Genomic DNA, 535,265 nt, shown 5'->3' with positions numbered 1-535,265 from the left:
CACTATACCTTTGTCCAGAACACCGTGGAGATGGAAATCCAAGCCCTCCATCCAAGATGAAGAAAAGTCTCCATATTTTATATTTCAACAGCATTGAAAGAGCTAGGTCTCCCTTTTCAAAAATATGCCTTTTGTGAGCGCCTGTAGATACAGCAATTGTCTATGGTGTGTGGTTTTGGTTTATTTTTTTAAGAAACAGGCCTCTAGCATTCTGGCCAAGATGATGGGTTTCTGTGTTAGTCTTAGTTTAGCTTTCAGTGTTTTCTTTTTAAAGGTGTATATAATATAAGCCTACTCCAAATGTCAATATTTGAGGTAGGTAATTCTCTGAAATCCGCTTTGAAGTAGAAAGTGGCTCAAATAACCCTAAATTTGTGTATAGAACTCAATGTAGTATCTTGTGACTGAAGGGACAGATTTATTTTTGGAGGGAAGAGGTTTTTAGTTTTGCTTACTTTTAAAAAAAGTATCCATTTTTCCCCACCACTGATTCATTTTGAACACCACCTCCTGCATCCTATCCAGCTTTAGAACCAGGGAAGTTGTTCATAGCATTCTCCTGAGGGCTGGACAGAAGGGAAAATGGCTCCCTATGTCCCCTTTCCATCTGCACACAGCAGGATTCAGCCCTAAGGGCTGTTGCATTGTACAAGTGGGATTGAGTTTTATATACATTAAATTTAAGGATGTAAAACTCCCTTGAGCCCTTTGTATCCCAGTACTTACACATACCCAGAGTGCCTCAGCCTACTACTAATTGATACAATGTGTGTTGCTTACATGGCAGACAGTTATATTGCACAGGCACTTTTAGGAGATCTCAATCCCCAAAGTGGCAGCTTAGCACTAGTACAACAGAGGCAACGCCTCTCTCGTGATCAAAGCCATGCTCTGCAGGTGAGTGGGAGAGGGTTTCATCAACCAGAGATGCAGTTCAAATTCCATCATGTCTACGTAACACAGCATATGTTCATATTGTCTATCCAGCAGCTCTTAATGCACTACTCAGATACTTAAATTATCATTGTCAGAGCTATAGTAATCAAGGCTGGAAAATGAGATGGTTTTTAAACTCATTCCAGTGTAAATTTAATCTAGTTTTATACATTATGACTTTCTTTCTTCCAATAAAAAGATCAGAAGCCCAAGTACCACAGGTGCTAATAGGACCCTCCAGCAACTTCAAACTAAGATTCTTTCCCAGGATTCTGAACAGAATGCAACCATGTATGCGAACTTCAAATTTTTGCTTGTGAAAGCCTTTAACATTTAATACAAAATCTAATAGGCTGACTCTTACAAGGATTACCCAGTTTCAGCTACTGCCACTTCATGACACTAAATATACACAGTGACTGGGACAGAAGAAGAGAGATTTAGTCCACTGTTTTAAAAAAATATATATATATCCATCCAAGCTTCCAAGGAGAGAAATAGGAGAGCACACATTCTGTAAATGACTGTTGTCCATGCTGCACAAATTCTATGAATGTACGCAGAGGCTTGAGGGTAAATGATAAAAGAAATGTAGTCCAGTATGTGGGTCTGTTTGTCTGCAGGTACCGGTAATGAAGTCTTGTTCACAGTCAAGCTGGGTATTTATTTTTGAACCACTCACTCTTCAGTTACAGACTTGGGCTGTCCATTGTTTTTTGAAGTGAGTGCCCTAGGAGGAGCATGATTTGAAGACAAAAACAGTAAATTCTTGAAATACTTATAGTTAATGAGGTGTGAAGTATAAAATTGCTATATAAATCAACTTGAATTTAGTAACTTGGAAAGCTATTAAATTGGCCAAAGCTATTGAGATAGTTTTACATTCCTTCTGCTTGATAAAGATTATTCTCTTCCATGCAACTAAATCTGGGTCTGATTTAGAGGAAAAACTTTCAGTCACCTGGAAGCAAGTCATAATCAGGAATGAGCTGACTGAGAAACTACTCTTACTATGAGAGAGTCTGCAATTCTTTTGCAGTACATTTCAAAAGTTCTGTACCTATTCTGATAGTCACAATACATGAAGTATGTGTGCCAGCCACAGTCTGAATATGAAATTCTCCAGCTATATTTAGAATACAACCCTGCCTCTCTCTGTAACTATAGTTGTTGCAGGTGAGACAAAGTAGAGCAAAGTATTCACCTTCTCTCAGAACTACAAGAAGCCGTCCCATCAGAGAATATTGTTATTTTGCAAAAAGTTGCATCCAGGGAACAAGTCTTACCCTCTGAACTCCTACAACAGAATCTTAATTTTACTTAAGTAGAGCTGTTTCTGAGCCAATTGGCTGGGACTGTACTCCAGGGATAATTGTGACATGTTGCTAAAATGTGATTGAAGCTGGTATCAAATTCTGGGTCCCTGTGCTGCGAAGGGCACAAAAAAAGCCACTATGCCGTTCCAAATACTTTAAGTAAAGCAAGCCTCTAAAACACAATTGTGATGTTTATTTCTATGACCATTGCCCTATGGACATCAGTGAGAAATGGGTTACAGTTTTCTTTCAAAGGAAGCTTCAACTACCCTTCTATTCCAAAATAAAAAAATAGAAATGGTGGAGAAGTGTAAAATAAATTCTTGACGAGCTTTGTACTCAGCTACTGGGACTTGGGGGAAGTGTGAGAAAGGACATTGACAAAGGAAAGAATCCATCAAAGATTTTAAGAAACCTAGATACCTTTTCCCATATTCAATTCCCTGTAATCCTGTTCAACACCATGCAGAGTAAAGATGCTGATACTTATTGATGTGAGTGTGGGAGTTTTAAATGTCACCTGAACTGAAATTACAATGACTTTCCCAGTACTGTGATTAAAAAAAAAATCTGTTCAACATAATAAATGTTTTTCCTCTCTTCTGTAATAACTGGTCTGTTATGTCAGATCTCCCTGTTTCTTGAGTTCATTAATAGGGCTCCTGAAATACATATATGTACTGCTTGTTTAAGTCACTTATTTTGGTTTTCATATTTGTGTTGTGGAAAATATTTGGTAATTTTTAGAGGCTTCTAAACTGTAATGGCTATAACTGCCGGTGCATCCAAGCCTAAGCAGTTGAAGTCAAGGAGCCTGGCTTTACACGTTTTTATATCTATTTAGTTGCTTAAAGTTAGACACCTATATAAGTAGTCTGACTTTATTCCTCCAGAAGATGCTGAGCATCCACAACTGTCATTAACTTCCGAAGGATTGCTCGGTGCTCATCTTTGAAAAATTAGACCATTTATTTAGATGCCTACAAACAGATTTGGAAGACTAACTTTAGGCACCTCAGTTTGAAAATTTTGGCCATATATTATATACACCATGATTGATTGTGTATGCACAACAGAGCTCTGTGCACTACTTTATATTAACACACCAAACATTCAGAATTTATTTTATTGTCTAAGGTAACTGGCAGGCAGATCTTGATTACAAGTGACCTATATATATATTAAAGGTCATATATGTGTGATTTAAACCAGCAGACAGCTGTTTAATAGAACAGTGAGTGCAGCACCTACATGGGTATGAGTAACTGAATGCATTCAGTGCCAGAAAGTGCACAATTGCAAAAGGAATTTCCAGCAAGGCCTCCCGCTCCCATCAATAATCAGAGCCAACCCTTCCATTAGAGGGTTTCTCTGTGTACTTCATATTAATATGGGAGTATCCACATTAATCATCGGCAGGGAAGCAGTGAAAGGTGTAATGGACCATCACCTGGAGTCATGTTTTGATGTCTCATGGCACGAAATAAATACAACTGCAGCACAAGCCTGTCATAGACTCAAAAGGTCAGTTTGACAATGCAGCTCATACTACATCTTGATACCTCTTGGCTGAAATTCTGCTCAGTTACACTGCTGTAAGCTTGGAGTAACACCACAGGATTTGGATTACTCACATTTCTCTGTAACATCTCTCACTCTTGAGGTCAGTTGCCCTGAATTCAGTCTACAGTCCTGGGGATCTTTCTGGGGTGCTGGAACAATTTGTATAGTTGGGATGCTGAGAGCCATTGAACCAAACTGTAAACCCTGTTATGTAATGGAATCCACTTCCAGCCAAGGGGTGCAGCAGCCTCTGTGGGTTCTTTTGAACTCTGCAATGCTATTAGATGGAAAAATAGATCACCTTCCATCCACACCTGCCTATAACATTGCATCCTTTGCTAGCCACAGTATTCACAACTTGTAAGTTTTGGAATTTATAAACACAGTTATATTTAGGAACAAAGCCACACATTCTGAAAAAGCTACAACTAGTACCAAAATCTGACTAGTTATTCATAACACAGGTTGCCATGAACATATCATTTCTCTGCTCCTCATAATTAGCCCAGGTTAAGCACTTTCTTCGGATATTCTAGGCCCTCCATAGCATTAGGCCTTTGATATGAGAGAAGTTCCATCTATCTCCATGATTATGACTTCCCTTGATAGTTATGTACAATATGAAAGTAACATTAAAACAAAAACAACGAGCTGGCATCTTAAAGACTAACAGATTTGTTTGGGCATAAGCTTTTGTGGGTAAAAAACCCACTTCTTCAGATGCATAGAGTGAAAATTACAGATACAGGCCTAAATATACTGACACATGAAGAGAAGGGAGTTACTTTACAAGTGGAGAACAGGGCAAATTCAATGTTAAAAAAAATTCCCACCATTGCTAACAGTGCTGAAAAAGCTGATGGAACCAGAGAACCCTTTGTTCTAGGAGACACAAGAGTGGCGATTGTTTTTGTTAAACCCCTTTATGTAGATGTTGCCTTTGTTTCTTGATCCTATCAAGTCTCCCTAGAATGTGCCTTTATCCTATTTACCATTAGTGCATCATTAACAAGACAGAATGAATAATCAGTCAATTAATTAACCATATTATGAGAATCCCTGAAGGGTTAAAATGAACTAATCCCAAATATAGACAAATGACAATACTCAGGGTGCCCTTGAAAGCAGGACTCACCGAACTGGAGATGGAGAGATCCCTTGTGAGTCAATCTTCTCAGACAAGTTTTAAGAAATTTCATGACAGTCATCATCTTGGACTGAGTCTCCAGCAGGGATAGACACTGCTGTGAGTCCATACCGGCATTTAAGAATCTGGAAACAAAACAGAATATGTATAAATCCTCACTGTGATTTCTGGATGGTGCAAGTTTCCTGTCGTGTTAGCATACAGCTAGCCAGGATAACCTGTCCTAAATCTACCATGATAGAATGCTGCCAGCTGCCAGGCCACATTGATACCATCTGATGGCTGTTTGGTGTCTTATGTTGCAGGAATTAGTGCTTTCAGTCCTGTTCCTAGCCCACAGGTAGTGTCAACCATTGGCACGAATAATAATCCATAGCACTTCCTATGGGAGAGCTTCACTGGGCTTTGCAAAATGAGGACTGATTCATTCCTCACCACACCTCTGAGAGATAGGTAACTATTTTCCCTGTTTTTCAGGCAGGGAAGCAGAGAGAGAGAATGGGGGACTTGGCAACAGTCAAAAAGGACTCAACACTCCTGACTCCCAGTCCTAGGTCTTCAGCATGAGACCCCCCAGAGCTGGCACCTTAGCTTTAGTGTCATCAGTTAGATGAAGGGTAGAATGGGAGAGCAGATCCAGCTATGCTCTCACCCCAGAGGTTGTCGCTGCAGCATAGGGTTAGGGCACATTACTTCCCCATCCTCTGAATTAAAGCCCATTGCGACTGCTATGCACTAGCCTTTAAAACAGTGTGACTGTGAACACCTCACATTTTCAAACTCCCATCCTAGGTACAGCATGTTCCATTTGATTCCCCAAACCGGCTTGCCCAGTTTCCCCATACCAAGTTTGTACCTCTGCCCTCCTGCCCCACACTGTAGAAAAGTATGTTTACTGAATTTGGAATTACACACGGGAAAGAAGCAGGTCTCAGAATTGCACCTTCTGGGTTCCAGAGAGAGTTCTGCCACTGGCTCATTCACATCCTTAGGCAAGTCTTTTAATCTGTACACCTCAAGTTAACCAGCTGCAAAAATGGCTGCAGTAACAGCTGCCTCAGGGGAGGGTATTGTGAGAAGTTGTGCTTGTAAGAGATTTTCAGATATTAGGGTGAAAGTTGCTATGTAAGTGCACAGTAATAAAAATGTAATCTCAGGTAAAAATTGCTAGTGTCATTTGGCTGAGTTATTTCTCACTCCACAGTAAGGTGAACAAGGATTGATGCCATTGACAGCAGCTGCAGAAGAGCCATGCCTGTACGCCTTAGTGATGGAACAGAAACGAAGATCTAGAAGAAGCAGTAACACTATCTTCTCCCCAACCCTATCATCCAAAAGAACCTTGCAGTTACCCATACATTTGTCACCTCCCACAATTAATACACAACACCACAGTATCTCTCCTCAGCAACACAGCCTACTGCAAGCACATCATGCCTGCCCTCCACCTTTTACACTGGCTTTCCATAGAATATGAAGCCAAGGTTCTCAGTGGCCTGGGCTCAGGTGCTCTAAAAGTTAGTGGTCAACAACTCTGCTCCGCTGGCACAATGGAACTCTTTACAATAAGAATAAATCTTATCTGTGCAGGAAACGGAGCTCTCAGAAGTTGGTTTGAGGCTGTGGAATTAACTCCCCCAGGAACTAAAGGTACGTCTACACCAATGGTTCTCAGAGGTACATGTACCCCTGGGGATGCGCAGAGGTCTTCCAGGGGGTATATCAACTCATCTAGATATTTGCTTAGTTTTACAACAGACTACATTAAAAAAACTAGCAAAGTCAGTACAAACTAAAATTCCATAGACAATGACTGGTTTATACTGCTCTATATACTATACACTGAAATGTAAGCAGAATATTTATATTCCAATTGATTTATTTTATAATTATATGGTAAAAATGAGAAAGTCAGAAATTTCTCAGTAATAGTGTGGCTGACACTTCTGTATTTTTGTCTGATTTTGTAAGCAAGTAGTTTTGAAATGAAACTTGGGGGTACGTAAGACAAATCAGACTCCTGAAAGGAGTAGAGTAGTCAGGAAAGGTTGAGAGTGACTCGTCCACACTACAAGTGCTAAAGCTGCAGTCTAGACACCTGATACAGCGCCAGAAGGGGTTTTTCTATCACTACAGTAAATCCACACACTCAAGAGGCGGTAGCTAGGTCAATGGAATAATTCTTCTGTCAACCTAGTGCTGTCTACACCTGGGCTTAGGTAAGTTTAACTACATCTCTCCGTTAATTTTGCACACTCCTGAGCAACATAGCTAGGTCGACCTTAGTTTTAGGTGTAGACCAAGCCTACGTACCATCATAAACCTCATCACTTTTTGCTCTAAGCACGAGATGCACTTTTTCAACTTGCCTCCTGCCACGGAGCAGAGTGTACATAATTTAAAAAAACCCCAAAAGCAAAATCTTACCAAAATAAAAAATTACACTTCACACACAACCCTCTGTGGGAAGAGGATGAGGGTGAAAGAACAACCCACACATAACAGATGTTAGTCTTGTTGCTTGATACACTACTAGGAGCCTGTAGAAGAACCTATGCAGAATATATAAGTATATCGAATAGACACAGCAACTGAAATGAGCTGCAGAAGCAGAAATCCTCTTTGCTGGTTAAGAGCATTAGAATTCATCTGAGTGCGTTATTTACCTATTGCATATGCTATAACATCCATTACCACAGCATTTAAGGCTCTAGTCTTGCACCCTGATCTACTGGGAGCAGACCTGTGCTTATGTGAAGCCCCATTATTTCAATGGGACTTCATGTGTGCATACCGATTCATCCCCACCGATCAGTTTGCAAGATTGGGGCTGTAGGCCTGAACAGGTAAATTAGAGCTACATGACCAGATCATAGCCAACTTCACAGCTGATTCCACTCTTCACCCTTTCTAAGTTCTTATTTCTTTTAACATCTCAAAACCAAAACTTATCCATTGCTCAACTTGTTCATTCTGGCCTGAATTCCTGCTCAGATTTCCTTCCTTTGTGGCATTGCCTAACCTCTCTAGAGTGATTTGGATTCATGGTAGTGGGGTTCCAAGTGTAATACAATGCCCTACGATGGGTAGAGGGAATCAAACCCAGGACCTCTAGATCTGAATTAGAGTTAGAAGGCTATACAGACCCAATCCTCTTTGTGATCCAGCCACTAGAGGTGGATAGAGAGCAACACTGTAAATAAGGCAGCGTTACACAAGAACTAGCCCCTCAACATATAGCTGCTATGGTAGTCTGACAGTTAAGAGACAAAGGGTGACTGATCACTTACTCTAAATTTAATTTTCCCATTTCCATTTTTTAGCTAGCAGCTACAGTATAACTATTCCAGTGTCTACATGGCCAGCCCATAGGAAAATTCCCTCTTCTATTAGCATTTGTTTTGCTCTCGTGTTCTCAGCCACATAGCTTTATTTATCCAATCACAAGTATTACTGGCAGATTATGCACTCAGGGCTGGATTACCCAATAGGCAGACTAAGGACGTGCTTAGGGCACCAGCAAAGCAGGGGGCACCAAAAAAAGAGATTTTTTTTTGAAAAAATTTGATATTTGATATTTCAAAAAAAGCATCGAAGTAGTCATCATGGGAAAAATCAGAACTTTGTTAGACTTCCTTACATTCCACTACACACTCTTCCCCGTTTTTCTGTTCTCTTTTTATTACTTATCCTCACCTAAACCAGGGGGACGCCTACTAACGTAGATCGAAATAATGCGAGGAAATCAGATCCTGTCATGTATTGCAATAAATTTATGTTTTATTATCGATATATTCTTCTGAGTTATACGTACTTGATTTGTTTTTTTTTCCTTTCACACACACACACACACACATATATATGAATGAAAGGAAAAAAACATATATATATATACACACACACACATATATACACACGCCCACATACATAAAAATAGTGTACGTTGTAAAATTTGTTTGTTTTTTTTTTTAAGTTCAGATAACTGAGATAAGGGGCAGGATGAAACGTAACCAACTGAGTGGAGCACAGAAACGTAAACTGACAGAAGAAAAGAAACAAAACACTAGCGAAATTTTCCTAAATCTTCCAAAGCTGACATCATTTTTCAAAGTGAATCCATCACAAGCAGCATCTTCTCTCAGTAGCACAGACATTGTTCCAAAACCTGTAGGTGTTTCAGAGACTGACCCTTCTTCTATTGGTGAAACAAACACCATTCAAGAACATGTGGATGTGTCAGACTGTAACTGATCATCCTACTCCTGGTGGTAAAACGGACATTGTTCTAGAAGGTGTGGATGTGTCAGAGACTGAACCTGCTCTTGCTGTAAATAATAGGAGAAAAGATCCTGGTATGTGGGTTGATTTCAGTACTGATGATGTAGCTTACTGGATAGATCGTGGACCAAATGACTGTCAACACCATACTGGGCCATTTGAGAAATCACGTTGGACTTTTATCAATGGCAAACAAACAAGATATTGTCCACAAAAAGCAGCTTTTAGAACAGAACAAATATGCCATATTCATACCATGTGCTGCACACTCTCTCAATCTTGTTGGCCGCAGTGCTATTGATTGTTGTCCGGTGGCAGTAAGTTTTTTCTCAACAGTCCAGTTACTTTATACATTTTTCTCTGCCTCAACACATCGATGGGCAGTTCTTAAAACATTTGCGCAATGATCGTGTGTCGAAATCTCTTTCTAATACTGCTGGGAGGTACATGCAGTGGCAAAAAGTGCAATTCTGGAGAATCCTATTCAACGTAGGAAGTATAGCTGAAGACCAATCACAAAAGGGAGAAACTATACGAGAGGCAGAAAACGTTGCAAACAAGATGCAAGAACTAGAGTTTGTATTCATGTTGACCATGTGGAATGAAATTTTACAACACATTTACCACACAAGTCAAGCTCTCCAAGAAAAAAATTGGATTTGAAAACATGTGCAGACCTCTATCAATCATTAGCAGACCACTTACAGACTTTGAGGAATGATTTTGAAAGATTTGAAGACATATCAAAAGATATCTTGCCTGATACTAACTACAAAGAAGCCCAGTCCCTCAAGTGAATCAGGAAAAAACAAGCAAGTGATAGCAGTGCAATAGAAATAGCATTGAATCCAAGAGACAAATTTCACGTATCTACTTACTACGCTATAATTGATACACTTGAAGCTCATATGAAGAGGAGAGGTGAAGTGTACAAAGAAGTATCAAGTAGATTTTCTTTTCTAAATGATAGGGACTTATCTGACAAACAATATTCACAAGGTTCCCAAAAGCTAGTTGACTCATACCCTGTTGACTTGAACATGAATCTCTGTAGAGAAGTACGGCAGTTCCACTGTTATATGCGCGCAAAGTTTAATGAAACAGGAACAATGAAATTCAGACATATTGATCTTCATGACACAACACTGAAAGACGGAATACAATGTGTATTTCCAAATGTAGAGATCACACTAAGTAATCATCAATGTTAGAAAAATACGAACTGCTCCGCAGAACGCTCTTTTTCTCAGCTGAAAAGAATAAAAAGAACAACAATGTGTCGAGACAGACTTGATTCACTTTCCCTATTGGGTACGGAAGTGGACATGCTTCGTCAAGTCAGCTTCGAAGAACTTATCCAGAATTTTGCAATCAGAAAATCTAGAAAGAAGTTATTTTAATTTCAGCATAAATGTAAGTTTTGTGTAATTTCGAAAAATAAAATTTTATTTTATGGTATAATATTGTTTTTATTTTAAATTACATATGGGGGGGGCACCGTAATGTTTTCAGTGTTTAGGGCCTCTTAAGGTCTTAATCCGGCCCTGTATGCACTCCATCTGTTTTGATCTTTGAAAATAATTAAAGTCCCCCTCTCCCCCCACTTCTGTCTGCTACATGTGTGCCAGCTGCTCATTGACAAATTCCTTTGAATTATCCAGATTCCAATCAGGAAACTCAAGCAAAATTGTTTCTGACTACTGGGGTTTATTGTTGACTGGACTTTATTAGGATCATTGCTCAGGCATATTGCTCTGTGCTTTGAACACAGTGAAGTTGTTCCCTATTAACCTAACTTTGGGAGCGTGGGGAAATGAAAAATATTTCCTCTGTATAAGGGCTAGTAATAAATAATCTCAGGTATATTTTATAAACGGCAGTTAGGGCCAGCCAGCCATCTCACCTGGGGGCAGCCCCAAAGGCAGATGGTAACCAAACAGCCTTCCAAAAAATAAGCACAAGCACAGAGATGTCTGGTATCTTTTGAAACTAGTGCATGGTCTTCCCATTTCATTATCCAGTGCTCTCATTACAACTCTTTTAAAAACCAAACAACTTTTGACTGAAAATAGTGACCAGTTCAGTGCAATACTCTGTGCTCAGTCAACAAGTGTCCACCATCTAGGAAGCTACCATTAGTTACGACTGGCAATAGGACCCTAATAATGATCCGGGCATAACTAGCTTTAAACTGTTTTGTCTAAACCCCCATCTATCGATTTAAACCCAGGTTCTGAAATATTATGTTCCAGGTTTTCGAAGATTCATAAAGTTTAAGGCCAGACGGAACCATTAGATCATCTAGTGCAGTGGTTCTCAAGCTATTTACCAGTGTGGGCTGCACGCGCAGATCTGTATCTGTTATGTGGGCTGCATCCACACAAGATTATATACTACCTCTACAGCTACCAAAAAAATAAGGTTTAGTATTTGTTATATGGCAGCAATACACTTAAAATCGATGGAGTACGTTTCAGTTCAACACTGGCAAATGTCTACAAGAGCGTTTTAAATTAGCAAAACAACTGTTCAGGCTAATTCATTTATTGAAGGAGTGACATGACAGGATGTATCGCCACCCTCACTTCCACGCTGCTGCTAGCAACGCGGCTTGACTGAGAACCCGGAGAGCGCAGCTGCGGAGTCTGCCTGTAAAGATGGGGAGCCCTGCCCGGTGCAGGGCACCTCCCCAGCCAGGGACTTCCCACAGCGCTCCCATCCAGGGACTGCCCCCCATTACCCAACCCCCCTGAGACTGTCCCCCCCAGCATCTAGACCCTCCCCCACAACACTGGGCTGGCAGAGACAGGGTGCCTTGTCCAGGGCAGCATGGCTGCCCCAGGGACTGTCCCCTCCAGCATCCAGCCGCCCTCCCCCCCGCCCCTCCCAAGAACTGATGCCAGCACTCAACCCCCCTCATCCTGGGACTGTGCCTCAGTATCTAGACCCCCATCCAGGGATTGCCCCCAACCACCAGTCCCTCCATCTACAATATGTCCCCCATGTACCAGCTGCATCCCCTCTCCATGGCCCTAGCCTCCTGCACCCCTCTCCCCATGCCCACTGGTTTCCTACCTCAGCTGCAGGTAGCTCAGCCGTGCAGCCCGCCCTGCCCACCTGCTGCTGCAGTCCTAGTGCCAGGGAGTCTGCTCAAGCCAGGGTCACCAGACCCGTGATCCTGGGGAGTGGGGGGGCACAGAGTACCCTGGCCTCCTGCCAATGCTTCTCGGCCCAATCCTACTGGGGTGGGCTGATGATGAACCTGATCTTGTTCCGCCCCATTTTTGCACACACTCCTCCTGCCAGCTCTGCACCTGGGGCATGTGCCACTCCTACTCTGCCCTGCCCTAGTTATGGCCCTCCCTGTGTGCTGATTGGGCTGCAAGTGGCCCCGGGCTGAGAACCACTGATCTAGTCTGACCTTCTATATGTCACAGGCCATTAAATTTCACCCAGTTACCCCTGTATTGAGCCCAGTAACTTGTTTATCTACTAAAGCATATCTTCCAGAAAGGCATCCAGTCTTGATTTGAAAACATCAACAGATGGAGAATCCACCACTTCCCTTAATAGTTTGTTCCAATCAATCTGTCTCATTGTTAAAAAAAAATTATGCCTTATTTCCAATTTGAATTTGTCTGCCTTTAGCTTCCAATCACTGGGTCTGGTTCTGCCTTTCTCTGTTCAACTAAAGAGCCTTTTATTTCCTGGTATTTTCTCCCCTTCAAGGTATCAAGTGACTTCTTAATCTTTTGCATAAGCTAGTTCCAGGGGTTCTCAAACATCACTGCACTGAAACCCCCTTCTGACAACAAAAATTACTGTATGACTGCAGGAGGGAGGACTGAAACCTGAGCCTTCCCGAGCCCCACCGCCCCAGGGCTCTTACTATAAGGCATTTTCTTTGAAAACTCGTGGCGAACGGGGGAAGTCCCGGATGACTGGAAAAAGGCTAATGTAGTGCCAATCTTTAAAAAAGGGAAGAAGGAGGATCCTGGGAACTACAGGCCAGTCAGCCTCACCTCAGTCCCTGGAAAAATCATGGAGCAGGTCCTCAAAGAATCAATCCTGAAGCACTTGCATGAGAGGAAAGTGATCAGGAACAGCCAGCATGGATTCACCAAGGGAAGGTCATGCCTGACTAATCTAATCGCCTTTTATGATGAGATTACTGGTTCTGTGGATGAAGGGAAAGCAGTGGATGTATTGTTTCTTGACTTTAGCAAAGCTTTTGACACGGTCTCCCACAGTATTCTTGTCAGCAAGTTAAGGAAGTATGGGCTGGATGAATGCACTATAAGGTGGGTAGAAAGCTGGCTAGATTGTCGGGCTCAACGGGTAGTGATCAATGGCTCCATGTCTAGTTGGCAGTCGGTGTCAAGTGGAGTGTCCCAGGGGTCGGTCCTGGGGCCGGTTTTGTTCAATATCTTCATAAATGATCTGGAGGATGGTGTAGATTGCACTCTCAGCAAATTTGCGGGTGATACTAAACTGGGAGGAGTGGTAGATACGCTGGAGGGGAGGGATAGGATACAGAAGGACCTAGACAAATTGGAGGATTGGGCCAAAAGAAATCTGATGAGGTTCAATAAGGATAAGTGCAGGGTCCTGCACTTAGGACGGAAGAATCCAATGCACCGCTACAGACTAGGGGCCGAATGGCTAGGCAGCAGTTCTGCGGAAAAGGACCTAGGGGTGACAGTGGATGAGAAGCTGGATATGAGTCAGCAGTGTGCCCTTGTTGCCAAGAAGGCCAATGGCATTTTGGAATGTATAAGTAGGGGTATAGCGAGCAGATCGAGGGACGTGATCGTTCCCCTCTATTCGACATTGGTGAGGCCTCATCTGGAGTACTGTGTCCAGTTTTGGGCCCCACACTACAAGAAGGATGTGGATAAATTGGAGAGAGTCCAGCGAAGGGCAACAAAAATGATTAGGGGTCTAGAACACATGACTTATGAGGAGAGGCTGAGGGAGCTGGGATTGTTTAGCCTGCAGAAGAGAAGAATGAGGGGGGATTTGATAGCTGCTTTCAACTACCTGAAAGGGGGTTCCAAAGAGGATGGCTCTAGACTGTTCTCAATGGTAGCAGATGACAGAACGAGGAGTAATGGTCTCAAGTTGCAGTGGGGGAGGTTTAGATTGGATATTAGGAAAAACTTTTTCACTATGAGGGTGGTGAAACACTGGAATGCGTTACCTAGGGAGGTGGTAGAATCTCCTTCCTTAGAGGTTTTTAAGGTCAGGCTTGACAAAGCCCTGGCTGGGATGATTTAACTGGGAATTGGTCCTGCTTCGAGCAGGGGGTTGGACTAGATGACCTTCTGGGGTCCCTTCCAACCCTGATATTCTATGATTCTATGATTCTATGATTTTGTCCAGCCCTCTAATAATTTTTGTGGCTTTTTTTCTGCTGTCTTTTCAATTTTTCAACATCGTTTTATAAAATGTGGATATCACAACTTTACCTCCCTGCTCTTACTCATTAATCCCTTTTAGTCAGCAAGGATGCTGTCAGGATTCCCTCCCCACTCTGAACTGTAGGGTACAGATGTGGGGACCCGCATGAAAGACCCCCCTAAGCTTATTTCTACCAGCTTGGGGTAAAACTTCCCCAAGGCACAAACTCTTTGCTCTTGGAGGGTACGCTGCTACCACCAAGTGATTTAACAACGAATCAGGGAAAGGGCCACTTGGAGTTCCTATTCCCGCAAAATATCCCCCGAAGCCCTTACACCCCCTTTCCTGGGGAGGCTTGAGAATAATATCCTAACCAATTGGTTACAAAGTGAACACAGACCCAAACCTCTGGGTCTTAGGACAATAGAGAAACCAGTCAGGCTCTTAAAAGAAACAGAACTTTATTAGAAAGAAAAAAAGGTAAAAGAAGCACTTCTGTAAAATTAGAAGGGAAGCTAATCTCACAGGGCAATCAAATTTAAAACACAGAGGATTTCCCTCTGGGCAAAAACTTTAAAGTTACAAAAAGAAAACCAGGAATACACCTTGCTCTCAGCACAGAGAAAATCACAAGCCAAAACAAAAGTAAACTAACACATTTCCTTGCTAGTACTTACTAATTCTAATGGAGTTGGATTGCTTGCTTTCTTGATCTCTCTCTGGCAAGCACACAGAACAGACAGACCAAAGCCTTCCCCCTCGCAAGATCTGAAAGTATCTTGTCCCCTTATTGGTCCTTTTGGTCAGGTGCCAGCCAGGTTACCTGAGCTTCTTAACCCTTTACAGATAAAAGGATATTGTGCCTCTGGGGGAGGGATAGTTCAGTGGTTTGATCATTGGCCTGTACTCCCACATCTGTGTGTATCCATCTGTTGTCTCTTGCCTTAGACTGTAAGCTCCCTGAGCCACGGACCGTTTTTTGTTCTGTGTTTGTACAGTGCCTAGTACAATGGGGTCCTGGTCTAAGACTGGGTATCGGAGGCACTATGCTAATACAAACAAACAATAAGAATAAGAACAACAAACTCTTCTAGTCTCCTGAGATTTTCCTGGTATTACAAGACTAAATATTAACATCAGCAGGCCAGAGATCTCCCCTACTAACTCTTTTAGGATTCTTGGGAGCAACTTATCCAGGCCTGCTAATTTAAACATAACTGTCCCTAGCAGATGTTGTTTAACATCCTCCTTAGTTACTAATGGACTGGAAGGTGCTTAGTCATCCCCTTGGGATACAAGCACATCATCCTGCTTCTTTCCAACTACATATTTATAATAATACATATTTAGAGAACACTTCTGCCTGTTCTGCATCAGCATTAACAATTTTATCAACTCTAGCTCCTTATTGTTCTTAGCCCTGAATTGCATTTAAAACCAGTTCAAACATTTCATTTTTTCCCCAAGGTAATCAAGGCCTTATTGGCTCCAACCTTGACAGAGGCCTTTTAATAGATGGACAGAGACTGAACTTCTTCCTCATCCCAAAGGGGTCTTTCCAGCTCTGTGCTGAGGCACGTTGGTGGGGTTGCATGGGAAGAATTTGCATTGCTGTTGACTATTTTTTTTATCTGCGGATGAAAACAAAAATATTCTGTTTAAGGGCCTGTCAATCTGGCTCCTTTCACAAGCACTATATTCGCTTCAAAACCAAAATAAGACTGTACACCTTTGTCCTTTTAAGCTTTAGGATACGAGACAGGGCAAGAGTTTGCATCAACAGTTATCTGAGAAGTTGCCTATTCGCCATCTAGCACAGGTCCTGATCCTGAGCTCTGCCAGCTTTCAAAGTTGCATGGGGCTTTTGGAAGCCATGAAATCAAATTAAACATGACTGAATGTGCAAAAATTAAAATCTAACCCACAAAGGGAAAGGCCATGGTTTTCTACCTGAAACAACTTACTTCCATTTAGATCGGCTGAACATTTGAGCTAGCTTAGAACCACAAAAAGAAAAGGAGTACTTGTGGTACCTTAGAGACTTGTAGCTCACGAAAGCTTATGCTCAAATAAACTGGTTAGTCTGTAAGGTGCCACAAGTACTCCTTTTCTTTTTGCGAATACAGACTAACACAGCTGCTATTTAGAACCACAGCATCTCCTATCAGCATAACCATTGCTAGGGCATATTTAGTGCATATGGTTGCCAATCCTCCAGGATTGGCCTGGAGTCTCCAGGAATTAAAGATTATGTAATGGGATGAAATCTCCAGGAATACATCCAACCAAAATTGGCAACCCTACAGTGCATACTGACTTGGTTATCCGTGGGCATTGTTTTACTAGGTTTTCTGACCTGTAGATGGAGCAGTTGCACTGTTGAAAGTCACTGTGCGCTTATTCCTAAGCTTCCTTTTGCACTGTAATTCCCAGCAATGTTTAAATGGGGAAACGTATTTGTTCCATGTGGTCTGATGTGATATTCAGCTAAAAACCCCCATTAAAAAACAAACAAACAAAAAAGAAATTGGAACGTAGCAATCTTTTTCCAAATCAACCTAGAACTGGAAGCACACGTTCTCAGCCCTGTCGCTGTACCACTCCCGTTGCATGCCCGCTGAAAACATGCAGCGAAGTATCACCTCCATCAAAGTTCACTGCACCCTATAGATCTGCAGTTAAATATTAAAGGAAGATTAAAGGCCAGCCAATTAGGTTTAAAAGCAGCTGCCCAGAGAGTTCTTATTTCTGCTCTCTGGGAAAGAGAGGGGGCAAATATCAGACCCATGTAAAACCAGTGCAGCATTTTTTTAATCAGTGGTCTTGCACCCCATTCTACTCTTACTCTTGACTCTCCAGAGTTACGTCATTGCCTTCAGTGGGGGAACTGAATACATCCTAGTGTAACAGCAGAATTTGGCCCTTTTTTACCAAAATTGACTGATTTTGTGCAAAGTACTTAACTATTGGACAGGAACTGAGGCATGGGCGGTGGGTACAATAGGTTAGGGGAGGCTAAGCCTCCCCTAAACCAAGCCCTGAGCCCACCCATGCTCTGCCCTTTACCCCAAGCCGGCAGGAGCTCAGCTCCGCCGCAGGATGGAGGTCAGTGGGCCAGTGCTGAGGCTGGGCGGCTGCCTGGCGTTGGGGCCGGGTGGTGGCTAGGGGTGCCAACCCTCCAGGATTGGCCTGGAGTCTCCCAGATTCGGCATCAATCTTCCGGTGACTATTGAAAGCAATCTGGGAGATTTTAATAGGCTATTTTAAGAAAATGACATTACGTCATGTTGGGGGAAAAAAAAATCTCCCAGAATAGCTTCAGTCAGAGTTGGGAACCCTAGCAGCAGCCTGGCACTGGGGCCCAGTGCTGAGGCTGTGTGGTGGCCCAGCCAGGGCTCCTCTGGCCACAGGTGCAGGTAGGGCGCTCAGGGCTCCCGCAGATGGGGGTAGGGGTGGGGGCCTGGACAGAAGAGGTACAGCTGCGTGGCTAGCCTCCCTGAAGGGGGGCTCATGTGCCACCCATGAACTCAGGAATTGCTATACCAAAGGCCCCCTTTACTACCCTGTCTCTGACGGTAAGTACGACAAGCTCTTTTGGAGGAAGATGCAAGAAACAAAGTAGAGGACAATTTAGAGGACAATAAGAACCAGCCCAAAGAGGATATTTCTTTCTGACCTCGGCCACTGAGAGACTGAATTATGCCCTTAAGCATGAGTTTTACATCCCTTCCGTTTACAGGATAAAGCTGCCATCTAAAGTAGCATTTCTCATTACCTTCCACTTGGTGAAGCACAATTGTCTGGCTAATATTAACAGAAACAGGCTCCTAAAAAGTGTTTCTTTGAACCACTCACATTTATTTTAAAGACTAATTCCATTCACTGATTTGGAGGAAGCTTTTGCTTTCTTTTTTGTTTGGCTAACACCAAAAGTTTCATGAAGTCCCCACCCCCAGCACAGATTGATTTTGGTTTAATTTTTTTTTTTTTTATAAATCTAGTCCTAATTTATATTACTGCAGCATGTCTGCGGAGCTTTCTTGAGCTAAAACTATGCTCCCTGTTTGCCTTCAGAGGCTCTCTTACAGTGTGTCTTTAAGTCTCTTTCTGCTTAGTTCCATCGTTGGATACACTGGGGACAAAAAAGCCTCAGAGAGAAGGAAATTTGGAAAGGGAAAAACATTAAGCAAAGCTAAGATGCTATCTTTCCCTCCCCCTGATCTCTGAAGTTCTTGCCTTGCCTGCTTTCACTCTGTATTTGCTGGAGAACTGATGCATGAGGAGCCCTTTGCCAGCTCATATCTGTGGAATAATAAATGCCCCTGATCACTTTGTGTTGCTGATCAAAGCAAGAACTGTGTTCTAAAAGCGGAAAAGTGATTTCAAAACAGCTTCAGCCCCATCAAGCACGAGCCGAATATTGTAATCTTTGGGGGTTTTTTAAAGCTGTCTCAGCAAACCACATGTATTTTGGGAAGCAGGGGATGGGGAAGGAGATATTAGACAGCTTCACTTCACTTTTTCAAAGTCTCATTGCAGAAGGGCCTGACCTTGCAACAACTTAAAAGCTGTCCAGTGTGTTCATTCACTCGTTCATTTATTTTAAGGTTGTAAAGTTTAATGCCCATGCAGCAAAAAACTAGACAGGGCGGCTCTCTTGCAGACGTTTCAAATCAGAATGGTTGCATGGCACATTAACCAAAATAGTGGCCCTGCACACGTGTTCCCATGTGGCTCAGAGGCATGACTGTAACAGTGGCCCACGTTTTAAAACAGTCAGTTCTGGTGGGTGTCAGATCTGCTTGGGGGGAGGGGAGAAAAGGGGTGATGGCTTTTCATCATGATGTCCTGAGACAGCTACCACCATATTCAGCTAAACTCAATGTAAAAGTCTCTTTTTTCCTTTCTAAGCATCTCAGCCTTGCCTATACGGGAGAAATTTAGCAAAAAATCCCCCTGCTGGTGCTCAGCACCTGGCAGAGACAAGGCTCCTTCAGCTTCTGGTGTTACCAACAGAGCTGGTGTGGTAATGAGCATGCTGGAAGCAGCCAGGAGCAATAGACAAGTGAGGTGCTAAACTGGAGAATGAGAGAACCAGGCAAGGCAGGGTGGAAGGGAGTCTGTCACTCAGGCCCGGCCTAGATTAAGGGAACAAGGCCTACCTGTGTAACCAAACCACATGCCACTGGAGTTAAAAAGAAGCATCTGGAGAAATGTTCCTAGTTTTTAAAGCCTGTGGACTGGACCGGAGATAAAATTCACAGAAGGGAGCCAAGAAGGACGAGGACTTTGAGACGATGCACCCCTTGGAAAGTTTCTTCTGGATTATTCTACTGTCCCACAAAACAATGAGCCATGTAGCCCATCCCAAACCCAGGACATCCTCAGGGTTTTTCACCATGGGTCCAGTGGTTAGGGCACTAATCTGGAAATTGGGAGACCTGGGTTCAGCTCCCTGCTCTGCCACAGACATCCTGTGCAATCTTGGACAAGTCACTTTGCCTCTCTGTGCCTCAGTTCCCCATCTGTACAATGGGGATAACAGCACTGCCTTGCCTCACAGGGGTGTTGTGTCAGAGTAACCACATCAAAGATTGTGAGGCACTTGGACAGTACAATAATGGCAGCCATGTAAGGACCCAAGATAGATAGGCTGATGTGTGATGCCTTATCTATACACAAACTTACATCTGTTTAGTTAAACTGGTTCAGTTAAACCAATGTAAATACGCTTTTTTCAGTCTGAGTAGCTTATTTCAGTTAACAAAACCTACCTGTTCCTAACTGAATGAAAGCTATTCCAGAAATAGGAATATCCACATAATTTTTCACACCAGTTTCACTACACTGGCTTAAACACCAAATCTTAAGTTTAACCAAGTTTAACCAACTCCACATGTAGACAAGCCAAATGGTCTTGTGCCAAATGTTTGAATTGTGACAGGTCTCACACCATGAAACGCAGCGAGCCCAGGAGTTCCACCAGTGGTAATGAGGGTCACAGAAGAAGCTTAGATAGATCCAAGCAGATATCCATCGGCTGCACAGAGGTCCTATGTACACGCACCAGCGTTGTGCCCCTGGCAGCTTGTCTCCAATGGAACTTGGAGGCCAGTGTCTCCCTCTGGTTGCAGTCACCTCTGGCACCCCTTGTGAGAAGCAGCCAATACAGCACCCAGCCTTTTTCACAACCCACTCATACCCAGTACCGGGTTTACCATGGCGCCAGTCAGAAGAGGCCCTGTCCAACCCGATCCCCTGGCCGGCTGAGCCTGCTAGGAAATCTGCCCCTCCCCTGCCTCTTCCCACCCCTGCTCTGCCCCCCCCCCCCCACCCCGCCCCTTCCCCTGAGTTATGCATCCTGGGAGACTGCAGTGGTGGTTGGGCATGCCCTGTACTCATTGGGCGGTGGGAAGTGGAGCGACCCAGCTCCAGCCCGCTCTGCTCCGCCAGCTCCCAGCTGTGCCGCCAGTGAATGCTGGGGGGCGGTTCCCCCCTGCCACACAAGTCCGAAGGCTGGGAGCCAGGGGAGCGGAGCAGAGCGGAGCAGGCTGGGGCTGGGTCACTCCACTTCCCGCTGTCCCGTGAGTGCGGGGCCGGGCCTGTCCTGCAATCACGGGGCGGCAGGAAGTGGAGCAACCTGGCCCCAACCCACTCCACTCTGCTGGCTTGTGCTGGGGGACGGTTTCCCCCGTGCCCCCCAAGCCTGGGGAGGAGATGGAGTGGTGGGGAAGGGGGATGGGGGGGAAGAGAAGGGGGTAGGGAAGGGGATGAGGGAAACGGGGGCAGAGGGGACACTGGAGCCCAGCATGCTGCATCCCCTTGGCAGAAGCTGGGGCTCCCCTGTTAAGCAGGCCCATCGAACCCTCACCCTGACAAGCCCCACCTCCCCTGCATCTGTAACACCCAGATGAGCCCTGCCCCCAGACACCCTCCTTACTGAGCCCCACCCACCTGCACCTGGACCCCCACCCAAATGAACCCCACTCCCCTGCACCTAGACCCCCCTGCTGAGCCCCAAACACCTTCACCTGGATCCCCTGCAGAGTCCCATTGCCCCTGCACCTGGAACCCCCCAATGAGCTTCTGTGCATCCAGATCTCCCACTGAGCCACTGCACCCAGACTGCCCCACAGAGAACTCTCTTACCCCCACCTGGATCCCCCCACACTAAGTCCCTCTGTACTTGGATCCTGCTGCCTGGCTGAGCCTGCTCACCCACACCTGGTGCGCCTGGCACAGGGGGGCAGGGCTCCAGGGCGTTTCTGGGGCAGGCCTGGCCCTTGCACCATGTAAGGGCTGGGTGCAGCCTCATTGCCGAGTCCCTGTCCTAGGGTTGGGTGCGGAGAGGCTGCAGGGTAATCTCCCATCTCCATGCAACTAGTGGCCTGTGTTCCCCACTGCCATGTTGGATCCTCCACATTTTTTTTATTGACAAATAAAATTTGCAGAATTTTAAAATATCGCGGGCAGAATTTTTAATTTTTTGGTGCAGAATCCTCTCAGGAATATGGGGTGCTGTGCAGCTGTGATGGTGAGACTGTGAGGAAGGCAGTGGGCGCTGGGCGAGCTGTGTGGTGTGCAGGGTGCTGTGCAGTTGTGGTGGGAAGTCAGCGGGGCAGTCTCTGGGAGGGGTGGGGGCTGGGCATAGAGATCTGTGATGGAGGTCTCTGGGCGAGGGGGCACTGGGCATAAGGGTGGGGCACTGGGCAGGGGGGCGGTGTGGTGCGGACTTGCCTTCCAGGGGAAGGGACATGCTGGCAGCACAAAGGTGGGCAGGCCAGTGTGCGTCTGGCAGCTGCAGGTTTATAAACAGTGCCCCCCTGCCAGCTGCACGGAGCGGGGATGCTCCCGCCACGCTGTGCCTCATTGCCCGTAGCCTGCCCTTCACTCTGGAGACTGACCATCCCACGCCCCTGCACCTTGCCCCATGGGGGCCCACAAACATGTTTGGCGTGAGGCCCACAAAAAGTTGATCTGGCCCTGATCACACCCAATCCAGTGCTGCCCAGTGCCCACCCTCACTCACATCCTATCTCCCTGGAGATGCCTTCTGGGGGTCACAGGAAGAAGGGTTGGTGCTGCGTGTGGAGCGAGATCGCTCAGCAGATATCCTCCTCTGTACGTGGCTTTTGGGGCACCACCTAGCCCATTTCCTCCCCTACTCTTGTTTAACAAAATATGTAACACCTTCTCCACTTCTCCCTGGAAGCATTAAAATCTAGAGGATGCAGCTTCCATAAATGAAATGACCACTGTGACTCCCAATGCAGAGGATTATGGGTTTTGTGTCAGAAATCTCATAATCCTATGTAGAAGATGGAAGGGAGGACCCTGCAAAATTACAGTCCTTAGTGCAAACAGTTGCTGCTGGGACCCTATGGGAGTTGCCCAGCATACCCCACAATACGCTCCTAAAGACACAGTTAGACTGGATACTAAGTGAGCACATAAAATATGTCTGTGGTGGCAGAAATGCAGCGACACAAACAAAATCATGGAACTTCTAACTGGTTTAACCAACTGAGCCCCTAAGTAGTTACAGACTCGTGGTCCCATCTGCAGTGTGGCAGGAGTGTAAGAGGGGTTGTTGATTTTGATAGTAATTACAAGCACCAATTTTGCTCACAAAAGAACAGGACTCCAGGCACTCACTTTTCCGGCAAAAGTCAGAGCACAGACAGCAAAAGTCACTGTACATGTGGAAGCTGGAGAGAACCAAAGCCAAGTCCAGAAAACACTTCTCGATTCTTTCCTTTCCTTTTTTAATAGCATGATACCAAAAAAACCCAAACTGGAACCTTTTATAGAATCCCAACCTGGACATTAGGGATATGGATATCAGGCAGATGAGATCTGCATCCAAACCCCACTCGCTTGGGTTCATGGTTTTGCAAAACAAAACCCCATTACGCATCAATCACAGAGGGGCCAGAAACAGATCCAAGCTTCCAAATCTTTCCTTCAACACATATTCTGGGGTCTTGGGGAAATATAGTCTGGATCTGGACCAATTTACAGAAGGTGGTTTTACAAACTGAAACAATCCCACTCCACCACCTTTTCTCTCCAGTAAAAGTTTGTGTCTAAAGTCATAAATATGAATCCAATCTCCAAAACTAATCTGTTGTATATTCTCAGTCTATACATGACATGAAAACAATAATCAAATAAACAAAGCCTTGTTAAAATCAGTAGCTGTTCCTATCTGATAATATAGATCTATAGCAGAATGGAAAGGACAGGAAAGAATTAATGCACCATCTAATTACAGAACATATTTCAGAACCTGCTGCAACTAATCAAGCGGCAGGATGCAGAGTGACCAATTAAGGGTGGGAATCCCCGAAATAGGAAGGGGGAAGCAAAGAAAAACGCTATAGTTTAAACAAAATAAGCATGGCCTGATGGGGGGATACATTCATTTTGACTCTTTATTTATGTCCTTTCACAATTCACTTGTGGCTCTGATTTGCTGTGTCACAGGTGAATTACGAGGTCATTAATAACTCATGGAAATGAATAATGTATCCACAGTCAGCCCAATGAAATTCTATATCTGTATCCATCTGTCTGCATGCTGTGGTGGGTAATTATTATGAGTAAGGCATTTGTGAATGGTATACAACAGAGCAATGTATACAACATCTAATAATATATTTGGAAATTAATACAATGTTGCAGCTCAGCATTTCTGGAGAAGTACCAAACAAGAAAAGTAGTCAATAGCCAATTTAAATTCTGACTACTCCCATTTAATGTGGAACAAAGGACATAGAATCTCTCTGCTGGAAATTCCATAAAGAATACATTATCTGTAACTATAACAACCAGTCACTGGATGACCAAGTAAGTTCAACTGAAGAACACTTACCTAACGGGTTAAAAAAAAAAAAAAAGTCAAACAATTTTCCCTACCCCTTATCAATACCTCTCCAAGAAGCAACTTAAAGGCCTGACCATGCAAGCCTTGTTCCGGTGAATAGACGCTACTGATTGACATGAGGATATTCACATATTGACTACTCCTGTCATGAAGAGTTTGCAGCACTAGGCTTTTATATTGTGCAATCTGAAGTAATATAGCATATTTCTATCTGTGAATCTTATTGTTACATTCTTGGAAATGGCATTCCATGGTGTGGATTTACAGCTCAGGGTGCACAGGGATTTGCACAGCTGAGGCCTTACTCTAGTCTGCGGAATAGATTTTATTTAGGGAAGTGTGAGAAGTAAAGAATAACCCCTGCTGGTTGTCCCATCTCAATTAGAGTCTACCAGCCTGGGCAATTAGTTAAAGCCATAATTTTATTTGTAAAACGACCATGTGGTTGTTATTGGGAAAATAACCATACAACCCCAAGATGCCGAAGCCGAATCATGGATTGGAGCTGAACCACACTTTAAGTCATTAGTTCCATTAAAGTCAGGAATAAGTCATTTAAAACAGTTCCCTGCACATTCCTAGCGCTCATTAAAATATATTCTTAACCTGAGTATTTACTGAGCATTCACTGTCTATTATCTAAGCACCTTTAAATACACTACAGCGAAATGTAAGGATATTCCATAACCGCATCATCCTTTTGCAACGTAATGCAAAGACTGGAAGGCTCCTAAGGTACTTGTTGAATTGTGAGCTAATTAATGAAGAGCACAGCAAATGGCAAGATTAAGCAGAGTGTTGTCAGCAAATTTTGAAAGACAAAGGATTACGACAAACCGTTGCATGCGCACATGGCCACTGTTTGAGCTGAGTCCAACTTTCAATATCTACAGTTAAGAATTCAGGTGCAAAGGAGAATCCTAAAGAGGACTTCAGGGTCCTGCCATCTGTCAAAGGTCAACAAAGGAGCAATTTGTGGTTGAGCTAAATGTTTTGCACGAGAACACAGAGGAACTACATGGACAGACATTGCTATTGGCATTAACAGGCATCCGTTTTCAGGCATTATCGAGGAACTGATCCAAAAAAAGATCTTGGTTTGCATGGTTTTCTTCATTAGCAAAATGGCTGTCACAAAGGATGGAGTGTAGTCTCACCAAGAACTGCAAAGTAATGATCCAAATCAACCAACTGAAGCAGCTCTTGATAAATTTATGCAGGGGATGGTATGATGAGACCAGCTACAGTGGTATGTAGCCAATCTGCAACTGCTAGCAGCAAACATCTCCAATGGCCGGTGATGGGACATTAGATGGGGAGGCCTCTGAGTTACTACAGATAATTCTCTCTCAGGTGTCTGGCTGGGGAGTCTTGCCCACATGCTCAGGGTCTAACTGATCGCCATAATTGGGGTTGGGAAGGAATTTCCCCCTGGGTCAGATTGGCAGAAACTCAGGGGTTGTGTTGTTGTTTTTTTGCCTTCCTCTGCAGCATGGGGCACAGATCACTTGCAGGTTTAAACTAGAGTAGATAGTGGATTCTCTGTAACTTGAAGTCTTTAAATCATGATTTGAGGACTTCAGTAACTCAGCCAGAGATTATGGGTCTATTGCAGGAGTAAGTGGGTGTGGCTCTGTGGCCTGCAATGTGAAGGAGGTCAGACTAGATGATCACGGTGGTAGATGATCCTTCTCAATTTAAAAAGTCTATGAGTTAATCAGATAAAGAATGAAAACATGATTTCTTCCCTGAGGGTGAGTTTCTCCCCCACTGTGTAGGATGCTAGCACAGGCCCATACACTACTTTTCAGTCCTATTTTGAGGGCTTGACTGGTGTACAAGTCTTGTGTGGTCTCGCTGCACAGAGGAATTTCACCATAAAACTAAACAACACTGAAGACGAGTCCTTAAGAAGTTTCATATTCATTAATTGTGGATTATGTTCTAAAAATGTCATCTGATATTGAGATTATATTACCATAATGTAGCAAAATAAATAATATATACTCGCAGTGCCATAGGTGTTCATAGCTCTTCACAGATGAATAAAAATGATAGATTCATGCAACAAGGAGCATACAATCTAAATTAGCCATAACAGAACAAGTGGTGACAACAGACACTGGGTTTATGGGGTCATGAGAAAGAGGTATAATAATATAGGGCCCAGTCCTGCCAGGTGCTGAGTACTCTGGCCCCAACTCAGCAAAGCCTGTAAGCATATACTTGAAGCACATGAATAATCCCAATGATGTCATATCCTCCTCCCCCTCTTACTCATCTTACTTTAAATTCATTGATGTTGTGGTGCTATTAGTACCTACATGTTCTAGACACTTCCCCAACACGAGAAGAGACGAGACCTCACCTTGAAGCGCTTACAGTCTGAAAGAACTGGACATTTATTTACTAATCAATACACAGGGAGAGGAAACAAACACCTCAGGTAAACTCCCCTGAATGCAAGAGGTGAACCTCCAGCTTGTCACCTTAATACTGTCCAGGTATTACTATTTAACTGAACCATATGTAATAAATCAGAGGCCATATATATACATGGCTTGAGCCAGCTCCCACTGAGATCAGTGGGAACTGGCTCAAACCCCCAGATACCAACTTTACTGGTGAGGATGGAAGTCAGGATCTTTGGCACCAAAAGCAGAATCCCCCGGCACTCAAGGTAAAGGAGCAGCTCCCATTGCTGCTGTGGAATCTTGTTCTCTACATGAACCAGCCACTAAAGACATCTCACACAAGTGCTACGATCACCATAGCAAGGCGTGGGATTTGCCTTGAGAGGTGGGGAAAGGGAGGTGCTTACAAGAGAATCCTAACTTCAAGAAGTTATCAACATTATTAAAAAGCTTGAGAACCAGTGATGGGAATTACACCCACTGTTGGGCTGAAGTTGTGCCAGCTGCCTCTTGGAATTCTACAAAGTCTGATGGATTACATTTGTATCTGTTTTATTGCCTCAAGCAAGTATGGATGGACATTTTTTAGGCCCCAATCCACAGCTCTTTTGAAGTCAATGAAATGACTCCCATTAACTTAGATGGCCTTTGGTTCGGACCCTTAGGCCATGTCTACACTACCACTTCTGTTGGCAAAATTTGTTGCTCAGGGGTGTGAAAAACATACCCCCCTGAAAGGGGCAGTGGAACCTTCCCAAAAGTGGGGGGGCCAAGGCCCCCTGAACCTGCCCCAAGGCCCCTCCTCTGGCCATGCTGGAAGCTGGAGCAGGACTGGGGAGACCTCCTGGGGCCCCCCAAGAGCAGCCCCCAGCCCATGCATTGCCTCACAGGCCTCTTGCCCAGGGCAGGTGGAGGGTCTGCAGCTCCCCACAGATGCCCCGGCTCCCCAGTTGGGCTTTACCAGCTGCTGGCCTAGCCAGGGGTGGGGCCTTGGGGGGGGAGAGGAGGGGTCCATGGCAAAAAGTGGAAGGGCCATGGCCCCCTGACCCCTCTGTTCCGGCACCCCTGCCCCTGAGCAACATAAATTTCACCGGCATAAGCACTTGTGTGCACAGCGCTATATCAGCAGGAGAGTTTCTCCCGCCAGCATAGCTACCGCTGCTTGTTTAGATGATTTTATTATGTCAACGGGAGAGCTCTCTCCTGTCGGCACAGAGCAGCTACATGAGCGATCCTAGAGCGGTGCATCTGCAGCGGTACAGCTGTGCCGCTGTAAGCTCGGTAGTGTAGACATGGCCTTAGTGTCCAGACCAAATGTATACCCACAGCTGATGCTGCCTCTTCAAGAAAATGGCACCCAGTTAAAAGGGGAACCAGACGAGGGATCTAAACTTTCCCAGTGCTCTAGCTCAGTCGAAGAACTTACACAATATATCAAGAACATTTCCAAATGGGTGACAGAGAAAGTGAAAAGATACAACGACCCTAACCTGGCACACACTATGCATTTAAGGCTCTATTCTGCCTTGCGGAGCGGCACCTTATTACGTGGCACATACAATCCCAGGCCTACTTAGGCACTTACTTAGAATCAGCTTTATAGGCAGGTTGAGGTTCTTAGTTCCTGTATTTGACTCCACTACTCTTTTCCCTTGTTCTTGGGCCAGGTTATAAGGTTGTCTAAGTTAGAGTGAGAAGGGAATCATACCACAGTTATATGGCAGTCTGTGAGTACACAGACAGCCATAAAGTAGTAAGCTATTAAGGTATTGAGGTTGCCTTTCCTCCCACCCCCTTCAACAAACCTGCTTTTTTCCCTTTCAGACTGAAGGGCAAGGGGAATTCATGCATGCAAACATCTAGCTACTAACTGCATCATTACGTGGCAGCTCTGTCAAGGACTGACCATTTTTATGTATGAGATGTCACGCCTGGGAGGATCTGGATACCTATACTGAGTCCCTTTGAAATAGAAAAACAAGGAATATTCATCACCAATTGAAACACCTTCTTGATTTTTTACCCCTTGCTCCTGCTGTTTTCTGATAACAGGCCAAGATGAAAGCCAGTTCATTTTCCCGGAGATCATATGTAGATTCTCCATCAGACTTTTGAGGAGACATTCTGGATCAAAGCCCGTCATCGGTGACTTACCTAAGGGAGGTCACTGCTTAACAGTGAGCCCTCTCCAGCATCACCTCATCAGCAGTCAACAAATTCACTGCCACTCGATAGAGGTGTTTCTAGCAAAAACATCAAAGTAGCTTTTTCCTGGAGCTCCGAATGAAGAGTCTCCCTTCCTTCCTGCCCCACGAGTTGAATCCACTCAGACATGATCAGTTTGCAAGCTCCAGTTTCCTTTTTTAATTTAGTTATTTATGTCCCAGTTACGCCAGTAGGGCCAAAATGATCAGAAGTGATTTTAGGTGCCCCAATTTTTGCGTCTTGAGTCGCCTGAAAGGGCCCTGGTTCTCAGACAGGCAGGTGCTCAGCACTTGTTGAAAATCAGGTTCCTCTAAGGTCTTCAACTAGACAACCAAAATCACTAGTTACTTTTGAAAATCTTGACCTAAGATCTTGTTTCTGCTGAAGTAAATAGCACAGGTGTCAGAAATGCTTCCCAGCGTTCCCCCGGTGCATCCTTGCTCCTATACCATTTATTTACATAACACCCCTGCACACCAGACACGCTCCATGGGCCAACACAGTGAGGAGGAGTGGAGGGACAAGGCCATGTCTCTGCTAGTTTGGGGGGTGCTGTGCACCCCCAGGGCATACAGATGGAGTGGTCCGTGCACTCCACTGATTACAAGGACTGCAACTGTGCCTGATCCTTACACAGTCTTTCCTCCCTCTTCCCCCGCTGCTCAGGGGCAGGGGAGGTCTGGCCTTTAGGGAGTTTATTGTTCATTAAAGTGAGATTCTAATAGCATCACCTTGAGCTAGTCACATGCAGGTGTTGCTCAAACTTCTCCTGACCCCACAGAGCTGTGTTTATGAACCTCAAACCTGACCAGCAGCACTTTTGGGAGTCTGGAGGAGCCTGCCAGTCATGATAAATGGTGGGATAATTCTGAGACATGCATAGAATCTAGGGCAGTAGACAACCAAACCCAGGATTCTGAAGGTGTAAAGAAATGAGCATTAGAGATACCCCCTCACATGCTATTTGATGAGAAGGAATTGAAAATTAATGATGTCAGCATGGTACATCAACAAGCTATAGGACTGGCTACCTTTGAAAGGCTCACAGATCTCTCAGAGTCAAGTTAAAGAGGTGCACATACACCACACCTATATTCTCCCTGTTAGGTGTCATCCTTTGCAAACCAAACCTAACAGCAGAGCTATCCTGAGCCTTTAGCAGTTGTCACTAGTGAACAGTCATGTGTTGAATGCCAATTAGTCTGTGTTTACAAAAGAAATAGAGGGTGACTTAACATATCTTCTCCTTCTACCTCCTTTCCAAGATCCATCCACTCCTCTCTAGCCCCTCAGCTAAAACACTTGATGTTCAGGCCCAAGTCACCTCCCAGCTTGACTAGCAAAATCACCTCTTCCTCCTCTCCAAGGCTGCTGCAAAGATCAACTTTCTCAATCAATCAACCCCCTTCAATCTCCCAGCTCTCTCTCTCCCTTCTCCAAAGTACCAAATTCAGGCTACTTCTTGTTCTTGCCTTTAAGGCCAAGCATAATTCTGACTCCTTGCTTAGTGACCTTTGCCTCTTTTCATGTCACACCGTATCCTCTGCTCTGCTAACGATCTGCTCCTTTCACAAGCTTCTCAGTGCCATTGTCCACAATGCTAAAATTATCCACGGCATGCTTCTTCCTGAGCTGGTCCATATTCAAATGTCTCCTAAAGACCTACTACTACCACCAAGATGTCTACGAGGGAGGATCTTATGGATTGTGGCGAAGAATCTAACTACCATGCACTCAAGCAGTATTTACAACCCCCCAAGTGTTCAAACATCATTCAGATTCTTTTTCAATGATAAATTTGGGGCTCTTTTTATTTGCCTTCTAGTCTTCCAGCCTTTAGGGTTCAGATTTTCTCTGCAAACTTAGGAGCTAAAAACTGAATTTAAAAAAAAAAAAAAGACTTTCATGGAATCACACAACTCCAGGTATTGGGGCTTTAAGAAACAACACCAAATATTGCAGGACTTTTGATAAAATCACAGGAGTTGGCAACACTGCAAACAGACACCACCACCACCCCAACCAGTCATTACATTGTTATAAAACTGTCTACCATGATCAGGCTCCCAACCAGTCCCAGGTCTAGACCTCCTGGAAAAGAGATTTTAAGAGTGCACCATGGGAGGCTGCCAAAGATAATGTTGAGAGGGTCAGTATTATCTATTGGGGGAAATCCCTATGCACTTGGAGGGGGATTATGCTGTGAAAAGCCACCCTCCTCCCCAGCTACACCTCATTAAAATCTACAGAGTGCGAAACACACAAAGGTCCTGAATAGGGACTTCCATTGGATCTGAGGGAAGGAAGGGGGTGGGATTTTGGCTTTGGCTCAACTCTCTCCACAAAACTCTGACATAATCAGGGCCATTTTCCCAGCTTTCCATGCCTAATAGCAGAGAGCATGACTCAGACTCTGAAACTGACATCCAATGATGGCCATTGGACACCCTACAAATACATTCCAGACAGCCGAATTGAGCCCCAAATACCATGCAGCGGCCATACTACATACATAGGCAACAGACATACAGAGAACGTCTGACCACTGATCAGCTGCCTACAAAGAATTTGTCATTTTTAAGTCAGTAATTCTAATATTTAGTCGGGGTTATCTCTGTAATATCCTCTGGCCATATTAATTAATAGCTTCTTGTCAGACTATAAATCACAGCCCATCATTTTCAAATTAGAGAATTTCACCTTTTTTTCTTTTTTAAAAATAAGTGAAATGTAATCCTGGGAAATTTGCTAATCAAAGTAAAGCAGCTAATAGTTTACAAAATCCACCTTATAACATGATAAGAAAACTCTGGAGAAAAAACAGACCATCTGGAGATATAATAAATCTGAAAACCGGCAGCAATCTCAGAATCAAAGACAGAACTTCATTACATTAGGAAAAATGACTTTCTAATTAACTCATGAGGAAAACCTTGTGATTCATTCACCCTAATGGAGTTTGAGAGTTCAGTCTTCTTCATCAGTGTCATGAAATCATTGTCCCTCACAAATTATAACTCATTCTCTGCTTTGTAGTTTAGGAGAGCATGATAGATTAATTAGGTATTTATGCAGACTAAAGATAATTTTAATGAAGTCTACATTTGACATTCACAAATGTAACCAGTTTTTAAAAAGTGCCTAAGAAAACTCTTTTGAGGTAATTAACACTAGCTTTTTGGGGATCTGCTTCCTTTAGCCTGGATTTACATTCAACTTCATTTGTAAAGAGGAAAATTTGCCAGTCTTTGAAATGTTATAAGCCAGAAACTCTTAGCTTTACCCTTAATGATAATGGTCTATAATGTAGCCTTGTGGTGGGGCAGAATCAACTCCCACTGCTACATGTGAGGATATGTGTACTGTTTCTTTAAATATGTATCAAGTTGCCAGGCAGCATGGCTCTTGAGAGGTCCTCAGCAGAAACTCTACAGTGCAAAACCACAAGGGACAAAGTAGTTCTAAGGATAACATGTTTTCCTTATTCAAAGCAAGTTCCTTGTTCAGTGTTAGAAGAAAGCATCTTTCTGTGACTCTTTACCGCTGCCACAGGACAACACCTGAGCAGGTTTAAAGTACCATAAGAGAGAAGTAAACAGGAACAAAGGTTTGGCTTACACTCACTCTTTCTCCCACATGCTTTTTAAAATGTCAGTTGTTTGAAATGTCTCAGAAATTCGGAATGTTAGAAATAGTCCCAGGGGACAGAGAGATCAATGGTTAAAGTGCAGGTGAGATGGTGAAAAGCGCATAAAAGTACAATTAATTAAAAAGCTCTCCAATTCATCATAGGGATATCACCTCCACATGTGATACATATAAGAGTCTGCTTCTTAATATCTCCAAATTAGCAACAGATGTGTCCAACTACCCTCCTTTATGGCACTTTATACAACTAGTTTTATAGGCAGCATGGTTTGGATCATAGCAACTATGAATATCATTTGGTTTCAGTCCTCTCCCCAGCAGTGTGTGTTCATAATCCATATTGGGTTATATATAGATGTCAGCATGTTCACACAGCATAATCATACACTAAGGAATCTGCAGAAGAAAATCATAGGAAAAGAAGTAGAGGATTAAGATCATAGAATCTCAGAGTTGGAAGGGACCTCAAGAGGTCATCTAGTCCAACCCCCTGCTCAAAGCAGGACCAATCCCCAATTTTTGCCCCAGATCCCTAAATGGCCCCCTCAAGGATTGATTAAGGTGTATGACAGATCCTCTTATATAACTATGACTGGATAACATGCTATTTTTCTCACATTCTTGTTGTACTCAGTACTAGGATCGTAACGGGAGTATATAACACAAATATAACTTTCCCTTTCACTTAGATGGAGCAAAGGAAAGTCCATTGAAAGGCATAAGTGGGCACTTGTGATGGTATTCTTTTATCCTGAACTTTCTCTTCACAAGATACTAGTGCAGCCTCTGATGCAGGTACAAGATTCGGAGGTATTAGTGTACTTCTCTGCATGGGCATATGGAAAGAGGAGGTTAAAGACGAGAGCGCCTGTCCTGCTAACTGCTCCATATCAGTCCCACTGACTTCAGGTGGAGTAGCTTGAAGGACTGGGGTGTACGATGGTTCCTGGAGAGAGTATTTAGATGAAGGATGGGTAAGGTCAAAGTATTTAGGAGACAGGGATAGCAGATAGGAAGTCACAGTATGGTATAGGGCACCATAGCCAGAATTCATTGGTACACCATAGTTTAAGAGAGTCTTACTCATAGGTAGTATGAGAAGTCTTGGCCACCAGCCATGTGTCTGGGCAAGAGCAGGCAGTTTGCAGTGTACTAGAAGAGAAACTGGAGCTTCTCATACTTAGTATTCAATGTGTCATTCAGGCCACAGATGCTCTTTTCAGAGGCAGTTTTTTCTGCCATTAGGATGTATCAGTCTCTTACTAGTTATGATTCCATGTCACTCACTATCATCAATCACAATAAGTGAAGTGGATTTGGTATGCTTCTAAGTTGGCTCTGATCTTACATTCATTAACTATAAGTTCACTGAATACACACTCCTTGGAGAATGTAAGTCCCCACAAATACTTCTATGAGCAAAATATTAAGGTTCCTACAAAGCATTTTCCAGTTCACAGACATCAAAAATATGAGCTAGGATGGTGTGACCAAGGGACCTCTTGGTGCCAAATAACAGAGGGCACAGGAGGTGCATAGGGTTTTACACAGGGGTCAGGTATATAGATAACAGTTCACCAAAGGGGGACATGGGAGGTCTCTACTGAGAGCCAGTAGCCTGCTGGTTGTCATAATCATTGCAAAATGTATGTACAGATACTATTTAAGGACTTATGTATCCATACTAAAATGTATTGGCTTGGAATTAAGGTGGGTCACCAGGAGGAGACATACATCAGAAATCTTCCTTTCAGGAAGGTGGTAGCAGACACCTATCACCTTGTCTGGTCATCTGTGTATTGTATGCCTCACAGTGTAGGCCTACTATTTGTGTACTGAGCCATAGGAAAAAGAAGAGATTGCAAAATCTACACGAGAGGAAATACAGAAGATGAAACAAACAGCATATTCATCCTGCTTATGAATAAAGACAAAGGATGGGATTGATAGAATTTGGAAGGCAAAGAAACACACAGAATCCCTCACCTGGGAAGCAAGATGACAGAATGTATCTGTCTCATGAAAGGGGGGTCCCAGCCAACCTGGCTGTAAATCGCTACAAGATGTTGGGGGAACAATACTTGGTTAGACATGAGACTATCTTGTTAATTAAGTCGAGGCTCTAAAATGAATGTTATGACTTTAGTACATACTTAACTACTTGTTTCCAATATTTCTACCTGCTATTACTCAAATTGCTCTGCTTTGTTAAATAAAATTACACTTGATTTCACTATGAACACATCTAAGTGCTGTGAGTTAAGCAGAGCCGTGATCCGAGGTGGAACTGGTAAACTGGGCTTTGCTGTTTCTTTGGAAACAGCCACATCTGTGAATACCGTGTGTGTCCAGTGGGCCAGGGGCTGGATGTTCTAGGGAGATGCTCGGAGGGTTCAGGGGCTGGAGGGTGCCTATCACTAACCTGCAAAGCTACAGTGAGGCCTAGCAGGGCGTGCTCGTGTGGCTGGTGGAGTTGCGGAGCTGACCTCTGCCAGACACAGACAAGGCTTCCTCATGCTACAGGTAGAGGGTATGAAGTGCCTCACATCTTTGGATATCCCCAGAAAGTGTCACTGATGGTCCATGGGTAGGGTTGCCAACTTTCTAACTGCACAAAACTGAGCAACCTTGCCCTGCCTCTGCCCCGCCTCCAAGGCCTCACCCCCACTCATTCCACTCCCCCTCCCTCCCACTCACTCACTCATTTTCACTGGGCTGGGGTACAGGTGCGGGAGGAGGTGAGGCTCCAGCTGGGGGTGTGGGCTCCTGGGTGGGGCCAGAAATGAGGGGTTCAGGGTGTGGGAAGGGGTACGGGCTCTGGGCTGGGGTTGCGGGTTCCAGGATGGGGCCAAAAATGAGGGGTTCAGGGTTCACGAGGGGGCTCCGGGCTGGGGCAGGGATGTGGGACGGGGGGAGGGGGAGAGGGTGCAGGCTCCAGGAGGGAGTTTGGGTGTGGGAAGGGGCTCAGGACTGGGGCAGGGGTTGGGATGTGGGAGGGAGTGCGGGGTCCAGGAGGGAGTTTGGGTGTGGGAGCGGGATCAGTTCTGGGGCAGGCATGCAGGACAGGGTGCAGGATGCAGGCTCTGAGAGGGAGTTTGGGTGCGGAAGGGGGCTCAGGGCTGAGGCAGGGGGTTGGGATGTGGGAGGGGGTGCGGGGAGCAGGCTCCGGGCAGCGCTTATCTTGGGGGGCTCCCCGGAAGCGGCAACACGGCCAGGCAGCGTAGGGATGGCCAGTGTGGGGCTCAGAATGGACACAATACTTTAGTGCCAAGTAGAGATGGACAATTAACTCTTGCATACAACACTCCTATGTACATCAGAAACCTCAAGATATTAGCCTTTTATGCAAATGCATCACATTATTAACTCATATTCAATTTGTGATCCACTATAAGCCTGTAACGATGCTGGTTCTGGTGGGACTCAACTGAGAGGGCCAATTTAGGACAAATTGCTTAAAGCAGGGCAGTTACAGCCCAAGGCTGGGATTTCTATACACACCAAGGCAAACCAAACCAGCCAGATGGCGAGGACTTTGGTCTCACCCCACTGGCTTACCACAAGTCACACAAGTAATTCCCTTAGATACTCCAGTTTCCCAGTATCACCACCAATGCCACTCGTTGTGGGGACAAATGGTTATGAAAACCAATACCCCAGTAAAAGAAAAAAGGTTCTCTCGATCCCTAAGGACCAAACCCCAGACCCAGGTCAATATACAAATCAGATCTTACCCACAAACCACACTGTTGCCAATCCTTTAGAATCTAAAATCTAAAGGTTTATTCATAAAAGGAAAAGATATAGATGAGAGCTAGAATTGGTTAAATGGAATCAATTACATACAGTAATGGCAACGTTCTTGGTTCAGGCTTGTAGCAGTGATAGAATAAACTGCAGGTTCAAATCAAGTCTCTGGAGTACATCCACAGCTGGGATGGGTCATCAGTCCTCTGTGTAGAGCTTCCATTTGTAGCAAAGTTCCTCCAGAGGTATGAAGCAGGATTGAAGACAAGATGGAGATGAGCCATCAGCCTTTTATAGTCTTTTCCAGGTGTAAGAACACCTCTTTGTTCTTACTGTGGAAAATTACAGCAAAATGGAGTTTGGAGTCACATGGGCAAGTCCCTGCATACTTTGCTGAGTCACAAGGAGTGTCTGCCTTCTCTCAATGGGTCAACTGTATAGCTGATGGTCCTTAATGGGCCATCAAGCAGGCTAGGCAGAGCTGACACCAACTGGTCTGGGGTGTCACCCAGAAGCATAGCACAAGTTTGAAATACAGACAGTATAGAGCCAATATTCATAACTTTAACTACAAAAATGCTACACACATATAGACAGCATAATCATAACCAGCAAACCATAACCTTGTCTTCGACACCTTATTTGACCCCCTTTATACAAGATTTGGTGCCACTACAGGACCTTGGTTGCAATAATGATCTATATGGTCCCAGATTATGTCAATAACGTCACAACGCCCCAGATCCTTTTCAGCAGTACAGCCACCTAGACAGCTATTTTGTAGTTGTGCACTGGATTTTTCCTTCTTAGGTGTAGTATTTTGCACTTGTCTTTACTGAATGTCATCTTATTAACTTCAGATCAATTGTCCAATTTGTCAAGACAAGCTCACAGGATTAGGCCCAGAGATGGATAAAAGGAGGAGTGCCCACTACTTTGAAATATAAAAGGCAGTTACTCTACAATTTACCACGATCACGAGCATGGGATCGTCCTCAAATAGACAGAACATTAGGTGATTGCCTAATGTACCTTTCATGATTTTTCCTGAGCATAAGGCTTAGATTCGTAACAGTTCTTAGGGGTCACCCAGAACTTTTCATCCACAGATCTCAAATACTTTTGGAGAATTCGGTTAAGAACCAGCTTCCGCATTTTACAGAGGGGGAAACCAAGGCCCAGAGAAGCGAAGTGAAGTCACACAAGTTAATGCAGAACAAGGAATAAAAAAATCTTGACATTTTAAATTTTAAGTGACTAGTTCTTTCACGTACCTCAGTTTTGGGCACACAACTTGAGAACTGTTCAGGGGATCAATTTTCAGTGCTGAGCACCCACCCTCTGTCAATCAGGCCCCTAAGGAGTCTGAAATTGGACACAAAAATTGAAGCATGAGTCATTTTTTAAAATCTTGGCCCAACTCCCCTTATTCCCAGTATACTTCATTCGGCCAGGATACAGACTATTAGAGGCAATAGTAGATATTTTTCTATTCTCCAAATTTTAAAATACATCAGTGAATCCTATTTGTTGAAACTCAAGAGAAATTTAAAAACAAAATCACTGATTTCCTGGGAAACATTTTTTAATTGTTTTCTTACCTCATACCTGGCAGTTATCTATAAATTGAGACATCTGGCAATTTATTTATTGCTACATGCTATTCCTCCTTGTGGTAACACCCCTTCATCTCACAGAGGCATTGTAAAAATAAATTCATTATTGTTCGTGAAGCACTCATACTATACTGATGAGCAGCATAGAACAGCGCATGAGAAAGCAATCATTCTGTACTCAGATTAGGGTTTGAACAGTGTGCAGTAAATAAGGCATGGGGGCCACACATTGAGCATAGTGGCATTTCCTAAAGTTTGAGTGATTGACTTTGCAGCCTTAGCAATCTTGATAGTATTTCCGCGGACCACCACTTTGAGTAGCACTGCTCTAGGGCACTGGTTTTCAACCTTTTTTCATTTATGGACCCCTTAAAAATGTCAAATGGAGGTGCGGACCCCTTTAGAAATCTTAGGACACAGTCTGCGGACCTCCAGGGGTCCAAGGACCACAGATTGAAAACAACTACTCTAGGGAGCACAGAATCTTCTGCTCTTGCTCCCTCCCCCATTTTGCCCATCTGCTCCAGTGTGTCCCAGTCTCTTTTTCCTGTAGTCCTGGGTTGGAGCTTTCTCCATACAGAGAGAATCTTCAGAGAATTTAGCTGCCAAATCCTAACAAGCATCTACTGATAATATGCAAACAGATTTTGTTTAAAAGTTTTATAACTTGGCCAAATTAGGGCTAATTTTCACAGGGGTGGCAAAAGGTGCATCTCTGATACAAACGTTATCCTTCCTCCTCCCCCCGCCAAATTTCAGTGCTATGTTCCAGAGCATGGGGGTTCTACAGCTTTTCAATTAAATGGTTCTAAGAATTTTTTTTTTACATGGTCAAAGCAATGCTTTCCCCCCAACCTCATTCTCAGAAGTCCCTGAACCATTTCATCCGAAACTTTCAAAAAAAATCAGCACGAGGCAGACACAGAATGGGAAATTTTATTCTGAGCAGTTGGAGTTTGGCAAAACTATGAGCAATGTAAAAACAGGGTCTTACACTGAGAAGTTTCAGGCAACCTTAAGCATAGGCAGTGCTAGCAGCTCCTCCTATAATATGTCTACGTTTTTAATAAATAGGAATACTATTGTATGCAGTGTTGTTGTAGCCGTGTATTGGTCCCAGAATATTAGAGAGACAAGGTGAGTGAGGTAATGTCTTTTATTGGACCAACTTCTGTTAGAGAGAGAAACAAGCTTCTGAGTTTACACAGAGCTCTGAAGAAGAGGAGCTTTGTTTAAGCATGAAAGTTTGCCTCTCTCAGCAACAGAAGTTGGTCCAATAAAAGATATTACCTCACCCACCCTGCCTCAGGAATACTACTGGCATTTGAAGAAAGAAAGCCTTTTAAAATATTGTTTCTGGCACAGAGAAGACTGTAATTCACAAAAGGCAACACTGGACTCCCTTGTCAAGCGACTACTTCCAGACAAGAGATGCTATAGGGGATGGGGGAAGATGCATTTCCTACCCACTCCCCAACCTGCAGTGAGAACACTGCAAACCATCTCTTTGGACTCATGTTGCAGTAACTAATGTTCAGCTAACTGAGTATGTCTACAGTGCATTGTAAGCCCAGGGCTGATAGAACTTTGCAGACCCTGGGTTTGTTAATCAAGGGTTTGAGCATCTCCACCCATTTGCAATTCCAGGTTAGGAATTGTTGAACCCTGGGGCTCCAGCGTCTACACTGCATTATGTGGGCCTGAGCCAACCACTCATATCTCAGACTTCAGAGCACCCTCCCAAAATGTGGTTGCTCTAATCCTTTGTTCATGGTGCAGTATGGGAGAACCTGACGGTCCACCAAAGCTGACTGTCCAGAGGACAAGGAAAGTCAGCCCATAGGATGATGGGATACTTTTGGCAGACTCCCAGAGCACGAGTCCAGTGGGGCTGTGCCTATAGCGCAAAGAAATAGGGCTTGAACCCTGGGTCCCAGCTTGATTCAGGTTCAGACCTTCCACTCTCATGGGGGCCAGGGACCCTGCATCCGAGCCCTGGGTTAGCGTGATTTGAGTGTAAACGGAAGAGAGTTAGGCTTGAGCCTGAGTTTGAAACCTGGGCTTACATTATACTGTAGACATACTCTTAGATTCCCTGTACAGAGAAGGAGGAAGAATCACATGGAACTAGTAGAGAAACACATAGCCACCAATTAACCTTTATAAAGAAGCCACTGAAAACCACATACCTCAGCTAAGGAGATTCCCAAATGGGGGCTGGGGAAAGGGAAAAAATAATCAGTAAAATATGTTGATTTCGCTTCTAGTTCTGATCCTCCAACAGATGTTACGGACATTATGAATTAAAGTGCTTATATTGAACATAGTTCTTCTCCCACCCTGAGAGAGACTAAAATATCTGCATACATGAAAACAAGTAGGAGCCCAAAGGAGACAGACTCTAACAAGCAACTGTTAACTAGTGAAATAACATTTGATGAGGTGATGGTAAGGGCCGCTAGTTGGCATGCATGCAGAGAGCTTTATTTATCAAAATAATTGTTTTTCTCAATAAACTGTCCTGGAAGATTTATGGCTTCTGATTTTCTTGCAGAAGCCCTTAAATGTGCAAATAAAAAGTTAAAGTCTATGCTCTGTGTAAACCATAAAAGAGTAAAAAATCTTTGCATGGGTCTAGTACGTACACCAAGGCTGCAAGATTAACTCTAAAGCATTATTTTCTATTCCACCCATGAGGATGGATGGAATATGAAATACATAGCCACCTTCATACTACAAGTCTCAGACAGGGGAATCCTCTTTGGACTTACTATGGGATCACATGCGTGACTTCTGCAAAACTGACTGATCACTGTGCCAATCAGCCGAGACCTTTGCTGGGGGCGATCTGTGATGTAGTCAGCAATCCATTCCAGGAGTGCTTAATCTATGCCAGGATTTAGCACTTGTCTGTTAGGGATTTTTGCCCATTGGTACAAGTCCCCAGTCTAGCTGCACTGCACTGCACAAACCCACTGGGCAGATACACTGCACCACTATGATCTATCGCTGTTTAGCCATGTTGTGCAGGTCCTGTTTTTACCATAATGCAGTGCATCTACGTCAGGGGTTTGCACTGATACAGCAGTCTCTAACATAGGCAAGCCTTTAGGCAGAGCCTATGTGGCAATGCGTCAGTACAAACTGTGTTAATCTGCAAAGTAAGGAGCCAAGAAGCTACAAGGCTCTGAGAGTCCCGCATCGTGGGTACTGGCACAATCCTCTTTTTGTTTATTCGCAAAAAGAAAAGGAGGACTTGTGGCACCTTAGAGACTAACCAATTTATTTGAGCATAAGCTTTTGTGAGCTACAGCTCACTTCATCAGACACATACTGTGGAAAGTGTAGAAGATCTTTTTATACACACAAAGCATGAAAAGCATAAAAAGATCTTCTACACTTTCCAGAGTATGCATCCGATGAAGTGAGCTGTAGCTCACGAAAGCTTATGCTCAAATAAATGTGTTAGTCTCTAAGGTGCCACAAGTACTCCTTTCCTTTTTGCGAATACAGACTAACACGGCTGTTACTCTGAAACCTGTCTTTTTGTTTATTGTACCCAAATCCCCTGTTCTCTACCATAAGCAACACTACACTAGCAACAAGGCCACATAGATGCAGCAGCAACAAACGCAGAAAACAACCTCAGAGCCAGCACAACAGTTGTCAGAGGAAAATAAAAATGGTAAACCAGAATACTGAGACCCAAGAAGCTGTACATAAACACATGCTATAACAGGCCTAGCTGAGAGGGGAAGGGGATTTAAAATCTTCCTATCGCAGTCTGGGTTCAAAGCAGAAATGCTGGTGAAAAACATGCGTACAAAGTAGCTCAGCCCGGTGGCATTCCCAGTGCTTCACTTGTCCTGCACAGGCGGGGTGTTTGCTTTTCCCAGGCTAACCACATCTTCTGTGTTTGCTTGCTCTCCACAGATGGAGCCTTGAGTCTCACAACAGGAAAAGAGTCATGTCATGAACCCTTTTGCAACGAAAGGCAAGGCCATTCTCCCACCCAAGCCACCCTTGGGTAAGTGGCAGGGACCTCTACACCAGCACAGGAAGTCAGCTATCGGCCATCTTGAAACTGTCAGAGCACTGCAAACAAGGCAGGACTCCTCCAGCAGCCATGCTGAGTGTGGAGTTGGCCTTAAAGGGCTATAGCCCCTTAAATCGAACATTGCCACCATTAAACCCAAACAGAGAAGAAAAGTGTCAGACAGAGAAAGTAGCTCTTTCGTTGTCCGAAGCTGTGAACACTGCCTTTTATAACTATACCGAGCATCACTCACCATAATCATAGACCACAAACTTCTTGGACATCCACTCAACAACCCCCAATGTAAGCTGCCAGCACACATGAAATGGCGGGCACTTCCACTCCACCCATCCAAGTTCCATATGGCCCACAAAGATGATGAAAACAACCCTGCAGACTGTTTTGCCACCCCACTGCAGATACAACCACTCGAGAGTCCTCTCTGATGACATGACACAGATGTGCATTTTGCTGCTATACATCCCTCAGCACGTGGAACGTACCTAGCATGAATTTACAATCAAACAGCATGAGCCCTCCCTGTCCTTCACAGAGGAGGATGAAGTGATCTTTTTCAGCTACCAAAGTAGATAGACAAGCCATAACATTTGCCAAAAACTGACTGCTGCACACGAGAACAACAGGTTCCAGCCTCGCCTCTTGCAAAGAGGCAGGATGGTTCAGTGTTTAGGGCACTAGCCTGGGACTTAGGAGACCTGGGTTCCACCACAGACTTCGGCAAGTCACTTAAACTCTCTGTGCCTCGGTTTCCCATTTATACAATGGGGATAATACCACTGCCCTACCTCACTGCAGTGTTTTGATGAGAAATACACTAAAGATTGTGAGAGAATCAAATACTACGGTGACAGCGGCCATACAAGTACCTAAGGCAGACAGAGACTTCAGCAAGTGTGATAACGCTGGCCTGGGAACGACTCTAGGCTCCTATTAAGACTACACAATTTCTTCATTGAAATATCAGGTTTTTAGGCACTGACAAACTTGCTGACTGCTTAATTTTCACGACTCCCATAGTCAGAGGCAGTTTCTCAAAGTTTAGATATGCCTCAAGGAGCCTACTAGGCAGACAGCTTTGATTTCTGTGGTTTATTTCCCTCTGGTGGCTATTTCCTAGTCATTTTCAATTAAAACTCACTCCCCCACCAGTGGCAGAATTTACTATACAGAAACTTGTTTCTCTCCAAAACACATTCTTTTCTGCAATCACAGAGGGCCAAATTCTGTAATTTTAACTGGAGGTTGGATGATAGAGGACTATCTTGAAATATTTAATAGCCTGCAAGAAGACATGCCAATTGGAATCAGTTTATAAACAACTCCTATTTAGTGTCAAAATATTTCAGATTAAGAAATCACAAGAACATATGTTCGGTGGTAACATGTATTAATGGGGACTGTTCTGTTATGCAATATGTCTGACCATTCACTAATTTGGCTGCAAGTTGTTGTTTCTGAAAACAATGGCTGGTGGTAATTACGTGCCCCCAACCTTGAGAACTCCAGGGGAAGTCATTCATGCTCTTGCAAAGGGCATAAGATTTACACATGCCAGAAAATTTATGACTGGTTACCATTTACTCATTTCAGGTATCAGGTAGCATGAATTAACTAGCGTAGGCCACATGGAATTTCTTTACTGTTTATGGTACCACTAAGTATACTATTTGGATTAGGTTGCTAGAAAGAGGGATATTTTAATTGGGATCCAGTAATAACTAGGACATTTAAAGCAGCATGAGTTGCATGTCAATTTTTTAACATTAATATTCAGTTGCTAACCAAACATCTGGATTCCATAACCACAGGCTGAGGGAAGAATGCTGTTGGTGAGAAGAACGAAGAGGAAAAATTTTGCTTGTTAAACATTTTGGAAGCATTTGCTATCACTCATCTCTTCTTGGCCGCAGGACGATAGATACTCATCTTTTCTCTATAGTAGCCAGTTGGGTTATTGCTTTAGCAGTTTTGGTACAGTGCCAAGATAACTTTGTGGGCCATCGAAAGAATACAGTGAGGTCACTTTTGGCAACATGATAGTCCCGCTCAATGATTGGTACTGTGCCTCTGAATAACATGACCAGTAACATGAGCTAGATTCAGGCGCGGGGATATCAGAAGTCATTCTCGACAGAGTATAGAATCACAGGACTGGAAGGGACCTTGAGAGGTCATCTAGTCCAGTCCCCTGAACTCATGGCAAGAGTGCCATGGTATGAAGGCTTTCAAAAACAGCACTCTCAAAAACAGACATTATCAAAAGCACTTGCAGAAAAATCACAGACTTAAGCAACAATACTACAGAGCTAAACACTCAAATCTTCACATAGAGAATGGTCTAAATATTATTAGGGACAGTTTATTTCCCCCATTTTATGTGTAGATAATACATGTACACTAGAAACCCATTTAGTATTTATTGATTAATCCCAAAACTCATTCTTTACAAGATCTGTCACTGAGTGGAAAGTGCTGCCTGAAACTCTGGTTTACCCCAGTCACCGGCCAACTTTGCAGAGCCTTTGGCTGCTTTAACCCATGCAAATAATATTCTATTTGATGCAATTCATGATTGTTCTCTCACTGTGTGTGCTCGCCTGTATATGAAATTTCATGAAATATTAATTACCACAATCCCAAACGACTCTGTGATTAGGGTTGCAATGTATTTCTCACTTCAGTGTATGCATTAATGTGTTTGAGTTTTCCTCTGTTGTAGCTAGAGATGGGCCCGAGCTGTTATGTTTGGATCCGATGTGAATATTCCCAAGGCTCAGTTGCGTTCAGATCCAAGATTCTGATGTGGGCGCATCTCTAACTAAGCCACTGAAGTAAAGGGTGGTGTGGTACAATGAAACAGAATGCCAAGCTCTCTCCTCCAAATGCCTCTTGTTCCTTTTTCAAATTCCATAGGGATAATTCTGTCACCCTGACTCACACTGGTAAGTATCTAACTACACCTGTAGCCTCATTGGAGTCAGTGGGTCTATTAACAGAGCAAGGTGTGATTTAGGTCCATATCTAACTCCCTGACTGGGTACTTGCCTCACTTGTATCTTAGGGGAAGGGGGGACTGCACTGTTCATAGAGAGTCAGTTTATAATAGAGCAACACTGGTGTCAGGGTGTTGGAACGGACTTGCTCAGTCTGATCACAGATACAAAGGGGAAAGGACTGCTAGAAAGGGACTGGAAAGTAAAGACAGGGTTAAAGCAGCACATGACAGAGACAGAACCAAACCCTTGACAGCAGCTCATCAGCACCTCTTCTGAGATGGTGTTGTCAGGGTCAGCTTTTCCACACAGGAAGAGCAGTCTGTCACCTGGGACACCACAGTCAGGGATTGTTTATTGTTAGAATAATGGCAGGATGTGGAAAGCGGGGGCGGGGGGGGGGCGCAGGGGAAGGGCACTTTCCAATTAACCTGAGGCAGCAAATTCCCCAGAGCAGGCACTGGATAGCGTAATCGAACAAAGTATTATAGGACCAGGATATCTGCTAACATTCTGGCCTGAAGGATAAGGACACATATGGGTATTGAATAATCTTGAGTGGAACCAAGGGTCCCAAAACAGAAAAACCCCTCAGGAAGCCCATCCCTCTCTTACCTTGGTAACTACTTTCCCTACTTCTTTTATCCTGATCTTATTCTCTGATCCACCTTTCTGTTCCCTTCCCCAACCCCTTTCTTCCTTAGCTCTGCTTGATTTTTATACCTGTCTTGCTTTCTCCTTCAGAGAGGACTTTCCCTTCCCAGCTCCATGCGTTAAAGCCTGCATTCTGCATGTGAGCCAGAACCACACTGGAGATGGTTACAAGAAGTGAGATTGGACAAATGACCAGGGAGGAGTATAAAAATATTGCTCGGGCATGCAGGAGTGAAATCAGGAAGGCCAAATCACACTTGGAGTTGCAGCTAGCAAGAGATGTTAAGAGTAACAAGAAGGGTTTCTTCAGGTATGTTAGCAACAAGAAGAAAGTCAAGGAAAGTGTGGGCCCCTTACTGAATGAGGGAGGCAACCTAGTGACAGAGGATGTGGAAAAAGCTAATGTACTCAATGCTTTTTTTACCTCTGTCTTCACGAACAAGGTCAGCTCCCAGACTACTGCACTGGGCAGCACAGCATGGGGAGGAGGTGGCCAGCCCTCTGTGGAGAAAGAAGTGGCTTGGGACTATTTAGAAAAGCTGGACGAGCACAAGTCCATGGGGCCAGATGCGCTGCATCCAAGAGCGCTAAAGGAATTGGCGGATGCAATTGCAGAGCCATTGGCCATTATCTTTGAAAACTCATGGCAATCGGGGGAGGTCTCGGACGACTGGAAAAAGGCTAATATAGTGCCCATCTTTAAAAAAGGGAAGGAGGAGGATCCTGGGAACTACAGGCCAGTCAGCCTCACCTCAGTCCCTGGAAAAATCATGGAGCAGGTCCTCAAGGAATCAATTCTGAAGCACTTAGAGGAGAGGAAAGTGATCAGGAACAGTAAGCATGGATTCACAAAGGGCAAGTCATGCCTGACTAATCTAATTGACTTCTATGATGAGATAACTGGCTCTGTGGATGAGGGGAAAGCAGTGGACGTGTTGTTCCTCGACTTTAGGAAAGCTTTTGACACAGTCTCCCACAGTATTCTTGCCAGCAAGTTAAAGTAGTATGGGCTGCATGAATGGACTATAAGGTAGATAGAAAGCTGGCTAGATTGTCAGGCTCAACGGGTAGCCATCAATGGCTCCATGTCTAGCTGGCAGCCGGTATCATGTGGAGTGCCCCAAGGGTCGGTCCTCAGGCCGGTTTTGTTCAATGTCTTCATTAATGATCTGGAGGATGGCGTGGATTGTACCCTCAGCAAGTTTGCAGATGACACTAAACTGGGAGGAGAGGTAAATACGCTGGAAGGTAGGGATAGGATACAGAGGGACCTAGACAAATTAGAGGATTGGGCCAAAAGAAATCTGATGAGGTTCAACAAGGACAAGTGCAGAGTCCTGCACTTAGGACGGAAGAATCCCATGCACCGCTACAGACTAGGGACAGAATGGCTAGGCAGTAGTTCCGCAGAAAAGGACCTAGGGGTTACAGTGGACAAGAAGCTGGATATGAGTCAACAGTGTGCCGTTGTTGCCAAGACGGCCAATGGCATTTTGGGATGTGTAAGTAGGGGCACTGCCAGCAGATCGAGGGACGTGATCGTTCCCCTCTATTCAACATTGGTGAGGCCTCATCTGGAGTACTGTGTCCAGTTTTGGGCCCCACACTACAAGAAGGATGTGGAAAATTTGGAAAACATCCAGTGGAGGGCAACAAAAATCATTAGGGGACTGGAACACATGACTTATGAGGAGAGGCTGAGGGAACTGGGATTGTTTGGCCTGCGGAAGAGAAGAATGAGGGGGGATTTGACAGCTGCTTTCAACTACCTGAAAGGGGGTTCCAAAGAGGATGGATCTAGACTGTTCTCAGTGGTAGCAGATGACAGAACAAGGAGCAATGGTCTCAAGTTGCAGTGGGTGAGGTTTAGTTTGGATATTAGGAAAACCTTTTTCACTAGGAGGGTGGTGAAGCACTGGAGCGGGTTGCCTAGGGAGGTGGTGGAATCTCCTTCCTTAGAAGTTTTTAAGGTCAGGCTTGACAAAGCCCTGGCTGGGATGATTCATTTGGGGATTGGTACTGCTTTGAGCAGGGGGTTGGACTAGATGACCTCCTGAGGTCCCATCCAACCCTGATATTCTATGATTATGTGGTGCAGAAGCACAGTAAGTAACAGCAGCCTGCAGAGAGGAATGGGAGGGATAGTGCCTCAGGGGTGCAAAGTGGAGCATGTCCACGGGTGGCAGATGTTATGACTAAGGCTAAGATTTTGTCATGGATATTTTTAGTAAAAGTCACGGACAGGTCACTGGCAATAAACAAAAATTCATGGAAGCTGAGAACTGTCTGTGACTTTTGCTGCTGCGGCTTCAGGGTTTCCCCCACCACTGTGGTGGCTGGGAGCTGTGGGGTTCCCTCTCCGCCCAGGGTGACTGGGAGCTGCAGGGTAACCATATTTCCTGAACAGAATACGGGACACTCCCAGCCGCTTGCCTGAGGCATTTCCCCCCCCCCCCCGCCACCCCTCCGGTGTGAGGCTGTCACCCAGCGCTGGAACCCTGAGAAGGGCCCCCTCAGGAGTCTGTCACCTCTCGCTGGAACCTTGCAGGGGACCCCCGTCCCTGGAACCCTGCCAGGGCCCGGCTGGCTGCCAGCTCCAGAGACCCACAGCCCCTGGGGCTGAAGCAGAGAATGTCACAGAGGTCTATTCTGTGACTTCCATGACCTCTGTGACATAAACGTAGCCTTAGTTATGACATTAAAAAAGTGAAGCATGTGCACCTTACTGCATCCAAGAGCTGGTGGTTGTACAGCAGACAGGGCTGTGGCCATAACCCCAACCTAGTCAGTTATGCCACCTTAGCATTGTGAAGTACCATGTGAGCCATTCCTGCTTGTATACAGGCAGCACAGCTCCTGCATGGGTGGGCAGCCAGAATATACCCCTTAGGTTTCAAATACCCCTCAGCCCCTCTCTTCCACTAGTTAGTTCCCTAAGGGAAAACGGGACACCCCAGCCACTCACCTGAGCCACCCCTTGCGAGGCTGTTGCTGGAACACTGCTGCCCCCCCATGAGGCTGTTGCTGGTTGCGGGAACTCTGCCGTCTGGCATCTCTGCTCGCTTCCCTGCATGTTCTTCTGCACTGCACCCCACTTTTTTGACAAAACTGGGCATTTGTCCTGTTTGCTCTTGCCAACTTGCCAGGGCAAATGGGACAAATGCCCACTTTTGCAAAAAAAAAAAAAAAAAAAGAGTTGGGACAGGGCTTAAAAAAGGGACTGTCCCTGCCAAAACGGGATATCTGGTCACCCTAACTACGGGCCTTAGAAGTACTCTGATAAGAGTCTTCTAATAAGGAGGGGAATGCAGTTGTTAAAGAAGTGTGATTTTCCTGCAGCAAATTCCCTAAGCCATATTTTAGAGCAAAGTGGGCAGAATTGTAAGTTTACTAAGATTTTATTTTAGTTGCTCGAGAAATCAGTGAAACAAAGATGGCGGACACCAGCCTTTGTGGGCTTTGTCTGAAGCTCCCAGATGTAGACCCTATGGATCTATGCAACAGGCTATGGAACTACTCCGAGTCAGCACTGTGGGCCGCTGAGTGATTTACAACTCAGCCGTAGCAAAGGCAGCAAACGCAGCAGGAGTGACAATGGATATGCCAAGAATCAGCACAACGGCTGCCTCTCTTATCCTAGCCTCAGCAAGCCTGTCTCTTCTCCGCTAAGTATTCTTCTTACTGAACAAGGAACATTTGTGGAAAAATATTCCTTGCTGAGGGGGCGGGAGGAGAGAAAAGAACCCAGCCTCCATCCCAAACACTTTTGTAACAGCAGGAGACCACAGCTCCGCTGCCTTGTGCCCAATGACACAATCAATGCCTCTGAGGAACCGTGTGTGCAGAATCCAATATACAACATATATAAAGTAACTTTCAAAGGCATTGGGAAGCCTTTTGTTAAATCAACACCATGTGAAGGGTTCTCGAACCCAAACCTGATGGTCTTACACAAAACAGTGCAGCCAAACATAACCCCTTTCAAATGGGTAGCCCCCATGCTGATTATGCACCAGTCTATGAAGGAAATGGCCGATACATCCCCTCACACCAGCTTTCCCCAGCACCACAGAAGAACCCACAAACAATTCAGCCCCCTCCATTGTCCATACAAATGATAAACAGTCCAAGTCTTGTTACCAGATTTGCCTGTTACTTTAGGGAACGCTCATTTATTAGGGTTACTCTTCGGGGGGGGGGGGGGGATTCTGTAATTCTATCCATGTACTGCTCATGTCACTTGTGTTCTTATACAGAGCTCTACTTCTCCCTTCTGCAAGTCCCCTCCCAATGAAGCTATCCTGCAGGACCTAGGTTCCCCAGGGCTGGGTTCCTCCAGCCCCAGAATCAGATGAACACACACACACACACACACAATTAACAGAGTGTGTCTGAGGGGACCGGGTAAATCAGCACTCCCAAACTGACCCCTTATAGGTCCCTGAACTCAGCAGGCTGGGTCGAGCAGCACCTCCAAGCTGTCACCCTCCTATGCCATGGGCACCGCACTGGAATAGAGTACACCTGAACAGGCTGGGCCAAGCAGCACTTTCAATCTGCCATCTTATATGCCCCTGGACTCAGCAGACTGGGTCGAGCAGCACTTCCAAACTGCCACCCTCCTATGTCCCACGTTCAGTACGTCCCTATCCCCACTTTCACATTACAATTGTTCTGGTAGTCACCCACTTGATGAGCAAACCCCACAGGATTTTTGGGCGCTGCAGGGATCTTTAGTTTAGGTATGAGGAGCATTGCTACAGAGTGCATGAGGAAGCCAAAAAACACCCACTGGCCGGGGAAGGTGCAAGAGAGAGAAAGAGAAGCAACCAGCTTAACGATGAAAGTTATTGCCAGATAATGACACCACTATAATAACCATACAAAGGAAGCCAAACAAACAGAACACTTATAATATTAAATCTGTCTTCAATTTGATTACAAAATTCAGGTTTAGAAAACTATAACTGATCACACAAGTCAGGGTCAGAAGGCTAGAGAGAGAGAGAGAGAGCTGGATTCTCACCACTCCGTGAAGCTTGAATCAATCGGGGTTCCCAGGTGGTGGTGGTAGCCGAGGGTCCGGAGTGCTGGAGACAGGCAGAGCCCCCACATGATCAGTCAGGAGAAGATGAAGTCTCAATGGAACAGATGCAGATGTTGGATACAGGCCTCAGAAAAGACAGTTACCTTTTCCCTAACTGGTGTTCTTTGAGATGTGTTGCTCACGTCTATTCCACAATAGATGTGCGTGGTTGCCACATGCACCGGTACGGGAAGATTTTCCCCTAGCAGTACCCATAAGGGAGCGCTCCTAGCAACCGCTGGAGTGGTGCTCCCATGGTGCGGTATAAGGGGCACTGTGCACTCCCCCCACCCTCAGTTCCTTCTTGCCAGACAACTCCGACAGAGCGGAAGGAGGACGGGATGTGGAATAGACAGGAGCAACTCATCTCAAAGAACACCAGTTACGGAAAAGGTAACTGTCTTTTCTTCTTGGTGTGATTGCTCACATGTATTCCACAACAGGTGATTCCAAGCTCTATCTGCTGGAGGTGAGTAGGAGCTCACAAACTCTCAGGACGGAGTACCGCCCTGCCGAACCCAGTGTCTTCCCTGGTCTGGGAGACGATCACATAATGCGAGGTGAATGTGTGAACTGAAGACCATGTGGCAGCCCTACAAATGTCCTGAATGGGGACATGGGCCAAAAAGGCAGCCGACGAGGCCTGCGCCCTAGTCAAGTGCACCCTCACAATCGACGGCAGAGGGATTCCCGCCAGGTCATAACTGGTACAGACGCACGAGGTGATCCAGTTGGAGAGCCGCTGAGTGGAGATTGGCCGACCTTTCATGCACTCGGCCAAGGCGATGAACAGCTGCGAGGACTTCCTGAATGGCTTAGTCCACTCCAGGTAAAAAGCCAGAGCCATCTCCAGAGCCATCTCCAGAGCCATCTCACATCCAGCGTGTGGAGTTGGCGCTCCTCACTGGCCACATGGGACTTGGGGCACAGGACAGGCAGGAAAATATCCTGACCCACGTGGTAGGCAGAGACCACCTTCGGGATGAACGAAGGGTGTGGGCGGAGCTGGGCCTTATCCTTATGGAACACCATGTACGGGGGCTCAGAGGTCAGGGCCTTGAGTTCCGAGACCCCCCTAGCTGACGTGATCGCTACCAGGAAGGCCACCTTCCACAAGAGGTGCAACCAGGAGCACGTAGCTAGCGGCTCAAGCAGGGGGCCCATGAGGAGGGCCAACACCAGGTTCAGGTCCCACTGCGGGACTGGGGTCCTAACATATGGGAAGAGACGATCCAATCCCTTAAGGAATCGGCCAGTCATAGCTTGGGCTATGTGGTGTGGCCCTGCACCGGTGCATGCAAGGCTGATATGGCCGGCAGGTGCACCTTGACTGATGAGGGCGCTAGGCCCTGGGCTCTAAGGTGAAGGAAGTAGTCCAGGACGAGCTGGATCGGGGAGGCCACCGGGGAAACTCCCCCCTTGTCCACCCATCTGGAAATCCGAGACCACTTTGCCAAGTAGGCTCAGTGACTGGAGAGCCACCTGCTTTCCAGGAGGACGCACGGAACCCCTTCCGAGCACATCCTTTCCTCCCTACCTAACCATTGAGCAGCCACGTCGTGAGGTGGAGAGCCACTAGGTTGGGGTGGAGGAGGCGGCCCTGGTCCTGGCAGAGCAGGTCCGGGCAGGACGGCAACAGCCACGGCGGGGCGACCACCAGGCCTGTGAGGGTCCCGTACTAATGCTGCCTGGGCCATGCCGGGACAATCAGAAGGACCTGGGCCTTGTCCGTTGTTATCTTTTCTAGGACCCGGCCGATCAGTGGGAACAGAGGAAAGGCATAGAGAAACTGGCTTGACCAGGACAAGAGGAAGGCATCGGAGATAGTGCCCCGTCCCAGCCCCACCCCCAGAGCAGAACTGGGGACAGTGACGGTTCTGCTGAGTTGCAAACAGGTCCACCTGAGGAGTTCCCCACATTTGGAAAAATCTTTGCACCACCTCTAGGTGAAGAGACCACTTGTGCTGAGAGGAGAAGTCCCTGCTAAAGCGATCGGCCCGCGTGTTCCGGGCGCTCAGCAGATAGAAGGCTTGTAAGCAGATACTGTTGGCTACACAAAAGTCCCACAGCCTGAGACCTTCGTGGCAGAGGGCAGAGGATCGTGCCCTGCCTTGCCTGTTGATGTAGAACATCAAGACCGTTTTGTCCATGAGGACCCTGACCACCCAGCCCTCCAAGTGTGAGCGGAAGGCCAGGCATGCCAGCCATACCACCCTGAGCTCCTTCACATTTATGTGTAGGGTCAAATCTCGAGCCAACCACAGACCTTGGATCTGAACGCTTCCCATGTGGGCCCCCACACCCCAGGTCCGACGCGTCAGACACCAGTTCCAGCGACAGGGCTCTGCCCCTGAATGGGACCCCCTGGAGCATATTTCTCGGGGAGAACCACCACCTTAGGGAGGTGATCACTGGCTCGGGCATCGTGAGGACTTTGTCCATCCTGTCCCTGGCCTGGGAGAACGCCGAGGCCAACCAGAGCTGGCGAGGCTTCATCCTGAGTCCGGCGTGGCGGACCACATACGTGCACGCTGACATGTGACCCAAGAGCTGGAGGCAGGCTCTGGCCATTGTCACTGGAAATCTTGTGACCGTGTCGATGAGCCCCTTCAGGATCTCGAACCTGTCTGGTGGGAGGGAGGCTCTGGCCGACGAGGCGTCCAGGACCGCCCTGATAAACTCTATGAGTGGTACCGGGATTAAGGTGGACTTGGTGTTGTTTACCAACAGGCCCAAAGCGGTGCACGTGGACAGAAGGAGCACCACATGATCCCGCACTTGTAACCGGGAGCTGCCCTTGACCAACCAGTTGTCCAGATATGGGAAGATCTGGACGCCCCTAGCGTCTGAGGTAGGCCGCCACCACCAACATACATTTCGAGAACACCCTGGGGGCAGTGGACAGGCCAAATGGGAGGACTGTAAATTGGTACTATTCCTACCCCACCATGAAACGGAGGAAGCGTCTGTGCCCCTCAAATATACGAATATGGAAGTACGCGTCCCGCAGATCGAGGGCAGCGTATCAGTCCCCGGGATCTAGGGGGGGGATGATGGAGCTAGGGAGACCATGCGGAACTTGAGCTTCACCATGTATTGGTTCAGGCCTCACAGGTCCAAGATGGGTCTGAGCTCCCCTTTGGCCTTAGGGATAAGGAAATAGTGGGAGTAGTACCCCTTTCCTTTGAACTCCCCCGGTACCGCTTCCACCGCCCCTAGGCCCAGGAGCCGCCCCACGGCCCAGGAGCCACCCCACCTCCTGCTCAAGCTAGAGCTTCATGCGAGAGGTCCCACAGGAGGAATGGGGGTGAGGTGGGGAGGAAGTAAACTGGAGGGTGTAGGCAGCCCCGGGAGATGGTGTTGAGGACCCATCGGTCCGAGGTCAGCTGTGACCAAGCTGGGAGGAAAGCACACAACCGATTGGAAAAGGAAAACTTTATTGAGGGTGGATCCCTGATGAGAAATGGCAGGGTGCCCCGATCGTCCCATCAAAACCGCTTTTTCCCTGCCTATTTGCCCTTGGAGGACCCAGGCTGAGGGGCAGGCTGAGACTGTCTCTGCGGGCGCCTCTTATAGTCCCGCGACTTCTTATAAGCAGTCTTGTATTTGGAATGTGTGGCTGGAGCGGAGTCTGCTGTGGCTTGAACTTAGGTTTGGCCAGAGCTGGAACATAGAGACCCAGAGTTTGGAGGGTCATGCGGGAATCTTTCAGGCCACGCAGCTTTGTATCTGTTTGTCCGCAAACAGAGCTTTGTTGTCAAATGGGAGGTCCTGAAGGAAGGTCTGTGCCTCGCTGGACAGCCCAGAGAGCAGGAGCCATGACGCCCATCTCATGGATACCGCAGAGGCCATATCTGCTGCAACCGAAGCTGCCTGCAGGGTTGCCCTGGCAGCCGCTATGCCCTCCTCCACCAGTGCTTTGAACTCCTTCCTGTTGCGCTCCTGGAGGGAGTCCTCAAACTTGGGCAGGGAGCCCCACAGACTGAACTCACACCGGCCCAGGAGAGCCTGGTGGTTTGCCACCCATATCTAGAAGCTCAAGGATGAATACATTTTCCTTCCTTCCAGCCTCCTTGAATCTTTATTTTTCAGGGTAGGGGCTGGTTGACCCTGCCGTTCCCTGTGGTTGACCGACTCGACCACCAGGGAGTTAGGAGCAGAGTGGGTGTATAAGTATTCATGCCCCTTGGAGGTTACAAAATACTTGCATTCCACTCTCTTAGAGATGGGGGCTGTCATAAACATACAGCTAAAGGTATCATAAAATCCCTCCTTACCTATAAAGGGTTAAGAAGCTCAGGTAACCTGGCTGGCATCTGACCAAAAGGACCAATAAGGGGAGAAGATACTTTCAAATCTGTGGGGGAAGGTTTTTGCTTTGTTCTCTTTGTTGGTTCTCTCCGGGTCAGCGAGGAATCAGGACAGCGAAAATACATCTCCCAAAGCCCTACTTGAACTAAGCATCTAAATTACAAAAATTGTAAGTAAAGCAAGGAAATGTATTAGTTTATCTTTTGTTTTAGCTTGTGAATTTTCCCTGTGCTAGAGGGAGGTTTATCCCGGGTTTTTTGTAACTTTTAAGTTTTGCCTAAAGGAAAATCCTCTGTGTTTTAAATCTGATTATCCTGTAAAATTATCGTTCATCCTGATTTTACAAAGGTGCTTCTTTTACTTTTTTTTTCCTCTTTATAATAAAGTTCTGTTTTTTAAGAATCTAATTGGGTTTTTAGTGTCCCAGAAACCCAAGGGTCTGGTTTGTGCTCACCTTGTTTATTTTTCAAGCCTCCCCAGGGGGTATAGGTTTGGGGGCATATTTTGTGGGAATAGAAACTCCAAGTGGTCCTTTCCCTAATTGTTTGTCTAAATCACTTGGTGGTGGCAGCATTCCTCAGTCCAAGGACAAATAAAAATTTGTGCCTTGGGGAAGTTTTTAACCTAAGCTGGTAAAAATAAGCTTAGGGGGTCTTTCATGTGGGTCCCCACATCCGTACCCTACAGTTCAGAGTCGGGAGGGAACCTTGACAGGGGCCAATGAGGCCGGGGTTTGCCACAGGGCATTTGAAATTTTTGCTACCCCTTTGTGGAGAGGCAAGACCACTCTGCCCAGTGCTGAGGATGACAGCACATTAAACAGGGAGTCCGAGGGCTCCTCCATCTCCTCTGCTTGGAAGTGGAGGCTCGATGCCACCCTTTTTAAGAGTTCTTGGTGGGCCCTAAAGTCCTCCTGTGGGATGGAGGGAGGAGGGGCCATCATCGCTTCATCCGGGGAGGGTGAGGAGGCCGGCGCGGTACTTTGTATGTCCACTGGCACCGGAGAGTCCACCACCTGGTCGGTCTCCGGGCTTGGTGCCGAGGATGTATGTCCCACCGACTCCTTCCTCAGGGGTCTGGAGAGGGAGGCCGATGGTCCTTCTGAGGCTCCGGCCACTGAGCGAGCCCCCACTAGGGGCTGCGCTGGGGGCCATGGTGCCCAATAGTACCATTGGGCCAGCCACGGGGCCCAGTGCCACTGCACCCGCTGCAGCACGGGGGGAACTGGCTGTTCGGCCTGGCCCATCGATGGACGACTACGAAGGGAGGCCAGGTTGACACACGACCCACCACTGTCCCTGAACGGGAGGAGCGGTGGTGCCGAAAGTGGTGCCGACTACGGGACTGCGAACCCGATGTGGAGTACCGGTACTGTAGGTAACAGCTGCTCTGTGATCGGCTCCGACGGGCGGACCCGCGCCGGTGATATGCCAGCGATCGACACCTGGTGCTGCGGAGGTGGTGCCGAGGCAGGGTGCTGGAGCGGGACGACAAATGGGAAGGACGTTGACGTCCGTGCCGTGACCGGCTGTGATAGCCCCTCCTAGGCGAGGACCTTTGGCATCATCTGCCTCGGTCCCACCAGTATTCGCTCCTTGGGGCGGAGCAGTGCTGAGAGTCCTGATCGGACAGAACCCAGCCAGACAGCCTGGTGGGCGTCAAGGGCGATCTGCGTGGACTTTGTCCTGAACGGTTGCTGGGTGGCGAACAACATCGGGAAGGTTCCCTCGACCGAGATCGGTACCGAGCTGGGAGTGACTGCGGAGATCCCAGCGGCAGCTTGCCTCTGGAGCGCGGGGCCGACATCAGCAGTGCTCCTGGTACCGGCATGGACGTGACATCCCAGGCCGCCTGCAGGGCCTCCAGTGTGGAGGGCATCTGGACATCTGGGGAGGCCTGCTCCGAATGGGTTGGACTACTCCGCTCGACTTGAGTCGGAGGCCTAGGGGCCCGTGGGGATCGAGGACTGCCCGACATGGGTCTAGCCTCTGTCCCAGGTTTACTCCGGTGCCACAGCAAAGAAGGCCCCTTCCTAGACTTCTTGGCACGTCCCGCGGACAGGGAGCGGTGTCAACTAGCTGAAGGCACTGAAGGGTCGCCACGCACTGACACTGTGGTGCCCAGTGCCAACTTGGAGCGATGTGCCGGAGTCAGGGTCAGCACCGACTCCACCAGAATAGCCTGGAGCCTAATGTCCCTTTCTCTCTTGGTCCGATGCTTAAACGACTTGCAAATCTTGCAGCAATCGCTGAGATGGGATTCCCCCAAACAGCGTAAACAGTCCATGTGTGGATCACTCACTGGCATAGATCGCCTACAAATGTTGCACGATTTAAAACCCAGGGCATGGGGCATTTTCCGGCCCTGGCGCTTTAGCTAAACTAAACTAAACAACTAACTAACTACAGATACCAACACTGAACGAATAAGCAGTTCTGGGGACGAGCTACAGCAAAGCTGGAGCAGAGCAGTTCTGACGCACCTTCACTGGTGGCAAGAAGGAACTGGGGGCAGTGCAGCCTTATACCGCACCATGGAGGCGCCACTCCAGGGGTTGCAAGGGGCACTCCCCTACAGGTACTGCTAGGGGGAAAATGCCTGGCACCCATGCATGTGGCGAGCATGCACGCCTATTGTGGAATACATGAGCAATCACTCGGAGAAGAACACTTACTTGAGCATGGGTAGGGGTTTTTGTAGGGAAAGAACAATGATTCCAGAGAGAACACTAGATTTGTTTATGGGTAAACTGATGGCCCAAGGGAGTACACCAAAGTTGTTTTGTTCAGGCTAGACAATAGGAACTGATCATTCCTGGCTATGGGCGGTGTTCCTTCAGAGAGCTCAAAATGCAATTAGGCAGCTTCAGTATTTTGGATACCAATAAAGGATTTATTACTAGAATTGGTCTGAAAACAACTGAGCTGGGTATGTGCAGGCATGGGTTCATTAATACCTGGAGTAGAGATTCCCCATAATGCAGTGCTTCCCTGCTTTTCTGGTCCCAGAGTTCCATGCGGTTCTTGGTTGGAATCTCTGTTCTCCATTCTGAATGCTAATGGGGATGCCTCCCTGTCCCATCTCCAATGCAAATGAGGCTAGGGGAGTTTCCTGAATCCGGTCACCCTGGTCCAGAGGGGTTTAGGTGGGTCTCTCTCTGCCTTTTCATTGCTTTTTGTAAGTCTTTCTTCTGATTGGTTTTAGTTCAAGCAGAGGCGGGGGAGAGGTCTTTTGTGAGTCAGACAGTCTGGGTACTGCATCCTGGTTCCCCAAGAACACAGAGCTAATAGGTAACAGTCTCTATAGTAACTATTATTATGTGTATTACTGTAGTGCCCAGGAGCTTCATTCACAGACCAGGATACCATTCTGCACAAACCCAGAACAAAAACAGCCCCTGCCCCAGATAGCATTCCTGGGTCCCTTCTGATCAGAACCTGTGAAATAGCACAGTTCCTATTTTGCCCTTTGGGTTCTGTGGCACCCTGTAAACCGAAGCCCAGCCAAACTCATTTCTTAGGGGCCTGCACCTGGATTTATGCCAGTGAAAGCAACTGGCCTCCTCCCATTTGCTTCCTTTGCACCATTGCTTCCTAGAGGGAAGGCAGGTTTCTTTCCCCTCCTGCCCTTGCACCCTACTCTGGAGTAGCTAAAAAAAGTTGCAGGAAAGAGTGGGTGAACCTGAGATGGAGCAATTGGCCACAGGCAATGCAGACAGCCACAGGGCAGCTTTGGGGAGTCCATCTAACTAGGAATTACTTGCACTAATTGCCCTCTACTGAATTACAGTTTCCAAGGAGGGCAGCCACCAGGGTACACATTGTAAACTGGCTTCTTCCAGCGGGGAGAATAGCCACGTGGCCATTCTTACCTGGGGGCAGATCTATTGCCACCATTTTCTCTGGAACCAGGGAATCCACAATGTTTGCTGCTGAGAGCTGGACTCCATTTTGGATCAAACCAAAGTGAGTGAGAATGGGCTAGGAGCTGTGTGCAGGCTGCTATTTATACCCTCACACAGCACCACCTGCTGTTAGGAATGCAGTACTGAAGGGAGACAGCACTGCTGCTTCCCAGTGAGTGGAAAGCCTAAGCCAGGGGTGACCAACCTGAGCTTGAGGAGCCAGAATTTACCACTGTACATTGCCAAAGAGCCACAGTAATACATCAGCAGCCCCCCATCAGCTCCCCCACCCCTGCTCCCAGCGCCTCCCACCCACTGGCAGCCCCACCGATCAGCGCCTCCCTCTCCCTCCCCCACCTCTCGATCAGCTGTTCCGTGACATGCAGGAGGCGGGGGTGGGGGGGAGAGCGAGGGCATGGCAGGTTCAGGGGAGGGTGCAGGAAGGGGTGGAGTGGGGGCAAGGCCTGTGGCAGAGCCAGGGGTTGAGCAGTGAGCCTCCCCCCCGGCGCATTGGAAAGTTGGCATCTGTGGCTCCAGTCCCAGAGTCGGTGCCTATACAAGGAGCTGCACAGTAACTTCTGAAAAGCCACATGCAGCTGGCCTGGCCTAAGCCATAGGTTTGGCAATTCTCATAATTTTATTGAGAGTCCCATTTTTTTTATTGTATTCTTGAAGCCCTAGACCCTGTAGGCAGGTGAATACAATAGTATCTCAACTTTCTAGCTATCATGGGTGTGGAGAAATGCTTCAATATGAGACACCCTCCCCTAACCCCTCCAGGTGCAAAAGCCAGAAGGCAAATAAAAAGAAAAGCAAATTGATTGTTTCTAAAATCTCATGATTTTTAAGCCAATCTCATGACTGTGCTGGGCCTAACGCAGGATTTATGATGGCTTGGGGTTGACACCACTATAAAGAAGAGCTTTATCGGTTTTGCTTGGTTTGTTTATAGTGGTGGTTTGTTGTTGGTATCCCTTTTCTGCCCAGAAGGAAGTAGAAAAAGCTGATTTGAAGGTATATATTGTCCCCAAATGTGAAATAGTTATGGGTGAGGACAAAGTCACAAAGTTCAGCCACCAGGTTTGCCGTGACATTATCGGGGATACTGTTCCTGGTGGCTTGTAGTCCATCTTTGTGTGGAACGTTGGTGTAGAGGGCTGCTACATCCATAGTGGCCAGGATGGTGTTTTCAGAAAGATCACTGATGGGTTGTAGTTTCCTCAGGCAGTCAGTGGTGTCTCGAGGATAGCTGGAAGTGCTGGTAGCGTAGGGCCTGAGGAGGGAGTCTACATAGCCAGACAATCCTGCTGACAGGGTGCCAATGCCTGAGATGATGGGGCGTCCAGGATTTCCAGGTTTATGGATCAGCGACACTGCTATAGGTACCCGCATGGCCCCACAGTATGCCAATATTTTTATGGCTGACTTAGAACAACGCTTCCTCAGCTCTCGTCCCCTAATGCCCCTACTCTACTTGCGCTATATTGATGACATCTTCATCATCTGGACCCATGGAAAAGAAGCCCTTGAGGAATTCCACCATGATTTCAACAATTTCCATCCCACCATCAACCTCAGCCTGGACCAGTCCATACAAGAGATCCACTTCCTGGACCCTACGATGCTAATAAGCGATGGTCACATAAACACCACCCTATACCGGAAACCTACTGACTGCTATGCCTACCTATATGCCTCCAGCTTTCATCCAGACCACACCACACGATCCATTGTCTACAGCCAAGCTCTACAATACAACCGCATTTGCTCTAACCCCTCAGAGAGAGACAAACACCTACAAGATCTCTATCAAGCATTCTTACAACTACAATACCCACCTGCGGAAGTGAAGAAACAGACTGACAGAGCCAGAAGAGTACCCAGAAGTTACCTACTACAGGACAGGCCCAACAAAGAAAATAACAGAACGCCAATAGCCATCACCTTCAGCCCCCAACTAAAACCTCTCCAATGCATCATCAAGGATCTACAACCTATCCTGAAGGATGACCCATCACTCTCACAGATCTTGGGAGACAGCCCACCTCGATTATCACTACAAAAGGTCCCCCCCCCCCCGCTCTCCTGCTGGTAATAGCTCACCTTACCTGATCACTCTCGTAACAGTGTGTATGGTAACACCCATTGTTTCATGTTCTCTATGTATATAAATCTCCCCACTGTATTTTCCACTGAATGCATCTGATGAAGTGAGCTGTAGCTCACGAAAACTTATGCTCAAATAAATTTGTTAGTCTCTAAGGTGCCACAAGTACTCCTTTTCTTTTTATAAAGCTAAGGGGTTCACTCCAGGTCAGGGGCCCAGCAGAGATGGGAATTCAATGTTGGTTAGAGTCAACCTTTTAGGGGGTTTTGCCACATGCCTTTTTGCCCCTAAAGGTAGATTTTATTTCATTTGAAAGCTACTGTTGGAACTCTAAGTCAAAGTGTAATTTTATGGGATTTCAAATCGTCTTTTTTTATATCCTTACACTCTACTCCTGATTACACCTGGCTTCCCTCTCCTCACTGTATTTGTGAATCCATGACCCATACTAAACTGTAGCATGACAGACCACTTCTCCTCCCCCCCGGTTGTCTCTTTCCAGCATTTCTAAGGGAGGCACTGATATGCCACATACAATTAACACAGATTTGTACTTGTGCCCCAATGGAGCTCTCTCTCGTCATTCCTCCCTTTTCAAACAAAAGCTGTGGAGCAAGAGCAATCCAATCTCTTGGGCTTCTCTTCAGCCTGGTTGAGTGGAAGACAATACCAACATATCCAGAACACTTGGTGCATGGACGCAGCTATTCACTGTTAAGGTTGAAAGCCCAGCCACATCAATACATGACCAGTTCCCTATACGTAGAACCCCAGAGTTACAAACTGACCAGTCAATCACACTCCTCATTTGGAACTGGAAGTAGACCATCAGGCAGCAGACACAACAGAAAAACAAAACAAAAAACCCAAAACTGTACAGTACTGTGTTAAACAAACCACTCAAAATAAAGGGAATATTAAAAAAAGACTTGACAAGGTAAGGAAAAGGTTTCTGTGCTTGTTTCATTTAAATTAAGAGGGTTAAAAACAGCATTTTTCTTCTGCAGTAAAGTTTCAAAGCTGTAGTACGTCAATTTTCAGTTGTAAACTTTTGAAAGAACAACCATAAAGTTTTGTTCAGAGTTACGAACATTTCAGAGTTATGGACCACCTCTATTCCCAAGGTGTCTGCAACTCTGAGGTTCTACTCTACCTACTTCAAGTTTGCTCGGCCAGTCAACCAACATGATAGCAGCCAGCAAAATCTTCCCATCTATATAAAGCAGCAGAGCTATTCCTCAGGTTGAGTGAGCATTGTATCAGCCGGATTGTACTTTTCCTTTTGGCTCAGTAGAAACAGAATAATGATCTCAGATACCAGGGATAGTTCTGCAGCGACTTGCAGTATGTATGTATAGCCCATTCCTCCTGTTACTCGTTATGCTACTTGCATCCCAGTATCAATGAAGGAGCTTCAGGCAAACTTCTGTGCAATGAGCTATGACCATACATTGGGAGTGTGTGTGGGGGGAAGGAGGGGTGAGGACAGAAGCCAATTGGTACTTTCATACTGATGAGGTTTGACTCCTATGGGAGACTAGATTGCAAACTCTGAAATATTGTAGTTACTGCCTTTCAAAACGATTTGATGGTCAAAACACTAAGGACGGTAATTATTTAACTTTTTCTCTGTACCATAAAAATTTGCTTAGATGATACATCAGTGGATCGTTTTCTTACTGACATGAACAGATAAATAGACTTCATTGCTTAACATCTTTTGGCTACAGATGGCACCTGTAACACTTATAAGACTTGCATCATTCCCACTTGTAATACTGGCTTTAATCTGCAGGAATGGTGTGGACGTTGCTGATTTTTTCAACCATTTATTAACGCAATGGGAAAAAAAGAGGTGAAGGATTAAACCTAATCATCTCCAGGCAGGGAGCAGTATGGGTTTGTGGTTAGAGCATGGGACAGAGTCGGGAGTGCTGGGCTCTAACCCTAGATGTGCAGTAGATTCTCTGCATGACTGTGAGTAAATTATTAATTCTCGGTTTACTTCAGCCTCCCCAGACAGCAGACTGAGGATGGTACTTCTGTATTACCACTTATCTGGTAACTCCATCAGTGTCTGCAGAACATAACTTGAAATCTAGCTTTTTTGGGGGAGGGGTAAATCCTTCTGAACAGGAACTGGTGCAATACTGTCATCCTGACTCTACAAAAATAAATTAAGGACTGATTTTCCACTCACTCCCATCAGTTTTGAAGTCTTGATTTACCTATGGTGTGAAAGGAAAATCAGACATTATAGTTCTTAAGGTACAAAGCAACAGTGCTTTGTATGTGATGTTAACTCTTAAGTCTAGTGATGCTTGTATAAATGCCAGGATTATTAATTATTGCACCAGTGGCAATTTGAGCAGAAACATCTGACCACTCTCTGATTGTAACTGGAGTTTGGGATTGTGGAAGGAGCTTGTGCAGAATATCATTTCCCCCCTTACTCCTAAACCTTACAACTGGTTTCCCAATAAATAAATATTTTTAAATGGTTGCTGTGCTATTAACACAGTATAGTTTTATTTCCTGCTTGGAAAAGTAACTCTCAGAATAGTTTGTTGGGAATATTTTTTAATATAAGACAATTTCCTGTGAATGTTCAATACTTGCATAACATTCACTGTTTTGCTGAACATTCCTGCCTATAAATTTGTACTCCAGAATGTGTGTGAAAAGCAAACAGGAGGGTAGGAGGGGGGCATGAATTTTCAGAGTTAAAGTAAACTCATTTAGTAAGTTGAATGACCAGTGGTAGGATTTTCTTGCTACATTTTGTGTCACACTAAGAATAAATGGGCTGTATTGCTTCTGTTTCCTTGGTTGGAGTGTAAGTTTTCTGTGCTGAAAATCTGAAACCAAGGCCCCTCTATCAGGCCCACTGGCAGCTTTATCACCATGTAATACAGCGGAGTGAGACACAGGGCCGTCCCTAGCTATTCTGGGGCCCTATGCAGCCCCCCCACATGGGGGGGGAGAGTGTGGGGCCTTGGGGCAGGGAGGGGAGGCTGACTCCAGGCCTCCGAGAGGGAGGGAGGGGCTGGCTAGGGGGGCATGGGGAAACTGCCCCCAAGCACACAAATTTGGGTGCCCCAAATTTCCTGGTGCCCTACGCAGCTGCGTGCTTTGCATATGGGTAGGGGCAGCCCTGGTGAGACATATCACACTGTCAAAATAACAGCCAAATCACTGGAGAATACAGGTTCCAAAAGGCCAATGGCAAGAACACCACACACAACAGAGGCTTGGTTTTAGGGTTTATTTCATCTGCTAACATTCATTCTTGATCTAGACAAAAACAATTAGATTATTATTTTGAATCAATTTTTGTTGTTGTGGAAAGAAAAGAAAACAAACCTTAACACTTCTTTTTGTAGGATGCTATAAATAAATATATAAAGCTTTAAGTAGTACTTGGCTTAAGTTAAACAGTTTTTTTAGTTCCTGAAATAAAAGTGAAAACCATACAGATTCAGCCCAATGGAAACACTTTTTTAAAAGAAGCTGAATCTATTTGATCTACAAATGGGGGGGAGGGGTGAACAGGAGTGAAGAGTTTTATTCTAATTCTAGTTTTTACCCTCAGTCACACAACTCCTAGAGATAAGAACGGAGTTCCTTGGTAGATAAAACACACAAGAAAGGGGAAGGAAATGAATGCTCTGCCTGCATTGTCTATTACCACCTCTGCTGTACTCCTTGTACAGCAGAGTGGAAATTAAAGAGAACACAAGTGAAACCTCAGACAAAAGCAAATGACATCAACACAAAATCAGATCAGTTACCAATAAAACTGGTGGTAAATCCTGTGGCTGCTGTTCATGTGCCTGGCAGACTACACATACATAGAAACTTCACATTTGAGGTGTTTTTTTTTTTTAAGCAATTAAAATGAATGAAAAGGGGCAATAAAAATAAGTTAAAAACATATTCCAATATGTACAAAACAAATCATGCTCAGAAACCATTTTAATATAAAATTGTTCATTATAGTACAGCTCTCTCACTCCAGTATGTAGAAGGGACACCTGGGAGGGCTGAGAAAGTGGGGACTTGGGGGAAGAAAAAGGCTTGATTGCAAATCATGCTTTTCATCTTGGATGGCTAAGAATTGTACTGAAAACCACCAGCCTTAGGGTGGGCAAAGCAAGCTTTGATACCCACGTGCTTATAAGGACCACATTCCCCTTGCCAGAGTTCCTGTAGATAGGACAAACAGGCAGCCACAGATAACTCTGATTGTGTGTGAGGGACACGCTGATCATGGCTTTAACAGGAACTACTGCTAATTGAGCTGTGCTTTAAAGGCCTGGCTCTCCTAGCATTCAGCCAGCAAATCTCATGTTCATTTCTGCTACTGGAACACGATATGCTAATATTAACAAAATGAGAACAAAAGCTAACCCAGTAGCACTGTGATTTGAATGAAGCAAATTATGCGGACTGCGTGCCGAAACATATCCTTTGAAAGACTACATTTAGTAAGCCTGTGTGCAGATTACTGTAGTGCTACCTATTTGTTACCTTCAAAAAATTCCGGCGGGGGAGGCTGGCTCAAAGAATTGGTAATAAAGGGCAATGGAGCCTTTTAACTCTGTCACAACTAAAAGTCATACCTTGCTCAGTAAGAACACCGTCAATACCATCCGATAGCTGTTCAGTGGTCAAGTGAGCAGGTGGTCGCTATGCCTCAATTTAGTTTCTAATGGGCAAGTGTCTGCATCGCTGTCGACAGCCGTACTTCTTTCTTGCTTGTGACGCCAGCAGAGGAACAAAGCTAAGAAGCGAATGACCATGGAGTCGGAACTGTAAGAAAGGTTCAAAAAGCACACTGGAGGCTTTTGATGCTACTACCTATGCCGTCCTTGTGTGGCTAGACACGGGACCATAGGTGCTGGAACTAGGGGTACCGGAGGTGCTGCCGCACCTCCTAGCTTGAAGTGGTTTCCATCATATACACGGTTTACAGTTTGGTTCAGTGACTCTCAGCACCCCCACTACACAAATTGTTCCAGCACCCCTGCATGGGACTGCAGCTTGCAAGAGTGACACAGTCTGAATCACATTAAATTCACTCCAAAATTTGCTTTCCAAGTGTTCTAACAAAAACTCAGGCAGGGATGCTATGGAAGAGAGACCAGCCTGAGAAGAAAGGAAATAAAAACCAGAAAAATGACCTGTGCTTAATGGTATTTCATTCACAAAGAATCCTCTGTCCTGAGATGTTTTGCCTGCCTCTGCCGCAATGTAAGATATGACTGACTGGGCAAAAAGTTACAGGACACAGCATCCTTTCCAGTCAATACTGCACATTGTTCAATGGGCATGACAAAAGGTGGCATCTAATTGGCTAGCTAGTGTTTGTGTGGGCAGGTATCTCATTCAGTATAACCATTCAGATTCAGGCTCATCAGCAACAACACATTTCAAGCAGCGACGTTTCTCTATTCAGGAGTCTAAAAGCACACGGGGGCCTGGTTCTTGCACTTATAGCTGTGCAAAGGGCAAGCAACGTGCTACTGGATCAGAATTCTCTGCACACTAGTGGGTGCATGTCACACCTCTTTTTGCACAGGTGTAATGACGACACAAACTCTAAGAAAGTGGAGAGTCAGGCCATGGTCTTTCACTAGTGCCAACAATGCAGCTCTCCAATGTAACCACTCACACTATACATTACTGCTTGGATAAATTCCCATAAACACTTCATAAAGATCCCAACAGCAGTGAAGACTTTCCCTGGAAGCTCCCTGCAATCATAGCAGGAAAACAATGTAACAGCTAATGTTATATTGACTTGGGACCTGATTCAACTCCCATTGAATTCAATGGGAGTCTTTGTCAGAATCTCGCAATTGTCTTCACTACACCTACTGCCATTATGAAATATTTCCTCGCTTAATGAAGAAGGATTGTACATAAGAAGCTCTAAATGTATAGAAAGTTCAGGGAGCAGGAGGGGAGATGTATTGGAGGAGAGGGGCACATATTTAACAACAACAAAATATCTGGCCAATAATTCCACTGGAGTTTCGTAAAGCAGATGGTGTCTATTAATTTAAAACTACACATACATTTTTCATGTTATTGTAGCATCAAATAATCTGCTCCTAAAAACTGGTACCACTCCAAATTGTAGTACATATAAATCACAATAAACTACATTCACATTATGTCAAAGAAGCTCCTTTAAGCCCACTAAAGCAAGAAAATTCTGTGTCAGACAAGTGATGTATCCTACAGCTTACTGCCTGGCACCCAGCCCTTAAGAGTAAATTAGTGTAAGGTTTGGCCAAACAGCTGGGCATAGCGGGCTGGGTATCCTTTGTTTCCTTTAATCACACTTAGAATTTATCTTTGCACCACTTTGCACTAGTTAACTCCCACAACACCTCTTTGTGGTAAGTATTATTAACAAAGAGCAGATGGGGAAACTGAAGCAGAGCTGAAGGGATGTGGCTGAGCCAGGATTTGAATATGGAAATTTCTGACTCTCTGGACTGAGCTTAGACCACTAGAAATCATCATACCCCTCTCTTCTTCCTTTTGTGGGTTTAAGTGAACTGTTAACAATACTCTGTAGTTTAATTTCATTTGTTGGTTACTGTAATATATTACAAAGCAAATGTTGAAAAAAAGTCTACTACTGACACGCTCTTGAGGTCAGAGGTTCCTTCTAATTTTGAACCATGTAGACAGATCCACTAAAATTCAGCCAGTTATTTAGAGCACATAATGCAGAAATAACCTAGACAGACTGGGCCAAATTCTACTGTCAACCTTGCTCGGGCAGCTTCATTCATTGTCAACCTTTGTGTAAATGAAGGCAGAATTTGGCCCTCAGTATAATAATTGTTCTCAGAACTCAGTACTGTACCAGTTTTCATAGTACTTTATGGGCAAGCACAGTATGCTTTCTTGTGGAGCTGTTTGGATGCGTACTTTGAATATGGATTAGTTTAGTAACCATTTGTGCATTATGGATCCATAACACTGAATGCAGTGAGAAGCCTTTGGGTAAAGTTTGATAGTGTGCACATAAAACAGTTGCTTTTTATAGCTCATGTATAGTTTTGTGGATAAACAGCCTGTAAAATTGCATTTGTAAAAATCAATGTTTTCTTTAGTTACAGCAAAACACACGAGCGCTGGGAACTAGCAAACATTGTTATTCCTAATCCTGGAATTTAGAGGTGAAGGAATGGGTTGTAACACCCTCTGCCCCCAAACCAAATTGCTTTGAGGGGGAAGTTTTTCTTCCACATTTCAGCCTGGAGCAAATATTTATGGCCATGTCATACATCTCTGAAAACCGGGAGTGGCTCTTAATGGAAATACTGACAGACCCTGAAAGAGAACAACACTAGCAGGTGTTGATTGATAAGCCTGATCTAATATAGCACTTTAGCATGTCTCAATATGGTTAAAGTTAAGATGTGCTGGCCCAGGCTGTGAGGGCCTAATCCAAAGCCCACTGAAATCAAACGAAAGACTCTCACTGACTTCAATGGGCTTTGGATCAGAGCCATAATAGCCATAATGTTTTAACCCCAAGTGTTGCTCAGGATTTCTGTCCAGATACTCTGTCATCTTTCCTCTCTTTTAGGGAAGAGCACCTACAAAAAGCAAGCTGTGTTGCTCAGAGTTTATGTCATGGAAATCAGGCAGCTCCTGCAGCGGGCACCCACCTCCCCTGCAAAACTCAATTTGAATTCTACAGTGTTGGTAGCAGTGTGCAAAGGCAGAGAGAGAATTAAAATACAAAGCGAGCAACACTTCAGTGAATTCCTGTAAAGGGAAAGACAACTCTGTAGAAAGGACATGCTGGAACTGAATATATCATCTCTCTGCCTCTCCTCCTGTGATTTCACTGTCATATTAGATCTGCAGTTAACACAGCCTCTGAAAATCAAGGTGTCTCCCATTTTATTCATACCTCACTCAAAACAGTAGCCAGTTCAGATCCTAGGGGCCAAGTAACAATGGGTGATGCATGGAGCAGACAAAACCTGCATTCTTTTCCATGTCTCAGACCAATGCAGAAGTGCTTAGAATAGCAACAGCAAGGACAAAAAATAGACTGATTTAAACAGAGTGTAGGGGAAATGTGACAATCCACTGCTGTTCTCTGAATCAATGTGAGTAGGCAGATGCTGGTTAGACTGCCACCGGACTGGGGAATGAAAGTTACCAGACTCTCTAAAAATGAGAAGGGTGCTGGTCTGATCAGGGCCTGAGACTAAAAACCATAACCATTGATTTCCCTTTCCAGGTTTATGAGTGCACCTTGTTTAAAATATGATCTACAGAAAGGGCCATTCTGCCAAAATACAGCATGCACTGTCACCAGATTAATTCAGACCAATAGCAAGAAATCTTAGTGCCCTGGAGCAAGGTCCCAGACTGCTCCCTTTGGAATCAGTGGAAATTTTGCTATTGACTTTGGTGGGAGCAGGATTGGGAACATAATTTATCTTAAAAAAACCAGCATTTTTGAAATTTAGGTATGTGTAAGTACATGTGTTCTCTGTAATTAAGATCTCATTTCACACACCACCACCCCCCAGCAAAATAAACACGTCTTCATTGATAACTGAGTACTCGTGGGGTATTACTGGAACTCTACCTGATGCATGCGGGTGTGATGCTATTCTCTCTCTCTGCTTGGCTTGTCTCATGTACAGAAAAGGATTTTCATGTGCTGTTTACAGGTGACATTGATTAAAGAATGTACTGCACACGGGAAGGGGTGACAAGATTCCATCTGTGTGTACGTGAGTGATTCTACATGGAATTTGGCTGGCGTTTATTTGGCTTTTGGAACTTCTTTGTGAAGCAGAAGCTGAGGATGTTTGTGCATGAATTCACTAACTATTGTTACTATGGTAAAGTGGCGTACGTGTGTGACACCAGTGCAATGTATCAAAACCATTGTGCTAAGTATATGTTCTAGGCCACAGTCAATTTGCTTTAATGTTTCTCATCCTCTGCTGTCTTTCTTCTTTTATTTTTATTCTGCTCCATTTTCTCAACAGTGGTTGCCATTTGCGTCTGAGCAGCTGCCCCTGTGGCTAGATCATACCCTAATAGCTGAGCATGCAATCAACCTTGCCACTACTATCCTTAGTTTAGCAAAACAAAAATAACCCCTCATTACCCTTCCCCCACAAAAAAAGAAGGGAAACAAAGGGAAACCTTGATTTTAAAAAATTATCTATATACATGTGTGTGTTTGTATATCTGTCTTTATACTCGGGAAAAAAAGATTAATAAAAGATCCTACCTCTGCCGTCTGTTTCTGAATTTGGGAGGATAAGAAACATTACATTGTATTCGGCCTCATAAGTGGGTGGCTGAATTTGTGCATTTTTAAATCTGAGTTATAATGTTGCCCCTTTTTTGTTTTTTAGGTATTTATTTATTTTTTTAAGAATCTCATTGGTCTTGTAAGAAACAGTAAAAAGACCCCATTGTTTAAAGAAGAATTCTACCTTCTGTTTTACAGACTTGCTTTTAAATAAAAGATTTGTTGTTGGTGGTTTTGTATTTTTATTTCCACGATCTTTTAACAGGAAACCCTAGAATCCCATTCAGTATAAAAGTCTGCCTAGGCTACCACTTCTCTATAATATGGCTCATGTAGTCCTCAGTGGGCAAGCGTCCTTGCTCTTCTGTCTCTTCCTTGGGAAGTGCCTCGTTGGACCGGTGAAGAAGCCTCTCTTCCCGATTCTTTATCCTTTGCTCCATCCTCTCCAGCTGCCGCTTGTACTGGTAGCGCTGTTGGAAAAGGTCCTTTGCATAGTCATAGAGTTGCATGTCCAAGTCATTGAGCTCCTCAATCCTCCGTATGGTGTTGTTATCCACCTCCACTCCGCCTGCCCTTGTACTGTTGTACTGCATGAAGGGCCTGATGAATTTCAGATTAAAAGTTCTCTCAAACAGGTATTGAGTCTTCCTCTGGAACTCTGTCAAGCCAAAAAAGGCCATGTCTCTAAGGTTCTTCTTTGCACTCTCTAACAGGATCTGTGCTCGCTTGTTCTCGGGGATAAAAGACATGTTGTAGCAGCCCACCAAGCTTAAGTCAGCCAACATCCTCACTTGGCGGTTGTTTGCCAAGTTATACGGGCAATCCATGAACTCTTGCAGTGTGCATCCTGACCAGTCTGTGCCTTCATAGCAAGATGGCAGCTCTTCAGGGGTTGGTGTCCGACCATCACACATATGTAAGGAAGTTTTCCAGGTAGCTCCTCGTTGGACGTGCCTCCATTCACTGAGGTAACGTGACACAGGGTCTCTCAGCAGCGTGATGTAGTAAAATTTTCTACAAGAAGAAGAAAAAAATATTCAGCATGTGACAAACTGTAATGTGGCAAGCTGGGATCTATGGCACAGAACAGCAACAGTCAGTGTCTCAACATTCATTTAATTTACCTCTCACAGATTCTTTTCTTCCTAGAATCTGTACTGCTAAGCAAACTGAGTGACACCAGGACTATGTTCTCCTCATAACTCATCTTTTCCATTTTAGTCACACCAACTCAGAACTCTCTCTCTGGATATCGCTTTTCAGCAACAGACAGCAATGTCAGAACAAATCATCAGGATTCAACTGATCTACCAGCCTCATAGACCAACTTTGGCTTTAGGGTCTGACTGGCCTTTCACACGAACATGCCTTTCCGGAGTCAGCCAAGACTCACGTGATAGCACTGGCCAATAACTGATTTATTTATAAACTGACCCAATCCCGATCACCGCACCGACCTATTGAGTGGGCCACCTAGCACTTCGGTTATCTCGCTGCCGCACTGAACTCAGAAGTCTGCACTGAGGAACGGAGCAGCAGCAGCAGGATATATTTTTTTAAAATGGGAAATCAGGAAGAAAACACACTCTTTGTGGAAACAGATAAGCCGGGGGGTCGGGGGGGTGGGGGAGTCTACCCCCAGCACCTGCTAGCTCCCATTTCAGTTGACCCACACAAATGCAAATGAAACAGGAGAAAAATTCTGATATCCAAGTGGGATGGGTACAAAGGCAAGGCAGTCAAGAACAACATACACAGTGATAGAATATATTTTCGTAGCTCCGAGTATAGTGGAGTGTATTAAAATGCAAATGGCACCTTAAACTGTATGTCTGATACCCTGTGGTGTGCAAAGAGTCACTGCAGCCTCAGTTCATGGTGCGTGTGGCTACCCAAATGTTCTGCGTCTCTCATAATAAGAGTAGCCAATTACCAGTTCTAACTGGAGCCTGACTGCAAGGCCCACTAGAGTTCTTTCACTGAATTCAGTGGGCACTCGATCAGATCCTTGGTGTGAAAGGCTTCTAGCTGCTAAAGAAGGCAGGGTATTAGATCCACTGAGGTGCCCCAGGCTTATCTGGCTGTGTGATGTCATCTCCAGGCAGGAGCACAAGGGGCTTTACTGGAGTAACAGGCCACATGGGATACCCTGTATCTTGCCCTTCAAGAAGGATGTAGTCTGAGGAGAGGAGCAGAATTCTTTTCTTGCTAAACAAGTGTCTGTGGAATGCTGCTACAGCTTGCTGCATTACTGGGACAGCTAAATAGATATAAACGTGACAGACATTAGCGCAGGTTATATGGGGCACTGCACTGTTTTTAGAGAAAATAAAAATGCAAAGTAAAAATTCTGTCTTGGCTAAAGTTAGTGTACGCTCATACGTTCCCAACACTTTCAGTATTATGCTTCCTAATGGTCATGCACGTTGCTGTATGAGATGGAACAAGTTAATTTAAAGAAAATGCATCACAGACCTTGCCCAGGAAATCTAATTGTAAAGAATGTTTTCTTTCCCACTTTCCTATTAGTTCTCTAAAGCCCACAACAGTGAGTCAGAGTCTATCAACTTCAGTGGCTGTTGGATCACACCCCAATTACTCTTTCACTTTCTGTTTTTGTGACCACAGCTGGTAAGCATGTTGGCTATTCACGGGAGGTTTTCAACCTCACCCCGTGCCAGAAACATTTGTACAATGGGGGTGGGGAGGGAAGGAACCTCCCTTAAGTTTCTTTCTCTTCCTTTTACATTGCAACCCATAATAATGATTCATCTCCCCTGACTGGGATGCAGCTCTGGTTTATATAAGCAGTGCTAAGAAACCTCTAACAGAGGGGGATAAAATATGACAGTGGAAAGACCAAGAAAGCCACAATGGATGCCAGATGTTCAAGTAACAGACCCTGACACTAAACACAGCTCACATTTTTTGACTTGTGAACTATAGTGGACTTTTTATTTATTTTTTTAATTTACTGCCATGGAATCCAAAGGGCATTGTTCATGAAGTAGTTATAAAACTATCTTATGCGGATAACGGTAGCACTTGGAAGCTTCAATCAAGTTCTGGTCTCATTGTGCTAGGTACCATACAAAGTCATAGGAAGAGATAGTCTCTGCCCTGAAGAGTTTATAATCTAAGTAAGCAAGGGTGGGGAAAAAGAAAGCATTAGTATGGCCATTTTACATATGGAGAAGTGAGGCCCAGAGAGATTAAGTGACTTGGGCAATGTCACACAGGAAGTCCGTGGCAGAGCTAGGAACTCAATCTGAATATCCTGAGCCACAGTGCTGTGCCTTTACCACAAGACCATCTACTGGTCAACTTCTTAACTGCAGAGATAAAATGTACCTAGTATATGAAGAAAAACTAACATTCCAGATGCTGCCCCATATAATGCCTTGAAATGCCAACATTCCACTAAAACCGAGAAAACTAGCACTTCAGCATTACTATGCTACATCCTGGTACTGTGCAAAAGCTGCAGTCGGGCACAGCAGTGAAAGGATTAAAAAGCAATATCCCCTTCTCCCCAGTGTTACTGCAAAAGCTATTTTAATGGAGGGGGAGTACTAGCAAATAATTTACAATGTGTGGTCTCTCGCTAAGATTCCAGCAATGGGTGGCATCGTGGGTATGGTGGGCACAGGAGACCGATGATACTGGAAGATTTGGAGGGCTCACTTTCCAGCACAACAGAAGATTGAAGTAGCAACCACTTCTCCTCAAAAGATGGAAGCTGATCTGCTGGTGAGGAAGGAGGATGCACCTTTGGGGACTGGAATACCAGCAGCAGGACTAGGTAAATGGTGATGCATTCAGAAACTATGCTGAGCTGAGGAAAAAGTCCTAGAAGCAGCAAGGCCACCAAAGGGAGCTCGAAAAAAAGCCACACAAAGGGTACAGAGAGACAAAGAGAATTATAAAGCGGGCCACCGCTTCCTGCAGCTCCCATTGGCTGTGAATGGTGAACCGCGGCCACTGGGAGCTGTGTGCGGCCATACTTGTGGACGCTCAGGTAAACAAAGTGTCTTGTGGCCCGCTAGGGGCTTACCCTGAACAAGCCACGAACCAAGTTTGGGAACCCCTGATCTAGGTGAATAATGATGGATTTAGGAGCCTAACTTTAGGCACCCAAGTATGAACATTTTAACCCAAGATTTTCAAATTCTCCAAACAGACGTTTTAGAGTTACACTTAACTTCAAAGAAAAGTTAGCCATACAGCACGCCCCATCTTTTAGCAACAGTTGGCAGAGGTATTATTATTACCATAGCAACAATGTATAAGAAAGTCTGAAGCCTAGAATTTTTCTTCCGTGTGGTTAAAAACACAGGCATTGCCACTTGTCAGCAGCAGTTTGAAATTTATGAACACTTGATTAGTGAACTTCTCTTTTGTCATCAGAGATAAAATAAACCCATACCATACATGCACCTGTGAGTGCCCCTTCCTTTCAGCTGGGTGCCCTATGCAGCGACTTAATTCAAATATGCCTAAAGACTGCACTGCTCACTTCAGAACTGTGGTCTTCTTCTAACCCAGATAGTCCTATTCAACACTGCCTCATAAAAAAACCCATCTCATTTTGGTGATGCCATGCCAGGCCTCACTGACCTTCTTGGAGTTAACAGCTCCAGCAAAAAAATGGAAGCCGTATTTGGTAAGGTACTTTGGGTTTTTTTTTGCCCATGTCACAGGCAGACAAGGCAAAATCACAGTCCCTATTCTTGGGGGCTCCTCTTCTATGCACCTCCTTGGGAAAGAGGTTTGAAAAAAATGAAAACAATCTGAATTTTCATGGTTTTGGTAAAACAACCAAGTTTTATAACCGCAATTTGAGAAAAAGAACCATCATTACACCAGAGGAAGGATGGTCCTGTGGTAAACTCACTGTACTGAGCTCAGAAAACCTGAGTTCAATTCTTGGCTCTGCTGCAGGCTTCCGAACTGCCCTCAGGTAAGTCAGTCTCTCTGTGCCTCAGTTTGCCATCTGGAAAGGGGGAACAATGCTTCCTTTGTCCATCTTGTCTATTTATCTTGTGGGCTAGGATTGTCTCTGACCACGGGTACGCGCAGCCTCCTAGCACAAAGGGGCCCTGATCTTGGATGGGGCCTCTACGTGCCACTATAGCACAAATAATAGTTAAATAATTCCTTGGGCCAATCTTGTCAAGAAACCCTTTGTGCCATTAATGGGAAGTGAAAACCTTCATCTTATAAACGACACTTTCCTGCCTCGCTCTTGCTATCTAGCAGCCAACATGACTTAGCAACTGAGCAATAGCTTCTATGTATGAACACTTGTTCTCTCCATTTTATTTACATTTATTCCCCACCCACTTTGATACAGACCTCTTGCTTCTCACTGCTGGTCATTAAAATGTGCTGGAAGTTTCTAATCTTATTTCAGTGAAGCATTTATGTTGACCTTCTTCAGTACAATCCCCTCTTTGCTGTTAAGATTAACCATTTCCCCCATCTAGCTGAAAAGGGCACATTATTATTTTTTTCTGCTGGTTCTCACTTAACATTCAAGAGTCCTCACAGGAAAATGGTCTTGTGCTAAACCCACAAAACTACTGCAAGCCCTTCTTGTTTCCTTTGGTGGCTCTCAGCCAGATAAACACCAGGCCTAGCTGCTTCCACTCATAAGTGCTTCATCTTGCCTGCCAGAGAAGGGGGAGGAAAAGGAAGCTGCAGGGGTCTACTTCAGCTGTATAACCTCAATCTGTCAGGGCAACATGCCTTAGGGCTACAATTTCTCCCTTAAAGCAAAACAAAACAGGCTCCAACCCCCCTGTGTTCTTGATGAACTAACTGAACTGAACAGGGAGCCTGCTGGCTTAGAAGACTGAGAATGCTTTGCTTGGTTTAAACGAAATGCTAGTACAGTGTGGGACATGTGGTGGGGGAGAAGACTTCTACGTAAGCGAAGCCCATGTGTACCCTCACTGTAGTTAAAAGACTTTTATGGTGGTTCCTCAATCCATAATGTGTGTCAGTTCTTGCTGTAAACGGCCTATGTGAGCCTGCCTCCCATCTGTCAAACGAAAAGGAGACTGGGCTTGGAGTGTACAGAACAAATTTGTTTGTACTGCTGTTTAGCCTGCAAAAAGAAGTAAGTGTTTGTTTATAAAAAAGTAAGAAAAACTCTTGTTCCATACAGCAACCGTTTAAACTCTCACCTCACGGAGGCAATTACGCGAATTACTGTGTAAGTATTACTTTTCGTTTGCCAAGGTTGCCTCCCTTGAAAACAGAATGGCTCCTAATGAGCAGTTCAGGCAATGAGGTTACTGGACTGAATGGTGGTTCCCTGGTGATTCCTGAGCCGTAAATGAGGTAGCAAGCATTTTAAATGAAGTTGAATATCTAAGTGCTTTATACATTTATTATGAAGTGATACCAGAGGTAACTTAAAAAATAATGATTTAAGCTGTATTCTGCTCCTACCCCTAGAGTCATAATGGAACTGTCTCTTGTTGTGGAAAGCATTTAACTGGAGAACGCTCTCTGTTTAGCCAATTAAAGCACTTGATTCAATGAAAGTTCCTAAGTGCTTTACAATTTATTTAATATCAAGAAATGGAATCTCTACCCATCTATTTTAGGGTTCTCTCCAGCTCCATATTGTTCAATTTCTATTTTTCTTCTACAATCAGACCTCTTCCATAACAACATGCTCTCTCTGGTAGAAATTGTAATTTAATACATATATAATGATCACTTCCTTTGGTAGCAAATAGGTCTAATTTTCCTCAGTCTATTTCCTCCCATATGGTGTTCATTTAAACTTCCTTCATTTCACACACAATAACCTCCTGGAGCCCTTTTAAAGTCATAGACAAAAAGAAAAACAAACAAACAACCCCTCCTATGTTTAAATAAAAATTGTGACACATCAACCAAAGCCAGGAAACTCAGTATTAAGGTCAATACTCTGTCCTCAACTCATGTAAATACATACTTAGAGCTTTATTATTTTTTCAGTAGACCACCACATCTACATATCAAGCCAATGCATGCTTTGATACCTGCATTTATTTTGCATAGCTGGATTTCTTTTGACTGATGGCCTGTGCTCTTGAGACCTTTATTTTTTAAAAAGGTAGAATTCTTTATTATGTGACCTACTCAGTACCGTCATATACACTCTTCTGAGCTCACAGGTCACTGACTCGATGCTTGCAAGCATCCCATTACATACTGGACACTAATCCAGCAGATACACTGGTCCATTGATTTGGTGCTTACAGGTGCACCAGATCTAATGCTCTTAGGAACATTTCAGTTTTGGGGAAGCTGGAATGGGGAAAATAATGCTCTCATAATATAGTAATTAAAAAAAAATTCCTGACAAAATAACAAGAAATTGGACTATTATGGAATAATCACCTGAGTAAGATCAGGTTCACAGGTATGCTTTTCAAAATTAGAGACATTTCATAGTTTTATAAATACAAAATGGTGACATAAAGCAGGTAGAATCCATCCCCCTAGTTTCAAACTAACTTCCCACTCGTAAAGAGTCGAAAAATCACCTCCTTCTGGAGCTGGGTTTTACCATCAAAAGGGGTGACTCAAAAAGAATCACAAACTCCAGCCTTGGCTTGGCTGCTCCAAAAACTCCTTTCCTTAGGACCTGTCAATCCCAGATCAAAGCTGCTCCTTCCATAAAACTTCTCTTACCTCTGGTCCATTCAGAGCCGTCTAATGAGCCAGACCTGCCCCAATGAGTCAGTAGTAATTAACCTGCTAACAGAGAGGGACAATAGAAGGGTTCTATCACAGTGACTTTTTTCCCCGTATAATGGCTAAAAAGAATTTAAAAACAAACTGATTTTTTTAAAACGTTTTAAAAAGTGAATTTTAGAGTCTGTGAATGGCCCAGATCTGCCAGCCCTGGAGACAGAGGTTCTATTTAGCCACAGAAGAGATTTAGCATAGACAGCTGCATCAGGTCCCTTGTCTGGATTTGTATTAATCTAGAAGGCAACAGGCTGAGCAATGTAGTTCCTCAAAATGGATCGGCTGTACAGTTGGCAGAGTATACATATATCTGGATGCTGGGGCTGTGACCTTGCATAGATGCCACCCCTCAGAGCACATTTTAATTGCTATGGACATGTAAAAACTGAACGAAGGAACAGAGTTAAAAATGGAAGAGCTGACTCAACAGCTGTAGTTGCTTGTTACAGTGAGTATCCATGGTTTGTATTTCCTTATTTTACAACCAATTAAAATCTGTTATCTAAATACCACAGATGTTTCAGTTACCTATGACTCTATAATAACCAGAAATATCTAACATGGGGCTGAATGAGAATTTATCTCTGGCTAACCACAGAAACCACAAAAGGAAGGGCATACACCTTCAGCTGTTTTTTCCTGTTTATTTCACAAAATCTGAGGTCTGATCAATGCATTGTGGGCCTTACTGACACAGGCCTTCATTGTAACATGAGAAGTCACTTTGGAATGCCAGAGAGACGGGTGGGTAGGTGGGTGTGTGTGTGTGTGTTGAACACAAGGCTTCCTCCTCGCAAACATTGCAGAAAGGATAGCAGATGCTGAGACCACGAGGAAGGAGGCAAAAAAGCAGCCACAATTTAGTGTTAAAAAAAAAAGGAAGGGAAGAAGGAAAAAGGAAGGAATAAATTATTTTTTTAAAAGCATTTTTTTCATCCGTCTCAGCCACCCATGAAGCTACACAAATTGCTCCAAATTGACTCCCCCTGTGATGTCCGCATGAGAAAGAATACATAGGTACCTCGCCACAGTTTAAAATAGGTCAGGCTGGTTAAAAGAAGACTGTAATGGCTATGGCGAGAACTCTACACAAACCAAACCAACAGAAACCTCCATGTGACTTTCTACAGATCTAGAGAGGGCCAACTGCCATAAGTATTCTGTTCCAACCAAAGTGAGGGAGAGGGTCGCAGTAACTTGGAATACTCAAATGTTGAATTTTGAATCTGACAGTAGGAAAAAACGTGCATCTGTGCATGATACATTCCTTGTATCTGCATACACAGTTGTTACATGATAACAACTGCTCAGAGTGAGTGATCCCTATTGCAAGCTGACCTGCAAAGGAAAAAACGTTGGGTTGTGCCTCTTTTTGCTGGTCTAACATGTATAATAAAGAAAGCCTGGAATTTTGCCTTTGCTCATGCGTCTGTCCCCACTTCGCTCTCTCTGCCTCCTCCTCACTCCTGTCTTTCACATGCTCTCCCCCGATAGGTCCCTACCCAGGGGCATGCACAAGGGGGGACAAGCAGGGGCACTGTGCCCCCCAGTATTAATCTAAAAATACGTATTTCTGGTCCAGCCCCGGCCCCACCGGCTGCTCCAGCCCTTGGCAGCTGCTCTAATGTGCCCCCACCCCAAAAACAGTCAAATTTAAATTCCCGCGCATGCCCCGGTCCCTACCTCACCCTCTGCAGTATTAAGTGTGTGTGTGTGTGTGTGTGTGATGGGGAGGCTGACAGTGCTGCAGGCCAACAGTCTCTACTCCTCTTTCCAATTAAACTGCGAGTGCCCAATTCTACAACACTTCTCCCTTCCTGTTCAGCAGAACTCTTAAGGGCTGAAGAATTGGAGTGCAGGAGCTGGAGTGAGCCCGGAAACAGGTGGCTGGAACATGGGCTTCTACTGGAGGAGAGGGAGAAAATATCTAGCCAGTCTTGACATTCAGGAGGCATTGCACCCTTCAGGGTTGAGGGGCAAAAGTGAGACTCCTTCAAAAGGCAGAACATCTGGCAACACTGGCAGAATGTTACTCTAGTTGGGGCATCCTGAATATAGGAATGGCTGGATATTAATTTCTCCTAAGCTATCAGGAATGGAAGCCTGAAAAGTAATTTCCACCATATATGAAGTAAGGATACAGCTTTACCTAAGATCTCAATGCCATGGAGTATTAATGAGCTCTTGTAGGTAATATACTGTTCTACATACATCTCTAGTTTAGATTTGCTAAGAGTATACTATTATCTATATCTATCTATCTATCTAGGTATTTGATGTTCTCACTATCCCAGCATTGTATGACTATTTTATAACTCAGTTAGTACAATTCAATTAATTTATCTACACCAAATGGACATGGATAGGTGGTTAAAAACAAAAACAAGGATATTTTGAAAATGTGAATTCAGTTGCTATGAAAGCATAGGAGTTCCTTTTGCATGATCTTTCTAAAAGGAGTTCATTTCAAAAACACGAGTTGTTATGAACCTTAGGAGTGAATTGCAAGTTCATTTGTCAAAGTGACAGATGTGAATAGAATTGGCAAAATACAAGTGCGTGCGGACGTGCAAACACACACACACAAAAGAAGGAGGGGGAGAGCATTTCAAAATCCTCTGGAGCTTCAGAACCCACTAAAAGCTAATGTTACCTGTAATGTTTCTGAGCAAGTGCTGTCCTTTATTATCATAACCCCTCACAGCTCACACACTTCGGAAATGGTGTCTTCTACTCAAGCCAGGCACCAAAGATGATGGCAAGTTACAAATCAAATACCCAACTGCATTCTCTTTATTACATTTCTGAGGTCTCAAGAAGTTTGATGTGATCTCTGAATGACTTTCGTAAACTGGCTGATCAATAGCACATCTGAATGCTGACAGATTGCAAGAGAAAGTTTCACCACCAGAAGAGTCTCATCTATTTTGGCACAGGACAGATTGTGGGAATGTGGGAATTCTTTTTCCACTCTTCGCATTTTTCAGCTTTTATTATACCTTCCCTATCACATAATGGGAAATTTCAGGCGGAAAAATGTTTACATTCGCTGTAAAAATATTTTCACTGCCTTCACTTAAGTGGCTGTATAACAGAGGCTTTCATTTCTGTTAATTTTAGCGCTACACAAAGTGACAGTATTAACATTTTTACAAACCAATTACAGCCCCGCTAGTTCTAAACCAGTGTGACCAGCGGTTTACCAGGCTTTTGTATACGTATTTTTTCTATATTAGACTTATTTAAAAAATAAATTAATCCCTGAGGAACACTGTATGGCTTGGATGACTGGTAATGAGCTACAGAGCTTTTCAACCTCTGTGACAGCAATTTGAATTCACACTAGATTGGCAGTGGATGGAAGTAGTTACCGTCTGTACAGTGACCTCCTGTATATGGAATGAGTTGAGGATCTCATTTCTAGCGCCTCGGGAGGCAAGTGTCCACATCACAGAACATGCCATCACAAGCTTTAGTCTCTGCAGAAAGGCTGAACTACTCTCTTCTCCTCTCCATCAGGACAGAGCCACACTGGGAGGGTACTGCAGGGAAATCTGCACTGTAAACCATGCTATAGCAGTTTTAAAGAACAACAACTTTAGGGCTCCAGCTTTCTGGGCTATCAAGCCAGATCTAGATACATTTAAACCGATAAATACACATTAGAAAAATAAAATTAACCCTCTGTGTGCTGAAACAGTGTTTTGCATTTAATACTGGCACATTTCAGAAAGAAGAGTTGCAAACAGAAGAACAGAAACAAGAGAGTTTTGGAGGACGTGTGAGAGGCTTTCCTTCCAAGTTCAGCTCTACATGTGATTTTAAGATGGCCTGAGATGGAACAGTGCCTACAAAGATGTGCCATGTTTCCTTTCCTGCCTGAGACCAGGTGGGATTTTCTGCGCACGAAGAGCAAGTTGGTGGCTGTGCTGGAGGAAAAGATTCTTGGATTGGAGGGCTAAGTAGAGACATTACTGAGAATCAGAGAATCTCCCAGACTGCCGGATTCAGGAAACACCAATACCCCTGACTCAAGAAAGAAAAGAGCTGGCCACCAAGGAGTCAGAGAGAGAGAGAGAGAGAGAGAGAGAGATCAGAATGGAGGCCTGGCAGTTTGAAACTACCAGAAAGAAGAGGTCACAGTGGCATTCTTCACAGCTGAAGACACATGAGGACGGGCAGGCTGTGACCATCAAAGAGAAGAGGACCAGGATGAATTCTAGACAGCTATAAGTTTCCAAATGATCCCAGGTCCTCAATGTGGAAACTGTGGAATATACCTCTCAAGATCCAGCTAGTTCAAGGGAATGGAGAGATGTACAGGCATGGATGGCAGCTTGGCTAAACTTGTAAGGAAAGCAAGCTTGCTCACAAAGAGTGTTCCTACTGTCCAAGGAGGACAGATGATCCTTACTGGGGATTCAATATCAGAAGACTATAAAGAACATTCAGCAAGGAACAAGTGGACAATAGGATGGTCTGCTGTCTTTCTGGATCCAAGACACAAGATTGGATAGGCTTCTGAAGTCAGTGGGCAGGGATCCATAGGTGATCCTAAGTATCAGCACTGCATTGTGGCGTATCTCACAGATGATGTAGTCTCATCATAGGATAACAACACTCTTTCCATTCCACTAGTATCACAGAAGGATAATAATCAGCAGCTACTAGAGTTAAAAACCTTTAAATCAGCAGGTCCAGATAACTTACATCTAAGAGTTTTAAAAGAGTTGGCTGAGGATCTGGGCAGACCATTAATATTGATTTTCACGAAATCTTGGAACACTGGGATATTCCAAAGATTGATGAAAGCTAATGTTGTGCTGATATTTAAAGAGTGCAAACAGGATGACCCGGGTAATTATAGGCCTATCAGTTTGACATTGATTACTGGCAAGAAAATGGCACAGCTGATACAGGACTCTTTAATAACGAATTAAAGGAGAGTAATGCAATTAATGTCAATCAATATGGGTTTATTGAAAATAAAATTAATAAAGTTCTCAAATTAACTTGAAATATTTTTGATGAGATTACAAGTTTGGGTGATAAAAGTAATATCACTTAAGACTTCTGTATGGCTTTTGATTTGGTACCATACAACATTTTGATTAAAAATCTAGAAAGATATAAAATGAGCATGGGAAACTTTAAATGGATTAAAAGCTGGCTAAATGGTAGGTCTCAAAATGTAACTGTATATGGGGAATTATCACTGAACAGATATGTTTCACGTGGACTGCCACATGGATCTGTTCTTGGCCCCACACTATTTAACATTATTTTAATGACCTGGAATAAAACAAAATCATCACAGATAAAGTTTGCAGATTACACAAAAATTGGGGGAGTGGCAAATAACGAAGAGGACAGGTCACTGATACAAAGCAATGTAGTTTGCTTGGTGTGCAAGCAAACAATATGTGTTTTAATATGGCTAAATGTAAATGCACACATCTAGGAACAAAGAACATAGGCCATACTTATACAATGGGGGAATCTATCCTGGGAAGGAGTGACTGAAAAAGATTTGTGGGTCATGGATGACTGCTGGCTGAACATAACTCCCTGTGTGACACAGGAGAATCTCAATTAGGAGTAGAGAGTTTATTTTGTCTCTGTATTTGGCACTGGTGCGACCATTTCTGGAATATTGCATCCAATTCTGATGTCCACAATTCAAAAAGGATTTTGAAAAATTGGAGAGGGTTCAGAGAAGAACCATGAGAATGATTAAACGGTTAGAAAACTCATCTTATAGTGATAGATTCAAGGAGCTCAGTCTATTTAGTTTAACAAAAATAACGTTAAGGGGTGAGGATTGATCACAGTCTGTAACCATCTATTTGGGGAACAAATATTTAATAATAGGCTATTCAATATAGCAGAGAAAGATTAATACAGTCCAATGGCTGGAACCTGAGGCTAGATAAATTCAGACTGGATATAAGATGTACATTTTTAACAGTGAGAGTAATTAACCATTGGAACAATTTACCAAAGGTTGTGGTTGATTTTCCATCACTGGCAATTTTAAAATAAAGATTGGATGTTTATGTAAAAAATCTGCTCTAGGAATTATTTTGGGCAAGTTCTATGGCCTGTGTTACACAGCAGGTCAGACTAAATGATAGACGATCACAATGGTCCCTTCTGGCCTATGAATCTATGAGAGGGATGCACATTCTAGAGTCTGCCACAGAGAAGGCACATTGGCAGCAAGCTGAAATAATGCAAAAATGAAGAGGAAGCAGAAGTCATGCAATATGCAAAGGTACCTTGTCTAGATCAGTGACAAACAAAGCTGCTACACTGGAAATTCCATTCTCCTTTGAGCTGCAAGTTAGCCTTCTCTCTGAGTGACTCATGGATCACAGGCAGAGACACTCGAGGAACATTTCTAGAGCAACAGTGCAATGGGTAAGAAAAGTTTCTGCATGAAGTGTTATGGATAAACCATGATGAACTATTTGGGAGGGAGGGAGAAAAAGGAAAGGGGGTAGTAAGATAGGCTGGAAGATTAGGCAATGTAAAGCAACCACTTAGATAGGATAATTGTACAGCAGTCTGCCTGTCAGAACCTGAAGGGATTCAGTTTTTGTATCAGGAGGCTTCAATGCAAATGCCTCAAATTTTTGCATTTTCTTAGAGGTGTTTGGGGACTGTTTCAATTCCCCTCAAAGTAAATGGGAGACCGTCTATTGATTTCAGCGAAAGCTGAATCAAGCTCTTAATCTCAGAGGGAAAGGGACAATCAAGGAAGTTAGTACCATATAAGAAAGAGCTCTAAGTAGGAAGAAAAATGCAAGGTGCTTTAAATCCAAACCCCATTCTCCCAGGTGACAGTGCTGGAGAAGACTCAAGAAACAGACTCAAAATGCTGACACAGCTTTGAAAAATAAGAATGAAAAGCCCCAAGCATCCACCGCCCTCAATGGATTCCAACTCCCAGCCAGCCAGAGTAACACAAAACCAATGTATTCTCAATACAGAGATCACAATGAGCACTGCAACCCATTCAGAGACCACATACAGTGCAATCTACTAGGAGAACCCAAACCCAAAGAGCTCAGCTGCACGACACCTGCTAGCAGCATTGGGCTGCTAGTGAGACAGAACAACCCCAGATCGGCAATACAATTTACAGTTGAACTAACATCCCAAATGGTGCAAATTAAAGGCACTTATTAACAACAAGCAAGACGCCTGGCCCTTCCTTCCCTCACACAGATCCCTTGTCTAAATCAGCGCAGTTAGAGGTGCCTGCAATGTTGTTCACTTTTCTTGTGCAAAATGATGGTGTGGCCTAGGGAGAGGATCAGAGCACCTTCTTCTCAATTCATTAATGCTTTCCAGCTCGGGAGCAGCTGATGCCGACAAACAGCCACCACATAATCCCAAAGGAAGCAGAGCCACTAATCAATCACTTTTACCGTTAAGATCACTTTGAGCTGCTACTGTCTAATACTGTTCCTCTACTTAATTACACAGGAAAGCACTTAAACACCAGATCAAAATAATCAACTATACAGCTTGAATTAAATCCTGTCTGTGCAGCTAAAACCTTTGAACTGGATTGCTTGTTAGGTGTGCAAAATCCTGGATATCAGTGGTGGTACTGTGTGGTCCTTTCAATGGAGTGGGTTGCTGAAGTCTCTGGAACGGAATATAGGTAAAAAACCTGTTTACGCAAAGACCTTTCACCTATGAAGACAAGGGAAGCCAGCACCTGGTGCTTTTGTGAAAGGTCCTGACTAAGGGAAAGTCAGCCATGGCTGGGAAGGAAAATGACTGGTGAGAGATAATATCTTGAACAACCTGGATCTTGCGAGATTAAGTTTTAGACTTTTGAGTGTAACCCTTTTTAACTTTGTTCCTTTTCCTTAGCATCACTTAACCTATGTCCTGTTGTTACTACATTTATTTAATTTTTACCACAAACCAACACAGTGCTAAGTTTAAAGGGAAGGTCTGTTTATTCCCAGTTAAGTTAATAAGCTGTGATGTGTTCTGTGTCTTCAGAGGAACAAACTTATCATATTATTTCTCTGAGCTGTCCAGGAGAGGGCAGAACAGCACAGAGCACACCGTTTGGGGGAAATTCGGGAATGGAGGTGTGTGGGAAGCACCCTGCAAGTGGCAGACAGAGTGGGGCTGTGGGCAGGCCGTTGGGGTCAGAGCTGCTGACCCAGGGCTGTCCAGCACATTCAGGGTGTGACCTGCATGCTGGTAGGCCCAGGTTGTGAGCTACAACACCAAAGCTTTGTGCAGCACCCTAGGTTACGAGGCAGGCAGTGACATAACCACTCACTGGTCTGAATTGCACCCCAGAACATCAGTGTCACTATTCACAGCAACAAAAAATGATCTTTACATCAATTTTTTTAAAATTTATTTTTATGTAGGGTTCAAATCTTTTCAAAATAACAATAAAGAAAAATGACTGGGGATAGAAAGGTCACCAGTTGATTCAGCCAATCACTGTCTGTTTCTGTTTCACCTCTCATGGTTTAGGATATTGTCAGCGTGCAGTTGATTGATTTACAATTTAGTAATCCAGTCGTCATCATCCATAATTCTATAATAAACCACACCACTTAATGTAGCTGTTACAGATGTTCAGAAGTTCCTTCCCTGCTTTTTAGGGAGTGATAGCTAGACAGCAGCTGTAGGCACCAGGATTAGTTGGGGAAAAAAAATCTGTCTCCAGCACAATAAAATATCCCTATGTTGCCGTAAGAATACCCTGTCTTCAAGACTAAAAGACATGCTACCAGCTATAATGTGCCCCTGTCCAAGTCTTTAATAGTAAGAAAATAATTTTCCTTGCAGTGGCAGGAGTAAGAAAATGGACAGCTTCTGTCTAAAAGGTACTATTTCCTAGGATGAAGGAACACTCCCCTCTTCCCCACCCCCAGGCCTTATATAAACGATCCACCAGTGGACATGTACTGTACAACATCTGATCCTACATCAGGACAGTACTCTGTATGAGGCACAACATTTACAGAGATGGTGAAAGCGTGGTTAACAATTTGTTCTTAAAACTGTAAATGGGATTGCTAGGCCCACAGGAAGGACTGCAGATTGATTGTGGCCACGCTATTCATTACTCTATTAGAGAAATGAATACCCATTGCTTTCTGAAAACCCGACTGGAGACTTTATGGGCATCGTTACATATTTTTCACAAATTGCTGATCTGGAAACAGTAGGTCAATTTCTGGTTTCAACTTCTTTTGCTTTAGCCTGAAAACACCAAAGCATGATTTGAGATGGAAATTAAGGTTTTAATTATTAAAAAAAAAAAAAAAAAGAAGAATATGGAGCACGAGGTATAATTACTTTACAGCAAATAGCATTATTTCTGTCTGCCAACTTGGGTTGCCACAGTCCATTTCAAGCAGGCCAGCAGAAACTATCACAGTAACTAACTAGGTAACAAAAACAATCATTCCAGTGAGTGAATCACCACATTGAGGGAACTGTCTAAACATGACTGCTAAATTTATTAGCTACACAATCCTAGGAAGAACAGAATAACCATCCTAAATCAGACAAGTGATCCATCTATCCCAGCACCTGACAGGGGCCAGAACTCAATGCTTCAAAAGAAGGTGAAAGAAACCCTGCAGTAAGCACTTACAGGATACCAGCCCTTAGAAAGTTTCTTCCTCATCTCACCTGAGGCAATCAACAATCAAATTTGCACTGGATTTGTATTCCTCCACAGGACTTCTTGAAGAAGCTGGGCTGGGTTGGATTCTGATCTTGTTTCATTGTTGAAGAATTCTCTGAACCCATGCAGGATCCCTATATCACTCGCCCATCTGTGAACACCCTGCATTTCTGCCACCATTTTTCCATATGAAGATTGCATGGGATTGGCTTCCAAGATTGTTAATACTGCTCCAGGAGGACTAGATTGAGGCTTAAAGCATTGAGTGTGGGGTGGAGTGTACTTGTGGTGCTCTGTGAGGAAACCCAGGGATGGACTGTGAATGAAGGAGTCACAATTCTTCCCCTGTTCCCCATTGCTCCTGGAGTTGAAGGGGAAAATACTTTGCTACAGGTTTTTCATCATATGTAGACTATTGCCCCCTCATTGTGTCTCAGCTCCGCTGGCCAGCACATTTTGGAGAGGTGGAGCCTTGGCTCTGCCCACTCCTCACCACTACTCTTCCTCCTGCACCTGTGACACTGTCAAGGTTCCTCCCCCACTCTGAACTCTGTGGGGACCTGCATGAAAAACCTCCTAAGCTTATCTTTACCAGCTTAGGTCAAAAACTTCCCCAAGGTACAAAATATTCCCCCCCGTTGTCCTTGGACTGGCCGCTACCACCACCAAACTAATACTGGTTACTGGGGAAGAGCTGTTTGGACGCGTCTTTCCCCCCAAAATACTTCCCAAAACCCTGCACCCCACTTCCTGGACAAGGTTTGGTAAAAAGCCTCACCAATTTGCCTAGGTGACTACAGACCCAGACCCTTGGATCTTAAGAACAACGAACAATCCTCCCAACACTTGCACCCCCCCTTTCCTGGGAAATGTTGGATAAAAAGCCTCACCAATTTGCATAGGTGACCACAGACCCAAACCCTTGGATCTGAGAACAATGAAAAAGCATTCAGTTTTTTACAAGAAGACTTTTAATAGAAAATAGAAGTAAATAGAAATAAAGAAATCCCCCCTGTAAAATCAGGATGGTAGATATCTTACAGGGTAATTAGATTAAAAAACATAGAGAACCCCTCTAGGCAAAACCTTAAGTTACAAAAAAGATACACAGACAGAAATAGTTATTCTATTCAGCACAATTCTTTTCTCAGCTATTTAAAGAAATCATAATCTAACGCATACCTAGCTAGATTACTTACTAAAAGTTCTAAGACTCCATTCCTGGTCTATCCCCGGCCAAGACCCAGCATACAGACAGACACAGACCCTTTGTTTCTCTCCCTCCTCCCAGCTTTTGAAAGTATCTTGTCTCCTCATTGGTCATTTTGGTCAGGTGCCAGCGAGGTTACCTTTAGCTTCTTAACCCTTTACAGGTGAGAGGAGCTTTCCCCTGGCCAGGAGGGATTTCAAAGGGCTTTACCCTTCCCTTTATATTTATGACAGACACGGTGTGAGGAGAGGCTGCACGTGTGTGAGTGTGGTGGACAAACTGATTCCCCTGTGCAGACACATTAGTGTTAGTCACAATCCAGCCTACAGGATTCCTGTAGAGTAACACAAGCCCGGTTTCCCCTTCCCCCACACATGCCCAAAAGGTATCTGGGAGACGGGAACTTTTACCTGAATATGAGTCTCCCAGAAAACAATATGAAGCACTAAATGCTAGAACGCACATTTCTGAAGGGGTGGGTGGAAAATAATTTGTCTGCTTCTTTGTGAATTTACTTTTGATTCCCAGGCTGGCCAAACTGAACTCTCCTGCTCCACATCTGAAACCTTACAATCTTTCATATTAAGACTATAGGCTTTGTCCAGATCTCACCCATTTCAGCTGCATGAAGAAATGTACAAGACCAGGAAATACTGACTGCTGTTTAATATTACTCCACAATAGAGTTCTACAGAAAATCACCCAGCATCAGGTCTAACAACCTTTCAAATTTATTCTAAGGCCTTGTCTTAAGGCGAAGGCCCCTTTACATAACTCTGCCAGCATAAAGGTTAAAATGGGAGTATGTCACATTTAAATCCATATCAAGGTCCTTTCGCATTGCCAGAGTGGTGCAAAGGGACCTGAATATAAATAAAACTCAGGCCCAATAAAATTTAATAGATGATCATCTCTTTTCTGCTGCAGTTTAGAACCACCTTACAGAATTCCATAGCAGGGATATATTATACGTGTGTGAGTAGTGCTGCTTATTTTCAGGGTTGCCCAACACTTTCCATTATAAGACCCTGTTTTCAGTTGTGTATAACTTTGCCAAAACTTAACTCTTTCAGATTGCAATTTTCCATGCTGGGTTTTTGCTTCAGGCTCATCAACTTCTAACCCCTGACCTGATCTTGGAAGGGGCATATCTCTAATAAGTGTATAAGTGCCACACCCAAAGGGTACGTTTCTAACTAACTTATCATCTGTATGCTACAAATGCTTAAGAATGCTTATAGAAGGTCTAATACAAGTAGAAGAAACTAAAGACTAAGTATATTAGGCTTTGCTATAGGTATTAAGGTTTAAGAATTAGCATAAGGCCGAGCGAGGCCTGGTTGTTAGCTTAAGTTGGCATAAGCGCTTGGCCTAAATTAATGAAATGTAGCAATATGTGCTTTGGAATAAACAAATAAACCACAAAAGAATAAGTACATTGCAGAATTGCATAAGTAAGTTGAAAATAACAGATTTTAGGTATGTTTTGCAGCAAGGTAACCATGGAGCTAACCTTATTGATGTGTCAAAACTACTAGGAAAATGATTGATGCAAAGGATTTGCTTGTGTCATCGGTGGGAAATCTAATTATGGTAAACCAAAATACACACATGGGCAAAGGGCTCAAACTTAGTCAGATATGGTCACAGACAAGGGTGCGTGGAATAAGAAAAGGTATATATATATTGGGCCTCAAGAGTGCCAGGGCTCAGGAGCAACGTTGCCATCCCCATGTGTTCAAGTGTCATGAGATTATTGAAAAATTATACTTGGTGGGTGTTTTTTCTTTGCCTTCTGGTTTCGAAGCCATTTCCCAAACTTCTCTCTCCAGCCTCGTGGGCTAGAAACTCACTTAAAAAAAAAAAAAAAAAAAAAGACAGCTAAGATTCTCATGTTCTCACTTGCCTCCAGGAGCTGAGGCTTTAAGAAAAACACCATCAAACTTGAGACTTGTGATAAAATCATGGGAACTGGCAACACACTGTAGGAGGCTGCAAGAGTGGGGAAGAGTTGTGTGCTGGACAACCACTGATGAGAGGAAAAGAGGCACCAGTCAGCAAGGAGCCCAGAACTGGCTAGTGGTCAGCAATTGGGCAGGGAGAGCAGACTGGCTAGTTGGACAGCAGGGAGGAGATATTCCCATAGAATTTCCCTGCTGAGTGAACGAACACCTCTCTCCAGGTTCAGAACAAACATGGGTCCTGGAAGTCAGACTCAGCTTGATGGAGTTCAAGATTCAGTATTGCTGTGAATGTTTCACCGTGATTACCACAGAAAGCAGCTACATGCCTGATGGGGGTCTGCATGATTTAGAAAAATTACTTTGTAATCAATAAATGTTCTGGAAACAGATTTAATAAAACAAAACACACATTACAGTTTAACCTGCTGTTCAAATGGGAACTGCTTTGATACTCTGACTGAAAGATCATCTAGCTCCCCTGGATCTCTATTAAGTGCCTCTGAATCCTGTGCTTATAAGTTAATTTTCCAATTCCACAAAGCAATTCCACTCAGTGATTCACCGCAGACAGCGCTCTGCCTCCTCCGGAAAAAGTGCACAAGGAACTATTTTTCCTGCTTCTACAATGGTAGAAGCACACCAGTGTTACAGCGTAAATTGAAAACCTAGCTCTCCCACACAGATACAATGAACAGCGCATGTAAAGTACAGATCTAAAATTCAAGCATTGGTCAGTGACGATATTATTTCACCAGACATCCACTAGAGGGCACTTTGTTTCTTTGAATTCTTGAAGCTGACAACACTGTAGCACTCAATACAGAGCAAGAGAGAGTAGAATCTCTCCTTATTACAATACATTTATTTCACTTCTCATGGGATTTGCTATGTGTCTTACATATTAAGGTCACAAGTGGGATTTAATTTAATTGGATGCAGGAAAAAAAAACAATTTTGAATGTCTCCGTTTCCTCTCTTGGTCTCAGCTGCAGGATAGCAATGCCAGAGTGCCATCCGACAGAGATCAGCATGCAGGCTCATCCGAGTCACAGCACAGCTGGGTACCAACAGCACGCTTCGCTGACAAGGCTAGGCACTGCAATCAAGACAAGAGCATCCTCCTAGGGTGATTCTCTGCACAGAGTCTCCTTTCCAGCATAACTACTAGTACATGCCACTGTGATTCAAATTATGTTAACATTTCCGATTTAATAGGACACAGTCGGTGCTTGCTGACACATGACATGCAAAATGCCTATTGTCCTGGAGTAAATATAGTATATAAATAATTAGAACATGCTGATCTGAGAGTTCAGAGAGCTGGGTTCTATTTCTACAGTGTCTTGTACCTTAGTCTTCTGGCTCAACCCTGACCTGGAAAGATCACCTCCAGAAGTGACAGAGTACAGGCTTCATTCTTAGTCTCTCTGCTGAAACCATTAACAAAGGCAACAACTATTCCTCCCTGAATTGGTGTTTTTTGTCATAATATAATGGTTTACATCCATAGCCCTTTCTGTGATGTGAATACATGCCCACTGGGTCCTAGCGGGCTAAGATCATCAGTCCTTTCACAGATATCACTAAATTGCTGAGACTGTAAAGGATTTCAGTCCCTACCAGCCTGGGCTGGCTATGAGCTGATGATCTTGTTATAAGAAGCTCTACAGGTGCCATGTCACTAATTCCCCAAGTCATCCAATCCCCTAATTGTCTGTTCTGTATAGGAATTTGTCTTTGAGTTTTAGACCAATGGAAGCTGAGGGATAGCAGGATCATTAAGATCCATTTCTCTGAATATTTGTATAGGCTTTTAGACCCCCACATCTCAAATTTTTTAATCTCAAACAAGGAATATGTAATAAAGGAGGGAACCTGGAAAATGTTCACCATCACAGAATATGTAGGCGACACTCCCTTGGTTTGCTTAATTTAGTCTGATGATGTTTCCCCTTTGCAGCAATTAACTCAAGCAGAGAGAAGTGCCATCTGACTAGTCAATTGCAGGATTTGGGAGTGATGGAATTCCCCTTACTAGTGCTTCCTTCTGTCAGTGAAAAGCTGGGTTGGATGCCTCCTGCTATTCCAGTTAGCCTACAGACAAGCACCAGTGCTGGCATGAAATGCACGTGTCTGAGCCGGAGATGAAAACAAAGGTAAATATCTCCCAATCAGTGCTTGGAGCTGGGCGTGCCGGTCACTGCATGTATATTCTCAGCCCAGAGGTAACAAAGAGAGAAGTACAAGCAGAGATTGGGAGAGATGGAAATGGGGCAGTTAATACAGAAATTAGTATTAACAGAATCAGTACAGCAGAGATTCACAATGCACAATTCATGAGAACAAGGTCCTCATGCTAGAGGACTCCCTGCAGGAAGAAGCGGCATCACCACATTACAAAAAAAATCCAATCACAGACTCTATATTTAAAAATTAAAAAGACTACCAGTTGAAATTACATTCATGATTAAAAGATCTAACAGAAGCATATTTAAATTCATTAATTTGGTCCACACTTACTACCTTGGGAGACCAGCTGCTTCTGGAATATGGGGCAGCAAAATACAAACTATATCTTACTCGTATTTGATCAAAACCTTTTGGAAGTTTCAATGATCGGGCTGTTAACGTCTTTTAGGTGATAATTAGACTCTAGGGGCAGCAAACATTGTTTAGGAGAGAAAATGCTCAGTGGAAACAAACAGTGGAGCCTTTTGCTTTGGAAACAGTTTGTTATTTCCATATTATGTGAAAGACAGAGGAGTAAGCATGGCTGTTTTCAGACAGAAACACATCTTGCCTGTGCATTTCATAAATTAGCTGAGGCCCATCTGTGTGTAAACGATTCATCTTGGATTTTCCTCACTGGTATAACCTCCTGCAATACACATCTCATCTGGAAGATTCAATCCAGCTCATACTGCTGCTCATTAGTATGATTCTTCTCTGGAAACTGATGCCTACTTGGCTTTCAGCAATGTACAGTAGCTCATTTGTGGAATTAGAGCACGAAGGGTTAGAGAATGAACTGGTGCCTTTCCCATCCCCCTTCCCCTCCAACACCCCACTCCTGAGCAGAGTCCAAACATACACCCCTCTTGCACTCTTCACTTGGCATGGCTTCTCTTAGCTTTATCTCAGGACCACTCAGGTCCTCTCACTTGCCAGATTCCTTCTTTTTCTTATATCTAGGTGGAGTTAACGAGGCACCTGCAACGGTGAATCAGCAGAACCCAGAATCTCCCAGCAGGCTCAACACCGTCTCACATGGTGGATACACAGGAACAGTGCAGCAGAAGCTGGGACTCCCTGCGTTCACTTCCATTGCATGAGATCATGGGTCCTATTTTCCTTTGTCAGGGCAGGAAAAGGGTTAATTAACGATAGAGAATAACTGGTTTTTTGCTGGGTCTGACGCAGATCTCTCTGGACATATATGCTAGGCCTGTCAGCATAGCATATATGTATCTCTCTCTGGACATATATGCTATGCCTGCCGGTCTCCCCTGTGTTTCACAGGGCAGATTTTCAAAGCCCACCTCCCCTAGGTAGACACCTCTACCTCAAGTAGATCATTAAAATATTTTGGTAGCTGTATGTGTGTGTTTGATGATGGCCCGAGGGAACCCATCTCTTCAGTTGTAAATGCTGCTCAGATATGGAGACGTCTTTCAAGTTCCAAAGCTTCCCAGGAAGTCCATTGGGTATGCTCCCATTAGGGACTGTATCAGAAATTTAGCCGACTGCACATTAAGCCTCTCACTCTGAAGACTTACTTTAATGTTCTCTTTTCTTCAGGGAAAGAGTAGATCTAAAAACTCCTTAAACATTCCCTGTTTCTCTCCTGTGATTCCCCTGTTCAAAAGCATGGAGAGTTGAAGGACCACAGCCCTTGTAGAGTGATGGTTCCAAATGCCCCCGGGTTCCAGAACAGACAGACTGAGAGGTTTACAAGAGACATGTCAGAATTTTTTTTCCCTAGGTGTGGAACCACCCCAATCTCCCAGCATCCATTTGGTATCCTATAACACCATTATGCAGGACTTTAACTTGGCTAGAATAATAAACGAACCATTCCTTCGGATCTGCATGCTGTCTGGCCTGTGTCAAACGCACACTGCATTGCAGTGACATAAAGGTTTTATTTATTCTGCATTAAAGTGTCTAAAAATGGCAACTTCAGCTTCCCACTATCTAGCCCCAAACAAAGTAACGCCGCTTCACTGCTATTTCCTACGTGTCTGTTCCCTCCCATATAAATATGCAACTCCTGCTTGTATTACTAGACTCTGTGCAAACATCAAGAAGAGACCCCTTGATGCCTACGTTTCGTAATCAGGCCTTCATCCAAATGAAGTCAATGGAGATTTGGATCCATCTGTGGTGGAGGAGACCCTTTAAACTCTGATTTTCCTTAGTAACTGAAATACTGGAATGATTTAATATATTTTATTTTATGTTAAAAGCAACATAAGGCAGCTGGCTCCCTTTCAAAAAACCAAAAGCCAAGAACAATTCACATATCAAAATTATTGCTTCAGAATGTTCTCCACATTTGAGTCCTACCCACTCAGTCCCCACAGCTGGGAGTACTGTGGCGATGGCTCCTGCAGAGACTGGAGGACAGAACTGTTATGAGACTCCTCAGCAATCCCTCTGGCGAATAAGGACATGCTGACAAACTTAGTTAGAAAGGTATTGCAACACTTGGCAGGAAGAAATTAGGAGGGGAAAAGTCGGGGGGGGGGGAGAAAAAATGGGGAATCTTTGAGGTCACTTATGAAACCCTAACCCCAAACACGCAGCTATGAAAATAAAGATTTTCTAGTCATCTACCTGACGTAAAAAAAGTTTTCTCTGTGATAAGAATAAAGGGAAACCTCAGCTTCCCATTCTGGCAGCTACTAACACCACTGTTCGCAGCTGCAGCAGGGAAAGTTCCCTCTTATCCCCAAATCTGTGGGACAGACCAAAAAAATGGTTACTTACTTTCTCGTAACTGTTGTTCTTCGAGATGTGTGATTCTGTGTGTTCACGTCCATTTCACATTAGGCGCGTGCTGTGTGCATGAGAATTGGAAACTTTTTTCCTTAGCGCCTCCCGTCGGGCCAGTGGGGGCCCCCCCGAGTGGCACCACTGCGCCGTGCATATATACCCCTGCCGCCCAACCCCCTCCAGTTCCTTCTTGCCGGCAACTCCGACAGAGGGGTAGGAGGGTGGGTGGTGGAATGGACGTGAACAACACATCTTGAAGAACAACAGTTATGAGAAAGTAAGTAACCATTTTTTCTTCTTTGAGTACTTGTTCACGTCCATTCCACATTAGGTGAATCACAAGCTTACCTCTGGAGGAGGGTAGGAGTCATGGAACAACTGCTCGGAGGACCGCTCTGCCAACTGCCGCATCCTCTCTGGCCTGCTGGTTGACCACGTAGTGGGTCATGAAGGTGTGCACAGAGGACCAGGTGGCTGCTCTGCAGATCTCCTGGATCGGGACCTTTGCCAGGAACGCTGTGGAAGTCGTTTGCGCCCTGGTCGAGCGGGCCGTGACCGCTGGGGCCGGAACACCTGTGAGCTCATAGCATGCCCAGATGCAGCTTGTAATCCAAGACGAAATCCGCTGCGCCCACACTGGGAGGCCTTTCATCCTCTTGGCTATGGCCACGGACAGCTGCGCGGATTTACGAAAGGGCTTGGTGTGCTCCAAATAGAACGCCAGCGTGCGACGCACATCCAGGGTGTGCAAGCTGCAGTGACTCGGGTCCATATGGGGTTTCAGGAAGAACACTGGCAGACAAATGTCCTGGCCCAAATGGAATTGGAAGACCACCTTAGGGAGGAACTTGGGGTGCAGCCGGAGCTGCACCTTGTCCTTGTGAAATACTGTATACGGTGGCTCAGAGGTAAGGGCCCTCAGTTCGGACCCCTTTTGGCCAAGGTGATGGCAACCAGAAATGCCACCTTCCAGGAAAGGTGGAGGAGAGAACAGGTAGCGAGGGGCTCGAAAGGGGGTCCCATGAGTTTAGAGAGGACCAGGTTAAGGTTCCATGGAGGGACTGGGGGGGGCGGGAGTATGGGAACACCCTCTCCAACCCTTCAAGGAACCATCCCACCATTGGGTGGGAACCCTGGATGGAAGGCGAAGATGGCCACCAGGTACACTCTAAGTGAGGACGGGACTAGCCCTTGCTGCTTGAGGTGCAGGAGGTACTTCAGGATGGCCTGCATTGGGGCCTGGCACGGCCGCACCTGTCGGGGTTCATACCAACACGAGAACCTTTTTCACTTGGCCATATAGGCCACCCTGGTAAAGGGCATTCTACTGCCAAGCAGAATCTGCTGCACGGGAAGGGAGCAATGGCTCTCTAGGGCATTTAGCCACAGAGCCTCCAAGCCGTCAGGTGCAGTGACTGTAGGTCGGGGTGGAGAAGCCACCTGCTGTCCTGTGTAATGAGATCCTGGTGTAGGGGCAGGACTACTGGGGCCTCCACTGACAGCTCTAGGAGCGATGTGTACCAGTGCTGGCGGGCCCAGGCTGGGGCGATGACTATCATCGCCGCCCTGTCCCTGCACACCTTGAGCAGGACCTTGTGCACCAAGGGGAGTCGGGGGAAGGCATACATCAAGCCCCCTCTCCACAGGATCACAAACGCGTCCGCGAGCGAGCCTGGGCTGCAGCCCTGGAACGAGCAGAACTGCGAGCACTGGGCATTGGCCCTGGTGGCAAACAGGTCTACCTGGGGAAACCCCCACCTGCGGAAGAGCGAAAGAACGACGTCCGCCCTGAGCGTCCACTCGTGTATGCTATACGACCTGCTGAGGGAGTCTGCCAACTCGTTCCATACCCCTAGGAGATGGGACGCCTCGAGGTGAATTGCATGGGCTACGCAAAGGTCCCACAGGAGGAGAGCCTCGCGACAGAATGGCAAGGAACGAGCCCCGCCCTGCTTGTTTATATAAAACATGGCAGTAGTGTTGTCTGTCAGAACTGTCACGCTGTGACCACTCAGAGTGGCATGAAAGGTCTGCCAGGTGAGATGAACCGCCCTGAGCTCCTTCACTTTGATATGGAGCAACTGCTCTGCTCCGGACCACAACCCCTGCATCATGAGGTCCCCCAGGTGAGCCCCCCATCTGTGGTCTGATACATCCATCACCAGCTTCAGGTCTGGTTGTGGGGCGGCAAAGGGGATGCCTTTGCAAGCCACAGGCTGGGACTGCCACCACAGCAGGGAGTCCAGCACATCCCTTGGGGCTGTCACTACCAAGTCCAGGGGGTCCCTGCCTGGGCGGTACACCCGAGTGAGCCATGCCTGCAGAGTCCTGAGTCTCAGTCTGGCATGCCTGACCACGTGCGTGCATGCTGCTATGTGGCCCAGCAGCCGCAGGCAGCACCTGGCCATTGTAGTTGGAAACTGGCGCAGGGAGGCCACCGCTTGCTGGATAGCTCGGAATCGGGATACTGGAAGGCTTGTCCTGGCCTGCACCGCGTCCACGGCCGCCCCCATGAATTCCACTCTCTGCGTAGGTACGAGGGCCACCTCCACATGGCCCTGCACTTCCGCCTCAGATTGGCCCACGAGGAGCCAGTCATCGAGGTACGGGTACACCCGGAATCTCTGCCTCTGCAAGAAGGCCTCCACCACCGCCATGCACTTCGTAAACACCCTTGGGGCCGAGGCTAGACCGAACAGGAGAACTGCAAACTGGTAATGTTCTTGGCCCATGGTGAAGCGTAGGAACCGCCGATGTGCTGGGTGGATGGCGATATGAAAGTACGTGTCCTTCATGTCGAGGGCAGTGTACCAGTCCCCCGGATCCAGGGAAGAGATGATGGTGCCCAGAGAGACCATGTGGAACCGGGCCTTGACGAGCCCACGCAGGTCTAGGATGGGGCGAAGGCCCCCTTTGGCCTTGGGGATGAGGAAGTACCGGGAGTAGAACCCTTTTCCCTTTAGGCCGTGAGGCACCGCCTCTACCGCCCCCGCCTCTAGCAGCGAGCGGACTTCCTCCTCTAGGAGATGCTCGTGAGAGGGGTCCCTGAAGAGGGACGGGGAAGGGAGGTGGGGAAGGAGGCGAACTGCAGCGAGTACCTGTTCCGTACTGTGCGTAAGACCCATCGGTCTGACGTAATGGCAGACCACGCACGGGAGAAACGGGACAGGCGGTTCAGGAAACAAAGGGATGGATCCAGTGACTGGTCTGGTACGGTGTCCTCGAGCGCACCTTCAAAAGTCTGGCTTAGTGCTCAGCTGGGGTTTATGCTGGGCTTGGTTCTGGCCCGGCGCGTTATTGTTACTATTGTTGTTGCACCGTCGTCTGTTATCCCTGCCTCGCCTTCGGTAAGGCTCATGCCTATGGTGAGGCTGGTACTGGCGCTGAGGGGAAAGCTGCGGCTTAAAGGGCTTCCTCTGGGTCACCGGGGTGTGCATACCCAGTGACTTAAGCGTAGCTCGCGAGTCCTTGAGGCTGTGCAGCCTCGTGTCTGTCTGGTCCGAGAAGAGCCCGGACCCTTTGAAGGGGAGGTCCTGGAGTGTGTTCTGGACTTCGGGTGGGAGGCCTGACTCCTGGAGCCACGCCAAGCGCCTCATGACCACCCCTGATGCAATTGTTCTAGCCACCATGTCTGCCGAATCCAGGGAGGCCTGGAGAGAGGTCTTGGCTACTGCCTTGCCCTCATCCACCAGGGTCATGAACTCCTGTTGGGAACCTTGCGGAAGGTTGTCCTTAAACTTCCCCACCACCGCCCAGGAGTTGAAATTGTGCTTGTTGAGGGTGGCCTGCTGGTTTGCAATCCTCAACTGAAGGCCCGCAGATGAGTACACCTTTCTGCCAAAAAGGTCCACGTGTTTCGCCTCCCTGGCCTTAGGGGCCGGGGCCTGCTGTCCATGGCGCTCCCTTTCGTTTATCGCTGAGACTACTAGGGAGCACGGACTCGGGTGGCAGAACAGGAACTCATAGCCCTTAGAAGGGGCAAAGTATTTACGCTCCACTCCCTTGGCCATTGGAGCGCTGGAGGAGGGGGTCTGCCATATAGTGTTATAGTTGGACTGAATGGTCTTAATGAGTGCGAGCGCTATTCTGGATGGACCTTTGGGGCTCAAAATGTCCACCATGGGGTCCTCCTGCTCAACTGTCTCCTTGGCCTGCAACCCCAAGTTCTGGGCGACCCTGCGCAGCAATTTCTGGTGGGCTCCACGATCTATCGGTGGAGGGTCGGACACCTCTGTACCCGTCACGGCCTCATCTGGGGAAGACGAGGAGGTTAGCTGCTGCTCGACCCCCTCCGGTTGGTCCTCCTGCTTCCCTTCTCCCGTGGGAGGGGCCTCCGGCTCAGGCCGGGGCGGGAGTCCAGGGGAGAGACGGGCACCGAGTCAGGTGCCATCCCGTTTATCCTGGGGAGATGTTGGAGGCCTGGATACTGTAGCCTCCGGCACCGTCTGGAGTCAGTGCGGGGACCAGGACCGCTGCACCGAGTAACTTGCCCTGGACGGGGTCCTTGGTGCTCCTGATAGGCCCAGGGGGTCCAGAAGGGCCAATGGCCTGGCGGCCCCCATTGGGGTTACCAGCCTACCTGAGGGTCCCTGCTGTCCGGGGCCTGGTGCGGGTAGCTACAGCGGCCGGAGTCAGTGCCGGACTGCAGCGATGCTGATTGCGAAGGCCATGGCGGTGCCAATAATCTGCGCCGGCGGAAGAACAAGCGGCTCCTGGCTGAGCAGGAGCGGTATCCCTGGGACTGGGATCTGGACCGGGACCAGTGCTGGCATTCCCTGGACCGGGACTGTCTGCGGGAGTCCTCTGGTGAGGGCCGTCTCAACTCCTCCCAGTGCCAGTCTCTGGGTGGTGCCGGAGAGCGGCGTGCCCTTTCCGGTGCTTCCTCGCGCTGACCCACTGCCAGTGCCGCAAACTCCTTCTGGGCTGCTGGCAACTGTGAGTCTGCGGAGTTGGAGCTCGACCGGGACCAACTATGGGAGCGGTGCCGGGACAGTGTCCTCGAGCAGCACAACATTGCTGGCTTACCCCTCGACAGCACCCGAGGCATGGGTGCCGGAGGGTTCTCCCCATACGGGAGGGGGCTCGCTGCCGACAGGTCGATGAGGTCCTTTGCAGCCTCAAAGGTGCCAGGCATAGAGGGCTGATCCGTTAGGCCCTCGAGCCCATCGTCCGCACTGAGCCCACTTAGGTCTGGACTCGGTGGGGCTTGTGCTGCTGGGACCGCTGATGTCAGCGCTGGTAGCGCGGCCTTCCCGCTATTATCGGCGCTCGGTGCCTTGGGAGGTGCCGGTCTCCTGTGCGCGGAACGACCGCGCCTTCCTTTTGGCTGCACCAGGGAGGACGAGCAGTGCCGGGGCCTAGTCTGGCGCTCTGGGGCCAACAGTTTGCGGTGCTTAGCCAGTGCCGGGTCTCTCGATAGCTCCGGGGCACTACACACTGAGGAAGCCTGAGCTGGCGTCAGGCACTCCGGGCCCGGCAGCTGCAATGCGGCCTCCATCAACAGCTGCTTTAGATATAAGTCTCTTTCTTTCCTTGTTCTTGGCTTAAACGCCTTGCAAATCCTACACCGTTCAGTTTGATGTCCACCCCCCCGGCAACGTAGACACGAGCCGCGGGGGTCACTAACTGGCACAGGTTTTCAGCACGTGGCGCAAGCCTTGAAGCCGTGGGCCTGCGGCATGTTCCGTGGCGGGTGCTGGAAGCTTCCAAGAACCTAATGACTTAAGTGTCCACAATAGGTATGTTAGCGAACTGATAAAAGCTACTCTAAAGGCTAAGGGACTGCTCTTCTACGAGAGAGAGAGGTTGTTCCAATGCCACCACGGACGGTAAGAAGGAAGTGGAAGGGGCTGGCCTGGCAGGGGTATATATGCACGGCACAGTGGTGCCACTCGGGAGCCGCTAAGGGAAAACGTTTCCGACGCTTTTGCATGCGGCGTGTGCACAGCTAATGTGGAATGGACGTGAACAAGCACTCAAAGAAGAATCTTGCCCGCATATGGGAAAGGACTTAAGTATGTTTAAATGTTTTTCTGCATAGGGATGCTTTCTTGACAGGGACCTGAACTGGGTCTGTTCCAAACTGATTTACACTATCCCAAATATTTTTACTGCTACACTGAAAGTGATGGATCATGATGGAATGTCACACTGTGATGATATTGTGCATTCCTCTTGCAATGACACTATTTTCCAGTCACTGTGCTGCATCAGTAAGTGGTGGTGGTGGCATCAAGACACAGTGATGTGAGATCATTATGCACTGGTACAAAAGGACTGTCCAAAGGTGCAGAATGAATGTAAACAGGTGGCAGGATCTTCCTTCCTCATTGCTACTGCAGCAGCCATCACTATGTACACATGCGCACACACTCTGGATGGGGACAGAAGGTCCAGTGCAACCTCTTCTCACTGCAAATACTGTACTGTACCATCAGTCTCAAAAAACTAGCTATCTACTGGTACCTTTACCAAGCAGATGTCCCCTGCTTGGTAATCAGCCTGCTCTCCTCCATCTGCGGGGAGGGACTGGTAAGCTAAACCCACACATACTTTCTGAAGACTAGACACATCAGTTTGGGGAAAAGGTAGTTATAGGTCCAAGGTCTGTGTTTCTTTTGACATGAAAAACCAAGACTTTTCAAATTACCATGATTCATATGGCTGAATTTTGAACACTCCACTTTATTCTGATCTAAAGGCTGAACACGTCACTAGTCATCATCACCTCGAATACACTGCACAAACGTACACCATATGTGGCAATGCAATAATTGTGAATATTTTCCCTAGAAGTGATATTGACCTCCCCCCCACTCTTTTCCAGTCTTCATTGCTCAGCCTCTTGCACTGATCTTAGAACTGATCACATGACACATGAGCATTTTCCAGCCCTTTCTGTTTTTCTGCTATAAGCCTGTCTAATTCCCAAGTCACACCCACTATATCACATTGTTTTGCCAATTTTTTTTTCTCTTTCTGGGCATGATCCAAAGCTCAATGAAGTCAACAAAAAAGACTCCCACTGACATCAACGGGTTTTGGATCAGGGCCTGTCTCCCCATCTACCAACTGCTTTCCCTGAAGCCAAAGCAAATGCCACATCTAGACTTTCAAGATGCTTATGCATCACACGTTGCAATATCATTTTTTCCACAGTTGGCTATTGCCATCTCAGATCACAGTTTGCCATAAGAAATGGAAAAAGCGTACATCCATGCTACACACCGGGAATTTACTATCTCTTGTTCCTATCTCTCTTTCAGAAAGTGTCCATAGGCTGGCATGGACCAGACCAAAGAGTGATCCAAATTACTTTCCAAATCTATACACCAGACTAGGTGGAATCAAGTCGTAACTGGTGTTGAGGGACTTGTGTTTGACTCATTTTTAAACAGGGATTATGCTCAAAGGTATGACTCAGTCAGCAAGATTATCCAGACCTGCCCGCTAGTGTGCCTCAACCCTAACCTGGAGGGACCACAGAATCATAGAATCTCAGGGTTGGAAGGGACCTCAGGAGGTCATCTAGTCCAAACCCCTGCTCAAAGCAGGACCAATCCCCAATTTTTGCCCCAGATCCCTAAATGGCCCCCTCAAGGATTGAACTCACAACCCTGGGTTTAGCAGGCCAATGCTCAAACCACTGAGCTATCCCTCCTCCCCTGGATTTAGACCATCTTTACGGGGGAAGAGTATTAGTCTCCATGATGTTTCAGTGCCAGGCATTTCTGCCAACACTGAGAAGCCCAATTGTGATGGTGCTTTTTTGCGAAGTGCAGGTGTGTTTGCTGAGAACTCACAGCTTCATCTCACCCTCTAAGCCTATGATAGTGACTTTTGAAAATTACCTATCTGAGCTGGATTCGAACAGTAATCTAGTGACAAAATGCTTTTATGGTGCCACCAATTCTCTGAGTGACCCAAATCCCTTGAAAGGACAACTTTTTGGAAAAAAAAACACCCTCAAAATCTGGTTAGGGAACAAAATACTGTGTCCTCTCTGTAGTAATGTCTTATGTGCCTATGTCAACCTTCTGTAACCAGTTTGCCTACTGGGACTCAGACAGATGATCTCATCCCAAACAGTAAATAAATGCAGTTGGGGGCTCCCAGTGACTCAGCAGCCAGGCAAGCGAGTTAAATAATTCTCGCTGGTTATTTACCAAAAAACAAAATGTAGAAAATAAAAATCTTAGTATGCAGCTGAGCTTCCTTATTTCAGTCTCTTCCCTCTCATGACGGCACCAGAGCCTCTTAGTCTGCCCTCCAATATATGTTACCTTTTGACCTTAATTTCCCTCAATTCCACACACCCTGGTGTTGGTTTCGTATCTTTGTGGCTGAAGTTTATGAAAGCCAAATAGCTCTGTAGCATTCAAAACCAACCCTGAGCATTCAAAAACTATGAGTCAGCCCCTTGAAAATCATGAGCACAGCTAAAAAAATCACATCCCATGAAATGGATCTTAGGCCACTCAATTCTCTCTGAGCATACAGGCCTTAGAACTTGGGGTCCTCCTGGCTCCAAGTCACTTTTTCTAACCACTTGCCTACTGCATTTCAAACTGGAAGCTGCTTCCGTCACAGTGGTGAAACTGTGTCCATTACCAAGCAATCATGTGTCCTGTTGGTTGGATCCCAGTCCAGGACTACTGGAGGGTTTCTAGAGGTATTTTAAAAGTAATTCCAACCCCCTACTTCACCCGAGAATCCCAATCTCTCAGCTCCGTGCACAGTTGCATCGTCTCTCTCTTGTCTGACTGTTTCTTTGATGTGATCAATTTTTGGATGACCCAGAGGGTCTGCAAACACACAGGGTGATAGAACCAAACTATTAAATAACTTGGAGGGATTCAAGTAATTGGGACTCCTATAAAGAAGGAGGTTTGCTACTAAAACAGAGTCCTAGGCCTAGGGAGAGGAAACAAACAACAGAGACCTTAAAATGAGGGGACAACCATGCAGCAGCACTCATAGCATTAAAACAAGCTTAGTGTGATCTAGACTCCTTAGACTGCAGTTCTTTTCTGTAAAAGCAGCAATTTATTACTCAACAGATTTGCTCTCTGAATGCATTTAGTGTCACGTCTGCTGACTTTAACATAAGCTAATTAAGTACTTTTACTCCTGTTTTAGCACTGGAGAGCCACCACTACTATGAGAACGTGAGCTGGATTCTACCCTGACTTACGTATCATCAACAGAATTGTTAATTAAGTTCCAAATTAAGAGCCAAATTTTGTCCCTAATTGCATCTGTGTGGCCACAGTAAGGTTGCACAGGTCTAAGTGAGGGCCTTATTTAAAGACAATGGGTTTGAACAGGTGAAACTGGGGCATAATTTGGCCTGCAGAATCTTTATGACCGGCAATGATACACAAGCCGGAAGGAACCTGGCTTGATTTTCAGACCCCAGACTGTATTTGCAGGACACACAAAAGGTTTTACCTGTAATCTGAGTAGAACCACACTTTACTACTAACCTAACATTATTTTCTAATGTAAGGCCTGGTCTACACTGGGAGGAGGGGGGAAATCGATCTAAGTTACGCAACTTCAGCTACATGAATAACGTAGCTGAAGTTGACGTACTTAGATCTGCTCACCACGGTGTCTTCACTGCGGTGAGTTGACGGATGACACTCCCCCGTCGACTCCGCCGGTGCCTCTCGCTCCGGTGGAGTACCGGAGTCGATGGGACAGTCGGCGGTCGATTTATTACATCTCGACTAGACGCAATAAATCATCCACCACTGGATTGATCGCTGCCCGTCAATCCTGCGGGTAATGTAGACAAGCCCTAAGTGTGGAACTGAGAATGGGTACTTGGAAAGGGAGGTGTCCACGGGGGGACCTCTATTTTAGGAAGTAAAAACATTTCGGAACCAATGGACTATTATCACATGGCTTATAATGTCAACCAATGCCACTGACCACCCGCACATGAACAGCTCATACTCCAAAAAATAGACTGTCGTGTGTGTGTCTGATGGGCAGAGTAGAGACTCTTACTGGCATCCAAAGCTCAATATAAGCACTAATGAAGTACAACTAAACCTCTCTCAGACAGTTTACAGGGTTTACGTCTTGCAGCTGGTACCAATCTTGACCCATTTATAAACTTCTGGTTCACAAAGTCCAGGAAGGCAATTGCCAATAGGTCTGTAATTTAATGTAATTTGGACAGTGCCTGGCACAATGGGGCACCAGCTTCATTCACCTCTAGGAACCATAGTAAGATAAATGTGTAATAATAGTATCTGCTGCTATGGCCAAAGAGTGCACAGGACAGTTCAGGGTGGGCTGAGGTGCGGACAAAGATGGCCCTTGAGCTCCCCCTATCCCGAGCCTGCTCTAAACCAGTCCGGTTGCCTGGGCAGTATGAAAGCTGAAAGTTACATTCCCTGTCAGTAGCCCCAAGGAGTCAGTACAACAGTCAGCGATCTGTGGGATATGAGGAAACCCAACCGCACTCCACACCCAGGAAGGGGAATGGCACAGGAGCCACTATGTAGATTCTGTGATGCCAGAGGATTCCCCCTACACTACGAAAACAGTCTTGTGGCCAATTATGCCAGCTTTAAGTCCACAATCTGCCATTGGTGCAGTGCAAAGTGATTGCACCACACAAGAGGATCCACGTCTGTGTGCAAACAAGGTAGAAGGTTGGAACAGAATGCACTGCCCATCTGGTGCTGAAATACCATGCAATATCTATCATTCTCATGATAACACTTAACATCCCTGAGCTTCATGTTTACTGCATGCTCTACTGTTTTGCTTTTGAACGGATATTCCCCTTTTTTACACACACACACACGACAAAAACCGAATTTCCCTGTTTTTCCATCTCCTTACTGAAATCTCTCTCTCAGCTCTCTAATCTGTAGTACCAGCACTCTCAACAGTAGCTTTCCAAAAGCAAACAAGCAAATTAGTGGAAGCTTAGCAAAAGGAAAATACCCAGAACAGTCCATGGACTTTTCTTTCCACCAAGTTGTTTGTTTACTAAATAATAAGAAAAAGAATATTCGGATCATGGTCAGGATTTATTGGTGATTCATGGGGATAAATTTTAAGACAGTCGCTTTCACTTCTTTTTTTGCTTAAAAATCTTGTATGTTGTGAAGAAAAAAGACATCCCCACAATGTAATACTGAGGGATAACACTAATAAAAACAGAAAGACGTAATTAATGTCAAGCACAGTCTGTCACTGTTACTCTAAGGTCCTAAAATGAAAATCAGAAATTCTGACTCTGAGGCAGGAAAAAAAAAATGGTTCTGATTTGGCAGCTTCATGGGCAGCATGATCTGTTCACCAAATCAAGCCAGTGTGCACAAACTGGTTTCTAGTTTAGGACAGATTATTTTTACTTCATGTTTGAAATGGTTTAGCTGGGTTATCTCATTACAGAAAGAATGAAGTTGGGAGAAAGGTTTAAGAGGGAGGAGCTTCTGAATTGCGGGTTCTTGGCTAAAGTGGAAAGGAAATGATTTCTAGTGAAATGGGCTCTCCCCCACACCCAATTAATAGATAAATCATATAAGAAATATGTCTCTATCCCAAGAGCCAATTATGTTTTGCATTAACTGAAACATATGGGAACACCCCGCTGGGGTGGCCCCGGGGCCAGCCGCACTGGCCGCTGCTCAGGCGGCCCCAGGCAGCTGGTCCTAGGCACTGCCATGGAGCAGCAGCGGTGGGGTCCCGGGCCAATCCGCCCCCTTTTCCCCAGAGCAGCAGTGGTTTCTGCCAGAGGGCCCTCCCCCCAGAGCAGCAGCAGCGTCCGCCAGAGTGCCCAAGTTTTAGTCAGGGGTATTTATATAGTACAAGTCATGGACAGGTCATGGGCCATGACTTTTTGTTTATTGCCTGTGACCTGTCCATGAGTTTTACTAAAAATACCCGTGACTGAATCATAGCCTTAATCATGAGTCCGGCTCACCAAAAATCATGAGATTGGCTTTAAAATAATGAGATTTTGTAAAAATAACAGATTTGATATTATTTTTATTTGCCATCTGCTTCCGGAGCCTTTAGGGTGCACTGAGGTCACATTTTGAAGCTTTCTCCACAGCCATAAGGGCTAGAAACTTACTTTTTCTTTACAAATGAAGGCTGAAATCATCACATATCCACTTGACTCCAGGAGCTGGGGCTTTAAGGAAAACAATAATTATCAAACTCATGACAAAATCATGAGAGTTGGGAACACCGATACTGGTTTCCGCTCTCTGACACTGGGACCCCACATCATTAGTGTTAAAACTGTCACTTCAGCAAGAAGGCCATCTTTGAAAGAAGCTCTGGAACGTCAAGTCAAAACTTTAAAATCAGACAACCCTGGGGAACAGAATGGCTTACAGGACAGGCAATGAGAGACAGCGACTTTCACATTTAGGTCAAGTGTTTAAATTTGTACTGGATGAGTCGTGACTGAAAGCAGTTACTGACTTGTTTAGCAGGCTGTGCAGAAGTAGGTCATTGCCTCAGTCCAGGTTAGGGAAGCTTACACGGCAACTGCCAATGCTGTATCTGCTGTGTGGACAGAGTTCAGTCTCCCTTTGGACTTAGTGAGTCCCTGGACAGGGCCGTACTTAGGCATATGCAGCTGCCTAGGGCATCTGAAAATTTGGGGCACCACCCTCACTGGCTGTGACGTGAACTCCTCTCCGGCCCCTCCGACCCGCCCCCATGGCCCCTCCCCTCCGCCCACTCACTCCTCAGCTGGCTGGCTGAGGGCTCTGGCTTGGGTGGGGCCCCATGGCGCCGGGAGCAAAAATTTGCATGTGAGTGAGCAGGGAGAGCCGGGCTAGGCTGGGGGGGTGTGGGTAGGCCAGGCTGGGAACAGAGCGGGGGGGCAGAGGGGGGAGTACCCGGAGGCTGGGAGGAGAGGGGGGAGCTGAGCTCGGGGGGTAGAGACAGGCACAGGACTCCAGGGAGCGGTGGAGGAGGAACCGGGCTGGGGATGGCTTGGGGGAGCCGGGCTGGGAAGGGAAAAGAGCAGGGGGGTTCTTTGTCTTGCTCAGTGAGCGAGCAGCGAACAAGCTAGGGCCTCCTGAGGTGCAGGCTGGTGGCCCCAGGGGAGAGGAGCTGTTCCAAGCAGCCTCACACTCTGCCTGCACCTCTCCCCTCTTCTGCCCACAATCCCTGCCCCACCAGCAACTCCCTGCGATCTCTCTCCTAGTCTCCTTTTCACTCCGCCTTCCTCTTCTCTGAAATTTAAGCCCTGATGGTCCCCTTTGGATCATCACCTTTCCTCTCTTCCCTTCCCCAGCAGGGATCAGCAGCAGACAAGGGCTGGGAGAAGGGAGAGGCGCACACACAACCTAGCTGGGGAGGAGGGAAAGTTGAAGGAAAATAAAAGAAGGTGGCGTTTGCTTTTCCTGTCCATTCACAATATTCCAGTGTCAACAGGAGGAAACTGACACTAAAACAAAAGGAGGAGGGGGATGTACCTGGAGCAGAAAAGCAGCAAACAGCTCTACAGAATGCAAGAGTGGGAGTGACCTCTTAGCTGGGCAAGAAGATGGACTCACACTTAACAAGGCTGGAGTAGCTGAAAACTTTTATTTAAGGAAAAGGGACCTGATTTTTTTTTTGTGTGGATCCAAGTATCTCCAGGGCTGTCTCTCAAGCTAGTAGCATGTTGAACGAGGGAGAGTTCTAAACAATGCAGAGTTGAGTGGGATTTTAAAGGTCCCTTCAAGAATGCAGCACCTTCTTCCTCACACATGGGAAAGACTTTTAAAAGCCGCCTTAAATAATCCAAAACAAGAGCCACTGTTCAAATGAGACTTGGCTGGTTATGGCTCCAGCCTCACTGTCGAAGCATTGTTGAAACTACGTGCCAAGTTATACCCAGTCAGGGCCACCTCTACCCATACGCAAAGTACACAGCTGCGTACTGCACTGTGCAGCTGCGTGCTGCTCCAGCCCCTGCTCCACCCCAGCCCCCACTTTCCTGAGGACTGCAGCAGGGCCAGGCCTGAACTCCTCGGCAGCGGGAAGTGCAGCGACCTGGCCACAGCTGCGCCGCTGGTGAGTGCTGCGGGCGGTTCTCCTCTGCCCCCCAGTAGAGGCCTGGGGCCAGCTCTCCTCACGGTGCTGGGCAGTTGGGGGAGGAGGGGGGCTGTGAGAGGGGCAAGGGGTGGGGGGGGGTCCTGTGGGTGGGAGATCACTGGGCATAGGGATCTGTGGTGGAGATCTCTAGGTGAGGGGCCACCAGGCATGGGGCTTGCTGGGCATAAGGGGGCGGTGTGTTGGGGCATGCTGGCAGTGCAGGGCTGGAGTTGGGGGCACAGGTGGGAGGGAAGTGCAAGGGCTAGGGGTGAAGAGGTTAGGGGTGAAGGTGGCACAATTAAACTGTTTTTAATAAAGTACATGTGGCAAGTTTTCCAATACTGTAAGCTTATGTTTGTGTTGCTAAGAGCAAGTTGGGCATAGGGGCACCAGTTTAATAATACTGTGTAGGGCCCCATAAATCCTAAGGATGGCCCTGCTCCTGGAATTCAGAGCTTTGCAAATGTCAACTTTTTTTGGTGGGGGGAGGAGGGGGAAGAGGGGCCGACTCTTCTTTTTGCATGGGAGTGGGGAACACGACATGCGGAATCCCCTCCCTGTACTACTCTTGAGGGGATAATCCCTCTGTGCAATTTTTTTAAAAGGGAGATATAATTTAATAAATTAAAAACATTTTTCAAACCAAAGGGAAGTCTGAGGTAGGAATGAGACTGAATCCCCTCAAAAGCTTGGCTTGCATGTGGTAATGCCCTACATAAGGTGTAAGAGTGTGTACTCTCCCTCTCTATTCAGTTTTTTCACCCAGCGTGTTTGCTCTCCCCACTGCAGTATCTGTTTGCCAGCTAGGTTTTCACCCTACTTTTCACTGGCATTTTCCCACTTTTCTCCTTATTCCTCTCCTAAGTAGAGCACAAGCCCAATAACGTTCAAGTACAAGACAACTCTCAAACCCACAATGTCCAAGCTGGCTAAAATTTTGATAAAATGATCTTGCTCATTCCTAGTCTCTAGTGCTGTCAGATCTGATACTTTTCACAAACTCAAGACTCATTTCGAAAATATGTATCTTGGCTCAGCCAGCCCCTTCCCCCCAATCTTTGGCCTCTGAAGTACACTTGGTGACCTTGAAATCCACATGCCACAGACCAGATGTGTTCTGCAAGAAATACTGTACTTGGTTTGTGGGAAGAAGGGCAAGTCGCTCCCCCATATTACAAGCTCTGGCATATGATTAATGATGGAAGGGATTGCACATTCCACAGCTGCCTGTTGGCAGCAGTGGTAAACCAGGAGAGTGGGGTCAGGACAATTCTCAGGCAGAAAAGCCCCAGGAAGGAAGCGTGTGGGTGAGATTTGTTTGTGGACAGGAAAGCACTGTGACAGGATGCATGCAATGGAAACTGAAGCCAGGGTACAGAAAAGTCCACAGTCTGCATAATTCTGGTGGGGCACAGGAATTAATTGAAGAAGAAGCAGGCTGTCACATGGCAATAAGTAGGCAGCGTATGCACCCTCTATTGCCCCCATCCTGGCAGAAGGTACAACTTGCAGGGAGCAGTCCTACTTGGTTTAACTTTCACTGATGTCATTCTTCACTCCTCCTGAGTTATAATGCAAGTTACATTGCACTATGATTCCATGCAGCTCTGAATGAGCCAGGCTGTCTTGCTGCAAGCCATGCTCATTCCCTAGGTAACTGAAGACTTTAAGAAGCTAAATCCCTCAAACTATTGTTGCAAACAGCAGCACTTGACATGGTGACCTGAGACTGGAATAATCCTGACCTCGATCTAGTTAAATATCTCTGACCTGTAACTGCCTCAGCTTTCACACAGACAACAAAAAATGTGAAAATAAAGCAATATTCCAACCAAAAAAAAAAATCATATACGTGTGACATTTCTGTGTCGGAATCCTCTCCAGCATGGAGATGATGGGACATATAGATGGGTAGGGAGAGACGTAATGAATGGATAAACCACTCAGACTATCGTTTACTTTAGATCGGGGTGGGCAAACTACGGCCTGCGGGTCACATCTGCGCCGACGGACCTTTTAATCCGGTCCTTGAGCTCCCAGAGGGGAGCGCGGTTCGGAGCTTTCCCTGCTCCGGTGCTCCAGCTGGGGAGCGGGGTCAGGGGCTTGCCTTGCTCCACTCTGCACATGCAGCAGCTCCGGACAGCTCCCGGAAGCAGGGGTAGGCAGGGGGCTCCACACGCTGCCCCTGCCCCAAGCACCAGCTCTGCAGCTCCCACTGGCTGGGAACCGCGGCCAATGGGAGCTGTGGGGGCGGTGCCTGTGGAGGCGCAGAGCGGTGTGGCCCCACCGCTGCATGGGCCGGAGGGGGGAATGGGCCACTGGTTCCAGGAGCTGCTTCAGGTAAGCACTGCCCAGATCCTGCACCCCTGAGCCTCCCCCCATGCCTCAAACCCCTGCCCCAGCCCTGATCGCCCTCCAAACCCTATGATTCCAGCCTGGAGCACCCTTTTGCACCCCAAACCTCTCATCCCCAGCCCCACCCCAGAGTCTGCACCCTCAGCCGGAGCCGCACCCCCCATGCACCCCAATCCCCTGTCCCAGCCAAGAGCCTCCTCCTATCCGCTGAACCCCTCCATCCCAGAGCACCCTCCTGCATCCCAAACCCCTCATCCCCAGAGCCCTCATCCCCCCTGTGCACCCCAATCCTCTGCCCCAGCCATACAATTTTCATACCGAGATGTGGTCCATGTGGCCCACCCCTGCTTTAGACTGTAGTTGATCTCCTATTGTCAGGAGCCAGTTGGTCTCTGCCAACTCTCTCTCTCTCAATGCTTTTATTTACCCCGTTGTATATGCCCTGTCAAATGCATTTTTTGGGGGGTGGGAGGGTTTATTTCAGTCACAGCACTTCAGTGTACTTCCATGGAAAAGTGTACTTTTCTTGGCAGGAGCTGAAGGGAGATAGGAGGGAACGCTGAGGAGGAGAGGTGAAATCAGTGTTGCCGATTCTCGTGATTTTATCATGGGTCTTGCGATATTTGGTGTTTTTCTTAGGTCCCCTAATTGCTGGAATCAAGACATTGCATGAAAATCTCAGCCTTCAATTTTGACAAGTTTTTAGACCTCATGGTTGGAGAGAAGAGAGATGAGAACACGACCGGCATGTATACTAAAGTTTTGGCAACCAGAAGGCCAATAAAAAGAAACTCAAATTTATGATTTTTTTATTTAAAAATCATGTAATTTTTGTGCCAATCTCATGGTTCCTGAGGGAAGGGGTAGACTGGATGATACCAAAAGAGAAGAGGCAATTTAGGGTCTGTCTACACTGAAAAGTTAGGTCAACCCTGCTACGTCACACTCAGGGATAAAAAATCTACACCTCTGAGGATGCACGTTAGCCAACCTAACCCCCGGTGTAGACAGTGCTAGGTCAATGGAAGAATTCTTCCCTTGACCTAGCTACTGCCTCTTGGGGAGGCGGAACCCCTCCCATCACTGTAGTGGGTGTGAAGTACTGCAGCTGTGCCACTGTTAAAGCACACTGCTTGAAGTGTAGACATAGACACAGACAGGAAGGGGACATTGGTAACAGATTTAAGAAATGGGCTTTCAGTCACACAGCTTCCATTTCTTGGTTTCCTTTGTACATGCTGCCCTCCTGACTCCTTGCTCAATTTTACCTCATGAGACTGGGGGAATGCAGTAGAAATGTTTCTTGACATTTTGACAAGTTCTATCCCCAAATTAAAGAGCAAAAGAGGACATATTCCCTCACCACCTTCTTAACAACCTAGGGTTGGATACTCCAGTCAGCAAAGAATACTTAGGACTGCGCCTAATGTCTAATCTGGCCCTAGCTTCACAGCGTACAGTGTCACCTTAGAAAAGCCAGCTGTCAGCCACCGAACAGGGGAAGCTCAGACTTTTCTCTGGCCCTGCCTCTTCGAAGGACTTTCTGGGGAATGTGTGGGTGTAATATTGTGCAGCTGCCTCCCGAGCACTCCCTCATGGCCAGAGGTCACTGTGCCATGTCCTGCCTCTGTTTCCCCTCTCTTCAGGGCCTTTTAATAACTCTCTGTTCAAAGATGGCTCACACAATCCCCACAAATCCCATTTATTTACTCCTCTGATACATATTGGACTTCTAGGCCCCAAGCAGTTCAGGGGCTCTCTCCCGCTTAACCCCAAAAAACCCACAAAACACAAACTCAGACAGACTTTGCCCGAGCTGGTCTTTACAGTCTCTCTCCTCCTTGTATGCTGGGGCGTGTGTTTGCGTGAGTGCGCACGCGCGCTCTTCCAGGACTCCCTCCCTGGAGAGCTTTCTTACACTCTCTCCTGTTCTCCCCCTCCTCTCACTCAGGGCCCTGCAGGAGCGTTCTTGCTTCCTTCACTGTCTACAGACCGAGCTGCAGTTTCCTGAGCTTTTCCCCCCTTCACTGCAACTTTCTGATCTTTTTAGCCTGGGAGCACCTGATTCACCCTAGGCAATCACGGCTCAGGCTCTCGTGGGGCACGCCACCTTCTCACAGTGGGTGGACCCTGCACAGTCATGTTCAAACAGGGCTAAGGAAAGACAGTTTCTGCAGGCCCCAGACCATATTGCCCTGTTTGGAAGCAGGCTGTTGAGGCATGTTCTAGTACAGAATCACAGCACAAGTGTGAGTCACCAAGAAGAACTAACTATGTTACACGCAAAAGCAATCCCCAGACAACACAAGGAAGTCCTGGCTTAATAGAAGCAGCTCTTGAATGAATAATAATAAAAAATAATAAATCTGGAATCCATCAGTAAATAAACTAAAGCCATAGACAAAGTAGGAAAAAATAAATGACAGCGGAATGTGTTTCCTTTAAATCAAGGCAGCCTGTCCTGTCTTCCTATTTCTTTCACTGCTGGAACATTTCTCTTTTAAATTCTATTTCAGCTGATTAGCCCATTTGACATTCCCTATCAGTCCTCTGTGCTGCCAGACCTTGTTAACCTCTTCACTGCTATCACAAACATATTTACGGACAACAGTTTTATCCATGCAAACAGAAAGAAACGCTGTGCAGGTATGTCCCAGCCCCCCTCAACTGGGGTGCCATTCATCTTGAGCTGGAGGCACTATTGCTGATTACATTCAAGTGCCATGATGACCACAGGGATACAAGTCTTTCAGGTTCACTTACCACATCACAGATGTAATATTCAGAGCTGTTAGAGACGCTTCTCTTGCTCTTCAACAGAGGCAACAATTAAAAAAGACTCTTAAAAATTCTTTGTGCGTACCGCTATACATCCATTTCTGGATAGGGTCCAGAAGGGTTAAGTCCCTTCCCTTCCTATTGAAAATAATAGTCTAAAGCTCATTGTGAGACTCTTTGTCACACAAACTGCACAATGAGGCTGAATGAGACCCCAGGGCATCCCACAGCGATAATCTACCATCATGTAATTTGCCTGAGGGTTTGTAGATTAACATTTTCAGTAACTGGGTAGGTAAACTTTCCCCACAGCCATTTTTGGCACTGTAAAGCACATCAGAGGGTGGCAAATTCCAGTGGTTACTACACACTGTGCAATGTTTATTATAACCTTTTACTCTGTACATGCACTTTGGTACAACTCCAGTCTGCCTCCTTGCATGTTTCCTTAGGCTTCTATCAATTAACTTTCTTATATGTACTGTACACATCTTGCTTAAAAGGGCAGTTTTCTATGGGAAAATCAATGTTTGTAACAGGGCTCTACTCTATAATGTGGTGTGAAAAAACCGAATAAATGTAGCGTATTTGGATGACTTTCTTGTAACACACTTACAGTTGCTGTAATTCTGCCTATAACACTGGCATCCTGCATGTCAGTGCGTCCCTGACTATTCCATTTCAAGGGTTAAATTTACATGTTTTACATAATGAGTACACACATTTTTCGTTCCTACTAATTATATTCATCACGTCTTCTGTGACTCCACTGTCACTGTGTAAATGCATGAAACAGCCTTCTGTTGTTGACAGAAGCACAAGGCTATAGTACCAATCCATTCAGTCACCCTCTGGAATACACCCAAACTTTAACAGGACTGACGAGGGGGCCCGTGTCCTATCATAAATAGTGTTGCAACCCAAGGTTGGGAGACAAAGTGCAGGAAAATAACAGGATCTTCAGGGCTCTGGCAGGGACCCAAAGGATCTCAGGGAAGGGCAGCGAGAGACAGAACTACACCACATGTATCCCTTATTTGTTCACATAATAGCTGTTCATTTTAATAAAGTCCCATTTTATTTTTTTTTATAATTATTTTCAGCAAAGCTTTGTACATTTCAGACTCTAAAGTAACCCTGGAAATGGTCTGAAATACATGAGGGCTTAGATCCTACCTAAAACATTTTCACCCACCAGTGCTTCTGAATTCTGGCTGGGAAAGATGGGACAGAACTGGCTCCTCTATGAAAACGCCTTGATTTCTGAATAAGAAATCAGTGGCAAAAAAGCATTTAAAAGATCCTAGAAAGCATGCGCTCCGGTAAAGAGCATCTGGAACAATTCTGCCTCGGACCTGGGAGTGCCCGGAGAGAGGCAAAGAAGTGCAGTCTATTTGTAGCTGTGTGTTAGAGTGAAAATGTGGTAAGATCTTTAGGGTAGCGATAATGTCTTTGTTTGTTCAGTGCCCTAGCAGAATGGGGTCTTGATCTTGACTGGAATCTCTAGGCACTAACGTAATTTAAATCTATAAATAATTATAGCAGCTTAATTCATTGAATCATGTGTAAGCAGAGACAATATACTCCCAGAGCCCTACCACAATCTGAGGTGGGTGGTTACCAAGTTATTTGGGCACCTTCAAACCTTCTAGAGCTTGTTTTGCTTACTGGTCCTGAACTGGCTGCTGGATTGCCCCATCTCAATTCTTGCTTGCCACTCTGTTGTATACAGAGATGGACAGGAGATGGGGAGTGGCAGGAGAGAGACTTGGCACAACCTGGCAAAACTGAGAATGGATTCAAAGGGGGCTGCCCAAGAAAACACTTTCCAAAGGGTGTAAGATTCTTCTCTTTTGGGTGCATCCCCTCACACAGTCAGTGGTTAGTGAAGTCACAGAATATAACTAATATAAAACTGGCTACCTCATCTGAATGCTTACATGTCAACTGGCCACTAATCATTTTGCCTCCCTACAGACCTCTTCTTCAACGTGGCTTTCAGGTGATATTTCCACATCACGAGAAAGACCTGAGACATCCGTATCATATTGACTAGGGAAAATAACGATCTTACCTTTAATCCAGAGGAGAATAAAGGCACACACAAGGAGATCAAAGTCATCGGAAAGACAAAAGCAGGTCAGATGAAGGGAGGAAAAAGAAAAAAAATATAATTAGTTTTATATTTCATTATGAGCATGCCAACTAAACAGGAAACAAAGAAGTATAAATCAGATTTATTTTGCTTTCTTCAATCAAATAAAACAGTGAAACAATACCACAAATGAAAGAGAGTGATATACAGAGCTTTTGTGAGTAGATAAAAATTTCAAAAAATTTCTCTAGGAATTTTTCATTAACATTCTTTTGCGACATTTGCCTGCTGTCATCAAAGGAAAAACAGAAAGAAATGGGAAGAAATGAGTGCAGATACACACAACAGGAATGCCATGTATCAATATATTTCTCTACACACACTTAAACAATATTTCCCTTTGGCAAAACTTCAATGGTGCAAGCCCAGGCCATTGATAAAGTTGGCATGTTTTCTCAGAATCCAAAGTGTCGTTTTAATATTCAGTAACTATTCTTTACCATTACCATTACTTCTTACCCTCAAACCAAAGACAAAGCCTGTTAAAACTAAAACAAACACCTATTAACACCAAAAGCATCATTGAAATGAATGGGTGAGGATTTAATGATTACTTAAGAGAAAAGAAAGCCAGACTTGATTCGGAAAACTCTTAAGATCTGTCCAGGGAACCCATTAGAGGAACTGAAAGATTTCTATTGCTACTGAAGGTTGGGCAGTGAATTTGATTCCTTTAGGGTTCTTTTCACAGGTGTCATCATACTGTGGTGAAGACTGCTAAAGAAATTATTATAAATAAGAAAAAAAGTAAATAAACTGGAAACTTACATACACACACACAAATAGCTTTCAGGGATTTGCTATTGTTGGAAGAAGGTTAAAATTGTTCTGTGAATTTTACCAGTGTTTCACAATAATTTCCCTTTTTGTTGATGATAAACAGAAAAAAAAATATCACAAAAATATCTCCTCTCCCTTTCCCTAGTCTTTTTTAACAAGAATCATAACTTATCAGGCTGGCATTGTGTGAACCACTGCAATGAATTAGTAAGCAATCATAACAAGAATATTATATGATTCTTTATTGTTTATACATATTTGTATTGCTATAGTGTCAGTAGGCCCTATTGTGCTACCACTACCCAACCCCACCACACACGGAGAGAAATGCTATTTACCCCAGAGAATTTACAATCTAAACAGAGGATGAAAGATGGAAACAACAAATGGAGGGAGCAACTACAAGGTGGCTGAGAATCCTAACAGTGAATGACAGTGTGAAACTCTTCTCCTGTCCTAATCTAGTGTGGCTTTAGTGCTGAGAAACTCATATTTAAGACATAAAAAGTTTGCAGACCCTCAACATCACAGATGAAGCATGCCTTGCTTCTTGTTTGGTGTGAGGCAGCGAAGAAACAGGACCTAGACCTTTCCAGTGGTGCATTTGTGAAAGCAAACCTCACACTGAGGTTCCTCCATCTACTCTTTCTGCTAATACTACGGCACATGCTGAAACAGGGGAGGGAGAGAAAATCTTGGATAAAGTTGGTCTCAAAGTAGCCAAAAGAGTGGAGCGCACACAGTCATTAAATAAACTCCAGTTACGATCTCATTCTAGCAGAACTATTTAGAAAAAATGATGAATGAGATATGAGAAAAAGGGGCTGTAATGAAATACACATTTTGTTGGGTTCTCAGGGTCACCAGAGTAAAAAGGACCATAAATTACCCCATGACTCTCCCCAGATAACACATGAACCTGTTAATAGGGTGCCTGCTAACCTCTTGTCTTTGTCTGACATATCAGATTCACTAGTACGGAGTAACTCATGAATTGCCCACTGAGAGGGAAAGAGGGTGAGACTGAAAGAGAAAACAACAACTGTTGTAAATGGAAATAACAGCTTTGTAAGGTGGGAGAACCCAAGAGGATATGGGTATTTGTGCACAGGGTTAATTTCCTCAATTCTGTCTGAAGTCAAATCCTGGAAACCAATTTTCTTTGGGATAGAGGAAAGGGGGTTGGGCCATTGGAAACCATAAGGTTTTGCAAGAGCTGCTGCAAGATTTCCCTATGTTATTGTCTCCTAAGTAGACATTTGGAGTTGCATTTCAAACTGAGGGCTGATAGGAACTACAAAGCATGCATCTCATTGCTGTTAATGACGGTCAGCGCACACAACACCATGTGCAAAAATAAGGAAACCTGTACCCTGTGAGTTTCCAAGATGCTCTGATTGAGACCTAATACTAACGCTGTTGTATACAATCAACCGGCAAATAAAGCCCAACACAATGGATAAAAATGAGTACTGTTACCTGGAATGCTTACAAACAATGTTGGTTGTATGGAATTAAACTTCATCTGTTTGATCTGAGATTTTGTCCTTCAATATCAAAGCATATCTCCAGTGACTAACCAGGTGAGCATGTGCCAGATTCCAAAACCAGGTGCAGATTTGAGGAGTTTGTCTGAGATACAAATGTATCAAAAACCAGATTTCCTTTTAGCTTATTTCCTTTTAGTGTGTACATATGTGTGTGCTGAACTCCTGCCAGCACTAATATGAGTTACTCCAGCAAATCCTCTTCCAGTGGGTCAGGATGAGACTACGGTCCAATTGTCTAAGGAGAACAGGATTGCTTGTTAATTCAAAACCACTTATTTCTCATTAGCTGGCAGGAGAAGAGGGAGGGAGGGGAAAATGAATAAAAATAATAACTTTTAATAATAATCACACTGGGAGAAATTGAAACTAAGTAAAATAAATGAAGTTTACTAATTATTTTTAATGGCAAGGGCTTTCATTTCAGTTTTCAAATGCATCTTACAGCTGCCCTCTGAAACCTCACTGTGTTTATGCAATAATGAATAATTCAACACAGCTGCAGTTAATACTTAATACACCACTGATGGTAACAGTGCTGTGATCAATCTATGGGCTGCATTGCTTTAAAATTCCTACATCTGGCTGTTAATACAGAGTTCTGGTCCACAACTCCTTTTGCATTTTCTAATCAGGAGGAGTTGTGCATGTGCAACATTAGGCTATTCCCATTCGTCCCTGTCTTTCACGCTAGTGCGCAAAGGGCAGATTGACTCACACAACAGGCCATATTGGGGTGGTGGGGGGGATGGTGAAAGGATGGTCAGGGATGTTTTATCACTAGGATAGCATTCTAGATTCCAGCCTTGGGCACAGAGAGGAGGAGAACGCTAGATGTATGTGCCTGTGGGAAATATGCCCAGATATGCCCCAGAATGCAAGATGAACAAGTGAGGGGTTTGTCTTTCTTAAACACAGTAATTTTTGGAATCCTAACAATGGCACATTGATCTTTGTACCTGAGAAGGAGGTGAAAAGCAAGAGAGGTTGCCCATTACCCCACCTCCCACTTCCAGTACATCCCTTCTCCATTAGTACACTGATGTTTTGTTTGTTTGCATTCAATGAGGAGAAAGCTATGTGGCTCTGAAGAGAGTCTTCATTCAGTCCTTCTGAGCCAAAAACAGTGATGGGCCTTTAAGCTTAGAGGTATCTCTAGGGCAGTGGTTCTCAACCAGAAGTACACGTACCCCTGGGGTTACGCAGAGGTCTTCTAGAGGATATGTCAACTCATCTAGATCAGTGTTTCTCAGCCTGGGTTTAGGGGGGGTCACAAGTGCAGGGCTGGTGTTAGGGGGTGGCAAGCAGGGCAACTGACTGGGGCCCCATGCCACAGGGGGCCCCCACATAAAGCTAAGTTACATGCCTCAGTCCTAGATGGCACGGCTTGGGCTTCAGACTCCTGAAAGGTGTACAGTAGTCTGGAAAGGTTGAGAACCACTGCTCTAGGGAGACATCAGAGACACACAGAGTCCCCAGGTTAAGAGGAAGGAAAGAAAGGATGCCATTAAAATATATATCCAAACTTCTTTAAGGGGACAGTTCTGCTCTATGATAGACCTGTGTTGCTTCCATTGAGTCCAATGGGACAGAATTTGGTGCTGAAGTTTTGACTTAAAGCAGGAAAATGATATCAAGACATTTGCAACTCATCCTTCAATCCTTAGGGTACCACAGTCTGAGGTGTCTTATATTATGCACTATGAGCCAGTTTTTCCAAACATTGGTCTTCAGTTTCTAAAATGTAGTCACAGACTCAACTGAGCGGGCAACTTAGATCACTCAGGTGTCTAAATCCCAGATTTGCAGGCACTGTCAGAGACTCAAATGTACACATGACAAGGAGTCTGGTCCTGCAAACAGTTATGCAGGTGAGTAACTTTATTCACACAAATGTATTCAGTGGGACTATGATTATGAGTAAAATTACTTACTTGCACAAGTGTTTGTAGGCATGGGGCCCTAAACTGTAGTGTAGATGATGATGACAGGCTAAAATTACTGCAACTACTTGTGCTCACAAGACTGCAAACAGCCCATAATGAAATCTAACATTTTCTTATGAGTGAGTGGCATTGTCATATGGCACGTAGGGTTGCAACACTGTTCATATTTGACCCAGCTGTCCCTCCATCATGACCTAGAATGGGTAGAGGCGGACAAGGAGGACGATGGGTCTGGGCTCCTTTGGGGTCTTGTCCCACTCACTGCTCTGGCTCCATGCTGCTATCTGAATTCGGCCTTGCTAGTGCTGGCCTTCATGCCGATGCAGTTTCACCTCCCCTGAGTGATCCGGGCTGGGCCCGCTGAGCAACAGTGATTTCTGCATAGCCCCAGGACTCTACTTTCTACAGCTGCCTGGTTGCGCTGAGGACCGGGTTTGGGGATGCCCCAGTGACTGAGGCCAGGGAGACAGGGGTTGCTGGGGCTTGTCTCCCCTGCAGGGCATGGCGCTGAGATGGGGAACCCTGGCAGTGCCAGCCCCCACAGGGCCTCAAGGGGTCTCTAAGCTGAGGCTGGCTCTAGTATACAGGGGATCAGGCCCCACCCTGCCCCGGGAATTGAAGGAATGTAGTGGGGGCGCCATATCCAGCCCCTGTTGGAGGATAAAGGACCCTGCTGCCATCTTGATGTTTAGTCAGTTAAAAAACAAGAGTTGAGTTTATACCCACCCTCAGCCTCCCCACGCACACCTGCCCTCCATGCCAAGAGGGGCCCCCACACTTCTGTCCCGAAGGCCTCCTGCCTGCTACCTCACCACACTTCTGCCTCGAGGGCATTTCTCTCTACATACACCTGCCCATCATGGCGGAGGGGTGGCCGAGCCAAATTTGAGTAGCTTTGCTAACCTGTGTGCCAGGCAGTATCCTTCTTGCTATTGGGGTGGGGGCGAGGGCCTAGTTAAAAAAAAAGAAAAGTTTGAGAACTTCTGGTCTACATGGGATATTTTGGGGACAATGGCCACATCTTCCCGTTTGGACAGTGCACAGCACAACAGGACCTTGATCAGGGTCTTCTACAGCTACTTTAATACAACTCACAATAGCACATCCCCCAAACTTTTCTGTAGACCTGAAATGTGGCTGGCTTGACTCACTGATAACACATCTGTGATGCAAACAAATGTGCTTGACCCAGTACAATTGCTTGATATAGACTTTGCTGTACAAAAGGATTACTTTTTACAACTGATACGCATTCCTCCCCCTATAAGTACCCAGCTCTAGCATGGAACCCATTCTGGTCTGAAGCCTTTCCTCTTTAACATTCAAGCCTTTTCCAGCTAGAGAGCAGGAGACAAAATATCACATTAGCCTCTTCTCTTAAAGCCCTAATTTATGTCATGGCTGATAACAAGTTTTTGCTATTTCAATCTCATCTAGTGGGGATATCTGCCTGCCACACAATTCACAGAAGCTTAGATTCTGAAGTTCTTGTTGACTTTATTGAGAGTTCCCCAAGTAAGAATGACCCAACCACTGGTAGGACAGGGGGCCCAAGGACTGGAACAACAGGAATGGTGTACCTCAATTGTGCACTGAGACTGACATGTTGGGGCCAAAGGTGGGAACAGCAAGGGGCATAAAGATGAGAATGGAGAAGTTCTGACAGAGGAGAGGAAGGAGAGGAGGAATTCTGGATCATTTGTCACGTTCAACATCTGGCTCAGGCTAGGTTTATAGATCCCCCACTTTGAGAAGCACTGGGGAAAAAAATCACTCATAAAATTAAAAAATAAATAAATAAAAGGGAAAGGAAAGGAACAGCCCATATAAAAATCACCCCCGCTAAACAAACACACACACACTTTTCATTGTGGCTGCTAACTTAAAACAAAATAAAGAGCTGGACACTTTTTGCTGTAAACCAGATTTCAACCCCAGATGGATGATGGGGGAAAAAAAGCCCAACAATGACAGACTTTTAACCGTGATGGCTCTGACAAGAGCTGCCATTGTAGTAACCTTTGCCTTGCTGAGGAGTGCCAAGAAAAGCTAAATAAAAAAAAGAATAAATAAAAAGGCACCAACAGGAATCTGAAGCTGGACTCAGTGCTATGTGATTTCATTTGGCTTTGTCTACATAGACGGGAGTTAGAGGCAAGAGGATATCATTTAAAAAAAGAAAAATAAAGAATAAGGGACATATTCAGCTCAATCATATGTTAGGCATAACTAGAGTTGCCAAGTCTGATGGAAATTATTCCGGTAAATTTTTTTTTTCCCCCCAACATGACCACGTCATTTTCTTAAAATATCCTATCAAAATGTCCTGGATTGCTTTCAATGGTCACCAAGAGATGGATGCCGATTCCGGGAGACTCCAGGCCAATCTTGGAATGTTGGCAACCCTAGGCAAACCACACAGAAAGCAATGGGCTAAATCCTGGAGTCAGGTCAAGCTGCCTTCAGCCCAAGACCTGAGGGTAGGGAGGCAAAAGTGGCTGTGACCCACCTTTATGACCCTCCAATCCTAGGGCTAGTTTGGCCCCGGTGCATGTTAGAGCAATTGGGCTCCTCTAACAACCCCCACCATAAAGGGCAGTTTCTGGCAGCCAGAAATCACTAGTGTGCAGCAGTATTCCAGCCACACATCTTCCCCACCTGGACACCCTATGCTGCGTGCTGGGGCAGCAGCATTGTCCTGGCTCATGCCTCTCTTTAGATGGCAGGCTTTCTGAGGCAGGGACCGTGTATTCCACATGCTCTGTTAAGTACTTAGCCCATCTTGGGTGCTATCTAAATAAAAATAACCACGTCTCACATGACTTGGTCCTCTCTTGGGAGGGTGAGGGAGAGAACGTGGAAAGGAGAAAAACAGAGAATGTTTATATCCTACTATGTTCAAAGTCCTTGTGCCTACATTTGGTGCCTTCTCTCTGGTTGCCTTCCAACCTTCACTTATACAACAGACTTGCTTCTGGAATCCCAGTCAGATGTGGCAAGTCCCGCAGAAACAAGGAAGTGGTCCATTGCCAAAGGAAGACCAGGAGGGTCCTGGTGGATGTTTTGTAGGTTAGGATTCCACCTCCTGCTGAGTTTGTTGTTTCACTGTTCCTTTCACTGCTGTTGATCTCCTCTCAGAAGCCTGTAAGGCTGAGTTTGCAGTAGATAATAGTGCTAACAATAATGCTGCACTAATACATTGTGCGTTAAGGAGCTTTGTCACTTTAACCCTCCAAACCTCTTAATTTTTCAAAGCAGGGGACAAGATACAAATACGATAGGCTGGTTTTGTGCTACTGTACATGATCTGGTACAGTGGCATTATAAGCACTGGGTCAAATTTTGCCTACAGTTATATCATGCATTCCCAATGACTTCAATGAGAATTTAGTCTGATTAGACCCCTATCTCTCACAGACCAACAGTATTACCAACCACAAGTGTTTAAAACTAAACGAGTCACACCCCTTCCTCAAATCACAAGGTTTTAACAATGATAATTGTTGGGTTCTTGTTATATGCCTTCCTTTGTGGGAGCCCTCTCTAGGGGTCACATTTTCAAGCTTTTCTTTGTAACCACGACGGTTAGAAACATGCTTTTATTTTATTACATAAAAACTGTGATTTACAGGTAATGAAATGATGCCGGCAGCTGGGGCTATAAGAAACAAAACAGCAAATATTGCAACACTCATGATCAAATTACAAGAATAAGCAATGCACTCTGTAGTTCTTGCTTTTTCTGTGTTTCAACTACTCTGGCTTAATGTTTACTGAAATCCAGCACCATAAAAATTACTGTGTGTACAAAACTCCAACATACAAAATACAAACAAAATAGCCCTTGAAAATGGGCTATCTATGGTGAACAATTTAACTAATGAATTTCACCTCTTTTTCTGTTTGCAAATTATACATGAACAGAATTGGATGTTTATTAATTTGTTCATTATTTGAAATTATTCAACAGGTGCTTCATGCAAAGAAATTTTAAAATAGATTGCTCACATACTGTTTACTGTGCATGTTTGTAATTGCTGATGTAGGATTACTCACCTTAGTCACATGATATTATTTCTCCTCCCTGATTGGATGCTAAACTGTAACAAAGAGGGGGAGGGCATGAGCAAGCCAATATCTAGCTAGGTTCTCACACCATGCCCACCACTGTGGTATCTGAGTCCTCTTCTGGGATCTGAATGCTTTTGATTCTTAGCTTTTGTTTCCCATAGAGAGAGGGTAGGAGCTGTTTTTCCAGCGAGGAGAAGATATACTAGCAGGATTAGGGCATTAAAAGCTGTTCCATACAGAGGAGGTGCAGCTCCGCACTTCTGCACATTTAGGCCCCATTCTTCTCCCCTCTGCAACAGATAGTCATGGAGAGATGGAGGGAGAATGTGGCACTCTGTTGTTTTTTTCTTTCGGGGAGGATTCAGGGGTTAATTAATAATTATATTGCAGAAAATATGTGAAGAGGATTTATTTATGTGGAAATTGGATTTTTTTAAAGTTATAATAAAATTAATGAGAAATACATGCATGCACATGGATAATATACAGTGGGGCTGGTCTCTGGGTGAAATCATATCCAAATACATTGTGCCAGAAGCTCCCTAGGCTATGGCATTATCTCCCTCTGGAAGTCAATCCTTCAATCCCGGAGGCAATTATGTTTCCCTTTTAAAAATCCAGACAATCGTTCCACATTTTTAAACATGTACTTAAACTTTATTTCATAAAAGAAAAGGAAAAAAAAAAAGGAGCCCAGTTTTCTATGTCAATATATTCAAATAACCCCCATAGGGCTGGAAAGGAAAAGAGCAATGCTTCCAGTTATTAGGTGTCCTCCATCATTGTCAAAAGTCGTGCTAGGCCCATTCCATTCTGCTCCAATACTTACCCCAAACTGAGTGGACTTCCAATCAGTGAAGGATGCACTCTAACGGAATTCTCCTGGACCCCAGTTCAGCAAAGCATTTAAGCATGTGCTGAAGCTCATCCCTTTCCAGCATGTAAGCATATGCTTAAATTTAGGCACAGGTTTAAGCCATGGCACCGGTGAACAGCTGCTACAGATAGAATGAGAAAGTTCTGTCCAGTATAAAGGAGACACTTGCTTGGGAACAATGAAGATGAAGTTAGTAAGAACCAGTCTGCTATTTTGTTGACTGTAGAATGGAAAAGGATGAGGGAAGGAAGGTGGTTCTGAGGATTTACTTTTAGACTGCTGGTAAACTGACTATGAACTGATTTGGGAACAATGGCACAAACTACTTCTGGTCATATAACCCAAAAAAAAATGAAGTTCAAAGGTTTACTTGCTTATTCTACACATGTATGCATGAATAGGAACACACTTCTGGGTCTGAGAATGACTCTCATGTTTCCTTACAATGAGAAAGCCACGGAGCAAAGTTGAGCGCATTCAGGCTACCGAGGATGTACCAACTCACCCTGAACACATAAGAATGATTGCTTCTGTGCCAATAAATGTGCATTTGTAATTTCAATTCTGCTTTAAGTTTAGAATTTTGTTAGTCTGTTCTGTGTACAAGGGACTCTTGCCAGGACATGTACAGTGCACAAAAATCAGACATGCAGATTTTACATCTACTTTCTGAAACGTATTCATTTGCTAGACACACATTACAGAGCTAAAATATGTGGTGATTCTAACCCATTTTACTAAGCAACATGGCGTATAGACTATGTTCAGAGATTGCCAGGGAAAAGGTTAAACTGCCCTTCTAGCTAGAGTGTGGATTATAGAGGTCTGCTCACAGAAGAGGGATGTGCAAGATAGCAGGGTGTACCAGCTGTGAGAAATTACCTCCAACAGACCATGAGAAGGACATGCTGTGGGGAACTGAGGACTAACAGCGAGAGTCAGGATCTGTAGACAGAGAGCTAGAGGTGAGAGGACAAAGGAAGGTCTGCGTCTCGTCACTGTGGAAGAACCTGGTCTAAGTAAACCAAACTGGAGACTTTGGAAGAGGGAAATCCTTGAGTGGGATTTTCAGAAGCGTTCAGCATCGGCGTAATTCAGCTGTTACTGAAGAGAACGGAAGTTTTACCGCTGAATTCAATGGAAAAAAGAGAGATTCAGGCCAACGCTGAGTGCTTCTGAAAACCATACTGCTAGTATTTGTGATTGTGCCACGGGGACAGGTCATTCTTTACACTTACTTCTCCATATTACATTAAAAAGCACATCACAAAGGCACTCAATCTTCACCTAGGCCAGCGAAATTCTCTCCTGCTCTGACTGGCCTGTCACAAGCACATTGTATTTGAAACCTAAATGGCAGTGATTCTTCCCAGGAAATATGCGTATATGTCAAAGAGGTGATGTGTTCAGACCCGGCAGATAAGAAAGATGGGGAGCTGCAGCAATCTCGCTTATCTATGACTTACTATGTTCACAGTCCAAGAGAAATGATAACTGTATCACTGAGAAACAGGCTCCACTCCTCTCAGGACTGCAGCAACTATCTTCACATGGAAAATAGCTAACATCCTCCTACATATAAAAGAGCTTGCCACAACTGATCTTCAATTGTTCCACTTGAAGACTATTAATCTAATTTCTTCATGATGATCTCCTTAGAAATTGGATCCAGCTGTTCAACAATCTTCAGGGGGAAGTTAATGAATATTGCTGAGCTTGCAGGACAAAAGGCTGAGCTTCAAACAACTTTTGGAATGATTTTTAATGAGATATTTTAAATTCTTTGCTTTTTTATCTCTTTTGAAAGCTTCAGGGTTAACCATAACGCTCTTTTAAGTTGCTTCCTCAGTTTTATTCATACAGAGAAATTCAAACTCATTAAAATGAATCATATTGTTGCCTCTTTTAGCCTGAACAGTTAGCCAGTATTCAGGGCCTTGCTAGATTGTTTCCGTTAGGAGAAGAAATTGATTATATGAATCACGTAATTCTTCAGTATAATCCTGTTTATTTACAAAAAAATGTACACAAAGTCCTGTTTCCCTGAGCGTAGTGCAAACAAACACTAGGAGGCAGTTTCTTCATTCAGAAATCAAGTCTGTCTTTTCAGCAAGTACTCTGTCCACAAGAAGCTATGTCTCTTGCCTTCCTCCCAGGGCCATATTGCACTGCTTCTCCTGCTGTCTTTCTTGCTTTCTGGTTGTTTTCTCGCACACACAGGCACAAACAGCTTCAACCAAACAATATCTCATCTCCTACATTTGCAATCAGTCTCCACGGAAACCACATGGCTTAGCTTCTACTCAGGCCTAGTAATCACCTTGGGTGACAGCTTATATTGTTTCAGCGATCACGAAACAAAGGGGAATTTAACTGCTTCCTCATTTAGCCTGAATAAAAGGTGCTTAGTACATCCATTGAGTTTTACCAGGTCTGTGATTGATGGCCACCATTAACCCCTCCTAGCACAATGTATTAGACTGTTACCACAGGGATCGAAGATGATGGTATTAATACTTTTTTCAGCATATGAATCTTTGCTTCCTGTGCAATAGTGCATTCTTTTTATTTATATTACAGCAGCACTTAAGCCCTGTACAAACACATAATTAAGACATTCCCTAGCCCAAACAGCTTACCAACTAACACAAGACAGATCATAATAAATTGAGGTAAATAAACAATTGGCAGGAATGAGGGAGGAAGGATGACAGAGTGTCAGTAATAAGAAACACTTGGTTAGATGGACTAGTTCTGTACACAGTAAGAGGGTTTTTAGTAAACTGAAGTTTATAAAAAATATTTTGTTGGTTTTTGCTCCCACTATTCACCTCCTCATATCATGGTAGTGTAGACATACTCATAGACAAGGTCTCTGAAAGCCCCCAGCAGCTAAAGTGGTTTACTTCACTTCTCATTTTATGGGTAGCCTCTAATTCATGTGCCCTGTCCTAAGTACAGTCAAACCAAACCTTTCCTGAAACTGCTAAGTAGTTATCACTGGTGTCCAGTTGCATATATATAGCTGCTGCTATTGTACCCAATTCATTTCTTCTAGGTCAGATAGGATGGGAGAGCTATTGTACATGCCTGACAGGGCTTTGTTTTAATCTCTTCCTCTACTCCCCTTCACCTCCATGCACCACTCAAGAAGGTGAACACTATTGCACCATTCTAAAGATGGAGTTAGAGACTTTCTTTTGCAGTCCAATGTTCCTCTTGGCCCTTGCAGGCCTTAGGGAGCAACTCCAGGAATGAAGTTTGGATCACCAATAAGGCAGTGTAGTGTCACAGAGCACCATATTGTCCTTTCCTCCCAGGCAATCTTTTAAAGCAGCTGTTCTGCAAAACTATTTGACAAGAAGTAGTCAAACACAGATGTAAGCTACCCTGATGTAAATACTTAATCACTTTTGTACTTCCCAGCATTTAAGTTAGGCAAGTTATGTGTAGACCTCTAGGGCAAGTTCAAGTTTACCCCTTTATACATTTAGTCCCTAACTAAATGTTAACAAGTGATATATATATATAATCTGTGCTTAACTATTTCTAGCCAAGCAGTTTTGAGGATCACAATGCCTGCAGGGCAGTTGCATAAACTTCTATGTCATGCTGACTCCTTCGCATGTTACCCCTTAACGAAACATTGGCAAGGATAAAAGTGAGAGACCACTTTTTTCTGGGAAGGAATAAACTGACCGCTTGTCTAGCTTTGCCCTTTGTTGTTTAAAATAATAAAACAATAATAAATAAATAATATAAAGTAACTTGCTTGGTATGCAGTTCCAGTAACCAGCCGCAACTGTGCCCATCTGCTGTGGACGAGCAGATACAGTTTATTACAACCCCAGCATTTTACATCAATTTACTATCAACAGGAAGCAAGCTGCTTGAAAAATGCCAGACAAATGGCTTTATGAAATCTTCCAGCCTTGCAAAGTAATGCTTTTAAGCAGATAAACTGGGGAAATCGCTCAAATGAAACTAAGTAGTAGCTTTCCACCAGATACACTGACAGACAGAGCAGTGTTTCAACTGGGAGAAAATCCTCCCCACTGTCAAGTTAAAAGCTGCACTACACTAATTATTAACCTGGGATAATAATCATATGAGAGAGAGAGACTTTGCTCCTTACAAGCTGTGAAACACATTTATTCCATAAAGAAACTCTCCTGCTTCAGCGCTGTCGAGAAACACATGGGGTTTAGAAGCTATAATTAAATGGATTGCCTTAGCAATATATAACATGCATAACAATTAGGCTACCCATTTTATAATGTTGTCTGAAAGGAGTTATATAGCACCATGGAGATATCATATGTGTATATGCTACTTTTACTTCCTTGACTATGGAAATCAGTTTTTCTTAACTTCTTACCCCAATCTAAGAATGAGAAATAAAAAATGTGTAAAAAATGATAACTTTAACATATTTCTTCAATTTACCAGGGGAAGGTTAGGTGCACCCAGTTTACCAAGCGACCCAGTTCATTCTGAATCAGTGACTTGTCCTTGTCCCCTTCATTATTTACCACTCCCCCAATTTTTGTGTAATCTGAAAACTTTATCAGTGATGGTTTTGTTTTCCTCTAGGTAACTGATAAAAATGTTAAATAGTGCAGGGCCAAGAACCAATCCCTGCAGGGCTCAACTGTAAATACACCTACCTGATGATGATTCTCCATTTACAGTTACCTGACTGATTGGTCTTAAATTGTAACTCAATAACTTGTACGTTATTCGGGCAAATGAGAGAAGTCAGTTTAAAAATGTCTGTATTCATATTTCCTCCTCCCTTGTGTCATTTAGAATATGAGTCTCTACAAGTTAATTTGTTAATTGTGGTATAACAAAAGGTATGATCTGGGAATGGATGATGACTGTACGGTTGGACTCCACTGGTTCCATGTCATTGTTGATATTGTGTTATTTTAAATTCTGGAGGGGACGCCATGAGTAGTGGATAGGGGCTCCTAGTATGTAGGTTTTAAAAGTCTAACTATAAAATGACATTTACCGACTTCAGTAATTAAATAATGTTGGTAACGAACTGCATAATGGCAAAGTATTTTAAGGCAAGCTCAAACATAGAATACTGTACACACACATTTAGAAATACAATTATACACGACCTCGAGTGCATGTAATGTCTACAGTATAAAAGAACTGAGTCATGTGCTATGTAAATATTTGTGAAGTAACTTCAAAGGCTGACTGGAATCTCTTCTATGGAAAAAATGGGAACTCTAGCATTACACACATGGGGAAGGCTATGTAGCTCAGGGTCTAGGTAATGAGATACAACGTCTTTCACCCCAAGGTCATGGCCTTACATCAAACCCTGAAAGATCTTTCCACCTAACAGCTGTTCAGTGCCCTATATAAAATGAGGCCACCTTAATCCAGGTCCTAGTTAACAGGTGCCCACGTTAAAAAAAACACAACCGTATACAGTAATTGGCAGAGCCAGCAGAGAGGCTAAGAACTGAAGAGGCATGTGACTGAATTACTCTCTTGGCCTGGAGAGGCCCCTTTTTAGGGCATTCGCTCAGCTACCACTTTGGGTGCATACAGTTCAAGAACAAAGGCACAACGGCAGGATTGTATGTGTGCGTGTGTGCACGCGTGTATAAACATTACTCTTCCACTCACAGTGCTGTACCTATTCTTTAGCTAAACAGAGATGTTTAACCTCAAGTGTTCTCAATCCAGGACCTCCCAACAGCGCTATATGAAATTTACTTCTCCTCCACCCCCAACAGACCTGCTCTGGTATTTATTTACACAGCAGAAACTGAGAAGATAACTGAAGTGTCAAAGGCACTAAGCAATTCTGTGTCAGAGACAGGATTAGAACTCAGCCCTCCTGAATTCTAGCTGCATGCCTGAGCTGCTAGGATACAACACCTTGCAAGAAAGTCACATGCCCTCTCTTTGCCTGGTTTCCTACCTGTACAACTGGATCAATTATATTTCACATTCATGCAATCTCCAAATAGACAGGGGCAAATTCCATATTCTGGAGCATGGGTGAAACAGGGTGGGGGGCGCAAGGGAGTTTGACCTTCAGACACCTGATCCCAGCATAAATTAAAGCTGCTGGGCAACTCTGATTTACACCGCTGACTTATCAGCGGCCAATTGGGCATAGCACAGCTCTACTCCACTGTGCCCCCTCTCCATACTGCCCATATCGGCCACTCCACAATGCCCTTGAGATGCGCTCTCCTTCCTTTTCTGCCTGGCGTGGGACAGTTGGCACAGGAGTTGCCTCTGTCAGTTTTCTGCCAGCAGAGCATTCTTCTGCACAGGAAAACTCTCCACTGGGCTCTTTAAGCCCGCTGTGTGTTGTTTAAATGGAAGCAAGTGGCCTCAGAAGACTGGAGAATCCCACCTACAGTATTTAAAGACATCCCCTGCAGTAGGTAGGTGTGTGTGAATGGGTGGAATTCACAGCTAGCTCCACCAAACTATATGTTGCAAGTGAAAAAAAAAAATCTTTTCTGCGGTCTGATTTATTAACCACAAGGTCTTCCAAAAGAATACCACATGAAACCCCAGTTTAAAACTTCTCTCTAGGCTGGGCTGCTCCTAGGGTTCCTGCCCCCAGAAACTGTGTGTCCCAAATCCCAGCCCTCTCTTTCAAATGGCTATTCCCACCTCTCTTATACCTGGGTGACCCAATAACTCAGCTGCACAAGTCAGCCAGTAACCCCTCTTAACAACACTTGTTCAGCAAGATAAACATCTGCTAAGAGAGCGGGATGTTTCATGCAAACGCTACCAGCTTGTCACAGTATTATGCCCCTTTTCCAGATTCATATACTGAGGCTCAGAAATGTTAAGTGGCTGCCCAGGAAGCATTCTGGTCAAGCACACAAGATACACAAATGGAAGTGTCACAATATATGGTATCACAGTTCCTCTTAGGAGAAGTTTATTAAAGAAAACAGCCACAAACACGGGCACAAACAACAGATTTCCATAGAGCTTGAGTTCCCGCTTTGTCTCTTGGCTCCTAGGGACCTTGTATGGAATTCTATACACAGAAGAGACATGTAGTGACCGAACAATACACTGTGAGTAAACATATCATAGGAGGGTTCTAATCCTGGCTCTGACACTGACTTGTTATTTGTCCCTGAGCAATTTGTTTAGTCTTTCAGACAGCTTTTCTTTCTGTAGCATGGTGATTAAGGTATTTACCTAATTCATAACTATTTGTAAAGAGCCTATATAAATAACAAATTATTCATATTATGTACATAGGTACTCATAGTACATATGTCTATCTATTAGCGTGGTACAAAGCTATGATGAAAAAGTAGATGAAAATAAAAATTTAAAAACTGCATTAAGGCTTAAGATACAATTTTTTTTGCGAACACAGACTAACATGGCTGTTACTCTGAAATCTGTCATTATGCTTAAGATACAGTAATGATAGCAGCTCCACAGTTGCTAGCCATTGCAAAGCAGGGATAGTGCTGCATATTACTCTAGTCAAAATCTTTCCTATACACAACACAAATGAGTGATTACACCTCATGAAACCAAAACCACATCACGAGAGAGTGTGGTACAGTGTAGCATTCCAAAATAGTATGCTCTTTCCTGGCCATTTTAGGTTATTAATGTACATTCTAAGTGCTTAACTGTTCACAGGTCCCTCTCATAACTAATGTGGTCCATGTAAACTCAAAAATAAATGAATATTACATATATCTTGCCATATCATGAGTGTGTTTGAGAGAGAGATCTATACACCAAAACCTCAATTACCCAGCCACATATGAGACGGAGGAAAAAAAAGAAAACAAAAGACCTCTTAGAAGATGGTCTTTAACATAAAGACTGAACAGTTTTGTACTGGAAGCCTTGGACACTCTCTGAAGTAGTTGTTTTAAGACAGAAAGATGCTTACTGACACTGTTTCTCCATTCAGGTTTCACTACAGCATGCACCACATTAATACATAACTATATTTTACACACACACACACACACACAGAGTCTCAACCTGTAATATATAATAGTATATACACTTCCTGTGTATCTTATAGCTAAAATCTATTTTTAGAAACATGAAATTTACATATGAATATATAAAAATAAATACAGTATGGCTCAAATTTTCAACCAGCCTCAATTAAGACGTCTGCAAAATTCAAGGGAGCAAATCTCACATTTGCTTGTTGAATCAGGCTTGTGGATTTTTGCTCCTGGAAACGGATGTATCCACAAATACAAGAGGACACTCATCAAGGCCAGTTGAAAAGTTTGGTCTCCTGTGTTCATCTACATAAATTATCTGTGACTGTGAAATATCTAAATATGTAACGACATACGTTTTTAAAACTGCAACACCTATCACACATACACACTTTGGACAGCAGCTGGAGAGATTAGGCTTTTGTTCCTCAGAAATGATAGGAAATTATGCGTGGGGGGAGGGGGAATTATGAAAACTGAAGTAATTGCCATGCAAATCACCAAAGTGGGTTTGAGATGCAAAGGGATTTAAGTCATCAATTTGCACAGATTAGGCAAAACTGAAATTCATTGTATTAAGAGCTCCTATTTATTTCTTGAAACCCTTCTTGGCTGGGAGCCATTAGGCACTTGTAAGAGATTAGAATTATTGGTGTTTGATGGCTTCTCGTGAAAGGAATATGAAGGGAAAAGTGGCAAATTTAAGTCATTAGGATCATTTTCTGTTAACTCCTGTATTTTACAAAAATATACTTTTGAAAGCACAAACAGACTACAGATTGCCTAACAAGTCCCTAGAATGATTTCAGGCCATTTTCACTTTTACTAAATTTGTTCTCAAGCTGTACCCCTCCAATTTATTGGTGTTCCTTTTAATTACACTAACATACATGCTGAAGGTCTCATTTCATAGACAGTCTTGTTTGTCCTGCCACATGAACAGTCAACATCTAGTTATTGGTGGGAAAACAGCAATTATGTAACACTAGGCAAGCTCCTTCTCCTCTGCAAGTATTTGCAAAAAGAAAAGGAGTACTTGTGGCACCTTAGAGACTAACCAATTTATTTGAACATGAGCTTTCGTGAGCTACAGCTCACTTCATCAGATGCATACCGTGGAAACTGCAGCAGACTTTATATATACACAGAGAATATGAAACAATACCTCCTCCCACCCCACTGTCCTGCTGGTAATAGCTTATCTAAAGTAATCTTCAGGTTAGGCCATTTCCAGCACAAATCCAGGTTTTCTCACCCTCCACCCCCCCACACAAATCCACTCTCCTGCTGGTGATAGCCCATCCAAAGTGACAACTCTTTACACAATGTGCATGATAATCAAGTTAGGCCATTTCCTGCACAAATCCAGGTTCTCTCACTCCCTCACCCCCCTCCAAAAACCCACCCCCATACACACACAAACTCACTCTCCTGCTGGTAACAGCTCATCCAAACTGACCACTCTCCAAGTTTAAATCCAAGTTAAACCAGAACATCTGGGGGGGGGGGGGTAGGAAAAAACAAGAGGAAATAGGCTACCTTGCATAATGACTTAGCCACTCCCAGTCTCTACTTAAGCCTAAATTAATAGTATCCAATTTGCAAATGAATTCCAATTCAGCAGTTTCTCGCTGGAGTCTGGATTTGAAGTTTTTTTGTTTTAAGATAGCGACCTTCATGTCTGTGATTGCGTGACCAGAGAGATTGAAGTGTTCTCCGACTGGTTTATGAATGTTATAATTCTTGACATCTGATTTGTGTCCATTTATTCTTTTACGTAGAGACTGTCCAGTTTGACCAATGTACATGGCAGAGGGGCATTGCTGGCACATGATGGCATAAATCACATTGTTGGATGTGCAGGTGAACGAGCCTCTGATAGCGTGGCTGATGTTATTAGGCCCTGTGATGGTGTCCCCTGAATAGATATGTGGGCACAATTGGCAACGGGCTTTGTTGCAAGGATAAGTTCCTGGGTTAGTGGTTCTGTTGTGTGGTATGTGGTTGTTGGTGAGTATTTGCTTCAGGTTGCGGGGCTGTCTGTAGGCAAGGACTGGCCTGTCTCCCAAGATTTGTGAGAGTGTTGGGTCATCCTTTAGGATAGTTTGTAGATCCTTAATAATGCGTTGGAGGGGTTTTAGTTGGGGGCTGAAGGTGATGGCTAGTGGCGTTCTGTTATTTTCTTTGTTAGGCCTGTCCTGTAGTAGGTAACTTCTGGGAACTCTTCTGGCTCTATCAATCTGTTTCTTTACTTCCGCAGGTGGGTATTGTAGTTGTAAGAAAGCTTGACAGAGATCTTGTAGGTGTTTGTCTCTGTCTGAGGGGTTGGAGCAAATGCGGTTGTATCGCAGAGCTTGGCTGTAGACGATGGATCGTGTGGTGTGGTCAGGGTGAAAGCTGGAGGCATGCAGGTAGGAATAGCGGTCAGTAGGTTTCCGGTATAGGGTGGTGTTTATGTGACCATTGTTTATTAGCACTGTAGTGTCCAGGAAGTGGATCTCTTGTGTGGACTGGACCAGGCTGAGGTTGGTGGTGGGATGGAAATTGTTGAAATCATGGTGGAATTCCTCAAGGGTTTCTTTTCCATGGGTCCAGATGATGAAGATGTCATCAATATAGCGCAAGTAGAGTAGGGGCTTTAGGGGACGAGAGCTGAGGAAGCGTTGTTCTAAATCAGCCATAAAAATGTTGGCATACTGTGGGGCCATGCGGGTACCCATAGCAGTGCCGCTGATCTGAAGGTATACATTGTCCCCAAATGTGAAATAGTTATGGGTAAGGACAAAGTCACAAAGTTCAGCCACCAGGTTAGCCGTGACATTATCGGGGATAGTGTTCCTGACGGCTTGTAGTCCATCTTTGTGTGGAATGTTGGTGTAGAGGGCTTCTACATCCATAGTGGCCAGGATGGTGTTATCAGGAAGATCACCGATGGATTGAAGTTTCCTCAGGAAGTCAGTGGTGTCTCGAAGGTAGCTGGGAGTGCTGGTAGCATAGGGCCTGAGGAGGGAGTCTACATAGCCAGACAATCCTGCTGTCAGTGTGCCAATGCCTGAAATGATGGGGCGCCCAGGAGTTCCAGGTTTATGGATCTTGGGTAGTAGATAGAATATCCCAGGTCGGGGTTCCAGGGGTGTGTCTGTGCGGATTTGATCTTGTGCTTTTTCAGGAAGTTTCTTGAGCAAATGCTGTAGCTGCTTTTGGTAACTCTTTTGGTAACTTTGCTGGTAATAGCTTATCTAAAGTAATCTTCAGGTTAGGCCATTTCCAGCACAAATCCAGGTTTTCTCACCCTCCACCCCCCACACAAATTCACTCTCCTGCTGGTGATAGCCCATCCAAAGTGACAACTCTTTACACAATGTGCATGATAATCAAGTTAGGCCATTTCCTGCACAAATCTAGGTTCTCTCACTCCCTCACCCCCCTCCAAAAACCCACCCCCATACACACACAAACTCACTCTCCTGCTGGTAATAGCTCATCCAAACTGACCACTCTCCAAGTTTAAATCCAAGTTAAACCAGAACATCTGGGGGGGGGGGGTAGGAAAAAACAAGAGGAAATAGGCTACCTTGCATAATGACTTAGCCACTCCCAGTCTCTACTTAAGCCTAAATTAATAGTATCCAATTTGCAAATGAATTCCAATTCAGCAGTTACCTATTACCAGCAGGACAGTAGGGTGGGAGGAGGTATTGTTTCATATTCTCTGTGTATATATAAAGTCTGCTGCAGTTTCCACGGTATGCATCTGATGAAGTGAGCTGTAGCTCACGAAAGCTCATGCTCAAATAAATTGGTTAGTCTCTAAGGTGCCACAAGTACTCCTTTTCTTTTTGCGAATACAGACTAACACGGCTGTTACTCTGAAACCTGTCATTTTGCAAGTATTGTAATTGGACTGAGGCTAGGTCTACACTATCACTTACTTCCATATAACATACATCACTCAGGGGTGTGAATAAGCCACCCCCCAATTGATGCAAGTTACACCAACCTAAGTGCCGGTGTGAGCAACGCTATGTTGGAGGGAGAGCTTCTCCCACCTCTCGCGGAGGTGGATTTATTATGCTGATGGTAGAGCTCTCTCCACCAGATGGACTACAGCCAATGTAGCTGTGCCAATGTAGCGCTTCTAGTGTAGACTAGCCTTGAGTTTACATGAGGTAAGGACTAAGATCACTGGCTTGAAAACATCACACAGACAATTGGTTTTGAGCAAACTTTCCTCATGCAACACCTGCCAACATACCTCAGTCTCAACCTGCAAGACCCTTTGCTATTCTAACTCTGGGCCCTCACTGAGTTGAGGATGCCTAATTATGCCAAAATGACTGGTAGGTTGTGCCAGGTGGATAACTATCCAATGGGAACCAAGATCTATCCGGTCAATCTGACTTGTGAGCTACGGATTTTAGCCCCGGTTTTTAGTGGGGAAGAGACTAGTACCTAGGGTGACCAGACAGCGAGTGTGAAAAATCGGGATGGGAATGGGGGATAATAGGAGCCTATATAAGAAAAAGCCCCAAGTTTTTTCAAAAGCGACCACTGCTCCCAAGAGAAGGAGGTGGGTGGTGGTGGCCGGGGACTCCCTCCTCAGCAGGACTGAGTCATCTATCTGCCGCCCTGACCAGGAAAACCAAGAACTCTGCTGCCTGCCAGGAGCTAGGATTCATGATGTGACGGAGAGACTGCCGAGACTCATCAAGCCCTCGGATCGCTACCCCTTCCTGCTTCTCCACATGGGCACCAATAATACTGCCAAGAATGACCTCGGATCACTGCAGACTACGTGGCTCTGGGAAGAAGGATAAAGGAGTTTGAGGCGCAAGGGGTGTTCTCATCCATCCTCCCTGTGGAAGGAAAAGGGCTGGGTAGAGACTGTCGAATCGTGGAAGTCAATGAATGGCTACGCAGGTGGTGTCGGAGAGAAGGCTTTGGATTCTTTGACCATGGGATGGTGTTCGAAGGAGGAGGAGTGCTGGGCAGAGAAGGGCTCCACCTAACGAAGAGAGGAAAGAGCATCTTTGCAAGCAGGCTGGCTAACCTAGTGAGGAGGGCTTTAAACTAGGTTCACCGGAGGAATGAGAGCAAAGTCCTGAGTTAATGGGGAAGTGGGATACCGGGAGGAAGCATGAGCAGGAGAGCACGAGAGGGGAGGGCTCCTGCCTCATACTGAAAAAGAGGGATGATCAGCGAGTTATCTTAAGTGCCTATACACAAATGCAAGAAGCCTGGGAAACAAGCAGGGAGAACTGGAAATCCTGGCACAGTCAAGGAATTATGATGTGATTGGAATAACAGAGACTTGGTGGGATAACTCACATGACTGGAGTACTGTCATGGATGGATATGAACTGTTCAGGAAGGACAGGCAGGGCAGAAAAGGTGGGGGAGTTGCACTGTATGTAAGAGAGCAGTACGACTGCTCAGAGCTCCAGTATGAAACTGCAGAAAAACCTGAGAATCTCTGGATTAAGTTTTGAAGTGTGAGCAACAAGGGTGATGTCGTAGTGGGAGTCTGCTATAGACCACCGGACCAGGGGGATGAGGTGGATGAGGCTTTCTTCCAGCAACTAACGGAAGTTACTAGATTGCAGGCCCTGGTTCTCATGGGAGACTTCAATCACCCTGATATCCGCTGGGAGAGCAATACAGAGGTGCACAGATAATCCAGGAAGTTTTTGGAAACTGTAGGGGACAATTTCCTGGTGCAAGTGCTGGAGGAACCAACTAGGGGCAGAGCTCTTCTTGACCTGCTGCTCACAAACCAGGAAGAATTAGTATGGGAAGCAAAAGTGGATTGGAACCTGGGAGGCAGTGACCATGAGATGGTTGAGTTCAGGATCCTGACACAAGGAAGAAACGAGAGCAGCAGAATACAGACCCTGGACTTCAGAAAAGCAGACTTTGACTCCCTCAGGGAACTGACGGACAGGATCCCTTGGGAGAATAACATGAGGGGGAAAGGAGCCCAAGAGAGCTGGCTGTATTTTAAAGAATCCTTATTGAGGTTACAAGGACAAACCATCCTGATGTGCAGAAGGAATAGTAAATATGGCAGGCGACCAGCTTGGCTTAACAGTGAAATCCTTGCTGATCTTAAACACAAAAAAGAAGCTTACAAGAAATGGAAGATTGGACAAATGACCAGGGAGGAGTGGAGGACCAGAGAAGGACCTAGGGGTGACAGTGGACGAGAAGCTGGATATGAGTCAACAGTGTGCCGTTGTTGCCAAGAAGGCCAATGGCATTTTGGGATGTATAAGTAGGGGCATTGCCAGCAGATTGAGGGATGTGATCGTTCCCCTCTATTTGACATTGGTGAGGCCTCATGTGGAGTACTGGGTCCAGTTTTGGGCCCCACACTACAAGAAGGATGTGGACAAATTGGAAAGCATCCAGCGGAGGGCAACACAAATGATTAGGGGACTGGAACACATGACTTATGAGGAGAGGCTGAGGGAACTGGGATTGTTTAGTCTGCGGAAGAGAAGAATGAGGGGGGATTTGATAGCTGCTTTCAACTACCTGAAAGGGGATTCCAAAGAGGATGGATCTGGACTGTTCTCAGTTGTAGCAGACGATGGAACAAGGAGTAAGGTCTTAAGTTGCAGTGGGGGAGGTTTAGGTTTGATATTAGGAAAAACTTTTTCACTAGGAGAGTGGTGAAGCAGTGAAATGCGTTACTTAGGGAGGTGGTGGAATCTCCTTCCTTTGAGGTTTTTAAGGTCAGGCTTGACAAAGCCCTGGCTGGGATGATTTATTTGGAAATTGGACCTGCTTTGAGCAGGGGCTTGGACTAGATGACCACCTGAGGTCCCTTTCAACCCTAATATTCTATGATATTCTAAGTGTTTGCAAGATGAGGGCATTTTATAAAGTATTTACATACATTAGGGCATTATTTACGTGACTTTTAAAAAACAATACCTGTGATTCCCTTCACTGTCTCATTTGCGTGTGAATGCAATTCAAGGTGTCGGTGGTGATTTTTAAAAGCCCTGTGTGGCTTCGGACTTAGTAATCCGAGCAAGGCTGTCTCCAGGGCGGTGCAGGGCCCTGGACAAATAAACCTGTATGGGCCCCCCTTAACATTTTTTATACAGGTGAAATCTGGTTGCAGTGAACTTCAAGGGCAGCTGCAGGCTGCAGGTTAAATATCGACAGCGTCCAGTTTTATAATTATAATGTAGTTATATTATGTTGTAGTTCTTATGTATAATTATAATGAAGTTCATATAACTAAAAAAAACCTCACCGTGAGGCAGTTCCATCCCAGAACTGAGCTGTGCATGGACCCTCTAACTGGGGGCCAGTGTCCCAGCTGCTCTGCACCCCTATGGGGAGCTCATGTGCCAGAGCCAGGGCCCGGCATGCCAGCCCAGCCCTCTGCCCCGCACAGAAGAGGTCTCTCACAGGCTCCCAGAGCCAGGGCCTTCCCACGACTCTACTGCCAGCGAGCTGGGCCAGGGATGCTGGGAGGGCAGCACTGACCGCCGCAAGATGTGGCTGGGAGGTCCCAGCCCATGGGTTGCCCCCGCCTGGCTGTGTTCCCTCCTGCACTCAGCTCCTGCCCTCCTCCGCGCCGCCTCCTGCCTCTGATCTCACCACCGCCGCAGCCCGGCCACGGGGCCCATGCAGGGACAATCGCTGCTGCCTCCGGCACTGCGGGGTAACCTGAGAACCACCTCCAGGATCCCCCCATAGATTGCCAGCAGTCCCCATGTTGTTTAACTCAATATATTAATAAAATGACACTAGTTCAAGAGCTGTTATTTTCTTCTCTGCTCCAGGTTTATTATTAAAAGGGTGACGGCGAGGGAGAAATCCAATTTGTGATATCGGGGGTTTGGGGGAGGTAGTTTTTCTTCACGTAAACTATTTGCATTCTGGGGTTTGCCTCTATAAACTATCAGAGCAGATAACTTAAGAGGATGAGGCGGAAAGACCTAAAGCAGTTTAAAGCCCTTAATTAGTAGATTAAATTGAAGAGGAAGGTACACTGTTTGTTAGTCTCTTAGTCGATCTGTTGTATTAAAATTAATTTCCATCATTAGGTAACAGAAAAAGAGAATAAAAGGGGTTGGTCTAAATTTCCTCTCCTTTTTATTACGTGAAGGATTAAGAGACTTCCTTAACCATTTCCATATTTTCCCAGTAAGGTATCCGTTCTATCCTGTATTCTGATGTTACAGGATAAAGTTTCTGCCACTTCACTTTCCTATTTTCTCATCAGCATGCCAGAATGAAATGCTTACCAAGAAGTAATTCCTGAAGCCTACAAGCACTAAACAATCTTTCTGAATGTTCTGTACTCGCAGTCTGATCAGGATACACTGTATAGTAGGTTCCCAAGTAAGTACTATTGCAGTGGGTGTTTAAAAATTGGCACCATAAAGCTTCCCTTCCTCACAGGGTATTTTGTATATAAATGAACTAAGGTAGCCAAAGTGCTTGAGCTCCTCAGATGAAAGTGTTTTAAGGGCAAAGCATTATAATTACTAAACATAACATCAATGAATGGGAATAAATCAATACATATAATTAATTATATATATATTAATATATTATAATTAATTCCCTCTAGTACTGATGCAGGCTTGGCCTGTAACCAAAGCAGCTGTCTTGGGGGATTCTCTGCATGGTATTCCCACTTAACTTCACTAGAAGACGACACATATCCACTTTTAGGCCTTTTATAATGTTTGCATGGACAAAAATAGTGGAAGAGGCGAAGACAGGGGAGGAAGATGTGGGGGGGAGAGAAGAATAAAAACCAAAAAAAGAAAAGCAGCCTAGGCAGCCTGGAAGTCAGAAAAAGCGAGCTTCCTGCAGCATAGCTCCGGGGGGTGCTTTCTAAATCTCTCAATAGTGATTCAAAGAGCCAGCGCTTACTGGAGGAAACCAGGCTAAAGAGATTATCTGAGTTTGCAATTGTATATTGGTTTGGTTATTCTACGTGCTGCTTCTGCTGTCCATTTCTATTCCAGAGACGAGCCAAGAAGCTCCACTTTGTTTGCTGCAGCTCTGGGAAGGGAAGCGGCTGGCTTTTATCGATACCATAATGCAAAGAAGTCCAAGCTCTCTCCAATTTAAGTTCAGTGCTATATTCCCCCCCACGCCCACTCCTGTGGAAGTATGCATCTTTCAAAACAGTTCCCAATGTTCGGTATAACAGGCATTGCAATGTATTCCGCAGCGACCCACCTGGGACCATACTCCTTGGATTAACAAAGAGACTGGTTCTTTGCTGCTGCCTGCTCACATGTACAGCTCAGTTTTCCACTGATCATTCATTCCAGTGAATGGCCAGAACATTATCAAATATGTCAGACAGCACGACTGGAGCAATGGATTCATGGTACATCTGGCATGTTGTTTGACATAAACAAGTTAAACAAAACATCAGCATTCTGCAAGTCCGACCTTTCTTAGAGCTTGTCTATGTGGTGAGATAGCGCGCAGCAAGCGTAGTGTAAATCTACAATGCTCTAAGGCAAGGGTGGGCAAACTTTTTGGCCCGAGGGCCACATCGGGGTTGCGAAACGGTATGGAGGGCTGGGTAGGGAAGGCTGTACCTCCTCAAACAGCCTGGCCCCTGCCCCCTCCCACTTCCCGCCCCCTGACTGCCCCCCACAGAACCTCCAACCCATCCAACCCCCCCCGCTCCTTGTCCCATGACCGCCCCCTCCCGGGACCCCCGCCCCAAACCTCACCCCCTATTGACCGCCCCCGCTCCCTGTCCCCTGACCACCCCCTCCCAGGACCCCCGCCCCCTAACCCACCCCCATCCAACGCCCTCTGCTCCCTGAATCCTGACCCCCCCCAAACTCCGCCCCATCCAACTGCCCCCTGGGCCCTCCTGCCCCTTATCCAACTCCCCTCCCCCTCGCCCTATTACCATGCCACTCAGAGCGGCAGGACAGGCTTACTGGAAAGCATGAGAGGTGGGCAGGTGCAAGCCGTGCTCCAGGGGAGAGGGGGCAGCAGGGGAGGAGCCGGGGACTAGCCTCCCCGGCCGGGAGCTCAGGGGCCGGGCAGGATGGTCCCGCAGGCCATATCAATACAATACATACGGCCCGCTGGCCGTAGTTTGCCCACCTCTGGTCTAAGGTGCTGCACACTAACTGGCCATGTGGACCCTGCTGCTGTGCACTAAAAGTTCCCTAGAGCTCTTTGTCCTATTGCTGTGCGCAGCACCCTGGAGCACTGTAGATGTACACCTCAGCTTGCTGTGCACTCTGTCACCACACACGCCATTAATGTGGTATGTGGCCATCTCAGCCTGAAAGACAAGTTAAAGCCTTAACAGAGAGCACCGTAAGATTCAGAGTTCAATAAAAAGAACAGAAGTACTTGTGGCACCCTAGAGCCTAACAAATTTATTAGAGCATAAGCTTTCATGGGCTACAACCCACTTCACTGGATGCATAGAATGGAACATATAGTAAGAAGATATATATATATATACACATACAGAGAAGGTGGAAGTTGCCATACAAACCGTAAGAGGCTAATTCATTAAGATGAGCTATTATCAGCAGGAGAAAAAAACTTTTGTAGTAATAATCAAGATGCCCTATTTAGACAGTTGACAAGAAGCTGGGAGGATACTTAACATGGGGAAATAGATTCAATATGTGTAATGACCCAGCCACTCCCAGTCTCTATTCAAACCCAAGATAATGGTATCTAGTTTGCATGTTAATTAAAGCTCAGCAGTTTCTCATTGGAGTCTGTTTTTGAAGCTTTTCTGTTGCAAAATTGCCACCCTTAAGTCTTTTACTCAGTGGCCAGAGAGGTTGGTGTTCTCCTACCAGCTTTTGAATGTTATGATTCCTCATGTCAGATTTGTGTCCATTTATTCTTTTGCGTAGAGACTGTCTGGTCTGGCCAATGTACATGGCAGAGGGGCATTGCTGGCACAAGATGGCGTATATCACATAGGTAGATGTACAGGTGAACGAGCCCCTGATGGCGTGGCTAATGTAATTAGGTCCTATGATGGTGTCACTTGAATAAATATGTGGACAGAGTTGGCATCGGGCTTTGTCGCAAGGATAGGTTCCTGGGTTAGTGTTTTTGTTGTGTGGTGTGTGGTTGCTGGAGAGTATTTGCTTCAGGTTGGGGGGCTGTCTGTAAGAGAGGACTGGTCTATCTTCCAAGATCTGTGAGAGTGAGTGATCATTTTTCAGGACAGGTTGTAGATCTCTGATGATGTGCTGGAGAGGTTTTAGTTGGGGGCTGAAGGTGACAGCTAGTGGCGTTCTGTTATTTTCTTTGTTGGGCCTGTCCTGTAGTAGGTGACTTCTGGGTACTCTTCTGGCTCTGTTAATCTGTTTTTTTCACTTCAGCAGGTGGGTATTGTAGTTGTAAGAAAGCTTAATAGGGATCTTGTAGGTGTTTGTCTCTGTCTGAGGGATTGAAGCAAATGCGGTTGTATCTTAGAGTTTGGTTGTAGACAATGGATCGTGTGGTGTGTCCTGGATGGAAGCTGCAGGTATATAGGTAAGTATAGCAGTCAGCAGGTTTCCGGTATAGGGTGGTGTTTATGTGACCATCGCTTATTAGCACAGTAGTGTCCAGATAGTTCAACGTTGATGAGTGACTGTGATGCATGGCTAGAAAGGGTTAAACATCCTGCAAAATAAATAACCCTCAAAAAACTCCTGGGCAGATTATGTTTGTGTTTTTGTGTATTTACATAGGTATGAGTAGGGCAGACAATGTAATCAACAGTCACTGTCTATGCTGTATTCTGATAATTCAGAGGTCAAAAGATCATTTAAATGAATTGTAAACACAGGATATCTTGGTATTCATCTCTCTTTGAAATGTACTGTGAATGGTGGAGAAACAAGCAAATGGCCTTATGTTAATTTGTATAGTTAAGTACTGGTGATGGACCTCCTTCAAAGTCATCCTAATTACCTTTTGTTCCCCAAGGAAATCCCAACTTGTCAAAGAGGACATGATATTGTATAAAAGATCAGTGAGTCCTGATTCTGTTATCTCAGATTTGCTTAGACTTCATCGGGGAAGTTTGAGTCACAAGACTGAGGTCCCAGTTATGCTGGTATGCCCTGAATATGAGATTTGGACATTGGACTATGACTTATGAACTCAAGTCTAAAGGAACTCTTTGCAACTACAAAGCTTTATGGGGATTGTCTGCCCCATTCTTTGCAGTTGAGTGACTACAGCTGGCTCCCCATTGGGACCCCGGTCACAGTGATACAGGCATCTCACTAAACCCTCTCTTGGTCTTAATAACTAAGCCCTGGTCTACACTAGGACTTTAGGTCGAATTTAGCAGCGTTAAATCGATGTAAACCTGCACCCGTCCACACAATGAAGCCCTTTATTTCGACTTAAAGGGCTCTTAAAATCGATTTCCTTATTCCACCCATGACAAGTGGATTAGCGCTTAAATCGACCTTGCTGGCTCGAATTTGGGGTACTGTGGACACCATTCGATGGTATTGTCCTCCGGGAGCTATCCCAGAGTGCTCCATTGTGACTGCTCTGGACAGCACTCTCAACTCAGATGCACTGGCCAGGTAGACAGGAAAAGAACCGCGAACTTTTGGATCTCATTTCCTGTTTGGCCAGCGTGGCAAGCTGCAGGTGACCATGCAGAGCTCATCAGCACAGGTGACCATGATGGAGTCCCAGAATCGTAAAGAGATCCAGCATGGACCGAACGGCAGGTACGGGATCTGATCGCTGTTTGGGGAGAGGAATCCGTGCTATCAGAACTCCGTTCCAGTTTTCGAAATGCCAAAACCTTTGTCAAAATCTCCCAGGGCATGAAGGACAGAGGCCATAACAGGGACCCGAAGCAGTGCCGCGTGAAACTGAAGGAGCTGAGGCAAGCCTACCAGAAAATCAGAGAGGCGAACGGCCGCTCCGGGTCAGAGCCCCAAACATGACGCTTCTATGATGAGCTGCATGCCATTTTAGGGGGTTCAGCCACCACTACCCCAGCCGTGTTGTTTGACTCCTTCAATGGAGATGGAGGCAATATGGAAGCAGGTTTTGGGGACGAAGAAGATGATGATGATGATGATGAGGTTGTAGATAGCTCACAGCAAGCAAGCGGAGAAACCGGTTTTCCCGACAGCCAGGAACTGTTTCTCACCCTGGACCTGGAGCCAGTACCCCCCGAACCCACCCAAGGCTGTGTCCTGGACCCAGCAGGCGGAGAAGGGACCTCTGGTGAGTGTACCTTTTAAAATACTATACATGGTTTAAAAGCAAGCATGTGAAAGGATTATTTTGCCCTGGCATTCGCGGTTCTCCTAGATGTACTCCTAAAGCCTTTGCAAAAGGTTTCTGGGGAGGGCAGCCTTATTGTGTCCTTCATGGTAGGACACTTTACCACTCCAGGCCAGTAACACGTACTCGGGAATCATTGTAGAACAAAGCATTGCAGTGTATGTTTGCTGGCATTCAAACAACATCCGTTCTTTATCTCTCTGTGTTATCCTCAGGAGAGTGAGATATAATTCATGGTCACCTGGTTGAAATAGAGTGCTTTTCTTCAGGGGACACTCAGAGGAGCCCGTTCCTGCTGGGCTGTTTGCCTGTGGCTAAACAGAAATGTTCCCCGCTGTTAGCCACAGGGAGGGGGGAAGGTTGAGGGGGTAGCCACGTGGTGGGGGGAGGCAAAATGCGACCTTGCACATGTGCTATGTATGTAAAGTTAACAGCAAGGATTACCCTGAAAGAGTGTAGCCACTGTTCTATAAAATGTGTCTTTTTAAATACCGCTGTCCCTTTTTTTTTCTCCACCAGCTGCATGTGTTTCAATGATCACAGGATCTTCTCCTTCCCAGAGGCTAGTGAAGCTTAGAAAGAAAAAAAAAAACGCACTCGCGATGAAATGTTCTCCGAGCTCATGCTGTCCTCCCACACTGACAGAGCACAGACGAATGCGTGGAGGCAAATAATGTCAGAGTGCAGGAAAGCACAAAATGACCGGGAGGAGAGGTGGCGGGCTGAAGAGAGTAAGTGGCGGGCTGAAGACAGGGCTGAAGCTCAAATGTGGTGGCAGCGTGATGAGAGGAGGCAGGATTCAATGCTGAGGCAGCTGGAGGACCAAACCAGTATGCTCCAGTGTATGGTTGAGCTGCAGCAAAGGCAGCTGGAGCACAGACTGCCACTGCAGCCCCTCTGTAACCAACTGCCCTCCTCCCCAAGTTCCATAGCCTCCACACCCAGACGCCCAAGAACACGGTGGGGGGGCCTCCGGCCAACCAGCCACTCCACCACAGAGGATTGCCCAAAAAAAAGAAGGCTGTCATTCAATAAATTTTAAAGTTGTAAACTTTTAAAGTGCTGTGCTTAAAGTGCTGTGTGGCATTTTCCTTCTCTCCTCCACCACCTCTCCTGGGCTACCTTGGTAGTCATCCCCCTTATTTGTGTGATGAATGAATAAAGAATGCATGAATGTGAAGCAACAATGACTTTATTGTTTCTGCAAGCGGTGATCGAGTGGGGAGGGGAGGGTGCTTAGCTTACAGGAAAGTAGAGTGAACCAAGGGGCGGGGGGTTTCATCAAGGAGAAACAAACAGAACTTTCACACCGTAGCCTGGCCAGTCATGAAACTGGTTTTCAAAGCTTCTCTGATGCGTACCGCGCCCTCCTGTGCTCTTCTAACCGCCCTGGTGTCTGGCTGCGCGTAACCAGCAGCCAGGCGATTTGCCTCAACCTCCCACCCCGCCATAAACGTCTCCCCCTTACTCTCACAGATATTGTGGAGCACACAGCAAACGGTAATAACAGTGGGAATATTGGTTTCGCTGAGGTCTAAGCGAGTCAGTAAACTGCGCCAGCGCGCCTTTAAACGTCCAAATGCACATTCTACAACCATTCTGCACTTGCTCAGCCTGTTGTTGAACAGCTCCTGACTACTGTCCAGGCTGCCTGTGTACAGCTTCATGAGCCATGGCATTAAGGGGTAGGCTGGGTCCCCAAGGATACATATAGGCATTTCAACATCCCCAACAGTTATTTTCTGGTCTGGGAATAAAGTCCCTTCCTAGTGCAGCTTTTGAAACAGACCAGAGTTCCTGAAGATGCGAGCGTCATGCACCTTTCCCGGCCATCCCACGCTGATGTTGGTGAAACGTCCCTTGTGATCTACCAGAGCTTGCAGCACTATCGAAAAGTACCCCTTGCGGTTTATGTACTTGGTGGCTTGGTGCTCCGGTGCCAAGAGAGGGATATGGGTTCCGTCTATGGCCCCACCACAGTTAGGGAATCCCATTGCAGCAAAGCCATCCACTGTGACCTGCACATTTCTCAGGGTCACTACCCTTGATATCAGCAGATCTTTGATTGCGTGGGCTACTTGCATCACAGCAGCCCCCACAGTAGATTTGCCCACTCCAAATTGATTCCCAACTGACCGGTAGCTGTCTGGCGTTGCAAGCTTCCACAGGGCTATCGCCACTCGCTTCTCAACTGTGAGGGCTGCTCTCATCTTGGTATTCATGCGCCTCAGGGCAGGGGAAAGCAAGTCACAAAGTTCCATGAAAGTGCCCTTACGCATGCGAAAGTTTCGCAGCCACTGGGAATCGTCCCAGACCTGCAACACTATGCGGTCCCACCAGTCTGTGCTTGTTTCCCGAGCCCAGAATCGGCGTTCCACAGCATGAACCTGCCCCATTAGCACCATGATGCATGCATTGGCAGGGCCCATGCTTTCAGAGAAATCTGTGTCCATGTCCTGATCACTCACGTGACCGCGCTGACGTCGCCTCCTCGCCCGGTATCGCTTTGCCAGGTTCCGGTGCTGCATATACTGCTGGATAATGCGTGTGGTGTTTAATGTGCTCCTAATTGCCAAAGTGAGCTGAGCGGCCTCCATGCTTACCTTGGTATGGCGTCCGCACAGAAAAAAGGCGCGGAACGATTGTCTGCCGTTGCTCTGACGGAGGGAGGGGCGACTGACGACACGGCTTACAGGGTTGGCTTCAGGGAGCTAAAATCAACAAAGGGGGTGTCTTTACATCAAGGAGTATTTCAGGCATGACTTCACGGAGGGTTCCAATAAGAAATGGTGCACCTAAGTTATCGTTCTTATTGGAACAAGAAGGTTAGCCTGGCCTCTGATTGATACATGGCTAGATTTACCTCGCTGTACCTTCTCTGTGAGTGACTGCAGTGTGACCTAGAGGAATGAGTCCCCTAGACAGGGGAGGGGGGGAGGCAAATGAGTACAAAACAAATCTGGTCTATTTCTTGTTTTGATCCACTCCATCTATCTTTTACATCTTTGGCTGGCAGCAGACGGTGCAGAAGGACTGCATGCCATCCACATCTCATGGCTGCTCGGCAGAAGATGGTACAGTACGACTGCTAGCCATCCTCATCTCTTGCCTGCCTGGCAGAAGATGGTACAATACGACTGCTAGCAATCCTCATCTCTTGCCTGCCTGGCAGAAGATGGTACAGTACGACTGCTAGCAATCCGTATCGCCTGCCTGCTCACCATAAGACGGTTCAATAGGACTGATTGCAGGACTAAAGAGAATGACCTGGTCAAGTCACTCTAAATTAAGTCCCTGTGCCCATGTCGTGGCCAGGAGCACCTCGGACATGACGATGACGGCTATCAGTCGTACTGTACCATCTGCTGCCGGAAGGCAAGGAGTTGCTGCTACTGTGTAGCAAAGCCGTACCGTGTCTGCCAGCACCCAGGACACATAGGGTGATGGTTACCTGAGCGGGCTCCATGCTTGCCGTGGTATGGCGTCTGCACAGGTAACTCAGGAAAAAAGGCGCGAAACGATTGTCTGCCCTTGCTTTCACGGAGGGAGGGAGGGAACGGGGGCCCGACGATATGTACCTAGAACCATCCGCGACAATGTTTTAGCCCCATCAGGCATTGGGATCTCAACCCAGAATTCCAATGGGCAGCGGAGACTGCGGGAACTGTGGGATAGCTATCCACAGTGCAACGCTCCGGAAGTCGACTCTAGTCTCAGTACTGTGGAAGCACTCCGCCGAGTTAATGCACTTAGAGCATTTTCTGTGGGGACACACACACTCGAATATATAAAACCGATTTCTGAAAAACCGACTTCTATAAATTTGACCTTATTCCGTAGTGTAGACATACCCTAAGCCTGGAGAGATGGGACATCCCAAAGTGACGTAGCAATCCAAAAGCCTCCTTGGTCCACCCTAATCCAGGTACAGACCTAGATATAGCGCAGAGAATGTCCTGGTGATGTTAAAGGACAATCTCCTAGCTATAGGTGAAGATCAGATGTCCATACAGATACTGATAGATCTATCAACTGCCTTCATTACCAGTGATCCTGAGGTGTTGATGAAGCTTCTGGAGGGCTGTAGTGGGACATGAGAGGGTGATTCCTGAGTGGTTCTGTTCCTTCCTTGCTGAGCCTTCCCAGGGGTTGGTTTTGGATGGTGCTATAAGGAGCGTTAATGAAGAGGTATGGCCTGCAATATGTTGACGACACAGCTTTCTCTCTCATCTAATCCAGCCAGTGCTGTTGAATGCTTTATCCAGTGGCTGGGTGAAATTGGGGCATGAATGAGAACTAGCTGGTTGAAGCTTAATCCTGGGTAGGACTGAGGTATTAGTAGTAATTTTGGGAAAGCAAATGGAAGATATAGCCAAAATACCACCACCTCCTCTTCCTGAGGGTGTGTGCCCATCATTGCTTACTAGAACCTTCAATCTGGCATCCTCAGACGCTATTGGATAATAGGTAATAGTAGAAATGACCTGGAAGACGTTTTTTTTTTTCATCTTCGTCTTGTCCGGAGAGTGTAACCTCCTTCTTTGGATGCAGATCCTCACTACCATTAAATCCAGCCATGCCTTTGTTGTTTTTATAATGAAATGGACACAGATTGCACAGCCTCACTTACTAAACTGTACATCTCACTAGCAGCGCATAACGCTAGTGCAGCATAGTCAGCGCTGGCTGATTATTGGTTTTCAAGTGGAATTGAAGGCCCTGGTTTTGTTCGATAAAACCCCCGAAGACGTGGAACTTTCCACAGCAGTGGCCAGCACAGGCATTCAAGCTAACGCTCCCTCAGCATAACAGAAAGAGGGCTGCCAGTAGGTCAGCTTCCATGAATGGCCCTCAACTTTGGAGTTTACTCCCCACCTGCATCTGAAATAATCCAGATTTTTGCCTACAGAATATGCCTTGCAGCATAACTATTTACTTGTGGAGGAAGGAGCATAAGGACTGGTGATTGTTAACATGGCTGTAGTATTGCTCAGGTCTGATTTCATCACTGATTTTTTTGTTTGGGACACTAATCTTATCTTTTTTGCTGCTTTATTTTTAATTTATGACAAAAGGATATATCTGTTGGGAATGGACCTTTTTTTATATACAACACAACATCTTCTAATGATGATACCCAGGGATTCTTCTGAATAGAACAATGTTTCAGTGCACCTTTGTGACAAAGAAAGAAAATTAAATGAATGTACCTTTGCTGCAGCATCTACTCCTTGGAGCTGAACTTCACAAAAATGGTGCAACTGCTCTGCCTAACATTGCACTTTAAAAATATAAACTTTAAACTATAACAACATACCGCAATATTTTGTTTTGACACACAGCATAATTCTTTCTGCATCACTGTTGTTCTTTTTTATACCTGCAACACCAAATATCTTTACCAGAGCCTTCCCTTTTCTTTTCCACTTTCAGGAGACCCTACCGTATTTGCTTTGCTTTTGTCAGGAAATTTCCAGTCTTACATCTGCTAAGGTTAATAAATCTCACTGTGTCTCTTCTGCTCTTTATTTCTCTCTCTCTCTCTCTGCTCATGCATGTTCTCAGAGCAGTGTCATTATTATTTATGACATTACTAACACTCTTGCCTGTTCAGACATTTTATGACTTGTGGCCACATTCCAAAGCCCAATGTTAAGGGTTTAATGGCTCTGGCTGAAAACATTAGAGAAATGACCCACGCCTCAGCCTAAAATTTTAATCATTTTCTGCTTTATGTGCGAGGGCTTTCGCCCCAGGGTTTGCCAGGTTACAGTTCACTGCTAAGCGCTGGCATCTTCAGCAACCCTTCGCCCAAGGGAGGCCTCACCAAAATGCCTAGCAGGGCACTCCACGGCCCAAAGGTGCACTCTGAACAATAACAACCTGGATTTCAGCCAATTCTCCCTTATTTTGGCTAGCTCCTTCAGCACCGAAAGAGTTAAAATACCTGACTCATGTCACCAGGAAAAACAAAGACTTGGCAGATAAATCTATTAAGGTAGAAAGGGAGTAGCTGACTGGAGGGTTGCGAACCTGCTTTTCTCATTCCCTGTGCCTCCTTACTGAAGTGAATTTGCTAATCTGCTTGCAACCAGTCTTCCTTAGAAGATATAAACACCCCATAAACCTTTGTGTCCATTTCCTTGGGTCCTCTTATGAAGTGCTGGGGGTGGGGTGGGGTGGGATGGAGGAGATTGGTGTCTTCTTTGAAGTGCCAGAGGAACTGGCACAAAGGATTCTGAGGTGAATCTGCATGTGTGTGTTAGTTACTTACATTTTCAAAACTGGTTACTAGATAATCAAAAATACAAACAGCTTAAAGGGGGAACACAAGGAAACTGCAGAAAAGGTCCCCAATTTCACACTTTCAATGCCACATGGCCATTTAAATGTATGGTCTGGAGCCACAGTCAGCATCAGTGTTTTCAACCACAGTTTTTTAAAAAACTGGCACTGAATATCTGCAGACTTCTGTGTTGTGTCCATCCATAGGCGGCACCCCAACTATCATCCCCAGAAAAATTTCAAGGGACTGCTCAAATTATATTAAGGAGCCTATGGATGCGGGGAACCCAGGCAACCCCAGAACATGTCAATTTAAACAGAGGCCCCTTTTTTTGCCTGTAAATAATTACTTGTACCCCTCTTCAAAAAGGCTGGCCCTGACTGCACAGAAGTGAGGCATGAAAAGGATTACGTCCCCAACTGAAAAAGCTTTGTAGTAGGGCTCATCCAAGGTCACTCAGACACACATCTCTCTTCCCCACAATGCCCAACGGATAAGACCTCCTGAGGTCCTTTCCAACCCTGGTATTCTATGATTCTATAAGACCTAGCTGAGGGTGAACAGAAGCAGCAGATAGAACTGATTAATCAATAAAAGAAATCCCTCAAAACAAAACTTGCATTAAAAATGCATGCAAAACAGATGTACCCCTGGAGCATTGGCAATCTGCTGATCATGTGCTTCAAACATGAAAAGAAAGACCAGGACCATCGAGAAGCTTAATTTACCCTTATTAAAAGAAGACAAACAAGTAGAAACAGGTCCTGCTTGGTGAAGACATTTCTGAAAATAAATGCCTTTGGCTTCATTTTTTAAAAAAATATTTATCTTTAAAACTTAAAAAACCTCTCACACGAATAATTTTTTTTTGCCCGAAGACACAAACACGCCTACGGACAAGCTGCTATGCAGATCTCCCCGGCCTGTCAAGAGGCTCACACCTTCAGCCTGTTTGATCCATCGTGAATTCATATTTCAAAAGATTCTTTTTAAAATATCCCACAGCAGCCAAGAATTCAGCAGGCCACTTGTTTCAAAAATAAAAGTAATAAAAAAATGAATGTGGCCCATTGCAATCACAGTGCAAGTCTAAAAGGGCATTTTTAGAGTATCGCAGAAGCAGGAAGGTCTGTTTTAATTTCATTCTGTTCGCAACTCAGGCCCCATATCAGGAGTTAATGCAATTTGTGGCTATCATAATAACCAATATTGTCTCCTTGGGCTCCCCTATTTGCTGGTAGCAACCTTTTGTCTTATATTTACACTGTAAGCTCTTTAGGGCAGGGAGCATCTTTCTGTTGTGTTTGTACAGCACCTAGCCCAATGGGGTCCTGGTACATGACTGGGGTTCCTAGACACTATGATAGTACAAATAATAAATAAGGAAAATATCCTTATTCAGCAAAGCACTTAAGTAAATGTTGCTAAATAGGAATGGACTTAAGCACATACTCAAGTGACCCCCTGACTCAGGACCTCAGTTGGTATGCAAACTAACTATGGCAAACATAAAATCAAAGACTCAAGTCCTGGGCCACTTTATATCCTCTGCACTTGCTATGCGGGAGACCCACATTCAACTCTCAGGCCTGATTCCTCGGTCTCCCTGCCGAAGAGGGGCCGGGAATCAGAATGCTAGTCAGGCTATGCTCATGTCCCTGAGGAAGAAGGGAAGGTATCTTGAATTGCTCAATAGCTGATTGCTAGTACCATTCTGAAATGGGAGACTTAATAGAGAAGGAATGTCAGGGCTCCCAACCGGAATACAGAGGACTCTCCTCCCTCTCCCAGGCTTCAGGAAAAACAAACACAAAAACAAAAGATTCAGGCCTCCAAACATGTCAGACATGATCCATCCACCACAACTCCTTGTTACAAGGGGTATCTGGCAAGGGACTTGCTCAGAGACCTTATGAAGAAGAACAAAGTGAAAACATAACAGGGAAGACTGGATCCGATGGCACACTACAGATGCCTTGAGAATGCAGCGTGCCACACACGTTTGCAAACCTGCTTCCACCACAGTCAGTCCCACTCCCTCTGAGGCCAGGCGCTGCCACAGACACTCGGATTGCCACCGCTTCGATGCAGAGGAACCATCTCTGCCAACAAACTGACAGAGAATTTCAGTCTTAATAATCATCCTGCCCTGCACTTCACCTTGATCCACAGTCCCAGAAGGAAGATTAATCTACTAAGCCGCTCAGCTTCCAGAAATGATACTCAGAAGCAAACGCCCATCCTCAGTCATTCTCCTACTCAAACGATACTTGCAAAAATGCCTGTACCTGGCTCACTCTGACAAGCTGATTTTAAACCTCGGATGGAGCACAAGCTTTGCTGGCTCCATGGATAACTGCTGCCAGCCCCACTGCTTTCAAATGTCATAACTAAGGGAAAAAAAACACGGCAGGGCCTACACAGAGGGGAAAACATACACGGCTCAAAGGAGCAAATCCTGAGCACCTCCCACACAATATTCGGGCTCTACTGGCACCTGCAGACTTCATGAGGGGCCCCTGAGCCAGCCATATAAGGACCTTACATGCTCACTCAGGCCTAGATCCTTAAAGGTATTTTTATGCTTGGGAGTTAGGAACCTAAATACCTTTGAGGGTCTGGCCCTCAGCTCCTTTCCCTCCCTGGGGAATCACATGTGCTGTCCAACACCACTTCAGTATGTCAATTATTAATTTCTTTATTTTATCTGTAAAGCTGCACACAGTTGGCCATCCTATGCTCTGGGTGCCTTGTATTACTGGGAGCCAGTACCCTCTCCACCGTTAAGTCTGAAGCTAGTTTCCTTATTACACCGGTTGAATGTCATCAATGAAGACTTTTAAATTCCCCTACACCCCCACCATTTTTTAGTGGCTCATCTCTCCAAACTCAGTCTTGGCTTACAAACTTCATTTTTGTATTCATTTTCTTTATTTAGGCTGTAAACTCTTTGGGGCAGAGACTATCTTCTTGTTATGTATCTATACAATGCCTACCACAATGGGACCCTTAGCCACTACACACAATGTCAATCATATTTTGTCATTGCTGAGGAAGAGTGCCTTTCTGTGTGTTTTTACTCCTAATGTCAGAAGGGAGGGGATACAAAGACACAGAATACGAACAGCTTGTAATTAATTGTGACTGTTCCACATTAGGGTAGGCAGGTTAACTAGGGCAACAATATAAAGGGGTGGTGGCAGAAAACAGGGAGAAGCAACCAGGATGGAAAAGGCATAGCTTGTCTAGCCTAGCTATAGCATGCGGGTAAGGAAGCAAGGAGTAACAAGTAAACTGAAGGACTATATCGCTTATGTCACACTGTCTAGGCTTAAAACTTCCTATTGCTTAGTAAACCCTCCTCTAAATTTGGCTATGAATGCATAAGATGTCAGGACAAAGCAAACACTGTACTTAGCTAGGCGTGTCGGGAAAAGGGGATGCGGCAGCCAACGGGTCCAAAGCTGGTTTAGGTCTCCAGTGAAATTCGTTTGATCTTCCCAGCCTTGGGCCAAATTCAGCCCTGGCCTAAGTCATTCCAGAATTAACAAATCAAATCCCTATTTATCCACCACTGGAGGTCAATAATACAAAGGCAGAAGCTAAAATTTCCCAAAGGTTTTCTAATGCACGTATTTACATTTATTTAGCTGGGGAGTTGGAGGCAGACACGAGCCCCTGATGGGATGTAGGGGAAGTCCTAGGGACTGCATGCATATCACTGCAGCAAACTGAAAATGAAATGAAAGAAGGTGGGAGAAAGAAGAGATGTTAAGGGGTGGAAGCAGAATTTGTTGTTGGTTTTTAATTATTTGGAGCTGAGTTAGGTGGGAAAAATGCTCAGAGGTAATTCATCAAAATATTTCTGTAACAGAAACAGATGCAATCAGAAGCTTGTGTAAAGCTCCTCCTCCTGCGGTTCTCCTTCCTTCCCTTACTCCGTAGAGCAGAAGGGTTTAAAAATGGTTAAGGATGGAATACTATGTAAAGCCCCTGAAGTGCATAACTCAAGCAGGTCACAGGGGGGGAAGTGTGAGCTCACCACTTGCTCTAATTAATTCATTTCTCTATAAAACACTCCAAATAGCCTTCATTATTTCAGCACCTTCCTAATACCGCTGGAAGGCAGCTTTCGCAAACTCACACCCACATTTGGTTGTCTGAACAATCATTCATCTCACAGAGAACCAGCTAATCTCCAACACATCCTCCCACTCAAATATGGCTTTAAAAAATATTAAAGGGTTGCACTATAACGTGTCCATTCACCCTTAAAAAAATCTCAGCAAGTGTCACAAAATTAACAGTAGTAACTGTACGTCTGGAAACAGAGTGAAACAAACACTAAACTGTCCCATGTTCAAATTTAACATCACTGGAGGGCTCCTTTTCTCCCTCGTGTGCCATCCCCCTTTTTCTAGAGACTTTCTTGATACAGTTTTGTCACAGAACAAATTGTGTGTAACCAAAGTGCACTAACTGAAATGTAAGCTGGTCATTCCCTTCCAGGTGATTTCTTCTTAATTTCAGTTCTGAATCAGGGTTTTGGTACTTAGATGTACCCATTGGAAGGGTGGGGGAGAAAAGATTAGCTGGAACAGAGATGATGAAAAGTGAAGAAATAAAAGAGAAGGGAGTAGCAGAGACAGAAGGCTTCCTCTCTTTAGTCAAGGCAATTGTATATTCCACATGACTCTGCAAAGCTGGGCCAGCATAGACAAGTTGGCACTTGGTGCCCTGAAGGAATAGGCTGGCATTTTGGCATGAGGATTTGAAATAGAAACTGAATCTGGATCTGGATCCAATGTGTGCTCTCCAGCTGACACCTGACTTTGGACAGAGCTCAACAGGAAGCAAGACATCTGCAAAAAGCCTGTGACTCCCTATCTGGGGAACAATGAGAAGCTAATACAGCAGCCTAAATGAGACATGACTCAGTTAATGAGAGCTGATGGGGCTAATGACTAAACAGATGGTATTCCTAGAAAAGGAGGGGGGAGGGGGAAATATAGCTGTGGTAATCAACCTGCTGCAGCTTACATGACAACTGTGAGGCTGTCCCCTGCAGCCCCGCCATGCCACTGGTACAAGAGAATTTTGGTGGCTTCAGTTATTATAGAGATTGAATTAAAAAAAAAGTTAGACTATAAACTCAGAGCTAAGGGACCTCCATCCCCTGTCCATGTAGACAGGAAAACTGTTTATTAAAAAAATTCTCATGAATATAACCACCATTCAGTTAAAACAGTGGGAGTCCCATTGCCGGCAAAGCTTGCAGGGTCTAGACCAGTTATCGCATCTTCCTAGAATTTCGCCAGGAAACTCTTGCAAAAAAGTGCCACAGAAACATTAATGATCACAAGTGGTCAGGAACTCTATCTCAAGACTGGATCTGAAAAAACAATACCTCGAATAGCTCAGTACCACATTGCACTGTGCTGATGTATTGATTTAATACTTACTTAGAAAGATTGCCCCCTACAGAATCATCAACACCACATTCTTGGAGCAGTCTGGTTTCTTGGCAGATCTGATATGGGTTGACTTTGCTTAAACTTGTAAAATCTGATGAGATTACAACCCAAAATGGCATGGCCCACTGGACAGTCAAGGCAAGTCAATATTAGGAAGAAGGGAAAGCTCTTTTCTTTACATGATAGGTCAACTATATTCAATTATATTTGTAACGTTTTGTAAATGCATCCAGCAAATAGGATTGGCAAATGTTCTAGAAATCTAAATAAAACAAAATATTTCTAGGTCTTCTTAGGCAGTCTCTCTTTACTGTTACCAGCACATTCATTCATAATTATTCCTCTATTAAGCTGGTGTGATCAATACATACAGTGTTGTTAAAGCTTCCTGTGGATTAAGTACGTCTTTGCAGCATGTCTCTTCTGATAACAGGTTTTGTAACAATGAACCCCACTACGATGTTTGCCAGCAGGAGGAGGGGGGTTTCATCTTGCTCACTGATGCGTTATGATTGACGGCAGTGTCCGCTCTATGATGAACTTCTGATTTTTTCCCCATATCTACTGGAGTAATACACAGATGTCAACCCCTCCCAATTAGCCCAATGCAGCAAGCCAAAGAGAAGCATTTGCATCTTTCCTGGATGCTGCTGTTGGGAAATACACTAAAAAGAAAAATAAATAGAGCTGTCGATTAATTGCAGTTAATGCATGTGATTAACTCAAAAAAAGTAATTATGATAAAAAAATTAATCACAGTTAATCTCAGTGTTAAACAATAGAATACCAATTGAAATTTATTAAATATTTTTGGATGTTTTTCTACCTTTTCAAATATATTGATTTCTATTACAACACAGAATACAAAGTGTACAGTGCTCACTTTATAATATTATTTTTGATTACAAATATTTGCACTGTAAAAATGATAAAGAAAATAGTATTTTTCAATTCACCTCACACAAGTACTGTAGTACAATCTCTTTATCGTGAAAGCGTAACTTACAAATGTAGATTTTTTTGTTACATAACTGCACTCAAAAATAAAACAATGTAAAACTTTAGAGCCTACAAGTCCACTCTGACCTACTTCTTGTTCAGCCAATCGCTAAGACAAACAAGTTTGTTTACATTCACAGGAGATAATGTTGCCTGCTTCTTATTTACAGTGTCACCTGAAATTGAGAACAGGAGTTTACATGGCACTTTTGTAGCCGGCATTGCAAAGTATTTATATGCCAGATATGCTAAACATTCATATGCCTCTTCATGTTTCAGCCACCATTCTAAAGGACATGCTTCCATGCTGATGATGTGCATTAAAAAAATAATGTGTTAATTAAATTTGTGACTGAACTCCTTGGGGGAAAACTGTATATCTCCTGTTCTGTTTTACCCGAATTCTGCCATATATCTCATGTTATAGCAGTCTTGGATGATGACCTAGCACATGTTCATTTAAGAACACTTTCACCGCAAATTTGTCAAAAAACAAATAAGGTACCAATGTGAGATTTCTAAAGACAGCTACAGCACTTGGTCCAAGGTTTAAGAATCTGAAGTGCCATCCAAAATCTGAGAGGGATGAGGTGTGGAGCATGCTTTCAGAAGTCTTAAAAGAGCAACACTCAGATACGGAAACCACATAATCCACGCTACCAAAAAAGAAAATCAACCTTCTGCTGGTGGTATCTGACTCAGATAATGAAAATGAACATGCGTTGCTCCGCTCTGCTTTGGATCATTATCAAGCAGAACCCATCATCAGCATGGACGCATGTTTTCTGGAATGGTGGTTGAAGCATGAAGGGATATATGAATCTTTAGCGCATCTGGCACGTAAATATCTTGTGACGCTGGCTACAACCGTGCCATGTGAACATCTATTTTTACTTTCAGGTGACATTGTAAACAAGAAGCAGGCAGCAATATCTCCTGCAAATGTAAACAAACTTGCTCGTCTGAGTGACTGGCTGAAGTAGGACTGAGTGGACTTGTAGGCTTTAAAGTTTTACATTGTTTTATTTTTGAATGAAGTTATTCAGTGTACATAATTCTACATTTGTAAGTTCAACTTTCATGATAAAGAGATTGCACTACAGTACTTGTATTAGGTTAACTGAAAAATACTATTTCTTTTGCTTTTTACAGTGCAAATATTTGTAATAAAATAAATATAAAGTGAGCACTGTACACTTTGTATTCTGTTTTGTAATTGAAATCAATATATTCGAAAATGTAGAAAACATCCAAAAATATTTAAATAAACAGCATTCTATTATTGTTTAACAGTGCAATTAATTGCGATTGATCTTTTTAATCGCTTGATAGCCCTAAAAATAAACAAAGGAAATAAAATTCTCTTCTCCCTCCTCACACCAGTTAAAAGAAATGGAACATGCCTTCCAATATCTGTAATTCATTAGGGTTCCCCCTCTTCTTATTTTCTGGCACCCCTGGCTTTGGTGCCCGCAGTGTCATTTGTCAGATATGGCTGGACCCTAGCAGCAGCAGGCATATTTCTGCTTTCCACTGAGCACCCCTTAACAGCATTTCACACAGAGGGAATGCCAACAACCTCATCCCCCGTCTCCCCACATTCCTGCTGTTGCATTATTGTTGTTTTCTCCCAAAAAACATATTTGAACTGTTTGTCTTTTACATTCAAAACAAGAAGCGCAACTGGTTTCTCTCTGTGTAAGTAGGGCCTTTCAGGATCAGCGTGTTGATGAGATTTACGGCTGCTCTGCACAATAACATTTACTCAAGGGATATTTGAACTGCTGCCATACATCCTAATTTTTAAATGTAATCACTTTTATGTGCCTCATGGTTAGAGACAGCCTGTGACATGAATCTACTTTGAGTGCGAATAGCCACGGCATCTGCCAGTAACATTTCTGACACTGTTGTGAGTAATTTTACTCTTAAAAACGGATGTGTGGGGGTCTCAAACTGTCTTTGGGGTTGTGGTTTGTGTACTCGGAGCATGGGATGCTGAGGAGGAAGGGATGTTAACAATGGCTCTTTCAAGACTTTGCCTTTTTAGTACTCTTCACTCTGACCTTCAGGGGTGAGGCTAATGGGAGATTTAGAGTGGGACCTTTGGGATTCTGCCCTATTAGTGTTGTTCAATGCTGACCTTCAGGCTCTTCCTTCTGCTGCAGGGGAAAACAAAAAGGAGCATTAGTAATCAAACCCTGGCTCCTTTCTGACAAAAGGAACGTGAGAAAGGGGCTTCATAAATCCAGAGAGAGAGAGAGAGAGTTAGGTTTTGGTGAAAAAGCACCTGAAGCAAGAAAAAACAAATAAAAAAGACCTACCTCTGCTCATTTATGTATGTCTGTTACTGTACGTGTGCTACTTATCCTTCCAGGGACTAATCCAAAACCCACTGAAGTTAATGGGAGCCTTTCTACTGACTAGAGTGAGCACTTGATCAGACCCCAAATGACCGCCCCGGAGAAATGGGGGGGGGGGTGAGGGAGATGGGGAAGAGAGGATGATCAGACAGATCGTACAGTATGACATTCCAGGCTCTATAATTCAGTGATTTGTTACTATTTGCAACAGCTAACCCAGAAACAATTAGATCAAACCTGATTTCTCAAATGATGGAAGTCAGATCTTTTCCTTGTGTTACTTTATCCCGTTCAACCTGTACCATGTTCGTTTCTCTTTACCTCCACTCCCACAAGAGCATCTGATGGGCAGTGGGGCAGGGGAGACGGACACACTTAGACTAGGCTTTGGGTTCACACAGAGTTTATGATCAAGAAATAAGTTGACTCACAAGTCGGGTGCACCATTTCCCCAAATCAAGTTGCTGAGCTCCGCTAAGCATTTCTCAAATGCGGCCACCATGGTCACATCCTCCTGGGCTGTTATAGGGGCAAGGAGGGGGAGCAAAGCAGCAGCCCTTTTCCCACCCTGGTGCTTCTGGATACACTGCCTTGGTGTTGGTTGCTGGGGCCACCAATAGGAGGTTGGGCCCGGCCCTGTCCTGCCCCCCCTCCCGAGAGACACCTGGGGCATGACAGTGGAGGAGCAGGCAGCCGGCGAATTCCCCACCTTCCCAAGGGCGGTGGGGCTCAGGCTTTGGACTTCAGCCCTAGGGTGACGAAGTGGCAGGCTCTGGCCACAGGGCTTTGGGCTTTAGATGTGGAGCTTCGGACTCCATCCTCCGTCCATGGAGCTTCAAGCTGCAGCCCCCTGCCACCTCCTTCAGCCCTTCTCTGCCCCCTGCCCCCAATCCAGGTCTTAATTTGTCCCCAGGCTTGCCTGGGTCTGAGTAAGTCTGCTGTGAAGTGATACTTGTAAGTTTGTTAATATCACTTTTCACAACAGGCTTATTAGCTAGCAATAAATAAATTACAATGATTTGGACGTGTATATGTGCATATTTATTTTTTCCTAAAGCTAATTAAGTATTTTAGGAAAAAGCGTGAGAGCGGCCACCAGCAAGAGTCGGTGCCCACACTCTGAAGCCACCAAAAAATTTGTCCTGAGAACGCCTGCGCGGCTAGAGAATACCCGGCATTCTCTGTATTGAAACGCAAAGGATGATTTATGAATATAGGAAGCCTTAGGCAAAAAGGACTTGCAGAAGCATGACAATTAAACTGAACATATTGGCACAGCCTCAACTCGTCTTTCAGAGAAAGGCCGACAGTCTTGAAAAATAAATCTACCACCTCTTTGTTAGGGGACTCTGCTCAAACACTCTCTACTAAAAGCATTGCGACAGCTAAGCCCTACTTGTAGCTACTTTCATAATAACTCCCCTACCTCGCCCCCTTTTCGACCAATCAATCTGATTAGCTCCCTTGGATAGCATAACAGTGCTGCTTCAGGGCTTGTCTACACATACAGCGCTGCAGCTGTACCCATGCAGCGGCGCCGTTGCAGTGGATCTAGTGAAGACGCTCTGTGCTAATGGGAGAGAACTTTCTCCTGTTGGCATAATAAAACCACCTCTGTGAGAGGCGGTAGCTATGTAAGCAGGAGAACCTCTCCTGCCAAGACAGCGCTGCCCACATCGGCACTTATGTCGGTGTAACTTATGTTGCTCAGCGGGATGGTTTATTCACAGCCCGGAGTGACATTTATAAGCTGTACTTCAGACATAGCCTGAGTCTGTAAATTATAAGACATAGTGTGTACAAGTTAAAATTTAGAAGAGCTTAAAAAAAGTTATCAAAATAATGATGCTTAACTTTCAGTAGTGAGACCTTTTTTTTTTTTTTTTTGGTAAACCACACACACTCACTCACTCTCTCACTAACCTTTCTGGAGAAGGTCCAGACATAGGGCTGCTTATCAAACTCCAGGGAGAGCATGAGAGAGGGGAAACCACATCTTGTCTTTTTAAAATTCAGTTTAGTGCTTGTAAAAAATCCCAGACTGATGCATCCGATGAAGTGAGCTGTAGCTCATGAAAGCTTATGCTCAAATAAATTGGTTAGTCTCTAAGGTGCCACTAGTACTCCTTTTCTTTTTGCAAATACAGACTAACACGACTGCTACTCTGAAACCTGTCATTAAAGAGCCTGTGTGTTGAAAGGCTGTCAGAGACCTAGTCACCAAAACCAACTCTCTCAGTGCAGGAGCAATACATCTGGCAAGACAAAGTGCATTCAAAAAGGCCTTTGCCTTTGGAAGAGTAGGTAGCAAGGGATGTCAAGGTACCTAAATGACCAGTGAAGGAGAGGATACCTGAGTAGCTACAGGGGTTGCTGACTTCTGCTAATCCCATTTCAGCTATTTTATTTCAACCAATTTAGCTTATTTCTTTATCACTTTTGCCATAAAATTAAAATGTAAATACCTCCCTTTACCAAAATAAATAAATAAACCCCACCACAAAACACGTTGCAATAAGTAAGAGAACAGATGGACCCAAAGTAAACAGAAGATTGTAACTTGCTCAGTTGTGTCTGATGATAGCACAAAACAGTTTTTATTTAAATATACACTCTCAAGTATTAATCTTTTCATGTTTTAATTTAAATTGACTAATTTAAAATAGTGAACTATTTAACTTTCATCTCATCACTACTAAGAACCTGGTATTCACTTTCTCACTGATTCTGTATTAACTCTCACTGGGACTGACTAATGAGTATTAGTTTATTCTTAGATGCAGATTACAGAGAAATAAACTGGTAGGCACAGTACATACTAAGTTACAAAAACAGCCCGAGAGAAAGAATTGACTTCTTCACAATACCCCTTTTCATTCATCTTTAACTTTTCTTAACCCTTAATTCCATAAACTTTCCAAAACATTTTGAGGTCTTGTGATTTTTACTGCAATTTAAATCTTCAAAATACACACATGGCAATTCAAAACAATTCCTAATGCCTTCTAGGGTCTGAGGAGTTTGCCTCAGCGGATCACTGGATGTGTTTATGCACACAGTTTATTTTGGTTTACAGAGAAAGTGAATAAAGATTAGTGCTGAGTTTCTTGTTGGTATCACAGTGAGCTTTTACCATCGTACGTGATTGTAGCCCAGTATTGATTAGGCACAAAAATCATGATTTTGCAGTTGAACACTGAGGTTTTGAATTTAAATGAGAAATTATTTGAGAGCAGTGATCTTTCTGGCCAGTTCCTTGTATATGCACTTTGAGATCACTGACTCTTCTTAAAGGCCAATCACAATGTTGAATTCCACTTGCCCACTTTGTAAACATTTGGCATACATTATGTTCAGTATACTGGATGCAGATTACGGAATATGAAATACAACTGGTTCCACCTACCTCTGCTCCTGTGGAAAGGTACTTCTTGCTTCTCCATTTCACTAAAACTTGGTATAAATTCACTTGTAACTGATACAAAAGCCTTTATAGCTCAGAATTTTTCTGTTACAAAATTTCACTTAAAGCTCCAAATTTAATCAGCACAGATTTGAAAACAGAATCTCAGCAAATGAAGGTGTGTATCCAGGACAATGCAACACAGGGACTAATGAGCATGAAAAATGTTTCTAGCCAAATGGACCAATTTCTGCTGGGACAGGACAGGTGAAAATAGGAGCCGATTTTAGCCCTATCATTCATTCCAGACCTTTCCTTTTTTATCCAAATTCTCAGAAAGTCTGTGTTTTAAGTCAAAGTAGTATACATTACAGATACACACATCATACATCCTAGGCTGACTGTGCAAGTGATGGAACAGCTGCCAAATTTGGCAACAAGAAACATATATGTAGATGAGTAACCTACCAGCAGGCATCTCCCTTACAATGTCAGGTACCGCAGGGCTCTATGTGCTGGTTCCTATATGAAATGAAATAAACAGAACTGGAGGGAGGGGGGTGAAGCCCGCTGAAACATTTATTAAAAATATATGGATATATTTCGGCCTTTACATTACTTCTAAGCCTGGAAAAAAAAAATCTGAAGTCTGAGATAGTAAAACCCTTTAAGATAATGAAGGATTAGGCTCAGGAATACATCGTGGCTGCCTGCAGCTACGGACACAGAACCCGATGAGTTGTGTTCAAATGCCCCATCTCAAAGGGGTAGCAGATGTGAAAACTAGCAGCTTTAGTGACGAGACAAAATGCTAACTTGGCTCCCCAGCCCTCCCAAAAATGTAATATTCTAACATGGAAGGCAGACCTTTCATGTTTAATCTCTATTGATTTTATTTCCTGGAAAGCCCCTTTGAGGGAAGCTAATAAGAAAGGTACTATAGAAATAAAGAATACAGTCTATTGCATATGCAAATATATGTGCGAATTTGCTGGGGGGCGGGGAGGATTTGCAGCTGAGCAGGTTAATGATAAAAGCTATTGCATTATTTTTCTCCCAAGCCACGCAGCTGAACATGATGGGATCTGGGGGACGGCTGGTCAGGGGAGGGAGAGATTAAAAAATACAAAGACATTTTGGCTTCTTAAAGTATCTCTGGCTGGCCTGATAGCATTGGTGGCAGCAGAGCTAAGTAATACCATGTGGGAGATTTGCCTTGAGACATGACTCAGACTCTTTCCCCCTCCAAGCCTCCACTCCATGCTGTTTGGAAATTAGACAAAAGGGGTAGGGATGGCAGCGCAGCCACAAAAGGGAGGAGAGGGGTCACTCCGCTCACTTGGGTTGTGGCTCCAACTAAAAGGGCTCCCTGAATTGTTTGCAGGAGAGAAAAGAATGAGAGCTGTATAAACAAACAGACAAATAAAAAGATGTAGGAGACTAAACCCCACAGAAACAGTAAGGCCTCCCTTCTTTTATCCCCCCCCCCATGATATCTTTAGAAGCTACTAAAGCACATCAAAAAAGGTTTGTTAGAAACCCTTCTGCTGATGTCTTCTGATCCCATTCAGAGGCATTTCAGTTCCTAATACAGCTGTCACTTGCACTCTGTCTGTGGCTCGAACAAAAAGGGGGAAAATATAATACTAATAAATTTTTGCCTAACTGACCGAACTTCCACTGACAGCCACCCACTGGGGACTTTGGCCTGCAAGGGACACCCTGCTGGCTCAGAGAGAGGCCTGGGGCTTTAAACGGCTTTCACGCCACATTAACACCCTGCCTGGCAAAGGCAGAATAGAAGAATGCAGTACAGGCTGATCCCCACAGCTACTGGTCCCGGCTGTTCTCTTATTTCCCCCCCTTCCCCCACCACTTACCTCTCCTGTGGAAGTGGAAATGAACAATAGTTTTCTCTCACTGCAAATGGGGAGGGGGAGGAAAAGCACCTTTAACTCCCCTCTTTGTGATTCCAAGCAGATAATAGTGAAAGCCATGGCCCATCTGTGGCTGCTGAGCAGACTTTGTCCCAGTTACTTAGGCTCATCTTTAAGCCTACTTTAGAATCCCTGCAGTTTAATGCATCTTTAAGGGCTGTCATAACCTCACTTGTGTTCTCACTCCCTTTCTCTCACACCTCCTCACTCTCTGGGCTGCTTCACTCTGGTGTTTTCTGAAAGGCGAGCTGTTCAAGTCCCTCCCCCCACAATTAAAAATTCTTCACATTTGAATGAACGTATTTTCATGACCATTTCACGCTGAAACGGGCCCTTTTTTCTCTGCTCCTGCTGCATAAAAATTGGGTTGAAAAAAAACCTTTTTTACATATTTAAAACTCTCCCCTGCATTTTACACAGTGCATTCAATCTGTCATTCTGCCTGACAGGTATATCTTGATGCCCGCTAGCCTGTCTTGTTACAATTCTCAATGTACTTGATCATGTTTAGGGTTTTCAACTCTCTTGACCATGTGCCCTCCCCTTGAGCTGTGCTGAAGGGAGAGGATAAGAAAGCAGGGCCCTTTTTATAAAGAGACCTATAATTTTGAGGACCTAATTTTTTGGCGCCCAACTGGAGACACCTTAGACCTGATTTTCAGGAGTCCTGAGCAGCTGCAACTCCAAATGAAATCACTGGGAGCGGCTGGTAGAATTCAGAGCCCCTCACTACTAAGTTCATGCTGGGCATTCATTTATTATTATTACTTATTTGTAGTATAGCAGCACCTCCAAGTCCCACACAAGATCGAGGCCACAATGTTATGGGCACCGTACAGACAGAGTAAAAGACAGTCCCTGCCCTGAAGAACTTCCAGTCTAAAGAGACAAGACAGACAGATTTCAGAGTAACAGCTGTGTTAGTCTGTATTCGCAAAAAGAAAAGGAGTACTTGTGGCACCTTAGAGACTAAACAATTTATTTGAGCATAAGCTTTCATGAGAAAAAGATCTTCTACACTTTCCACAGTATGCATCCGATGAAGTGAGCTGTAGCTCATGAAAGCTTATGCTCAAATAAATTGGTTAGTCTCTAAGACAGACAGAGAATGGGAGGGGAAACATCAGCACAGGGAGGTGGAACGATCTACCCAAGGGTCCCAGCAAGCAAGTCAATGGCAGAGCTGCAAACAGAAGCTGGGTGGCCGGGTCTCTGAGTCTCAGCCTTGCACCCTTATTCCTGGATCACACTGTGTCTATCTACAGCGATCCTGTTAATATCACCGGAACTTGTTATGGAGTATGAATGGTAGTGCTTGTGTCCAAAGGCATTGCCTCCTCAAAGGGCAGTAGCACAGCGGCATGTGGAAGTGCCTCATTTCTTCAAGCACTGTAAGACTACGTAAGACTGTGCAAGGAAAGGACATTCTTTGGTGCTCTGAAAATCTTTTTATCACTGCAAGGAAGGCAGAGTACTTCTTCTGGAAGCTGGGGACCACTAACCATTTCTTAACTCCCACCCTCAAATAAAATGAGTCCTTCCCTTTCATGCTCAGGCAAGCAAGAGAGCGACCCCTCAATCACTGAATCTGACTCAGAATTTTAACAGCAGTAGCTGAGTTTTTCTGACTCTGACACAGGAGGTGGCAGAGTCCATTCTGGAGGTGGGTTGGGAGTGGAAGGGAAATGGTGGAGAAAGTGGGACCAGGACAAAAAAAATCATCTTGGGTTTTACTGCTGAGTTCAAATGTTCGCTAATACGTTAGTCCAAGTGGAAGAGACTTAGGGTATGTCTTCACTAGCAACGTTAAAGCGCTGCCGTAGTCGCGGCACCAGCGCTGGGAGAGAGGTCTCCTAGCGCTGTGAAAAAACCACTCCCACGAGGGGAGTAGCTGCTCCCAGCGCTGGTGCACGGTCTACACTGTCACTTTACAGTGCTGAGGGGGGTGTTTGTTACACCCCTGAGCGAGAAAGTTGCAGCACTGTAAAGTGGCAGTGTAGACAAGGCCTTAAGTCATCCACCCAGCCCCAGCACCTGTCTGACATTTATGCAAAGTATCATTGTCTCCGACAAATCCCAGATAAATCCCAGGCTGGATTTCTCTACTTTCTTAAGATTATGATTTTGACAAGTTTCCCATGACAATAGCAAGATGTGACATTTGCAGAGACCTCAGCAGAGCATATTCCTCCACCTAGTCTAAAAATGTAATACACACATCAGAGACAAGGACTCAGCGCTGGCATGGAATAGTACAGCTTTCTGCAGACAGTGTGACAAAGCCTTTGCTATGCACGGAAGAGGTCCTGCTGGAAATGCTCTGATTATATTGGTCGACCTGATGCTAAAGTCTAAGACAAGGTAGAATATCCTCTTTGCATTCAGAACAGATGTCAGCACAAAGATGCTATTTTTAAACGAAAGTCCTTTCTAAGATTCTGTGCCCATAGGATGCTGAAAAAAGTGGGAAAAAATACATAACTGATTCAAGTGAGTTGGGCAAATTAATCTTGTGCTGCTATTGAGATGGGAGGGGGATATTTAAAGGCTAGAGTCTGCATCTTCCCTCTCAAAGTAGAAGAGACATCTATTCCTGTGGGTGATTGAAAAGTATGCAAGTCAGTCCCCACTTTCTGTTGTTTGTAATTCAAATGCAGCTATGTCTTCATGTATGCATCTGAATTACAAACAGCATCATGGCACACATCTGTATATATATGTGTGTGCACCATGGTGTTGTTTGTAATACATATTTGTTACATATATAAAGAAACTTGTGCAGAATGAAGGAAGCTTCCTGGGGCTGTCTGTGCTATACATAAAATGGGACATAACCCCACAGGCACAGACCTTCTAAACAGGGTCCTTCTTGATACACAGGGGCATATATATATATATATATATAAAACCTGGAACTCTCCCCCACCCCAAATTTCCTTATTCATCATTCCACTCCTACAGCGTCAAATCCTCCACTGAAGTCAACGGGGCCATGCTGATTTTCATCAGGTGAGGAGCCGTCCTCACAGTATTTTCAAGGAAAGCAATGAGGATTCTTTATCATTACATACGTATTGCTCAGTTCTACAGGTAAAAGTACTAGACTGTAGAATTTCAAAACAACCATTAATAGTTACAATGGGTTCGATTTTCAAAAGTGCCCAAGTGAGTTAGGTTCCAAAGTGACTTAGGGACTTTTGAAAATTTTGCCTGCTGAGCTCAACTCCTGCTTTGGCTCTAACATTATGCAACACAAAACAAGGTGGAAAGTGCATTAAAAGGGAGAGTTTAATTGGTTTAAAAAGGATTAATAGACAGGGTGACACAGAGCTTGGGCTTTCCGTGACCAGCTCTGCACTGTACTCACCAGCACAAGAGCTAACAGAGAGGGATGAGTAAACAAGCATAGATAAAATAACTGATCCCAACACTGTCACCCAACATTCAGAGCTAGAATTTTTCTTTAAGGTTTGACTAAGTTTGTTAAACAAAAACAAAACAAACATTTCCCATTTGAGTTGCATTTTAAATCTTTGAAATGCTTTACAAATATTGACTAATTAATCCTCTACTGCCATGTGATGTTTTATTGCCACCATGCTACAGGTGAGAAACTGCAGATGAAAGCAACTTAAATCCAAAATATAAACTTCCTTGCACTTCCTGTTGGATGTGGAAATACCAAGATTCCATGAATGAGGCAGGAAACCACTCAAGATACATTGGATATCACAAAAGAAAGGCTGCTGTCAAGATTACCAGCTCAATTTGCCGATCAGAGAGATTTGGGTAGGCATCGAACCCAATCAGCAGACCTCTTGTCCACAGCTAATTACAGTCATGTTTCTGTCTTCTTCCCCCCGTCGCCCCCACCCCCCAGCAACTACCTTATTGTTTTTAAAGCCAGGGAATAAATTAAAACCTTTGCTGAAATTTAATACTTTTCCATTTGGACCCCAATCCTCTTGTAAATACAATTACAGGAACTCTGAATAATGTGTTTCAGCTGCTGGGCCTTTGAAATTTGGGTGTGAGCCTCAATCTAGCCTCATGATAGAGCATGAGTGAAAACATTTTCTAAAGGGTATCTAGGTCTACTGAAGCCCACTAACACAGATTCTCTCCCACCCCCGACTCTAGGATGCAACACAAGCAGTAATCAATGAACACGCAAATTCAATGGAGGTCAGACAGCAGCTCAGTGCTCACTCTCTGAGCTGGGGTATGATTCCCAGCTCAAGGAGACATCCCCCGCTAGCTCCGATTGAGCTAGTACACTAAAAACAGCGTAGCTGAGGCAGCTTCAGCAGTGGGAGGGGATAGCTGCTCCAATTACACACCTGTCTGAGGCTACAGGAACATACTTGAGGCACACAGCGTATAGCACAGGAGAGGCTCTCTCTACAGCAGGCTAGCTAGATCAAAGTTAGTGCAGGTATGTTTCCTTGAAATGAGAATCACACCCCAACCCCGCAGCACAGACATATCTCCAGTTTTACCCAGCCTCGCTACCTGTGAGCAGAGTGCTTCAGTTTCACAGAAGTTTGTTTTATGTTTGCCAACTTTCAAATACCATGGTCTTTCTTCTATTACATTCCACTGTAAGCAAACAATTGTATAGGCCAGCAATTACATACATTTTCAGTGCTGTAAGAACTTTAGCTGAATACTGAGAATAAGCACACGAAACACTGAGAACAGGCAGAATGGTCTAGTGGTTTGACGACTGACGGGGAGTCAGGAGACCTGGGCTCTATTCCCAACTCTGCTCCTGACTTACTGTATGACCTTGTGGAAATCACTTCACCTCTTTGTTTCCCTTCCAACTTATCTGTCGTCTCTCTATTTACACTGGAAATTGGTTTGGACTTCTAGACACTACCATAATATAAGCAATTATATGCACCAGTTTTTAATGTTGTTATACACAGAAATCCATGGCAAATGAAATAGTGGCCTAGTAGTTACACAGTTATCTAATAAACAGATATGTAAAAAGTAATTTTTTTTAAAAACAAAACATCCTAAAGCAATATTTGTAAAGGATTTAGAAATGCGTACGTAAAAATACACCTAAAACTGTGATACTGTTAAGGGACCCTCCATACTGCATGTTTTGCTGCCCTCAAAACAGCTGTTCCTGTCTGCTATTGTTAGCATTATTACTACCTTGATCTTGCTCCAGTGCACAGTTTACAGGCAGATCAATACAAATTTTCCCCTCCCACTAGAGTACAGTTCCATTCTCTGTGATGTACCTATCTGGCTGCCTTTGTTATAGGTCAGACAGGAAACAGCACTAGAGTCTGCTGGATGAAAATCACCTGATTATCTGTTACTACAAGTCCAGTACAAATTATCCACTGAGGCAAATAGTGGGTAAAAAGTTGGAATGCCTCATTTAGAAACAGATACTGCATCTGAACTAAGCCATATTGTGTTAACAAATAATCAAAACCACCACCAAACAGGAAAAAAAATCCACTGAGAAAAGGAAAGGGCAAATAACCCATTTGTAGATCTGGTGCTAGCCTCTGCCTACACAAGATCAAGGGACTTGCCTAAATTAACAAGTTAAAGTACCCAATTTGCAGTCTCTTAGGGCCACACCCAAACATTAAACATTGGTGTGGGGCTGCAATTTCTAGTCCATTTGACTGAAGTCCGGCACAGCTGTCAGGCTCTTGGAAAGCTACCAGCAGGATTGAACAAAGTTTGAATACCCCTGCTCTAAGCGTTAGCCCATATGGCGTCCAACTCATCAGTATTCCAATTTACACAATGTACCAACCCTTCAGGCTTACAGCTCTCAGAGTGAAACCCCATTGTGTGCCCCAAAATGTGTCTTCTTTCTTCTTTGTGTATCCAGCACAAAGCTGGTGAAGGTCTAGTTTTAAGCCATGCAGTGAATTCTTCTTATGTCCACTTGTAAAAGGAGTTTGTTCATCTGCAGAACACAGTGGCTTATTTGGAAGATCCCATTAATGTAACATTAATGTAACATTAGTGGACACCATCTTGCAGCCTTAGATTATTGCTTCTTCTTGCTACAAGCTTGATATTTTAGGATCTCCTAACCCCTGGTTGTTTTAAAAACACAGTTTATTTGGTTTTTAAGAAGTCATTTGAAATCCTCACAGAGGGTGACCCAGTTTCTCTCCACTTCTAGCAACAAGAACTCACCCAGCAGAGATTAGCTGTTCTCTTGAAAACTGAGCCTGAAGCAATCCCAGGATGAAATACCTGGTTTGAAGTGCAACCTGAAGTTCTTTGCTGCAGACAAATTCCGCACCTTTGTACAAAGCAGCAGATTTGGAGTGTGATCACGCTGGCAGGGGGATAGGCTTTTCTGTCCGATAAAAGCAGCAGTGCACTTTGGAGGAAAGGAAAGTAGCTCCAACTGACCATACATGACCATACATATGCTGCCTAGAATCCCAAGAGTTAGTAATTACTCTAATAACCGAGGTAAAAAAAAGTTCTTCCACCTTTCCCCTCAGTTTGCAGTCTTACCAAAAACTTTACTCAGCAGCTGTTCTCATGCTCCTCAAAATCTTTTCAGAGTCTGAATATGGGAACAGTGCTGATGCCACAGAATTTCTTCCATTAATGAATCCTGTAACTAAAAGGTCTACAGCATATTTTGGGTCTATTGCTAGTTCTAACATAGTCTCTTAGCAAATGTGTGTGTTCGCTTTCCCTTCCCTCCACCACAGCACTTGTGGAACCTAAACCTTCTTTAGTATGCCTGATTAAAACTAAATTGGAATAGCTAACAAGCAAAGCCTGTCAGAACACTGCAGTTTCTACCTGAGTATTGAATGACCAGATGTAGCTAACTTACACAGCGTTCCGGAAAGAAAATTTCATGGCAAATTCTCTCACAATGCAGAGCCCAATTCACCACTGGGATAATGACAGTGGAGTTACACCAGGGATATATGTGTTCTGTAGTTCCAACAAAATACTAAGTCCAGTACCCATCAGGTGGAAAAACAGTACTTTTGAAAGAAAAAATGCTGTATGTTCTTTTAAATAAAATAGATTTTCCTCAGAGTTTATTTTAATCATTGACCTCTGTCCTTGCTCCATTCAGAACATTTTCTCTGGTGGCTTTTCAGAACCAGATGCAAAAAAAAAAATACAGAGTCTGACAATATCTCAGACTCTATTCTAACAACGGTAAGGAAATTACAGAAAATGTGTGTCCCTTGTAAATGTTACCCTATGCTGAACAGAATGGCCCAAAACCCCATGAGTGAGATTCTCTCTCTCCTTCTCTCTCTCAAGTAGACATTGTGATTTCCATGATAATTGTACTTTATTTCACTGGCAGTTGAATCTAATAGGAAGAGCCAGTTGAAACTGTGTCTTTCACCTTTATCCTCCACCATTCCCCCAACTTAGTCCAATCACCTAGCAATTAAAAGAGAAAATTAAATACCAATTCAAGAGACATTCAGGAAGAAATATTTTTTCTTATTTGTTACCTTCTAAGTTTCATCTGTAAAGTTGATTAAGTTTGTTTAGGAAATAAAAATGCACGGTGACTTGATTTTTAAAATGGGGATCCTCCCAAACATAAGTTTTGTCTATTTCAGGTTTTCATTCCCTTTAGAATCATAGAATAACAGAGTTGGAAGGGACCTCTGGAGGCCATCTAGTCCAACCCCCTGTCCAGAGCAGGACCAATCCCAACTAAATCATCCCAGCCAGGGCTTTGTCAAGCCTGACCTTAAAAACTTCTAAGGAAGGGGATTCCACCACCTCCCTAGGTAATGCATTCCAGTGTTTCACCACCCTCCTAGTGAAAAAGTTTTTCCTAATATCCAACCTAAACCTCCCCCACTGCAACTTGAGACCATTACTCCTTGTCCTGTCATCTGCTATCACTGAGAATAGTCTAGATCCATCCTCTTTGGATCCACCTTTCAGGTAGTTAAAAGCAGCTATCAAATCCCCCCTCATTCTTCTCCTCCGCCCCCTCATTCTTCTCCTCCGTAGACTAAACAATCCCAGTTCCCTCAGCCTCTCCTCATAAGTCATGTGTTCCAGACCCCTAATCATTTTTGTTGCCCTTCGCGGGACTCTCTCCAATTTCTCCACATCCTTCTTGTAGTGTGGGGCCCAAAACTGGACACAGTACTCCAGATGAGGCCTTTATTCCTTCCCATGTCACTTCTCAGCCCTTACTGGCTAAAACTATGGGCAGAGACTTGATTTGGAATCCTGAAGGAAGCACTGACCCGATTGTAAGCTTCTGTCACCTAATCGTGACAACCCAAGTCTCACAGTAATGTTGTAGAGCAACCAACATTTGTGATTTTGAAAAGAGGTGAGGCAAACTCTGATTGGAGTTATCCTGGTTTTGCTATAGAAAGTACCAGTGCAACAGTTTTGCAACTCAGAGAATAGAAAGCAATTTCAGCACAAAGTGGAGAATCTTTCACCCAATCAGCCATAGGAATTAAGTTTCATAATTCTCTCTTTTTGTCAGATAAGATTTGGTCCTCACTGATTTGTAATTTTTAAAGAGGAAATGCTCATGCTTTCAGTGGGCATGCAGCTATTCTCTTAAGGCCAAAATAGTGACCTGAACAAAATACAGCTCGGCTTTAGACTCATTGTAAATGTGCGTGATTTAAACTCTCGAGCCAGACCCCTGACAAATATGCTGTGAGCTGACTGTTATTGCCTTCTAGTAAATAAGTGCTGAAATAGGCTTATACCTGGTTAGATCATCTATGAAATATGCTTAAATTAGGAGTTGCCCAGGAGAACAGAACAGATTGGATGCAAGACACTATTTGACCTTATCATAAAAAAAGTCAAGGTTCAATAAAAGGATATAAAAATTGCAGACATAAGTGCTGCAGGCAAGGCAGTTTGCACCCAGATTCAACAGTGTCTTAACTAAGTCATTAAATAGAAATTCCCTGCAAAACAGGAACTGATAGCAACACTGCCAAACTCTACTTCTGCCAAACATGTAGAAAGGTCTTTGTAGTTTTAGCTAATCAGGTTTTCCCTCCTTTAAAACACAACAACAACAAAGCCCACAATTTATTTTAATATCAGTCAATTGTACTAGTCTATGAAGAGTGGTAACAGCTACCAGAACAATTTCAGGCCACATAGTAAATCTCCCTCTGCACTGAATGGACTTCTGTATCTTCCAGATTATCTTTATCCCTGCCCATTTCACCCAGGGAAGCTTATAATTACCAGCCTCCATGGAACTGCAACACACACAGTAAAATACAATAGAGTAACTCACTGGATTGTTTTACTCATTTTCAAACTTTCAGTCTTTACTGATAGACTTAACCACTGCAGAATACAGCTAAATAGAACCATAAAGACTCACTGTCATGTCAGCCATGTTTGCTTTTAAGGACCCTGGTCAGAGTTGGTAAGTTATAACACTCCTCTTTTCATTAATTCGCATTAGCCCTGGAAGACAAGCCAGAAAACACTTCAGGAAAGAGGATGGAGAGAAGAGAGGAGGTGATCCTGGGTCTCTGGAGCAAGGAGAACCAGGTCAAATTACGATCTTCTTTCCATACGGGGCTATGAAAATTGCAGAAACATGGCTTGGTTTTATTTGCCTGATTATGATGGCCGCAATAGGAAGAGAAAAGGAGGCTTTACAAGAGACTAGAGGATCACATGATTGAAAAAGTGTATGTTGTTAGAATCTGATCAGTGTGAGAACTGTAATAATGCATTGGTGCTCAGAGCAGCGGCGCTCAACATTTCCTAAACAGCTAGGCATCTCCTTTCATTTAGCAGTATGGAAAGGGTAGGGTGAGTGACCTCCAGACATCCGCTTGGAATCCCCTAGGAGTCACGATCCCCAGAGGGAGAATGCATGTGCTAGAAACATAAAATATCAGACCAATATAAGCCTTCCCGAATTAAAAGTAATGGGTGTGATTCTCCACTGCGTTACAACAGCTTTACACCAGTGTAACTCAGTTGAACTCAATGGAGTTAAACTGGTGTAATGAGCAGAGAATCAGGCCCATTGATTTTAATGTGGATGGTTTATATTGATCATAGAATCATAGAATATCAAGGTTGGAAGGAACCTCAGGAGGTCATCTAGTCCAACCCCCTGCTCAAAGCAGGACCAAACCCCAATTTTTGGCCCAGATCCCTAAATGGCCCCCTCAAGGATTGAACTCACAACCCTGGGTTTAGCAAGCCAATGCTCAAACCACTGAGCTATTCCTCCCCGTTCTGGACATTTTTTGAGTTGCCAACAAGTCTGGGCAGAAACTCCAGACTCTGTGTTATATGTTTTTTGAGCAAGAGAAAGTGACAGGGGAAAGATTGGCCACTACTTGGCTGCGCCGTGGGATCAAACATTTGCAATTTTGGGAGACTGCACATCTGTGTGTAATAATTTTGCTTGTGCTCTTGGTGAGACTGTAGAATCCTAAATCTGAAGAGGATGCTTACCAGTCATTAGCGTGTTAGAAAAATGCTATAAACAGCTGAACGAAGTACTGAATCTGTTGCATGAAAATACACCCATTTGATTGCCCTAATTTAGGCTTGGAACATCAATTTGTGCAAAAAAAATTCCAGAAGTAACAGGAATAGTTTAAATATGACCAGATGCGGATTTTCTCTTCTAGCCACTTCGCCGCCAGGGGCTTCCTGATCTCAGTCACCACCTTCAGGACCACAAAAACATAGAATGGGGACGACGCCAATTTAAATTGGAAACGAGATTCTGGTTCTGCAAGTTTCTCTCTGGGAAGTAAATGTAAGCCAGAGTCATTTCGGCCCATTGCTCTTTCATATGTCGTTAACGACTAGCAAATTCATTGATGGAAGTCTGAAGCGTTTCCATTTTGTATTTTTGACCATGGATACATTTAATTTCTCTGACCTAAGGTGAGCCTCAAGCCTCCTTTTGTTGAGTTTGGGATCGGACGAGAAATGAGGAGGAAGAAAACAGGATGAACTACATCCTTTGCCTTCTTCTTTACCCAGGGCAATGTCTTTAAGTACTGAAAAATAACACAGCATGGTAACCCCAGTGCTATGTGTTGTCCAATCCTGCATCCACTGAGGCTTAACCTGGCTTGTGGGCAGCACTTTTGGTTCACAAAATAAATATTTCCAAAGACAAAGTTACCTTAGCATTGGGGATATCCTGGGGTTTTGGCTGATGGGCCACTGCTTTATTTTTAAACTGGGCCTTCTGAGACAGTATGAAACCCTGCAGGGGTTGAACTTTCCAGGCTTGGCATGACATTATCTTCACCAAGAAGTGCTCGGGGAGGAAATGCAGAACCACATCATTGATCTATAACTAGGCAGCTTTACTCAGCTTGCACTTTCTCTGGTTTTAAAACTTTCCAAAATGAGGTTTGTGGAAACAGAACAGCTTCATTTTGGAGAAGCAAAAAGATAACACAGGACACAGAGCACATGGTTCTCCCCTTTCATACTGCTGTGTGGGTATGCACTGGTCTCCAGCAAGAGGGACAAAGTGCTACTCTATGCAAGGGTTACAAGCACTGAATTTAAAATTAGGGCAGCCAGGAAAAAAAAAACAGAAGCCAGAGTTGTCTAGCAGTAACTACTACACTAGCAGGACACTAGCAGGACATTTTGCAGTGTCACAATTGTCATTTGACCTAATAAAGCATTTGTGTTATGTAATCACAAAGCAAAAAACACCATGCTGTTTTTACACGGTATATTTCAAACATATGCCAAAACGTTCAGAGGGGATGCAACACTTCCTACTTCCCTCCCACTACTACATTATTAGGATGAAAGGACCGAAGTCCTCCAGCTAAACACCTTGTCTGCTGGCAAAATTGGAGGGGTGATTTGCCCTATGTCTCTGGAGCCATATTGAGCCACTCAGCTCCTAAGGGAAATAGGCTTATAAAGAAAGCTTATTCTGTTTATTTAAGCATCTGTTCAACAGATTTAATCATCTCCCTCTCCCCCCACTTCTCAAGCAACACAAATTGTGAGGCTGTTTGCTCCTGTGTGTGTTATCTCTGCAGCTTGTAGCCACAGCAAACACTGGAAGAAAGGAGTAAGAAATGGGGAGAGTAAGTTCCCCGTCTCTCTAATGCAGAACAGCCATTCTCCATTCTACGGCCCCAGCATCCCTCACACATTTTCCCCAGTGTTACATTTTATTTCAAAAAGGGCTACAATTTATTTACCATGGATAAAAAAAAAAACTAAGCTAGGAGGAAGTGTCTCACCTACAGTCATTTGGGGCCTGATCCAAAGCACAAGGAAATCAATGGAAAGACTCCGAGATTTCCCTATGGGGAAGGGGGCAAGGAAGGGGATAATGTGAAAGAGAAATAGAAACCAGTCCTCCAATTCCTTTATCATTTGAATTCATGGAACAGCTGCAGAGAAACTAAAGATATCCTGCCTCAGCTTTCCAGCAAGTACTGTATATAGATCATCATTTTACTGTTCTTTTTTTTTCTCCTCTTTTTATTTCCTGATTGTTCCAATGGGTGCAAGTTGCCTGAAAATAATAGGAACCATTAATTTAAAGGGTTTCCTTTATTTATGGTTAGATAACCTCCCAAATGACGCTGACCCAAATGTGTCTTTCAGTCTTAAGCAGGCATGAGGCTTATGACCCATTCATCTTCTTTAAAAACAAAAAGAGGAAGAAAGTTTACTTCTACATAAGTTTGTTTTATAAGGAGCCAAATACTGGCAATTTTATTTTCATTCAAGTGACTAAAAGCAGAACCCTTCAGTTGCTTGTCACAAGAATGCTATATAGAACCAAGACATCAGGAAGAAGCCCATTACTTCTGACATGGAGATGACTGACATCTTCAAGTAAAAATATGCCAGATCAGTTAGCTGGTGCACAAAGCAATATTCTGCTGCACTGAAACTTAGAATGTAACCATTCCAGAAACATATTTCTCTCCTGCAGACCACTCACCACATACATTTCAGCACTCTGAATTTAGTACATATAATCAGCAGATAAGGACACTGGACTAAGCTCAGAAGAAAACCTATTATTAAATGATATATTGTCATCTCAAACTTATAAGGAATTAGACACAAATCCTGAGGCACTGAGACAGAGTATAGTTGAACCCACTCATAGTAAACTCCTCTGATACAGCGACATGTGGTTTCTAGTGAAGCAAAATTAAAACTCCAAATGGTTGTATGCAGAGATTTTCAAAGACTCAAAGAGTCTGGGTGCTCAGTTTGCATTAATTTAATGGGAACTGTGTGTTTAAAACCCTTTGGCATTTTTTAAAAGCTCAGCCTTGATTACTGAACATGGAAACTGTAATTCCAATCACAGTGAAAAAAATAAGTTAGAAAGCGTAAAGATAGCATGACTGGTCACCCCCCAAATCAGTATGGAATGTTGTATGCGGAACTTTATATATAGCTTTTGAGTAAAGGGGAGGGGAAGGGGGAAGCAAAAAAAAGAAACCAGGAATTGAAGAGAATCTGATGTTTCTCTTTAATTGTCATACTTTTTACCCTTACTACCTTACATCTACCCAAAACTTAAACCAGCTATGCTAAAATAACTTGATAACCCACAGAATATTCAGTTTATCTTTCAAGTTTATCATCAACCAGGTTTAACATCAGATATATACAAGGGAATATAAAGAAAACTGTAACTCTTAATAAATTTTCATGTGAAAAGTTATAAACTCATTTTTTTGAGGTACTTAACACACACAGACACACCTAGTTTAGCATCTGAGCTGGCAAGTCAAGTATTTCACTTCAAAGAGATGTCAGTACCTTTTGATATGCCTTGAAACCAAGACAGATGATACTGTGCTCCTGTATTACTGTAGCAAATGCACTCTAAATCTCAATAAAGTAAGATGCTAGAGGGGGGAGACTAGAACTGTTTAGAACAAAAGAAGAAAAATGAAAAGTTAAATAAAGCAGGGAGTAAACACCTTTGATCTATTTTATCCCTGTCTTTTATGCTAAATTTAACTCAGAACCACAGGATTCAGAAAGGCCTTGCTCAGCTCATCTTGCTAAATCTGACTTAATTCCTCCCTACCACCCACCTTCCCCACCCCATCCCACCCCAGTGTGTGTCAGCATCTGTGGCTTTTACACATCTGAAGGACCACAGGCCCTCTATTGCATAAGGTACAGGAAAGTTTGCTTCAATTAAATTTGGCTTCATGTGCATTGGGTGCCAGCTACTGAAGAGGGACAAATGAAGAAGACAGAGAGGGGAGACACCTTTAAAATCCTTAAAAATATGGAGAAGCAAATGGATTTTTGGTGAGGCAGAACGGGGAAAACTGAACATTTTTTGCTAAAAATGTGGACTTTCCATTCCAAAAAGGACAATATTGTATATGACAGGGGGTGAATACTAAGATCCCAAAGGCACAGTTTGCCAAAAATGGCCCACAGAATTCTGGAAGCCCTGTGAGCGATATATTAGGCCAGGCTGGACAATAAAGAGTTCGTATCTCATTATAGAACTTGACATAATAAATTTGAATTAAAATGTCAACTAGAATTTGGCTTTTCCTTTCTAAAGGATTACCTCCCCGGGTTTCAATGTGTGCATGTTTTTTGAAAGGGGAAGTATGGTACCATCAACATTACCTCACTTCTCCCACGCCCAAAGAATTCATTTGAGTTTCTCTCTTCCTCTTCCCTGAGGGAGCCTTCCCAAACTCATAATTAAGTGAACCCTGCCTGTACAAGAGTAAGTCTCTAAACGACTCCATCTGAAACAGTCCTTTTCATTTTCAAGCAGAATTAAATTGAAAGAAAAAATATCTGCTTTTCAGGAAGTGCTATGTAAATCAGCAATCTCCACTGTGACCTGTCAGAGGGAAGACAAAGCCCATGTGAGATAAGACTCCTATAGAGGAGGAGAGGGTGAGATAGATTTCTGACTTTACTTGCCTGATTCTTCCACTCTCTCTGAAGTCCTTATACTAGAATTTCCATGCTACCTTTGAGACTTACTGAACATCTGCCTTTAACCACGTTTTGCAATGCTATGATTTGTAACAAGAGGGGATGTGGTACATAAAGTGTCAGGGCAATAGGGTCAGTCTGAAATTAGTTATTTCAAAATTATTACTGTCTTTTTTTTTAATAAGAAAAAGCAATGGCATGGTTGGCATAGCAGCTAAAGACAGCTGTTTACATGGGCTATGTGTTTGCTAACTACTGGCATGGTATGACCAAACTAGGGCTTACAACACCCCTGCTGCATGGGAAAGGACCTCCGGGGGACATTCCAATGAGATTCACTTTTGATGTCACATGAGTAATTTGTTGCCACCAAGACTTTGATATAGATAGAAAATTAACTGTTCCATATAACCTTGGGGAAAAAAGGATACAGATCTCATTGACCTTCAAAAGGTACTGCAAGAGGTAGGTTAGAAATATCACATTTGACAACCAACAGAAAGGGGAAGCAGCGACCTTACAGCAAGAGCCCTCGGATAGCTCTATGAGGCACAACTCAACCTAAATGAGGAGAAGTCTTCTAAATTTGGTGGGGGCAGAGCTGCTCTGAATTATGCAGCAATGATTACAAATTATTTCGATAACCTTTGGTGTCATGGAAATAATTCTAAATATACTCCATAAAGTGAACCATATAACCAATGCATGTTTATTTGCACTCTAGCCCAGGAGTACTGCTGCCAAGAGGCTAGGAAATGTGCAGAAAGGGAGCCTTTATGAACCACATGGCTGGATGAAGCAGCTGGGGAATGAAGCAATTAGAGGTGATCAGTAGAAGGCAGAGCTATGGTTACTTAAGTGCCTTAGCTCTGCATCTTCAGATCATAACATGTCTACATTTCTTTTAAGTTTAACCTTAGCCTGTATAATGCTTTTTTCTGGGAGCGTTACAACATCCCTGTACCTTTATGTTGCTGATACGTACTCAACAGCAACACCAATTTAATGCAGATTTTAATTTAAGACTGCGTGCCTCCCCCCCATGGAGCAGTACAAATCCTGCCATTATAGGATCCCAACACAGTGTATAGGAATACTTCAGGGTTATAGCTGGGATAGTTGGACCTGTAACATACTTTCTATGATGCATTGATTGTATTTTGTTAACCTTTGTGCTTTTAAAAACGGTAACACGCAAAATGTAACGAGAGTTTACATAAATGCATTTTACACGTGTATTTAACCTTTGCACGGCTCCTCACTTAAGTGGCTAAAGATCTGTTAAAATCAGAATTTTTCAATGTTCGGGCTACTGTTCGGTTTTACAGCATTTTGTTAACCACATATTTTAACTCAAACAAGATAAAAGGAGACAGAATTCACCTTTTAAGTAATTGTGACTAATAGAAACAGTGGTACTGAGAGCAGCGATAACAAAGGCAGCAGTGAGACTGCCTTTGGAGCACCACCCCAGTGGTGGGAGAACAAAATGGATGTTTAAGCTGTTGTGAATGCTGTGTGGAACTGGGATGAAAACAACTTTCAGTGTCGCTAGAGCATCCATCGTCCAAAGGAAAGAACCATGTGTAACACCTGCTGCATTTCCCCAAATGGCACTCATTTTAAACACTGGATAAAACCACTGTAGGGAATATCTGTACTAGAAGCCCCACTTCCCCCATTCCACTTCAACATAACTCCGGAAAAATGTCTACATGATGAAAGCATCCTCCTTAACGGAACACTGTCTCGCTGAGGCTGAGTTTTAGTCCCCCACATCCTGTAAACAAAAAAAAGTCATTAGAGGCCTGAGGGGTAGGGGAAAAGCAGTGACAGGGTCCTTTTAATTAGGTTGAAAACTAACTTGGTAAGAATAGCTTGTCTGTATCAATAGCCCTAATTGACTGCTCTGAAGACAGACAGAGCGAATAAAGCAGGGGGTAATTATTGTCTGTGACAATGCGACTGACAAGCTTGTCCCCTTGAGGAGAGTGCAGAAAGCCTATTGTCCATCTGAGCCCCAAATAGAAAGAATTCACTTTCTGAGAACTCCATTAAAAAGCCCACTGGAGGGCTAGGGGATTTGGCAGTGGTGGTGATGGGGTTATAGTCATTTCATACAGTGAGTCTGAACAAACAGCTTAGCTGTATTAGCTGGGGAAGGGAGGAGAGAAAGGTCGAGGAACAGAGAGGTGTGGTTTTGCCCTGGGGAAGAGAAGAAAAATGAGAACGGACAACGAAGGGGCTGCCCTGCTCTTGTTGCAACATACCAAATGATTATGGGCTAGCAGATTTTCAATTCAGCATCACGGCCTGTCTTAAAAGAGAGAGTTGCTCTAGGTCAACTAGAAATAAACAGAATGTGACTGAAAGGGACGCTGTTGTGCAATCTAGCTTCTCACATACAGAACGGTTACACCTTGCAATGTTGCTCGCTACAACGCCAATCATAGGCTTGAAAGCATGCCCAATTTTTTATATTATGTTTTACAATTATTGTGATTTCAGTAGAACCTAGAAGCTCCAACTGAAATCAGGGCCCCACTGTGCTAGCCACTGTACATGCATCTGATGAAGTGAGCTGTAGCTCACGAAAGCTCATGCTCAAATAAATTGGTTAGTCTCTAAGGTGCCACAAGTACTCCTTTTCTTTTTGTACAGAGTAAGAGACAGTCCCTCTCCCATAGAGCTTTCATTCTAATTAGACAAGACAGACAAAGGGTGGGAAGGGAAACTGAGGTACAGAGCGGTGAAGTGACTTTCCCAAGGTCACCCAGAAGGTCAGTGGCAGAGCAAGGAATAGGACTCCTATCTCTTGAGTGCCAGTCCTTCGCCCTATCCACAGATCATACCACCTCCCCTGAATTTATCTTTATTTTACAGATAAAGTAGGACTATAAAGAATATGTATACACATAAAGAAGGGCAAATTCTCCATCAGTCAATGCCCATGCTTACTTTTTCCCTCCCTTTAAAGCCTGTCAATAGTTGTGTGTTTAGGGAGGTAATTTAGATAATGCTGAAAATTAAAAGTCAATGTTACCAGAGGCGCTAATTTCATTTTAATTCATTTAATTATTTAATCAATCATTTCCACTCTTTCCAGCTCCCTTCCCTGTGAGCATCCCAGAGTGCTTCCCTCCAACAAAAATATCACAGACAGAATCAAATGCAATGCCAAACAAGGCCTTGCTATGCATTACAAACTTACAAGAATGATTCAGCCAGCAGAGTATGGGGTCGTCCAGTTACTAGATGGCTCTTTATCAGTAGCAGATCAGTGTAGGCTCACCTCAGGTACATAGGGCTGCCCCATACACACCACTGCTGGAAAGCAGTACTAGGTGAGCACTGCCTTGTGCTGCAAATTGCAAGGGGACTGAAAATCTAGATTCATCCTCTACAGGGAGAGGGACATTAACAGCTAGAGGCCTGCGACCTAAAGAAGCATCCTTGAGCAGACCATGGAGGGCAAAGAAGTGCAGTTAAACCTGGAACTGTGACAACTACTTTTCTGACCAACACCAGGGATTAAACCAGGGACCTCCAGAGCAGAAAGCAGGAATCTGTCTCCAGCTTGAGATAAAGAGCTAGGCTCTGGAGGCAGGGGTTTTAAAAGACTCCTATTTTCTGTGGATCAGACACAGGAGGGGATGAACAGGACACACTGCGCAGGGGGTGACACTGGCAGTTGCGCTGAAAGAGGGATGGGCTAAAAGAGAACAGAGGGTGTGTACAGTTGCCATGGCTTCTCACTGGGTGCAGAACTAGAAGGCTGGGCCGATGACAAACCTCGTGACTACAAGTATGGGGAAATTCAATGATTTTTTTTCAGCATGAACAAGGCAAAATTTGATGCAGAAAACCTATGGTGTAGGGTTTGTTGGGGGTTTTTTTGCCCAAAGCTTGTGGTTTCTGAGCATTTCAATGCAAAGATTTTTATTATTATTATTATTATTATTTTGAGAAGTATGGATAATTAATGGAACTGGGATTGAAATAACCTGCCCACACCAGAACTTCTGTGCAACCTGGACAGAAAGCATTTCAAATATGAAAGCCAGACTAATTGGACCCATACTGCCATAGGCAAAGCACTCCAGCTCTTCCTCTTGCCCCCAAAGGCACCGGGAACCCCTTCTCCCCCGCCCCGCCCATGACCAAGGCATGGCTGTTAATCTGGCTCAATAGGCAGCTCCCTAAACTGGGGACATACAGACTCTGCCCGTAATGGGGATCCAATTATTCCTCAAAACTATATGTTGGGATTTTGAGATGTGGCGTGATGACTCTAACCCCATAATGAAGAGTCACCACTGTCTTGCATGTACTTCATGCTTTGAATCTATTTGCGTTTTTTAGCTGCTAGCACCATTAAGAGGGATGCTGTTCTCAATTAAAACCAGCCCACTGCTTCCCTAAGTTTAATTAGGAGCAGGTTTGTTCATTCTGGCACCAGCAGTATTCTGTTTTCAATTAATTGGCTTACCAGACAACAGATGCCAGTGTCTTCTTTTCTCCTCTCCTCATTCTCCTGAGCATCCTATCACCACCTTCAAAACCTCTGACAAGAGAGCACTTTCAGTAGCTGTTAGAACGGTAAACAAAACTGCCCTTTAAGAATCTGTGTTGCAATGCAGACCCCCAGAACCCACAGAAAATTTCTGTCCTCTCTATAAAAAGAAAAGGAGTACTTGTGGCACCTTAGAGACTAACAAATTTATTTGAGCATAAGCTTTCGTGAGCTAGGGCAGGATGAAAAGTGAATGAAATAACAGTTTGAAGAAGCATGGGCTGGTATCTCTATTTTAATCTTGCCTTGAAATACAAGAGGAAAGGGTGGGGAGGAATAGGGGGGAAAAAAGAAAGGGCTGCTAGTTACTTTTCTTAATGAAAAATCATGCATCATATTTCAGAGCTTCCTACAATCATTCCATGAATCCAAGGTGCTGTCCCCCCAGGTCCCTGATTTCAGATGACCCTGGACGCTGTATGTGTGGGGACTTCTAATAAGGATTTTTGGGGAGAGGGGGGTTGGATGCATGCCTCCTGGTCAGCTGGCAAAACACATAGATCACCCACAGTTGTACTGTTCTATCAGCAGAATTTTGTCAGACTGCTGCCTTTGGATTCACTCTCCCCTTTACAGCTGTCTCCTACTGCTAGTTCAAGCATTCCCAGTCAGACAGCCTCAGCCCCTTCTACATTGCAAAGCCTCCATGATACCCTGCTCACTGACGCAAGTGTCTTCTCCATACTTCAGTGCAGGCTACCCAGAGTGCTCTATTCCTTCTAGGAGCTCTCTTCTCTTTGCAGCAGCTTCCCCTCCTCTTGCCTTCAGGCATCCCACTGCCACTGGGAAGTGAAAGCCTCCCTTGTTTAGCAACTGTGAAGTGTGACATGGCTTCCAGGCTGAATGCAGAGGTGTTAACTGCTGAAGCTTAAAAACAAGAGACTGACACTTATTTTGCCCCATAAAGTAGCACTCAGTCCTAACCCTTACGTGGTATTGGCAGATGAAAACAACCTTGCATGAAATACCCTATTCTATTAGGTTGAGCGAGCAGTCGGGGTGAGGGGGAATGAGAACAGTTTGATTTGTTGAAGTTTAATCCTTCGTTCTGACTACTTTACCAACAGGGATGCTTCCTCTTCTACCTTTCAGTCCTCACACAGCTTACCTTCACTCCCTACTTAGAACACTTGCTCTAGCCAGGAGACCTATACAGACAGATTCCTGACTTCAAAGAAGTGTTAAAAACAGAAGACAAGAAAAATAAGAGGGGGCAGCTGGGAGGAAACATCGTGTACTAATTTCCACTAGTCAAATCATTGCTTATGGCTGCATCCTACCCCCTTCCCGCTCTGGTCCCTTTGCTTCATGATCTGTTTTCGTATACTTGCCCATTGCAAAGGAATCTGAACATTGCCTATATAGAATGACTAGGGCCCTACCAAATTCATAGTCCATTTTGGTCAATTTCACAGTCATAGGCTTTTAAAAATAGTAAATTTCATGGAATCATAGATTAGGGTTGGAAGAGACCTCAGGAGGTCATCTAGTCCAATCCCCTGCTCAAAGCAGGACCAACACCCACTAAATCATCCCAGCCAGGGCTTTGTTAAGCTGGGCCTTAAAAACCTCTAAGGATGAAGATTCCACCACTTCCCTAGGTAACCCATTCCAGTGCTTCACCACCCTGCTAGTAAATAGTGTTTCCTAATATCCAACCTAGACCTCCCCCACTGCAACTTGAGACCATTGCTTCTTGTTCTGTCATCTGCCACCACTGAGAACAGCTGAGCTCCATCCTCTTTGGAACCCCCCTTCAGGTAGTCGAAGGCTGCTATCAAATCCCCCCTCACTCTTCTCTTCTGCAGACTAAATAAACCCAGTTCTCTCAGCCTCTCCTAGTAAGTCATGTGCCCCAGCCCCCTAACCATTTTCATTGCCCTCTTTTGCACTCTCTCCAATTTGTCCACATCCTTTCTGTAGTGGGGGGGCCCAAATTTGGAAGCAATACTCCAGGTGTGGCCTCGCCAGCGTCAAGTAGAGGGGAATAATCACTTCCCTCGATCTGCTGGCAACGCTCCTACTAATACAGCCCAATATGCCATTGGCCTTCTTGGCAATGAAGGCACGCTGCTGACTCATATCCAGCTTCTCGTCCACTGTAATCCCCAGGTCCTTTTCTGCTGAACTGCTGTTTAGCCAGTCGGTCCCCAGCCTGTAGCAGTGCATGGGATTCTTCCTTCCTAAGTGCACGACTCTGCACTGCTTGTTGAACATCATCAGATTTCTTTTGGCCCAATCCTCCAATTTGTCTAGGTCACTCTGGACCCTCCAGCATATCTACCTCTCCCCACAGCTTAGTGTCATCTGCGAACTTGCTGAGGGTGCAATCCACGCCATCCTCCAGATGATTAATGAAGATATTGAACGAAACCGACCCTGGGGGCACTCCACTTGATACCTGCTGCCAACTAGATATAGAGCCATTGATCACTACCCATTGAGCCAGACAATCTAGCCAGCTTTCTATGCACCTTATAGTCCATACTTCTTTAACTTGCTGGCAAGAATACTGTGGGAGACCGTATCAAAAGCTGTGCTAAAGTCAAGATATATCACATTCACTGCTTTCCCCATATCCACAGAGCCAGTTATCTCATCATAGAAGGCAATCAGATTCGTCAGGCATGGTGAATCCTTGGTGAATCCATGTTGACTGTTCCTGATCACCTTCCTCTCCCCCAACTGCTTCAAAATGGATTCCTTGAAGACCTGCTCTATGATTTTGCCGGGGACTGAAGTGAGGCTGACCTGTCTGTAGTTCCCTGGGTTCTCTTTCATGATTTCAGATATTTAAATTGGAAATTTCATGGTGTTGGTAACTGTAGGGCTCCTGACCCAACTCTGAAGGCAGCAGCACAGAAGTAAGGGTGGCATAGTATGCTACTGCCACCCTTACTTCTACACTTCTGCTGGTGGGGCACTGCCTTCAGAACGGGGTGCACCCACCACTCTCCAACCACCCAGCTCTGAAGGCAGCAGCGCAGAAGTAAGGACGCTGTCAGGGTTCCCTCCCAACTCTGAACTCTAGGGTACAGATGTGGGGACCCGCATGAAAGACCCCCAAAACTTATTCTTACCAGCTTAGGTTAAACTTCCCCAAGGCACAGATTTCTTTCTTGCTTAGGAGGTTAAAACCTGGTACGCTGCCACCACCAAGCGATTTAACAAAGAATCAGGGAAGAGATCACTTGGAGACATCTTCCCCCAAAATATCCCCCCCAAGCCCTTATGCCCCCTTTCCTGGGGAGGCTTGAGAACAAACAAGATGAGCACAAACCCCTTGGATTTTTAAGACCCAAAAACCCCAATCAGATTCTTAAAAATCAGAACTTTATTAGAACAACAAAAAAAAGATAAGAGAACAACTCTGTAAGATCAGAATGGAAGATAATCTTACATGCAATCAGATTCAAAACATAGAGACTCCCTCTAGGCAAAACCTTAAGTTACAAAAAGACACAAAAACAGGAATACACATTTCCTCCAGCACAGCAAATTTACAAGCCAAAACAAAGAAAACCTAACGCATTTTCTAGCTAGATTACTTACTAACTTTACAGGAGTTGGACGCCTTGCATCCTTGATCTGTTCCCGGCAAAGGTATCACACAGACAGACAAAAGCCTTCCCCCCCCCGGCTCCAGATTTGAAAGGATTTTGTCCCCTCATTGGCCATTTTGGGTCAGGTGCCAGCGAGGTTACCTTAGCTTCTTAACCCTTTACAGGTGAAAGGATGTTGCCTCTGGCCAGGAGGGATTTTATAGCACTGTATACAGAAAGGTGGTTACCCTTCCCTTTATATTTATCCTGTCTACATATTCATCTGTAAAACATCTAGCCGAGTAACATTTTCTTAATACACAACTAGCAGACCATTTATAAAGGACTCCTCCCGCTGCCCCTTCGTGGATCCCTGGTGTGCCCAATGAATTTTAAAGGGATTCTGTCTCTATGTCACACCACGCCCTGTCTCCCACAATCATGGCAGATTATCTCCACAGCACTGACACCCCGACAGCCTCGGGAGAGCTTCCAAAGCCACCATGCTTCAAAGAGATTTCAATAATACTGAGACATACTGATGTACGTGGATCAATTGGTCTGATAAATGCAATAATTCTTACATGGGAGAATAAGCTACTCTTGCAGCACCCAAAGTATAATTTTATTTATGATTTTCTTTTAACAACCTTAACATTTTTATAGGAAGTCACTTTTAAAACTTAAATTCAAGTGGGGTGGTTATGAAATGTACTCGAATGATAGCTCTGTAAACTGAAGTCCCCTGTTCATCCACAGGACAGATTCAGTAAAGACTACAGCAGCAGCAGACGTCTTCAAAATGCCCCAAAGTGCTTTGATGCCATCTACCAGGGGCCACCATTCAAATGAGATTACCACAGTCACGATGTTCAGTTGAGGCTCAGTTGTTGGCCTCTTTACAGAGATTAAAGCCCTGCTACAGGGGGAGCACCTAAACGCCTCAGAGCCCCTGTCAAGATTCCTTCCCCACTCTGAACTCTAGGGTACAGATGTGGGGACCTGCATGAAAGACCCTCCTAAGCTTATTCTTACCAGCTTAGGTTAAACGCTGCCACCACCAAAGTGTTACACAAAGAACAGGGGAAGTGCCCACTTGGAAACGTCTCCCCCCCCAAATATCCTCCCAAGTACTATACCCCCTTTGCTGGGGAAGGCTTGATAAAAAATCCTCACCAATTTGCATAGGTGAACACAGACCCAAACCCTTGGATCTTAAGAACAATGAAAAAGTGATCAGGTTCTTAAACAAAGAATTTTAATAGAAGAAAAAGTAAAAGAATCACCTCTGTAAAATCAGGATGGTAAATACCTTACAGGGTAATCAGATTCAAAACATAGACAATCCCTCTAGGCAAAACCTTAAATTACAAAAAGACACAAAAACAGAAACATACATTCCATTCAGCACAGCTTATTTTATCAGCCATTTAAACAAAACAGAATCTAATGCATATCTAGCTAGATTACTTACTAAGTTCTAAGACTACATTCCTTTTCTGTTCCCAGCAAGAACAACACACAGATAGAGAGAACCTTTGTTTCTCCCCCCCTCCAGCTTTTAAAGTATCTTGTCTCCTCATTGATCATTTTGGTCAGGTGCCAGTGAGGTTATCCTAGCTTCTTAACCCTTTACAGGTGAAAGGGTTTTTCCTCTGGCCAGGAGGGATTTAAAGGTGTTTACCCTTCCCTTTATATTTATGACAGCCCCTCATTGTTAAGCACTGCACAGACGTAACAAAAGACTGTTGCTGCCCCACAGAGCTTCAAGTCTCCATAACTGCATTTAAACACAGTTTGTGAAGCAGGGGACTTAACTACACCTTAAAAAAACCTGTGCTGGGGGAGCTGGTTACCGCACACCTTTCCCCAACATGATTAAAGCAGCGCTGTGTCTTATGAAGTATAGACTAGAACTATTACCACTCTTCAGACCTGCCAGAACCATGCTGCAGCCTTGGACAGACCAGAGCTGAAGCATATTTCAGAGACATGATTAAACCCCAGTTAGGGATCCAATTCTAGGCTGTGAGATGTAACTGCATTTTAGCGATCTCAGAGGACAACAGTGACTTGAGAGTCATGAAGTCAAAGGCTGTTTTTACAATATGGACAGACTGACAGTCGGACGAATCAGGTTTTTTTTCCCTTGTCCACGTGTGGGCAGGAAGAAAATACGTTATAACCATATTAAAGAACCATGGGTAAAAATGCAGTGCCCTAAAAGAACCCACTCACCATCACATTTCAAAACTGTGTTTAAACTTCCCCATTTTTTGCAATGCAACTGAGGCCTGAGGAGGTTGTTGGATCATATTAAAGAAGTTCTGTATTAAAATCACAAATGAGTTTGATTCCCCAGAGTTTAAATTCCAGGGTATTACTAATTAAGAGGTCTCTTGGTTTTTGGTACTGTTTCTCTCCCTGTATGTGTGAAACTTGCAAGCTGCTAATTGTGTTTGTACATTCTAAGACAGAGTCTATTCTCAAAGCAATTCACAGAGAGAGAGACTCAAAGCAATACTCTAACAACAGAAACAGCACCCAGAGACTCCCCACCCTTTTGTTGTATTAACAATTGTGATTAAAATAGAGATAGAGGATGTATGTGGATGGATGCTTGGTGTGGATAATAACTGAATGATCAGGGAGGTGCCAGCCTAAGAATCCAGTGTCCATCGGCTGAAGAAGGCGTCAAGTGGAAATAACCAGAGGACCCCCCCCCGGAGGGCAGACTGGAATCCACCCAACAGCCTCAAGAATGGGAGAACTAAAGAACAAGATAACATCTAGCAGCACGGAGGAATGTGCTATCTGCTGATTGATTCAGCAACAGCATGATGAAGCAATTCCCATAGACTGGCATAGGAAGAAATTCCTATAAAAATAGACTCTAAAAAGTGAGAACTTTGGGGGGTCTGATTCTGCAAACCAACTTCCAGGAGCATCAGATGAGCATCTGACAAGGCCCTGCTCCCTCCTCATGTCTAGGCCACCTGGCCAGTGGCTTGGCATGAGCAACTCTAAGGCTGGTAACTATGATAACAACCTTGCAGAGCCTGTGTGTGTGTGTGTGTGTGTATGTTTGTATGAATGAATGTGTGAATAAATATGAGATTGAATGGAATGTTATAACTATAACTAACTGGTTACTATGATTCTTTCTGTATTCACAATAAATGTGGTATTTTGCCTTTTTCCCTTTAATAAGATCCTGCTGGTTTTTATTTTATTGGTACAACAAGGTCATTAATCCCAAATATGGTGGTGGACTTTAGGATGTGGACACCTGTCTCCTATGAACTGGCTTGAAATCACTCACCAAATTTCAGTCATGCTACGAAACAGCTGTCAGATGATGACTCTCAGTTATTTCCCACTCCAGTCAGCTTTAACTGGTGACAGGGACGAGAATGGCCCCATAGCCTACTACCCATTATCATAGGGTTGCCAGGGGGCCGGTTTTCAACTGGAATGTCTGGTCAAAAAGGGATCCTGGTGGCTCCGCAATTAAAAGTCTGGTTGGCAGGGCTGGCAGGCTCCCTACCTGGCTCCGTCCAGCTCCCGGAAGCAATGACATGTCCCTCTGCATCTTAGGCACAGGGGTGGCCAGAGGGGCTCTGTGTGCTGCCCCCACCCCATGTGCCAGCTCCACAGCTCTCATTGGCCAGGAACATGTCGCTGCTTCCAGGGAGCCCCCCCGAGGTAAGCGCTGCCCAAAGCCTGCTCCCTGCACCCCCTCCCATACTCCAACCCCCTGCCCCAGCCTGGAGACCCATCCTGCACCCAAACTCCCTCCCAGAATCCACCCCCCCCCACATACCCTAACCCCCTGCCCCAGCCCAGAGCCCCCTCCCATACACTGAACCCCTCATTTCTGGCCCCACCCCAGAACCTGCAACCCCAGCCCAGAGCCCATACCCCTTCCCACACCCCAACCCCCTGCCTCAGCCTGGAGCCCCCTCCCACACTCCGAAACCCTCGGTCCCAGCCCAGAGCCCTCGCCTGCACCCCAAACTCTTCATCCCCGGCCCCACCCCAGAGTCAGTACCTCAACCCCTACCCCAACCCAGAGCCCCCTCCTACACCCTGAATCCCTCATTTCTGGCTGCACCCTGGAGCCCGCAACCTCACCCCCCCGCCCCGGTACCCCAATCTCCTGCCCCAGCTCAGTGAAAATGAGCGAATGAGGTTGGGGGAGAGTGAGCAATGGGGGGTGGGAAATGGAGTGAGCAGGGGGGGGGCGCTCGGGGAAGGGGGGGGCAGGGTGTTTGGTTGGTTTTGTGTGATTAGAAAGTTGGCAACCTTACATTGCCATCTGGCTGATCCTCTCTGTTCAACTCCCCTCCACAATTTTTACCTTATGGACTTCATTTCTGAACACTGTACTACAGAGGGACTTGAACTGCCCCCCTCATACCAGCACCACCCAAATCATTAACCTCTGCACTCATTGCTTTTTTGCTTTTTGGTATAACAATAGTAACTTGCCTTTCCATTAAGCAGCTGGATCAGCTCAGGCTTAGGAGAGACTGTCCTTAATTAATCTGATATAATTCAATTTATTTTAGAAAAACATAAGTAGCCCAAGGGAAAATCCCTCTACTGTGCCTATAACTAAAAGTTGTTCCAGTTCAATATAATCTTTCATGGAAACTGTGAATGTGAAAGAGTCATATAAAGAGCTAGCTGAGGGAGGGATAGCTCAGTGGTTTGAGCTTTGGCCTGCTAAACCCAGGGTTGTGAGTTCAATCCTTGAGGGGGCCATTTAGGGATATGGGGCAAAAATTGGATATTGGTCCTGCTTTGAGCAGGGGGTTGGACTAGATGACCTCCTGAGGTCCCTTCCAACCCTATGATTCTATGTATACCGGAACAGTAAACCAAGAATGGGAGTGAAGGGTGGGGAGGAGATGAACAGCGAGACAACTGGCAAGATTCATCCCTCGTTTTAGAGAGAGATGAATTCCCAACATCAAGATCTAGCCTTTGGAAAATAAAGGGAAACTGGGACAGTTAAGCTCGGAAGGTAATGTTAGTATCAGAACTAAGCCCTTTGCCTGTTCAACTGTATTAAAGTACATAAAGAAAAGTACATGGCGGGATACAACAACTAGCTAGGGAGAGAAAATCACCTCTCTGTGCAGAGTGAGACAAGAAAGTGACAGAACCAGAAGCCATGAGAACAGAACCACATTATAATTGGATTCAAAAGCAATTTCCTAGGGCAGTTCTTCAAGATAACTCGGTTCTGCTGCCTATTGTGGGCAGGGAAATTATTATTTTTGAAACAACAAAGCTAGCATACTCTAAATTCCCCTCCTAGCATGTCTACAAGTTTCAGAACATGGCTGTAACTCTGCAATTATGTTAAGTGTGGAACACAAACCATGTTACAACTGTACGTGGTAGTAACTGTATTTGAAAAGTATTTCAAACATGATTACAAGCAATAGTGCGGAAAGGGCCAAAGAGACCTCAATGCATTCTAAGTAGGCATCTGCTGAGGTTAAAGACAAATTCTCATTGGCTTATAGAGCATTACTTTTGCTTTATGAGACCGAGAAATCATGAAAACTATAGGGGAAAGCTGTTGTTTTGCACCCTCATTAGCACCACAGATTGGGGAAATGCTGGAAATTTTGTCCAACCACCATTTTTCACAGAGGTTGGGCCTGTTGGGCTCTCCGGTTGGTGAGCAATCCTTTCCCTGCCAGTCATATTGGCTAAAATCCAGTGACATGAGAAGGGGACCCCTTCCCTCCCTTTTCTCTATCCCACCATCCACAGATCACATGGATCACGCAAAATACAAGAAGTTAATTTATTTTTCAGGATGAAATAGCAGTGCTGGTAGTTTTTAGTTTATTCTCTAGGGGGTAATGGATATCATAACAACAAAGCAACTCCATGGCAAATTGCATGCAGATTTAAAAAGGACATCAGCTAAAAATACCACAACTTCTTTTCTTATAACCTACAGTTTCAATAAATTGCTTAGAATTGCTGTAAGTGAAAGAGCAGAGGGAAACAAAGATTTTTTCCTGTATTTTCTCTGGTTTGTTTATTTTGGGTGAAATTCACCAGTGTGCTGAGGCCCAGCAGCACAAGGCCAATCCATTAATGAAGTCCCACTTACACCCTAATGAGAGGGTTAGACAAACAAGGTGTGTGAGGTAATATTTTTTATTGGGCCAACTTGGTGAGAGAGACAAGCTTTCAAGCTACACAGAGCTCTTCTTCAGGTCTGGAAAAGGCACTCAGCCCAGGTCTACACTACAGACATATTAGTATAATTACAGTTGCTCAGGCTGTGGATTTCTCACACCCCTGAACAACTTAGTTATACCGACCTAACCCCTGGTGTAGAGAGCACTGTGTCAGCGGAAGAGCATCTCCTGTCAACAGAGCTGCCACCTCTTGAGGAGGTGAATTAACTACGCCGACAAAAGCAGCTCTCCCGTCACTATGGGAGTGTCTTCACTTAAGCACTGGAGCTGCGCAGATGCAGTGCTTTAAGTATAGATCTGCTCTCAGAGTGTCACAGCTAAGTACAAGACTGAACAGAGACTTTAGTATAAGTAGTTAGTGCACATTTTAACAGAACTTTCAAGGTGAAGTGGCCGTTAACAATTCTGCAGTCGTAGGACAAAAAGGGGGATCAATGGGTTACAGATTATCATAATAAACCATAAATCCAGGGTCTTTATTAAGACCATGATTTTTACTGTCTAGCAAAGTTATGAATTTAAGCTCCCAGGCTCGTCTTTTGAAAGTGTTATGCAGGTTTCTATTGAGGATGAGGACTGATAGGTTAGACACAGAGTGATCACTTTGTGAAAAGTGTTCACCCACAGGTGATGTGGTGTTTTTGTCTTATTTTCCTGTGTGAGTTCATTCGAAAGTGCAATGATTGTCTGGTTCACCCACATAGCTGTTACTGGGGCATTCAGTGCACTGGATGAGGTACACCACATGTTGTGATGGGCATGTGGAGAACTCATGGATCTTGAAAGGTGTATTGTGGGGTGGGTTGATCATTGTAGCAGCAGAGATATGTCTGCAGGTTTTGCATCTGTTGTTCTGGCAGGGCCTGGTGCTGCTTTGTGTTGGTGCGTCCTGGTCTGTGGGGAACTTACTTCTGATGAAATTTCTTTCAGGACAGGGTCCCCATTCAGTATGGGTTGTTGTTGTTTGATGATACTCTGTTATGGGCTCCAGTGTGGGGTGGTTGGTGACAAATAGTGGTGTGCAGCCGGAGGAGGCTTTATTTCTGTACTGAAGCAAGTTCTCTCTGGGTATTTGGATGGCCCGCTCCATGATGCCATCTATTTCTCTGGTGGAGTGTCCTTGTTTGGTGAAGGTGGTTTTGAACGTGTTATGGTGTATTTCCCAGACTGCTTGGTGTTTTGGGGGGTGGTTACTGGACCTATGATGGTGATCCAGCTGTGACACTAAAAGTACCTTTCCCAGACCTGAAAAATAGCTCTGTCTGGCTTGAAAACTTGTGTCTCTCACCAGCAGAAGTTGGTCCAATAAAAGATATCACCTCACCCATCTTGTCTCGCTCATACCTTGGGACCAACAAGGCTATACCTACACTGCATAGTACTGAGAGAATGTAAGTGGAAGTTAAGGGGTGCACAGACCTTTTGCTGAACCTCTGCACAGGACTGATTTTCAACCTGTCTCCCCTGGGCAGCTCTTTGTGCACGGTCAGTTTTATTGTTTGCACAGTACACAGTCAGTTTCCTTTGTTTGTGCAGGTCTGTCACACAACAACAGGTAGGAGGAAAAACTTGGTTTAAAATAGGAAATGGACTGCAAACACTGGCAGAGAGAGAAAGGTAGTATTTGAAACCTGTTTTTAAAACACAGGTTTTGAAACTAACTAAATTCCGCATTGGTGGTGTCCCTTTAAGATTTTAAGGTGAAGAGTGAGAAGCTTAGGGATTTCGATGAGCTCAAAATGGCCCACTTCAATTTAATAAAAATCACTTTCCCTATTGTCATTCTAATCTTAATGACAACAGGTCAACACAATTTCCAAGTTAAAGGACCTTCTGGGATTGAATACTTATATGTTGCACAAATGTGGAAATCTAAAACAAGGCCCTTGTATTCAGTGAAACATCCTCTCATGATACTGGGCTGTTTATTTAGGGGAAAAAACCCACAAAAAACAAGGTATCTCAAATTTTCTATTTAGGACTAACTACATTGGAGGAGAGGAAAAAGCACCACCTGTATATTCTAAGTTGTTACTAGTCATGCCATTGTTTGTCAGACGCTAAACATTCTTCCCTGAGAGACTTTGCCTCTCTCTTGCCACAGACTCAACAGCAGGAGCCCTTGTAATAACCCAGAAATACAGCCAAGTAAATTCCCTAGCTAGGAGCACACTATGCATCCTGTCATCACATTCGGGAAATGCATTTGGCAGCTGACTCATGCAACATACTGCATGATAGTAAGGGACAGGCCAAACATAGGAGGGCGTTGTGGGGAATCTATGGCTGGGGAGGGCAATTGCTTGCCTATATATAAAATACCATGTTCCTGGTGGGTCTATCCATCAATTTCAAATGTTCGCAGCCAGGATTCAAATGTCCAGATCCAGGCTCCAGGAGGATCGGAAAATTCCAAAGAGGTTCTGAACCCCTACTCAGACAACAATGAGCATAATGGTGAGTGATCACAGGAGCAGCCTTTCAAATCCGTCTCCCAGATGCAATGAACAAGTCTAGGATAATGCTCACCAACTTTTCTTGTGGCAAGAGCACTGATGAATCATCACTCTCATTTGCCACTTTAAAAATATTCTAACAGAGGTATTTAAGAGCTCCTGACGCCTCACAGAAAACATGGAAAGATATGATCTATACACTGTATAGATGAAGTAAGTTCTAAAGAGAATGTGCTTCAATGTATTGTCTTCCTGTTGTACAATGAATGACATCAGCATGAACCCACAATAACTGAAAAGCTCATCTGCTTATTCCTCCGCTGCAGTCAGAATTCTCCATGATATCAGAATACTTTTCTGTGTCAGTCAACTGTGATGTCAAACAGATTATGTCATCATGTAGGAAATAAGCATCCAAGGCTAATGAACTTTAGAGAAATTATAAATCTGCTCTTAATGTATGTCCCTATGTAGTACAAAAACTACCACCCAAAAGAGAAATGCATGTGCCCCTACATGATAAAAAACACAGTAAATCTGACATATCATCATGTGAATTAATTTAGAGAGGACCAAATTTACAAAGACAAAACTATGGGAGCTCTTCGGTGCCAAGAGCTTTTGAAAAGCTGACCCAGGTTTAAAAATATTACTCCTTCAGAGGTGTGTATGTCTTTAAGGATCATACATTCACACACTTAAATATCGCTCAAAATACTCGTAAAAAAAAAATCATACTGCCCAATTAATAATACAGATGTATCCCTCTAACAGTGCACCAGGGGAAGAATGAAATATGGACTCATACTTATCATAGCCCTTACAGTCACACATTTATGCTGTAACACAGGGGTGGCCAACCTGAGCCTGAAAAGGAGCCAGAAATTACCACTGTACATTGCCAAAGAGCCACAGTAATACATCAGCAGCCTCCCATCTGCTCCCCAGCCCCCCCCCCCGCCTGCCGGCAGCCCCCACCAATCAGCGCCTACTCCCCCCTCCCCCCGCAATCAGTTGTTTCACATGTGCAGGAGGCTACGTGGGGAGGGTGGAGGAGTGAGGGCATGCAAGGCTCAGGGGAAGGGGCAGGGGCCTTGGGGCAAAGGGTGGAGTGGGGGCAGGGTGTGGGGCAGAGCAGTGGGTTGAGCAGTGAGCACCGCCCAGCACACTGGAAAATTAGCATCTATAGCTCCAGCCCTGGAATCAATGCTTAGGCAAGGAGCCGCATATTAACCTCTGAAGAGCCGCATGCAGCTCCAGCCACAGGTTGGCCACCCCTGCTGTAACAGGATGATGCACACATGAGGTATATTAGTAATGCCTCTGGCTGCAGTTTGGGAGATTGCAAGGTTTGAACTTGCTAGGTTCTAAGCCAGACCAGGCAGCTGTCAACCTGCGTTTCCTCATGTGAACTTTATAGTGGTTTCCTCTCAGCATTTTGCAAGACTGCTAGTGTGCTCTGTTTATTATAGCAATACCACCTTGGATTAAAAACATAACACTCCCCCCACTCCCATTTTACACTGCTTTTAAAAGTGGACAGTACTAAGACATACACACTCAGCTAATCCAGCAACACAGGAATGCAATAATTCTAGAGAGGTATCTGTGTGAACATCAATCTTACCCCTTCAAGTTACAGATGCTAGATTTGGCAAGATGAAAGCTACAAGTCATAATAATCAGAAGGAAAAGTAGATAACATTCGTTAAGTCCATAACTGGACTCTCGCAGCCTTAAAAGATGGCCTGCAAATGTGTTTGGAAAATTAGCCTCTATTTTTCAGTGATTAACTACAGATGAAGCAGGCCTGTTAGGTCATTTTGTCCATCTCTCTGCCACTGTAGGACTGTTCTTTACAGTACACTCACTATGATTTGTACAGTCTTGCCTTAAAGTCCCCATTTAAGTCTCCCACTTCTCTTGGGAGACTGACTGCTCCACAGCTGAAACCATCTCATCACCAGGATATTTTTCCTGATATTCTATCAGAATTTTTCTTTTCTTAGTTTCATTTCATTAGCCCCTGGCTCCACTCTAAATAATTATTCTCCCTCCTTATCATTTTACACCCTCACATTTAACTGCATTTTCCTCACCCACTGATTTATAATTCTAGAAAACAAAGCAATAGGATTGGTCTGGCAAGGTTTATTCCACGTGAACTCCTGCTGTTTGCTGCTCATGGTTCCCGCTACTCTCTAGGGGTATTGGGAGCCCCACAAGGAGCAGCGGGGGACAGCAGGAGTTTGCCTGGGATCTGTGTTGGTGAGTATCTGGGTATCTCAGTGTGTATTTGGTGAGAGGATCAGAGTGTTTGTAGTGAGGGCAGCTTGAAAGTTTGAGCGACTGCTTGATTGGTTGGCTGAAAAGGGCGGGAGTTGGGAGTGTTTTGTTTCAGGTGAGCCTGGCTGTTTAAAAAAGCCGGCGCTCCACGAACCAGCTGAGCGGCGGGGAACTAGCTGAGCTGCGGGGGACAGCAGAGCAGCAAACAGCAGGAGTTTGCCTGGGAGTTCGCATGGGGTGAGCCCACTGAGGCTTACACCCTAACAACTTCTCTGAGTAATTACTGCATCTCCTGAGGAAGCTCATAGTAGGAAGGTAATATGGATGGGGAGTGTTCAGCTGTTGTGACCTGCACTGGATGTGCCATGTTTGTCTTTCTTCCAGAGGACAGAAGCGACTTTGTGTGTACAAAGTGCAAGCTGGTCTCCATATTGGAAGAGAAGGTTCAAGGTCTGGAGCAACAGGTATCGACCCTGCGTTGCATAAGAGAAACTGAAGATTTCCTGGACAGACGTCAGAATATGCTTCTACGGGCACAAGGTTCTGAAGATTCAGAGCAGGCTGCGCAGCGCAGACAGGAGGACTGTGAAGAAATCTGGCAACATGTGACCTCCAGAAGAAGGGGGAACGTCCATGTACCAGCAACGCGGATACAGGTAAGTAACCGTTTTCATGTTCTCTCCACAGGTACCATTGTGGGGAGTGGCCCAGATGATACGTCTGGGGGAAGGGAGCAGAAGGAGACTCCACCAGTTGAAAGGCATGAGATGCACTGTTCTAAGGTTGGGGGTTCCATGACCACCACTCCCAAGAGGAGGCGGCGGGTGGTGGTGGTCGGGGACTCTCTCCTCAGGGGGACTGAGTCATCTGCCACCCTGACCAGGAAAACAGAGAAGTCTGCTGCTTGCCAGGGGCTAAGATTCGCGATGTGACGGAGAGTCTGCCGAGACTCATCAAGCCCTCGGACCGCTACCCCTTCCTGCTTTTCCACGTGGGCACCAATGATACTGCCAAGAATGACCTTGAGCGGATCACTGCAGACTACGTGGCTCTGGGAAGAAGGATAAAGGAGTATGAGGTGCAAGTGGTGTTCTCGTCCATCCTCCCCGTGGAAGGAAAAGGCCGGGGTAGGGTCGTTGAATTGTGGAAGTCAATGAATGGCTACGCAGGTGGTGTTGGAGAGAAGGCTTTGGATTCTTCGACCATGGGATGGTGTTCCAAGAAGGAGGAGTGCTAAGCAGAGATGGGCTCCACTTAACGAAGAGAGGGAAGAGCATCTTCGCGAGCAGGCTGGCTAATCTAGTGAGGAGGGCTTTAAACTAGGTTCACCGGGGGAAGGAGACCAAAGCCCTGAGGTAAGTGGGGAAGCGGGATACCGGGAGGAAGCACGAGCAGGAACGTGTGAGAGGGGAGGGCTCCTGCCTCATACTGAGAACAAAGGGCGATCAGTGGGTTATCTCAAGTGCCTATATACAAATGCACAAAGCCTGGGAAACAAGCAGGGAGAACTGGAGGTCCTGGCAAAGTCAGGGAATTATGATGTGATTGGAATAATGGAGACCTGGTAGGATAACTCGCATCACTGGAGTACTGTCATGGATGGGTATAAACTGTTCAGGAAGGACAGGGAGGCCAGAAAAGGTGGGGGAGTTGCATTGTATGTAAGGGAGCAGTATGATTGCTCAGAGCTCAAGTATGAAACTGCAGAAAAACCTGAAAGTCTCTGGATTAAGTTTAGAAGCCTGAGCAACAAGGGTGATGTTGTGGTGGGAGTCTGCTATAGACCACCGGACCAGGGGGATGAGGTGGATGAGGCTTTCTTCCAGCAAGTCGCAGAAGCTACTAGATCGCACGCCCTGGTTCTCATGGGCGACTTCAATCATCCTGATATCTGCTGGGAGAGCAATATAGAGGTGCACAGACAATCCAGGAAGTTTTTGGAAAGTGTAGGGGAAAATTTCCTGGTGCAAGTGCTGGAGGAACCAACTAGGGGCAGAGCTCTTCTTGACCTGCTGCTCACAAACCGGGAAGAATTAGTAGGGGAAGCAAAAGTGGATGGGAACCTGGGAGGCAGTGACCATGAGGTGGTCGAGTTCAGGATCCTGACACAAGGAAGAAAGGAAAGCAGCAGAATACGGACCCTGAACTTCAGAAAAGCAGACTTTGACTCCCTCAGGGAACTGATGGGCAAGATCCCCTGGGAGAATAACATGAGGGGGGAAGGAGTCCAGGAGAGCTGGCTGTATTTTAAAGAATCTTTATTGAGGTTACAGGGACAAACCATCCCGATGTGTAGAAAGAATAGTAAATATGGCAGGCGACCAGCTTGGCTTAACAGTGAAATCCTTGCTGAACTTAAACACAAAAAAGAGGCTTACAAGAAGTGGAAGATTGGACAAATGACCAGGGATGAGTATATAAATACTGCTCGAGCATGTAGGAATGAAATCAGGAAGGCTAAATCACACCTGGAGTTACAGCTAGTGAAGGATGTTAAGAGTAACAAGAAGGGTTTCTTCAGGTATGTTGGCAATAAGAAGAAAGCCAAGGAAAGTGTGGGCCCCTTACTAAATGAGGGAGGCAACCTAGTGACAGAAGATGTGGAAAAAGCTAATGTACTCAATGCTTTTTTTGCCTCTGTCTTCACGAACAAGGTCAGCTCCCAGACTACTGCACTGGGCAGCACAGCATGGGGAGGAGGTGGCCAGCCCTCTGTGAAGGAAGAAGTGGTTCGGGACTATTTAGAAAAACTGGACGTGCACAAGTCCATGGGGCCGGATGCGTTGCATCCGAGAGTGCTAAAGGAATTGGCGGATGTGATTGCAGAGCCATTGGCCATTATCTTTGAAAACTCATGGCGATCGGGGGAAGTCCCGGAAGACTGGAAAAAGGCTAATGTAGTGCCCATCTTTAGAAAAGGGAAGAAGGACGATCCTGGGAACTACAGGCCAGTCAGCCTCACCTCAGTCCCTGGAAAAATCATGGAGCAGGTCCTCAAGGAATCAATTCTGAAGCACTTAGACGAGAGGAAAGTGATCAGGAACAGTCAGCATGGATTCACCAAGGGCAAGTCATGCCTGACTAATCTAATTGCCTTCTGTGATGAGATAACTGGTTTTGTGGATGAAGGGAAAGCAGTGGACGTGTTATTCCTCGACTTTAGCAAAGCTTTTGACACGGTCTCCCACAGTATTCTTGTCAGCAAGTTAAAGAAGTATGGGCTGGATGGATGCACTACAAGGTGGGTAGAAAGTTGGCTAGATTGTCGGGCTCAACAATAGTGATAAATGGCTCCATGTCTAGTTGGCAGCCGGTATCTAGCGGAGTGCCCCAAGGGTCGGTCCTGGGGCCAGTTTTGTTCAATATCTTCATTAATGAACTGGAGGATGGTGTGGATTGCACCCTCAGCAAGTTTGCGGATGACACTAAACTGGGAGGAGTGGTAGATACGCTGGAGGCTAGGGATAGGATACAGAGGGACCTAGACAAATTGGAGGATTGGGCCAAAAGAAATCTGATGAGGTTCAACAAGGACAAGTGCAGAGTCCTGCATTTAGGACGGAAGAATCCAATGAACCGCTACAGACTAGGGACCGAATGGCTAGGCAGCAGTTCTGCAGAGAAGGACCTAGGGGTGACAGTGGACGAGAAGCTGGATATGGGTCAACAGTGTGCCACTGTTGCCAAGAAGGCCAATGGCATTTTGGGGTGTATAAGTAGGGGCATTGCCAGCAGATCGAGGGACGTGATCATTCCCCTCTATTCAACATTGGTGAGGCCTCATCTGGAGTACTGTGTCCAGTTTTGGGCCCCACACTACAAGAAGGATGTGGACAAATTGGAGAGAGTCCAGCAAAGGGCAACAAAAATGATTAGGGGTCTGGAACACATGACTTATGAGGAGAGGCTGAGGGAACTGGGATTGTTTAGTCTACGGAAGAGAAGAATGAGGGGGGATTTGATAGCTGCTTTTAACTACCTGAAAGGTGGATCCAAAGAGGATGGATCTAGACTATTCTCAGTGATAGCAGATGACAGGACAAGGAGTAATGGTCTCAAGTTGCAGTGGGGGAGGTTTAGGTTGGATATTAGGAAAAACTTTTTCACTAGGAGGGTGGTGAAACACTGGAATGCATTACCTAGGTAGGTGGTGGAATCCCCTTCCTTAGAAGTTTTTAAGGTCAGGCCTGACAAAGCCCTGGCTGGGATGATTTAGTTGGGATTGGTCCTGCTCTGGACAGGGGGTTGGACTAGATGGCCTCCAGAGGTCCCTTCCAACTCTGTTATTCTATGATTCTATCCAACATCCATATGAAACCATTGGGAGAGCTTGTGAGACAACATGGGCTGATGTGCTAGCAGTACCCAGACAACATCCAGCACCATTTCGCAGCTTTCTCAATATCTAGCCAAAATCAGAATCTGGATGAAGAGCAGTCGGCTGAAGCTGCACCCTGGCAAGACTACACTGACAATGTTAGGAAGAAAGCAGCATTTCAAAAATCTCTCTCTAGAACAGCCCTGTGAAAAATTTAGAAAGAAACTAAGTTTTTGTATCAAAAATTTTCCTGACATTCAGATTTTTTGACAGAACACAAACAAAAAGTTTTGACAGGTTTCAGAGTAACAGCCGTGTTAGTCTGTATTCGCAAAAAGAAAAGGAGTACTTGTGGCACCTTAGAGACTAACCAATTTATTTGAGCATAAGCTTTCGTGAGCTACAGCTCACTTCATCGGATGCATACTGTGGAAAGTATAGAAGATCTTTTTATACACACAAAGCATGAAAAAATGGGTGTTTACCACTACAAAAGGTTTTCTCTCCCCGCACCCCACTCTCCTGCTGGTAATAGCTTATCTAAAGTGATCACTCTCCTTACAATGTGTATGATAACCAAATTGGGCCATTTCCAGCACAAATCCAGATTTTCTCCCCCCCACACACAACAGAACCACTAACCCAGGAACCTATCCTTGCAACAAAGCCCGTTGCCAACTGTGCCCACATATCTATTCAGGGGACACCATCACAGGGCCTAATAACATCAGTCACACTATCAGAGGCTCGTTCACCTGCACATCCACCAATGTGATATATGCCATCATGTGCCAGCAATGCCCCTCTGCCATGTACATTGGTCAAACTGGACAGTCTCTACGTAAAAGAATAAATGGACACAAATCAGATGTCAAGAATTATAACATTCATAAACCAGTCGGAGAACACTTCAATCTCTCTGGTCACGCGATTACAGACATGAAAGTTGCGATATTACAACAAAAAAACTTCAAAACCAGACTCCAGCGAGAGACTGTTGAATTGGAATTAATTTGCAAATTGGATACAATTAACTTAGGCTTGAATAGAGACTGGGAGTGGCTAAGTCATTATGCAAGGTAACCTATTTCCCCTTGTTTTTTCCTACCCCCACCCCCGACGTTCTTGTTAAACCCTGATTTGTGCTGGAAATGGCCCACCTTGATTATCATACACATTGTAAGGAGAGTGATCACTTTAGATAAGCTATTACCAGCAGGAGAGTGGGGTGGGGGGAGAGAAAACCTTTTGTAGTGGTAAACACCCATTTTTTCATGCTTTGTGCGTATAAAAAGATCTTCCATACTTTCCACAGTATGCATCCGATGAAGTGAGCTGTAGCTCACGAAAGCTTATGCTCAAATAAATTGGTTAGTCTCTAAGATGCCACAAGTACTCCTTTTCTTTTTTTGAAAAAGTTTTGAGTCATTCTTGAAAATTGGGAAATTTAATTGTAGAAAAAAACCATATAGTTCAAAAGGTATTTTTCTCCAAAACAGTAGACATTTCTTTTGGTTATCCCTACTTCAACGTATGTGCAATCTAACTAAGTTAACACTACATGCAGCAACACAACATACAATATGCTCAAGGAAGCCTGGTAATAGTAAGGGTAATATAGAAACCACCTCTTTAAATATCCTGCCTTTAATGCATTTAAATTCTCCATCATGATATTGTTTTACATTATGTTTTGCAAATGCAGAGTTGCTACGTAGTGTTCTTGAGAGAAATGAATGTTCCACGGATTTTCAAAACTTCTGTATTTAGCCTCAGATTTATAAATTGTTGACAAGAGAACAGAATCCAAATGTTTGGTTTAAAGATACCCCAAGAATTTTCCCTTATAATGCAAGTACCCAGGAGGTTTGTGTAAAGACAGTCATAATAGCTAGTGTTGCGCCATGAATCACGCTTTCATCAGGGTAATTCAGTACAAGCTGGCTCACAAGGTGCATTGGTATGCCACCTTTATGCATTATCTGCATAGATATTGGAGATGTACAGTAGATATGCAATAATCCTGCATAAGATTTAAGACTAGCCTTTTGGAGTGCAAAGGTAAGATAAATTGCTTTGCCACTGGAGACCACCAACTTATCTCCATTCTTATCTCTATATTCTCTGAGCCAGTAATAAAAATAATTGATTCTTTATGGTTACAACTGCTGCCAAAACAATAATCCTGAGGAACTAGAAACATAAATCTATCCCATGTGAGGAAATGTGGATATACGCTTTACCGGACATTGCACAATGTGCGGAAGTTCCCTTTGTACGTTAGGACAAAACTGACAGATTTAATCTAATATGGAGGTCAGAAGTAGGTTTTATTCTACTGATCTTGTCACTTCCGTACTTGTGATGGAATTGAAATAGTGTCCAGAGACAAAACTCTTCCTCTGCTTTCCTCTCTATTCACTGATGGTATCAGAGCACCAAATTGGTACCTCTATAAATCACTAATAGCAAGTGAGAGTTCTTGGATGATAATTTGTTATGAACTGTCTCTGTGTAATACTCTGCTTGCATTTTCAGTTGCAATATGTGAGTATTCTCTGTGTATATTTATACTACAGTATTTTTGTATACCCAACAATAGATGAAGAGCCACCAGAGACTATAATTTTATTTGCACTTTCAGAAGTGTCTTCATAAAGTACCATCACAAAAGGCTATAAAGGGAACCAAGAGTAAGAGGTAACGTTTTGTCAAGGATTAAAGAATGGTTAATAAACTGGAAGCCAAGCATTACATGTTAATTTCCCAGTGTCAGAAGAGGTTAATAATGTGATGTCTGAGAGATCAGTACTGTTGAACAAGACTAGTACTGTTGAATATATTTATTGTAGTAGTGCATTCTTTGAAGTAGAAGTCATTGGGAGCTTTGCCATTTATGAGATAGCATCAGGCCTTTAAGGATTTGAAAGGAAGAGTGAATAGTGAGATAGTTTGCTGATGCTCAAGTTATTTAGGTGGTCTCCCAAACTTTTGAGGAACTCCAAAAGAACCTAACAAATATAGGTCATTAGACAACACGCTAGTAGATGAAATTCAGCATAGACAAGTACAAGGTAATACAAATGGGAAGGAATTGAGATTCTCTTATGATCTGATGGGTTCGTTCTTGTAATCTCTCAGAAAAAAGATCCAGGCATCATTATGGGCAGCTTACTGGCCAGCGTGCAGAGACAGGCAAAATGCAATTAAGGTATCCGCTTGTACTAAGAAGTGGATAAAGAATAATATAGAATGTATTATATTTTTATTGAGTAAATCGATGATATTTCCGCTACATGAATACTGCCATCTAGTTTGGTCTCCTCATCTAAAAAAGCATAGCAGAAAAGATCCAGGAGAAAAGCAAAAAAAAAAAAAAAAAATTATTAGAGGCATGTGAGTAAGTGTAGTCAAAAATCCATTCCATGGTTACTGGATCCATCCCAGGATTTAGGCAGGCCCTGTGGTGACAAGTGTGCAAAAAGGCTGTGCTTCTTAATAGGCAAGCCAGAGATCCAGGGAGAGCTACGAAGTCTGAGCGCGCCACGTGTTTCAAGAATGAATATAGTTCACCACCCCTGACTCCTGTCTCTTCTCTAGTGCAAGGGACACTAGAGAGGGGCTTCCATATGAGGAGATATTAATAAAAAGACTAATTAATTTGGAAGAGAAGAGTAAAAGGAGACTCGATAGTTACATAAATTAATGAATGGTGTAGAAAAGACTAACTGGACACTCTACCATCTCAAAAGAAAAGGACAAAGAGGGCATCTGATTAAATTAAAAGGCAACAAGTTTACAAAAAGGGTAAATATTTTCTTATGCAATATATAACTAACTTGTGGAACTCATTGCCATAGGGATATTATTGAGGGACTTCTCTTAGATGAATTAATATTTGGTGCTGTTCTAGCAAGAATCCAATTATAGAGGCTATCAATCTGCTTGGTTCAGAGCACGGATGACCCGTACCTGCCCACGGGGGCAGGGCAAAGTGAGGGCAGTGGTTTCAGCAGATGTCAGTGCGCATGCTCAGTACAAGCCAAGCAGCAAATTGGGGGGAGGGACGTGACCCCACGTGCCCCCCCTCCCCACGCATCGCCTCTGGTTCAGAGCATGAACTCATGACTCTTGTGGGTCATAAATATCTCCCACTCCAAAGCACTGCACAAGTAAGTGCATAATGTGGGTTTAATCCTTCATCTGAAACATACAGCATTTTCCACAGTTTGAGACAGGATACATGAGTAAAGGAGCACTGGTCTGTGTCTACATGGCAATACCTATATTCATAGAAACTGCTCCATGAAAGAACATAATGTGACAGGGTCAGGCCAGATGGCTATAGGAGAGTAACAGAAGTCAGATATATTAGTCCCAGGCTAAGCAGGTCCCTTTTCCCTGGGTAAGGTAACAGGGAAGGTTCCAGAACAATCAGGAACCTTCTGGAGACAATTAAGACAGGTTGATTAGAACACCTGCAGCCAATCAAGAAGCTACTAGAATCAATTAAGGCAGGCTAATCAGGGCACCTGGGTTTTAAAAAGGAGCTCACTTCAGTTTGTGGTGTGCATGTGAGGAGCTGGAAGCAAGAGGCACTATGAACTGAGAGTGAGAATGCGGACTGTTGGAGGACTGAGGTGTACAAGCATTATCAGACACAGGAGTCGTCGACCTGGACTGTGAATTCAGAAAAACGGCCAAGCTGAGGGCTGCCGTGAAGCTCCAAGGCGAGCAAATCCGCCAATAAGCGCAAGACCCACCAAGATAGAGCAGGAACTTTTTCATAATAAGAATGGCCATACTGTGTCAGACCAAAGGTCCATCCAGCCCAGTATCCTATCTGCTGACAGTGGTCAATGCCAGGTGCCCCAGAGGGAGTGAACCTAACAGGTAATGATCTAGTGATCTCTCTCCTGCCGTCCAGCTCCACCCTCTGACAGACAGAGGCTAGGGACACCATTCCTTACCCATCCTGGCTAATAGCCATTAATGGACTTAACCTCCATTAATTTATCCAGTTCTCTTTTAAACCCTGTTATAGTCCTAGCCTTCACAACCTCCTCAGGCAAGGAGTTCCACAGGTTGACTGTGCACTGTGTGAAGAACTTCCTTTTATTTGTTTTAAACCTGCTGTCCATTAATTTCATTTGGTGGCCCTTAGTTCTTATATTATGGGAACAAATAAATAACTTTTCTTTATTCACTTTCTCCACACCACTCATGACTTTATATACCTGTATCATATCCCCCCTTAGTCTCCTCTTTTCCAAGCTGAAAAGTCCTAGCCTCTTCAATCTCTCCTCATATGGGACCTGTTCCAAACCCCTCATCATTTTAGTTGCCCTTCTCTGAATCTTTTCTAATACCAGTATAAAAGGCAATTGCTAGCCTCAGAGATGAAAGAGGCTCTCCTACATACAATGTGACCACCTTTTATTGTTAAAACATTTACCGTACGCCCTGCTCTGTCAAAAATACATTTTGATATTTATTTCTAGAAAAAATAATGTTGTCCCCCTGACAGAAGGGGCTTCTGTTCCCCAGTCCCTCTGATTTGTGAGTTTCCAGTCAGTCATGATGCAATAAGACATGGTCACACATTGTGGGCAGCCTCTCCCAGATACAGATTTAATCACCTCCCAAGTACTTATGGAACTGTATCTCCCTTAGAAGTCTACAGACAATATAACTAAAAAGACCAGAGCCCCATGACCTAATGGAACAAAACAATCACTTGCAATCAAGACCCCCAGCAGCTTCTGCACCAATCACACTTGCTCACTGAATTACATCCAATGAACTGTAAAGGTGGCAGAACAGTGAGGGCCTCATCCCCTACAGCAGCAGCACAACAGAGAATACAGAAATAGGCTAGCAGTGAAGGAAGCCAAGAGAGCCCTCTGCTCCTCCATTAAGAACTCTACTAAGTCATGACTAGTTGTACTATCCTGAATAGTCAGCTGATTAACAAACCCAAACTGTATTATCCAAATCTCAGAGACAACCACCATTCATTGCAAAGAACTGATTACTTTGCCGAACACATTAGCCCACTACAAGCAAGTCTCTCAAGGAGAAAGAATTCTAAGCTAGAGGAAAGATCAAGAACAAACTTGCCTTCCCTGACAGAGTTTAGACCAACTACAAAAACAGAAGGTCTGACGGCCATCTTGGCAAAGATCTACAATTCAGAGTTCTGCCAAATATGCTTGGTGAAAAACAAACAGACCAGAATCCATAAATATTTCCTTTGAAGAAGGCAACCTACCTATATCTTTAAAGCCTGCAAAAGTCTGAAGATTTCAAGAAACGAACACCAGGTGGCAAGATTTCAAGAAACGAACACCCCATCTCTGATTCCATCATGGTTACAGCATTCATCTCTGCATCTACACCATGATGATGCAACTACACCCATCGCCTGCGAAAGATGGGTACTAGTATGAAAAAGTTGGCTGAAGTTCAACCCAGGGAAGACAGAAGTTGTTCTGGCAGGAAGCAGGAAACATTTCAAGAAGTTAACTAAGAGCCTGAAGCTGCACTGAAGGCATTTACTGCTGTTTGTCAAAAGAGTATAGACTGGATAGCCTAGGGATATTAAGGTCACCACTATTCCTTGATAATCAAGCAGTGATCATACGAACACCTTTTTCTACTTCTGGATTGTCTGATGACTAGGTCGGTTTCAGGGAGATGGAATAGATAACTAGGGCTCCGTGTCTGAGGTGGCAGAAGTCACGGAGTCCGTGACTTTCTGTGACCTCCGTGACTTCTGCAGCAGCAGGTGTGGCTGACACCAGGGCCATCCAAGTACCTAGCCCTGGGGGCCAGCTGCTCAGGCAGCCCCAGGGCCAGCCACACCTGCCGCTGCTGGAGTGGCTGCACAGCCAGGCGCTTGGCTGGCCCCAAGGACTGCCCGGACAGCAGTGGGTGGGCAGCCCTTGGGCGGCTGGAGCAGCCGCTGGTCTCGGTGGCCCCTGGCAGCTGGTGCCGCTGGCCTCAGTGGCCCGCAGCCACCCGTGTCCCCCACACACCCCTAGAGCAGCACCCCCTTCCCCAACCTTTCAGCTAAGATTTAGTTAGGGGTATATAGTACAAGTCACGGGCCGTGAATTTTTGTTTATTGCCCATGACCTGTCCATGACTTTTACTAAAGATATCCATGACAAAAACATAGCCTTATAGATAACTAATGAAATACTCTCCATCATTAAACTGCTATTACTATAGGTCAACATTCCACTTGCAGCCAAGAGTGGCTGATGGATATTTTAACAAAGTCCTCTGTAAACCCAGTGTGATATGGTATCAACAACAATGTTAAAGTGAAAAAAAATATAGCCAACGGTCATTAGACAAAGTCAGTTTCATGGAGGCACAGAACAGAAATCCAAGTCATGGATCATCTCCTTTTTATTTCAAGTAGGCTAAAGGTAGGTCTACACTGCATTACCTGGGTGTTTACCTGGGTGTTTACACTGCAATACCTGGGTGTTTGCTTGCAGGCACTGTTTCCTAGCCTGCACTTGAGCAGCCACACTGCACTGTAAATCTGGGCTTACAATTGCTGTACTCGGGTCTCACCGCCATTCTAGTGTGTCCATACTGCACTGTAGACCTTCTGACTCAGGTCTGTGGCTTGATCTGCATCTATACTGCAAAATGACGGGGACTAGACTTGAGTTACAGTGGGACTTGGGCTCCTAGCAGGGTCTTAGGAGTACTTGTTGACCAGAGTCAGAGTGATTGTGTGTGGATGGAAGGGGGACTTGGGCTCACACCTAAGTCAGAGCCTGGGCTTCACATGTTGTGTAGAATGTGGATATGTCTACACTGGAAAAAAACAACCACCACCACCAACAGAGCAAAGAGTCTCCGAGCTTGGGTTAGCTGACTTGGGCACACGTTATGGGGCTAAAATAGCAGTGCAGATGTTCTCGCTCAGGCTGGAGGCAGCACTCTGAAACCCAATGCATGGGGCCAGGATCTCAGAGACCAGGCTCCAGCCCAAGTGGGAACATCTACACTGCTCTTTTTAGCCCCGTAGTGCGAGCCCAAGTCAGTCGGTTTTCTTTAAGCACAGATGTACCCACACTCTCTATGCTGCACACTAAGCCCAGACTCTCACTCAGGTTTCAGCCCAAGCCCTCTTTCCATTCACACACAAATCAACTTGACTCGGGTCAGCAAGAGCTCAGGATCCTGGTCCTAGAACCCTGTGAGTGGGGTGGGTCAGAGCCTGATCATGGCATGGACCCACAGACCTGGTTTACAATGACATACCCTAAGGGGCTGACAAAGTTGTCTGACATTAGTACAGACTTAGTTAGCAAACACTAGTCACTCGTGACCATCACAGGTAAAATCTTGCCTTGGATTTTAATACCCATCTGGCTACATCTGTGAGTGTAGTAAATTTACAGGCGTCACCAGTTGACCTCAAGGGGAAGAGAGTGCATACTTTGTGTGTGTGTTTGCAAGGTTGCAGCCCTAAATTAAAAGGTCCATAAGCAATTATTTTTCCTTACTGCTTGTACAGCAGAAAAACATCCCAGTAGTATGAATGGTAGCCTAGTTCAGCCTTGAACTCAAAAGGACCTTCCCACAGATAAAGGAAGTGATCTGTTTAAGTGGATCAGCCCAGCCACCTTCAACTCTAAGATTTCCTCTCATTAGCAGTTGTGATTTCCTGCTTCCATTAGTTATCTATTTCCCACAGACAACAGAGTGTTTTTGAGATCAGTGTTATTATCAGACATCCTTTGTTTTTTTTATTGTTATTCCTAACAGTAACCAAGCTCATTTCAAAGCATTAGTATATGCTGTCTTTTATAGCACAAAGACAACAGATGTTCACGTTTTAAATATAAACCTTAACTCTATGCTTTCGTATCACACTAGAGCGTGTGGTGGATTTTTTTCTATTTAATTGAGGTTACAGTATTTATGGAAGAAATAAACTAGGATAAGTAGGGTTTTTCATGTGGCCAGGAACAAAGCTGGGTCATTATGCAGCTTCAGCACACTCAGCAGTTGGAGGAGTTGTCATCACTTCTTTTCATACTCTACATAAATCATGTCTGGATATGCTTTTGAGCTAGGAATGCTTGAGGAGTAACGTATTAGTGACTCACTGAAGAGGGAGCTAGACAAACATCTGTCAAGTGAATTGAAATCTCAGAAATTCAAATGTGAAAGTGAAACATGATAGTAAAAGAGTCGCCTGTTCTCAAGAGTGAGTACATCAGCGTGTACAGAAAGCTTGCCTATGTGTTCGGAAAGAGGTGACAAGTAATGCAGTAGGCTCAAAGTGGCAGATAATATGCTGTTTTACCCCTTGTGATATCTGGCGGGGCAGCAGGATATCATACAACACAATGCTGCAGACAACATGAGTCAAGTGCTTCTATCTTTGCTGTTACAAAAACATCTCCCACCTGGGAGTGCCACCTTTGAAAGAACTGCAAGACATGCCACGTACAACAACCTATCAACATACTTCTGGGGCTCAAGATGGTCTAACTTAAGAATATAGGTTCTAATAAGGCCCTTTCAGAGTGTTTTATTGAAGACAATCACTCAGTTAGGTCTGGCAAGGTGGAGGCTGGAATGCTGCTATCTATGGGTTAGATTCTGGCCAGTCCCTGCACTGGTGTGGAAGGGGACAGGGAAAGTGCAAGATTCTCCCTTGCTTCCCTGTAGTCTCTGGCCAAAAACCCAGCAGGGAGCATAGTCTCTGCTCCCTTGTAGTGGTCCCAGTGGTGCTAGGTGCCTGTAAAAGGTTAGGCTAAGGGCAGGGTCATGGCTCCTGCCCATTCCACTTTGCCATCAGCAGTCTGGCTGCGGGCACAAGACGGAGTACGCTGTACTTTTTCCAAAAGGCATACGGCAAGTATGGCAGTGTGGACTTCTTGGGAGCTCAGTGAAAGACAGTTGGCTGAGTCAGAGAGAATCCCTCCCAGAATCTAGTCCTAGATGTAGGACATGTCCTCCTCTACCCCAACAATACATGCACATGACCTCAGTTGTGTCAATGGAGTTGGACTCAGGATGCTTCTCTTGTGCATGAACGGCTAAATGAATGTGTACTGGAAAGATGAAGGCTGACCTGGCATCTGCCATACTGGTCTCATTTGGTGGTTGGCAGGCATGACAGTACATCCTACCCTCAAGCACAGAGAACAGTGGGAGAAAGGCCATCTATCCAGATTCACAGTTCACCTCCGGATAAGTGAATAAAGCAGGGTCAACCCACCCAGTGGTGCTCCGGGGGGACTGCTCTCAGCAAAAATACACACTTTTAAAAGAAGCCCTACAATGAACACACAGACTCAAGCAGCAGCGTCTGCCCTGCGGAGAGAACATTTGAACTTTCCATCCACTCCCTTCACCTGCAGAAGAAAACAGGCAAAGGTGTTACACCTGCCAAGAGTGACGCTGTCCCTCAGACTCCAGCTACCCAACTTGGGCAACAAAAGCTATTGAGCTCAAACACCAAACCAGACCCCCTCCCTGCAAACACTGCAACAAAACACCCATCTCCTAATGGCACTGCACCTGCCCCATCAGAACCAGGATGTATCAATTTTATAAATACATTTACAAAAGGCAAGTATCAGAGGGGTAGCCGTGTTAGTCTGGATCTGTAAAAGTGGCAAAGAGTCCTGTGGCACCTTATAGACTAACAGATGTATTGGAGAATAAGATTTCATGGGTGAATACGCACTTGGTCAGATGCATGTAGTGGAAATTTCCAGAGGCAGGTATAAAACAAAACGCAGTGAGTCTCCTCCCCCCCCGCCCCGAAAAGAGTACCTACTTCTGAGTGCTGCTGCTGCTGCTTTTTTTTTTTTTTTTTTTAAATAAAAAGACTCAAGGTCTATCAAAAAAATCCCCTCTGCAGAATTTTCATCCAGCCTACAGAAGGGCCACGGACAGGTTACATTTTGCAAAGCAACTTCTGATGGGATTGTTCCCTGCCAGGCGTGGAGATTGATGCCCACTGCTCATAGCACTCTGCACCTATAATCTAGATCTGCATTAGTAACCAGAAAATACTACTTCTGCTATTAACAATGACAATAAAAATCTCTCACCCCTCCCAATCAGCCCCTATGAGAAATCGCGATCTGAAAGCATTTACAATTCTGTCGACCATGAAAATCAATCAGCACTGACAACCTCAGCTGAAACAAGTCTCACTGTGGTGGTTTTCAGCATCACTGGAGAGCTGCCAACCTAATCCCCTTGCTGTAAACACAGCCTTGCGAGCACCTCCCGACAAGGCAAAATGAGCAGATTACATGGTGAGGCAACAAACTTGAACTGCACAGAGTAATGAATAGGGAAAGAGTTCCAAGTTATTGGCCAGTGATGAAACTTCCGAATTAACCTTTCCAAGAGAAGCTACCTATATGCAGATACACTACTATTAGTACACTAGGCCAGGGACACTCTTACTTTGCCAAACCGAACACTGCACTGGCAACGTGCCAGGACACAGAGGGGCAATTTGCATAAAATGAAGCAGACAGCTTCTTCCCTCAACTTTAATAGGGAGGCGAGGACACTATAGATTCCAGTATGCAAAGCTTGACCTTGATCTGAAGAATCATTCAGGTCAAGATGGAGTACTGCATGGTGGGACCTGAAGTTTCTGTGGTTCACACCTCTGTGTTCAAGATGAGGGTGATCACTGCAGAACTATCTGGGTCACGCTTCGGCCATCCTGGGAATAGGTATTTTGAGGAATAAGTAATGGGTCATTGAAATGGTCAGATCTGTTACACACACACAAATGTCAACATTTAAAGTACCGTCCACTGGCATTTCTAACACTCACTGAGCCATGTTTTCCCAACACTCCACTTGCTCATTACTTATTTCAGGTGGCTCTCATTTGTTACCCCAAGAAACCACATCCAATTCCAATAATCAAAATTCCACCAAAGATCCAGTAATATGCTCCACAGCTGCTTAATGTAAAGATTTGCAAATATTTGCTCCGACATCTGTTACCACATCCCATGTGGGCTGCCTAAAGATTTTCTTAAACCAAGGGACATTTGTGAGTACTATTTCTAATGTCTCAACCAGCTGTTACTTTGTCTCACTCATCTACACAGTCTTTGGCCTGTTTTGCAAGCACCTGACAGTCATGTCCTAAGGATTATCTCACTAGCCTACCATGAATTGCTTTAACTACACTGACATTTTATGAAGCCTCCCCTTTTTGTTTTAAGAACTTCACCAAACAGGAATTGTTAAGAGGTCTGTGCTCTACTGAATTAAGCACTACGTTGTGCATGTGTGTTAGAATATAAGCAGTTAAATACGAATGTTTAAATACTTAGCTCCAAACACAGCCTACATTTCCCACCTTATCTCTGTGCCCAAAGCCTTTGTAATTTTTTAATGGATTGTATATTCCCAGTCAGAAGTGTTTCAATGTTTCTTTCTCTTGGGCAAACATTGCAGAATAGCGTCTGCGAACAGTTGCTCACACCAAACAGCTCTTCGATACAACAATGTTCATGGCCTCTTATTATTCATTGACTTTTAAGTGAACAGGTTTTTTTTGTTTGCATAAATGTTTAGGGAATGGCTGCTTTTCCCAGAGTTGATAGGGTATACATGCACAAACAGGACTATTCATTATTGGTTAGTTATTCATTGTTCTCTATTGCTCATTCTCCTCTTTAAAAGATCCTTCTACCTGACTGGATGATTTAAACAATACCATGTGATTTTGAGAGACCAATCACCCATGATGAATACTGAGTAGAAAAGAATCAAAATGAACAATTCACATAAAACCCATAGGATGAAAACTGTCCATACTACCTTGTGAATAAGGAGTATGTTTGCAGAAGTCAGGATCAGTTAATGACTGATGGATAAACTCTAAAAAGGGTGAAATTTACAATGAGAATTCATATTATTAGCAACAAGTAGCTGGGCCAGGCCTACTCCTGAGCAACCCTACAATAAACTAGCTAGTGTGCATGTGAATCTTGTGAAAAAAGCATTCTAATTTCAGTTTCAAATTGCAAGAAGATTATAAAATAGATTGAGAAATTTGGGAGAAAAAAAACAACAACTTGACAATGTCATCCCTGGAAATGTTTGCTGTTCTGTAGCAGTTTAACGAACAACAGTAACCAATTCAAGGGAATTTTTAAATTAAATTTAGCACAGCACCTTGACATAGGCTGTTCAACAATCCACCTAAATGGTACATGACTGTGAAACAGTGAATGGGGTACAAAAAGACCAACAGGACAAAAAAGAGTAGGAGATGCACACAGGTATCTTATCCTAACACGTCAGTTTGTTTGAACCCTTAATAACCTGAACAGAATAAAACTAAACAGCAGGCTATTTGAAAACTGAGATTCCTTTAACATCTAGGTCTTGTGTTAGGAACAAAATTAACCCTTACTTTGCCCGCACATCTGAATTCTTAGACCCTTTGTGCTGTCAGCCCCATGTCACTCACCACCTTCCCAAGTACAGGCTATGGATATAGGGGAGAGTCTAACCCCAAGACAGACATAAGAACAGTATTCAAACCAAAAACTTTGTCAACCAGGAGTTCTGGTTGCTTGTGGGTGCCTTGTCTCACCATCCCCCTCCAGAATGTGAACGTGGACAGCCTGAAACCAAAATCTCTAAAAACCAGCAAATGCACAGCTAAGGTAGAGCTTTCAACCACCCCGCCATACCCTTCAATTACCCCTGCTTTGGGGCAGCAAAGGTGTGTTTTTTTCATTTTTTGCAAAGGAGGAGGAGAAGAAACCACATGGGCCAAATATGCCAGGCCTGGCTCCATACATACTGGCTTGTAAAATAGTTTGTAAAATATAGAACACAGTGAGCACCCCTAGAGGGCTCAGATTATTTAATGGGGTACTACCCTATGCCTATAGACTACAAAAGGCAAAACTGAAACCTCAGAAAACCAGGAAAGCTTAGTTAAGACAAGGGCCACCCCATACCAATGGGTCTAGTACACATCAGCACCGTACTGTGAATAGCAGCTTAGTGACAGCCAAATTGGAGAACAATCATGTTGTGATTTCTTTATTTAGCATGTGCACAGTCATCTAGCCAAGCGATGGCATCTTCAGAAGCATGATGCAGTTCTGCTAGGCCACCGCTGAATCTAGTCAGGAGGCATTCATCGACAACGTGCGTCATCATCTGTGTTGCACCGCAGCTGCACAAAGGGCTGTCACAAAGGCCCCAGCGATACCAGTTGGCTGCAGAAAGACCATGCCCAGTCTGGAACCTGTTCAACAGGGACCATTGGTGACGGGGCAGGTCAAAACCAGGTGGGCAAATTCTAGGGTCAGCGATGAGGGTCTGATTAGGGATTATAACAGATATCCATTCCTCTCGCCAGAGGGTTTCTGCCCTAACATCCTGGTGTGGCGGATGAGACTATAATGGGTGACGTGACAGCAAACGTGCAGCTGGTGGTTTAAAAAGATCATTGTGCAGCGCGGCAGGCTTGAGCTGGCGTTTACTTTCTCCAGTAACTTGCCACTGGGAACCTCTTGTCTGATACGAGGAGGAGCAATATTGCTCAGAACAGGGAGCCATGGGAGTGGAGTTGGACGCAGGGTTCTGGAGACGATACGCATAGCAGCCTGTAACTGCGTATCCACCAGCTGGGTGTGTGACGATCGACTCTAAACTGCTGCACAGTACTCTGCCACCGAATACGAGGTGGCAAGAGCTGACATCCGCAAAGTTGGAGCACGAGCACCCCATGATGAACCTGCCACTTAAGAAGAAGACTGTTGCGCAACAATCTTCTTATGTTGTGATATGTATATAGGGTAGATATAATATAGAACTCCAATTTGTGATCACCTACATGGAGATATGAGTCATAAATGCTTTGCAGTACCCCTTTAATTACAGTGGTGTTAGAATGCCCTCCAAGGTTTCAGAGTTTGGCTGAAAGAGGCTTCAGAACTCGATACCATAGGACCAATCTACTGGTATGTCTACAGTTTTTTAGTGAGAGTATTTCAGAGCCCATTCTTTAGCTGTGAATGATAAGGATAAAAAATGAGCCCAGAGCACCAAATCAGTATGCAGTACACTGCCCATGGAAGCCATGCAGGAAAGCGAGCACTACAAAGCTGGAAAAGGACCTGTGTTAATTTTTTTTTTTTAATAAAATAAAAAATATTGGGAGAACCTGAAGCAAACAAGGCAAGAGACATTTGTGCCTGCTTCCGGTAGACTCACTGAATGACTCAGGGATTTGAACTGTCATTCATACACCAAACAGATTTCCAAAAACCAATTAAGTCCTACCAGAGGGAAAGGAGAAGAACAGGTTGGAGGAGGAGGGGAAACTGAGACCCTGAAACTCTGCCATCAAGGTGAACAGTGTGACATGATGGATCTGTGGAAACAGCCACTAAAAATAGACAAGGGAGAGTGAGAAGGGACAATGCACTGTGCCGCTCGTAAGGAAAAGCAAAGGAGCTACGTTTTGACCCAACCATGCCTCCATAAGGGCTACGGTGATTTTGGCTGAGACTTGAGAGTCAAAGCATAGGATGGACGTTTCAGCCAGATGGGACGCTTCTCCCCATTAATCATCTGGTCAGAATTCGGGTACCGACAACAGCCCTGACAGAGGAATGGGGCCCTAAAACACTGACAGACTGCAGGCGAGACGCAGCCTTCTTTTTTCACATGGGGCCCGGGGGAGAAAGACACGGATGATTGATATCAGCTTAATATGTTTGTGCAGCTTTATCAGGCCTTTTAAATAATGACTGAGGCAGCTCCACCTCCACCAAATCAATCACCATGTCATAAAAGTCTGAAAAAGCTGCAAAATTAGGGACCTGCTCCAGGGAAATACAGCATGTGTCACATTTAGAGTGAATCTAATTCCACTTGGGAGCCGGGGATGACATTTTTGACTTTAAGCACCTACAGAGATATTCAGAGGTGGAGGTGAGAGAGGAGGTGGCAGGGGAATCCAAAATTAGTGCCTTAATGAAAAGATCACCCCATTCTTATGTTAAAATAAGTCTGGTTGCCTATATGCTCATTTATCCGAGCACAACATTTATAACCCAGAAACGTGTTCTCTAAATACCTTTGTGACAAATAGCCAGTGCAGGATTGTTCCCCCCAGTGTGAGTGAGGTGAACTAGATCAGTGGCTCTCAACCTTTCCAGACTATTGTACCCCTTTCAGGAGTCTGATCTGTCTTGTGTACCCCTAAGTTCACCTCACTTCAAAACTACTTGCTTACAAAATTAGACGTAAAAATACAAAAAATTCACAGCACACTACTACTGAAAAATTGCTTACTTTCTCATTTGTATAATATAATTATAAAATAAATTGACTGGAATATAAACATCGTATTTACATTTCAGTGTATAGTATACAGAGCAGTGTACACAAGTCATCGTCTATGAAATTTTAGTTTGTATTGACTTTGCTAGTGCTCTTTACGTAGCCTGTTGTAAAACTAGGCAAATATCCAGATGAGCTAGAAGACCGCTACGTACCCCAGGGGTACATGTACCCCGGATGAGAACCACTGAAATGGATAGTTTATTCTTTCCCATGATTCTGGGACTATTTTGAGATGGCTCTATTGAAAAAACTGCAATAGACTTTGCTTTTTTCACCCTAAACACCACAATGTCTGCTCATACTGCTTACAAAACTCTGAAAATAACATATTTGGGAAAAGCCAGCTATGATCCACTGATATCCTAATAATCTTTGGGTGTGTACGTACACACACACACACACACACACGCCTGTTTCCCTGACATATTCAGGCTAGCTGGGGTGCAGAATGGTGCCATGCACTCATTCAAACACAAACACTGCTATGAAAGCTGCCATCACCAGTATGCCTAACAGTTACACTAACTCTAGAATATTGCTCTACACGGCATGTCACAGTTTCAGGCTAACTGCACCTGTATCCTCCTGCTCCATGGTCCGCTCCAGGAGTTCCCAATAGGACTGCATCCATCACCTGTCTCTGGGTAAGGATCCTGTGCCACTCCCTCTGAATGGGGGCTAAGGCCGTACATCTCCCTGCCTTAGGGCACATCTTCATTGGCCATGTTAAAGTGCTGCCACGGCAACATTTTAACATGGCTGTCTAGTCGCGGCACAGTGCTGGGAGAGAGCTCCCCCAGCCCTCTAAAAACAAACATCTCCAAGAGGGGCGTAGCTACCAGCACTCCCAACACTGGTGCACTATCTACACTGCCATGTTACAGCGCTGAAACTTTCAGTGCTGAAAATTGCAGCTCTCAGGGGTTGTTTTTTTTTTCCCACACCTCTGAGCGAGAAAGTTGCATCTCTGTAAAGTGCCAGTATGGACAAGCCCTTACACTGTGATATCCCCAGCAAGCCAGCCTGTGCTTTGCTTTCTTCCCGAGAGCTAGGCACAGTGTAGCGCCAGCCATAGGCGCTGACTCCATGGGTGCTCTGGGGCTGGAGCACCCACCGGGAAAAATTGGTGGGTACTCTGCACCCACCGGCAGCTCCCCTCCCCTCCCCGTCCCTCCCTAGCTCACCTCTGCCTCCGCCTCCTCCTCTGAGCACGCCGTGGCTCCGCTTCTCCCCCTAGGCTCCCAGTGCTTCCTGCTGCGAAACAGCTGTTTCGCTACGGCAAGTGCTGCGAGGGAGGGGGGAGGAGAGGGAACGCGGCGTGCTCGGGGAAAAGGCGGGGACAGGGCAGGGATTTGGGGAAGGTGACCAATTACAGCAGGGAGGGGGCAGAGTTGGGGCAGGGACTTTGGGGAAGGGGTTGAATGGGGGCGGGGGGTTGAGCACCCACTGACACTGCAAAAAGATGGCACCTATTGTACCAGCAGTCATAACCACCCAGGTCTTTCTAAGCACATTTATCCTTAAGGGAAAAACACTACAGAGAAAACATACAAAACACAAGAAAGATATTTAAACACACACTAAACACACCAGGAGTCTCCCATCAGTCTCATGGGGCCCTAGTGGGCCAACGCCTTTCCAACCCTTCCACAAGGGTCGGGGTCCGGCCCGACAGAAGGTCCTGTCTGTTTTCTGGATCAGTAAGAAGGCCCTGAGTCAATTTAAACCCAGCCTCTTTATACCAAAAGCCCTTCCTTTGTCTGTCGGTCTCTGAATCAGTGTATGCAAACCTTCCTATGGATGGCACCTCTCTGAGAGTAGTTACTACCTCTCTGGGGATAGTCACTTCTCACAGGTTTTGTTTCCTGGAGCTGCGGTAACCATGTCCACAGAAGTTGCACACAATGCCTGGCCCACAGTGACACACAAACTTAATACAATATGATTTCTGAAGTTATTGCATGGGGTTGCAATATGTCACACTAAGGGACCAACCATCACAACAGGGATGCATTTGGCCCGTAGGCCACAGTTGTGAACTCTGTGTTGAAGTTGGGGGGGATGCCTTGCATAATACATGTCAGTGTTCTCCACTGAGACAGTCCCTATTCAGCTCAGGGAGCACTGCAGGCTGGGACCTGTAGTCACTCTGGCCTGCACCTGTCTATTAAATATGGAAGGGAAAGGATTGTCAAGGCTCCAACAGAGATGTAGAAGACACCTCACACCAAAGAGGAAGGGAACCAGATTAGGGTGGCTTTAGGAATGAAAAGCTTCAAGAAGCTTGAATTTTTTGATATCTGAAACTCAGCTTGGAACCTTTACTTTCCCTATGAGGAGGGCTTTATTGGATCAGATTATCAGTACTTTTCAGAGTCCTCTTTAGCATCGCTAGGTCACTCAGGACTGATCTGGTAAAAAGATTTGCTTGCAACAGCCAAAAGTTCCCCGTGAAGGTGAAATGAGGGGTCTAGGGCACTCAGAGTTGGAGGGGACAGAACACTGCATTGAAATTCAATGTATTTTTTTAGGGGGTGGCGGGGGGGGGGGGAACAAACAGCAAACAAACAACAAACTACTAGAAGAGCATATCTTAAAAGAAATGATTGGCAGTGGGACAGAAAACCCATTGGGGCCAATGGGACCAATTAAAAAAATTATTTTCCTAGTTTAAGACTCTGTGCAGCTATTTTCCCCACTGGTGCACATGGAAATTACGTACCTAAATCTACCTATTTGCCCTGCACTATTAGAGGAAAATAAACCGCTTCCTGACTAGCGTTCCATAAAACCTCTTCCTGCTGGTGTGCCACTGCAGTCACCACTATTGCATTAGAAGCTATTGTAAGTCCTGAGACCAGGGTGGCTAGCTTGTGCAAATGCACCTGTTTTTGCATTACCTTCCCTCCCACGCCCCCACATTTGTGTGTTTATTCTCCTGTTACGGAGCCAAAATCCAGATTGCAAGCTCACTGGGGCAGGGAGCATTCTACCTGTCTGGGAAGGGGAAGATTTCTGAAAAGCAGCTGAGTCACTTAGAAGCCTTCATTCCATCAATCATCTGTTAGACTTAGGCTCCTAAGTGACTTACATGCTTTAGAACAAATTTACCTAAAAGGCCCAGTATGAGTGTCTCTAATTCCTGACTGCAATCCTTCAGTGCTACTGCAATTGAAACAACTGCCGCTATTAACAGTCATTATCATCATTATCACAGATTGCTATCTGAGATTACGACAGCTTTTCCTACTCTCAGAATAGGAGATATCTGTGCTAATAGAATAGTAATAGCTGGCCAGTGGTTGACTTTTAAATTTCCACTGTACCTGAATCTTGTCCATAACCATACTAACCTTTTAATAAAAAGTTCCTGCCAAATAAAAATGTCGCTGCTAAGCTTCTGTTCTAGTTTCAGTTCATATTTGCCATCCACCTTTTGATTCTTTTACCTTTCATACAGTCGGCTGATGCAGCACCACTCTTTTTACTAAACTCTCCTTTCCATCCATGAAGGAGGCACATTTACTCTGAAGAAAACATTGCTAATATTAGTCTTAGACAAAATATAAACCTGTTATGCCCTGTGTGTTGAATTTTCCTTACTACCTTTGCAAGTGGTCAGAGATACATGTTTTTATCTAGCACCGAAGTCATAATCTCTAATTTGCAACATCACAGATGCTTCCGTGGCAACAGATGGTGACATCAAACATCAGATCATGACTTCACTACAAGTTCAACAAGGATTAGTTTTGGGTTGAGGAAGTTAAGATCTAATGCAAACAGATAGTGCAGAGAATTTGTTGCAAATTAGTTTACTTTTTGTATAAATTATCTTCTTGTTTACCCCAGTTTGAAAATCCCCCTTTAAGCTGCTTGTAAATTATGCACAAATGGATTAGCTTTAAAACAAGTTCATGTATAAGGTTGCAATATGTTTTCTATCTGTACTCCAAGGCTATTGCACTCAGGACCTACCACTGCCACCTAGACTAACGGCCACCTTTCAGCAAAGAGATGTTGGGAGTTATAACTCCTTCACCATAACCTTGAGGACTTTTGCCTTTCTGTAACATGTTACATTATGAGTGAAGCACGGTGGATTATTAATCTTTATTGAAGCTTCCTCTTTTAACTGCTGCTCGTTATCCTTGGAAACCCTGAATGGGACTGGTTTCAGAGTAACAGCCGTGTTAGTCTGTATTCGCAAAAAGAAAAGGAGTACTTGTGGCACCTTAGAGACTAACCAATTTATTTTAGCATGAGCTTTCGTGAGCTACAGCTCACTTCATCAGATACATACCGTGGAAACTGCAGCAGACTTTATATATACACAGAGAATATGAAACAATACCTCCTCCCACCCCACTGTCCTGCTGGTAATAGCTTATCTAAAGTAATCGTCAGGTTAGGCCATTTCCAGCACAAATCCAGGTTTTCTCACCCTCCACCCCCCCACACAAATTCACTCTCCTGCTGGTGATAGCCCATCCAAAGTGACAACTCTTTACACAATGTGCATGATAATGAAGTTAGGCCATTTCCTGCACAAATCCAGGTTCTCTCACTTCCTCACCCCCCTCCAAAAACCCACCCCCATACACACACAGACTCACTCTCCTGCTGGTAATAGCTCGTCCAAACTGACCACTCTCCAAGTTTAAATCCAAGTTAAACCAGAACATCGGGGGGTGGGAGAGGAGGAAAAAACAAGAGGAAATAGGCTACCTTGCATAATGACTTAGCCACTCCCAGTCTGTATTTAAGCCTAAATTAATAGTATCCAATTTGCAAATGAATTCCAATTCAGCAGTTTCTCGCTGGAGTCTGGATTTGAAGTTTTTTTGTTTTAAGATAGCGACCTTCATGTCTGTGATTGCGTGACCAGAGAGATTGAAGTGTTCTCCGACTGGTTTATGAATGTTGTAATTCTTGACATCTGATTTGTGTCCATTTATTCTTTTACGTAGAGACTGTCCAGTTTGACCAATGTACATGGCAGAGGGGCATTGCTGGCACATGATGGCATAAATCACATTGGTGGATGTGCAGGTGAACGAGCCTCTGATAGTGTGGCTGATGTTATTAGGCCCTGTGATGGTGTCCCCTGAATAGATATGTGGGCACAATTGGCAACGGGCTTTGTTGCAAGGATAAGTTCCTGGGTTAGTGGTTCTGTTGTGTGGTATGTGGTTGTTGGTGAGTATTTGCTTCAGGTTGCGGGGCTGTCTGTAGGCAAGGACTGGCCTGTCTCCCAAGATTTGTGAGAGTGTTGGGTCATCCTTTAGGATAGGTTGTAGATCCTTAATAATGCGTTGGAGGGGTTTTAGTTGGGGGCTGAAGGTGACGGCTAGTGGCGTTCTGTTATTTTCTTTGTTAGGCCTGTCCTGCAGTAGGTAACTTCTGGGAACTCTTCTGGCTCTATCAATCTGTTTCTTTACTTCCGCAGGTGGGTATTGTAGTTGTAAGAAAGCTTGACAGAGATCTTGTAGGTGTTTGTCTCTGTCTGAGGGGTTGGAGCAAATGCGGTTGTATCGCAGAGCTTGGCTGTAGACGATGGATCGTGTGGTGTGGTCAGGGTGAAAGCTGGAGGCATGCAGGTAGGAATGGGACTGTTATTTAATCACATGACACATTCTGTTTCCTGAGAGAGGATGCTTAAATGGATTAATTCACTGCCTTTTCACCTTTAAGCCAATACAGGACCAACCAGAGGGTCCCCAGCCTCAGAGGTCTCTCTAGAGAAATCAATTTATTATTAACTGCCATAAACAGGAGCCTCCATTTAGTGGGACCCCACATGGAGCCTAAAAACAACTTCCCCTAAGGAGAGCTATGGAGATGGATCTTTAAAGGACACCGCTGAGGCTGCTGGTGAAACATGGAAATTCAGCATGTGAGATATGTGAAAGAATCCAAGACCTATTTAAAGTCTCACACCTTTTCCATACCTTCTGCAGGACTCTCCACTACTATGATGATAGTTTCCCCAATTTATGGTCTGTCAGCTGCTCACCTAATTAAACATGTTATGTGCATGCAAAATGAGTGCATGTGATCAGCAGAGAAGCAAAGTAGTCCAGCAAGACAGCAGTACAGATGGCAATGTAGATCTCTTTATAATGGGACATTCAAACTAAAGGCCCTTTGCTTCAAAACAATCTAACATTCACACGGTCTAATTAAAGAGAATAAAAATAGAGAAAGAAAATGAAACAATAAATGGTGTTCAAAACAGGTGCTATTATGCCACAGACTTCACATGTGATCCTGGGCAAGTCACTCAATCTCCGTGCCTCAGTTTCCTTCCAGTAAAATGGCAGAAGAAAAGAAGTAGTATCATCCCCCTTAGTCCTTTGAGGCTCTCCCTATGTACACGTACTTCGTCTAGCACAATGGGGCCCTGATCTAGGTTAGTGCCTGTAGTTGCTTCTATAATGCAGATAATAATGACGTTTCATAAAACACTGAATCTCAGAGAGGCCATCTGCGCAAACACTTCAGGGGGGAGGGAGATTCCAGATATCTTATTCAGCAAGCTATCACTTTTAAGATCAAAAGGATCTGAGATTATAATTGGGAGAACACATGACACTTAGAAAGGCAGAAGCAGAAGCTGTTTAGTCCAGAAACTAGAGGTTACGTCTGACATGCTGCCTGCCAGACTGGTGATCGGAACAAGTCATGGGGGAAAAAGAAAACTCTCTCTAGGAATGTAAGACTTTGCTTCGGTGCTGCAGCTACGACAAGGTGTGCCGGCCTAGCTTCACTTTTGCCAACTACAAAAACTAGCTGTGTTAATCACACCGTTTCTTGGGTTTCATTTTTCTCTCTCTATTTTGAATCTTTTTAAAGTTAAGGCACAAGCTTCTCCACCTAAGAGACGGAACCATTCACAGGACTGCACAAGAAGCAGCTCCAACAGCAGCATAAAGAAAACGTGTGTGACTTGTGTGAAGAGAGGATGATGGTGGAGGTGGGAAGGGCTTAGAGGCCTAGATAATACAGTGATGGGGGGCCATAAATAGATTATAGAGTCAGCTAGCTGAAGAGAACTGACAATAGCCACAGGATCTGTCCAACCAGTAGGGGCAGCAGCTCTGGCAATATTAAAAGCCATATGTAAATGCCTCCCAAAAGTTGGGCAGATCTGGGGAAGAGGCTACTTACTGGTCCACGGCTTCTCTTTATGCTTCTTTTTATCTCTTGCTTTGATGAACAGGAGGGGATGGGAAGGGGAACAGCTCTTTCCCCCTCAACAGGTCAGAATGGGGGAAATGGAGGATCTCTAGGATAGAAAGAGTAGAAGGAGAGAAAGAGAGGGAAGCTAACAGGTGGGGGGGGATTTTAAAAAAAGTCTGATTAAACATAAATGAGACAGTTTAAATAGAAACTGAGACCAAGTCTGAAACTAAGCAGTCAGGAGAACGGTATCAACCACTCACACCACAGAAAGTGAGTAGTGCTTCATTGTCAGAAGTCATAGATGGGTAATTGTGACATTCACTGCTTCCACAATGCTTAAAACATATATCCCTGCAAAGATTATTAGGATGGTCTAGGGCTTTCAGTCTTACAAAAGAGTCATAATTAAATAAACTCCGAACCCTTCCAGTCACCCCAGTATGGCATTGTAAGGCAACCAAGGTACCCTGTATTTGACCTACTTCTTATTGCTCTCAAAATAGCAGCCTTCTCTCTCAGAGTAAGTGGTTCTTGAGCAATAGATGAACTCAGGGCGAAGCTCAATCAAGTTCCCCAAGTACAACCCTACCCATCCGAGCGTGAACTCCAGAAGCCCAGATCCCCATTCATATTTTATACTCCACAGGTTTTTCCACTTCTGCCATCTCCATTATTAATGCACTGCCGGCTCCCTCCCCACCTCATATACACCATTTTTTGGTCGTAGAAAAGCAATGAAGTGAGAACCAGAAGTGAAGCTCGTGACAGCCCCTGCTTCCCACTGACACACTCCCTTGTTTATGTCAAAAATCATGGGCATTCAATGACAAGAAAGCTGCAGAGAACGGAAGATGCGGGGAACCACTTATAAGGCAGTGGAGACATAACAGACCTTCAAAAAGCCACAGTCAAGGTTTGCTAGGGGGAAGGGGTGGGACTGCATTAACTTGCATTTCATTAAGAAAAAATAATACTGAGGCCCTATTAAGGGGTCCCATGTGGCAGCTACATCACATTTATTTTAATGTCTCTCCCTTCCAGAGACCAATTCACCCCCCAGCTTCTTACAAATGAAGACTTGTGGGTCTTAACCTTACAAGCAAGGATACGTTTGACCCATTAGTTACCCTATTTAAAGCCTTTTGTTAAACCGTCGTTGGAGCTTGGGCCACGATTTTATATTGCGACTCCAGCTCACAGTAGCAGATGGTCTCACAAAAACACCTCCTCCTCCCTATCCTAGTTATTCAACTTCTGATGCGTAATCAGCATTCCTTCCTTATTTACCATTTTCTGGGCAACACAGAATCCTACAGATCTCAGTCTGGGGCACTGGACATCTGAAATGATGGTCATGGGAAAGGCTTCCTGCAACGGGTGTGTTTGAAAGATGGGTGTATGCGGCATTCTTTTAGGAAAACATCTAAACTAAGCCTTCCAATGAGGAAATCTTCCCTGTTTAAGTCTGACCCTATAAAAAAGTCCACATGCATTTGGGTGAAATTAGAAGCAAAATAAATATAATACTGATTCTACAATGCCGACTCCTGGCCCCCTTTTCAGCTTTTAAAATGTCTGTAAAAGATAGGAAAAAATTTATAAATAAAAAGCAAGATCGTCTACTCTTTTTTTCAGAAAGAACTGAAGGAAAGAGAATGACTCCCAGCCCCCAGATAAACTCAGTCACCTTTTAATGTTTTGGTTTTGGTGGAAGGGGAAAGGGGTTCCCCTGTAAAAGAGTTCAGAGCCCTCAATCCTGATCATTTAAGACTTGTGCCTATGACACAAAGGCCCCTTGGCAAAGGGTCCCCTGTTCTTTGCAAACAACTCATCTCAGACCTGACAAACTCATTACACCAAATGAGTCTTGCAGGGTATTTATTTTTAAGGGATAACATGTCAACAGGCAGCCAGTGAGTGCAGCTGGGCAACAGCAGAGCCATCTGACTGGCTACAGCAGTCAGTGGCTGGCTCTTAAGCCCAGCAGCTGCAATGGATCAGTGGCTGCTCAACACACACAGCCACAGATTCTCTACCTCCCTGTGCTCACCCCACTGCTTCTGCCTTACTTCTGCACTGCTCCAGCCGAGACCCTACCCTATACCCAGCCTCATTTAGTCCTATCCCAGCCTTGTTTCTGCTGTGGAACCAGACTCCACATAATCTCCTGCCTTACCTGACTCCACATAATCTGGGTTCTGACGCTTGGCTCCAATTCCTGACTTTGACTAGACTCTGGCAGTTGGACTCCAACCGCTAGGCATGACCACCTACAACCCAGTCTCCTACTACCAGGGGATAATGTGTCAGGGTAAGGGCCCATTCAAACAGGAAGGAGTTGTCACCCTCCCAGGTTAGCCAGCAATGCAATGTTGTCTAGCCTTGCTCCATCCCTATATCCAAACTATATCATCTGTTTTCCCCTCCACACACAACAGAAATATTTATTAAACACTTCTGCCTTTTCTGTATTATTCATAATACCATCAAGCAATGGACCAATACCACTGTCAGGATTATGTTTGTCCCTAATATATTTTAAAAACTGCTCCTTATTGTCCTTAACTCTGCTGGCCATAGATTTCTCCTTGTCCCCCTCTTCCTCCCTTATCAATTTTCTACAATTCCTAACTTCTGATTTATATTCATCACTATCAAATTCCCCTTTCTTCCATTAGTTATTTAGGGGTTTTTTTTTTTTTTTTTTTTTTATTTTTTATGGCTGCCTTCACTTCCCCTCTAAACAAGGTCAATTTTTTGACCAGCACAGCTTTCTTTCTTGACTGTGGCTTTTGGGGCATCTAGTAAGTTGTTTTTAAATGATTCCTAATTATCATTCACATTTTTTGATTAATTTTTTCCTCCCAGCTGATTTGGCTCATAATTGTGTTCAGCTTTGTGAAACAGGCCTATTAAAAGCACCAAGTATATATAATTCTGGTATGGGTTTTATTCTGCTTGCACATTGTAAATGTGATCAAGTCAAGATCATTTGTACCTAAACTACCATTAATTTTAGTTGTGTGATCAGTTCCTTTTTATCTGTTCGGACAAGGCCTAATATAGAATTGTCCCATGTTGGCTGCAACACTTTTGAGTTAGCAAATTGTCAAGTAGTATGTTTAGGAATTCCAAGGATGTTTTAGTACTGGTTGCATGAGACCTCCAGCATATGTCACTCAAGCTAAAGTCCCCCGTGATCGTGCAACTTTTTTCCTACAGACTGTAGATAGCTGCATAAGGAGGCAGTCATCCTGGTCCTTAGCGTGATTTGGTGGTCTGTAGCAGATACCAACTAATATCCCATCTTGAGCTTTATCTGTTAGGACACTGATCCACAAGCCTTCAATTTCATTTTCTTCCAAGTTATCAGTGACTTAGAAACGGATATTAGCATGCCATTCCCCCTCCGCTTTTGCCCACTCAATCCTTCCTAAACAGGTTATAACAGTGATTTTAACATTCCAGTTGTGAGAATCATCCCACCAGGTTTCAGTAATACCAACTAGATTGAATTTACGCTCATAAATGAGCAATTCAAACAATTCTTCTTGATTACTACAGAAGATAAGGCAACTATTAATAAGCATAGTTCAGGTTTGCATTTTATGATTTTCTTTTGTATTATAAGTAATTGTTCCTATCGCTCTCATTTCTAGAAGAATTTCTGTTCCTTCTTAAATAAACCTACTTTTGTTTTATTACTAGTGCTGTGTGGTTTACAGGAGTGGCGATTTTAGGTAAAACTAATAAAATGAGGCAAACCCCTCCTTTGGGGTCAGAGGATCTGGGATTCCTCCGAGTAGCCCGCGTCAGCGGCTGGATATCACAGGGGAAAAAATCAAAGGGATTCAGGGTCTGGGGCTAAGGTCCCTCTAAGCTGCGCGGCCACCTATTAAGCCCCGCGCAGAGCACCCCTCCCCGCCGGCCCCAGCGTGGGCCTGCCTCAGGCTTGCCGCAGCCAGAGGACAGGGAGAGGAGCCCTTCCCTCAGCCCAGCCCCACCAGAGCTGCAGCAGCCGGGGGGGGGGGCCTCTCCCCCGGCTCCGAGCTGCTGCAACGAGAGAGGGCTGGGGGAGTCCTCTCTCCCCACCGCAGCCCCAGGGCAGCCTGAACCCCTCATCCCGGGTCCCACCCCAGAGCACCCCAGCCCTGAGCCCCTCCCACACTCCATACTCCTCAGCCCCACCCCCACCACATGAATTTTGTCATGTGCACCACAACAAAATTCATTCCATACATGGATGTAAAAAATTAGAGGGAACATTGGTCTGGGGTACACCTATTGTTAACCTGAAAGGCAAAGACATGGCATAGCCCAGAGGCAAGTGCTTGAATGGCTAACAGGCCGGTGGTGTTAGGGTGGTAGGCTAGAGGGTAACAAGGTGACTCTCAGTCCTGGGTACCTGAAGAACTGTCAGTGTCTCATAACCACTTGACAATATGCAGGATAAAGGGTAGGATACAGAAGTCAGAGGAAATGGTCTTCCCTTTACACTATACACATTCAGTGCATTTGATGGGATCACTCATTTATTGCCATTAGGTTGCAGCATGACCAGTGAACTGGAACATTAATGCTGAGATTTCCAAAGCCTGGCTTGCTTGATTTTTAAAGGACAGATCTGCCTATATAACAGTAAGATTAATATTCTATTATGACTCAAAGGGAGCATCTATATATTTTTTAACAATTTTAATTCCATGGCTGCTAACAGAACGCTACTTTTCATTGTGTCTTGGGGTGTGAGCCCCAAAATCACATCACTGAAGAGGGTACCTAAATATATAACTACAGCGACCTTTTCCACCAGCATCTCAATGTGATTACATGTACAGCAATGAGCTTTTATCGGTTTTGTATCTGTACTTGTCTCAAACATTCCGGCAGAGACTGTAATAGGAAAGAACACATTATCTGGGAGGCTGGAGAGAGCAGATCCGGCATTACTATAGCAGCATGAGCTGAACAAACAGCCCCTTTGACCTCCTTGTTACAAATACAAGTTTTTCTTAATTGTTCCACTGAGAGACAGGAGAATATAGCAAGTATTAAAAACAAAAAATTAGAGCGGGAGATAGAAAAGTTATTCCAAAAAATTATTGGTTCAAAGTCTGTTTTGGACCTGCTCTTGCACATTCATCATTTCCGTGGATACCTCTTTGTAAGTTCTCTCAAGGTGAGTCTATTCTAAAGAACTGCACCCTCTGGACAACAGAAATGTAAATAGCAATGATGCTGTCTGTCCTCACTAGCCAACCAGTTTCTGATGCTGTTCTGCCCTGCCTCCATACACAGCTCTTAACTCATCCACCAAGAGTGACATTGTCCTCTAGGTATATACCCAACAGTTCCCAGCACTGCTCCTCGAAGCTGTGCCTTGTGGAAGTCCTTCTAGTAGCACAAGGAGATTTAGCAAGGCCTTCTAGTAGCACAAGGAGATTTAGCAAGACCTTCTAGTAGCACAAGGAGATCATGCAAGAAGGGGTCAAACTCCTACAATTGCCTAGCATCTACACACCCACTTGTACGATATTCTTCATTGAAAACGGAGGCCAAGATGAGCAGCTAGAGGGCCTTCACTTCACCCTTCACATTTTCTGCTGAAGCTTCTGAAGTGTAACCACCAAGGATCTCAGATAGCCTAGGAGAACCGATTGAAGGTATGCTGGCAGTACACGCAGACAGAAAGCAACCAATGCCAATACTGTAATCCCATCCAATATCATTGGGGACCACATAACATTACGTTTATGTACCACTGTAGGCCAGCAATGGAATGCAATGCCAGTCGGGAGGATTCCCACAACTCCTCCAGGAACCAAAAACAGTGGAGGGTGATTAAAGTGAATCACTCAGGTAGTAAACACTGCCACAAAGACACCACCCTGGGGGAGACCTGCATATACTGGTTCAAACTGGGGTTTCCAACGATCAAACAAAGAAAGGACTTTTGATTGAAAAAGGCTGAGTTTAAACTGATGCAGTGGTTTCGTTCTGATGCAACAGACAGGACCATCGGTCCAAGAGGACCCTGACCCTTGTGAAAGTGTTGGAAAGACGCTGGCCTACCACGGCCGCATAAGACTGATGGGTGACTCCTGGTGTGTTTAGAACATGTTTAAATCTGTTTATTGTTCGTATTATGTTTTTTCTGTAATGTTTTTCCTTTAAGAAAAATGTGCTTGCTTAGAAAAAGTTGTGCGGTAACTTGAGCCTTCTGGCAGTATACTGTTCAGGGTCCTTGGAGAGAAACCAAAGTACAGGCATTGGCCTTTAGGTAGTCTGGCTTGCTGGGGATACCAAAGTGTAAGGCAGGGAGCTGTGCAGCCTTAAAAAAACCCCCTCAGGACTGGAGAGATGCAGGTTTCTGCCAAGAGAGGTGACTGCTGGGAGCCAGAAACCCTACATGGGTGCCCTTGAAGGAGCACTGAGGGGTAACACAGGTATTGGAGCTCATGCTTCAGGTCTGCAAGAGGCATTGAAATGCCTCCCCATCCCCCGACTGACCAGCCCCATGTTGTGCTATGAAGATATAGCATCACTTGCTCGACCGCTCAATCCAGGATGAGAATCTGCTCACACTGGGAAAGAGAGTGGTGACTGCCCCCCCAGGAAAAAGATAGCATGAGTCACCCTGTAGAAAAGCTGGTTACTCAGGGTCACTACTGAGCAGCTGGGAACTCCACAGCGGACAGAGGGATCAATAGGCCTCCACACCCTTCAAGATTCTCAGCGATCCAGAACACCTACTATTTTTCCGGGTCACAAAACTATACTCTGATCACACAACAGCAGCCAGATGGTGACTTGGCAATGGTCTGGTAGGTGCAGGATGGCAGTGAAGTGTGCATTTGGAAGGTTCAAAGCAAGGGGAAGGTACTTAATGACCACTATCAGCCAGGGGTGTGTGTGTGTCATAATCTCCGCCTGTTTTCTGCACAACATTTACGGAAGCAAGGGTGAGGTATTTAATACACTCTGGACTGTGACCATGGGCCTTGTAGCAAGCGAGGCAATGTAGAGCTGGAATGACAAGCAATGCCACCTAAGGCTGTGACCTATGTGAAGGCAGCCTGCATTAGGTGTGTGAGCAAAACTGGCTACACTTAGTGTGCATATTCTGCCAGTGCATGGGTGCTTGGGGGGATGGAAGAAACCGCAGTCTGAAATGGGGAGTATTAAACGTTAGCATTTGCTTCTGTTAAGTGTCGCTGTTTCCTGTGCTGGTGTTGGGTTTCAGCAGGGTATAAACAGGCGTGATTTTCTTTGTATGATAATTTATTTCAATGTATACAAGTCTGGCGGGGTGCAGGAGTTTATGAAGTAGTGAAGTGGTGATGTATTGAGAGTACATTAAAGCTGGCAAATGGGCTCTTAAACCCAGAGATAAATGCTGCAAATCAACTTTATTAAACATACAAACATGCTGGCCAGCTGCAAAACAGCAAAACATGAAACAAATTTGGTTTGAAGACTACAGGGATGTGAAATACACATCCTGGGGTTCCAGTTCCCCTGGCTCTGCTCACGGGTGGGGGTGTGGGTGTGGAGCGCCGTGGAAATGCACAGGAGGGAGCAGGTGACTATGAGGAAGTTCAATCGGAACAGCTATAGATCTGTACCATGGAAGTCTATGGAAGAGGTGGTACACCCTGAACAGGTGCAGGGGGTTTGTTGATGGTCTAAGAGGGCAAGGTGTCTGCTCCTTCATATGTTCTCTCAGATAGTCCTGCTCAACTCTTCTTCCTGCCCCTGAGATGACATTCGTTATGTTAAACAATGTTTCTTTGCTTCCTTAATTGGTCTTGTCTTTTCAGCAGGGACTGCCAAACGCAGTGGAGCTGGCTTTCCTAGACAGGCAGGGAAGGGTTCTGCTGTGGCTTCTGGGCTGGAGATAGGGGGCGGGTGTGGAATTTGGCAAAGGGTGTGCAGGGAAGAGGCTGTTCCCACATATAAGCAGAACCATCCCACCAGAGCACCACCAACAAAAAGCTATGTCCCTTAGGTAGAGGGCCAGTCACTTGGCAGAAGGCGGATCACTACTACTGACTGCCAAGAATCTTACTGTATTTGTTCTTCTGTCTCCCCCAGCCAAACCCCGTCACACTTGTTTGTCTCATCTACCTGTTACATATTGTCTTTTAGACGGTAAGCTCCCTGGACCAGGCACGGCTATTTATTATATGTTTGTTAGGCACCTAGCACAATGGGATCCAATCTGGCTGAGCTCTTTAGGTGTTACCACAACAAAAATAAGTATTAAGAATAAACTTCTCCAAAGGCATTCTCTGCCTAGAGTCCCCTGCTTCTGTCTCTAGAGCTTGGAATCCCCGAATGGCGATGTGGGATCCTGGTACAGTGGGTCTTGCACTGGACAGTGTGGGCAGTGTTTTCTTCCTGGTCCCTCACCAGCTGGGTGCTGGGCACCTCAGTACTCCTCAAGAGTACGCTGGGCTCCACAGACCACCAAGCACCAAGAATATGATCCAGTTAACCAATAAAGAGATTCTCCTCCGTGCCCCAGAGTGCCTTCTGTTCCCAACACTGTTGTAATGGAGCTTCAGCCCTTTTATTTCCTGCTGGCCCTGCTTCCCTGGGGCGGGTGATAATTAGATGGGCGTTCAGACTTCCTGTTGTAGACCAGGGTTTTGCCAATTACAGAGCTCAGCTGTGACTGAATTGCCTCCTCCTCAGAAGTTATCCACAAGCATTCAGCATAATACCTCAGGCCACCTGGCAGCATGCTTGTAAGATGGCTTCTGAGAAACACACTCCCCAAAATGGGCTCGCTAAAAAGCACGCAGTGATGACTAAAAAGTGCCTGAGGGCATGAAAAGCAAGCAATAAGATATTCTGTGTGCGCAATATTGTGTGTCCAGGCAAGGGGCTTCTGGACCAGTAGAGTACAGAATCTAGACAAACCTGGCCATCTACACTGTGACTGGTGAGCCAATGAGACAGCGGACTATCTGAATCATCAGGGTTAGCATACCAGCCCTAGCTGTGTCTGCACTGGTGGAGTGTGACATGGTGGTGTGTGTCACAACGGTTAGCCTTATTCAAAGCAAGTGCAATCCCCAAGGAGCTATGACCTATCTGTGTAATTAGGGGAACTTTTATGCATGGATGCGCGATGTATCAGTCATGCTAGGGTCCAAACGGGAGCTAGGATGCAAAATTTTTCTAGTGAAGACAAGGCCATTCTCCTTTCCTTGTTTTAATTTGAGCACAGATGCAAGATAAACGTAAGTGTTTAAGTGGCATAGTCTGTGCAAAAATGTTCTGTGCCATTGGAATTAGTCTTGGTTCTTCCCTGAGATACTATGAACACACAACTGATTAAAGGTTTATCTGTTTGTTTAGAGGCAGCTCGTCTGCTAGTTCATTTTTGGTTTCCTAGCTTAGTCTGTGCAGGGAAGCAGACTACGCCACTTCCTTTCTTCTATATAGTTACTGGCACTCACACATCCTTCTTCTGGAGCTCAGAGGTTTGGTGCTGACCAAGGTGCTAAAATGAAGATTGTGTTCATCGTCTCCTCACCCTTTGTGCATTGCTGGTTGCCTTTGCCAGAACACACACACACACCCCCCTCCACATGCTTACATCAGGGGTCAGCACTGATGAGACTGCAGCACTGGAGTGGGAAATGCCTTGAGCTGCAGGTTTGGGACAGCTCTGCCATCTGTTTTTGTGAGCAGCGGCTCTGTTGATAGGCTAAAAGAAGAGGAGTACTTGTGGCACCTTAGAGACTAACCAATTTATTTGAGCATAAACTTCCGTGAGCTACAGATCACTTCATCAGATGCATACTGTCAGAGTAACAGCCGTGTTAGTCTGTATTCGCAAAAAGAAAAGGAGTACTTGTGGCACCTTAGAGACTAACCAATTTATTTGAGCATAAGCTTTTGTGCATCCGATGCAGTGAGCTGTAGCTCACGAAAGCTTATGCTCAAATAAATTGGTTAGTCTCTAAGGTGCCACAAGTACTCCTTTTCTTTTTGCGAATACAGACTAACATCGTTGATAGGCTGGGATTTCTCAGGAGTGTATTCCAAACTAGTCTATCCCACAAAGAAAGTATTTGACTGTCTGGGGGGCTGGCCCACATGGGAATGCTTTCTTTTCCTACTTGATTTTCACTCTCAGCCTACCAGGAGCGAACTGGATAATTACTGATCTTTGGAGTCTGCAGAACGTCCCAGCTTTAAATCCACAAATTGTCTCTGTTACCTAAGCAGCAAACTTAACAAGTGAGCCATACTTTATACATTCCTCTTGACAAACATGTGGGATTGTACTTTAAATCCCGTAATATGCATGCAGTGTCTCTAAAACTCATAAAGTGAGGCGATATCTTTCCAATGTAGATACGCAGGAAGATTCTGTTTCACATACATTAGTGAAAATCTAGAGTAGTGAATTCACTGAGGTTAATTTGGATTTACACTGGAATTGAAGCAAAATTTGGAGCTCAGTGTAATGGAGTAAAATGCTGCCCTTTATATGGATATATTTCTATATCCTGTTTTCTTCTAGGTTAAAAAACACACATCTGTTATTTCGCTGGTGAAAAACTCCCACGTTCTAAACGGTTAGAGTCTCTGAAGGATTCAAGCCCCATACTTTCCAAGAGCCCAGTGTTCCCCAATCATCATAAATACACAAACATATTTACACACAAAGCATAGATAAACAAGAAATACACTAAAAGAAAAGGAGTACTTGTGGCACCTTAGAGACTAACCAGTTTATTTGAGCATGAGCTTTCGTGAGCTACAGCTCACTTCATCAGATACATACCGTGGAAACTGCAGCAGACTTTATATATACACAGAGAATATGAAACAATACCTCCTCCCACCCCACTGTCCTGCTGGTAATAGCTTATCTAAAGTAATCGTCAGGTTAGGCCATTTCCAGCACAAATCCAGGTTTTCTCACCCTCCACCCCCTCACACAAATTCACTCTCCTGCTGGTGATAGCCCATCCAAAGTGACAACTCTTTACACAATGTGCATGATAATGAAGTTAGGCCATTTCCTGCAATGGTTCCCTCAACCCACCTAGCAATATTGTTAACCTATCCAACTATACTCTCAGCCCAGCAGAAGCAGCTGTTCTATCTCGGGGCCTCTCCTTCTGCCCCTCCACCCCCATGAACATGATACAGTTCTGTGGTGACCTAGAATCCTATTTTCGACGTCTCCGACTCAAGGAATATTTCCAAAATACCTCTGAACAACATACTAATCCACAGAGGTCTCCCTACCAACACTACAGAAAGAAGGATTCTAGGTGGACTCCTCCTGAAGGTCGAAACAGCAGACTGGACTTCTACATAGAGTGCTTCCGCCGACGTGCACGGGCTGAAATTGTGGAAAAGCAGCATCACTTGCCCCATAACCTCAGCCATGCGGAACGCAATGCCATCCACAGCCTCAGAAACAACTCTGACATCATAATCAAAAAGGCTGACAAAGGAGGTGCTGTTGTCATCATGAATAGGTCGGAATATGAACAAGAGGCTGCTCGGCAGCTCTCCAACACGAGTTTCTACAAGCCATTACCCTATGATCCCACTGAGAGTTACCAAAAGCAACTACAGCATATGCTCAAGAAACTTCCTGAAAAAGCACAAGATCAAATCCGCACAGACACACCCCTGGAACCCCGACCTGGGATATTCTATCTACTACCCAAGATCCATAAACCTGGAACTCCTGGGCGCCCCATCATTTCAGGCATTGGCACCCTGACAGCAGGATTGTCTGGCTATGTAGACTCCCTCCTCAGGCCCTACGCTACCAGCACTCCCAGCTACCTTCGAGACACCACTGACTTCCTGAGGAAACTTCAATCCATCGGTGATCTTCCTGATAACACCATCCTGGCCACTATGGATGTAGAAGCCCTCTACACCAACATTCCACACAAAGATGGACTACAAGCGGTCAGGAACACTATCCCCGATAATGTCACGGCTAACCTGGTGGCTGAACTTTGTGACTTTGTCCTTACCCATAACTATTTCACATTTGGGGACAATGTATACCTTCAGATCAGCGGCACTGCTATGGGTACCCGCATGGCCCCACAGTATGCCAACATTTTTATGGCTGATTTAGAACAACGCTTCCTCAGCTCTCGTCCCCTAAAGCCCCTACTCTACTTGCGCTATATTGATGACATCTTCATCATCTGGACCCATGGAAAAGAAGCCCTTGAGGAATTCCACCATGATTTCAACAATTTCCATCCCACCATCAACCTCAGCCTGGTCCAGTCCACACAAGAGATCCACTTCCTGGACACTACAGTGCTAATAAACAATGGTCACATAAACACCACCCTATACCGGAAACCTACTGACCGCTATTCCTACCTGCATGCCTCCAGCTTTCACCCTGACCACACCACACGATCCATCGTCTACAGCCAAGCTCTGCGATACAACCGCATTTGCTCCAACCCCTCAGACAGAGACAAACACCTACAAGATCTCTGTCAAGCTTTCTTACAACTACAATACCCACCTGCGGAAGTAAAGAAACAGATTGATAGAGCCAGAAGAGTTCCCAGAAGTTACCTACTACAGGACAGGCCTAACAAAGAAAATAACAGAACGCCACTAGCCGTCACCTTCAGCCCCCAACTAAAACCCCTCCAACGCATTATTAAGGATCTACAACCTATCCTAAAGGATGACCCAACACTCTCACAAATCTTGGGAGACAGGCCAGTCCTTGCCTACAGACAGCCCCGCAACCTGAAGCAAATACTCACCAACAACCACATACCACACAACAGAACCACTAACCCAGGAACTTATCCTTGCAACAAAGCCCGTTGCCAATTGTGCCCACATATCTATTCAGGGGACACCATCACAGGGCCTAATAACATCAGCCACACTATCAGAGGCTCGTTCACCTGCACATCCACCAATGTGATTTATGCCATCATGTGCCAGCAATGCCCCTCTGCCATGTACATTGGTCAAACTGGACAGTCTCTACGTAAAAGAATAAATGGACACAAATCAGATGTCAAGAATTATAACATTCATAAACCAGTCGGAGAACACTTCAATCTCTCTGGTCACGCAATCACAGACATGAAGGTCGCTATCTTAAAACAAAAAAACTTCAAATCCAGACTCCAGCGAGAAACTGCTGAATTGGAATTCATTTGCAAATTGGATACTATTAATTTAGGCTTAAATACAGACTGGGAGTGGCTAAGTCATTATGCAAGGTAGCCTATTTCCTCTTGTTTTTTCCTCCCCCCCCGCCCCCCCAGATGTTCTGGTTTAACTTGGATTTAAACTTGGAGAGTGGTCAGTTTGGACGAGCTATTACCAGCAGGAGAGTGAGTCTGTGTGTGTATGGGGGTGGGTTTTTGGAGGGGAGTGAGGGAGTGAGAGAACCTGGATTTGTGCAGGAAATGGCCTAACTTCATTATCATGCACATTGTGTAAAGAGTTGTCACTTTGGATGGGCTATCACCAGCAGGAGAGTGAATTTGTGTGAGGGGGTGGAGGGTGAGAAAACCTGGATTTGTGCTGGAAATGGCCTAACCTGACGATTACTTTAGATAAGCTATTACCAGCAGGACAGTGGGGTGGGAGGAGGTATTGTTTCATATTCTCTGTGTATATATAAAGTCTGCTGCAGTTTCCACGGTATGTATCTGATGAAGTGAGCTGTAGCTCACGAAAGCTCATGCTCAAATAAACTGGTTAGTCTCTAAGGTGCCACAAGTACTCCTTTTCTTTTTGCGAATACAGACTAACACGGCTGTTACTAAGAAATACACTTGCATCCATAAAGAAAAAGTTTGTGACTGAACACCTAGGGGGAGAATAGTATGTCCCCTGCTCTGTTTTACTCACATTCTGCCATATATTTCATGTTATAGCAGTCTTGAATGATGACCCAGCACATGTTGTTCATTTTAAGAACACTTTCACAGCAGATTTGACAAAATGCAAAGAAGGTACCAATGTGAGATTTCTAAAGACAGCTACAGCACTCAACCCAAGGTTTAAGAATCTGAAGTGCCTTCCAAAATCTGAGAGGGACGAGGTGGGGAGCATGCTTTCAGAAGTCTTAAAAGAGCAACACTCCAATGAGGAAACTACAGAACCCGAACCACCAAAAAAGAAAATCAACCTTCTGCTGGTGGCATCTTACTCAGATGATAAAAATGAACATGCGTTGGTCTGCACTGCTTTGGATCGTTATCAATCAGAACCCATCATCAGCATGGACGCATGTCCCCTGGAATGGTGGTTGAAGCACCAAGGGACATGTGACTCTTTACCACATCTGGCACGTAAATATCTTGCGATGCTGGCTACAACAGTGCCATGAGAACACCTGTTCTCACTTTCAGGTGTCATTGTAAACAAGAAGCAGGCAGCATTATCTCCTACAAATGTAAACAAACTTGTTTGTCTGAGTGATTGGCTGAACAAGAAGTAGGACTGAGTGGACATGCAGGCGCTAAAATTTTACACTGTTTTATTTTTGAATGCAGTATTTTTTTTTAATTCTACATTTGTAAGATCAACTTTCATGATAAAGAGATTGCGCTAGAGTACTTGTATCAGGTGAATTGAAAAATACAATTTTTTTTAACAGTGTAAATACTTGTAATCAAAAAGAAAGTGAGCACTGTACACTTCGTATTCTGTGTTGTAACTGAAATCAATATCTTTGAAAATGTAGAAAACATCCACAAATATTTAAATAAATGGTATTCTATTATTGTTTAACAGTGCGATTAATATATACACACACACACACACACACACACACACAATGTTTGATAGACAGTTTCTTAGATAGGGTGATGGTTTTTACCAGCAGCTTAGATTAGTGTAACTCAACCTTCTTGACAGCAGGGACTAGCTTGCTGCCTTCCGAAATTGAGTCAGGGAGATCTCAGGGACTGGCACTGTGGTGTCCACGGACTGGTCATTGAGAAACACTGGCTTAGATCACACAGGCCTTTTCAGAAGTGATTAATGGATTTTGTTGCCCAAATTGAGTCACTATAAAGGGGCCTGATTTTCAGAAAGCGCTGAGAATCCAGCCTCTCAAAAATAAGGATTTTTTTTTAAACATGTCTTGAATTAGGCACCAAATTGTGGCACTAAAATCACAAGTAATTTCTTACAAATGTAGCACCCATTTAATTGTGCTCCCATTGACATCCATGCTGAGCACTTCTGAAAACCCCACCATAGATTGTGATCCCTGATTTATAGATGCAAAATAAAAACTGAGGCTCAGTTAAGAAAATCTGGACCTTGAAGACTGTCACTTTGGTAACAACCCAAACGGAGTTTCTCTTATATACTGTAAATTTGTCAGCCCCACAGGATATCAGTTTTCAACTATACTGAACGTCGTGAGTCTGGAGAACTGCTGATAACGTAGATGGAGAAGAGTATGAGATCATCTCTGTTTCCAAGCAGGAGCTGAAGGGACCCAGAGGGCTCAGCATCAAAGCCCATGACCACTGCAGTGGCAGATTGTAACAACTGCTTTCTAACCACCGGGGAAAACATCTTGGAAACACCGCATGATAAACAAATAGGGACAACAACAGAGCATACAGGGCTTACCTAAATGCATCAAATGGTAAGACAGGTTCGGGGGAAGTCATCAAGAAAACATGAAAAGGAAAAGAGAGGAAATAAATTAGTTCAGAGGTATGTAATTCCAATTAGCTTTAAAAAAAAAAAAGAAAAGAAAAGAAAAAACAAGCTCCCTTAGGGACTGTTGGATAAATAGCTGTACTACTTGCTTTTTGTATGGCAAACTGGTCAGCCACGACCTTTACTATATAATGCATATGAGCTGGGTTTCAGATAAGGTGGGTGAGGTGATATCTTTTACTGGACCAACCTATGTTGGTGAGAGAGACAAGCTTTCGAGCTACACAAAGCTCTTCTTGAGGTCTGGGAAAGGTACTCAGCGTCACAGCTAAAAACCAAGGGGGAACAGATTGTTTAGCATAAGCAACACACACATATTGTAGGAGACCATTCAAGGTGAAGTTGGCCAATCAGCACCTCTGAAGTTATGGGGCAAAGAAGGGTGATTAGTTCATTACAGACTATTGTAATAAACCACAAATCTAGCATCTTTCTATTCAGTCCATGATTTTTAGCATCTAGCAGTTATGAACTTACATTCCCAGGCTCATCTGTTGAAGGTGTTGCAGTTTCCTTGGAGGATGCAGACTGAGAGGTCAGCTATGGAATGATGGTTTTTTTTTGAAAAGTGTTCACCCACAGGTTTTATGGTAGGGGTTTTTTGTCTTATTTTTCTGTAAGAGTTCATTCCAGAGTGTAATTGTCTGTGTTTCACCCACATAGTGGTTATTAGAGCATTTAGTACACTGGATGAGGTACACTACATGTTCTGAGAGGCATGTGTAGGACCCAGAGATCTTAAAAGCTGTGTTGTGGATTTAATGTCAATTCCATTCAGTGCTGCCTTTGTCGGTGGTGTTGCTTTCTACCTTTAGCAACATGGTGGGTAGATGAGGAGGAAGGTGGAGAGGGCTTGTCAACAAGAAGGGAGAATGGCATGTCAAGAAATCAACACACTGCGGGGAAAATATAATCATTCCTGCAGGGTTCAGTGGAGTTGCTTGCCTAAGGTGAGGAGTTTAATATAAAACCTGTGGTGAGACTGCTAAAGGCTTGACAGTGCCAGATACTAAGTGTCCTCAATGCCCATTGATTTCAACTGAGCAGTTTTCACAACTTGATTCCCTGCTGGGCCCCTTGGTTTTTGGGATATGCTAAGGCAGAAGCAAATTTCAAGAGGAGACAGTCACAAAAAGGAAAAAAAACCTAGGCTTTAAAAAAGTGGAAATCTTCAAAATACCTTGTTTATTTTGCACTGATTCCTTCCTAGCAAGGCTCCTGAAGCATGCAGTGATTCACTTAACATAATGGAGCCCCATTCATTAATGTTGTTGCATGGCAGCAACTTTAACAAAGCCTTTGAAAGTGAATAATTAGTGCCTGGCAGCACCGGCCATGGTCACTTAGATCCCACCATTTCCATTGCAATCAGTGGTGAATGGAAATGGACATGCTGTGTTTACACCATGCCTCCACTGCATGCCAAATCAGACCATAATTTTATCATCTGTCTCAACAAATATATATAATACTATCACATGATCTCCCTATTCCTGGGAGTGAAATATCCAGTGAAATTTCCCTATTCAAAATGACTCCCAACTCTCACTGTTTTCAGTGTGACTGAAGTCAAGCTGCACTCAAAGAAAATGGCTGCCACTCTATGGTTAGATGGCAAGACAGGGGACTATAGGTAGCTGAAGAGCTGCAACAGGGATAGGTGGGAAGCAGGAGGCAGACTGAGGAAAGGGGCAGCGGTATGTGGTATAGCAGAGGAGAACATTAGGGGAAGGAGGAAATGTAGGGACAAGTGACCATGGGGGACAGGAAGCTATGAGGGATCATGGAAAGCAATCTCTGCCTCAAGCTGCATACAGAGCTATATTATTTTCTTTACTTTTTCATAATTTTGAAATAATGTAATACTAGATAAAATGAGCGACTCTTGAGCACAGGCCAAAACCCAGAAGTGCAGGCAAGTTACTCACAAATGTCTCCTCACTTGGTTCTGCCAAGGCACCTTAGTTTTGACCAGCAATATCCCTAGCTGTTTCAGTCCTGACACCCTACACAGCTTTGCTACTATACCTCAGTACTGACCTCTGGCACTGCAGCTACTCCAGACCTGGGTCCCCATAAAGACTGTTGATGCACCTCAATCTTCCTAAGTCAGGACCATGCACCAGTGCAGTGAAGGGTTTCAGGAACGGAACAGCCTGGGATTGTTGATGGCTGGGATTGAGGCGCATTTGACAAAACTATGCAGGATCTCAGCACTGGATAGCAGGGGATACCATTAGTTAAGGTTAGGGTGTCTTGGCGGAGCTAAGGGGCCTGTGTTGGGTCGCTCATTTGGATGGCTGTCAGTGGGTAGAATCCTCACCCAGAGCCAAAGAAAACCATACACCTCCAATAAAAAGAAATCATCCCTCCTAGGGCCTGGCTTATTAACAAAAACGTAGTCCCGCAAATAGTACTACTTGAAATGTTAGCCTAAACCACCTCCTCTTATCTGCCTCCCTCTGCTTGAGGGCTACCCATGCCTCACATCCAGATGAGCCAACTGTACGCTAACTGTTCTAGTACATAGCAAACACTCCCTCTTAACACCCCGCCATAGGTTCAACACCTGCTAAAAATGTTGGGGTTTCAGGCAACCACTGCCAGCCTAGTACAATGGACATTAACTCCATCCCAAATTAAGGAAAGTAAGACTATGCGACTCATTAGCTCCACTAGTATTTACCCACATTCAGCCTTATTAACTTCATCTTGGATACACTATCCTCATTGGAAGCCAGCCTGAAGAAAGGGGAACTGTGCCTTCAGAACCTTGTAGATACCCATCAGAATCAGCCTCTCTGCAAGCTTGTATGTGACAGAATGGAGAGAGATGGGCAGATAGCTCTTGGGATCTGCCAGGTATTTTCCTGGTTTCACAATTGCTACAATCTCTGCCCTGCACCAGATTTTTGGGATACAGTTGTCCTACAAAAGTCAATTGAGGAACCAAAGCACCCAACTTTTGCCTTTTAGCCTAGGTGAAGTAGGAAGCTCATACGTGTATAATCCTGGCCTGGAGCCTTTCCTGTTTTCATAAGCTTTATGGCCTGGCCCAGCTCTTTCCCTAAAAAAAGAGCCATCAGGTTTGAATCCACGCTAGGAGCCTGCCACTCCTCTGTAACCTCAGTTTTGACCACAGAGCTGAAAGGCTTATTCAAGTTCTATGTAAGGCCATGTGGGATGTGATAGCATTTGAACTGAGTAGGAAACTCCTTTTTGCTGAACCTGGAATCTCCAAAAAGTCTTTTGAGATCTGGCCAGCTTCTTAGTCTGATTGATTCATTAAGTATTAGTGTGAATCATCTCACTGGGTATGAATGTGATAGTCCAGGGTTCTTCTTTTGGAATAAGAAAAGGAGTACTTGTGGCACCTTAGAGACTAACCAATTTATTTGAGCATAAGCTTTCATGAGCTACAGCTCACTTCATCGGATGCAGTGAGCTGTAGCTCACAAAAGCTTATGCTCAAATAAACTGGTTAGTCTCTAAGGTGCCACAAGTACTCCTTTTCTTTTTGCGAATACAGGCTAACATGGCTGTTACTGCTGAAACCCGTTCTTTTGGAAGGTAGCAACAGGCAACCTACTATTTTCTGTGTTCAGGGATTAGTTGCGTGTGGCAAGATGACAGTCTTGTTTTGGCTTTTAAACAACATATTTTTAGTTAGACACCTTGGGGCATTGGTGATGCAGAAATACAACTAGAATAATTATTTTAGTTTAAATTGTTTGGGAAATAATACCACCACTTTGCACTTAGGCAGTGCTTTTTGTCACAACTTAAAGCACTTTGCAGAGGTATTATTCCCATTTTATATATGGCAAAAACTGGTGCAGAATGCGATTAAGGGATTTGTCCAAAGCCCCGCAGAGCACCAAAAGCAAAGCCAGGAATAGAAACCAAAAACCGATGGATCACAGAAGTGCACCTCAGAAGCATTATTTCAAACAATCCATCTTATATTCAGAATAGGAACAAAGAAAGTAGTAACATTCTTACTTTTTGTTCCTAAAAATGACATTTTATAAAAGCGTGGATGACTTTCACAACTTCCAGAAGCAACTAACATTTCAGTGAGACTAATCCATATGGTAGATCTTACATTCTTCTGTATACCCCATAAAAAGGATTGCGCAGAATGAAACAGTACTGATGCTAATCGTCACCGAAGAGTCTTCATTCTCCCTTATTGTACGAAGCTAATTAGGTTCACATTTTCTCTTTATAGGCTGTTGTGAAAATCACAGTTTCCTCTCTCCCACACACTTAAAAGGCATTTGGTGTTAGGCTTTGAGACTTATCAAAACTTTAGGATATTCAGTAAGCTGCAAAAGAAATCAGATTTTTCCCCAAAATGTCATATTCAGGGCAATAAATTAAGAATATATTGTTTTGTCTTTGTTCAGAGTTTTCTGGATGGAGTAATTCTCTATAGGTGTGCTACTACCAAGCCCCTTTTTTGATCTGTAATCACAGCACATATTTTTGGCTTTAACTAGTTAGCATAGCACCTTCTACACTACTCAAGAATTTTTGTTAGGGTTTTTTTTTTTTTTTTTTGGTTAGTTTATTTATATAGTGGAACACAAAGTTTGTTCTTGAGAACTGGGAGCAGAACTCAGGTCTCCAAAAACGCAGCCCTCTGATATTCCAGCTATTCCATGAGGTCTCTGAAACTAAGGGCTGTGATGGGAACCGTGGCCAATGCAATGGTCTTGAATGAAAACAAAGTGACACGTGTTTAGTGGATAGGACACTAGACTGGGAATCAAGAGACCATGGTTCCGTTGCCAGTTCTGCCATTGTCCTGTTGTGTGACACCGGACATGGAGCACCCACGAAAAAAAATTAGTGGGTGCTTAGCACCCACTGGCAGTCAAGCTCCCCCCCTCCTCCCAGCGCTTCTCACCCACCAGCAACCCCACTGATCAACTCCTCCCCCTCCCAGCGCCTCCTGCAATCAGCTGTTCCACAGCATGCAGGAGGCACTGAAAGGGAGAGGGAGGAGCGGGGACAGGGCACACCTGGGGAAGGGGTGGAAAGAGGTGGGGTGAGAAGAGAAGAAGGGTGGGGCCTGGGCGAAAGGAGTGGAGTGGGGATGGGAAGAAGTTGAGCAGGGATGGGGGCTTGTGGGAAAAGGGTGGAGTAGGGGCAGGACCTGGGACAGTGAGGGAGGGGGAGGAGAGGGAGTGTAAAGCACCCCATGGGCAGAGAGGAAGTCGGCACCTTGACACCAGACACCTCTCTATGCCTCTGTGTCCTCTTGTGCCCTTTGCTTGATTGGAAGGTTTTCAGTGCAGGGACTGTCTCCCAATATATGTTTGTACACTGCTTAGCACAAAAGGACCCTGATCTTGGTTAGGGCCTCTATATGCCACTGTAATACAATTTATGGAATCATCACCATATATTTCTTCCTGGAATCTCTATGATTGAGGTGACAGCCTTGGACTGGCAAAATTAAAATGAGGTAAGACTGTCTTAATGCCCATAGTGCTGCCTTTTCCTGAGAATCAGTCACTGTCCCCCACAAAAGCTGTCAATAGCAGCTCTTATTTCAAATGGAAGTAAATGCTTCTGCCCTACATATACTCCTCTGTGGCTTGAAAAGACCATTGATGTTGATAGAAAGGATGAAGGTGAACTTTCGGGAGAGGGTGGGGGGTGGGAGAACTTCTCTGCTGTGGTCCAACTAGAGCGACTTGCTGTCTGCTGTTACAAATTCAAGGTCAACACGGTCAATGTTCAAAGCTGGCAGGCTGCCTTTTCTTTCCCTCAGTTCTCTGTGCTGAATCCAAACTTTGGTGCCAGACTTGCCAACATGCAACAAAACATAAAAACCCCTTAAGGAACAGCAACCACCAAAAAAACACAACAAAAGGGCCATAGAGAGCCCCTGGGAGCACTAACTTGTACATCAAACAGATCTTTCTTAAAATAATGCACAAAGAATACACACATGGATACATTCATTACAACCGCAAGGGCAGGGGAAAAAACACATACTAAAATAAGCCCTCCACTCATGGGCTGAGCACAGAATAACTCTGACTGTTCTTACAGACCTCCCATTCACCCGAGCAGCTCAATTCCTGCTCTGGATTTCCCCACAGAAACTCATGCAATGAAATAACCTTAACCACCTTCTTTCCCCTCCCCCCCCCCCCCCCCAAAAAAAAAAAAGATTTTTAACTTTAAGAGTATTAAGAAAGAAGACTCTGCCAGATCCCTTTAACAAAGGCTACCTCAGCTCTAATATTTATATATAAATAAAAAAATACAATTCCAAATTCAATCTCTGGATTATGAAGTTACCAAACTCTTGCCACACTTCATCAAAAGCTTTATCCCAGGTTCTCCTCCTCCTCCTCCTGCCTTCACTTCTGAAAACACTTCGGTGATGCAACTAATTGCCAGTCAGACACAGACAACAATTACCTAACCCCCCCATATTTACTAGTATATCAAGAATAAAGTAGCGTGACAGTTTTTAAGGGCAGATGGTACCAGCTATAATAATCTAGCCTGACCACACACTTTCACCCTGTGATTTTCACACCCAGCTCCATTACTTGTACTTGAACTAGAGCAATGAGCTCAATTATTTCAACACTGGACCCCTTTCTCAAATCTCCTTGGGACCGATTCCTATTTAGCCATATGGGAAAAGCAAGGTAGTTGTGACCCCGACACCTACTTGATATGATCAGATTGAGACTCCATGAACTAATACCCATCTTAGATGTGCACCCTCAATTTAAAAATCCCCTATTAATGGAGAATCTACAACAATGCTGGGTAAGCTGCTCCAAAGGCTATTTATTGGGGAAGGAGGAGCTTGTGTTCAATGCACGCTGTCATCATATAACAGTATTAGTCTGCTATGATATTTTTTTTGACTTGGTCATTTGATCATGCAGTGGGAAAGAGTTTGGTGGATACAATCCCTGAATGTTCTCATGGTAATGAGCAGAAAGTCATCCCCAAAGGTGACCTATGGCAGAAGAGCAGTTCACTTCTTCTTGCATCTCAAATGCGATCAAAGATCTTCGTAGTATTATGAGTTTGGCTCACTATATTTACAGGGGGGAAATGGGTATCTTCAGAAAAAAGGAAACTTAAACCACGAGTACCACAGTAATCCTGCCTGCTGCTTGAACCACAAGACAGCAGGAGCTCTGAGGATAGGTAATAATCATAATCAACTCAGAGAAGGAGGGAGGCTAGTTCTGTCAAAGTTACTGTCTAACTGCCTCTGGTGGCTGGCTTTAAAATACAGAACAGCTTCCTTTAAGGCTATAGTTTTCCCTGTTTGGCTAAAGGGCCAGCAGCATGTTAATGCAACTAAGGGCTAATCTACACTAGAATTGCTTCAGCAGCGCAGCTGTACCAATGTAGCTGTGCCGCTGTAGAGCTGATGCTCTATACCCAAGGGAGAGAGCTCTCCCATCGGCATAATTACTCCACCGCCCAGATTGGCAGCAGCTATGTCAGCGGGAGAGCTTCTCTCGGCGACATAGCACTGACGAAGCTGGCACTTAGGTCGATGTAACTTATGTTGCTCGTGGGGTGGGGGAGGAGCTTTTTCACACCCCTGAGCGACATAAGTTATACAGAAGTAAGCGCTAGTGTGTACAAGACCTTAGTGTGTGCATCTGCTCTATGGAGGGAAAGAGAGACAAAGATAACGAAAGGGTGGACAGAGGTGAAAGCTCTAATGCCTATACTTGGACACGACCAATGTCCTCCTGAGGAAGGTGGAACACACGCACACACCCCTTCGGTGGAGGTGGCAGCTGAATCAAGGGAGAGCCCACAAGAACCAGCAACAGCCTAAAGGAAAGGGAATAAAAACAGACTCATAAGAAAACAGACTTGTGGATATACGTAAAACAGGAGCTGAAAAAAGCGGGGGAGGGGAAGAATATACGGCAATCGCTGTGTATACTAAACAGTCTAAGCAGTTTGCAGGCTTTCTGCCAAACACGTTCCTGATTTCGTGGTGGAACAGTAATTACATAAGATATGCTTTTTTAAAGGACTTGTTACCTGTCAGCTCTGTGTTCTTGGGGAACCAGGGCACAGTATCCAGCCTGTAACTCACGAAGGACACACCCACTCACCCCCCAGCCTCTACTTGAACCAAAACCGATCAAAAGAAAGACTTATGAAAAGGAAGTGGGAGACACACCTGAACCCCTCAGGACAAGGGTAACAGAATTAAGGAAACTCCCCTAGCCTCATTTGCATCAAAGATGGGACAGGGAGGCATCTCCATTAGCATACAGAATGGAGAATAGAGATTCCAAAGCAAGAACTGCACTGAACTCTGGGACCAGAAAAGCAGGGAAGCACTGCATGATGGGGGATCTCTACTCCAGATGTTAATGAACTCATGGCTGCACACACACAGCTCTATAGTTATCAGATCAATTCTAGTAATAAATCCTTTATTGGTATCCAAAATACTGAAGCTGCCTAATTGCATTGAGAGCTCCCTGGAAGGAACACCGCCCATAGCCAGGGATGATCAGTTCCTACTGTCTAGCCTGAACAAAACAACTTTGAGCCAACAAAACTAATCCCTTGAGCCATCAGTTTACTCATAAACAAATCTAGTGTTCTCCCTTGAACCATTGTTGCTTCCATACAAAAAAAAACCCCTACCCACGCTCAAGTAAGTGTTCTGATGAGTGGATCCAAAATCTGAATCAGTTCCATTGGGACTTCATCTTCTCCTGACTGATTATGCTGGGGGCTCTGCCTGTCTCCATCACTCTGGACGCTCAGCTACCACCACCACCTGGGAACTCCGACCGGCTCAAGCTTCACGGAGAACCCAACTCTCCTTCCCCCTTTCTCTCTCTCTCGTTTTCCCCCTCCCCCTTACTCTAGGTACAGCTTTCTAACCCTGACTTGTGTGATCAGTTATAGTTTTCTAAACTTGACATTTGTAATCAAATTTAAGATAGATTTAATACTGCAACTGTTTTGTTTGCCTCTCCTTGTACGGTTATTACCTGGCAATAAATAACTTCTATCATTAAGCTAGTTGCTTCCCTCCCTCTCTCATGATTTTGGCTTCCCCATTTACTCTGCAGCAACACTCCTCTTACCTCAGCTAAAGATCCCTGTAGCACCCAAAAATCCTGTGGGGTTTGCTCATCAAGTTCACCAGAACAACTGTAATGTGAAAGTGGGGATAGGGACATGCTGAACCTCTGGCATAGGAGGGTGGCAGCTTGGAAGTGCTGCTCGACCCAGCCTGCTGAGTCCAAGGGCATATAAAGTGTCAGCTTGGGAGTGCTGATTGACCAGGTCCTCCAGGATAGCTCCACTGGGAGGGAACTTGCAGAAGGGAGAAGCAGAGCTCCGTACGGAAACACAAGTGACACAAGCAGTACAGTGATAGAATTACAGACCTCCCCCCCAAGAGTAACCCTAATAAATGAGTGTACCCCAAAGTAACAGGCAAATCTGGTAACAGTCCAAATACCATTTTTATGTCAAAGTGATTTATGGTCCAGTCACAGCTAGAAATGAAAATGCTGCTCGTATATAAATACTGCCCTTTGTATCAGGGATGAAAGGAATAATAGGTTCTTACAACTGTTTCCCCAGGGCTGAAATAGTTTTCCAGCCAAGGACCTTTTCATTTTGTTTTAAACTCTTTTTGAACACGCTACACCGATACAATCAAACATCACAGAGTCAAGGAGCACAGACTTTGCTCTGCATTTTCTATCAGTGACAAGCAGGTCTTTTAGGGCCTTATCCCAAACCCATTGAAGTTAATAGAAAGAGACCTATTCATTTCCGTGGCCTTTCAGTCAGGCTTTTACACACACTGTAAAGCCAAAATTTTCAGAAGTTACTTGTGATTTTAGAACCCAACTTCAGAGGTCTAAAAGTGGCTTGATTTTCAGAGGACTGGAGCTCAGCACCTTTTGAAATTCAGGCCCCTTTAAGGTGTCTCAAACTGGCCACTCAAAATCACTAAGCATGTTTGAAATGTCTTGGACTCAGCTCCTCAGTGCACAGACTGGTCATTTATTCATTGGCTGCAGAGCACAGTGTACTCCTCTGCCATTATATATACAAAAAGACCACACTTCTCTAAACGTAAAATGCAACTCAGCAGATAATCTTCCAGCAAAACTCTAAATTGGTAACATTTTGATTTTTGGTTTGGAAAAGATTGTCAAAGGCATCCAACTAGAGGTGCTTTTCATCAGTTAAAGACAAGAGATAGGTGGCCAGGAGCTCCTCTGCTCCTGTGTCTCCAGGGCCATCACTCCTCTTCAGCTGCCATTTGGATAATCCCACTTGCTCTTTTGAGAATACAGTGAGATCTAGATTTGGTACCCCAGCTTCTTACAGAATCTGAGAGTCTGTAGAAACCCCTATACATGAAGGAGGAATCCCCAGAAAACCTGAATCATAAGATACTATGATGGTCATCTGGCCCTATACAGACTTTTTTTTTTTTTTGACCGTACAAACTTCTTAAGTAAAGTGAGCCTGTTTTTTCATTGCGTTCTGATATTTACAAGGGGTTGAAGCAGACTACATTTCTGACCTCTCCCCCCCACCCTACCGCCCTGACACAAACACTTATGTAAGAAAATGAGATAGGCATACAAATCCTAGACAAACAACACTAAAGCGGAGGGATATTTACCCATTTGAATTTAACTGGGTTTTAGAGGAATTTGGAGACAGGAGATTGTTATGCACTGCCAGTCCACAAAAATCAATGCAGTAATCTACCTAGTATGGCACCCTTGTCTCCTGGATGACGGGCAGCCAGGTCCCCGGCATAAGTGTCAACCTTCACTTCTCCTAGCCTGGACTGCCACAGCCATTCCCTTGAGCCAATCCTTTCCCTCTTTTATATCTGCCACGGCGTGAGATGGTAGAACAGAGTAATGCTCTTTGACAGTCAGCACCAAGCTAGATGGTGAATTCATCAAAAGGGACCTTTTCTTGACTTCATATTATCCGCCAAAGAACCTGTTCCTTAGAGCCAGAAAGGATCAGAGAAGGCAGTAGGAGGTGTAAGCACAAACGTTTAGAAGGCTGGATGGTCACAGGGTATGACCCTGGTCAGGACCACGCTTGGCAACAGCACGGTGAGGCTGTGACCGAGCAGTGTGCAGAATGAGGCTGGAAACTTTAAACAACAGCCTACAGTGGATCACCACGCTGCCAGCAGCAAAGTAAGCAGAGAACAGTGTTTTGTTCCTGTTTCAAGGGGGCTGAAGGAAGAGTGTGTTATTTCACTGTATGTGGATGAGGCTAGCCAGGAGACAGTCTGCAACTCCCCCTCACTGCTTTCTCCCTGGACCAATCAGGAGGAGGACTGGAAGTGGGAAGAAGCCATTTAGTACACTAGCCATGCTGTTTGGCCTCAGTCTACAAACTGCCTAATGAAATGTCAGTAGCAAATGACCAGGTGCCTAACTGCTCTTGGAATGTTCTCTGATGCTAGTGATCCATTGGTGGCAGCAGCAGGCAGCAAAATCATCACAGTCAACTGGCTTAAAAGGTCAATCAGGCAGACCAAGGTCACAGGAGACCTTTGACCTTCAATTTCCATACTCAGTGAGCTATAGTTTTTACGCTCTCTGATTTCCTAAAACCCAGAACACTTCTTCCCCCAAGTTCTCCTCCACCCCCCCTCCCCTGCTGCCCCTGCCCCTTTCTGGCAATGGAATTTCTCAAGGGTGCTTCTACATTATTCAGAACAAGTGCAAATGTGTGACCTAATCAACACGCTGAGACTTATCAAAAGAGAGTTACAAACATCTAGAGGGCTCCTGCATGGAGAGACAGCTCTCCCTCCCTCCCCCCTTTTCTCTCCAGCATTCCCAAGAGACCCTGAAACTGTTAATCTGCATCACAAGCCCCAAGCTCACTGAAAGCAGCCTTCTTCACAGTTCACAGCAGTGGGCGTGATATATTATTGCGCTCGGTCCCAGGTTGCAGCCACAGCATTGGTTTTATGCAAGAAAACATTAAACAATAGGAATCCAAGGGAAAACCAGAACTAAAAAACCAGGAAAGGAAAGCGAGAGAGCGAAGAAAACAAGGAGATTGATGTTGTACAAATTTAATCAAATTCTTTCCGCACTCTGCTTAAAATTAAAGGGGACAGCTCAAAAGCAGGAATGAAATTATGTAGCCCTAGAAGCTGAATGTTCTCCTTGCTGATACCCCAAAGGAAATGGCAGAGAGTATAAAATTCCTAAGACTCACACATCTTTTACCTGGCTTTCCCCTTCCATTAAAGAAAAAAGTTTGGATTTCTGCATCAATAAAACTTGCTTTCTACTATAGACTGTAGAACATAAAAAGCCTGCAGGTATCTGGACAGCTAGAGGCTGCTGTTTAGGATGGGGAAATTTAAAAAAAAAGAAAAAAAAAAGGAAGAAGAAAAGTCTACAAAAGCAATGTTTTCCATAACAAGGACACAGCTTCTGTGTTTTAGAAGTATTAGTTCTGGCTTCAGTCACAAGCATAAAAGAATTTGACAAGTCCCGTTCCCTTCCTAGCTCCTACAAAACCACACCAGTTGGCACAATTGACAATCTCTGCTCAGGGAGGGACCAGGAAGAGTGCAGCAGGTCAGGATGGAGGTGTTCTGCCAGAGCTGAGGGAGAGGGGATTTTATAATCTACATGTGTACACTGTGCTTGGCTCAGAGCAGTGCTATTTATGACCAGTAACATTTAGACTTTTTTAAAGTAGTAGTTGTCATTATTTTATTGTTTATTTTTGTACTGTGCACAATATTACTGTGGTTGCATAGGAGCAAATGTATCAGGTTGCAAACTAGTTCCAGTTATAAATTCCTATTTCTTCTCTCTCATTTCTTAAAATTCTCCATTTGGGCTGAAATTTTCTATACTTGGTCTCAGCTGAAAGGAGGATTTTTCGGGGGCATGTTAAATTTTGAGGACAATCTGTTCAGCCTTTTCTGAGTTATGCAAGGCCGGATACATAACAACTCAGATTGTGCTCCTACTGGAAGATGCCTATGGTCACATTTGAAAGAGCAAAGAGAAAGATACTGGAAAAAATTATATCTGAGCATGCTCCATAGGGGTTTTTTTTGTTTTTTAACAGAGCTTTTATTCAGCAGAGGCCTTGTTTGCCTCATTCACTGAGGATCTCAAAACATCCTGCCTCCGTCATCCTGCTCTTTGCAGTATCATAGAACGTATCTCTCTTATCAATTGAGAAATAGTAGGTTAGAACGTCAAACAGGATTGTATGCAGAATGAACGTGCACATTACAACTAAACTTTGGTATTTCCCCATTTCCATGCAATCTTTACTTTGTTTTAATGTGAAATTATGTACCTCACTGTACAAAGTGAGCAACTGTACTGCTATATTAGTCACATAGGCATGCACAGAATAGCCCACCTGCACTGTTAAGGCTGAAAAGAAATTATGTAAAAAAAAAAAAAAAATCATACTGTGGACAGGGGATGTAACTTTCAAATCCTCATAACTCAGCCAACTCATAGCCAATTAGAACCAGAATGCTTAAAAGGTATTAGAATAAGTTGCAATTCTCCCCTCCCCACAGGGAAAAGTTCATTCCTCACTCAAAAAGGACAACTGTATTTTGCTCAGATTTTCCAAATAAATGTTAACTACAGATAGGAAACAGCTCTAGAAAACTGCATCCTAGCAGGTAAAACATTCAGAAAGTTACAAGGAACTGAAAACAGGGGGCTATAATGAAAACATTCACACAACCTATGGCTATCACTAGCATTCCAGCTAAGACAGCTTAATTGAATGATTTAGTTATCCAGGACAGCCTGTTGTATCCTGTTCTTGAGACCTAACAGCCCCCATATAAGTGTACATAGCTGCTGGACGTACGAATTCCAAAGCAAATGAGCCTGCTCACAGCTGTATTAAAATCTCCCCTTTAATTCTATTTACAATTCTATTTTAAATGTCACAAACAGTTCCTGAATGTTGCTCAGCTGGCAGATGGAGAGTGCGCAAGCAAATTATTCCCAGCTCAAAATCTGAATTTTCAAATGAGAGTAAATTCCACAACATTCCTGAACGCCACTACAATTTACAGAGGTCTGGGCCATACCAGACAAAGCTGGGAAGAAAGAGGTTTTAACCCCACATTCCTAACAAAGAATACTTTTCTCCTTCCTCTCCTCCTCCCTCATGCTACAGCTCGCCTCTGAAAAAGTTCCCTGTCCCCAGTGTGCAGATGGACAAAATAATTTAAAATTAAAGAGTAAAATGATACGATCTGTAAAAACCCAGTGTCAGACTCTTCCTTCCCATTTTGTGAACAGGCACCTATATTGCAAAATACAATATCGATGAATAATAATACATTACTTTGCTTTGTTTGTTTTAATTCCAGGTTGTTAAACAGCTGAACAACAAATTTGCCAGACCCTGATGTGGAACGACAAACTCATTTCTAGAATCTTGGGCGCCACTTTTCAGTCACTGCACACAACTCTAAAATGTGAAGAGCTACGATGTAGAGGATTTGATGTTCTAGACTCAGGAGTAACAGGAAGTGGTTACCTTAAACTCACTTGAAAACAAAGGGGACTTTTGAGAGAGGAAGTGCAAGGCAAAGATTTGGAGTCTCTAAAAGTAAAGACCCATCTCTCTGCACAAGATTCGATTCCTGTCCACCCTCAACAATAATCTTGGGATGGGGACTGTGATCAGAGTTGTTTCTAATACCTAGTTTTTATTTGAGAACTATTAACCATCCATTCAAATACTGCCAGTGTTTAACAGCTGTATTGCAGCCACTTGTGATTTGACAGAGGCAGCAAATGTGGTCTACAGGATAGCACACTGGACTGACAGTCAGGAGACCCTGGTTCTAGTTTCAGCTCTGCTGCTGACCTGCTGTGTGACCTTGAGCAAGCCATTACACTGCTGCATGCCTCAGTTTCCTGTCCTGTCTGGTCTAATTAAATAGGAAGCCCTTCAGGGTAAGGTCTGTCTCTCGCTACGTCTGCATAGTGCCCAGCATGATGGGGCCCCAATCCCTAGGCTGTACAAATGATGATTCAATAGTTGAAGTGCCAAGCTCACTAAAGTACCAGCACATAAATCATTGTTTTATGAATCTTTAATTGTTGAGTCCATTTAGTGAGCAATTGCCCTGGGTTGAACAGGGCACTGTGGAGGTAATGGAATGATGTGCTGGAAGGGTCCCTTGAGGGCTAATCTTAGCCTCTTGTTAAAATTCCACTGCCCAGGTTAAGGGAGGGCTGGGGTGATTTCTGGCCTCTAATGGAGTTCATTCTCTCTCTGTAGAAACTGTTAAATCATTCCTACCATAAAAGACTTTTCCTTGTGGCTTATAAAACTACTCCTGAAGAGCATTTGTCCCTTTTGCAATGCGTCGGATCGCACCAAGTGACAGGTTGGGTTTGGGGTTTTTTGTTGTTGCTTTATTTCAAGTGTCTGTAGGGAGTCTATACCCTACCCTCCACCAAACGTTCACACTCACACTCACCATTTAAAACTCCAGCTGGACACTGCCCCATCAATATACTCTACACTTTTTGTCAAGTATTCATATTTCCAGCAAATGGAGCTCAATAGAAGTTTGCTTGAAAAAGTGGCATTGCCTCCTTCCCTGTTTTTTGTTTAAATATGAAAAATGAATAGAGTCTGAAGTCCCTCACTCCTCTTCTCTGCAGCAAATATGCTGAAGCGAAATTTTAGTGAGAGCCCCTTGTTAGAAACTTGATTGCACAATGACATAGCCAACAGCTGCACAAGTTCCCTGCACACTTTCCCACTGAACAACTTTCCAGCAGCCCCATCCCTTTCTTTCCATCCAGTGGCAACTCTTGAGCAGACACCAACATCAGTGTCAAACTGTGCATTGGTTTGGAGACATGGGCTCGTTTTCATTTAGGACTACAGATGGACACCAAAGTCATTTTTCACTTAAGACCTAAGACAGAATCTGAACCTAAGGGTCGAGTAGTGAACACTTGTAATTCAGAGCAGACAACAGTGTAAGATGTATCCCCAGATCTGTAGCCTGGTTTACATCTGATATATGGAGGTAAGGTTCACTCTGAAGGGTATGGTCATGTGCATCTGCTTTGGCAACTGACATCAACTTAAACTGAAGACAAAGAAAAGATAGAGTGATGTACTGAAAGAAAACAAGCCATACAGAATTCATCTGCCAGCTAAAGAAGCCAATTATATCAATTTTAGCCAGCAGGTGCTGCTCTGGCAATAGGAACAGAGATTATGAGTTATAAAGGCTGTGAAAAAACAACGGAGCCACTTAAAAATAACAGATCAACCTTTTACATGTGCACATGTTATTTGAACACTTTAAACCACAACCACCAACTAGGGAAGGATACGGCATAAACATTTCACCCCTACTATCGCTGATGCTCTATTGTTGTAAGATCACCTTCTTTGGCTAGGTCTACACTACAAGTTTAGGTCGAATTTAGCAGCATTATCTTGATTTAACCCTGCACCCATCCACACGACGAAGCCCTTTTTTCAACTTAAACGGTTCTTAAAATCGATTTCTTTACTCCACCCCCAACAAGGGGATTAGTGCTGAAATCGGCCTTGCTGGGTTGAATTTGGGGTACTGTGGACGCAATTTGACGGTATTGGCCTCTGGGAGCTATCCCAGAGTGCTCAGTTTTGACTGCTCTGGACGGCACTCTCAACTCAGATGCACTGGCCAGGTAAACAGGAAAAGGCCCACGAACTTTTGAATCTCATTTCCTGTTTGGCCAGAGAGGCAAGCTGCAGGTGAGTGCAGAGCTCATCAGCAGAGGTGACCATGCAGAGCTCATCAGCAGAGGTGACCATGATGGAGTCCCAGAATCACAAAAGAGCTCCAGCATGGACCGAACGGGAGGTATGGGATCTGATCGCTGTATGAGGAGATGAATCCGTGCTATCAGAACTCCTTTCGAAAAGACAAAATGCCAAAATATTTGAAAAAAATCTCCAAGGGCATGAAGGACAGAGGCTATAACAGGGACCTGCAGCAGTGCCATGTGAAAATTAAGGATCTCAGGCAAGCCTACCAAAAAACCATAGGGACAAACGGCTGCTCCAGTTCAGAGCCCCAGACATGCCGCTTCTATGATGAGCTGCATGCCATTATGGGGCGGGGGGGGGGGCAGCTACCATTACCCCAACCCTGTGCTTTGACTCCGTCCAAGGAGTGGGAGGCAACACGGAAGCGGGTTTTGGGGGCGAAGAAGATAATGATGAGGAGGAGGCTGTAGATAGCTCACAGCAAGGAAGCAGAGAAACCGGTTTCCCCAACAGGCAGGATCTGTTTATCACCCTGGACCTGGACCCAGTACCCCCCGAACACACCAAAGGCAGGCTCCTGGACCCTCAAGGCGGAGAAGGGACCTCCGGTGAGTGTACCTTTGTAAATATTATATATGGTTTAAAAACGAGCATGTTTAATGATTAATTTGCCTTGGCATTCGCAGCCAGGATAGCTACTGGAAAAGTCTGTTAACGTATCTGGGGATGGAGCAGCAATCCTCCAGGGACATCTCCATAAAGCTCTTCTGGATGTACTCCCAAAGCCTTTGCAAAAGGTTTCTGGGGAGGGCAGCCTTATTCTGTCCTCCATGGTAGGACACTTTACCACGCCAAGCCAGTAGCATGTAGTCGGGAATCATTGCAGAACAAAGCATTGCAGCGTATGGTCCCGGTGTTTGCTGGCATTCAAACAACATCCGTTCTTTCTCTCTCTGTATTTCCTTCAGGAGAGTGATATCATTCATGGCCACCTGGTTGAAATAGGGTGGTTTTAGTAAGCGGACATTCAGAGGTGCCCATTCCTGCTGGGCTGTTTGCCTGTGGCCGAACAGAAATCTTCCCCACTGTTAGCCACGCGGTGGGGGGAAGGGTGAAGCCATCATCCCAGAGAATTGTGTGTGTATGGGGGGGGGGGGGGTGTTAGTTGGGTTTCTCCTGCACGTGAACCCAGAAACCACAGCCCCTCTTTTTAAATTGCCAACCCATTTTTAATGGCCAACCCAACAGCTACTTTGTATAGGAAATGAGGGTGCTGCTGTTTGAAACCTTTCCCACATGTTATGAAGGTTAAAGAAGCTAAAAGACAGTGGTTTACCGTGGCTGCCTGCAAGCCGAATTCTGCTGCCCGGCCCTGCGTGAGTGATCTCTCACACCAAACCGGCATACTCTCAGTAAGAGGCAAAATGAGACCTTGTAATGAAAGCACATGTGCTACGTAATGTTAATAGGAAGGTTTACTGTGAAAGAGTGTACCCATTGTTCTAGAAAATGTGTCTTTTTAACTCTTCCTTTTTTCTTTTCCTCCACCAGCTGCATATGTTTCTCCTTCCAAGAGGCTAGCGAAGATTAGAAGGCGAAAAACACGCACTCGTGATGAAATGTTCTCTGACCGCATGCTGTCCTCCCACACTGACAGAGCACAGCAAAATATGTGGAGGTAGACAATCTCAGAGTCCAGGAAAACACAATGTGACCGCGAGGAGAGGTGGCGGGCTGAAGATGGTATGTGGTGTCAGCTTGCTGACGGATGGCAGGAGTCAATGCTCAGGCTGCTAGAGGATCAAACTCATATGCTCCAGCGTACGGTTGAGCTGCAGGAAAGGCAGCAGAAGCACAGACCACCGCTACAGCCCCTGTGTAACCAACCGCCCTCTTCCCCAAGTTCCATAGTCTCCTCACCCAGACGCCCAAGAACGCGGGACGGGGGGCCTCTGGCCACCCAGCCACACCACCCCAAAGGATTGCCCAAGCAACAGAAGGCTGTCATTCAATAAGTTTTAAAGTGCTGTGTGGCCCTGTCCTTCCCTCCTCCCCCACCCCACCCGGGCTACCTTGGCAGTTATCGCCCTATTTGTGTCATGAATAAATAAAGAATGCATGAATGTGAAGCAACAATGACTTTATTGTTTCTGCAAGCGGTGATCAAGTGGGGAGGGGAGGGTGCTTAGCTTACAGGAAAGTAGAGTGAAATCGAGGGGGGCGCCTCCCATCAAGGAGAAACAAACAGAACTTTCACACCATAGCCGGACCATTCCTGAAACTGGTTTTCAAAGCTTCTCTGATGCGCACTGCGCCCTCCTGTACTCTTCTAACCGCCTCGGTGTCTGGCTGCGCGTAATCAGTGGCCAGGCGATTTGCCTCAACCTCCCACCCCACCATAAACGTCTCCCCTTTACCCTCACAGATATTGTGGAGCACACAGCAAGCAGTAATGACAATGGGAATATTGGTTTTGCTGAGGTCTAAGCGAGTCAGTAAACTGCGCCAGCGCGCTTTTAAACGTCAAAATGCACATTCTACCACCGTTCTGCACTTGTTCAGCCTATAGCTGAATAGCTCCTGACTACTGTCCAGGCTGCCTGTGTATGGCTTCATGAGCCATGGCATTAAGGGGTTGGCTGGGTCCCCAAGCATAACTATAGGCACTTCAACATTCCCAAAGGGTTATTTTCTGGTCTGGAAAGTAAGTCCCTTCCTGCAGCTGTTCAAACAGACCAGAGTTCCTGAAGATGCAAGCATCATGTACCTTTCCCGGCCATCCCACGTTGATGTTGGTGAAACGTCCCTTGTGATTCATCAGTGCTTGCAGCACCATTGAAAAGAACCCCTTTCAGTTTAGGTACTCGCTGCCTTGGTGCTCCTGTGCCAAGATAGGGATATGAGTTCAGTCTATTGCCCCACCACAGTTAGGGAATCCCATTGCAGCAAAGCCATCCACTATGACTTGCACATTTCCCAGAGTCACTACCCTTGATATCAGCAGCTCAGTGATAAACCTGGCTACTTGGATCACAGCAGCCCCCATAGTAGGTTTGCCCACTCCAAATTGATTCTTGACTAACCGGTAGCTGTCTGGCGTTGCAAGCTTCCACAGGGCTATCACCACTCGCTTCTCAACTGTGAAGGCTGCTCTCATCTTGGTATTCTTGTGCTTCAGGGCAGGGGAAAGCAAGTCACAAAGTTCCATGAAAGTGCCTTTACACATGCGAAAGTTTCACAGCCACTGGGAATCGTCCCAGACCTGCAACACTATGCGATCCCACCACTCTGTGCTTGTTTCTGGGTCCAGAATCGGCGTTCCACACCATGAACTTGCCCAATTGACACCATGGTGTGCACAATGCAGGTGCCCGTACTTTGTGAGAAGTCTATGTCCATGTCCTCATCACTTTCCTCACGCTGCTGCAGTCGCCTCCTCCTCGCCTGGTTTCACTTTTCTTGCAGGTTATGGTTCTGCATATCCTGTTGGATAATGCGTGCGGTGTTTATAGTGCTCATAATTGCTGTGGTGATATGAGCAGGCTCCATGTTCCCAGTGCTATGGCATCTGCGCTGAAAAAAGGTGCAAAACAATTGTCTGCCGTTGCTCTGACAGAGGGAGGGGCAACTGACAACATGGCTTGCAGGGTTGGCTTACAGGGAATTAAAATCAACAAAGGGGGTGGCTTTGCAACAAGGAGAAACAGAATGGCCCCCTCAACGATAGAACTCAAAAGCCTGGGTTTAGCAGGCCGTTGATTTCACGGAGGGAGGGAGGATGGGAGGAGAAAATGAATACAAAACAAACCTGGTCTATTTCTTGTTTTGATCCACTTCATCTATCTTTACACATCTAGCTTGCAGTATGACTGCTGACGATCGTCATCCCCTGGGTGCTCGGCAGAAGATGGTGCAGTATGACTGCTGGCCATCATCGTCTCCTGGCTGCTCCTTAGCAGATGGTGCAGTAGGACTGCTGGCAGGACTGAATCGCCATGAGATGAAACTTAAAAGGGAAATGACCTGGCTGAGTCACTCCCATGTTTGCCCAGGTGCCCCAACTGACCTCACCGAGGTTGGCTAAAAGAGCACCCTGAAGTATGGCGACGATGGCTACCAGTCATACTGCATTGTCTGCTGCCAAAAGGCAATGAGCTGCTGGTGTGTAGCAATGCAGTACCGTGTCTGCCAGCACTCAGGAGACATACGGTGATGGTGAACTGAGCAGATTCCATGCTTGCCGTGGTATGGTGTCTGCACAGGTAACCCAGGAAAAAAGGCACGAAACAATTGTCTGCCGTTGCTTTCACAGAGGGAGGGAGGGAGGGAAGGGGGTGGTGCCTGACAATATGTACCCAGAACCACCCGCGACAATGTTTTTGCCCCATCAGGCATTGGGATTTATACCCAGAATTCAAATGGGCAGTGGAGACTGCGGGAACTGTGGGATAGCTACCCACAGTGCAACGCTCCGGAAGTCGATGGTTGCCTCGGTACTGTGGACAAACTCCGCCAACTAAATGACGACTAAATGCACTGAGAGCATTTGTGTGGGGACACACACAATCGACTGTATGAAAATGGTTTCTACAAAACCGACTTCTATAAATTCGACCTAATTTCATAGTGTAGACGTAGCCTGTGTCATCTCATTAACAAATTTCCATTGGCTAATCACACAAACAATAGTGTTACATTAAAAACAAGATCATACTTCACTCCATGTCCTTGTTCCATTCCGCGGCAACTGTCCTCAAAATTGTTCCAAGGAAATCAGAAGTGTAAGCAGCTAGATAACTCCCACTCCATCCCAAAACCTAGTTTGAAAACTGCTCTGGCCATAAAATAAACGAAGCAGGATGGAGGTAGAAAGGATACTAGGATCGGATTGATATTTTATTGATCATTCGTTGAGTGCTTGGCCCATCTCTTTCTTTCTGCCACCTCCCCTCCCCAATCACTTCCATTCCAAGGGGACAGAATCAAGGCCTTTCAATTTATGGAATATTTATGGAGCTGGAGACCCTGAGGCCTTGAAAAGAAGGAAGATTCATGCATAATACAGAAAGGGAACTTGCAGTACAAAAGAGGAATTTACTGCACAGGCCAACTGAACTGTGAGGCAGAAAACCCATTAAGAGAAAAGGGATGATTCACAAGTCACGAATGCCGGATGGGAAACAAATGTCAGGGTAGGTAACCTAAGTACATTAAAGTGGGGGTAATGACATTTCCTATTGCCAATTATTAGCTGATTAATTAAATTACCCTTTTCTCACTGGCAGAAACTTGAACTGCGCCATCCTCTCCTCCAGGAACTAACAAAAAATAACAATCAGAAGTTACTTTACGGAGGAGCAAGCAGCAATTCTTAAATTTTAGCCACTGAACAAAGAAAGATGGACCAGCAGTAATTGTTCAGAGTAAAAGACCACCCAGCAATAGCTCATGCCATATTATCAGAGAGGTTGAAATGATACAGGGACCTGATCCACATCCTACTGATGTCAATGGACAGACTCCCATTAGATTTCAATGAGTTTTGGATTAGGCCCATAGTCTTTACCAAGTTTGAAGAGTTTATTGCACAAAGATGGTCTGACAATGGAAAGGGTTGCTGGCAATTTTTTTTTACCTCAGTAAATAATCAATTAAAATAAAATGAGAAATTATCAGTGTTCCCAAAACCCAGATTACACAAACATGAGGCTTCTATTATTTAATTCTCCAATCACCATGCTCCCAAAAAAATAAAGAAAGAACCTCCAACACACAGGTCATTTCTATATTTGCTACTTCAGCCAGCAAATGAAAAGAACAAAGCCATATTTAACATTACACAAAACAAGTTTAATACTAAGGCCTGGTCTGCACTAGGATATTAGGTCAGTATAACTGTCTCTCAGGGCTGTGAAAAATCCACACCTCTGAGCAACGCAGTTAAACCAGCCTACTCTCTGGTGTAGGCAGTGCTAGGTCAACAGGAAAATTTTCCCAACAACCTAGTTCAGAGGTGGGCAAACTACGGCCCGCAGGCCACATCTGGCCTGTGGGACCCTCCTGCCCGGCCCCTGAGCTCCTGGCCCAGGAGGCTAGCCCCCAGCCCCTCTCCTGCTGTTCCCCCTCCCCCGCAGCCTCAGCTCACTGTGCTGCCGGCGGGGCTGCGAGCTCCTGGGGCAGCAGAGCTGCAGAGCCCGGCCTAACCCAGTGCTCTGTGCTGCACGGCGGCGCGGCTGTAGCTACGGCCTCTCAGGGAGGTGGATTGCCTTTGCAGACAGGAGAACCCCTCTCTTGGTGTAGGGTCAGGGGTCGGCAACCTTTCAGAAGTGGTGTGCCAAGTCTTCATTTATTCACTTTAATTTAAGGTTTCGCGTGCCAGTAATACATTTTAACGTTTTTTAGAAGGTCTCTCTCTATAAGTCTACATATTATATAACTAAACTATTGTCATTTGTAAAGTAAACAAGGTTTTCAAAATGTTTAAGAAGCTTCATTTAAAATTAAATTAAAATGCTGATCTTATGCCGCAGGCCCGCTCAGCCCGCTGCCAGCCTGGGGTTCCGTTCACCTAGGCCGGCAGCGGGCTGAGTGAGGCCTGTGGCCGGGACCCCAGCTGGCAAGGGGCCAGCAGCCAGAACCCCAGACTGGCAGCGGGCTGAGTGGCTCAGCCCGCTGCCACTCAGCCCGCTGCCAGTCTGGGGTTCCATCTGCTGGCTCCTGCCAGCCAGGGTCCCAGCCGCGGCCCCGCTCAGCCCACTGCCGGTCTGGGATCCCGGCTCTGCCCACATAAAGCGGGTACCTACCTTCTCCCTGGTTCTAGCCCATTCTCTTCCTCTCTCTCTCTCTGCACTGAGCTGAGGGTGGGAGTGCACTGAGAACAGGACTGGGGGTGAAGGAGCAGGCTGGGGGTTGGGGTGTAAGGTCTGGCCAGAAGCTAGAATGAGGGAGGGGGCTTAGGGTTGGGGCAGGAGGTTTGGGTGTGGAGTGCTTACCTGGGCAGCTCCCATGTGGGGGTGCAGGAGCTCCCGTTTGGTGTTCAGGGTGGGGGTGGGAATGTGGGGGGTGCAAGAGTCAGGGCACAGAGTGTGGAGGGGGGGCTGGGTATGTGTGGTGGTGCAGGAGTCAGGGCAGGGGACTGAGAGTGTGTGAGGAGGGTGCAGGAGTCAGGGCAGGGGGCGTGGGGGGATGCAGTGATCAGGGCTGAGGGTGTATGAGGGGGGTGCAGGAGTCAGGGCAGAGGGTGTGTGTGAGGGAGTGCAGGGGTCAGGGCATGGGGTGTGTGAGGAGGGTGCAAGGGTCAGGGCGTGTGAGGGGGCTTTAGGGGTCAGGGCAGAGGGCTTGGGGTATGGGCTGGGGTCGTGGGGGTGAGCCCAGCCCCTTGCGGCTCACGGCAGGGGGCTGGAGGGGATATGCCCTGATCCCACCCCCCTTCCCCAAGGTCCCATCCCTACCTCTTCTCCGCCTCCTCCTCCGAGCAGCGAGTGCGCTGTGGCTCCACTTCTCCCCCTCCCTTGCAAGGGCCATCATCTGATCAGTGGCAGAGAGAGAGGAGGAGGGGCAGGAACCCAGCGTGCTGGGGGAAGAGGGGTGAGAGTAGTTAGCTTGGCTGCCCTGCAGCAGTAGCCGGCAGGACCAAGTTTCTTTACCCTGCCCCGTGCTGGGGGGTGGGGTGGGGGGGGGGAGGAAGAGCTGGCGGGGCAGGCAGGATTTTTAATGGCGCGCTGCTGCCTCGGCAGCTGGGACCCTGGCAGACAGCAGCATGTCGTTAAAAATCCGCACATGTGCCATAGGTTGCCGACCCCTGGCGTAGGTAGTGTCTTCACTGAAGCGTAGGGTGACCAGATGTCCCGATTTTATAGGGACAGTCCCGATATTTGGGGCTTTTTCTTATATAGGTGCCAATTACCCCCCACCCCATCCGGATTTTTTACACTTGCTATCTGGTCACCCTACTGAAGCACTACAGCGGGGCAGCTGCAGTGTACCACTGTAGTGGTTTCTGTGTAGACAAGCCCTTAGGTCAGCTTTGTCAATAGGCAGCTGAGTGTAAGGCAGGGAGAGTAAACATAGAAGCAGCACAATTTCCTTCAGAAGTGACAGGCAGAGAAATGGAGGGGGAAAAAACAAACCAAACCCACAGACCTGTGTTCTTGTTCCTGTCTACATAAAAATAGACTCTGCTACCAAGGACAGCTTATATCACAGCCTCCTCTCTCTCCCGATCCGTTTCCTCTATTAAAAACAAAAATACTGCAGTATGTACAGGGTGACTGGCAAAGCGAGTGGCTGTTCAGGGCTATCTGTATAGGTTAAAGAGAAAGGGTCATAGGACTTCCAACCATTAAAATCCTCCACAGGACCGTAACACTCACAGGCCACTTTACTGCGATTATTTGTAATTCTATTTCCGGCAGTGTTGTTTCAAACAATAAGCTAATACAACAAAGAACATACCCCCTCGGTTTGACCAAGACAACAATTCTGGATTTTATGGTGATCCTTCCTTGAATCCTCCACTGAGTTTTTATGGGGATAGTTATGGGAAGGGAGATCAAATATAAATAAAAGCATTCCCAGCACGTTAAAAGGAAAAAAAGAAAATCATGTTCATAGCAAAGCTTTTCCATGCAGATTCCAGAGGAGGGACAGAATGTATCCCTTTTCTTGCCTGAAGTGGCAGCAGCAAAAGATGTGCTAATGCCCCCATTTATCTCCCCCAAATCACACACCACTAACCTTACAGAGCTGGATAATAAACAAATTCAGCAAACTAAGAGCTATAGCCATGCCCAAATGTCCTTCTCTCGTATTTGGTTTTCATGGGGTGCTGAAAGAGGTTTATTTATTTAGCATGTGCATAGTTGACTAGCCAAGAGATGGCATCTTCAGTGGCGTGATGCAGTTCTTCTAGGCCACTGCTGAACCTAGTCAGCAGGCATTCATTGAAAGGGGTGTGTGGGAGCGAAGAGATAAGGTTCTACCCTGCACTGCATTATCGAGGCAGGCCCACACTCCTACTCTGTCCCTGTGATGGGATGTAAGAGTTTTTTTTCATGTCCCAAAATTCTGACTGTTTCTCCTGGTCCTGTTATTTGTTGCTTATTAGCAGCCTGTGATTATAAAAGAACAAAGAAAGGATAAATGTTAGACTTTTAAAACACAGCTGTAATTTTGTTTTAAATCAGTTTCATTATTCTCAATCCAGTAAATAAATGTGGAGCTTTCAGTCTCTGTTACTCCCTTTCACACTTACACCTTTCACTGGCCCTTTGGCTCCAATTTCTGCATAAGATGCGAGCAGGGAGCAGAATATGTCCTTCCCTTATGCTTTTGAGAAACTGTAGACATATAACAGACTTGTGTGGAATTCCTTGTTACTTTACTAGAGGGTATGGAAGTACAAACACCGCTAATAAAAATACTCTGTCACTTGGTTTTGGGGTTTTTTTTTTGAAACTCCAAGGAGGAAATTGAGATTGTGAAGACACCATCATCATTTCGAATTTCTCTGAGAAATAAAATTAGAGCATGTCCTTCAATTCACTTTGAAAAGCATCTGAGTTCAATAAACTCTTGTATGAGGATTAGAGGTGAGGCTGAAAGCAAATGGTCTCTCCTAGTTGATAAAAAGAAAAATGTATTCCAATTCCCAACCTCCCTGCACCCCCTAGGCTGAGATGTTTTTGTGCATATTTGACATGTTTTTTTATTTCTAGACAGTGATTTCAGGGAGCCTAATCTAATTCTAGCCTCTTTTTTCTTTACAGTAACTCAAATGTTCGGCATTCCTTACAGAGAGCTAATTTCTTTTATTTGTATCTGAGTATTCTTGTATTTGTATCGTGGTTTTACATGTTTCAATTTATAGAAAAGGTTTTACATTAAGAACAAAAGCCACCTCATGGAAAGCCAGTGAACACTTACAGGATTATTATTTATTATTGGTATTACAGTATCCCCTAGAGGCCCCAACACAAGACTGGCACCCCATTGGGCTGGGGCCCGTACACACACATAGTGAGAGACTTCCCTGCCTCCAAAGATCTTACAGTCTAAACAGACAAGACAAAGGGTGGGGGAGGGGGAAAAGAGGCCTGGGGCTGGAGTAGACTCACCCAAGGTCATAGAGCAAGGTCAGTGACAGAGATAAAAATCAGAGAAAAGCTGGGATAAAATGTGATGTACAACAGAGCAACCGCCTGATGCAATTTCAAACCTTCAGTTTGAAGCTAGGCGCCGTACACAGAACAAAAAGACATTCCCTTCCTCATAGAGCTTACTTAGTTTGCTTTGTAACAGTCCTTAGCCAGAACCGGATAAATCCTAACAAGATGACTCTGGAGCTGGTACACATAGAATGAGCAATACACATGAAGTTCTGAAGCGTAGCCACTTGTTTTTGCTCACTAAAAGGCTATTACAAAGTATCATGTCAGCAGGTAACTTTACTGGTCTCCAAATACGTGAATATAAATGCACAGATTACACAGAATGAATGTAACAGGAGATACAGTCAATTTACAATGTTTGTTAAAACTTGGTCTTCAGTTTGGACCAGTACTTTTTGGTAATTCTGTAAAATTTTAATTGACCAAGTGCCTCCTCTTCCTTTCAAGCAATGCTTTCTATTCTCCAATGCTGGAACATAACAAAACTCCACATATGTTGGGGGCTGGTGCAGGAAAAAACCCCAATGAGTGCTAAATTTCTGTCCAAATCCAGTTAAGCCAACTGGAGTTATTAAAAAAAAAAAAACTCTCTTCTTTGCCACTTCCAAAGTTTTAGAACAAACTCCACGTCGATACTGGAGCTTCTGGTTGTAATTAAAATGACAGACTTGATTCTACAGTAATCTACAATTGGAGGATATATGTAACAATTGCAGTGGAGTCAAAAGGGCTAAAATAAGAGATTAACCAATTAAATCACTTGAAATTATATTCCACAAATCACTGAGGTGCCTCAGATTTTCCTCACCATGCAGCTGTGGCCCTGACCGCTGAGTGGTGAGTTTTTAAGACTATCCAACATAAACAGTACTTTTCCAGCAGGTTGCATTTCATCATTTCTTCAGTAGGCAAATTCCCTTAAGTGATCTCTAGCTTAATTACCCACAGGTGAATGTGCAGGAAGTAGAAACCACAAAAGGCTTGGTCTCAAGAGACCATACAAAAATTCAAGGCAGCTCTCTGCCAATACAGGGCTTCTGTGAACCTCGGCTTGGGAGGAAAGTGGTTTGCATGTTACAGTCAGGCAATGCAATGAAAATACATCTGAAGAAGTACAAAAAGCATACAAGGTCCGATACGTTTGTGTCACTTTGGTCAATTACGAATCCATCTTTCTGTTTTCTGTTTCACTTTATCCCTCAATCCCTTCCTTCTCTAGAAAAGATTCTGGATCATGTGGATAACAGTTATTCAAGGGATCCATAAGGCACATTCATAATAGAATTGGACAGTGGAAGTGGTATATTTTTCTTACAAGCCACAATAGGATGTGTAGTGGTTCTCAAACTTTTGTACTGATGACCCCTTTCACATAGCATGCCTCTGACTGCGACCCCCCGCTTATAAATTAAAAACATGTTTTTATATATTTAACACCATTATAAATGCTGGAGACAAAGTGGGGTTTGGGGTAGAGGCTGACAGCTCGTGACCCCCCATGTAATAACCTCACGACCCCCCGAGGGGTACCCCAGTTTGAGAACCCCTGTTAGTTGGACATGTTGGCTTACGTTTTCAAAAGGGTGTACAAGAGCCAGCCACAAATACACTGGGATCCATTAATGCAGGGGTTCTCAGACATCATTGCACTGTGACCCCCTTCTGACAATAAAAATTACTATACAACTCCAGGAGGGAGGACCAAAGCCTGAGCCCATCCAAGCACTGCTGCCCTGGTGAGGGTGAGCCAAAGCCTGAGCCCCACCGCTTCGGGGGGGGGGGGGGGGAACCGAAGTCAAAGCCCAACCTGTGCTGCGCAGCACAGGTCTGAAGTCCTTGGGCTTTGGCCCTGGGCCCCAGCAAGTCTAAGCCAGCCTGGCAACCCCATTAAAACCGGATCATGACCTAAATTCCCTCTAAGCTGTGAGGCCACGCGGCTGCGCAGCAGGCTATTAAGGGCCATCCAGGTGCCTCTCCCCCAGCCCTGGGCTACTGTGTTGGGGGAGTCCTCTCTCCCCACCGCAGGCCCAGGGCAGCCTGTATCCCAAACCCCTCATCTCCGGCCCCGCCCCAGAGCCCACATCCCCAGCCAGAGTCCTGCCCCCTCTCCCCCCGCACCCAAACTCTCTGTCCTAGCTCTGAGCCCCCGCCCGCACCCCACATCCCCATCCCAGCCTGCACCCCCAACCAGAGCCCTCACCCCTGCCCCCCACATCCCAACCCTCTGCCCCAGCCCTGACCCCCCTCCCACACTCCAACCCTCGGCCCACCCCTGCCACACATCACCTCCACATTGGTGCACATACCAAAATTCATTCTGCACATGGATGTAAAAAATTAGAGGTAACATTGGGTGGTGACCCACTTTGGGGTTCCAATCCACAGTTTGTGAACCGCTGTATTACTACAATGGCTCATAGCCCCTGCTTTGAAAAAACAAACCTTGTTGTTTTAAGAAACACAGCCCTCTGATTTTCAACAATTAATCGGCATATGAAGGCACGCACCATATTCTGGATCCAAGCATTACTTTCTGTATCTATTTACAGGTTTCAGAGTAACAGCCATGTTAGTCTGTATTCGCAAAAAGAAAAGGAGTACTTGTGGCACCTTAGAGACTAACCAATTTATTTGAGCATAAGCATCCGAAGTGAACTGTAGCTCATGAAAGCTGATGCTCAAATAAATTGGTTAGTCTCTAAGGTGCCACAAGTACTCCTTTTCTTTTTGTATCTATTTAGTGTTGCTGATTACAACAGTAAGAAAAGACAAACATTGTCTTGTGGTGACAGTGCCTTTTCAGAAAGCCAGACTGGCCCTTCACATAGAAAGTCTTGCTTTTTCACATTTAGTTATCTTGCACTTTAAAGGGCCAGCGTGCTCATAGCTGGGTTCATAGCAATTAAAAATAATTAAGCTAGAGAAGCTAATTTGCTTAAAGAATAAGAGGGCCAGAAATAAAGGGAATTGTCGGACTCCGTGGGGGCCTTGTACCAAGTCTGACCAAATTAACTAAGGTTTAGGTGACAAACGTCTTCTATGCTAGACTTTTCCCACATTCCAGATGAGAAAGAACTAATGAACTGTCTCAAAGTTGCACTGCCTACAACTCCCCTTCCAACAACCCCCTCTCCCTCACACACACACCCCCCAACAGAAGCAGGAGCACTCAGTATTCATTTTTCTTTGCAGAGAAACTCATTAAGGAAAATGAAAGTTTTTTTTTTTGTTTGTTTTTTTAAATTAAAGGAAATCTACTTTAATGGACACAGGAGTGTTGATTCCCATCCCCTTTCTTGCTATTATCCATTTAATGGGTAATTTCCTTTTATAAACAACAGCATCTATATAATGTGCTGAAGTATCTGGATAGATGATTAATGAAATAATAGCTTCCTTGTTTCCCAGACTAAGGGATGAAATCTAAAACCGTGGTTCCCAGAAGAGCCAACCTTTCTCAACTACCACAAGGAGGAGGACTGGAATATGAGAGCAGTCCACCCTTCCCTGATAAAAATAAAGAACTCCTTAGCCTTCAGAGCAGAGCTATTCTGAGTGTCAGCCAGCAGCCTCTTTGACTGACCCCTGCTCATAAACAAGTATTAGCAGACCGATGACTTCACCAGAAGCTTCTGACATATGGGTCTAGGGACCTTTCTTAACTTTTCCCCAATGGGCTGACCTGGAAAACTCCAAGGAATTTCTGCCATAAAACATTTCCCTGTGTCCAGTTTACCCTATCCAACAATTTCCTGTGGCAGTTTTCCCTGTACAGATTTATCGATGAGAGTTCTCTAGAAATCCATCTTCATTTTCTAAACACTGAACCAAAGGAACTTGAAGCCTAGCTTCCAAACTGGCTTAAAATTCTGCCTCTCTTCTGTGAGAAATTTTAGATTTACAATCACCAACTTGGTTATTACATAGGGTGCCATCCTCATGGATGTGGTTTGATGATATACAGAGGGGGCAGGGAAAATGAAAGGCAGATGGGCAGCTTTGCATTTTGGGATGTAATCATGTGACGTTAGCTGCGGAAACCAGTTACTGTGACTGCATAGATATGGAGTAATGCAACCTGGGTAAAGACTGCTGTCAAAAACTAGTTCTTCAGTTCCACCGGTTTAAAATGAAATAAGTGCTCAAATATACTATGTTCCCTTTCTAAGGGTATGTCTACACTATGAAATTACGTCGAATTTATAGAAGTCGATTTTTTAGGAAGCGATTTTATACAGTCGATTGTGTCCCCCCCCATTAAGTGCATTAAGTTGGTGGAGTATGTCCACAGTACCGTGGCTAGAGTCAACTTTCGGAGCATTGCATTGTGGGTAGCTATCCCACAGTTCCCGCAGTCTCCACCACCCACTAGAATTCTGGGTTAAGCTCTCAATGCCTAATGGGCAAAAACATTGCCGTGGGTGATTTTAGGTACATATCGTCAGTCGCCCCTCCCTCTGTGAAAGCAACAGCAGACAATCGTTTCGTGCCTTTTTTCCATGCTGACGCCATACTGCTTTCAGCAGATGGTGCAGTAGGACTGCTAACCATCACAAGGGACGTTTCACCAACATCAACGTGGGATGGCCGGGAAAGGTACATGATGCTTGCATCTTCAGGAACTCTGGTCTGTTTGAACAGCTGCAGGAAGGGACTTACTTTCCAGACCAGAAAATAACCATTGGGAATGTTGAAATGCCTATAGTTGTGCTTGGGGACCCAGCCAACCCCTTAATGCCATGGCTCATGAAACCATACACAGGCAGCCTGGACAGTAGTCAGGAGCTATTCAACTATAGGCTGAACAAGTGCAGAATGGTGGTAGAATGTGCATTTGGAAGTTTAAGAGCGCGCTGGCGCAGTTTACTGACTCGCTTAGACCTCAGCAAAACCAATATTCCTATTGTCATTACTGCTTGCTGTGTGCTCCACAATATCTGTGAGAGTAAAGGGGAGACGTTTATGGAAGGGTGGGAGGTTGGGGCAAATCGCCTGGCCGCTGATTAGGCGCAGCCAGACACCGAGGCAGTTAGAAGAGAACAGGAGGGCGCAGTGAGCATCAGAGAAGCTTTGAAAACCAGTTGCATGATTAGCCAGACTACAGTGTGACAGTTCTGTTTGTTTCTCCTTGATGAAAACCCAGCCCCTTGGTTCACTCTACTTCCCTGTAAGCTAACCGACCTCCCCGCTTCGATCAATGCTTGCAGAGGCAAAAAATCATTGTTGTTTCAAATTCATGCATTCTTTATTTATTCGTCATACAAATAGGGGGATAACTGCCAAGGTAGCCTGGGAGGGGTGGGGGAGGAGAGGAAGGCTACACTGCACTTCAAAACTTATTGAATGCCAGCCTTCTGTTGCTTGGGCAGTCCTCTGGAGTGGAGTGGTTGGGTGTCCGGGAGCGCCCCCCCACCCCACGTTCTTGGGCGTCTGAGTGAGGAGACTATGGAACTTGGGGAGGAGGGCGGTTGGTTACACAGGGGCTGTAGCGGTGGTCTGTGCTCCTGCTGCCTTTCCTACAGCTCAACCATATGCTGAAGCATATCAGTTTGATCCTCCAGTAGCCTTCTCTCATCACACTGCTGCCACCTACCATCTTGATTCCACCACCTCTCCTCTGGTGCATCCCTCCTGTACTCGTGTTCATTTTGTGCTTTCCTGGAGTCTGACATTGCTTGGCTCCAAGCATTCCGCTGAGCTCTTTCAGTGCGGGAGGACTGCCTGAGCTCAGAGAACATTTCATTGCGACTGCATTTTTTTTGCCTTCTTATCTGCGCTAGACTCTGGGATGGAGATGATAGGGGGAGTGTTGAAACATTGGCAGCTGCGGGAGGAAAGAAAGGGAGAGTAGTATTTAAAAAGACATTTTCTAGAACAATGGGTAGACTCTTTCACGGTGAACCAAGCTGTTAACATTACATAGCACATGTGCTTTCGGTACAAGATCGCCCCCACCCCCTCCCAATTCTCTGGGATGATCGCTTCACCCCTCCCCACACTGCGTGGCTAACAACAGGGATGATTTCTTTTCAGCCACATGCAAACAGCCCAGCAGGAATGGGCACCTCTGAATGTCCCTTTAATAAAATTCCCCTCTTTCAACCAGGTGACCATGAATGATATAACTCTCCTGAGGATAACACAGGAAGATAAAGAATGGACGTTGCTTGAATGCCAGCAAACACCGGGACCATACATTGCAATGCTTTGTTATGCAATGATTCCAGACTACGTGCTACTGGCCTGACATGTAAAGTGTCTTACCATGGAGGACGGAGTAAGGCTGCCCTCCCCAGAAACCTTTTGCAAAGGCTTTGGGAGTACCTCCAGGAGAGCTTCACGGAAATGTCCCTGGAGGATTTCCGCTCCATCCCCAGACCCGTTAACAGACTTTTTCCAGTAGCTGTACTGGCCGTGAATGCATCCTAAGGCTTCAGGGCAAATTAATCATTAAACACACTTGATATTAAACCATTTACAAAGGTACACTCACCAGAGGTGCCTTCTCTGCCTTCAAGGTCCGGGAGCCTTCCTTCGGAGGGTATTGGCTCCAGGGTGATAAACAGTTCCTGGTTGTCAGGGAGAATGGTTTCATCCTCCTCCTCATCTTCCTTGTCCCCAAAATCCTAATCCCTGTTGCGTGAGGACTCCCCCCTTGCAGGAGTTCACGTACAGAGGTGGGGTAGTGGTAGGGGCACCACCTAGAATTGCATGCAGCTCATCATGTCTGGGGCTCTGAACAGGAGCAGCCATTTGCCTCTTTGGATTTTTGGTAGGCTTGCCTGAGCTCCTTAAGTTTCACGCAGCATTGTTGCGGGTCCCTGTTATAGCCTCTGTCCTTCATGCCCTTGGAGATTTTTTCAAATATTTTGGCATTTCATCTTTTGGAATGGAGTTCTGATAGCATGGATTCATCTCCCCATACAGACATCAGATCCAGTACCTCCCGTTCGGTCCATGCTGGAGATGTTTTGCGATTCTGGGGCTGCATGGTCACCTGTGCTGATGACCTCGCCACGCTGTTCAAACAGGAAATGGTGCTTTTCCTGTCTATCTGGCCAGTGCATCCGAGTTGAAAGTGCTGTCCAGAGCAGTCACAACTGAGCACTCTGGGATAGCTCCCTGAGGCTAATACCGTCAAATTGCATCCACACTACCCCAAATTTGACCCGGCAATGTCGATTTCAGTGCTAATCCCCTCATCAGGGAGGAGTACAGCAATCGATTTTAAGAGCCCTTTAAGTCAACAAAAATGACTGTGTCATGTGTATGGGTGCAGAGTTAAATCAATCTAACGCTGTTAAATTCGACCTAAACTCATAGTGTAGACCAGGGCTAAGTGTCTCTTATGTGGTTTGAATACTCATAGTTAATAAAAATGGGCACTGTCCAAGGTTTGAGGAGTCAAATGTTGACCTACTTTAGCTTTAATCTCCCTGCAGAGTCCATATAGTTCTTTTGTTCACACAAAAAAAAACCCCAAAAAAACAAACAAAAAAAACCAAAACCAAAAGAAAAAAAAACACACCAAAGGCTTTAATTCAATTTTTCAAAATGAAATAAGAACTAACACATTCCAGTATTCAATGGCATTCAGATACCATGGTGCTGAGTGTGGTATGAGTGCCTCCATAGATTAGATTTAGATTGATAGATCAGCAACCCTACAGTAACAAACCAATGTATGTGCAAAGAAGGGGAGGGAGGGAACTGTAAAGAAAAAAAATAAATTTTAAGCTTAAGGGGCTAGGCTGATCAGTGAACACCACAAAAATATCACAAAAGAGTTTCTGTAAATAAACATTTCTCTGCTGCAAACAAGGTCTTGCAATGCATGGGCTTCCTATCCATTTATTTACTGGGTTTCAGCACTGTTTTATTCTCATGCCAGAAAAATAATGTCATTAAGTTGCAGTTAAAGTTGGAAACAGGTATCAGGTCTATTAAAACATAATGAGACCGACTGTGTCTGGATCTTAGGAGGTTGCAAGGAGCCTTTTCTCCCTGGCCTTGTGCAGTCCACATAAGGATCAGACACAATTTCAGTTCCTGTTTCCTTCTCTATATTTTGAGGATGCTCAGTTCCTCCATAGGGACATGGAGGAGGTGGGGTAATGGCTCCCCCCAGCATTGGGCAACAGAGCTAGCTGGCTTCTCAGAGGAAGGGGTAAAGAAGATACATCTCTGAAAGGGGTATTGCACCAGGTGCACTTATCCCATACCTCTGGGAGCTCCAGCAGGCACTCTCCATACCGAGGCAGAATGCCTCTCTAATGTTTCCCCAGGGCAGAACAGACGTGCAATACTCCCATGCCAGGCTGAGCCTTATGGACAAAATTGAATCCTTCTAAGATATTGTCTTCTTTAAAAGTGTTTTTTCAAATTTAAACCTAAACTTTTAAATATCTGAAAACATGGAAACTCAAAAGTCAGGAAGTTCACAGCTGAGGTTCCTCAGAAAGCATCAGCATTCAGTCTTTACAACAGCCTACTGTCCGCTAGCATGATGGGATACATCTGAGACCATGTTTACACTAGTGAGCTTACAACGGCACAACTGTATCAATGCAGCTGCGCTGCTGTAAGATCACTCATAGAACTGCTCTGTGCCGACGGGAGAGAGCTCTCTCATTGACATAATAAAGTCACCTAAACAAGCAGCGGTAGCTCTGATAGGCACTTAAGTCGGTGTAACTTATGCTGCTCAAAGGGATGTTTTTCACACCCCTGAGCAACATAAGTTATACCGACAAAAATGCTAGTGTAGACTGCCTGAATTATGGCCCCAATTGTAGGGGGTGGGGGGGAATTAAAGAATTGGGCATCTAAATCCCAATTGTGCCTTTGAAAGTGCCCTCCCCCCCTGTTTCTTTGCATCTTCATTGTAATTAGAGTAAGGTAGTTTAGCACTTTGGGACTTCCGTTGGAACTACAGATGAGGGATAGGAATTTGGCAGTATAGCGATCACTAGAGAAGGGATTGTTAGTGGATGGGCATTAAAAAGGGATCAAAAACGAAGACTGATTATGGAAGAGTATATAATAAGGAAATAAATAATTAAGTCTACTTGTTGAAATGTATCTTAACGTTTTGAGTTTTTTAGGAGGAATTTTCTTTGTTTTGTTAGAAACAATTTAGAAACACATGTGCATTACATCTTATGGCAAAGTTTCATGAATGTCTTTTCAATAGTACTATTTTTGTTATAATAATGGGGAGTAAAGATATATGCTGTTTAACTGAACAAAAAAGACACAGGAATATTTAAATCAAATAGTCTCACAGCAGAATTTGTATCTTCTACAACTCTAAGGGTTTGGCTGATAGAACTTACTTATGAATGCCACATCTGCAGAAATTTACAAAGCCTACCAGGATCTAACAGATCATTTTGAGATTCAAAAGTCCGTCTGTATAACTATATGATTGTCTTCAACTTCCCCTTTGAAAAACAGCCCTATCCATTAGATAATGTAATAAAACAAGTTTCAAGTTTCTATGAAACTTTTTGCGATACAACTTTCAAGAGCATAGGACTTCTACAAAAGACAATTACAACTCATTTTTCAAAGTCCAACATCAGTGAAATATCTTGTCTGATCAGTTTTAAAAAACAAAAAGTTAAGAAAAACTACTTTTATGTTCTAACAGAGAGGAATAGATTTTTATATAGCTACAGAATGCTAAAATGATTCCTACTTGCATTCAGAGCTAAACATTTCTCACCTTCTCCAAATCACACCTTAAATATTATTATTAATTTTTATTACAGTAATACATAGGGGCCTCAGTCAAGATCAGGACCCCACTGAACTAGAGATGCAGTAAAAGAGAGCCCCTGAAGAGCTTACAGTTAAAATAAATGAGACAGACACAAAATAGTGGGAGGGAAGTCACGTTCAGAGACAGGAAGTGACTTGTCCAGAGTTAGCCAAATTTATTCGTACTGGGTCCTAGTCCAGAACTCAATCCACTACACCACACTGCATCATCTCTTTGCACTGGGATAAAGCAAGCGGTTGATCTCAAACACAGACACACAGAAAGTACTCCCTCGTCATTCCATATGAACATCTGACAACTCCGCCGATGTCTAAAGCGGGTAATGATCACAGACAAGCTGCTGAAGGGTTGTGTGTATCTGCTGATCTTCAGCTTATATTTTTATGACAATCAGGATCTCAAAACAGAAAGTTTTCAGTTTATTCTTAGAAGTCTGCTCTCCTACCAGACCAAACCCCTACAAACACCTGTATTCTCTGCATCATACCATTGTAACAATGCATGGTGGGGTGTCATCACAATGCAGCATTGCAAAAAAACAAAGCGAAGCAGTCAAATCTCCCAACTTGGGTCTGAGTATATTATTGTTTCAAGGAAGCATCATGAAGTCTAGATGCCTGTCTGTATCTAAGGAGTGGTCCTGGTAGGCCCTGCGACTCAGACAACTAACTCTGTGTCCAGTGAGCCCTGGCTCCCCCCTGTTTTGTCATCATCTCTTCAGTTGGATTACAGGGAACCAGGTAGATGCTCTGCTCCCACTCTGTCATCTTTCTGAAATTCTTTCCTCTTCCATTTTTAAAGGCCCCTACTTGAGAGTGGTGCATTTTGAAGAGAGTCACTGAAGCAATTTTGGAGAAATGGGCCTGATCCGGTGCTCACTGAAGTCAGCAGGAACCTTTCCATTGACCTTAACAAGATTTGGATTAGGCCCACAGTGAACCAAAAATACCCTAGGAAAACGGTTCAGAAATGACAAGTTTCAGAGTAGCAGCCGTGTTAGTCTGTATCCGCAAAAAGAAAAGGAGTACTTGTGACACCTTAGAGACTAACCAATTTATTTGAGCATAAGCTTTCGTGAGCTACAGCTCACTTCATCGGATGAACACCCTTATTTTCAAAATGCCTTCTCTGATTAGGCCAAACCTTAAGACAGCTGTACCCTGGGATAAAACGTGGCATGTGAAATTTCAGATCAATGGGTTTGAGGCCACCGTTGCGTAATTATTTAATACAAACGTGCTGTGAAGAAGAAAGTAGCAATAATTCTGGTGTTTTCTTATTTTAAAAAACCTGCACTAAATTTTGCCTACTATGAGTCTATTTAGCCTCACTTTTCTTATTCCTTAATGAATTTTAAGACTCCAGCTCATCTTCCCAAAAGCAAGCATGCATTCTACACTCACACAAACAAGAATTCCCCAGCTTAAACTTCACATTTTCACATTGCCAAAACCCAGACCTACCCAGAACACTTTTTTTTTTTTTAAATAAAGCCAGCATTCCCAGATATTGTGGAGGGGGAAGTTTTTCCAAGATAGAAAGGAAATGAGATGTTCAGTCCTGATGCCTTCCTGTGGATTCTAAATTATTTATAGAAGTTGTGGAGTGGGCGGGGAGGAGATGAACAGTGCTGCAGGGACACTAGCTCCCATCGCTAATGCTTTTGAATTGGGCCAGACATGATGGAAAGAGGGTGGCATTTCTGTTTAAGGGGTAGGTACTGTGTCCTAAAGCCTCTTAGTGGACAAAGTATACTTCCCACCCCATTCCCCCTTCACATAAACCACTCCCTATTTGTACTTAAAATTATCCTTTTTTTACCTTGAATTTTTCACATCTCTTTGTTGCATTACCTCTCAGTACCCAACAGCTTTCATTGTGACACTTAAGCCCACGTTGTGTGTAATAGTCTTAAACTAAATGTATACACACATACACACAAAACAGTAAGAGGACCAAAAAAAAAGGCCACCACAGCTAAACCACAGAGTAAAAAGGCAGTTAAAAGCAAAAAGGCATCCTTTAAAAATTGGAAATCAAATCCTACTGAGAAAAATAGAAAGCAGAATAAACTATGGCAAGTCAAGTGTAAAAGTATAAAAAGTCAGGCCAAAAAATGAATTTGAAAAGTAGCAACACACACAAAAACTAACAGCATATTTTTATTTAAGTACATCAGAAGCCGTAAGCCTGCCAAACAACCAATGATGCCACTGGACGACTGAGGTGCTAAAGAAGCACTCATGGAACAAGGCTGTTGCGGAGAAGTTAAATGAATTCTTTGCATTGGTCTTAACACTGCGCAGGATAGGAGTTAGATTCCCACACCTTGGCCATTCTTTTTAGGTGACAAATCTGAGGAGCTGTACCAGATGGACGTGTCAATAGAGAAGATTTTGGAACAAATGGATACATCAAACAGTAATACCTCATCACGACCAGATAGTATTTACCAAGAGTTCTGAAGGAAATCGAATATGAAACAACAGAACTATTAATTGTGGTATGTAACCTATTGCTTAAATCAGCCTCTGTACCAGATGACTGGAGGACAGCTAACGTAATGCTGATTTTTAAAAAAGAATCCAGAGGTGATCCTGGCAATTACAGGCCAATAAGCCCTACCTGCAGTACCAGGCAAACTGGCTGAAACTACAGAACAGAAGTATCAGATACACAAACACAGTATGTTGGGAAAAAGTAAACACAGCTTTTGTAAAGGGAAATCACGCCTCACCAATCTATTAGAATTCTTTGATAGTGTCAACAACCATGGAGATAAGGGTAATTCAGTTGATACAGTGTACCTGGACTTTCAGAAAGCCTTTCATAATGTCCCACACCAAAAGCTCTTAAGCAAAGTAAGCAGTCATACGATAAGAGGGAAGGTCCTCTCATGGATCAGTAACTGGTTAAAAGATAAAAAGCAAAGGGTAGGAACAAATGGTCTGTTTTCACAAAGGAAAGTGACATCCAGCAGGGTCCCCCAAGGATCTGTACTGGGACCAGCACTAGTCAACATATTCATAAATGATTTGGAAAAGAGGGTAAAGTTTGCAGACGATACAAAATTACTCACAATAGTTAAGACCAAAGCTGACTGTGAAAAATTACAAAGGGTCTCACAAAACTGGGGGACAGGGTCACAAAATGACAGATGAAATTCAATGTTGATAAATACAAAGTAATGCACATTGGAAAAATAATCCCAACTATATCTTGGGTCATTGTGGATAGGTCTCTGAAAATATCTTCTCAATGTGTAGTGACAGTCAAAAAAAGCTAACAGAACATTAGGAACCATTAGGAAAGGGATAGATAATAAAACAAAAAAATATAATGTCACTATCTAAATCCATGGTATGCCCACACCTTGAATACTGTGAGCAGTTCTGGTCACCTCATCTCTAAAAAAGAAGTAATAAAATTAGAAAAGGTATGACGCAGGGCAACAAAAATGATTAAGGGTATGGAACAGTTTCCATATGAGGACAGATTAAAAAGACTGGGAATGTTCAACTAGGGAAAGGAGAAGGCTAAGGGAGAATACGCTAGCAGTAAACCAAATCATGAATTGCGTGCACAAAGGGAGTAAGGAAGTATTATTTAACCCTTTCCTGTAACAAGAGGGTCACCCAATGAAATAAATATGCAGCAGGTTTAAAACAAACATAAGGAAATATTTCTTCTCACAATGCACAGTCAACCTGTGGAACTCATTGCCAGGGGATGATGTGAAGGCCAAAAGTATACCTGGATTCAGAAAAGAATTAGGTAAATTTATGGATGATAGGTCATCAATGGCTATTAGCTAAGATGGTCAGGGATGCAAACCCATGCTCTAGCTGTCCTTAAACCTCTGCCATAAACTGGGAATGGACAACAGGGGATGGATCACTCAATAATACCCTGTTCTGTTCATTCCTTCTGAAGCATCTGGCACCGTTCACTGTCAGAAAACAAGCTACTGAGCTAGATGGACCACTTTTTCTGACCCAGTATGGCCATTCTTATGAAAATCTGGCCTATTATTACTACATAAGCAAACATATACATGCTACACAACTATACACCCTACGAGAACTGATACATATCATCATAGGTCAGCTACTATTAAAAATATTTCTGTGCTTCTCATGCAAATAAATAAATTCATAAAAATACCCTGCAACAAAATCTCTAAAAATTTAGCTTTAAGGACATTCCAATGTAATTTACCAATGTGCAGCTCATGACGCTGACATTATCTGGAGGTAGACAATAAACCTGTACACAGATCAATACTATTCTTTCTCCAGATGCTCTTTTCAGAATAAAGATATGTGTATGTATACTTTGGTTCAAATTAGTCATTTCCTTGCAAGCCAGTAACCTTGAAAACAGTTTCAATGATTTTCCCATGCTGCTAACTTTCTTATCTTTCCTACCATGGCTAAGAATCCTCTGATCAGAATTTTAACAATAAGCTCTCTGTTTTCACTCCCCACCCCTCACTCCAACCAACTGCTGTATACAAAGCCAGAGCAAGAAGGCTGGGGCCATAAAGGTTTAGGTGCGCTCAAGACCACATTCAGTGTTTGATGGGACAGCACTAATCTGAATATTAGCTGTTGCTGGAGCCCTCATGAACTGCTTTGTGCCATAGGCTGGGAGCCCCTTCCTCTTTCATTAATCTGGCCACAGTTGTCTGTTTGGCACAAAACCTGCCTTAGTTATGTTATATCTGTATATTTGTATTTCCTTTTCTGTTCTTGCCCCTAGTGACAACAGTCATAATATAAAGGGCCTGATCCCACCCCCTCTATTTAAGTTCTTATACAAAAGCCATCTCTGTGCTACTGGAGCCTTTCCATTCATTTCAATAGGAGTTCAGCTGGGACCAAAAAGTGAAGTTCACAAAGGAAATTCTCAGACTTCAAAAAAAGCTTTCAGGAAAAGGTTATGGCTGACATATAAAATGCAACTGGCTGTTTCCTGGGTGCAGGTATATTTTGTAACATATTTTAACTGGTTTCCCCCACACACATCAACCATTTTCTTAATATTTTTCATTTGCCCAATCATAAATTAGGTTTGTAGCTCAGACATTCCCTCAGGGGGTTGAAGAAAAAGCTGAGAAAGCAAGCTAGCTTACTACTGAGCCTGAAGGGGCAATGAAGGTTTTCCCTCTGTGTATTCCTGCCTCTTAGTCACTTGGGCTCCAATCCTGCAATTGGATCTACACAGGCAGGCTCCTGAGCCCCCAAAGAGTCCCACAGCTCAGCACAGAACTCCATCTGCACCTACCCGGGCTTTGTCCCACCACTTGGATCCACAGTTCACTTTCAACACTTGAGCAGGGCAGGCACTGACCCCTCCTACTCTGGCTGTAAGAGCCATAAGGATCCCTGCAGCACACTCTACAGAAGAAACGTGAGAAGATGCAGTGAAACTGGATCACTTTTCTAGCCACTCACTGAAGTGGTTAAATCCTTATTCTCAGATAGGAAAGCAATAATACTTAGCTAAGAAACAACTAAGTCCCACAAAACTATTTTTGCTGGTGCTTAACCTTAAACACGGAGCAGTCCAACTGAAGAAGTCAAAGGGCTTTATTTTCTATCCAGAGCACATACGGCCAGATTTTCAAGAGAACTCAGCTCCCACTGTGGCATTGTGGTACCAAGTTAAGTGGCTAGATTTTCATAAAAGTGTCACAATGGGAGGTGGTAGGTGCCAAGCTGTTCTGCAAGTCTGACCTATGAAAACAAATGATAAAAATAAAAATAAAAAAAAATCAGAGCCAATCCTTTGGCTCTTTTTGACCCTTGTTTTCTATTCCTATATCTGCACTGCCACCTAACATCTTGGTTTACTTGTTACAGATCTTTGCCTTATAACATATCCAGAGAATATACAGCCAGGGACACACCTATTTTTCCTTCCTGAACTTTTAGAGCCTCTCTGAGACATCTCTTAGCCATAAAACGGTTTCTCTCCAAGATCCCTAGAAGCTTCTGCTTCTTATTTTCCCCTTATCAGTCATCCTTCTGCGAGCAGGCCTATTGGGATCCGTTTATTTTCTCTTCCTTTTGACTCCAGGCTCTGACCATGGAGTGGGTTTTATCTAACTTATGTCAACATCTTGTGGTTGAAGCTGATTTATCATCAGGTGCTGTGGGACTACTTGTCTCTGAAGTGTTTTCTCTTTTCAATAAAGCTAAGCTTGAAATAAACTTTTCTGTTCAAAACTACACTACAAAAATGACCAAACAAATGCCTACGAGCAGTGAAAATGAGCGATCACATTTGATTTGCAGGCAATTGAGAGACTGGGTATTAACTAATCAACACAATGTTTCTTTCTCCTTCATGTATTAAAAGTGCCACGTTATCACTGGGTTAAACAGGAGAAAAGAAAAGCAGTTAAAAAAAAAAGTAATGTGCTGGAAGAAAGAAAAGGAAAAGACCCTCCCCACACACACTTAGGGTATGTCTGCACTGAAACTGAAGGTATGATTTCAGCACGTGTAGACAAACCTGAGCTAGCTTTAATCTAGCTACTACATGTACCAAGAGCAGTAGCAGCCCAGATTTCAACTGTGGGCTAGCTGCCCAACAACCCAGCTCAGATGAGCTTGTGTACAACCCACACTTAAACCCACGCTGCTGTGGCTACATTGCTATTGGTACTTGCACTAACTAGATTTAATCTAACTTGGCTATGTCTACAGATAGTGAAATCACACCTCCAATTGTGGTGTAGCCATACCCTTTGCACCTGATCCAAAGTCCACTGAAGTCAATGGAATGATTCTCTTTGGACTTCAACAGGCTTCGGATTAGGCCCTTAGAGTTCAGACTACCGCATCTACACAGCCAACGGTAAGAGCCTATGTCAGGAGCCAGTAGCACCAATCACACAAGCGGGGGCGTTTGCAAATGCGGGTTTCTGGAAGAACAGCCATCTCTCAGGTCAGAAGTGAACATGTAAATTCTTCTGAGCTCCCATATCTACGGTGCCACAACAAAGAGATTTGTTTAAATACAGCGGAGTTCCCAGACTTTGGGCACACCCACCAAATAGTCACATACCTAGATAAATGTACACACACCAGTAGTCCCATTGAACCAGGGATGGGCAAACTATGGCCCGGGGAACACATCTGGCCCCCCAGACATTTTAATCTGGCCCTCGAGCTCCCGCTGGGAAGCGGGGTCCGGGGCTTGCCCTGCTCAGACACTCCAGCTGGGGAGCGGGATTGATGTCTTGCCCCACTCTGCATGGTTCCCAGAAGCAGCGGCACGTCCCCACTCCAGCTCCTATGCGTAGGGGCAGCCAGGGGGCTCTGCAAACTGTCCCTGCTCCAACCACCGCCCCTGCAGCTCCCACTGGCTGGGAACCATAGCCAGTGGGAGCTGCATGGGGCAGCACCTGCAGACAGGGCAGTGTGCAGAGCCGCCTGGCCGTACCTCCGTGTAGGAGCTGGAGAGGGAAACATGACACTGTTTCTGGGAGCTGCTTGAGGTAAGCGCTACCTGGAGCCTGCCACCCTGACCCCCTTCTACACCCCAACTCCTTGCCCCAGCCCTGATCCCCCTCCAATCCTCTGAACCCCTCAGTCCCAGCCCGGAGCACCCTCCTGTACCCCAACCCCTCATCCCCAGCCCCACCCCAGAGCCCACACCCCAAGCTGGAATCCTCACCCCCTCCCTCACACCAACCCCCAGTTTTGGGAACATTCATGGTCCACCATACAATTTCCATATCCAGTTGTGGCCCTCAGGCCAAAATGTTTGCCCACCCCTGCATTGAGCTCAACAGGGAAAAGACTGAGGCCCAGATGTGCAACCTGGATTTTGCTTGGTACAGTCCATCAGTATAGTTTACAACAATTTAGCCTGGCTTAGTAATAGATAAAAAAATACTTTGCACTTAAACATAGTGCTTTCCACCTGGAGATCTCGAAGTGATTTAAAACCATGAATAAAGGAATCCTCACACTCCCCATTAGAACAATATGGATTAAACTGAGGAACAAAGCTTTTTTTGTTTTTCCTTTTTATTTCTAATAAAGGCACCTAAAACAATGTTTAGGCAACTAAATAAGTGGCTGGAGTTTCAAAGGTGCTGAGTACCACAGACAAGAACGAGACATACTAGTGCTCAGAAGTTTTCAAAATCTTTTAAGCATCCGTGTTTTGGAAATCTGGGGCTAAGTGTGGGCACAGCTGGGAATAGAATCCTGATATCTACACAACCAGCCCTGTGCCTGAAGCACAAAACTATCCTAGTCTTCTTAAGTAGAAACATGTACAGATACTCAAAACAACACTCAAACATTAAATGTTTGGGCAGATTGCATTAGGAAGCATGAATTGCATACGCACAGTTTCACACTAAAATTCTCCTCTCTTCACTCGAGGTGTGCTGTGATGATTCTTCAAGGGTCAAACTGGTCAGAACAGTCTGTACACTGTATGCCTATGGCCTCACAAGGCTGTTGATATCTTAAAGAACACTTGGAAAAACATCCTATTTAAAGACAGTTCTTTTGACATCTCCCTGGTTTTCACCTTTGCCAGCTCCCTTTTTTCATTATCAAGAACATTTCCACACAAAAAAAAGATTGCTCCTTGCAGATTTTTTTCTCCCTACATAAGATCATACTCTTTTTGACAATAATCATAATCACCAATACACAGCTGTGATGTCAGCAACAGAGGACAACTTTAAAAAAGAAAAAAAAAAGCTATCCAGTAACTTAAAGGGGAGATGCAGACACAGAGAGAGAGGAGAGAAACATGATAAAAGTAACACACAATTATGTCTGACTGGAATGTTTTTCAACATTTTCTCATGAGGTATCAACAAGACTTTAAGTACACAAAATGGATTCCAAATAAGTAGGAAAGATGATAGTAGGCTACAAAAGGTTTAGTCTTCCTCAACATTTGGTTAACACAAGAATTCATAAAATGCGGTTAATGAAGGGTCCATAGAGTCCATATCACATGATGTCCCCATATCACATGCCCTCTAATATGCAAAACTAAACTGTCTGAATGCCTTTAAGAAAAGAACATTTTAAAATATGAAAGGGAAGTGAGCAAAGAAGAGAATTAGGAGTAACTTCATTTTAGCATTAAGAGGTTTCTAATCCTGAGTGACTATCTGCACTCCCCTCACTGCACCATAGCACCTTTCCTTTAGATCAGGTTCCTTTCCCAGTGTCTTTTTTGGTATGTCCCGCTCAGGTAATGCATTCCATCAGCAGTGCTACAAGAGTGCATGGGAATCCTTCGCTTTTTAACTACAGAAGGATAATGGATTTCTATTAACACCACAGAATCCCGGAGCAGAAGTTTAAACAATATCACAATCCCCAAATTAACAAGATCAATCATGTGCACTGAACATTGCACACAAATGTCTCCATCAGATTTCAGTGATTTTCCTGCTTTTGAAAGTAACAGCCCTTTGGAAGAAGTCCCCGCCTCCCCCTTACCCTCACCCCCAAATACTTTATTGAGGGAGAATTATGTTCTTATGTATCCATTTCAAGTCATTAACTCAAACAACAGTAGAAAGAGAAAGCCCAGCTGCAGGGCTAGTGGGAGATGCCACTTTCCAAAGAGCTAGCTTCTTAACAAAGCCTACCTGCAAACTTCATTCTTCAGGAGAGTGACATGGTAATAAAAAGAAAAGGAGTACTTGTGGCACCTTAGAGACTAACCAATTTATTTGAGCATAAGCTTCCGATGAAGTGAGCTGTAGCTCACGAAAGCTTATGCTCAAATAAATTGGTTAGTCTCCAAGGTGCCACAAGTACTCCTTTTCTTTTTGCGAATACAGACTAACACAGCTGTTACTCTGAAACATGGTAATAAAAGCCTTCAATGTTCCAGAGTTAGGAATGCTCCAAACTTGATCAATCTCAATTCCCAACAGTACCTCTGTGCAAAGTTGTGGGGTAATATCAGTTTGAAAAAGACCTTGATATGGTATATAAGCTGCTTCCCTCCCCTTCATATATTGGGAGCACCTAGATTATATCTATCTTCTTAAGGAGGGTTTGGTCCCCATTTCGTCTCTGCAGTCCTCACTGTAATGAGACTAGACTCCAGCAGGGGAAGATTCCTAACCTAGAGCAGTGTTCCTCTAACTCTCTCATGTCAGCTAAGAGAACAATCACCTTAGAGGCCCATGACCCTTCTCAATATCCCTGATCCCACACCATAAATCAATGGTTAAAACCGTGGCCTTCATTGGGAGCTGGATCAGGTCCATAGAGAATAAGTAGTTAGGTTTGGGGTAGTCAGCCTCAGGCTGGGTGAAAACAGGGGGGTTATTGTGGTAGAAATCTACCAAAGAGCACATGAGGAAGAGTATTATATGTGATCATGTTTAGCAATTAAAGACTGTATCATAATTCATACACACAGCAGGCAGAATTAAGAGTGGGCAGGTAACCTTAACTGCCATTTCCTGCCATTAATGCGTCACTTGACAATCTTCACATTCTTTTAATGCCCTTTATTATTATTTTATTTAAATTTTTATAATTATAAAACATGAACATTATGAAAAATACTCCTTACGTAGGTAACTGAAAACATTGTTTGGAAAAGTGACATATTTTCTCTCTTATAATATATGCACTGGAAATGAAGGTTAAAAAAAATAATCACATTTTGCCACATTTCAGGAGTATGTGAAGCAAGCACCAGTTAGTTACTATGCAAAACCTGCTTTCACAGACACTTGTGAATAGCACCAAAAGATTAAAGGGAATGTAGCATTCAATAACTGCTTTAAAAACTTTCATTCCCCAAAGAGAAAATTGTGGGTTTTGATAGAAAATTGTGTGTAACTCAGAAAAAGGAAGAAAAGTAATTTTTCTCTCAATATTTTAGGAGAAAGAACCCCCCAAAAATACTTATAACTATTACCTTCTTAAACACACACACTTATTTTCAGAGGCCTATTTATTGGGAGGCATTACCAACCACTCCCTTTTTGCTTTGATGCCCTACTAACAGTAACTCATTTTGGTATCAGAGTGGTAGCCGTGTTAATCTGTATCAGCAATAAGAATGAGGAGTATTTGTTAATGGCATCCATCAATGACACACCGTTGTTACAGTCAGATGGTACCTGCCACATTACAGGATCTCAAAATGCTTTACAAACTATAGGCCCAATACTGCAAAAAAGATCTGCCTACATGGACCCTTACTCCTGTTCAGATCCTATTGAAGTCAACAGCACCCTGAACAGGAGCAAGCATCCACAAGAGCAAATCTTTTTGTATCTTTGGGTCCTAAAGAGAAAGGAATAGGCATGAATCCTTTCAGCCGCCACTGAAAATGCGGCCATGTCTAGGGTGGAGGTTGGCAGAGAAGTGGACTCTCATCCCCATAATGTTCCTCTAAGGTCAGGGCTGAGGCAAACTGGTGTGATGGGATGAGGAAACATGCCCTACTGTTTCCCAGCCTCTAACTGTTTTATGGGTAATAAGAGAGGAGTTCAGTCTGCAGCCAGATCAGCACCTTCCATGATCACTATGCTCCCTAAGCGCTAGTTTTAAGGCAGGTGGGCAGCAGGTATGTCGGACACAGGAATGAAGTGAACACATCCTGTGAGAAGACAGTAGGATCTTGAGCTGTGAGCCCCCATCTGTCCATGCCTTAGCTCAGCCACTGAAAGATCTTATCTGATCAACCGCAATGAAACAACAATAGAAAAATCTATCAGCTAGTGGCTGTGGAACAACACAGGTCTATTAGCAATTGATTGATTAGCCTGTCTGACGAGAGTCAGACTTTCTCAAATCTCTCTCTCAATAAACTGTTAAAAGTCAATACTACACAGAATGAACATTTAATTTAAGGTAACAGGGAAAAGATGACTAATTATTCTTTTACAGCACCATCGATCATTCCAGCTCTCCTTTAACACTGGAATGGGCAGTGCGTACACCACTGAAGGTAGTCTCAACAGAGATGGACACTGAAGATGAAAAGGCACTTTTTAAAAACATGCCAAAATGGATAAAACCTAACACATTAAATTTGAAATAAATATCTCTCAAATGCCAGGACATCTCAGGGTTACTCAAGGGAAGGTTAGAAAGCATTTACAGGGTCAATAAGAAAAATATCCAGTTTCTAAAAGGACTTCAGCCAATATTTTACATCTTTCATTTACAGAACACAAAGCCATGGAATACAGTGATCTTCCATACTTCAGTGCTTCATATTCATGACTCTTTCTGCTTCCAAAGGAAGAAAGAATACATGCAATGCTACACGGGAGCTCCTTCTAAAGAAAGGACTCTATAGAAACCAACCTACTCATTTTTTGCTTTGAACAGCCTGACTGTTGTAGGCAGATATGCCTTCTACATAACAACATGCAGATTTAACACAATTCTGGAAGTCAATGTTCCTTCTGGTGCTCTGGCAACTTTGGGATGTTGTTCATCAGCCCCTTTAGGTTACCACACTGTGAAAAATCACTATCTAATTTCACCTGCTGTGCTAATGGTTTCTATGCTCAGGGTTTAGCTGATTGCCATATTTGGGGTCGGGAAGGAATTTTCCTCCAAGGCAGATTGGAATAGGCCCTGGAGGTTTTTCGCCTTCCTCTGTAGCATGGGGCACGGGTCACTTGCTGGAGGATTCTCTGCTCCTTGAAGTCTTTAAACCACGATTTGAGGACTTCAATAGCTCAAACATAGGTGAGAGGTTTTTCGCAGGAGTGGGTGGGTGAAATTCTGTGGCCTGTGTTGTGCAGGAGGTCAGACTAGATTATTATAATGGTCCCTTCTGACCTTAGTATCTACGACCACATTGTGTGCAATGACAGATCTACCCTGGGAGGTTATGGATACACACTGCAGGCGCACCGGGGGAGAGGGGGGGCGACGGGGACGACAACACATTGGCCAGTGTGAATCAATTTCAATTTGCACGGGGAGACAGATAAAAGAAAAAGCAGTATTTCCAGGAATGACAGCCACCATCACGGTACTATCTGCCATTTCAAACGCAAATTATACGGAGGTTGGAAAGGTAGACAAAATACTCATCTAGGGCACCAAACAGCTTGCTAGGCATCACTGAACTCACAGATCTGGTTCTACCATTTTCTAGTGAGGACTGAGAACAACAGGAAAGTGCAAATCCAAGAGCACACAGTGCAAATTCAGTTTTTCTGGGACACGGTAAGGTGCAGCCTTGCAGAATTGTACTCTTTAGTCTTTAACAATTACTCAGTTTGTGGGCTCAGTCTAGTTCTTTGTCTACAACAGCACCCCAATGACTAGAGGCTCCAGGGACTGAATGGGCACATAAAAGGAAATCCTCTCACCTATACAAGAGGTTTCTCCAAAATATTGCTGAGGAAGCTTGTTTTGCGGATGCCCTGGCTCTGGATAAAAAAAAGAGACTTTAAATCTTCAGAGCTATCAGTGTAGCACTGGTGATCAGACTTGAACCCTGAGAATCAATACCCATCATCCAAGTAGTGGGCTTGACCCTCATGATCTCCAAAGGGTACCAGAAATGAGGAATCCTTCCCATCGAGCCAACAGAGTAGCTCAGGTGTCACTCAAAGTACTATAAAAACCAACAAGGAAAGCTTATGCCCAAATAAATCGGTTAGTCTCTAAGGTGCCACAAGTACTCCTTTTTGCGAATACGGACTAACACGGCTGTTACTCTGAAACCAGTCTTTAAGGTGTCCACGGACTCCTTGTTTTTTTTGTGGATACAGACTAACACGGCTACCCCCGATACTATAATTACTATGGGTGCCTCGAGTCAGCAATAGTTTCCATACAACACGCACCCCTACATCTGCAAAGGGAAACAGCCAATAGGCCACTAGCAGCCCTGCTCCCATCCCTTCTCTGAATCTGCTCCCAACCCCAGCTGCACAGGGCCTTCATATGGCTTATGCAACCCCAACATGCTCTCCCAGTGTAGAAGCACACCAGTTGCACAGCAGAGGGGCCCCTCAATGGAGGACTGGATTTGCCCCTTAAAGAAAAATAATATATCAAAACTCCCCAAGACAAAAAAACCCTCACACTCTGTGCATATGATTTCTAATCCTAGGCTTACAGCATCCAGCTCATTGTTAAATAAAAATCATTTTGGGGGGGGGGGGGGGGCGGATTGATTGGAGCTTGCAAAACTCCCTGATCCTTACTGCCTTGTCTTCCACACAGTGCATAATGGCTTATCCTTGGCGTCCTAAGGACTAACTCACCCAGATATTAACTCACCCTCACTCCAAGGGTATAACATGTAATTAGATCGAAAGGAAGTGAAGGAAGTAAAGGAAAGACTTCAGCATTGATCACGTTAGTTGTTACAGATTTAATGCAATAATTGGACAATACACATCTTTTAAAAATTACAACTATAATAAGGGGGAAGAGGGGAAAGGTATGGGGGTCTGAAAGTCCCTCACCCTCTAAATTCAGTTACAGATGTCAGGGCTGGATGATTTCATTTGAACATTGCAGAAGCACAAATCTAAGAGCTGAAGATCCGTTCTGTTTTTAGAAATGTTCCTGTAAAAGCCAAATTAAAATAAGGCAAATATTTGGTGCCATTCCTCACTTGTCCAAGCCAAGCACAAAGCTTCCAGGTTATTCCCCTCCTCCACCAGCACTTTCAACCAGCAGAAAGACAAAGGAGCTGTAACGCAGAAAAACATTTCAGGGAAACAACCTGCCAAGCAATCCACTTTGCTTTCTGAATTCCTTCCAGACCCTGATCAGATCATAACTGAACCAGGTTTGTGGAACAAGACCAGAGGCTCGGTGGGCAGTCAGACACTCCTCAACATGCTAATGTGAATGGTCAGGTGAAGATAAAGCTATCTAGGTTGTCAACTGCAATGGGTGTGTTTTTCGCTAAAGAAATTTAACTGGCAATTTGAGGTCTAAGTTCTATGTACCCATGGTGCTCCCATGTCAATGGAGTGACGTGCGGGAGTCCTACTACCGCATGAGATGGGGAGGAAAGAAAGAGAAAGGACATGACTGTGTGCAGTGCAGAAATGATGTTCTTTGTCTCCACCACTGGGAAGAATGCCAATTGCTCTCTTCCCTGGTATCAGGGGTATTTTGGGAAAAGGGGTGTGGAGGGACTTAGGCCCAAATCCTGCAGACACTTGGACACATCTTAACTTTACTCAGGTGAATAGTACCACTGACATTAATAGGACTATTTGCAGGAGTAAAGTTAAGCATGTACATGTGTGTGTTTGCAGAATCTGGGCCACACACGTGGCCTCCTGTGCCTGCCCGGAGCTGCGTTGGCTTCAGAAACCCACATCGGTCTAACTGCAGGACTGCAGCCACCGAAAGACAGCCAGCTTTTCTCAACTGGTCAGCTACTGAGCTTGACACACAAATGAGCGGAAGGGAAGGGAAAAGAAAGTTCTCCTCCAGGAAAATGCAACTGATCTAGAAACCACACCTCCTCCCATTTACATCATGTTGATGCTGCAGTACTTGTATCCATAGGCACTGACTCTGCGGGTGCTCCAGGGCTGGAGCACTTATGTTAAAAAACAAAAACAAAAACGAACAACAGTGGGTGCTCAGCACCCACCGGCGGGCCCCGCCAATCAGCTCCTCCCTCTCCCCTCCAGCGCCTCCTGCACACTGGCAGCCCCACTCATCAGCTCCTCCCCCTCCTTCCCAGCGCCTCCCACCTGGCGCTGGGAGGAGGGAGCAGAGCAGGCGGTGCAAGGGCAGGGCGTGCAGCGGGGGTTAAGCACCCCCGGGGAAATGAGAAAGCCAGAACCCGTGCTTGTATAATTTCTCAGATCACACTAGAAGGTTTCAAGATGCTCGCCCAATTTGGGGGTGGGGGAGTGGGGCTGTTATTATTTTAAAGGAAGTTGTTCCTTCCACAGTGAGGGATATTTTCATGGCCTTTGGTATTTTTCACTGATTTCTACATGTTTTGAAAGTCAACTACTATTGTTACTTCCCCCTAAAATTATTTCCAGATAGCACTGCTTTAATATTAGGGTGCTTTTGTAATCTGCTTTTCCATACTTCTGTGGGTTGTTTTTACTTCCTTAGCTGTGTGCATTCTTTTCACTGTTACAGACCAGTCTGATTACAGGAGCTTCTGTTCACAACTAGCTAACAGCCCTGTTCCCATTGAAAACAGTGAGAGCTTTGTCACTGACTTCAGCAGGAACAGGATGAGGCACAGGACCTTATAATAAAAGTAAACAAACATCTTTATTTACATACATGAAATCAGTAACATCGAAATGGGGGGATATGCTTCCCCCCAACGAAAAAAGTAAAAGTAATTGCCGTTCAACTGCTGCCCAGAGGAAGAAAATCAACCAATGACGCTTTTTATTGCATTTATTATTTGGAGAAGAGATAAAAAGGTTCTCCCATGAGCAGTGGCAGTTGGTCTATCCATGTTTCTCTGCCCTACCAAGGGAAGGTGCCCAATTTGGAGGGGTCACTGCAACAATGCAATAATGGTAGAGTCCTGTTTCTCTGAAGCCTGCCCAACTTGGCATGTGGATTCAGAACCATGAAATACAGACATCGCGCTGAGAATTTTGGTTCCAATTGCTCCAGTAGGGTTCTGGGTAGAACAGGTATCTTGGTCAGCAATCAAATGCCTGTAAGCAGTTTCAAAGAGAAAGGATATTGCTCAGTATCGTAAACCTGACCAAGCCTGTCTCTTTATCATTATCCCCTGCAACTGTTGCTTACACTAGGTTTGATACCTTTGCAGGTGTTGAAGGGTAACAGTTATTGAAACTAGGGTGACTAGATGTCCCGATTTTATAGGGACAGTCCTGATTTTGGGGTCTTTCTTATATAGGCTCCTATTACCCCCCACCCCCGTCCCGATTTTTCACATTTGCTGTCTGGTCACCGTAACTGAAACAGAAGGAGGAGGTGGGGATTTTGTGAAATTTGATTTTAGCTCCAAGTCACTACAACCCTAGCACCAAAGCAGCTTCACTGAACCATAATTGACATTTCCTTAAAACGGCAGCAGCTACTGAAATTGCAAGACACGCAAGTGCTATTTCCCACAATTTTATTTACATTAGAATAAGTAGGCTGAATAAGTCAAGGCTACATTGCGTCCCGCTAAGTAGTGTTGAAAGCATTATTTCCAGGGGACAGACTGTAACCCCCTGTACTTCTAATAAGAACCTGCCACTTTCTGTTCCTATTTGAGTTGCAACAATAAATTTGTGCTAAAGCAAAAATTACTGGACTACTCTCATGCTAATAACCACATCCATACAAATGACTCATGCTAGTCTACATTCATGCAATATGCCGCCCAAAGTAGCCACTGAATGGTCAACCTTTGCAGTACTGAGGGTTGCTTTTGGAACATTGTCTCTTGCCAAGAGTAGCACCCTAATTTGATTATAAAATGTATGGGCTTGATCCTGAGCAGGTGTAAACTGGCATAGCTGTTGATGGCAATGGAACTACTCCAGCTGACAACGGATGAGGAACTAGCCCTTTCTCTCTGAAGCAGCCAAAGCAAAACACATGCATCCTTCTACCTGCCTTTACCAATGATCAGGTTGTTCAGCAACAATACTAATCTGCAGCTGATCAGTTTAAACCTCTTCTACTGACACATGCAGAGGAAGGCTGAATTTTATGTTTCAGTAGATTGTATCCAGCTCTTGTGCCAAACATTGTTCCCCTCTGAGATGCTGCACATTGGATTTCCTATGAAGTCAAAGCAACAGAACCAGCTCCTATTCAGCTGCCATCACAGGTACCCAGCTCAAAAAGCATGGTGACTATGTGCAAAGAGAAAACCAATAGACCTTTGAAATGGCCCCACTTCAACTTAGCTTCCAATGACATTCAGCCACTTCAGAGAAGTGTGATGCTTCTCTCTCCTCTGACACAACAGCTGACTCAAGACCATCTGTGACCATTCAACGGACCAAACGTGGCTAAAGGAAATCAGCTTTTCTGTGCACTCAATTCAGTGTAGTATCTGACAGGTCTGAAAGCGTATCTTCCCAATACCACATGATCATTCCATGGATTTTCCCAACATCAGCTAAAACTTACCCCCGAGAAAGTGCCACCGTCCCTCTGACTGGAGATTTTTGTTTTGTTTTATTTTATGAGAATTCATAAACGGCAAACACTCATCTCCAGATTTTTCCACTGCTTGCAGAAAGACTGAACAGGAACACTATAAACAATGGGATTTTACAGCTGTCAAGATTTCAAAGCCCACCAGCATGAAAGATTTCCTCTACATGACAGCCTCTTCTCAGTGGCCTTAGCAAGATACCTTATCAACAGAGTTAATCACAAAACACAAAATCAACCAGACACACAGGATAAAATACAGCCCTGTGCACTAATAACTCATCACAGACTGACTGTGCACAAGTCAGAACCATTATTGATCCTTCGCAAGCCACTTTAAGGGTGTTTGAGGTCCGTTCACACCAGATAATCACCCAACACATGGGCTGGCTACTTTATATCTAAAGAATGTGCTTGTTGAATTATTTCTTATAATTTAATTTAAGAGGCAAGGGGCAAACGGATTTTTTTGAATCAATACAGGTTTCTTTTATAGCTTAAGTTCTTTGTGACATGCCAATAAGCAGGAAGCCCAACTCAGTAACTTTTCTATTACAGCTTACTATTGTTTACCCATGTGTCCCCCCTCCCCCGAGGGTGGGTCCAAATGTAACAAATCCCAACCCACTGAAAAAAGCCTCATTGTAAAGTCCTATTAGCAAGCCTATCAATAAAGCATGTTAGGTTATTGTTTTATGGTTAGATGCCCCATCTACATGGCAGACGGAGTGAATAAACTAGAAGTTAAGACAAGGCAACAATACTGTACAGTAAACATCTAGTATAAGCCATAAGAGCCAGGGCATTTCAGGATACATGGTATAGCTCCATTCCTGATCATCCCTTTTGTCCATGTATCATTGGTCTCTTTACAGTGGGGCTAATCTTAGAGTGTGTCCACACATGCAAAATATCAGTGTATCCCACTCTTTGAAGACCTGCAATATCCACACAAGTCAAGTATGGAGATTTACTCCGTAGCTGCGATTTTCATGGCCTTTGTTATGTGTATGCATCTCTTTCTCTCACAAAGTGAGAATATTATATATAGTTTAGATACTGTACTATCTGAGGCAAAGGGATAAGCTGAGACTCCACCTTTAACTCTGAATTTCCTCCTTTTGTGAGTTTACATCAAGCTTTTGATGTCACTTCTATCATATTGTGTGAGATTTAAGTTTCAAAATGTATGTATTCCCAGAACATGGGTTGCAAGACTGTTGCCCACAAAAAATATGAAGACATGTATAAACACAGTCAGTCATCAGCTGAATGAGCTGCTGTCTGGGAGGATTTCTGTCCTGTCATTTTGATCACAGTCTCAAAATCAGGTGCATGTTGCTCACTTACCTCTGACAGAGTTACTCAAGGCAGGGCATTGACCATGTGATTAAGATGCTTAGAGGAAAATTGCCTTATCTGTCTATCACAGGACAAAGGAATACATCATTTTAATCTTGCTGGATGGAATAGTCTTTCACTGGCAGCTCTAGTCCCCAACAGAACAGGATTTAGAAAGGAGAGATCTGTAGTTGCTTGACAGTGCACAATAAGTATTATGATGTGACTGTGCTGAATCATAATTTTAAGGTGGTGACATTTAACAGGTGTTTAATAGCCACCCTGCACAGGAAGGCAGAACTTTTAAAAAATGTCTGTATTTTTTCCTGTCCTAGTCAATATCTAGTGACTCTGGTAATAATGTCTTAAAAACTCAGGACAAAAAGCAGGTGTGCTAAGTTTGTTTGATGGCTGTCTTTGGGTTACAAGCTGATCCGTCATACTCAATCTAGCAAACTGGTCTCTTCGGTCAGATGGACACACTCATCAATAGGAAAGGTAATTTGTAAAATGACTGCACAATTTAATTTCACTGCGTCTTAAATGACTGCTTTATCGAGCTCCTGGTTTTAAAGCAAGATGTTTGGACTCTAAACATCTATACTGAGGAGAGTGGCTACCCATCAATAAGAAAAAAAACAAAGCACTGGTGGGAAATCACATAGCATACATTTGGTGGTGTCATTCATTGCAAATATTTACTAAATACACAACCCTTAAAGGGCACATGGGTTTTTTGTTTATCTGTTTGCTTGTTTCTATGCCACTGCAAATAGACAGTCTCACCACACCCCTACAGAAGATAACGATCAATAAAAGGCCATGACAGAAAGTTGTTCCTGGGTTTCTAAATCGTGGCTCCACTGACCTCAATTGAAATTTTGCCACTGTCTTCAACAGGGTCAGGATTTCACCACAAGTCTCCAAATTCCCCGGTGAAGGCCAGCTGTTGAAAAGAGTGCCACATAAAATAATGATGTCACCTGCACATATAGCACTTCTCAAGTTCAAATCACTAACTACTTTACAAAGGAAATAGGTATCATCATCATCATCCCCACCATTTTAAAAACTGAGTTACAGGAGGGAAACAATTTGCCCAAAGCCACCCAAAATAGAGCCCTGCTCTTCTGAGTGCCAGTCAGGTGCCCTATCCCCTGAAGCAGAGAGCCCTTCATGGTAACTTTCCCATTTTATTGTAAATATTTATCTAACATGATGACCCTCACATTAAAATAGGAGATGGCTAGGAGAACAAGCAGTACCAGATTGCAAGATTGTCAGAATGATGCTAAGAGCAAGATTAAAAAGCAAACAGATTTTAGACACAACATAATACCCGATCAGAGATACCAACTCTATTAGTCCAATATACACACTTAATCAAAAATGATGCAGCCATCTGTTCAAAAGTGTGCAACTTTAATTGATCATCTCAGTTTTTCTGCTTGGTAAGCAAACAGGGCTAGAGCAATCTTTTCCTGTACAGCGTGAGGAATTAAGGGACTCATAATGAGAGACTTTTCTGAGAGAAATAGTTTGGCAACTTGTCAAGTGTTGCATCTATGGTACACTCAGAGCTAATTATATTAAATTAGTATTACTTAGCCATTCCTATTCCCCTCTCTCCTATACTCAGCTAGTTATCAGCATTACCTAGGTCCCATTAAAAACTAGCAGGCTGGTTATTAGAATAAAATTAAACCAAAAAACAGAACTCTATAAGAACACAAAAGCTGCCATACTGATTCACACCATGGTTCATCTTGCCCAACATCCTGTCTCCAACAGTGGCCCATACCAGCACTTCAGGGGGAAGTGTACAGAACAGGGCAATTCCAGTGTGATCCACCCATCTTCCCCTCCTGGCATCTGAAAGTCAGAGGTTTAGGGTCACTCTGGGGCATAGGATTACACCCGACCATTTTGGCGAATAGCCATTCAGGACTTAGCCTCCATTAACTTACCCTGTTCTTTTTTTAAACCCAGTTATACTTTTGGCCATCACAACATCCTCTGACAAAGAGTTCCACAGGTAACTTGTGTGCTGTAAGAAGAAGTAATTTCATTTGTTTGTATTAAACTTTCTACTTACTAATGTCATTGGGTGACCCTGTTTTCAGGATTTCACAGACCGCTATCATTTCCCCCCTTAGTTATCACTTATCTAAGCTAAACTCCAAAAATCATTTAAAAAACATAATAAATAACGATTTATACATTTGGGGTGGGATTCCCAAAACTCAGCAACTTCAATGAGAGCAGGGCCAGGCCAAGCTAAGTGCTTCTGAAGATTCCACCTGCTAAATTTTTCCCCTAAATAATTCAGTCAAATTTGCTGACACAGTAAAACAATAAATAAAATAAAATTGTGCATGGCCAGTGTCAGGCCAACATAAATCTGTATGGTTCACCTTTAAATTCCTGAAAACAGAGGTTTGCAGTCGAGTTGCATGAAAACTAAATTATAGCAGCTGTAGGTCCACTGAAGTCAGTGGGACACTGCATGGGAATTAAGAATCTATGTTGAGCGATCTTTTTTGCAGGATAGGAGTCTGGGGTCTGTTGAGGGGGAAGTGGGAAAATTTGTTTGCTTTTCTCACCTTGGCACCCTCATGCTGCTCACTACCCTATTCTCATTGCCGTTAAACAGTGGAATTTGAATACCAAATATCATATCTGGTGTATCTATCTATTGGCAAGGAGGTATTCTGCCAGTGTAGAATAATAGTCATGCAGTGGTATTTTTCTGGGAGGGAGGGAAAGTCTCAACATGGATCACATTTTCACAGGTGAGGCACTGAACACTGCTATTCATAGCGAAGGAATATTAGACCTTGATCTGTAGTAATATTGCAGTGGAGGATGTAAGCCCTTCAGGCATCAAAGGCACCTGAACCTGCCATGACTTAAGCATATTCTTCACTTTAAGTCGTGGCTTAAAGCTAGGCACATGCAAATATGTTTACAGAATCGGGGCCTTAATTTGTATCTTTATTTATGTATTATATAAAACATCACTGCTCACGAGTTTTCAATCTGAAAAGCTGATTTCCGTTAGCTCCATGTTTGAACAAGGCACCCCACAGAAATATTCCAATTGTTTGTACCTGATAAGTTTATCTCAGCCAGCAAGCTAAACGTGTTTGCTGCTCACTCCATGCCAGCATAGGATGTCTTGCCATGTCAATCCACAGGGCCTTTATAGTGGGGAACAGTGTGTCAGTGACTATTTGCTTCAGCAAGGAGTTGGCAATGATGGGAAATGCAGCCAATTTAATTTAATAGAAGGGATTCGCATCATGACACGCAGTTGTCCATTAACAGAACAAACCCCCTCCCCCTTTTCCCATTTGGCAATTGCAGCAAATCTTCCATGAAAATACATTTCCTATAATGTTCTGGTCATGGTTGGCAAGAGCTGCAGCCCATTTCCATAAAGCCACCATGTGGAAAATTGCCTTGGCTGTTAAAATGGACTAATGTGAAGGAATTTTTAAAAAATGTTGAAAGCATCAATCCTTTTTTTTTTTTTAAATCCAGTTTTCAGAATATTGTCAGGTCACCTACCAGCATTAAGGCAGAATCTCTGAACAGAAGACAGGAAATCAAATGGCTTTAAAGGAAAAAATACAACCTTCACTCAAGCAGAACTTATATAATGTTTACAGAGGAAATGTACTGAGAAGAAAAGACTGGAGAAACCTCATGATTGCAACCCCGTACTCACCAGATTCCAAACCTCTTGCTGGAGCTACTGATGGACAAAGGGTTGGTTCTGGACTCTGGGCTCGCCCAAAAGTTAGACCCCAGTTCTGAAAATCAGTGCATCGGCTTTAATGAGGCTACTTGTATGCTTAAAAATAAGTAAATGCATAAGTGTTGGCAGGGTTGAAGCCTGAATTTCTGCTCTATCAGTTTCACCTGGTATAACTAATTCCCATGGATTTCAGTGAAGTTACACTGATTTCATGCCTGTGTCTCTGTGGAAGTTCAGATCCTTAGTGTTTATTTGAACTTATTGAAATTTTCCCATACACATGCGTGTGCACACACTGGACTATTTCCTTCCCCACTCCATTTCCTCCATCTCCCAGCACAGGATGAGATTTCACTGGAATAGGAAGGCACTGCCTAGATTTGACACACTCCTACCAGGATGGCCTGCTGCTCTATTCAGAATTTCACATGTTCCAGGACTTCTTTGGGGTCAGAGCACCTCTAAAATGCATTCCTCCCTACTCCTGGGGAAGCAATGGAACTAAGGAGATTTGAAGACGAGAGCCAAAAGGATTATCAGATCTGCTGAGATCCACAGCTGGATTTCATAAAAGCTTAAGGGTACGTCTACACTGCAATAAAACTCATGAAGCTGGCCCGTGTCAGCTAACTCAGGCTCATGGGGCCAGGCTGTGGGACTACAAAATTGCAGTGTAGAGGTTTGGTCTCAGGCTGGAGCTTGGGCTGAGAGACCCTGTGAAGTGGAAGGGTCCAAGAGCTTGGGCTCCAGCCCGATACCGAACATCTACACCGCAATTAAACAGCCCTCTTCACCCAATCCCCACAAGGCCAAGTCTGCTAGCAAGGGCCAGCCGCAGATGTCTGTCTGCAGTGTAAACGTACTTACAGAGAGCACATTCTCTAAGGCCTTGTCACATCACCCTTGATGCTTCAACACTTTTCCAAAAAGAAAGGGCCAAAACACACACACAGCAGCCCAGCACCCACAGCTCACCCACAATTATATGCATGTAATGGTCAAGCTTGGAGGAGGTGGGGGCCCGGTAATCAACCCATTGGTAACGAGAGATTTGAATTTTTAAAAATTAATTATTACGTTGCCCCTTTATAGCATTTACCCTCCAAAGACATTACAAGTCTCTCATCAACAACTCAGTACCAATGTGGACACAAGAACAAATGGATATAAACTGGCCATTGGGAAGTTTAGACTTGAAATTAGATGAAGGTTTCTAACCATCAGAGGAGTGAAGTTTTGGAATAGCCTTCCAAGGGAAGCAGTGGGGGCAAGAGACCTATCTGGCTTTAAGATTAAACTCGATAAGTTTATGGAGGAGATGGTATGATGGGATAACATGATTTTGGCAATTAATTAATCTTTAAATATTCATGGTAAATAGGCCCAATGGCCTGTGATGGGATGTTAGATGGGGTGGGATCTGAGTTACTACAGAGAATTCTTTCCTGGATATCTGGCTGGTGAATCTTGCCCATATGCTCAGGGTTTAGCTGATTGCCATATTTGGGGTCGGGAAGGAATTTTCCTCCAGGGCAGATTGGAAGAGGGCCTGGAGGTTTTTCGCCTTCCTCTGGAGCATGGAGCACGGGTCACTTGCTGGAGGATTCTCTGCTCCTTGAAATCTTTAAACCAAGATTTGAGGACTTCAATAGCTCAGACATAGGTGAGAGGTTTTTCGCAGGAGTGGGTGGGTGAAATTCTGTGGCCTGCGTTGTACAGGAGGTCAGACTAGATGATCATAATGGTCTCTTCTGACCTTAATATCTATAAATCTATGAATCTAACTCTGGAAATTGGGAACAACAGTATTATTGTCCACACTCTACAGACTGGGGAACTGAGGCAGACAGAAATTAAGGCCAACATTTAGGATGTTCCCTTTCTGGATGCTCAAAGGAGACACACCTCGGTTCTGAAAGCGCTGAGCAGACACTGCTCCCAGTGATCTTGGAGAACTCCGAGTACTTAATATCTCTGCAAACAAGGTCCTAGGTGTCCCAAGCAGAGCAGTCAAAAATGGACATGCCCAAAATGAGGACACTCTTGAAAATACAAGATCACACACAGACAGATGTGACAGAGCAGAGAATAGAACCTAGGAATCATCAACTCCCAGCTGCCTACTGTAATAATCCCAGATCACATTCCTCTCTCTTCTAATAATAATAAAAAAAAAAGTGATAAAAAAAACATTGAGATTGTCCTTCCTACATTTAAAAACATTTTTGTGGTTCAGTCCTCTTCCACCAGTTATCTCTTGGATGCGGCTGCTGAGCTTAAATCTGTGTCTAAAGAAAAGTATCTGGGAATGCAACAATGAGGTTTCTGATTTTTTCTTTCTTCTTGCTTGCCCAAGAAAGAAATGAAAAGGTACCTACACTCTATCTACTATGAACATAAAAGCCACTTGTCTCTGTCTCTCTCCAAACTCCATTGACATCTCCTATGGAACAAGAACTCTGCTCCATTAACACTTCAGACAGTCTGTTTTCAATTCCTGAGAGGTAGCAAGGGGAGGGCACGCATGGAGAAGAAGGAAGCAGCTGAGACGGAGTGTCCTGCACACAGTTAGAAGAATCAATGTATGTGGTTTTATAAGATAGTGATTTCCTTTTTGGGTAATCTTTTCAATTTTTATCCCTCCTGTGTGAAAGTTTAGCACATTCAGGGTCACTGAGCAGCTAAAATATCATTAAAGAAAAATCTAACCTTTTCCACTCATCTGTGTTTCCTATAGCCGCTCTGTTACCTATCTCCCTGACTTATGGCTCCTGCACTGCCACCGTGATTAAAGAAATAACGGTTTGTTTTCATTTAGACTTAGGTTGATTAGAATAAAGTTGGAGGAAAGGCAGAAAATAAACTCAACAGATGAAGAGGCTGCTTAAGTGTCCACTAATCATTTCATCAAAATGTGGTGTGGTGTGCTGTAAACAGGAAGCTGCCTTACAACGAAAGGTCGCCTGTTCTTCTACTCTTAGATTTCACAACAGGAGTGCAGTGCAGTCACAGTACTGCAAACAAAAGTGGTGAGAGCCAGAGATTTTAACTGGCGAGAGCCAGAGATTTTAATTGGCGGACAAGAGTCACAGCACAGACAATTGCTTCATCTTAGCCACTCTCAGTTTCCTTGCTACCTGAATGTACAAATCACACGTCTCTAGGGACACAAGTTAATTAAAATCAGGAAATTTCATTGTCTTTAGTCCTGTTCAATGTGCCCCCAATGGCTAAAAGCAGGAGTGAGTTCTCCTTGTCTAAGAGACAAATAGCCACCAAGTTTTAAAGAGGCTGTAGAACTCCAAAGAGCGAAGTCATGTTGGCAAAGAACTTCCAGCCTGGAGCTCAACTCAAGAGAAGTGAAGTAGCCCACTGGCCAATGCTTCACCAGCACACCAACAGTGATGGAGGGGGAAAGAATGAAGTCTAACAGAAATGGGGTCCCATTATATTTGGGAAAGGGGGCACCCCACCTGCTCCCCTCACAGAGAAGAGTGGAAATCTCCATCCCCCCATCCCCAGAAGTGATCAATATGGATTTATGGAAGTTAGATCCAGGATCTATGCATCTCCCCACAACTATACTGCATACTGTGATTAGTTGCATTGCAAAGCATGGGAAGCTGGAAGTTAGTTTTCATGAGCTCCGCTCTTCAATTCTCTGCTGTAAATATTCCTCCCCCTCACCTTTTTTTGGCCCTGTGCAGTGCCCTGACCTTTCCTCTAGATAGATTAGCACACTTGTTAGTCAACGTCTGTTCCTTTTGGGGGTAGGACAGTTTAGCAGGCTGTGGGTATTTTTGGCTGGAAAGGGCACTTGGCTGGAAAACATATAATTTTCACCACACTGTAAACAAAACCTCAGCTACCAACAAATCTATAGATTCTACCATGCTATCTGATGCATAGTTCTGCAAATCTGTAGCTTGTGTGTGTGTGTGTGTGTATATATGTGTTAAGTAATATTCACAGCCCACACACAGAGCCAGATCCTCACCTGGTGTAAGTCAGCACAGCTGACTTGGAGCTATGCCAATTTACACCTATCAAGAATTTGGCCCTATGATTTTTTGCCAGTAGTTTTGCATGCATGCACCGTAAGTGAAAGCCAGTTTTCACCAAGCAAACCTGCTTCTCCTCTCTCCAAAAATCAAGCATTCCATAAGAGAAGCTGGAAAACAAAGCATCATCTTGTTAATGAAACTTTTTTTTGGAAAACACTGGGAAAATATGGAGAAGTTTGTTTCATGCTGCTCTAACAGAGAGACACACGGCAATGGAGCAAAAGAGCAGATGGGATAGTGCAGATTACAGTGCATCAGAACCTTTTCAAAGTTTTCATTACACTTTGAAAATATGTATCGTGCAGAAAAAACTACTAAGCCAAAGGGGTGTTTCCTTTCTTGTTTATATTTTTTAATCATTTGCAGTCATGCGGTTATAGAAGATAAACCACACTTCCTGAGAGGTTGCAAGCACACGGTAAACTTGCTATATACTTGTGGTTATTTTGTTGTAATAATTGCCTCCTCCAATTTAGTGAATGTGGGTCTGATGCTGTCCCTTTGCAATTCCCTAACCAGCTGCTTTGTGCGTGCGGAGCAGATATATTAGCTACCTTGAGTGCCAATGAATGTTACTTTCCCTAACTTTGTGCCAATCTCCAACGAAGACCATTCAACCAGTGGCTTTGACTTCAGCTGAACTTAAGGAACAATTTTAAGTCTCCTTAAAACATATTTTAAAATATTAAGAAATACTTTGAGCAATCCAGTGCATGCACGTCTATACACGCAGGCATAGCACTGGAGTTGTGATTAATGCTAGAAAACGTTCTAGACGACCAAAACAAATATATAATGATGATTATATGGCACGTTACATTCTATATGCAAACTACAACATCATGAGAACAATGAGGTTACAGTGAAACATGTAAAAGTTAGGAAATGCAAACACAGCTGTTGCACTTTCCCCATATTACCCCTGCATAGGGGTTGTGTTGAGGAAAAGTGAGATGTGGACAGAGCACTACTGCACTCCATTTGTGCTCTGCTGGTGTACTAGCCTCTAGTCTAGTGGAGGAGAACTGCCCCCAAAATCAGGGAATCACAAGCGGTGCCTTTGTATTTTCCCTTCTCAGCCGCACCCAGCTGACACCAGACACAGCTGAGAGTCTGGCCCACAGAGTAGGCAACTTTTAACTCAAAATAGGGTCTTAGAGATAAAATTTTCAAAGCAACATAAAAAATGCCTGTGAAATGGGCCCACGCCCCTATTTTGGAATATACAGTAGGACACCAGCATAGCCGGGCCTGTTCTCATGTCCACAAAGCCAATGCGTGCACACATTTTGTGGGCACAGTTGAGAAAGCAGCTTCACCAGTCTGGCCTGTGGAATCCACAACAACTGTAAAGGATTTAGTACAGAATTCTGAATCACGTAATTATGTATTTGGTAATAAACGTACTGCTCTTATAAGTCTTTAATTAGAACAAACGTAAATTACCAGGGATTTATTTTTGTAGTGTAACTGTATATCCATACTTATGTATATTTTATAGTCAGTTGCAACAGAATTGCTCTAATGTGCTTCCTTTTTCGCACATAACTACAATAGATGCAGTGTTTTGATGGTGTTTACATGAACTTTATCCATTGCTTTAAAATGTTGTGATTAAAAGTTCTTGGAACTTCTTTTCAGTATGCAGACTTCCCTGGTAACAGACACACAGGTTGCTGCCATGCGGGATGAAGGTCTGAGAACATTTGGTATGTGAGATATGAGACACCCACATTTAATGATTCAGTCCTTTCTCCCCCTCCTCTTGCTTTACTTTTCAACGCCATGAATTTCCCTCCTCCCACCCCTTGCCACCCCACTGGCAAAATTCCCTTACTGCAACTCTAATCTTATTTTAAAAGGACACATTCAGAAATATTAACAGTCTATACACAACTCTCATAAATAACTAGAGGCAATTTCTCAGCATCTTTCCTCATAGCAGGGCTTGAATACTACATTTACCAGGAGCAAGTAGAAAGCTTTCCTCAGTGAGTTTAAGAACTCAAGCCATGAGCTTCTGCAGAAGTGAAACTTTAATTTACAAAGTTTCAGTTTCTACCCTTATAATTCCCAGAGGAAATTGCCTTTCTGAGTCTGCAGCTCCTCCAGTGACCTTGCCCCTGCTCACAGATGTCCCAAAAAGATACCGAATGAAATTAACAAGATTCTGGCCAGTTTTAATCCCTACTGTTCAGAACCAAGTTACTAGGAGCTTCTCTACATGAGGAAATTGACCAGCATAACTACTGTAGACTAAGGCTTTGTCTATACTATGCAGCTTTTAGTGACATGGCTGTGCTGCTATAGCCATGCTGCTAAAAGGTGCGCAGTGTAGCTGCTATTTGTCGGCAGGAGAGCGTGTCTGCCGACAAAGTGCTGTTCACACCGGTGCTTTTTGTCAGTAAAACTTGTGTCGTTCGGGAGGGGCGGGGGGAAGAGAGGGGTTCAACCCCCCTTGAATGACAAAAGCGTTGCTGACGAAATTCCAGTGTAGACAAAGCCTAAGCTAGACTTGGTAAGCTAATCAATTGACAAATCAAATAATGTCAACTGACCACTCAAATGACAGCCTATTATTTGACCATGGTCAAACACTGTGAAATATTCCAGCAAGAATGTCCTAATATAAGCAGCAGCCTACCATTTTGATTGCATCATGGTGCTATTCTTTCATTTTTTAGAACGTAAGAAAAATGCAAAAATCACAAGTTAATTAACTTATTTTTTTTAATTAGGCATAAGTATCTCAGACTAAACCTACTGAAATCATAAAGACTTACTCTTTGTTTCTCTTTACTTTTCTAATAAGTTACTGCTTTGAACTATTGGACCACTTTTGACAATATTTAACCGGTCAATTGACTGATTATTTTTGAACAGGTGAAATGCCCAATCCTACATAAAACTATTCCATGATAGCTATTCTAGAATAGCTCCCCTTATTGATACTATTCCAAGAAGAGAGACTTTATTACAGAATAATTACTCCACTCACAAAGCAGACTAGTTATTCCAGAATAAAATCACTGTTATTCCAGAATAGAGTGTCCATGTGATGGAGTTATTACAGAATAGCTAAATTATTACTGGAATAGCTATGCCAATCAACCTCTCCTCACCCCTAATCATGTAGACAATGCCTAAGAACTACTGATTCATGCAGCTGCTTTGAGGAAACTATGAGTAGGAGCACAGGTAAGCATTGCAGTTGGGCACAAAAAAGATAAACCAAAAAACAGAGGCTTGGGAAAGAGCACAAGTTTGTCCCCACCTCCATCACAGAAGCCAGGAGCTTCAGAAGTAAAAGGTAGGGCTAGAAAGATTCCCTCTTCAAGAGACTGAGGGATAAATGTGAGCAGATTCCTACTAACAGAGGCCTATAGGTAGGATATCGTGCTCAAGTAGGGATCAGGCATGAGCTGCCTGTCAGAGCAGGGAGCATGGTACTAGGTTTCTGGCACTGCTCCTTCACCTTAACCTTTTGTATTAACCATTTGTGATGGGTTCAGTCACAAAGAACCCCTTGGGACTTTCACCTGATGTGCTGGAATTACCTCTGAGCCCGTTTTCCCTGCCAGCTTGGGACTCCAGAACCCTGCCTTGTTGAGCCAGACACGCTAGCCTGCCGTAACACAGACCCAGGTCTGGTCCATGCCCCCAAAGCTGCAGACTTTGACCAAAAACTGCTCAGCAGGTCACCTATCTCCAGCACCCAGACACCCAGCTCCCAATGGGATCCAGACCCCAAATAAATCCATTTTACTCTGTATAAAGCTTACACAGGGTAAACTCATAAATTGTCCACCATCTATAACGCTGATAGAGAGATATGCACAGCTGTTTGCTCCCCCAGATATTAATCACTTACTCTGGGTTAATTAATAAACAAAAGTGACTTTATTAACTATAAAAAATAGGATTTAAGTGGTTTCAAGTAATAAAAGACAGAACAAAGTAAGTCACCAAGCAAAATAAAGCAAAAACACGCAAGTCTAAGCCAAGTACATTAAGAAACTGATACAGGTAATAGCTCACCCTCAGAGATGCTCCAAAATACACTCCAGCAACCACACAACAAAAACACTAACCCAGGAACCTATCCTTGAAACAAAGCCCGATGCCAACTCTGTTCACATATTTATTCAAGTGACACCATCATAGGACCTAATCACAACAGCCACGTCATCAGGGGCTCGTTCACCTGCACATCTACCAATGTGATATATGCCATCATGTGCCAGCAATGCCCCTCTGCCATGTACATTTGCATAGAGACTGTCCGGTTTGGCCAAAGAAGAAATGGACACAAATCTGACATCAGGAATCATAACATTCAAAAACTGGTAGGAGAACACTTCAACCTCTCTGGCCACTCAGTAACAGACTTAACGGTGGCAATTTTGCAACAGAAAAGCTTCAAAAACAGACTCCAATGAGAAACTGCTGAGCTTGAATTAATATGCAAACTAGATACCATTATCTTGGGTTTGAATAGAGACTGGGAGTGGCTGGGTCATTACACATATTGAATCTATTTCCCGTGTTAAGTATCCTCACACCTTCTTGTCAACTGTCTAAATGAGCCAACTACAAAAGTTTTTTTCCTCCTGCTGATAATAGCTCATCTTAATTAATTAGCCTGTTACTCCACTTTTTCCATGTTCTCTGTATGCATATATCTATATATCTTCTTACTATATGTTCCATTCTATGCATCCAATGAAGTAGGCTGTAGCCCACGAAAGCTTATGCTCAAATAAATGTGTTAGTCTCTAAGGTGTCACAAGTACTCCTTGTTCTTTTCACAGACTAGACTTCTTCCTAGTCGGGGCCCAATCCTTTCCCCTGGTACAGTCCTTGTTAGTTCCAGCTCAGGTGGTAACTAGGGGTTCTCTCATGACTGGCAGCCCCCTTTGTTCTGTTCCACCCCCTTTTATAGCTTTGGCAGAAGGCGGGAATCTTTTGTGTCTCCGAGTCCCCACCCCTCCTTCTAAATGGAAAAGGACCAGGTTTAAGATGGATTCCAGTATCAGGTGACATGGTCACATATCCTGCAAGTCCCAGGGCTCCATTCTTCCAGGGCTGGCCCACATGCACCCAGGAAGGTTTGCAAGTAAACAGAGCCATTTACATCCAGTTGACGTAGTGAATGGGAGCCATCAAGCTTCCAAACCACCATTAATGGCCCACAATTTGCATAATTACAATAGGACCTCAGAGTTATACTTCATATTTCTAGCATCAGATACAAGAATGATACATACATACAAATAGGAGGAATATATTCAGTAGATTATAAGCTTTGTAAATGATACCTTACAAAAGACCTTTTGCATAAAGCATATTCCAGTCACATCATATTCACACTTATAAGCATATTTCCATAAAACATATGGAGTGCAACGTTACACCATTGACTAATACATTCAGGCTAGCAGGCATCCAGTAAAGCATTCAACGCCTGCTACAGAGAGTTTTGTTTGGGGTAGGAAGGTTATTTGTCAGCTAACCCTACTGCTCCTGATTCTTCTGCCTCTAAGGGTCAGTTTCTCTCCAATTTTGGATGGGAAATTGATAAGTGAAAGAGGCGAAGAAATCAGAAATAGCAACAACCTCACACTGCAAGTTCTCATGGGGAAGAAAAGAAAATGAAAGCGAAGAAGAAAAAAGTTCACCAATGTATGCAGCTTTTTCGGTTACTAAGCAGAGAGATGCCATCAACTCCCAGTGACTTCAATGGAACAAGACAGGGCCTATTATCAACAACAGTTCTGTTAACAACAAACAAACAAACCCAAGATTACCATTGGTTTTTTAATGGTCTTTGGATCAGGTCTCTAGTTTCCAATATCTCATGATAGAGTGTATGTTTTTCCACCCATTACATAGTTTGCATATCTTCACTCATTTGGATACTGAACGAAAATTCTAACCTTTTGAATATGAACCAAGGGTGATACAATAATTTTGTTCCAGCTCCAACAAATGGATTTAATTTAAAATAAGAAGACATGGCTGCAGGCACCAAAAGCTGCTGCTGCTTCTGTTAGCTTGGACTGTGTCCTCCCACCCTCTTCCATTACAAGACTGTCATCTTTCTGCCAGCAAGGAGCAAACTGATCATAAAATAATGCTGGGGAGGAGGGGAAGGAAGGAGCAGCTGCTGTTCCATTTAAATACAAGACATACAGCAAGAGTCATAAAAAGAAAAATAGGTATATCATCTGTGTTTATGTGTGTTATATATTTATAAACCACCTGTAACATACACTCAGAAATAAAAACAAATTTAGTGCACTTTTACTATGTACTTATACTGATAACTGAATATCAAATAACTTTGTTGGACACAGTGACCAAAAATGCTAAATAAACGAGTGGCAGCTGTTTGACTGTTTCAAGATGGGCAGTCAAGCTCCTTATTGCCTTTTAAACTACATGCGCAGAAAGGGAATGAAACAGGACTAAATGCCATGAAATTTAAATAGGGCAAAGAAGGTTAGCATGATTAAATGTCTGAGAAAGATGAACTCCACTTACACTGGGCTTGATTTTCCTCACTTACAGAGATGTTACTCCATTCGCTTCAATAGATCCATGCCTCATTTGCGCTGCTGTATGCTAGATGAGAATCAGACCCATCAACCTATCATCAAGTAAAAGCAGGATGGCCTGAGGAAATCAAACCAGGCACCAGATCGAAGCCAAATGCCACCTGATCTACACAGATGTGCCATGCCGTATGTTATTACAGCACTGACAAGAGAGTTTGCAGATTGAGTATAAATGTGCCAGTGCTGACTGAGGACAATTATTTTTGAATACAAAGTACTGGTGATTGTTTGCAAACAGACATTACAAGTCTACAGAAAGGCAGAGGTAACATTAACGGTTTGTTCCAGTTCTGGAGTGTCCTAGCACATCAGCTTTGCCTTGAACTTCTCTGGGTCCCAGGTATACATTCTTGTCTGTTAGGGACTTGCCCTGCGCTTGTAAAGTGCCCAGTACAACGGGAACCTGATCTCAGCTGAAGGCTCTATAAGCTACCATAATAGAGAAACAAGGAACATAGTGGTTATCAGGTCCTCTTTGCAGTGACTAGAACGCCAGAGAACTTAGCATTCTTGGCTGTCGCAAACAGACCCATTGACAATTTACCCCCAGGTTTGTAGACTTGATGTAACTTCTCCATTCACCTCCCACTCCTCTGGGAGTGCCTTTTGACTCAGGCTGTCTGTTTGAGGATTGAGCATGCCAGCCAGGGGAGTCCCGAGGGATAGTAAGTAGTCTTCTGGCCAGTTCATCATCATCATGGCTTCTCATGCTAGCTTCCTGCTCCTGGCATCATCCTGTTTGTGTGTTTATGACACCACTGTATTGCCTGAATGACCCAACACTGCTTGAGGACCATGACACCTTCCACTGCTTGCACACTTGGATGTGCAAGTCCACCAGGGAATCAGCCTAGGAGACCAAACGAGTTCCCAACCACCACAGACTTGCAGAGGAGGGAGTGCTGGACTGTAAGAGTAAGCATGATCTCAGACCTCAGACCCGTATGCCTCTTTTGTGTCTTCTCTGGCTAAAGGTAGTACTTTCCCCTCAGTTTTCTAGAGCTCTCTAGCTCATTCATGAGATGGAAGAGGCACTCTCCCTTTCAAAGAGTAATGACGGAATGCCAAAGCCATAGCAAAACAGGGGGCTTTCAGACCTTTATCCCCAACAGTGCCTTGCTTCAAATTTTGGCCTGGATGGATGCTTCCCATGTTGGCCAGTCTATCTACCTGGGCCCTAGCCAGATGTGGTGAAGCCAACTGATGAACTAGAGCATGGGTCACCTCCCATCTAGACTCCTTAAACATGCATTTGAGAAAGTCCACCAAGGGCACTATAGCTTGGAGAAAAGCAGGGATACTTGATCTCCTTACCTGCCTTCAGTGTAGGTGTCTAAGGGTTTGCTTTGAGGGACCTCTCTCCCTCTCAGGTCCCATGGGATTAGCTAAGCAGGAGGGGACAGTCACAGAATGAATCAGGCCGTGACATATGCTCCTCTCTAACCCTACTGCCTTTGCCGTCACCACAGGTGTGCTTCAGCAGAGCTTCTGTCGCAGTATGAGGTAACAATCAACAAGAGCGAGAGAAATGACTGCAGGTAGAAGGGCAATGACGACTGACAAAATCCTAGAAACCAGGCAAGGAGGGGAGAAACCTTTAACAAGGCAACAGGGAGCAGAGGCCCAGATTCCAGACCGATGAGCTCCCCGCAGAAAGAAGAATGTGGTGCATTCATGCACAAGTGGAGTGACACCTGTGTGGGGAATACACATCGGACCTTTGCTTATCCCCAGGGACGCCCTGGCACAGTAGGCTTCATACGTAGGGCTTGTATGCAGTGTAGAAAGAGGGCTGCTGGTCGAAATTAGGAGCCAAATTTGGGTTTACTAAAATCTAACACCCATAGAAATAAAAAAGTCTTTATATTCTGGTAGCAGTCAGCACTGAGCCCCCAAATCTACCAGGCCCATGCCAATCTCAGCTGAGGTTTCTTTGAAGCAGTTTATCCCATCAAGCTTTCAAAAGAGCAGATGATACAGGGAGTCACTAAACAGAAGAATGTGTCCTCTAACCCTGCGTGGACAGCTGCTCTATGTAGACAATTGCCCATTTGAATTGTTCGTAGGCAGCAGAACACAGACCACATTTAAACCCATCTCAGTCATTACACATGTGCGCACACACACACTTTTTAACAATACTGCTGTATCCGCTTAGTTTCCGCCAATTATGAGATACCCTCTCACATTATGCCATAAGCAAATCCCTACGGAAAAGGTGGCATGCTACATCCTGAAATAGACTCTGATGGTATCTATAAACTGCTGTTCACTTCATTTCCACCCACTTGCCCCCATCTCACATACACTGTATTTTCCCAAAATGTCAGTTTGCACAGGAGAGCAACTATGTTCACATTTGACAATCCAACAGATCTGCTGTCTGTGTTTGACCAAACCTTCAGAAACCTTTTGGAGCATTCTACCAGCATAATTAAATGCTGCCATTACAGATACTTTGGACAACAATACATTTCATGCCTCATCTGCCACAAAAATTTAGAAATTCAAGTCAGCATTCTCCAGTAATTAATACACTTTTTTAAATGGGATACAGCCCTTTTTTGCATAATTCTATTGCTTAAATCAAGCTTCTAGCTATTTGAATCACATAAACATGACTCCAGCTTACATGTTTTGAAGCAAAAACCCCACAAACTTTTGCTCCTCCCCAATTTCCATTTTAAAAAGAAAACAAAAATCTCTTATTTATGAATGTGTCATCACTACCTGCTTGTCATGCACCTGCCTCATTCGCTATTCAAAAGCTACGCTGACCCTTAAAACACTGGAGAGTACCTTTGCTGCTTCTTGCTAGCAATTACATAGTTAATTGTCTATCACAAGGGCCTTGGGGGCTAGATTCTGCATGATGTTGAGCCGCCCCCCTCCATACCAAGTGATGGGAGCTCAGTGCCTTGTAAGGTCTTTCCCAGCTGCCTCTCAGAACAGAAAGATTCTAGCTCTGCTGCAACCAAGAGGGTTTTGCTCAAAATGATGTTCACAATTCAGATTTTTATTTTCCCCAAACTTTTGGCACGTGAACAGCATCCATCAGAGCTTCACAAATACCAAACTTCTGGCACCTCTTTATTTAAATAAATAGCGTGAAAGTTGGACACAGACCAGCAAAATCCAGGAAACAACATGTCTGAGGTTGCATCACAAAAATGTAATTGAAAAACACTGCAACCTTATTGGAAACATGCAACACTAATCCACAGCAAGTCCAAGGACAATGGAGACTCTCAACCAAGGCACTGAGCTACGTGCCGCACGGCTGGTGCCCTCTCAGTGGTTCTTTATTATTAGGATGCAACCTGATGCATGACATAAACCTGACATACTCACACAAGGTCAGACAAATATTGCACGGGAACATCCATCCTTTACCAGTGGAGCCAGCTGTTCCATATTGTGGGTTGCCATGAACAACCCAACCCTCTTTTCCATTGCGGAGATGGGAGTGCTTCTGGCCACCCGGAATCAGATCAATGTTATAATAGCCATGTTCAGTTTGACATCTGATCTCTTGAACAGCTGGCTGAGAGAGAGACAGTGAACTGCCTTGGCTCTGAGCAGTTCTCTCTTCACGGCTCTTGAAGTGGTAGGACTAGAAAATGAAATCCTATAGTTGGCCTCTCCTGAGAGCACATGCTGCAACTGTTATCCATGCTTGAATTACATTAATAAAACACTGAAACTAAACCAGACTTTCCTCCTATGTGGCTGAGACTCCTATGATAGGTTCACTTAGCGTCCGTGGCTTTAAGCCAAGTAAACCAATTCTCTCTCTCTCAGGTTGTGAGTCAGGCAAAGTTTACAAGATTGCATCTATGTTAGCAATTCTTCTTATTATTATTATTGGTGTGAAGAACTGGGGAGGGGAAAAAGGGAAAAGTTCTCTGCCCTAGGAGAAAGGAAACCAAGTTGATGAATATTGGTTTAGGCTCCATATAAAGTTTGCACCTGCTCTTACTCTGTTGCTCTGACAGCACATCTCCTGCCACGGATGTAGAGTTCTGGTTTTAACTTGAAAGACTCCCAGAGCCTCTGAACTCTTCCCCACTAGGAATAGGAAGATGGTAGCCAGATGACCCGGAAATAAAAGAATTTCACAGGTTTCGAGGGCTGCTCTAGCTGCCTGGACTGGTTTACAAAAACAACTGTCTTCGTAAACTCTCTTCAGAGATGCTACTAGCCCTGCTATGCTGCTTCTGGGAGCGGATGGGAAGGCCAGGTAACACACAGCTGTCCCCCTACTAACTGTGTCCTGAATTTTCACTTTGAAAGTCAGGTCACACTACTGCCACTCTGTCTGACTGAGACACCAATTATAAGTGACAAGAAGCTGAGCAGCAGCATTTTACATCTCTTCTGTTATAGAGCCAGAGGGATTTGATTAGTGGAAGCCAGAATTGCAGATCATTATTTTCCCACACTGCTATCTAAAACAGGAAGCATCACAATGGAGATTATGCATCCTGTACATGTCCTCCCACCACCTCCACTGCTTTACCCATAAAAGGCAAGAGAGTATGTTGGACATAGATCAGTGGCTGGCTGATCAAATCAGAACTCAGTCAAGGGATCTGTATTACATCACAAAGCAACACACCATCAGGTGGCTCATTCTCCAGGTCTATTCAACCTTTGGGCACTTTGCTGAGAATTTAAAAATAAAAAATAAAATAAAATAAAATAGGGATGCCAGAAGTGCCATATTGGATGGTTACACTTGTGGAGTGGACATCCGTCCTCTGAGAATGGGACTGATATTACCCACCAGATGGTTAACAGCTTTCAGTCACTACTAACTTGGTCTGCATTGATCCAGTGACCTGGGGGTAAAAGGCTCCATATCCACTGAGGCACCAGTCCTGGATTTGTGTAGCACTCATCTTCAGCTGCCCTAGCTTTTCCACCCCCTACCTATGTGTAGCATTCATGTTCATCTACCACTCCTTTGTTCCCACCCCCCTCCATTGAGTCTCACCAGCCCCATGCTGAGAAGAATTAGAGAACAAACTTTTCAAAACTTGCCCATAACTTCCCCACACACACCTCTCTCCAGGCTCAGAGGTGTGATTTAAAAGGATGGCTTCGAAGCAAGCGAGCTTTTATGGCATTAAAGTGGAGCCAAAACAACTAAGCCTTTGTTTTGACTTGCATCATCCGCCAGGGTGTAAAATACTGTACTTCCTTGCACTGTAGTTTCAGCTTTTGCTGTTAGTCACACATTTAAGAGGGTTATAAATGGGAAGGGGTGGGGGAAGGCCAATAACCAGAGTTAACTAGAGTAACCAGCTCCTGTTCTGAACTGACTTCTTTTAAACACTTGCTGAAATGCAGAGCATCTCCTTGAGCAGCAAGTCTGTATCTTTATCTGCAGAAATCCACCGGGATTTGAACTTGGAGACACTGCTGAAACCCAGCTGCTGGGTTTGTTTCAAAGTAGGGTTGTTTGCACTCCAACGCATGGGAGATTAATGCTCTCTCCTTCCCCCTCCCACCCATATCACCTGTCCAGTGGCATCACAGAGACCATATCACTTAGAGAAGTTTCCCTTTCCTCTAGGAATTGAAGAGGTGTTTGTTTATACAAACGCTTCTCTGCAGAATCTATGCAACAGATCCTGATGCTCATGAAGATTTAACAGAAGATATCTTTGGAATCCCTTAGTTGTTATGAAACATGTAACTTTTATGTGAGGGTACTTGTGCTTTAAAGGGACCACGTAAAGTCAATTTCAAAATAATCCAGGTGCTATTACTAACAATGGTATGGAAATCTGTTTGGATGTAATGCATCAAACTGTGTCCTTAAACAGTTTAAATATTAGCACAAAACACCTACAGGACCTTCATGAAAATGAGGCAATGCTTATGAGGCTAGCCCAGTGAGCAACATTTTAAATATAGCGAAAAGGTCAAATGTCCTCAGATACTTGGATAGCTCAGTACCTGAGTAGCTCCACTGACTTCCACAGAAAAGAGGCTCTCTCGGGTCCTGTTACTGTCAGCACTGGGTAGGCAATAGTCCACCAAATCCCAAAATCAATACGCACAGCCCAGTAGTCCCTTTTCCCCCTGCTTCCATCAGCACTCACTTGCAGATTTAGGACTACCCAGACACTCAGCCAAAAGAGAGACCTCTCACGACAATCCCTAATAGTCTACAGAGCCAGGAAACACCCCACGAGGGTGAGGAGATCCAAGCTGCCTGAAATGTTTGGAGGAGCAAGCGTCTCACTTACAACTCCGTAATGTTTAAGGATTCCATCCTTCAAAGTCTATAAAGGTTTCTATTGAAGTGTTACACTGACAACAGACACTCTTTCTTCACAGCCAACTACTATCCAAAACACAGCATTCTGCAGTAGAAGGGAGGAACTATTCATCATTCAGAAAGGTGCTAGAGTTTTATAAATTACAGCTGTATTCTTTTCTATTGTGATTTATGATGTCATTACTGCCCAACTACACCACAAGTGTCAACCCCTCCTGTACCAGCAGCAAGAGGACAATAAGGAGAATGACTCCTATCAGGAAACACTCACACTGGAAAGCCAGGGTGGGGGGAGTGTGGGGAGATCATTTCCAAATAGAAATGGTGTCACAGTGGACAGCAGCATGCAGCAAGGGATTTACTTCCACATTTGTTAGAGAATACTTGGAAAACTGATTTGGGAAAAGTATTTATAGTATCAGATTGATTCTTCTCCCAGTCCCCTCACTATGGGGCCCATTCAACGCTCACCCACATGACAGAGCCAGAGGCAATACAGGACACCTTGTTGCTCCCTAAGGTACTGTCCTGCCCTCCCCCTCACCACCAAATTAGTTTGGGGATGAAGCATAATCTAGCAGATGGGGCACTGGACTGGGAGCCAAGCAGACCTGATTTCTAATCACACATCGCCCCCTCTGTGACCTCATGCAAATTGTTGAACCTCTGCCTTGGTTTCCTTATCTATAAAAAGAATACTTACTATCCTACATCAACAGAACAGGAGTACTTGTGACACCTTAGAGACTAACAAATTTATTTGAGCATAAGCTTTCATGAGCTACAGGTCACTTCATTGGAGAATGACTCCTATCAGGAAACACTCACACTGGAAAGCTGGGGCAGGGGGAGTGTGGGGAGATCATTTCCAAATAGAAATGGTGTCACAGTGGACAGCAGCTTGCAGCAAGGGATTTAATTCCACATTTGTTTGAGGATACTTGGAAAACTGATTTGGGAAAACTATTTATAGTATCAGATTGATTCTTCTCCCAGTCCCCTCACTATGGGGCCCATTCAACGCTCACCCACATGACAGAGCCAGAGGCAATACAGGACAGCTTGTTGCTCCCTAAGGTACAGTCCTGCCCTCCCCCTCACCACCCAAATTAGTTTGGGGATAAAGCATAATCTAGCAGATGGAGCACTGGATTGGGAGCTGTAGCTCACAAAAGCTTATGCTCAAATAAATTTGTTAGTCTCTAAGGTACCACAAGTACTCCTTTTCTGTTTGTGAATACAGACTAACACGGCTGCTACTCTGAAACCTATCCTACATCACAGTGGCATGAGGATTATTATATGAAAAATATATGGCAAACTGTATACACACGTGACGTACAGCGCACACACATGTGCACTAAGTATCTGCTTTGAAATCTGTGGCTCACACACTGTCAATAGAGTCAGAAAAGTTTTGTCCCAACTGTGCAGGCAACACATCTGCAGGAGCTCTGAGACAATACATCTTACAGATGATGCAATCAAAGAGAATTCTACTCATATTATTTAAGGTTAGACTGCAAGAAGCCCTCAGGTGGGATGCACACAAGAGCTCTGCACAGCTGACGCACAGGCGTGTCACATCTGTACTGCCTGCACTCTTGGGGTGCATGACACCTTCCCTTGGTGCATTGAAAAGGGGGGGGAAAATGAAACAGGGCTGTAGCTCTGCCCCTCTCCACACCTTCCAGCCACACAAGAGAAGGGCTGTGCCATTCAAAGTCCATGCTGCCTGGTACATAGGAGACTGAGGCCCCTACTGCTCCCTCTCTTTGGGGTGTGCTGTGCCCCCGAGGCCCAAAGCAGTCCCTGCACTCCACAGAACGGCAGTTCAGACAGCTTATAAAATTTGCACTAAACAAGCACCCACTCACATATTACCTGGCATTGTTTTAAGAACACAAGAGCTGGCTGTGCACATAACCTGAACCCTGCCTCACCACACTCAAATACAGCACCCTAGGAACCTGCATGAGCAAGTCAGAACAGACCACTGGTTAACAGGATTTTGTGTTCACCTCTCTCATGTAGCCAATGAGGGCAGCAATAGAACTTCTGCAACCCCAGAAATCCATAGATATTCTACGCACCTGCTGGTTGGGCTCTATAGAAGGTCATGGGATAGAAACAGGGAGAGGTGCACTGAACCATGTACTCTTGGTCAGAGAGAGAGGTGGAATATTTATGCTGAGCTGTGAGACCTGCCAGGCATAGAGAGGGTTGCTTTACACACCAGACCTCAGAGACTCATGCAGGACAGCTGCTCTTCCTCCCCAGAGGCCCTTATCCTGCCAGCAGCTGCCATTTAACATCCAGCTATTTAGCACAGGTTTGACAGTCCCTCTGACTCCAGGTCAGTGGCATGGGTAGGAACTGGGCTTCCATGGACAAAGTCCAGAGGGTCAGCACTCTATGAGAGAGCTGTCCAGAAGGGAGCTGTAGAAGCTGACCCTGCCACAATACTCAAAGCCAGCATCACCAGGATGGGTCTGTGCTGAAAATTTTCATCAGCTTAACTACACTGACCTCATCCCCAGTGCAGACAGCACCAGGCTGCCAGAAGAATTCTTCAGTCGACTTAGCTACTTCTTCTCAGGGATATATATTAACTACAGCAAGGGCAGTGTCTATGCTATTACAGTGGTGCAACTGTGCCGCTGTAGCATTTCAAGTGTAGATATAGGACACGTCTTCACTAGCAATGTTAAAGCATTTGTGGTTTACACCTTCGGCTCATTCTGCGTAAACTCGGATTCAGAAGTATGTTGTTCGCATGTCAGCTAACACGTTTTAGAAGTCAAATGCAGATAAGACACCCTGCCTTTGACACATGTTAAGCTGGGTCAAGTTAAAGTCTAAACATTAAACTACCTAGTCCATACTAAAGACTTTTCAAACATGTTAGTTCCAATGTGTTACACTGTAACACAGGGATGGGCAAAGTATGGCCCGCGGGCCCCATCCGGCCCTTGAGTTCCTGCTGGGGAGTGGAGCCTGGGGCTTGCTGCCCCCTCCCGCGCTCCAGTCGGGGAGCAGGATCGACGGCTGCTCCACACAGCTCCTGGAAGCAGCAGCATGTCCCCGCTCTGGCTCTTACGTTTAGGAGCAGCCAGGGGGCTTTGTACCCTGCCCCAAGTGCCGCCCTAGCAGCTCCCATTGGCTAGGAACCGTGGGCAACGGGAGCTGTAGGGGCAGCACCTGTGGACGGGGCAGCACGGAGAGCCACCAGGCCGTGCCCCCGCATAGGACCTGGAGGGGGGACATGCTGCTGCTTCCAGGAGCTGCTTGAGGTAAGCGCCGCCCGCAGCCAGCACCCCTGAGCCCCAACCCCCTGCCCCAGCCCTCATTCCACTCCCACCCTCCAAATCCCTCAATCCCAGCCCACAGCACCCTCCCGCACCCTGAACTCCTCATTATTGGCCCCACCCCAGAGCCTGCACCCCCAGCCAGAGCCCTCGCCCTCGCGCCCCCCCCCCCCCCAATGCCCCAACCACCCTGACCCAGCCCTGATCCCCCTCCTGCCCTCCAAACCCCTAGGTCCCAGCCTGGAGCACCCTCCTACACCCCAAATCCCTCAACCCCAGAGTCCGCATCTCCAGCTAGAGCCCTCAAACCACCACCATCCCACACCCCAACCCTCTGCCCCAGCCTGGAGCCCCCTATTGCACCCTGAACTCCTAATTTCTAGCCCCATCCCAGAGCCCACACCCCCAGACAGAGTCTTCACCCCTACCCCAATTTCGTGAGCCTTCATGGCCCACCATACAATTTCCATACCCAGATGTGGCCCTTGGCCCAAAGTTTGCCCACCCCTTCTATAATACCAACCTTTAAATAGTAAATAGGCAAGGCCTCAAAGGCAAATCCTGAGCTACAGAACTCCCAAGGAAAGGAAACTGTGAAAAGCTCAAGTTTTGCTATGTTCAGGGTAAGAAACTCAGGCCATGTCTACATTAGGAAAAAAGGTGTAGACTAACATGGTAAAATACATGTGAGCAGGTGTCAAAAGCCTAGTGTACGGTTTTAACATGGGTTAGCGGGTCAAGGGAGCTAACGTGTTAAAGCCATAACTTGCCTTATGAACAGGATTACAACACGTATTAGCTAACACATTCAAAATACTCCTTTTTCCCCTAATAAGACGACAGAAACTTACACTTATGCAAGCCTTCATTATTAGCTTAAGTGATTGTTAAGGAGATAGGGAGAGAAGCAGGCTCCCCGGGAAGTTGGTACTCACATTCTCTTTCAGCAACTTGGCAAAAAGCTAACGATAGTGTTTATAACCCAATCCGAGATGCATGTACGTGCGCACATATGCGCTGTCCTCCAAACAACAGACGGATCAAATCACTCCTTTCCTGTCCCCATTTTCAAAAGCTCCACTTGGAACAAACAGCAGTTAAGCTCTGTCCCGGCTTCATATTAAAATTCCTCCTGCCTTTCCCTTTATGATGAAGGCCACACCACATGTTATGACACAGGATCACAAGCTAGGTTTAGCCCATGACTAGAAATCCATTGTAGATTTTGTTTTTAAAAGCCCAGCAGTTATTAGTTTGACTGTCTCAGGTGAAGAGCTACCTACCACACACAAAACTCCATCCCCACAGTCAGCACCAAGTGGATTACAACACATGGTTTTATTTTTTTTAAACTCACAAGTCCCACCATGTTTGGTGGGCTTCTTAAAACCCCAGCTCCTGGGTTGGGTGATTACATGAGAAAAATCAGCTTTCGTTTAAAAGGGGAAAAAAGATTCTAGCCCTCATGATAGTGGAGCAAATCTTGAAAACATGCACCTCAAAAGCTTAAAACACAGATGACAACTAAATAGATCTGGGGTTGTTTTTATTTTTTAAATGCCATGGGTTCTGACCTCATGACTTTTGATCACTTTGGGTTGACAATACTGGGATAAGGCGACCCCTTCCAAGACCAACCCAACACGGAGTTAGGATGGGGAAAGTTGGCACTGCTGTCTTCCCATCATACCCCTTGTTTAGTCACCTATAGCATGTCAGACCCCACCCCCCCCCGCCCCGGCTGCTTGTCTGGCAGTTTTTAGAAACAATTCACATGAAAACTCAATGGGCAAAAGAGGTGGGGGAGAGAGGTAATCACCTGGGTCGCCTCTCACTTGGCTAAGAGGACAAATCACAAATTGCTTCTGGCTGTTTGTTGCCCGGATTAACCCAAATTAACAAGGCACCTGATTTCCTTGAGAAGGGATAAAGGATTTACAATCCAACACGGCTCATTGCAGAATCTTGTGGCACAATATTTCCCAAGAACTCTCTCAAACACGCATTTGTTGCGCAAGCCCCTAGAGGGGGGCTGAACAGTTCAGGTGCTTAGTACCCGTAATGAGTTGTAGAAATTTTCACCTCTAGGTGACTAGTTTGAATCTGGCCCAGACCATTGCAATGAGGAGCTGGAGGCAGGCAGCTCAGCAAACAGAAGAGGTAGCCTACTCTAGTGGACTAAGCATTGGGCAGAGAGCAGGATTTCTGTATTCCAATCCCAGCTCTGACACTGACTCTTTCTGAAGGCTGAGTCAAGTTACTTATTTTACCTATATTAAGCTTTTTTGCCAAACATTTCCACCATTACTATCAATCATTTTTATTACAGAAGAGCCCTAGTCATGGAGCAGGATAAAAAGAGGATCCCTGCCCTAAGGCACTTACAAGCTAAGTACAGGACAAGAGACCTAGATGGATACAGATGGGAGAGGATAAGGAAACAACGAGACACTACTGGTCAACATGATAGGCAGAGATCTCAGTGCACCAGCAGCCTAACCGTCATCAGATAGTTTTTTAGGCATCACAGCAAAGACAAGTTTTAAGGAGGGAGATGAAGGACAATGAAGTAGCTTTGCAGATGTTTAAGGGAAGCTTCTCCCATACATAAGTAGAAGCCTGGGACAAAGTATGTTGGTGCTTGTTAAATTTTGAAATCAGTGGGTGATAGAAGTTGGCCTTGTTGGCAGACCAGAGGTGGAAGTTGATACCTTAATAATTTATGAGTGACAGGCAGGGTTAGGTTTGGTCATGAAGGACCTTGAAATTGAAGACTAGTTGCTTATTGTTTAATGCAACAGAGAATGGGAGCCAGTGGAAGAATGCAAAGAGAGGGTGATGGGGTCAAAACAATAAGCTAAGAAAAACTATCTTTGCAGCAGCATTCTGCACGGACATGAGGAGAGCAAGACTGCATTTGTCAAGGCCAGAGAAGAGGATGTTGCAGTAACTGAGACACAAGAGAACGAAAGCCTGGACAAGAGTTTTAGCTCTGTGGATGGAAAGGAAAGACAAGGTCTCAGGAAGCTCATAGAGATGTTATACAGAAAGAACTGGCAAGACTTAGACACAGCCTGCATGTAAGACCCTAGAAAGAACTCAGCATTAAAGGAAGGTAATGTCCAGGTTATGGACCTGAGTGACAGGCAGGATGCTGGTGTCGTCCACAGTGATTGAGAAGGAGGTGGGGAAGAGGTTTGAGGGGAAACATTAGGAGCTCTGTTTTGGCCATGTTGAGCTACAACTGATGGCTGGACAACCATGAGGAGATGTCAGAGTGATAGGCTGAGAATTTAGTTTGGACTGAAGAAGACAGATCTGAAGAAGAGAGGTAGATCTGTGATTTGCCAGCATAGGTATGGTTGTTGAATTTGTATTTAGAGAGATGATTACCCAGAGACAAAGTGCAGAGGGAGAAGAAAAGGGAACGACAGACAGAGCCCTGAGGGGAACCCCGCCCCCCCCGAAGAAAGCTGGGGGTGGGGGGGATGAACATGCTGAAGGAGCAGTTGGAAAGGCAGGAAGAAAACCAGAAGAGGGCTGAGTCACAAAAGCCAGGGATGGACAAGGTAAGAAGAAGGAAAGCATGGTCCCCAGTGTCAAATGCAGCTGACAGCTTGGAGAATGATGAGGATGGAGGACTGATTCAGAGGTATGGCCAGGAATGAATCTTTAGATGCTTTGGTGAGAACGGTCTCCACAGAGTGCCAGGGGTGAAATCTGGATCAGAGAGGGTATTACCATCCCTACCACTGATTCAACAATGCTAGTCCAGCAAGAGCCCTGTTATAGCCACGGGGCTGCTGGCATTGTAATTGCCCCACCAGATACATCGACTCTGAGCCAGTCAAACAACATGACTGTTTAACCTCCAGCAGCTCCTCGCCCCACCTCCGTTGCAAACACCACTTGAACTCGTGCTCCACCATTGCTGCCACTGGCGGGGTTGAACTGGTGGTAGCAAGAGTTTGGATTTTGTGGCAAAAAAAACTTAGTGCAGAAACTGCCTTAGGCCATGTCTACAGTAGGAAAAAAAGTATATTTTTAAACCTATACTAGTAGCTGGTCGTAACTGGCTGAAATCAGTACAAACTCCAATGAAATCGGGGCAAATCTTCAGTGTAGACAAGCCTGAGGTAGCTCATTCTGGGGATACTGCAAAGAACTAGCTGACACCACCCTAAATATCCTAAAGTCAACCACATGCCCAGTGATGTGCACTCAGTGTAGTAGAGTCATTATTGTTTGGATGGAGTGAGAAAGGAGAGGTTTCAAAGACCTACACAAAGGCCATCTGCTCTGAAAGGGCTTCTTTGCATTTGTGTATGTGCTTTGGTATGGGGCCTTGAGTGTGGAGTATTTTCCTTTACATAGATTTTCATTTAAGTAGACTCTACTGTACTTGATTAAGCCAAAGTAGACAGCATAAATCTATTCATTTTTGCCTCTTGTGCAACAACATGAGTTACATCTGTCTCTTTGCTTTGGAGAGACCTAGTTAAGGGAGATGAAAAAAAAGTAGCACAAGAGTAATCCCGTCTTTTCCAGTTTAAAGCATGTTAACAGGAGAGATGGTTTACCCATTATGATTACAGTTTATGATCCTTGTGCTCCTAATTCTTCCAGCGTCTCCACAAGTAAAGCAAAGGATCTCAGTGAACTGATGAGTCAGCAAGCTACTGCTGTCGTCTGTCCCAGGGAGCACTGATTTTTTTTCGAATATTTGCAGTACAGGGTTGTTGTTACCCTAACTGAAATCTTTACTGAAGGTGAGAGGGTCACACAGCAAGAGCTTCTAGTTTAAACATTAAAAGTTGGATTGACTTTTTTTTAGTATTTGTTTGGGTCCACCTACCCCCACCTCCCAAGAGGCCTGAGGAGAAAAACACAAAAATAACTCGAGAGAGAGAGAGAACGAGAACAGACACAATGGAACACAGACTTAAAAAAAGAATCTTGCAGGTTTTACAAGGAAACTTGCAACAAATCGTTTTGAGGATTTTACTGGAGTCACCTGTCTTATACCTGTTTACTCCTAATAATGTTAGAGCTATAAGCCTTAAATTAACAAGAGTAATTAATGATTCTGAGTGCCTAACTTGAGAAAGTCAATTTCCAAAAGGGAGGGTGTTCAGCACTTTCTGAAAGTCAGGCCCTCAAAAGGGGTCTCAAGTTAGGCATCCAAAGATCACTAGTCACTTTTGAAAATGGAGACCATACTGTATTTTATTGGCAGAAGAGTTTAGAAGTTTTAGTTAATACTTCAAGATTAGCATTACTAATTTTCCTGAAAAGACTATAAAAACAAAAACACAAACAAGGCCCAAAAAGTTTTAGTAAAATCTAACCCAAAATATGACAGGGTTTTTTAATAAGTCACAGTGCAGCAAAAGAAATGCTAATGCCGTACTCTGTGATGAAGTGTAATCAAAGACTTTCCAGTTAATAAGCTGGAGAAGAGTTATGCAACAAAATGTAGCATCAGACCACAAAAAAGTTAATTGCAAATCACCAAGTTCTTGTTTAAAATGGCAGGAAATTGCCAAATATTTCCTCTATAAAAAGGTAGATGAGTATTATGACAGGTTTATCATTAACCAAGGGTAGAGGACAAAGCAGCAGGAAAAATATGTTCAGATGCATTTAAGAAATCATCTGTATAAAGGCACATCAGCCGATTCTGGAGGCAACAGAATGGGTGTGCAGGTAGGGAATATATATGAAAAATATAATCTTGAGATTTAGGTTAGAGGTGCCAGACAGTTCCCATTCAAGACTTATTTCAGATTAACACCAGCAGCTGTCTGACCCTCTGTAGGATAATGCTCATCAACCTTTGTGGTGCCTTGTGTATAGTGAAAGCACTACACAATTGCTATGATCAATGACTTCACGTTAGGGCTAGAGGTGTGAGACAGAAGCCCTCTAACCTCTTTTTAGGGCAAGGGCTAGAAAGGCTGCCTGTCTCATACCTCTAATCAGAAGTTCCCAGCAGCAGGACAGCATACAGAACACAACCTCAGGCCCTACCCCTTAAATTATGCCCTTATGTGCAGCATATAACACAAATAATCACAACCAAACCCCATTAAGGGTGGATTTTTTAAAATTCATGTTTAGTGTGCACCACCATTTCTTAACATAGGTTGTTTATTTTTCAGCAGAGACTAGATTGTTAGGAGACAAACGACAAGGACTAGGAGCTGCTGAGTGCTCCCTCCTTTGGCGATATCATAACCAGACCAAGTGCAGCATCAATTCACACCCGAAACCTGAAGTGCTGCAGAATAGACTGATTTAGGTCCTGGTCTCTTGATGGCAATAATTCCCTAAGGATTATGCACAGGGATAGAGAGCACTCTGTATAGAATCCAATTTCTGTACTGACGGGATAGCAGGAGGGTAGAAATGCACAAAAAGCAATGAAAATGCAATTACAGGGTCTGTGTCACCTTAGAATTGCACTAATCAGAAAGTCCACTGATCAATCAATAGTTCTAAGTCCATTAGGAATGAAGGAAAACAAAACAAAAAAGCCGTTACAGACAGCCATGGTCTCAGAGCCAACAGAATCTGCAATGGATTCTTTCACTTCTGTAACCTCCTTCCCCCTCCCCCCACTTTTCTATGGAATCAGAAACATCAGTATCATTTCCTTCCATCCCAACCCCAAGCAAAATTCCACTAAAGAATCCTGACTCAACAGCTATACCCACTGCGACTATTAACAGTGGAGAACATGACAAGTAGCCTTGCTGCATGAAGAACAATTCTAAATTAACCAAGGAAAGTCCCCCTCCCGCAATCCTAATATTTCTAAGGAACTTAAATGCAACCAGGGCTCAACTTTATGGAAACGCAAAGTTTGGGGCAAGAGGAATATGCCATTTGGCTTTTTGAAGTAACCACACACACCCTATAGACATTCTGTTTACTCCTAGAACATTCAACTACAATTTTTGCCATGCATATGATAATATTATTAGTACTTTGAAACAAGTAACCGCCCATGGGAAAACGGAAGAAGAGACAAACAACACTGATTCTGCAAGCTACTGGAGCCAACGGCCTTATGATGCCACTCCACAAGCACCATAGTCCCCATTAAAGGTAATCCAATAGCAAAATGGGTAGCGGGCAGGCAAACACACCAAACACAAATGGATAGGACACAGTAAACCAGTGGTTTTCAAACTGCAGGTTGCAACCCAGTACCAGGTCGCAGAATGTAAGGCACTGGGTCGTGGCAGCTCTGGTCAGCACTGCCAGCCGGGCTGTTAAAAGTCCTTTGGGTGGTGATGCCTGGCTAAGGCAGACTAGTCCCTACCTGCTCTGACACGGCATTGTGCCCTGGAAGCGGCCAGCAGCAGGTCCAGCTCCTCGGCGTGGAGTCACGGGGCTCCGCACACTGCCCCCGCCCCGAGCACCGGCTCCGCACTCCCACTAGCCAGAAACCCGCTCCTGAACCCCATCCCCAGCTCCACCCCAGAGCCTGCACCCCCAGTCCAGAGCCCTGACTGCCTCCCACAACCCGACTCGCTGCCCCAGCACTGAGCCCTCCCCAACCCAGAGCCCCCTCCTGCACCCCGAATCCCTCATCACCGGCCCCACCCCAACCCTCTGTCCCAGCCCTGAGCCCCTCCCACATGCCAAACCCCTCATCCCCAGCTCCCGTTGGGTCATGGGCATCAACAATTTTCTTCAACTGGGTCTCCAGAAAAAAGTTTGAAAACCACTGCACTAAACCAATCATATAAGCCTACCTGAACTTGAACCAGCTATTTCTTGTTTATTCATCAAACCACAGCTGTATAGTCGAACTGCTTCCAGGCCAAAATAGCTGTCATACCACAACCACACAACTATTGACTAACATCTATCTCAAACCTCTGTGTAAGCTCAAAAGGTTGTCTCTCTCACCAACAGAAGCTGGTCCAATAAAAGACATTACCTCCCCCACCTTGTCTCTCTAATATCACAAACCTAGTCACAGTTGTGAACAAATGTATTAGAAACAGATTAACAAGCAATCATCCATGACCATGTGCGGCAGCAGCCATAAACAAGGTTCAGATAGGGCAAGTGGTCAGCAGATGGGGATATCACAGAAAGCAAAGTGATCAAAGCGATAAGTCACACTCGCAGACACAACACAAAACTATGTTCTTTTAGAAGACTGGGTCTCCACTCAGCTTTGTTCGGCTACAAACATCCTTCCAGAGCGAATCGCAGAAATCCTGCATTACGATGTATGTGTGCCAGCAAAGGCTTTAAGCTGTCTCCAGTGCACTTGTACAGAGCCTGCAAGAGCCCACTCCTGCAAGTCAGTGGAAGTTTCACAGGAAAAGGTGTCCAGTCTCTCCTTAGTTTGGGGTGGGGGTGACTGGATTGCTCAAAAAGAGAGTCACAGGAACCTCTAGGTTACAAGGGGAGATTCCTCCCGCAGTGCTTTCCTAAAGAGAAGAACGAAGGTAATTACCAATGAAACAAAAATCCTTCATTCCTCCCCTTCAGGGAGAGACTCCTCGGAATACACAGCAAACATGCCCAATCGGTCATGCCAGGTAAGCGCACAGCTGCTTTATCAGGCCTTAGTCACTTTGGCGCTCATGCACTTTGTTTAATAAAGGTTAACATAAAGCCACTGCAAAGCTTCTTAGTCACAGATCCCCCCCACAAGCGTGCATAGACAGATCCGAAGCTAGTATAGATCAGGGCCGCGCTAGCTTGCAATAGGTATGCGTGCATCATTTTCGGTGGTAGTATATATTGCAGGATTTGTCACTCCACTTTCCTTAGGTCTACCCACTCCCAGTCAGGGACATTCCAATATGACATTACACTCTGTAGACCAGGATGTCCTACCTAGGGCTCTCTGTGGAATGAAAGTGATTAGTTTTGGAAATTTTGCATGCACTTGTGGTGTGACAATTATAAGTAACATAGGGTCCGCTATACAGGAACAATTACATTTTTAAAGGAGTCTGTCTCTTTACATTTGCATTACTTTTCAACATGTAATACACACCACTGAGCAGTCAACAAGATTCAAATTTTAAAATCTTTTAGCAAAAGTCTTTAGCTCTGAAATGTCCTCTTTTTCATGTTAAAAGATTTGTGATTGCCTGATATATGACATTAGAAGGGCCCTAGGTGACTCAGGTGAACAGAACACCTTAATTCTCGGACAGCAGTTTTGTTTTTGTTTTTTTAATTAGCCAAAACCTTGACCTCAATGACTAACCTAATTCAATGATTTACAATCCGCCAAACTAAAACAGTCTCAGCTGTGGAGAACGGACCATTTAAGATCCATCTGTCTTGGCTAGGGTGACCATATTTCCCAAAGGGAAAATGGGACACCCCCAGTCACTTGCCCAAGCTCCACCACCACACGCAAGACCGTTGCCCGGTTGCTGGAACCCTGTACCATCCCCCCACAGGCTGGAACGCTGCCTCCCCCACCAACCCTATTTCCCGCCCTGTGCAGGGCTACCATCTCCGCTCACCCCCCCTGCACATTCCTCCACACCCCACTTTTCTGACAAAAGTGGGCATTTGTCCCATTTGCTCTTGCCAACTGATCAAGTCGGCAAGAGCAAACGGGACAAATGCCCAGTTTTGCCAAAAAGTCAGGATGGCTAGGACAGGGCTTAAAAAGGGGACTGTTCCTGCCAAAACAAGACATGTGGTCACCCTACTCTTGGCTGCAGAAATCAGGGCAACTGGATGCAACACGCAGGGGGTTCCATATCTGGCCAACTGGCTGTAACACACCTGGGCGGCAAAGGAATTCAGTTTCCCACATTCCAAAGGCCTTTCTCTCCTCTCACTTTCAAATAGTTTTACCCTGTTACCATTCAACTGCTTTCAGCAGAATTATTCCAGAGCCACACTGGTGTAGCTGACTTGTGAACAATGGCCCTAGCTCTCTGCATACACACATCCAATATGAAACTGCGAAAGTTCACACTTCAGAAAAATCAAACTGGCAAAAACCCTCCATATGGCTGGGCTCTGTGAATTGTTTCTTTTAATAAAATAAAATAAAAACCTGCACAAAACAAACACTGTAAACAGCTTGCCCGAGAGACTCCAGAATCCAGGCAAATGGATTTGCTTAACTATGGGTGTTACCGAAAACCTACAACAGACATCTGGGATTTTGCATTTTAATGTTCATATATGGTATTTTATTGTTTGTAAAGAATTCAAATCCAGATGAGGGTGGGGAGGGGTTTTCTTTTTTTGTATTTGTGATCACAAAAAAAAGTTCCTGTCAATTTCTTGAGCATAGTGTGAAATGTAGATTAAAAGCTCAGCAGGTGAACTTCTGTGACAGACTCGCATATAAACGCATACACAAAGCCAAGATTAAGTTAGCCTCTTGAGGAGGCTCATTAAAAAAAAAGAAAATAAAAGAAGCAATCTACACAGTGCTTGAAACAGAAATTAAATGGGGGTGGAGAGCAACACAGTTCCAGTGTTCTGCCAAATATGCAGCCTATCCTAAAGCAACTAGAAGTTTGAGCCGAACGGATATTTAAAGCTGTTACATGCCTTATAAACCATCTCCATGTGAACAATGAATCTTCAGGAAAATAACCAGTTTACATGCTCTTGTTTTGAAACAAAGAAGAATGAACCAGTAGGGATAGCTATAAAGATTGTTTTCAGTGAGGAGATGTGGGGAGAATAAGGGAATGGATCTCCCTTAGCTTAAATTTATTTATGTCCTTATTGTTCCCACAGAACACAATTAAAAAGGGGAGGCAACAGGCTCATATGTGAAGTGCCCTACAAGAAGGTCTTGAGAACTTCTAACTCTTCACAGTCCTTGGCACAGAGGGTGATAGGTGCAGCAGGCAGAGTGAAACACCACAGTGCCATTAGGGCAGTGGTCCCCAAAACTGTGGGACACGCCTCCCAAGGGGGGCACAGAGGAACATCTGGCAGGGCACATGGGGGCAGGAGGGCAGGTCAGCCCCCAAAAGGAGTGGGGACAGAATGTCACCCAGCTCCACTCTGCCCCAACACAGCTCCATCCCCTGCTCTGCTACTCGCCCAGCTCTGCCATCATTCCCTCTCCACCCACAGGCCAGCTCCGCCATTGCCCCATAACCCAGCTTTGCCCCCCAGCTCCTCTGCTGAGCCAACTGTGCAGTAATGGGGGGGGAGGGGAAGACACAGACAGATTCCATTACTGGTAAGGGGGGTGTGACAGAAGAAGTTTGGGCACCACTGCATTAGGGGCTCATCCAAGAATCTTTCCATTCACTTCAAGGGTTTTAGATCAGTGGTATTCAACCTTTTTTTCCCCCCATTTGCAGACCCTAAAATAATTTCAAATGGAGGTGCGAACCCCTTTGGAAATCTTCCACATAGTCTGTAGACCCCCAGCGGTCCGCAGACCACAGGTTGAAAACTACTGATTTAGATCAAGTCCTGAGTGGAGAAAGCCAAAGTAAGACTGGCTTACTTTGCACATTCTATTAATAGTGACAATTAGGCTAAAGAATTGAGTTGATGCAAAACATAATGGTGTGAAGATTTTAAAAAAGCAACTCAAGGTTTTGGGCATCTCAATTTTAGATGCTTAACTTGAGACAAATGGAAGATTGCAGATAATGTACACTTTTGGTTCACAATGGAGCTCACTTTAGTTCCAAATGTTACAAGCACAGAAGTCGTCAATCTATTCCTTTTACTGCATGTGAACAAAACATTTACTTCAAGAAATGCTTGCCCAAAAGACATACAAGTGTCTTTTATATACAAAGCATGGCAAACAATCACTCAAAGACAACAAAACAGCATAAACTTTAAGTGCGCTGACCCGCTGGAGCTAAAAATGTCGGTCTCTTATTTACCATATCAATGCAAAAAAAAAAAAAAAAAAACACCAAACCAAACAAAACAAAAACCCAGGAATTTGCAGTCTTTGGACATTCTAGCACTCCCCATCGTTAAGGCCAGCTCAGAGCAGCAGAACAATAAAAAGAGCCAAGTGCATTGTAAATTTATGTACCATGCCTAGGTTATGGAATGTAGTGCAATAGGGCACTACGCAGTGATAAAGCTGCATTCCTTTCAAAGTTAACAGCTTTTAGCTCATGATTTGTACATGTGGGCATTTCTGAATGACCTTCAAGCTTTCCAGGACTACTGGAAGGCACAATGTTAGACAGATTTTTAATCAGATGGTAGCTGTTGTGTTTTGCGCAACAAACATCGCTTTTGCAGTCTTCTAACACTGATGCAATAGCTGGAAAGAGCAACGTTGTCAAACTTCACTGTACAGGCCCAGATTAACTCTCCAGTGGGCCTGGGGGCTCCTAGATTTTGTGGGTCCCCTGGGGGGTTTCGAGTGGGCTTAGGACTGGGGTGTAGGAGAGGGTGCGGCTCCAGCTGGAGAGGTGGGCTCTGGGGTGGAGACAGGGATGGGACAGGGGGTTGGGATGCTCGGGGACCGGTGTCTGGCCCGCAGCATGGAGATTTGCCGCGGGCCGGATGGAAAGAAGCAGTGGGCCGCATCCAGCCTGCAGGGCCCCCTCTTAGCTTGAGGCCCCGGGCTGCAGCCCCTAAAGCCCCTACATTAATCTGGCCCTGTCACTGTACATACTGAATATAAAGGAAGGAACTGAATGTTCTGAAAGGTGAATTTCATGTCTGCACTGCAGAAGAGCTATAAAAGTAACTTTAAAATTCTGAAGTCTTACTGCGTTCAAGCAGACCCAGATGGTTCTGTCTTGAGCTTGTTCAAGTGAGAATTTCGTAGTCAAATCCTATTTCAACACTAGCCTCTCTCGAAAGCACAGGTTGCATAAAAAACAAGCTACTGGTTTGATGGCCAAGATACATTATTCAGAGCAGAGAAATGAAGTGATATGATTGCTAGTGTACTGGAAATAATGCAAGAAGGTATACTATTTCATCTGAACAAATGAAATTCACTACATCACGGATTTTAAACAAACATCTCTCATTTATGAATCCTGATTTCATTACAAGCCAGAGAAATGTTATCTTTTTGTGAAGATGCCTTACGAACACAATGAACTGTACTTCATTACAATAGAGCACTGTGCTAGGACAATATTACAAAGTCAACTGGTAGCTGTTTATTGTACCAAAATCATCCGCGGTTCAAAATTAATGAAAGACCAAGCACAGTGTGTGTAAACAAACCAAGATTACTATAATCAGATTACCTAAACCTCCACATCATAGCCCCAACATTTCTGAAAATCAAGTCCTAATCCAACCTAATCTGTGGGGTAACAGAAACAAAGAGACCACAGCACTGAGCAAAACTAGTATTAGGATACACTCAACAGTGGATTTAGAGTTAGTGGGGTCCTGTGCGCAGCTTCATTTTCGGGAGGGGGGGGGTTGCAGTGGGGGGCCCTCAGGACCCAGCCAGAAAAAGAACATTCTTTTTTTCTTCATCCTCCTCCTATAAGTAATGGGAAGTAAATGAAAATAAAGTAAGGTACCTTGATTGGGGCAGTGGGTTGGGGTGTGGGAGTGGGTGTAGGGGTCGGGGCTCTGAGAGGGAGTTTGGGTGCTGGGCTGGAGCAGGGGGCTGTGTGTGAGAGGGAAGCAGCATTTACCTTGGGTGGCGTGGCTCCCAAAGCGACCAGCACATCCCCCCCTCTGGCAGCGGCTCCTACGCAGGGGGCGCAAGGGGTCTCCATGCACCGCTGACTGCAGGCACTGCCCCCAGAGCTCCCATTGTCCACAGTTCCCAGCCAATGGGAGCTGTGTAGTCGGCACTCATGGCGAGGGCAGCTCATGGAGAAACACCCCCTCCCCAGGGGCAGCAGGGACACGCCAGCTGCTTCCAGGAATGGCGTGGAGGGAGGGAGGAAGGGAGGCATAGCAGGCAAGGAGCCACCTTAGCCCTGCTGCAGGCACATCTCTGCACACCCCTTGGGGGGAGAGGGGCATCAGGTCTCCATGCACTGCCGGGGGCAGGAGCAGCGCACAGAGTCGCCTCCCCCCACCCCGCCAGGGGTGCACAGAAACATGCCAGCACCCGGCCACTTCCAGGAGCAGCGTGGGGCCACCAGCCACAGCATGCAGGCAGCCTGCCTGAGCTCTGCTTTGCGCAGGCCAGGGACTCAGGGGCAGGTTGTCAGGTGAGATTTGTCCTGCATTTTGGCGGGCCCCCTGTCATTGGGGGTCCCATGACACTACACGGTTTGTTTCATGATAAATCCACTCCTGGATACACTGGGGGACGAGATCATTTTTTCGATATATTTTGAATAAGGATAGTTTAAAAAGCGTCAAATGCCCTAAATCTTAAAAAACAAATACTAGAGAGAAAACAACCTCATTCAAAAATTATTGAAAAGGTGCAATACTTAATAGCTGCTTCTGAAGTGCCTACAAAATACACTGAGGATTCTTCCACAGAATCCATTCTCCAAAGTGGAACATCTTCAGTAAGAACTAATTATTAAGCCTTTAAGGTTAAAGGTAACTGAGCAACCATGTAATAGGACCCTTACTATATGTTCACAATCTGGAGCTTCATTACAACAGCATTATGCTGTTCTGTATTAACTGTATGAAAAAGCAAGGAGAGTAGGATTAAATACTGAAGATAGAGTAGGTTTAAGTACAACAGAGGCTCCTGAGCAGATGGGTGTCTGGATCGATCCATAAATCTGTCTTTATGGCAAGTTACCAGTTTGCTAACTGGGTGCCAGGGTTCACAGACCAGGTTTTTACCAGATTTGAACTTTGAGCAGTTTTCATTTCAGCACTTCACTAAACCACATCAGCAACAGGACAGGTGAAGGGTATTTTGTTTATAAATGTTTACAAGTGCCTTAAAAATAAAAGATCACAAGGAAAACCTGAGAGGACTCTATCCCCCTGCCTACATGCCCTGGTTTGCCGTTCCCAGGTCAGCCAGCATGACAGTGACTCAAGTATAGTATTAGGATGACTAACACTGAAACTGACTGAGATCCGTTGAAAGGAGCAGTAATCATAACAGAGGCAATAAAGAATACACTAATAACTGCATACTCCTCCGAGGACAAGACCGACTAAAATGGTTTAAAATGCAGAAGAAAGAAGAACAGCAATGCTAAAACATAGACTTGCTCTAAGGCTGCCGTTCACTAAAGGGATTATTACGTATGCTATTAAAGACATATATACAGCACATGGCATTAACAAATGATTGCATAAAATGTTGCATAGCTCTGAGAATTAAACTTACGGAAAAAATTATACAAGCGATAGTAATAACAACAACAGTGATTTACATTCACTAAAGAGATTGTGCATGGTATTTCCAATGATAGGGATCAGCTAAAAAAACTACCAGACCTCTCAGACTCAAAGACATAAAAATACGTTAAATTAGGGAAGCAGGAATAAGAACAATTGGAGATGCCTTTAAACAAGCCAATTTAAATTTACATAGATTATTATAAATTATTATCTTGAGAGCAAGTTATGACTGGGGCAGTGGAATGAAGGATATAAGAGGACAGGAATGCAATAGGATTTGGTGTCCGTGTGAGAGGGGCTGGGGGTCGGATCGGGTGTGTGTAAGAATGAAATTTTGAGTGAGTTGTCTTGCCTGGGATTTTGGGGTGATGCTCTCTCTCCTGTCCAAGTGGAAGACAGAGAGATAAAGGGGATGTAGGTTGAGGTTTGCAGGAGAAATGTACTGTTTTCAGCTAAGGCTTTTGAAGCACCACTCACTGTGCAAGGAAAAGGATAGGAACTGAAGGGGGGATATAGAGTGGGTGTAGGGGTATGCAAAGTGGAATATGGGGGTGATTGTGTGCATACATGCAGGAAGGGGAGTTAAGCGTGCAGGGGACTGGGGGTCTTGTGTCTCTCTTGCCTGCGATTGAGGGTGTACGGGTTTAGCTGGGGTATAGGAGGATTAGGGATACACAGAGTAGGATAGCTATATAGGCTACAAGGGCAAGGATAAGGCTGGACTGAGGAGTGGAGGGTGCACAAGATGGGATGTGGGGGTGCAGAGAGGAGGTTCAATGAATGCAATAGGGTGAGCTAGAGTGCAAAGAAGAGGTGCAGTACCTGTAATAATGTGGGCAGAGGGGGTGCCTGGGCTAGGGGTGCAGAGGGCAGGTGCAGTTTATGTCATGGTGAGGGCTGTGGGTGCAGATGGATGCATGCTGTGGGGGTACAGAGGGCAGGTGGTCTGAGCTGGAGGTGCAGAGAGCTGATGCAGTGCATGCCATGGATGTGGCAGAGGGGGCGTCTGGGTTGAGGGTGCAGAGGAGAGTGCATGCTTGCGGTGGGGTGCAGAGGTGGGTGGCCAGGCTGGGGTGCAGAGGACAGGGGCATGTACGCAGTAGGGTGAGCAGAGGATGCAGACAGGAGTAGCATATGCCGTGGGGTAGGCTGGAGATATGCATAGGGAAGTGCAGTGAATGCCATGGGCTGGGCTGGGGGTGCCAAGGAAGGTGAAGTGTATGCTCTGGGGGTACAAAAGACAGTGCCTGGTCTGGGGGTAGAGAGAGGGGTGCAGCACATCAAGAAGGGGAGCCTGGGCTGGGGGTGAAACGCACACTGTGGAGGTGCAGAGGAGGTAGCTGGTGCTGCAGAGTACAGTGCCCCTGAGTGAGCATGCAGAGGGGGGTACAGTGAGGGGTGCCCAGGTTGGGGGTAGAGAGGAGTCCAGCGCATGCATGGGAATACCTGGGCAGGAGGTGCAGTGCACACTTTGGGGGTGCAGAGGAGGTGCCCAGGCTCAGGGTGCAGAGAAGTGCAGTGGAAATGAAGAGAGAGGTGCCAAGAGGGGTGCAGTGAATGCTGTGGAGGTGAAGAGGGGGTGTTGGGGGTGCAAAGGAGTGCAGTGCATGCTGTAGGCTGGGATGCAGAGAGGAGTACAGTGCAAGTCAAGGGTGTGCTGAGGAGGTTCCCAGGCTGGGGGTGCAGAGAGAGATACCAAGGGGGATGCAGTGCATGCCATGAGTGTGTGTGTGGGGGGGCATTCCTATGCTGGGGATGCAGAGAGAGATTCAGATGGAAATAAGCTGCATGCTGTGAAGGTGCAGAGGGGAGTTCCCGGGCTGGGGGTCTAGGCGAGTGTAGTGCATGTCCACAGGCAGGACTGGGGTGCAGAGAGTACAGCGAGGGGTTCCCGTGGTGGGGGTGCAAGGCATGCCCACAGACTAGGTTGGCAGTGCAGAGGGGAGTACAGTGTTCACCGTGAGTGTGCAGAGGAGAGTTCCCGGGCTGGGGGTGCAGTACACACCATGAGGGTGCACGGTTCCCGTGGTGGGGGTGCAAGGCATGCCCTCCGGCTGGGCTGGGAGTGCAGAGGCGAGTACAGTGTTCACCGTGAGTGTACAGAGAGTTTCCGGGGGGGGGGGGGGGAGGTGAGTGCAGTGCACACCATGAGGGTGCAGGGTTCCCGGGGTGGGGGTGCAAGGCATGCCCTCGGGCTGGGCTGGGAGTGCAGAGGGGAGTACAGCGTTCACCGTGAGTGTACAGAGGAGAGTTTCCGGGGGGGGGGGGGCAGGTGAGTGCAGTGCACACCATGAGGGTGCAGGGTTCCCGGGGTGGGGGTGCAAGGCATGCCCTCGGGCTGGGCTGGGAGTGCAGAGGGGAGTACAGCGTTCACCGTGAGTGTACAGAGGAGAGTTTCCGGGGGGGGGGGCAGGTGAGTGCAGTGCACACCATGAGGGTGCAGGGTTCCCGGGGTGGGGGTGCAAGGCATGCCCTCGGGCTGGGCTGGGCTGGGCTGGGAGTGCAGAGGGGAGTACAGCGTTCACCGTGAGTGTGCAGAGGAGAGTTCCCGGGCTGGGGGTGCAGTGCTCACCGTGAGGCGTGCGGGGGTGGGGGCGGTTTCCCGTGCTCGGGATGCAAGGCATGCCCTCGGGCTGGGCTAGGCTAGGGGTGCCGCTCACCTGGGGGCTTTAAGCGCGGCGCTCTCCCTCTTGTCCAGCACGCCGGGCACGCAACTGGTGAGCTCGGTCCAGTCGGCGTGCAGCCCGCAGCTCCAGCCGGTGGAGAAGCGCGAGAAGAGCCAGGTCTCCCGGCGGTTGGGCCGGTAGCAGGTGCACTTCTTCTGCCCGGGCCGGCAGTCGCAGGGCACCTCGAGCCGCACGTTCTGCACCAGGTGGCGGCCGAAGGTGGTGCCGCCCGTCTTCTGGATGTGCAGGAAGACGATCACGTCCTCGCCCTTCATGTCGAAGGCGAGCGCCCGCTCCAGCGCCCGCACGGGGAAGTAGTACTTCTTGACATAGTGCGGGTCCGGCGTGGGGAAGAGGTCCAGCTCCTCGGCCGGGGCGCGGCCGCTGGGCGCCCCCAGGCTCAGCCCCGGCCCCACGTACTGGTACAGGATGAGCATGAAGCACACCGAGCCGGCCACGATCAGCAAGAACTTGCTGGTCCTTTCAACCATGCTCCTGCCAGCGCGCCTCATGTGTCACCATCTCCCGGGGGTGGGCACGGTCCGGTCCCGTCCCCCCACAGCGGCTGGCACCTGGGGCAAGCCCCCCCTTCCTCCTCCTCCTCCGGCGAGCGGTCCCGGGGCGCTGCGGTGCGGGGCAGAGCGAGCGCCCGGCGGGTAGCAGCCCCCTCCCCGGTCGGTGTCTTCTCTCCCCAGGGCTCGCGGGCCGGGAGGCGCGCGGCTGCCGGGGACGGGGGGACTGGCTCGAGCCCTTCCTGCCTCTAGCGCGAGCCCACCATGATCGGAGCCCAGCATGCACAGCGCCGGCGCCGCTCGCTCCGCTCCGCTCTCCGCGGCAGGCTCGCGCCGACAGCGGCAGCGCGAGGCAGAGAGAGACAGCAAAGCCCCGCAGCCCTTTCAGCTCTCAGGTTGCAAGCACCCGCCCGCAGCCTTTTTTCCTCCCTCCCCCTTTCCACTTCCCACACACCCGCTGGCTCCGCTTGTGGAGCTCTCCAGGCGCCCAGACTTTTACAGTTCTCCTCAGGGAGCAGCAGGACGGACCCCTTTGCCCCCGCCCCACCGGGTTGCCAAGGTGTAGAGCTGCTAAGCTGTGGCCATTTAAATAAGGGAGATTTCAAAGGCAGGAGGGGAAATTTGGGGGAGGCCGTAAAGGTCTCGTGGAAACACTCTGCAATGCAACCATCCCTCCGAGGAGAGCCTTTGCATGCAGCCTTGAATATCACCTGCAACGAGAGAGGTTTGGCACAGCTGAGTTTCTATATTTCTCCTCCCTTTTTGAAACAAAATTACACAGGTGCTGCTGGAAAGGGTTGCCCTGGCTTAAAGTGGATCCATTATATACAGGGATTACAGTTCGATTGAATGGCTCCCAGCACCTCTGCAAAATTATTAGCACCGAAGGGTATTTGCATGAAAACAGAATAGATCTGCTCCTTCCCCAGGGGACGCTGTACGCCTCTTGTTCTGATGTCACACAACTGGGTGCCGCAGACTTTATTCTGATGTCTCAGTAAGGCTTATGATGTCTGTGGGGGGGAAAGAAAGAGCAAGCATGTGTGATAAACTTTATGGGGGGGGAGGGGAGATGTTTTCATTTGTGAGCCCTGTAATTTTTTAAAAAAGGGAAGAGGTGGTTGGCCTAAAAGCAAAGTCAGTGGATGTGGTATCGACAGAAAAGCATTTATAATTGCAATGCTTTTGCAAAGTTATCAGCAAAGACTCCTGCTCAAAATTAACCCTGGCAGGGAATCCAGTTACAACATAATAGTTCCCAGCATGGTTAAAAGATGGTCAGGGAACATAGGAATTGCTATGCTGGATCAATTACAGCCCACCTAGTGCATTATTCTGTATATGACAGTGATCAACACTGCATACTCAAGAGGAAGATGCAGGAAACTCCTCAATAAGCAAATAATCTTCAGTGACTAAAGTAGGATTGTGTTTATAGCTAGGCAAATGCTTAAACACCTTAAACAGGGTCTAAGTGAATAAAATAAACACTGCTTGAAAATCTTGAGGAGTTCCTTCCCATACCAGAGGATGGAGGGTCTAGTGGTTAGGGTGTTCACTTGGGAGACCCAGGTTTAATTACCTCCTGTGCCACAGACTTCCTGGATGACCCCAGGCAGGTCAGTTAGTATCTGTGCCTCAGTTTCCCATCTGTAAAATGAGGATGAAAGCATTTCCTTACCTCACAGGGGTGTTGTGTGGATAAATACATTGAAGATTGTAAGACACTTAGATACTAATGTGATGGGAATCATGTAAGTACCCAACCTAGGAATAGGTTATTCTCGACGCAGAGTCCCAGATACCAGAAAATGCCTCATTATATTTTATTTTCTGTAATTATTTCTATGCTCTATGTTTTCATGCATTTCCACTGATCATTTAATTTAACTATGTTATGACTAAATTTCAAAGAGTCACTAGTTCTTTTCCTCCACCAAAAATAGCCACCAAGTTTATATAAAGTGTAAATAAATAAAATGTAGGTCACATCTTGCAAAGAGCTGGGTCCTATTTATAAGGAGTAAGGAGAAAATGAGAGACAAGAGCTTAGCCTGAACAGTATTACCAATAAATCTGCTGGATTTTGAGATGACTGCATTACTCACTAGTTGCAGAGCCACAGTGAGTTATGTAGCTCTTCCCAAACAAGTAACAATAAAATCTTTATAGCACCCCAATGCTTCATATATTGTGTTTATGCCATTTATTTTGTTTGATAAATTCCTTTTAAAAGTCTGCTTCTGATTTTTCCCTTTTCATGTATGTTAGAAACTCCAGAAACAATGATGTCATTGTTATATGCAGTGTTTAGCAGCATCTGCAAATGTAGCATAAACTCAGTTTAAGGTCTGAAATTTATATTTTGATTTGGAAATATGGGCATTTATGTGATGGTTTATATAAGTGGTTGGAATATATGCTGTATCATAAAAACTACAAAGTAGTTCTTGGTATTGATGTTTGTCTCTGGTTGTAAAAGATTATAACCAGTAGAAATAGCCCGTTGTGTTAATTCCAGTTACATGGGTTATTTATTGTTAATGACTTGATGGTAACTCCAAGATAGAGAATATTTTAAAGTTTTTGTTTAGCTATGATAGATTCATGAAAAGTTGTAAAGGTGGAGATGTTCCATTAGATTCTATTACTGATTTTTATTTGTGGTGAGCATACCATATGTTATTTTGTGATAGAATACACTAAAATATAATTTACAGAACATAAACCCAGCCACAGAAGAAAATTCAGAGATATAGTTGAAAATCTTGTGTTTTCTGTACTATATCACCTTTCATCCAGAAGGATTGCAGAATGGTTAACATACTGGAAGTATAAGGAATTATTGTACACTTCTGAAATGCATCAGAACATAAGACTAGCCATGATGGGTCAGACCAATGGTCTATCTAGCCCAGTGTCCTGCCTTCTGACAGTGGACTAGGCCAGATGCTTCAGAGGGAATGAATAGAACAAGGCCATTAACAAGTGATTTACTCCTGTCATCCAGTCCCAGCTTCTGGCAGTCAGAGGTTTAAGGACACCCAGAGTATGAGGTTGTGCCCCTGACCATCTTGGCTAATAGCCATTGATGGATCTATCTTCCATTAACTTATCTGATTCTTGTTTGAACCCAATCATACTTTTGGCCTTCACAACATCCTCATGAACAAGTTCCAGAGGTTGACTGTATGTTGTATAAAGAAGTACTTCCTTATGTTTGTTCTAAACCTGCTGCCTATTATTCATTGGGTGACCTCTGGTGCTTGTGTTATGTGTAGCAATAAATAATACATCCTTATTCACTTTCTCCACTCCATTCATGATTTTATAGACCTCTCTCATAAGCCCCTGAGTTGTCTCTTTTCTAAGCTGACCATTCACACTTTTTTAAATCTCTCCTCATAGGGAAGCTGTTCTGTTCCCCTAATAATTTTTGTTGCCCTTCTCTGTACTTTTTCCAATTCTAATACATCTTTTTTGAGTCAGGGCAACCAGAACTGCATGCAGTATTTAAGGTGTGGGTGTACCATGAATTTATATAGTGGCATTATGCTATTTTCTGTCTTATTATCTATTCCTTTCCTAATAGTTCCTAACATTCTGTTCACTTTTGACTGCCGCAGTGCCGCTGCACATTGAGTGGATGTTTTCAGAGAACTATTCATGCTGACTTCAAGATCTCTTTCTTGAGAGGTAGCAGCTAATTTAGACTCCATCATTTTGTATGTATAATTGGGATTATATTTTCCATCAATGGGACAAGGTAGGTGAGGTAAAAATCTTTTACTGGACCAACTTCTGTTGGCAAGAAGAATACCTGAAGAGCAGCTCTGCATGGCTCGAAAGCTTGTCTCTCTCACCAACAGAAGTTGGTCCAAAAGATATTATCTCACCCACCTTGTCCCTCTAATATCCTGGGACCCACACTCAACTACACTTCATTGAAATCAATGTGAGTTAGGTACTTAAATATCTTTGAGGGCCTGGGCCAAAACCCCCATCATCAATGGGAGTTTCCCCAAGCAAGGATCATATACTGGGTTAAATCTGCAGCACATTTGGCCAGCATTATAGATTGGCTGGAGGGGAAAAAAACACATAAAACCCACCACATCCTTGGATTCTGGGAGGTTAGATCTTGCACATGGGACCAATGTATATTTTTTGTTTAAAAAAAATACAAAAACTAGGACAGCATGAACAGGCTAAGCAGTGGGCCAAACTGCTATCAGTTACAGGATAAATCTGGAATATTTAATTTGTCACTCCTGATTTGCCCCAGTGTAACAGAAGAATTTGTCCCAATCCATGCAATCACAGAGATTGTGGCTGGGATTTTCAAAAGAACCCTGTTGATTTAGGAACAAAAATTCCATTCATTTTTCAATGAGACTTGAGTTCCTGAATCACAGTTGAAAGTCTATCCTTTTTTGTAGCTTTCCTCATATAAACCCATATTTGTGATAACTGATATACTTAATCTGTTTTGGTAATTGTAATTACAATGTTATCATTTGCCACAAAGACTAAATAGCCAGCAGCACGTATGTGATGGAGTATAAATCAAATTGTAACAGGTACCAAAACTTCATGGTCTCAAGGCGCACAGCACGAGAGAGCATGGTCTAAGCTGAAAAAGCACAGGACTGAAATTAGGTGATCTGGATCACATGCATGGGGAGCTTGCACAGTGCTTTGAATGAGTAAGGACTAAGCATTTTATTGAGTGTTATTTCCAGCTCTGTCCCCTGGGCACATCACCTCACCAGAATTAAGCCTCACAACATCCAAGTGGTATGCCATTTCACAGAAGGCAAACTGAGACACAGAGGTGACCTTTTCAGAGCCTTTAATGGAGCATGTGGGACAGCAATCTAGAAGTATTAGTATATGTTGCTGCTAAAGAAAATGCTGATAAACTCTTTTGGCAAGATGTATTTATTCCTTGTTTAATCATAAGTGATCAAAATAAAAATAACTGACAAATACAGGAAAAACTCAAAATTGGATATTGTATCCTGAATCTTGCTACATTTGGTGTATTTATGCAAATTTCATGATTTTTGAATGCTGCAGGTTAGCAATATGGACATCTAGTCAATTTTACAAAATGCATTTTTTGCCCATTTTTCTGGGTTTAGTGGTTTTGCAAAATTTTTCCCATTTAAAAAAGTTTCCTCCCTATTGCTGCAAACGAGACACGCAAACTGGGGGAAAAGTGGCTGACTGGACATGTAGTTTTACTGTAAAATCAAAGTGCTTTCATATGCACAAAGTGAACTGCAAGAGAAAAATGTTTTTTTCCAGTGTCTTTGTTTGAGATTTTAGGTGTTACTTCTTATGAAGAGCTATATTATACCATCAAATTCGACACAAGTAAGAGGTCAGTGGTCCTAAAATGGACAAGATTTTCAGACAGATGTAGGGTCTTAAAGGGAACTATCAGTTTTAAGTATGATATGCTGTTGGTTTTCATCAGTAAGGAGATCGGGGTCTTCTCTTGATGAAGAATGGTTGAGTTTAGATCAAGTGTTACCTAAGTTTGACTTAAACTCAACCATTTTAATTCCTCAGGATACATCAAGGAGGGTAAGCCTCATGAGTTATTCAGGATAAAAGACAGCGGTGGGGTCAAACAAGGAAGAGGAGAGATCTTTTTGCAGCTGACAGCAAGGAGTAATAAAATGTTCTCAAATGCAGTGGGAAAGCACTTGATCATTTCTTGCTGCTGTCTGCAAATTCTCAGTTATTTTTAAAAAAGCAATTGCATGTTTTGCTTTTCCCACCAGAGAGGGTAAGGCTTTGCTGCAGAGTTAACTCAGGTGATGGGCCTGTGACCTCAAGCATCCAGGTTGGCCTAGCGTGGGTGTGAGCGGCCACACTACAGAGTTATACTCAAGTGCTGCCATATTGGTAGCACACTCCCGTCTGAAGTGCTAGGACTTCTGGGGCCATATCCCATGGTTCTTAGCATTGCAGTAAGATGAGCCACTCTATGATTCTTTCCCAGTGAATTGTGGGAAAGTTTAGTCCTTCGGGGTACACAGAGGGTGTTGTGGGAAGGCATTGGAGGACTGTTAGCCTGCATCCTCACTGCAAAATGGGTGGATTACTGGCCTGACTGCAAAAAGCCCTCAGACTTTAGCCTATGGCCCAGGACAGGCCAGCTAGCTTGGATGTAAAGCCCCCCCATACTCAAGTGAGAGGTTTTTGTGATGGAAGCTCAAGTGAGCTCTACAGTGAAGAAAAAGCTAAAGGTGCCAGCTGTAGCTCACAAAAGCTTATGCTCAAATAAACTGGTTAGTCTCTAAGGTGCCACAAGTACTCCTTTTCTTTTTGAGAATAGAGATTAACGCAGCTGTTACTCTGAAACCTAGCAGAATACAATGTACATCATTGCAATCCTACTAATCTGTCCTTGAGAAAACAGCAGTCAGAGAGCAGCAGGAAATGTGTGAACTGTACACATCACCCCCTGAAACGCACATTCCTCAGTGAGGAGTTAATTTCAGAGCTTAATTGGGATCATTTAAATATTAGCTTTATTAAGCAGGGTATTCTAAAGATTTGTCTGCCACACAAGTTGCACCAAAATCAGTTAACTATTCAGCTGAGCCAGCGCAAAGTCATCTGTGAACATACATTTTGGTTTAAGACTTTAGCCAGAGCAGTTGAAGAGCATCCACAGCCTTTTGCACCAGTTAAGAATATTGATTTTAAGTAATTTTAGTTAAACTGCTGCAACTTTGTATTTTGACAAGTCCTAAAATATCAGGATCAGGAAAAGCACTTTTAAAGAAGTTCTTCTACCCCCCATTTTGGGAAGGAGCTGTTTACCTGTTCTTCAGAGCAGAATTTTCTGCTTAGGCTGGCAGGAGACTTTCTGCTTATTCATATTTGGAATTTTGTTTCAGTCCCTTCACTGAGTCAAGGAGGATGGGCTTATGGCTCCTTTAATTGCTGCTACTATCTATGTAACTGTATTAACACCTGGCAAGGGAGAGGTACTGAGGCACAAGGCCTGGCATTCAGCAGCTAGCTTTGGAATGGCCCATGTCTAAGGTCCAGTTGACACAATTAACCCTGTTGTTCCCTGACCTTGTTACAGCATGGTTCCATTTGTAGTGCAGACAACACTTGAGCCATGCCTGGAACCATGCTAAAGCCTACAAGGTTAGGCCAGCCCCATGGATAGGATACAGCTATATTTTTAGGTTCTTGCCCTGAAGAAGTTTCACAGGGCCACTAGGAAGTGCTGGGTGTGTCCTTGGTATCTTTTAAGCACTGCAAGTCTAGGCAGGATTCAAACAGAGGAAAACCACCTTAGTTAATCCCCTGGGGCATCCTGCAGATACACATAAATCTATATACTTGCACAAAGTTCAGCTCACCAAAGCAGTATTTATGGACTTCTGTGTAATGACATCAGGCTGCAAAGCAGGAAAACCAAGATTATGGTAAGGACTGAGTCCTTTATTTCCCAGTTTTATAAGGACCAGTCTACACTACAGTTATAATCAAGTCAGGGAACCCATATTTTTTCTGTATCTCCCAAACCAGTTATAACACTGATTTATTTTGTAGTATGATAACTGAGCTCTTGAAGCATGCAAAAGACTACAGGTTTTAACATGGTTTGGATTGTGGTTGAAACATGTGGTAATCCTGAGGCAGTGCCCCTTCTAGAGGAGGGGTTTGTTAGCCTACAAAGAGGGCAGGGGGCCAGCTGTTCTTCATCCAAGCTCATGCATTGGAACAGCTGTGAGTCCATGCTGTCTGGGCTTGATGAAAAAGGACAGATTTGTGTGTCATCAGCATATTGCTGGCATTATCACCCATTTGTACATGGAGATTAAGTAAGAGCAGTGAGAAGTGTGCTGTGCAGAACTCCTCCCCAAGTCTTCTTGGGCACAGAAGCAGCTGCCTAATATGACAGAGCCATTAGAAAGGAACAAGTGTTATCATTTCCTCATAGTTCTGGAGCATCTAGTTAGGACATAAAGGAGGGATCATAGGTGGGTGAAGACTACAAACATCAGTATAGTAATTTCACTTCTGTCCAGCCTCTGGAGGGAATCACTGCAGCTAGCATCATTTCCGTGGCTCAATCTGGTCTGCAGCCATTTAGTAGGTTCTAGAATGTCAAGAAATGTTGCTGGTGACAATTCACTACAAACTGCTTGGTAACCTTGCCTGGGAAGCAAGATTAGAGGTGGGCGGTAGTCAAAGTTGCTGATATCAAGTGCTGTCTATGGCAGAGAGGAATCATTCCAAGTTTTGTAGGTGACTTGCAACTGAGGAAGTTCCTTTAATTGTGTTTGGAAGATGCCATAATCTTTTAGAAGGATTATTGTCCTATTTACTTCTGAAGCATAGGTTCATACAGAGTCCTTTCGCCAGCCGGTCAGATTCAGAAAGGGTCTTTTTCCACTGGTGATTCCAGTCTGCTACCTTCCCTTTCAGCTGTGTTTACAAAAGCCTGGTGACCCATGCAGGTGGTGAGGCTATAATGGCTATTTGGGACCAGGGGTGCTAATTGCTGTGGACAGTAGGTCTTAGTGTTTTACCCAATCAACTCCTTGGTCCTGACAGAAGAACTGGCTCAGGGCTTGCATACTAAGGTAGATGCATTCACAGGATTTTGACTTGTACATCTGACTCTCTGACATAAAAAGAGAACTAGAAAAGCACTCACCCTTGGTTGTGGCTTTTAATGGTAAGCTGAAAAAAGTGAACTGAGTGAGCAGAGGACCACTGTAGTCACAGGTTAAAGAGCTACTCAGGAGGTCTCTTTATTTACCAAAGATAGGAAAATATGTAATGAAATTAACCTGAAAGCAGAATAAGCTTTGACTATATAAACAATTGCACATTACTAGGTGTGCAGCTAAACTGGATATCAGTACAGCTCAGATGCAGTAAGTCATGAAAATGCAGTAAGTCGCCTGAACTGTGCTAATATAGAGTTTAGCTGCAGTAACAATTGGCTAGTGCATCCCAATTTAGGAAACCAGCAGCCTGCTGTAACATCTCTGCCTTTGTGTTCTGATCAGAGTCCCACTCTGAAACCTTTCAACAATGCTCATTCTATAAGCATTTTAGTAGAGAGGCTGCAGCCTTGATATTTAAGAGCAGTTTAGAAACTTGAGTTATTTCAAGAATATACCCTGCTAACTTGGATTTAAAATATAGATGTTCCTATAAATGATTAGATGCCTCAGAAATAAAATCTGAGTTTTGTATTTTTAGTATGACCCCTAAAAGTATCTCATGGAAAAAGACTGAAAAAAAATCTGCTTGCCGGCTTCCTCTTTGTAATAAAAACTGCTTGTCTGAGAAACAGAAGATCAATCTCAGAAGCTTCCTCAAACTTCAAAACGTGTGTAATGTTAGTTTAGGGAGTGTGGGGGCAGCACTCTCAATAGTAGCATAGATACGTTTACAACCCAGTTGACATTACGAAATTGTGGGATTTTCCACACTGTTTTCTCATGGTGATTGTCAGCATCTTATCACAACATTCTTTATAAAAAATGTAAAATCAAAGCGTGAGAATTACGAAAGTGACACAAGGGAAAAGGAATTTTAAGAGGATTGCAAGATCAAAATTAAAATCCTGATAATTTATAATTAACCCAAGAAATCTACCTTAAAGGAGCCTTAAGAGTTTAGTTTAAAGCCACATGAGCACAGAAATTAAGAGGGAAGGCAGGAAATGCAGGCTGACTAGCTAACTTTGATTGGAATTCAAAAGGGGATGGGGAAGAGATAGTCCAGTGAAGTGAGTTAAGTTTGTACCATTAGATTGCTTTTGTGGGTTGTTTGAACCTTGCTATTATTTCAGTCTTGCTTTTTGAACTTTGCAACATAGTAACTGCCTAACCAGATCAGTCCAATGGCCTATCTAAATCGCCTGAGACAGAGGTTGAAGACTCATGAGAACAGTGAGGAAAGGAGAGTCAGAAAGAAGTCTTGAGTGCACTGTAAATATGAGAAATAGTGGGCTTTACTTTAAAACACCATAAAATACATTCATTTGACCTATGAACTTCCATTAACAAGTGAAAAATCATCCCCTTGTAAGCCTTAGTTTGACATGTGTGAAAGCATCTGCCTAGAAAACCAAAGCTGCTGTCAAAGCTGCACTGAATCCTGACCTGGACTGAGTTCCTATGGGCTGGGACACACTTTAACCCTTTGGTTCCACCCTCCTTTTGGCTTCATCTAGGCAACTGCATTCACTTTTCTCCTTCTTTGATGTTTGTTAGAGTAAGACACTTTCCCATCTTACTCTGCTAGCGCATTAAACTAAGAAGCTACTATTATAGATCACATAATACAGAGTCATTTCCCACTCCTTCCCCATTGGGAAACTGCTGTGCAACCGTTCCTGAATAACTGTATTCCTAGCACTAGATGGTGCTGCATAAAAATGTAAACAGTAGCCCCCAAATTTCCAAAAACCCAGCCTGTCGTGTGGTGCAAAATGGAGCCCAAGAATCACCAGCAAAAAGCACTGACTTCTCCTGTTTTTAAAGGAAAACAATAGTACCCTGAAGTACAAGGACCCAGGTTTATTTCCTCTAACGTGGACAGCGAGGGAAAAATAAACTAGCTTTAGAGTTTTCACTTTGCGACTGAGGTAATCCAGTCTCCACTATCCCCTTTCAGTTTTTCCACTGAATGCATCCGATGAAGTGAGCTGTAGCTCAAGAAAGCTTATGCTCAAAGAAATTGGTTAGTCTCTAAGGTGCCACAAGTACTCCTTTTCCTTTTGTGAATACAGACTAACATGGCTGCTACTCTGAAACCTATCCCCTTTGAGACTTTGATTGTACAATAAAGGGCATTAATACAACTAAAATCCTTTTTTACATTAACCCTTTAACAGGTCTGTCCCTTGAGTTTCCTTGTTATTGGTAGGAATTTACAAGCTAAGTAAGGAAGTTTATTTGTAATGGAGTAAACTCTTTAGGGAAAGGACAGCCTCTTTGTTCTTGCTTTGGTCAGTGTCCAGTGCAGTGGGGTCCTCATCAATGACCGGGGGAGAGGGGGACATTCTAGATCCTGCCGCAATACAAGATATTAATCATTCATTTTCATATCAGTCAGATCTATTACTGAGGAACAGAACAAACAAGGGCCAGTAATGCCATTGCTTACTGAGTGTCTGCTCCAGGATCTTTCCTCATTCCTGTTATGGAGTATGCAGTTCTGGTCTGTACGCTAGACTTTTAAATTTGTTGTCTGTGGAGACATAATAGTTTGTGAGGGGGAGCTGATGCATATGCAGTGCTCTCTCCCACAGACAGAATTCTGTTTAATTTTAGATGAAGGAAAAAAAAAACCAACTTTCAACTAAAAGGATGTGGTTGCCCTTGTATATGGGAAAGGGTTACAGGAGTTCTGGTGACATGGATGTTTTTACAAACACAAAAGTGGAAAAGGCAGTAAAGAAATTTCCTGCTTAAAATAAGAGAAAAGGTTAAATAGCCACTTATGGAATGTGCCCATTTGAATGGAAAATGATAAATTTCAACTTAGGTTCATAGACTTGATCAGAGTTTTCATACAAATATGATTGAAGCCAGTGGTAAGAGATCAGTTTTCCTACCTGCTTGAAAGGGATATTTGCAGACCTGTGTTTTCCATAGGAGCTAGTCAAGTGGGAAAGCTAGGACTTGAGGTGCTTAAGATTCTATTATGCGCCAAACACAAACTTAGTTGAAAGGTACACTAAGGAACTGAGAGGAGATAGAAAAATACCTCTGTTTCTACCCAGATGACCAATACTTTCCAAAAAGAAAAGGAGTACTTGTGGCACCTTAGAGACTAACCAATTTGAGCATAAGCTTTCGTGAGCTACAGCTCACTTCATTGGATGCATACTGTGGAAACTGCAGAATACCTCCTCCCACCCCACTCTCCGGCTGCTAATAGCTTATCTAAAGTGACCACTCTCTTTACAATGTGTATGATCAAGGTGGGCCATTTCCAGCACAAATCCAAGTTTAACCAGAACATCCGGGGGGGGGGGTAGGAAAAAACAAGGGGAAATTGGATACTATTAATTTAGGCTTGAATAGAGACTGGGAGTGACTAAATCATTATGCAAGGTAGCTTATTTCCCCTTGTTTTTTCCTACCCCCCTCCCCCCTGACGTTCTGGTTAAACTTGGATTTGTGCTGGAAATGGCCCACCTTGATCATACACATTGTAAGGAGAGTGATCACTTTAGATAAGCTATTAGCAGCCGGAGAGTGGGGTGGGAGGAGGTATTGTTTCATGGTCTGTGTATATAATGTCTTCTGCAGTTTCCACAGTATGCATCCAATGAAGTGAGCTGTAGCTCACGAAAGCTTATGCTCAAATAAATTGGTTAGTCTCTAAGGTGCCACAAGTACTCCTTTTCTTTTTGCGAATACAGACTAACACGGCTGTTACTCTGAAACCTGTCATTATGCAAAGCACTGCATTTAGCCGTATGGAGTGGAAATCTATCAACTGCATGAAAAACTTGTACAGATACAGACAGACATCTTCCTTTCCAAATGCAAACAGATGGACAAGGTAAAAAAATCCATTACCATCTACATACCACACAGACTATGCTGACAGCTTGTGCCACACGCTCTCAAAGAAACTGTGGAATCACCTGATCAACATCCTCTACAGCAAACAGGGAAAGATTAAGAATGAGCTCTCAGAACTGGATACTCTCGTAAAAAAACCAACCTTCCACACAAACTTCCTTGTGGCTGGAATTTACTAAAACTAGACAAGCCATTTACAATGCACACTTTGCTTCTCTACAAAAGAAAAAGGACACTAAAACTTTCTAAACTACTACATGCTACAAGGGGCCACAGCAATGGTTTCCTCAACCCACCCAGCAATATTGTTAACCTATCCAACTATACTCTCAGCCCAGCAGAAGAAGCTGTCCTATCTCGGGGCCTCTCCTTCTGCCCCTCCACCCCCATGAACATGATACAGTTCTGTGGTGACCTAGAATCCTATTTTCGACGTCTCCGACTCAAGGAATATTTCCAAAATACCTCTGAACAACATACTAATCCACAGAGGCCTCCCTACCAACATTACAAAAAGAAGGATTCTAAGTGGACTCCTCCTGAAGATCAAAACAGCAGACTGGACTTCTACATAGAGTGCTTCCACCGATGTGCACAGGCTGAAATTGTGGAAAAGCAGCATCACTTGCCCCATAACCTCAGCCGTGCAGAACACAATGCCATCCACAGCCTCAGAAACAACTCTGACATCATAATCAAAAAGGCTGACAAAGGAGGTGCTGTTGTCATCATGAATAGGTCGGAATAGGAACAAGAGGCTGCTCGGCAGCTCTCCAAACGCCACTTTCTACAAGCCATTACCCTATGATCCCACTGAGAGAGTTACCAAAAGCATTTGCTCAAGAAACTTCCCGAAAAAGCACAAGATCAAATCTGCACAGACCCACCCCTGGAACCCCAACCTGGGATATTCTACTACCTAAGATCCATAAACCTGGAAATCCTGGGTGCCCCATCATCTCAGGCATTGGCACCCTGACAGCAGGATTGTCTGGCCATGTAGACTCCCTCCTCAGGCCCTACGCTACCAGCATTCCCAGCTACCTTCGAGACACCACTGACTTCCTGAGGAAACTACAATCCATCGGTGATCTTCCTGATAACACCATCCTGACCACTATGGATGTGGAAGCCCTCTACACCAACATTCCACACAAAGATGGACTACAAGCTGTCAAGAACACTATCCCTGATAATGTCACGGCTAACCTGGTGGCTGAACTTTGTGACTTTGTCCTTACCCATAACTATTTTACATTTGGGGACAATGTATACCTTCAGATCAGTGGCACTGCTATGGGTACCCGCATGGCCCCACAGTATGCCAACATTTTTATGGCTGACTTAGAACAACGCTTCCTCAGCTCTCATCCCCTAACGCCCCTACTCTACTTGCGCTATATTGATGACATCATCTGGACCCATGGAGAAGAAGCCCTTGAGGAATTCCACCATGATTTCAACAATTTCCATCCCACCATCAACCTCCGCCTGGTCCAGTCCATACAAGAGATCCACTTCCTGGACACTACAGTGCTAAAACAATGGTCACATAAACACCACCCTATACCAGAAACCTACTGACCGCTATTCCTACCTACATGCCTCCAGCTTTCACCCTGACCACACCACACGATCCATTGTCTACAGCCAAGCTCTGCGATACAACCGCATTTGCTCCAACCCCTCAGACAGAGACAAACACCTACAAGATCTCTATCAAGCATTCTTACAACTACAATACCCACCTGCTGAGGGTGAAGAAAAAGATTGATAGAGTCAGAAGAGTTTGCAGAAGTCACCTACTACAGGACAGGTCTAACAACAGAACGCCACTAGCCATCACCTTCAGCCCCCAACTAAAACCCCTCCAACGCATTATTAAGGATCTACAACCTATCCTGAAGGATGACCCAACACTCACAAATCTTGGGAGACAGGCCAGTCCTTGCCTACAGACAGCCCACCAACCTGAAGCAAATACTCACCAACAACCACATACCACACAACAGAACCACTAATCCAGGAACCCATCCTTGCAACAAAGCCCGTTGTCAACTGTGCCCACATATTTATTCAGGGGACACCATCACAGGGCCTAATAACATCAGCCACACTATCAGAGGCTCGTTCACCTGCACATCCACCAATGTGATATATGCCATCATGTGCCAGCAATGCCCCTCTGCCATGTACATTGGTCAAACTGGACAGTCTCTACTTAAAAGAGTAAATGGACACAAATCAGATGTCAAGAATTATAACATTCATAAACCAGTCAGAGAACACTTCAATCTCTCTGGTCACGCAATTACAGACAAGAAGGTTGCTATCTTAAAACAAAAAAGCTTCAAATCCAGACTCCAGCGAGAAACTGCTGAATTGGAATTCATTTGCAAATTGGATACTATTAATTTAGGCTTAAATAGAGACTGGGAGTGGCTAAGTCATTATGCAAGGTAGCCTATTTCCCCTTGTTTTTTCCCTACCCCTGCCCCCCACCCCAAGATGTTCTGGTTAAACTTGGATTTGTGCTGGAAATGGCCCACCTTGATTATCATGCACATTGTAAGGAGAGTGATCACTTTAGATAGGCTATTACCAGCAGGAGAGTGGGGTGGGAGGAGGTATTGTTTCATGGTCTCTGTGTATATAATGTCTTCTGCAGTTTCCATAGTATGCATCTGATGAAGTGAGCTGTAGCTCACAAAAGCTTATGCTCAAATAAATTGGTTAGTCTCTAAGGTGCCACAAGTACTCCTTTTCTTTTTGCGAATACAGACTAACACGGCTGTTACTCTGAAACCTGTAATACTTTCCAGTTACCTGTTATTTTGGTAACTGGTTTCAAGACGACTTTGGAGATGTCTAGGACAAGAATCCCTGAATTGAGAGACTGGTTAGTGCTGTTCTTATAGCTGAAATGACCCCAGAAGCTACTTGTGTTCAGGGCTACAAAAACTGCAGAAATATGGGATGTGGTTTTAAACAGAAGCATTCTTCCTTCCAGGTGGAATTAGGGCTCATTTAAATGGGGTATTGATTGGAATAGCCATTGCAGAATTAGGTATGGTGGAATAGCTATTGTGGAATCCCTTAATCCATAATGGCTGTCAGAATAGCTCCCAGGTGGATGCTATTCCATAATAATTAGTGCACTTCCAAAGCAGAATAGTTATTCTGGAATAAAATCAGTTTTATTCTGAAAACAGCTATGCAAGGCTAATTCCCAGACAGAATATCCATACAGGGCACTATTCAGAAATACCTCTTGCTATTCAGGTAAATTTCCCTGTGTAGACAAGCCCTTAGTTTATCTGGGGAATAGCAGAGATGTAGAGGGGGAGCCACTTTTGGGAGAGAACCACATCCTTGATAGTGCCTGTTTTCAAGCATGTGTCCAAGTTAGGGCTTTTTGCTAATGTCAAACTATTACAGAAGTTAAATGCCAACAGATGGACAATCAGCTAGATGCTAGCATTATTAAACATTGAAATTCAAACCAGGCAAAATTAGGGCTTTTGTGGAAGCAAAAGCAAAGCTTGGAAATTTGTGTTGGTGGTGCAGTTTAATCCATAGCTTTCTCTTCCCCTGCTGTTGATTTTTGTAATGCCTCATTGCTAGAGGTGAGAGTCATCATTTATCATGTATGTAAAGACTGATAAGTGAAAACATACTGATTTCTTGCAGATCATTATGAAAAGTTCCTCTCAACTAGAGACAGAGGCATCAGGCTAAATAAGTGTCATGAAAACTGGTTACTATGAGAGTAAGTTTTTTTTAAAAATTAAAGAGGTGGGGCCAGATCTGGAGCTGTGCCAGTTTACACCAGCAGAGGATCTGACTTTTTGTCCTTAGTTCTCTAAGGACTGAAAATGGAATTTCCAGCAGTACAGGATTACTTACTATGGTGTAGAAGAGGAGTAATACTAAAACTTACATGCAAAGGTGCTAGTTGAATTCCAAGCCATAGTGAAAGTTATTTTTGGACAAATTGGGTTCAGTGGCTAGACAGCCCATGATATAGAAAGCGAAGTTAGAAAAGGTGAAATATGCTATAAAATGCTCCACATCACCGATGGAAATGAGCCACTAAATCTTGGCAAAGAGCGTGAGCAAGGTGTGGCCGATGCTTATTCTTTGTGGCCTAAAGTAGCACAAACTTCTGCAGACAAAATGATCAAGGATTAGCAAAAAATTTTAGATAATGATTCTCAATTTGTTTGAGGAATGTCAAGTATTCCATAGGAAAAATTCAACAAAGCATTCTAGAAGCGCTTATTACCCAGCAGGGCCATCCCTAGGAGGATGTAGGGCCTGGGACAACCCCCACTGCTTCTGCCCAGGTTGACACCATGTTGGTGTAGACACCGCATTGCTACATCACCTGCCGCTGCCTGGGGCTGACAACTGGAGCCTTGTTGAGTGAGAGATTTGGTGGAGGAGGGGGAGAAAAGAGCCCAGGATGCTTCATAGTGAGGGATTGAGAGCCCAAACCCAGGCATTGGGGCTCTGGCTGTCAGCCCCCACAGTGCCCCACGCTGTCAGTTAAATTAGTGCAAGCACTCCTGCTGTGGATGCACACTGTTGCCAGAAGAAGCATAGTGTGAATGTTAAAAATGGAATTAATTACTGCAGGGGCTGTATGTTGGCTTAATTTAACTAGATACCATTAACTTGGGTTTGAATAGAGACTGGGAGTGGCTGGGTCATTACACATATCAAATTATTTCCCTAAGTTAAGTATCCTAACACCTTCTTGTCAAGTGTCTAAATGGGCCATCCTGATCATCACTACAAAAGTTTTTCTTCTGCTGATAATACCTCATCTTAATTAGCCTCTTACAATTTCTATGGCAACTTCCACCTTGTGTGTGTATAAAATCTTCTTACTATATGTTCCATTCTATGTATCCAATGAAGTGGGCTGTAGCCCATGAAAGCTTATGGTCAAATAAATTGGTTAGTCTCTAAGGTGCCACAACTACTCCTTTTCTTTTTGCGGATACAGACTAACACGGCTGCTACTCTGAAACCTAACTTCAGTTTAGAATCTACTGAAATATCCTGAAGGTGACAGTCCATACTTGCCAGCTAACTTGAAAATGATACATAGGGGCATTTGTGGAGAAAAGTATGGCCACAGTTCTTAACGCCATTAAAATTAGAGATGAGCCTGAGCCAAATTTGATCCAAACATTCCTGAAATTTGGGATGCTCGGGCCAGATGAGAGTTTTGTAAATAGTTTTTATCTGTGTAGTGTGCTGAACCAAAGCCTTGGAGCCAAACAGCTCCAGACCTTGCATGTTTGAAACCAAATGTGGGCTTTGAACTTTGTGGCATGGAGGAATTGAAATGGATTAAGCCTTAAATTCTGGAGGAGAGGACTAGGGGGGGAATTGTTACTTTAAGAAATAAGGTAAATTGTTCTCCTTACTCATCCTATAGGCTTCATTACCCCTGAAGATGGTACAACTCTACTCACTTGTCGGTTGTCACTAGATGTGCTCCTTCCATCTGCCTGTCTACAGAGGTCAGTATTTCCCTCTATTAATAAATGTAGGGCCCAAATAACTGACTGTGGGAAGCTCCTGGTAAACAGGCTAACTGATATTCATTCTAGTATCCTCCGTTTAATTCTTGTAATAAGAGAAATGGTCTAAGGCATTTGTGTTTTGGTAAAGCCTCAATCATGGTTTTCCCTTTCCAAAAAGAAAATCCATGGCAATTATGATTAAGAGATCTTTAGTGATTATGGCCACTGAAATAAGGAAAGAATGTGCATTTCAGTACTAGATTGCTTGACTATTACATTTTTTGGGTGTTTCTGTAACATGGATTGGTAAAAGCGGCAGTGTCCTGTGGCACCTTATAGACTAACAGATGTATTGGAGCATAAGCTTTTGTAGGGGAATACCCACTTTGTCAGGTGCATGTAGTGGAAATTCCCAGAGGCAGGTATAAACATGCAAGCAAGAATCAGCCTAGGGATAACTGAGGTTAGTTCAATCAGGGAGGATGGAGGCCCTCTTCTAGCAGTTGAGGTGTGAACACCACAGAAGGAGAAACTGCTTTTGTAGTTGGCTAGCCATTCACAGTCTGTTTAATCCTGAGCTGATGGTGTCAAATTTGCAAATGAACTGAAGCTCAGAAGTTTCTTGTTGAAGTCTGGTCCTAATGTTGTTTTTGCTGCAGGATGGCTACCTTTAAATCTGCTATTGTGTGTCCAGAGAGGTTGAAGTGTTCTCCTACAGGTTTTTGTATATTACCATTCCTAATATATGATTTGTGTCCATTTATCCTTTTATGGAGGGACTGTCCAGTTTGGCTAATGTACATAGCGGAGGGGCATTGCTGGCTCATGGTGGCGTACATTACATTGGTGGATGTACAGGTGAATGAGCCAGTGATGGTGTGGCTGATCTGGTTAGGTCCTGTGATGGTGTCACGGGTGTAGATATGTGGGAAGAGTTGGCATTGAGGTTTGTTGCATGGATTGGTTCCTGAGATAGCGTTACTATGGTGTGATGTGTAGTTGCTGGTGAGAATGCGCTTTAGGTTGGCAGGTTGTCTGTGGGTGAGGACTGGCCTGCCTCCCAAGGCCTGTGAAAGTGAGGGATTGTTGTCCAGGATGGGTTGTAGAGGTTTTAGCTGAGGACTGTATGTGATGGCCAGTGGAGTTCTGTCCAGTGGATTGGTAGCAAGTTCATTTTGTATTATACCTCTTTTAAAGTATAAAAATTCTGTTCCTTAAGATCTCTTCATGTTTTGAAATTGTTCTGTTTTATCTTTCAACAGTATCCCCTTATGAAAAGGATTCTCTTGATTTTATCATAATTCACTTTTGAAGATACATACTGTTTGTAGATTAAATTCAGCTCATGACAGTCAGTTAATTTTCCATCTAATGTCTTTATCAACTTGGCTGATGAGTCTGAGGATACCTCAAAAGGCACTGGTCCTATGATCAACTTCTCCTTGAATACTTTTTTTAAAATCGTGTTTTGTCTGAAGTTAACAAACTTACTACTACAATTCTCAGTAAGGAATGAAATTCTCATAGTGGAAGTGAATGTTTGAAACTGTTTTAATTCCCACATAAAGATAAGATTTAAAGCTAAATTCTCAACTGGTGGAAACAGCTATTTAAAAAATAATGAATAGGTAGATTGACATCATTTGACCCTTAGTTTCTCAATGGAATACACTCCTAGTTTGCGATTTGGCTGAATAATATTCTACAGAAGTGTCTTTGTTTCCATTACATACTGTTCAATGTAATGCTGAAAATCTAGCCTGTGATGGGCTATTTACACATCCAAGAAAATCATTATTATACCAGAAGATGTGGGTCCTCTTCCCCACCCAGATGATCAGTAAACCCTTTTTAAAAAGGAGCATTTTTTGTAATTAGATATTCAGACCATTTAACTAATATATAGGGAAAGATAGTAACTGGGCCTCAAATGAGTTCATTATGGGACTGCCCTTCAGCCACTGAAATGAAAGGGAAAACAATGTTTCTAGTACACACACCACTAAGTCAAAGAATTTGTGCCACTTACAGCCTGATCCTGCAACCCCAGCCAGTAGTCTCTACTCACAAGAGTCAGGGTTTGGGGACGGGAACTGTGGGGGGTTATAGTGGAGAGGTGTTAACTGGCCACTTCCCCATGAATGGTCCCTTGGAATGTGTGTTCACTTATGCTAAACAGTCTGTTCCACCTTGTATTTAGCTGTGGGGTGGTCTATACTGACTTCTACATGAGGATAGCTAGGTCTTAAGGGGTGGGGGAGAAGATAAATCTACACCCCTGCAAGATGTAGCTATGCTGACCTAATCCCCAGTGTAGACAGCACTAGGTTGACACAAGAATTCTCTGTAGGTATCAGCATAGGTAGCATCTTCACTGAAGTACCACCACTGTGCTGCTGCAGCATTTTAAGTGTAGACAAGCCTTAGGTTTAGTTAACCTAGGTGTGAGACAAATAAGTTTAGTTACAACCTGGTTGCTTGTGGGTGTCACTCTTGCTTTCTCTTTAGCTTGTTTCTCTTCTAGAGACGTTGAGGATGTTAGGAGCTACATGAGAAATGAGTTGAGAAAGTCAGACCACCATTCCCAAAATAGATATCACCTGTCAACTCAGCAGTGTTTTAGCATAAACAAGATGCCAGTATATTTTGATTAACATTTTCAAAGGGCCTGACAAAGCCCATGACTGTCAAAAATGATAATACACACTCATACTGAGAAACCTACTATTACATATGGCACCAAATCCTGCTGGAATTAGAGAAAGGATCGCCTGCTGGGGTAGTTTGCCTCTGCACTGCTCTTTGCCATGGATGGTAGAGTTTAATGTCAAGTTTGTAGAGCTATGTAATTGCTGAGCTGGGTGGATATGTTAGCTATCTAACAAGTATCTGAAGCGTGTAAACAGAGTGATGAATGTATCAGGGTAACCCAAGTTTAAACTAGATGTACAGGATGGAATTAAGCAAGAGAAAATTTGAGGTTGACCACCACAAAAAGTGAGCTAGCACTATTGTGGAATTGTCATGCAAGGGAGAACTTCATTATTTTCAGTAGAGCTGGATGGGGAAAGAATGCCTTTTCACATTAGGAATGAAAACAAAGTTCTGAAATTATCTGTGAAATCAAACAGAGCTCCAAGGTAGCCTGCCTAGTGGGTTAGGCAGATCCTAGAAACCCTGGGGATCCTGGCCCTGGGACAGCCTGGCTGCCATGGACCCTAGAAGCCCTGGGGACCCCTGCAGCTGACCAGAAGGGCTTCTGAGGAGTCAAGCAGGTGAGCTGGCAGAATACCAGCCAGGGTTCCAAACCCTGCCTAGGTTCCATTGGCATTTCAGTGAACATTGGACAGTCTCCAAAAACATTGATTTCACTGAATCAGCAAGTTCTGATGATACTTTGTTTCTTTGGAACTTTTCTGACCAGCTTTAATTTTAAGCTTTTATTTTAGTGGTGGATTGGCCAGGTTGTCAGTGGCATGTGACTTGAATTCCACAGTGGAGATAATTTAGGAGGTAGCAGTTTGGGATATTGGCTAACATGGCAATAAGATGCCAATTGGCAGTGGCTGAGTGGTTCAAGTATAGTGTTTGAAATACTCGATATTCTTCCTTGAATGACATCCTGTTATTCCTAGTTAAAACTTTTGGAGAAAAAGGTCAATCCAGTCCTCTCCCTGAACATTCACACTGTTCAAATACTGTAGAGAGGCCCCCCCTCTCCCTAGACATTCCTCAGCATGCATTTGGAGACATCTGCTATTTTCACTGCCTCCTCTCAAGACTGAGACCTTTTTCTTCAGTGGTTGGCACTAATGGCCATTACCTCAGAATGTACATGATCCTCAGTTTAGCTTCTCTGGATAGGTAAATTCTGGTGCTGTGAATTGGGTTGTGAGCATCAACCAGGTACATCCCCATTAGTGAAAAGGGGTCACAGCTACAGGATTTACAAACTGGCAGTCCTCTTCTATGAGTAGATGAAGACAATCATTCCCCTCACTTTCAAAAGCCTTAGTTACTTGTATTCTAGAAGTACCTAGAGGCCCTGAGATTGGGGCTCAGTTGTACAAACTCCTGTTGAGTGAGTCCCTGTCCTGTAGAGCTCACTATCTAAATAGAAAAAAGAAAGGGAGCATTCCCCATCTTACAGATGGTGCAGAGACAATGCATTGAGTCTTTGGCAGAATGATAAATTGAATGCAGCTTTTCAGACTCTAAGTCTAGCACCTTATCCATAAGACCAACCTTCATCAGCACTTCACTAAAACCGTGTAGTTAAGTTTATATTAAACTTGTATTTAAGAGCTGGCCAATAATAACTCCTTCCTTAAATGAACACACTTGTTGTGTCTTGCCCTTTATATAAAAAATAGGGGCACAAAGAACCTACACAGGCATGGTGGGCTCCAAACAGTATTTTACTAAATACACTCAACATGCAAGGCCTCCTTTTACATCTACACTGCTGCTCTGGCAGCTCCTGAAGGCTTGCCTACACAAAAAAGTTTGACCAGATCATGGGTATAATTAAAAAGTGATATTGTCATACTGGTATAAATGCCCGTCTGCAATGGCGGATTAATGATTTTGCCACCCCTAGGCCCTGAAATAATTGCCACCCCCCCAGCTCCCCTCTGCTCTGCCTCCTCCCCTGAGTGTGCCACCAGGTCCTGCTTCTCCCTAGTCCCTGCCAGTGCTTGTCCGTGAAACAGGTTCGTGAAGGGGGGAAAAGGGGTGGGAATGCGGTGTGCCCAGGAGAGGAGGCTGGGGTGGGGATTTGGGGCCAGGGCGGAGGCTGCGAACCAGCACCAGGGGGAAGCAGCCGCCTCTGGCTGCTATTATAAATTTGCCACGCCAGGCCTAAGCCTTGTTGTTAATACGCCACTGCCCATCTGGATACTTACTCCCATGTAAGATTAGTTTTTTCCAGTTTAGTTTAAAATCTCTTCAAGTGATAAACTAAATTGAAAAAACTGTTCTTATACTGCAATAAGAATATCCACATGGGGGTTATAACAGTATCAGTTTAAATTCACACTTTACCTTACATTGGTATACCTTTCCCATGTAGGCAACCCTTAATATGTAAAATGGTGAGCGCACTAGAGGACTCAAGCTGTTTAAAGGGATACTACAAAATTCCTAAACACTACAATAATCAGGAAATCCAGTGTCTTTTAATTGCATTTTGTCACTTAAAACAATTTACATGATGCTACAATCTTTGGTTACACTGTCCCACCACTTCTCTGGGTTCCCTTGCCCTGCCTCCATCCTGGAGAAGTAGTTTACACAAAGGTAAGATACAATGGTTCAGATTAGTCCCCTGCTTCCAGATGTAATACTTTTCATTTAGTTTCTCTCAGTTCCTCTCGAGTGGTCTACTCCTTCTCTTCTTTAACTCACTTTCCCTTGTACTCTTGCATATTTCCATCATATTCACTTTTCCTCATGTATAGTAGGATGACAGTATCATTTTGAGGCCTTAGTTTAGCTCAAGGGCTCTATTGTTCCAGGCCACAAAGCCCTTTACACACTCACGAAGTGAGTGCTATTCCAATTTTACAAATAGGGGACCAAGGCACAGAGACTTTCAATGCCATTGATCACCATTTTTCTCCATTCAAGGAAGCCCCATTGCTATCACTCCATCTTTTGTCTTCTCTCTCCAGGGACTCTCTCCCAGTTATCATGCCCAACTTGCAGGGAACCTTCTAGCACCAGCTATTCTCTCTTGTTGGTAAATGGCTTTTAACCCTTTTCATGCCAGTGTCTAACTTAATTAAGGCACTTGGAGGGTGGGCCAGGCCTAAATAAAGATGAATCCCAGCTGGGGTAGAAGCTGGGTGGTGATTATAAAAAAGGGAAACAAAGTAGAAGATAGCTGTAGGGTGAGAGGAAAAGAATTCAGCTGCCCCTCACTCAGTAGTGAACCTGGAGAACTACTTGATGGGGGTTGAGCATGCTCTGGCTATAAGCCATGACAAAAGGGCAGGACCTGGGCCTCCAGGGAGGAAGCCCATGGAAGTGTTCTAAAGAGGTGCTTCAGCAGGTAGTTTGCTCTCAGGCTTGATGGGAAAAGGCAGCAGGGGTGAGAGAAGAGCAACCTACAGGCAGGTGGCCTCTGGGGTACACTGGAATGGAGCAGGTGGAGTAGAAGCAAGACTCCAAGGAGATAACTCATGAGAGCCAGTGTTTTGCAGAAGACAAGAAAGCTGGTGGGGAACCCTCAGGATTGCTTCAAAGTTTCTGCCACAGGGAAGGGGAAGAAATTGCATTTGCTGTAATTTGTGTTCTGCTTTGAGTTTGGTTTAAAGGCTTCAGGGAGAAGCGCTGGGGCTGCTACTCAGAGTGGAGTGGAGGGGAAGAGGTCATTGATGACCGGAGTGCATAGGAAGCTGTCTGTGGTACACACCGATTCCCTGGAAGGGGAGAAACTTTGAAGTTAATTGGTCATGGGAAAAAGACAGATTGTAAGGCTGGAAAGATGGTTGGCAGGGGCCACTCGATGAGGAAAGAGTGGCCACACCAAGTCATGGGAGGGTGCATCAGCTCTGAGTCAACCCTTCCACTTCCCTAACATTAGATACTGTTACTTCAAGAAAGGTGATGAAGTCCCCATCAGAGAGAGTGCTCTGAACTTAGTGGCAATTTTAAGAGCCAAGGGTTTCCTTGGGCTCAAGCCAGCATCTGCATGCAAGTCTTTTCCCTCATCAGCCTTCCCTTCCAAGCTTATTTCTGGTTTAAATGAAAGCCTTTTGTACATAAGTCAGTTTTGGGAGGTGTTTTACATTGGCATAAGTATTTAATTGGGCTCCAATGCCAAGCTAACTGTTCAGCAACAGCTGTTGACTTTGCATAATTTGGGCCAGCTCACAGCACAGTGGTTTGTAACACTGCATTTTAGCACTAGGGATTTGGAGTTATATCAAGTACTAATAATGGAGACAGTCTAAAAGCTGCAGCTGGAAGGTTGCTAGAAGAAAAGACAGACGACCAAAGTATAAATTGCTGCCAGTGTGGCAGGAGAAACCTCACCACTTTTCACCATCCCTATTTAAGGCCCTCTTTGAATAAGGATGCCCTGGGTGAAACCATTTTGGGAGGTGTTTTTCCTAGTAAAGTTCTTTTAATACTGAACTTCCTTAAGTTATATTAGGAATTGGAAGTTAGCCTTGAAATGAAGGTATTGTTTGCAATGGGAGGTATGGCTCATGGGTTAGTTTAATCTCCTTATTTGTACAATGGATTATATTACTATGAATTACCCAGAGGAAGATCTTCTGGTGGGGATGAACTGTCATTCCTGAAACAGTGCACCCATACTTACAGATTAATGGTGCTGACTGTGTAACATGGGTAAAATGTCCTTATTTAATGGTACCACAGAGTTATCCTGTCTGACTATTTAATAATGGCTGTTATATAGTTGTTTACTCTTTCATATGTCTACTTATTGAAGGCTGAATGATGATTTCTGCGCAGGAGTGTGCTAGAGGGGGAACTGGAATCCCTTTTCTTTAGTTTGCCTAGGCAGGATATCTGCAGTATGGCTACCCCTGCACTCTCCAGGTCCCCAAAGGGATGGGTTTAGCTAGCACAGGGGTGTCTGTGGTTCTGTCAGTTCCCATGTGACACCTAGAAGCAGAAAAAGGTAACTAACAACTAGACCCATCAAACACTCCCCTTCTTACTTTAAGCACAAAGAAATGTTCTTATTCTTTTGGCAAACAATGACAGTAGCCTTTCTACTTCAGAACTGTGTTCTTGCAGCTTGACTTCTGAAATATCTAGATGGAGAAAAGTTACATAACATCTGAGTTCTAAAAAAAAGTAGCATTTTCTTGATGCCTTATAGTAAGGCCCAAATGCCAATAAAGTTTCATTCTCTTCACAGCTGGAGTGAAAAAGCAGGCTGCACCTGTAGGACAGATAGCATTGCTTTCTCTCCCAAATGGGTTTGCCTCAACACCCCTGTGTACACATCCCCTATACAGGCATAATGCCACTGCCACTAGGGGCCTGTGCTGGGCTTTGTACCTCATCAACCACGTAAGTCAGGGGATGGGAGGTAACCCTGCCTCTCTAAGCCTAGATCCATTTTTTAACCCCCCAAGCCAGTAGTCAGCACAGTGTGGCCCAATGGCCAGGGTCCATCTACTGCCTCTTCCCCAGTGGGGTAATGCAGCCTAGCAGCCAGAGTCCATTCAGTGTGCCCCTAGGACAGTGCAGTCCAATGACCAGAGTCCACCTAATTCTCCCTCTCCTAGTGGGGTAGCACAGCCTAGCAGCCAGAGTCAATAGTGCCACCTTTGGAGGCAAAAACAGGGGGTCTAGTGGCTGGGGTGGCAGCCCCCAGTAGGGAGGCCCAGGCCCACCCAACTCCACCAGGCCCCAACCCAGGGCCCTGCCAGCAGCAGCAGGGTCCACCATAGCAGCAGCAAGGAATCCTACCAAAAGACACTGACCTCATAAGGGTGGGAGGTACCACTCCCTTGCCCTCCCTGGGTCACTTCCTACCAGCTCTCCTGCAGCAACGGTCCATAGGGTATCTGGATCTCCAGACTCCTCAGCACCAGACACTTCCTAGGGTTCCAGTAGCAGCAGGCTTCTGGTCCAGGTTTCTGGCTCTTCAGCTCATATAGGTAAGGGTTGTAACAGCTCCTGGGCTGGCACCCCTGCCAAGTGTCCTTCCTCCTCAGCTGTCAGCCCTGACTGAGCAGCTCTGCAGGCTTTTATACTTGACTTCCAGGTGGAGCATGCCCAGCAGAGCCTCAGGGGTGGGGCTTCCTCTGCTAGGAGGGAAGGATTAACCCCCTCTGTACCAGTGCAGGGCTGATCCACCCCATCACAGGGCCCCTGCTTAGATAGTGCTTCTCCAGAAAAACTGTCCTGTATGTTAAGAGCTGGAAGGGAGCACTGAGATCAGATGAGCTGGAAGGAAGAGGTTGACTGGGACTGGATGGACAAGCAGACTGGGACTAGGAACCAGTTGTGGGGAATGAAAGACAGAGCTGGCAATGAGCTGGTGAGCCAGGGGAGAAATAGACTGGAAACAAGGAGCTTGGAAGTGGGAGTTTGGAGTGGAAACCAGTGGGTAAAGAGGGCAGAGACATATTACATGAGGAGCTGGGGGCAGAATTGAGGCTGGCTGGGCAAAGACTGGGGACAAGGAGTTCAGGGGGAGAGGGGTGTGTGTTTGGGGAACAGGGACTCGCTGGGCAAGGAGGCTGGCGCTGGGGTAAGCCTGAGGAGTGGAGACTGGGACAGTGTAAACCAGGAGACTGGGATAAGGAACCGAGGGTGGGGAAGAGACAGGACAGGTTGGAGGGGATGAGGCAGAAGAGGTCAAAGTTGATGAGGGGGAATGGGCAGAAGAATTTATGATCACTAGAGAATACTCCCCTCCAGAGCCTGGAATGGAACCCAAGGTCTCTGAGGCCTGGCCTCCACTTAAAAGTTAGGTTGATGTAGCTATAGCACAAATTTTACACGCCTCTGAGAGCTGTAGCTATACTAACCTAACCCATTCTGGGTACATGGCTCAGTCAATGGAAGAATCCTGCCGTCGACCTAGCTGCTGCTGCTCAGAGAGGTGGATTGCCTACAGCAACGGAGAAACCCCTTCTGCCGCTGTAGCAAGCATCTACACTATGGCGCTACAGTAGCACCCCATCAGCACCGGAGCTGTGCTGCTGTCACACCTATAGTGTGCTGTCAGCAAATGTCTGTGCAAGCCTCTGTTCAGGTGTGTACCCCACTCTCCTCTAGCACAGATTAACAAAGAGGATAACCACCTCCTATTGTTGTCAGATACTCTGGTACCTCAAGTGGCCAAGGTCTCTGCACTGGGCCTAACGGTTCCAACCCTTCTGAGGACCCATGTGTCAATGCCACATGACGGAATTTCTGTGTTTTCATTTTGCTTTTTTTAAACCTAGGAAATTACACACCCAAGATAACATCAAAAGAACACCAAGGTGGCAAAGTCAAGCACTCACAAGTTAGGAAATTCCAGAATTCAGGTTGCCTATACAACCTTCATTTGGCCCCCTTGTGCATATGCATTGTGATACAGTAATTACATCACAGTCTTTCCACAGGACTTCTGCACAGAATGGATGGTGCTCACTGAGTAAGCAGCTATTCAATATCTTGTTTTAACCTCATTGCTCAGTGTGTGAAGCTGTGCCTATGTAGTGCACACTATTCAGAATTGTGGAGCTGGCAAGATGAACAGACTCACCCAAAGCTCCTAAGTGAACTCAGCTGTTAGTCCATTTTTCATTATGAAATAGGCCAGTTTACTGTTCCTGGAAGACTGCAGTAGCTGTGAAGGTACATAGGTGACTTTGACAGTGTCCTAAGTCCTCATGCAAGGACTCTTTACAATGTTATTTGACAAGGAACTAAAGCCAAATCCTCCTGCACACAGGGATGCTATTGATCTTTGTGACTTGCTCGTCCTCTCCTTTGAAAATCTTTCAGGGTTTCATGGGTCAGAGCCTCAGCTGATGCAAGTCATTAGAGCACCAACAAAAGCAGTGTCACAGTGTCAAATTACAGTAGCTAAGGCTCTAGCCCTCTAGTAGTTCTTTCCTTCTGGGGAAACTTTATAAGAAAAAGTCAGCTCCTTAAGGAGTCTCTCATGGGTGAATGAGAAATCTAGACTGACTGCCACCTTGCATACATGTCTTGAAAGACAAAAATTAATGCTTCTGAGCAGGGTGCTGCTCAAGTGGGAACAGATTGCAACTGTCCATGAAAACACACTGGGATAGCTGGCTTCACTGTGTATATATAAAGTCTGCTGCAGTTTCCACGGTATGCATCTGATGAAGTGAGCTGTGGCTCACGAAAGCTCATGCTCAAATAAATTGGTTAGTCTCTAAGGTGCCACAAGTACTCCTTTTCTTTTTACTATCCCTCCAGTTACCAAGGTTAATGGATCAGCCGCCAAGCAGTGTACAAGGAATGCATCAAAATCAGGTACACAGCTACAGTGCTCAGCTTTTAGGAATGCAGGAGGTCAGATCTGACTGCATTCTTGGGTAACATATGCTTCCAGTGCTAGAGATAGATACTGCCAGTGACCCTCATGAGAACATAGGATCATGCTAACAAACACACTGTATCCTTTTCAGGCTGCAAACTCAGATGACAACATTCACCTCCTTCCAAAGTCTTTGATCTGTACAAAAAAAAAAAGGTAGTATCCTTAATGCTGCAAGGAAATAAAAGGGAATCTATAAAATAACAGGATTGCCTTCTTGGCAGATACTGACCCATGTCAAGTTTTCATCCACCTGACAGAAGTTTATGGACTTACAAATGAAAGTACAGATTCTGTATTACGCTCAACAAATATGTCAGGAAAGAATACCTATTGTGGGAAGCCCTGGGCTGAACACAAACACCCCACCACTCTGGTTTGTCAAAAATCCAGATCAAGATCAGAATTCTGCAGCTGGAGCCCATCTCCAATTCTGGGCTACAAGACAGATTCTAGTTCTGCTGGCAAGCACAGGAAAATAGCAAAGGATTTGGAAGCTTGAATATATTCCGAAGCCTGAGGAACTGCTACTTTAGTATGAGTGCTTTGAGTGTAATTTCTCTGTTTTTTGGCAGAAGATCTGCCATTTTAAATATTACCAAGGACTAACAGTTCAACATGGACAGAGTTATTTTCCAAAATTCATTTTCAGATCTACTCTACAGTACACACACATAGAAGATGTCTGTTTGGAAACTGCAATACAAATATTTCCACTGCCATTGAAAGATATGCACTTTTGCCATTAATTCTTCAACATAACAAAAAGAGAGGGGAATGTTTGTGGTCTGAGCACAGAACTACGAGCAAAGGCTCCTTGATTCTTCTACCCAACTCCTGTTGTCTTGGGCAAGTCACATGACCTCTCATTTTCCCATCCATAAAATGGTAATAACTTACCTCACAAGGATGTTACAAATATTAATCCTTCCTATGAACTTTGGAGATGTGAAGTACAATAAAAAAAAAAAAAAAGGCTAGCAGTTTATTGAGCTAACTAAGATACCAGTCTTTGCATGTTTGTCAGAACATTCACACAGCAGGGGACTGAAATAACATCCTGACAGTCATGAATCAAAGCTTCAATGTAGTTTATACGGAGAGCTTTGTATATTGGAGAGGTCATAACACTTTAAACATCTGATATTTTTCACATTCAGAATTAGGGAGGGAAGGATTAACTGGCTTGGAAAAAAACATTTCAACACTACTCTCATCTCCATAGCATGTATTAATATAGCTACCTGTCAAATATCTTTATGGTTGTTTGGTAGAATAGTTTAATGTTGCTTTGGCTTCTCTGGATGTAGCCCAAAGTGAAGAAGACACTTATGGCAAACTTATATGGTAACAATTTGTTTTTTTACTTTTGCCAGTTAAAACTCAATCCTGCATGAATGAAGTTGATTGTAGCTCTGCCACTGACTTTCAGGATCAGTCTGCTTTTATATAAAGTTTTATTGATGGCTGAACACTTTTAGAAAAGATTTTCTTTCACAAGCATGAAAATCTCCACCACCTTGTTACCTTACACAGGCATCACATCAAAATAGCAAACATAGACGAGAATTCTCATGAGAGAGCTCCTGTTTTGGAGCTGTTCTGACCTTTGGACATGCTCTTGCAGAAGCTGCAGAACTTAATGAATTCTCTAGTTGTCTCTTTAATCACTTACTTATATACTAATGTACCAGTTAATCTAACAAGACGGCCAAAGATGTTGAGATGGAGTGTGTAGTTGCCCTGGATTTTGACTTCTTGGAGGACCGGAGAGAGATTCTAATAACGACGAGGACTACATTTTAGCATCGGGTACCAACGCTCAATTATCATGCCACTCAGAGTTAGCACATACTATATGAAAAAATCTCACAGTTACACAGGTCAAATTAGAAGGAAAATATAATTATCATTCAGACATTAAAACATAGCACTAGACACACCTGTCGGAGTCTGCCACGTTGCGCGGCTCTTGTAACACAACATCCATAAAACCAGCATAAATGGCCAGTTAAAAGCTGGGTTGACAGCTACATTGGCAGGAAGTGGTTAGAGTGTACTGGTGAATCTGCCCAGTAGGGCCAAACTCAAGTATCAGCAGGTGCAATGCCACTGAAGTAGGTGGGACTTTAGAGCAGAGTCCAAAGTTATCTACATGCATACTTTGACTGATCAATACAAAATATTTTCACAGGTCCTCTGATAGCATTATTGGTCACAGCAATAAGTCAGGATGCCCTGGCCGCCACAGAAATAGAGTGATACAAGTTGGATAAAGAAGGAAAGAGAGAGCAGTATCTTAAAAACAAGGGTTTCTATTGCATCAACAGACACAGTAATATAGATTTAAGTCCTATTTTCAATGTGCACAGAAGGCCCTTAGCCACATACTCCTCTCTTAGGGCCCTATTTAGCTCCTACTGAAATCAACTGAAATCACTCTGTTGTCTTCAGTGAGTGCTATACCTGGCCCTTACCCCTGCCTTGAAACTTGCCAAGCCACACAGCAATGCAGGAGTGCATTTGCATATAGGGAAACTGCAGCACTGCTATGCAATGGGACAAGGTTAGTAAACCCTGTTATAAGTATCAAGCTCTGTGTCTGCAGCTACAAAGTTGTATTTGTTGGTACAAATTTATTTTGTGCATTTGATCTAACTTCTTCATGCTCCTGTGGCATGAATTCCAGTCATGGAACATGAGCTGTGTGATTTCGGAGCATCTGACTGGCATCTTTAGAAACACAAGGCCAAGTTTAGAGGGACCCAGTGGCTTAATGGAAATGAAGTCTTGTGGTTAAGACTGGGACATGGCATATTGGAATTCACTACCTGGCTCTGCCACATACTTCCTGGGACCTTGAGGAAATCACTTAACCTGTGTTTCAGTTAGGGTTATCCTATGACTGGGTTTTCCCAGACCTGACCTCTTTTTTTGGTTCTCTGATCTCCATCTGGGTGGATTTTTGAAATGTGAAGACATGTCTGGGATTTTTCCTTGCTTGTTGCAAATCAGAAAGAGCCATCTACGCGGAGGTGTAACTAGGCTCTTCAGCACCTGGGTCGAGCAAGCATACTTGTGCCCCCTGCCCTTGAGTCCCCGTCATTTCTCCGCCCCTGTGGCTTTGTGCCCTAGACAGCTGTCTCACTCGCCCCATCCTGATTATGGCTGTGCATCTCCATGCCCCGATCAATCCCTCCCCTGCATCCACAACTGCCAGATCCCCCCAGCCTGGCCTGCCAGGTAAGTGGACTCGCCAAGCACCTCTTGGCTGAGCCACCTGCCCTGCCGTGGAGCCCCAGAACCTGTTTGGGAGGGATCAAAGGGCCAGGTCCCAACTCCCGGCCCTGGGGAGGGGGAAAGGCCTACAGAGAGACAGTGACTGATGGGATAACTGCCCTACCACTGTGGCAGAGAGTGCATCACTGCCCCCCCACTTTGAGTGTGAGGCTGCAGGTGCCCCCTCCAACATCCCCCCAAATGGCCCCATCCCATCTCAGTACACCCCCCCCCCCCAGCAGTGTCATCTATTTGGGAACTTAAAATACGGTAACCGTAGTTCCACATCTGTGAAATGGGAATCAGAATACTTCCTTTCTCTCACTCTTGTCTGTCTTGTCCACTTAGACTCACACACACTTCTTTTGGGGGGGGGGGGGCAGGGACTGTCTTTAATGTGTTTATACAATGCCTAGCACAATGGAGGCCCTGAGCTCCATGGGGACCTCTAGATGCTACAGTTTACTACTACTACTAATGCAAACTGCTGTGGCTAGACTTTGTTCAAGAGATCTAAAAGACAGTTTTAATGACTTGTAAAATGCTAACAGTATGGCTTATTGAAAATGACTTCTGAAGAAGGGCCTAAGTTGTATTTTCCAACTGAAATACTACACAGCTGTCAGGGGGTGGGAGAGAGAAGCTTAATCAGACATTGACTTACAGAACAAAGTTCAGTCCCTCTTGAAGTAAGAGTGAGCCAATTTTCCTGTAACACTACTCTTCCTTAGTAAGGGAGAAGTGAACAGAGAGCCAATACTGAATGGAAAAAGTACTGGAAGCTTGCTTAGTGAACAGGGGGCCAACATGTTTTGAATTCACAGTATTTGAAGCCACCGTCTGCTAATTTCCCCAAACCTGCACTTCAGTTCTTGCAGAGCATGCAGCTCAAAAAAGAAAGCCGAGTGCAGCCAAGAAAATAGCATTCCTGTTTGCTGTGAGCACCTTGTGACTGCAGCTCATGCAAAAGGGAAATACTGAAAAAATGTTCATGAGTTAGGTGTGTTGAGCCATTCCCTTGCAGACTACCAGAAGGCCCCTGGATTGTGGGAAAAATGCTGGCTGCCCTAGCTGAAACAATACAAACTACACACGCTTGATGAATAAAAAAGCTAATGTGAGCATGGCACGTTTAGTTTGTCTCCCATGACTAAAGGATTTCGTACAGTTTAAATAGACAAATTTAAATCTATGCAGTAAAACCACCTTTTCTCTGTCTTCTGCTCCCACGCATAGAGCAGGGAGCAGATAAGAGAACAGAGAAGCCTGTCCTAACAGATAAAATACAAACAAACACAACAGAATCAAATGATAAGTTTCACTTTGAGAATTGTCCCCTGTATCTAAATGTGTCATAACCAACTGCTTATCTGACTCAATCCAAACCCGGCTGAAAAATTCTAGCCCTGCCACAGACTTCTCTGATTCTCAATGGAAGATACTCTGTTGGGGATTTGAGGTGCACTAGTGGAAGAGCGAGAATAGGTGCAAGAATGGGAATTTGTCTATCCCAGTTGTAACTTTCCTAAAGTGTTCAGGCAGGAAGAGTATTTTTCAAACATAACTCTGATAATTATGGTGAAGCAATGGCTTACACCATAGTTAGGGTTTTTAGAGTTCAACTTTAACAGGCACTTTTTATTTTGTAAAAAGCTCATTGAAATGGCAAAAGTTGAAACATAGAATGCAAATGTCAAGCACTGATTGAGTTTTTTGTGGTGGCTTGATGAAATATGAACTTATTGATTCTCTGTAAGTTCCAAAAATAAAAATAAAAAAATCACTCCTTTTGGTGTTTGTTTTTTGTTTTTCTCCTCTGTGTGATCTTACTTTTCTTTGAACTGCATTTGCCAGACTTAAATGTTTGGGACTTATCTTTTGGCCACATTGTTGCTCCTCACATGCCAGTGCCGAGAATGTTATAGGTGGTGGTCATCTATAGAACTATCTTTTCAGCCATTCTGAAGTGTGCCACAGCAAACCCACCCTAAATAAACATTAATTTGATGAATAATCTGCTGTTGTGTGAATGCCATCATGCACTTCTGAGAGGCTTAACCTTAACTGTGACCTCTGTGGTACAGAACTTCACAAATATCTGGAATTTGTGACAGTCATTTGTGCTGATCTGTTGATATAATTGATATAAAAGCATACAAAGTCACTGTCAAGGTTTCATGTTAGAGTACAAGTCTGAAGTTGGGATATGTACTGCTCTGATAGGTAGGAGATGGAAGAGAGAGCATTATGGAGCACTGGAGTGATACTGACGTGGTTGCAGGCAATCTAAAGGTGGAAAGGAATGCACAGGTCTTTCCCCTACCTTATTTCCATGCTTTCAAGGTTTGGGGTGGATGGGGTGTGCCCTGCTGCAAACTTAACGTTGGTTGTTTGACAACTGATCTGTACTACCAGTTCCTAATGGAGTTGTTAGAATAATGTGAACTGCTTGCACAACATTTGGAACTGGCTTTGAGTTGGCTTGTTTGTATCTTTTTATTTGCTGTCTGTAAACATTCATAAAACTGATATTTTCGCTCACATGTACTGGGTGTTCAGACTTCAGGCCTGTAACCGAGATCAGTTTAATTAAGAAGTTCAAATAATTTCATGGTGAAACTAAACTACCTTCAGGTGGAAGCAGAAGTAGCTTTATGAAATTAGTCATCCAATCAGGCAGCTTAAACAAGAACATGCAAAACTTGAATACCAAATTTCAAACCTCTAATATTGGCTGAATATTCATTATGCACAACTTACACAGATCATCTGTAACTCAAATACACTTGTAAAAGCTAACTGAATAATTTTGACACACTTGCAAATAATATGAACAACTAATGGAAAAATGAGGGAAAATCATCTGACCAACTGTTTGCAGGGAATAAGTCTGACAAGCGCTAAGGCTGCCAGCACCCATGACTTCCTTGTTGATGAGGACACTGATTTTGCTTGTACTACTGAGACCAGCTCTGTGTGTGTGTGTGTTTTACTAGTGCCACTTTCTCCAGGTGAGTGCACTGAGTAGGAGCCAAAGTAGGCTGGCAGTAGTATAGCTATTCTGGTCACATCTGACTTCAGATGCCAGAGGTGCTCCACCAAACAAACCTGGGCTTCTTTGAGTGCAAGTCCCACAACAGGGCTCCCTTGGGAATAACGGTGTATAGCTCAGGCGTGCTGTCTGAGCTAACTATGCCTGCAACCCTAACCATTCTTCCCTATCCAGTCTCCATTACCTCCCTCTTATCACGTCCCCTGTGCTGCCTCCCCTGAAAGTGATGCCCAGGATCTCCGACAGGGTCCCCCAAATGCCTCCTGTCATTCTATTCCTGCTTGCAGAGTAGAACAGGACACTTCTGACCCTGGAAGAGGAGGCTCTTGGGTCTAGGAGGGTGAGCTTTCTCTCAGAGAGTGTCTCTAGTTTGCCAGAGGGTTGGGCCCTACTTGAGGTGTAGCCCCCAACAGGGCTTCCACCAGGTAGGTTTGCCTCATCTTTGGGCTCTGAGGTTTTTTGGATCTGTTGGATCCCTCGTTACAGGTGGTATATTCTCCAGACATACTCCCAGCGTTTGCACAGGAATATCTTCAGTCACTCAATATGGCTTGTACCCAGGTGTTTGGTCCTGCTCAGGATGCAGAGTGGGTGCCCTTGAGCCCAGACACAATCCCTCTCTCCTCCAAACACACCCATTCCCATGCTGCAGCTGTTACTGCTGGCTTAGGCTTTGCCTGGGTCCGGCAATGGATGCACAGGCTGTTATGGAACTGGAGTTTGCTCATGGGAGTACATAGGTTCTTTGCTGGAAGTGCCGTATCTGCCTTATCCCCACAGAGATACAGAAGGAATGTTTAGCCCTACAAAACAAATAGCTTTGTGTGGGCAGTGCAGTGAAAATTGGCAGCAGACAGTTCCTGATGACCTGAGACTCTAAGTGCTACACAACTTTCCAAAACTATTTTTTTCTCCTCCTCTTAAAGCTTCTCAGGGACTTTGTGAACTCTACAGTGTAAGTGATTAGCTGGAAATCCCCAATCCTTGGGCTGAGGGGTAAAATATTCAACAAACTGCTTATGTGCTCTTCCCTGTCCAAAAAAGTCTTCCAGTGTCCACTGTGTGTTTAAAAAACCAAAACCAAAACTGTAGGGGTGTTCAGATTATTGTACTGCTTGATTAGCTGATCATACTTGACATGCGTATGAAACACACCCTGTGGCTTACGTAGTTTCATTAAGGCAACCCATGCAACTGTCCACAAGCATCTAAGCAGAGATGGAAGTCCATAGGCTGCTCTAATTATAGCCTTTCAAAGTCGTAGTACAGATAAGTAACATTAAATACATCTTACTACTGCATAGCTATATGTTGCCTGGAAATTGGCTATTTTGTGCATCCAATAGATTTTTGCAAGGTAAGCAGCCTTGGGCTTCTAGGTACTTGGGGGAGGAACCTGTTAAGTGATGCAGAAAGTGGTGTTGGCAGTACAGTATGTGGCATTCCTCCTCTTGGTTCAGTAGTGAACCCATGCCCCAGCATGTTATTGAGGGCCTCTGCTGTCATGAGAGGTAGGAACTTAGGTTCTGACCACCTGAGGTTACAGAAGTGCCATGGTACCTTTAGTAACAGTATGATGCCATGGTGTCGTGGTTCACTTCTAGCTTAGGAAATCTTTTTGCCTACTAAATCTCCCTTGCAATTCAGATGGCTACAGTATCCTTCATATCCTACAATGAACAGCGCACAGCAATACTATGCAACAATTAGACAGCTGCTGTGCTGCATTCCACAGGTGGCTTATATAAACTTTGCCTGCTTCACAGCACTTTGAGCTTCTCGGATAAAAATTGCTATGTATGTGCATAATATATCTTGCACAAAAGTCATGTCTGCTTGCCTGCAAAGAGGGAAGCTGGAGGGGAGGGACATCTAGAGTGGCATTAAACTGTCAACAAGTCCCTTCATTCTTGACCTTCAGAGGGAGTGGTCATGATCAGACCTCCTCCCTCTTCACCAGCGCCATCCTCAGTTTATCTGTTCTTGGAGTAACCATTTGTTACCTAGCTCTCCAATGACAGAATGTAGTATTTGGGATGGGGTGTGACAAACTTCAAAATGTTTCTCCCATCTGCCACATAATACCCTTTGGTGTGGGTATGTAGTGTGAGTGATGGGGGCTGATAGCTGAAGCAGGGAGATTGGGATGAGCATCTGCACAGCTTGGAAGCCTGTGCATGCATTTCACTCTTGGCTGGAGCCCGAGTTTTGTTTTTGGATGGGTTTGACATGTCTCTGATATTTATAAATCACTCCATATAGATTGGATTCTGGCTAGTCTACTGCATCCCGCCCAGTACAGTATGTGACCTTGAGCTTAAAAAGTCAGTCTGACTCTTCTGCTTTCCTTACACTAAAGTACTGAGAAGGCAGCATGCATAGGGGGTTGCACACAGGAAATTGCCTCTTAGCCTGAGTATATGGAAACAGACTGGCATTTCCAAGGGTACCACTGCCCCAGGCTGGCCTAAGAAAAAGCCAAGGGTGCAATGACTTGGGGTTCTTAGGGTTCCCATTCTGTCTGCTGTTCCCTGGGGTTAAATTGAACTGTCTCTTTGAGAGAAGTATGCTAGCTACTGATCCACCAACACCACCTCGTCAAGCTTTCCTTGGTAGTCTGTCATCCGAGTAGTGACCTGGGCCCCAAACAAACAACCTAGAGCTGCCCAGGTAAAAAATCTTCCCACTTCATTGCTGCCAGGTTTTGCGGGTTAGGGAAGTCCAAAGTGAACACCACAGGCCCTGCAGTTTCCTGTGCACGGTATCCTTCCTCTCATTATAAAAATGAGAAAATGGATTTTTCTTCTTCACTGTTGCAGATGCTAAAGTGAAAATTCTTATGAATGGCAGAGGTAAATGTTTCCTGAGAGTGTTTGTGAAGGAACAGTAATCCAATTACAAACACCAGGGATGGATGTGTGGTTAAAGGCATTGCCAAATTCAGTGTGCTTAGGGTTCACTTGGCTACCACATTTGGCAGCACAACAACACAAACACAGCCTGTATCCCAGATGATGGCTTTAGTGGTCACAAGTTAAAGGGCAGCCAGAGCCTATAATAACTCAAAGTATAAATCATGAAGGAGCATTCAGCCAGTTGACTCTCCTGTTGGGCTTGATGCCCTCAGATGTCAGAGGGGGCCTTGCACAGTGGAATGTTGTTATTCACCATGAAAAACTTCTTAAAAAGTTGGTTCTTCTTGGTGAACTTCATAATAAGTTTATAAACTATTCTGCTATTCAGCTCCATCTGGGTCACTGGCAGCCTCACTGACCGTTCAAACAACAGGAGAATGGCATTCACTCTTGCTTTGCGGCCTGTCTATAACCCAACGTCTGAACTGCTTATGAGGTGACATCATATAATTCCGCTGGAGATGACCTCTGAGGGGGGTTATAAACTTAGAAGAGAGGAAATTTTTCTCTTTACAGTGTTTTGAAAAGCTTCCCATTAACTCAGCCTGTCATGCTAGCAAATCTATTATCTCAGTGCCAGAGAGAGAAGGGGGAAGAGGATCAAAAGAAATAAGCTGATATGGAGCAATAGTAAATGGATAGTAAGAGTCAGCCCACACTTTTAAAATACTGTCCAAGTAATCGGGTAACCCAAACTACTTCCCATTGTCTGGGTGAAATATATAAGGACTTACTGGGCCAAACTATCTGAAACCAAGGGAGTAGGCTTACACTAGCAAATGTCGCCCTTTAATAGAAGATGACTTTCACAGGTGGTAGTTAAGGTTTTATGGCCAAATTCATCCCTGGTACGGCTCCATGGGTGTCAATAGATGGATGATGCATAATTAAAATGCTGGGGCAGAGATAAGGAGAGCAATGAGGAGTTGGAAGTGCTTTACTTGATGGGGAATTTTCTCGTTATAAAAAATCCTCCTCTGAAGCCCTCCCATGGCAGTCAACAGGCATATGACATGCCGTGCAAAGTGGCTCTCCATGCCTGGCAGAGGAGCCTAAACTTGTTGGCTAATAAATTTTGGGCAGCAGTTTCATGCAAGTCCCTTCAGGTAGCAAAAGGGAGACTGGCTACATAGCTGTGGGTGGCACAGAGTATTTGAACTATCTCAGTTATTTAGAAAAAAGCTTCTACATTTACTCCCTGCATCCAGCATGTGAAAGCCACTGTTACATTCTTTAGTCTTATCCATAGCTAGTGCTGAAAGTGTTTGAACTGGAGTTAGGTGTGAAACCAAGTGCCATCTGCCAAGCTCTTGCTGTCTGAGGCATCACCACAGCTGTCTTCATCTTGGTTATGTGCATTATGTGCACTTCAGCAGCTTTTTCAATGGATGAAGAGCAGGCTGTCTGCATCACTACTGGGGCACTGCATTTCCATAGGGATGCCAAAAATACCCTCTTCTGAAGAGTTGGAAAGGATTCTGGTAAGTGCTCAACTCCCTTTACCGTACTAGATCTTCCCTCTCAGCAGGTCTGGGGATCTCTTCTAGACCAGCTGCTTCCCTCAGATGTGGTGAGTTTCATCTCTTGTGGGGTCAGGGCAATGGATTCTGGGGAAACCTTTAAGTGCATACAAGACTGGAAGAGCAGCCAGAGCACAGCAAAGTGAGTACTTGAATCAAAACAAACCTCCATGGACTCTTTGCAGGGTTCAGAGCTGCATGTGGCAGGGGGAATGGATGAGCTGGCTAGACTGGAAAAGGTGACGGAGAAGGGCTTCTTCTCCAACTCTCCTATTACTATCTTGATATCTCTTCCCTATTGTCATGCTCTATATAGCCAGGGTTCATAGTGCCGCACGGCATCTCTGGGCTTATTGAGGTTGAGATCAAGTTTACTGAATACACCAGTGAATTCCACAGCAATGAAGGGAGTGAATGTGTTGCATGTTGCTATAAAGCCACCCCTTTGCAAAAAAGTGGTGTTCAGGAAGGAGGTCAGGATGCAGCTGCTGTCAGCCAGACTCCTCTCAATGATCTTGCTAATGCCGAGAGAGGATGCTGCCATGGCCCTACCACCTTTTGAACAGCAAGAAAAAAGGCTTGTCCCTTCTTAAAGATCTTACTGCTCTGGAGGAGGGAAGGGGTTGAGGTTGCCCATCGGCCAGTCACTGCCTTCTCTAGCAGTGGGATCCTCAGGAAGCGAGAGAAGACTGACAGCCTCTCCTTCCCTTATCTCCTTCTCTGGAGAGTACTGAGGGAATAGGCTTTGCCCAAACATCCATGTGCTCTACAGATGGGGTGAAGAAGCAGCTCAGCATCTCCCGCTACCTGCAAACATGCTGCCACTTGAGTGAGAGGGAGGGAGCAGTCTCCCATAGACCCCTCCCCAGCACCAGAGAAAGGAGGCAGCAAGCCATGATCAGCTCCCCCTGGAGATGGTATTAAACTGACTGGAGAGAAGGCCATGGTATACAACTAGCTTTCCTAGCCCTAACATTGTGCCGCTTCCAAGGAAGAGCAAGGAGCTGGCTGCCCTAAGCTTCCTGGTGACCTTGCTTCTCTCAGTGGAGGAGCTGGACCCATTGATGCATTGTGTTGTGGGACTATATTCTGTGGCAGACAATGAAGCAAGATTACCTACAAGTGCATAAGCACAGAGCACTGTGGACCCTGATTACTGGGGTGGTAAACTTGGGAGGGGTGGTTGGACTAGATGACCTCCTGAGGTCTCTTCCAACCTTGATATTCTATTCTATGAAAACCGTTCTGTAAAAGGATGGCTATCAGAAGGCCTTAAGAGGAGAGAGAGAGAGAGAGAGAGAGAGAGAGAGTTATGTGACTTGAGAGGGCCCACCACCCTTCAGCTGGGGCAGGCAGGACCAGGAGCCTAGCTCAGGTTCCTTTCTTGCTGGTGCCAGACAAATTACCCAGGAACATTCCTTTAGTAGTCAGATAGAAAAACAAGTCTGTGGCTTACCTGAGACTTTCACACAGATGACTATTAATAAGCTAAGTTCCTGACTTCGGATTTGTGCCCAACTTTAAATGGATTTCTCATGCAGAGAGAGAAAGCAGAGTGAGGTGACTGTGATGAAGACTGCAGTAATTGGCTTAAAATCAAGTGGCATTGCTGCATGGTAAATTTATCCTTTAATTACTCCCTGTAAAAAGTGACTGAACACATGTTTAGAGAGACAGTTTGCAAGTCGGCAGAATGAAAATGTGCCTCTAAATGCGTCTTGTGCTTGACTATTTCCTCGGGCTTTTGCCAACATTCCTTTTACTTCTCTTTTTCTTTTTTAACCCATAAATCAACATGAGTCTCATCTACATTTGCAAGTCCATTACTGCAGCCACTTATTCATTCTGCCCTGAATTGAAGGTCTCTGAGATTTTAATGCTTACTGGCTCCTGCAAACACTGAAATGATAGGGCCTCCCCTTTACACATAAACCTTTGCTTGCTTTTGAAAATATCTGATTGAATCCTAAAATACTTCAACTCAGGTGAGCTGTACTCCCCAAGTAAAAATAGTATCCATTAATTCCATTAAATTATTGGATGAGGATTATTTGCTACCCATAAAAAGGCAGAGGCAATATTAATAAGAGTGGTTTACAAAAAATGACATTTCCAGATGTTGGGGGGCGGGGAGAAACTTCTGCCTTTTCTACTTCTTCTTTGCATATGCACAACGTGCCCCAGGTGGCATGTGACCAGCATCTTCCCCCCCTTCTCTACTCTTGCGATATATTTAAAATAGCAAAATCTGGTTTATATAAAAGGAAAGGACCTTGCCTTCCCAGGAAAACTTTGAACTTTAATTTCGGTGCTGATACAACCAAGTGACAAGGACTTTAGGTCGCCTGTGACGGGAGGAAAGAAGGGAATGAAAATAGCTATCATGCCTTTAGCATACAGCACTCATGAACTACTATCATGTCAAAAGATGCGGATATAGACTAACACGGCTGCTACTCTGAAACCTGTTATCATGTCAAACTAACTATACACTCAGCTAAGAGTCTCCAAGTGAATATGGCCCTCATTGAAATGCTACACCCTACTGGCTTTTAGCTGCTTTTGCGGTCATTGAATGAATGATAAGGGACAAAACTTCTTCAGCGTTGAATAAGTTAATGTCCAGAGCATCTTATGAGCTGTGGTGGTCATGAACTTTCACCCTAATGGGATGGTGTTTCAATTCAACAAGATCAGTGCTATGTTAACACTTAAAGCATTTCAGGGCAGGACATCTCTCTTACGTAGTGTCTGTACAGTTTACAGCACAAGGGGGGCCCTGATCTCAGAGTTGGTCTCGAAGTAATACCAGTTGAGTGCCCTGTGCAGTTTGCTAATAACCCAGCTTTAATTACTAACTGCAACTGCACAAACTCTGCCTGGGATCTAAAAATGAATCGGGGCGGTTTTCGTATGCGATCGGAGAGCCTGGAGACTGCAGTATGTCCTCAATTACACTTTAATGTCTATAAATTATGCCCTAGGGTATAAACTATGGCACAGGTGAAATTGAGGACATAGCTTCGATAGTGGGAGTAGCACAAGTTCTACTTGGGCAGTCCAATCTTCCTTACTGGGGATGATGCATAAGGAGGAAAGGCCCTATCTTGACTTTCAGATCCCAGCTTGAGTCTGTGGATCTGGCTGTGAGAGCCACTTTTCCTATAATCAGGGCAAATGTGATAAGGGATCCCTGGCATAACATGAGCAGAACCCTGATGCTATGTTTATATAATCCTGCTCCTGACAGCTGCTCTCAGAGTTCTTTGTTCCAGTCATGTTAGTGGTGGTGCGGAACTCTTTTCAGAGGCTGCTCCATATTGGACCAACTTCCTCTTGGCCAAGGAGCACTGGAAACCATTACCTCTGGTGTGCCTGAGTGACAAATTAGCCAGAGGGGTGACCTGAGAACATGGCCTTGGCACGCTGCAGTCACAGCTCTCCTGAAACTCCTTATATTAGGTGGAGCAAATACTGCTGCCATAGGGTCATTCCTCTGGCACTGTTTGCTCTATCTGAGCCAACAAATTCCTGCTTTAGACCTAAGAAGTCTATGTTTGGATAAAAGAATGGTAGCTTCTTTTAACTACCCACTTGGAAGCAATTGTTACCATTCCCTGAGCCATCCAGTCCCATTAGAAGTGAGCTAGGAGACAAGAAGGGGCTTTTCATTTCTTTTTGAGCGGCAAAGAAACATAATTGGGCCTTAGGAACTTTTAGGATTACCAAAGGTCAAATACGATGAATTTTAAGCTGAAAAGCTGGACAAAAGTGTCAGGCCCACAAATTTGCCACCATTTGAATCTCTATTGCTCTCCTCCATACCTTTCCAGTTTTGGGTATTGTAGGCTGCACACAAACAAATCCTGCACTTATTAGTCCTTAACTCTGGGTCTGGAAAGATAAGGCAAACTTTACTTTGTTTACCGCTGCATGAAATAAGTGTATAGTGTCTCTGCACAACTGTACCATCAAGGGAGAATGGAACATGAAAAATAGCTTTGGGGCCCTGTTTCCAGACCATTTGGCACACTTTTCAGTTTGGTTCCGTTTTATGAGCTCACACACATGATTCTTAATCCAACAATCACACTCCAGTGTTGCAAGACATTGACCTTTCATCATATCCAAGGTCTGCTCTTGCAAGCTTAGTGTCAAGTTGTATTGCTGTCCTAGCCAATATATCAAACATGCGTCAAACACACAGTCTACTGAGGACCATTGTGACAGCCAGAATAGCCACGGTTGATGGCATCACACCAGGCATTGTGTTGTGAAGTTCCCAGATCTGGCTCAATCCTGTGAATCCACAAATTTCTAGGGTGCGCCTGCATGCAGCCCCAGGTAGGGTCAGGTTGTGAACCCCTTAAGCGTCAATGGAGAGCTTGCGAGCACAGTATGCTGGGGTGTTTTTGTCTATCCTGGTGACATGGCCAAGAAGCATGCAATGCTACTTTTGAATATAATGAGTGATTGGAGGAAGGCCAAATCTAAGAGATTATGACATTTTGCATAAAGTCAAACCACTATATGATCAGGATTTGGTGCTGATGGTGCATATAGAATGCTACTAGCAACTCCAAATCTGCCTGTGAGAGGGTCCAGGTTTCTGACCCATATAGCAATAGAGGTAGTACACAGGTTTGATAGCTCCTGAACTTTGTCTCAGCTCGAAGATGTTTTTGTGTCCATAAGTGAGAGATGGACTTCATGCATGAGATGGCAAAACCTTTTTGTTGAAGAACATCTGATTTCCTGTGACTGTTTGAACTCCGCTTGCAGCCGAGGTAGATGAACTTGTCAGTACTCTCCACGATACTCAAGTCCACTTGCAGTGGGGGTTCTTGTGGCCCAACTCCGAGGTTCTGGACCTTGGTCTTCTGCCATGAGAGATTCAACTCCATTGAGTGGGCAGCACGTTGGAGGGTTGGGCTGAAAGTCTCTGATTTCTCTACAAGCAAGGCAGTATTGTTGGCATCGTCTTGGTCGGTGAACACTTCTTGGCCAACCTGGATTCTGATGTGTGGAGAGGCAAGTCCTAATATCCAGTCAGTAGCTTAACAGAAAAATGCTGGAGCAAGAATGCATCCCTGCTGCGGACCTGAGGTTGTGTAGAAATGCAGCAAAAGCTTTGAACCAGTATGCACACTTGCATCGGTACCAGTGTGAAGATTGTGCACCAGATTTAGCAGAACATCGGGACCACAGAGACTACAGAACCAGGATCCCACCATCAACCTCAGCCTGGTCCAGTCCACACAAGAGATCCACTTCCTGGACACTACAGTGCTAATAAATGATGGTCACATAAACACCACCCTATACCGGAAACCTACTGACCGCTATTCCTACCTACATGCCTCCAGCTTTCACCCTGACCACACCACGCGATCCATCGTCTACAGCCAAGCTCTGCGATACAACCGCATTTGCTCCAACCCCTCAGACAGAGACAAACACCTACAAGAACTCTATCAAGCATTCTTACAACTACAATACCCACCTGCGGAAGTGAAGAAACAGATTGATAGAGCCAGAAGAGTTCGCAGAAGTCTCCTACTACAGGACAGGCCTAACAAAGAAAATAACAGAACGCCACTAGCCGTCATCTTCAGCCCCCAACTAAAACCCCTCCAACGCATTATTAAGGATCTACAACCTATCCTGAAGGATGACCCAACACTTTCACAAATCTTGGGAGACAGGCCAGTCCTTGCCTACAGACAGCCCACCAACCTGAAGCAAATACTCACCAACAACCACATACCACACAACAGAACCACTAACCCAGGAACCTATCCTTGCAACAAAGCCCGTTGCCAACTGTGCCCACATATCTATTCAGGGGACACCATCACAGGGCCTAATAACATCAGCCACACTATCAGAGGCTCATTCACCTGCACATCCACCAATGTGATATATGCCATCATGTGCCAGCAATGCCCCTCTGCCATGTACATTGGTCAAACTGGACAGTCTCTACGTAAAAGAGTAAATGGACACAAATCAGATGTCAAGAATTATAACATTCATAAACCAGTCAGAGAACACTTCAAGCTCTCTGGTCACGTGATTACAGACATGAAAGTCGCTATTTTACAACAAAAAAACTTCAAATCCAGACTCCAGCGAGAAACTGCTGAATTGGAATTCATTTGAAAATTGGATACAATTAACTTAGGCTTGAATAGAGACTGGGAGTGGCTTAGTCATTATGCAAGGTAGCCTATTTCCCCTTGTTTTTTCCTACCCCTCCCCCCCAGACGTTCTTGTTAAACCCTGGATTTGTGCTGGAAATGGCCCACCTTGATTATCATGCACATTGTAAGGAGAGTGATCACTTTAGATAAGCTATTACCAGCAGGAGAGTGGGGTGGGAGGAGGTATTTTTTTCATGCTTTGTGTGTATATAATAAGATCTTCTAAACTTTCTACAGTATGCATCCGATGAAGTGAGCTGTAGCTCACGAAAGCTTATGCTCAAATAAATTGGTTAGTCTCTAAGGTGCCACAAGTACTCCTTTTCTTTTTGTGAATACAGACTAACACGGCTGTTACTCTAGAACCAGGATTAAAGCTCCTGCTATTACTGACTCCAGGAAGGGGGTGAGTGTGGCAACTACAGGATGATCTCATTATCATCAGTCCCTAGAAAGGTCTTTGCTCATGTTCCATTTGGTAGGATACTCCTTAATGGACATAATTATACTCAGCAATCAGGTTTCACTGATGCATGGTCAACAATGGACAGTGTCCTTACCCTCCAGCTTCTGACTGAGCTGCACCAAGAATTTAACCACCCACTTCATGTGGCATATATTGACAGCTTTTGATTTGGTCAACAGGTCAGGCCTTTAGCTCACACTACCCAATATAGATCTTCCTGAAAAAGGAATTTATCGCTCAATAGTTAATTCCTTCACTCGCCATGCCAGTGAATTGGTTAAAGTGAGACACAGGCTTGACACTCCTACATGTTTATACAGATGAAGTGAAACATTCTGGTTAAGACAGTACCATGTGGAGTCTGTTAGAATAAGCCTCCCATTGGGAATTGCATCCCCATTTAGATTCACAGAGGCTGGTTATCAGGTACAAGACTTTGAAGTCTTGTCGAAAAATTACCCTCAAATAAATTCTTCTAAGTAGTAGCTGCGAAAGTAATGTAAAATTAAGAGATGCAAAGCTTGTAGAAACTAAGCTATTATAATGCCAGGATAATTATCAATCCTTTCTGAACGTCTTTAAATGGATTATCTAGCACAGTACGTACTTTCTTTTTTTTTAAACAGTTATCTTCTGTGATGCTTTAATATCTTTGACTTGCCCTTAAATACTGTAGAAAGTCAAATTCTATTTCTAATTTGTAAGGATCTAAAACCCCCCTTTAATAATGGTATTGTAGAGGCTTTTGCATTGGCTATAACAGCATGTTGTCCAGGAATTAAAACGAAGCCCAATTCACATAGAGTAAAACCATCCCCAAGTGAGAGCTCAGGCGGCATACCATATAGCTTTTTTTTCTTCAGATTGGGCAAAGAGATGAACTCCCTTAATTAACAGGTGAATCAGAGGTCAAACCAATTAAAAGATAAGCTGCTGTTTAAAAGGGTGGTTTAAAGGCCCTGGAAAAGGATAGGTAAAGTTTTTCCTGTCAAATGTTGCGGTTCCTTTGGGCATGGCTACACTTGCAGATGTAGAGTGCCAGGAGTTAAACCAGTCCTCGGAGACCGCAGCAGGGAAAACGCTGCCATGTGTTTACACTGTCAGCTGCAAGCACACTGGCATGGCCACATTAGCAGCTCTTGCAATGCCACAGAGAGCAGTGCATTGTGGTAGCTATCCCAGTGTGCAAGTGGCTGCAGCGTGCTTTTCAAATCGGGGAGTGGGATGGAGTGTGACAGGGAGTGTGTTGTGTGTATGTGGGGGGAGAGACTGTGTTTTGGGGGGCAGAGAGTGTGTCAGCATGCTGTCTTGTAAGTTCAGACAGCAGCAGGGGGAAACCCCGACATCAGCGCTCTCTCCTCCCACACATGCCTGTCTCGGCAGCAGCAGCATTCCACAGTAATGGTTGCTTTGTCCTGGAGCAGATAAGCATGCCGGCTGTCAGAAACGGAGCTTTGAAAGGGGATATCCGCATGCCTGCAGCCGAGTTCAAAACAATGACCAGAGTGACCACTTGACTTCAAGGGATTATGGGACATTTCCGGAGGCCAATCACAGCGCAGTAATGCAACACATCATTCACACTGACACGCGGGCATTTCAGCCAGGGCGCAGCAAGCTTTATGCTTCTCGTGGAGGTGGATTACCAGGAGCGCTCCAGCTGCAGAGTCCAGGGGATATAAGTGCCTTGCCAGCATGGACACCTCAGGAGTTAGGGCGCCCGGGGCTGATTTAATGCGCTCTAACTCGCAAGTGTAGCCTAGGCCTTTGATAGAGCTTTCGCCAGTCAGCCCGCACCACTGCCGTTGTGTTCTGTTTGTCGGCAGCAGTAGAAACTGACTGTATGTGAAGGATTTGTTTACCCTAGTATAAGCAAGCTTTGTGTGTGTGTGTGTGTTGTTAGGCTAGCAACCACATAGATTAAAAGACACTGAACATTACTGTAATTTTGATACTCTGTCAATGAGCATAAATAAATATGCTCTAAATAAAACCGAATACTGTAGTGAGTGCAAACACACACAGCAAAAATAATGTTGATAGGTAGGGACACAAAATCATTTTCTAGAGAAGTGTGCAAAAACTATGGTATGGCGCTGGGTTTAATTTTGCCTTGAGTCCAAAAAATGCAGAGAAGCATTCCCCCCCCCCGGCCCCTCCAGTGAAAATGTTGTTAGGTTAGAGGGAGGGAAGGAGCCCCAAAACATCTTGGGAGAGAAGGCAGAGCACTAAATGAATTGACATATGTAGTCTCAAAGTGAGTGAGGCAATATCTTTTATTGGACCAACTTCTGGTGAGAGAGACCACAGAAGTTGGCCCAGTAAAAAATATTACCACACCCACCTTGTCATCTAGTATTCTGGGACCGACATGGCTACAGCGGCACTGCGTACAACATATGTAATCTAAGGCTCTCTGCTTTTCTTCACCATAATGAAATTTGCAGATGATACATGTGATGCTGGCAGAGCAGGTGCCAGCTCATGCCAAGGACCCCAGGCCTCAGTAGAAGACTGACAAATACACAGGTGGAACCAGTCTGGCTCACCTAGGTGTTAGCATGGTTAAAATAGCTATTAGAATGATAAAGTGTGCGTAGCGTTCAGACTTCGTTGAATGCTTGCAAACTGAGCTTTAATCTCATTTCTAACACCTGTATCCCATATTGAAAGGTAATATTTAAGTGTTTGGATTATACACCTTGGTGACTGTGGAAATCACCAGACAGGAGAGAGACATTAATTAGTGTAAAGTGCTGATCTCCAACAGAAGGCGTCACGTCCTGCCCCACAGGGAAGGCCCATCGGCACCAGATGAACTACTGTGGAACATCAAAGAGGACAAAAGACTTTGCTGATTGTTCTCTCCCTCCCCTCCATGAAGAGCAGTTGTGCAAGTGAATTCCTTCCATGAGCTGAGTTTGCAGCTCAGAGTACAAGGGGAGAAGGGAATAAAAAGTCCTATCAAGGAGGAACTGTATCTTTTTACTGCTTAGACTCCATAGATTCCCTGTACTTAGCCTGGGTTAGGCTTAAAGGATTTATAGAGCTCGCATATTACAGAAGCTTCGAGTACTTTTTGCAATTTGAGACTAGAACTCATTTTTGTGTTTCTGTGTTTACCTGCTTTAACCTAGTAAATAACTCTCTCTCTCTCTCTCTTTTTTTTTATAGGACAAGTATTGTCTTTGGTGTGAGATCTGAATGACTTGGAGTAAGTGACTGGTCCCTTGGGACTGGGAGAAATGTGAATATTGCTGTGATCTTTGGTGTAAGGGGCCATCTATCACAAAGTCAGGCTTGCCTAGGTGGCAAGACAGATCGGAGTACCCAAGGGGACTGTCTGTGACTCTGTGGCTAGGCTGTTATAGTGTCTGAGAAGTTTACACTTGATAATCAGTTGGTGAAATCTAAGTATAGAACTCACAATCAATTTGGGGTTTGTGCCCTGGTTCCTAACAGTGTTCCCTGAGCTTGGTACCCTCACTCTTGAGCCACTGCAGGACACCTTGACAAGACAAAAGTCGGATTTGTTTTAACCTCCAATGAGAGGGAAATATGAAGGGTCTAGAAAGGTTGGAAATACAACCAGAAAACAGGCAAATGGCATTCAGCTTGAGGAAGATGCAAATTAATATATGTGAGGAAAATAATCTGAAACAATAATCAGATCAATAGGAGGGAGACACCAGGAAAGCAGTAAATAGGAAATGGATGTGGAAGTCACTGGGCACAGCATATTGGGAGAAGGGGGGAACTGTTGCTCACCCCTGTGCAGGTGCCTGGGACCTCCAAAGAGAGCTCTCCCAAAATCCTAGCATTAATCTTGTGTCTAATGCTTTATACAATGCTTTATACAATGTAAACTGAAGCGTTCACATAGTTCACAGCACTGAATCTAACAACTGTAGCACTGGCAGCACTAAAATAAGTGAGGGAAAGGCAAGATGCTAATCAGAATGGTGTGATGATAAGATCTTTCTGTCACAGTTACATGGTTAGCTGCAGTTTTGACCTTCCCCCTTTCCTCCCACATTTCCCCACTTGGTCTTCTTTGAGGGCATTCACTTAAGGTTTCAGGCTTCCAGCCACCACCTCTCTTGGGTGGAGACCTGCACCTGATTTCTACAACAGGTCTGCTGGGGTCCAGCACCCTAGGGTTGCTCTTTCTCCAGGGGCTACAACAGTGTACACCAGTTTCCAAACAACCTTCATGAAGCAAAGTTAGTTTATTCTTAGGGCAAAAGCATCCCAGAGAAAACCTATAAAAACAATAATCATTTGTATATGCATACAGCAGTCTCCCGTGGGAGTCTGGTAAGCAAGCTTCCCTTCCAACCCTTCAGCAAGAGATGGAGTCTCTTTAGAACCAATGCCCTGTACATTTCCTGATCTGAAGGAAGAACCCTAGGTCTGTTTAAACTGAGCCTTTTCTATCAAAAGTTCTTTTCTCCCAGCCTCAGCCTCCTGAAAACAAGTAAAACCAGTCCCTCCTCCTATTCCCCAGGAGATCAAGCTGGGAATTTACATAGCAGCCCCTGGGATTTTGCATTAATCACCTCCTAAGGATTCCAGATTCTGCCAGATCACCCACCCAGCCACCCCCATCCAGGAACAGACAAATACACATCACCTGTATTGATACAAAGGGCTGTGACTATGCTACAGCTCATACAATCTGTCCCATCTCAATATAATGGCTTTTTGAGGTTTTCATGCTTTAAACATCAAATACAATATAGTTCCCAAAGTTGCTGCACATGGTTGCAATATCCGTCATTTTGGCATCTCAGGCAAACATATGTACAATTTGTATCTGGCTTATTCCTCCTCGGAGAGTCCCGGTCTCCTACTTCACAACTAGTCAAAAACACTGCATGTGCATCATTCCCTTGATAAGGTTTTAGCAGCCTTCTGTATAGGAGCCTTTGTGTATGATCTCTCCGTTTGTGATCTAGTCTGTCAAGACTTCATATTCACAGTGTCTAGTTTGCTTTAACAACTTCCAGGCACTGAGATGAAGCATAGTTTATTTTTCGGCTTCTCCAACCCGATTAATATCTGATTAATATCCTATCTGAGATATTGTTGGCTATGACTTTGGTTATACATTTTTTCCCCTGAAGGTTTACTCTGGATTTATTGTGGAAACACGTCTATAGAAATGTTAGAAATATATGTGTGAGTTAGATATCAAGTGGGCTTTGCTTGGAATACATGTAACACCATATCTGATAATAGAAAAACCAATATCCAATCAAAGGAAAAATAATAATACTAACAAATACAATATAGTTTGCTTTCCTTCCATGCTGTGGAAACCCAGTCCAGACTATAGACTACTACGCAAATAGGCCTGAGTTTAGCATGTATGTAGGTCCTGATCCTGTGACTGGCTGCACCCAACACAGGAACCCAACTGCACAGATCCAGTTGTAGGACTGGGGCTCACAGCACATGTGTAGTTACATAAGCAGTTGCACTGAGTCACATTTAATGGGTCTATTCAGATGAGTAAAGTGCTTAAGCGTCTGCAGGGTTGGAGCTACAGGTCTTTTTCCAGTATGTTTGTGTCTCTGCACAGAACTTAGAGGTGTATTTTTGCTGACTCTAGATCTAGATCCGAGTTGTAGATTTCAGAAGCTTTTCTTAAGTCTGCTTACAAATTCCTAGTTAGATTGCTCTTGTCCCTGAGATACCAAATACTTTGCTTGATCCTCTAGAGTAACATATGGCCTTTGAGTGGAGAGTACAATGTCTACTGCACATGCTCTAAGACCTTTTTACATAGTGCTAATATCTCTTTCCAGTTCACAGGATTCTAACCTCCTCATTGTTTGAGCCTATAATGCACACAGGCTCCAGCAAACATTAGGTAAACTCTTCCTCCTGTTAAATTAGCCAGTTAGGCCTGGTCTACGCTAACGCTGTAAATTGATCATAGTTAAGTTATGCTAGTTAAGTTTTGTAAGTAACGTAACTTAAATCGATGTACCATCGATCGACTTACAGCGGTGTCCACACTACGCTATGTCGACAGGAGATGTGCTGCTGGCAAGATAGCTTCCGCCTCTCATTGAGGTGGATTACAGACGTTGATGGGAGAGCGCTCTCCCATCAACTTAGCATGTCTTCACGAGACCCGCTAAATCAACACCGCTCTATCAATTGCAGCGCTTTAGTAACAGAGCAATAGATTAGCACTCATCCTGGATCTAGTGAGCACCTTGCATGCCTTTACTTCAAATCTTTTATTAAATCTTTTTTTTATTTCAAAGTTATTTTGGTTTATTTAATCTTTATCTTCTTAACCTATTATGGCAAAGAGAGGCAAGGTTGGCTAAAATAATCCCGACTGGCAACACACTATTGCTAGCCCCAGGTGTTGAAAAAATCATGAGACTGCCCCCCTAAAGTCATGAGACTAGCTCAAAAATGATGAGAATTTAAATAATATTGGGTACTTATTTGCCTTCTGCTTTTTGAGTCCTTAGGAGGGTTCACGGCTTCAAGCTTTTGTCTGAAGCCACAAAGATTAGAAACTCATTTAATGAAATGTAATCACATGACTCCAGGAGCTGGGCCTTTAAGACAAACTCCATGTGTTGCGATACTCATGATAAAATCGTGAGTTGGCAACATTGCAACACAGGACTGAGTTCTTCTCCCCACCTCTGAAGCTGCACAAGGCCTGAGATGCAGTGGACATGCCACACATCTGTTGAATGTAGGGAGCAGGACATGGAAAGACTGTGTAGGTAGATTGCACTCTCTGGACATATACAACTGACCTCCACAGTGTTGGGGCATCAACGGATGGGGTCTGAATTAACTATGCAGATTCACTGGAAAATCCTATTTATGGAAAGTAGCAGGAACAACTGTATTCTATAGGCTGCACCAGAGTCTGCAGAGGAGCTGCATGTGTTTTAAGTGCCCTGCTGGTTTAGAGTGAGGATTCTGTCCCTCCATCCGTGTCTAGGGTTGCCAACTGTCGAATCGCACAAACGCAAACATCCTTGCCCCGCCCCTTCCTGACACCCTGCCATGCCCCTTCTCCAAGGCCCCGCCCTCCGCTCACTCTATTCCCCCTCCCTCTGTCGCTCGCTCTCCCCCACCCTCACTCACTTTCACCAGGCTGGGTCAGGCGGTTGGAGTGTGGGAGGGGGTGTAGTCTGTGGGCTGGGGCGTGGGGCTGAGGGGTTCGGAATGTGGGAGGGACTCCGGGTTGAGCCTGGGGCAGGGGGTTGGGGCGCAGGAGGGGGTTCAGGGTGTTGGCTCTGGGATGAAGTTTGGGCGCAGGACGGGGCTCAGGGCTGGGACGGGGGGGTTGGGGTGCAGGATCCGGCCAGGTGGTGCTTACCTTGGGCAGCTCCCGGATGCGGCTGACATGTCCAGCTCCTAGACTCACGGGTAGCCAGGCGGCTCTGCACTCTGCCTGCAGGCACCGCCTATGCTGCTCCCATTGGCCACGGTTCCCACCAATGGGAGCTCTGGAGTCGGCGCTGGGCCAGCGTGCAGAGACCCCCTGGCCACCCATGTGCCTAGGAGCTGGACATGCCAGCTGCTTCCGGGAGCTGCACGGAGCCGGGGCAGGTCTGGAACCTGCCTTAGCCCTGGTGTGGTGCCTGCTCGACTTTTAGCTGCCTATTAAAATCTCCTGGATCGCTTTCAATAGCGGGAGATTGATTCCGAATCCTGGAGACTCTTGGCCAGTGTGGGAGGATTGGCAACCCTGACTGTGTCCCTGCATAGCTGTCCGCTGAAAGTCTGGGATACTCAGCCTTAGATGAGGGACCAAGATTTGGCCCTGAATAGATTTCACAAATAGAGCTGAAAGCTTCACTGGGTACTACAAAGCACTGTGACCTTTGTGAAGTGCACAAATGCATTTCTAATTACTATTTTTGTTACTGTGGGGATTTCTGCCATTGTTCTAAGCTGTGCACCACCAGATTCTGTGTCAGAGCTGAGCTCTGCACTTTTCAAAGTCTTGTGAGACAGGGTGTTGCGATAGGCTTCCAGTCTGTTGCTATGGGACTGATCCAAAGCCCACTGAAGTTAATGGGAATCTTTCTGTCGACTTCAGTGGACTTTGGATCAGCCCCGGTGAGGCAGAGTGCTTGGCCAGCTCCTCCTGTTCCTAGATCCAATAGTGAGATTTCCACAATTCCATTGACTTTCCATGGATTTAATCTCCTAAATCCTTTAGTTGTTTCTGGAAACCTCACGATTAGATCCTTAATTTCTATACAAGAATTAAGACATAAAACAGACTGAGTTAAATGTGGAAGACTGAGTGTTCCAGCTCCCACACATTATTAGCAAAAATGATTATACTTAATTGTTTCAATTTTTCTAATGTGTTACGAATCTTCATTCAGTATGAGTTCAAACACTATCCTCACAATTGATCTACTGCACACCTGCTCTCACAGTAAGAGCTATCTATGCCGTACACCTGGTATCTCTAATTTTACAGTCTATTCTACTTTTTATCCGATCGGCAGTTTTTGTAACACTAATTCAAAATAAATCTGCATATTTCAAGCCATTTGCATTATTCTTGATACAGCAGTAATTCTGCCCGCTGTGTCAGTTAAAAATCTTGACTGTCTGTGATGCATTTTTCATGGTTTTCATGAAATGTCTGGTCACTTGTAGCCTTAAAATGGGATCTTGTTATGATTCTCATCAGATCCTATAATTCATGTCCTAAGGAATATGTTCATAGCAGAGATATGAAAAGCTTCAATATTGTGTTAATTTTTTTTTGTTCCTTATCTTGCTTAATTTAAATATTGTGGCCAAATTAAAGGCCACAGCCATGAAATTATGACTCAATTAGTGATGGAGAAGGAGGAATAGAAATTAAGGAAAAACCTTTCATTTCAGCCAGAGAATTTAGTCGAGGAACAAGAGAATGTTTAACCTTTTCTGAGCCCTATGATTTGTACAGCGTCCAACAAAATGCCACTGTGGAAAGCCTGGGCCTGAGTTCTCTTGATGTGAAATGCATGGTGTTAAAGAGGCTTGGGCCTCACACTGTGCTACCTATGGGTGAAAATTGCCCGTCTGCAGCAGAGGGGTCAGCCCAAGGACTATTTTGAGGGCTTAAGTGGTGCAGAGCTGTCTGCACAGGGCGGAACGTTATACAGGGTGAAATTCACTCCCTTGTAGAATCGTGCAGTGGAATCCCTGCAGTAACCCTACTTGTATGGGGATGGGTTGGGGTGGCAGTGCAGGGAGCCTCTGCACTTAAGCAGATCTAGACTGTGAGGGGACACTTGCAAAGTGGCTGTGGAAGGACAGCAGCTCCTCCTCCAGTTTAGAGGCTGGAGTAGAGTGTAGTTTGTCCTGCAAATATATGGTATGCACCGGGATGGGGAAGTGGATTTTGTCTCCCTGAGGCCCTCTGCAGAACATCTGTAAAAAGCCCATTTACTCTGGCTGGTTTGGGGGCTGGCCATATTTCACCATATATCCCAGCATGCATTCAAGCTGATTTTACTCATAAGAAGTATACAGCAGTGCAGTGCAAACTCTTTGACACAGTACAAATGGCTTTCTACATCTGCACAAAGTGCATCCAGAGTGTACTGTAAACTATTTGATCTGAAATAAATGGCATAGCCCTGGGGGGAGGTGCCACAGTGGAAAGCTGATACTGTATTTCACTAGATTTGTTTTGAAACTAGTGTTGGTACAAACTCTTCTGTGGGTTCCAAGGTTGTCATTATTTGGAACTTATGATGAAAACACTCCTTCCCTAAGAGAGGCAAAGTATAATATTTCAGTATAATTTCATACTTAGGCAAGGAAAGGGTCTGCTAAAGAATGATCTGTGCACCAAACTGCTCATGTACTGAATTGTATTGCTGATTTCATCTCAACACTTTTCCAGTCGTGCTAAGGAAAGTGTTAACATTTGAAAAAAGTATTATACCAATTTGCAAGAGCATTGTGTGCGAAGAGTCTTATGTAACTAGAACCAATTTGAACCCACACACTGTATTGGCCATCAAAACCACTACAAACCCCTATAGGAACAACGAATAAGAGAAAGAATATCACTGTGTTAAGATGTTGAGATCCAGTGCTAGCCTATGTGAATGTTAAAAATGAGCAGAACTAATATCAAGCCACAGAATTGTGATAACATCTCAGGTGAACAGTGAGACGCCATACCAGATGTGCCTTATGTATCTATAGAAAGCCAGTTGAAGGAATACACAATTTAACCTTTTCTCTCAAAGGCTTTTTACCACTAAGTGTATTTGCCAGAAGTTTGTGCAAAATTATGCAACACAGCAAAAGTTACCTTTCTCCATGTAACTGCTAAATTAACTGGTCAAGTAAACATGGGCATGTTCTTCAAACCCTTTTTAGAATCCAGATTATTGCAATGCCAAACACTTTTGATGCATTCAATATTTTATTCCATCACAACACTTTCTTAACCATTATTCTGCCAAAATCAAGATCAAAAAGACCAACCCCCTTCTTTAATCCATAGTTTATTGTGATGGGGGTGTTCACCTCGCACCAGCGTAGAAGGGGTTAATGAGGCTGAGGAGAGGCCAATTAACAGGATAGGCTGCAGTTAAGGGGAATTAGTCTAAGAAACGTTGGATAATGATAGAACCCAGCTGAGAAGGAATAGGCGGAGCTAGGTTCAAGCCAGGAAGCTGGCAGAAGAATGGGACTGGAGCAAGGGAGCCTGTAACTCGGGACAGTAGAGAGGGTGTGGGAAAAGGTGGCAAGGTTTAACGTGGTATAAGCCTTGGCTGCTTATTAGAGGGTTCTTGAGCTGGAACCCAGAGTAGAGGGTGGGCTTGGGTTCCCCTACCAGTTGCTGGGGAAGTGTTATGGTTTGGGCAGCATGCCCTCTTGGAGAAAGAGACTGTGATATGCCAGATGGGGGGGGAGACACAGTGACCTGGCTTGTGGATCAAGCCATGAAGACAGAGCAAGCAGCCTGAGTCTGAGAGAGAGAACGGTGGCAGACCATGCAGTAGTAGGGTGTGTTGGACCAGAGTGGAGCTAATCCCCAGATGCTGCCAGAAGTAGGCACCCTAGTGGTGAGTGGAGCTGTGAAACTTACACACTGTGTATTATGGAAATGAGGTATGTGTAACTTCATACAGGAATGTAGGTCTTCAGTGGGGAAGGGAAGCAGTCTCTTCAGTTAAACGCTGTTCAGCACACCTGAAACCCTTAACTAAGCAGGAGGAGTGTGAGATTCCATACTGTCTTTCTGCATTAGAATTTACATTTGGGGTGGGAGGCAATGTAGGGATGCAGCTGTGAGAGCTTTCCATTATAAATGTCTGATGCCTACCTTACTTGGCTAGAGGAGAGCCAAAAGCATGTAGATAAAGTTTAAAGCATGAAAAAGTGGGAGGAGGCCACAACCTCCCCTCTCTCCATGGTAGCTCCATGCAATTGATCCTACTTAGGCGATGAGAGTGTTCTGATGGTTTGGCTGGGGAACAACTGCTCTTCATGAGGCCAGGTGGATACTTACAAAAAGGCTAATGATTCTTTTAGCAGCAGTAATGCCTGATCTGTGTCTGCATCTACTGTGAGGTGTGGAGTATTGCCCAGGTGTTGAGCACAAGTGTCAAAGGATTTGAATTACTTTCCAGACTTGAGTGCTCTGTTATATAGGTGCAATTCCTTTGGACTGTGGGGGGATTTGCATGCGTTACAGAGAGCAGGACTTAGCTCTTGGTTCCTTTCTGAACTATCACAACATGCTGGGAACTAGGTTATTTATAAAACATGGGGCAAACTTGCCAATGCTTGCAGTAAAATACTACATCCCTGGGTACTCTGTTTGATACTTATGCTTAGACTCTGGAACATTTTCCTTAAAAAGATATGAAAAGCAGATGGCAAAGAGGGAACACATTTTGCAGAGACTATTTATGGCTGGCTTACACCTGGTACATCTCTCACTGGTTGGCCTGAGTCCTTGGCATGTTTTGTGGGCAGAGTTCCTTGCACAACTTTTTCTAGATGGGAGTGTATCCCAACAGGAATGAAATATCAGGATCCAGATCTCTCATGCCCTCCCTCTTGTCATCTTTCTCCATACTGAGTTATATTTAAATACTTCTACAGCTTGATCCAAAAATCATTGGCTGGTGGAAAGACTCCCATTAACTTCCACAGGCTTTTGCTCAGGCCCCTAGCATCTAACAATAATGCTACTAGCATATGAAAGATTTTCTCCTTGGCATACTATTTAACAAGTAGTTCTGAATGGGAGTTAAAAACTGCAGTGTTGGGCTAGTCTATCCACAGTCTATAGCATAACACAATCCTGCAGGTTGCATGGAAATATACTCTTCCCATCAGGGCCCCAATCCCAAACCCATTCACTTTAATGGAAAGTGTCCCAGTGTCTTCAATGGGGTTTGGATGGGGGCCTAATAGCATGAGGGACTCTGTTACAAAATTGTGTTGGCTTGGATTATCTGCTGGCATAAGTCAAATGCGAGATCAGTGAGTTTGCGCCATTAGAGAGACTGACCTCGCTCATTGGCAGACCCTGAGAAGTGTCGTAAGGACGGAATTGCAGGAGTCCTTCATGTCTCTATCCTCGCTCCTTACAGGAGCAGAGAGGATGGGCAGAAATAGCACCAGTCTCATAGTCTGGACAATATTCAATTAATTCTCTTCAATGTTATTTCCTTTGTAGCACTCATAAGGAAATGCCAAGGTGTTATTTACCTGTGCTTTTAAGGAGTGAAGATCTGCTGAGGAGGTCAAAGGGGACAGCGCGCGTGCGTGTTCGCAGCAACGCAGTTTGGTGTGCTCTAAAAGGACTAAGTGGCAATGGGGCTTGTAAAAGAGTTTTTTGTTTTGGGGTTTTTTTGGATATTAAGTTAATAAGACTCTCAGACCAGGGATAGTTTTGCAACTGGAGTTTAACACCTTTCACCTGCGCTTTCAGAGCTATTTCCCCATTTTTACTTTATTTTTATTTTTTTTAGTTCAATAGGACACTTCTAATATGCTCTAGAATCAAAATGATTCCTATTCTGCGTCTGATACTGACTAACATGCAAAATGGCATGAACAATTCATTTTTGGGGGGAAGTGGAATTGGGTTAGGTGCAACTGAAAATCTAGAGCCAAAGTTTCTTGTGTTTATATTAGAATCTGATATTCCACTGATAAGTGTTAAAGTGTTCCCAATGATGTCTTTCCAAAAGTAATAATAAAAGCCAGTGGCTTGTAGTCACTGTTAGTCTCCACTTGCATGAACAATAAATTGAACTAAAACCAAAAAGAAAGACAGTCCAGTGTTGCTGTTTTTAAGAAGCGGGTGGATGGCTTGTAACACACAATCTGTATTACAGTAGTTCTCGGAAACCCCAACTAAAGACTGGGTCCCCAGTGTGCGAGGCAATGTAAATCACAGAAAGAGGAAGTGCCTCCTCAAAGTGTTCACAATCCAAATACTGAAAGCAAAGTGGGTGAGAGAAGCAGTGATCACCATTTTGCAGATGAGGAACAGGGATTTGCCTAAATTTGCCCTGGAAGAGTGTGGCAGAGGTGGGAATTGATTCCAGTTCACTTGAATCTCTATCCAGTGCATTAAACACAAGACCACTTCATCAGATCGGGCTGGACTGATGCTGGACAAACCTTAACTATTGAAATGCAAAATGTGGAGGCAGACATTGGCTGATGTGTTATGAATAGAATGTAATTATCACAAATACAGACTGTTTTCTTGGTGCTTCAGTGATTGGAAAGAGCTCTGACAATGACACTGAGGGGTTTGTTGTCACGTGAGAGCTTAATGCCTGAACATTTGCTGCCAAAACTTTCTGCACCCAGGATTCCTGGTGGCAGTTATAGTCACATTGAGATGCCCCTAGAGTCACAAGTCTCTAGTTGAAAGGCTGGATGTGTGACAAGCAAACGACTTCATTGTTGTGAAAAAAGTTTCACACCAATCATTTTGAATACAGTAGGAAACAAGTTACATTTGGCATGCAAGGACCTCATCAGAAAAAAAAAAGATCTGTTCAGCTCACGAGTACAGCTTTGTTCTGTAGATAATGGAGAACTACACACATCTGAGTTATCCCTTCCTTCCCCCAAATGTACTAGGTATGCAATAAGAATTATTTCTAGCTGAGTTACTCTGCTGATGTTGGGATTTCTCAGCTCTGCTTTCAGAGTAGCAGCCGTGTTAGTCTGTAACTGCAAAAAGAAAAGGAGTACTTGTGGCACCTTAGAGACTAACAAATTGATTTGAGCATAAGCTTTCACGAGCTACAGCTCACTTCATCAGATAAAGCTTATGCTCAAATAAATTTGTTGGAGTACTTGTGGCACCTTAGAGACTGTTTCTTTCAGCTTGCTTATCACTCTGTTCTGCAGCAGTACTGCAGACATTGACTAGTTCAATTAGTTAAAATGGCCACTGAGGTAGCTAAATGGGTCTCTTCAATCAATTCCTTCCCCTCTTCCAAAATAAAAAAGGGGGTGGAGGGGACGGACGGAGGGAGAAGTCACCATATAGTGGTAGCACATTTGTTCTTATGGCTAGCTGATGCAGTAGGTTTCATGGAATTTGTTGGCTAGCATTGCAGGGTGGTGGTATACACTGTTTTTTACTCTGTGGTTGCCAGTTAGGATATAGCTAGAGTCAGCAGATTTTTAGAAGCAAGCATCTAATCAGTAGAAAAATGGGTGAAATGTATCCCTGTTGTAATGCCACTGAGGTCAAGGAGTTATGCCAAGGATGAACTTAGCCCAATGTGTGTTTAAAAATCACTTTTTAAAAATTGTGCTTGCTGATGGGTCTGCCTGGACCCTGGAGGGTAGAGAAATAAGTTGTCCTACCCTCCTGGGGATGGATGGATTTTTTTCCAGTTTAATGTCCCTTCTCATGTTTTCCCTGCCTGCAATTACTAATCACTATTGTCAGCTTTTCCCCCTCCCTGCTCAAATAAATATTTACCCTAGCTGTTGTGAGAGATCCTCAGCAGGTGTAAATCAGTGGAGCTCTACTGACTTCATTGGAGCTACATTGATTTACACCAGATGAGGATCAGGTCCTAATGCTGGACTTACTGAGTGCTTTGTCAAGATCAGGGTTGCGATGGAGCCAAACTGGCTCCAACTCATCGGAGACAAGTCTGAGGATATCGTGGTAGGCTGGGGGAAATGTGCACTCTCAGTTTAGGGGAAGGATGTGTTTTTCTTTCATTACCCTTTCCAGCTCTCTGACCAGTTACAAATCTGTGCAGCTCTTGTATTCACAGCTGATCCTGGAAATCCAAGTAGTAACAGTGGCTACGAGTTTTCTGTTATCTGTGTGTGGCTAAGAGGTTATGACCTAATAACTCAGACACAAATCTTGCTTCCAACCATGTTTTCTATGCCTGTTTCACCTTAAGACTAGATTATTGCAGTCTGCTCTGTGTGGGGCTAAACCTTACAACCACCTGGAAACTGCAGCCCTTTGACATGCAGTGCTTCTCTTAGGAAGCCTGCCTCACCAGAGTTCCATGACCTACCCTGGCTTCCAGGTGCAATGTAAGCTGTTAGTTTTAATGTCTTGTACATGCATTTTTGGAGGCTGGTTGAAAACTTGTCTCTTCATAGAACACATAAAAAGATGGTGTTGATTAATGGTTAGATGGGGAGCCAGGAATCCCGAGTGTTGTTCTCAGCTCTGCCACTGACTTACTGTGTGTTCTTAGTTCACTCTTGCCTAAAATGATTATAAAATACCTACCTGCCTACCTCAGGGAAGTTGTAAGGCGTAATTAACGTTGGTCAGGTTATTTGGAAGGTTTGGGCGAAATGCAGTATATAAATGAAGCACTGCCACTGAATATGGCTTAGGGTATGTCTACACTGGCAGAGTTACAGAGCCAGCAGTTACAGCACCGCTCAGAGAGCGCTGAAGGGAAACGGCTATTGTGTGTTCACACTGTCAGCTGCTTGCGCAATAGCGTGTTCACACTTGCGATACTTGCAGCGGTATTTGGAGCGGTGCACTCTAGGCAGCTATCCCACCGATCATCTCTTCCTCTTCTGCCACTAAGAGTTGTGGGAAAGCAGAGGGCATCCTGGGTCTTGTCCCAATGCCCCGTGATGCATTGCTTTGCATCCCAGCAATCCCTGTGCTTCCGTCCACATTTGGCGCCATCTTTCAACTGTTTGTATACTGCGTGCCCTGCCTCTTTGGTCTGCAGGAATGGATAGTGCACTGTTGACCAATATGCTGCTCGCTCTCCCTGAGACATCACGAGTGGCAGTGGAGTTATTCCTTAAACTACAAAGGCAACAGGAGTTTGATATTGATCTCGCCACGTGTACCAGCTATGACACAAGATTGCTTGTGCCATTCACGGAGGTGCTGACCACAGTAGAATGCTGCTATTGGACTTGGGGAAACAAGCACTGAGTGGTGGGATCACATGATCATGCACGTCTGGGATGATGAGCAGTGGCTGCAGGACTTTCGGTTGCAGAAAGCCACATTTCATCACTGTGTGATGAGCTCACCCCAGCCCTGCTGCACAAGGACACGAGAATGAGAGCTGCCCTGTCATTGAAGAAGTGCGTGGCCATTGCACTGTAGAATCTGGCTACTCTAGACTGCTACCGATTGGTCGCTAACCAGTTTGGAGTGGGAAAGTCGACCATTGGACTCATATTGACAGAAGTGTGCAGGGCCATTAATCGCATCCTTCTCCGAAAGACTGTGACTCTGGGCAGCGTGCATGACATTGTGGATGGCTTTCACAAATGGGCTTCCCTAACTGCAAAGGGGTGATAGATGGCATGCGTATTCCTATTCTGGCACCAGACCACCTAGCCACCAAAGTACATTTATCTGAAGGGGTATTTCTCAATGGTTCTCCAGGCGCTTGTGGATCACCATGGGTATTTAATGGATGTTAAAACAGGCTGGTCTGGGAAGGTGCATGATGAGCACATCTTTTGGAACACCTGCCTTTTCAGGATGCTGCAAGCAGGGACTTTCTTCCCATCCCAGAAGATCACCGTAGGGGAAGTCAAAATGCCCATTGTGATCCTGGGAGACCCTGCCTATCCCTTGATACCATGGCTTATGAAGCCATACATGGGCACCTTGACAGCAGCAAGGAACGGTTCAACAACAGGCTGGCAAGTGAAGAATGACTGAGTGTGCATTTGGCCGTTTAAAAGCCTGCTAGCGATGCCTGTATGGGAAGCTGGACATGGCCGATGACAATATTGCTATGCTTATAGCCATGTGCTGTACAATCCATAATATTTGTGAAGGAAAGGGTGAAAGCTTCACTCCGGGCTGGACCGTTGAAGCTCAGCGCCTGGACCCTGAATTTGAACAGTCAGAGACCAGGGCTATTAGAGGGGTGCAGCGCAGGGCCATAAGGCTCAGGGATCCTTTGAGGTAGCAATTTGAAGCTGAAAGACACTAATATTTGTTGCTATGCTTGGGAGTGCAATGCTTGTAATGCTAGGAGGTGATTGTGATTGGTGCAGACGATGCATTATGAAGGTGTAAGAAAATTGCATATTGCTTTGCAGGGCTCTGATTCCTTTCAATTAATGGAATAAAGATTGGTGGTTTTTTTAATAAAATTGTTTTGGTTTGAAATCAGAGGGGAGAGACCAACAAAAAAACACATCAGCACTGAGGGGGATGGGGAAGGTGGGGTCATGGGATGGTTAAAGATTTGTGTTCATCCAGGTATCCTATCCAACCTTCTCCTTTTGGAGTATGCTGCAGTGGGTACTGTACTTCAGAAGGGCTAAACTGCGGAGGGACTAGTGTGGGGTGCAGTGGGTACTAGGAGTCCGCAGGGCTGGACTGTGATGGGGCAGGAGTGGAATGCAGTGGGTACAGACTGGAGCCAGGAGGTTGATAAGAGTGTATTGGCAGTGTCTGGGGGGCACATGGGAAAGAGTTTTGCAACAGTGACTGCAGGGGAGGGCGGGCTTGGAGCTGCTCGGTTTGCAGTGCTAGGAGCACCTGGAGCATGTCTGTTTGGTGCTTCATAACATTTAAGAGCCCCTTTGTTCTGGTGCAACGCATTCTCCTTTCGGTCCCTCTTTTTGCTGTCCCGCCACTCCTTCAATTCCTGTTTCTTGACAGTGGAGTGCATCATAACCTCATGCAGGAAGTCCTTTTCAGTTCTTTGTGGCCGCTTTCTAATTCTGCACAGCCATTCAACTGGTGATAACAGAGAGGGAGGCTGGGCTCCCAAAGTCATATCTGTGAAGCCAAAACATAACATTTTACAGTTTGCAACACACAGACCACTGATTCAGTGATTTAAAACACAGCCACTATTCACATACTTCTCACGAACTGGCTGACCCCAGGCAAGCACACATGAGCCACAAGACCCCCAAAATGGTGAGTAGCCACAGGGGCAGGGGAAATCAGTGTTCCTGGACCCTACCGTACACTGAGCACATGGTTCTTGGGGAGAGCCAGCACTGCAGAGTGGGCCTTATCATTCCCGTCCCCACATTTTCCACAGGCTATGTTCATTATGGAAGATACCTCTCTGCTGAGGGTGAGCAGGGAATCAAGAGAGGGTCTTCTTCAAGACTGTGGTTTCCGCCCTGGCCTTTATGTGGCTCGTCTGTGTGTAGCAATGGTCCGTCCCCCGCCCCAGTGATGGCAGAGTGGTGTGGGAAAGTTATCCTTAATGGGGCAAGAAACAAAGCAGCTCTGCCAAAGAACCTGTGATAGTGGATTGCCCAGTGTCTCCATGAGAGTTTCCTGGAGATCTGAGGCAGATTCCTGTGAAGTGAGGGAGTCAATCAACACATTGATCCACCACTCAGACTAGGCAAGTGGTGGTAAGCACATCATACTAGAAGCCTGCTTTCTGCAATGCTCATGTCCCAACAACTCGCTTCAGCAATTCCCAAAATCAAAGCCATTTACCAGGGGCCTCCTGTCCTGTTTGCGCTTTGCCAAGCTCTGACAGCTGTGACTGGCTAGCCTCCTCCAGGATAGAGAAGAGCTCTTGGCTGCATGCATCTCTGACCTCCGACTCGTTATCTGCCTCTGGGTCTCCCTCCTCTTCCCCATTCTTGTCCAAGTTTTCCTCCCCCTGGCTTGGTCCACTCTTGACTGGCATGCGAGCAACCAAAGTATCCACAGTGGCCTTCGCAGTGGAGGTGGGGTCACTGCCAAGTATCGCATCCAGCTCTTTGCAGAATTGGCAGCTCATGGGCGCAGCACCGGAGTGGTGGTTTGCCTCTCATGCCCGTGGTAGGCATTCCGCAGCTACTTCACTTTGACCCTGCACTGCAATGTGTCCTGGTCATGGCCCCTTTCTGTCATGCATTGTGAAATCTGTCTGTAGGTACCATAATTCCTATGGCTGGAGTGCAGCTGGGACTGGGCAGCCTCCTCTCCCCAAATGCTGATGAGGTCCAGCAGCTTGGCATTGCTCTGAGCGGGGGATCGCCTGGTGCGTGGAGCAGGCATGGTCACCTGGACCACTGTGCGCATCACCGAGCAAACAGGAAGGGGACTTTCAAAATTCACAAGGAATTTAAGGGGTGGGGCTGACAGTTGGTCATCTGGGGGCAGGGCAGTAGAGTTCAAACCGATGACCAGAGAGGCGAGAACAGGCATTGTGGGACACCTCCTGGAGGCCAATCACCGCACTGTAATCAACCAGAGTGTCTACACTGGCACCGTGGTGCTGTAGCCCTGGCACAGAAAGCTGCACACCTCTCGTCGGGGTGGCTTTTTTACAGCACTGCAACTGAGCAGTTTCTGTGCACTAAGTGGCTTGGCATTGTGTGCACCTCGGGAGTTACGGCGCAGAAAGCCGCTTCACCGTGCAGAAACTTGCCAGTGTAGACAAGGCCTTAGTCAAGCCTGTCGTCCGTCCCCCCCGCCCTCCCCCCTGAAGCAATTGTCCTCACTGTGCCCACCCCTGCCGACTATCGGCAGCTACGGGTCATCTCTGCCTCAATGCAACTTTAGTGATTGGTTATCCTTTATGATACAGTACCTGTGGCAGCTAGATTTATTTCTTTAAGTTGAGTGAGATAGGACCCAATGTTTTGTTCTGCTCTGCACCATAGAGGGGAGAAGGAAGTCCCTAAAACTCATGATGGGAGAGACCAATGGCCTCATGGTGTGCTCTTCTGCCCATAGGGTGACCAGATAGCAAGTGCGAAAAATCGGGACGGGGGTGGGGGCGTAATAGATGCCTATATAAGACACAGCCTTGAATATCAGGACTGTCCCTATAAAATCAGGACATCTGGTCACCCTACCTGCCAATCCCAGGTGTCTGCAGAAGCCATCTCGTGGATCTGGAATACAGTCTGGTTCTGTAGTGGGCTCGCCCTGGAGCACAGCTGCTTTGTGGCCTTCTCCCCTTAGCCATGGAGATTTCTGCTAGGAAAATGCATTAGTGGTAATTTCATGCTGGTCTCTCTCCCCTTTGTGCTTCTACCCAGGAAGTAATCCCTGTGGCAGTTAAAACTGCCTAAGGGAATTGGACACCCACTTTTTACTAATTTGAATAGGAATTAGACATCCAAGGTGGCTTTGAAAAATCTCACTCAAAGACGCTTACAAAACTTAATATAAAATAATAGAATTTTTCTCTTAATATTTAAAATTTTTAGGAAAAGAGGGCTTGTTTGACTTAATTATTCCTCTTTAGTGCTGGAAACCAGAACACAAGAGCATCCCAATAACATTACAACTAAGACCCAATGAAAAGGCAACAAACTATAGAAATGTAATACTTTTAAAACTGTTAAAAGTTAACTATGAACTTGTAAGTGCAAGTAGATGAGCCAGAAACTTAGTTCTAGGAGAGATGCTGCTTCAGTCAGGGACCAGAAACCACCCCCATCTCTCTTAGGCATTTGTGGCTAAATTACTGATGCCAAGAGCTTAGCAGGATTCAAAAATAAATAGTTTATGAGAAATCAGGACATCCAGTTAGATTAGACAGGATAAAACATTATGAGAGATCTAAATCCTTCTGCTCAAGGACATAAGCCAACCACTAACTGCCTAAGGGTTTGGAAAAAGCTTTCCTTGTGGGCAAATTGTTCAGTAATTGTCCATGATGTGGCTTCTTGCACTTTCCTTTAAAGCAACTGATTCCGGCTACTGCCAAACAGATACTGGATTTAGATAAGAATTGATATACCAGAGTGGACCAATGGACTATGTTCCTTGGCTAGCTTTGTTGTCTAAGCTAAGTGAAAACATAAACAGCATAAATATCTTTTCAAATTTCACTTTTAATGTTCCAAGGTGGTGTCAGTAACAGGTCTCGTTACTGCTTGCAACACTGACTAGTCATTTAATGCACTGCCTACTACACAATATTAGTTGTCTTGCTCTTACCCTGGTCCCCGTTTGTGTGGTGTTTCTCTTTTGTAACGTTTGTCTTTACAGTGCCTGTCATCATGGGACCCTGATCCCTCACCGATACTCCTGTGTGTTACTGCAATAAACATCACATACACAACACTCTTTTAAACCCCTTGAACAGACTAGCAGGATGAGGATTTTCTTTTCTAATACAATGTTTGTTTTTACAGTGTTCCTTTAATATTCTGCCTATTGTTTCTACTAACTGGGGGTCCAACTCTAGGGCAGGCTTAACCAGCTGCTAGGAGCTGGAATCCTAAAAGGAGGCTTCCTTTGGCCAAGCCAGTGAGAACCATGCTAAGTTTATAACAGCTAGAAGGCTGTTTGCATATCTAAAACGGAACAAAGGAATGTGCCAGGGTGATAAGTGAGAGAAACAATCTAAACGAAAATCTTTCGGTCAAATTATCAGCTGTTTACAGTGGCAATGCTAAAGTAATGTTTCACATGGGACCTTCTGTACTTGGGTGGTCAAGGCTTTTTATAAAGCAAAGAATTTAAATACTGGCAGAGCAGTAACACTGGGGACAAGTCATGTATGCAGCTATTGTGCACGTAGCAATAGCTTACACACAGTCTTGGATGCTAGCTCTTGTTTTAGTGAGAGAGGCAAAGCTGACCAGCTCACTAGTTATTCTTTACATCTTTCAAAATGGTCAAAGAGGATTTATTTGTTGATGTCTATTCTGACATCTGGGGTGGCTGTCCAGACAGATACTGGCTTAGAAATCTCTCCCAGACAGTGTGTCTAACTATGCAGCCCACACCTGCCTCCAGTAATGCACTGGGACACTGGCATTCAGTATGAGCTGAGGTCTTCCCATCAATCTTCTGTTCTTCTGGTTAAGAAGTAAGAGTGCTGCCAACTGGATGATATTGACACTTGGGGCTTGGTTCTGTTCAGTTATGCAGGTTTTATACTATCAATAGAATTAATCTCGGTGTTTGCTGGTGTAAGTGAAGTTGGATTCAATCTTTGTTTTCCTGGACTAGAGCAGTATGTGAGGTTGTAGAGTAACTTGATAGCTGCCCCTGGAATATGACTTGGAGTTTTTGGTGGAAGGAGGGAGGAGAAATGAATCCACATGTCCCTTATTTTATTCTTTTTATTTTAAAAGGGTTTTTTCTCCATAACTGATGACACACAAATATTTCTAAAAAACACTGATATACAGTGGAGAGACCAAACTCACTGTCCCAGTAACTAGGTTATTGTAATGGAAATCTTGGAAAAAAAAGTTAAATTTTTTTTTTCAGTCGGAAAAGCAATGAGTTCATGTCTCAATACTTGGCATTCCTGTCCTGTCACAGGTGTCGGTGGTAGCCATAGAAGTCTGCTTAGCCACTGGGGCTATAGTCTTACTGTCCACCTCCAAGACTAACTAGTGGGATAGGAATTATTCTAGTTCTGACCCCTTCTAGTCCAAGAAGGCTGCAAATATGTCCCTCAATAAGAGTTATGAGGGCCTTCTCACTCTCATGAGAGAGAAATTCCAATACCGTGCACGACATACTAATAATCTAACAATTGGAGTCTTGTCACTGAGGCCATGGCTGCAGGTTTTACTGCATGACTTTCTTGCCATAGAATTATGCTCCAGAATTGAAGATTCCATTTTTGTAGCTCTTCTTGTGAGGAAGAAACCCTTTCACACACAGGAACATAGTACATCCCTGCATCCATTTGTAACAAGCTGTCTGCAGACTCAGGCAGACAATAGCTAAGGCAAGTGTCACAGCAGCACCAGTAGCCTTGGGCAGGCTTGCGCTGTGGAGGGTGCGAGGGGTGGTTCCTTGAGACCTCTCCTCCTTTGTGCACCCATCCAGTGCTAGGCACAACTTGTTCCTGGATAATAATTCTACTGATTCACAATGTCCTGTAAGGCACTTGCTAAAGGCTGAGAGAGAATAGTTGATATAATCTATGGGCAATTGAGAGCAGCTAGACTATGAGAAGACAGTTACCTAGAAGACAATATTTCTAAAGGAATAATCCAGCATTGATAATGGATGGCCTAGATTGAGAATCATACCAAAAGCACAGCAATGGAAAGGCCAAGTATTGTGATCACCCCCGCCCCCAACACTGTAAATTCCCCCCTCCCCCCAACAATAACTCCGACTTTCCATTGGGATGATTTATGGGGAACACTTGAGAACATGCTGCTCAGATCCATCTTTGTCATAAAACACACTTGATTTAAGCCTTCTAACCTGCCTGATTAAGTCTTCTGAAATGTCTGTTTAGAAAAGACTTCACTTTGCAAAAAGCTTTCAGGGAGTTCAAATGTAATGCAATTGGATAGCTGCATGGGAGTTTTGGGACAGCAAACGGTTTTAGTTAATGATGTACAGTGATCAAAAATAAAGGCCTGGCCAGGTTTACTGTACTCCAGATTGTTTCTGAGTCTTTAGGATTTTCTGTTTTAGATTATTTTAATGACACCTGGATTTTTCCAGTCTGTCAGAATGGAAGCCTTAGCCTGCATAAAAATAAAAGTCAACTGAAGGCTTAACTCAGGGTGTGTCCTCAGCGTGGAGTATCCAGGGGTCTCTGAGGACTCTTGGGATTCATTGTTCCACCTCTTGTGCTACCAAGGCACACATTCTTCAATCTAATGCTATTAATGATTAATACACAGTGGCTGCTGCTTACTACCTCAGTCATGACTGTCTGTTTTGTGCTCCCCTATCTCAGTATCCTCCTATTGTCTTGTATTATCAGACTTGGGGCAGGGAGCATCTTATCCTTGTGTTTTTACAGTAGCTAGTGCAATGTGTCCCTGATCCTTCGTAGGGTCCTCCAGGTGTAACCACAGTACTACTAGTTCAGAAGGTGGCCTGCAGGCAGGGTGGCTGGCTTCAAACTGTTTGTGGGAGAGAGGCTGGTTTTCAGCTTGCCTTTTCCTACCCCTGAACGAAAGGTGGTAGAGCTCTGGGCTGCCCTGAACTCCCCTGTTTCCAGAAGTGGGTACAACTTGGGCCCAACCTATGCCGGCTCACAGCTCAGAGCTAGCAGCTGGATTTAGAGGCCTGGGCTCGGTTTGTGTGCTATGCGAAAGGAGGCGGTAGAACTGCGTATGACAACAGGAGAGGCAGTAGAATTGGAGGTGGGCTTGAGGGAAGAAGAGGTGAGGGCAGAATGGTGCTGAGCAGCAAGAAGGCAGCCCAGCTGGGCTGTGGAGAGGATCATGCAGCAGGCATTGTGTCTCAAGACATCCCTCTCATGCACAGTTCTTCTCATGTTGGCTCCTTGCTGCCAGGTAGTGTTGGGGGGTGGGGTGGGGGTGGGTGGTATAAATTACTACTTATCTGTGCTCAGCTGTTTGTGTGTGGGCACCTCCCCACTAAAGTCACTGGGGTTCCAGGAGTGGCAGAGAGATCCACCCATCTGGAGTCATTTGCAAGATCAGGGACTATCTGTCCCCAGTGTACCGAAAACCTCACGTAGCCTGGTAAATCTCCTACAAGTTGAGCATGAGTTTTGAAGGCAACCAGCAACCAGTCTGCAGTGCCACCATTGCTCCCCCCTAAAATTGCCCCAAACTGTCACTTTTTATCACCACAAAATCTTGGTAGGAAACAGATTTCTCAAGCGAGATTAATGTATGCAATTGCCTGCTGATTTCACTGTTCAGCAGCGTTAACTGCAAATTCATCTCTTGCCAGGAGTCCTTTTCCCACAATTATGTCTTCTTTTTTTTTTTAATAACAGTGCGAACTTCTAAAGGAGTGTTTATTATGAGATCATAGCTTTTATAGCTCAAGAGCACATGCCTAACTTTGCTGTACCTTTTTATTCAATTATAAAATGCCATTAGCAAAGCTGAGCAATATGCATGGCTGATGGTAAGTAATAGCTGTGCAATTATGGTACAGCAATCCTACTATGTCCTGTCATAATAGGCCAACTTCCAAATTTAGTACCATAAATTAAAAAAATCTTTGGGGCAGCTATAAGTGAGATGCTGCCAACAGCAACCTTGATACTAGGGAGAGAGGTTCTGAAAGCATAAACTACTTTAGATTCCAGCATTGTGCTGAAGCCCATGGAATACTAGTGGCACAGAACAACAGATATTTATGTTTACATTGCAAACAAGCTCTCTGCCAGCCACCACCACTCAAATCCTAGCTGGAGTTGGGCACAGCTTTGGAACATCAGGCTCTCCTCCCTCCCCAGCATCAGGTGAAGGAGGTGTCATCTGATAATGGTAGACTCAGCCCTGGCCTACACTAGGAGCGGGGGATCGATCTAAGTTACGCAACTTCAGCTATGTGAATAACGTACCTGAAGTTGACGTACTTAGATCGACTTACTGTGGTGTCTCCAGCACAGTGAGATGACTGCTGATGCTCCCCCGTCGACTCTGCCTGTGCCTCTCGTGGCACTGGAGTACAGGAGTCGACAGGAGAGCGCTCGGGGGTCGATTTATCATATTTAGACTAGATGCGATAAATCGATTGCTGCCCGCTGATCCGGTGGGTAGTGAAGACAGAAGAAATTGACATTGAGGGTATAACACAAGGAACTTTGTTGGACTAGGGAAACGGTATCAACCCTAAAACTGTCTGATTCTCACTCTGCTTCACTGCAGAGCATTAGCCTAGAATCTTCCCAGACTTCCTGCTACAGATTTAAATAGTACACACAACCTCGGGAGAGTTGCCCAATGTATCTCCTTGGGTCAACCCTGCAGTGACTGCCTCCACCTTTGTTCTCTGTCTGCTTCCTCTACCAACCCCTTTGGCCTTCCTAGGATTCTCCCTACCATTACTCCCTCTAGGTCTTCTTCCTCTGAAGCTTCTCATGAAGTAAAGTCTGTCATTATGGGTTCTTATCTCTGTAATGTATTTATTTATTAAGTGTTAATTAATGCACTATGAGAGTCTCCCTTCAGCCCTCTGTATAAATTGATCCCCTTATTTCCATATGTTTTTGCCCATAGGGTTTTCTGCAGCCCTAGGGAAGCCAGCAATAACCCATACACCTTTGCAATGGGGTGAGGGAAGGGGACCAGGGGTTCCCTATTTATGTGATTTGCAAGAAGTGTTATTACTCAGGGTACCAAATGTGTTTAATGCCTTGTAAAATCCCAAAGCAAGCTCCTTTTCATTTCTCATGTAATAATCTCATATACAGTATACACACATTTTTCATTAATTATGAGTTGGATTTATTATTTATTGCTAGCTAGCTAGCTAGCATGCTTCTTTTTTCCTTCCAGTGTGGAAAATTGTGTGCTGAATGACTTAATGACATAATCTCCCCTCCACCCCCCAGCGTGTGTCACTAAGTCCGGTAATTTTGTCAAGTGTCCGTTGCGCAATATGGTGGTGCCTACTCCTGCCCCACGCTTCAGGGGGATGCGGGGTCTGGGGTTAGTGGGGGGCCTGGCACTGGCAGCAGCAAGCGACCTGGCCCCAGCCCGCTCCATCCTGCTGGCTCCCAGTGTTGCTTGGGGGTGGGGACTCGAGGGAAGGGGTGGAGTGGTGGAAGGGCGGGAAGAGGTGGGGTGGAGTGGGCCAGTCTGGGTCACTCGCTGCTGCCACTGCCAGGCCCCCTGCTAGCCCCCCAGGCCGCCCTGGACCCTGCATCCTCCTGAAGCACGGGGCCCAGAGCGGTTGCCCTAGTCCATCCTATGGATGGGGCAGCTCTGCTTGGGCACCACCAAAAATAATACAAACCCAGCGCCCATGAGCCTTTCCCCATGCCTTTCCCCACACTAGCCTTCCCCTTTGGGTGAATGCTGTCACGTGGGAGACTGACTCCCTGGGGGTCAGTAGGAGCAGCAGTTTGCCTCCACAGCCCATTGCTGTTAGCTCGTCTCCACAGGGAAAGGGGATCAGTAGAGAAGGAAAGGTAGAAGCTGACTTTGAGGGTTTCACCTGGAGAAAGGGAAGAGCCAAGGGCTATGGGGTCGCTCTGTGAAAGGCCTGGGGGAAGGTGAATGCTTCAGGAGGGGAACAAGAAAGTGGAAAATAGAAAGTTAAATCATGAAGTGATACTGACAATGTAAAACGAACAGAAAGTGGGGACAGAAGTTGGCAGGTGCAAAGTAGGAGATGATACGTGATCAGGCCCTGATCCTACAAACGCATCTAATATTATGCATGCAGGAAGACCTATTTAACCCAATGGGCCTTGGGGCCCTATCCTGCAATACAGTTTGCATGGAGCCCCACAGAGGTCAATGAAACTGTGTGGATGCAGGGATCTGCCCACATGAGTGTCCTTGGGGGATCAGGGCCTCCGAGCCTACCTACTAGGGAAATGTGCACAAGTGTAGCTATTCTGGTATAGCCACACTGGTACAAAAACCCCACATACAGGCTAAGTTCTTTGGGTCTTTATGATGAAATGTTTGTCAAATGCCTAGCGCATTTTTACACGCGTAATTCTTTTATCCTGATATTGGGGTTAATGTAAATGTCTTGCACAGTATTTTTTTGGTTTTTCAATTGAATAAATCATTTTTTAAAAAGGTATACATGTCAGAGATGAGTAAAACATTTCTACTTTTCTTCTTCTCTCTCCCAAGGCCTTTCTTAAGGCTGGCTTCACATAAGGCTGTATTTGATGATATTTGTGCCTAATTGTTCCCTGAGCAATGTTTTCAGTAAAGTAACATAGTGTATCTCAAAATGAAAACAATCCCAACAAAAACCCACATTACAATTGCAGCAATGTCCTTCAGGGCATGCTTTATTGTACCATTAATGTGCTGCTTGAGTGGTTGAAAGCACAAGGCCATCATAACACCCCTGAGGTAGCCTATTATGATGGAATAATGCAAGCCCTATTGTCTTAGTGCTCAGATGAATCACACAATTATCAAAGTAACACTTCAGTCACTCTTTGTTTTATTGAGCCTATTCCACACGGTATTTCATAGTTCTACAGCGGCTTGAACCATTGTGGCTTAATCATAAATTACAACCATGAAGTAGTTTAATGAAAATTTATGAACTTCTTTTTTGGCTAAAAAATATCCTTTTTTTGCTAGCTGCAACTCTTGCAGGTTAAACAGAGCCACATTCATTCTGAAGATGATGTCAGCAGGGCCTGTTGAGATAATTTAAGGACCCAACGTGTAGATAACAAATCTAGAAAATTGCTAATAGAGCAATGAGTCTGCACTTAAATGCCTTTCCTTCACAGTGTACATGAATCCACTGGACCCTTACTAGCTAGCTGTTAATGGTATGTCTACGCTTGGAGGTGGGGGTTTGATTCCCAGTTCGGGAAGACTCACTTCCGTTAGCTAATCATAGTAGCATGACTGCGGTGGCACAGGCAGCGGCTAGCCCAAGCCACTCAAAGTACATACCCTTGGGGTCTGGACAGGTCTGTACTTGGCCAGCCCCTCCCACAGCGCGCCGTTGCCCAGGCTACTACCTCTACGCTACTATTTTTAGCATGTTAGCTCAATGAGAGGTAACATGAGTGTCTTCTGGGAATCACAACCCCAGCTCCAACTGCAGACAAACCTTAAGTATGTAAGCCTTCTAAAGAACAAATATACAAAAAAGCAGCTTCAAAATACATACACTTCCAATGGGAAATTGATAACAGGACTTGTAATCAAAGGGGTTGGCAATAATTGATATCTGAGTCCAATTAAAAAACCATAATCTGGCACACTGCCTTTACTATCCAAATTTTACATGGGTTCAGCAAAAGTGTATTGTGTTTGTGGGTGAACTAGTTCCAACAAAACAAGAACTACCCTGAGTCTTTTCCCAAATTCAAACAAAACTTTTCTCTTTTTTTGCGGGGGGGAGGGAAGGGAAGGTTGTTTCAGTACATTTTGGTTAAGTCTCTTGTCCCCACCCTTAGATTTCATGATCATGCATTTATGTGCCTTGTTTCGAGTCTGGACCAGAAACTGAAATACCACAAAGACATGTCTTATCCAGTGGTGCCATAAGAACAGCAGCATTTGGGATGTACCAGAGTGAGTGGAAGCTACAAATCCCAGAAATCTCTCGGGGAACCCTATTCCCATAAGGTTTATGGCCCAATTTTGCAGACCTAAGAGCTTCAGAAAAGTATCTTTTTTTTTTCCTTTGGATGCTCATCCAAATCATACTGAATCTTTGAGTTTTACCAATAGTGACTAGCAGGTTTTAGATTCTTCACCGGGATATTTTATTAGCACAAGGTTAGATACTTATATCTTGCTGCATCTGCTGTGTTTGCAATCGTTAAGAATAATGGCATATCTGCTTCTGCAGACAATGGCATGTTGTGGGCAAAGAGCCATGTATTGAGCAATACCGTATAATGCTTGCATCCAAGTAAAATGATTGTTACTGCATGTGAATCCACAGAAAGACAGCTGCTGCTTGGTGTAGGTACACCTACCTCAAACATACCCAGACAGCCTACACCCACAAAACACTCTGTTCTGGGATTCCTTGCCTGTGCCATTCGCCCTTTCAGCAGCCCTAGGCTGTCTGGGTATGTTTGAGGTAGGTGTACCTACACCAAGCAGCAGCTGTCTGTCTGGGTATGTTTGAGGTAGGTGTACCTACACCAAGCAGCAGCTGTCTTTCTGTGGATTCACATGCAGTAACAGTCATTTTACTTGGATGCAAGCATCATACAAGTAGATATTTAGCTGGTGTAAATTGGTGTAGCTTCACTGGCATCAGTTGATAAAGTGACCTACACCTGCTGAGGATCTGGTACTAAATGTATAGTTGAGCAATTGCAGGGAAGTGTTAGGCATTCAGGAGCATGTTCCATATTTCAAATGTATATGATTCGTAAAATCTCTAATTGTAAGAAATACAAAAAATATTAAAATAGTAGATATTTAATTTTGATGCACTGACAGCAAGCTCTACGAGCCAGATGTTGGGGGCCATTATTAGTTGATTGTCAGTGCCTCCTTTTGAGAGGGCAGGATGCCATGCTTCCACTGCCTGGGTGACTAGTGATGTAGTCCCTACTAAAATAAATAAATCTCTTGACACTGGCATTCTCACTAACTATTGCCCCTTGTCAATAAAGCTTATTGAAAAGGCCATGCTGGATGTGAGGAGTTGTGACCATTTGGTGTTCCATGGAGTGTGTTCTGAAGCTCTGGTCCATTACTCCCTGCCAATGACTTACATTTTGGGGGGTTAAATCCCAGCAAGAGTTCTCGAAATTGTGGTTGGGAGTGCCTCTATCAGCCGAGACAAGGTGGTGCAACAAAGTCTAATTGGGTGGGAGGGATAAAGCATGCATTGCTTTGTGGCTTGTTCCAGGGCTTTACACTAGCACTTCAAATGGGGGTACTTTTAATTCAGCGATGCAAAGAGAGTACAGTCCCCAAAGTGTGGACTGTCTCTGTAAGTACTTCCAGTAATTGAGTGGAGCTCTACTTGTGTTAATGCTCTGGGGTAACTTAAAAAAAATCCATTTCTTTTGTTTGCCTTTTTGCTTTCTTCTCATGCTCTACAAGAGAGACTTTATGGTCTGCGGGCTGGGAAGAAGAGGATCAAGATTTTAGCTATTAATTTAAAAAAGTTAATAAACAAAGATGTTGACTTAGTGGAAATTTTATCATTTTTGCCTTAATTGCTGGAAGAGAAACTGGTGATAAAACCTGGCCTTTTATTAATATATAAATAAATTATGATAGTGGCCATTCTGTCTCCAGGAGGTAGGCTGAAAAACAGATTGCCATGGCTGGGTGACATTTACTTTTCTATCTGTCAATATTTGAATGGTTTTATTACTTTGCAATGCCAAGTTTAAAATGAATTAAGTGGCTAATGGAAATATTAAAATGGAATTAATCTAACTAAATAAAATTGGTTGTCGGTATGGTATTCTCTTGGAAGTGACTTAATGTGCGTTCTGAAACAAAGCCATTGAATTAAACTGGGTTATACTCAGAGTTTAGATGCAGTTAATTTTACTTATTCATTCTCCTTTAGAAACTTTTTTTGTCAAGAACTATAGTTAGGTCTTGGGTAAAGCTTTCAGTTAACATTGTGAGCTGTAGTCGGGTCTCAGTCTCCTATGTACCAAACAAGGGATATCTGTATGCAGAAGACACAAGGTTAGAAATAGATAGAGGATTCTAAATGCCAGCTTCCATTATAAAAATATTCTGTAATGGGAACATAGTGATATTGCAGTGGCAATTAATGGCTTACACTTGTGGTATCATACCACCAAAGTAGTTCTAGTATGAGGCATTTGTGACACATGAGCCATTTCCCCTGCCTTTGCAGACCATTGATAAGAGTGATGGAATAACCTTAGTTACCCACTGCATCACTTCTGAACTCTTTATTACCTTGTATAGTTTCTACAAGCATTTCGGAGTTTGGGTGACTACTATTTGCGCTAAACGGACCTTGGTAGAAGATAGCTTTATCTCCTCGCTTCCACTTTTGTAAAGAAAAAATACAAAATCTTAATTACAGATAGAGATGGGATCTGGAGACGGAGGCCTTTGCTCTTTCTGGTCTGCTTCTACATTGGTTGCAAATAGCCCCTCCCATGAAGATGAGAAGAGGCCAGAGGCTGAGAAATCTCAGAAGTTGAGAAGCTGGCACTTCCCTAAATCTTTCCCCCTTGAGGGGATACTTCATGGATCTGCAGAATATACTGGGGGGGGGGGTTCCTCCCCCCCATGCTCCAGATCTGAAAAAATCACCTGTGCTCCAGCAGATGCCATGTTGCTATTTGCTAGGTTCTCCTGAACCTGGGCAGTACCAGCCATGGAAGGTTCCCAGAGAGATATTATATGGAAATAAGACTATTTAAAGATGAGACATTTGATTATTACAACTACGTCTAAAAATCACCTTGTCAAAGACTAATGTCTCTAGGTTGCCCCTTTAAGGTCAGTGAGATGCCTATTCTTAGCCCATGTCATTCTCTGGGCAGCTGCAACCTTGTGATCTGGTTCTGGGGCCTGGGATAGAGTCCTCTGTCTGGGCTTCTTTGTGAGGCCACACCCTGTATGTAAAGCTGTCCAACCAAAGGAAAATACTTTCCTGAGCCCCTTCCCTGTGCAAGGGAGAGAGAGCAGTCTCTCTCCGGCCCCACAGGCAGCCTCCATTCCTGCTCCTCCGTGTGAATACAGCCTGGGGCTTAATTAGGGGGGTATTTCAACAACAGCCTGTCCCATGCTCCTACTCGGAGGGCTTGAGCAGCCACAGGTCAGTTAGTGCCATAGGGGCCCCAGTTTGGGAGCTCTGAGCCCAGGTTGGCTTGCTTCTGAGTGCCACCCCAACAACACTGATTTCCTTTTTTTTTTTTTTTTTTTTTAAGGGCTCCCTTACAAGCCTCACTAGTACCTAGGCTGGGGCTGATTGCAATCCCAGGAGTTATTTATCCTGGGTCTGGCTGCTGCGCAGTGGGGGGAGGGGGAGTTGTCTGCCCCACTGCAGGCCTAAAAATATGGTGGTCATTGGCAGGCAGAGAGTGAGAGACCGGGGAGGGGAGGATGCTTTCCCTCCCTAGTCCATTTGCTTTTGTAATATTCCTGCCAGCTCTCAACCATGGCCTAATCCTCACTGATCCTAACTCCCAGTCCCCTGCCATTTACCTATTACTCAAAAGCCCTGTTTTCAGTCTGCAACTACTTTTTATTAAACACTTCTCATACCCTAGTGAAAGTGCCCCCCAACATAGCCCCAGGCTTCTTTTCACCCCAAATTTCTGCCCCTGTATTCCCCTCACAACACCCTAACCACTCTTCTAGTCACCTTGCCACATCCTCCCCGCCACTCCAAGTCACCATTGCAAATATCCGCCATTCAGGAAGTTTCATTTACCATCACAGGGAGCTTCCATTGGGCTGTGAAAGTTCATTGCTCACCCCACTGGTGACTAAGGAGGTTCAACCTCTTGAAGTTCTTGGGGAGAGCCTAGAGAATGGCTCTGGGACATAAGTGTATTAGTGTCTTTGAGGAAGGTGGATAGGATGAGTGTAGGCCCAGCCTGGGCTAATCCCCCCACCATGCTGGCTTCCCCCACTGTTGTCTCCTTTCTCCAAGGGCCCTCTACATATAGGAGGTGACTAGGGAGTTAGAGCCTCACAGGGCTGAGAGGAGGAGGGATTCATTGTGGCTTAATCTCCCAGAGAAACTCCCCAAGTATGGTCCTGGGAATGGACAGATACTTACCAGTATATAGAGTTTTATGCATGATACTACTCAACTGCCTATGGAATAATGTGTATTATTTCCATTTTAAAGATGGGAAAACAGACTGGGTAAGTGATTTTCTTCAAGGCCCTCAGTGAGCTGTTAGAAGGCCTGGGATTAGAACTCAGAAATTCCCTGACTCCAAATCCTGCACCAAGTCTGTTAGGCCATGGTGCCTGTTGGGCTTGTGTTCTCCAGTTAGTTGATCGCTTTTTGCTCTTTTGCTGAAGTTTCTGAGAAGTAGACCTGCTGATTGACAGATGTACTGGAAGGGCATCCATCAAAGCGGAGACTCATTCCAAAAGAGATCATAGAACCTTAGGGTTAGAAGACACCACAAAGGTCTTCTAGTCTAACCCCCTTCCAAGACGCAGGATTTGTTGTGTCTAAACATCTAGGAACAATGGCTATCCAGCCTCCTTTTGAAAACCTCCAGTGGAGGAACTTCCACAGCCTCTTGGCAGTCAGTTCTATTGTCCTACTGTTCTTACAGTTAGGAAGTTTTTCCTGAGATTTAATCTAAATCTGCTCTGCTGTAGTTGGAACCCACTGCTTCTTGTCCTGCTGTCTGTGGCAAGAGAGAACAACTTTTCCCCAAGTTTTTTACGGCGGCCTTTCATGTATTTGAAGATCATTATCATGTACCCCCCCTTAATGTCGTCTTTTCAAAACTAAACACACCCAGTTCCTTCAGTCATTGCTCATGTGGCTTGGATTTCATCCTTTTGATCATCTCTCACTTGCCTCTGGATCCTTTCCAATTTCTCTATTCTTTCTATACATTGGTGACCAAAACTGGACACAGTACTCCAGCTGAGGCCTACCCAGCGCTGAGTAGAGCAGTACTATTACCTCCTGTGACTTGCATGCTATGCCTCTGTTAATGCAACCTAAAATTGCCCCCCCCACCCCCCAAAAAAAAAAAAAAAGCAAATGCAACATTGCCAAGCCGGTTATCCTCCATTTTGTATTTTGGTTTTTCTTCCCCAAGTGTAGCACCTTACATTTGTCTTTGTTGAAATTCATTTTTTTGTCTATAGCCCAGTTCTCCAATTTATCAAGATCCCTTTGAATTTTAGTTCTATCCTCCAAAGTATTGGCAGTCCCCCACCCCCAGCTTTGTGACATCTGCAGATCTGATGAGTAGGCTCTTTATTTCTACATCCAGGTCATTAATAAAGATGTTAAAAAACACCAGATCCAGAACAGAGCACTGTGAAGCCCCACTTGAGACCTCCCTTCAATCTGACATCATTCCATTAATAGTTAATGGGATTAACAAATTCATACCTGCTATTGAGTGATAAATATTCCTTTGAACTGCAGAAATTTGCTTGCAGTCTCTGACCGAATAACCCTCTGAACTGGCAACGCTGAGCTACTATCCACAATTGGAGCTACTATGAAAACGCAAATAGCTGTTGTGACATTGGCGTATTTTAATGCCATGTTAGGGTGGTGAGTAATCAACACAGAATTTAGTCAGTAAGTGTTTTTCCACCATGGAAAGCGCTGTAGAAATTGGAAGCTAGAAGGAAAATGTTATTTTAGATTAAAAATTCAAAATGTGGTTCATGACCACTAAGGAATCCATGGAAACTTTCTTCTGGGGAATGTACTGTGCTGGATTTTCACTGTCAAACTTGTGTATTTACACAAACTTTGGATCACTTACACTATCCAAGGGTTTGTGACTTGTACCAAAAAAAAAAAAAAAAGGCTTCAGAGAATTTGAGAGCTACCTTCCTCAGTGTCATCTGGACTAAACTTCTTTTCATTAAAATTCACTGCCCATCTGCAAGAGAGGTTCTTCCCCAGTCCGTATACACACCTGTCTCCTATGAACAGTAATGGCTACTACATATATACATTAGAGAGTAGAGCCCCTGCCCCCAAGACCTTGCTTTTGCAACTTCTTGTGTTGTGCACAGTAGGGAGTGAAATTTGGCTGTTGCCTAAGGCAAAATTAAGGGTATGCAGTCAGCTTCAATGCACAGGGTAGGAAGCCTCTAGCACCTTACACGAGCAGACTGCATTTAAAAAAGAAAAAGATAAGGTGTGGGTGAAGAAAAAGTATCTAAGGAGCCATAGGCTATCATGTTCCTTGGTAATCCCTGCAAGGAGGAGCTATGCCTCTTCTTGAATGAGTGGAGAGCACTATGCACATTGTGGGTGTTTCTGTTAACCTGTAACTAATAATGTAGATGAGGTGCTTCGTGACAGGTACTCCTTTGGCCAAGTCTTCCTACTATGTAGCTGTAACTGAGCAGCCCCCTAGCAATAAGCTAATTAATGCTGGATCAGTTTCCCCCTTCACTCCCTGTCTGCTCTTTGCTTTTTATCTTGTGCTTATACGCGCACAACGCTCCACATCTGTGCTGGGCAGCCTCAAACCTAACAATGTAGAACTATATCCTGCACCACTGTTGCCGGCACAGAGTGAACGAGGCAAGCAACAGCAAGGTTCGTTGCCCAGTATGCGTAACCCAATAATCACAACGGGGTGGAGAAGCAGAAAAGTTTATTTGAAGCTTCAGTGTGGTACAGGGAGATATTCACCTCAAATCCTGTACACAGAGCAGGAAGTTACACAGACTTTTATACATCCTTTCTTCAACTTATCCAATAGCAAGCTGCCCTAAGTATCCATATAGCCAGCCAATCCAGACACCAGCTAGTTCCCTTTTGCTTTGTACCATCTGTTAAACCATACATAAAGCTGCTTTGTTCAGCATTGTTTTGCCATATCTGTCCTGTCTGGCCTTGTTTAGTTTCTGACAGTCTGACTTTGCAACATATTGTTGCAGATCCTCAGCATAACTGCTGCGAGTGCCTCCAGGCGGCGGGGCCAAGGTCACTTGGGCCTAGTGCGAGGGGGCTTCATCGACACTCGTGGTCTTCCATCCCCTCGAGTTACCTAGTGGCCATGCCCAGTGACCCCAGCAACTGCTTCAAAGCTACACACGTGCACTTGGCCTCAGAATGAGATGCAGCAAGTGGCTTTAATCCTTGTCAACGTTTCATTTTCCTTATATACTGCTTATCAGCTCTTCCTGCCACTCACTCACCTTTCACTGACACTTGGTTGTCAGTCTAATAGCAGAGACTCTTGTCATGAGATTTAGTTGTGACAAAAGGTCAACTGCAGCAGTATATGTGAGACTTGAAGTTAGCATTCATGAATCAAGGTCCTTGCAGATAAACAACTGGAGAAAATGTTGACAGCATAACTACCTGTACCTAGATTTTTGTCATTAGATGGACCCTGCAGAATGTGTAAGAAATGATGTTTTGCAGTAAGATGATGAACTGTTTCTTTATTTTTATAGTTTGCAATTGGTAGATGGAGAATAATATACTTTATTGTTAATCCACTGGAGTACAGCTGCTTGAAGGTTTAGTAGAGAGAGCCTGGAGCGCTGGGCCTGGTGCAAGATTTGAGGCTTGAACAAAAGGCTGTGAACCAAAGTCAGGCCATGTAGTAAAGCAGATGATTACAAATTCACTATCTGGTATATGAACTTGGCAAAGTCGTTGCTAGTGTATTAAAATATATTTATGTAAATATCTATCTAGCACAAGATAGGGTGGTTTGACAAAGTAATGCATAGGGATGTTTTGTCCCAGATATCCGGAACAAGGGGAGGTAACAAATAGATGCTTAAAATACGTAAGGTGGTGTGTAAGTTGTTTGCCTCAGCCGATAGATGTCAGGGTACTTCGTCTTAGTCCTTTGTCCAGCCTGGGGGGAAGCGGAAAGTCCCACCACTGCGTGAGCTGTGTCCGTTGTAATGAGCCAACACATGTTAATGTAACTGTAGACATTGATCCAGGGAGCTAGCACCATGCTTCGTTGACAATAAATCTGGCCGAGCACCTTCACCACCGAACCATGCCTGTGGGTTTAGTCTGAGTAACACCGAGGTTGGCTGAACTAACACGCTGCACTGTCTACTAAGAACATTGAAGCTTCAAGGACAGAAGCAGTGAGCAGCCTAAACAGTGCTACCCAAGGCATTGATACTTCAGCCTCCAGCACTTAACCACATTGTGTAGCACTATCAAGGTCTGCTGAACCAGCTATCTGCACAGAGCTGGGACAGCACGTGGAAAGAACGCACGCACGCACGCAAGACAACAGAAGGATTTATTCTAGGGCTGTCAAGTGATTAAAAAAAAAATCACAATTAATCGTGCAATTAATCACGTAGTTAAACAATAATAAAATACCATTTATTGAAATATTTTTAGATGTTTTCTACATTTTGAAATATATTTATTTCAATTACAACACAGAATACAAAGTGTACAGGGCACATTTTATTTTTTATTACTGTTAGAGGGTTTATTCCTTCACCCGCTTACTTCCCTGGCCCTTCTCGCATGAACAGAGAGCAACAATACCCGAAGTCCGAAGGTGCAAACAATTCAATGTTTATTGGGGTGAACTTCCAGCAAGCAATGATTCCAATTTCCTTCCTTAGTGTCCCCCTTCCCAGCTCTGACAGCACAGAGCCTTGCCTGTGTCCCTGTTCCCATTCCCCCCCCACTTACTTCCTGACTGACTGCAGACTACATAGTAAAACTTGAGTTCTGTTTAGCTATACCTTAACCAATCATTTTAATGAAATTTAACTAACCAATCCTAACAAATTGTAACATGATTATCTAACCAATTATATCCCACCACCTTAATTAACTTACACCTAGTGAAATTAATTATACAGCAGACAGAAACAATTAGAGAACCAGACAGAAAAGTGGGGGCCATAAAGATAAAACATAACATCCTGTCTGGCTGTATCAGACTAAGTTTTCTTTTACATATTCTAGGTTCTTCCCTTTATCTGGAGGTGATGGGCATTATCAGGACAGGATTGTATTTAACACCCTAATAGCACCTTATTTCAATGTGACTAGTTTGGAATGTAAGGCTGTGACCACATGCTTCTCAATTTATGGCTGCTTCTGCTGCTTAGCCAAAGGCATTGGCCTAAGGACAGGGCCTCAGACTGTCACAGTAGGAAAAGGTCCTTCCACAGATTCTTTCTTTTATACCTCTATAACTAGCTAAATGATAAACATATACCTAAATTCTTAAAGTATAGACCTTTACAGACAGGCCTGAATAACTATATTGTAACAATTACAAATATTTGTATTGTAAAAAACAAGAGTATTTTTCAATTCACCTAATACAAGTATTGTAGTGCAATCTCTTTATCATGAAAGTTGAACTTACAGATGTAGAATTACATACTAAAAGTAACCGATTTATGTCAAGGTTCCTCCCCCACTCTGAACTCTAGGGTACAGATGTGGGGACCTGCATGAAAAACCTCCTAAGCTTATCTTTACCAGCTTAGGTCAAAACTTCCCCAAGGTACAAAGTATTCCACCTGTGGTCCTTGGAATGGCCGCTACCACCACCAAACTAATACTGGTTACTGGGGAAGAGCTGTTTGGACGCGTCTTTCCCCCCAAAATACTTCCCAAAACCTTGCACCCCACTTCCTGGACAAGGTTTGGTAAAAAAAGCCTCACCAATTTGCCTAGGTGACTACAGACCCAGACCCTTGGATCTTAAGAACAATGAACAATCCTCCCAACACTTGCACCCCCCCTTTCCTGGGAAATGTTGGATAAAAAGCCTCACCAATTTGCATAGGTGACCACAGACCCAAACCCTTGGATCTGAGAACAATGAAAAAGCATTCAGTTTTTTTACAAGAAGACTTTTAATAAAAAATAGAAGTAAATAGAAATAAAGAAATCCCCCCTGTAAAATCAGGATGGTAGATATCTTACAGGGTAATTAGATTAGAAAACATAGAGAACCCCTCTAGGCAAAACCTTAAGTTACAAAAAAGATACACAGACAGAAATAGTTATTCTATTCAGCACAATTCTTTTCTCAGCCATTAAAAGAAATCATAATCTAACGCATACCTAGCTAGATTACTTACTAAAAGTTCTAAGACTCCATTCCTGGTCTATCCCTGGCAAAGACCAGCAGACAGACAGACACAGACCCTTTGTTTCTCTCCCTCCTCCCAGCTTTTGAAAGTATCTTGTCTCCTCATTGGTCATTTTGGTCAGGTGCCAGCGAGGTTACCTTTAGCTTCTTAACCCTTTACAGGTGAGAGGAGCTTTCCCCTGGCCAGGAGGGATTTCAAAGGGGTTTACCCTTCCCTTTATATTTATGACACGCCCCCCAAATCTCAGCTAGGGTGAAACACCGGCTGGGATTTCTTCCTGGAGCTCTAGGAAAAACAGAGTTAATAAGACACATGCATCTCTAAATATACTACCAAGTACATAAAGACTAACAATATTTTCCACATCTCAAGGACGATTTTAACCAGTTGATTCTGGGAAACTTTCACGGGAGAGTGCATCAGCCACTTTGTTAGAAGCTCCTGAGATGTGTTGGATGTCGAAATCAAACTCTTGGAGAGCTAAACTCCACCGAAGAAGTTTTTTGTTAGTTTCTTTGACGGTGTGAAGCCACTTTAGTGCAGCATGGTCGGTTTGCAGGTGGAAACGCCGTCCCCAAACATATGGGCGTAGCTTTTCCAGAGCGTAGACAATGGCATAACATTCTTTTTCAGTGACTGACCAGTGGCTTTCCCTCTCAGACAGTTTTTTGCTGAGAAACACTACAGGGTGGAATTCTTGATCAGGTCCTTTCTGCATTAAAACTGCTCCCACACCACGCTCGGATGCATCTGTGGTTACTAGGAACGGTTTGTCAAAGTCTGGGGCCCTTAGTACAGGGTCAGACATGAGTGTCGCTTTAAGCTTGTTAAAGGCCTTCTGACACTTTCCGGTCCACTGAACAGCATTTGGCTGTTTCTTTTTGGTTAGGTCTGTCAGTGGGGCAGCGATTTGGCTGTAGTGCGGTACAAATCGTCTGTAATAACCAGCCAAGCCTAAGAAGGATTGAACCTGTTTCTTTGACTTTGGGACAGGCCACTTTTGGATAGCATCCACTTTGGCCTGTAGGGGGCTGATAGTTCCTTGACCCACCTGGTGTCCAAGGTAAGTCACTCTGTTTAGGCCTATTTGACACTTCTTAGCCTTAACAGTTAGTCCTGCCTCCCTTATGCGCTCAAGGACTTTTTGTAGATGTTCCAGGTGGTCTGCCCAGGAATCCGAAAATATGGCCACGTCGTCAAGGTAGGCGACTGCATATTCTCCTAATCCCGCTAGGAGACCATCTACAAGTCTTTGGAAAGTGGCGGGTGCATTTCGCAGCCCGAAAGGGAGTACATTAAATTCATACAGCCCGAGATGTGTGATGAAGGCTGACCTTTCCTTGGCAGATTCATCTAGCGGTACCTGCCAGTACCCCTTGGTTAAGTCCAAGGTAGAGATGAACTGGGCCCGTCCCAGTTTCTCTAATAGTTCATCTGTGCGGGGCATTGGATAGTTGTCTGGGCGAGTTACAGCATTTAGCTTACGGTAGTCCACGCAAAAACGTATTTCCCCATCTGGTTTGGGAACTAGAACCACTGGAGATGCCCATGCACTTTCAGAGGGGCGGATTACACCCATCTGTAACATATCCTGGATCTCCCGTTCTATAGCAGTTTTAGCTTGAGGAGACACCCAGTAAGGTTGGACCCTAATTGGGTGAGCATTACCTGTGTCAATGGAGTGGTATGCCCGTTCAGTCAGTCCTGGGGTGGCTGAGAACGTTGGCGCGTAGCTAGTGCACAGCTCCTGGATCTGCTGTCGCTGCATACGCCCAAGGGTCATGGAGAGGTTCACCTCTTCCACACCACCAGCACATTTCCCTTCGTAGTAGACACCTTCAGGCCACTCAGCATCATCTTCTCCCTGGGCTGTAAACTGACAAACCTTTAATTCTCTGGAATAAAAGGGCTTTAGAGAATTAATATGGTACACCTTAGGCTTTCGGTTGGAGGTGGGGAATGCTATGAGATAATTAACAGCTCCCAGGCGCTCCTGGACCATGAATGGCCCTTCCCACGATGCTTCCATTTTATGGGCCTGGAGCGCCCTTAAGACCATGACCTGGTCTCCTACTTTGAAGGAACGCTCTCTGGCATGTTTATCATATCAGGCTTTTTGCTCTTTTTGAGCATCCTGTAAGTTTTCTCTAGCAAGGGCTAAAGAGGTTCGGAGGGTGTTTTGTAGGTTGGTTACAAAGTCCAGAATGTTAGTTCCTGGAGAAGGTGTAAATCCCTCCCATTGCTGCTTCACCAACTGCAATGGCCCCTTAACCTCACGGCCATATACAAGTTCAAATGGGGAAAACCCTAAACTGGGATGTGGTACAGCTCTGTAGGCAAAGAGCAACTGCTGCAACACTAGGTCCCAATCATTGGAGTGCTCATTTACAAATTTACGTATCATGGCCCCCAAAGTTCCGTTAAACTTCTCCACCATGCCATTTGTTTGATGGTGGTAAGGAGTGGCAACCAAGTGATTTACCCCATGAGCTTCCCAAAGGTTTTTCATAGTTCCTGCCAGGAAATTAGTCCCTGCATCGGTGAGGATGTCGGAGGGCCAACCTACCCTGGCAAAAATGTCTGCTAGTGCCTGGCACACACTTTTAGCCCTGGTGTTGCTTAGAGCTACTGCTTCCGGCCATCGGGTGGCAAAATCCATGAAAGTCAGTATGTACTGCTTTCCTCTGGGTGTCTTTTTCGGAAAAGGACCCAGAATATCCACAGCTACTCGCTGAAATGGAACTTCAATGATGGGGAGTGGTTGTAGAGGGGCTTTGACCTGGTCTTGGGGTTTTCCCACTCTTTGGCACACCTCACAAGACTGGACATAGGTAGAAACATCCTTGCCCATTCCCTCCCAGTGGAATGACCCCCCCAAACGGTCTTTGGTCCTGTTCACCCCAGCATGGCCACTAGGGTGATCGTGGGCTAAGCTCAAGAGCTTGGTCCGGTATTTAGTTGGAACTACCAACTGTCTCTGAGGATGCCAGTCTTCCTGGTGTCCACCAGAAAGAGTTTCCTTGTATAAAAGTCCTCTTTCTACAACAAACCTGGATCGATTAGAAGAGCTGAGAGGCGGTGGGTTGCTCCGTGCCACCGTCCAAGCTCTCTGGAGGCTTTCATCTGCTTCCTGTTCGGTCTGGAACTGTTCCCTTGATGCGGGAGACATCAGTCCCTCATTGGATTGTGGACCTAGGCTTGGTCCCTCTGGAAGCGATATAGGGGATGGAGCTGTTTCTGTTGACTGTGAACCGCTCTCCGCTGGTGCACTATGTTGGGATTCAGGCTCCGGCTGAGCCTCTTGTGTAGGGTTATCGGCTGCTGCCAGTTCAGGTTCAGTGGGGCCCTCTGGTGTTGAGGTTGCAAGTACTGGATTCAGTGCTGACACGGGGTCTGGTGTTGGTTGTTCGGCTGGTTCCGGTTCTGGGACTGGTTCCGTCTGGGTCTCTGGGACTGGATCCACTACTGCTGTTGCAGACATTGGCCTGAGGTCTAGGTCCATCACCTCTGACCGGGTCCTGATAGCAGTTTCCGGAACAGAGCTAGGCCTCACGGCTTGTTTAGCCTGGCTGCGGGTGACCGTTCCCACCCTCTTGGCCTGCTTCACATGATTGGCCAAGTCTTCCCCCAACAGCATGGGGATGGGATAATCATCATAGACTGCAAAAGTCCATGTTCCTGACCAGCCCTTGTACTGGACAGGCAACTTGGCTGTAGGCAAATTGAAAGAGTTGGACTTGAAGGGTTGAATCGTCACTTGGATCTCTGGGTTGATTAAATTGGGGTCCACTAAGGAAGCATGGATAGCTGACACTTGTGCTCCGGTGTCCCTCCACGCGGTGACCTTCTTCCCGCCCACACTCACAGTTTCCCTCCGCTCCAAGGGTATCTGGGAGGTATCTGGGCCTGTGGACCTCTGGTGTGATTCCGGTGCAATGAACTGTAATCTGTTGGGGTTCTTGGGGCAGTTGGCCTTTACATGCCCCAGCTCGTTACATTTAAAACATCGTCCAGCTGACGGGTCACTGGGGTGAGGAGGGTTGCTGGGGAACGGGGTGGCAGGACGATAAGGGGTCTGGAGGGTTCTTTGGGAGGTAGGTGGGGCCTTGGGCGGCCCCCGGTAATAGGGTGTGGTCTGGGGTGGTCCCTTCTGGTCTCCGCTCCAACTGCGACCAGTTTTCTTCTTCTCTGCCACCTCCACCCATCTGGCTCCAATCTCTCCTGCCTCAATTACAGTTTTGGGTTTCCCATCTAGGATGTATCTTTCTATTTCCTCAGGAACACCCTCTAAGAATTGTTCCATTTGCATTAGGAAGGGCAAATTTACTGGAGATTCAACACTTGCTCCTGATATCCAGGCATCCCAATGTTTCACAATGTGGTAGGCATGTCGGGTAAATGACATGTTTCCACCTTAGGGCTCTGAACCTCCGACGAGACTGCTCGGGTGTTATCCCCATTCTGACTCTCGCCTTGGATTTAAACAGTTCATACTTGTTCATGTGTTCTTTAGGCATTTCAGCTGCCACCTCAGCTAAGGGTCCACTGAGCTGCGGCCTCAGCTCTACCATGTATTGGTCAGTAGGGATGTTGTACCCAAGGCAGGCCCTTTCGAAGTTTTCTAAGAAGGCTTCAGTATCATCACCTGCCTTGTAGGTGGGGAACTTTCTGGGATGGGAAGTGGTACCTGGAGAAGGATTGCTAGGGTTTGTTGGTATATTCTGCTGGGCCTTTATCCTCTCCACCTCCTCCACATGCTTCCTCTCTTTTTCCTTCTCCTCCTTCACATGCTTCCTCTCTTTTTCCTTCTCCTCCTCCACATGCTTCCTTGCCTCCATTTCCCTCTTGTGGGCAGCCTCCTGTACCTCCTTCTCCAGCCGCATGAGTTCTATCTGTCTTTCATGTTCCCTTTGTTTTTCCTCAGCCTGAAATTTGGCTAATTCCAGCTGTAGTCGAGCTGAGGATTTGGTCATTCTAACCTCTCTGTTTTTAACTAACTTTACACCCGAGGTTTAGAAATAAACAAACAAAACTTGGCTGTAAAATTTTGCTGTGCTGGAATAGAATACCTATTCTCTGATAGTGATTGTCAGCCTACAGAAAAAGACAATTCCCTTGTCTCTGCTCTGGGCCCAACTTAAAGCAAAAAAATTCCAACTACTTGGAAACCTGCTTATCCAGCCCAAAGAAAAAGCAAATGGGTAGAACACACACCCCCTATTTACTTTTAGGAAGAAAAGAAAAAAAAAAAACTCTGGGTTGGAAGACTGTGAATTTCCCTGCAGGAGTTAAGTACCCTGCCTCCAGGCAAAGAAAACCTGCAATTCACAAGATAATCCCCTTTTGTCTCTGCTTGGCCACAAAGCAGAGAAAAACAATCTGCTTTCAGTTTCAACTGCTTTCTGGACTTCCTTTCCAAAGGAAAAAATAATTTCTTTTTAAAATCTGTATTTCTAGTTCAAAAAATCTCAACTGGATCTCAAAATGATTTCAGGTTAATCCCACCACTATGCCACCATGTCAAGGTTCCTCCCCCACTCTGAACTCTAGGGTACAGATGTGGGGACCTGCATGAAAAACCTCCTAAGCTTATCTTTACCAGCTTAGGTCAAAACTTCCCCAAGGTACAAAGTATTCCACCCGTGGTCCTTGGAATGGCCGCTACCACCACCAAACTAATACTGGTTACTGGGGAAGAGCTGTTTGGACGCGTCTTTCCCCCCAAAATACTTCCCAAAACCTTGCACCCCACTTCCTGGACAAGGTTTGGTAAAAAAGCCTCACCAATTTGCCTAGGTGACTACAGACCCAGACCCTTGGATCTTAAGAACAATGAACAATCCTCCCAACACTTGCACCCCCCACTTTCCTGGGAAATGTTGGATAAAAAGCCTCACCAATTTGCATAGGTGACCACAGACCCAAACCCTTGGATCTGAGAACAATGAAAAAGCATTCAGTTTTTTACAAGAAGACTTTTAATAAAAAATAGAAGTAAATAGAAATAAAGAAATCCCCCCTGTAAAATCAGGATGGTAGATATCTTACAGGGTAATTAGATTAGAAAACATAGAGAACCCCTCTAGGCAAAACCTTAAGTTACAAAAAAGATACACAGACAGAAATAGTTATTCTATTCAGCACAATTCTTTTCTCAGCCATTAAAAGAAATCATAATCTAACGCATACCTAGCTAGATTACTTACTAAAAGTTCTAAGACTCCATTCCTGGTCTATCCCTGGCAAAGACCAGCAGACAGACAGACACAGACCCTTTGTTTCTCTCCCTCCTCCCAGCTTTTGAAAGTATCTTGTCTCCTCATTGGTCATTTTGGTCAGGTGCCAGAGAGGTTACCTTTAGCTTCTTAACCCTTTACAGGTGAGAGGAGCTTTCCCCTGGCCAGGAGGGATTTCAAAGGGGTTTACCCTTCCCTTTATATTTATGACACAAGTATTGTAGTGCAATCTCTTTATCATGAAAGTTGAACTTACAGATGTAGAATTACATACTAAAAGTAACCGATTTCAAAAATAAAACAATATAAAACTTTAGAGCCTACAAGTCCACTCAGTCCTACTTTGTGTTCAACCAATCATTCAGACAAACAAGTTTGGTTACAGTTATGGGCGATAATGCTGCCCGCTTCTTATTTACAATGTCACCTGAAAGTAAGCACAGGCGTTCGCATGGCACTGAAGCTGGCATCGCAAAATATTTGTGTCAGATGCGCTAAAGATTAATTTATCCTTTCATGCTTCAACCACCATTCTAGAGGACATGTGTCTATGCTGATGATGGGTTCTGCTCGATAATGATCCAAAGCTGTGCGGACCGATGCATGTTCACTTTAATTATCTGAATCAAGTGCCACCAGCAGAAAGTTGATTTTTCTTTCTTTTTTGGTGGTTCAGGTTCTGTAGTTTCCGCATTTGAATGTTTCTCGTTTAAGACTTTGAAAGCATGCTCCACACCTCGTCCCTCTCAGATTTTGGAAGGCACTTCAGATTCTTAAACCTTGGACCAAGTGCTGTAGCTATCTTTTTAGAAATTTCACATTGGTACCTTCTTTGCATTTTGTCAGATCTGCAGTGAAAGTGTTCTTAAAATGAACAACATGTGCTGGGTCATCACCCAAGACTGTTATAACATGAAATATATGGCAGAATGCTGGTAAAACAGAGCAGGAGACATACAATTTTCTCTGCTAAGGAGTTCAGTCACAAATTTAATTAATGAATTATTATTATTTTTTTTTTAATGAGCATCATCAGTATGGAAGCATGTTCTCTGAAATGGTGGCTGAAGCATGAAGGGGCATACAAATGTTAGTATATCTTGCACATAAATACGTTGCAATGCCAGCTACAAAAGTGCCATGAGAATGCTTGTTCTCATTTTCAGGGGACATTGTAAATCATAAGCAGGCAGCATTATCTCCCGTAAATGTAAACAAACTTGTTTGTCTTAGCGATTGGCTGAACAAGAAGTAGGATTGAGTGGACTTGGAGGTGCTAAAGTTTTACATTGTTTTTGAGTGCAGTTATGCAACAACAACAAAAAAAATCTACATTTGTAAGTTGCACTTCTTTGATAAAGAGATTGCACTACAGTATTTGTATGAGGTGAATTGAAAAATACTATTTCTTTTGTATATCATTTTTACAGTGCAAGTATTTGTAATAAAAAATATGAAGTAAGCACTGTATACTTTGTATTCTGTGTTTGTAATTGAAGTCAATATATTTGAAAATGTAGAAAAACATCCAAAAATAGTTAATAAATTTCAGTTGGTGTTCTACTGTTTAACAGTGTGGTTAAAATGGCAATTTTTAAAATCACAATGTTTTTGAGTTAATCCTGTGAGTTAACTGCAATTAATCGACAGCCCTAATTTATTTGGATATGGCTCTTATTCTGCCTGTGAATTTTCTTCAAACTATACTTACAGAAGTCCAATATTTTTATATCTTCAGCTAATACCTTTACAAACAATACTTGGCCGTATCACTTTCCTGAACTGTTAACAACAGTGACTATCTGGAATTTTTGATATGGGGTCTCTAGTTACCTATGACAAAAGGTATGTTTTTCCCCACCTCTTATTTGATGATTTACTGTTCATAAACAGGAAGAATGCCTACAGAAATCATGGGGCTACTGAATATCTAAGGGAGAAGAAGGGGGAGATCTCTGAAATTTTAGGACACATAAAAACTCTTCCTGTCCTTTACTGCATGAGAGAATGCTTTGGCTATTATATATATATATATATATATGGACCCCAGACTTAAAAATCTGCAGTCCTCCTTTCTGACTAAGGGAGTAGAGAAAAATGGAGGTCTTGCTTCTGTGACCTCTTGTCATGTCTGTCTAGTAGCAAAGGGGGTTGTTGCTGTGCTATCTCCTCTCCTTCCTCACTATCGCTACTACTTGACGTCATCCCACTTCTCGTTGCTCCTTTCTCTCCTATCAGCCCTCGAATGCTGTGCTGAGTGGCCAAAGAACCATCACAGTCCTATGCCACGTATAAAGGATGTTGCATGGGGCATTTGCCTCCTAGCATTGTTCTGCCCTGCCTTGGTATCTGGCCACATGTTTTGCCATGTTCTGGGGCTAAACGTGTTCAGTCTCCAGGAAAAAATCACTTACTGATCCAGCATCTCTGCCCTTCCTTGCTCCCTCACTGCTACTCATGCTGAGCTGTGTGTAGCTTGTCACTGTCTTGTTCTCCTGTCATCTTCCTGCCTGTAAGGCCTTGTTTTCACTGAATGCTAACTGCAGGGTAAGTAATTGCTGCTTGTCGGCGTGTGGTATTGTGGTAACTGCGCGACTGCATTGTCGGTGTTAGCACGTTGCTGTCCTGCTCTGTGTCTGCACTGGTATGGTTTGTAGCCATGACAAGCTATCTGGGCTCATAGTGTCACAACTCACTGTGTCACTCTAAGCTCACATGTGCAGGGTGTTGGGGGCAATTTGTCTGTTTTGCTCTTGAGGTGGAGGGCGGGGCTTGTGGTGATCCAGCCAGCAAAATTCACTTCCTGGCAGTAACCATGCTGTTGGTGTATGGTGGTGTGCTGTTACCTGCCAAAGATCCTGCACTCCGTAATTACCAGGACTGCATGCTGCTGCTTTCTATGGTGGCACGGTTTCTTTTTCAGGCCTTGGCAAGAAGCTGCTGCCTGTGACATTGGCAGTGGTTTCAAAATCTGTTTGGGGGCTAGTGGCCTGTAGTTAGGAGTAGCACAACAGCAGCAGTGGAAGGGGATCATGTGGACGTGGAGGGAAGGACTCAGATGATGCTGTTTCTAATGGCAAATGACCCCTACACAGACCACTGCTTCTGAACCAGGAACACACCCACACACTGGTGGGACCATGCTGTGGGACCCAGAACTTTCACATGAAGAGACAGATGTTCCTGGAGCTGTGTGTGGAGCTTGCCGTGGCACTTGAGTAGCAGAGCACCTGGATGAGCGACCCAATAGCAGACCAGAAATGTATTGCTATCGCCTTGTGGAAACCGGTAACCCCAGACTGCTGCTGATCTGCTGGCAGTCACTTTGGGCTTGAGAAATGGTTGGTGCAGTGGTCACTGAGGTTTGCAAGGTAACTAATGCAGTGCCATTCCTGAGACTTGTCAAAGTGGGAAATTTTCCTGAAATTATTGGGTGTGGCTGCTCAGAACATGGCCCATTTAATCATAAAACAGGTTGTTCTGATACCACTGGATTTCTTATTCTTATCCCTGCCCTACTGGTAGCTTGCCTTGATTGCCTTTGTCTTCTCACTGCACTGCTGTCCAGTCCACTGGACCAAGCGACCAGCCAGCAGCTGCTCAGATATATCTTCACATAGTTGAACATTCCTCTTTTTGTACTCTTCCAGTCATGGGGTGAGCCCAAAGCTGCACCAAGATTCTGGTGTCTTCATTCAGCCAGGTGGTTATAACTGATATATGGATTTATTAAGGGATCTTCTGCTATCTTGAATACCAGAGATGGGTGAAGTTGGAAAACCTGCAAGTATGATGACCAGACAGATACGAAGGTAGACCATTTCTGGTCAGGTGCTAGAACACAGAGGGCAAGATCATAGACACGAATGGGTGCCGAGGGTTTTTCTGGGAAGGGATTGTGGGACCGTGATTTCTTGATTGTTGTGGGTGCCCATAACTGCATTAACCTCATGGTAACAACATTCATTTAAAAATTATCTCATGGTCTGCCCTATGACTCGGAACGTGATGGCTGCCTCGCAAGGCAGCACTGATAGCGGTGTGTGGATATGTGACTGTGTACCATGTTGAGCGGGAAAACTGGAGTTGAGCTCAAGGTTAGCATGCAGTGAAGACAGAGACAAGATCTCACTCCTGATCAGATCTAGCTAGTGTACAGAGGTGACTAGATGAGCACTTCAGCTTGAATACGCTGTTCACATATGAAAACACCTGTATTTGTGAAAACACAAGCTCTTGGCCAAACAGTTATAGAAAAGCAAATAGAAGCAGTATCTGGTCAGATTACAAATTCGATTCCTGAACATGCTCACTAAATTCATCTTTCCCCCTGTTCTCTGAGCTTTCTATCAGTATCTTACTAAAATGCTTTGCCATATTTATGCTAGTAAATAAGTTTTTATGCACTTAAACCATTGGAAGTCATTAATCCATTTGCAATAGTCTCTTCCAAGGCAAGAATTAAGAAAATAAATGTGGAAACTTATCTTACTATTTCTATATCTAATCACTTCAATACTATCCTTCAAGGTCTAGTGCAAAGGTGACATACACTGATACCACAAATGTCATACATTATCACTTGGATTTCATGTGCCATGGGCATAAATGCTAACTAGGAACATACCATCAAAGGTGCATTCTACCACATTAGACAGATCTCTAATATTTTTTTAATGCCAGCATGTGTATTAAGTCCATTCTGCACTTCATTTCTGAAACGATTAAGTTGAACTGAGACATCTCTGGTATTTCAACTATTTTTAACTTTTCATTGTAGTACCAGTTTAAATGTCGAGTGGGCAACTGACTTATTAGCATGAGAATTAACATTCTGAGGCATTCTGTGCAGCCAATCTATCAACAGACTCTTTGCAAGGGACAGTCTGAGCTCTTGGAGAATCACATATGCCCTTGCAGCATGCTTAGTTATCTTGCTTTGTTTCTGTATGTCAATCTTGCTCTTGAACTCTTGGCATCTTGCAATCCCACCAAAAGCAAAACTAAAATTTGTCTGCAGTTTGCAAAATGATTAAATTACAGTACAGCCACTTGGCAAGAGCGATGCTGAAAGCCGGGCGACTCCAAGTTATAACCAGGGGTCTGAACGAATGCAAGATCACATTGCAGTGAACAGTAAAATACTGCTGATGCAAATGAAAACATTCAAAAAATATGCCTAGACCACTGAAAACTGGGGCCTGAATTTTTGAGGCTCTTCAGGCACCCAAGTGACCCTTTAGGTTGATGATCAAGTCTCTAACTTCCCCAGAGTCCTAACTGACTTTGAAATGCAAGGAATATAGTACTAGGGTTGGCAACTTCCTACTCACACAAAACTGAACACCCTTGCCCCACTCTCTGCCCTGGCCCTCCTTCGAGGCCCTGCCCCCCCGACTCACTCCATCCCCCCTCCCTCTGTGGCTCACTTTCCCCACCCTTACTCACTTGCTCATTTTCACTGCAGTTGGGATGCAGGAGGAGGTGAGGGCTCCAAGTGGGGGTGCAGGCTCTGGGGTGGGGCCATAAATGAGGATTTCAGGGTGCAGAAGGGGGCTCCAGGCTGAGGCAGTGAGTTGGGATGCAGGAGGAGGTGAGGGCTCAGCATATGGGAGGGGGCTCCAGGCTGAGGCGGGGGTTGGGGTGTGTGTGTGTGGGGGGGAGGGGTATGGGCTCTGGGCTGGGGATGCGGGCTCTGGGGTGGGGCTATAGATGAGGGGTTTGGGCTGTAGGAGGGGGCTCCAGGCTGGGGCTGAGGGGTTCAGAATGGGGAGTGCAGGAGGGGGCTCCAAGCTGAGACAGGAGTTGATGTGTGGGAGGGGGGTGTGGGTTCTGGGGTAGGGCTGGGGCTGAGGGGTTTGGGGTGCAGGAGGGTGCTTCGGGTTGGGATCAAGGGGTTCAGAGGGTGGGAGGGGGATCAGGGGCTTGGGGTGTGGGAGGGAGTCAGGGATACAGGCTTCAGGTGGCACTTACCTCAGACAGTTCTCAGAAGCAGTGGCATGTCTCCCCTCCAGTTCCTATGTGGCAGTACAGCCAGGCAGCTCTGCGTGCTGCCCCGTATGCAGGCTCCATGCCCACAGCTCCCATTGGCCATGGCTCCCAGCCAATGGGAGCTGCAGAACTGGCGTTTGGGGCAGGGGCAGCATGTGGTGCCCCCTGGCTGCCCCTACGCTTAGGAGATGGAGGGGGGACATGCCGCTGCTTCCAGGAACTGCACAGAGCCACAGCAGGCAAAGAGCCTGCCTTAGCCTCGCTGCGCCACCCACCAGACTCTTAACGGTCCAGTCAGCAGAGCCACCAGGGTCCCTTTTTGACTGGGCATTCTGGTTGAAAACCGGATACCTGCCACCCTAATTTATAGTACTTTTAAAGGGTGATAGGGTCCAGTAGCGTTTACTGTATTGATTGGTTATAGCTAGTTCTCTTACGTTAGAAATGAACTGGTTTGCCCATTTGCAGTAGGACTTTTGTTTTTGTGTTGTGCAGTAAGCAGTGGGAGGCTCTTTGTGGTTGCCACAAGATGGTATGGCAGTTATTTGGGAGGCCATTTGCTCATCTCCTGAGCCATTTTCATCCTGATTCTAATTAAATCAATGGCTTATTGGAAAACTGGGGGAGAAATCTTCAAGGCTGACCCAGGGATGCTGGAGAAAGTTTGTGGAAAAACCAAAGATCTTGATGATTAACAATTCTTAAAAACAAGTAATATGTCAGTAAATTTTAATTTTTAAACACAAGTATCGTATTAAGATAGTGTCCTATGGACTATGGTAGAGCTATCTGGTTTTTACTAGGTACTACATTAATGGTATTACAATAAGGAACTCTTCAGTACCTACGTTTAGCATGTGGTTGGTTTACTCTTTGGAGAAGCTTATTCCTTAAAATGATTTGTTTGCTTAGTAGATTTTACCTTGTATGGAGCATTCATGTGACATTCAGTCATGGTACAACAGCCCATGCAACTATTGCATGACGGTTCAGATGTCCGTGATCTGTCACAATGCAGGATTTAAATGTACTGTGTGCTAAGTTGAATTTTAGAAAGTCTGCTCTAACTGAGTTTCCACTTGTAAAAGTCAAATTCTAGAAAATGTACCAAAGAAGTTGCAGAATTGTTTGGCTATCGCAAGGGACTCTGACACCACTGTGAGGTGTGGTATAAGAACCTGAATAAAAGTGGAAATCTCAGCACTACCTTAACTATAGAGTTAGTGCCATCACATCCACTAACAAGGACGTGTGTACCATGGCAAAGTGGACCTAATTCTGTGGCAGCTTCAGATAAAGTTAAACAATGTGGGTTATTGGATGCATATGTAGAAACTAATACATTTGCTGCAGTAGCCCTTGTATATTTTAATTCAATTTAATTTGATACACTCTCCACATTTTCAGTTTTCATTGTGCTCTGACTGATTTCTAGGCTTCAGAGTTTAGGATCCAGTAAGGTGAATGGAGTGCTTCACAGCTATTGTCAGGTTGTCTGCAGGTTCTCAAAGCCATTGCTGTGTTGGTTACTTGGTCTACATCTTCGAGCGCCCCCCTGCCCAACTATGAGGAGGAATAGAAATGTAATTTGAAGAGAAAATTAAAGCTGAGATCCTGCAGCACAGTTGTCTAACAAAGGGCAAGTTCCTGCCATGGAATCATGAAGTACACAGTGACTAGGTTATCAGTGATATTTAAGGAGATCATTAATATCTCTTGAGTGGTGAAAAACATAGTGCAAACTTGAGGGAAAGTGAATTTTAAATGATGGGTTGCAATTAAACTCCTTATAATCCAGTAGGTGTCTACACTTTGATCTATACAGAAATTCTGAATCCTCTTACCCTGCCATTATGCTTTTCTTCCCAAAGTAATTGATACCAACTGGACATTCAGTAAGTGCTTCACCAGCCATTGAAGTGTCTCTGTATGTGGAGTTTAGGTCAGGGACTGAAGCACCCAATGGCAATTGCAGGAGGACTTAGGTAAGCAGGATGCAATGACTCATATTAGACGCTGGCCAGGACTTGCCTACCCTTGTGAAACATGCAATAGTATTTTATGAGCACGCTGGTGAGGACCACAGTTTCTGATATTATTATTTATTATTTTTTTGGAAACAGCACTTGCTGCAACACTGTGTTCCCTAGCACTAATAAAAATGTCCCAGAGTTGCAAACGGTGGTACAGTTTTGAAATGCCAGCTGCGATGTCTAAACTGTGCCTTTACTATTGCTAGTAATGTGTCTCAGAGCTGGTCTAAATGACACTGTGTTGGCAGCGATGGGAACTTTGTCTATTTCTTGGCTCTCCCCACTACTAATCCCGGTGGACCTGAACTGGTGTTTAACAATGACTGGAAATGACCTAGTAGAGACAGGACCTGCTTCATGTTTTTTCAGCTGTAAACAAGGCAAAATTTTAGCGTTAGCAGTGAAGTGAAACTTAAGAGGTGCTGCTAACTCTCCAAAAGGAATAATTGCTGCACAGTTGTAGGGATTTAGCATTTTGCTCTGATTTCTTTCCCAGCATATTTATGAACGTGGCAGCACTCCAGTTTTTATTAAATCAAGAAGTTGAAAGTGATTTAACAGCAGCTAAATAAAATCTAATTTGCCATTTGGTAAGAATGCAAAGATAATTTTGGAGTGCTTTTAATGGGCTTAAAGTTTGACAAGAGAGCCTCTGGTAGTAAACCCCACACTACTTAAACCCTCCTAATCAAATCATAAGCACATGGAGTCTGCCTGTAATTGATCACACTGCCAGTAATTCAGCAGCACATTTCAGAAGAAGGTCCAGCTCAAGCAGTTGGACAGAGTGATAAGTTAAAACATGGGCAGGTTGGGATTTTTACTCCAACACAGTCTTCAGCAGGACAGACCTTGCAGTATGTGTGTCCCTCGACTTAAGGAGTTTATTTAATCAGACCAGATCCTGTTGGTATTAAAATGGAGGTAAAATATGACAATCTCTGTACATTAAAATGACAGCACCCTTCCTTTCAACATACTGAACTCTAGAATTAATAGCCATGTGGGTATGACTATATGCTTGTGGCTCTTCAACCTGCCTGCCCGTTAAGCCCTTTGACCCCAGTTCTACAAACACTGTACTCATGTGAGTAAAGTGACTTGTGCTTTGATGTTTAAAGGATCAGGGCCCTATGAGGCACAGTATGCTCACAATTCCTGCCGATGTCAACAGACCTGTAACTGATAGAAGACAGGGACTGGATTTCCTGTGGGCTGTCATTGATCATGTGCCCATGTCAAGCCCAACAAATGTACGATGCTGCTTTTTATTTAAGTACCTTTTAAGTCAATAATTACAACAAGATTCTCCAGGCATTGGATCTTTAGGAGACTACTGACCCCCTGTGATATCTGAAGTGAGTTCCCCTTTCCTATGTTCCCAGGCCAGATAGTTCGGATGTGCACTGCCTATGGTTTCTTAGGCCTAGATAGTGCAGTGTTGACTCAATCTGGTGGAGCATGTGACCACAAGAGTAAACCCATAGTGGGACTACTCATGTGTTCAAGTGCTCACCAACATTCAAGGACTGCACAGTCTATCCCTTACGCTGTATGTAAACAGCTATGGCTTTGCCACAAGCGTTGTGCATGAGAGACTGTGTTGGTGCATGTCAAGGTTCCTTCCCCACTCTGAACTCTAGGGTACAGATATGGGGACCTGCATGAAAGACCCCCTAAGCTTATTCTTACCAGCTTAGGTTAAAAACTTCCCCAAGGTACAAACTTTGCTGCCACCACCAAGCGTTTTAAACAAAGAACAGGGGAAGAGACCTTTGGAGACATCTTTCCCCCAAAATATCCCCCCCAAGCCCTACACCTCCTTTCCTGGGGAAGGCTTGATGATAATCCTCACCAATTGGTACAGGTGAACACAGACCCAAACCCTTGGATCTTAGAACAACAAAAAATCAATCAGGTTCTTAAAAGAAGAATTTTAATTAAAGAAAAAGTAAAAGAATCACCTCTGTAAAATCAGGATGGTAAATACCTTACAGGGTAATCAGATTCAAAACATAGACAATCCCTCTAGGCAAAACCTTAAGTTTAAAAAAAGATACACAAACAGGAATACACATTCCCTCCAGCACAGCTTATTTCACAAGCCATTAAACAAAAAAAAATCAAACTAATTTTTCTAGCTAGATTACTTACTAACTTTACAGGAGTTGGAAGGCTTGCATTCCTGATCTGTTCCCGCCAAAAGCATCACACAGACAGACAAAACGATTTGTGCCCCCCCCCCTCCAGATTTGAAAGTATCTTGTCCCCTCATTGGTCATTTTGCAGCGAGGTTATCTTAGCTTCTTATCCCTTTATAGGTGAAAGGGTTTTGCCTCTGGCCAGGAGGGATTTTATAGCACTGTATACAGAAAGGTGATTACCCTTCCCTTTATATTTATGACAGTGCAGCACAGGGAGGGAATTGTTCTTTGGACAAAAATCCCTCCCTGATCATCCCCCCTCACTTTGCTCTAGGGGAAGGGAACTAACTTGCTGCTGTTCTAGACCATTAGCAAATTAACTTCCCCTCTGCACAGGCTTAGCTCTGCCTTGCCCACTGCCCACCCACTGACTATAGAGTACAAGGGGGAATAGTATGTGCATGGGCCTTTGCGCTCCTGAAGGCCCAACGCTGAGGTCCAACGAGACTGCCGTGAGGCTTCAGGGGTGTTCTGACACCTCCCTCCCCAGCTGTGCAGTCCAGGACATGGTCTAGCCCTCAGTAAACCACAGGGACCTAGAACTATACTTTTACATCACAATACTAATATACACTCTACAAAGCAAAGCTGTACCCTCTGGATCAAATTCACTTCTCATTCCACAGTGCCCCTGAGCACAGGGGTGGCAGGTTTGTATAATTTTTGGTGGTGCCCAAACAGGTCCAAGTCTAACCCCCTGTCTCCCTGCACACCTGCCTTGTAAGCCGATATAGATTTTTTTTTTTTAAATAATGTAAAAATGTGAGGGCTTGGGTGGGGCTGGTGATGAGTGGTTTGGGGTGTGGGAGGGGCTCAGGCAGAGGGTTGGGGTGCAGGGCTGTGGGGTGGCCCAGGGATGGGGGTTCATGATGCAGGAGGGGGGTAGGGCTGGGGCAGAGGGATAGGGTGCAGGAGGATGAGGGCGAGGGGTTTAGGGTGTGGGAGAGGCTCAGGGCTGGGGGTGAGGGCTCTGGCTGGGGTGCGGGCTCTGGGGTGTGGCGGGGCTGGGGATGAGGGGTTTGGGATGCAGGCCGGCTGCCCCAGGGCTGGGGCCTGAGAGCAGGACTCCCCCAGCCCTCTCCCCGCTGGCAGCAGCAAGCTCCAGGGGAGGGACTTCCCTCTCCCCCCTACCCAGCAGCACACTCCCCTCGCACCACTGTGACTGCACGTGCTCCTAGGGCCCCTCTTGGGTCCAGGAAGCCCCCTCACCTCTCCCCTGCGGTGGGTGCCTCCTCCCCTGCTGCTGCTCCTCCTCACTGTACCCTCACTGCGGGTTGGGGGTGGGGCTGCCCTTGCCCAGCTTGGGGCAGGAGCGGTGACTGCGGGCAGGGGTGTCCCCTGCCAGAAAAGGGAAGGGTCTGAAGCAGAAGGGCAGGGCAGGGTCAGCCTGCCCTGGCACTAGTGGTTGGAGGGCGCTAGGATCCTGTGGCGGCAGTTGACACTGGGAGCTGGCGGAGCGGAGCGCAGTGTGGAGCTGCAGGGGGCAGCCGCTGGCTTGAGGCACGGATGCTCCGGGGCCTGGGGGAGGTGCACACGGGCAGCAGGTATGGGCCGGGGGTAGGGTGACCAGATGTTCCAATATTTAACCCTTTGTCCCACATCCCGATCAATGAACAATCAGGACCCCATTTGTCCTGATATTCAGGTAGGGAGGCGAGCGGGAGGCAGGCGCTGATGCTGTGGGTGCTCTGGGGCTGGAGCACACACAGGGAAAAATTAGCGGGTGCTCTGCACCGACCAGCAGCCAAGCTCCCACCTCCTTGCCGCCTCCTCCCCACTCCCCACAGCGCTTCTGCCCCCCCGCCCCCCGCTGCCTAACCGCTGTTTGGCGGTGCTTAGGACTTTCTGGGAGGGGGAGGGAGGAGCGGGGATGTGGCACGCTCAGGGGAGGAGGTGGAGAAGAGGCAGGACATAGGGGGGGATTTTGGGGGAAGGGGTTGGAATGTGGGGAGGGCTTTGCAGGGGCCGGAAGAGATGGGGGGTGGGCAAGAATCCACTGGGCAAAGGGGAAGTCGGCGCCATAGTAGGCGAGTTGCAGGTGAAGAGGTGAGCGCGGGTGAAAAAGTGAGTGGCGGGCAGGGGGGTGAAGAGGCAAGCGGTGGGGTGAAAAGGCGAGCAGCGGGCGGGGGCGGGGAGGGTGAAAAGGCGAGCGGCTGGCCCACGATGGGCAGGGGGTGTGAGGAGGTGAGCAATGGGTGGGGGACTGAGGAGGGACGCACCAAGCCAGCGGCAGGCCAGGGGATGAGGAAGGGTGCAGTGGCGGGGCCCAGGGGCCCAAGGGGGGGGGGGCGGCACCTGGGGCAGAATGGGGGTGGAGCCTGGGAGGAGTGGGGGTGGACTGTGGGCAGGACTGACGGCACCTCAATGTGTCCCAATACCAATATTTTACTGTTGTGATCTGGTCACCCTAGCCGGTGGACACTCTGGGGAGGTGCGTGGGGGCGGCAGGCGGGGCAGGGGGAGAGACCCAGCCCCAAACATTGGTGGAGCCTGGGCACCACGGACCCTGAATATTGCTGGAGCCTGGGAACCACGGGCCCAGATAGCTCGCTGCTCCTGCCCCTGCCCAGGCAGAGACTCCGACAGGAGGCAATACAGTTGCTGGCTTCTTCTCTGGACTTCTTCCACTAGTGGAGGTTGGTAGGTAGGTACTGAATGGGCATCACCCCCAACGGCTCCATTCCATTCCTTTGCTGCTCACCAGCACTACCTGTTTCTCGGGACAGTGGGCCCCCAGCATTTAGCAGGCTGAGATTGCCTTGTGTTGCTCCAACCGCTCATTAAGTACTTCTAAAATTGGCTTTGACAATGACTGGCTTATAAGGCTTTCTCCATGTCAGTGCAGTCCAGAGGATTGGTGTTTTCCAGCCTTTTCACATAGTTTGTCAGTGTTGGTTTTGCTGATCGGTCTGGCAAACTAAGCTCCTCCACTTTTACTATATAAATCCAAGGTATGCTCACATCTTGAATACTGCATACAGTTCTGGTCACCCTATCTCAAAAAAGATATATAGGAGTTGGAAAAGGTATTGAGAAGGGCAGCTAAAATGATTAGGGGTATGGAGCAGCTTCCATATGAGGAGAGATTAAAAAGACTGAGACTTCTCAGCTTGGAAAAGAGAAGACTAAGAGGGGATATGATAGAGGTCTATTAAAATCTGGACTGGTGCGGAGAAAGTGAATAAGCTCCTTTACATAACATAAGAACTAGGGCTCAGCCAATGAAATTACTAGGCAGCAGGCTTAAAGCAAACTAAAGGAAGTATTTCTTCACACAATACACAGTCAACCTATGAAACTTTTTGCCAGGGGATGTTGTGAAGGCCAAAACTATAACAGGGTTCAAAAAAGAACTAGATAAATTCTCGGAGGATAGGTCCATCAATGGCTATTAGCTAGGATGGGCAGGGATGTAAAACTATGGTCTGAGAGCCTCCTGCTCACAGACCTTTGACAGTACCAGTTGTTCGCAACCTGTCTGTCCTTGCAGCAGGGATATATCGACTCCCTCGAAAATAATCTGATGCACCTACTTCTTGTGCGTAACAACTTTCTGAAGAATATCTTGCCCTTTCTAATGGGGTCCTGACACCAAGAAGGAGTTAACGCTACACAGCAAAAGTTTGATTGAAGTTTCATTCAACACTTCTCAGCAAACTATGCTTGTCGGTATATTCATTTCAGAAATGTCTCCAGTTCGCAGCAACATCTACAATTCCACACTGTAATAAAGCTGTGAAATTTCATTCCTCATGGTTTTTAAGAGAATTTGGAGTTCAGGAGAAGATAGTGAAGTTTACTCCGTCCATGAAACCTTTTCCAGGGCACATCACCAGCTCTTTAGCATTATCCTCCCTCTTCTCTAACGTCCCCGATTTTTCATGGCTATTTTTGATATCGAGTCACATTTTTTGAGTCAATTTTTATTAACATCTGAGATTGAAAGATAAGAAAATGATGGATTTTCATAATGTTGCTCTGTGTGTTTTCTCTCAGGTATGATTTAACCTGTTTTGGACACTGCTGTTGAATGGAATTCTTAACCCTTTGGTCTCTGTGGGCATGTGCTTCCATCCCTGCTCAGGGCGGGGCAGGGACAGATAGCTCAGTGTTTTGAGCATTGGCCTGCTAAACCCAGGGTTGCGAGTTCAGCCCTTGAGGGGGCCATTTGGGATCTGCGGCAAATATTGGGGATTGGTCCTGCTTTGAGCAGGAGGTTGGACTAGATGACCTCCTGAGGTCCCTTCCAACCCTGATATTCTATGATTCTTTGAGGTGCAGTAGTACCTTGTTTAACTAGCACTCCCATTGAAATCTGTGGGACTACTCAATGTGTGCAAGGGTGGCTAACTCTGGCCTGTGTGTCAAGCCACAATCCTGCACATACTGACCCATGTGCTCATCTTTACTCCCATGAACAATTCCATTTGAACTAAAGGGAGAAGTAGTCCCTAGGACTCTAATCTGTACTAGGTGGGAGCAGTCCCCTATTTCCATGGGACTGCTCGTGGGAGTAAAGCTGAGCACATGGGTCTGTTTGTTGCAGGACTGAGGCCTCTGAGGGTTTGAGGCCTACGCAGTAAATTCAGATTGCACAGTTGCTTTCAGATATGGCTGAGCAATGACACGTTAGTCAGATTTTGGCTTCACTGTCCACTTGTAACTGCAGTGAAATTTTGAAATATTTTGCAGGAGTGCTATAGCCTTGGCTAAAAGCTTTCTAATGTTCCCCTAGAACACCGGATGAGCTGGACTGAAAGACAATGATGAATTCAACTGAAACTCTAGTGCTTTTCAAAGGTCTCCTCTCAGATCAGATTGTGGATGTTGTTCCAGCTGTTTGCAAGGTCCAGTGAAATATGTACCCTGTCCATGTGGAGATAACCCTGCCACTTACAGCTTTCTTTAAAAGTTTTCAGGTACTGGATGTTGAGGGAAATTCAGGGGCATCATTCTGGGACAGGGCCCCACGCTCTGTTTCCAAGTGGGCTTCCTCAACCTCATGCCTGCAAAGTCCCACCTCGCACCAACTCTTGTTCATTCCACTTCTGAACTCCTGCCTCATTAGCCTTTCAGATGATCCCTTTCCTGTAAGTTTTGGGTGAGGATGTTCCAGTATTAACTTACTGCCTGCTCTTCTCTCGCTGTAGAAAACTGCAGCCACCTCCTGCATCTCTCTCTCTCTCTCCCACCCATCACTCTGTCTTCTCCCTCCTCTCTCCCCGAGTGTCTCCCTCTGTCCCCAGGTAGTCCTGGAATTTCTGTACATCTGCAACCCAACTTTCAGAAGGGGTAGAAAAGCAGACCTTACTGGAAGGAGGCCAGAGCGCTGCAGATGCTCTCGGGTGGTGTCGGGCTCCATGTTTTTTGGAGGAGGGATTTATGTCCCAAAGGAAAATGCTTTCTGGAAGGACATACACTTTAAAAATTCTGGATTGTCCTGGGGTGGTTTGCGGTGTGTTGCTTGGCACTGAGGGTGGTGTGACAGTGGCAGCCCAAGTGCCAGCCCTTGCCAGGCTGCAGGCGTTAGCTAAGAATTGACAGTCTCGTAGGTGGAGACCAGCCCAGGTCACCCTGTATGTTAGTTTTTCCTCAAAATATTTATTAATCTTATAAAAATGTAGTCAATGTTTAGACCAGGGATTGGCTATCTTTGGCACGCGGCCAGCCAGGATAAGCCCCCTGGTGGGCTGGGATGGTTTGTTTACCTGCCACGTCTGCAGGTTCAGCCGATCACAGCTCCCACTGGCCGCAGTCCCCCATCCCGGGCCAATGGGGGCTGTAGAAAGTGGCGGCCAGCACATCCCTCTGCCCGTGCCACTTCCCGCAGCCCCCATTGGCCTGGAGCGGTGAACTGAAGGACACTATGAGTAGACAGATCACTCTTAGGATTTAGATAGTAACTCATTGGTGTGTATATGTTTGCTTGCTTTAACATGTAAATAACTCTTATTCCTTTTTCCTAATTAATAAACCTTTTAGATAGTTTAATATATTATAGTGTTGGCTACAGGGATGGTCTTTGGTGTAGGATCTAGAATATCAGTTGATCTGCAGTAAGTGATTGGTCTCTTGGGGCTGGAAGCAACCTGAATGAGGTGTGATTTTTTTTTATTTTTTGGTGTAAGTGACCATTTATCACTAAGTCCAGTTTGGGTGGCAAGATAGACTAGACAGTTTAAGGGGACTGTCTGTGACTCCATGGTAAGACTGTTATAATGATCCAGGAGTTCATATTTATTACTGACTTGGTGAAATCTAATTCTAGAACATCACATCAGATTGTGGTGTCCACCTTGTTTTTGACAGTCTTCCCTGAGAGTTTGAGTAGCAGCCGTGTTAGTCTATATTCGCAAAAAGAAAAGGAGTACTTGTGGCACCTTAGAGACTAACAAATTTATTTGAGCATGAGCTTTCGTGAGCTACAGCTCACTCCACTGAATGCATCCGATGAAGTGAGCTGTAGCTCACGAAAGCTCATGCTCAAATAAATTTGTTAGTTTCTAAGGTGCCACAAGTACTCCTTTTCTTTTTCCCTGAGGTAGGCACTGTTGGTTGTGAGCCACTCCATTCAGTGTGACAGAAATCTTGTGTGGTTTTTACAGAACTAGATTTTGTTGAGCCCTGTGGTATGAATTCCCTTAATTTGCTTGAACCCATCCCCTTTCCCCCCCAGTAGATGGTATGGCAAGGCTTGGCAAAAGTCTGATGAGTCTATTGGCTTTTTGTTCAATGGAGCTGAGCAAACAGAATTAGAGGCTCTAATTTTATCGGTTAACTAGATGATCATAAAATGAGATCTGTAACCTATAAGGAACAAGAATACGAATGGATGAAGATCAGGGAATAATGGAGCACTAAGAATATGGATGAAAAGCCCAGCCCTGAACCATGTGAAAGTGGATTAAAGATCCCCTCCACTCCCCCCAAAGCTAGGTCCATCGTAACTGGACATATCCAGAGCTTCAGAACAAATCCTGGGAAAATGGTATTTTAATAACCTTTTTCTGATGGCTGGTATTTCATCCTGTATTTGACCTGCACTTCTGAATGTTTGTCAAAAATAGTTGCTCTACTAAAATCCTATATTACTCACCAGTTGGCTATGGAAGATTGGAATAACCTGTTCAGCAAATTAAAGCTTGGAAGCTCAGGTTTTTAAAACACTGTGTGATGGTAAGTGGTGATATTTGCAGTGTTTTTTTTTATCAGTATATATTAAAGAAACCTTTGTAGCCTAGATTAATCCTTTTTTCTATTAACTATGTGCCTTCAAAGTTCACTCTGGCATTTTTCATACAGTTAATGATACAGGGTCAGACAGGAAGGAACAAACGTTTATAAAGGCATTTATTAAAACTGGAAGTGTTCACATTGGAAAGAGTAAGAGTAGCAATGTTTAAATCCATGTATTTGCTAAAATGGGCACAGCTAACTGTTTAAAGGAATAGACTCTGGGTGCAGCACAGGTAGGTAGGTTCTAAACAACAGTCCTTGTATTTGCTCCCTACAAATAGGGTTGCCAACTTTCTAATCACACAAAACAGAACACCCCTGCCCCTCCCTTTCTCAGAGGCCCCGCCTCCACTCTATCCCCCCTCCTGCCATCGCTCGCTCTCCCCTACCCTCACTGGGCTGGCGCAGGGGGTTGGGGTGTGAGAGAGGGTGAGGACTCCGGCTGGGGGCGCAGGCTCTGGGGTGGGGCCAGGGATGAGGTGCCAGAGGGGGCTCAGGGCTGAGGCAGGGGGTTGGAGTGCGGGGGGTGGGGTGGGGTGTGGTGCAGGCTTAAGGAAGGTGCTGGGACAGGGGTACGGGCTCTGGAAGGGAGTTAGGATGCAGGAGGGAGTGCAGGGCAGGGAGTTAGGGTGCAGGAGGGGGTTCCGACCTGGGGCAAGGGTTGGGGTGTGAGAGGGGTGATCAAGGCATGGGATCCAGTTGGGCGGCGCTTATCTCAGGTAGCTACCTGTCAGTGGTGCAGCGGGGCTAAGGCAGGCTCCCTGGCTCCATGCAGGTCCTGGAAGTGGCCAGCATATCCCTGTGGCCCCTAGGTGGAGGGGCCAGGGGGCTCTGCACACCACCCGTGCCCTCAAGTGCTGCCCCTGCAGCTTCCATTGGCCGTGGTTCCTGGCCAATCGGAGCTGGTGCTGGGGGTGGTTGCAGCATGCAGAGCTTCACTGATCACCCCTCTGCGTACGGGCCACAGGGACATGCTGGCCGCTTCCAGGAGCTGAGCTGAGCAGAGCCAGGGCAGGCAGGGAGCCTGCCTTAGTTCCGCTGCCCCACTGACCGGACTTTTAACAGCCTGGTCAGCACCAACCGGTGGCAGCCCTACGTACAAGTTTGCTTGTGTAGATGAGGAAGTGTGATTTAGGATTTATAGGACTGGGGGCCAGGAATCCTGAGTTCTATACCCAGCTGTGCCATTGATACACTATGCAGTCTTTGGCAAAATCCTTTACCCCTCTGCCTCAGTTTACCTATCTAAAGTAGCTAAAATAAAACTTATAACTTAATGGATGTTGAGACTATATAGAATTATAATTAGTAAAGCAATTTCTGTTTCTTGGCTGAAAGGTATACTTATAGCTGCAAAGTATTAAAGATAATAACTGCATCATTTTTAATTACAGGTCAGGAAAACTGGATTTTTCAGTTGTATCAAGCCTGTAGTTAAGCTTGCATAACCCTTTCCATTGTAAGACTGGCTCCTTTTCCTCATACTTTAACTGTATGGGCTGACATTTTCAAGGCTAGATTTTTTTATTTTTTTATTTTTTTATGTATTTATTTTTTGGGGTAAAGCTTCAGCACAATTGGTTCAGCTGTTTCCAAAAATGCAGGTAGGGAAAATGTTCTCTGTATTAAATTCTTAAAGATGTTTTGACAAGCAGCTCTAGTGTTTCAAGACATTAAATTTGTCAAGGGTGAGGCAAGTCCTCTATGGTCAATCCTGGGCGCCCCATCATCTCAGGCATTGGCACCCTGACAGCAGGATTGTCTGGCTATGTAAACTCCCTCCTCAGGCCCTACGCTACCAGCACTCCCAGCTACCTTCGAGACACCACTGACTTCCTGAGGAAACTACAGTCCATCGGTGATCTTCCTGATAACACCATCCTGGCCACTATGGATGTAGAAGCCCTCTACACCAACATTCCACACAAAGATGGACTACAAGCCATCAAGAACGCTATCCCCGATAATGTCACGGCTAACCTGGTGGCTGAACTTTGTGACTTTGTCCTTGCCCATAACTATTTTACATTTGGGGACAATGTATACCTTCAAATCAGCAGCACTGCTATGGGTACCCGCATGGCCCCCACAGTATGCCAACATTTTTATGGCTGACTTAGAACAACGCTTCCTCAGCTCTCGTCCCCTAACGCCCCTACTCTACTTGCGGTATATTGAAGACATCTTCATCATCTGGACCCATGGAAAAGAAGCCCTTGAGGAATTCCACCATGATTTCAACAATTTCCATCCCACCATCAACCTCCGCCTGGTCCAGTCCACACAAGAGATCCACTTCCTGGACACTACAGTGCTAATAAACGATGGTCACATAAATACCACCCTATACCAGAAACCTACTGACCGCTATTCCTACCTACATGCCTCCAGCTTTCACCCTGACCACACCACACGATCCATTGTCTACAGCCAAGCTCTGCGATACAACCGCATTTGCTCCAACCCCTCAGACAGAGACAAACACCTACAAGATCTCTATCAAGCATTTTTACAACTACAATACCCACCTGCTGAAGTGAAGAAACAGATTGATAGAGCCAGAAGAGTTCGCAGAAGTCTCCTACTACAGGACAGGCCTAACAAAGAAAATAACAGAATGCCACTAGCCATCACCTTCAGCCCCCAACTAAAACCCTTCCAACACATTATTAAGGATCTACAACCTATCCTGAAGGATGACCCAACACTCTGACAAATCTTGGGAGACAGGTCAGTCCTTACCTACAGACAGCCCCCCAACCTGAAGCAAATACTCACCAGCAACCACATACCGCACAACAGAACCACTAACCCATGAACCTATCCTTGCAACAAAGCCCGTTGCCAACTGTGCCCACGTATCTATTCAGGGGACACCATCACAGGGCCTAATAACGTCAGCCACGCTATCAGAGGCTCGTTCACCTGCACATCCATCAATGTGATATATGCCATCATGTGCCAGCAACGCCCCTCTGCCATGTACATTGGTCAAACTGGACAGTCTCTACGTAAAAGAATAAATGGACACAAATCAGATGTCAAGAACTATAACATTCATAAACCAGTCAGAGAACACTTCAATCTCTCTGGTCACTCGATTTCTGATCTCAAAGTGACTATCCTTGAACAAAAAAAACTTCGAAAACAGACTCCAGAGAGAGACTGCTGAATTGGAATTCATTTGCAAATTGTATACAATTAACTTAGGTTACCTTGCATAATGACTTAGCCACTCCCAGTCTCTATTCAAGCCTATTTCCCCTTGTTTTTTCCTACCCCCCCTCCCTTCCTCAGACGTTCTTGTTAAACCCTGAATTTGTGCTGGAAATGGCCCAACTTGATTATCATACACATTGTAAGGAGAGTGATCACTTTAGATAAGCTATTACCAGCAGGAGAGTGGGGTGGGGAGAGGTATTTTTTAATGCTTTGTGTGTATAAAAAGATCTTCTACGCTTTCCACAGTATGCATCCGATGAAGTAAGCTTTCGTGAGCTACAGCTCATGCTCAAATAAATTGGTTAGTCTCTAAGGTGCCATTAGTACTCCTTTTCTTTTTATGGTCAAGGAGGGACCTTGTGCTGTTCCTGTGAAAATCCACGCAAATCTGGTTGAGTTATGAGCTCTGCCCACTGCTGTTTGTATCTGCTCAGTAGAGGTTTGGTAGCTAAGTTCTCTGAAGATTCATCTTCACTTTGCTTTAATGGTCTTGACTATTGTATGGAACTTGTTATACTAGCAATTAGCAAACCCAGGCAGGGCAAAACCATGAATGTAGTCCCTGCCTCAGCAAGCATGGGATTTCCCACCCCCCCAACACAAGGTCCTCTGCTTGGATGTGGGGGTGGGGAGGCTCTGTGCATCATAAATGGACTTTAACCTGCTCAAAGGCAATAAGCTGGGGAAGAGGGACACTGAAGCCCACCCAGCAGAAAGGCAGTGGAAGACAAGTCCTGCTGTTCTTTCTCTGGTTGAAGGCTGGCCATGGGTGAAGGAGGAGGGAGTTTCTGTCCCATCTGAAAACTAGTGGTGGGCTGTTGCTGCCATAGCAGTGGTCTCTTGTGTGGGTGGTCACTGCTTCCATCATCCCAAATGAGGTTTGTGGTCACAGCAAGGGACTGGCGCCAAGAAGAGCAGTGCCAGGGTGAGGCGACAGAAGTTTCCTGTGGGGTTGTATCTAGGGCGTCAGATGGTGCCTCTGTGGTTACCACCAGATTTCTTCAGTGCCAATGGGTATCACTTACCCAATCTACACAAACATTTTAACCTCTGTTATTTCAGGAATTTCATCATCCCATCCGGCATTATCACTCCTACACTGAAGGCCACTGTGCCCTACTGGAACACAAGCTGACCTAGCATGCAGCTGACAGCAGCAGCAGTCCTTAAATAGCTCTTGCCTTGGTAATAAACAAAGTTTTCAGACAAGTCTAAAATCTGCATGTGGAATTTTTTTTAAAACCCAGTTTAATGTCCAGTATTTTGTAACCAGCAGGGCTAAAAACATTATTATTGGAAAAGGCTGATTCACTGCTTCTGAGCAGAGGATGCAGCACTTGGTCCCAGCCATGGAAGAGCCGGAGTGACTGGGGTTTAAATTACTTAAATTAGTTCTTCTGTGGGAGCAAGTGTCAATATTTTTAGAGACTTCAGATTACCCCTCCTCCCCATCTCTCCCTCCTCCCTCCCTCCCTCAAGCCTTGTACAGTTGGAGAGATGGGGCTGGATACTTATCTTGTGTAAACTGGAATAGCTTTATTGACGTCAACAAACTATGTTGAGGATCTGACCTCTGGTCACTGTAGTACCTGACTTTAGAAGAGGGCTGCAAAAGCTATAAGAAGTGTAGAAACTCCCCAACCTAACCTGAAAACACATTTTATATACAGAACGCAAGAGTGCAACACATTTTATTGACTCTAGTTGGAATTTGCAGCTTGTTCATGAGGGGGATTCGCTGGTCATCCCAAACTGCTGCTGATTTAAAACCTTTACAGCATACACCCCATCTATATTTATTCTACCTAACTCTTACATGGAGGACTAACAATAGTAAGACATGATTCCTTTTGGGGCCCTGAAAGGCCAAGGTCACTTAGCCTGTGCTAAACACCTTTTCCTAGTATTGATACACCCTTACAGTCCAATGCATGGTGGTCAAAACACCATTTTTCCTAGTGAAGACAAGGCCTAAGAGAACTTCTTCTCATCTGCAAATTGCAAGGCCAGTATTGTAGAGAGAGACTTAAGCTGACAAGTGTCACCTTTCTCAATCGCCTTGTCTTGAACTTTATGGGAGGGGGGGGGGAAATCAAATCCTAGCTCAGACTTCTCTACACTCAGAAGGTAAAATGGCTTTCTAATGGGCGGGGGTGGGGGGCTTTGTACTAAATCTCCATGGGCTGCAGGTGTAAAACAGTGTTGAAAAACTATACTTTTATCTATTTCAGCATTTCTTGTTTTGCTGAGGTTTCTTTAAGCCTGAGATGAAATACGGCAGTCATTTCCTTCCAAATGGGGAGAAGGCAGAAAAATGGAGACATTACAGAAGGCTATGGCAGGAAATGGATAGATTCTATTCACTCTCAGATCCCATTCCCAAGAGCAGGTGTATCACTTGGGTAAGTAAAGTATAGCTATTTCAATGTATGTTGCTGCCTGGGACAGTTTTTTACCTGGATTTTTCTGCTTGGTAATTAACCAGTGTTGGCACCTGTCTTTCATTGGTATTTGGATCCTATTATCATAGTATCAGAGTGCCTCAAGCTATCATGTGTGTATCCTCTTCTCTCCCCTGCGGGTCAGAGTGGTGCTATTATCCTCATTTTAAATATAGGGAAACTGAGGCACAGACTAAATGGCACAGTGGAAGTCTGATAATTTATGTTAAATTCCCTAGTCTACCAGAGTTCTGGACTAGCACCCTGACCACTGGACAATCCTTTCTTCCTGTCCAAGAGCTCATCTCTTGGTATTGTTTCATCTTAAAATGTTTTCCTTCAGGTGAAGCTGCATTGCCTACTGGCATCTTACTGTGTAGTGAAGAGGCAGTTAGCAACTGCATATGACAGATTCATCCCCTCCCACCAAAAAGTTTACATCCCTCCCCTACATCCTATTTTAAGTTTTAGAACAGCACATTTTGTACAGTAAAAATATCAGTCGTCAAACCTGGCACTGTACTTAAAAGCCCAGCTTTCTGGAGTGGGGGAAAGCTAGTAAACAGAGCACAAGCAATTTTTTAGAGTCCTGGTTGGTTGCTTATTTTTAGCTCCAAATAAGGCAGCCATGACTACAGTGACTGTTTTCTTCTCCTTTCTCCTTTCTTCTTTTTTTTTTTTTATAAAATCCGGTCAGTCATAAGAGTTCTTTGCCAAACTTCTCTGCTCTTGCTCTGTGTAAGTGGCTGCCCACCCTGAAGTCTCCCAGGCCATGAGTTCATGATAAATATTTTATTTAGCTGTTTGTAGCTGTTCTGCAAACATTCAGGGTCCATATTAACCCTATAATCTCTTTAATTTAGAAATGTTATCGAGCAGTGTTTTCTAATACTAAAGCAATAGATTTGCATATTATATGGCAACAGGGCCTCTTCCAAAGCTACCTGACCATCTCTGGCCCTAGTATCCCCTTATGGGAGTATGTGTGGAGGTGGCTGCCCTCCCACCCATCATGGGACTATGTAGTACTACCTGCATTCCTGGTTGCCATGAGCCACCAGGTAGCCAACGAAACATTTCACTGCACCTCCAACCTTTTCCTTTTGTGGCCCTACTGCCTTCTGTCCTTCACACTCGGAAGACTACGTTGAGCAACATCTAAGCTGCTCTTAATGGAAGCCCATCCATGTTTGTGTTTTGCCCTGCTACACGGGTCAGCTTGGAATAGAAGTGCTGAAAGAAAAGAGTATTTCGGTGTTCGTCCCATGCGGGCAATGTAATCATGTCTGCAGAGGAGTCCGTCACAACTTCAAGCTCCCTTCCATATAAATAAGGCTAGAGTTTCTGCACTTGCCACACAAGGCAGACTCATTAGTGGGCCACAGGCTGGCGCTGTGGGAAGTAGTGTCCAAACACAAATTCAGTTCAGTTTACACCACAAACTTTCTGTCATCTGGGTTTGTAAGCAGTGATCTACCAAGATCTTTCGATATGGACAGAAAATCTAGCTGCTTTTTATGCCATTTTCCTGGGTTTTCTCATCTCTAAAGTCCATGAGAGGCTGAGGGCTTTTCTAGGGAGAATGGGATATTGCAGCAGATGTATAAAATTACAATTCTACTGTAGTTCCACTAGCTTCCATTTTGGCTGCCTCCATTTTAATTTAACCACTCCCCATTGTGTCCCAGATATGACACCGGGTTATACCAAAATGGTATCTCTTAGTTTTGACATTTGCCTTGGATAAGCCTTCTAAAGAGTCTCATGCTGTCAGGCGATGGCTGTATGGCTGATAGCCTGACAGCTACAACAAATGCATCCATCTTTTTCACTAGCCTCGGTGAGGCCAGGGTCCATTGCTCATTCCGTAAGAGAGGAGCAGAAACCTCCTACAGTTAAAAAAGATTGACGTCACAGAATCCCCAACCAAAACTATCTCTGTGCTCCTTGGTGATATCAATAGTGCCTGTATGTACATGGCCAAATCTTTCAATACACTGAATACTGCCTGAGCGTTGAATGCCTTCAACTCCTAGTACATTTAATGGGAGATGAGGGCAGTTGGCAGGAAGTACCAGGATTGGGCCCATACTTTGCTGACCACAACATGCCATTAAGTCATCTGTGGTGGATATTGGGTAGATGTTAGCCAGTATCAGTTTTGGTTTATGATAATTCACCCAGGTCTGTCTCTTGTCGAAGACCTCTTTGGGCTAAAATCTTGTTTGCACTTGCGTCTGTGTGCACGCACCTTTTCGTGTGCATACAAGTGAAGAGGGTGGGAGAGATGGGAAATCAGGCCATTAAAATGGTCACTGTTGAGTATAATGAGAACTGGCCACTGCTGGAAGAATATTGGATTGAAGGGCTTGGTCAATCCTGTATTCCTGCTTTGGCACTCTCTCCTGCTATCCTGAAGCTAAACGCAAGACTCCCGTTAACTGCCCTGGCAGCAGAACCTAGCCCTCCATGAGGAATAAATATTAGCTGCCTTACAAGCCCTGAAGGTGACATCTTAAAAATGGACTCTTCCTTGTAAGTATGAATAGGAGGATTCCCTTGACCTTGTTCCTGTCAGCATGGTATTTAAAAATAAGAACCTGATTTATTGATAAGTTACTAGCTATAAACACAGCTGTGCATATGTGCTTGCTTGATTGCAGTATGCATGCACAGCTTTGGTTATGTGGGGCATGTCAGAATGAAATTGTACTTGTTTTAAGTGTCTTATCAAGTTAGTGGAGGCTTCTCAGGGCATGTTTTGGTAGTACCTCACAAAGTGCTTCCCGTCAATACAGAGCAAAATTTACACATTTCCCTTTATTTTAGTATACTATGAGACCCATACCTCTTTTATTTTTTGGATGGGCATTATCCAAGAGATTCCAATTATCAGCAGAGAAGATGGGTCAGTGACCAAAGAATGTGAGCTGAGAGCAAGGAAGAATAATTCTGATTAAGGCACTGGACTTGGCCTCATATCTGGGTTCAATTTTTGGTTCTGCAACAGACTAACTTGGCAAATCACTTAATCTCTGGCTCAGTTACCCATCTGTAAAGTAGGAATTATACCACCCTCCCTTCTTCCCACCTTTTGTCTTGTCCAGTGCCTCCCCGCCCACCTCCTCATTATGAAGCCCTCTGGCAACTCTAAAAGATGTAGCTTAGGTAAACTTGGGCCCTCTGTTGCAGACTGCTCTTCTGTACCTGCTGGACTCCAAGCAGCCAGCTGGGAACAACATCACTGTCTCTGTAACATGCTCATAATTAAACTGACAAACGCAGGGATGGGCAGGAGCACCGATTTTTTTTCTAATTTTTTGAGAAGTTGCAATGGGAACTTCAGAAGTTTTAAAATTGTCCCTTTCAGTCATGCCTTCAAACTAATACTAACCAGTAGGGGGATGATGTGTGTAGAAAATCCAATACTTTAATTGAAGTGATTTCTGATCTAGAAAATACAGTGACTCTGTAGTGTAGCTCAGTGATGTAGGACTCTACGCTGGCATCATGAGATTCTGGATTGCATTCCCAGTCCTTCGTTTGCAGGGCACAGGGTGATCAGTCCCTGTGTAGCAGCACTGCTAAATTCCAAAGAGAATCCCGTCCATCTCCTCCTCTAGAAGGGTGGTGGCTACAACACAGGATGTAAAGGATGATGGGATTAACATGGAATAAACAGAGTTTCTCTGCCACATGGGGAGTGTAATTTGACTGTAGGGGAATTTTGAAAATCAGCTCAACGGAGAAGCCAACAGTTGAAAAAGCATGTTCTTTATAAAAGTGTAACCAGAGGACAGTACACTTGTGTGGGGGAACTGCAAGAGCTCACCTCCCCAGGTGTGGGTGGGCAGTAGAGAGATCCAGGAGCGAATCTGCTTGGTCTCACTGCTCAGAGTGCTTGTGACCTCTTGTGTTTATGCTTCCCTCAAGAGACTGACACTCTAAAGTAGCCCTGTGGGGTCTTTGATGAGTCACAAATTTAAAGTACTTTCAAAGATCTGTTTAATTCTGTTTTAATCAGAGGTGACAGAGCAATTGAGTAATCTAGATAGGCTCTTCCATTCCTAGGAGGGAGACTATACTAATGCCCCCCAAACCAGACACAAATACTAGTCAACGGGAGTGATGGGATATGCAAAGAGATTTTGTTTTACAAAAACAAACTGGGCCTAATAGCTTCAGCTTAGTATCCATTTCTTCTCTGTGCCCATGATACCTCACACCAGCCACTTAGCAGTACAGTTTGGCGATAGAGATATTGGTCTCCATCGTTGCCAAGATTACCAAGCCCTTACCTGCTGCTTGCACCAAACCATTGCCTACTTCCTCAGAGTGCCTTTTCACTCTGAGCAATGTATTGATTGTTCAGTGAATGCTTTCCAGACCCCAGCCGTGCTGCATTAACTGAAAACAGACTGTGCAGGCAATTTACAGAGTGACAATATTAACAGATAAAAAATAAACCTGCCCAGTCAGCTACTAAGGACAGCTTTGCTAGCTGGGCCATAAGGCTATGGCTAGGATTTGCCATAGGGCCTAAGGGGTTCGATGCCCTGTTTCCAGGCCATTTGACAATCCCAACCTAAATGATCAAATACTGTTTAAAAGGCACCTGAAACTTTTACATGGTAGAACACAGGCTTTCCCAGTCTAACCGCTGTCCCCGTCTGTCAGCTTGGAGTTCAAGCCCCACGTCCAGCAAAGTCTGCGTGGAAGCAGAGCTGCTTCTTCCCCATAGAGGAAAAGTGTGACCATGGTCTGGATCTGGATAGCTGAATCCTAATTGTGTGTCATTTCTGCACTGTATATAGTTTCTGTAAGGCTATAGCCTTGAGTTAACAGTTCCCAGGAGAACTGAGGAACAAGCCCAGAAAAAGATTTTGTTTTACATAAAGAATTTCCAAAGCTAACTCCCCTGTGGCCAAAGATCAGTTGCTTAAAAATTAAAAAAAGATGTTTTGGGAAAACGTTCAAGGATCCCAGGAGTGGGTCATCTGAAGATAGGCAGATCCCCTGTTTTCTGGTAAAACAGGATTTTCCTAGGATGCTGGCCAGTAAGTTTCTATTCCACAGACAAAGCTCACTAAAAAGAGAATTCAAGGGAAAATCCAAATACACTGAGGTGCAATGACTTTTGAGGGCCAGATCTTCAAAAGAGCTCAGCACCTACAAGTAGGGGGAAATTTTCAAAAAAGTTTAGTCCTCATTAAGGCATCAAAGTGGGGAGACTTTCAAAAGAGCTCCGTATGCTGGATGTTGAAGTCTTGTTAGTTTGCCCCCAAAATCTTTGCAGTAGGGGCCAGATTTTCCATACTAATTTCAGTGTGATTTAGCTGGCACTTCACAATTCTGTCATTTCTAGAACTGAAGGCTATAGACTTAGTCCTTCAAACAGGTACCGGGGTTCCTATCCTGTGGAAAAAAATGTGTATAAGACATTAGTAGAAATAGTACTGAGAGAGACCGTGCAAAATAGAACTGAATCTTCACTGATCTGATGAAAGCAAAGCTACTGTCCACTCATGGTAATAAAAGGATCATGACGATGGTTTGCAAATGCTTTTGTATTTGCTGAGATGTGCGTGCACACACACACTCTGATAGAAAGGAGCCAATTCATAATTCATGTTTCTGTAAATGGTTGGAATCTGTGAAAAACACTCTGTGGAATACTAGTGCAGCGTTCCACAGAATGTCTGGCCTATGGCCCTGAAAACAAATAGAGGACTTCAGTTTCCCTGCGTTCCGTTTCTCATTCTGTGTATACACCCTGGCTCAACTCGGGCACAGAAATAGTTTTATTTTGATTCCAGTTTCTACATTTGTTTTGGTAGGATTCTCTGCTTTGATTGCTTCGTTTGTGCGATTGAAGAGATTTGTAGTTCTAGGAACAAAAGTTGAGATTTTCAGAGCCAATGGGGGCTTAACCATGCAACTCCCATTAAAATTAATCTCCCAGTGAGTTATTGGTTTCAGGCCTAGACTTTTCTAGCAGGCACTGGGGAGGGGAACAGTTCAAGATTTTAACTTACACTGGAAACTGAGGATTTTGGTCTATGTATCTCCCTTGTTCCCTCCAACTGGCTACCTTAAGCCATTCCTACTTTGGCTACTATACATCTAAGACCATATGACTGCAGAAAAGATGGATCCTCTTGGCCTGATCAAGGCCCATTGAAGTCAGGGGACAAACTCTGAATCAGGCCCTCTCAGGACATATGGAGAAAGTTTGGTGCAGGCTTTCCTGTACCTTTTTAGAAGAGGGTGTGATTTCCCAGGGGCTGCTGGACCCCTGCTCTGCCCCAGACCCTTCCCTCAAGCCTCCTCTTCCACCCTGCCTCTTTCTGCCTCTGCTCCGCCCCTTCCCACTCATGCTCTCCCTCCTGCCCTGCCTCTTTCTGCCCCAATGCCTCTTGCATGCTGTTGAACAGTTGATTGTGGGAGGCACTGGGAGGGAGGGGAAGGAGCTGAATGATGGGGCCCACCTGCAGGTGCTGTGGGGAAGGGGAGGAACTGATCTGTGGGGCTGCCGGTGAGTGCTGAGCACCCACTATTTTTTTTTCCTAAGAGGATCAGCTCAGTATAGGGCTGTTATGATGACTTCTACATCCAGTGCTGCAGTTGTTATAGGGGGCCAGGTTGGGGCTCTGTACCTCAGATGGCCAGAGCTACTGTAATGGCTGGCCCCTTTGGGCTGTTGGCACCTGACATAACTTTGGCATCATTCAGAGCAGTTTGTGGATTGCTCTAAAGTAAGGCTGTGGACCAATGTCGTTAACCTGGCCCTGGATTAGAGGAATGCAAAAGGATCCTTAAGGCCACAGTTGCACTTTCTACCTTTTTGAGCTGCGTGCTCATTGACTGCAGTTGGGGACTGGGGCTAACTTTTAAAATAAGAACCAACTACATCTTAGGAATATGGCACTGCAGGCTGATGAACAGCTCCAGTCTAAGGCTATGTCTACACTGGCCATTGAATGACACAACTTTTGTCTTTCAGAGGTGTTAACCGCTCCCCCCGAAAGACAAAAGTTTTGCCGCAAGAAGTGCCAGACTGAACAGCGCATTGTCAGCAGGAGCCCTCTCTTGCCTACAATGCGAACACTGCTCGTTGGAGGTAGAAGTTTTTTGTCGGCAGGAGAGCCGACAAACAGCAGCTACACTGTGTGACTTAGTGGCACGGCTGTGGTGACACAGCCATGTTGCTAAAAGCTGTGTAGTGTAGACATAGCCTAATGCTGAAGCACAGATACAGCTTGCCAGAGCTAAAATGAGAGGTGCCTCTAATCTTGGGGGACAGATTCGTTTCCATGCAGTGTTTTTTCTGAAGCTGTGCGGCATGCTGAGGCCTATTCTTCCTAATGGGAGATCCAGAAACCTGGAAAAAAGCCTGTGGTGTTCATCCAGTTAACTTCAAACCCTTCATTTCCCTGTGGGTCTCCTTTTCTTTTTTTTTAAAGGGACAGTGTCAAGCATTTATTTTTAAATAAAGGGTTTTACCAAAAGTGATTTTGGTTTTGTTTGAAATGTTCCGTGCAACATTTGCACCCAAACATTGCGGCATTGGGTTAGGGCATAGGAATCAGACCCAGAAATTGAATCTACACCACAAGGAAACTGCAAGCATCCTGTTCTAAGGCTCTGATTCTGCAAATGGATTTGCCCGGGTAGCTCCCCACATCTCTACAGAGTCCCATCAGAGTTAGTAGGTCTGCCCTTGTGTAGCTGAAGGAAAGATTGGAGCCAAAATTGTTGTTTCTGATGTTGTTGTTTTTAGCTTTATTGCTTGACAATGTTCCTTTATTTAAAGGTTTAACACATGGGATCTTTTTAAGTGACATTTGGAGCGAGCACCAATGTCTAAAAAGCTAATGCCTCGATTTTTGGCTGTCTGTCCTCCAAGAAAAAACAACAGTATGTGATAATGAACGTACTTTCTAAAAACCTGAATTATTGTCTGAGTCCTACACAACCAAAAGTTGTCTCCTGCTAGCCCACCCATTCTATCATCCTCCCTTCAGTGTTTTGCAGGCTGGAATATTTATTGCAGCAGTTGTCTGAGCATTATGTATATAGCTAAAATGTCTGTGCTGGGTGGGAAAACAGAAACACATGGTCATGCATACTTATCTCTGCATCTTAAACACTTCAAACTTAATGACATTTGGCAAGTGAATATGTTGTTGTTTGCTTAACAAATAGTCATGGGGGGGAATACTGCGCTGTATGTGGAAACCAAGGAACAATCTGCTGCAGAGCAGAGCCAGCAGTTCTGAAACACAGTTTTTATAACCAGGGCTTATTTGCACTAGAATTCATATCCCATCCCTTCACCATTCACCTCACGCTTATTTAATAAAAATGTTAAAAAGCATTAGCTAATTTGAGACTAAGGGTTTTATCGGTATTTATTACCCTCTGACACACAGCACTGCCCCTTATTGTTCATGCAAAAGAAAGACAGATATATAGTAAGAGCAGAAATGAATTTTCCGTAATGTGATTACAGTAATAAAATGGACTATTAGGTTCTCTTCATTTTTCTTATTTTCAAAAGATGTGAGCCGCGGTGGTCCCATAAGGTCATATGTGTGTGTGCCAGGAACTCTTAAGCCAGTCTCATAAAAACTACTGAACAAAAATCTGTCAGGTGGAAGGAAACGGAGTCCTTTCCTAGAGAGCTTTTGCTTCATATTTATAAAAAATGTATTTGCTGTACCAAAAGCTTTAAGATTGAATTCAGAAGAATGACCCAAGGAGGTGGCAGGGAAAGTTATATCAAAGATACAGCTACGTACTGTAGACATACTGTAGGCCCAGAATGAATCTCCATTACAATCAAATCAATAAGCAGAAATATTGAAACTTGAAACATTTTTCTTCAACTGTACTAACAGAATGTATTTCTAGGGCTTAAATACATTTGGTTGGCACAGTTGAAGAAAAATGTTTCAAGTTTGATTGCAAGCCAGCAAACATATGACTAGTTACTGTTCCTGCTGAAGTCAATGGCTATGTTCCCACTAACTTAAAAAGGGAGCAAGGCTGAAGTGATTATCCATTGCAAAACCCAATTGGAATCCATTTTCAAAAGATGCTGGCTTGTACTAGAAGTCCCTCAGAGGAGAGAGATGGTTCTGGCAGATTACATTCTACCCATTAGGAAGATGAATATTTTTCATAAAGAAATATAGGGTTAGATTCACCAACACACTGACTTCTATGCATTGCTACAAAGGAGTTGTAAACCCCACATAACTGACTGGTTAAGCCACCAAGCCAATGTAAAACAACTGGCCTATACCTGTGAATCTAGCCCATAGAGTTTAATAGTTACCAAGCCTTTTGCATGAGGGTTCTAATTAGACTGTTAACCTTTGGCCCAGGAAATAAATCATTCTGGTGGCAGAGCCCATAATAACAAACCTGCTGTGCTTACCCATTTATCAAAAGTATTATTCCTCTTTTATTAAGAATCTGATTGGCAGGATGTCTTTTTTTTTAAAAGCAATTCAATGCCCCAGCCCTCTGACTGGTTTATAGAGTGATGGTCCAGCTGCTCAGCAAGGAGCTGATAGCAGGAAGCGATGAGAGTTCTTGACTTCCTCATGACTTCAGTGGAAGCTGCTACCTCTCTGCCATTGCTCGGGTACTCCCAGGATTTGTCCCCAAAGAAACTCGCTGTGAAAGATAAGACTGTGTCCAAAAGCACTGAGTTATGCTGACATCACAGCAGGGATAGTACCTTTTTCCCAATGGAACAGAGGGAATTTGGCTTCTAAAGCCCCAGTTCGGAAGGTATTTAAGCACATACCCAATTTTAAGCATGTGAGGAGGCCCCTTGATTAATGGTGCTGCTTGCATGCTTAAAGTTAGCATGTGCTTAAGTACCTTTCTGAATTGGGGACTAATTGCAGTGCTGCATTGGGACAGCTGAAGGGAGCACCTCCAGGGACTACTCCGTACTGGGGGCAGGTCTAGAGAGGTGCTGTGATGTTGGTATCGCTGCTGCTGCTGCTTCATTTCCAACACAAACAGGTCACCAAGCTCAAAGGATGTCCTGCAAGGAGAAGTTTGGTTTTCTATCAAACCATTTTCATTAGTGTTTTTTAGGACATAGATCTCTGCTTTGTTCCCTCCTGAATCAGCTTTTCTCCTGCTGTGGCTAAATAACATCTTATTAAAATAATCAGACTTCCCAAGGGAAGTAGGAGAAACTGAAACTTCCACTAGTTACTTAAACCAAGCCTGGACAGAACAGTGGAAGTTTAGTGTTCACAGGGAGAGGTTGACCCCCACTCTGTTATAGTGGCACTCAGAGGCTGCTACCAAAATTGGGGACCATTTTCAGGCACTGTACATTCATAATGCAAGATTGTCACTATCCCAGAGCTTACAATTTAAAGGGACAAAACTAGTCCCAATCTGTAAAAAGAGGATCCTATTTATTTCCCACCCCTTCACAGAATCATAGAAATGTGGGACTGGAAGGGACCCTGAGTAGTCATTTAGTCCAGCCCCCTGCACTGAGCCAGGACTGAGTAAACCTAGACCATACCTGACAGGTGTTTGTCCAACCTGCTCTTAAAAACCTCCGATGACGAGGATCCCACACCTTCCTTTGGTATCCTATTCTAGTACTTTTCTATCCTTATAGTTAGGAAGTTTCCCCCAATATCTAAGTTAAATCTCCCTTGCTGCAAAATTAACCCCATTACTTCTTTTCCTACTTTCACTGGGCATGGATAACAATTGATCACCATCCTCTTTACAGCACTCCTTTGTCTGAGGCAGACAGATTAAGAGACTTGCCAAGGGTCACACAGGGAGTCTGTGGCAGAGATAAGAAGTGAATGTAGATCTCCCAAGTCCCAGTTTGTGCTTTGACCATAAGGCTATAACACCTGTGTTTTGGTACATAATGAAAAGCTTCGAAGAATATATATGCTGCCTAGAGTACTGGCATAGAATATAGTCAAAAAACAAAACTTGTTCTGGCCAGTGCATTTTTTTTAATCAGTGTATCTAATGAGCTACAAATACAGTGGAATAAAAAGAAATGAAACTTGTCTTAAAAAATCATTGACAAACTCCTTTCTTCCTGCTAACTGCTAGATGTTAACCCAGCTGTGTTTGGCACAAGACCTATGCAATCTGTGGGGTAGGGGGCAGGGAAAGGGGTCTTTACCCCTCTGTGATCCTGGGCAGATGTGTGTAGTCCTCAATGCATGTTAGAATATCCTCAGGGCTGCTCTCCTTCGCAACACTTGGCAACTTTTGCCAGAGTGAAGCAGTGCTGTGGCCATGCCTTTTCCCCATGCCCCTGACGCTCCCCTGTGCTGTGGTGGTGGGAGGGTGTTTTTCCGTGCTGTGGAACCTACTGATGCCCATTTAGGACACTTTTGTGGCTGTTTTGTGACACCACAGCAACATAATGGAGACCTGTGATGGCTGGTGATTTAGCCTTAGGTGAGTCTGAAAGGAACCTAAACTCATCATTCATATCTTCTTCTGTCCTCCTCAGCATATAAATTACACTAATTTAGACTCATCTCTGAATTTGATCCCCCCCCCCCCCCATCAAACAAGCAACTTCCTTCCGTCTGAACTGGGAAAAGGAAGAAGAAACTGTGTCTTGTTCATGCAGGTCCTTTCCTTTAAAGTTCAGGTCTTCTCTCATCCTCAAGTCTTTATTTCAGTAACTGCAATTAAAAAGCAGAGCATAAAGGATTAAAAAATTAGTGCAAGATCAGCTTTCCTTTGTACTACCTGAATATTTGGAATATTGCGTCTCTCTCAGCCGAACAAAAAAAAATCATTAAACAAAAAAGGAGATTATCTTGCAGGTTGAAAAAAAAAGATAGAATGCAAAACTCTGTCAGCAGGTGAAGGAGATGGGTAGATGAATGTGGCCTAAATTATTTCTCCCCTTTGTTAAAATGAATGGATGTTAAAATGAATAAAAGTTCACAGTGAACTTTGCTGTTAGATGACCCTGATCTAGAGCTAATGTACTCTGCCTCCATTCCAAACTCCATTGAACTCCACGCTAAGCTGAAAGAAAAAGGAATTTCAGTGTGTAGCTAAGAGCATGGATATTTTAGTCTATTATAATATTTCATATTGAATTCCCCTTTCATGGCAAGTACTTGTTTAGCAGGCAGGATCTTTAGCTCTCTAACAAATGCTACAATGGGCTAGTGATGTGTTGCACAGGTATATTCTGATCCTGCCTATTTCCAAATGTAACAAGTACTGTCTACAAAAATCGGTAGGATAAGGCTGTGGGTGTGATTCTCCTTTTGCTTACACCAGCGTAACTACATAGACTTCACTGGTTGCTTCTGTATTACACTAGTGTAAGTGAGCAAAGAATCGGATCCACTGGGCTTGATTCTCTACTGCCTGGCACCTCATGCAGTCATTTATTCCTGTACCAAGTGGGTATAAAACAACCAAATCAGAATTTTCATTTATTCCAGTCGTAGTCTTTTACCAGTTTATGCCCAGATGACTATGCCAGGTGTAAGCTGGTGGAGAATCAAGCCATCGTTCTTGTAGATCTGTGCACATAATATGTTGGCATTGCAGTAGATCCTCTGTATAGCTCACTGCTGTGGCTGGTGTTCTATCCTCCCACTGATTCAAGTGTACAGTTGCATGCCAGATTTAATGCATGTATCATTTAATACAAAATTGGAATAAGAAAGTGGTCATGGGGAACGCCCACGACATGTATATGCTCACTTTGCAGCTCAGAGTGGATTCAGCACAAGTCTTTCTGCAGCACTTGAGGAAGATGCAGAAGGAGTCTCAGCACATCAAAGCCATTGTCTGGGTAATGCCGAAATACCTTAACCCACAGCACTAGCGCCTTATTGGAACCTCTGGGTATGTTGACTATACAATAATTACAGAGTGCAAGATGGCAGTGCCAAAAGATTGAGCTTTATTTTTAGCCCCCTTGCCCCCAAGAGTATGGATTGACTTGGATATTTCCTTTTAATCCTAGAGAGGAAAATAAAGTTTCTGCACTATCTCCTTTCATTTTACTCCCTGTGTGAAAGTACTAGACCTAAACTAATGTTCCTAGGATCAGATCCTCAGCTGCAGCAGAGGGTATGTCTACACTGTGTTAAAAAGACCACAGCACCAAGTCTCAGAGCCCAAGTCAATTGACTCAGGGTCGCAGGGCATGGGCTGTGTGGCTAAAATTGCAGTGTAGATGTTCAAGGTTGGGCTGGAGCCTGGGCTCTGCGACCCACCTCCTTCGTGGAGTTTCAGAGCCTGAGCTCTAGTCTGAGCCTGAAGTTCTACACTGTAATTTTTAGCCCTGCAACCTGAGCTCGAGTCACCTGGCCCAGGCCAGACACAGCCATGCTGTGGGTCTTTGAGGCGTAGACATACGTAGAGAGGCTTATTTATACCAGCTGAGGATCTGTCCAATAGCTTTATTTATTGTGTCCTTTATAATGAAATTGTATTAGATATAGATAGCTTACTCCCAATAAATATTACTATGGAACCAGATCCAAGTTGCATAGCGCTTACTCACATGAGTAGTCCCATTAGCTTCAATCTAAGTAAGGGTTGAAGAATTGGGCTATTTATTTATAGCAGCAGCTGTATGCTAGGCCATTGTCTGATTTTTATTGGATGTGCTAGTGTCGCCAACTTGGGCCAAATTCATGCCTGGGTTTGATTTTTGGCTACGATCTTCAGGAGGGACTACGTATTTTTGGGTGCCCAACCGAAGATATCTTAAAAAGGCCTGATTTTTTCAGAATTGCCAGTTGGGAACCCCAAAATGGAGACACCTAAGATCACTAGTCATCATTTTAAAAAATCTTGGCCATTGATTTAAGTGGAGATACACCAGAGATTAATTTGGTTCACTCATGTCTGTGCTGGAGGACTATGGATATTTTCGGAGTGGAAGAAAGACAAAGCAGCATCCACCCATTCAAATTGCTAGCTATATCCCAATACCCTTCACTTATGTATTTTTATTTTACATAGAATGATAGAAATGTAGGACTGGATTCTTAATAGGTCATCTAGTCTAGTCCCCAGCACTGAGGCAGGATTATGTATTATCTAGAAGACCATCCCAGGCAGGTGTTTGTTTAACCTGTTCTTAGATTATTTTGAATTCTAATCCTCTAAAGCACTTGCAACCCCTTAGAGCTTGGTATTGTCTGCAAATTTTATAAGTGTAGTCTGAGTCTATGCCATTATCCAAATCATTGATGAAGGTATTTAACAGAATCAGACCCAGGACAGATCCTTGCAGGACCCCACTCATTATGCCCTTCCAGCTTGACCGTGAACCATTGATAACTACTCTCTGAGTGTGGTTTTCCATCCAACTGTGCACTTACTTTATAGTAGGTTTGTCTAGGCAACATTTCCCTAGTTTGCTTATAAGAAGGTCATGTGAGACAGTATCTGAAGCCTTACATAATTCATCTGACACTTACGTTTCTCTTCTATAGCCATTGGAGCACATCCTCAGCTGGAGTCAGGTGATGTAGCTCCACTGACCTCAGAATTGCAAAGCCAACTTACACCAGCGTAAGATCTGGCCCACTGTGCTCTACATTAGCAGATAATGTGTGGCTAATGTGCATGTTTTCCCACTCTTTGTGACAATACTCATTTATGCATCATTTACATTTGAAAAACACAACATTAGGACTCCAGAGTTACAACAGAAGGAGGGGAAAGCTATAGGCCTAATCCTCAGATCCAGCTGAGCTATGCTGAGTGCAGGACTCATAGTAGGGATTGGCAATGCATGGTCCTCTAGTCCTTAGAGCTGCTCTGATTGACAGCAGCTGGTGAGGACTCTCATGGGGATTGCTGGAGTACAGCAGCACTCCAGCCACATCCTGCTAGTACACCCCTAAACAGACAGGGAACCCTGGCAGGACTCCTGTAGCCAGCCATATACCACCTGGGATTCTCCCCATTGGAGGAAATCTTCAGTGTAGGATGGCTTACGGACCCTTTGTGCAGGTAGACAGTCTATGAGAGGGAGGTAAGTGAGTTGCAGAGATCAGAGCTGATTTCTTTTTGTTTACATTTTGGATCTGAACATGAATTTCTTCCTAGTCTGGGAATAGTTAGATTCATTGAGCTAGTCCAGGCACCTCTGTTATTATGCACCGTACACACAAGCACACCAACCAGCTACGATAAGATGAACGTTAAGGTTGCAACGTCAAGCACTTAAGTTAGGGAATGCCAGAATTAATGTTATTTTTGGTCAGCCCCCTCACACAGACGCTCTATGATAAAGTCTTTAATTACATGATCACATACTGTTTTGCCAGAAGAACCCTGCCTCACTTGGGGCACAAAATGGACCTGCTCTGGGGATGAATCAGGGTTGTGTAGGCCATCGTGGGTTCTGAATGAAGCTGAGGGCCTGTGGAAAAATAGTATGTATCAAGGCAATTAAAGACTGTATCATGACGAACATGCATGAGGGCGTTGAATTAAGGACCCCCACCTCATTTATTGCAGAAGTTGGAAGGTGTGTGCTGAGATTTGCGGGAAGGGAAAAGATGGTTTCATTGTTAAGGCAGTTGAATGCTGCCTTTGAGAATTGGACTGGGCAAGTCACTTAAACTAAACTTTTCACAGGTGCTCATTAACTTTATGTTCCTCTTTTTCAGGCATCTGACCTGAGACCCTACAATCTGATTTGCAGAAGTGCTGAGCACTCACAGCTGTGGCTGAATACAGGTGGGTGACGCTTTTCAGACAAATAGTTTATTTCCTGAAAAATGCAGTTTTGGTCAACCTGAAACTATTGGTGAATTTGACCTGCTAGTTGTTCAGGGCCAACAGAGGGTGTGTGTGTCTTTAAAACCTTTAGCCCAGTGGTAAGATCACTGTGCTGGGATGTGAGAGACCCTCCACTTGAGAGTAGGGACTTGTACTCAGATTACCTGCTTCCCAGATGAGCATCCTACTTACCAGGCTATAGACTATTCTTGGGTTGCTTTTAATCTCTCCTTTGGAAGCTGTTCCACTTTGTATAAATATTTAAATATTCGTTGCGCCAAAGAGAGCAACCAAGAATGACTCTTTAGCCTAATGATCAAGGCACTCACTCAAGAGGTAGGAGATGTGGATTAAAATCATCTTTCTGCCTGATTCAGAGAGGGGTTACAAAGACACGCACAATTTGCTGACAAGTTCAAAAAATGTTTTGAACTGAGTATTTTCCCTGATTTTTCATATTTCTGCCCAGATAAAAAAAAAACAACCCAAATTATTTGCCCTAACTGAAGTCAGTGGGCGCTGTGCTTTGAACATTAACTGCTGCATAATGCTAAGTACTCTGAAAAATCAAGCATTTCAGATTCCATGAGCAACCTTAATTCTGATATCTCCTAACTTGTGTGCTTGACTTTACAACTTTAATAATGTTCTTTTAACTGTATTCCTGCATGTGTAATTTCCTAGCTTTTCAATAAAGCAAGCTGAAAACAAACTCCATCATGTGGCATCATATTGACACCAACATAGGTCATGAGCAGGGTTGGAACCTTTATATCCACCAAATAGACCTCTGCCACTTGAGCTAATGGCAGCAATAGTAGGTTGTCATCCTCTGTGGACCAGCACTAGAGGAGGGATGGGGTACTTTGCCTGTGAGTTTCAGAGATATATGCTGACAGCAGAGGAATGGTGAAACTCAGGCATCCTGGGTTCCATTCCAGGGTCTGCAGAGTAGTGTGCTCTAGTGAGCATAGACTTCTCTGTCTATTCCCCCCAAGTGTGACACAATCTGCACGGTGCCTCCTTGGGGCCTGAACTGGTCTCTGTCTTGTCTCTTTCCACCCTGGCTTCATCCCAGTCTCTGTCTCCTTGCCCAGCTAGTCACAGTTCCTCCCCTTCCGACTTCCCATCAGATTTGTCTCACCTCCACCTCGGCTTTGTTCCCCAGCTACACTGGCTTCTAGTCCCAATCTCCCTTCCCAGGCTCCTTATCCAGTCTCAATGTACTGTCCCACACTAGCTCCTTGCCCATGTCTTTGCCCAGCCAACCCCATCAGATCTGTCTCCGCTCCCCTCCCTCTTTATCTCCTTGCCTGCCCTACTGGTTCTCAGTCCGTCTCCCTCCCACCCCAAGTCCCAGATTCCTCCTCCCCTTCTATCCAAACCAGTTTCTATTCCCCATCTCTCCCTCCACCAGGTGCTTGTCCCAGTCTACTCTCCCCTGCAGATTCAGCTCTTGTCCCCTCTGCATTCATATCAGGCAGCTTCCTCCTACATGCTGCTGGGGAGGAGGATTTATTGAGAGCAGGGCTGGATTAACCTTTTGTGGGCCCACTGCCAAACATATTTGTGGGCCCCCATGGGGGCAAAGGAGCATGGCGCAGGCAGATTGGTCCCCAGAGCAAGGGGCAAGCCAGGGGCAGTGGGGCATGGCATGGCAGGGGCGGCCCCGCTCCGCCCAGCCCAGCCCAGCACAAGGGCACTGTTTACAAACTGGCAGTTGCCAAATGCAACTCCTCCCAGCATAATGCTAGAGGACAGGACTGCTGAAGCTCAGGAACACAGAATGGCTGTGGCCCCATTTCCCTTGGCCACACCCAGCCCTGCCTGCCTGGCACTGGGGGTACCCACATTGGAGACGAGGCATCCCCTTGAAGGGGCAGGAGGAGCCGCTGACTTCCCCAGCCTGTCGCTTCTGCAGAGTGGCAGGGAGAGGCGGGCCCCGCCCCTGGGGAGCCTGAAGCGGATCGTCACTGGCCCGGAGGCTCAGAGCTGAAGAGGCTGAGGCCTCGTCTCTGCCTGTGTCACTGGCAGGCAGTGAGAGGAGCCCTGAGCTGGCCGGCTGCTGGCCCAGAGGAGTGAGCAGTTGGTGAGGGGCAGGGACCAAGGGCAGAGAGGAGCTGGCAGGCAAGAGCCAGTGAGTGGGGCCGGGGGGTGGAGAGACGCCCTGGAGAGGAGCGAGCAGTGGAGGGGGATGGACCAGGGGGTAGAGAGGAACCAGCAGCTTGGGGTGCAGCGCAGGAGTATCAGGGTGGGTGGGCCTAGTGCCACTGGCACCATTGTAAACCTGGTGCTGATTGAGAGAACAGGAAAGACAAGCTCCTGGCTCTCTTTTTTTAGTGTCCAGACTTGGCATAGTCTGCAGCAACCCAGAGCTGCAATTGTAAGGAAAATCCCACTCAGCCCCTAGTTGGAGCACACCCCATTCAGATGGAATCTTCAGAGAATTTAGCTGCTAAAATCTAAGAAGCCTGTACTGAGCATGTGCAAAATGCAATTTTTCAGAGGCTTATCACTTGTCCACATTTGGGTGCATTTTCATGGGGAGGATGAAAGACATACCTGTGACACAAATGCTAAACAAAGTACCTGATCTAAAGCTTGGGGGAGCAAGAGCTTTTCAAAGAAAAGATTGTCAAAAATTTTTACAATGGGCAAAATGTATTTTTCCCTATCCTCATTCCTGGATGTGACTCAACCATTTTGACTGAAAATTTTCCTCAATATTCAGCTTCTGGAAGACACCCAGCATGGAGAATTTCAGCTCAGGTAGTTAGTTTGGCAAAGTTATAAGCAACTTAAAATAGGGTTCTATAATAGGGTGTCAAAGTTTGACTCAGACTCACAATTTATCAGACCACTCTGTTTTATTAGCAAAGCTGATCTGCTAATACATTTAGAAGTGAGCCCCCCGAGTGGGGCTTGTCTTTTAATTTATACAGTTTTTTGGAGAACAAGTTACAGAGAAGTTACAGACAAAAGAAGAAAAAGATTTTAATCACCACCCTTTGAGATCCCTGAGACCAGTCACATATCTTCAATTACCTGCCACCCTTAACAATCTCCTTTAACAGCTTCCAGTTAACTTAACTAATTGCCCTTCACACCTTCCATTCTGATGCCTGCTTCTTAGACGTGCTGGCTCTATCTTAATTGGTTCTCCATTCAAAAGCTAACTGTCCCTATGTTTGCTCCCTCCGATACTTTGTAACATGTTTTGGCATGCCCTCTCATATACAATGTATCCAGCATGTCCCCTTATACAACGTTATATTTATACAGTGTTATACTTCCACAATCCCCCCTTTTGGTCAAGGCTACGCCCATGACCAATGACTTACTGGATTCCATACATCAATCGTTCTTTTTCATTACTTTCACTGGTGACATTTAACAACATTAGATTAGTACTCTGGTTAGGGGTAACCTGATGGATGGTGTGTCTTGTGCAGTTTTGTATACAACAAGAAATCAATTGAAAACACACAAAGATTATTAGAATTCCAAATAGGATAGTCAGGATTCCTTGAAACAACCAGTTTCCCAGACTAGAGAAATTGAATAAGTTACTTATCCATTTCCACAAGGAACTTGGTTCTTCGAGGGGATGGTATGCAATTTGCTCCAGATGGCTAGCATGATTTATTACCTCATTAGTATTGTCAGGTACGTATACACAGCATTCTGTTCCAATTAGAGCACAGGTCCCTCCTTTGGCTGCCAGTATTATATCTAATGCCCGACGGTTTTGGAGGGCCACTTGTCGGACCGCTCCTGCTTCTTTGGCTAGAGCTTTTAAGCTCTCTCCTGTTTCATTGGCCATGATCTCAACCACCGCTTGTAACCTTAAAAGCCTTTTTGCATGGTGGATTACCCCCCCTACTGGGACTAAAGAAATGCCAACAGCTTCTTCCCAAATTAGGGGGCTTATGTTATCCACATACCATTTAGCATCTGGCAAGTCCCTCCTTTTTCACCTGAAATTACGGAGGTGATTTCGTGGGAGGGATTGAAGCACCTGGAATTGTGGGAAAAGCTGAGCAGGATAAACAGATACCTGACCAATTTGCTGGTAACACAGTGTAAGCATTTTCCCCACAAACCCAATGATGTCCCATTAAAGCTGGGAAGGGTTGACTGCAGCCCTTTGACATGTAAGACTTTACGAAGGAGGAATAGTATCCCCCAAAGGGCACGGAATGATTTTCACTGGGAGAAGAGGTAGCATTCACATGACATTTGTAGATGGTGCTGTTTTTCTCAGAGAGGCTGTAGGGGGAGCAAGAGATTGAATCTTTGGTTTGATCCCAGGTTGAGAGGAAGTTTATCTTTCCATTCCCGGTTCGCCATTCTCCAACCTTGTTTGAATAGTCCCATACACCATGGGACATGATGTATTGGAGACAGCTGCTCCTCCCTAGATTCAGCCCTGTCCCATTACACACCCAGCACCAGTGGCCCTTTCCTTTCACCACACTTATAAGTTTAGGAACATATGTTTTTTCCCCGCCCCCAAGTGTCATTTTCCTTCCATGTCCTTTTAAGTGGATAGGGTTCTCCAGCAAGCTCTGAGGAATTCAAAGGGATTGCCATGGTGGGGATACTAGCTTGTGAGTGAGCTGGGATGTGGCTGCAGACCCAGCAATTAGAAATATTCAGGATCTGGGCTATCTGCACCTGTTGTTGGATGAAAGAATTGTCACTGTCACTCTGGATTCCCCAGACGCTCAGGACACAGTAGCTGAGGATTAAGCTTCTCAAAGGACACATGTTGGAAGCAGGACCCTTTCTGGTTCCGACAAGCCCTTTCGAGGGAACCGCAGTCACGGTTTTACGTCCACCAGGCAGCAGGCGCTAGGCTCACTACTGCTTCTTGTTTGTTGGGTCCTGCTGTCTGCTTACCCTCTGCTTCTGGCAACCCTTACGAGAGCGCAGATTGTAAGGTATGGCAGGCTGTTCCTCTTTGTCTTCTGGAGTTGAAGCTGGTTCTGCGTGGTCTTGCAGAGGTGCTTGGTCCCCTTGAGGTGGCGCTGGCTTACACTGTGAGGCGTGGATCCATGCAGCGATGCCGGATAATTTCACTGCTGTCTGGGTGGTGAGCAGTACCTGGTATGGACCCTTCCACCGGGGTTCCAAGGCGTGCTTCCGAAGGTGGTGCCGCAGGTAGACCCAATCACCAGGCTCAAGAGTGTGACAGGCAGCAGAGGTGGGTTCCGTCGGCCAAGCTGCTCGCACCTGCAATGGAAGGAGCTCACAGCTTGCATTAACCCTTTGCAGTACTGGAGGAGCGTGCTGTGAGTTAGGTTTAGGTCTGGGGCTGGGTAATAGTAGCCATTGTTCACATAGGGCGTCCCATGATAATTTCAAATGGACTTAATTTGTGTCTCTGGGATGGGGATGACCGAATTTCCATAAGGGCCAGTGGTAAAGCAGCTGGCCAGTTTAACCCTGTGGAACTACAGATTTTTGCCAGCTTATTTTTAAGCACACCATTTCGCCTTTCAACTGCCCCTGCACTCTGTGGATGGTAAGGGCAGTGCAACAGGTGGGTGACATGTAATACCTGGTTTAGATGTTGAACAATTTTTCCAGTAAAATGTGTTCCCCGGTCACTAGACAAAGTGGCAGGAATTCCCTTGGTAGGGATAATGTGGTTTAACAGACATTTTGCAACGGACAATGAATCAGCTTTGCGACAGGGAAAGGCTTCAATCCAACCCGAAAACAGACATATTATAACTAGAATGAATTCATATTTCTGACACTTTGGCATTTGTACAAAATCAAGTTGCCAGTGTAGGAAAGGTGCTTGAGGCAAACCGCGGAACCCTTGTGTTACTTTTACAGATTTGCCTACATTGTGGCTTTGACAAGTAAGACAAGCGGCACAGTGGCGGGTTGCAAAGGAGCTGAAATGGGGAGCCCACCACCCCGCCTTACTCATAGCAGAGACCATCCTCTCCTTGCCAACATGTGAAACACCATGTATCAGGGTGGCTAGAGACGGGTAGAGTGAGAGGGGGGCTACAAAGGTACCGGTGGGCGATCACCAAAGGGAATCAGAATGCAAAGAGCAACCCAAAGCACTCCAGGAGTCTTTCTCTGTTTCTGGGGCAGAATCCTGGAGCTGAGTGAGATGAGACAGGGATGGTGGCATTACAGAGACAGAGAGGGGACCAAGAAACGCTTCTGCTGAAGGTTTTATAGTGGCGGAATGTTTTGCAGCAGCATCAGCAAGTGCATTACCTTTTTCCACCTCGGTGTCTGCCGCTGAGTGGCCAGTACACTTAACAATTGCCAAGGCAGACGGTAGTAAAACTGCATACAGGAGGGTGGCAATGTAGGGGCCATTCTTGATAGGGGTACCAGTAGAGGTAAGAAAACCTCGAGCCTGCCAGAGGGTGCCAAAGTCATGCACAACCCCAAAGGCATACCGAGAATCAGTAAAAATAGTGGCAGAGAGCCCCTCGGCTAGAAAGCAGGCACGGGTTAGAGCAATCAGTTCAGCCACCTGGGCAGGGGTCACAGAGGGTAAGGGCGCAGCTTCTATGGTCTCAGAGAGAGAGACCACAGCGTACCCTGCAAGAAGGTGGCCTTGGTCATTTCTATAACAGGACCCATCAGTGAATAATACCAGGTCAGAGTTAGGGAGAGGTACATCTGAAAGGTCGGGGTGCGGGACAGTGATAGCGGAGACAGTTGCAAGGCAGTCATGGGGTTCACCATCACTAGGTAAAGGAAGGAGGGTAGCAGGGTTTAACCGGGAGCAGCGCTTAATAGTGATATGTGAGGCTGAAAGCAGCAAAAGTTCATACCTAGTGAGGCGAGCAGAGGAGAGGTGAGCAGTGTTGCGTTGCAGAAGGAGAGTTTCCACAGAATGGGGAACCATGAGAGTGAGAGGAGAGCGGAGGACAAGGGACTCAGACATCTCGACCAGGCACGCTGCAGCAGCTACAGCGCGTAGGCAAGGGGGTAAACCCTGGGCTACAGGGTCCAAGGTTGCAGAAAAATAAGCCACCGGGCGATTTCTGTCACCGTGCTCCTGAGTAAGAACCCCGAGGGCACAAGCAGATTGTTTGTGACAGAAAAGGGTAAAAGGCTTGTCATAGTTAGGTAACCCTAAGGCAGGGGCAGAGGCTAAATTCTGCTTAAGGGAGATGAAAGCAGCATTTGCTTCAAGTGGCCATGGCATGGGGTTAGGTACAGAGGATCGAGTGAGTTCTTGGAGTGGTTTAGCCAGAGAAGCATATTGGGGAATCCATTGCCTACAGAACCCTGTCATGCCTAAGAATTTTCTGACCTGGCGTGGAGAGCAAGGCTGGGGAAAGCTAAGGATGGCTTGTACCCGGGCTGGATAGAGTGTACGGGAGCCCTGGGAGAGAAGGAAATCTAGGTATGTGACAGAGGTTTGGCAGAGCTGCAATTTTGTGCGAGAAGCCTTATGACCCTTGTTTGCTAAAGCTGTGAGAAGTGTTAGTGAATCAGTTTCTGAGGCAGACAGAGAGGGGGAGCACAGGAGTAAGTCGTCCACATATTGGATCAGTGTGGATCCTGATGGGAAAACCAGATCAGCGAGATCCCTGGCTAGGGCTTGAGAAAAATAGGATGGACTCTCTGTATACCCCTGGGGAAGGGTAGTCCATGTATATTGCTGACCCTTGTAGGAGAAGGCAAAGAGATACTGGGATTCAGAGTGAACTGGGACAGAGAAGAAAGCGGAGCACAAATCTACAACAGTAAAGTGGGTTGCATTTGGAGGAATAGACGCTAGTATTGTAGCAGGGTTAGGAACCACTGGAAAAGAAGGTATGACAATACGGTTAATAGCTCGAAGGTCTTGAACAAATTGCCACGATTTGCCATCAGCCTTTTGAACTGGGAGGATAGGGGTGTTACAGGGGCTGGAACAAGGGACAATATTTCCTTGTCCTTTTAATGCAGATATAACTGGAGCAATCCCAGCCTCTGCCTCAGGCTTCAAAGGATACTGAGACAGGCGAGGCAGAGGTTTGGAATTGTCTACAGTAATCCGAACTGGGTCAGTATTTAATCGGCCCACTTCAGATGGGTGAGATGGCCATAGGGAGGAAGGAACCTGAGAGATTAGGTGCTCTAGGGACGGAGTTAAGGGACAGCAAGGGACCGGAGTGAAGAGGGAAGTTTCAGACAGCAGGGAGGCTACAGAATCACATAAGGGAGACTGAGGGATTTGCAGATAGACACCATCTGGGGAGCAGTAAATAGAACAGCCAAGTTTGCATAGCAAGTCCTGTCCCAGAAGGTTTGCAGGGGTGGAATCAGAGAGGAGGAATGCATGCTCCTCAGAGAGGGGACCGACCTGAACAGACAAAGGTTTTGAGAGGGGAAAAGAGGTAGGGATCCCTGTAATGCCAACAGCAGACACAGATTTTCCAGATCAGGGAACCTCAGGCAAGTCAGTGGTGCGGATTGTAGAAAGAGAAGCTCCAGTATCAACAAGGAAAGGGAGAGAGAGATCATTTACAGTCAGGACACATTCTCCAGTAGGGGACAGAGGTAATAAGGGAGCTAAAACTTTGTGAGGTTCCCCAGCATCCCGTCATTGTTGGGGTGAAAAATAGGGTTGGGGATCAGCTGGAGGAACCAGCGGGGGGGTTCACTTGATTTCCCATACAATTATTAGGTTGTCTTGGACACTCTTTTTTCCAGTGTCCAGGCTGTTTACAGTAGTTACAAACCCCAGTTAATCCAGCCCCCCCGCCCCCTTCCGCAACCCCGTCCCTGTCCCCGGTGTGGTCTGCTTAGTCCTGAATAATGCTGTATCTGCAGAGCCATTAACTTTTGGGAGGACTGTTCCTCCTTTCCTTTTAAAGTGCGGTGACAATACTCTGCTACTGCCAGCAATTTGTCCATGGTTTCAGTCTCCCATCCCACACTTATTCGTTTTAACATGCTGCCTGTGGCAGGGAGAAGACCATCAACAAATGCATGTGCCAAGGCCCCCTGCCCATTTACATCGGGCTCTTGTATTCCTGAATGTTGTAGGAAAATATCAGTTAGCCGGGACCTATAGTCACCTGGGCTTTCTCCTTGCCCTTGCTTACAGCAACGTATTGCTGTCCAGTTTGTTTTAGGAGACCACACTTTGGGAATGGCTTGATGCAGGCGCTTCCAAAGAGCCATACACTGGTCTCTGTATACCGAATCTGGGCCAGTACTTTTTATGGTTGAGTGGCGTGCCTCAGCTGGCCAGTCTGCGGCAGCCAACCATTTCTCATAATAACTGGTAGGAGCTAACAATTTACACAGTTGGAGGAGATCTGTCTCAGAGGGTTCATAGGTTTCACAGATTAACAGAAACTCCTCAGCAAATTTGACAGAGTTTTCCTGTGGTTTGGGAAAACTTTTAACTATAGATAAAAGTTCTGTACAAGTCCAGGGCTTATAATCCCATATGGACTCACTTTCTCCCATCTTAAGGACCCGTAAGGGTGCCACAACAGTTTGATCAGAGTCTCTCATTAACCTCCCATCAGGTTCTCTTTTCCAAGAAGAGATGTCAAGAGAATCTTTGCAGTCTGCTTTGGATTTCTTCTTCATAATATTTTGCAGAGCTGCGAGGTCAATGAGGGTATCTTCTTCACTTTCATTATCTGTAGTCACTGAAGATTTTTCCTTTTCTGATTTCTTATTTGCGCAGGAGTATGGTGGGGGTCGGGTTTGATCCGGATCATTGCACAGGACTGGGCAAAGGGGAGCGCTCGGACTAGTGGTGGGAGAGACTGCATCCAATTGAACTGTTAGTTTTTTTTATAGAATTTTTAAGAGAGGTGAGTTTTGACTCAGTCCATCTACGATTTGCCTCTTCCCACCACTGCATGAAGCAGTCTACTTCTCCTCTCTCCAATTTGGTTTTTGGGAGGACGAGTTTGCTTTTTAAAGCGTCCACTCGATCCTTGTCCCAAGAACCTAACAGTGGCCACTGTAATTTGGGGTTCTCTAGAACTAATTTGGACCATTTTTCAAGAAACCTACAAGAGTCCAGACCCCTCCTAAAATACATAAAATAAGCTGGAGTTCCCTTAGGGAACTGTTCCACCTTAGACTTCTGATTACCCATCCAGGAGGACTTCACACAGCACTCACACAAGAAGGAAATTCGGGCTCAGCAGAGCGGTACCCGGTGCAACACACAGAAAGGAGCCCACAGGCTACTGCCTCAACTGCTCTTGCTTTCACACCAGGGGTTATACCCAAGACGTGGTACGGCTGCAGCTGTGCAGATTCCACTTATTCAGACTGTGGGGACGGGGACCCCTTGGTCAGCCAGTCTCCGGACAGAGATGGCTCCCAGATTCACACACACACCACGGGGAAGATGGATAGACACAAAGGCAAGACAGTCCTCAAACCGGTTAAAGCACAAAAATAATAATTACCTGAGACGTCTGATTCCAGAAGCTGGATCCAAAGACCCCTACCCGAACAGAGTGGGAACCAACAAGTTCAATGGCGTAGACTGTGCTGCTGCTGTGTACCTTTCTGTCTTGTGGAGGATCGCTTGGACTAAGCGTCCAGGCACCGGCTGCCACGATCGTCCTGCAAGGCAGTCAGGGATCACACAGCCTCAGTGAAGCCGCTTGCCATCTCGGTGGGACCTCCAAATTGTCAAAGTTTGACTCAGACTCACAATTTATTAGACCACTCTGTTTTATTAGCAAAGCTGCTCTGCTAATACATTTAGAAGTGAGCCCCCCGAGTGGGGCTTGTGTCTTTTAATTTATACAGTTTTTTGGAGAACAAGTTACAGAGAAGTTACAGACAAAAGAAGAAAAAGATTTTAGTCACCACCCTTCGAGATCCCTGAGACCAGTCACGTATCTTCAATTACCTGCCACCCTTAATAATCTCCTTTAACAGCTTCCAGTTAACTTAACTAATTGCCCTTCACAACTTCCATTCTGATGCCTGCTTCTTAGACGTGCTGGCTCTATCTTAATTGGTTCTCCATTCAAAAGCTAACTGTCCCTATGTTTGCTCCCTCAGATACTTTGTAACATGTTTTGGCATGCCCTCTCATATACAATGTATCCAGCATGTCCCCTTATACAACGTTATACTTATACAATGTTAGACTTCCACAAGGGAATGTCAAGCACCTTAATAAAAGGCAGTGCTCTCAGCCTCACCAATAATAAGTAATATACACACATATATATCTTTTTTCATACCATGCACTATTTTCCTGTGTATTAGACAGATTAATCTCAGTTTTCACATGTTTCGCAGCTTTGTTTTTGATCAGTTTTAGAAAAGTAAATAAAAAAAGTCAACGTGTTGAGTATTTGTCAGCTAAACTCTTTCATTTCAGTTGTTGAAGGGAATGATGCATGAATTCCTACACAATACTTTCACCAAATTGCTTTTGAATTGCTGTGATGTCATCCAGAGTTAATGTGTCCATGATAAATAATGCATTAAGAAATGCTGATTTTCCATAGATACAGTAAGAAAACAATTTTCAGTTGATATCAGCACCCTCGTTTTAGTCTTTGCGGTATCTGTATATGTTCCTTTTGGTTATTATAGCTTAGACAAGCTGAAACAAAAATCTTTGTTGCAAGACATCAAGACATTGATCTTAATTTAATCATCAAGTCTGGAAGTATGTGGTTCTGAAACTGGACACATGTCATGGTAAGCTACTAAGGATAGAAAAGGCTCCTTTTAGTCACGGAACTTGGTGCATGAAATCTCTTCACTCAGAAAACCACACCATTAATGCAAATTGCGTCTGTGCTTCCTCATTGATGGGAAACCAGTCTACAGATTTGGCCTTTGTGATTCTTCTGTGCTGTGAAACTAGATGCTTTGCTAGTGAATTAATTCATAAGTTGGCTCCAGGAACCTTTGTGTTATAATCATTGTTACAGACAGTCTACCTGGACACAATACAGAAGTTTGATCTTTCGCTGGCACTTTGGAAAATGGATTAGTAGCAAAATACCTCAATTTTTATATGTTTAACATTTGAATTCCTCTAATTTTTTGGCGCTTGTAATGGATCTGCTTATAAATGTGAGAAAAGGTGTAGCTTTCAGGTTCCATCGGCTTTGTCATATTTGCAGATGGCTGCCGCATCTGTAAAAAGCATTCGGACTGCAACCTTTTTCAGGTAGAGAACGTGCAGAAGATACTGTCTTGTCTCAGCAAATAAATGTTATGGTAGCAGGTGTCACCAGCTGGTAGGACTACATAGTCTTTAAGTACTAAGTGTGCAAGCAAGTGTTTAGTCTTGGAATAATTGCTTGTGGTGGTGTTAGTTTTTGTTATGAAAGGTTCTGGGCAGAGGAAACTGTGAGAATGGCAGGAGAGTTGACAAAAATAATTAACTCTAATAGAGACCAGAGAGCAGAGTTGTGTCCTGGGAACTGGGTATTGGTGCTAGGTTGAGATTCCTAGGAGCAGAGAGTACCTGCGTCTCTGTTCCAGGACTGGAGTGTCTGTGCAAGTAAAGTTATGCTTAGAATAGACTCAGATTCTTTGACATTGATTTCTCTTCCATTGGGCTCTGCAGAGGGGTGATGCTGGTGTCAGTACAGGCCACTGGTGCTGGAAGAAGGGGCAATAATATTATGGAAGTAAAGATCCAGACCAAAAGAAAAGTCCATTGCTATCGCACTTCCTGCCTAGAAGACACTTTAGACTTAGGGTAAAAACAAATAAAACCTTCATTGGAGATAGAAAATATTTGTCCCTCATCCTGTAAGGAGCACCACTGGGGAACTCCTACAGCCCTGTGCCCTGGCTGGCAGGCAAACTGAGCTGCTAAAGCACCAAATAGTCATAGCTATGTACACAACAGCTTCCTGCCTTTTCTGCTCCATGGTCCGCAGTCCTGGACGCCATCCCTTTACTTGTTATGGCTTTGCAGCCTACAAGAGTTTCTACAGCTCTAGGGATGCAGGAACCTCCCTGTGTGGCACCTAGATTAGAGAGAAACTGGGTGTGAGACTTGGGACAGTTTGTTGAAAATCACACTAAAACCACAGAATTTGGAGAGTGGGACTCCAAAAAGGGGTGGGGAAGAGGAGGAGCCGTGGCCCTGTGCTGGCCAGCAGAACACAGCCAGTGCTTCAGGGACAGCACTCTGATATTCTCTGGCGTATGTTCTCCAGGTACTTTTCCTGGAGCACAACAACCCCGCACTGCCCTCAATATGGGGATGTGGCTTAAAAGCTACAACCTAACCTTAATCTTGCATATGCCAAGATCTGCAGAGACCATGCTTATTCCCTCCCCTACTGTTACTCTCACCTTATCAACTGTTTGAAATGTGCTATCCTGATTATCACTACAAAAGGTCTTTTTCTCCTGCTGATAATAGCTCACCTTAGAGTGATCACTCTCATTATAGTGTGGAGGGCAACACCCATTTTTGCATGTTCTGTGTGTGTGTGTGTATCTATCTATCTCTCTCTCTCTTCCTACTGTATTTTCCACTGCATGCATCCAATGAAGTGGGTTTTAGCCCACGAAAGCTTATGCTCAAATAAATTTGTTGGTCTCTAAGGTGCCACAAGTACTCCTCATTCTTTTTGTTCCTGAGGAAGATTTAAATGCATTCTCTGCATGCATGGGGAGGGAATGACCCAGATTCACTGAAGAGTTACAGCAATACTTTTGGTAAACTTGGATTAAGTTTAGAACAGGGGAAAACTGCATCTTCCTGGTTCCAGGGTCTTGTTCTGAAAGGTCTACACAACTTGACTCAGGGCTTGCTGTGCAGGAAATGAGTCTTTCCTCCTCTTCCTCTCCTTTGTCTTGTTCTCCTGCCTTCCATCTTGGCTATGAACAAGGAATGATAGTTTGACTGGTTTTACAGTAGTGACAAGAGTCTCCTTGAATTGCAGACCGGAGCCTACGTAGCCAGGATAGGGACTAGGTGCTGGGTGACAGACAGAATATACAGGGCCATGGAACAAGTTGAAGTGCCCTGTGATGGGATCCCTGGGGTGCAGCCTGGGGCTGTGGGACCACTGTGTCTCCTTAACTCTCCAGCCTGGGTTGTCTCTCACAATGCTTTGCTCGTGACAAACCGCAAACCCCTCCAGGTGCTGTTATCACTCAGCACAACCGCATGTGGAGCCCCACGCCCAGCTAGATTGCATGAATGCTCCCAGAGCCACTCATGAATCACACAGAGAAAGGCTACAGCCAAATCCCCCCAGCTCCCAGCCTTGTACCTCAGGAATATACTGTCTTGCACTACTCAAGACGATCAGTGCAAATGTATTAATTAGTTCACCACTTCATGGATGGAAAGTGAATATACACCAGCCTTGGTAAACTTGAGCAGATTTACCAAACACTTCAGGCAAACTTACTGGTAAAGATAAACAGTAAAACAAGTTTATTGGCTATAAAAGATAGATTTTAAGTGATTATAAGTCACAGGCAAAAAGTCAGAATGGTTACCAAATAATCCTATCTATCTATCTATATCTATCAGCATGCAGTCTAAACTCTCAACCCTATTAGACTGGGCAGCATCTAGATTAACCAGTTTTTCTCACTCCACTGGATATTACAGTTCATAGTACACAGGTTTCACCCTTGTCTATGGGGATCTAATAACTGGGCAATTCCCCAACTCACAGGATGTTTTAGTGACAACCATACAACACAATTCTCAAAACAATAAGTGCATATGCACTAATGATGCACACATTTAGATAGAACCATGGCTTTCAGCGGAACATAACCTTTCCCCGATACCTCACACGGCCTGCTTTATATGAAATATCACAATTTTATATATAAATGATGAATATGGGGGTTACAGGGCGCTCCCCCTGAGGTATAGAGTGTCACATGCCCTTTCTCCTCCTTCAATCCCACCCCTAATTTTTTCAGTCTGTGCCCATGCTGGGATTTTGGTTAGTTTGTCCTCTTTCTCTAGCTGGCGCATTCTCTCCTTTTCTGAAGGATCCTCCCCCTCCCCATTCTTTTCAGTAGGTCTTGCCCTTTTTCTCCAGCTTGCTCCTCCCATGTTTCATTTCTTCCTCTTTCCATGAAGTTCAAAAGCTGGTGAAGGGTTTTCCTCAGACTCTGCTGGTTCCCCTGAGCATGGCAGCAAGCTTGCTGCGACCTGCGCGCTGAATGTGCTGTCCGCAATTGCACAGTGCTGCTCAAGGTGGCAACGGTGATTCTGAACGACATCTTTTTCCTGGGCACAAGGTGACGGCAACTCCCACCTACCACCAGGATTGCCCTAGTCACATGTCTGCTACGAACAAGGAAGCATGGAATAGGATAGAAAGGTGGAAAATATTTCTCCAGAGCATCACTGTCTCTCCTTTTTGCACTTGCTGCTTTTGTCCTCTCACAGCTGTGCTGATTTGGGGGGGAACAGGTGGGTCAATCCCTGGAATTTGAAAAAGCTCTTTGTGACCAGGTAAAGTTTGCTAATGGGGAATCAGTAAAGTGAGTGAGGATGAGAGCTCTGACACTGAGCAAAGCTAACTGCCTTCTGCCTCATGATTGTGTCTCCCTTTACAAGAGAGAAGCCTTGGCTTTTAAGTCAGTCATCCTTCATACCGTGACACTTTTCCCCTCACTCAGAGCGGCCATTTTGAGAAATTCTCTGACTTCATTACTTCAAACCCTTTTCTCTTTGTGACCAAGTGTCAAGCATCATCCAGCCAGCCAACACCTGTCTGTGACAGGCATTCTTAGCATTTCCCTCTCTAGGTTTGGTAATTCTCAGACTTGCTCCATGCTCTCTGTATCCCTTATGCATCATGGCCACCAGATTAATTTTCAGTGGTTTGCTGACATTTACATAAATCACCCAAGTAGAGCAGAAATCCTCCCTCCCTCCTTTCTTGGAACAGTGTAAACCTCTAAGCCGAGTGACAGATAATTTCCTCTCTGCTAGCTCATCTCTCTGGGAGTTTCAGCTTCTTGCAGTCATTCAACGTACCACATCTCAGTTGATTCAAAGGCAGGCTTGGTGCAGGCCTTCCAGCTGACAGAGGGAAATTAGGCCAAGCGTTTCTACACAAGGGGCTCATTAGAAAGGAGAGCTCACAGACAGTTTCATTCCAAACAGAGGAACCCAAAGCTCTCCTGAAAAGAATCCCCACTCCTTGAAGCAAGTGAGACACATACAGGCTTTAAGCTTTGCTGTATGCAGCTTTAGGGACATTGCATATTGTTCACTTGTGTTGGTTGTTTGTCCATCTGATGACTTACGGCTTATATATATTGACAGCCTCAATGTCAGAGCAAAGGAATGGAGATTTATTTGTATCTTGCCCAGATACCTCTGACCAGGGCAGCACAAATACCTGAATACACTAGATAGGCAGAGCAGTGGCCTGTAACAGCGTACTGCATGGCCAGGAAGAACCATGGGAACACTTCCATAAATAAAGAATTCAAAGGATGTTCCTCCGTTTGTTTACAGCCACACAGACTACCTTTAAAGAGCTGTAGATAGGCAGGAACCCGTTCCCACCAGGCAGAGGTTCGTCTGATATTTACTTGTCTTTGGCCTGGATCATTCTGCCAAGATCCATGCGTTGGGGGCCCAAACTAGAGAGCAGCTCATTGATCATCTTATTATCTCCTTGGGCTCCATGGAGGGCATTTTACAGGTCTGGTGTCTGTGGTGGGGGTAACTGGGTAGGCAATGCACATTTATATTAAAATGGTACCTAGAGCAGGGGTGGGCAAACTATGGCCCGCGGGCCAGATCTGGCCCACAAGCCACTTTAAGCCGGCCTGCAAGCCACACCACGCGGCTCCTTCCCGCTTCAGCCAGGGCGCTGTGTTGGGGGCTGCACCAAGAAGCTCTCAAAAGCTGAGGCATGGCCCTGCTCTAGCTCCTACGTGCTCCAGTGGGAGCTGCAGGGGCGGTGCCTGCGGATGGGGCAGCATGCAGAACTGCCTGGCCACGCCTTTGCATAGGAGCTGGAGAAGGGATGTACCACTGCTTCTAGGAGCTGCTTGAGGTAAGCGCCGCTTGGAGCCTGCACCCCCTGAGCCTCTCCCCATGCCCCAACCCCTTGCCCCAGTCCTGATCCCCCTCCTACTCTCCAAACCCCTCGATCCCAGCCTGGAGCACCCTCCTGCACCCTAAACCTCTCATCCCTAGCCTCATCCCAGAGCCTGCACCCCCAGCCGGAACCTGCACCCCTTCCCGCACCACTGCCCCAACCCTGATCCCCCTCCCGCCCTCCAGATCCCTTGGTCCCAGCCCAGAGCACCCTTCTACACCCCAAACTCCTCATCCCAAACCCCACCCCAGAGCCCGCACCCCCTCCTGCATCCCAACCCCAATTTTGTGAGCATTCATGGCCCACCATACAATTTCTATTCCCCGATGTGGCCCTCAGGCCAAAAAGTTTGCCCACCCCTGACTTAGAGACACCATCTGATTGGGTCTTGTTGTGCTAGGCACTGAGGTAAGGACTGTCTCCTACTAGGTGCTAGAGACAGTCCGTGCCCCATCATCTTACAACCTAAGTGCACAAGGCAGGGGATATATGGTTATCCCTGTTTTACAGATGAGGAACTGAGGTCCAGAGATTGTAACTTGCCCAAGGTCATAGAGGAAGTCTGTAGGAGAGCTGGAAATTGAATCCAGGTCTGCTCAGTCCCAGTTCAGAGCCTTAAGCACAAGGCCATCATCCTTCTTCAGGTCATGTACCCTTAGACAAAGTTTACAAAAGAAAAATGTTCACTTAGATTACTTTTAAAGATCTCCTCTTAGATCACAGGCTAAAGTAGCGGGATTAATCCATTTAACTCCCTCTCATAACTCCCTGTGGGCCACCAGGATGGAAAGTTGGTGTCAATTCTCCGCTATGCCACAGACTTCCTGGTAACCTTACACCTACTTATTCTCTCTATGGCTTAGTTCTCCCTCTGTAAAATGGGGATAATAGTTCTACCTTACCTTATAGAGCTGTTCCAAGGGTAAATGCATTAAAAGTTGCAATAGTCAGATACCACAATAATGGCTAAGGACAAAAGGTAGTTGCATTTTAACAATATTATTTATCCACCAGTATGACTCTTAAATATACAAAATATCCCCTAGTATCTTTCATATTTTGATGTAAAGGTGTTAAAGCACAAACTTCATTTCTGGAAGTGCTTAATCATGTCTGTGAGATCATCATAATTAATGTGTGTTTAGGGGCTTATGAAAATATAAACCCATGTTTGCTTTCCAGTCAGGTTTTCCTCAAATTCCCCTAGCGCTAATAAGCTGAATAGGTACAGTATAAGATCACAGATGGAGAAAGTAACTGTTTCTAAGTTGACAGCTCATGACAGTGAATATAAGAATAGGGAAAGCTGCTCTGAATGACTAAAAACACCTGCTTTGAGTGACTGATTCAGCAAGGTATGTATTTAATCCTGTTGACTTCAGTGGGACTTGAGTCTTGATTCAGCAGAGCACTTAAGTGACCATATCCAGTTACTCATGTAGTTCAGAAATAACTCCATGTGTATTGCAAGACCTTGATGTTCACAGGTAATACGTATCCTCCAAGCATGGACTCTTTAGCAGGTGGGACTCTGCATAAATAGGTCCCTGTAGACATATTATTGGATTTAAGGCAGAAAGCAAAGCTAGTATTATTTTAATATTAATATGATCAATCCATTTGAGCTGGCAGCACTATCTTGCCACCAGAGGAATAAATTGCATACAGGAACAGACTACAGCATCAGGCACATAATCCAAAAGATCCTAATTTATATGCTAATTAGCACAGATGTAAGAATTACAGGGTTAATTAAGCATCATATCCTTCCCACAATTTTATCTGCCATAGACACAGAGAGGAAAAAAATCAAGCCATTTCATCAAATTAACCACCATTTGTGCTGCTTCTACAGCCCCTTTTTCTAAACAACCCCAGTAAGTTAATCATGTTCAGTCCAAAGGAACATCAGGGGTGTGGGAAGTTCTGATAAAAAAACGTTTTTGGGAAGCATGTTAGATTATGTGTTCTAAATAGACCGAACTCTGCATTTAATTTAGATTAAGTCAGTTTTAGTTATTGAACATGAAATAACTACCAGTTGATTAAGAACTTAGTCACTGAGGTTCAAAAGCTATGTCAGTGCATCTCTTTTTATAAGTGCATCTCTTCTGGCATCGTTGCTAAACTTCAATATATTTTTAATCATCAATTTGTATTTAATTAGTGTACAAAATCCTGTCTCATTACATTTAAATTAAATCCTTATTTCAGGCTCATGGAGTGTGACCACATTTTGGCAAACTGGGCTTGTTTAAATGGCAACTGCCAAATATTTTTATTTTTTAACCATGGCTCTTAGGGGTCATGTCCATTGTTTGTAAGACCTTCTTGGAAACTTCAAACTGCTTCTCTGTTTAAAAATGAGTTGGGAAGCTAACTTGACAGTGTTTTGAAGGAAAACTTAAAATGTGAGCCAGATTCCTAGCTTCACAGAGTTTATGCTCCAGGAATCAGGAAGCCCCTGTTAGAGAGCCAGCTATTCCTTCTCAGTTACCTACCTGGCCACTGGCTCAGTAAGAGCAGCCTATGGGCTGCTCTAACTTGCACCAGCTAGCAAAGGTCTCCAACAGACCACTGCCATCTATAACAGGCAGAGCACCACACCCTCCCCACCTCTGAACATCCCCACTACATGCCAGCTGGAGATTCCATTTTTGGAGAATTCCCCTCCCCCACCCCACAATGGAGAGAAGCCCAGTGTCCACTCCATGTGCAGCAACTGAGCTGTGCTAAGCCAGTGGAGCTGGGCAGAGAGTCTTTCCCCAGGACTATTATAATCTTCTGTGATAGAGGACAACATTTATGGCGTGGAATAAAGGAAAACAATAACTAGAAGGAATAGTTGTATACTCCCAAATTTTCTTTTCTTTCTAAGGTTATATTCTTGAGGTACAGTTGTGGCAAAAAAAGGTGGGGTAGTTGCCAAAGAGGGACAAGAATACAAAATTTAGCGTTGGTAAGCAATGAAGTTCGTTAGTGTTTTGGGTCCACCAGAGAACAAACCCCATGTACTGTTACACCCAAGTGAGACTGTCCCAAGCGCAGGCTAGATCATGGATTAAACCAGGGGTCGGCAACCTTTCAGAAGTGGTGTGCCAAGTCTTCATTTATTCACTTTAATTTAAGGTTTCGCATGCCAGTAATACATTTTAACGTTTTTTAGAAGGTCTCTCTCTATAAGTCTACATATTATATAACTAAACTATTGTCGTATGTAAACAAGATTTTCAACATGTTTAAGAAGCTTCATTTAAAATTAAATTTAAATGCTGACCTTACGCCGCCGGCCCGCTGCCAGCCTTGGGTTCCATTCACCTAGGTCGGCAGTGGGCTGAGCAGGGCCTGTGGCCGGGACCCCAGACCGGAATTGGGCTGAGCGGGGCCGGTGGCTGGGACCCCAGACTGGCAGTGGGCTGAGCGGCTCAGCCCGCTGCCACTCAGACCGCTGTCAGTCTGGGGTTCCGTCCGCTGGCTCCTGCCAGCCAGGGTCCTGGCTGCCGGCCCCGCTCAGCCCACTGCCGGTCTGGAGTCCTGGCCCTGTCCACATAGAGTAGGTACCTACCTTCTCCCTGGTTCGAGCCCATTCTCTTCCTCTCTCTGCACTGAGATGAGGGTGGGAGTGTGCTGAGAACAGGGCCATAGGTTGCCGATTCCTGGTTTAAACAGTTGGAAAGAGGGAATAAGTATTTGACGCATTATGCAGTTTGTCACAGGTATCTGAAAAATCATAAGGCACCAGACCCATACAACTATGTCAGCACAGGAGTGATCCTCAATAGCAAAGCGGTCAGGGAGCTGCTAAAAGGAGATACTCAGAAGAGATAACACTTAAGTGTGTGAAGTGTCTCCCGCAAAAAGCGAAGAATTAGGTCCTCAATTCTGTTTAATATGAGAACCAGGGAAGGATATTTCTGGCCTCCTCCACCTCAGCATTACTGCCCTGCAGGGTTACCAAACATCTGGGTTTTCCTGGACATGACCTCTTTTTTTGGTCCTCTGATTGCCATCCAGGCAGATTTTTGAAATATGAATAAACGTCTGTGATTTTTCTTTACTTGTCCTTTTTCCAACATCAGTTCTGGTAGAACTACAATTCTCAGCGTGCCCTACTAGGAGTGTGCCAGTTTAGTGGTTTGCCACCCTTACTTCTGCGCTGCTGCTGGCAGCGGCACTGCCGTTAGAGCTGGGTGCTCTGTCAGCAGCTGCTGCTTTCTGGCCACCCCGCTCTGAAAGTAGCATTGCTGTCAGCAGCAGCGCAGAGGTAAGGGTGGCATGGTATTGACTGTTGAGTCACTGAAAGGGATCAGGCTTGTACAGTACAACTTCAGGCACACCTCTTGCAAAGACTTTCATACTTAATTGGTGAGCATTCAACCACTGCTGAGAAAGATACACTCTACAGAGAAATATGCACGGGTACAACAGGCAGAAGTGCAGTAGGAAAAGACTGACTGCATGCAAAAAGGTACATTTAAATTTGATTTACATTTATTTTTGAGGCCACTACACTTGCTATTTATAAACGTTAAATATTCAAAGTAGAAAGAAACAGTACAATAGAAACTGCCCCTTCTCCCCCTACAGGTCCCCTTCCCTCCAGCAGTGTCCTTTATTTGGGCACTTGAAATATGATAACCCTAGGTATGTGGGAACTGAAAGCCTCTGGCTGAGATGGGAAAGATAGAAGTTAGCACTCCTGAGACACTGTGGTGGGGAACTTACATGTCAGAATTCCCTTCTGACCTAGGAACCACTTTTTCACATTAGTTTGTTTAAAATAAAAACATTCCCTTTTCATCTCTGTTAGTTTGATGCATGATTAAGGCTAAGATTTTGTCAAGGATATGTTTACTAAAAGTCACAGACAGGTCACAGGCAAAAAAGAAAAATTCAGGGAAGGCGTGACCTGTCCGTGACTTTTACTAAAAATACCTGTGACAAAACGGGGTTCTGCAGATCCCCACGCTGCCTGAAGCAGGGCAGCTGCACAGGAGCTAGGAGCTACCTGCAGCAGCTGGGGGCTGCATGGTACCCCTGCTGCCTACAGCTCTGGCTGTCCCCTGCTGCCTGTGGGGGCTGGGAGCTGTGGGGTGCCCCCGCCCCCCATGTCATTTGGGAGCTGAGGCGTACCCCTGCTGCCCACAGCTCCAGGGGCCCCCAGTGTCTGGGAGCTGGGGGGGTTCCCCCAACACCACCACCCATGAGCTTGGGGGTTTGCCCATGAGCTTAGAGGTTCCCGCCACCCGGGGCAGCTGGGAGCTCGGGGGTTCCCCTGCCACCCATGAGGTTGGGAGCTCCCCCACCACCACTACCCACAAGCTATGGGGTTGCTTGCTGCCCGTGAGCTTGGGGTTCCCTGGCGGCCCTGGCACCACAAGCTTGGGAGTTCCCCCGCTGCCCATGGTGGCCTGTGAGCTTGGAGTTCCCCTGCCATCCATGAGCTCGGGGACCCCCACTGCTTGGAAGCTTGGGGGTTTCCCAGCGGCCGGAAGATTGGGAGTCCCCCCCCACCTGCAAGGTTGGGGTTCCTCATCTCCCACAGCAGATGGGAACTTGGGGGTTCTCCCGCTGCACCTGGCTGTCGGAAGCTCTGGGGGTTCGCCCGCGGCAGCTGTGTTGTACCCCTTGGCGCCAGGAGCTGCACAGGAGCTGCCAGCACAGGGGGCGGGGGACCCTGCAGCTCCCAACCACCACAGGCTGATGTCATGGAGGTTGCTGGAAGTCACAGATTCTGTGACTTCCGCGACCTCCATGACTACACATGATCAATCACACATGCATATGGACAAATACAAGAAAGATTAGGGATGGGAAGGGTGAGGATGGGCAAATGCACCCACAACTGGTGGCATTTTCTTCTCCTATTTGAATGGGCTGCTGCTGTGTGGCAAAAGGCATCACATTTCTTTTGAATTCCCAGCGCCTAATGCAAAGCCAAGTTAAGTCAACGGTCATCTGTCCACTGACTTCAATGAGCTTTTGATCAAGCTTTTAGGAAGAGAGTAGAGGACTGGAGTTCTTAGGTGTGCCCAGTGTAGGAAGACAGCATATTTACTGCTCCATAATTGCCTGTGGTGGTGACTTATGGGTCAGGGGATTTTCCCCTTCTACAGTAAGCCTCATGAGATGGCCGTTAGTAATTTGAATTCTTCTCACACTTGAGCCCCAGTTTATTAGAAACAAAGTCAAGTGGGGAATTTGTTTTAAATGGAGTGTATTTAAGAAATTTCAGCTTTTAAAAAGTTTGTACAAAATTACATGTTAATTGACAGTATTTTGGAAAAGTCTAGTTCTGTAAGTTCTAAATAATTCACAGCACTTACTTTCAACAGCAGAACTAGGATTTCTTCTGCACAACTGCATTGGCAAGTGCTCTATAGTGTTCACACAGACAGCCACATTTTTAAAAGAACTCAGCACCCAACAGCCCCCTTTAGGCGTCTAAATGAAGTGGGTACGCTTTCAAAAGCATTCAGTGGCCTCTGTTGTTCTCAACGAGATGCTGAAGAGTGTTGAGTGTTTCTGAAAGTCTGGCCACTCCATTTAGCTGCCTAAACGTGAGCTCTGCTCTTTAAAGAAGCTCCAGTTGTTGGATGCTCACACTCTCAAAAAGCAGGTCTGCATCAGTGTCTTCAGCTGTAGAACAGGTGGAACTGAGTTTATATTTTTTTGAGAGAGGAGCTTGAAATTCAGAGGGCAAACAGCAAGGGGAATGAAGGCTGGTGACATTTGAGAATGAGTGGGCTAACTTGACACAATGGAATGAACGTTCAAGATCCAATTATAGTAGGGGTCAGTTAAGTCAAGGTGGCTATGGAGAATGTGCCATAGAATAATATTTGTAGCCTTGCTGAAATAGGGTTGTGGGCCTCATATTTAACCAAAATTGAAACACAAATACATCTTTTTTTTTTAAAAAATTGATAATGATTGAATGTATTAAAACAATAAGATATGCCAGCATATGATGATGCTATTGTCATGACCTGGCTTGTCTGTCCAAATACCAGTACCTATGGCAGAAAGGAGTCAGAACTGCTCAGCTGTGTGTCATAGGCCCCATAAAGCTGAAGGTGAATCTCCATTAGCAGAAATAGAGGTCTGTACTTTCAGAGCATGCTGAATTAGATTCTGTACATAATTCATAGATTCATAGATATTTAGGTCAGAAGGGACCATTATGATCATCTAGTCTGACCTCCTGCACAACGCAGGCCACAGAATTTCACTCACCACTCCTGCAAAAAACCTCTCACCTATGTCTGTGCTATTGAAGTCCTCAAATCGTGGTTTAAAGACTTCAAGGAGCAGAGAATCCTCCAGCAAGTGACCCGTGCCCCATTCTACAGAGCAAGGCGAAAAACCTCCAGGACCTCTTCCAAACTGCCCTGGAGGAAAACTCCTTCCCGACCCCAAATATGGCGATCAGCTAAACGCTGAGCATATGGGCAAGATTCATCAGCCAGATACTACAGAAAATTCTTTCTTGGGTAGCTCAGATCCCACCTCATCTAATATCCCATCACAGGCCATTGGGCCTATTTACCATGAATATTTAATTACCAAAACCATGTTATCCCATCATACCATCTCCTCCTAAGGTTCTTAGGTGGCTACAGAATAATTACACTAATAGATTGATCAAGTCACCTCTTAACCTTCTTTTGAATAAACTAAATAGATTCTGTTTCATTTGCCTCTCACTGTAAAGCTGACTTTCTAATCCTCTAATCTAAGGCTGAAATAAGAGTGTAATTTGATTGGCTAACAAAAGTTTCTGATCTTGATAAAAATGGCACAAGAATTTTATAGTTTGGAACTTAACAAGCACCTTTCCAATTCATAGAGCCCAGCAGGGGTTAAAAGGAGGTTCAAACAAGGAGTTCTGACTGCACTGAGCAGGAAGCAGGGCCACTGGGGAGGGAGCATTACTTACCTAAACCAGAGAGCGGAGGTGGAAACTCCCCTCTGCTTTTAACACAGGAAGGGGAGCTGTGCTCCCTGCCCACCTTTAGCTCTTGCAAATCGGAAAAAATGTAGGGAATAAACATGAAATGGGCATAGCATACAGGTAACTGTGGGGCTCCTACAGAGCTGATAAGGACAGGGATGTTCTACAGAGCAATATAGGTCACATGATAAGCTGCCTCGCTTATACATGTGTGTTTTAGTATACCTAAAAGCAAGGTCATGTCTAGGAAGCAAGAACAGAGGGCACCCTTACAGGATTGCAGCATGTATTCTGGAAAGCAGTGAATCAGAAATTAACCTGGGGTCACTGTGCATAATGAACTAACGTGCATCCCCAGAGCCATGTGGTGGCTAAGAGAAAATATGGTCCTTGGATGTGTAAGCAGGGGAATCTTAAGTAGAAGTGAGGTGTTATTACCACTGTATATGGCACTAATGAGACCACTATCAATATACTGTGTCCAGTTCTGGTGTTTATACTTTAAAAAGGATGCTGACAAAATGGAAAGGTTTCAGAAAGAAACTACAAGAAAGATTAGAGAGCTGGAAAACCAGCCCTACAGTGAGACTAATGGAACTGAATCTATTTAGTTTATTGAAGAGAAGGTTAAGAGGTGACTCGGTCAGTCTGTAGTACTATAAAAATCCCACCCGGAAGTTATGGGCACAATGCAGAAATTACTGGCTGAAGTTCTAACCTGGGTCATGTGGCAGGTCAGACTAGATGACCATCATGATCCCTTCTGACCTTAAAAATCTATGATCTATGCTATCCTTTTCACTCCCGCAACACCTCTAAGTCAGAAATATTGAGGGAGTGGCCATGCTGGCCCTGTGCTACTGAATACCCCTCTACGTGGGGACTAAGCCTTCCGTGGGCTGTTAGGGCTGCTTTGCGATGGTGGTGTGATACTAAATGGCTGCAGTACAGGAGCTGGCCCCTTGTGCTCACGGGTCCTGTTCACAACGAACAAAGAGAAAAGCTGTGGTCAAGGTTCTGATGTTCAGAACTCTGTCTCAGTACTTTTTCTAGCAGCAGCGGCTGTGTTTCCCAAAGCAGACCCTGGGCTTGAAGAGGCTATCTGGCAATGATTAGCCCTTTTAAGGAGAGTGTCATATCAGGAATTAATTTTAATAAGCTATTTCTTCATCAACTTTGACACCTAGCTAGTGTGTGGAACCACTGTATTGATAATAACAGCTTTACAATAACCAGCTTGTGTAAAATCACCCACACAACATAACCAAAACCACCCTAACCAGATAACAGGTACAGCAGCCTGTGTTTACCATGACCACACAGAGCAGTTTTTCAGTCTTAGGCTTGACTGCACAGTGCATCTCCTGAGAGATCTTGCATGGAAGCCTCACCCCGAGGACAAACGTTGGCTTGAAGTTACAGCAACTTTGCCCAGGCTACTTAAAGGGGCAAAGTCTCTGCAGCATTAAGCACTATTGGCCACTCCATATGCCATGGTTCCTTTGCCCTTACTTTGGGCTTGAGGGATGCAGCTTGGGGTACTGAAATTGACCCTATGCTGCTCCTGCACTGAGGAATGCTCTCCTGGCCCTTAGTGGCTCCTTTTGCACACTGCAGAATCTGAGCCCTTATATTAGAACCGCTAGCAGACCTAGACATCCTGGGGCAAATCTTGGCCCTCCATGCCTGCAAGGGAACCTATCTGCAGAGTAACTAATGACGTCCCCTGGAACAGTGGAATGGATGTCTTGACAGCTTACAAGGGATGTGGTGTGGTGTGGGCCCAGAGTGACCAGATGTCCCAATTTTATAGGGACAGTCCCAATTTTTGGGTATTTTTCTTATATAGGCTCCTATTACCCCTCACCCCCAGTCCCAATTTTTCACATTTGCTGTCTGGGGCCCTATGTGGGGCCAATATCTATGGGGTTCTGCATCACCACCGGAGGGAGCAGGGCAGGGGAGGAATGTGCGGTGGGCCTGGTGAATCTGCTGTTACATGAATTCAACTTCTATTCTCCTTGTGGGGACAGGGAATGGGAGCTGAGGGTGTTACTGTAGTCCTGAGGCCGCACAACCGGTTGCTCTGTGAACCACTGTAACTCCCTGGCCCGTGAGGTGGGTCTGGGGATGGAGGTGGGTGAGCAGAATTCCTTTCCATCTCCTCCCAGAAGAGCTCCCAACACACAGTGTGGCTACTTGCACACAATTCTTTGTCTCTGCCTGCCCCTTAACTCCTTCCAGGGCTCTAAACCTTACAGCTTCCACTGGCCTGGGCAGGGACACACAGTTCTTCAATCCATCATGTCTCCCCGTTGTTCTCAGCCAGCATAGCTGACTGACACGAGATTGGGAGTTTTATCCTGAGCTGCCAAAAGGCCCAGAGAAGCAATGCTATGCGAGAAACAATCAGCATTACACATGCTGCAGTATGCTGGGACATGATAACCTTGAAAATTTAGCTGGTGGTGAAATCCTAGATCAGTGCTGCCCCTGGAGAATTGTCCTAGGGTCTGTCTTTAATTACAATGCTACAGCAGTACAGCTGTGCCGCTGTAGCACTTCAGTGTAGACAGTCTCTACAGCAGTGGGAAGGGGTTCTCCCAGTCCCACTGATAGAGTTAATCCATCTTGTCAAGAGGCGGTAGCTAGGTTGATGGAAGAATTCTTCTATCGACCTAGCACTGTCTATGCCTGGGGTTAGGTCAAAATAGCTACATCTCTTCCCGTGAGAGATGTGGCTATGCCAATGAAAGTTTTCGGTGCACACCAGCCCATATTTGAGAGAGAGAGTTCATTCTACAGCCATTGGCTTCCAAAATGACCTGTAGATTACCAAAATATCTTCAGAATCTACTGCTGAAACTCCCATAACTGTCACATGTGACAAATTCACTTTCTTCAAAAGGGTTAATGGCAGGGAGAAAAATACGGAATTGAAAATCCTTAGCCACTGGACAGAAAGGCAGGGTGGAGTAGAGAGATAAGAGAATCACACCCTAGAGCAATAGGAGATTCAAGACACAGCAGATTAAATCTCACACAGTCTTTTCCACCAGCACTTTAGATCTCACAAACATTTATCTACTCATTTTATAGTGTTCACAGTCACTTCTCATCAGAGCCCTCCCTTAATCCAGCCACTTTAATGTTAATCAAATATTGATCTCTGTTGAAGTCAATAAATACATTTATTGACTAAGATTTTTAGTCTACGAATAAACACAAATTAGAGGAGTCTTTCGTTATAAAAAAGTGGCAGAGTGGAAAGAGACTGGCAGGTAATTGATTCATTTGGAATTAACTTTAATAATATCACATGTCCTCTGGCGTTACTGTAAATAGCACACTTACTTCCCAGAACAGCCTTCAAAATAGGTGGCCAGTATATAATTTTATATTCAATGAAATGAAGCCACTCAGATATTAAAATGGATATAGAGCAATAAATAGTTACAAAGAGGCACCAGGTTTTCCTCTCTGTAAATTGTAGAGAACGGATTTTACCCTTTCACTGGCTCCTGCAAAACATCTTGCCATAATCTCTGGTTGTTTATTATTTATACTGCAGTCATGCTAAGGGGTCCCAGGAGCAATTAGGACTCCAGCGTGCTAGGTGCTGCATGTACACATAGTGAGAGCTGACCCCTGCCTGAAGAAGACAGAGTGTTACCCCACTGTTTTAGTTAAGAAACTGAGGCACTAAGATTACATGACTTCTCCAAAGTCAGACAGGAAGTCTGTGGCAGAACAAGGAAATAAACCCAGCACTGCCTTAGTCACAGTGCAGCATCCTTTTTCCAGTGCAGCTTTCCCATCATTAGACAAACACCTGTGAGGAATAGTCTAGATAATACTTAGTCCTGCCATGAGCAGGGGACTGGACTCGATGATCTCTCAAGATCCCTTCCAGTCCTATGATTCTATGATCATCAGGGCTCTTAGGCTTCAAATCATTGCCTCTTGGAAAGGGACATAGCCCTAAAGTCCTCACTCCACAAGGAATGAGGACAAGGGAGGGCTAGCCTAGCCTTTCTTTCAGCCCCTTTATGCTACAGTCATTGGCTGCTGCTGTCATATTGCCAAATGCCATATTGTTGCCATTTCACAGATCAGGAAAAATAAGGCAGAGGTGAAATGACTTACCTAGTGTTATAGGAAGTCAGGGCAGAGTCAGGAATAGAACCCAGTTTACCCAAATAGCTTCCCCTGTAATTTAATCACTAGACCCTCGTTGTCCTTAATCTTGCCCTTTAGGCTTGGAGAGGAGGGCAAGTTTCCTGGTCCAAGCAGGATCCCATTCTCCAAGTGACTCCTCTGAACAGTCCCTACATTGTGATTCCCTGCCTCTTTGCTCCATTCTGAGTGTGCTAAGCAGGAGGAGGAGAAGAGAATATAGGAGTAAAGGAGAGAAGTTCATACATTTTGGGGGGGAGGTCACTTATTTTCTATTTTTCCTTCCCATAATATTTGTATCTGATATCCTTTGTTTGGGAGATAAGAGATCGAGACCCCAGCCTTACCTTTGAGTAAATTTATTTGAAGGTATATTAAAACTTGTCTTAGGTGATCGCCCAAGGGACCAATAGGAAGCAGTAGACTTGTAGAGCCTTTAACTAAAGGTCCAGATTTGCAATGGAAAATTTGAGGGCACTTTAAAGTGCTTGCATAGTACAGGAGGTTATCTAGTAGAGGTGGTCTTCAGTGTAGGTTTCACTGAACTGGGCTTGCCACTACCTTTCAGTAAGTTTAAAAAGCTAACAGCGGTCATTCTGCACTTTGCTATAAGACACAATGCTCAGAGTTAGAATGAGAAGAGTAGTTTCTTCTCCTTCTAGGGCAGACTGATACAGACATTCACAAAATGTGCCTGCAACCCTTGGCGTTCCAGAATGTACAAGGCCCAGTCTCCTGTGTATGAAAATGCTCTTAGTTACAGCAGTCTAATTCCAAAGCAACTCTACTGTCATAAATAGTTACTCTGGATTTACACCAGTGTAGGCAAGAACACAATTTGGCCCTACTCTGCCCCTGGTATGCAGGATTTGGCAATGCCCCCACTCCTCCCAAGAGGAGGGAGAATTTTAAAACATTAGTTGCACATCCAATGTCTATTTATCTGCAGAAATAAATAACGAGAAGTGGGAATAGGAAAGGAACACACCCTTCTGGCAAGCTTCAATCAGGACTGTTACGCTTCAAAAAGAAGTTAGTAATTCTCATCTTAGTATAATAGAAATACTAATGGTCAGATTCTCCCAGCCAGGCTGCATTGTGCTGTCTTGTCTCTAAAACCTGGATCACTCTTCCAAATAGATCCCCAGGTATCAGAGCCTAGGAAATTTATATTAAAGCCCAATTAATGTACCAGCAGTCATTAGAGTGAAAACTAGTGATTGCAGCTGTCAGTTCCTGCACTAGCCACTCAGACGTATCCTAATACTGAACATACACAATGGCTGACGATCCCAGAAGTATCAGGTCATCTCATGACTGGGATTTGATAGGTAGAGGGAAAGGAGGGGTAACAAGTTGAAATATGGGAGGCAGCATGGTCTAGTGAATAAAGCACTGGACTGGAACTGTGTTGTGTTCCCAGCTGTCAGTGACATACTGAGTGACTTTGGGCAAGTCACTTCACTTCTATGCTTATTTCCCCTCTAACCTTTATTGCTCATCTTTATAGATGGTAAGCTCTTTGGGAGTGAAAATAGCCTCTCACTCTGGACAGTGTGGCACTATGGAACCCTGATTTTGGCTGAGGCCTCTAGGAGCTACTGTAATAGAAATATAAATCATAATTTGTGCCCTCCTTGCTTGGGTTCAACAAGGATGCAGTCACATCTTCATTGGACCTTGCCATTAGAGTCCCAACGTAGGCTCCCCTCTGGCAGTACCGTATGCCCTACCACACAGCAGGGTACTATCATACTATTATCATGAGGTTCTAAAATGGTGGTAGATACCAGAAGGCAGAGAGGTAACCTTGCTGTGTCCTGTGATGAAAGGGAAATGGGTAGAGAAGAGGAGGAAAGTCTGGAGATATCAGATGTTCTGGAGCACTGACCCACCACAACAATCTTCTAATGAAGGCAAATGGATGAGGTCAGCACTTGCCAGCCTGTCACTCAAGTGGAACGCCCTGTGCTCAAAAAGAAGTTGATTGGGTCAGTTTAGAGGAACTCAGTGTGACAGTTTGTTCACCTGTTTCCTCCACAAGTAATTCTCCTTCCTACAGACTTGCCTGACTGGGAGCAAGGATTCCATCGGATAGCTCCCTGAATGTCAGCTCTCTTTAGAAGCTTCAGCTGCCAAGAAGCCCCCAGGAGAGAGGGAAAGAGTATTATCCATGTTTCTCTTTTTCTGCTCGTCTCTTTCCCTTGCTCCCTCACTTTTCTCCCAGACTGACTGTGAGCACGGAGGGAAGGGGGAACGAGTGGCCCCACAAATTCTCCATTCACGTAGGCACCGTTGCTCTGGATCTGTTTATTGCTTTTGACTATTAAAGTAAGAGTTTCCTCTTTTGAAAGGCTCTACATGAATATATAGAGGGAATAAGGGTTTAAATAAAGACTTGTGATTTGTTTTTTAAGTTTTAAAAGGTTTTCCTTTTGTGTGAATTTTAATAAATGTAAGGAGTGATTTCTTGTTTGGTGGTTACAACAACTAAGCCATTAAATCCTGAATCTTACCTACTGGTTGTGTGGCACTCAAGGAAATTAGTAGAGTAACAACATCTTTAAGATCCACTTTGATCCTCACAAGGACCCTCCTCCTAGGGTAGAGACCTACCTATATTTGGGCTTTGTCTTTACTTGGTTTAATTTAGGGGATTTCTCTCTCTCCTTCCTCTCCCTCAGCAATAACAGTTTTAGGACAGATAATTTTAGGCTAAATACATCTGGCAAGTAAATAATGCTGTTGTAAGAAAGCACATGAACAAGTAGTAAGAAAGGGGTACTATTCATTGATTTTGTGGGGGGCTACAAGACAGACACCCCTGTCAGGGTAAAACCAAATCACAGGAGATCTCTAAAATACAAAATTGAATTCACCTTTCTAGGTACAGCATAATAATTCACCCATGGCATCATTTGCAATGTAAATTTCCATAGCCTACACAGAAGTTTGATAATTTTGATATTCAAACCCTAGAATTAATGAAGTGTTTTGTAATGCACTGGGAGTGAATCTCTTGCTTTCATTGCAAGCATAATTTATCAGGGTTCTGACAGCTTCTCAAGCCACATGTAACTGATTCTGTTAAAGAGATTCTTGGTCGTCCCCATCCACCCCCCACCCCACAAAAGAACTTAAAGAAACCTCAGCACTCCAAAACCCAAACAGAATTGCCAAAGATAGTGATAATTCTCTTACAGCCTTTGAACGTTTTAGTCTAATCAGTACCATGTTGTCTAGAACTCATTGATAATCAAACATGCAGGCCATGTACACTTCTACAGGAGTTCCATCTCCTCCTTCTACATTTATAGTATCAGCTACACAAAGGGCTTGACTGCTCCCATTGAAGTCAGTGGGAGTTTTGCCATTCAGTTGACTGGCGGCAGGATCAGGCCCTTAGTGTAAATTTAGGTACAGTAATAGAACAGTTAAAGCATACAGCAGTATTTTAGCTAAAGTTTTCTGAGCAATGATTCCCTGTGCAGTTTAAAGAAAAAAGATTATGAAATTTAAGGTGCTGATGGGGTCAGTTATGCTTTGAAGGTATGAAAGTAAGTGAAATATTTAATTCCATTAGGTACCAACAATACTGAGACAATGGAGGCAGCATTAGGCTGATCCAGAGTACAATTATATGTTAAATTTTTACTTGTACCTTTACAGTTAAATTAAGGCCAGTTTTGCATTTCTTTCACACCTAAAACTCTGCATTGGCATTTATGGACGTTTGAGGTACACAGAGAATTCAGGATCATTTGAGTATAGAGCATTTGAGCATAGCATAATCATTTAAACCTATTTCTTAGCTTATTTGAACCCAGGTTTTTCATAGCTGCTAGCAGCTATCTAATTAATTGATAAGCTTTCATAGCTACAAGAATCAGGCTTCAAATTTCCCTGTAATCTACTAAAATACCCTTTATTGCTACTTAGTTACATATTCACTCAACCCACCCTTACAGATAGTTGAAACCAAACTTCACTCATTATTATCCATCATTTCGTCAAGATCTTCTACAGCTAAGCATGAAGCCTCAAGGCATGGTGTTGTGTTCCATCTGGTGGCACTGAGACCACTTAGAGAGTGTTAAATGAGTCTGCTCGACCGCCTTAGCTAATAGCCAGTTGGCTTTTGGCTCATGCACTAAACTCCAGGGGTCCCCAGTTCAATCCCGCCAGCCAACGCCTGGGGTTTGTTGGCGTTACGAGTGGGGGTCGTCCTGGATTTCAACTGGGAAGACTCTGAAGGTCAGGACTCACTTCCTCAGCTAGGGGAACTAGGTAACCCACACACCTTCCGGGTGTGGTGTTGTGTCACGTCTAGTGGCACCGAGACTACTTAGAGAGAGTTAAATGAGTCTGCTCTACAACCTTAGCTAACAGCCAGTTAGCTTTCAGCTCATGCGGTAGAGGGTCATGCACTAAGCTGCAGAGGTCCTCGGTTCAGTCCCACCCACCGAGGACCAGGGTCTTTCGGCGTTACACTTGCCTACACTCACATTTTGTGAAGCATAACATTTATTTTTTCTAGTAATGATCAGAAGCTATAACTGTTACTCAGTTACAGATGTCTACAGATATGGATTTGCACTGGGTGTAAGTCAAGGCAGAATTTGGCCTGTAGTTTCTGTCCGACTCGTGTTGAGGTCAATGGGAATCTAGCCACCGATTTCTGTGGGAGTAGGATCAGGCTCAGGAAACAAGACAAGGTTATCAGTGGTAATATGGTTCCAAAAGACATTATGCTAGGCTGGATTTTACCTGTTTGAACACTTTGCTGAGGAGTCAGGAGACATGGTTTGATTCCTGGCTCTGCACAGGGTGGGCAAGTCATTTGGTTTTCCCAGTTCTTTGCTCAGAGAGAGTGGATGGAGGAAGTGCAGGGATCCGACACTCCTCAATCCCAACCCAGGCTTTAGCGCAAGAGAAGAAGCGGTTTGTTCTCTTCCGAGGCTGAATAAATAATTTGGTGGTGAGAAGGGGCAAAAGATAGGGTGGAGGGATCAATTACTTCTAGGTTGCAGACCCGCTGCGGACACTATTCCAGCATAAGGACTGGAATAGCATCCTTTGTTCTAGTGCTCTTTCTGGTCTCTATCTCTCCAAACCCACTGAGCCCAATCCCCATGCAGCGTCATCAGGAGGGCCTACCATCACAAGAAGAAAGGGAATGACCCTGTTGAGCCAGCACTCATCCCCTTCTGTGCCTCAGGTCAGATCCATGAGATCTGGGTCTCCTCCACTAACCCATATTATTTTATAACAGAGAAGAGAGAAATCTTAAAAGATCTTCAGAATACCCTGCCTATAACCTGAAGCTATATTACAGTAAGTCTGAAAAATCCACACCCCTGAGCAACGTACAAAGCCGACCTAACCCTGGGTGTAGACAGTGCTAGGTTGATGGAAGAATTCTTCTGTTGACCTGGCACCAACCTCTTGGGAAAGTGGATTACCTACAGTGACAGAAGAACCTCTCCTGTTAGCATAGATAGTGTCTACAGTGAAGCATTACAGCAGTTCAGCTACAGCATATCTAGTGTAGACAAGCCCTTATAGTCTTTAAGAGCTGACATGCACACAAGCTGGTGTATATGCACATACGTACCATAGCTATGTACACCTACAAACCTCAGCTTATGAATATGTGTGGGCTATTTAGGCTGGGTGACATAAGTGTGTGCTCCAAGGACAGGATGTCTTCCCAAAAGAGGTGCTTTAGTTCAATCACATTAAGCTATTGGGCTTCATGCATGAATCACTAGGTGAGACACTACGGTTTTTGCTATGCAGGAAGCCAGACTACGTGAACACAATGGTTTCTTCTGACTTTAACATCTATGTATTTCTGGCAGTTTGGCCCTGTATTTCCTGAAACAGTAACAGACTTCTTCATCTGGAATGTTATAATACAAATTGTATTTCACGAAAGTGTTCATTTAACAGGACTCACTTAAGTTTATATTTTATTTCATGACAGAACAATGACATATAGAAGAATGACATCAGTAGCTTTGTTTTACTGATGCTTTAATTTAAAAAAGTGATCTTTAGAAATTGCACCAGAATACCACTCTGTCAGAAACCAAGGCACTAGAAATTTTTAATCATTATTATCAAAACCCTCTTTTCCTTGAAGAAGGAAGAGTCTACTTTCCACATCGCAAGTTTCTCTGATAGGGTTTCACATTCATTTTCTCCAGACAGTGATTAGAAAAAGCATTGTCAGTGGTTAGAGAGAGAACACATTAAGAATGGTTTTACTTGGTTAAGACAAAAAATACAAAATCAATATGCCATTCCTGGCATTTAGAACTCTTCTTAGCTGACCTTTGACTGGCCTCACCTGCCTCTCCTTTCCTCCCAGAAGAAGGCACTTCTCAGAAACATCTGTCTCAGCCCTAAGGCTATTTCCTTATGCTCTTAGACTAAAAAGGCAGCAATATTAATTTTCTGATGCAATATGCTACTGAGAGCTCCATCAGAATTTGCTCCCTTTGGAATAGTCAAGAACACTCAAGAGTGTTGCAAACAAGCCCCCTGCCCACTCACTTCTTAAACAGCATTTCCTTGCTTTTAATGAGTGCATGAAAACACGCAAGGAGCTCTGTTTAAGATAAACTGCAAGGCTATTTAGTATGCTGCAGACCCTGAAAAATGTACAGAAAGGTTACAATAAGTAAAATGGATTGGAGTTCACAGTCTTGAACTTTTGCCACATACTTTCTTCTGAAATTTGAAGGAGTTCAGCTAATCCCATCCCTGTGATTTTTTTTTGCCCATTTTTGCTTGGGTCTATATTGCCTGGTTCCACCTTGAGCCAGAGGTGTAAGTACTAAATATGGTGAAGAGGGGTGTGCTCCTGGTATTTGTGGCTTAAAGGAAGCAGGATGTACAGGCTATTCCAAGAAAGAACCTGTGAACCTTTTTTGTTATTGATATTACACTGGTGCCTAAGGACCCAGCTGAATCGTGGCCCCGTTGTGCTGGGCACAGTACAAACATAGAATATGAGTTCTCGTGGAAGGACTTTATAGTGTTGCTCCTTTTTGACAGAACTAGCTAGTCAAAGTTCGGGGCCCCGGGGTTCCAGTTGAAAGTAAAAATTGATGGAGTCTGGTATTTTCTTTGATGCAATCTTGTTTATTTACCAGGAATGTACAAAGTTTTGCGACTCTGAATGCAGGAGGAGCCAAGAACAAAAGGAACAGTTTCGTAGCTTACAGTCCCTGACCCTGTTTCGCCAACACCAGACCCAAAAGCTTTCTCTAGCTTTTTCCAGGGTCACGGTGCGCTCACAGGCTGCTCCACGGCTTTCTTGCTTTTTGCCTTTGCCTCTCTCTCTGTTCTGTCTCGCTCAGTTTCTGTGTGTTCTGCCTTCCCTCTCCTCCTCCACCACCCCCCAAATACTAACAATAGTCAGCCAGACCCTTCCGCCCACTCAGTGCAAAGTCCTGGGCAGCTTCACAATCCCCTTTGGTCTTTAGTAGGGGCTTGTGATTAATTCATCTTTACAGTTATGTTAGCTGAACGGAGAATTCACACCCAGGAATCTCAGTGAAGTTTTAATTTGGTCCATAGCAAGATTTTACCCAGCTAATAACGATAATCTACCTAGACAAGAGGTGGGAAAAAGGGAGTATTATCCCCATTTTGCAGAGTTAGAAGTTGAACCTAGATCTCCTGCATCACCATCCGTGCCTTAATCATAAAACAGTCCTTTCTCATATGGCCAAATCTGCACACTCCAGTGGGTCAGACAGTCCCAAGCTTCTGGGTGCTTCTTCCAAACAAGTGTCAGATCCGTTTGTGGTTCAGCCACAGTCGCAATGAATAAAAAGAATCAAGTTGCTAGAACAGGAATCACTATGCTAATAAGATGTGTATGTTTATGGTAATGCAGATGAGCATGCATAGCATAGATTAGAAGCTTCCAGGAGCCTTCATGGAGTCAGACTGAGCTGAGTGCTCATGCAGATAAGGAAAATGCGGTGCCTTCTATTCAAACAACCTGACTCTCAGTGCTTATTAAACGTTTCCAAGTGTACAGGGATTGTTAGATTCCTAAAATGGCCTGGGCGAGTCTCAGAAGTGCCCGCCTGTAGCAGGCAATACCTCAGTCTGGGATTTCAGGGGGAGCTGCACATGTTCAGCACCTCTTAAATTTAGGCCTAAATATGACTTTAGGTGCCTTGCATTCGGGGGGACTGAAGATTTAAAATGTTGGTCAACGTTTCCAGGAGCGAAGCTGAAGCATGGCAGATGATTTTGGCATATCTATAGTAAGTTGCCTGCGCATCTCTTTGCTTGCTGTGTTTTGGCTTCAGATACCCATTTGTGATTGAAAAACTAATGTGATTTTGCTAAGAGTGCAGAGAATGATTTGCCCTGAATTCTGATCAGTGCCAAGTATTGGCTACTTTGTTGGCTTTTAAAGCAAGTTTACCCCGATTTAAATGCTCCATCTACCTAAATCTACAGGCTTGTTGAAAATAGAATTAACCCTCCTTCCTGCCTCTAATCACTTCTGAAAAATGATTATTAAACCCTATTAGAGTTGTACTTCCTAATTGTCTTCGGCTGGCACCGGTTCATGTCAATATGTAATAAGTCATCAGTATGGGGGTTTTAGGAATGGGACCAGTCCCCAAGATTGAATTACAGACTACATATTTCATCAGGAAACTGCTTCTCGCTATTTATAAAATCAACACAATTGATGGAAAGATGTTTTCGTTTGAAGTATTTGCTATGTGGTCTTGTTGGAGAGACTATTTACGAGTGCTGGGTGAACCTCAAATGGTTCAGCGCTTGAGTTTAGTTCTGATAAGAACCCAAGAGGCACAGTTGCCAACTTTCATGCAGTAAATAAACACGCCGACTTTCACAATAAGCCAAAAATCAAGCTAATCCCATTTCAAAACAAGGCCAAAACAAACCAATCCCTAAGAACCCAAACACTCTGTGTGACTAGATCCCCCCCGGCGTGCAGTCTGAGACTGTGGTGGGCCTGCTGTGCACCCCTGACTCTCTCCCACTCTTGCCTCTGCTTGCCCCCTCTTGCCCCTGCTTGCCAGGAGCCGATCAAATAAAAAGCAACAAGCTACAACAAGCCAAACAAACAACAAGCTACAAGCCAAAAACTAGCCAACAAGCAACTCATAAGCCAATTAAGCCAAAAACAAGCTCAATTTCTGCGTTTTTTTCATGGGTTTGGCATGTCTGCCAGTGGTTGGATGCTTAGCAGAAGTGTATCCATTATCCAAACCTTGTCTACCTAGGTACCCTCCCTTTACTTGTGAGATAACTGAGAGCCTGACAAGAATAAAGGGAGGGATTGGGATTTCATAATACTGTGGTGTACTAGAGTGATGTACCAGAGTGCATTTTAATATTTAAAGTGGCAGATGAATGGGAGGCACAGAATGTGTTACTTGGCATTAGTGCATTGGTGCAGTGAAATAGTCCACATGTACGCTGAGAGGATAAGATCTGTGTTGTGTGACCAGGATGTCATGAGATTCTCTGAAGAAAACTGATATTAAAGCAGAGTGCAATAGGAGGCCACTGGCTTACATCCTCAAAACAACCCCAAACTCAGCCTGACGAGCAAAGCTACAGCTAGGCAAGGGTAACGGTGCAAGCCAACCCACAAGATTACAGTAGGGCTGGCTGATGTAAGTGGGAGGTAGTGGTAAAGCATATAGGCCATATTTTCCTCTCTGGGAGGGAAGTGAAGGGCTGGCATTTCTAAATGTCAGAAAGAATTTGGTGCAGTTTGAAGAATGGATGAAGGTTTGGGATCTTACTTTGATTTAATTGATTCCTACTCTTTGCAGGGCAAGTGATGTGATAAGACTAGAAGAGAAATGCCAAGAGCTACAGGTTGCCAAACAAGACTATGCTAGGAAAGTGTCAAACTGTTTTTAAAACTACATCAGCTGCCGGTACCATGGCTTTGTCTCAACTCAGACAGGGCATAGGACTAGACTACAGTTATTGGACAGTTTAGAAAGTGACAGTTAAATAACTGTTTATACCAGCTGATTGTGCAGTGGGGCTACTGTTACCCGACAGCCATTCTCAAGACTTTGGTCACTATTTAGTCATGAGAATGGTTTTTGCTACTTTAACCACATTGTGTGAGTCACTTGTGCCAAGAAGAAAGTCATAATAACTGAAACTGCTTTAATGTACATTTTCAAAAATAGTTTCCTAGAATGATCTGTTCTGTCCGGGCCTAAAAGGAAAGTGAACCCCACTACAATTATCTGTGAAAATAGGGTATTTTAAAGATGCATCACATTTATGCAGTGGCTAGTGCCTGGATAGCAGATGCTTTAGAAGATTCCCTTCTGTAGGAGGGAGATCCAAACACATAAGATGCTGCAAAAACCATCATACAGACCCTCATATCACATCTTGCCTGTTGCAATTTCCTCCTTACTGGCCTTGGCTCCTGCACCTTTGCTCCTCTCAAGTCTATTCAGAATATTGCTGCTAAGATCTTACTTGCACATTGCTCTGACCACAACCCCTTCTTTCAGCCCCTCCACTGACTCCCCCTTTGCCTCAACACAGACAAAAGCTTGTTTTTAACCTTTCAGCCCTTTCACAATTTAGCCCTACCCTACCTTGCTGCTTCAATAACTTCAACAGCAACATCAACCCCCCCGCTTTGCCAACACTCTCCACTCTTCCACCCACCAGTCAGCTTCACCTTTAAACACCTCCAGACTTTCTTCCTAAGCGTGTAGGGAAGCCTGGGAAAGTCACACTCCAATCCAATATTCGTACAGCACCCAGCACAATAGGGGCCACAGCCTATTGTGGGCTATCAGAATGCAAATATTTAGTTGAATGTATACTAACCATTCTCCCTACTGAGCCAATGGAAGTATGCAACTGGATGCAGTAAGACTAGAAGGAGATTAGAAAGGCATTTTAAGATCTCTCTTTATTCCACAGAATTTCAGGAATTGAGTCTTGGGAGTACAAAAAGAGAGACGCTTCCCACTGCTGCACGCACCTTAGCTCTCTGATTTGGAGAGAGAAAAGGAATCCTCCAGGATTATTACATTGTTATAAGAAACTGACATAATTTTCTCCTAATGTTTGTGCAGTTTGGGCCCACGCACTTTTTGCAGCCTCATGTCCCCATTAACTGTAACACATAGTTACAAACTGCAGGACAGAGTCGAGAAGTAATTTGAGACAGAGTTTACATCACTCTTGTAGACAGTTAATTCATGACCTATTTGTTTATAACTAGCCAATGTTGTGCAATGTGCTTCGTACTGTGTGTTAATCCCAGGGTGGATAAAAATCAATGATTTACAACAAAAAAAAAAAAATTGATTTGATACAGGTTTATATAAAAAAACCTATTTAAAATTAAATGTGAAATTATTACAACCTATGTTAAAACCTAAATTGGCTGCAATCTATTAAAATAATTTAATTTAAATAAAAATAATATTAAGCAGGACATGTTTGCTGCCAAGTTTTAAGGAGAGTCAAACCACTGAAGTGGTTTAAATCATTAGCTAAGCCACTGGAACCAGAGTTTGTCGAAGCACTAAACCAGCTTTTGACAGCAGTAGCCTCTTCTGCGGGTGCAGAGAGAATATTTCTTCATTTCAGCTTATTCAACTAGTTCAGTTGAATGTCTGGTTCATTCAAAGTTAGGAAACACATGGGGAGTTGTAAAAGCAGGAAACCTTGTTTTCTTCTTCCAATCTATGAATTAAAACTTAGTGTGAGAAGATGACATCTACTAGTTCTAAAATCTTGAAGGACTTGGTGACCAGAAACAATCAGTTCAATTCACTAACTACAGATCTTCCTTTGTTTAATAAATCCATTCGTTTTAAATGCAAAACATGGTTTGATAACTTTTTTCTTATGTATCCAGCACAGTTAAGGTAGTTGTATTGAATTAATACAAAAACAATTTAAAAATGATTGGTTTGTGAATTTTTAATTGAATTTGAATTTCCATCCAAATAGAGCTTGATACAAATCACAAGTAAAAAATTAATCACCTAATAAATAAGAAATCCATCATTCCACATCTTCTAACAGAAGAAAAATGTAAGAACTAAGAATTTGAATAAATGTAAGTTAAGCTATATGATTGTTTAAATAAATATGTATAGATAAGTATATCCTCCTGGTTAGCAAAAAGAAGCACCTGATTTAGTGTAAAGGCTATATTTAGCTGCAAATCAACATGTTTTAATGGTTACCAACCATGAGAATCAACCATTATTGAGTTTTATATTTAGGAAAATAACTAAAGTACAAATGTCACACAAGATTAAAAATCGGTGATTTAAATCAAGGTTTCCTGCTTGCTGATTTACATAATGATTAAAATCAGTAACTTAAATCAATCCACTCTGGTTAATCCAGTAAATGAAGGGATTTCTTTTTTGAATTTTTTTATAGGGTACATACATGTGCAAAGAGGTAATCTATGTAAAATACGTGCAAACACCCAGACAGTGATGTCCAGCGAGCATATGTTTTTACATCAAGGAACTGTTTGATTTGATTTCAAGTTGATAAAGAATGGTTTACAAGCAGTTTCAGCCCCATGTTTCCTTTCTAATCTGCCCCAACGTCCCATTGCAATTTTTGTGGGTTTACCATCATATTCTCCCGTTCTTAAAATGTTCTCTCATGCTGCTCTGTGAAAGCACTATATAAACAGAGACAATCTGACAAAATTAGAGCCCTGGTCCTGCAAACACTTAATCATTTGCATAACTGTGCATATGAGTTGCTCCACCATGGGACCACTCATATCAGTATAGGTATGCACATGCTTTTTCAGGATCAGAGCTTAAATACATACAAAAGAAACAATGAAACCGACTATACATAAAGCCATATCTAAACGCATAAAATAATCACATAGCAAAGCAATATTTTTCTCTCCAGCCTTGGGTGTTACTTGTCACAGTAGATAAACAATGTAGACAGAAACACGATTTTGTAGCTGGTGTCACCAGTTAGTCCAGAGGTTGCACTATGCTTGAAAACTTTTGGGAGTTAAGAGCATGGATTTTTTGGAAGTTGGTTAGAGGCCCTTCATTTCTTTCCCACTCCTTGGCATTCCTTTTTGTTAGGGAAATATGATTTAGTCTTAAGGAAATCCAAATGGGGTATATTCTTCACAACAAAAGACAAATGCCTCCTGAAAGCAAAGAAGTCTTTTCCAGTGAACTTTTGTCAAGAAATCTTGGGCTTTCCCCCTACCTCTCTCCATTTCACTTCTGTCAGAACCTCTCAAAAGATGGCAAGCACCACAGAGATGTGCTTCTCTCTTTCTCAACGTCCATCCATTTCTGAAAACCAAATGGAGGCATAACCGTGAGATATGTCTGTAGAATTTGAATATTTCAGTTATGATCTTAGTATTTATCTGTTTTCTAATTTTAAACAAATAGCCCAAGTGATCCCTTTTGATTAATCATAACTATATGGAATTGCACATGTAGATCATACCATGACACGTATGAACTACGACTGCTTCAGTTATGGAATTTTCCAGTTGATGGGCACAAACCAGTTCCCAGTGGACAGGACTTTATAATCTATTATATTATAACTGACCCCTTTTTTGGCACTCCCAGCTAACAGGCCAATGAGTGAACAGGCACTGAGACCTATTTCCTTAGCCCTAGAAATTAGGACTGAGGGACACACTCAGGGTCCTGCATTGTCAGACCTGTGAGTTGGTTACCTATTTCGGGTTAAGGACGTCAATCTGCTGGAATCTTTCACCAGTATGAAATAAACTTAGAAAAAAGAGAGAGGGGTTCTGAAGAGCAGGTAGAGATGAAGTCAGAAAAGTAATCAAGATATTAAAAGAGCACTAGTGTTCAGACTGCTCCTTAGGTAGAGATAGGTCGCTTAGGGACTTTAATCCCTAAAGACCAAATAAATCCCTAAAGATTTTTTAAGAGTTCTATATCAACTCATTTTCCCAGTAGGAGTCTTCGCTCTTTTGGCCTTAACCATGATGTCATTTTCAGTTGCACCTTTAATATTAAATGATAAAAGCCAGTGCGTTAGGGCCCAGTTATGAGCCTGTGAGCAGAGGAGGACGGATTTGTAAAAGTTTGCATCCAATCTTTTTTACATCTTGCTAGTTCTTTACTTTCTTCCCATTTTGTAGTCTTAATTTGCTAAAGTGGATGCATTGTTCTTGTTTCTTTAACTAGTTTCCTCAATTGTTAGTATAATTTAAGATTTTACATAGAAATTCTTTCTCCTTAGAAGTTTCACGCCTAAAATGATAGTGAGATCTTGGACTTCTCCTTTTCTGTGACTATCACAAACCCAAAACACATATGTAAAGAAAATAGTGTGTGTTATATCTGCAATCACCATCACTTTGATACACCGAGCTTCCACAAGTTCAGGAAGCTTAAATGTTGCAGCCAGATTATACTTCACCAGAGTTTGCAGTCTGAAATCAATGGGATCTGTGATGCTAAATTGTTTAGGATCCTAACTTTAGATTCTTATTTTTGAAAATTCCGGCCTCTGTGTATAGCAGTTTATAACAACTTTGTTAATGTACTGAAATTCTAAAGAACTTTTCTTTAACACTGAAGCAATTTTGTTTTAAAGTAATAGATTTTATGCCACTAAACACAATTTTAGCCTCTGGTAATACAGACACTTATGCACATGCTTAATTCTAAACAGAATAGTCCCACAATGGGACTGTTAATGTGATGAAATTTATGTGTCTGTTTGCAAGATCAGGGCCTTAATTTTTGATATTTTTTTTTTCTATCTGAAATTTACAAAACTGCTATAAAATACTTGATCAGTACTGGCATATAACCCCCCCGACAGCATTTATGATTTAGATTACAATTTATAATGAACTAAAGTTTCAATAGCCCAAGTGTTTCTATAGCAAAACTTTTCAAGTTTACAGAACCTGAATGTAAATTAATGGTTTTGTAAAAAAATAATCAAATGATATCACTCTACCCTGGAGCAAAGCCAGAATAAAAAGAGTTTTTCTCTTGGAAACTATGAGGAACTTAGTGTTGGGACTTATGAAGTCAGGTTGCATCCAGCTACTGCTGTGTGTTGGCGGGAGTACTGCACAAAGCCTGCTGCTTTCCTCTTTGTACAGTAGTTTGGTGATCTTGTTATATGCTGTGTCTGGACGAACTGGTCATGCATGACTAGGGCCAGATTAACACACAGGCAAACTAGGCTCGTGCCAGGGGCCCAAATTTGCCCAAACTTTTTATACCGATGCGGATTTATGCACAGACTGAAAGAACTTCACTCCCGTAAGTGAGTGATTGGCATTGTGACCTAGCAAATGGGGTCACAACGCTACTCAGATCTGGCCTACTTGCTCCTCCATCATGGGGCAGCCAGGCCAAATTTGAATGAGTGTCTTTTTGACCTGTTACACAGGGTCATTCAGTGGCATAGTGACCCAGTGCACCAGCTCACATCACTCACTCAAGTGGGTGAAGTTTTTTCAGTTCACCCATAAATTCGCACAGGGTGGACGGAGATAGTCCTCACACACAGCTGAGACTTACTTTGCTCTGTGGTCTGATCCAGAGGAGGTTGTGAACAAGACCCAGGCCCAAAATAATGATATGAATTGTGACCTGTAAATGAAGATCAGCAAGTGGAAGTCTCAAAATATCGGGTAGGAGCTGCAGCAACAAAGTTGGCCTTTGCGATACTAGGGCACCACAGTGTTTCAGAGAGTAAAGCAGGTTTTAAATGCGGGCTATAGACCTGCTTTGCAATAATTCATGTGGCGCTCATTGCAGGATCAAAGCCCACGTTCCCACCATTAAGAAATCAGCATTTTCCTAACCATTACCACACAGCGGTATCCAAATACACTATAATTCCTCCCCCATCCCTCCACACCCATGTGTAGAATAGGAGTGTGAAGGGTTCGGTCACAGAGACCCCCTTGGGACTGTCACCTGACATGCTGGAATTACCTCTGAGGCCTTTTTCCCTGCCAGCTTGGGATTCCAGAACCCTGCCTTGTTGAGCCAGACACGCTAGCCTGCTGCAACACAGACCCAGGTCTGGTCCACACCCCCAAAGCTGCAGATTTAACCAAAAACTGCTCAGCAGGTCACCTATCTCCAGCACCCAGACACCCAGCTCCCAATGGGATCCAAACCCCAAATAAATCCGTTTTACTCTGTATAAAGCTTAGACAGGGTAAACTCATAAATTGTCCACTCTCTATAACACTGATAGAGAGATAAGCACAGCTGTTTGCTCCCCCAGGTATTAATCACTTACTCTGGGTTAATTAATAAACAAAAGTGATTTTATTAAGTATAAAAAGTAGGATTTAAGTGGTTTCAGGTAATAACAGACAGAACAAAGTAAGTTACCAAGCAAAATAAAACAAAACACGGAAGTCTAAGCCTAATACATTAAGAAACTGAATACCAGGTAAATCTCACCCTCAGAGATGTTCCAATAAGTTTCTTTCACAGACTAGACTTCTTAGTCTGGGCCCAATTCTTTCCCCTGGTACAGTTCTTGTTAGTTCCAGCTCAGGTGGTATCTAGGGGATTTCTCATGACTGGCAACCCCCTTTGTTTTGTTCCACCTCTCTTTCTAAATGGAAAAGCACCAGGTTAAAATGGATTCCAGTACCAGGTGACATGGTCACATGTCCTGTGAGACCCCCAAACCTCCATTCTTTCCTGCCTGACTCAGAGGAACATAGGAAGGCTAACAAGTAAACAGAGCCATTTACAACCAATTGTTCTTGTTAATGGGAGCCATTAAGATCCTAAGCCACCATTAATGGCCCACACTTTGCATAATTACAATAGGACTTCAGAGTAATACTTCATATTTCTAGCTTCAGATATGAGGATGATACATTCATACAAATAGGATGAACACACTCAGTAGATTATAAGCTTTGTAATTAAACCTTACAAGAGACCTTTTTCATAAAGCATATTCCAGTTACATTATATTTACACTCATAAGCATATTTCCATAAACATATGGAGTGCAACATCACAAGGAGATCTATGGTAACATTTGGCAACTGTTAACTTTTAATAGGACCTACTGTATATTAATAAAGTATGAAAATCTGTTCTCGTGTACAGCTACAGAAAAGCCAGTTATGAGGAGAGGAAAGCTGGTTTATTCCTGCAGGAGTAAAGGATACTCCACATGGTGTTTCTCCTGCTCATTTCTGACTCCTAATCAGAAATAATGCTCTTCAGTCAATGACAGAACTCAGTGGGAGCCGAGTCTGGCCCATAATATACTGGCTGAGCCGTGTGAGTGAGTTGGCATTGCCAGAGCAACTTTAACTTCTGGAATTTCCTGAATCACAGTACTTGATCTTTCAAGTCAAATCATAAGTATATTTAACTTTTTTTTTATGGATTAGTTTTTTTACAGGTTGGCAGTATAGCATCAATATAAAAGCAGTGCTTAATTTCATAGAATATAAATACAGTAGCTCTATGTAAGGTGACCAGATGTCCCAATTTTATGGGGACAGTCACGATCTTCAGGGCTTTGTCTTATATAGGTGCCTACTACTCCCCACTGCTGTCCCAATTTTTCACACTTGCTATCTGGTCACCCTAGCTCTATCAAAGTATAATAGTTTTGCCTTTGCTGTCAAAATGAAGCCAGTACAGCTGGCTAAGTTTTGGGCAGTACAGAAAAGGTCTGGTACTGGTGGATTACTCTCTTGGGACCATATTGTCCCATATGCCCGTCGGATAGGGGGCAAGAAGGTAAGATTTCTCTAAAGGTGTTTCCCTTTATATTCTGCAAGGGGTGAGAGGAGGATTTTACCCAGCCAGAAACAGTGTTCTGCCCCTAAAATCAATAGGTCCACTATGGTCTATATAGAGGATTCAGTCCCAGCCACATGAATGGAAGGATGGTCCAGTGGTTAGGGCTTTAGCTTGGGGTTTCAGAGGCTCAGATTCAGTTCCCGATTCCACCCTGTGCTTCCTATGTGACGTTGGGCTGTCTGTGTATGGATCCCATCTGTAAAATGCGGATAAGCATACTTCCTATCTCACTGGGGTGTTGTGAGGATGTATAGATTAGCGAATATGAGGAGCTCAGATATTGTGGTAATGTGAGCCATATCGTAGGATGTACTGTCAGCACCTCCTAAAGTTAAGGTTGTTAACACTCCCCATTATGAGACCTCGTTTACAGATCTCATCACTTTGCCAAACTTACACCGTTTGGACTGGCATTTTCTGGACTGTCTCTGCCTCCAGGTGAAATGTTTTTGAAGTTTCAGCAAAAATGTTCAGCCACTGCTGAGAAAAAGATTAAGGAAACAGTGTTTTTCCCAAGTAAAATTTTTTTTTATAATATTCCATTAAGCCTATTTACTTGATACCACCTAATGAGCAACCCACTAGCAATATGTGGGCCTTCCTTAGCTAGCAGTAGAGTGGATGGTGCTCAGGGAATGAGGTGAATGAGTCTGTTGCCTGCAAGACCGCTTGCCTCATTTGCTGCAGAATTTGGAGGGTGTGTAGTGAACAGGTCAGGGAACTGCGGGAAGACAATGTGGTCTCATGGTTAAGGCAGTGGAATGCTATCTTGGAGAACTGGATTTTAGTTCTGCCACAGAATTCTTGTGTAATGCTGATGGCCTAGATGGCCACAAATTGTGTGTTCCTCATATTATAGGTGCCCACCTTGAGACAACTGGGCCTGATCTGCAGAAGTGCTGAGCCCCCAATTACCGGAGAATAGGAGCTGTGTTTTGAACATATTAAGGGCTATAAAAAGGCTAAGTATTCTGAACAGTTAGGCCCTTGGCAGCTCAAGTTGGACACCTGAAGTTGCTGGGGAATTTTGACCTTAATCTGTGCCTCAGTTCCCCATCTCTAAAATGGGAATAATATCTTGCATCACAGGGGTGTTGTAAATATAACAATTAATGTGTGTTTGGAACTCAGATACTACACTGATGAGCACCATAGAATAGCCAATAAGAAAATTCTATATTCACAGCAGGCTCTGAATGATGTGTGCTAAATCAGGCATGGTGTTACACATTGAACTATGAGGATGAAGCAAAATATTGAATAGAATGCACGGGGGGGCATCTTTAATACTGACATTTCCTAGCTTGAGCCCTTAACTTTGCAACCGTAGCGTTTAAATTGCTTTAGTGTAACAAGTACCATGCAGAGGCATCATGTCTTCATACCAGATCCTGACCTGCTCTCTCCAGCCCCATCCTTGAAGGACATCTAGGAAGCCCATCATGATGACAAGTGTTCCCCCAATGGCTGCTGGACCTACAGCCCCCCCAAAAGGCCTTTCCCATTGCAGGATAAAGACTCGTGGCTTTGCTAGTGTAATATACACACACATTTTCAGCTTCCATTTCCTGCTCTCGGCCGTGCTGATCGAATCTTATGAAAAACAAGCTGTCATGTTTTTGTTTTTATACACCATTCCCAACAGCAGCTACGTTGCCACATGTTCATTACTGCTGTGTTTGGCATGGTTGTTAAATGATTTCGAAGCAGACAGAATATAAATAGATTTTCAAAAGTTATGGAGATTGTTTGAGCCTGTAACCGCTCCATGCTAAGCACGTATGCAGCACGTATGGGGCTTTAATTAGAGAGTCCTAGGGCAGAGTGAGATCCCAAGTGCCCTCTGTGTAGCACTGCCCGTGAAAGAGGTGAGCGAAGGATGAAAGGTCCTGGAGGAACTTTAATTCAGAATGTTCTTGGAAGTAGGAGCCACCTTGAGCCGGATTGTGTGCCATGCCTCTTCGGAGGAGCAGCCGACGGGAGGAAAGAGAGTCCCCACTTCAGCCCGTGATTCTGGACCTGAGGGCTGGTGTGGCCCTCTGCATCAGTTTGAACAATCTCAGGCTGCTCTAGCTTATCTATATCTCTCATGAAACATCTCTCGCTAGTAGTATTCACCCAATGAACATCTCTCACACAGCAGTGTGCATTCAGCTATAGAAGAGTCAGATGAGGGGGGTGTTTTATGATGTTAGATGGATTTTGCTTCTGTAATTTCTTTAAGTGCTTCCCTCACTGTAGGAGTAAATATATTTTTTCACGGAATTGCAGTTCTACATAATACCTTTCATCTTGAAGCATTTTTACAATCAAGTAAGCCTTCCCACCCTATATTTGATATAGGTTTATTTATTCCCATTTTATGCATGATGAGTAAGTTGAGGCTTAGCGACGTGTGTGTTTTCTGATAACATTTTTGTTCTTATCTCTGCCACTGATTCTTTGTGTGCCCTTTGGCAAGCCACTGTGTTTCAGTGTACTCTTCTAAAATGGAAGACAGAACAATAACGGGTGTGATACGTGGCTAGTTTCTCTCATAGGAATAACAGATTCTGACGAACAATCCATGGGTTAGGGGCCTAGCCTACAATTTAGGGAGACCTGAGCTCACTTCCCTTCTCCTCCACAGACTTCCTGGGCAACTTAGTCTGTGGCTTACGGAAATGGGAGTAATAGTTCTTCCCTATCTTGTGGAGTGTTTTGAAAATATATTAATCATTGCGAAGTGCTCAGATACTCTGGTTATGGGGACATAATTATCTAAGATATAAATAATGTGATAGGGTCAGGCCAGATGGCTACAGGAGAGTGATAGAAGGCAGATATATTAGCCCCAGGTTGAGTGGGTCCCTTTTCCCTCGGTAAGGTAACAGGGAAGGTTCCAGAACTTTCTGGAAACAATTAAGACAGACAGGCGGATTAGAACACCTGCAGCCAATCAAGAAGCTGCTAGAATCAATTAAGGCAGGCTAATCAGGGCACCTGGGTTTAAAAAGAAGCTCACTTCAGTTTGTGGTGAGTGTGAGGAGCTGGGAGCAAGAGGCACTAGGAACTGAGAGTGAGAAGCATACAGTTGGAGGACTGAGGAGTACAAGCATTATCAGACACCAGGAGGAAGGTCCTATGGTGAGGATAAAGAAGGTGTTGGGAGGAGGCCATGGGGAAGTAGCCCAGGGAGTTGTAGCTGTCGCACAGCTCTTCCAGGAGGCACTCTAGACAGCTGCATTCCACAGGGCCCTGGGCTGGAACCTGGAGTAGAGGGCAGGCCTGGAGTTCCCCCCAAACCTCCCAACTCCTGGTCAGACACAGGAGGAGTTGACCTGGACTGTGGGTTCATGAAAACGGCGAAACTGAGGGCTGCTGTGAATCTCCGAGGTGAGCAAATCCACCAATAAGCGCAAGACCCACCAAGGTAGAGGAAGAACTTTGTCACAATAGACAGATAACCATGTTTCATGATTAAAACAGGTGTTGGTTTGCCATCTGTTTTGGAACACAATGTGAGTCAGACTGAAATGCAACCCCTTCCCATAATGTTAAGTTTCTCTGGCTTATTCTGATTTCTGTTTTAAAGACTGGAATTTTGAAGCAAAAATGTAGTCTATAATTTTCAGTAATTTTGTCCCTAGCCTATGATCATGTAGCCATTTGATATTCATTGGGATGACTGTGAATTTAGGAACTTTTTATGCAAATATTATAGAATCTCCTTACACTGTGCCCTTTGCCATTACAAATCTAGAAGGAATAGTTAGAGCCACCTCAGGAGCATTCCATAGACCAGTATCCGAAAGGTCCCCTGCTACTTTTCATCCATCAGCACTACACACAGAGATTGAAGCCAATAACCAGACACCACTCTGAATACTTGGTCACCCTCTTGCCCTCAAACCCAACTATTATCCAAATATATCCAGTACAACGAGTTTCAGCCTCCACTGCTGCACAGCTTTACTACCAACTAAACTAATGGAGCAGTTACATAGAGAGCTGAGAGTGAGAATGAATGGGAATGCAGTTTCCCTTGTTTAAATGGGAGAACTCTTGCTATAAGGCCAGACTGAGTTACCCTTACGTATATGGAGTAAGACCCGACTCAGAAGTAGCCTCGTTGACTTAAGTAGGAATGCTCATGGTGTAGAGGTATATGTAAGGATATCTCAGTCTGGCCCATAATTTCAGTCCAAGAGCATACCCAGAACATGCTAGTCGCCATCAATAGCATTGTTCTATTTGTATGACTTTGGAGCAACAATGCTGCATGAGTGGGGTGTGTGAAGGAGGGTATCTTCCCTCCATAGTTCACGTTGTAACCAAGGTTCATTCATCAGCTCAGTTCTCACACATACCCATTCATTTTAGAACAGAAAAGATTCAGTTTTGTGGTTACTCATAGGGTGGAAAAGAATTATTCTCCTTGATTTACAAATAATTTAATTGCAATGACCCTCGTCAAGTATTCTGCCTTTCTGACATCGGGATGCAGCTGTGCTTCAGTCGTCCTACCTTGGTCTTGAGGAATTTGATGTAGCTTAGCTCTCCATCCTAAGCATAGTGTCCTCCCCTTCCAGGGGGTGATGAGCAATGAAACAGAACAGTCCTTTGCTCTCCTTGGGCCACCAGCCTCTCTGGGGATGCCTGGACCTCAGACTCCTACAGAAGGGGGTAAGCACATGCCTGGACCTCAGGCTCACAGCACTTCTCTCATCTCAAGCCAGACTGTCTCTCTCTTGCTTTCACTACAGCTTTTGCATCTTCATCCCTCAATGTGGAGCTCACAATATTAACTTACTACAACATAGTCCGGCCAGGGTCCCCTCCTCTTCCTTAGCCCTTTATAGTCCTCTTCCTGAGCCACTCCAGATCTAGTCCCTCCTTCCTCTGCAGAGGGACCCACAGCAAGCCCCATTTCTCCCTGTTGAGATAAGACTGAGGCGTACATTTCTGGCACTCCTCAGCATGCCATGCAGCAGCTTGTAATTTCTAGGGTCCCTCTGGGAATGACACCTCCCAGAATTCCCTTGTTTCAAAGTGAACGCAGAATGGGGCAACGGAGCCTGGAATCGTCTCTTTAAAGGGCCAGCCCCCAATATACTTCCAAAGTTGCAACTAGTTGAAATTCGACCCTTTGTAGTTTTGAGGAAATATTCTCCTATTTCCCCCCCCCCTGCACCCCTGCAATGCAGCAAGCCATGGAGTCAAGGGATTCCAGAGGTGATTTCCAGCTCGTATCTCAGGACTTCATATTGGTTAGGCTGGGAAGTAGAAACTTTCATGTTACTTGTTCTTTGTAATGCAATATTTACTTACAGGCCCATGTATTTTCTATTTAAAATTGATCCATTTTTTCTGCCTTTCCTTTACCCAGTCTGTGTCTGTAACCCAATCTCTCATGACACTATTGCAGTGTTTGAAAATGACAGTGTATATATACCCTTAGGTCTTGGTCCTGCAAGGAGCTGACCATACTAGTGCTAACCAAGTAAAGTCCTCCTGCAGGTGAATAATCCCAGTGATTTCAGTTGGGACTCATTGTCTGCTTAACGTTAAGCATGCAGTTGAGCACTTGGCTGAATTGGGGCCCACGTACAAGTGTTCAACTTTTAAAAATGAACGTTACTGACTATTCACCACCATTATCGTCTCTGCTTGACACAGAAACAGACACTGACGTTTTTCAATATCAGGGCTGTGATTTTGACTTCAGTTTAGGGCGTTGATGTTAAAAGTTCAAAGCTTTGCCACTTGTCAGTAATGTGATCATCCTAAACTCGTGCTAAGAAAACCTTTGCACCACAGCACCATGTATTATAAGCACAAACAAAATTCGGTATCTGGTAAATATTCATCTACACTTTGTATGAAAGTACTAGCTGATAGCACTCTGCCTGTAAATGTGGCTGTGAGCACTTACTCATCTCTGGCAAGTTCTGATGTTTATGTGGTAACATTTTTATGACTTAATTAAAGGCAGTAGCATGTGCTCAGTAAAGCAGCAGTATGAACCCCAACTGTTCAAAAATAAAGAGATTAAAAATATGTTGGGTTTGATTTGCCTTCCAGTTTGAAGCTTTACAGTCTATATCCCCCAAGCTTTTCTCTAAAACCAGGAGGCTAGAAGCTTCCAGCCTCTCTTTTTTTCTAAAAAAAGATTCCCATGTGTTCACCTGACTCCAGAAGCTGTGGCTTTAAGAAAAACAAATGAGACTCACAATAAAATGGGGAGATTTTGCAACACTGATAAATGTTTTCATCTTAATTTTTGATCCCTTATTCACAAATAGGCAGCTTTTCAGCTTCCTGAAGTTATAGCAATGCTTACAGGTTTTTGATGTATGTCAAATACTATAACTGGTAATTAGGATACATTCCTATCAAAACCATATTGTTTTTGCCCATTTAAAGATTGCAGACACTATACTGATAGTGTGTGGGATGAGGTCAGTTTGCCTTTTTGCTTTTCATAAGGCCCTAACCTGCAATGACTTGCACAAGCTTAACTTCATGTCTGATCTGCCCCATTGATTTCAATGGGACTTCTTGTGTCTGAAGTTAAGTTGTTTTTAGAACTGGGGCCCCAGAACACCACCCATGACCATACGTGTGTCTCTTCTGGCATTATGTAATGAATTCCCTTTTTTGTAATCAATCTTCCAGTCGAGTATAGTTGTGATAAGAGCAGTAAATTCAGTTTTACACTTAATAAGGGAAAGAAAATTCTGCAGTAAGCAAGATGTTTATTAGTAGGAATTTGGGTGTATGCCTTTGGTATGAGCTAAGGAATTAGGGTAATACAGGCGAGGCGGTTCCTTGTTCTTTTCTATTGTCACTGTATGATCTGCCTCATTCAAATGTGAGAATTAATGGCAACCCAGCTACATAGATATAATGGCCTAATCGTTAATTTCTTTGGTAGTTACTCTAATATTAATTATAATGCACTCATTTGTTATTAATGTGGGTGCAATGAGAGTTTCTATAAAAATTCCACTTAATTCATGTTAATTGGCTCATTATTTAAAGAGTTACTTACAATATTAGTGACTGCTGCTGTCACCACTCGAATTCTGGGATGGTGTTTCATAGCATCAGGGACCACCCAGGCTCTCTGCAAGCTATAGCCTCGTAACCTGCAAGCTATAGCCTCCTACAGTAAATCAGTCTAAGGTGGTTACCAGAGTCTGAGAGTAGTGGCTTGTGTTCCTTTCAGGGAAGCTAACCACGCTCAGTCCTTCCCCACCTTGCTTTAGTTTTTAATTGTGTTTGTGAGCTCCTGATGGCTCATTTCAAGTGAGGTCCATGTCAGTTTTCCACAAGCTTTTGCTGTCTGTGGCATATCCCAAGTTTGTGTCTGGTTTCTTGAGAGAAGCCATGCAAACAGAGTTATGCTGGGCTCAATCCTGCAAGGTGCTTTGCACTCTGGTCCTGAACTAGCATATGCTCTAAAACTCCTAAATCATATGCTTAACTCTAAGCATGCAAGTGGTCCCATTGAAGTCAGTGGATGGATATATGCTTTAGTCCCTTGCTGGATTGAGGCTGGAGTACTCAGCATCTTGTAGCACTTTCTGGGGCCAGTTTTTCAAGTGGTCAGCATCCACAACTGCGCAAAGTTTTCCAGAGTGCTCAGAACCCAGCAGCTCCTCTTGTCACACTTATGCCTAGATTTTCAAGAGAACTCAGCACCCAATGTAATGACCCCTTTTGAAAATCTGGCCACTTATTGTGGTGCTTGACTGGGAGCTGAGCTCACCTGAAAATCCAGTTACTGCAGATTGAGCAATAGCAGCCACACTGTGAAATAACATTTGAGCTGCTGTGTCCACACTGCTGCTGCACTCCATCATGCATGGCACTAAGACTTCTGGGGCCATATCTCATGGTTCTTTGCATGAATTCTTTCCCAGTCAATTGTGGGAGAACTTGTCAGTCCTTTTTGAGCACAGGGGGAATTGTGACAAGGTGTTGGAGGACTTGAGTGGAGCTAGGCTGCGTCTACACTATTGGGGTTACATTAGCAACTGACTAATTGCACTAACTCAAGGATTCATCTATACTCCCTTGATGGGCCAGCCAGCTAGATTTAAAAGCATCACCACACTCAAGTTAAGGGGTTTGTGTGTGGACAGGATTTTAGTTAGGGGAGACACTAGAGTAGGGTTGCCAACCTTCTGATTGCAGAAAACCGAACACCCTTGTCCCACCCTCCCCTTCTCCTAGGCCCCGCACTCGGTGCAGTCCATCCATCCACCCTCCCTCCATTGCTCGCTCTCCCCATCCTCGCTCGCTCACTCACTCATTTTCACCGGGCTGGGGCAGGGGGTTGGGATGAGGGCTCCAGCTGGGGGTGTGAGATCTGGAATGGGCTGGAGATGAGGGGTTTGGGGTACAGGAGGGGGCTCTGGGCTGTGGGGTGAGGTCGAGAGGTTTGGTGTATGGGAGGGGGTGAGGGCTGCGGCTGGGGTTGAGGGCTCCAAGATGGGTCCAGAAATTAGGAGTTCAGGGTGCGGGAGGAGTCTCTGGGCCGGGGCAGGGGGTTGAGGTGCAGGGGGGTGAGGGCTCTGGCTGGGGATGTGGGCTCTGGGGTGGGGCCAGGAGTGCGGGGTTTGGAGTTCAGGAGGGGGCTCTCGGGTGGGGTTGAGGGGTTCAGAGTGCAGGAGGGGGCTCAGGACTGGGGCAGAGGGGTGGTGTGTGGGAGCGGGTGTGGGGTGCGGGCTCTGGGAGGGAGTTTGGGGCTGGGAGGGGGTTCTGAGCTGGGGCAGGGGGTTGGGATGCAGGAGGGGGTTCAGGGTGTGGGCTCCAGGCGACGCTTACCTCAGGCAGCTCCCGGAAGTGGCTGGCATGTCCCTCCGGCTCCTAGGCATAGGGGCAGCCAGGGCCAGGGGGCTCTACATGCTGACAACATTTGTAGGTGCCATCCCCGCAGCTCCCATTGGCCACGATTCCTGGCCAATGGGATCTGCGGAGCTGGTGCTCAGGGTGGCGCCTGCACCACGGGCAGCATCATCGCGTGGAGCTCCCCTGGCCACCCCTGCACCTAGGAGCCAGAGGGACATGCCGTCCGCTTCCAGGAGCTGCGCGGAGCCAGCTGCTGTGGCCAACTGGACTTTGCTGACCGGAGCTGCCAGTGTCCCTTTTTAACTGGGCATTCCAGTTGAAAACCGGACGCTTGGCAACCCCACACTAGAGTTATAATTCAAGTTAATGCTGCAGTAAAGACAAGCCTCTAGTGACTAGTGTTTTCTACATCATCTGCCTCCTGCACTTTGCATAATATATCCCAAAGGAGTCTAAGAAGGAATGTGAAATACAGGCAGAGGGGCTGCCCTCCCCTTTTGAACAGTTAAGATGTGCAAGTAGCTAGAGGTGAGCCTGTTTACTCAGCTAGCAGCAGGCATGATGCACAGGCCAGAAACAGCTTCTCTGCACACGTTTTGTAACGTCCTGGCTAGAACTGAGACTTTGATTTTGTTGTTGTTGACATGCTTTGTTTGTTATTTTACTTTTTGTCTTTCTGAGTGCACGCTGCATTTTGCAAGGCAAGGAAGTAAGTATGTGCACACAGGGGTTCTGGAACCATGTGTACAGTGGGGGGTGCTGAGAGCCAAACTGTAAACCCTGCATATAATGGAAAGCCCTTGAAGCCAACGGGTGTGGCACCTATGGGTGTGCACATTTTTGTGGCAGAAGGTTCTTGTATGTGGTGTTTTCCTATTGTTTCCCTTTACAATGCCTACCTTTCCCATTTTTCCTTTATAGTCAACTGCAATTTAAAATTGAAGTACAGTGGAACTGATAAAGTGGGATTTGACTGTTAAATCATGAAGTCTGTTTTGGAATATTGGTAAGTGGCCACCGTAGTTTGGACTTGCTTGGGGGCAGCCTGTTATGCTGCATTCCAAACGGCTGCCCTGCTTGGGAAAGTCGGACACGGCATTGAAGGACCATCACTGAGCGCCACCAAGTCTGCAATCTGGGGTTATCAACGTTGACTCTGAACTATTGGCCCACCCCCATGGCACAAGGGGCCTGAAAATGCGGGGCAAGGATGACTGGTGGGTATGGAACTTCAGCTGAAGCATCTGGCACAGAGATGGAGGCCCTCTTCAAGCGTGTAGTGCTGCACTGTGCTGCAGGCTAAATGTCACATGGAAGGAGGACTTGCAGGAAGGCCTTGCCTGAAATGCGACTCAGGGGTTTTGGTATTTTCAGAGAACTGAATGCTTTCAGAGCAAAGTCAATGTGGTTAAGAAATGTGTCTGCTAAGCCTGTGTCTCTGAAGGAGTTAAACTGGAAGCACAGAGTGCCTCAGCCTAGAAGGAACAATGAGGGAATGTGTGTAAGCAAGTGGGGGCCTTTGGTGGTCTCAGAGACTGGTTTCAGGTTCCCAAATCCCAGGGAAGGGTATCGGACTGGGGGTCCTAGGCGTGTGCCCTCGGATCCTGGAGCTAGAAGGAGTGAGTAGATCAGACCCAGTTGGCTTGGAAACCTGTGGACCCAGCCACTGAGTCCACTCATAATAGCCTGGTGACTGTACAGTGGATGTCTGGGCCAGTTTGCCACAGTAACCTCTTAAAATTGCTACAGTGTAGCAGGTCAGCTTCCAGAACAGAACCATTGTCATTTAGGGCTTGATCTAAAAACCAGTGAAGTCAACGGATGTCTCTTAATTGACTTCCGGGGCTGTGGGTCAGGCCCTAGTCTTCTGTTTCAAACATCTGGGTGGTGCAAATAAGGTTGCTAGATTTGTTTGCTAGAAACAGGGATAGGGTGTGGGGTTAAGAGCTGTCAAAATGTGGAATTTGTCAGTCTGGGAAGGCGGGGAGGCACTGGCGGAAGCAATGGTAAGGGGATGTGTGCCTGTCAAGCTGGGCATGTCATTCCCAGTTTGAGGAGACAGTGCACCTGCGTGACTAGAGCACATGCCGCTAAGCTGTGGGGTGCTGCGTGTGTCCTCGTCAGGGGCCAGGTGAATACTTGGGGTGGCCAGCCCCTCCTGCCACTAGTGTGGGTTTGGCTCCATGAGCTGGGAATCCCACCCCAGCTTGAAGTGTAGATGCACCCAGTGACAACAGCGCTAAACAGGTACTTCCATGGCAAACAGGAGAGTTAAATGACAAATGACTGGCAACAGGCATCGGTCAAAGGTCAGAACCACTCCTGTTGGATGAGCCATCCAAAATGCTACTGACTGTTGCAGTGACAGAAGCAACGCAAGCCCACCTAGCCTCTCGCAGTGAAACAACCGGAGCTGCAGAGACAGGGAGCAGGTGACAAATCTACTTTTGTGACCTTTATTGAAGGACATGTTTTGAAAACCAGATGCAGTGTTGCCAGTCCCAGGCATTCAGAAATCATGAGTCAGTCCCTCCAAAGCAAGAGACTTATGAAAAGTTATCCAATTTTTGGATTCTTTGCCTTCTGGTTTGAGGCTTTAGGCTATGCTCCTGTCACATTTTCTAGCTGTTCTCCATAGCCACAAGGATTAGAAACTTAAAAATGAAAATAGCAATTCTCACCTGGTCACTTGACTCTAGGTGCTAAAGCTTTATGAGACAACTATCACTGATTATGTTGCAAGATTTGGCAACACTGAAAGTTCTGAGGCGTTGAATATCTTGACCTCCATCATAGATGATGCTATTCATGTTTCATTAATTGGTTGTACTAGTTTGGGGGGAGGGTTATTTGCATTTAATTTTCAAACAAGGGAAAAGAGATTTAACAGTAGGTGCTGATGTGAGTGGGCATTGACCCCTCTCATATGACAGGGCATAACCTTTTGTAACCCTGATCTATGCTATGTGACCGGGTGGGGGGCACAGAAACAGAAATCAACCTCTAAACAGCACTCATGTCACACCGTTGCTGCAATGATTCCTGCGGGCACCTTAGAGGAAAAGGATTCCTAGTTAGGGATGTTAGTATTTTCTATGAAAAGTTCTTTCACAAAGATTTCCAATTGCATGGACCCACCTTCCTGGAGTTTTAGTGATCTGCTTGTTGCGGATTTCA

General features: G+C 44.6%; 1 protein-coding gene across 1 annotated transcript; it reads right to left on the bottom strand.

The window, feature by feature from the left end:
• Positions 1-70,409: 70,409 nt before the first annotated feature.
• Positions 70,410-345,179, bottom strand: HS6ST1 (heparan sulfate 6-O-sulfotransferase 1). The gene is made up of 2 exons (XM_077826223.1): positions 344,363-345,179; positions 70,410-71,595 (listed from the first exon to the last, which is right to left on the bottom strand). Exons 1-2 carry the CDS (start codon positions 344,878-344,880, stop codon positions 70,887-70,889), a joined length of 1,227 nt encoding a protein of 408 aa, XP_077682349.1. The 5' UTR covers positions 344,881-345,179; the 3' UTR covers positions 70,410-70,886.
• Positions 345,180-535,265: the final 190,086 nt, after the last annotated feature.

The sequence above is a fragment of the Eretmochelys imbricata genome, chromosome 9 (genome assembly GCF_965152235.1).
Source record: "Eretmochelys imbricata isolate rEreImb1 chromosome 9, rEreImb1.hap1, whole genome shotgun sequence".
NCBI lineage: Eukaryota > Metazoa > Chordata > Testudines > Cheloniidae > Eretmochelys > Eretmochelys imbricata.
This window is presented reverse-complemented; position numbering and strand designations above follow the sequence as displayed.

Excerpts from the sequence above, each read along its gene's own strand:
- HS6ST1 (XM_077826223.1), bottom strand. The coding sequence starts at position 344,880 with ATGAGGCGCGCTGGCAGGAGCATGGTTGAAAGGACCAGCAAGTTCTTG. Across the intron at positions 71,596-344,362 it reads GCCGCGCTTAAAGCCCCCAG|AAAATTTTACTACATCACGC; the intron begins GTGAGCGGCACC and ends TTCTTCTTGTAG.